At 40.2% G+C, this 490,417-nt stretch overlaps 5 protein-coding genes and 2 long non-coding RNA genes across 52 annotated transcripts; 3 read left to right on the top strand and 4 right to left on the bottom strand.

The window, feature by feature from the left end:
- The first annotated feature begins 29,645 nt into the window (after window positions 1-29,645).
- On the top strand, window positions 29,646-41,861 carry TM4SF20 (transmembrane 4 L six family member 20). The gene is made up of 4 exons (XM_019737356.3): window positions 29,646-30,082; window positions 35,582-35,647; window positions 38,888-39,039; window positions 40,701-41,861. The coding sequence occupies exons 1-4, from the start codon at window positions 29,903-29,905 to the stop codon at window positions 40,996-40,998; spliced, it is 696 nt and encodes a 231-aa protein (XP_019592915.3). The 5' UTR covers window positions 29,646-29,902; the 3' UTR covers window positions 40,999-41,861.
- Window positions 41,862-44,882: 3,021 nt separating this feature from the next.
- On the bottom strand, window positions 44,883-75,960 carry MFF (mitochondrial fission factor). 33 transcript variants are annotated; one of them, XM_074314224.2, is made up of 13 exons: window positions 75,792-75,960; window positions 72,183-72,294; window positions 71,233-71,407; window positions 71,025-71,129; window positions 70,029-70,249; window positions 68,976-69,145; window positions 63,250-63,341; window positions 60,576-60,650; window positions 56,311-56,469; window positions 52,766-52,798; window positions 51,163-51,222; window positions 48,227-48,311; window positions 44,883-45,738 (listed from the first exon to the last, which is right to left on the bottom strand). In XM_074314224.2, the coding sequence occupies exons 5-13, from the start codon at window positions 70,207-70,209 to the stop codon at window positions 45,607-45,609; spliced, it is 987 nt and encodes a 328-aa protein (XP_074170325.1). In that variant the 5' UTR covers window positions 70,210-70,249; window positions 71,025-71,129; window positions 71,233-71,407; window positions 72,183-72,294; window positions 75,792-75,960; the 3' UTR covers window positions 44,883-45,606. The 33 variants fall into 33 exon arrangements, with proteins under 33 accessions (XP_074170325.1, XP_074170347.1, XP_074170384.1 ...); XM_074314246.2 differs by lacking the exon at window positions 52,766-52,798; XM_074314283.2 differs by lacking the exon at window positions 60,576-60,650.
- Window positions 75,961-75,998: 38 nt separating this feature from the next.
- LOC109450267 (uncharacterized) lies at window positions 75,999-83,710 on the top strand. 2 transcript variants are annotated; one of them, XR_016019723.1, is made up of 2 exons: window positions 75,999-76,115; window positions 78,763-83,710. It is a non-coding gene; the product is annotated as an uncharacterized LOC109450267 (long non-coding RNA). The 2 variants fall into 2 exon arrangements; XR_016019724.1 differs by having other exon boundaries at window positions 76,013-76,403.
- A 340-nt stretch (window positions 83,711-84,050) lies between these two features.
- COL4A3 (collagen type IV alpha 3 chain) lies at window positions 84,051-233,309 on the bottom strand. Of its 2 annotated transcripts, XM_074314144.2 has the most exons (52): window positions 233,015-233,304; window positions 161,845-161,901; window positions 160,027-160,116; window positions 153,270-153,314; window positions 152,648-152,692; window positions 151,551-151,613; window positions 150,800-150,853; window positions 149,991-150,017; window positions 148,695-148,772; window positions 146,850-146,912; window positions 146,691-146,726; window positions 145,314-145,355; window positions 145,016-145,093; window positions 143,326-143,388; window positions 142,876-142,935; window positions 141,598-141,642; window positions 141,283-141,336; window positions 140,418-140,459; window positions 137,521-137,605; window positions 136,332-136,367; window positions 134,534-134,698; window positions 131,550-131,642; window positions 130,824-130,919; window positions 127,951-128,021; window positions 126,959-127,141; window positions 125,181-125,349; window positions 123,177-123,269; window positions 122,445-122,549; window positions 120,299-120,396; window positions 119,565-119,715; window positions 119,106-119,219; window positions 117,961-118,128; window positions 116,540-116,629; window positions 116,042-116,176; window positions 112,115-112,213; window positions 111,388-111,477; window positions 110,920-111,059; window positions 108,763-108,889; window positions 107,598-107,678; window positions 107,123-107,221; window positions 106,824-106,871; window positions 103,701-103,886; window positions 103,073-103,203; window positions 100,722-100,794; window positions 98,755-98,826; window positions 98,542-98,667; window positions 97,670-97,768; window positions 94,660-94,872; window positions 89,316-89,493; window positions 89,074-89,188; window positions 87,452-87,624; window positions 84,051-86,934 (listed from the first exon to the last, which is right to left on the bottom strand). In XM_074314144.2, exons 1-52 carry the CDS (start codon window positions 233,099-233,101, stop codon window positions 86,850-86,852), a joined length of 5,016 nt encoding a protein of 1,671 aa, XP_074170245.2. In that variant the 5' UTR covers window positions 233,102-233,304; the 3' UTR covers window positions 84,051-86,849. The 2 variants fall into 2 exon arrangements, 1 of the variants encoding a protein (XP_074170245.2); XR_012490019.2 differs by lacking the exons at window positions 84,051-86,934; window positions 87,452-87,624; window positions 89,074-89,188; window positions 89,316-89,493; window positions 100,722-100,794 and having other exon boundaries at window positions 94,834-94,872; window positions 233,015-233,309.
- On the top strand, window positions 232,797-350,277 carry COL4A4 (collagen type IV alpha 4 chain). 8 transcript variants are annotated; one of them, XM_074314188.2, is made up of 49 exons: window positions 233,555-233,827; window positions 245,641-245,784; window positions 249,895-250,065; window positions 252,942-252,984; window positions 257,187-257,264; window positions 269,662-269,796; window positions 270,586-270,630; window positions 271,303-271,419; window positions 274,824-274,892; window positions 277,490-277,525; window positions 278,889-278,951; window positions 279,301-279,336; window positions 279,555-279,596; window positions 280,881-280,961; window positions 281,755-281,808; window positions 282,131-282,190; window positions 283,064-283,108; window positions 283,413-283,466; window positions 284,316-284,385; window positions 284,948-285,052; window positions 288,605-288,769; window positions 292,799-292,888; window positions 293,890-294,053; window positions 296,853-296,925; window positions 298,193-298,299; window positions 300,723-300,906; window positions 302,323-302,391; window positions 305,595-305,702; window positions 306,186-306,404; window positions 308,691-308,852; window positions 309,977-310,147; window positions 310,758-310,901; window positions 312,759-312,866; window positions 313,851-314,032; window positions 314,890-314,953; window positions 317,475-317,549; window positions 320,981-321,088; window positions 321,701-321,808; window positions 326,747-326,818; window positions 327,983-328,111; window positions 328,206-328,319; window positions 329,655-329,810; window positions 331,833-331,940; window positions 333,013-333,021; window positions 335,825-335,950; window positions 341,073-341,189; window positions 342,814-343,002; window positions 344,557-344,843; window positions 345,289-350,277. In XM_074314188.2, exons 3-49 carry the CDS (start codon window positions 250,004-250,006, stop codon window positions 345,550-345,552), a joined length of 5,067 nt encoding a protein of 1,688 aa, XP_074170289.2. In that variant the 5' UTR covers window positions 233,555-233,827; window positions 245,641-245,784; window positions 249,895-250,003; the 3' UTR covers window positions 345,553-350,277. The 8 variants fall into 8 exon arrangements, with proteins under 8 accessions (XP_074170264.2, XP_074170261.2, XP_074170289.2 ...); XM_074314163.2 differs by lacking the exons at window positions 333,013-333,021; window positions 335,825-335,950; window positions 341,073-341,189; ... (1 more) ...; window positions 344,557-344,843; window positions 345,289-350,277 and adding an exon at window positions 232,797-233,006 and having other exon boundaries at window positions 233,691-233,827; window positions 331,833-332,897; XM_074314160.2 differs by lacking the exons at window positions 333,013-333,021; window positions 335,825-335,950; window positions 341,073-341,189; ... (1 more) ...; window positions 344,557-344,843; window positions 345,289-350,277 and adding an exon at window positions 233,276-233,417 and having other exon boundaries at window positions 233,691-233,827; window positions 331,833-332,897.
- LOC148754913 (uncharacterized) lies at window positions 321,111-324,759 on the bottom strand. 2 transcript variants are annotated; one of them, XR_016019726.1, is made up of 4 exons: window positions 324,506-324,759; window positions 322,888-323,096; window positions 322,306-322,384; window positions 321,111-321,574 (listed from the first exon to the last, which is right to left on the bottom strand). It is a non-coding gene; the product is annotated as an uncharacterized LOC148754913 (long non-coding RNA). The 2 variants fall into 2 exon arrangements; XR_016019725.1 differs by lacking the exon at window positions 324,506-324,759 and having other exon boundaries at window positions 322,888-323,335.
- A 4,826-nt stretch (window positions 350,278-355,103) lies between the features above and the next one.
- Window positions 355,104-467,579, bottom strand: RHBDD1 (rhomboid domain containing 1). 4 transcript variants are annotated; one of them, XM_019736620.3, is made up of 7 exons: window positions 467,045-467,579; window positions 442,646-443,153; window positions 441,258-441,390; window positions 411,465-411,553; window positions 407,798-407,854; window positions 400,258-400,437; window positions 355,104-357,272 (listed from the first exon to the last, which is right to left on the bottom strand). In XM_019736620.3, the coding sequence occupies exons 2-7, from the start codon at window positions 443,076-443,078 to the stop codon at window positions 357,178-357,180; spliced, it is 987 nt and encodes a 328-aa protein (XP_019592179.3). In that variant the 5' UTR covers window positions 443,079-443,153; window positions 467,045-467,579; the 3' UTR covers window positions 355,104-357,177. The 4 variants fall into 4 exon arrangements, with proteins under 4 accessions (XP_019592179.3, XP_088650705.1, XP_019592180.3 ...); XM_088794579.1 differs by having other exon boundaries at window positions 355,104-357,274; window positions 400,296-400,437; XM_019736621.3 differs by having other exon boundaries at window positions 467,080-467,579.
- Window positions 467,580-490,417: the final 22,838 nt, after the last annotated feature.

The raw sequence follows: 490,417 nt of genomic DNA, 5'->3' as shown, positions 1-490,417 counted from the left end.
TGCATGAAATTCAATAGATTGTCACTGAACTGTAACAAGCTCACTCTCTCCATTATGTCATTTTATCTCGTCTATTTTAAGTACTTTGCAGCAAGGCATATAAGTTCTCATCCAAATCTTGCTTGCTTTTTAAAGAGCTGCAAATATTTTCTATCTAAAAACATTTCTTCTTGCCAACAAAAGATATCTCCAACATAAAACAATCCCTGTATTTTGTATTATATAAAAATGAAGAAAGAAAAAAGAAGAAAGCATGTTGGCTGCTTTCAAAGGAAATGAAAAACTAGGACTAGGGCCACTTCTGATCACTAAATAATAGGATTTCAGTGGTTCTGTGTCCCACAGGAGCTCAGCTATTAACTCAGTTTAGAAAAGGATTGCAAAATGGAGTGTTTCCTGTGGTGAAGCGATTCTGAGGCCTTTACATGGCATGACCAAAGGCTTGAAGGAAGGTGAGCAGCCAGGGTCAGCAAACACCATAGAAATTGGGTCTCAAACCTCGGGAGTGAAAGACTGTTGTTAGTGAAAGTAGAAGCAATTCTGGTCAACCTGTGGCCTTGGACCTGACCCACATTAGCAAGGCAGAATGAGACCATAGGCTGCCTCCAGGGGCCCGAGCTTCACAGAGAATGAGCTGCAAATGTGGCTGCTCTCCTTCGTCTGGCTCCACCAGATGAACCAGGTGTCCTTGCACAAGTTCTTTCTCTGTGGCTCAGTGTCCTCATGGGCAGATGAAAGGTCGCACCAGGTGATCTTTAGAACTAACATCCTATGACTCCGGATCCCAGCACCTTTGGAACACAGAGATCTTATCTATCCCCCTACTTCCTGCCATTTCTCTCCGCCTCACTTCCCAAAGCTGACAATATTGTCGTATTCATTGTCTATGGGGCTACATGGGACATTCTTTGGATAAAAGGAAGTGTTTGCATTGCTTCCCTTGTGGTTTTGCTTAATGGGAGATAGAAAATGTTTCTCTCCCCTCACCACCACCACCACTAATTCCTGGGTGTATCCATAAACCTTTCCACAGCATGTACGGTAACATGGTGGTCTATGTTTGCTTTCACTTAAATTACCAGGAAATTCCAAGTTAACTAATATAACTTCATCCAGCAGGTAGTAACCATATCTGTGAATGAGCCTGAGGATTCTTTTATCATCTTTCACAAATTAACAGATTCTGGATTTGAAAATGACTTGCTTAACATGGGAACAGTCTTTTCTTAGAACATAAACAAGAAATGCATAGAAAGAACCATTCCAGACAATGTACGAGGCCAGTTCAAGTTCCAGCTGAGGACCTCACACAGCTTTACCTTATGGTGAAAATGGCTGCTTTAAAGCCAGCCCAGGTTCTGAAGCTGAAACGTGCTGAAGGGTCCCATAATCTGCCACCCCCAAATTTGCCTCTTTGGCATATAGATTATTTTGAGAACAGCAGACACAGGAGAAGGTTTAAAAACAGGGCACTCATTTCCTTTTGTAAAGGAAATTTCCATTTATAAAGGAAATTTCCATTTGTAGAGTTGTCTCCCTCTCCTCTAAATTTTACCAACGGAGAAGGCTCCATAATAAATGTTACTAAACAACCCATGTTTACCATACTTTTCCCTGTTGCATTCCCATAGCGTGTTTCCTGCCTAGAAGCCCAAGCCCTCTTTTCCTTTGTGTAGCCTGCAATGGTAGGTAAGCCCAGGACCCCAACACCCGTTTCAGTTACTCATCCTGGGTGCTTCCATGTGTATGCACGATTGCATGTTAACAAACTTGTTTGTTCTCTCTTATTAATCTGTCTTTGGCCAATCTAATTTACAGGGCTCCAGCTGGAGAAGCCAAGATGGATAGAGGAAATGATTCTTTTTCCCTCCCCTACAGTGCTAAAATATTAGAATAAAATATTAGAATAAATATTTTTACCTTAAAGAAGAGAAATGTGCCCAGACTGATGGAAGGAGCCGCTTTCCATCCCTTTCTGGTTGCCCTGGGGCAGTGTTTGTCCAAGTGTCTTCCTGAGAACAAGTCATAAAAGATAGATGCACGTAGACAAAGGAGAACAAGGTGAGGAAATGCTGCATGCTCTACCCGCTGTGGGAGTCACAATCCACATGGGCACATTCAAGGCTCTGAGATGGTCTGCATTCATTAAAATACATTTAACTTCATTAACTTCATTTAACATGGAGCATTTCAAACCTAAGTGACCTCAGAAACCCTTTTCCTCATAAACATTTCTTGTTCTATTGAACACACTTTGGGAAACCCAGCCCCATAGCTCATTTCACTGACGAATAGTCCAGAATAGAGGTAGGTCCAGGCTGAGCCTGTCTTCTGAGCTGGTCACACATAAACCCCCAAGCTCCCTTGGCAGAGTGGGGGGCCTACCCCAGGATACAGGCCAAGGCACAAATCTCCCAGGAGCACCATGCAGGGCTGACAGAGGAAAAGGTTCCAGCAGACTGTTTGGATCCTTGTAAGTAGGAAACGGTTGTGGCGCTGAATAATGTAATGGTAAAAGGAAAGAGAATGATCCTACTCTTTATTATGACCCACGACCCCCAGACTGCTAAACCTCAAATTGAAAGTGAGGAGGACCAGGGGGGCCAGATGGCTCAGTCGCTTAGAAAGCGAGCTCTTAACAACAAGGTAGCGGTTCAATTCCCGCATGGGATGGTGGGCTGCGCCCCCTGCAACTAAGATTGAAAACAGCAACTGGACCTGGAGCTGAGCTGCGCCCTCCACAACTAGATTGAAGGATGACGACTTGGAGCTGCTGGGCCCTGGAGAAACCTGTATGGTACTCTGGGATCAAGACACCAATGAGGGGTTCTGTGGTCTGCTCTGGTGTGTGTGGGGGGCTGCCCTGAGCAGTCTAGAAAAGGAGATCACTCTGACCTTTCAAAGGTATGTTATCTTAGATGCAAAAAGACCATACACAGGCTCATTTATGGTAAAGACTGACCTTTGCCAAAGAAGCTACAGGCCTAGGACGTGACTATCTACCTGACCCACTTGTAGTTAGGAATTTTTATGTTCAGACCATCCAATGCAGTTACTTTCAGTCTCTGAGTTTGTGGAGCCCGCCATGCAGGCCTCCCCTGAGCTTGTCAGGCTTAGTATGTTGGCCTTTTCTTGTGCACAAAGTGAAGAAAGTTAAAAAAGAAAGCCACAATTTAGTTAAATAATGCTTGAACCGGTAGATGTGGATGGAAAAAAAAAAAAAGAACAAGTTATATGACTTTTGTATTTGCTATTTATATGCTATTTGTATTTGTAAATCTTGGTCTACATTGTCTCTCTAAGTAGGTTTCTGAGAATTATAAATTTTTCATTTTACTAAAAAAGAATCTGTTGTTTAATGGATAATGGCTCTGCTTTTACCCTTTTGAAAGTCACATATTACAATGGGGGAATATATCCGAAACTGAACTCAATTTTCTTTGCAAAACTGTTTCTCCCAACCCCCACCCACCTTCTCCCCTAAACCAGAAACCTGAGCAATGGTGTGCTGACAAATGTGTAACAATCAGCTCTCAAAAAACCAAAAGGGTCCCTCTATACACATGCATTCATAAAAAGTTGTACTGATAGAAAGAATGTGTGATAGGCAATTTACAAATGTAATTAACTATATAATGACCTTTATTGTAAATTCCATGTAGCCCACGGATTCTTATAGAATGCTTTCATTGATTTTTACCAACGTTTGTGACTATAAACATCCCATGGTGCAACCGATGAGTGAGTGTAGCTAACACACAAGTGCTGGTTGATATTTTTTTTACAGTAGTGAATATGAAGCATACGAGTATATTGGAGCTTCCGTCATTCATCAATAATGCAAATGACTTCTTAGCTGAATCAGATAATAGATTTGAACACTGGAAAAATATTTCCTGCAGCTTTTATGGTATTCACAATAAATTGCTACAGACACGAAACAAAGATTAATCATTTACATTATTAACACTTTCTCTATCACTTTCTTAAGTCTAAAGTCTAGAGCAGAAGTTAGCCAACTACAGCTGTTGGGCAAAAACCAAAAAAAAAAAAAAAAAAAAGAACCATTCTGCTGCCTGCTTTTATCGATAACATTTTATGGGCACACAACCGCATGTGTAATTTCTGTATTGTCCATGGCTACTTTCACACAACAATGGCAGAGTTGAATGGTTGTGAGAGGGACTGTATGACCCAGAAAGCCTAAGATATTTACTATCCGATACTTTATAGGAAAACTTTGAGCTAGAAAATCAACAAAACAAGTTCAGCCCTGATTTGTAGCATTTGTAGCATTTGCCCATTTCCACGGTGCATATATTCCCACTATGGCAGATTTCAAACTACTACTGTGACATCGCTGACTAGAGGTAGGAAGAGATGTACTGAAAGCACACCCTGAGGTAGGATTTCTATCAAACCGATACAGTAGGTGCAAATTACCTCGAGAGCTTGGACAACAGGCAGAGGTAGTAAAATAATTAGGAAGTGGTGACTTTTGAGAACGCACCACCTTTTTTTGAATATAACTTGTTTTATTGCAAATGTATATAATTTAATTTTTAGTAGTGGCAATGCAGACTTAGAACTAGACCTCCTGCTGGTTCTGGCCTTCCACTGCTTAAAGATCATGTGAGCACCCCACTTCCCTGAGGCCAGTAATAGCCAACTAGTTCTCAAGGCCCCTAATTCCACCCTCTAAACTGCAGTAATGTCTGTGCTCCTCCTTCCTCAGCGTTAGTGCTTTAGCTCTGCACATCTGCATCTCTTGACCAGACTATTACAACGTCTTAACTCCTCTCCTGACTTTGGAAGACATCCCTCCAATGCATCCTCTAGACAATACTTCTTAAACTACAACGTACATTTGAATCACCTGGGGTTCTTATTAAAATGCAGGTTTCACTTTAGTCAACCTGGGAGGGGCCTGAGATTCTGCATTTCTGGCAAGCTCCCAGGCTGTGAAGATGCTGCTGTTAACTCTTGTGAAAAGGTGAAGCTGGCTGTGTTACTGTCCCGGATGAAATGATTTCTGGTTCCCCAAACACAACAGCTGTTTCATACCTCTGGGCTTGGTTACTGTGGCTCCCACTGCCTGAAATCCCTCTGCGCCCTCTGCACCTATCTGCCTGGGAAGCACCTTCTTTTTCAAAGCACAGCTGTGTGGCAGCCCATTCTATGACGCCTTTTCTGACATGTCCTGTTAGAAATAAACGCCCTTCGCTCTGCTGGACTCCCCGCTGCTCCCTATCAGCATATCCGCTCACCACACTGCTGCGTGTTTTTGTTTGCGTGACTTTCTTCCTCATTAAACTCTGTCAACCAAAATCCCCTCAGCCATAGTCTGACCTCAGCTCAAACGTCATTCCTGAGTTCCCTGACCTCCCCAAGCAGCCGTCCCATCCCCACCTTCTCATTCTCTGTTACACCCTGCCCACTTCCTTCAGAGCATCATCCTGTGATTAACTTATTTAGTTTTTAGTAGAAGCAGTCTTATTTAATGCAGTTGTGACCAGTCGTGGGCAAGGTTGATTAAAAATGAGACACTAAAATTGGGGAGTCCTAAAAAGTGACATACATGCATGTCAAATATTTTTGTGGAGATGTAAATAAATGCACATCCATTTGCCTTGGTTTTAACCTAGAGGTAAGAGAATCATCTTGAATTTCAGTCTGTTGATTCAGGTTCAGGATCATTTTTCTTCCATAAACTATAGCCATTAAGCATCACTTACAATGTCTGTGTTCAGTTTCTTTAAAGTGGAGCACGAACATAAGGAAACTTAGAAGGCAAGATTAAAAATATTTCCTTATCTTTTGCAATTACGTTTTGCCCACACCTAATTTAACAGCATTGTTTAAAGCAAACCACCATTATCAAATCTTCCAAAGCACGTAATTTAGTTTGTTTTTTTTAAACAAACAATTTATTTTGGAGGAACTTCAGATTTATAGACAAATTGCAAAGGTAAGTACAGAGGGCTCCTGAATATCCCTCACCCAGTTCTGCCCATCATTAACACCCACCTTTGTCAAAACTAACATCCGTATGTTATCATTAACTAAACTCCAGGCTTTAGTTGCGTTTATTGCTTTTTTTATTGTCTCTTCAGCCTCCCGGATCCAACCCAGGGTGCCACATTGCATTTGGTTCTCCTGTCTCCGTGTCCCTCCCACCTACCCCTCTCCTCTGGTCTATGACAGTTTCTCAGTCTTTTCTTATTTTTCATGACCTTGACATTCTTGAGAAGTACTGGCCAGGTATTTGTAGAATGCCTGCGAACAGCTGATGATTTTCTCATGATTAGACTGGGCGTACAGGTTTTGGAAAAGAATACACAGAGATGAAATGCCCCTGTCAGACACACTATTTTACTTGCATCACTGTTGATAGTAACCTCCATGTAATTTAGCTTTTATAAAAATAATGCTCAGCCCTTCTGCACTTACGTCCTATTGGCTGACACACTATTTCAATGAGTAATGTAATCAGAAATGTAAATCCCAATGCCGTGCACAGGGTTGGAAGCAAACACACATGACTCTTAAATAGTATGGGTCTCAGCTGCTGGGAGCACAGCTTTTGGGAGCTTGGTCATTGGCCTGACACAAGCATTGGTCAACGGGAAGAAGCAATGGATTCTTCTTTGTAAATTCACTGAGAAGCTAAATGAGCAGTCGACTGTTTACATTAGAGAATGAGAGTTTAAATCTCTCTCTCCTATAAGCAGAGGTGGGTTAAGAGCTTCCAAAGGCTTGTTAATTTTCTGTTTCCTTCCTCCCCCGTGAAAGCAAGGAGGTTGTCTGACGTATCCATAGTTGCATCCCCAGCGCTTAGTCCAGTGCCCCACACACAGTGGGGACTCGTTACAAGCTTGTTTAATGAATATACCAGCAGGGCAAACTTTAGGTTCATGCCAATCAGGAGATATTTGAACAGAGAGGACTTAATTCCATGTTTCTCTGAAAATAAGACCTAGCCAGACAATCAGCTCTAATTTGTCTTTTGGAGCAAAAATTAATATAAGACCCAGTATTATATTATATTATATCCAGTATGACTATATTATATTATATTATACCCGGTATCATATCATATCGTATCATATCATGTCATATCATCATATCATATCATAGTATAAAGATCTGGTCTTAAATTCTAGTAAAATAAGACTGGTCTTATATTACTTTTTGCTCCAAAACATGCATTAGAGCTGATGGTCTGGCCAGGTCTTCTTGTCAGGGAAACAGCGTTGTTAACTCAGTGCAATTTGCTGGCTAACAGAAACAACCAAAGGACAACACTAAAATCATGGAAGTAGCAATTGTAGGAAGCAGCTGCCACCCCCTGGGTCTTGGGGAACCAAGAGAAGGGGCTGAAAGGATTGAAACTCAGATGCTTGGAGAAAGAGCCCCACAGAGTTGAAAATGGACCCTCACAGACGGGTGCCAGCTGGCTGGTGCTAATGTCTCTCAGGGAGAGTGATGAGACTGGCTCTGTAAGCATTGAAAACACTGCAAACTGGATTCAGCAGCTGCCACGGGCCACTGCCAGGGTGCTGCCAGGGTGAAGAAGCGTTGCCAGGGTGCTGCTCATGGGAGCAGCAGCTGGTCAGGAGGGACCGTGTCCTTCTCCCTCCTCCAGCCCTGCCATTGCCCTCTAGCATCCCCCGGTAGACAGCGCCTCAGAGGGAACGAACTGCAAAGCCAAAATATAGTTTGCAGAGCCCCAGCCTCAGAACCACAAAGCAGACTGACTGAGGGGTGGGTCTGGGAGCTGAGAGAAGGTAGCTGTGTGACTGCCCAGGGACAAATTAACTTTTGTCACAGTAATTGTTAATGCCGCATTTCACTACCTCAATTTTCCCTTCCCGCCCACACTACTGCAGGGCCTCAGTGCCCATTTCTTGGCTCCTTTCCCCTCTGGTGTCTTGGGGAGGGGGTGCCTAGATGTGTGTCAGCTACAGCAGGAATGTCTTTGGTGTGCAGATTTCAATCCTGCCCTTGTCTCCAGGTCAAGGGCCAGAGTTGTGGGGATCCTGGCTGCTGATCTCATCTCGCTCCCCTACTAAGGAGCAATTCCTCGTCTTCTGGGTCCTGCTTTTCTAGATATGCCCATACCCGGAGCTACTTGGACCCAACAGTAATGTGGTTAACTAGACTATTCTTTTAATTTTACCCAAGTCCCTTTCCTCCCTAGGTTGTTGACACACCTCCATTTTCCTGGCTGGGTCAGGTGTGGGCCTAAAGACAAGTCACCCCGAATTCAAGACCTACTTGGTTTCTAAATACTGGTCACAAAAAGAGCAGGCTGAAGTCGAACCTTGATCTATTCTAGCATTTATAAAGTTAAATCTCCACAGTTAAATGTGAAATCAAACATTTAATATAAAAGCTGTTTTGCAAAAGTTTCTTTGAGGACATTTTTCTTCATTGAGGTTTCCTAAAATATAGGTCCAGTAGAGTTTGGAGTGACGATGCCTGCCTTTTCTGCTAAATCTGATCAGCAAATAAAATAGATCTGCTCTTCATTGCAAAAACAAAACAGGGACTTTCAAACTGCATTAAAAACTAGGATAATCTTTCTTGGGGAAAAAAATGGTATTGTCAATACTTAGGCACTAAGGCTTCCAAATGCTTGGAATGTAAATGCTGGGAGAAGGGATGGGAGGGAACAGTACGCAGTTCCTTAAGGGCTTCACTAGTCCCTTGCTAGCTGTTTCATCCAGGTTAACTGACTAATGCTACCCAATAATCTTAACTCACTATGTGGGGAAATCTTCTATGTTCCTACATCAGAACCTGTAGCCTCCCTCTGAACTCCCATATGATGCCAACTGGCTCACTTCCTAAAGTGGCCAAATTATTCTTCACTTGGGTTACAAACCTTTTACAGAGCCTGTCCTTAAACCTTTTAAATAGTGCCAATAGGAAGAGCACAGAGGATTTTTAGGGCAGTGAAACTATTCTGTGTGATACCGTCGTGGTAGATACATGTCATTATACATTTATCAAAGCCCACAGAATGTACACCACCAAGAGTGAACCCTACTGGGAACTATGGACTTTGGGTGACAATGACATATCGATGTAGGTTCATCCATTGTAACAAATGTAGCACCTAGTGTGGGATTTGATAGTGGGGGAGGCTGTGCGTAGCTTGGTAGGCACAGGCGTACCTGTATATGGGCAATCTCTGTATCTGCCACTCCATTTTTCTGTGAATATAAAACTGCCCTAAAAAATAAAGTCTATTAAGGAAAATAACAAAACAAAATAAAATAAGGCTTTTACTGAAATCATTGCTTGATTTAAAGGCATCCACCATGATGAATTTTCCTCCTAAGGGACCCCATGGTTTTGCTTTCAATTCAGTGGCTATTGACAACCTTCCCCTCCCAAGCCCAATTCACCGTCGCTGGGAGAAGAGTTAGGTACTGTCCATAGGAGTCATGGTGCTAGAGATACTCGAGCCCCAGGTCTGAATCATCCAGGAACCCGTGTCACCATAGGCCTTTCAATGACAGGGACAGAGGCTGATTTATCCTGGCTTTCCCAGCACCCAACATGGTGCCTGGCACACACAATTTGCTGAATATATGTTTGAGTGAATGGGTAAATGAACAAATGAGAAAAAAACGTGGAGACTCAGGAGTTGAGTAGAGACATTTAGTGGATGAAAGATTTGAAGAGAAAAGAACAGAGAGATGGCAAACCTCATGTGTTCAGCACCCTTCCTTCTGTTCCTTGGCAACTCCTATGTGAAGAACAGCAGAGACTGAGTCAGGAAGCCCATTCCAGGTTTAGAAAACATGGTCAGGGCAACAGAAAAATCTAGACCCATCCTTCCCTAGCTCAGCCTGACTTCTTGCTTGGGAACATGTTGTTCAAAAGTTGACATTTCCAACAGCAGTGGCTTAGAGAACCCCAAGAATCTCAGTATCCAGAAATAAAGGGAAGAAAGAAACTGGGCGTGAGACTGGGTGGGTCAGAGAGAGCCACAAAAATGCACTTGTGCGGGCCACTCATTGAAGTGAGGTTTTCAAAATGTGTAATGATGAGCACAAATGAATTCAGACCAATTTTGACCTTCACCTTTGCAATATAGTCTGACCAGGGCAAAGAATCATAAACTAGGGACCCACGGCTGGATCTAGCGCAGAGACCAAAACTATCTGGCATCGGTGTTTTGTTGTTGTTGTTGTTGTTTAAATTCATTGTCAAAATTCAGAAATTAGGAAATTTTAGATCAAATCTGGATTTCCGGCTTCTCATGAAAAAGCAGATCTGGGAACAGCTGGCCTGTGTTTCCCCATGGTCAGCCACAATGTGCTGGCATAGGAAAGGGCAGCTGTCCCCACCTGACTGGCCTCACTCTTTAACCCATCAGCCTGGCTCTGTGGTTTGTACCCAACCACGCCCCTCCCACCCTGCTTCTCTGGGCACTGCCCAGGAGAGGGTATTCATGGGAGTGAGGGCAGACTTGTGTGGTGCATTCCTGAAAGGGTAATATTATTACACTAGGGAACTATTCTGTTTAGTAGGAATCAAAGCTCCCTGGAGCCTGTCAATTATAAGCTCAAATGGAGACTGTCACAGTACTGTAATTGTGTTGGGTGATTTAAACACATAAGGGTCAATTTTTGTAAACAGGACCAATTGTTCCTCTCTTTGCTCTGGTCCATTTGGTCCATTCTAAATGGCAGCAAATGCCTTCCCCTTGATATCACATACATATTTAGACCAAATGTCCAAGGGAAGGTAAGTTTCCTCCACATTTAACAGTCCACCATAACTCAAATTAAGGAAAACCTGCTGTAAGAAATAGTCTAAGAAATTGGCTGAATTATGAAATTTGTACTTATTTGAAATACCATTTCCTACTGACATTTCCCTTCCGGCTGCCTTGGCATTAATGTAAGAATTATTTATGACTCGGCATTTCTCCACAACAGCTGCCCACAGGACAGAGCATGAACTGAGGAAAAGAAAAGAGCCATGCTGACTTCACGCTTTCAGCTGCAGCACTGCTGGCTGAGAAGAGGCAGCACGCTCCAGGAGGTAGGGCACAGGCTTCACTGGGGTTGCTGGGGGTTCAAATCCTGGTTCCGCATGTACCAGCTCTATGACCTTGAACATATTGTGTACAACAGGAGTCAGCCAACACTTTCTGTAAAGAACCAGCTAGTAAATATTATCTGCTTTGCTCATTGTAGAGTCCATGCCCTGATTACGTAGTTCTTTGCGAGTGTTGTAACAGGAAACAGCGATCCATAGTATATTAGCCTTCTAGGGCTGCCGTGAAGTACTGCATACTACATGTAGTGTTTCCCTGAAAATAAGACCGAGCCACGATCAGCTCTAATGCGTCTTTTGGAGCAAAAATTAATATAAGACCCGGTCTTACAGAAATGCGGTGGGTGCCTTAAACAACAGAAATTCATTTTCTCACAGTTCTGAAGGCTGGAAGTCCAAGATCAAGGATGACGGCAGGGTGAGTTTCTTCTGAGGCCTGTCTCCTTGGCTTGCAGATGGCCATCTTCTCACTGTGTCCTCACATGGTCACTCACCCCTCTGTTTGTGTTGTCTGTGTCCTAATCTCTTCTTTTTACAAGGACACCTGTCACATTGGAATAAAGAGGTGATGAACTTAATCACCTCTTTAAAGGTCCTGTCTCCCAATACAGGCACATGCTGAGGTACTGGGGGTTAGGACTTCAACGTAGGAATTTAGAAGGCATGCACCTCAGCCCATATCAGATAGTATGTAAATGAGTATGTGTGGCTGTGTTCCAGTGAAACTTTCTAAAACCAGGCCTGCGGCCAGATTTGGCCTGTAGACCCAGGTTTGCTGGTGTCTACCGTCCCCATTCCCTCCCTCCCCCACCGGTCCTCCACCATTTCCACTTGACTGTCACTCACGTCATTTCACCTGAGAAATGAAACATGAGAAAAGAAACACGTCTCCCGTACCTGAGGCCCCAGGTGTCTAAGGAGGCGGCGGGATTAGTTGGCTGTGCCCTGGGCACAGCTGCCTTTCTTTCCACACTGTGCCTTCTCCATAAAAAGTAGGAACGACAGTATTGAATTATCACCCTGGAATGTTGGACATGAATAAAATGTCAGAGATGACACCTTTGCATTCAATAATTTCTCCCCACTAGGCCTCACACACTTTCTCCTGGATGGTCAACGGGAGGGATGAGGAGAAAGAAACATGTCTCCCGTACCTACAGGCCTGTTCCCAGGGTCACTAATGGCCTCATCTCTCTTGTCCCCCAGCAGTATCCATTCCACACAGATAACTTCCTAGCAAGACTTTTTTCCCTTAACTCTAGTGAGGCCACACTCCTTGGATTTCCTCCTAAGTCTCTCGCCCGCCTACCCCTTCCCTGCCTCTTCACTGGCACCTCCTCCTCTTCCCAGCCACTAAGTGTCAGACTGCTCAGTGCTGGACCGTTCCTTTCTTGCTACATAATTTCTTCCGAGGTGATCTCACCAACATCCCGATTTCAATTACCTTCTATAAGCCAAAGACTTCCAAATACCAGGGGTGCCAAAAAAATGTATACAAGTGGACACTTTGGTCAACGTTGCTCAAGCAGTAGTTCGCCATAATCAGAAGTGTCTGGACGCTGATGGTAACCACTTTGAGCACCTCTTATAATTGCAGAAGTCAAACGTGACTTGTATTCATCTCTTGTTATCGGTATGCATTGAGCATTACAATTTTAATGCAGTTTTTTCCTTTCTTAAAATGTGGATACATTTTTTTTTGGCACCCTCTGTATATAGCTCTAGCCCATATGCCTTACCACCTCCTTCACATTTTGTCTAGTGTTTCTGTAATTTTTGTGTTGTGTGTTCTGGCTATTGGCTATTTGCCTTTCTGTAACTATTACAATCTCCAGAATAATTTAGTTCTGTTCTAATACCATTTCTCATGGGCTAATCTTCCCTGACCTACCTCGCTGCCCCTCAGTTTAGGTCAGAAACTTCTTTCACCTGCTTTCTGAGCCTGTTGTATATTTCTTCATTCTTCACAGTTTGCAATCCGAAATTTATGTGAGTGTTTGATGGAGCCTGTTGTCTTTAGTGGTCAGTAAACCCAAGGGATGCAAGGATCCTGTCTGTTGTTCTCTTTGTATCTGAGCATTTGCACAGAGCCTGGCACTACTGGGGCCTCAAGTAATGTACATGGGGTGATTGAAGAGCTGAAAGTAAATTAATTAAACTCCCTGCGATATTGAGAATTGTTGTTTGATTTCAGCTCTAATTATTTTACGATACATACAGAGGTGCCCAAAAAATGTATACACATTTTAAGAATGGAAAAAATTGTATTAAAATTGTAATACTCAATATATACTGATAACAAAAGATGAATACAAGTCACATTTGATTTCTGCAGTTACAAGAGGTGCTCAAAGTGGTTACCAAGAGTGTAATTTTAATAGTCTTTTTCCTTTCTTAAAATGTGTATACATTTTTTGGGCATCCTCTGTATATAGGTAGGTAGATAGATTTATTTCTTCTATTTTCCTAAATTCTACCTGTGTAGAAGATTGAGGTCATTTGAAGAGTGAACACATTGCACTGCATTCATTTCTCTGGTTTGGGGGTATAAGGAAAGGGCAGATAGTTCTGGTTCAGATTCCAAGTCAGCTGCTCACTAACTGCGTGACCTTGAGTTAGTTTCACCTGTACAATGATGATGCTAATACCAACCTGTGTTACCATGTATAGTGCATGGATAAGGCCTGACATAGTGCCTGACTGCCATGCGGGGTCTCTGCTCCCCGCTCTCTGCTCCCCGCTCCCCACATAAGAACACAGGATATGGTGAGGCCAAAAAGGAACACCCACGGAGCCATGGATAGGGGAGTCATACCACTATATTCTCACTGGTGGCTGGCTGAGACACAAAAGCAGACATCTGCTAGTACCCCAATGAAAGGTCTTCCTGCACTCCAATCTCATTGGTGGCCGGGTGAGACACAGGAAGTAGGATCTACATGATCCGCAATCTGCAGGCCGCTTCTCTGCCAACCAACCATCCCCCACTGGCTAACTGCAATCCGCGCTTCCTAGCTCAGCTACAGCAGTTATATCATTGGCCAATGGCTCACTGGTTACAGCTGATGGCCAACTAGTCACAGCTGATGGCCATCTACTACCCGAGCCAGCACTTTTCCACATGAGGCCGAGAGCCTGGAAACTTCTCTTTGGGACTCTGTCCCCACACTGACAGTAGAGGTTCGTTATTCATTTCACAAACAGTTTTCGTGTGCTCACAAATGGGATAGGCACTGTTTCAGGCACTGAGGGTACAGCAGTAAGTCAACTAGACCAATCCTGGGCTCAGCGGGCTCACGTTCTGATGGGGAAGACAAGACAGGCAGTAAAGACAAAGCCAGGTGAGGGTATAAAAATTGGTAGTGAGAGGGCAGAAGTGGGGACATTTTAGCTGTGGGGCTCAGCAACGTGAATAGAAGTGGGCACCTGAAGGAAATGAGGGTCCACGAATATTCATTCTTCTCCCCCACCTGCCCTCAACAGAGAATTCCTATTCCACCTGGTTCCCAGGGAGAATGCCTCACTTTGACTCCTTTCTGCCTGGGAGGGAGTAGTGCCAACAGACATGAGAGGTGGGGTTCAGGGTCTTGGGCTATTATAGGCATAGTCTTTCCACCCAGCTGGGGCTGTGTTGTCAAGGTCCTGGGCTTGGTTTCCACATTCCCCAGTAGTTGATATGAAAACCATATTCGGCACAGAGAAATGCTTCTGTGTAATAGAACTTCTGTTTGGAGAACAAGAGGTAAAAATAAAGTTCCAAGAAATCCCATGTCTCTCTCCATGGGTTTGAGGAAGGAGTTGGCAGGTGTGTTTTGCCTTTGCTTGCCTGTGACTAGAAAACCAAATGAGTCAACCACGCAACCAGAATGGAACCTCAAGGATTACTCAGGCCCTAGGTGTCTAAGGAGGCGGTGGGATTAGTTGGCTGTGCCCTGGGCACAGCTGCCTTTCTTTCCACACTGTGCCTTCTCCGTAAAAAGTAGGAACGACAGTATTGAATTATCACCCTGGAATGTTGGACATGAATAAAATGTGAGAGATGACATCTTTGCATTCAATAATTTCTCCCCAGTAGGTCTCATACACTTTCTCCTGGATGGTCAATGGGATGGATGAGGAGAAAAGACACATGCCTCCTGTAAGAATCCAGATACATCCTGTAGCAACGATTAACTCAAACAAAAGGACTCCCCTACTATCGCCAGTATGCCGCTCCAGCCTCACAACTTGCAGTAAAGAGGAGACAGGTCCTTATTGCATGAGAGACACATTTGGCTGCCTGGAGGCACCAAGAATTATCAACCTATATATAAAGCATTTCAATCAAATAAATGGCTGAACCACAAGAAGCAGTTGGGAAATTAGTAAAAGTGTTAATGCATTAAGATTTAGGAAGCTGAAATTTTTTTTTTCTTTCTTTCTTTTTTTTTTTAGGAGCATCTGTTTGGTCACCAAGTCGCAAGTTGTTAGTTTTGAAGCTTTGACACAGCCTGGAGGCACACACTCAAGAACCACTCCCACTCAGTGTGCTGAGGATGAACTGGAAAGCTGATATGCGTCTATTCCTGAAGCACATCTCTTAGCAAGGAAATCAGACTCTTCCCTCAGACATCCACAAGTATCAGAACAAATACATTGAAGTGTCCAGGTATCTTCGAATCTAGATCAAAGGGGAGAATTTTAATTCAAAAATGATAATATCAATAAAATAAGTGTATCTAAAGTAGAAGAAATTGTTTTTTTTCTCGTTTCAGTCCATAATTAGAGGGGGCCTACTTTGCACAGGGTACGCTTCTAGATGCAATGGAAGAATAAACAGATGAATTCGACCCCCTCTTGGGTCTGGAAGGCTTTCCTGGGCGTGGTATGAGGTGGAGCAGGGTGTAGAAGAAAGATAAGAGGCTGATTTCTTGTGTCTAGGGGATGGCCTGTGGACAAGAGCTGGTCAGACCTGCTGTACTTTGTCTGCCTGGGTAAGCCTAATGATTTAACACCAGGCCACCTGACCAGCTGCTGTGGTTCCATTCAACTCCAAGTTTTGGGAGCATAACAGGTGTGTCCTCCCAGACCCAGCCATTCCCTGGACCTCCCGATGTAGCCCCAATGACCAAGTGTCCCCCCTTGGAGTGTGGCCATTTGGATCCCCAACTACCTTTTCTCTTAGGTTTTAATAACAAAAGATCTCATGTTAACAAACAAACAAACCTCTATTTCCTCATTTTCAAAGTTTGTTGCCCTCCTCTCCCTTTCAAAGGGAAATGACTAATAACCATAACCAAGAAATGATGAACTGAATATTAAGAGACAAGAAACACGCTGTATCAGATTCCAGGATACCTAAAGTGTTTCCAGACTTACAAGTTGAGTCACATTTCTGTTAGAGCAACTCAACAAAAACCAAACCATGTAGTCTAGCACTAGGGCTTTAATTGGATAAACCATTTTGGTACATCTAATATAATTTAATTGTGTATTTAATATATTGCTTTGAGAATTCATCCGCATTTAGAAATTAGAAAACAAAAACAAAAACAACACCCTCAAAGGACATATGAAGTAAATCTCTACTAATTTATACAGAGATTTATCTCCAGGGAGATGAGACGCTTGAGCATCCACGGCTGCCCTTATTGAGAGGAACCAGGTACCTGGGAAACGGGTTGGGAATGTGAAGATTTTTCACTGTATTCACGTTGGAACTCTTTGCATTATGTACCATGCATATGTATTTCCTACTCTAAAATAAGTAATTTTTAAATTACATATAAAGAAAGAGCAGTATTATTATTATTATTATTATTATTATTATTATTGGTCATGAAGTCATCCCTCCCCCTTACCCCCTCCCCATTTTTCCTCTAAAGTAAGAAATTCTCTCAAGGCCTGAGGAAAATGATGAATGAAACTTTTCCTGACAGGAAAGACAAAGTCTGAAAATTATGCCTGATAGGCAGAATGGAGAATCCTGGCAAGAGATGTGGTGCTCACAGAAGAAGAAAAGCACGTCTGACAGAATTTGGACTATTCACCAAAACTGAGACACAGCAAAGAGCTAAATGTATTTGGAATTACGTCTTCCTTCTTATTGTCCATGTATTCAACAAATCAAAGCCCTGTTTAGCCATGGCATCCAGTTTCTGTCCTCATCCAACTCACTGAGGAGTTTTGTTTTTGTTTTCTCATTTCTTCTGAGCTGACAAAATTCAAGAGTCCCACTTTTGTTTAGGAACACGGACCTGTCACGGTGCGTTTTTCACTACATGATGGTTCCCCATTGTCTGGTAATGCCCTGTGAGTACCACTGGGGCAGAAATGGCAAGATGCAGCAGATGTGACAGGAGTTACAGGATGGATTCGCAGCAGCAAATGGAAGACATCAGCCAGAGGAGAGCCCCCAGCGACGCTGACAGAAGTGTGCCGGGTTCTGTGTTAGGTCATGGCCAGAAAGCTATTTTTGCTGTGCCTTTTGACCTTTTTCGGAAGGTGAGTCACATGCTGCCAGGGATACACCCTAAACTTTAACATGCTGCCTTGAGTTAAAAGGGAGAGTGAGGTGGACATCGCAGGGCTTTAGAGAGTTGTGATCGCATCATTCGCAGTAAGAAAAAAAAGTCTTCCATGGGGAGGGTCTATGGGTGCTACTATCTGCTGGGTGACATGTGTGTATGGGGTGGGGTGGGGAAAGGGGGAATAATTTATGAAACAGAGGTAGCCTTTCTATTCCTCATTTCCTCAAATCCCAGTTTTTAAAACAGCTAATGGCAAAGCAGTCTGTAGAACACTAAAAAGCTGGTGATGAGATTGAACTGTGGTGGCCTGGGCAGGGATCGAAGGCAGCCATGGTCTCCCACAAAAGTGCTATATTGTATTGAATTTAAAGGAGCCAGAGCTTGCTTCTGGCTAAAGAGATCAGGGAAGGTTCCAGGAAGAGGGGGCATGCATTGTTCACTTTGTTGAGTAAACCCCAAAATCACTGGAGTGCATTCAGGCCAAACCAGGGACCATCTCTATGGCAAAGACGAACTTCCATCAACTCCTTTCATTTGGTTGAAGGTTGTTCCCATCACCACTCTCCACTAAACTGTCAGATCAACTGGAAGCAGATGGTATCCGGAAAATGTGGCCCGCAGCCACGGTTGGAACTGAATGTGTGACTTGCATTCTCTTTCAGAATAAGAATAGATAATGTACCTTGTGCTGGCTGGGACTGGCTCAGAGAGAAAAGAAACCAGAATAGATGGAAATATGTGCCTGAGGTTATTGATTTGTGTCCTTGTTTACTCATCCTTCCCCCGTGAGGAAGTGACCTTCAGAAGGCAGGGGCCTGGGCTGTCTGACTCAGGGCTGCATTTCAGCCCCTAGACTCAGGCCTGGCACGTAGCAAGTGCTCAGAAAAATCTCCTTGAATGAATGAGGGTCTTTCTCAGAATAAAGTTTTTCAAGAGAACTGCTGATTCTCTGCAGTCTTGAAGTCTGTCTGTTCTTAATATCCTGACCGAGGACAAGTCTTGATTACAATCATCGTTAGTTTAGGTTGCAGTACGTACAGTTAGCGCCACAGTTCTGAACCCAAGGATAAAAACCCCTCCCAACTCCTGACAGGCTGCCTCCCCACGCTGGCTTTACAATCGGCCTCCTTGATTAGGTTTTGGGGCTAACCTTGCCCTTCCAAGACATTTTATCACCCCCTGTTAGGTCCAAGAGTTCAACTGAAAATTCCTGGAGAAGGCTGAACTCAGTTTCCTGGCCCAGGTTGACATTTGAGCACACACCACCCTCTAGTGTCTGCTCTCCATGTGACAGCATAGATTTCAACATCTGCTAAAGCGCAGCAAAAGGAAGCTTTTTACTGAAAGACCTTTTTATTAAGGAGGAGGGAGAACAGACAGGCTAATTTATCCAGACAGTCCAGAACAATCCAGAACGTTGTGAAGATGGTACTAACTACCCAACCCAGAACCTTGAAGAAAAAAAAAATCAGACATGATATAATTCCAAATTCACGAGCTCATAGACAGAAAATTCTGTCTTCTAACGGATCTGGGCAGTTTCTACAAACTGAAAATCAGGCTATGAAGAGGTACTCCTAGTATCTTTGTATTCAATGTGTTGGCTTTTGAGTCACCTTTCCTATCCTCTCTCTCTCTCTCCCTCTCTCCCTCTCTCCCCCTACTCGGCTAGGCCTGTTCTCTTCCCTGAGAATGTACCACTACTAAACCCTGCTTGCATATTAATCAGCTTGCTGACCTTTGATTCTTCACTGCATCGGCAAGAAGAACCCAGGCTCCTATCAGTGTCTAAGAGAAGTCTAAATAGAACAGGTCGCCATTTGCCTTCATTTTCCCACCCATCACACCATCCAAACGGCTCTTGCCCAATCTCCATGTTGCTGAACCCAGTACACCAAGTCCGGTCCCCTTCATCCTCAAGCTCTTAGCATGATTTGCCTCCTCAGACTTGCTCGCTCTCTCCAGAAATATTCTGTTTCCTTGGCACCCTCAGCATAACTTTCTGGTTTTCCTCTCCTTCTGTGGCTTCTGTGGGGGCCCCCCTCTTTGGTCCTTTTCTGGGTCTCAGGCATGAACTTCCAATACCCTCCTTGACGTCGCCCAATATACGATGCACAGGTGTTTCCAGTTCTACACGACTGACCCAAAAATCACAACCTAGCCCTCGTCCAAAATACACCTGTCACTCAGAACCTGGAGCAATTCTTGGCCATGCGCTCCGCCACCCCCTCCCCCCCACCTTTAAGTCCCCTTCTAAAAATATGCTGCATCCATTGACTTCTTTCTACCACCATGGCCAGAACTAGCTCTAGTCCATCTCACCTCTCTGCCTGTCACAACAGCTTCCCCATCTCCACCTTCACCCCTTTCCAAGCCATTCTCCACACAGCAACGAATGGAACCCTCACTGCCCTTGCTAAGAGCATAACCACTGTTCCCAGGAGAAAGTCCAGAATTCCAACAGGCCCTACAATGCTAGGCAAGACCTGCTCCTTTCAGCCCCTGCAGTCTCATAACAAGCCATTGCCCCATCCTTTGTCCAGCTTTATTTAGATTCCTCTCTTTCAAGAACCTTCCTAGCTCAGAGTCTCCAAGCCTGCTCTTGCCTTTGCCTGAGGCTCTTGTTCCCCTAGTTTCATGGCCAGCTCCTGTTCACATGTCAGCCCTCAGCTATTTTCTCCCGGGGTGCCTTCCCTGACCCACAAACTAGGTTAAGATCCCTCTGCTACAAACTTCTCCAGAGCACCCCAACTTCACCATCATAACCAAAATGTATCTTCTTTTCTTTGTAACCACAACTGCCTTCCAAGGAGGGAGGAACCCATGAAACTGAAGGACCTTACGGCTGCTGAACATCTTAAGAAGTCTGACTGTGAACGTTTACGGGTGAACCAAAATGTGCTACCAAATACAGTGGTAGGAAGTAATACCAATCCTGGATTTCTGTGATCCATCCCAGACCCATGAGCAAAGGGGGACGGAGGGGTGGGTGCTGTGGGAACAAAGGGGATAGAGAGGGGCTGAGTGTAGGCACTGGAACAGCCTTTTGAAGAATACAGTTAGCACTTAAAGAAAACATTTCATTTACCCAGGACTCTGGAAGCAGATCCAGCTGTCTATATAAAAGACTTCTCCTTGGATAACTCAGCTCCTGTTAAACGTAATCCATGAACAATTTTTCTATCAAGTCACAAGGACACAAACAGAAGGAGAAATGTCTGTAGGAGCTAAGATCCAGACAGACTCTGGAGGGCCAGATATCCACTGAGCCTGAGCCCCCCACCAGGCAGGTGTCCACATGCAGACTTGGGGAGGCAGCGGATTGCCAAACAGGAGTGAGGGGCTAGCAGGGGAAGACAGACGTAGCCAGGTTGGCGGGGACAGGCAGGGCAGGCTCCTCCCTGTTCTCTTCCTTTCCCAGAAGGAGCTGGACCTGAGGCTGACAGCAAAAGCCCTGAATCGCACCTTGGAATTTCCCTAAAATCGATTGTTAGCTGCTAATCCCATCAGCGTTCCCAGAGTGGTGCTATTAAGGCACATTGCTAGCTAATCTCTGTATTCCCAGACACACCCAGATGGGAATAAATCTAGGACGTGACAGAGATGAATGCAGGCGATGCCGTGAGGCCCAGCCTGGCATCTCCCTCACAGCCTACAGCTACCCAACGGGCCTAGGCTTCCTTGTTTTTTAATGTTTTTGGATCTTCTCCCAGAACAATAATAGTAAATATTTTCTTAATTAAGAAAAAAAGCTTCATTCTATTCAATTGAGTAAACCACAAGACAGTCTAAAGGAAGTTATGCTCTACAGCAGGTCACAAATCTTTCCTGTAAAGCAGGCAGTACATCAGTTAGGCTTGTGGCCATCACCAAGTCTGCCACTTATTTTCAGTTTTTCTGTCTTATTGTTACAATCCTCTAACAATGTAAAAACCATTCTGAGCTTGGGGGCAGTACAAAACCAGGCCAATGACAGATGTGCCCGGGGGCCATAGTTTGGTGACTCTGGCTTTAGCGTAAGTAGAAATAGTAATGAAGGTACTAATTCACACTTTTGGGGTGCTGCTCCTGTGGCCCTGGGAGGAGGCATCAGATGGAGAGGCTGAGAGATGGTCAGTAACTCCCCAAGTTCCATAACAAGAAAAGGCAGACCCCAGGTTCAGTCTCAGCCCCCGGACGCCAGAGCCACGCTCTCAGTCTCTGTGCCGGCCAGTACCTCGCAGGGGTCCTCTGCCGGCACGCGAGGGGGCAGTCCTTAAAGACTGTCAGATGGAACTCGCAGCCACCTCAGTGTACGCAAAAGTGTCACATGGGGGCAGCCACCAAGCAAAGGCCTGACAACGCACAGGGAGGCATTGAAACCCATGCACTTCTCACGGTGCGGGGAGGGGTCCACTGTGCTTTCTCCACACGTGAAAAGTCCCTCATGACTATTTTTACGGCCTATAGAATCCACAGAAAACTCTCCATTGAGATTTGGCTGGGAGTAGAGGCGGGGCAGGGCGGACACAGTGTTCATGATGTTTCTACTACACGCTGGGCACTGTTGTGGGCGTGGGGCCCACACTGGGAGCTTGGAGTCCACAGCTAGGGGTGCTGGCTACCACTGCAACGGCAGGACCGCAGTGGAGGACAGAACATAAACAAGTAGACAGATGTGATCCTTTCTGGTACTAATGAGTGCTGCGGGAGTGATGCCGCGTGAGCAAGCATATGGGGCGGAGAGTGGTTCACACCTCTAAGAAGAGCTGATCGTGAGGAGAAGAGGCCTGTGGGCCCCGGGGCAGCTGGAGCACCAGCTCTGCGTGTTGGGCGCTTCCCCTCCCACCCCTCCACGCTGCCCTGAACCGGGGCTGGAAGCCTGGGAACCACATTTCCAGGACCACTCACCCCAGTGTTCTGGAGGCAGAGTACCTTCTGCCCCTGAGGTCACTATACCTCGTGTCACGATGCAGGTGGACATGTGGACTTTGGCAAACGCAGGGTTTGGTGTCGCACATGCCACGGCTCAGGCAGGTTTCCCGCGGGTCACGTGCCTTGGCACTGGTGCCCATCAGCACCAGCTTCCTGCCTCCCTGCTTCTCTGGTGCTTGGCTCTGGTTGTTAAGCTAAGAGCAACCACCCCTTCCCATCCTTTTATTATGCATTGGACTCTCTGAATTCAATCTTTTTCTCCTTCAAAAACAATTGCCAGAGTGGCTTCTCTTTTCCTGATCCAGTTCCAACTGATACACACAGTGAGTGCCAAGTCCTAAGATGGGAACACATTTATTGGACAGAGAGAGGCTGGCAGTGCGGGAGCAGAGAGACCATGATGAGAGAGTGGGGAAACTGAAGCCAGAGGTCATCTGTGCCCACCCAGGAAGGGTCTGGTAAGGCACCCTCAGAAGTCTGGATTTCATTCTGGAAGCTCTAGAAAGGCACTGGGTGGGCTAACGTGGGGGAGGGAATTAAACAGGAAAGGGGAGTAATGGGCAAGATCAGATGGTAGAAACAGAGCTAAGAAAGCGTAAATAATAATGATGATGATGATGATAATACTTAGAATAACATGATCTGGAAAAGAAAAAAATTGCTAAAAAGTAATTTGGTAACTATTAGTCAACACCTGAAAAGCTCTTTTTTTTTAAACGGGACTTTTATTGGGGAACAGTGTGTACTTCCAGGACTTTTCCAAGTCAAGTTGTTGTCCTTTCAATCTTAGTTGTGGAGGGCGCAGCTCAGCTTCAGTTGTGGTTGTTAGTTGCAAGGGGCGCAGCCCATCATCCCTTGTGGGAGTTGGACCGGCATTCTTGTGGCTGAGAGCCCACGCTCCAACCAACTGAGCCATCCGGCCACCCAGGAGCTGAGCGGCAGCTCACTGACTTCATTCTAGTTGCAGAGGGTGTAGCTCGCTGGCCCCATGTGGGAATCCACCCGGCAGCCCAATGCCCAGAGCTCGTGCTCTAACGAGTTGAGCCACCCATTTGCCCCCTAAAGAGTTCTTCGATTTCTCATGTTTGCCAGATGTTTTCCACCTATTGTACAGACAAAGGAGGACCAGCTTCCAACTTCAGACACATTCATGTTAGTTACATGGGGAAAAAAGTCCCTGACTACAGAGAGAGGTTGAACAACCCCTTTTCCTGAGAATCGATAAGGATATGATAGACAACTTACGATTTGGGGCTGGATGAAATCTAATTTGAAGACAGTGTTGAGTGAACCTAGCAATTGCATCCATAGGATTACGGAGGATTTGGTCTCACGTCCATATCTAAAAACAGAACATAGGAAATTTGGCCTTGATTCTAACGCTGTATATTGAGGACTCTCTGGGTGCTCAGGAAGTCTAGGCCCCTGGAAGGGAAGAATATACAATCTTCACATTAGGGAAACAGAAAGTCTGAAAATAATAGACCTCATAACCTAGACCTTATAAGGTCTATAACAATAATAGACCTTATAACTTGTCGTGACCAAGTTATAGCTTGTTTTAACAACGATAAGAAGTCACGAGTCATTGCATATTAAGAAAGTATTTACTGAACACAAGATAGGTTTGTGGCAGGAACCCAGATAGTGCGACTCATAGACAAGCCCGTAAAGGGAACAGGGCAGTCACAGTAGGCAGTGATGGCTCAGCTTTTCCACTGACAGAGGCATTGAGTAGGCCAGGTCAAGGTTTCACTCGCAAGCTAGTCACAATGATGTCATAGGCACAGGATATGAGACATGACCTCCAACACCCCTCATCTGTCAGCTAATGGGTCCAGAAGGAAACTGGCCCATTCCAGTCAGGTCACATATCACTTATCAGGAGTTGGGAAGGGTGGGGTCTCGAGGGAGAGACAGAGTGTTTCTGCCCTGAGGGTGGAAGCCAGGAAACAAACCTAACACTGGACCCCAGTCCGAGGGATAAACGGAGCAGGAGGCCCAAGTAAGGGCAGAAAGGCTGAGAAACAAGAAGTGGGCTGCACAAAATGGGAGGTAGGCGGGCGATGCCGCAGGGGTAGGCCATGCCCGCTCTGGCTTCAGGCACAGAAGCAGCCTGCCGGTCACTAAGACCTGACTTAGAATCCCAGCTCTAAGTCACCACCTGGGGGGCCTGGGGCAGACTACTTGACTTCTTTCAGTCTTAGTTTTTTTAACTTTAAACTTGGAATACTGGTGGTCTTCATTATCCTGGAAAAATTGGTACAGGAAGAAAAATCTTGAACTGAATCTATTTAATGTTACATGTCACTCTACACATGTAAGTCTAATGTCTAGATATTCTAGACATCTAAGACATGTAAGAAATACAAACATAAATCAAATTATCTTAAAAGAATCTGATCCACGGTAATCCCAGATAATCTAGATAAAATTTTCTTCATAGAGTTTAAACAAGATCACTATGGTGAATTGTTTTAACATCCATTTTGATGTCATTCCAGTAAGTCTTTCTGTACAGCAGAGGCTGGAATGATTAAATGCTACATTTTCCAGAATACTGTACATCTAAGGTTTGGAGAGTTCAACGATTAGATCCATCCTTGAGAGACATGAAAGACAGAAACGAGGTGGAGTTCATCTTCCTGCTACTTTTGTCTGTTGCTATTAAGGAAGATTGGGGGGGTGTTGAGTTTTCTGCACGACAGCAATGTTCCTCGGTCCACATATTAGTTTCTCATAAGTTAAGAAGCAGTTGCAGTGGAAGCGGAAATCAAATTCAGTGTTCTGGGCTAGTCAGTGGCCTTGAGGCCGGTGTGCAGGGGCCGGAGCAGCAACGGTGGCAGTGGCTTCCTGGACTGTAGCTGCAGTTGTATATGTTTGAACTTGACCAATCCAGAGGCGGCTTCTTGATTTTCCTGCCATTTGGACTACTACTGAGGCAGCGGCTCCCCTGGACCATTCGGCAGTCATGTCCTGGGAGGCCTTTCTAGAGGCCAGCCTGGAGCCGGCCCTTCCAGCCCTCCCAACAATTTTGTATATATTATCCACCAATGACATCTCTTCCTGATTAACATAGCTAGAAGAGTTTTGGTTTTCTGCAACTGACACTGGTACAGAAAATACCCTTCTGACCATTTTTTTCTGTCAAATTCTAGCCATCCTCAAAGCTGAGGAGAGTCCCTCTTGACAGAATCCTTCCTTTCTCTGAATTCCTTTTGCTGCTTTAGTGTGGTACGGACAAGTTATTTATCCAGTTTTCATTCCTTGATTTTAGCAACTTTCAGTTTTAGTTTGCAAACCAATAGAAATCTACTCCAAGTAGTAAAAGGGATAATTTATTATGCGCATAGAGAGGCATCTCACAGAAAACAAAGACAGGACCAGCAGTCAGTTTCTGTTAGAAATCAAGAAGTAGAAAGCCCTGAGAAACCAGGCAGCTACCCTGTCTCTGCCACCCGGTAGCGCCATGTCGCGTCCTGTGCAACGAGAGTTGTGGGGAGCAAGGAGGACGGCGCAGAGTTAAGAAAAGACAGCAGCCATGAATAGAGCTTAAATGTGGAGGCCAAGGGACCAGCAGCCTCAAGGTCAGGGCTGTGGCACCTGGTGGGCCGGTGCAATAACTTTTATTAGTTAGGTGGGGAAGCAAAGGAGATAAAGCTTGTCAATCTCAAGATATGTGAATTCTATACATCACAATAGAAAACCAGTTGGAGTCAATCAGCCTTTCCTGCAGACAGCTGGACCTAAGTCTCAACTTCCCCAAGGGACAAAACCTATATGCATATGCATAGATGGAGAGCAAGCACCTCATTGAATCACTTCCCTGCAGGTTTTGGGAAGGAACAGCAGCCACAGAGGCTGAGGCTTTCCTTAGCCTGAGGAAGGTGGGGGACTGTGCCCACCTCTGTGAACCCCGTGAGTTCTCCTGTTGGTCCCCACGACTGCGTCTGGCTTGAGTTGTTCCTTCCATGAAGAATCTTACTCATCATTGACTGTGCAGTCATCTTTCTGGGACCAAACAAGGAGGCATAAGGTGCAAACACAAAGGTTTACCAAAGTCCCTGAAAGGATCCGTCTTGCAGACTCTCCTTTCTTTTGGGGGCAGGTAGAAGGAAGCAAACGGTTAAGCTGCTGCGTGGTGACAGCGCCACATGGTCTCTCACTTCTTTCTGCACAACTGTGTCTTCTCCTACTCCTGTTACTCCTGTTTTGCAGACTGGTTTCTCTGTTTCTCCTAGCATAGCTCACTAACTTATATAACATTGCATATAAAGTTGCAAGTTGCCTACCCAGTACCCTCTGTCTTTTACCTCCTCCTCCCAGTTTTAACTGTGCATAAATCACTCGAAATCAATACCACATTTCTCCCAGGCTCCCTTGCAGTTAAATGTTGTTACATGGCTATATTCTAGCCTATTATTGGTAGGTCACTATTTTTTATTTTTTAAGGTTTTTAATTTTTTATGGTTTGCTGTGATAGTTTTTGTTTTGTTTTATGTTAAGTGTGTTTTTCCAGGACCCATCAGCTCCAAGTCAAGTAGTTCTTTCAATTTAGTTGTGGAGGGCGCAGCTCGCAGTGGCCCATGTGGGGATCGAACCGGCAACCTTGTTAAGAGCGCTGTGCTCTAACCAACTGAGCTAACCGGCCACCCCAAAGGGGGAAGGGAGCAGGTCAGAATTTCCTTTCCTTTATCCTTCTGAGTGGAGAGCAGATATGGTTGGAGCTATGGCCACCATATTTTGATCATGAGAATGAAGAGATTAAAAAGATGATCCATGAGTTGGAAGGATTCTTGCGGAAGTGGAACTATCATTCAGGATCTTGAGTACCTACCTCCAGACTTCTTGTGTGTGAAGAACTAAATTTCTATGTTGTTTAAGCCATTTCTATTTTGAATTTCTTTTTCCATGCAATTAAATCCCAATCCTCATACACATGTCTTCCCATTTCATGCAGAACAAAATAAATAACTAGTGTCTCTTTTTAATTCTAAGTTCCAGGGAGAAGTTGGAAGAGCTGAGCTTCTGTATTGACCTACATTCCAATTAGCAATAGCCAGGGAGCAAAGTACCATAGTACAAACGAGAAACAGAAACTCTACTCATGTAAATTGTGGGCGTTGTTTTTACAGAGGGAAACATAGAGGTTGGAAAGATACTTCCAAAGTTGTCTACCTTTACGAGTACTCCTCTGCAGTTATAAGCTAATACCCTTTCCAGCTTTATCCCTAAATACCTTCCCTTTCATAAGGTACAGACTGTATTTCTACAATTTTTACACAATTCAGATACTTACTTTCAATCACAAGTGTAAGGAGTACCAAGCCCAAGGGGAAATAAACTAACAAAGCATACTACTTACTAGTTTGGATCTTCCAGCAAAGAGTCTAGAAATTAGACTCTTGATTCTCCTAGTCAGGTAGTGTCCGACCAATTCAGGTCCCGATGAATAAACAATACCTAAACAGTTCTTTAGTTCAATACTCTATGAAAACAGGAAAAAAATTTACAATTGCAGAGCCCACATTCTAAAAAAGGTGACTACCAAAATAGTCACAGGACGTAGAATATGGGGAATATAGTAAAAAATATTATAAAAACTATGTATAGTGCCAGGTGGGTGCTGGACTTATCAGGAGAAATCACTTCATAAATTATATAAATGTCTAACCACTGTACTGAAACTAATATAATATTGAGTGTCAACTACAACAACAAGAAAGAAAAGTGACTGCCTCTTCACATGCAGTCAACTCAGTAATATATAATTTATTTGTATAATATAAACTGCATAATCATATAACTTGTATAACTCAGTGGGAGGGTAATTTTTAATTGTTAATTTTTATAAAGTAAATATCTGATTGTTCCAGAAACTTCAACCATGCAGAAGTACACAAATCATCAAATAGCAGTATCTCCCGTCTGTCAGCCCACTGTAGTGTCTGTAGTGGTGCCCTTTCAGTCATTTTCAGTGTTTTGTGTGCTGTGATGGTGGGTGGGGTGTTTTTAATCCATTTGTACAAAGAGTTATTTTCTGCTTGGACCCCAAACTAGAGCTGTTTCAGACACACCCAGTGTAACACGTTTAATAGCCCCTTCTGCTTCTGTAGGATGGGGTGCTATTCTCTAAGCCCATTACACCTGAGCTTATGGACGCCACTTCTTTCATTCATTCATTCATTCATTCATTCATCATTCCCAACAGCATTTGCCGAATCCATGCTCTGGACTAGGATGAGAATTACACAGAAGTAGAAGGCAAGGTAGATGTTAGAGTTGCCTAATGTTTGATATTCTTTTGGATAAATGTTGGTTTGTATTTCAGTACCCATTTGAACTCAAGCATAACTGAATAACTCATTTGGCCAATAAAATGTGAACAGAAGTGATGTGGCTCTCTTCTGGACAGAAATGTTAAGACTCATTACATCTTTTTACTCAGGCTCTACAACTGTGGAAGCCAGGATGGAGATGATTGGTGCCTCTGTTATCTGGGCCTCTCAGTAAATACCACGAGTAGAGTCTCCTTATTGATCCATGATGGACAGTTAGCATAAGTGAGCACTTTCACATTTTAAAGCCTATCCCAACTGATAGACCTTTTCTCAAGAAGCTCACAAACTAGTAGGCAGACAATATGGAACCTTGGTCCAGAAATGTACTGTACATCACCAAGCAAATGCTTGAGGTTCGAAGAAAATAAAACGTGGTAATCTCCCCTTTAGTCTCTCTCCTGTTCTTATGTTTCATTCTGGTTTCCATATTTGACCACTTTTAGTCTGGTAGCATTAATCACACCTCTCACAAATCATAGGTGGGTAATCTCTAAATGAATGAAGTCTACAAGACTGGAATAATAGGACATCAAAACATTTTTTAAATTTTGTGTATGCCCTAGAATTTTGACAGATCGGAACATTTTCAGCAGAGGAAATATTTTTCTCCTAATCTCATATCTGTTCATTCTCTTGTTGAACAATTTCAAAATAAGGAACTTCCGTAGCTGGTAATAATGTTGATACAACTGGAAAAAATAGTTGATATTAACTGGGTATTCTTGTTTTCACTTATTAGGTGTACTAGTAAAATATATTAGAGGAGCATTTTCTTAAACCCATTTTTTTTCTTTTGGTTTTCATGCACAAATGTATCTAACAGAATCTATAAATATTTTCCCCACCTTCCTTTTCCCACTCCATCATAATATAAAGTTATCCTTACTTCCTGTAATTGTCCTCATAATAATGTCCTGCCCTATTGGACTCCGAACTACTTCCTGCAATAATTTTACATAAACGCTAAATTTTAACTAGGTTGAACGACTCAGGATAAAAGGCAAGACACTGCCACACAAACGGCCACTTTGACAACACTTCTCCTTGAACCAGGGGGTGACCATGACTTGCTGTGAAGGATGGACATCCTGCAATGGATTCAGCCTGCTGGTTCTGCTTCTGTTGGGAGTAACTCTCAATGCAATACCTTTAATCGTCAGTGCAGTTGATGAAGGCCGAAATCAAAACCCCATCTCTTGCTTTGAGTGGTGGTTCCCGGGAATTATAGGAGCAGGTCTGATGGTGAGTAGCATTTATTTGACTTGATGTGGAGAAAGGCCTATTTGACCAAACTCCTAAAGACCATCTTTCAGCCTTACTTAGGATGTCTTGACTTAGGATACAGTGAGGAATGGTGGTATGGCATTAATTTATATTGGTTACCAGTGAAAATGACTATTTAAATAAATTAAACATGTGATATAGGCTAGGGAACTTGGGCAAAAAAATTCAAATGGATAAAAGTTGGCTGGGCTATTACCTATTACATTTCTTCACATGGAGAGCTGCTCTTCCAAGCTTTATAGTGTTAGGGATCTTTGGAATTCATTCCCTTAACTTTCCTTTGCCAATACCATTCTCAAGGTACTCACTGGGAATACAGTAGGAGGGGGAGTGCTAGATAGGAAGAAATATTCCATGTACAATTAAAATCCTGGATGATGATAATTGTGGCACAAATACGGCACTGCCTGTACCACAGGGAGTTGGCCTAAGAGATCTGGGACCTGAAACCCTGGCTCTCTGACCTCAGGGACTTTCGACTCAGATTTTACATACAGCCCAGGAAAGCATGGTGCTTGTTTCACGTTAAACTTAATAATTATTAATAGGTCTATGCTGACATCTGAAGCCGAGCCGTGTAACACAGAAATGTCCAATGTACATGATCGTTGAATCATCTGAGGCACTGGCAATGGATTTATAGATCTTCTCCTGGGAGTTCTGCTGCATAGGCCTGGGTAGGACCCACTTGTGGACAGGAATGCATACTATTTTCAGACCTGGCAGACAATCTCAGCTCTAGTTCTGTTCTCCAATATATTACTGTTTGCAAATCATTTATCCTGATTGTGTTTGCATATTCATAAAATTGGGATGTGGATACTGAAGTTGGGAAAGTCAGCATTCAGGAGACTTGTTTTTGTCTGTTGCACCACTTGGGTGCTTGCTAAGGGGTTCTGGTTAATGCCGGAGAAACGAGCCTTTGTTTAGATGCGTGTGTGCACGCACATGTGTGTGACTGATATTATCAAAGTGTTTTAGAGATGCTGAAATGTAAGGGTGATTTTTAAGGAAATCCTGGACACTGTTTTCTACCTGGATCACTAATCCTTAATGATCAGTTGCTGCTGTTGGTCATAACCCCAGACTTATATGAAAACACTCTTGTGTTATTATATGTTAAGATTTAGATAAATATTTGTCCTTTGGCTGGAACACTGGACTTGAGACCACACTGTCATAAAAAAAAGCCATTCCAGGAAGCATTCCCTTCCCCAAACGTTGATGGTTTTCTTTTCTTTTAACATCATGAGACATCTATTCACTCTGCTTTTGGAAGAAAGAGCTACTTAAAGGAAAAGCTTTTGGCAAGTAGTGGTGGGCTTTCTGCAACCTACCATGAAACTTCTCTTCCAGGCTGAGAGAAAGCAGAGTTCTCAACAGAGTGATGCAACTGTAAACCTTTGTGTTTGTGTCTGCCCTTCCAGAGGTTTCTCTCTACTTGAATAGTGTCAGCTTCCTTTGCAGATACTTAGACCAGAATCCAGTAAGGAGCTGCTGGCCGAGTCTAATCAACATGGCAACTTCCACGAAGCTCCTGAAAGCTCCTGAGTTAAAACAATCTATTAGAAAAACTCATGTACCTTTAGATATAAATTGACTCTACTACAAACCTCATCACTATTAAAAAAAATCCAATTTTTTTTGCTGGCATCCAAGGAGCCCGAGGTGATGATGACAAAAATGCATTCCATGTATTCTTCTGGGAGAATGGAGAGGGGGGAAGACAAAGAGAAAGACACAGAAAGACCACTGCTAAGCGCCAACTGCTGGCTTCATACTTTACACTGCTCTCTCCTTTAATCTCTATAATAATCTGGCTGAGCAGGTATTATCATCCGTATTCTAACAGACCAGCAACCAGAAGGTTAGGAATGTTAACAAGATCACACAGTAGGTGTGAAACCCAACTCCAGATTTATCTGACTGCAAAACTCTGTTTTTCACCGGTATTAGCACCATTATCCACAATACCTGTTTCAAGCTGACAGAGGGGAAAGGTCCAGTTCATAACTTAATCCATAAACTGATGTGACCAGGAAACTGAAGCATAGTAAGGTTATATAAATCTGGGAAACAGTTTCAGAGACTCTGACTTCCTTGTTCTAAATTACTTTATCACCCTCAATAAATGTTAACAGAGTATCATACCAGGCTATCTCTATTCCTCAGGATGGCAGAATGTTATCAAAGCATCAAACTACTCTTTGCAAAGTTCAATAGGCACTTTATAGATTGAGTGCCAAACCCTACACGTGGCACAAAAACAAACAGGTGGGTCATAGAAAGGTTCAGAATACAGTGGTATTTTCATGTTCCTCAGCTATATACGGAATGAGGAAGAATATCTTTTTCAAAGGGAATGGTGTCCTTTCCAACATCTGTCAAAATACTGACTAGTTCAAAACACTGAACTCTCAGAATACTTGTAACCATACGGAAAACTTAATGAAGAAGAAATCACTGCCTGTGTTGAACACTTTTGTCATAGCTCTTGAAATCTTTCCAAAGTTGCTATAACATTTGAAATTAGTATTCATTCAAAAGCAGATTTTGCAGGAAGTAGCTAATAATAAAAACTATGGAGTTAATTATTGATTACTTCATAAAACACATTCATTGTATGGTTTTATGACTTACTCTAAACAGAGGTGAACCTTTTCATCTTTTGAAAACATAAGGAGTAAAAGTGTTATGTAATTAATTTTCTTCAAGTATTACCTCTAAATGAAAAAAAAACAAATCAATAGATATTTTTCCAAGTACTAAAAAAGACTTGAAGTGTTTCTTCTAAAAAAAAATATGAAGGCCATTTTATATGAGATTAATTGTAAGCCTGACCTTAATCATGCTTATTCACTAAGTTCACTTATTATATAACATATACAAGGGTAATTCATCAATTATTAAAGTCTTAACAGAGAACAAATTGTTGAATGTTAAACAAATTAGAAGATGTTTGTATAACAAGCATTTGCAAAATGTAATTTTTATATTCATGATGAGCTACGGGTTTTGTGTTACTCTCATGCGCAAGTATTTAGAGGATAAAAGTTTGAATTCTATCACAGAGTTTTAATGGTCTACAACTCTTCTGTACTTCATTTCTAAAATCATATACTTTACTTCTAAAACTGAATACAAGTATGGGTTTCTGTAAGGAAAAATGAATACGTTTTTCCTTTATAAAAACAAACGACTATCAAGACTGTTCATTTCACAAAAACTCTTATGCATTCAGATGTGCTTAAGAATGGAAGAGAAAGGGTATTCTCATAATTGCTCATTTTGACAGATTATCTGGAAGACTTATAATTCAGTCACACATACATCAACACACTTTCACATTTTAATATCCATCCTATAAAGAGACACTTCAATTTCCAAGGCTCTGAATGTGCAAAAAAGTTGAAACATAGTGAGTTTTCACATTACCCATAATGGTGTAATGAAAATGTGTTAACATGCCATGAAGTCAACTGGGTGGGGAGTCATACACGATAAGTTATTTTTACTTTATAAACTCCCTTTGCAAGGCAAGGGAACCATGAAAGTAAATATTTAGCATCTCTGAAATAAATTAACCCTCAAGAAAGTTAGCAGAGTTTAATTCACACCAATAAGTGAAATGGAATGATTTATCGATGTAAGTTGTAATTTAATGTTGCTCCAACTTTCTTCTAACAAATTTTCTAAATCAGTGATCAGCAAATTGTTTCTATAAAGAGCCAGGTAATGAATATTTTAGGCTTTGAGAGCCAGTCTCTCTCACAACAATTCAACTCTACCACTGGTGTGTAAAAGCCGCCATAGACAATGTGTAGCAAATGGGCATGGCTGTGTTCTAATAAAACTTTATTTACAAAAAAGACACGATGGGCCAGTTTGCCACTTCCTGTTCTAAATTATTTGTTCCTTAGGCTCAGAGGTAGTATAGCTTATGAGCACGAAATAAGTTTAGTCCATGAACACTCACACCTATTTGGGGGCTAAAACTTTTCCCCCTTTTCTTCTGGGCTCTTTGCTACACCCTGGAATGGCTGGGCTGCCAAATATACACGTGGTCTCTGAATTATAAGGGTGCTGGTGTTGAAGGTTACATGTAAGCAAAGTTTGATAACAATACAGTGTTCTCCATAAGTGACATGGAGTCAACCCAATGTCAGAGTGGGTGACGTTTTTCAGGAAAGCTGCCTTGTAATAGGTATGACATGTTAGACCTGCTCTGAAAGAACAAAGGTAGATGTGGTCTCGGGGAAAAAACAATCAGGCAAGGAGCGGAGGACAATGAGATGACTGAGGGTGGTGTGGGGAGGATGAGAATGGACAAGCTCTATGAAGGAACAGAGCAGAATTACTGGCCAGTTTGGACCAGTGGTGAAGAACCTGGCTTTGGAATCCCAACTCTTCCACTTTCTTAGACAAGTTACTCAAACTTTCCGTGCCTTCTTTCCTCATTGTAAAGCGGGGGTAATGAGAGCACCTACCTCCTAAGATTGTTATGAAGCTGGAATGAACTAAGCCACGAGCAGCATCTGGCATGGATAACAGGGCCTGGCATGTTGTTGGAACTCAAGCAAATGTTAGTAAACAAGAGAAGAAAGGCGTCAACTACGCAGGGCAGCTGTGGAAGGAAGTTATTTACATTCCAGTCTTCAATAATATAAAATTTTTTCCAATAAGAATTTCTAGTCATAGCTGCTGACTAGATATTACCCCAAATTTAAACCCCAGTCCTGAGAATGTGATGTCATTTCTTACAGCTCTCCTCAGCATATTTCCTTTGACATAGCATGCACTGTATACAAGATTTCTGAACATCAATGTAAGGAGAGGTCATTACCTACCATGGATAAAGGAAAAGAAAGGAAAATGTGGACCCAAACATAATTCTCAAACCCTAAGCTGGGGAACTAGTGAGATGGTGACCTTGGGAGTGAGAGGAAAGTTAGGGAAGTGGGCGAGGCGTGGCGACAGAATTCTTAGTTCCTAATTGCCAGGCAAACAAAAACATCAATTTCCTTTCTGGATGCTTGCCAGATTAATTGAGTCAATTTTTGGGAAATTGGATTAAGTGGCTGCAGATTATAATAACTAAAAAAAAAAGGGAAAAGTGAATTTTGGATGATGCCACCAATTCTTTCAGAAACATTCCTTCCAAAACAATGAATAACTCATTCTATTCAAAATCCAAGTCTCTCTAAAGATGACTAAGACTAATGTAGATGAAAGAGTTCGAAACTTACCCTGAAATCCCCGATCCCTCCTCACTCTTTAATCTTTGTGGTTGGAATGGAGATCACACAGTTCCCAAGACCAAGGGCACTGCCACATTTCCTTCTTGTTCTCTTGAGCCTGGATTTCCCACAACTGGTGGTAAATGGAAGGCAGAGATTACTGCTTGTGCATCTGATGAGAAGTAATAATACCCATCTTTCCTGTTCATGTAATTTCCAGGTCATTCCAGCAACAGTAATGTCCTTTGCAGCGAGAAAAAGAGCATGCTGTAACAACAAAACCGGGGTGAGTGTGGTGCGCCTGGCCTGGGAGCAGGAGGGCAGAAAGAGTTGTTATGCATCTAAGCGAAGCCACCTAGGTGGTCGGTAGCTACCAAATCACTGTATGGTTCCAGCAGCAGGAAGGACGAGTCTTAGAAACATGCTATTTAGGACGATTATATCGTAATACGGAAAAGTGTGAAATTTTTTTTTAAAATAAAAATTTAGCTTTGGACCCAGCCTCAGACCTTTCCTCAATCTTCAGTTTCACCAGCCTACAGGTTTTCAAAGAAATATTTATCATTCACACAGAACCGTGTGTGACTGAAATATCAATTTCAATACTAAAACACTCATTACTTTTGTGGTATTATATGAAATACTTCAGGAAAATGTATCCTCAGTTCTCTCATGCATGTGAAAAATTGGTTGCTAGCTCTGAATGACAATTGCTCTTGTCCAGTCAGACACCAGTTATTTTTCCCAACATTCAGTACAAATGAATAAAAGTTTAACTAAGTTAAAAGTAAATTCATACTTATTAACCTTCTGTCACTATGATCAGAACATTTTCAAATATGCTGTCTTTCTTAAGTCCCTCAAAACCCTTAAGTGGAAATATTCTGACCTCGGTTTTATTGACGGAGAAATTGATCCTCAGAGAAAGCAAATAACTTGCCAGCATAGCACAGCTAGTAAGTGGATTTTTATCTGAATCATTCAGACTCCCAAATTCAGTCTTTACTCTGTGCCATGCACATGGTTCTTAAGTAACACGGAGGGCGCTCATACTTCTCTAAGGAATGAGGTAGATCAATAAACAACAGGCCCGGTAAATATTCCTGTCTGAGCTTGAGGTTTAAAGCAATGGTTCTCAGCCTGATGGGACAGTAGGATCACCTGGGAGGACCTTAAAAATACCAACGCCTCTGACCCCCGAGTCTTCATCAGTATTTTTCAAAAGCACCATAGGTGATTCTAATGTGCTCCCAGGGGTGAGAACCACTGTTTAAAAGGGTACATATTTATTTCCATATTACACATTTATATCCCTAGCAGTTAGGAAATTTATATTTTAAAAAAGCACCTTTTTCTGACATTTGATATTTTTCTAGGGTTATAATTACTTTGATATTTATAGTCTATCTATTCCTGATACCTTCATTGCAGGTATTCAATAAATATTAGTTTTCAGTTTCCCCTTTGTCTCTTTTCTTTTTAAACTACCATAATTTGCAGTTTGATTTTGCATTACCTCTATATTGTATTCAAAACATTTTTGAGAAAGATATCCTAAGATATTTCTGAATCCCTGAACTCAAAAATATCAGAATACTTATATAGATTTTTCTCTTAAATCACATTTCCATTAAGAATCTCCCCCCACACACACACATCCTTTCATTACAAATTTGTCATCTTTTTCAATGATCATTTAACTTTGCACTTTCGTTGGAGGACACAGTGAGTTGAGCATAACCAAACCACTTTTTGACGCAGGTGTTGGGCTTAACTCACCAAGAGGCGTAGCTCTCTACGGTTAGGCGTAGCCGTACTAACCCCGAAAACAACAGGAACTCATGCTGCAGTCACATTACGGGTTGTCACAGGCTGAGGAGCCCCTGGAGTGCGGGGTTGGGGACCCAGCTCTGCGCTATGGTTAACAACGGTGCTGGCTGCTTAACCAGAATCACCGGGTCATATTGATTAGGTGCAATAAAGTGAGTTTAGCGACTTTTCTCACTTGGTGGCAGTCATGTGAGGACTGGTGTTTAAGTCATACCTTGTATCTTTCAAGTACAGGTAAGACAAAAACATCATAAAAGTCACAAAGGCTAGACCTTGGGAGGGAGGGGAAGAGGTTGCCACCAACGCTTGCCTCCTATTTTAACTGTTCCCACTATTGCCCCTACTTTAACTGTTCCTTGCTCCTTCCCTTCGTCCAATTGTTGATTTTGTTTCTGAATCTTTGGTCCTGCTGAGTTATTTAAATGAAGCCCAACTCTAAGGGAAATACAGATCTTGGAATCACTTTGTAAAGCCAGGCCTCTCCATAGTGGTTAACTCAGAAATAACAGATGACCAAAATATAAACATAGTGGCACTTCTTGACGAGCAAATTTAAGTAACTCGCACAGGCCACAGTAGTGTGGAAAAATCAGGATTCGAACTAGACCCCAAATCCATCATTCGGTGCTTTCAGCAGGAAGTAGTGTAGGGTAGTGATTAAACCCTGAGCGCTAGCGCTTTCCAGCTGTGAGACCCTGACACTTTGTCAACTCCCGAACTGCAATTTCCTCCTCCATAAAATGGGAATAATAGTATCTACCTCCTGGGGTTATTGAAAGCATTGTAAAGCCTCAGGTCCTTTGACACACACTATAGCCTTTATTCTGCATACTCCTTAAAGGCAGGTATGAAGAACACAACACGTGATCCCTCTGGGAGCTGCAATATTATCTCACCAAAGGAAAAGTATTCCTTGCCTTCATTTCTGCAGATGTTAGGTCATAAATATCGTTGACTAATAAAACAGTGAAAGAACACAGAGCTTCTCTTTGGAAAACATATACATACACCAAGTTTCATTTGGGCCATACTTCCTATTATCAGGTTTCATGCTTTTGCAGCCCCCCCTCCTCCCCCCCAAGTCAGGAAAGATTGCTGGTTGCTACGGCTGGGTGTGTGTGCTACCGCCATCTAGTGGATGGAGACTAGCGCTGCTGACGAACATCGTAGGACACGTGGGAGAGGCCCCAAAGCAAAATGCCCCAAAGCTAGCAGTGCCGAGGTTGCAGAACCCTGTTCTAACACTACGCTGATGATGGATCACTACAAGATGCTGACCACTGGCCACTTAGCACATTAGGGCCAGATCCAGATGAAAGATTTGGGAGTCAAGAGACTAGATATCAAAGGGTGGGTGGTTAAGATCAAGGTTTGATGAAGTACGAAATACACAGAATAGGAAGGAGGAACCAGATCACAGTGGTCAGTTGAAATGCATAAGGCTCAAGTACACAAAAGCTCAAAATTTTCAGAAACAGCGGCAAGACCAATAATCTTTTAGTGAGTCTAACCGAATGGCAGATTCTGTGCCCTGTCTTTTATAATTCACACCTAATGAAACTGTGACATTCAGATCTAGGACTACAAGGTGGCTGGAGAATGGCAACAGTTGATGAAAGACTGCAAACGCTGCTGAAAGTTTGAAACAGACCAAGAACACGTCATCAGATGCAAATGTGTCTCCTTTGTTTTTCAGATGTTTTTTTCATCGCTTTGCAGTGTAATCACCGTCCTTGGTGCTGTGTACTGCATGTTGGTGTCTGTCCAGGCTCTCTCAGAAGGTCCTCTCATTTGTCACTCTCAAGGCAACAGCACTTCCAATTGTGAATTTTCATTAGGAAACGTTAGGTGAGTCACCGTTCACTGCCTTACATAGCGGCAGCTAGTTAGATTAGAAAGAATAGTGCGGTGCTGACACAGTGCCATGTTTTTGGTTTTTTTTGGATGGAACAACAACTGCGACAGATTCGTAGGGATTCAGCATATACATTCCAATTGGCACAATCTCATAAAAATGGAGGGAACACTGCATTAAGAATGCTTTGGGTATGGTCTTGTCTAAGAGGAGTAACTGACTTGGATGGCTTATCCTTGTCTTTTAAAAATCTGTGGCTGCATATGTGTGTATGTATAAAAAAATTCTGTAAGTACACACCAGAAACTTAACTTTCATCCTTTGTGAGGGTAATGGAGGACGCCCTAGGGGAATGACGGGCACAGTGACTTTCAACACTTTTGAACTAATTTAAAAATTGAATAAAAACACAATACATAAAATGTAGAGCCTACCTATAAGCCCTAAAAGAAACCAAGCAGCCGAAAGATTCATGCAGACACACTATATGTAGATGGTAGGCACAGGAGTGAATCAAAAGTTTAAGTCATGTAGTAACAAATAATATTGAAGAGTTACATGTCAATGTTTCATTTCCGTCTTCTGCCGGTCTTGTGCCTGAATCTAACCCCAGTTAGCACAACTGAAAGAAAAGAACAATCTGATGCATTAGTTATCTATATGCTGCTGAGGTTGGGAAAAAAACAGATTTCACTTTTGTAGTTACATAAAAAAAAAAGTTCCCCCTTTTCCCTTATCTTGCTACATTAAAAAAGAACATCTCTCAAAATTTGTACACCAGTTATCAATCAACATCCAAAGAAAATTCCCTTTACTAACAGATCTAAACTGTAAAATTAGATTGTAACCACAATGCTATACACATTCGTTCCTGAGCAGATACAACTCAGCGTGCAGCAGGCACCAGGTGAAGCTCGGGAGATAACAGAACTCAAGGTGTAAATTCCCACTCTACCTGGGGTGCGAGTTAAGTTACCAGAGTGATCCTAGGTTTTCTGCAATCTGCAAAAAGCACACTCATACTCTACGTGCTGAAACACTTGGGTTTCCCCAGGTTAAGCGTCAGTTGCTGTTGCCCAAAACATAAACTAAGAACACTTAGTCCTATTCTGGAGTAAATCGAAGAAAAATCCATCTCAGCATAGACGTGTTAAGGCGACATGTTTCTCATTTTCTGTACCTTGTTACTTCAAGGTTAGAAGGTATAGGCACAAGTCACTTCAATTAGACAGATCGACCATGTCTTTTCTGAGTAAAATTTGTACATCTGGTTTAAGAACAGATGCAACACTGAGGTTTTGCACTAAGAATTGGGCTCCTTCACAGGGGAAGCTCCTTTCTTTTCATATCTTTGGCGAGTAGGTTGAAACCCATGCAGTCGTTGACATCCAACTATTTTTGGCACAGAAAATTTCCTATGGTTCAATCTAAGAGTAGGTACTACAGGAATGTTTGTTGACTGATGAGATATACAATGAACATTAAGTTTTATAGCCATTAGAACTTAAAACCCTGACCTTAGCTGTAATTTCTGGGCCCAGTATTTCAAAAGTACTTTGTTTTGCTCTTCTTGTCCTTTTTCTGGGCACAATGTTGCATTCTTTTCATGGCCAGTGATATTCCTGAATACCTTCCCATTTCTTTCCTTTTCCAGTGACATTCATGCAGAATCCTTCAATCTAGAGTGGTACTTCAATGACTCTTGCATACCTGTACCTCCTAGTGACGTCAGTGCTCCCACCACGAGTAATGACACCATGGCCAGCGACCGGAAAAAATACAGCTTGCACTTTAGTTCTAAAGAAGAGAAACACAGGACTATCCATTTCACAGTATTTTTAGGGCTACTGCTTGTGGGAATTCTTGAGACCCTGTGTGGGCTCAGTCAGATAGTCATTGGTTTCCTGGGTTGTCTGTGCGGAGTCTCTAAGAGAAGAAGTCGAATTGTGTAGTTTAACGGTAATAAAATGGGAATAACAGCAGTTGGAATCATTTGAGAATTTCATTTAAAAGATACTCTTTTTAGAAGTTTGAAGTTCAATAATGAAACATTATTTAGAAAGCTGTATGAATCATTTTAGGCCAAAAGCTTTTAAAGTCACATTTAAGGTGATTAAAAAAACCCCCACCCTTTACATATAAAGCATAACACTTTCATATGGAAAAGGAAAGCTCATCAGCTGGTCACTGTGGGAGCAGGAAAGAGAAGGTTCAATTTGTTTTGAATCTTTCTGTACTATTTGAATTTTCTAACGCTACATTCTTGTGTATGTAGAGGGAGGGAGAGGGAAGGAAATGGGAGACAGGCAGGGAAGACAAGGAACAGAAGTCATCCTGGAAGTGAAAGTATGGCATCTTTTTCTTGTAGTTCTTTACACTTTCAGAAAAAATAACAAATATATAACCTAAATCAAGCTTATAGACTGAATTCCTACCTTATAGGAAATCCAGGAAAAGAGACATTTTTAGGGAAAGACAAATTCTAAAGAGGGAAGGTCAGTAATCTGACAATAGTCATAGTCTTCTGTTTTCAAGAAAATGTACAGGAAAAATGAAAGGTGGGATGGGTTGAGAGAACTATTCGAGATTAAGAGAACAAAGAAATGTGATTCCACATAATGTATTATGTGGACCTTGTTGGGATAACGGAGGAAACCTATTGAATTGGTTTAAGGTAATATTAAGGACTTGTTACTTTTTTATGTTTGATAATGGTTTTATGGTTATACAGGAAAATGTCCTTACTTGTTATTATAGAAATGTATATTCATGTTTGGGAGAAAATGTTATGTTTTTAAAATACTTTAGCCAAAAAATGAAACAATGGAAAAATGTTATATTTAGTTAACAGGTTTATGTTGATTCATTATACTCTTCTATTTTCCTGTATTTGCATTTTTCACAATAATTAAAGAACAATAATAAATACCTAGAAAAAAGTCTCTCAAAGCTGGTTTCTATATAGGACAATTTTTAAAAGGCAGGATAACAAAACTGTTTTTACCATGTTAGAATGTTATAAAACAGACAAAACTAAAAATTTGCAGTTTTCTGAATATGATCATTCCTGCAATTTATTTCAATTATTTATGTTCACTGGGCTTAAGGTTCTACAAATAACTTTTACGATACTCATACTGTAGCCGCCCCTCAAAAGCAGTAACGTCAAGAACTTACATTTTCTGAATCCATTTGCTATAGAAAGACCTTCTCCCTATGCTCCTGTAAGTATCTATTTATCCTTAAGGTCTAGCTTAAATATCTCCTACTTGAGAAAGCCTTTCCAGAATGCTTCCAACAAACTAAGGTAGCACTTACCCAAATCACAATTATCACACTTGTCACAATGTAACATAAATGCTTTTATTTGTACCTCCATCGATACAAGACAATTTAAGAGAACAGGGCCCACTATGTCCTTTTCATCCATTTGTTCATCAGCTATTTCGTGCTTCAAGTTAGGAAGGCGTCTCTTCTGCCCAGACCCCACCCCCACCCATCTACTCTGGCCAAGCCCTTCAGGCTTCAACACAAACGTCACTTTTTCTGAGAGGTCTTCCCTAACCTTTTACTCTCTCCTTTAGCATTCTTTCCTTTATAGTGCTCATCACAATGGTGGTACTGTGTTTCCCCGAAAGTAAGACCTAGCCGGACCATCAGCTCTAACGCGTCTTTTGGAGCAAAAATTAATATAGTATAGTATATAAGACCAGGTCTTATATTAATTTTTTCTCCAAAAGACGCATTAGAGCTGGTGGTCCGGCTAGGTCTTATTTTCAGGGAAACACCGTAGCATTTTTATTTGTGCCTATTTCTTAAATTTCACTCTTCTCCGTATGACCACAAGCTGCACGGGTGCAGGGATCTGTGTTTGCTGTTATTTACTCCTCGTATACTCAGTATCAAGTACAGTGCCTGACACAAAGTAGGGATTATAAATATTTTGTTGAATGAATGACTGAATGAATCCTATCTTTACTACTCAGCTTTTAGTGAAGAAAATGCTTATTCATTGAATGTCAAACTGCTAATAGCCACAAATTTAAACACAAGTAAAACGAACATGACAGCTCAGTGTGTGTAACTGACTGAACGTCACAGAGGTCAGTGATGATGCACACAATGTTCTCGGCACCCTGGAAACGGGTGAGAGATGACCCGGGTTCCCTACAATCAGGAAGAGACAGGCTCAAGCCTCCCACTTTAGAGGGCAAAGGAAAGGATGGTTCGCAGCAGCACAATCAGCTGAAACAGCTGGTAAGTTACTTCTTTGCTATTTTTGTCTTGTGGAAACTGCTGCCATGAATTAAATGCCTAAAAGCCTATGGGCCACGTGTGGTTAGGTATCTTATGGGGACATGTCATCTTTGTTCTGGCATCCGAATTTACAAATGTATGTTTTACACACACACACTATGCACTTAGCCATTTACAAAGTTTTTTATTTCTCACCTCCATCCCCATGTTCAATCTTGTTTTGGAATCTTTACCTTTTTAAACTTTATCCACCATGCGGAACAGTCTCTTCTCTCCCAATCTTTCAGCATGTATCTCGAACTGCTCTTCCTCAATAAAATTGTTTTCACCATCCTCTAATTCTTTAATAAACATTATCCTCCTCTTCCTCCAATAACCTGTCAATTCCGTAGAGCAGCGTTTGTGGCCAGTCTGCTATAACCTTAGTACTTAGGTAAGTGCTGGGCACACGCGTCTCTGCTCATTACATGCTAAATAAAAGAACATTTATAACACTGACATTATAAGTAAAAGAACAGTTATGGTGAATTAAACCTTTCCAAAATAAAGGCCCAGAAAAGCAGTTCAATTTCAATGTCAAACACAAGAAGCCGCAAAACAGACATCCATGCAGGAAAGGAAGAAAAGTGCTTCTGAAAATATACTACTACTTGCATAAAATTATCTCTCAAACTGTAAATAACTTGCAATGCTCCAACAAATATTCCTAGGAGAAAACAAAAGCAAACCTTTAAATACAGTTCTGAACGTAGTACAACATACTTGCTATACTTAGCTGTATGATATGACTGAGAGTGTCAGATTGACCCGTTACTGGCCCGACTGTACCCTTTTTTCCCACTGTTCCCAGCACCTGGAATCTATTCTGCATTCTGTTTGTTGAAATCCCATATATTTTTCAAGGTTCGGCTCAAATATCTAAGAAGCATGTCCTGACTGTCGTAATTAGGAGTGAATTTGTTCCTCTCAACTCCAAAACCACTTTCTTCAGTGACAAACACCTTCTTGGAGGGGGGAGGGGCAGCATAACCGAGCTTGGCTTTGTCGTGCCCCTTCGATGACTAGTCGACTTCTCATTTACCCTTTCACTGAGGGAGCAGTCTTTTGGGATCCCAGCTTTACCAGGAGTCTCCTGTTACAGCTAGCACCTGCCCAAGATGTGGAACTGTACTCGCTGCCCCCAGCACAGCCATAAAGGGAGACAGGTCAAGTCTCCAGTGTTTGGTAAAAAACAGGGAGAAAATTGCCTCCAGGACTTATTTTACCGGTACATTCAATTCTCACGAGATTTAGTATATTAGCGATATATTACAATGGAAAAAGCATACACAACTCAAGGTATTTTCATCTGCACCACACTGTAGGTATTACAAACTAGAAACCCACTTGTAATGCAACCAGTGCCTGCTATTCACTACCAGGATGAAGGCGTGAAAAGCAGCACAGGAGGCTCTCACTACCTGCCCCGTCATTAACTGCATTACTTGCTCCTGAGACAGACTCAGGTTCGTATCAGGTATTACATGGAATATAGCTCACAACACCATTTGATGAAACAAAATCTTTCAATAAACAAATATTGCTTTGGTTGACAGTTTATTAAATACACTGCAATTGTACCTTATTCTGTAGTTTTTTTTTTTTTAATCATTCACACATGAACTGAGTAAAAATGTACTTTATAGAAAACCGTCTGCAAAACTAAAATAAAAACAAGAATGCACATTTTACACATATACTAGGGAAACTGCTGAAAATGTTAGGAATTATTTTAATAAAGATGATCATGAAACATTGAGGTGGCTTGATTTTATTAAATCTGACACCAGACCAGGGCTTCAGAAGTATTAATGTTGAAATCTGGATGCAAACATGACCGTGAACAAAACTATTGAACAGTATTTGAGAAACAGGACAAAAGAAAGGATTATCTTTCTTATACAGATCTTCTTCTAATTGCATTCTCTACCCCTTTCCCATTCAGAGAATTAGTTGTGCAGACTGATGAGGCAAAAAATTAATTCCTTAAAAAAAAGCAAACTAGAGCCTATTTACAAAACATGCACAGGGAGAAGCTTAGGTAGGTGTTACTGCAGAACTGGTTAAAAGTGAATACAGCTAAGTGCGACAGAATGTATCTTTACTTCTGCAAATGTAAGTCTTTCCCCCTTCCGTTCTGGAAGAAACACATTTTCAGGGCATGGACTATAAAATGGCATACATTGCAAACACAGAAACAGAGCAGTCTGTCAATTTTTCACATTTCCAGCTGCTGAGATGGTATTTTTGAGCTGAGGTTACTTCTAGCGTCGAAACCAGAGCCAGCTATTAAGCAGCCAGAATGCTACAGTAATTGAATACATGACCATTTCTCTTTTAGCACGTTCTTTGTTCTCTTCTTCTAGAAGTTGTAGGCGTCTGTTTAGTTTGATTATCTAAGTGAAGAACAACAAAAACAAAATAGAAGCTTTAATGCATGGAGTAATCAGTCTTATAAAGTAGTATAATTTATCAGAGGAATTATAAACATGGAAAGTTTCCTTTGGAGCAAAATAAACAAGACTATATAGAGAAAAAAATGTTACCCATGACAGCTTAAATTCACTTCCTCTTCTCCACTCCCCAGATTTCTGAGTAGGAAAGGATGTGTTTTCCTTCCTTGATTAGACAGTGAGGTAAGGAAGCAGTTGCATGCTGCCCTTCTGGCAGAAAAGACTGAGCACACACAGAGGTGAGCTCAGCACAGCAGAAAGGACGAGGGACGCCTGCTCCTTTCTATGCCCCGTCAGAGGTTTTCACCTTTAACCTGCTGTCATTTCCTCCCTTTGCACCTCCCTGATTTACTGAGAGGATCCCATATATTCATCCACCGCAGCGGGCCCTGTCGCCTGCCCCAAAGACCTTCAGGGCTGTAAGGCAGGTCCCCCAGCTGCCAGAGTGTCGCTGGTGACAGCACAGTCCTTGGCTGGTGGTCCCTGCTGTGAACAGCCCTGCTGAGTGACTGCCCTGCCCAAGCTCAGGCTCCCTTCCGGGCAACGTGCTCCGGCTCGGAGGGCTCATCCCAGCCTCAGAGCTCTTCACGGGGTCGGCTGCACACCGCCTCTGTTCTGACTACACTGCAGCCCACATTTCCCTTTTGCCAATCCTGCTTCCTTTCCTTCCCCCCCAGACGTTAACCTCGAGAACACTCCCTGGTAAACTTGCTCCATGCACTCTTCATCCCAGAACCTGGTTTCCAGGGACTCCAACCTGCAAAGTCTACGTGAAAACACTGGGAGCCCTGTAACGCAGTATGGAAGTACAAGGGATTATTATCATCAGATTAGAGAAGCTAAAGGAGGAAAAATTCCATAATGCCAGAATTAGCCCTTCAAGGCCTGAGAAAAATGGGGAGAAAGTCTACTGACAGAACAGACACAGCAGTGCAGGGATAACCATTTTAACAATCTGAAAAAGTACCTCAGTTTTGATCAGTGTTGGGCAACTATTTTTCTGTTAGGGCCAATTCAGTAAAAAATAGAAGTGCTTCAAGATGACCTTTTCCCTCTATTCAAAATGAGAACGGTTTATTTGAGCCCATGGTATAGCATGTTCTTATAATACCGATCCTATTTTAATGTCAATGCAAAAACTGGCATTGCTTTGGGTCATTAAAATAGTTCTATCTGGGCATATCTGAGAAGCAGCAACCAAGGCAGCTTTTTAATATCCCCCTGACAGTGGACATTTTGCATCTTGAAGTTACGTGACCCATGAGCTATCTAATCTACATCACTCGACTAAACGGACTCCACACTGCTGAGCTCCCAAACTGGAAGCAAAGAAAGCTGCAGAAGTAGTAGCTTCCACTGCTGCTAGGGTCACAAATATGAATTCTGTACAACCTTCTCGTGATTCAGTTTTTGTTATTTACCTAAGAAACTCACAGTTTCCCGACTGGCTTTCTACTCCTGTTAAACAGGTTTCACAGCCATGGGACTTGTTTATAATTACTGTACTTTGTCCTCTACTAGTTCACCCTTTTAAGTTAAGGATTAAATGAATGTTGCTAAAACACTGAAAGTAAAATTATACTTTCAGAAAAAATAAGGTTGTTGCTATAATTGTGAGTTCAATGGTAAATACCAAGGAAACCCTTTTTTCAATAGGTAAAGTATAAATAATATATATGAAAATATGTAAGAAATTATGATATAGCTTCATTTGTTTCGATAAATGAGACTGAAAATGAAAACGTAGTATTTGCTTCACATTATCCCTTTATTATATTAAATCTTTAAAATAATATTCTGATTTATTCTAATGCTGGAATATTTAGTTTCTTGATCTTTTCTTAGAAATACTTTTATTTTCATTCATTTCCCCTCCACATCTATTGACATAGACACGATGAGAACACCAAATATGCCTTTCCCACATGTGTGTGTGTCTGTGTGATTTAGAGACTGTGAGAACCTGTTAAAATCATACATATGTAACTGTCGTTCTAAGTAGAACTTAGTATAGAACAGGAGAAACAGGTGTATAAAGACCCTATGCAAACCGAGAACAGTGTCCAAAACGGAGTTCTCAAACACAGTAACACAGGTCCCAAAGCGATTGCCCCACAGTTCAAAAAGCCAAGCAAGGACTTTATGGCTTTACTGATTTGCTAAAATGTCAAGATTCTTTGTCATTGGCCAGAATTATATCCATTCATTCTGGTAATACTGTTTTATGCTGATCAAAACATGTAAATGATGGTTTTAATACAGCTTTAGTCAAAATGGGAAAATCAATTATGGTTTAATAAATAGTCTGATACATAAAATATTTCAATTCATGAGCTCCACAAGAGAGAAAATGATGAGATGTTAGAAACTATCACCTTAAACATTATATGGCTCTCACTTAGGATTACTACTTATTTGGTTCATTAAATACCTGTCGTCTTAGTGAAGCTGCATCCACAGCAGTCATGTCATCTGCAGTCCCTTCAATTGTCGTGTCTGCATTTGCAATGCCATACCTAGCACATATGAAATAAAAATACAGCTTAGTATTAGACTGCAACTAAGGGTACCTGGCAAATCATGCAACGTGTTGTACGATGCTCAAAGAATTGTTCAAAAGATTCATAAAACAGTATGAATCACTAAAATATTGAATAAAGGAATGAATAAATGAAACAAGCTGAATAAAGGAATGAAAAGGAAAAAGCTTAAGAGAACAACTACCTCAATATTGGGAGAGTGTCCTGAAACTTTGAGAATGAGAAGAAACCCTAACTTAAGATACAGGTAAGGAGACACTTTTCAACTCAGAGGGACTGCCATCGTGAAAAAGCATCCCTGGCTAAAAAGATGTGAGAGCTGCCCCTCTAGGATAACAACACAGAATTCTTACACAAACCTGTGTCCATGTGTGGTTCCATAGAAGTCCCTGCTGAAACTCACGGGCAGGGAACACTAACTCTAGCTAAAAAAATAAGACTGACCATTTTTTTTATGGTCATTTCTTGCCATTTCTACTCTTTACTTCTTATTTTCAATTACTCTATACTGCATCTCCCATAGCAGCAATTATAAAATCACCTGAATACATTTTGCCACTACATTCAGACCCAGAACTGGCTCGATAACAAATAATTAAGAGGCTGTGTATAAAATAATACTGGAAAGCCACGAAGACAAACTCCAGAGAAAGCATATTAAAAAGTACTTTTTGAAAGTTCAAATTAGTTAATTCTAAAAGGGCAGTGATTTTTAAGTGAATGACAATACGCTTCTGAGAAACAAATACACAAAAACGCTATTCTTCCTCTTGCCTGGATTTCCACTTTTAAAATATATTTTAATTAACAGCTTTATTGAGATACAATTTACATACCATACATTGTACTTCACATTATTTCCATCTTTACTCTTTTATCCTGTATGGTTATTTCAGTAAAATGGCATATTAACTTTTCTGAATGAGCAGAATATAAAGAAATTGAATTTAAAAGCTATTCCTATGTAATCTACAGAGTTGGCATATAGACCATATATTCTAACATTTCAAACAAGTCTCCATTATAAAAGGTACATTACCACACAAAGGGGTATGAAGAGAATTATATTTTTCATCCAAACATGTTAAAGACAAGTCTATTCAGAAAATCCTTTTGTTTCAAATACCTTTGAAAATAATCCAGAAATACTTTAATGATTCAGTGTCCTCATTCTGAACACTGATGATAAATAAGTATACAGTTTACAGTTTCAATGACAGATGGTGTGTACTGACTCTAGATAATCTAGAACAATCTCTAAATGTGCCTTTGATGGCTAAATTAACTTGCTTTTTTTATTAACTACTCTTTCTTTGTGGGAACAGAATCAACATCCTAGAACATTGAGAGAAATTGCATCACTTAGAGAAGAAAGCTACTAAGTTAGCAGATGCTGGAACTATGGGTTTACAAACATCTGAATTAATTATTCTTTTGAACATTAAGACAGATTAAACAATTAGTAGAAAAAAATTAAGGCTTGACGGTTCCTCTTCTCTACATTTTATCCTCAAAATAAAAACTTCTATTTCCATGAGATCACAAATGAGATGGGTAATTGGAAAAAAAAAAAAAAAATTAAACTATACAAGCAATTGCTTCAAAAGTAGAAGGACCTGGACTGAACTTAGAGAATGAAGTATAACTGAAAGGTTTACTAAATTTAAATCCTGAAATAACTAAGGTTTTCAATATATCTAAAGAAAATCTTCATTTGCAAAGAAATCTAAGAATATAGCAAAAACAATTGACCTACATAATTCAACTTGAAACAGACAAAAACACTACTTTACCATGTGTTTTAAACTAAAACCTGTCTTTATAAGAAGTGAAAACTGTGAGAAATGTTAAGTCAGATCACTGAATGAAAATACTTTCACAGAGAGATAAAAGAATCACAAACTTACTAGAAATACGTAAGGGAAAACCTACTATGGATTGAGCTAACATTGTAAAAAGAAACAAGCCAGCAGAGGCAGGGACCACTAAGGGCACACTTCGATTCCTCTAATCTGAATTCACTATTAATGAGAAACTGGTGTTTCCTTCTTTTCTTGCCTTAAAATAAATGTGTCAGCATCCTCATCACGGAAACAATGCAGCCAGTTTTAAATCTACTGCTATAGATAATATATTTCTGCTTAAAATAAAACAAAATTGGGTCTGAAAAAATTACAGTAATGTTATCTGTGCATAGCAAGTTTTTTCCCCCCACGAAGATGGAAAATGGGGATGTGGGCATTTGAGAACCTTAAGTATTTGTATGTGCCATTCTATCTGTCCTTGTGTGTGACAGAAGAAAAAATTACTCCGGTTAAGCAGGAGTGAAAGTGAGAAAGGGGCAAAAATAAGAGAAAAGCTTAAATCAACAGTCGACAAAAATTCTTAAAATTAAACTCCCTTTATAAACGTTTAATTTCCTCAAACTGTCAATGCTGATTTTCCCAAATTTAGGACGATGCCTTACAGACAGCTTATCTACACACTGCAAGTGACACAGACAATAACTAAAAAGGAAATGCTGGACAGAACCTCAGGCAACAATTAAACTGATCCATACAAAACAAGATTTAAGATGATAGCATGATCTCTAAGCTATTAAAATTGTGCTTAAATACTCAGCCACATGATACTTTATCAGCATTTTCCCTCTTACTCTGGTGGCCCAATGTGGTGACTGACTCCTCACTGTTCTCAGAGAAAAGCAGGATGCACTCACAGAGGAGAGCTGCATGATACAAAGACATGGCTACTCCATGTATTATAGCCTGCAAAATACATATCCAGTCAACTATTTACCCTGGTAATTACAAAGTCTCAGATTTACCTGATGTTGTCGTGATGAGGGTTAGAGCTGGCGGCAGCAGACCCACCACGCAACACAGGTCTAACGCAGGGTTTTGCAGAAGGCACAAGACAGAACCAGGAAACAGAGAGGTAATAAAATGAAAGCAAAAACAAGACAGATAAATGTCAAATGGGATTATAGTGTACGTTTCAATACATTTCAAATACTTCCAATACCTTTGTCTCACATGTCTTCCATTTTATGATTTTCATAAATTTAACATTTTCAATGGGTTAAACAACAAAGGGAATCTATGCAACAAAACAGCACCAACACAGAAAATAATTTTTTGGGGGGGAGGTTAAATTTTAACTTATGAAATTCAAGACAGAGGACAACTCTATTGGAAGAGTATCATTTCTCTCTTCTAGTTGGAGAAAAGGTCACCACCAGCGTTAGAAGCATGTCGGGAATGGCTTAGTAGCACCTGCGTGGTCATGGTTGCTCATCTGCCATCAACAGCTCTATCTTGAAAATGAACAAGTTCACATAACTCCCATTTCCCACAGCTGCTTCCTCCCCTCTCATTAATTTTGATTGTGCCTGATATCTTCATGTGGCTGTGTCTCCCTCAAACCCTGAGCTTTCCTGAGCCAACCCGCACGCCTCAGTTCTGGAGCGGAGGCGTAAGGGGACACACTGTAGAGTGCTGGCCAGTGTTGAGTGCGACTTGAGAGACAACCAGGAGTGACGTACAGGGCTGTGGGAGATGAGACTAAGGAGCGCTGGGAAACTTCGTGGGGATTTTCACTTAGTCTCAGTACATGCTGTTTCTAGAGAACAATTTGTTCCTTACCTAGGTAAGCAGTAACCTTTTCCCAACACATCTTATTTTTTTAAATCAGAAAACAACAGCTCCACAAGGTCACTGGTCAACACTCCCCAAAAGTAATCAGCAATATTTACTAAACAGAGAAAGGAGGTTGGGATATTAGGACCCATCTAAGGACTTTAAGGATTATTATACTCTACTTTGAATGTCTCATTCTCTAAGTATTGATCAGGTTTTGCCTGAATTTAAATATCAAGGCAATTCTTAATTATAGTAAACATTTAATACCAAATGCAGTTCTTTTGTTGTTGTTGGTTTTTCTTTTGGTCAGTTGGCACAGCTGTAGAATATTGGCTATAATACAAATCACTATTTTATGCCAATTCAATTTATTCAAGAGAAATTTCATGTTTGGCTTGTATGCTTCCTAAAGGCCCTGTTGGTGCTTAAATAAATTTCTGGAGCCTAGAGGATAAGAGATTCAGAGACTTTTTGGGGAGACATGTTAGAATCCTATTTTGTTGGCTGAAGAACAGTGAGAAATGACATATGCTTGAAACAGGCTGTAAACTCATCCCATCCTACTAATATACTTATTTTGTGGCATTAGGAAAACTGTTACTAGTTAACTATAATCTTACGTAACACTAACATGAGAATGTTTACCTAAATAAAGCCCATGCTGTGTGCTACCTCAAGTTTTAAAAAAACCCGTCATATTAATATGCTCAGACTGATCTGCCACAGTCAATACATTGCACCACAGAGATTTCCCTTTTATAATGCAGAGCCAGAAAAGAATACAGTTACCTTTCACAACGTATTTCATTTTGTCTTCTTACACTGGTAATTGACACATATAATATAAAAGCAAATTAGACAGGCATTTGGCAAAGTCAGAAGCTTCATTCAAGTACCACTTTCTACCAAAAGTATAATTTAAAACATTTTTAAAAATCTTCCTAAGTTTGATATGTCCAACAATATGTTTTATAATTAAAGTGGCAATAGGGAATGAGATCCAAGGCTCTACAAGTTCCAGCCTTAACTTGTGTACTAAAATCTGACTTCACAGAATATGTGTTTCTTTGTTTAAAAAAATGGAATCTGCTACAGCAAATAAACAATTTAATTGGGGGGGCCAGTAATTATACACAGTTTTTAAAAAAGGACAAATTATAAATAACAAACAGTTTCAACTGCAACTGTGCATTTCTAGGTTTTCCAAGTAAACTATTTATACAGATACTTGCAAAAAATGTAAAATTATTTACATGTTGGTTTCTTATTTTATTCACTCAAAGCTAGCAGAATTTACTAAAGAAAAACTGTAATCAAGCCCTTTCTAAAAATAAAACTTAAGTATGCTAAATATTTAAATAATGTTTTTACATATGAAGTCTCGTTTTAAAGATGTTAATATTTTGCATTGGAGAATGAAGTATGGAGGTCTACCAGATATCACAAGACCTGGGCATTTCCTCACCAGCCAAGGGCTAAATCATTACAGCATTTTTAATCCAAAGAGCACACCTGGTGCTTGTCCCAGGTGTTTTGGTCAAGTTTTGATACATCAGTTTTCCAAATGCACAGCACTGATCTATGCAAATAAACTTTTCTAATGTGTACCTATGATTTAACTTTGTCTTCATGTTGAGCTTGGTTTTAGATCATATAAGTTCTCATAAGATGAGAAAATGAAAATACAATACACAAACCTTTCAACAGTGTCCCCTAAAGTGTAAAGTAAAAACAGTTCTATGTCAAGCAACTGTGAATCTGCATTATTTTATGATAACAAAGCAGGCAGAAAGTCTTCTTCCTCCCTCCCTGTTAAATAGTTCTAGCTTAATTTAATTATACTTAATGAGATGGCATAAGACCCAAGATAAGATATTGCATTAGCGAAAAAGCCAAGAGCAATAAAATAGAAAAGAAAAATGATGTACAGAGCAAGAAACATAAAAGCACTTAAAACTTTATAAGCATTATTATTTTATAAACATGCAAATAGACCATTATCCAAATTTCACATTCCTAGTTCTTATATCCAAAAAGTCATGCTAGACAGTTCTCATAGAAGTAAACACTGACTTGGCACTTACAATTCTGATTAAATCTGGTTCAACATTTAGATTGTAAGAAATTTAAGTACAATGATAAAAAATCAAAACACTTTCAATAATGAAAGCTTCCAATAAGTCTAATGAGAATTTAACCGTCTAGGCTCCGCGGTTAACAACTAATGGTGTATATCTAGGAACAAAGAATTATTAATACAACTACTTCATGATTTTTAAAAAACGCTCATTTAAGTGAATAAGAAAAGATAATTCCTTCCCAGAAAAGGGATTTTACAGTTATTAATTCATTACAATTAAAAAATAAAGCTTCACTTAGGGCTCAAAACAGTTTTTAATAAAAAAAAATACAAAGTTAATTTTACATTAGTAAGATTTGTGATTTTGTACTTTTGAACTCTAGGCAAAATGTTTTTCCACTATAGAGAAAAAAAAATCCAAATATTTTTACAAGTTCCATATTGCTGCACTGAACTGTATGTATGCGTTGGGGGGGGGGGTGAGACAAATAATTTTAATGTACTGGGGCTTCGTCATCTAGCTATCATTTAATTTACATAGAATTTATAAATATCTTTCTCATTCAAATATTTTCACTGTAATAGCATTTGCTATGATATAATTTGACTAATAATCCGGTCTCTTCTAAGGACCTACTGTAATTAAAAAGTTAAGGAGGATACCTGGTGAAGAATGAATCTATTTTAAGGAGGGAGGAGCAAACAGGCCTTTGGAAATACTAGTTCTTAAGTGCCAGGGACTTTATATTCAGTATCTTTTGAAGGATCTCCCACCAGACTATATAAAGAATTTGAGGCCATTATCTCTGTATCATAAATAAAGCTGGTGGTGCTAGGGGAAGATTCCTCACAAGAATCCAGAAAACTAGATAATATTATAACTAGCCACCCTCCTTCAAATAGATGAGGAAAATGAGGTCCAGAGAAGCTAAGCAACTTGTCCACGGCTACCGTGCTGTTCAGTGGGGTGGATCAAGACCGAATTGGACCGACCCCCTGAATCCATGCTGTTTCTTCTGAACCATGCTGCTTCTTATAGGCTCCAAATACTCTAACACAGTCCTTGAAGCTTCAAAGAGCATAAAAGGGACTCGACACCCTTGGGAAGTGGGGGGGAGAGAGAGACATACATTTCTAAAATTTCCCCTGCCGTGCGCTTTCCTGTTGTGTTGAGCCTTGTTCTCGTGCAGCTTTACGTCCTTGGGCCCAGTTGTGAAGCACTAGCTAACCCTGGGAAGGCTTGAAACACCGATCGAGCAGAATGGACAAGCGCTCGTGGAGTGTGGTGAAAACACCTGGGCCGTGTGAGGCTAAAAAGCACTCAACAAGAAAGTGTATTCAGAGCAAGCCATGAGACATATCAGTTTCTAAAGTAAGAAATAAGGTTTATCGGAAGAGCCAGCTGAATTCATGGGTATTCTTCAAAATGCAAAAATTAATAGTCTAATAAAGTGATTATGAAACTCAAAGACTGACTCAGAGTTACTAGATAAAATGTTCCCAGTTGAAATGAAACTGTACTTTTCCCATACTATGCCAAAAAGCTTGCCAACTTTGATCTTTTTAAAAACACTATGTAGTAATGAAACAAGGACAAAAAGTATTTGAAATAATGGCAAAATATTTATTTATATGAACAAGTCTAAGTATGCTACTAATGATTTTGCTTGATGCTCAAAAGTGAGATAAGTTATCAATATTGAAAAGTATCAGTATTATTAAAAAGATAATAGCACCTGGGATTTTCAATACAGGCCTAGAAATCCCTAGTTAAGAGGAATGAAAAAAAAATGTCCTGGCAGCTACAATGACAACACTTCTCAACTCTGCTTCATTAATCCAACCACATTAGTATCCTAAATGATGAAATCAAAAGACTTACTGAAGAAAATTAGTACATTTCAGTTCAACATCTCACACTCAATCCAACAGTGTCCCTCAGCACATCCCAAAATGGAATCAAGTACTTAGAACAAGTCAACAACGCCTTTGAAGAAAATCATTATACTGAATATTCTCCCTCACTGTGTTTATTAACTGAATATTCTCCCTGACTGAAGACAAGCTAACAGAATCTTGTGAAATGTGAATTTTGGACAATAATTTCAAATTAAAAGAAAGCAAAGCAAACTGTTTTAAATCATTGCATCTTAGAAAGAGACGAAGGTGCAAACACAAAAGGGAGACACCACAGTCCACTGAAAGGAGCCAAAAAATATGCAATCAAGCTGGCAAGTCTCTGACGGCCAGTCACCTGCGATTTTCATCCAGCACATCCAAGATCTGCTGGTAAGCCCTACGAGTAGAAGACTGGATAAGCGACAAAATGCCACGAGCAGAGGAAAGATTAGCTCCATCTTCAGGTAACATATGGGGAGGACAGACCCGAACCTGTTGTGGCGATGGTGTCACACTGTTTACACAAGCACAGCAAATGAAGAAAAAAACACTCAAGTCAGATTTTTATAAAATTTCAGCTGAGCAGTTTCCCCACTTATATTTTAAGAATTACCTTAATTTTTGCCCCCCTTCCCCACACCCTTCATCTTCCCCTAAGAAAAGTCAAACCAAATAAATGAATATATTGTTTTAAAAGACCAGCTACAATGCAGTATCTGTAACTATGTAGCCTTAAATATCAAATTGAACAAACAGAATATGAAAAAACAACTTCGGAGAGGGAAGAGAACTACAGCAATGAGTGAGTTCAACCCCTAGCTTTGGAGAAGCAGCATTCTTTATTTGGTGTATATGTGCCAATTCAGTAAACCAAACCTCTCACAAACAACACTGCACTGCAACTTATGGATGGTCAGAAGAATAAGAGAAAACTCTCATATATGGGCGTCAAAGTTTAAACACACAAATCCAAAGTGATTCCATGAAAATGCCATTTCAAATACTTTACAAAGACAATGAAGTGAGCTAAGTTTATGATGAGCAAATTTAAAGATGTGTTAAAGTTTCAGAAAGCTGTGACAAAAGTATTTTGATTTCTGAATTATATTAAAGCATATGATCTCTAGCGAAATGACTAAGCCACAAAACTACTCCCAATTCTGTGAATACAGTGAAGGAAGGCAAGGATATTTCTTAAATTATCCAGATGGACGTTAACCAGCCATTTCTGGGCCTCAGTGACAGTAATCTTACATTGTTTCACATATGGGCTCAGAGTCACAATTTCTTTGGCTCCACTGCTTGTGCTTCCTAAAGTTGAACACATTTGAACGGAGCAATTTTACTGCCCTAACTTGAACTCTTCAGACTGGTGTCAGCATGATCATCTGTTTGAGGTACTTAACAGATACATGGACTTGGCATCTGGTTTGTTACAATAAGAGGTTTTGTTATAAAAGGACTAGACCCTGGGATGCGAGCTCAACATTTTTCCTCAAGTCAGGGCAAAACATCTTAGACTAAATTTCATCCTTGTGTATTACGTCCAAAAGAATGAAAGTGGAGCAGACAGTGAACAATTGAAAAGATAAAATCTTTTATTTTGATGTGTAACCTTTTGTAACTTAACATGCATTTCTTTGGAAACCACAAAATAAATGGGATAATTTTTGAAAGGACAGCTGTCATCTATTATTCCCAGAGTCCCAGAAAATTAAAATCAAAATCTCCACAACTTTGTGACTAACTGTATGTCTTCATCAGCCAAAGTGAGAAGTACAATGAATATGAAAATCATGTTTTCCAAGGATGATTTACAAGAAAAAGATCTAAGTCAAATCTTGGCATACTGAGAAACTAATCTGTCAGGTCTGAGTCACCATAGGAATTAGGGCTAATGGTGTCAAGATAAACACAAATTTTCAGAGGGAGGCTAATGGACAGTCACCCTCAATATCCGTATAGAGACCAGGAATCTTCTGGAATGTACATAAGCCAATTTATCAACTGACCCATCAGATTTGGCTAAACCCACACTAGGCATCCAAGCAGAGTGAAACACCGAGTATATATGTACATGAAGTCTGGGTACCAGACTTGTACTCAGGATTCCCTTTAGGTGGTGCGGGAACACCCTGAAGCTCTTGCTCTTGGCAAGAAACCAGACTGAATTCACGTTAGAAAAGTGTCAGAAGAGACAGGAATAAAAAGGGCCAGTTCTGTGTCAACATAACAACAATACATCCCACACTCTTCTTGACAGAACTGCCAACATACCTGCTAAACTTACTTAAGCAACTTTTAAAAGATGCATCAGTACACTATCTATTGATATAACTAAAGTTTTTGTCTTCGTATTTTGGTGCTTAAATTGAACACTCCTGCATATCATTGCATACTAATAAGTAAATTAGCCACATATCAATATATTAACATCTACAATAATTCATATTTAAAATAATTTTGTAATAATGTCAAGAAACTAAAGCCAAATCCATGAAAAAAGTTTGATAGATTTTTGCCCATTAAAAATTAAAAGGAAAGAAGAGTTACTTCCTTCGAGAGAAACCATTTTGTCAGAAAAAGCAACAGGAATCGTTTAAGTTCTAAAAGTAGAAGTATTTCCTGTCCATATACAGGAAATCAGGTGTATTTATAAAATAGTCAAGCATAAACTAATTTCAGATTAACTGCAAAGAATTCTTAAGCCAAAGTGCACAGAAAGTTGAATTTATGAGATTTCTTCCAATTCTAAGATTCTATGATCATAAGATATTGAAATGTGGTAATAAATGGAAAAAAAAACTTACATGTTCCTCAATATTAACTTAAAAATATTTACATAGAAATGTAAAAGGTAAAATTAAGTCTTTATCGGTACTAGCAAATATATTTGTTTCATCAAAGACCAACACAAAACCATATTTGGATTTCTGAGGTTTCTCAAAAAAAAAAATTAAACTTTTAAAGATTAGGAAGAAATTTAACTTGTCATTAATTTATACGGCCATCCTTCATAAATGGCAAAAACAGAATAGGAAGTAGTTTTTAAACTGATGACCACTTTGGGCAGTATGTGTATAGATTACACATTTGATTGTTAACATTTGTTTCCATCTATAGATGAACTAAATGATTAAATCGTAAAATGACCAAAATTACCCTAACTGGAAGCAATAAATACTTTAACAATTTTTTTAAAGTTTTAAGCAGTTTTGCAAATCTTGTTACAAATAAACAAATTTAAGAACAAAAAAGAATAAGCCCCATTTTAGCGATCAGTCTGATGCTAGCTGGAACGTCCACCACTGGCATCAACGGGGAAGGGAAGCAGTGAGTGCTTTTAGAGTTGAGTTTGATCTCAATTCACTCACCCACCCAACCAAGATAGAGTAACTTTGTTTTTTGTTTTCACAAGTGAACTACTTGAAAAATAAAAAAGTAAACATAGTGCAAAAGTGCTGAGATCATTTAAACAAATATTATAATATTAGTAATTTTAAAAAATGCACTTGAATGATAAATTGATCCTAGTAATGTTATAAAACAGCAAAATCTCAACTTTGTCTTTTTCTTTTATAAAAGATTAGGAAATTCTGAAGAAGGCACTGATGTTTACCATGTTATTTCATTAGTTATATCTCATGCTTCCATGAAATCTTATGACATGAGTGTTAAGTAAACAACATTAGCCAATGTCAAAACTCAAATTTAACTGAAGACTTACTTGGCACGACTACGTCATTATCAAAAGGTAAGTACAAAGTCCAGTACCTCTTTCCCCATGGGTTTTCACAGGAATAATGTTTCTCAAACTGTAAGAATAACATCTTTAGCGAGGCTCCAGCCTCTTCCAAAAAAACAGTAAAGGTAAACATAGAGAAAAAGGGGAGGAAGAATTTTCACCGAAACATAAATTTTGCATCATTTCTCTCGAAATTTTAAACAGAGAGAAAACTTCAATTTGTTGCCACTGTCTAAGGCAATTTACTAGTTCCTAGAAGCATGGTAAGAAAACCAGAATAAGAGAAGTCGTCGGTTGTCAGAATGGCTTTCATTGCTTAAGAACTACATTAGCTCTTGAATTCTTCTTTGAACACCAAAATCCTCCCATCAGTTTAATGAACATTCTTCCAAGCATAGTTTTAATCTATGAAATAATAATAAAAACTTCAATGACAAACCACACTTACACTACATTCTCCTGGGTCAAAATAAAACAAGAAAAGATATTATACTAAAATTCAAAAAAAAAGTTTTAGATGGGATCACTGAACCTGGTTAAAGCTGAATCTGCAGAGAATATGCTAACTAATGCAAAACAAAACAAAACAAAAAATGGAAAAGGATGCTTGGTCCTTATGTGTAAATTATCTAATTTTACTTTCATCATTATACCCAAAATCATACATAAAATTCCCTTAGTTGGTCTAGTTATTTTTTTCTTAACAAAGTATATGATGACAGTTTGAGAAATCCTGAAATAGAGGTACCAAAAAGCCAAACAGTAAGAGAATTAGGCTATTACATAGCAATTACCTGGTGAAATATTAGTATAACATAAGCCTGCAAAATTAAAACAACTCCTACTTGTGAAAAGCAGAGCAGATAAAATCTTACGTGTACTCCGGTGCAGAAATCGGTGCCTGGAACCTTGAAATTTTATTTCTTGGGGCAGAATCTGATCTGTGCCACCTTAAATAATAATTATGCTTCTTTTACATATGCAGCTTTTATAACACAAAGAAAAAGCTAGATATGATTCTACTGGTCAGAATTCATTTTTGTATCTAGTTGACCATAATCAATCCTACTGTCTCTTGAAAGTAATTAAGAAAACAAAGACCAGCGTTCTTGCTCTAATACCCATATGTACTTCTATTCTTAAAGCCCAGGAATAAAAGTAAAGATAGGCAAAGGTTCATGCACAATGACATATAATTAGTTTCACATTACAAAGACTAACGTAGATAAAGAGTTTAATAATTAGTAGAAGGAAAAGATAGCTGTACTATATTAATAGTTTCTTCCTTACCATATTACCAACATTGACTACATAATATGCTCATTATATAAAATTCCTAAAGTTAATTAAATGTAGATTCTTAAAGATGAATTATAAATTGCAAAATTAATAATGGGAGGAGAAGAAGTGGCAAGGTTATATTATTTACAAAAAGATGGTTAAATGTCTTACCATGGCATGGTAACATACATAACTACCATAACAAAAAGTATGGTTAAGTAATGTAAGCATTTCATTATAAAAATATAGTTATATATTCATGTTATTTTTTACTACCAAAAGTTAAAATATGAGACTCAGTTTTATTCAAAATCTAGAAAATGCCATTAAAGCAACTTAAAGAAAAAAAAAGAAATCAAATATTGGTGAGCTCTGTTAATCTTTTCTGTTATGAAAAACTTATGTTATTGGTAACTGCAAAAATATATATGAACTAATCATGTATTCTAAATCACACACTAGGCTGGTTTTTATATATAATAAAGCTGTTTCCTTTCTTTTTTAACAGAATTCAGCTATCAATAATATATATTTTGTGAGAAAAAAAAAAGTGATGCTATACTAAAATAGACCTGCTTTTAATTTAGTAATGTAAAATTTCAAAGTAATAAAAGACCTAAATAAGCCCTACATCTTTATATAATAAAAAACTTTATTAGAAACCTTTGCTGCCTTAAAAAAAAAATTACAAATAGAAAATAACAAAAGCCCTTAGGTTATGTTTAATCATTCTGAGCGGATACTAAATATCAAGAAGCTCCCTGAGTCATAAACTACGGAGCTTTTTTACTATTTACATAATATACTTGGAAATATTCTGGAAAATGATTTCATGGGCTGGCTGACATCACTGCCAACCCAGCACATTCAGAAAAATATGCAGTTACCATAAAAAAAAATTTTATATCAATAACGGTTGAAGACTTCAGCTAAATCTTCCCTGAGGGAGATATACAGTAATTTTAACTTACCATCTTCCTATGTAACTGTTCATAATAACTATAACTACTTTAGGGGGCATTTCAAGATTCCCCCAGAAATCAGTTACAATTCTCCTCTGCACCTCACACAAGAGAAGAGAGGCCCTAAGCCCCTCAAAGCCCCATCTGCATCCTTACACTCTTCAGTCAGGTCCAAACTAGAACTTAATATGGTTTAGTACAAATGGTGTAATTATATTATGCTCTAGTTATTTTGTATATAAATTTAAATGTTTTGCTTTTCTCTAGATTTGCAAGCTCTAAGAAGAGAGATATGTATCATCTAGTTCTTGTATAGTTCCCAGAGAAGCTAACATAATGCGTGGCATCAAATGTGGTTCATCATAAATGAGTTCATGAAAACTGACCAAAAATTTAATGAGGAAGAATATTATTTTACATAAACTATCTAAATCATCTATTTTTAAAAAAACCACAAAAAAAGAACCCCAAGAAAAAACCCCCAAAAACAGACTCTCCAGTGACTTTGAAACTTAAAAATTCTGAGCAGTTTTTAAAAGGTTATTTTATATGTAAAAATGCATTAGTTTTAATGAAACAACAAAAAGCACTTGCCGATCTAAAAGATCTTGTAGTGGGGTAGCTTTCAGATCAGGACATTATAATATAACCAAATGAGAAAGAAAGGTTTAAACAAACAGTCCTTTAAACAATATACTTATATTTTTGGAAAATGAAAGGGATCCAATAAGTCAGTAGGCAGAGAGCAAAACAAAAGAATCCTGGAAAGTAAAAAAATTCCACTTGCTTATGCTACACATGGTTCATGAAAAGCAGAGCTGGAAAGGGCTAGTTCACAATCTTAAGACAAATTGAGTAACTTAAAAATTTCCTTAAATAAAGTGTTTTCCTTTTATTTAACCTACATGTTAGATAAACAGTTCTGAAGAACGCACAGAATTGAGCACTTAGTTATCCATTTTTCTTAAGAAAGATTCCCTAAATAAGCAAATCATACTTATAGAAGACTGTCACATACACAGAAGAAAAATTCTCACAACAAAACGGTCAGATTTTAAGGCTATAAATAGTATTGCAAAAATGTAAAATTGATGGTAAATGCAGAACAGATTTCAAACACTGTTAGAAGTAAATTATTTTTTCCCTTCAGATTCTTAGGCATAAAACATACACACACTTCTTCCTCTTCTTTTTTTAAAAATATTTGGGAGTGAAAAAAGAAAGGAAGTTATTTGGAAAAAGATGGGACAGACAATATATGGAGAGAACTTATGAAGGAAATACAATGCTTAGTGATTCTACTCACATGGAGTCAGTTCTGACCAGCTGTCCGTTTTGGCGAACAGCATTTTCACTCATAGAGCGCTCTCTCTTTAGCCTGCCAACTGCACGGACCTGCTAGGCACAAAGAAAGGGAACGGAATAGAAGATATTCTTAGTAGCCTAGTAGCTGTTTAGCATTAAAGAACCTTAATCCAAGGCTACTCACAAAATTTACAAAGAATTGCTGCAGGGATGTGTATTGTAGACAGACATGTTAAAAACAAAACAAAAAACATACTATATGCAGATAAATTTAGGAATGCTTACTATATAAAAAAGTTTATATCTGTTTTCTTTTTAAGTATCAGTCTTACTTGGTACAATTATTAATATTTTTATTTGTTATAATTTATATAAAATATTAAGAACAATTCCCAACAGTTTTTAAAGGCACATACATTACAGGAAATGGGATGTATGTGTATTTGTCTCACAAATAAATGTTCCTGGCTTCTGGGGTTAAACAAATTCGGATTTGGTGGGCTAGCTGAAAACTAGACTAGAAAACTAGTCTTACTAACTTAAAGGTTTTGACATTCCAGAAATAACCACAAACTCCCATCCCACATATTCTTTTTACAAATGTATCATTGACCTCTTTCCATCAGGGATGGGATCTGTTTCCTTCCCTTGAAACTAGGTGGGCTGGTGACTGCTGTAGAGATGATGAAACGTGACTTCTGAGGCTTGGTCATAAACAATGCTTCTGCCTTTTTTCTCCAGACTACTCATGTTTGGAAAAATGGTCCCATGATGTGAAGAAGCCCAAGCAGCCATACAGAAAGGCCGTATGTGAGTTCACCAGCCAACGCCAGCTGAGGTCCCAGACAACAGCTAGTACAACTACATGTGAGTGAGTAAGCCTTCAGATGACTGCAGCCTCAGGCTGTCAAATCATCCCTAGTCTCTGAGACTTCCTAGCTTAGGCCCATATACTGGAGAACAGAAACAAGTTTTCCCCATTACGCCTGCTGTATTGCTAACCCATAGACTCCATGAGCAAAATACACAGTGCGGCCACTGTTTCGTGGCTCCCTAACCATTATGGTTAATCCCCTCTGCCCTAAGCCCCTGGTGACCATTAATCTGTTTTCTACCTCTGGATTTGCCTATTCTGGACATTTCATGTAAGTGGAATCATACAATAAATGGCCTTTACTGTCTGGCTTCTTTAATTACGCATAACGTTTTCAGGTTCAGCCATGTTATAGCATGTATCAGGACTTCATTCCTTATTAGGGCTGAATAATATTTTACTATATGGATACACCATATTTTGCTTATCTGTTCATCAGATGATGGACATTTGGACTGTTTCCACCTTTTGGTTTTTAAAACCTGTTTGATCTTCATGACTTGGAGGATGCTACTGGCATGTAGTAGATAGCGATCAAGAATGCAGCTTACCATTCTATAGTGCAAAACGATAACCCTCACCACAACAAAGACTTATCCAGCCCCAAATGTCAGTAGTGCTGAGGATGAGAAACACTAAATGTGCTGTAAAATGCCTACTACAGAGTAAATGATTCAGGAATCTCACTTGTTAGATTTTGAGTAACATCTGAATGAATTATCAATGTTACTAGCACTCAAGGCCTTACTGCCCTTCTACCGTATTTCCCCGAAAATAAGACCGGGTCTTATATTAATTTTTGCTCCAAAAGACGCATTAGGGCTTATTCTCAGGGATGTCTTATTTTTTCCTGTACAACAATCTATATTTACTCAGGTACAAAAATCTACATTTATTCAAATACAGTCATGTCATCTTCTGGAACATCGTCATAACTTTCCAAACCCCAAATTCCGGCTTGAATTTCTTGTGACTCCATTTCCTGTAGAACCATTAGCCCCAATCTCTCATGTCCAGCAAGAGAGCTCTCCTTAAATGAGCACCTCTCGTCCATGTCGCCTGCTCACAGTGCATTGGCAACACAGCTGTCAGTGATTTTATTCCATGAATTCTTCACCTAAGTCATGACCTCTTGCAGGCTAGGCTTCACAAAGTTGCCACGCTGATTTCTCTGCATTCTATTTTCAATGCAGTCATTGATTTCCATGCGCAAATGGTCCTTGAATGGCTTGTTTATTGCAATATCAAGAGTCTGGAGATAGGCAGTCATTCCTGTGGGAATCATTATCTGTTCTTCTCTCTGCAAGGAAGTTCTTCATGTCTTTAGTGTGGTGAGTACTGGCTGAATCCCAGACTAGCAGACCTCTTTGGCCACCTCGCAAAACAAGTGGCAGCATTAGATAGACCCACTTCTTATAATGGCTTGTGTGCACCAGACTTTTTCGGTTTCAAGAACATAAATGCCTGAAACACGTTTCAACCTTATGTTTCTTGCCCTTAGTGATGATTAGAGGTGGGGCTTTCTTTCTATCCAGACGAATTGCCAAAATACAGGTAACACATTCACTTTCGTAACAAGTGGAGGGAATGTAGATTGACGAGGAACCCCTATGATCAATTGTCGTTTGAGATCCTTGGCCCATAAACACTGCAGTTTCACCCATAGCAATCATGTTGGAGAGTTGGTATTTAGAAAAGTCGATGCCATCAACAAAGGACTTGAAGGCAAGTGCACGTTTAATAACTTCAGTATCTTCCAGCTTGAACAGTGTTGTCGATCTTAGAGACAGTTCACATCACGGAAGGAAGCCATCCAGCTAGTGTTGTGATGCTTTGAATTCTTCTGGGGATATTTCTAACTGTGGTGCCATTGCAAGGGCAAATGCTTGAATATCAGCCCTGGGCACAACCAAAGGCTTTGCTCTCCTGTCAGCAATCCATTCACAGATGATGTCTTCCAGCTCAGGAAATAATGGTTGCTGACCTGATCCACACTTGCGCTTCTTAGCATTTTCCTCATTCACCGATTGACTGACGTTATCATACTCTGCTCGCCATTTTAGGACCATTTGGAGATCCAACTTCTCTTTGCAGAAAGCCGTAAGATTCTTGCCCTGGGAGTCCTCCACGATTCCTTTCTTGTACTCGACGGAATAGCTGTGTCTTTTTGCACTCATCTTGTCTGGGGGTCAAAAATTTTATTCCCTTTAAATCTACCATTAAATCAAGTGTTAACTGAAGACTTACGAGGCAGGAGTGGCAACAAAAATGACAGTTAAGAATGATGGTCCACATAAAAGTGATGAAAAATTGCAGGCAGCAAAATTCAGAAAATGTTTCTTTATTTCACACAAGTGCATTAAGTATGTCTGTTACAACACACGACGTATTGAATTATGAAGATTCATATTAGACACAACCATGTCCGTTCATTATCAAGTGCACATGTTATTGGTGCATTGTGTCTGTACTGATTTGTCATTTGGCAATAAATCTCGAGTTCATCTGGTTACATAGGTGTCTACCTCTCGTCCAAAGGCGCCCGCTTGAATATTTACAAACAATTATAATTTATATTATCATTTATTTTAAGTAGTAATGTCAATATTATTTATTTATATTTAATTATATATTATTATTATTTAATTCAATACACCCGTGTGTGTTGCAACGGATGTACTAAATGGATCCATCTGGTTGACGATCTTAACGGGGGCTTATTTTTGGGGTAGGGCTTGTATTACGAGCATCCTGAAAAATCATGCTAAGGCTTATTTTCGGGGAAATATGGTATTTCAATCCATTTTCTAAAAGCTACTAGAATTCTGGTTCCTCTCCCTTTCTCCTCTGCTCATTGGTTGCCTCCTGAGGGCGGCCTGGCCCTTCTACAGGCTTTAATCACCATCATTGTTGCTTTCAATAGGCAGCTGGTACTAACCTTAGAAACTCCTCTCTGTCATCTCAGGATTTGGCTCCTGACTCAGGATTTTAACTTTCATAACAACAGTATTTATACATATTGCGTTTTTGTTTTTTTTTATTAGTTTCAGGTGCACAAGACAAAGCAATACTTAGACGTTTATCATTTATATCCCTCACACTGTGTGAACCACCCTCCCCCCATCTACTATCCCTCTGACATCGCACAGAGCCATTACATTTCCAGTGTCTCTATTCCTAATGCTGTACTCCGCTTCCTGTAACCATATACATACATATATATACATATATGTATATATAAAATTATAGTTGGCATTCATTATTGTTCAGCTTCAGGTGTACAGTGCAAAGATCAGGCATATTGTGTTTTTAATGGGAATTAGATTACGTGCTAAACACATGCATTATTACATTTAATTCTCACAATAATCTTAAGCACTTGGCATTATTTTTATCTTTATTTTATAGATGAGCCTTGGAATTGTTAAATAATTTGCCCAAAGTTATGTGGTTAGTAAGTAGCAAAGTAGGCCTTCAAAATTAGGTCTAATTCTCAGCCTAAGTTTTTCATCCCAGGGTTATATACTTTGGGCATTTGTCACATTTGAGTAAATATCACAATTACTGCAGGAGTAAACCCCACATGGACTTAAAATCTAGGTCTACTGAAGGTAATTCTGGTAAACTTTTATTCCTCAGTCTTAGATTAATCACTCAGGAAAGTATCTGGCTTGTTTTCAATCAGCTCTTCCCACCAAGGAGGCATAAGTGTATAAAACAGTAGGTATGGAAAGATCAAAAGAGAAACAAAACCAGAAGAATATCAAAGGGAAGGTTTCCCTGCTGGCAGAATTCTTTACTCCAGGACCATACTATTCACAGCTGTAATTCACAGTGGAAACTTTGGGGAGCTGGGCCTCTAACTGGGAGCACGCTGTGATAGCTTTTGTCTTGTGTAACATCTTTGTAACTTTCATTGTTCCTTGCTACTAAAGAACTGCATGTATCTTCTGTGTGTATTGATGTCTTTCCCTCACTCATACCACTATACAGGAACTATGTCTCGCTGCGCTGAGTAGTGTCTTACAATAAAGCTGCACGTCCAAATCAGCATCTGTGAATATATTTTCTCTGTTACCTCAGCAGAAACTTCCAACTTAAGAAAAGGCCATACCTAGTACTAGGAAACTGCACTCCCCAATGTTACATGGGTCCTTTACCTTCTTTGGAAAGGACTATATGAAAAATCAAAGACACAGAAAGTTTCATTACCAATAAAAACATGTTCCACATTTTTTCATACTAGCCTCATGACAACACAGAATTCCAGAAGCTATAATGAAAAAGGTGAAACTACAGACATCATCACAGAAAAGCAGCTTTACAAGATTGGCCGAGTCAATGGCAAAGGCGCGATCTGAACTTTGCTACAAACACCTTATTGGTCCATACTGCCAGATTTAGCTCCATAGGGCTATGAATGTTACACGACACAGTAACCAAACTCAGCAGAAACTTTTCAGCAAGCAGGGAGAATAAGAAGAGACAGTGTCAAGAGAAAAAGAGCTTTCTTTGCCCTGTTTACCAGACTGCTTTTATAACAAAGTGATGCATTAATTTTCTCCTGTGCTAAACTCCCCAACTTTTTCTGTATTGCTTAAGGTGTGTCACCTAGTTCATGATTTCCACAGAAGTTTTTTTTTCCTGCAACATAATATTTCAATTAAAAAAGAAAACAATAGCACAATACCTTATTTGTGGTATCTATAAACCAGAATTTATAGCAATCAATGATCCATGCAAAGCTTTCATTACATATCGCTAATGATATGATTTATAGCCTCTAACTCCTCTTTAACTTTTGCTTTTGTCTGTATTATTTCAAATTCAACTGATGTTAAAACTTTACTTACTTCTTCATTTTGAGGGGTTGGAAGAGGTCTTTCTAAATCCAGAAAATCTAGTGGTCTTTCACTTAGTGTAAGTACACGAGGTGGTGTTTTTAGTGCCAGAGGTTTAAAGGAAGTTGACTGAATGAGGTCAAGATCTGCTGGCCTTGAAAATGGAATGTCTTCATTACTTCCTGGGAGTAAATTTAAAAAAGGGAGGTTTTAAAAAGCTAGTACTTTATTAAAAAGAGTGACAATACAAAATGCTGGCAAGGGTATGGAGCAACTGAAATTCTCATACATCACTGTTAAGAATGTAACAGAGTACAACCAATTTAAAAAATAGCTTGACAGCTTTTTATAAAGTTAAACATAACTTATAATATGATCCACCAATTCCACTCCTAGAGATATAAAAACATATGTCCTCACAAAGACTTGTATATGAATGTTCATAGCAACTTTATTCCTAATAGCTCCAAACAGGACACAACCCAAATGTCCATCAGCAGGTGAATGGACAAACTGTGGTATATCCACACAGTGGAATATTATTCAGTAATAAGATGTAATGAACCATTGATATAAGCAACAATATGAAAGACTCACAAAAACATTACACTAAGCAAAAGAAGCCAGACCAAAGAGTATACACTATATCACTCCATTTATATGAAACTCTAGGACAGACAAATCTAGTCTCTGGTTATTGAAAGGAGATTAAGGTTACCTGGAATTGAGGGGTAGGAACTGAATGAGATGGGGCACAGGGGACCTTCTGGGGTAATGAAAATGTTCTGTATCTGGACAGTGGGGGAGGTTACATGGGTGTATACATTTGTCAAATCTCATCAAGCTGTACACTTAAAAATTACACTTTATGTATGTAAATTATACCTCAATTAGTTGAATTATTAAAAAGTATTGTTTAAGATTTCAGACTATTGTAATGAATAAAAATTTTGAAAAAAAATGCAAAGTTGCATTTCCCAACTCCTATTCAAAAACCCAAAAGTTTTCCTAAAAATATATAAAACAAAGATATATCAGGCAAGTTTATAACTAAAGGTAAAATACCTGCTACGACAATCCTCTCTGGAACCTGCATAATCACACTAGCATTTGGAACGCCTTCTTGGAATTCTTGTTCCAGGTCAGCATTTGGTGGTGCAACCTTTAATTTTTCCGGGACCCTCATTCGCTGACTAATACCTTCAGTGTATTCCATTTCATACTGAATTCGACTAATTTCTGCCATCTCAGCAGCAGTGGGAGAAGGAAATGCTGCCCCACTCACTCTGTGGGCAAAAAAATTAAAGACGGGGTAACTGACTGTTAGAATGTCAGTCTTCTCTATGTAGCGAAGTTAGAAGACAATACCTTATATTATAGAAAGAGCAAAAGGAGACTTCTCATTTGTGACTACTGAATACATACAAAGGAAAAGGAAAAGACTGAAGAAAACATTTTTCTCAACATAATGCCTTCTCCCTTATCAGCTGAAACTGCACCTTGAGAAGAGTGCTTAGGAGCAAATTTTAAAAATGATTGTACAACCACAGACAAGTGTGCCCACACACATATTCCCCTCTGTCTTTCTCTCTCTCTCTCTCTCTCTCTCTCTCTCTCTCTCTCTCTCTCTCTCTCGCTTTCTCTCTGCATAAACATGCATGCTGCTTATACGTCAAAAATGCCTGAAATAAAACTTAAATTAAAATTTCCTAATCAATTATTTGAAGGAAAGCTGCTAGGACTTTATAATAATGAAATTCAAAATTGCTGTCATGCATGAAAAAAATAAAACCTTTTAATGAAAATCAGATTTATAAGGCAAACAAGATTAAGTTTAAATTTACTAAAAAAGATGCAACCCCCTGAAAATCACAAAATACAAATTAAAACTTCTCTTGCTGAATGTATATCTGATGATTGAGATGCAATGAATACCAAATATAGTATATCATTAATAAATCTTTAATGTATACATTCATTTTGAGGGATTGGAAAGTCTCACATTATTAATTTGTATTTGCTACCATATTTACATGTATATTTTTAAAAAGAATGACATGCCTTTAAGGGGAAAGACAGTACAGATGCATTGAGCAGCCTTTTAAATTAGAGACGGATCCATGCTCCAGGGAAATGCAGCAGAAAGTTGCCCCCAAATACAACTTGCTGATAAAAATTAAAAGAGCATGGTTAGCCTGTGACAATCCGCTTTACAGCCACTATCTCTCAAGTCTACAATACCAGCTCAACTGAATAAAATGTCACTGACCTTCCTATTGGTGTGTCACTGCTTTTTCTTTTACTCATTTTTAATATAGTAAATACACGTCTATAATAGCTATTAAAATACTGCTACCCTGTAGTTCAGTTTACTTTACACAATTCCCCTACAGATCTGAACTTTTTTGGAGGTGTACATAACAACACGGACACTGCTTTTCCAGCTGTAAAAAAGAAAGAATAGAAATCAGTATTTCGACAATTCATTTTATAAGAAAACTATGAATAAAAGTAAATATCTACTTAAAATTTTTGGATTTCAACAAGGCTTGGGGCTCGATCTGAGTAACTAATTTTCAAATCTTCTAAATAGAGTTATTCCATACCTCAAACATCATAAAGATGGTTTCAAGCATAGCCAATGTTTTATGATTTTGCCAATGGGGTAAAGAAAAGCTAATCAAATATATGTATATACAAATGTGAAGTCAGATTAGAAAAAAAGTTTTGTCATAAAATTCCTCTATTCATTATTTTCTGAAGGGGTAACAAACCCTCTTCTTTTCTTGACTACAAATGAAGAAATCAGGGAGCGAATGTAAAGGGCAGAAGTAAATGTGTTTGAGGTAGCCTAAAAAATTTGATGTGTAAGTAAAGTTTTTTTAAAAAGGAAATAACTTTGAAAACCACATCATACTAAATTTTCAGCAAAAGCTATTATGCATAAACCAAGAGCAATGAAAACTTAAGGGCAGTATAGCTGCAAGTCGTAGCTGGGATATTTCTTAAACTGCACGTCAGAGATGTATTACACACCTCAAACTCCACCTCACTAAGAGGCTTAGGAGAGTTCTTAGCTAGAGGCCGTGTAGGGACTAGTTAGTCATGACTGCTAACGTACTTCTTTCATTCTTCACCAAAATGTGAATTTTAAGGATCTGACATGCAGTTTGTTTAAAGACTAAGAAAATAGAGCCAAAAGAGAAAATGTTTACTCACAAACGTGCACCAACTACTACTTGCTATTTGGCACTATCTGCTTCTGTGCTTCATATTAAATCCTTGAACCTGTTTCAATGTGCATGCGCTGGATTTAGAGCCACTTCTGTCCCTGGGGGAGAAAAACAGGAGCTACATTGAGAAACTAGATGGTATCATTCTAGGAACTCATTGCTGTAAATGCTTCAAATGATAAGAGTCATCAAAGATGCACAACCTCACATTAAAAAAACCCAATACAATACAGAAATTAACAAGCTTACCACCAAGTTTAGTCTCACAGGCAGGGCCTTACAATCATTCATTAGTTAATGCAAGACAAAATACAAGACTGTCATCATTTCTGATGTGAATTTAGAAAAATGTACCAGATGAAAAATATATGTTTTAAAGAATCTGAACACTTACGTATATACACATAAGTGTATATATACACACGTACACATATACAGAAGGTGCCAAGAAAATGTATACACATTTTAAGAAAGGAAAACTATATTAAAATTGTAATACCAAATATACACCGATAACAAAAGATGAATACAAGTCATGTTTGACTTCTACAATTACAAGAGGTGCTCAAAGTGGTTACCATCAGTGTCTAGACACTTCTGATTATGGCGAACTACTGCTTGAGCAACATTGACCAAAGTGTTCACTTGTATACATGTTTTTGGCACCCCGGTATATCAAGAAGGTATATTTAGCACTGGCTAAATTTTCATTCAGTTATTTCTATTTAGTATTTAGTTGCATTCATAATTTCATTCAATATTTAATCGAAATCAGTAATAGGTGCACATGGTACAAAGTACGTAAGAACATACAGAGAAAATAAAGTGCTCTACTGAATCCTTTCCTATAACCACTGGGGTCCCCACATGCAACCTCTATTATCAACTTTTGTGTATCATTCTAGATAAGATACTCTTCCTATACTTGGGTGTATTTGACCCACAGTAAAAGTTTATATTTAGAAATACAACTGAAAAGAGATACCTCAAAAGGATTACAGTCTTGGGACATTACAAATTGAAGTTTTATAATAAATAAGGGATGCAAATTGCTAGAACATTATCGCCCCAAAATGTGCTATTCTCCATGTTCCATTTACTACATTTCAGTCTTCTTATTAACTTTTCACTAGTACATCCCACGGATCTCAACATTTCATTCTATAGCAATATCTTTTCTTACAAGAATCTTTGGGCAGCTGGATGGCTCAGTTGGTTAGAGAGCAAGCTCTGAACAACAGAGTTGCTGGTTCGATTCCCACATGGGCCAGTGAGCTGTGCCCTCTACAACTGGATTGAAGGACAACAACTTGGAGCTGATGGGCCCTGGAGAAACACACCGTTCCCCAATATACCCCAGTTAAAAAAAAAAAAAAATTGTTCTAAAAAAAAAAAAAATCTCCAAGTTTGTAAAGCATCACAGACTAAGATTATAAAGGCAGACACTGAAAAGACCATTTCTGGAAAAAGCCAAATACTCCTGCAGCCAATTTGAGCTACTTAAATTTAAAAAGTAACTGAACTGTCCCAATAACTACGTTTCTGCATAAGTGAAATAGATAAAACTCTAATTTTTCTCTCTCTCATTAGACTGGCATTTTGGTAATATCGTTCAACAATAAATAAAATAAACTTCTCAACTGGAGTTAAGATATTAATTCCAAGTTTTGTCACAATGTACTAGGCAACCAGTACTGATTCTGTTAACATAACTAAGGAGACAAAATCCCTCTCAGAATCACAGATGAGCTGAGATCTCTACTTTCTAAGCCCAGTGGTTCCCAAATATCATTAACTTACCAACTTCAGGTTTTTTGCCATATTCACACAGTACATTTACTCTTACCTACACTTAATACTTTCTCTTATCCAACTTATAAAATCTTTTTAAATAAATGTATTTTAAAAGGGAATTTTACCTTAAACCATGGTTTAAATACATATAACAAAAACTATTACAAAAAACCCTCATCCATATACTACCTAGAGTCAAGTCACGTTCCATTCATGGAAAGTGTCCCAATTTGAGGACACAATTATTCAAGCTTGACTTTCTCATTTTCTGTATTAGAACACTGGACCCACGGGGGGTGGGGTGGGGTGGGGTCAAAAAAAAAAAAAGGAAGTTACAGAAACAATTTGGCTCAAATTGATTGTGGTTGCAAAGATTTACATAATTCTCAAATTACAAAAAGAAATGTCCAGTTTTCTTTAATCACCTATTGTGTGGACCAAGTTCAAGGTTTTTATCTGGGTCACCCTGTTTCAGTTCTCTTTTCAAGCAAGTATACTTTAAGAATATGTGTATTAGCAAATCACGGTGTAGAGATCCAGGATTAATTTTAATTTTTTAAGACAAGTCACTGAAAACTTGGAAAAAATATAAACTATCAACTTTTCAAACAAGGTTATGAATCCACAGAAAACAAGTTTGAACACCAGAAGGGAGGAGAGTAACAGCTAAACTTTGTATTCCTAAAACGAGGCAGCACAGGAAGGGATACAACACACAATTTCCTTTCGGAAAGGATAACAAAACCAGTTCACAAGCCTTTGAAATAAAAAAGATAGCAGGTCCCCCACACAATTTAATTACACGGGGAAAAACTACTAAGTACAACTAAATGATTCTAATTCTTTCCAAACTCATTTTCCTAAGGATTTTTCCTTTGTGATCTCATTAGCTAATGAAATTGACAGAGAAACAAATTTTTTCATCTAGGGAGAGAAAACATTTTAATATCCTTCAGTTAAAGTCGCTCAGTGGGAGAAGCCTGGATACAACTCGTTCTATATTTGGAAAGAAGGGCCCCAAGCTTTTCTGATCTTCCACTTCTGAATGGGTTCTCCTCCCCGGAGAGAAGGCCCCTGGTTCTAACACGGTAGGTCGCAGCCGCGGGCCTTTTTCTACAGGAGGACTCGTCCTTCTGACTAAGGTCACAGGCTGGGCAGGCTGGGCACCCGAGAGCTCTCCTGCTGCATCCAGCTCCTGGCAGGAAATCCAAGGTGCACTTCCAGGCATGGACACCTGCGAGCAAGGATGCTCACAGCCTGGGCCTACCTGGGCCTCCCGCGGATGCCTGGGCTTCCGACAGGCCTTTCCTTTCGAACACGTATTTTCCACAAAGTAAAAACACCAACAAACAAAAAACTACTTTTAAAGACGGCAGGTGTCTGGTTCAAGGTCATACTTAAAGATGCCAGGGCCTAGGCCGGGGGGGAGAAGAGGGAAGACAACCAGAAAAGCTCAGGACGCCCGTAGTGGTTCCCAACCCCCAAACTGTATTCTAGACTAAAAAGCCCAAATTCATCCACAAAAAGACACCGAACTAAAAAGGGTGAAGAGCTTAGTGCAAAACGTTTGCAGGGCAGTGTGCTGCTGTCCCTTGCAGTCCCTCGTCGGGGACTGAGAGCGCGGCCGGCCCCTGACAGGGCGTAAACGCCGGGGTTGACAGCGAGAAACCCGGGGGCCGGGACTCCGGCCCGAGCCTCACTACCGACCCGCCAGTGCGGCCGCGGGTCCCTCCGTCAGCCGGAGGCTCACGGCCGCCGCGCTAGGCCGCGGGTCCCGGGTCGGGGAGACGCCAGTACTCACCCCTGGGCCCGCTGGAGGGTCCCCGGCGAGGGCCTCCACCTGCCGGCTGCCGGGGCGCTCGGGGGGGCGCTCTCAGAGGCCGTTGGCGGAGCGCTCGGAGGCAGCCGGGTGAAACGCCGGCCGGAGCCGCCCGCAGCCGGCCGGGAGGGACGCGAGAACGGCCGGGACTGGCCCCTCCCGGGACCCGTAGCTGAGGCTGCTCCGCGGGCACGTGACGCGGGAGGGCGCACGTGAGACTCGCGTACGAGAGCAGGGGCGGTGACGCGGCGGCCTGGACGCGGGTCTGTCGTCGGCGCTGCACCAACCTCAAGACGACATTTCACGGTACGTGTTTGGTTCACACTTACACATGTCAGAGTTCGTGTTCTTGAAGGACATCTTACAGGTAAGCCTCCGGCAGCCAGTTAAAATAACTGCTTCTCGGGGCCGCCTGCATCAACATCTGCGGTGAGGCCTAGGGACCCGCCGATTTCCCCAGCAAGCGCTGCAGGTGATACTTCAACACTCGAATTTTGATTACTCCGCGCTCTGTAACGCTCAGACACCTTCCTGAACAGTAATCCCTGCTCTGACTGGCTCCACTAATTCTTCAAGATGAGGAACCCCGAAACGGTAGGTTTCACTGTAGTTAGCAGCCTCGTTAAGCTTCCGAGAGCTGCCCCTGGATGTAACCAGCTGACTACTACTTTCGGGGGGAGACGGGCATAATCAGTGTTTTGCCCAAAAACATTGGGATGGACTGAAGCCAAATCACGGAATACTTTCTATGACCCGATTTTAACAAACAGCCGAACAAAGACACACTAATCTGTACTTTCTTAGACTCTAAAGATATTCCAGAAATGCAACCATTCCTCAAAATAGTTTGGGAGGCCCTCTGAGAAATGCGTTTTGGGGCCCCGTCTTTATAGTGGCAAATCATCCTTCTTCAAGAATAGATTTATTTTAGGACCGATCAGCATTCCAAGCTAACCTTTTGGGGGAAGATAGGGACCAAGCTAGGTATAACATCTATGAGCAAAACCTTTATAAGTGGGGTCCCTGCTACTTCCATGAGTGCCTCTTAATTACTTGCAGTTTGGTTTTCACTCCTGTACCCTCCCCCAAGAAAAAAACTAACTTTTAAATGAAGATTGGATGGACAAAAAAAAGGTTGGAAAGTAATGCCACCGGGTGATCTGGTCGTGAATTTCTAACTGGGCAGGTCTTGGTAGGTAGTCACCCCCCAGGCATATAACTTCTTTACTAAAAGGTTTATCTTCGCCTTAGACAAGCCCTGCCCCGTGGTTTCTGTGCATCTATGTTAACACACCTTTGAAATAAATTGAACCATTCTCAAGGGAGCACAGAATCTTGTTATCCTGTAATCTAATCCCGGCCTTGCTTTTTCTCCACCTCCATATAATCCTTAGTTCCTTCCTTGTGTGTGTGTGTGTGTGTGTGTGTGTGTGTATCATTAAAAGAAGCTGCAACTTGTAAATTCTCCAGAGCATTTGAGATCTTGCTCCCCGGCATGTGTCATCTTTGGCCTAGATAAACTCATAAAAATTCTCTACAGCTTTGGACATTTCTTACATTGACAGTTGTAATCCAATTACCAATCCGAAGTCTTTTCCCTTAACCCTGATCACCCTTAAGTTTCCTGAATCATTTGATTCTGTTAAATGAGACTGTGGTATTCGAAAGCATCTAACACTGGTGGCAAATTCTAAAAAAAAAGGCATTTCTCTCTCCCTTACCTGGAACTTCTGCTCCCTTGTTTTTTGTGATAGAGCTTCATGCTGGGTTTTCCTTCAATTCCATCATTAATGTGGCCATTCATGTTTATGATTCAATTAATCATTGACTATCTTTTCACCCAAAGTTGCCTCAAATCTTTTGTGGGAAAAGATGGCATATAAATCTAAGTAAATTATATCCATTTAGTCTCATCCTATTGCACTAGTTCTAGCCAGTTCTTCCTACGTGTCCCATTGGAGCTTTGTTCCCAACAGGGTTTCAAATTCAGATTTTCTCCCTTATCCCAATCCAGATACCTTCTCCTGAATTTCCTTTATCAGTTTTTTAATGGTGAGATTATTTTTTTCAGTCACCAAAGTTCAAAATTCTGAAGTCATCTTTTACTGTGTCCCAAGTCCCCCATCCTTTAAAGTCTCCCACCTCAGTGTCATCTGTCCACTTTTTCTGTACTTTCTGTTCCCACTGCTAGACCATTACCCACCATCTGGGCTGTTAACCCTTTTAACTGGCCTCCCCATCTCCAATCTTTTTCTTTCTCGAATTCTTCCTGGACATTGGATCCACAAAGAACCTATTTTTACAAATTGTGACATCCTAAATTTGAAGCCCCAGTTTTAAAAGAAACTAATTATTTATAGTTCTTTACAAATCCAAAAGTCCATAATAGCAATACAATACATTTTTAAAAAAACTTAAAACTATCAAATAGCCTGGCAAGGACAGTATATAAGATACTGGATCTTTCAGGTTACCATTTGTATGATCATTTTACTCTTTTGCTCAAAATCTTCACTGGATCTCTGGTAGCAACCAATAAAATGCAAGTTTAACCTGGTATTCTAAACTCTACCTAATATGGCCCTAACCTCCTACTGTGCAACTTTATTTATGTGTGTGTATGATATATGAATGATACACACACACACACACACACACACACACACACTTGTATATGAATGGTACATATGTATATATTCTTGAACATGAATTGTTCTCTGAGATTGTATCATGATTTTCTAACAATTTACTCTTATCCATGCTATTCCTGTCACCTGGAATATGCGTACCTGCTTTTTGAAATCTTAACTGCCCTTAATGGACCACCTAAAGTATCCTTTCTTTTATTTCTTGAGGCCTCCAACTTTTGAACCACTATTTGTCATCTCTTATAGCTCTTATCACATTCTATCCAATATTATAATTATCTATGTATTTGCCTTATTTTCTCCAGATTATACATTCTGTGTTTGAGACCAAGGTCTATATCTCACTCATCTGAAGAGTAGTACCTCAGTTTTCGAACATCTCTGTTCACAAATATTTCAATTCACGAACGCCGTAAACCCGGAAGTAAATGCTTCAGTTTTCGAACACGACTCAGAAGTCGAACATGTCACGTGGCTTCCGCTGAATGCAATATCCTGAGTCCTAGCTGTCGGCTGTTGAGTCCTGAGCACCTGCGCAACACGGAGGTGATATTTGGGCTTATTTGGTGACTATGTGCAATCAGTCTGTGCTCATATCATCTCAGGAGCCCTCTGCCAATCACCCCTTGCTGTGAGAAATGGATAAAAGCTACAAAGCCAAGAGAATCATTAACAGAACAACGATAGAGATGAAGAAGAAAATTATTTCCAAACATGAAAGTGGTGTCCGTGTATGTGATCTGGCAACGCAGTTTGGTATTGCCAAATGTACAATTTGTACCATCTTAAAAAAAAAAGAAGCGATTAGAGCCAATGTTGCAAGAGGTGTTAAAACACAAGACGAAGAACAAAGACAATTGAAGAAGTGGAAAAATTGCTTTTCATATGGATAAATGAAAAACAGTTGGCCGGTGACAGCATTTCTGAGAGCATAATTTGTGAAACAGCATGCTGACCTCATCAAAAACATTTGCATGCTGACCTTAACAAAAACACCTCTGGAACAAGTGCTGAGAGTTATATTTTCAAGGCAAGTAGCAGGTGGTTTAAAAAGTTTAAGAGGAGAAATGGCATACACAATGTGGTGAGACATGGTGAAGCTGCCAGTGCCAACAAAGAAGACGCCGACCAATTTGTTTTGGAATTTAAAGATTATGCAGAGGCAGAGGGATTCCTTCCCCAACAAGTTTTCAACTGTGATGAGACAGGCCTCTTTTGGAAGAAAATGCCAAAGAGGACCTACCTAACAAAGGAGGAGAAATCATTGCCAGGACACAAGCCCATTTTGTGGGACTGCAAGTGGGGATTTTAAGTTGAGGCCTTTGCTAGTCTACCATTCTGAGAATCCCAGGGTTTTTAAGAAAAAACAACGTTATAAAAAGCAAATTGCATGTGATGTGGAAGGTGAACAGTAAAGCTTGGGTAACCAGGCAATTTTTTATTGAGTAAGTTCATGAAGTGTTCAGGCCAAGTGTAAAAAAATACCTCCAAGACAAAAATCTTCCAATGAAGTGCCTGCTTGTTATGGATAATGTTCCAGCTCACCCCCCAGGCTTGGAGGATGAGTTGATGAAAGAGTTCAGTTTTATCAATGTAAAGTTTTGGCCCCCCAACATGACTCCTTTCATCCAGCCCATGGACCAGCAGGTCATAATCTAATTTTAAGAAGCTTTACATGAAAGCACTGTTCCAAAGGTGCTTTGAGGTGAACTCGGACAAAGAGCTAACCCTCAGAGAGTTCTGGAAGAATCATTTCAATATCCTTACATCTCATAGACAAAGCATAGAGGGATGTGTCTCAGAGAACAATGACATCAGCACGGGAGAACTTGTGGCCAGATGCTGTCCCTGAACGTGTATTTGAGGATGTTGAAGAGGATGCTCCTGGTGTTGAGGATGTTGTGTCTCTGAGCAAGTCCATGGGCTTGGAAGTGAGCAGTGATGATGTGGAGGAGTCAGTGAGGACCACAAGTCTGAACTCACCACAGAAGAGCTTCAACCTTCTGACGGAGCAGCAACAGGCGGCAACTGAGGAATTGTCTTCGGAGGAGGAGGGAAGACAAAGTGTTTCTACTGCACTGATCAAAGAAATATGTGCAAAATGCGTTGAAGTGCAAATTTTTGTTGAAAAATACCACCCTGATAAAGCTGCTGTAAGTCATGCCACTAACACTTTCAATGATAATGCTATGTCTCACTTTAAACAAATTTTAACACATCAGAAAAAGCAAATGTCCGTTGAATACTTTTTAGGGACGAAAAGATCTGTTGAGTCTAAACCAGGTGTCGGTGTAAAATCAAGGGAAGGAAGGGCAGGAGAGGAGTCACCTACAGTGATTATGGAAGAGGGCTACAGAACACCTGAACAACACTCACCTATTGTGATTCTGGAAGAGGGCCCCCCATCCAAACCATGACTATCATCATTGCAGGGAAGAAAAAATTACATTTTCATCATCTACAGTACTGTTTTTACATTGTGTGTGTGTGTGTGAGAGACTTTTTTAAAAAGATTTTATTGGGGAGGAGGAACAGGACTTTATTGGGGAATAGTGTGTACTTCCAGGACTTTTCCCAGTCAAGTTGTCCTTTCAATCTTAGTTGTGGAGGGTGCCATTCAGCTTCAAGTTGTTGTCCTTTCAGTTTTAGTTGTGAAGGCGCAGCTTAGCTACAGGTCCAGTTGCCGTTGCTAGTTGCAGGGGCGCAGCCCACCATCCCTTGTGGGAGTCGAACTGGCAACCTTGTGGTTGAGAGCCCACTGGCCCATGTGGGAATCGAACCGGCAGCCTTCGGAGTTAGGAGCACGGAGCTCCAACTGCCTGAGCCACCGGGCCGGCCCCATCAAACAATAATTCTAAAAAGTTTTTGAGCAATGTCAGTATTTTTAGAAACACCATACAGCCTACAAAAATCTAGAGAGGGTCATATTTATCTGAAGGTTTAAATTTAGCATGGTTATTCAAAATCACTTTTTCTTTTGTGTTTGGTTGTCTCTTAGTTTCTAGTAGGCAGAGCTGGGATTAGAGTGAGGTGAATTGGTTATTCTTAGTGTTCTGCATTTGCCCTGTCAGTAGGTTGTTAAGAATCCATTAGAGACTGATCAAGATTTTCCTTTCCAAACAGGCTTATAAATAGAGAGAGAGAGCATGAGCCCAAATACAGCATTTCTTCTGCTTGCCAGCAGTAAAAATACGTTAATTAAAATGGATTAGCACATTTTTTAACTCAAAGTGTTTTGAAAATATATTTTTTTGGCCCAATTATGAGAATGGTTCTAAAATATTTATTTGAGCAACAATTTTGTTGGTCTTCTCAGAAGTACTACCTAGGATCATGGTTCATTCTTTTTCTTCCTTTGATTATATTTTTATTGCCATTCAACATAGCCTGTAAGTTCCTTAATTAGGAGATTTCATATTTAGTATATTAAAAGTGTTTTTTACCAGTTCTCTACATTTAAAATTTTATGAATTTTTCCTTGGAAGGGGAGTATTTGTATTATAAATGGGAAACATTTTATCAAAGTATCTGACCCATCATTTTTATAATCTACACATTTTCTTACTGATTTGTAAAAATTCCTTGAATACCTCAATAGAAAATGAACAAAGATGTGATTAGGCTCTTCACAGGAAAACAAAAATAAGCCCTAATAAAAAATACTAATTAAAAAAATTAATTAAAAGTGCCAGTGTTCAGCCTCACTGATGATGAGCAAAATGTAAATGAAAACCAGATAGGCAAAATTGTAAAAGAACAGCTAGATCTAATATTGGTAAAAGTATGAGGTGATGGGCGTATTTGTTACATTGTTGATGCAGCTGGACATACTAAAAACCTTCCTGGAGAGCATTTTTGTATATATATCTTAAGACTGTGAGTACTTTGATTCTACAATTTTCCTTCTACAGGTTTATTCTGAGGAAATAATTGGACAAATATGAAATGAAATATGTATAATATGTCCATAATAAAACTAAATTAAGTATCCATCAATTGGGGATTCATTGACATAGGTAATAAATCCATGCAAATAACGATTAGTTCCCATCTATTGATATGAAAATATGTCCACAGTGTGTTAAGCCTAAAAAAAATTTCAAAACATGTTTTTATTGCATTATTGTTTGAAAATTTACTTACAGGAAAAAAAGTCTGGAATATATATTATGTGTGTGTGTGTATAATAAAGGTATATACCTTAATTAATTTAGGTGTGGGTGGAGGGTTAGAGCATGATATTTTTATAGTCTTCATAACTTCTGTATTGTCTATTTTATAGTGACCATACGCCGCATGATCAAAAAATACGATGAATGCTACTGCTGAGTGCCATCCAACAGAAAGACAGAGATCCTCATTATGGGAAGCGGCACATCAAAGCTTGGTAACAGTGTATGACAAGTTTCAGCTTGTGTGGTGCAGTCAGTTGGGTGTGAATTCTGGTTGAGAGAAGGTGTGTTTTAAATCATGGATCATGAACAAACGCATTAATATGAAATTTTGTTTCAAACTGCACAAAAGTGCTAAAGAAACACGAAATGTTAAAATTAGTTTATAGTGATGCTGCAGTGACTATGAAGACAGTTTACAAGTGGTTCGAGCGATTTCATAATGGTTGCGAATTGATTGAAGATGAGAGATCAGGACGTCCTTCAAAATAGAAAATCCAAGAGAATGTTGAAATGTAAAGCGAAATGATTCTATCAAGCAGGCGATTAGCTATTAGGGAAATTTCTCAGGATTTGAACATCTCTTATGGTTCCATTCAAAGCATTTTAACAACAGATTTGAACATGAGCGAGTGAGTACGAATTTTGTTCCATGCGTTTTGACTGTCAAACGAAAGCAACAGCGTTTGTTAATTTCCTTGGAGTTGTGCCATTGGGTCGCTTCAGATTCCAGCTTTTTAAGACATGTGATTTATGGGAGATGAAATTCAGAGTTCTCAACTGAAATCACCCAGTTCTCCTTGTGCGGAAAAAGCAATCAAAATCTAACATCAAAGTGATGTTAATTGTGTTTTTTGACCTTGATGGAATTGTGTGAGCTGAGTTTGTACCTAGGAACACTACGGTGAACACTGAATTTTATAAGGGCTTATTAGAGGGTATAAGAAACGATGTGCATAAAAAATGTCCTGAGAAATGGGCAAATGGTTTCATCCTTCATCATGACTACGCTCCATGTCACACATTGCTTCTGGTACGGCAATTTCTGTCAAATAAAAATATTACGATGTGTCCTCCTCCACTTTATTCACCATTTCTGGTACTGTGTGACTTCTGGCTCTTCCCCAAAGTCAAAATAACCATGAAAGGTAAATGTTTTGAATCAATTCAGGAGGACATCAGCGCAGCCACGACAGCACAGCTAAAGACATGAAAGTGTCCAGAACTGCATCAGAAAGTGGCAAGAAAGATGGGATAAGTTTGTTTGTAACGAGGGAGAGTATTTTAAGGGGGATTAATGGCAATGTGTCTTACTGTAATACATTTTTTTTTCATTTAAACATTCATCGTATGTTGATCATACCTTTTACAATCAAAAATTAAATTTATTTCCATTTTGAAAAAAATAAGACCAGATATAATTTTTCAACTTTATTATTAGACAAATACCATAAAATATTTTAGCTATAATTACAGTACATTACAATATTATAATTTTGTCAAGATATAATTCAAATATTCAATATATTTTAAATATACTTCATTAGGTTATAGAGTAAATATTAAGTTTAGTAGCAGTAAGTTACATTTAATGCATAGAAAAATCTTTGTAAGTTAAATTAGCAATAAAATTCAAATTTAGAATTATTGTAATACTTTTATAAATAAGTTACTTAATAATATTTATCTTGCAAAAAGAGACCTCTGAGCACACTGAAATTTTAGCACACTGTGAAATTCCAAAGTTGAAGCCCCAAATTTCAAAGAAACAAGTTATTTACATTTTACCTATAAAGTTAAAACTTCATAACTTTACCAGCTACTCTTAGATATCTGGAAAGTAATGTACATGAGCTATGTTCTAATGCTCAGTCTGAGAACTGTGATTGAGCAACTGTTCATATGGCTTCACTGGAATTTAAGATTTTAGCATCACTTATCTTCCTCAGAAGTTAAACACTGATGAGAGGGCAAGAGAAGATGGAGGCTTGGGTACAAGCGGAGGCCAGTCTTTTGGCATTAGCACCATTCTCGGGGTTTTTCTTAGTAAAATTAGATAACCTTACGTTCATTTGCGATTTGGGACTTTAAAAATCAGAGGCACAGATGGAACAATTGTAGCCAGTGTACCTGGTAGAGTTGTTTTCTGGGTGTTTGCGTAGAGCAGTTTTTCTCAACCTTTAGAGTGTGTTGGAACTCACCTGAAGGGCTTGTTAAAACAGACTTCTGGGCCACCCCCAGAGTTTCAGATTCTGTAGATCTGGGTTTGGCCCTACAATTTGCATTTGTAATGTTCTCAGGTACTGCTGTTGCCATGGGTTCAGGAACCACACTTTGAGAACTACTGGTCTACAGAAGGTTTGTGCAGATCCATTAAACCCTATATGCCATTAAAGTACAATTGGGACAGTAGGATATTTTCAGAGCAAAACGTCTTCATATTAGGTGAGTCTAAGTAAATAATCTGAAACATTCTTCTTAGTTTAACTGTAAAAATGGCTTGACAGTAGTCACAGGAGCAGTGGAGGGTGTGGACCGTGCTCACGTCTGTGCTGTCCTCTCAGGCCACATCTTCACTTCAGAGCAACTGAGGTTGAAGCAATAAAACCTGAATTTAAATATCAGCACCCCAACTCCACCTGGGGGGATGGAGAAGCATCTTCTAGCTTTGTCTCAGGATGTGACTCGTCAGACAGTGCTAGTGTCAAGTGTAAGTGGTTTTTGATGTTTTACACATTCTTGTTTTCTTACCATTGTCCAGATCTTGGCTTCCGCCAAGCCTAGGAGAAGCTAGAAGTCCTAGGCTCTCCCTGGGCATAGATCTTATTTTCAAACCTCTATCAAGGCCTGCTGAATTATGATGATGAAGTATCAGGACAGAGAGAGAGGGAGAAAGGGGGAAAGCGACTCAGATAAGTGGGATTCCTAACAGAAACAGGAAGTTACCTTTTTTGGGATATTAGAAACAAGTCTCTTTTTTTTTCCTCTTAGCACCTCCATAATATATTTAGCACAGTGCCTGGGGTTTGGCTTGGTGCTAAGTAAAATGCTTAAGATGAATTAAGTAACCTTGGGAATGTATGAACACACTGAAAAGCAAGTTTTAAGACACAGCTTCCAAGCTGTACAATTTGTACATTAAGATTTTTATACAACTGACTTTCTCAATATGTTTGAAATAATATGTAACACAAAAAACATGTTTTTACCAAAAAAAAAAAAAAAGAATTAGAGAAGTCAAAAGGAAATAAATCTCTATAAATACCCAAGTTAAATGGAATATTGAGAACAAAGGAAAAATATTCTGAGCCTGATTAGTCAACAGATGCCGTAAGTTTTTTCATGGACTATTGAGCTACTCAATTACATGCACCAACGTTCGTAGGGATGGGGCAAAAGCACATCTAATAAGTTGTTCTCTTGTTATTTGTGGATGTGCTGGTAAAAGAAAAACTAAAATTAGACACATTTCAGAGTACTGTGTGAAAATGTTCTAGTTAATTCACTAAGGGTAAAAATTGTGCCAACTTAGAATACAAGCAGGCTATACTGCTGCAGTGAAATGAATTCAATGGACAAACAAAAAAACTTAAAAAAAAAATACAAAAACAAAACCATAGTGTTTCCAAGGCTATTGTAATTCCATCCCGGGAAACTTGGGTATGTTTAAAAGAGCTCTAGATAATCCATGAACTTAGTTCAATTCTGCTTCCTTCAGGCCTTAGGTTAATCAACAGATCTGAAAGTCCAGTTCTATCAACGATGCCTAATACTCCACTTGCCCCCATCTCCTCTACTTAGGGTAAAGCTTCAGGAAGAGGGTGGTTGGGCAATCTAAAACTGAGTTAGCCTCCCTGAGTCTCAAAGACTGGAATAGAAAGGGGCATATCTTGGGAATTTAGTGGACCAAATAGCTCTTGGAGCATCAAACTTTATACAACCACCATTTAGAAAGTGCATTGGGTACAAGTAGAATACAATTTCAGTGATATTTTGTGAAAAGTCTGCTGCCTTGCCATAGGGAACTTTGAAACAGCACAGAATTTAGAGACCAGGATCACAAAAATGCTTTGTTGTATGGGGAAACCAACAGAAACTGTACTAAGTCATCACAGAGCGATATTGTTTGGTTAGAGAAAAATACCTAAATACAGGCACATTCTGCATCATTACTTGGTTATGTAGAATGAAAAATAACAGTTCTATTTTCTTTGATTTCTTCATTGTCTTCTCTTCATGCACACCTGACAGCGACTTATTATATTTTCTAACTCTCCAGCTTTCACAGTTAATGGAATAGGTTTTCTGAAATAAAAAAAACAAAAAAAAAATCTCATCGATTTGTAGATAAAAAGGGAATACTTGCTGGGTTTGAGTTTTATTAATGCATATTGGGGCTCATCTAAACTTTATTGTAGGAGGTGTATTTCTGAAAAAGCATATGTGTCAACATTTTATGATTTTAGTCGTATTTCAGTAACACTACGGAAAGCATAGGCCTTGATGCAAACTTACAGATCATTTTTTTTGTAATGAAAAGTACTCCTACCCTTTAAATAGTCTGTCTTGAAAGTCTTCCAATACAGTAAATTAAGATTAGCAGATCATTTAGTGGTTTTACTCAGTAATTTACTATATATTTATATATAAATATTAAATATATCTAGTGATGGCAAAAGTCACATTTTTTGCCTTTATTGGTACAGTAGTACAAAACTATGGCTGCTTGTTGATTCTTGTAATGAAAATCTAACATAGGCAACCTTTTAATAAATAGTTCTGTAGTTGAGTCATTAGATTAAACTTGACATTGAATAATTACCTGAACATTCTTTCTGGGTTTAATGAAGCCAACCAGAAACTGTAGGAATTTGAATAATAGTTGCATGTTCCTCTTCCATGACATTCTATGAATGGACTGGCTCGGAATTCTTCCAGGCAGGATCCAGGGGATGCTAGAGCTTGCCCAGCGCCCTCAGAACCTGCGCTTGTAAACTATCACAATAAAAATATCTGAGTGAGAATTCTGTGCACGATGTTGCCATTTTCAACGCTCTACTTTTTTAAAATAGAGGACTATAAGGGGAAAAAAGCATGAGTTAAACTTCTTGTGCCTCTTTACCCAGCTTTGCTAATGCTCCAGATACTTTGCAAGTTGCGGTATAGTCATCAAAAAGAAACTAAAAGCTGTGTATTCTGCCTGGAATGCTCCTTCCCCCTAGGTGTGATTGGTTTGTTCTTATCGTTCAGGGATCTGCTTAAATATAGCTTCCAAAAGGCTTTCCTTGACCTTATCCCTGTCAGTCTCTCCCCTTATCTTGCCTACGTCCTTCACATTACCACTCACCCCCTGAGCTCGTTACTATTGTTACTGGGTCTTCTTATCATCTACCTACCCCACTAGGATGTAAGCTCCATGAGAGAAGGGGCTTTGGTTCACTGCTGGTATCCTTAGTACCTAGAACATTCATGCCACATGGTAGGTGTTCAATAAATATTTGTTGAATTTGTGATTTAATGAATGGACATCTGTGAGTAAAGAAGGGGTAATAATGTATCATAAATGATGCTATTCAGGATATGGATTACCACTACACATACCTTGTTTCCCCCAAAATAAGACCTTGCCAGACCATCAGCTCTAATGCTTCTTTTGGAGCAAAAATTAATACAAGACCTGGTCTTATTTTACTATAAGACTGGGTCTTTAATATAATAATATATAATATAATATAATATAATATAATATAATATAATATAATATAATATAATATAGTATAATATACTGGGTCTTATAGTAAAATAAGACCAGGTCTTACCTTAATTTTTGCTCCAAAAGACACATGAGAGCTGAGGGTCCGACTAGGTCTTATTTTTGGGGAAACATGGTATGTGCAGCTATCAGACTCTTTTCATTTAGCACTTACATCTGAGAAATTTGTCTTTAAAAGGCTGTTTCTCTCTTAGTTTCCATCTACATATGAATGTCAAAGGGGGACAGTGTAAGGCATAAAAATTTTGGAGCAGACAGACTTGGGTGCAAATCCTAGCTTTACCATTACTAGTTGTGAGACCTTGGAAAAATTACTTTTTTGTTTTCTTTGTAAATCTGTAGATGATAGAAACTACCCTGCAGGGTTTTCATAAGGATTATGGAGGACATATATAAAACACGTGCCATATTAAAAATGTATTAACAATGTGGTAGTTACTATCCATCTAAATGTCTTGTTAGAATTTGTGGGTAATCTCCTGAGAAGTCTGTTTTTTAACATACTCCATTTTTTTTTTAACCAAAAACCAACTTACTACCTTTAAAAAAAAAGATTTTTAAGCAAATGTGCATGGCATCTTGCACATATCAATGTTCGTCACCTTCCTGGGGTGTATTCAAGATTCTGCAGTCAAACTTTACTATGAATTTGCTCTTCCTTTTCTCCTTACCATGATGAAAGAAAATCCTTTCCAAAGAGATATCCAGCCAGGAGGACATGAGGGAATGGCAGTAGATTGGCTATGAACGGCTATGGCGATTGCAGGACCTTCACAGACAGTGCACCTGTAACATGAAACAATGGATATGGTGGCATCGCCACTTTTCTGCACTGTGATGTGCTGCCTACAGCTCCATACAAATGAAGTGATTCACCTGGTCCCATCACAAAAGTAAGGGATTGAATTTTTACCTGCTAATATAAGGCTCCAGGGCCCTGCCAGTAATTGGAGCCATGTCCATTGGCATCAGAGCTGGTGTTGACAGCCAGTATGAATAATCATTTCGAGATGCGAAATTACATACATCATTGATGTTACAGAATAAGAATGGCATTGTGGTAAATCGCTGTAGGCAGCTTCCAAGAGTTCCTAATAAAATATCAGACTGGGTGTCACTTTCAGTAAAATTAAAATTATTTTGAGTATCATTACTAGATAGAGGCTAATTAACAAAACATAATCGCAAAACTTGAAGAAAGGCAACACAAAAGAGTTATTTGCAAAATGTGTTATGGAAGTTTTAATAATGATAGAAATCAAAGATCCAATAGGGAACAAAATCCTCCTTTTCCCACCATTAATACTTCCTGTGGCCCTTGCTAATCAGTGTAGAACTTAAGGACTAGTAGAGTTTGGCTGGAAAAATGTCTTTGCTTCCAAGTATTCCCATTTCTTCATATGCATATAATAGCTAATAACCAGATAAAGCTTTACAGAAGATGTTACTTTTACAATTAAAAAGCAGACAGATGATTTAAGTGAAAATCGTGTCAAACAGGACAAGATAAATTGGCATTCAAGATCAAGGCTCCTGACTTTGAGTTCAGGATGGCAGAGTAGGAAGTTCCTGAGCTTATCTCCGCTCATTGACACCAAAACTACAATGACATATAGAACAACAATCTCTCAGAGTGACCAGCAGAACAAATTTTCTACAACTAAGGATATAAAGAAAACCACATTGAGATGGGTAGGAGGGACAGAGACTCAACCTAGTCAGGACCCACCCTGCCCCCCACTCCCCATGTGGTGACCCACAAGCAGGACGGATATCACAACCTCAGAGTTCCTCACCAAAGAGAGACAGGTCTGAGCCCCAGCCCAGGGAACCTGCACTAGGAAGAGGAGGCCCATATGAACTGGCTTTGAAAAACAGTGGGGCTTATAATTAGGAGAGCCAAAGGGCTTTAGAAAACCAAGGTTGTGTTCTTTCCAAGTCCCATCGCAGAGGCAGCAGTTTGAAAAGCACCTGGTTTATACATGAAGGTGATACATTGATGGATCTTGGAGTGTATGCTGGAGGGGCAAAGATCTGTTTAAACTTTTTCCAGGGACAGAAGTGCTGGTGGATGTCATACTTTTTTCTTTCTTTACCTGTCTGGTCTGACTGGCGGGCACCATTTCTGACACTCTTCATTAACCTTGCTAACACTCTTCACCCCATGGTGGCATTTCCCTGAGGACCCACCCAGGCTGGCACCCCTCTAACATGGCTCCTGCCCTGCCACATGGGTAGCCTCAGCCATCACCGGTATCTCCTCAAAGCAGCCCCTGCCTCACCACACGTGGTAGGCAGACTCAGTCGGCACCAGCGCACAGCAGAGTGTCTGCAACAATTGAAGTTGGGCCTTGCAGTCAACCATACCAGAGGCCCATCCTGCACACCAGCATGCCAGCAGCAGTTGCAGTCCAACCCACCAGCCAACTGCACCAGGGGGTGGGGTGCTGCCCTGCAGACCAGCATACCCACAACAGCTACGGCCAGGCCTCACAGCCACGGACCAGCCTCGCCTGTCAGTGCATCCATAGCAGTTGTGACCCAGCTATAACAGGAGCCACACTGGTCCACACAGGGAACACCTCTGGAGCACCTGGTCTGGTGACGGGGATTACACCGCAGGGCCTCTCAGGACACCTTCTACGTAAGGCCACATTTTCAAGACCAGGAGATGTAGCTGATCTACTTAATACATAGAAACAAACAGGCAAAATGAGGAGACAAAAGAATATGTTCCAACTGAAAAAACAAGACCCCAGAAAAAGAGCTAAACATAATGGAGATAAGCTGTCTACTAGATAAAGAGTTCAAAGTAACAGTCATAAAGATTCTCATCATGCTGCAGAACTGTGGGTCAATGCAATAAGAACTTCAACAAAGAGATAAATAATGTAAAAAAGAACCAATCAGAACTGAAGAATATAACTGAAATGAAAAATACGCTAGAGAGAATCTACGGCAGATCAGATGATGCAGAAGAATGTATCAACTGTTAGAAATCACCCAACTGGAAGAACAAAATGAAAAAAAGAATTAAAAAGAATGAGGATAGCATAAGGGAACTCTGGGACAACATCAAGCATACTAACATTCACATCATAGGGGTCCTGGAAGGAGAAGACAGAGAGAAAGTGTCACAAAACCTATTTGAAGAAATAATGGCTGAAAACTTCCCTAACCTGGTGAAGGAAACAGACATCCAAGTCCAGGAAGCAAGGAGAGTCCCAAACAAGATGAACACCAAAGCACATAATAATTAAAATGTCAAAAGTTAAAGAGATAATCTTAAAAGTAGCAAGAGAAAAACAACTAGTTACATACAAGGGAACCCCCATAAGACTGTCAGCTGTTTTTTTTTTTTGGCAGAAACTTTGCCTGCTAGAAGGGATTGGTGTGATATATTTAATGTGATGAAAAGAAAAAATCCTACAACCAAGAATATTCTACCCAGCAAGGTTATCATTCAGAATTGAAGGAGAGAGAAAGAATTCCCCAGACAAGCAAAAGCTAAAAGAGTTCATCACCACTAAACCAGCATTACAAGAAATGTTAAAGGAATTCTGTATGCAGAAAAGAAAAGGCCATAACTAGAAATAAGAAAATATATGAAAGAAAAAGAATAATCTCACTAGTAAGGCAAACACATATAGTAAAGGTAGTAGACCAACCATTTGTAGAGCCAGTATTAAAAGAAAGTGGCAATAAGTACATATGTATCAATAATTACATGTAAGTGCACTGAATGCTCTATTCAAAAGATGTAGAGTGGATGAATAGATAAAAAAAAATAAGACCCACACATATGCAGCCTACAAGAAACTCATTTCATATCTAAAGACACACAAACTGAAAGTGAAGGGATGGAAAAAGATAGTCTATACAAACAGAAATGAAAAGAAAGCTGGGGTAGCAATCCTTAGACGAAATTGACTTTAAAACAAAGACTATAATAAGAGACAAAGGGAAGACACAATAATAAAGAGATCAGTCCAACAAGAGCTAACACTTGTAAACATCTATGCACCCAACATAGGAGCACCTAAATAATATAGCAAATATTAACAGACATAAATGGAGACATTGACAGTAATACAATAATAGTAGGAACTTACATACCCCACTTACATCAATGGATCGATTATCCAGACAAAATCAACAAGGAAACTTTGGCGGTAAGTGACATATTGGACTAGATGGACTTGATATATACAGAACATTCCATGCAAAAACAGTAGAATACATATTCTTTTCAAGTGCACATGAATATTCTCCAGGATGCTACACATGTTAGGCCACAAAACAAGAAACAAGTCTCAATACATTTAAGAAGATTGAAATCATATCAAGGATATTTTCTGGACACAATAGTATGAAACTAGAAATCAATTATAAGAGGAACACTGGAAAAAAACGCATGGGAGGCTGAACAACATGCTACTAAGCAAGCAATTGGTCAGTGGAGAAATCAAAGGAAATCAAAATATACCTTGAGACAAATGAAAATGGAAACAATGTTACAAAATCTATGGGACACAACGAAAGCCTTTCTAAGGAGGAAGTTTCTAACAATAGAGGCCTACCTCAAGAAACAAGAAAAATCTCAAATTATCTAACCTTACACCTAAAGGAACCAGAAAAAGAAGAACAAACAAAGCCCAAAGTTGGTAGAAGGAAGGAAATAATAAAGACCAGAGCAGAAGTAAATGAAATTGAAGTTGGAGACCTCACTCTTCCTGATTTCAAACTATACTACAAAGCTTTAGTAATCAAAACAGTATGGTACCACATCAAACGAGGCAAGACGATACAATGGGGAAGTCTTTAATATATGGTGTTGGAAAAACAGGACTACTTTCTTACACCTTATACAAAAATAAACTCAAAATGGATTCAAGGCTTAAATATAAGACCTGAAACCATAAAAGTAGAGGAAAACATAGGCAGGAAACCCTTTGACATCAGTGTTAGAAATATATTTTTGGATGTGTCTCCTTGGGCAAGAGCAACAAAATAGAAAACAAATGGGAGTACATTAGACCAAAAAGGTTTTGCACAGCAAAGGAAACCAAAATGAAAAGGCCACTGAATGGGGGAAGATGTTTGCAAATGATATATCTGATAAGGGATTAATATCCAAATATATACACAACTCAACATCAAAAAACCAAACAATCCAATTCAAAAATGGGCAAAAAACCTCAAAAGACATTTCTCCAAAGAGGACGTGCAGATGGCAAACAGACACATGACAAGGTGCTCAACTTCACCAATCAGGGAAATGCAGGTAAAAACCACAATGATATCACCTCACACCTGCCAGAACAGCTGTCATCAAAAAGACAAGAAACAAGAGTTGGCAAGGATGTGGAGAAAAGGAACCCTTGTGCACTGTTGGTGGGATTGTAAATTGGTGCAGCCACAATGGAAAGTAATATGGAGGTTCCTCAAAAAATTAAAAATAGAACTACCACACAATTCAACAATTTCAGTCTGCATATTTATCCTAAGAAAACAAACAAACAAACAAAAACTAATTCAAAAAGATATATGCACCCTTATGTTCACTGCAGTATTATTTCCAAGAGCCGTGACATGGAAGCAACCTCAGTGTCCATCAATAGATGAATGGATAAAGAAGATGTATATACACTGGAATATTACTCAGCCATAAGAAGAATGAAGTCTTGCTATTTGCAACAACATGGATGAACCAAGAGGGTATTATGCTATGTGAAATAAGTCAGAGAAAGACAAATACTGTATCATTTCACTTATATGTGGAATCTAAACAAATGAACAAATGAAAGAAAGATTCATAGATACAGAGAACAAACTGATAGTTGCCAGGGGGCTGGGCAGTAGGTGGAATGGACAAAAAGGTGACAGGATTGACAGGTGCGAACTTCTAACATGAATAAGTCACGGGGACATAATGTGCAGCACAGGGAATATGGTTGATATCGCAGTAACTTTGTACAGTGACAAACGGTTACGAGACTGCTCATGGTGATCATTTCATAGGGTATATAAATGTCAAATCACTATTTTACACCTGAAACTAATATAATATTGTATGTCAACTGTACTTAAAAAGAGCTTCACATTCCAGAATGGACATGAGGCCAATGTTTTATTTACTCTCTTTAAAAAGTGCTGTAAGATAACTAAGGTTGTTTATACTTCAGAGAGAAGTACCCGATGCCATAAAAATTCACAATCTGTACATAGAACAAAGTGACTGGAAACTGGGACATTACCCAGGTCTTGTCCGTGGGCTTGTTCATTTCCTTGTACAAAAAGAAGAGAAAACCCACTGTAGAGCGGCTCTGTCCCTTCTGGACAGGAGGGAATCTCTGTGGTCTGACTGTGCCGGGTGAAAACAAAGCCTCTCATTGTTATCCTGGTTGCAGGTGGTCCAGTGTCTCCAGGTTTCCCCTTCAAACCTGGCGGTCCATCGAATCCAGGTGGACCTTTAAGAAACACATTATACATGGTACAACACAAACACAACCTCACATTTGTTTTATAGTACTAATTTAAATGTTTATGTCTGATAAGCTCCAAACCTAGAAGGAATCATAAAGAATAGTGGCTTATCAAATGGCCAAACTATATTATTCAGTGTTGATTAATGTCACACAATGCCCGTTTTTATAGATATTTGTGTATCTCCCATGATAAATTTTTTGAGATGAAGTCTTTATCTTTGTATTTCCTTGTGGTGCCTACACACTGGCCTGCTTCTGATAGGTCTTACGTGCATCTTTTAGGAATAAGTGAATATATCGTCCTATAATGTGGGGACCAAGAAATCAAATATCTACAATTTGAAAATCTCTTCAAGAAGATAAAAAATCACATGCGCTTTTAATATATTCAATAAACATGGAAAACATTGCAAGTTCCTTTTAAAGATGCAAACTTCAAGAAAGTTTTTGATCAACTAGTAAGGCAAATAAGAAGAGAATATTTTTTTTTTACTATCATAAGTGTTAGTTTATATGTGTTAAAACCAAAGTAAGTAATTTTTTTACTTTGTTTTTTCTCTGCACTTGGAATAGGCTAATGAATACACATCTGTCTATTAAGGACCAGTGACCTACCCTTTCTCTCCTTTCTCCTTCTGTTCTCCCTTTCTTCATCAAATACCTATTATTTCTGATGCTGGCACAGGCTACCACCCCGTCACCCCTCATCCATTCCCACTGCCACTGCACCCTGACCCCCACCCCAATGTGATTTGGGTCATGGTCCTTTAAGTTTCCAAGGAAATGCAGAGAAGGCAGAGACTGCTGGATTGTTGGCCTCCCTAGTCATTGTTGCCCATGAACAACCATGTGGTGGAGTCAGGCTGTGACCTAGTTTGTGACCTTCCAACTTGGAAGTCAAACTTTTCACAAGGATTTGTTAAAGCACCAGTATTTTTTTTCAGTTTTCTCACCCATTCTTTCGGATCCTTGATTCATTCTTTGAAATTAAAAATAGGCCATGTCCACATTTGTCAAAGTCTCACGTCTTACTTGAAATGTCCAAAATTGCCATGTTTTTAATATATCAGATGGGGAAGGTGTCTTCACTGTTGCTAATATCTACCCTCATTTGAATAGGGCTCTAACTGGCTTCAAGCAGAAGATGCTTTCAGGTTTCTGCACAGGAATTGTGAAGTGATTAGCTAAGCATGACAGAAACCGGAGGTGAGCTGTTATGCAAAGATGCATGATCCTAGGATATTCTGCATTTCCAAGAAAGGCCAAGGAGTTTTCCGAGAAGTTTATACCAGTGCTGTCTGACTCTTGAATCCCTTTCTCATTCTTATGAGGCCTTTATAGCATTAGGACTAACTTAGGTCTATTTGCTAATCATTTTCACTACAATTTGCACTGTAGTACTCTTGCTCTTCTTGCTGTGGCCCCCTTCTGAAACATTCTGAAACACATAATTAACAGAATTATTAATAAGACTTGTTTTTCTTTACCACTATTTGAAGGAAAGTTGATTAACAGTGCTCTAAAGTACACTCGTGACAATACTAAATTTGAGTGATTATGCAATTGATATTATAGTTAATATAGGCATTATATTTTAATTTTTAAAGATTTAAATCTCTAGACTCCACAGTTTTATTGTAGTAGATCTGGGCATATGTCCGTAAATTGGGAAATCACATTAAGAATTTTTCTTATTTCAACAAAGTCAGCAATCCTAAAAAAGAAGATTTGGACATCTAGTTATTTTCTAGAAGGTGCTTCTGAAACTTTTGCAGAAGTTAGATTTTGACCCAGGTGAACATGTAACTCATGTTCAGGCTGAAATATTTAAGAGGCCTTTTTTTCAGGATACACATGAGCTGTAGTTAAGAATGGCATAAAAAAAAAAAAAAAAAAAAGAACGGCATAGGTAAAAGATGGCTTTCCTAAATGAGGATACTAAGTTGCTCCTCTGTTCTTACCAAGATAATATTTTTCTATGTACTTATATACCACTTCTATAAGTTGATATTATTAACTAAGTGCTGCTATAAATAATTAAAAAGAGCACTGGTCTTTCTGAAAATAGAATCAGTGCTTCATTAGGTCTACTTCTCCTCAGCCTTAAAATTTGGAATACATTTGCCCAGTTAGGAGGTAGGAATGAGACAGGTTAGTTAGCATGTTACTAGTTAGACAGGAGGGTCTCTGGTGGAATAAGCAAAAAAAGCAGCCATATCCTGAAACTCCAGGTTCTGGAATGTTTCAAATCCCTTTTGGCCAACAAAGGAGCAGATCTAGTAGATAGGAATAGATTATTTCATTAATCCCTTCAGCATGGGCAAACAGGACAAACCTAATAGATGAATTCCATTAGAAGGCTCCAGCTCCCTTCCCCAAGCAGGCAGGGGAAAGTAAAAAATAAAAGCCTTTTGCCTTAGCTAGTGGGCTTCCCAGTTTCGGGTACCCCTCCCGCTCAGGAGCTGCAGCCTCTTCTCCTGCCTCTAATAAACTATCTTCCTTTACAACTTTTTGCCTCTCCCTGGTCCGTGTTTCCATTCTTCAGCTTCACGAGACACAATCCCGGCCCACACCGAGAAATTGCCGGCAGATCCTACATCAGGAAGAATGGTATATTACAGCAACTGCTGATTTTCATCTTCCAAGTGAATGTTTTGCCGTTGGTTTTTAGTCTAATCTGAACCACACACACTGGAAGACCTAGTTTACTCTTGTAGTGACATATTCAAACACGACTTCTCTGTCTGTTGAGACCTCGCTCCTTCAGCCATTAGCATACCTTTGTCTCCTTTACAACCTTTGTTGCCTTTTTCTCCAGGTGGTCCAGGAGTTCCTGGTTTTCCATCCTTGCCTGGTTTACCTCTTGGCCCACAGGGCCCTATGCAAAAAAAAATAAATAAATAATAAATAAATAAATAAATAAATAAAATAATTGTATTGAATCGTTCACATAGGATAAAAGGTAGGGTGGCCTGCCATCCCAGCTTACCTGGGACTTCCCCAGTTTCAGCAATGTAAGTTTTGCAAACTGAGCAGACCCTCAGCCCCAGGGTCTTTTAAAATTGTGCTGCCATTTTAATTTATGCTGTTCCAGAATTCACTATGCCCTTGTATCAATCAAAGTAATATCCTTTTTATGTCCTTAGTGACTCATGCAAACTTAGAACATAACAATTCCATTCAGAAGTCTATTACAATATGCTAAACCTATATACAGGGGGTAGTTCAATTTTCACATGCCAATATTTTGAAAATTTTCATAAAATTAATCATACATTTGTATTTACTACTTTCCAAGTGCTGTACAAAGTGTTAGAAAAGTATAAATACAAAGAAATCAGGCTTATTCAGGCAATCAATTAGAAACAGAGCTCTAAGACTAATGACTGTCAGAGAAGACAGACACAATACTTATACCTTAATGAAAAAACCCATCAGTGCCCTGAAGTGTATTTGCTCAAGTTTATAGTATGCACAACAGCTTTTAATCTATTCAAAACGTCTTTCATTTGCTGGTCAAGAGTAACATGAGCTCAATTCTAAAACTGATTGTAAAACAACTCTATAATGTGTCACATTTTGTGTGACGTTATATCGTTTGCTGGTTTCACCACTTCCCAGCGATCCCTGTCAGTGCTGCCAGAACCATACCTAGGTTTCCCGGTGGTCCCGGTAGCCCGGGTTCTCCTTGCATCCCTGGTTCTCCAGGTTGGCCCGGTGGCCCTGGGCTTCCTGGAAGGGAGATGATCTTAAGCGTGCCTGGGTCTCCACGTGGTCCTATTGACGTGAACATAAGAAGATGGTGGCTTCACTGATGAGTTACCCTTTCTTTATGGACAGTAGTACTAACGAAATAATATTTACCTGGAGGTCCTTTTGGCCCAATTCGTCCTGGAGGTCCAATTGATCCCACAAATCCTGGATCACCCTTCTCTCCTTAAAAAAAAAAAAAAAAGATAATGTGATTCCCTTTAGAACAATGGGATTCCTGTTTCCTAGTTGTTCAGGTCAGTGATCAACTCAAAGGACAGATACTGGAAGTTATGACGAGGCCATGAGCTCTGTGACAGCCTGTAATTTCATTATATTTACATGGGTTTTGGCATTTCATTTGGATCCAATTGGTCATGTTTAATGTCTACTGAAAAATATATTCTAGAAGTAGGCATTGAGAACTTGTATTTTAGCATTGAGGAGGAAGAGTTCCTAAGAGTGCACTATTTAAGTTCAGAAACCAATTCAATTTAATATTTAAGGTAAAATACAAAGTGACATTAAAACCTATTTCCTGGTGAATTATATTGGTTGTCATAGTTATTTATTTTCTCAGCTTATTACTCTAGTTTTACGAATATCCCGGAGTTATTATGTTAGGAACTCTTCATGAGACATGTAGAATATCTATAGAATATCTGCTTTGATATAAACTATCAAAGTAAGATTTCTCTCCCAGTCTTTGACATGAATAAAAGATCACCAAGAACTATTGATTTGGAGAAATGCTCTCTTACAAAAATCTTGGAATAATGTAGACATTACATCTGATTACTTAGAAAGACTTTAATACTAAACATGATAGCCATAGAAGAAATAAAACAATTATATTACCGAAAGTTAACTGGCAACTACACTATAAAGTATCCACTTGATCAGAACTTGAGGAAGGTGTTAATATTTACTTATAGACACCAGAAGAAGCCTAAATATTTTTCCCTTTGGAAAAGAAAACTACTTTCTGAATAAAAAAGTGCAAACTCGTTAGTAGTGCCAACTAACGGATGGTCTTATTCTGAAATCTAAGAGTAATTGAATGTTTCAGGGAACATAGTTCAAGAGAACTGATTTTATGAATCCAGCCTCTAAATACCTCTAAATATTTCACCAGAATGTGCAATGTTACTACTGTGAGGCTTGGGGAAGTGACAGGTGGTACACAAATTTCCCCCAGGCTGCCTGCCAGAGTTCACCTGCCGGGGTGCAGTGAGACTGCAAGAATCACTTGCTTTCGTTTATTCCTAGCTAATTTGCTCCAAGTAGAGGCAGTGGTTGAAAGCATTAGAAGGCTCTCTTTGAAGTCCTTATCTTCCCTCTTAGACCTGGGAGAAGTTTTTCTTTGTGAAGACTGGGCTTTGTTCACTTTGGCCACACTTCCTCTTTAGCATCTTACAGTCTATAATAGACGCTCTGCCATACAAAAAACAATACCAGAGGATTTAACCAGAAAAGGCAAAAAAATCCAATATTCAAAACCTTATTTAAGGTCATAGCACCTTTATGGGAGATTTGAGAATCATATTCTGAAACCTGAAGTTTATGTGTATGAACATTTGAACTTAAAAATCCCCAAAGTATTCTTGTTTTTCTGATTAAAAACATAATACACATGCCCCATAAAAATGCAAATGCTTAAATCCGCATATAAAAAATTACCCTCTCCCATTAACCAACAGGCTGGTGACTATTCTTTGAGATTTTCAGCTTTTCAAAACTGTAGCACATGCACGAGGTAAAATAAGCAATTCAAAGCAGTACTGTTGATATTAACGTAGTTTCCCCAGCCCCCAACACGTCAGTGTTCTCCAAGGAAACCGCTTTAAACTGTTTCTGCTAGTTTTTCTATAGCTTCCATCTTCAAGGTATGGTTTTAAGTTTTAAGCCCCCCTGAGGTTGGGTGCAGGTGGAGTCTTCTTTCTTCACTCATACTGAGGTCCATTTGTACTCCCCCCAACTGTCTGCGTAACTGTAGAACCTCAGTGAACATTTGTGTGCCCCGAAATAGGAATCTTATTCATTGTTATCTGTATCCAAAGGGAAGCACAGAAAAACAGTACCTTTTATGCCTGGAAATCCTTGGAATCCAGGATCACCTCTGGACCCTGGCGGACCTGGGGGACCTGGTGCTCCCTATATGTTACACGAAAGACAGCAGAACCACAACTTTAAAAAAGTCACACTATTCGCTGCAATTTTTTAAAAAGCAAGTAGGATATACTATTATGTTGGGTAAGAATGAGCTTAACAGACATAGCTTTTACCTTCCAATCCAGCCTTTCTCTTCCTATAACTCTTCTGCCACCCAGACCTGTCCTTAGGACTATCATTTTCAAGAGAAAAGAAAACAACTACCCTTAAGCCTAAGAGCAATCACAACTTCTGATGCTAACGTAGGCTACGTGAGCATTGGATATAACTGGACAGGAAGAACTGGCACCAGACTGCCAGAATGAAAATTATAATTTGTATTTGTAATTCTTGCAAAGACAGCAGAGCCATGCTGTGGGTGAATTGTAGCACCCACCGTCATTCTAACTAAGCTGGCGGGGTTATACATTACTCCTGGTCAGGGCGGTGGGAGAAGTAAAGTGTCCAGGGATGGGAGCAAGAAGGGGTTGTCAGGGAGTTCTGACATGTGCTTTTGGCAAGGATGCAGTAATCTGATGGGGAGGAGACGTGCCTCCTCATGAGGTTCACTCAAATTGCTCTTGTAGCCATGAGATGCTCAAGCAAGGATACAGGAGGAGAGGGGAGGGAGCAGGATTTCCAAAAAGAGCCATATGTCAGAATGTGTGTTAAATCTACTCTTAAACTGTCCGTGTGAATTGAGACAGAATGTTAATACTTGGAAACAATGAACATGAAAAATGCCAAGAATAACAAGACTGGCCTTTGAGCCAGCTGTCTTTGGAGCAAGAAGACCAAATGAAAAAGCAGTCCCATGGCTTGCAGAAGGTGGCGTGAGGTTTAAAAAGGAGGGAGAGAAAACAGAACCCTCTGATCAAGGACTCCGAGGCTTCTGAGGTCTGGCTGTTCCCCAGAGGCAAAAGCAGCCACAGAGGATGGCTTGTGCCAGGCCCAGCCCTTGCGTAGGGGGGAGCTGTTCCATGCAAAGAGACAGCTAGTAAAGGCACCGAGCCAAGTTAGACATCCATCAAGAAGAATTATCTTTCAAGTTCAGAAGTAGAAGCCTAGCGTGACCTTAGGAGCCCCAGAAGATTTAAGTGAGATCACATTTCCAAACCAGACTTCCCAAACCCCAGTGTCCTTGGAAAGGCTTTTGATGTGATCATAGGATCAGTGTTTGCCACTTTCAAAGAATCATGGAGAACATGAGAAATACGTAAGACTGGAGATTGGCAAATATCTCATTGACAACAACAACAAAAGTTTTTAAAAGGTAGATTCTGGAAACCAAAATACCAAGAGATCTTAAGACAGTTTAACATGATTCCTGACAATAAGCCATGCTAAAGTACCTCATGACCCATCACTGATGAAAATGCAGGACATCTATGACAAAACTGATTTCCTCATCAGTCCCCAAGAATTTGATGTAAACAGAGGAATCAGGCCTTTCCAATACGCTGTTAAGAGAAAGCTCAGGAAGATGGCCAAAGTGTTGAGTGAGAGGCTACGAGGTGAGAGATAGTCATAGGCTGAGAGCAAGAGCCTAAATGAACAAGATGACATCTAAGAAAGGTCAATGCGAAAGCTCGACATTTGAGTTGTAAATCAAAAAATGGACAAGGGATAATGGATAAAACTTAGTAGCAGCTCATGAGGAAAAGGCACACGGGCTTTCACTGACCATAAACTCAGTGTGTGATGACAGTATGGAGATGTGACAGCCAAACAGCCCAAGTAGGTTTTAGGTTGGGTTATAAAATGGTGATATTCAGGGTAGTAAGACTCTTCCGTCCTTTAGCTAGTTATTCCATGGTGTTTTGTGTTCTTACCCTGGAGGGTGTTCATTCCATAGCCTGCATTTTTAAGGGAAATGCAGGAGGTACAAACTAGGAGGTACAGAATAGATGAAAGGTTACATTGAATTTGAAAAATACAAGTATGTATCGGGAGAAAATATTTGAAAGGAAATGGGCAGCCACTTATAATACTCGAAAGTATGAAGCTTCCTTCACTGGAATTGTTCAGAGTCTAAAGAAGAAAAGGTCAGGAATGACATAGAGAAGAGTCCCCTATAAATCAAACTTTTAGAAACCCTTAGAGGCCAAATCTGTCCAACAGTGAAGATTCTCTGACTCTTTGAACCTTCTGGACTCTGCCTTCCCTTGGGTGCACTGCACAGAAGCATCACAAATGGGAAATTTGTGTTGTCTCTTGTACATATCATCCCGGAAATTGATTTGGAAGAATATAAGAAGTCAAAATAATTGTCCACACTTACCATATGGCCCGGTGGCCCTGGGTCGCCTACGGTTCCCGCTGGACCTCTTGGGCCAGTCTTGCCCATGAATCCTTTGTCTCCTTTTATGCCTTTTACGGGAGTCCCTGGAGGTCCGGGGGGACCAGGCTCACCTGAATTCACAAAGAGCTTGTCAGTATTGCCAGTCAGGGAACTTGGCGGGTTCCGTCAGTAATTGTTTTGAAGGAAGTGCAAACCCTGCACCTTACCATTACCCCGAACATTCTTTTCCTTTGGGAATGTGATGGGATTGAGGTAAAGATGGAATGAGATAATGCCAGTGAAGCACCTAGCATAAGGCAGGAACTGTTTCTCCCTGATGAAGGTCTGTTAGAGCAGGATCTGTGCCTACCTCAGTCCCTGACACATGGCAGCAGCTCAATAAATACAGGTAAATGTATGCACCGCTCTCTTTTAGGCTCATTAGTTAGGTATTTGCTAATTTTTCAAACAGTCCACTCTGCCTCAAGAACACCAACAAAGGTTTAGATATGGGAAGATGGAAAAGACCAGAGGAAAAAAACAAGCAACAAGTCACATGAGGGGAAGGTTGAAAGCTTCTGATGTCAAACGTTATATTCCTTCTTTTATTTAAAAGCAGATCCTCTACCTGGGTTTCCTCTGGCACCTGGTGGACCTCGGTTTCCTTTCTGGCCCGGGATGATTGAACCAGGGCATCCTGGTGGCCCTGGGGGTCCTGCCACGCCAGTGGGTCCTTGCGGCCCAACATCTCCCACTGTCCCTTTCCTGCCAGGGAGGCCAGGCAAGCCCGGGTCTCCCCTGTCTCCTTTGGCTCCTGAAAAGCAAAAGGTTTGGTAAGTTTCAGTAATGCCTCTATCCTGGGAGTTACAGTGTGTGGTTATCTCTAATAACGTAGACACTTTGCTTAAACATGTCAAGATATATAAAATATATATAAAAATCTATATATATTTTAAGAAGCTGGTAAAAGAAATGTGGGTCTATAAGAATGGAGTCAAATTTTAGTTCTGCCTCCAACTAGCTATTTGATCTTGGCCAAGTCAATTCACTTTAAAGATTTCTTATATTTAAACCAAAGGTAACCTTATAAGGTAACAAAAATGTTAGAGACTTAAATCATTTTAATTTATTAATATCAAAATAAAATATTTAATCCTACATTTTTATTATACATTTTGGATATAAAATATTTTAACAGAAGAAGTCAATTCTTTATCACATATTCTCTATTAGGTATATTTCTGATTCTAGTGCAATACCAAGATTATTTTTGTATTTGTTTTCACTGTGGCATTATATAAAATCTCAGTTCAAACAAGTCCATAGGAATGAAAGAGAGAAGCACACAGATTTTATGTCTTGCCATATTTGGATATTCTTAAATTGGAATAATCCAAAAAGTATTAATTGTTTCATCATAGACTACGACCATTTTTGTTTAAGGAAACTAAGGACTTTGATTGTTCACCTTTAATTTTGTAATAGTCCTTCTTTGTGTTTTTTTAAATTAAGACACAGGTTTGAAAACCACAAAATTATGCTGTTTTGATTAAAACCCTTTAAGCTATATAAAAAAAAAAAATGAAGGTAATACCTGACTTAGCTCAGTTCTTTAGTGAGATAATATATGGAAAACTGAGACGAAAAAGCACAGTGTAAGCTCTGAAGTGTTCCACAAATGTAAGCCACAATGATTATTTGATGAACATTTTTAAAATTAATATTTATTGCGGTGACACTTGTTAGTAAAGTTACATAGATTTCAGGTGTACAATTCTGTAATACATCATCTATATATCACATTTTGTGTTCACCACCTAGAATCAGTTCTCTTCCCATCACCATATATTTGATTGACACTTAATCACTGACAGTAGAGTGTAGAACGCGAGACTTCCTGACAATGATGTGTGCATTTGCAGTGTCGCCCAGCTAAATCCAGAAAAGGAACAACAAAGCCACAATCCCTGTTCTGTCTTCTGGTTACTTCTCCTGCAAAGTTCTAACACAAACACTATTCTGGAAGGGAGAAGTGGGGCAGGAGGTTTGGATTTACCTAAGAAGACCCCCAAAGGGTCAACACTTAATAGTATTATTTTAATCTCCGAGAACCTTCAAGAAATTGTGCTTTGACATTCACAAATGGAAAACGTTGTATGGATTGAAAATAATTTCCCCCTCCTCTCTCCCATCTCTGTTATTCTAGAAACAGTAAATGGCACAAAAATAAGAAACAGATTGGAGGAAAAAGAAGGACAAGTGAGGATGAGGATAGTGGCACAGAGGAAGGGTTTGGGAAGTTGTGGTGTGTGGAAGACAAAGAGTGATGCTGAAAATAAAATTGATGAATATTGAATATCTAGCCCTGTGTCTGTTGTGTTCTTTAGCTCTTTTATTCCTGTATTTTATGCTTTTAAATGAAAGTGTTTAAATGATTTCAGCTTACTTCAAGCTGCAAAATGCGGTATTTGTACAACAAGGTTTAGCAGTGGTCTGAGGTACCAAGATGCTGTCTTGGGTTGTATATTCCAAGTCCAATAAAATTCTTCCGTGTTTTATGATAGGATTTCTTTTTTAGGATTTGGGAGCACAAGCTAGTTAAAATGATTCATACCTTCCAAGTCTCAATATCTACTGCATAATTAGTTATCCTAGAAGGATTGAGATGCATAATCATTTACTTATAGAATTCGGCGATTTGTTAATTTTTGAGGCTTTTTAAACCTAAGGTGTGATAATTTTATATCAAATTTTACTTCCAATTAAATGCTAGTGTTCTCATTCCAAATGGTTAAACTGTGAGCTCATCCCAGGGAAATGAACAGAAACTCTCCTTTTGGCCATAATTCTAAAACTAGACTATGCACTAGATTGGGAAATCCTTTATGCTTATGGGGGAGGGAGAAGTGTAAGAGACGTGGGGACATTGAGCTCCACCAAAAGGACTATCACATCATCCAGAAACAAACAGAAAATGACAGCTCTTGTCCACTTTCCCAGTCGAGCTGGCAGATTAAGAGGAAATGCCTGCCCCTCTGAGTGTCTCCGTAGCATCAGGCTCCTTGCGGATCCTTGTGAACTAATAAAATACTCCTACCCACAGGACCCATGGCTGAGAAGGTGCAAATAAGCTAGTGTTTCTTCTGGCAGGTTTCTCTACAAATTGGAGAAAGTGAAAAGAAGCTGCTCATCTTATGAAACGCTGGCATGAGAAACCCAGAATTGCTGTTTGGCAAACAAAAAACCGTGTATATACTTTGAATGACATGTTCAATAAAGGGCCACGTCTGAGATGTTGAGTGAGTTCCTGGGTGGCCCTTTATAATCACTAGTGTGAACCCCCAGCTGGCTCTGGGGGTTAGAATCAGACCCAAGGAGATAACAAGTTGGGGAAGGAGCAGCGTTATCACTGCATCTCGGAATAGCAGGGAGGGACGCTCGCTGACAAGCCAGACAATCCAACTTCATCCTTGCAGGAAGTTATGCATTTAAATCATACATTTAAACAAAGGCAAAGCAAATACATAAGAAGTCTTTTTATTTTTAAAGACTTTCATAGAAAGAAATTCCAAAATTGGGTCACAGTTTCTAATTCACTCACTTTGTTGTGATGGTAATAATAAAGCGTTTTTACTTGAATACTAAGAAGATAAACATCCTGCATTGCCATTGGGATTTATTTAATTCAATATTTCAGGCATATTAAATTAGACTCTGGCCTAGAAAATGTGTATCAAAAAGGACTGCTCACCTGGAGCACCAGGTTTTCCTTTTGGGCCTGGAAATGCCCCCAGCAAACCTGAAAGAGGTAATATTGGCATATTAATATTTTATATGTGGTTAATTTCATTATATACATCATATAATTCATTCCGCTAGGTCAATTTCCCTTTGGCAACAGACGGAAGTTTAATTATCACACTCCCAGAACACGTTAAACAGAGAAGACTTCTGTCAGAGAAGACTCTAGAGCAGAGAAGGACTCCAGTGTCACTAAATAATTTCATGCAAAATAAAACTAGTGGATCCAGGATAATGAGCAAGTTGTACCTGGCTCTCCCTTTTCTCCTGCTGGTCCAGGAATTCCATCACACCCTTGGTTACCTCTCATACCCATTGGTCCGGGGTTTCCTGGGAATCCTGGAGGACCTGGGGAAAAAAGTAGTGCGATTCAAAGAGAGGACTTATTTCCTATCAATGGCCTAATGTACCAGTTGTGTGTAATTCTGGTAAAGGAGTTCATTTTTCAGAACTGTACTTATGTGAAGCTACATTCACAGTGAAAACTATGAACAGGTGAATACAATCATGAGGGGCATCACTTAGGAATGTCTAGGTCGGCAGATGGTTGAATTAGGTCTAAATACCTAACCTCACTTTTCTGCATTTCTGTCTGAGCACCGAGTAACTGGGATCTACCTTCTGTAGGGCAGTCATGGCTCAGAGATATGGGTATCAGAGTCCAAACTTAGGAGAAAACGTGCTCCCTCCAGAAAGGGAAATAGACAAAGTACAGAAGTGGAACCTGGAGGGCCTTTCGTTCCTGGAAAGCCTGGGAAGCCTTTGATTCCTTTAGACCCCAAATCGCCATCGGGACCCGGCTTTCCTATAAATGAAGAGACAGGGAAAGGGAAAAAGGACACCCAAAGATTAATGGTTACAACCAAGGCTGATATGGTCAGTTCTTACAGTCTTCTGTGCTCACGCCAGCCTGAAACACTCTCGTCATCAGTCCCCTCAGGCTTTCCCCCCAGAGCAGCACAGTAGAAATGTGTCACATCAGTTTCAAAGGTATGCAGATACCAGCCACAGGGACCACTCAATATCTGATTTATTGCTTTAATTGGGAATTAATTGCAAATCCATCGAACCTTTCATTGTAAAGATGACTTAAATATTATCATTTTAAGTAAGACCCAAAGTTACAACCCAGTAGCTTAACAGTTTTTCAAAATAAAACAAAACCTGAATTATAAGCAAATGAGAAAGAAAGCCAACATTCAACCTTGAAACATGCCAGCCAAAAATCACAACAGTGTTATGGGCAGAATTGTGTTGCTTCGTAATGCATATGCGGAAGTCCTAACCCCCAATGTCTCAGTATATCAGAGTATTTGGAGACAGTGTCTTTAAAGAAGCAAGTAAGGTAAAATGAGGTCATTGGGTTGGGCTCTAATCCAATATGACTGGTGTTCTTCTAAGAAGAGGAAATTTGGACACCGACAGAGGACAGACACAGTGAGAAGGAGGTCAACCCTGCCGATACCTAGATCTCAAACTTCCAGGCTCCAGAATTGTGAGAAAATCAATTTCTGTTGTTTAAGCCACCCCGTCTGTATTATCTGTTATGGAAGCCCTAGAAAACTAATATGACTATAATAAGACTGGGCAATGAACTAACGTGTTGTGTCTTTAGGCTGAATTCATCGAGGCTGCGCTTCACAGGTTTTATTTACAGGTGCATGTTTTTAGATTTCAGTCCACCAAACTGGCTGATCAGTAAAAATAAGGCTCCTCTGGGTTAATTTGCTGTTTCTTAGTGTCTTAGAACTTGATAATCAAAACTGAATAAAAGCAATTGTAGTACAAAAGCCTAAATAGCTTTTTTGCCAACAGAGATGATTCGAGGATGTGAGAGCCCTGCTAAGTGTCATGTTTCCAGCTTTCAGAGTTGTGAAGTCAGTGCTCACCTGGGTGGCCGGGACTTCCGGGACTTCCAGGGATTCCATCAGGTCCAGGAGGCCCGGGATATCCAGGTGGGCCGGGGGGCCCTCTTTCTCCTTTCTGTCCCATGTCACCTGGCAATCCTGGTTCTCCCTTAAATTCAGTCAAATACCTTTAAAATTCTTATATATGCAGGATATGTCATCAGAATGAAGTATAAACTATATTTGTTTGCATTTACTTATTCTTCTTCTTCAGTTAGTTAGCAATTTATATTAAGTGTCTGCTATGTGCCAGCACTGTGATAGGGGCTGGGAACAGGATGGCTGCATGATCTGTGGGGCCCAGTGCAACATGCCCTTTAAAAGGCAGTTCCCTTTTTAAAAATTTTTAAGCAATTCAAGACAGCAACAGCAGAGTGTTCAACCAAGCATGGAGTCCTTCTCAGCGCCCAATCTCTGTGGCTGCACAAGTCGCATGTCCATGAAGCTGGCTCTCACCAGGAATATAATAGTAACCATATACAGATATGTCATATATATATATATATATATATATACAGTCCCTGCCTTCACAGAGCTTTAGAGACCAGTGGGGAGATAGTTAAATAATCACACAAATGTATAATTTCAAATTGTGATGATTAACTCTGGGGTAAGAAAGAAATAGACCAAATGAATATATGTCCTACAAATACCATGCATACTGATAAATTTTGTCAATCACATGTAAAAAAAAACCACTTCAATGATTTAATATTCATTAAAACTGTATTTCAGTTTTATGATAAGCCAGCACACAGGGATTTGATGGAGACTTACAAAATCTCCACAGAAGCTGATTAAAATAGACTACTCTATTACTATCATTTGCCAGCATGGCAAAACCAGCTTATTCTGTGTTCAATGCACAGTTCTGAAAATGACTATTGTGGTTACCTACGAAAATCCTAAATATAAATAAAGCTATTAATTGACTGAATGTGAATTAAGTATAAAATGATTCCTCACTAAGAAAATATCTCAATGGAGTCTCTCCCTGGTTTTCTGAGGACCTGGTCTAAAAATAAAGGGCAAAGGAAATTTATCTGTGCTCCAGGTAATAAAGAGTTACTTCCCTGGGTCTGTGTGGCTTCCAAAAATTTTCTGTCCTGTTGTTTCTAGCAATTACTGATGGAGGAGAGCATTATTGGTGGAAATCTTAGGAGAGGTTTTTTATTGGCTCATAACAGTCAGGGAAAATGCCCCCTGGGTAACAAGTTTTATATTTTTTGGAGTCATATATTCTTGAATGTCTGATAAAAAATACAGACTCTCCTCTACAAAAATTGGCATTTATTTTACATTCAATTTCAGGAGATCAGTAGGCTTCTTAGGGTCCTATAGACTTCTGTAGTGAGTCCACGGAATCCCATGTTAAAACTCCTGCTTATGGGAACTTCTATTTAATTATTCTCTAGTGGTCTAGCTCTGCTGTACACAAAAAAGTTGGAAGGAAATAAACCTAAAAACAACAACTGAGCCCCACTGAAACATTTGGTTGCTGCTTGCTACAACAAGCTAGCAAGGGCTGTGAAATGCAACCTCTAGTTAACAACACAAGTACTGAGCACATTGACACAAGATAAAATTCTGTGTAATGAAGTGAAAATACTTAAAGTTTTGAAACAACTAAGATACATGACTTTGTACCTTAGGATTTTGTCTGCTTTTTAATGATGCTCTACAGTTATTTTACAGCTTTTATTACAATTTAATAAAGTCAAGTGTTTTTTATTACAATTTTTGGAAATTTAGTTTTATAAGTCTGTGTGAGATGAGTACATAGCAAAGACTGGCTCCTTTGCATGGCAGGAAGAACAAACACCGCCATGTCAGATTGTGTGGGCCTCTGATCATTGCCTCCTTCTGGCAGCACACTCAAATTGCAGGGACAGTTATGAGACATTCCTTGGGAGCTGAAACGGGGGAGAATAAACTCAGAAGCTGACAGCTATGTGACAGGCATCGTCAGTTGTGGAGATAGGATTAGAAAACAAACAAACACAAGTAAAACACAAACAAACCTGAAAATACAATCATATTTTCAATTTTCCCTGCCCACATCGAATCCATATATACTTGTTGATATTTAAAGGGACTCACTTCACCATTAAAATGCAAATAGTTGAGTAGCTTATATACCTTTGGTCCTGGTGGTCCTGGCCTGGTACCTATAGAATAACCTGGTTCTCCCTTATCTCCTTGGAGACCATGAAGTCCAGGGAGGCCTGGTCTTCCAGGTAGACCTGGGAGTCCCAAAGTTCCCTTCTCTCCTTTAGAACCTGAAATTAGGAAAAGAAATCAGGTAAGATAGATAAACACAGGAATGTTGAAGTGTTCTACTTTTGGTCTTTACACACACCACCTTTTTCTTAGGAAGGTGGTTTTTTGGAATCACTAATGCATCAGGTAGTCATAATGGATGAGTTTTACACAATACAGAGATTTCTTTTGTTCTTGTTGCACATAGTACATTTGTCTAAAAGCAAATTTAGCTGCATCACACCAACTTTCTACCAAATGGAAATACAAAACAAAAAACAACACAGAAAATCTAGAACTGGGACCCATTGTGAGCTTGTAGGCTCATAAAAGGACCTTATACATTACCTGGCAGCCCCATGTTCCCCATGCTTCCTGGCAGGCCATGTGGCCCAGGTTCTCCAGGATTCCCAGTGCTACCTGGATCTCCTCTGGGTCCTTGAGAACAAATACATAGTCATATGCCTTGCTTAGGCCCTGGACACAGTAGGTGCTTAATAAATATTTGTTGCTTGCATGAATGAATGCATCCAGAGCTGCCTGACCAGCTGGTTTAAGTACTTTTTAGCTGCCTTTTTACCTTCATATAAGGAGGGGACTGAAGACCCAGAAAATGTAAAAGTAGAGAAAGTTAGATTCTTATCAGCAGGCCTGGATTTCAAACACCAAAATCATCCTAGGACCAGGGCCTACGATCATATAGTAATAAATGTCTACATTCAGTACTGAAATTTTATCGCCATGTAATATATTTTGTCACTGATTTGATTATAGAGAACAGGGAACAACTTTAATTGTTCAAAAAATTAGTTTGCAAACTCCATAACTTGTTTACAAAAAGAGGCAAATTTGAAAAACTCTAAAGCATTATCTGATTTTCGTCTACGTGTGATATTGTGAATATTTTTTAGTTAATACAAGCTGACTGCAAACACATTTATTTTCGTTTAATTTAGAAACAAATTTCTGTTGGAGCTGAAGTCACATTTGACCCAGTAAGTCTAGAAACATTTTTGTTACATTTAGATCTAGGCAAACTTAAACCCTGATAGTTCTATTAGAGAATCATCTATACCTGGTGGTCCCGGTAGTCCAGGTGGCCCTTCGTGTCCTTTTAAACCAGGTAACCCTGGGGTGCCTTTGTATCCTTTCTCACCAGGCATTCCTGCAAATCCTAAAGTTAAAAACCATGTGTTAAAAACGCAGATTATAATTTTATCAGAGTTATCTAAGTCCTGATTAAAATTGATGAGATATTATTGTAATACAGGATAGCATATTTGTTAAGAGCATGGGCAAACATGAACTTATATCTTTTTAAAAAGAGGATTAAATGAGATAATATATACAAAGCATCAGTACAGTGGCTGGCATGAGTTAATTCTCAAAGAAAACTAGCAACTATCATCATAGTAACACTTTAAACAAACCCAGCAAGAATTTATGGCCTACATATAGCTTCTCTTTTAATTTTTAATTTTAGTAATGACAGAGGACCATACTACACTATATTTGTCTAGACTACCCCCTTCTCAATCCATTTATTATAATTGTCATTCATTAAGTATTAGTATAGGACAGATATTATTGTCTTTTATTCATGAGCCTTCCCAGATTGGATGAAGAGGTGAGAAAACTGACTCTAAGAAGTCAGTGGGCTAATCTGGAGTCACACCATCCATCTGTGGTAATGTGGGGAATTGGAACCCAGTTCTGCAGTTGGGGAAGCTCACAAACTTCCCACAATACCATCCTACTTGTGTAAAGCACGGCTTTGATCACATTATTTTCCTGCTCAAAAATATTCCTTGAATCTCTCTAAATGATGAACTACAGTATAAAGCATGAACTTCTTCCACTGGCATTTGAAGCATTCTCCCATCTGTGGATGGGCTGGCCTTGTGCATTTTCTCAAGCAGACCCACTTCCCTTAGCTATTTCCTGGTTACCTATTTACTCGTTCCCATATGGAGTGAGTGTCTAATCAATAGACAGGTCTTATGCTGAGTACTGGAGACATAAATCATGTCCCCTTCCCCCAAGTTTTTAGTGTTTCACTAAAATGGGGAAATAACCAAGTAAACAATTGCCATCCAGTGTGATAAGTTCTGTAACAGAGTTGGGCACAATATGCTACAGGAAAGAATTTCTGGAAGAGGAGTATTTTTTTTAGCTCAATCTTGAAGACTGAGTGGGATCCAGTTGGGTGAAAAAAGCCTGGAATGGGATAGGATCCCCAGGCAAGAAAAAAGCATGTGCGAAGGAGTGGTGAATACCAGGCAGTTAGGTTATTTTCTTTCATAATCTTTGTTTTTTCCATTTATGTGATTTATCATAATCTAAAAATACATATTATTTCGTTGGCAAACTACCTACTGCCTGTAGGCCGAATCTGGCTTGGCGTTGTATGGCTAGAGAGCTAAGGATGGCTTTTACATTTTTAAAGGGCTGTAACCAAATAAGCAGAGAAACAAACACTAAAGAAGATTATTCATAGGGACCATATATGGTCCAGAAAGCCTAACATATTTACTACCTGGCCCTATACAGAAAATGTTTATGAATCCATTAATGTCTCTTTCTCCCCACTGAACTGTAACTTTTCTCATGACAGGATACTCCCTCTGCTCTGTTCACCTCTGTGTCTTCAGGACAGAGTAAAATGCCTAGTTAATAGAGACTGAAAAATAATTATTGAGTAAATAAATGTGCTGTGGCTGGAGAGGTAGGCAAAGGGCGAGTGATAAACTTGTATGCCAACCTTCAAAGTTTGAATTCTTAAAGCATGGGGAGCCTCGGTAAGATTTTAAGCCAAGAGTATTATTTGCTTATCTGACTCCTACTCATAATTTCAATCCTCTTTCCCGGGGCCTCTCCGACTACTTTGGTTGTTATGTTTTCTGCTTCCCTCGCCTCCCACCGGACTCACTGTCAGTGGTACCTGTCAGCACAGGGAGTATGGATTCTGTACCAACCATTTCAGTGTAAGTCCCCATCTCTGCCACTTCGTATGAGCGCAGCATTAATTTGACCTCTCCATTCTCTATCTGCAAAATGGGATGATAGCAATAACCTACTCCTAGGGGTATTGTAAGGATTAAATGAGTCAATGTTTGTAATACTTAGAACAGTATCTGCATGTGGTAAGTGCTACACAGGTCTTTGTTAAAAACACACAACAGTACTAATTTCCACCTTGTAGTATTCGTTATCTTTTCATACATATGCCCACGTCTCCTGTGCAGGCTCCTTTAGGAGATGACAGTTGTGCTTACCTGTACCTCTAACATCTCATCCATTTGCAGTGGATGTCTTTAAGCCAGAAATTCCGTTGAAAAAAAATGGATCGTATTGAAATTAGAGAGGACTAGATAATATGATCTTTTTGTTGTTATTGTTTAATCTCTGCTCCTTGGTTATGCATTTGAAAAGCCAAAAGAAAACATTCAGGACAGCTTCCAAGCATATTGAACTTTGGGTGAGTAAAAGAATTCTGATACAAGCATAGAAATAGCATGTGTTCTTCCATACTTTACAAAAGGAATTCTTTAATTGTAAATTAGTATCTGTTGTGCATTCATGATGTTAGATCCAAATTTTAATTTGTGTAGGCACAGACACGCTATTCATAATTTTTCAAAATGTTTTTAACACTATCTAAATCATCTAGACTAGCCCAGTGAAGCAGTGTCTATGCAGGTAGTTTATGAGGACTGGACATTTGTGGCAGTATTTTTTTCTTTTCCACATCGTGGCTGAGATCGGTTTTTGCAGTTTTATGAAATTCATATTTTCTATTTCATTGCAAAAAATGTAGTGCAATCTCCTGTTTGACCTAGAACTAAACTATCTCTTTGACACCAGATTAAATAGGAACTACCCAAAAGACCTTTACTTGTTCATTTTCCTTATGGAAAAAAAAAACTTTCTATGAATTTATTTTTCCAATGATTATACATTTTTTTAAGTTGGCAAATTAGTTGGATTCAATTACTCTCCAGATCCTGGTCAGATATCACTTCTGTGAAGTCCTTCCTAGTTCTGAGAAAGACAACTATTCAGTCTTTCTAGTGTGTTTTACAGCACACTGTAGAATTTTTAGGAAAATCTTTACTTGGACTATAAATCCTTATGTGTCAAGCATATAAATATTTGTTGAATACAATTTCACTTTTCAAAATTTATTACAAATTAGTCAAAACTTGATAGGGTTTTGCAACTGCAAACACATTTTCCTTTTATTCTTCCATGCTACGACAGTTTGTTCTGTAAACATTTCATTTTACACAGAAATTCTGTTTTTCTAAAATTAATTAGGATTAAAATTGGTCAAGGAGACCATAAGTCAGGCTTTCTTAAAATTTGATTTTACATTGGTTGTATTGATCATGTAACAAAAACTGTCAGAGAAAGGGCTCAAATAACTTGAAATAATTTGATTGGGTTTGAATTTTAGTCTGGTAGTTATAGCTGACAACAGCACTCTGAAGCATTAATTTTCAATTAAAACATACTTTCTTTTTAGTTATTATTCTGCAAAGGGTTTTGAGCACAAGAAGTAGTTTTTAGATGCAATGATAAAAATTCATCCCGAAAGCTGATGGAATAAAGTCGAATCTGGTGTGGAGGTTTCTTTTCCAGTCAGGGAAGCTTTTTACGTGGCATTTCTTAAGGGTTTGATGTTCTACGTACGTGGCAAAAATGGGCTTTGAGGGTGTATAATTTAAAATTGGCTAGTGACAATTTAAATACAGCAGACCACCATGCAGAATTAACTGAGAAATAAAACGTTATGCCTTAAAGAGGCAGCATATTATCGTCCAAGGCACCCAAGACCCAGTTCTAATCCAGGCTTGGGCCACCAACTGGCTGTGTGACTGCGGGCAGTTAAATTAAACTGTCCCCACTGTCCTCATCTGCCAACGAAGAAGACTGGCCCGGATAAGTCTCAGTCTCAGAATCAGCTCTCATGTTCTGGTTCTAAACGTAAGGCCATCTGTACCTTTGAGGCCTGGCTCTCCTTTGTCCCCCAGTAAGTGGGATATTTGAGAAGGCCCGGGAATTCCTTTCGCTCCTTCTTCCCCCTTGGCTCCTGGGGCTCCTCTCTTACCCTTTGTTCCTGGAATTCCAAAGCTACCTATAAGACAGGAGGAACAACAGCAATTCCTCAATTCTTTAAGTAGTTCCTAAGGATCCAAAAGATAACAGCGCTTACCATAAAACACAACAAAACAAATAAGCCAAAAAGGTTAACAGTGCTGAGAACTTGATCAATGGTTCCCCAATCAGGCAGCCACATGAGGGTAGCATATACGCCTGCAAGGAGAAAATACGATCCCATTCAAATGAAAAACAAGGCATACAGAAAAGAGCAAAATCAAATACGTGGTTCTCTCAGAACTATTTCCCCCTCAAAGAATACAATATAATTTATTTTGCTGTTAAATGAATGAACATTGTTCATGCCCCCTGATAGCTGGAAAGAGCTTCCGTCACTTACCCTTCTGGCCCGGGGTGCCTGGCTTCCCGGGAGGCCCTGGAAGGCCAATGTTTCCAGGAAAGCCCATCATCCCAGTCGATCCTTTTTCACCTATGGAAACAAAGCAAAACAAAGCAGCACATGTTGTGCGGAATGAGGAAAGCAAATACTCCATCTAATAAAATAAATTACAATTAAAAGGGCGGTTGGGAGTTAAAGAAATGGTTTCTGTAAATAGGAAAATAACCATATTTGTCTAGGAGGTGGGTCAGTAAACGGTCTTTATTACATGGCGTATAAGTCATTGGTAGCAAATCACATTTGTGGATAAGAATATAATATGTTGCAGTTTTGGATCATTCCCTCCTTCCAATCCCTGACTAATAATAGCTTTCTCTTATACTCCCTTATTTTATTAGGTTGGTGCAAAAGTAGTTGCAGTTTTTGTAATTATTTTTAACCTTTTAAATCGCAATTAGTTTTGCACCAACCTAATATTTTCTTAATAGCAGTTGCCTAGAGCCTAACTTAGTTTTTAAGTGTGTTTGTTACTGTCTCCCCCACTGCCGGAGGAGGGGTCTCGTCCATTGATGTGTCTCTATGGCTGGCACATGATAGTATCTCAGTGACATGAATGAAAGAATAATTTCCAGGTTAAGTTGTTATTCTGGGCTCTTCTTTGGAGGAAAGATCAGGGAGATTCTTATGCATGAGGAGACTGTTGGAATATTCTTCCCAAACATACAAGCTATAAAAATAGTGATGAAATAAAAAGTATTATAAGGGAATACTAGGAACAACTAACTACATGCCAGCAAATCACATAATGTAGACAAAATGGACAAATTCCCAGAAGGCACAGACTACCAAAACTGACTCAAGAAGAAACAGAAAATCTGAGCAAACCCATAACAAGTGATGCAATTGAATTAGTAATTTACAAACTTCCCACAAAGAGAAGCCTAGACCCAGATGGCTCCACTGTTGAATTGTACTGAACGTTTAAAGAATATCCATCTTCACAAATTCTTCTAGGAAATACAAGAGGAAGAAACACTATGTCTTGTTCTATGAAGCCAGCATTACTCTGTTACAAAAACCAGGCATAGACATCATAAGAAAACAGACCAGTATCCCTTATGATTATTGATGTAAAAAATCTCAACAATCAAAATACTAGCAAATATATTTTAGTAGTAATAGATAAAAAAGATTACACAAATGATCACATCCTAGGACATTGTGAAATGTGATCACCCTGTCACCCCTATGACCTTGTCTGCTGGCCACTTGCAAATCATTCAGAAGAAAAAATACTTATACTAACTGAAAGAGAAGCATAGAAGCAAAAGCCTATGCCTATGCCTGGTTTATAGAGCCACCTGAAAAGGAAAATGTGGGAGAAGATAGTAGAAGAAAAATAAAAGCATAAAAAAGGATACCTGGTGGCCCTACAAATCCTGGATTTCCTGGATATCCTTTTTGACCAGGTGGTCCCATGTCACCTTGATGACCTGGTTTTCCTGGTGGTCCAGGTTCTCCAGGAATTCCTGGCCTATCCAAGCCCGGAATACCTGGGTCTCCCTTTAGCCCAGTTTCGCCTCTTCTGCCTATATTTGAATGAGTGAATGAATGAATGAATGAATGAATGAATGAATGAATGAATAAACACAAGTACACTCCCCAACTCCAGAAATATTTTGTGGCTGTAAATATGTAGCTGTATGATTTTGAGCAAACCACCTACTTATCGGATTGACTGATTTATGTCCCCTTCTATAAAATTTTTAAGATCCCTTCTGGCTTTAACATTCTCTGTTTCATGGCTCATGCAGTAATAAAAATGTAGAATTTGGATCTGTTATGACTGTGGCTCTGTCTTTAACTTGTAGGAAACATTCAGAGCCACTCACATAGAGCGAGCCACCAGATGCTTCTGGAAACAAGAGAACCACTACAATTACCATTTTGGCCACAAACTTGTTTGTGAACACATAAGCAGTATCGTAGCCATAGGCATTAGCTGAGTCCTGGAGGGTTTTTCCCCAGTAATAATAGAGCACAGATCTGGTTGAGAGCAGCCAAAAAGATACAGTAAGTTTCCCATTGTCTGCACCATCTAGTCCACATAATTTAGATTTATTTTTGTACCTTTCTTTTAGGATGCTTTAAAACAATCAACTACATATTTTAGTTTGTAACTTGTTAAACAGGTATTTTTTTAATACATTCACTTTATTTTCATAATAAGGATAAATTTGTCACTTTAGTATACTTATAAAGGTAAAACATTTTTTGAGAGTTTTTATGTAATATATATATAAATATGCATATTCAGTGTTCATATTTTCTTGCATACAAGACACAATCCAACTTATTATATTAACTTCAGGTCTCTTAATCTACAGGGTGGTACTCACTGCAACAAATCCATGACAACCAAGTTTATACTTCTGAAGTACCATTTTCCACTGAACAGTGGTCAGGACTTGTTGCTGGACAGCTCCGAGGTTAAACAGCAGAGCGTAAAGCAGGAGTCCCACGTCACTTGCCCATACAGTGACTAGTTTTGAGGCCCTGCTCCTACCTTGTTGCCCTTTCAGTCCATTTAAGCCTGGAAGTCCTTGGGCTCCCCTGGGACCCTCTGTGCAGCTTCCTGGGGGTCCGTTTTCTCCAGGTGGTCCAGGCTGCCCTGGATCCCCTGCAAAACAGAGTCCAAGAATATATTCAGGTGCCAAAAGCCAAGGTCCTAGTATTGCTATCCCAAGAACTCTTCTGTAATTTCTCCCCCTAAATCGGACCAACATGTAATACCATTAATATGTCTAAGAGGAAACTGTTTAAGAAGCAAAGAAGGAAGAAGGAAGGAAACACGGAGCAAAGGTAAGGCAACAATGTTGAATGGACAAATAATTAGGCCCCACAGCGTCTCGTATTTATTGATCTAGAGCTTCGTTTGAGAAGAATTCGTCATCCCTACATATTCAACTTGCTGCATTTCAGCTGAGCTCATAATGGAGAAAAGTAATCGCACTTGCTATGGTACCTTGTGGTCCATCAAGCCCTCCAGTTCCTGGAATTCCAGGGAGACCGGGAAATCCAGGGAGTCCAATTTCTCCATTTTCCCCAGAATTGCCTCTTTCTCCTGGAAAACCTGGTGTTCCTGGTTCTCCAGGCATGGCTAGTCCTGGTTCTCCCTATAGCACAGAAATTATGTTAGTTTTACTACGTAATGCTTCCAAATCCTTATTGACTATTGATTGACGGGTCTTTGGGGCTATTTATTATACTTGAAAATAATATTTTCATTGTAGAGCTCCTAAGTCTCTTTTGACAGTCACCACCATTCCATCAACTTTCCTTTTTCCACTCTAGCTGCTGACTTTTCTATAAAATTATACTGAATTCTTTAGAGCCTCCACTTTTTCAGAATATTGTGGAATTTTCTGTAAACAATCTAGATGTCTCTTCTTTTGATAGTCTTTTTCTCATAACTGTCCATGTTTCTTCCAAGAGTTCTCCCCTTTAAAATATTATGAATGTTTCTGAAGATTAAGGAAGGAATAGAGAAGCAAACCTGTCTCCTAACACCTTTTATTTTCCTTTCTAAAAGGGAGGGATGATTCCAGAAACTTTAAACGAATGCACTATCTTTATCATCTACCAATAGTTTGATAATTTGTCCACACAAAGCATCCTGATTGGCAGGAACAACCTAATTGGCCACTATAATTGCTCCCCCTCATGCCCATATCAGTCTGAAGTCTAATTCTCAAAGACCTTGGCTCCTGGGACGCCTGGCTTTCCAGGTAAGCCCGGCTTTCCGATTTTTCCAGGACAACCTGGTGATCCTTTTGTTCCTGGAAAACCTCGGTCTCCTACAGAGAAAAAATAATAAAGGTTGTAAGATTAGTCTTATTAAAAGATTCTGAGCAGTATCTCTCCCATTCTATCTCACGTTTTTATGAGGAATGCAGCTATAGATGTTTTTTTAATAAAAGATTGAATGATGAGAAAGCCAACTGCTAAGTTAGCAAAAATCCAGTTTCAAATCAGATTACATTGGTGCTCAATTTTAAAAACTACCTTCTCCATTTTTGTTATTTAGCACTGCTACCATTTTGACTCAGCAATTTTCTAAACCATTGATCCTGGTTGACCATTTGGCTGACTTTTAAGGAAAAAAGTATATTTTACATTCAGTGTACAGCCAAGTAAATATTTACATGTATTTACATATATATACATATACACATATGTGTGTATATACATATATATACACATATATACATATATACATATATATACATATATATATATGTGTGTGTGTGTGTGTGTATATATATATATATATATACATACATACACACAAGTAAGTGAGCATGACCCAGATCAAGACATAAAGCATTTCTGGCACCCAGATAGACTTTTTCAAGATGGGTTGTTCAAGAGAATTACTTCCTAATGCTTTATAGGACCCACTGAATGTAATGAATTCACTTTTCTTGTATGTATTTATGATAGGAGTATTGAGAAAGGCGTCACACACATCATTTTCTCTGTTCTGTGGTTCAGAAGGGTGAAGCAAAGCTGCATTCAGAAAGTTCCACTGTGCCTCTAATTTGAGCAATTTTTAATTAACAGTTCACGGGATTCATTAGGTTCAACTGGGAAATTTTGACTCTCCACTTTTCAAGGAGCTCTTAGAATAGTTTTTGTTCTCATGGTGTAGAGCAGGGGTGTCCAAACTTTTTCAACGTTTTTTACCAAGGGCCATATGCGGTAAAATACACAAACAGCCGGGCCACTCACTCGAGGTGAAGTACGTATTGCCTCACCTGGTTTATTTAAGTAAACTAAATATATTTTTGGAATTTGCTGCGGGCCAATTAACAATGGATTGCGGACCGCAGTTGGCCCGTGGGCTGCAGTTTTGACACCCCTGGTTTAGAGTCTCTTTCCAGAGAGGTTACACTCCATAGGGTTTACAAACTAGGATGCAATTTTCTTCATGCAGGTTCCAAGAAGGAGTAGGCAAAAATATGGGCCAGGCTGGGTGACTTTAGAGGTCACTGGGAAGAAATTCAAGAAATTACAGTCAACGCCATTCTTGTGACCACATGAGAAATGTGATTATGTTTTCCATTTCAAATACTCATAAAGTCAGATAAATATTCCCATATTTGGATAGACCTGATGTATGATCAACATTGGTGACATCTAAGAAATGAAGCACAAAAAATGGCTTATATTTTGACAAACATTTTAAATTATATTGATACAAACATATTATCATAAAATCTGAAGTTTCGTGTGATGGCCTGGTGACTGAGAATACTCATATGTCACCCTGACAGGACTTTACAGTACTTGTCACCGGGGAGCCTCAGGGTATTGTTTGAGATACCCTGAGAGACCTCAGGGGATCTCAGCATCTGGATTTCTTTGGAGTGTTTCCCCTTTCATGAGAAACAGTATTTTCTTTTTTTCCTAAAGGAAATAACTTCTGTGATTTATTTTGGAATGTATAGGGAAATCAGCCAGTTGTGATTTAACAGTTAGTTCTTTATTATAGAACAAGTGTATGAAGTGAAGAAATGTAAAAGTGTCAGAAGTGTAGGCATCTATTCAGAAGTAAAGAAAAATGCTCCACGTAATCCCACTATCAAGGATAACTTTGGGGAATTGCCTTCCATTTTTTTCTATGCATTTAAAAAAACATATGATTGAGATGAGGTTGCATAAATCAATGTGAGTTCTGCCTTTTTACCTAACATTCTTGTAAGATTTTTTTCCCCATTTAAGACTGGTGGAAAACATTATTTTAAAGGGTATTATGGGTATTTCTTATGTTCTTTATTTATTTATATTTCTATTTTCTAAATATCCCCAATGAACCTTACGTTTTCAATTTTTTTTAACTTACCCTTCGGTCCAGGAGGCCCAGGGAATCCAATGCCTGGAATTCCTGGTTCACCATCAGGCCCAGGAATCCCTGGTTCACCACATTTTCCTTTGGGTCCAGGACAACCTTAACAACACATACGCATCAGCATCAGCAACTTTCCTTAATCTCGCCTGAAAACAAAATGTCTCAGTTTCCGTGTCATCCCCGACAGTTTTGCAAATGAAGAAATAATTTTAACATAACCCTGACTTCCTCCTCCATTCCTATCCAACGGACTCATTAGGGACTGCAAATAATTTTGAAAATGTAATTTAACCCCATGAAAAGAAATATTCTAGATATCTTGGATGATATGTGTCCCGCCAGGCACGCAAAATTAAGTTTTCGATCATATTGGTGAAAATGTTACGTTTTCAAATGAAGACCCACTGGGTACTATCCTGATTAACCACGGGGAAACATTCCTGTTCCTCCACCAGATATCCATAAAGATTGTTCTGCTTTTGAATTCTTTTCAAGTAATTACATCAATTCTTTTTTGGAATTAGAAGCACCAATGGGAATAATTTGGATAACTTCAAGGGACAGAGAGATTCCTGCCTCTTGGCTTATTTTGTGACAAAACTGGCCTGTGCTTTCTTTGGGAGCCAATGAATATATTTTTTTCCTTATAGTGGGGACAGTGTTTTTCTAGGTGAGTCAGGGTGCCATCTGATGCCAGGTCCCTGACTTAGCAAAGCGGATACTTACCAGGTGGACCCTGGGGGCCAGGACGGCCTGGGTGCCCTGGAGGTCCTGGGGGCCCTGGGATTGGCATCAAAACGGTGGAGTCTCCTGGTGGACCTTAAGAGAATTTAGGATCATAATATTCATGTGCATATTGAAGTTTTCCTTGGTTCAGAGGGAAAATATATGATATGATAAGGAGGGGTTCACAGACATATTCCAAGGAATACGAAAAACAGTCTCTGCTTAGATAGGCTTCAAAACTGGCTTATACAATAGATAACCAGCCCATAGCAACTGTCTTATTCAATTGGCAACTATTTGTAAGCATCTATTATTGTCTAAGGCTTGTTTTAATTAACATCCCAACATGCTGGTGTATTGAAAGAGAGCCTATTCTAAAAAAAAAAAAAAAAAAAAAGATAATATGAATTCAGCTTAAACATTGGTGGATACTGGTAGGTTATTTATTTATTTATTGGGTGACTAGTGGAGTGCACAATCAAGAAGTGTGGCCTGACAGGTAGGTCTGGGCTTGAACCTTCGCCTTGCTCTTTATAAAGTGTGTGATATGGGGGATATTTCTTAAACTCTCATGTGTCATCGGGGAAATAATGCCTACTCAAATAATAAAGATCAGCGATAATATTCTGACCACAGTGGCCAATATTAAAAACATGTGAGTGATTAGTGTGGTCCATATATTCATATATTTATAGAAAGAGTAGGTTTACAATAGCGCGATGGCAACAGTTGATGATAATATATTTTAGGACAATGGAGACCTTCACTAAGCATGCACAGTTAGAAAGAACAGAAGAGGGTTTGAAGATGGGTTAGAAGAGGATCGAGCAAACTTTTTCTGTCAAGGGCCAGATAGTAAAGAATTTAGGCTTTGTGGTCCAGATGGTCTGTCGCAATTACTCAACTCAGCCATCACTGCATGACAGCAGCCAGAACACATGAGTTAATGGATGAGTGTGGCTGTGTGCCCATAACACTTTATTTATGGACACTGAAACTTGAATTTCATGACATATTATTCAAAAGATATTCTTTTTCCAATCATTTAAAGACATAAAAACCATTCTTAGCTTGCAGACCATACATAAATAGGCTGTGTGCTGGATTTGGACTGTGAAGTGCCACGGTTTGCCAATTCTTGGATTAGAATAGCAGCCTCAAAAGTAAGGCACAGGAAAAAGAAATACATGCATGTATAACCACAAAATAAGCTTTGCATACATGTATGGACGGAAATGCATGCACACAATTTATAATATATATGGGTACTGTGGGGATGTGTGTGTAAGATTTTACCGAGGAGGATGCTATAAAATGACTTGGAAGTTACTGGTTATGGGGTCTCACCCTTCAAAGTGATTTTAGAAGTGAGAAATGACCATGGTAGCATTATTTATTTAAAGCCATTAGTAGCATGCCGTTTTCATCTTCCACCATGTTCTTCACCACAGAAAATACTGAGGATCAGATCGCTCCTGATTCCAGAAACGATGTTCAGTACAGGTGGATCCCCAACGTTCCTGGGACTTTAAAACTATTATCAGACAACTTTTCTTCACATGTCTTAGATATTGTGAAGTTTTATTTATAAAATGTTTATTGGGTTGTGGATCAGAAAGAACAAATTTGGAGTAATACTAGTGGACCCTTGAAGCCTGGAAAAGGCATCTCAATATCAGTGTCCTAGGTTTTGGCCTCCCCTTTGTTTATCATAACTGTCTTCCACTCATTTTTTAGGATCCACTATTTCCATATATTTATATCCATAATGGATATAGTCTATCCTAGGAAATTTGAGCTGAATTGCTCAGTAACAGGGAAAAAAATGGATGTTCTCTAGCATACCCTACATGTTCTTTCCCACTGCCTGCGACTTGACATATTCTACTTATCAGAAGCAAGTCTCTAATGTACACATCCACTGGTCTTGAGGGAGCTTCACTATCTCTAGGAACCATCAACCCGCTCCATAGGAAAACAGGACTGGAAAGAAAACTAACCAACCGGCTTTTCCAGGTGGTCCAGGGGCTCCAGGAACACCTTGGGCTCCCTTTGGACCAGGCTCTCCCTCCGGTCCATAGCCTGGTGGTCCAGCTGGTCCTGCAGGTCCTGGGGACCCAGGGCTGCCAGGATCTCCTGGAAAACCCCGGTCCCCCTTCTCACCAGTGAGGGCCTGTTACAATAACAATATATTTAGATAGTGCTTCATTCCAGCAGCTCCTTATGCAGGTTATTATGACCATGAATATGAAGAGTATTCATATTCTAGAGAAAGTCTTGAAGTAAAAAGCATTTGACATTTGAAGGGAATCATTACTAAAATAACGACTCTGTATGGTTTCTGTGGTTTTGTGCCCCTTGGAATTCAGCCACGTCATTAACTTAGAATTCCCAAGTCCCACTTGAGATGTTCCTACAATGGGATACCACCTGTATGATAATAGCCCCCAAAACTTAGCTCAAATAGGCCAACAGTTCAAATAGAATTAGAGGTGACATTCATGTTAATGGTACATTTCTAAAATCAAACAAGTACAGCACACATTTATTTGTTTTAGTTTTCACCAGGTATTTTCACTACAAAGGAGATAGTCTATCTTTATTAGTTGTTTTCTTATAAAATGTGTTTTAAAATTTCTTTGTAGCTGTAACTTTGAAAATAAATTGTATATATTGAGGAAGTTGAACTTGACAAAATAATCGAAGTTCCCCTTCCTTTCCAACATGGCCACACATAATAAATTTAACTGGATTTTTCATTGTTTGTATCACTGGTGGCTAAGTGGTCCTTCTTCTTGCATAATGACAGGGCATAACAAACAACAAATCTCCTTGATTTTCTCTCTTACTTTCTGGAACATCTTTACCAGAAACAATAAAGACATTAGGGAGACACAAATGGGAGCATCATATGATCTCTGTTAATACTAGGCCAAAAGCATTCTAGATTCCGTCCCTTTACAATCATAACTACCAGCTGGGGGACAGACAGGCAGCTTGTCAAAGGAGGGTCTGAGAAACACTGGCCCTGCCAGCCAAAAAGTGCTTTGTAGTCAAAAAAGTTTAGGAAAGACTGCAAATCATATCTACACCATGGGGAGTCACAATTCATATTCTGACATTAAAGAGTCTATAAACAAAACTTTAAATTTGTTTGCTAAGCTTCCCTCTTCGAAGTGGGACCTTTTTTATTGGATAACACTGATTAACTCTGGGAGAAACTGGTATTTCATAGAACAGGCTGGGCAGCGTGCCTTGTAAATTTCTCTAAGAAAAATAGATCCTGGTAAGAATCTCTCAATTGAACATGTGAGAGATTCTATTCCATGGAAAGAGATTGAATTTACAGAAGGTTAAATATTGTCAATGATAAAACATTTGATCTATTTCGCTACCCTACCCCTGAATACTTTGTCCTTTTCTGCAATTATTTTTACTTAAAAGAATGCACATTGCCCCCCGAATACTGACTAAAACTTTCCATTTTAATTATTTTCTGAACTTCTTTACAAACTCATTTGACACAAATGTAGAATTGTAACTTGTGTATGAGACAAGGTCATCATCAATGTAGAATTTTATTTGGGCTGAAATAACCATCGAGTGCTACCTATTTATTTTGTCTAAATACTACAAATATTTGCTCTGGTTTGAAGATGCCTCATTGTACAGTTAGAGGGATGAAGTGTGATGAGCAGGCAATTTTTTATGAAAGTAATTCATCTTATGTCTTAACTTCAGAGCACTTGAAGTAATTTGAAAACAATTACTAAGATACCAACCGGTTCACCCTTCGGTCCTCGAGATCCTTTTAGTCCGGGAGTTCCAGGGATTCCATCCAAGCCCTTTCTTCCAGGCTGTCCTCTGGGCCCCGGATCTCCCGGGTCACCGACTTGTCCCTCTGGAGGAGGTGTTTCACCTTTTTCTCCTTTAAGTCCTGGAGCACCTGGAGCACCTGGGAATCCCTAGGGCAGTACAGAAATAAGTCTACATGGCATTTGGGCAGAGCTGTTTTTGTGTCAATCTCAAAAAACGACAAAATGTCAACAAGAACTTTTCAATTTTAATGAACATGTATTTTTTTTTCAGACATTTTCTTTGGCACATAAGTACAATTTTAAGTTTTTTGTGTTTTTTTGCTTAGTTTTTGCTTTCAAAACTGGAAAATAATTCAGTTAGTACAATTCAGTGCAATCCACACAATAATATATTTTAATATAATACAACCATGATCATAATTCAGATTATGTTAGAATATTGGTAAATGTTAACACGCATCTCTGGATAATGCGATTTAAATGTATTTATCCATATATAACTTTATGATTCACTATGATAATCAAATTAAAAGTTTTAACAACTTTACTGAGGTATAATTTACATACCATAAAATGTATCCTTTGTAAGAGTACAATTCAATGGTTTTAAAAATAAATGTATACATTTATGCTACAATCACCACGATTCAGTGTTAACACATTTCTCTCACTCCCCCAAATTCCCTCCAACCCATCTGTGGTCAATCCCTGTTCCCAGCCTCAGTCCCAGGCAACCACTGATCTATTTTCTGTCTCCGACACCATTTTAAGTGATTATGAATTCATTCATTCTTTCATTCATACACCATTCATTTATTCATTTAATCAATAAGTATCTATTGAGTGCCTCTTCTTTGCCAGGCACCAAACTGGTAACGTAGGGGGGGTGCTACCGTATTTCCAGAGTGTTCTATTCTCCAAATTGAAATTAAAGCTTCAAAACCATGAAATCTTACTGGAGATCCTGGAGGACCGTCACATCCTGGGGACCCTGGGCTTCCTTTAATGCCAGCTTCCCCTCGTTCTCCTGCAAATCAGTGAATTATTAAATATTCATTGAGCACCCACTCTGAGCAGCCAGGGTAATGCAGTGTATAAAGAAAATAGGGTGTTTTCTTCTGAGAAAAGGAAGACAATTTCCATTTTAAAACATAAGGTGCAAGAAGAGAATGGGAGTAAGTAACTGGAATAAGAGAAAATGTAAAAAACAACAACCAAGAACTGTTAAAAAATTTAGCTTCCTAAAATTCTTGTCTTTATAATTTTTAAGGGGATACAGTAATTCTTTTCTGATGATAAAAATAATATATGCTCATTGTAAAAAAAGTTTTTAAAAAAAGTTACACAGAAATGAAAGAATGAAAATCACCCATAAATCTACCACCAGAAGACAATATTTGCTAAAATTTTCATGTACATTACTCATAAAATCTTATATCCATAAATGTATAGGACTTATATACATTTTGTATGCATGTTATACATATGTCAGTACATACAGATTTATAGCTTCACTTTAAATGGGCGCATAGTAGCCTATTTTGTGGGTGAACTATTTATTAAGCTAACTTGCTTTCAGACATTTAGATTGTTTTTTCAACTTTAGCTGTTGTAACCAATGCTATCTATGATAAATATCTCTGGATATTTTGTTTTCTAAATTTATCCAATTATTTTTCTTTACAATAAATTCCTAAAAGTGTAACTTCAGGACCAAACGGGCACAATTTTTTCTGAGGCTTTGGATATCTGTTGCCAAATTGCATTTTATTTTACTGTACAATTTTATATTTCTTGTAAGTGTTTAAGTACCTCTGTAAAGATCCCTTCAGAAGATCTTTTTGATGGATCTCAGATCAGTTTATTAACAAATGTTTATTCAGATTTTATTTTTTGCAAGATTTGAGCCAGGATATACTTTTGATAGTAATCCAAACTGTTTTATCTTCTTTGAGCTATACCTGTCACCTGCCAAATCGTAGAGAAACCAAAGAAACTACAATAGTACGACTAGGTGGTTAGCTGCAGTGAGCTGCCCAACTGCATTCAGGCTTGGGTCAGAGGTCACTCAAGGGGAATATAGGAAAATAATAATTGCTTTTCTTTTTTCCTTTCCCTCTTTTCCTCCTTTTCTCCTTCCCTCCCATTCTCCCTCTTCCTCCCTCCATCCTTTTTAGTTTTTGTTTTAATAGAACATTGCCCCCAGAGACTTAGGCGCTGAATAGGAGCTGCTTGAGGAAAAGTCCCTCCCCTCACCCTTTGCCCTTTCTTCCCTCTCAGGCCTGTCTCAGGGAGTCAGAGGGCAGCGACTACAAAGGAATAAGGCATTTATAAAGAAGTGGGTAGGACTTGAGAGTGACAAAGGATCCCTGCCTGAATGCACGTCCCCTGTTGGCTGTGGTGCCCACAGCTGCCACCATTAGCCTTTCTTCTTTGGCCTGAGCACCAGCCTCCTCAAAGACTCTGTGCCAATGCAGGTATGCACTGGACACTGGTAACATAAAAGGGCCCTTATGTATGTTGCCAGGGAGACCTTTGGATTAACTGGCCTCAAAGGGCAGCCCTGGTACAGCAATGAAAGGATGCTGGTGTAGAGAGCAAGAACTGCCTCTGGAGGAGAGTGTCTGGATTTGAGTCCAGGCTCTACCACTTACTTATTAGCTATGTCACCTTATGCCTCAGCTTCCTCATCTGTCAAATGGGGTTACGATAGCACTTGCCTCTAGGGTTGATGTGAGGAATAAGGCCTGGAGGCACAGAAGACCTAGAACAGTGCCTAGCACATGACCAAGGGCTCCGTAGTTCGAGCTCTTACTGGTTAATAATAAACAATTTGATCACAGCATCTAAAGGCCAAGATGCTGATGGCAGAACCAGGACGGTGTGTGGTACCATATGAAAGGCACTGGGTCACCAGGGGAGTGGCACAGGGGCAGAGGAGCCCAACTAATAAATAGAGACTTTTCCACTTGAAGGTTTTCTCCACAGCCAGTCCTGTGGCTGAAGAATGGGGAGGTAGGACAGCAGAGTCAGTGACAGCCTGGAGTGACAGTGTTGGGGTGGAGAATTGTTCTTCTTTGGCTCAAGGGTTGATTATGTGAAGTGACATACGCTTTATTTAGTCCTCAGAATATTGGCCTATGCAACGTTGTCTTTTTCTTCAAAAATGAATGTCTAATATTAAAAAAAACATGAGAGTTCAGGTAAAAATCCTAATTTCTCCTCAAAAAGTAGAAAGATTTATTAATCCAGGGCCTAAAATATAGCAAAGTAACAACAGTCTGAAGTTGGGTGCCCAGTGGCTCCTTTTAATGTGCCCTGTACTTTACCACAGTCCTCACTATACCCTATTGTCCCCAGCACGGAGACCACTGGTGTATTTTTTATTGCACTTGTATACTTAAGAAGAATGTGAGATAGCACATACACTCTTGACTCTATCAAAATGGACATGAGAAAATGGACTGAGAAGGGTGGTATCTTTCAAGAAAAAAATAAGAGAGAGCTTATTTCTTTCTGGAAGAAAAAAGTGATGTGTGTTTAATATGGCTGCTTCACTGCTTCAAATTACCTGCTGGTCCCCTGTAGGATTCTGAACGTATAATTCCTGGATAATGCAATAGTTTGCTAGAGTTCAGCAACTAAAATGGAACAGGGAAAAATGCCAGCTTTTATGTGATTTTGGCTTACTTTATGTTAATAGTGTATGTTTTTGAAAATTTCCCTCTGAGCTTCTGTAAACCCTATCATGACATCCAACATTCTGATACCCTCATTGAGTTGACCCTTTTGTACTTGTAAAAAACACTTGTGTGCAAATTGTCTGTACCTGAGATTCCTTTTCGGCCATCTAACCCCGGCAACCCTGGGAGACCTGGGGGCCCCGGGACACAAGGACAATCTGTGCACACGAGGCCTGGTTCCCCTGCAAAGAGAACACACTTGTATTACTCATAAACCCACACCAAGTCTGCAGAAAAGACATATCTTCCAACTGCACAGTCATTTTTAAAAAAAATTAGTTTCAGGTGTACAAAACAATGTTATAGTTAGACATTTATCATTTATATCCCTCACAAAGTGATAACATCCTTCCCCCAATCTACTACCCCTCTGACATCGCATATAGCCATTCACAGTCATTTCTTACATTTAAATTTTCTTCATGTACTGAAGATCATCTAGGACATTTTACATATTAATAAAAAAAATAATTCATCTATTATGTCTGCTTACTTTATCTATCTGAGCTTCTTGGTGTTCTTGGAGAGGAAATCCTGAGTCTAGTATAAATCATCCCATTTCAGTGTTTCTCTCCTTGAATGCAGGATAAAACTCACATTCTAGCAATAGCCAATGAGGTATCGCATGGGTGCTAAATAAATGAATGATTTACAGATAAATGAGTACTTTTAGCGAATTCTTTTGGAAAAGAAGCCATCCCTGACTGTCTGCTGTTTAGTATCACTGGTGTCTCAGGGTGAAAACAATCAGTGATAATAATGACGATGCGAATGGCTTATTCTAATAGAACATCCCCATTGATTGAACCAACCTTTGCGCCCATCCACTCCTGGAATTCCCGGAGGCCCCACATGGCCTGGAAGTCCCTGATCTCCAGGTGGACCTTTGCGAAAAATGACGTCTCCTACAAAAAGACATCAAAGCTAGTTTAAAAAAATTTTCTTTAAGTGTTTTTTTTTTTTTTTCAATTAGCAAGTGTTTTCATAATATGTATTATTTTATATGCATTTCCTCCCATATTTGTTTTGGAAGCTGAGTCTTTTAACTGAAATGAATATTGACTAGCTTTCCCTTTCACCTTACACCCATGATGGTTTTTGATACTGATGTGGTGGGTCTTTGAAAGCTCATTATGTGGCATTTCTTGTCACATAATGAGCCTCAGCCATGTTCTCTTACTTTATTATTTCTAGTTATTCCCAGACTATCCCTTTAGCATTTCCAAGCAAAGGGTCAATCGTTCTTCTGTACATATTGGATACATCTCCCTGATATATATATTGCGGATGCTTAATATGTACTGATGAAAAAATTCTGACTCACAGTGCCACCTGTTTTCTCCTCATTGCTTCTTTTTTCCCCCCTTCTTCTGCCCCCCCACCCCCACTCCAGTTCAAGCTGTTGTTTTTCAGTCAAATTGTGTAGGACACAGCTCCCTGGCCCATGCTGGTATTATGAGCCTTGCGCTCCCCCCAGTTGAGGCAGTCGCTGGGTCGTCGGAGCTGCCAGCCGCTTACACTGGCTGCTGGCCACTCATGCTGGCTGCCGTGGCGCTAGAGCACGGCGCTCCCACCACCTGAGCCACCGGGCCAACCCTCCTCAATGCTTCTTCACATCAGTTGAGTTTGTTATTCTTAAAGCAACTCTCCCGAGTCTCTGACAGATATCTGCTACTATCGTGTTATAATGAATAGTTTACTCTATTAAACTGTTGTGTTCTGTGACCTAATTTTTGGTCTTGGGCCCATAGGTTGAAGGCAATGCTGATAAAATTAATATTTAAACACAGTATCTATAGCTGCCCCAAATTTCAGAGCAATAAGGTAATAACAGTGGAAACGTTTAATTAATTAATTAATTAACTTATTATTATTAGGAAACATTTAATTTAACTGTAACGTGTTTTATGTCTGCTTGACGATGAAAGGAATGACCATTTTGGGATCCAGTTTTCTGTGTCTTTAAGATGGCTGGATAGTTATCTTTAAACAGTAAAATCTGATGGCGGTTTTATACGTAATGCAGGCTTATATGTATACTTGCACATTTATACATTTATATGCACTTATACATTTTCACACTCATTTCATACTTAATGCAACTAACATTTGAATACCTACAATGTCCCAGCCCCCTATGTATGCTACATGCTGGGCCATAAAACAGAAAACCAGATTCAGTCCCTGACCTCAAGGAGCTTTGATTCTTGCAGGGGAAACTGACAAAGACAAAGCAATGTGAAAAATTTCACAATCGGGATAAGCATGAGTGTTACAGGATGTGGGCTCAGTGAAAACTTTCTGCAGGACTTAAACTTGAAGATGCAAGTAGACAGACAGACAGACAGGTGTTGCTTAGACAAGCGAAGATAGGAAACCAGGGCAGTCTCTGAGGGGAGAGGGAGCTGTTCCATTGCAGGCACCCCAGCTCCAGATCCCAACGTTAGCATTCATTAGGTACAAGAACAGAGGTCATCAGGCTTGCCATCAATAAAATGAGGACACAACCTACATCTTGAGAAAGACTTGGAGGGCTAGAAATTGTTAAAAATCTCTGACACATAGTAGAGTTTTAGGTTAGTTTAGTTTTGCTTTGTTTTCTACATAGGTCTGCACCACAGCTTGCCAGATTTGTTCTTGGACATTATATCTTTTTATTAATGGGATAATTTCTTAAATTGTTATTGGCCTGAAGAAACATTTTTATCTTTTAAAAATATTGCTCACATAACCAGACACTTAACTGAATTATCTTAATAATACTAAGAGTTTTCCAGGTTATTCCTTTGGATTTCCCAGGTTTATAATCATATAGACTGTAAATGTCTCTTTTCTGTCAGAAAATCCCTGACACACAGAAGATTCTCCAGGCTATTAGGAGGGCTGAGTATAAAACACAAGACTTCCCAGGCACCTGCCAGTAAAAGTACTTAAAATACAAAGGGTGACCAATATTTTCACAGGTTCTATGTATCTATCAGCCAACGCAGAATGCTAAGCGACTCTTTAGAGGGATGGAGGAGAAAGGATACCTGCATCATAATCTCCAGGTACTACTTTAAATCCTCTAGGCCGCAGTTCTCTGCTCTCTGACCCACCTTACCTGGCAGCATCTTACGTTGTGTCTACTGCACACCTCTGACCTCTTGTCCTGGGGCTTCCCTGCTGATGCCAAGGCATGGGATACCCTGGGAGCGAGGCAAACCCATCCCGGAGGTGTGTGCGGGTGGTCAGTCCAGTCCTGTGGGAGCTCATCTTTGACCCCAGAGAAATAGGAGCTGATGGATACATTCTTCCCCATTTCTTCCCTGGGACCTATTATCCTGAGACAAAGATGCACAGCTGCATGGAAGACAGTCTCCAGGGACTGAAATTATCCCATTAATAAAAATATATAATGTCCAAGAACAAATCTGGCAAGCTGTGGTGCAGACCTATGTAGAAAACAAAGCAAAACTAAACTAACCTAAAACTCTACTATGTGTCAGAGATTTTTAACAATTTAGCTTCCACCAACTTGATAACCATCCCTCCTTTCCTGCTTCATGGCTCTTATCCCTGCCTCCTACTCTGCCACCTGTGAGAGCTCAGGCTAAAAGCTTTGCTGCCCTTGCAAAATAGTCATTCCACCAGAGCTGCTTTCACAGGTAGCTAATGAAATGAATCAACAAAGGAAAGATAACTTGTAAGTTCCATACGGGCTGATGGCCACGCTTCAAGTAAGGTCCAGGCCCTTGGTTTGCACACATATGTTGCTGGGCGCTGTACAAAAAAGGGGCCCGTTAGGCTTCCTTACCTGGTGATCCTGGAGGTCCCGGTGGCCCTGGAGGGCCTGGTGAACCAGGACAACCTGGGGACCCAGGAGACCCTACTGTATTCTTTCCTGGGGGTCCTTGCTTCCCTTTACTTCCTTTCACGCCTTGTGGTCCAGGGGGTCCTCTGAGGCCAGGCTTTGATGACCCTTGGAGAAAATAATCATTTTATTGTATTTAAAATCTTTTCCTGATTAATACATGTTTATTTTTCAATTACAAAATGTAATGTATTCTGATTTATAAAAGTTGCACCACTGAGAGGCAGATAAAGCATATGAAATAAAAAGTGAATATCTTCCTTCCTTCATCTGTGACCTTGTTAAATTATCACAGAACACTCCATTCCCACAAGGTAACTTATGTCATCTATTAGAAGGGACTGAAACAAGGTTTGGGATACACTGTAGTCTTTTTATTTAAAAGAACTTCATGAGAAATCATTCAATATATGCTATTTTGTAATTTTTTTATTAGAGACTAGAAGATGCCTACCTTGTAGCGTCGCACAATAAGAAAGAGCGAAAGTTGTAATTGGACTTTATTGCTGTCAACCGTCTTAGTTATAAAAGGCTGTGGGAGGGGGGAGGAGTCATCTCCTAGGAGAGAAGCTACGACAACTGGTACAAAACCTATTTTATCTATCCGTCTTAAGACAACAAGGATGTGAGGAGGGAAACAGTCTTGAATCTCTGCCTTGAAAACTGTTTAACTGCTAAGAAGAGAGACCTTACTACCAAAGGGCTGAGAAAATAGCAGGGGTAACATCTGATTATTTCTGATTATTGAGTGTAAGGATTTTGGCATAAAGGTAAATGTCTCTGATTGGCACTGTTTTTGAGCTTTGCAATTTTCACTCACTGGCTTCGTAAAGGAGCTTATCATTACTTGGGGGCCTGGTAAGGAGAAGGAAGTGTTCTGTAATCTTTGGCCAGACCTCTAAAATATCTTTTACCCCAGTGCAACTTCAAGAGATACCCACTGTCAACGGTTTGATATATATTTCCCCATGCATACACAAGTGTACATAATATTTACCCATTCATCAATTTTTTAAAAAGGGATTGTAATATCCATGTCATTCTGCAATGTGCTTACTTATAATTCATTTTCAAAATGATAGAATAGCATACATACACAACTTGGTACAGAGAAAAATATAATCAATGTCAGGGCTTATCAAATCTTTGCTATTTGTTTCTTAGTTTCCTTTCCTTTACAGAATGACACATCACAGCATTACAGTTATAACTGAGGCCACTGTGGAAGCAACCTCATCCTTCCCTGCTCCTTTCAAGAGGCAACTGCTCTAATGATTCATGGACGTTTCTACACTTTATAGAATTGTCTATGTATCCATAAGCAAAATATTATAAATTTTAAAACTTTATATAAAAACGTATAATCTCTGAATTCTTATGCAACTTGTGAGGCATTATGAAAACTGTCATTTTTAACCAAACTAATTACCATAAAACTACTGCTTTCTAGCTCTGTGCCTCCTTTGATTTTTTTCAAGGCTTCTGCTCATACACCAAAGTTGCCATCTTACACTTAGTTAAAACCACTAAGAAGTAACAAAGAGCATTTTTGTAACACTTTCTGTCAGCTTCCACTTCCTGCTACACTGCAGGCCACAAAGTTAACAAGTAAGAATTTTTAAACACTTTTATGCCAATTAATGAAAGATTTGTCTTATGTAAATAACGCAAACTTACTAGAGAGCAGTGTATTTTCTTTTTTAATAGCATTTGATTGATACCTTGAGAAACATGTACATACCAGGTCTTCCAGGAACTCCGGGAGGGCCCATAGGACCTATGAATACATAACAGTAACTAATTGCTCATGAAGATATAAATACTCTCCTCCCCCCATTTTTGAAACCATGGTAACAATATAATAATAATTAATAATAAATATTTTTAATACTTTTTCTCCACTTTCACTCAGATAAATACTAGAAAACTTAGCTTATTTAGACAAATGGCAGAGAAGACACTCATCTTAGATGTCTAACACTCAAAAGTGAATCATGCTACTTTATCATTTTCCGGTAACTCCGAGGGATTCCCTAAGAGCCCGCCAAACGGAGGTGTTTGGCACTTTGCTGGGATGCTTCAGAAGCCAAGAAAATCAAACAGCTGAAATTGTCCAGGACGTGCAGTTTGGCCTGCTGTTCCATCTCAGATTGCTTCTAGCTCTAACATTGCATTAAAAAGAAATCTGTATCTATGTCTCTACTTATCTGTCCATTTATTTAAATACACTGGGAAGTTTTCCACTAAGTAAAATTCTCCTTTGAAATCTTGCCGATATCACTAATTTGCCTAGAGCAGTGGTTCTCAATCCCGCTGTATATTAGAATAATCTAAGGAGCTTTTACAATCTGCTAGTGTACAGGGCCTCCTGCAACAGTTACATCCAAGTCACAAGGATATGACCTTGACATGGTCATTATTTAGAACTTCTGGGGGTTCTAGTGTGTAGCCAGAGACGAGTCATTGGCATAGACATCTCCGATCTATCAAAAGGGAGAGAATATAAGTAAGTATGTCTTTAATTCATGGTGCAGGAATCAGGGAACCAGGCTTCAGGTCCCTCCTTGTCACTATGGTGAGGATTTGCTCAAATTCCAACTTTTCAGGGTCTCCATTTTCACTTCTTTCATCCCACTGCGATTACAGATTTCTTACACTCTCTCATCCTGCCCTCCGACCATGTTAGTGCCGGCTTGCCAGACTTGAATTTCATGCTTTCTTATATAAAGATAATTCAATTACCTTCTACCGGAAATTTTATTATGAAAATAGGAAAATTAGGAGACCCTGAAAAACACCACCATCTATGAAAATTAGGAGATCTTCCTTCCCCCCTGCAAATTCTAGGTCTATAAGCACATATATACTTTACCTTGAAAGAAAGACCAGGAAATGATCAGCAAATTGTTTAGGAAGAAATTTATGCTCACCTTGTGGGCCACGAGCTCCCTTGGGCCCTGGAGGACCTGGAATTCCCTCATCTCCCTTTTCCTGGTATGCGTCATAATATTCTGTCTTAAAGGGGAAAAAAATGAAGAAAGAGAACGGCTAGCTATTTATGGGCATGTCATCAAAAGCAATTACTTCAATGTCTTCTTGGTTTTGGCCAAAATCATATTTTCCTTACTTTCCTAAATTCATAGGTGTATGTGTTAGCAGAAATATGCTAGTCATGTATATGGGATGGATAAATTTAAAGATAAAAGTTGATGTTTCTGGTACCATGATATCATATATTTCACAAGCTTTCAATTAGAAATGCATATTATGACGTGAATCAGCCCACACACTCACATCATGCACATTTATATGTACATATACACACACATATATGAGGTGTGACCAAGTAATATGGTGAATGTTTAAATTTTAAAAAATTTATTATAGTGACTCATGGCCATTAATCCCCCTCAAAATATTTTCCCTCGCTTCAAACACACTTATCCCATTGTTCTTGCCACTTTCTGAAGCAGTTCTGGAAGTCCTCTTTCATGAGTGTCTTTAGTTGCACTGTCATGGTTGCCTCCATGTCCTGAATTGATTCAAAACGTTTACCTTTCATGGTCTTTTTGACTTTGGGGAAGAGCCAGAAGTTGCATGGTGCCAGATCTGGTGAATAAGGTGGATGAGGACACACTGTAACATTTTTACTTGACAGAAATTGCTGTACCAGAAGCGATGTGTGACACGGAGCCTTTCCATTATGATCACAAAATACAGTGAATGCTGCTGTCAAGTGCCACCCAACAGAAAGGCAGGGATCATCAATAGGGAAGTGGCACTTCGAACTTTAGTAACAGTGTGTGACCAGTTTCAGCTTGTTCAGTGCAGTCAGTTGGGTGTGAGCTCTGGTTGAGAGAAGGTGTGTTTTAAAGTTGCCATAAATCATTCTCTATCATAACACTCTGTTACACATCGCTTCTGGTACATGGCAATTTCTGTCAAATAAAAACATTACCGTGTGTCCTCATCCACCTTATTCACTGGATATGGCACCGTGCGACTTCTGGCTCTTCCCCAAAGTCAAGATGACCATGAAAGGTAAACGTTTCAAATCGATTCAGGACATTGAGGCAGCCAGGACAGCGCAACTAAAGACACTCACGAAAGAGGACTTCCAGAGCTGCTTCAGAAAGTGGCAAGAACGATGGGATAAGTGTGTTTGAATTGAGGGGGAGTATTTTGAGGGGGATTAAAGGCAATGAGTCGTTCTTGGTAATACATTTTTTTATTTAAACATTCACTGTATTGTTTGATTATACCTTGTATCTATGTATGTGTGACTATGTGTACAGAAATTAGGTTTTACAAAATAGTGACTTAATATTATGACATATGATCAACTCTGATTTTTAAAAATTCTATTCTACTTCAGTTTTTAAAAATTCTTGTTGTGATGGACTAAATTTATTTCAGAGTATTTAGGACCCACACATCAAAACATACATATAGTATGACTGTTTCTTTAAATTTCAAAACACCGTTGACCTGCAATAATTGAGGACTATTGTTTCTGATATGCTCAGTGGACCTGGTCTTCTTAACTATCTACTTTCTAAGCAGAAGTTCCTCTGAAGTCAGGAGAAACTGCAGAGTTATATAGAACTGAGCAAAACAAAACACATAGTAAGCTAGGACTACTTAGAGTTCCCCTGAAGTACATCTGGCAGGTAGATACCAATGAGAATTCAGTACATTTATCTTGAAGTAAAGAAGATGAAAATATAAAAGTTTAAGAAACTCTGTTTTGTATTTTCATATGCTATATGGGGCCAGTTACTTTGTCAGCTTGTTTAAAGATGAGGTAACAAGAGCTTTATGGTGAAGCAATATGTATCAAATCACAAAAAAAGAATTCATAATAACAACAATCATAATACGGCAATAACCTCCATCATAAAATCCATAATGACGTGTGTGTACCTACCGAGTGTTAGACTAAGTGCTTTCACAAAATAGCACATTTCATCTTCCTGGCAACTGCATAAAAATATTTTGGGACTACTTGCATCTGAATCATTTGCTTGTAGTGTAAAGATGCAGATTTCCAGGACCTTGCCCAGTAACTGAGATAAATTACTTGGCTGAGAGGTCTGAGAACAGCATTTGTAACAGGACACCCCTCCCCCATCCTCATGACTCTCTTGCCACCATGGACTGTTCTGCACAATCATAAACAGCAGCCCTGGTGAGCATTCCACATGTGAGAACCACTGTCTTTTGAGACAGGAGAGGAACATCTACCAGCACTCAGACTCTGGGTCCCTTTTACTCCTCTCCTTAAGCTTCAGGGTCACAGAATATAGAATGTGGCCACCCTGCAGTCAGGAGCTGACAGCCGTTGAATCCATGTCCATGGAGCTTGGGCTGAGGTCACTGGTTTTTGCTGGCCCTGCATTAAACCCATGGTTGAGCTTCTGCTTGCTGAAGGTGCAGGAGTTGTCCTAACCAGGTCCAGCTGGAGGGGGCGGAGCTGGCTCCCTCACACCTGGGCGGCCAGCTGGCCTCCACTGCAGCCCTCCTACTCTGCTCAGGATGCAGGATCACCTTGGGCCAGGTCTAATTAGACAGAGGTTTCCTTCCTCGCCACAGCCCAAGATGGGCATTACTAGTGCATTCCACAGACCAACTAGGATGAAACAGAAATATTTGTTCATTGTCAAATGGACACATAATGACAATAGCTATTTTTGGCCCTGGTTTGATGAAAAGGTAAATACTATAATCGCTATCGTGTTGTTACTGAGAGACATTGATTCACGATTTCCTTGATATGTTGAAGGACTTGATCAAATGTAACATTGATATTGCCTTTAATTACACTTACTGGACCAGGAAATCCTGGCGGGCCGATGTCCCCTTTCCACCCCTGTGGTGAAAGACAGAAACAGAAGCACCCAGGTATTTAAAAGCATGATAAGAAGCAAAATGCATAGCTTAACAATAAACCAATGCTAAAGTAATATTGTTTTCTATGTAATGCAGAAACCTAGTTAAAGTGAGAGGGATATTGACTTCAGATTATTTTCCTGGAGGGCTGTGCCCGGGTCAAGGATCCAATCAACCAGGTTGTGAAGAAAGGGTTCTTTTTTGGTGCTTCCTCCAGGTTTCTTTCACGCCACTATCTTCCAAGAAGCTTCACATGCATTGCACACTGCCAAGCTCTCACCCAGATGAGAGGCACAGGAAAACCAGGCTGTGGGTCGTATGCGTTTCCCACTGTCCCAGCTGTAACCACCCACCTTTCTTACCGACTCAGGAGGGGGGTATTTCAGAATTCTACTGGAAGTGATACTGTTATAGGATAAACCTTGAATTTCCACATATCCCTACATATGAAAATTATTTGACAATATCTGTCATATGTTGTCAGAAAGAAACGACATGGAATACACTTCACAATTAATTGATGATGACCTTTCAGTGTATAGTGACCCACCCAGCCTACACCTGATCTTCCGTGACCAGAAACTCCGTACGATTGCAGGCCTTTTCCAATTCCTTCCTCGTGGGGAGTTGAAATCTTGTTACCAAAAGACTGCCCTTCAAGTGCTTAAGTAAAGTTGCCACATCTCTTATTTCTTCTTAATATATGAAGGCATTTTCATGAACTGTGATTGTATTTCCTTGTACCTCGCTCCAACCCAACCAACTGAAAAAGGCTGAAGACAAGACATGAGGGAGAGGCTTACCTTAACGCCATCCTCACCAGTTAACCCAGGGAAGCCCCTGTTGCCTTTGGCTCCCTAAACAACAGAGCATAGAGAATGGGTCAGAAGACAAACGAATCAATTTCTCCTGCAGGAAGCAGAACAGTTTGACATCCTTTTTGAAAAGCAAAAGTGCTCAGTTGACCTTTCTTCACACTGTAAAACTATGATTCTCAAATGCAATTTTTAAAACATATCAGCTTTTGGATACTTTATAACTAAGAGACTCTCAAAAATCCTTCTTCATCTAACAGGACTGACATTTTCACTACATCTGTGGGCAAACCATGTCTCTACCTTAGTGCCAGGAAAACCAGGAGCACCATCTTTTCCAGGTTTCCCCTAAAAGGAAACAAAACATGTAATTTAATGAAGAAGGATAACTTTAACAAACATGAAAAACTTTAATGATACAATCATTTCCTCTTGACCTCAGGTGACAAAGCCTGACTGAGTTTCCTCACCCAGTTAATAGAAGGAAAAAGAAATAACTATTATTCACAGAACACACAAAGACCTTTTCTGCCAGAGAAGGGGGAAGTCAGTCAGAATGGGAAATTAGGGAGAGCCAAAGGAAGAAAGAAAGAAAATGAAGAGCTAAGCTTAAACGAGAGTCGACGCTGTCTATCCAAGTTTGGAAGGAAAATGACGGAGCCCAGGAGTGAACAAGGAAACCCAGAAAGAGGGAGGTGTTCACAGTCAATTTATTTATTTGAAATGCTGGCAATTCCCAGAACTCCAGATGTGCCTCTGTTTAAATATATGTATAAAAGGTATATTGCAGTGTCCAAACAGACAGGGCTCTTGGATGAACTGTTACTATATTTATCCTTCATGATAAAATTTTAAAATCGTGTGGGTTGAACATTTTTTTTAGAAAAAAATATATTTTCCCCAGTGTATAATTTTTAGTTTTAAAACAAGATATGTGTTTAAATCTTTTCAAAATAGAGCTGGGTGGAAGAGAGGGCCCGTGTTGCTATTGTCCCAGCCCCCCACTTCTCATCAGAGCGTGCCCCATTTCCTTTGGGCAGCTGTCCTTTCCTCACTCTGTGTGGTGCAATGGGGCTGTCAGCCACAGTACCCCTTGCCCTGGCCAATCGCAGTACTTTTTCCTCCTGGCCACAGTTACTTTTCCAGCATGACACATATAACCCAAGCTGGCCCAATCCGAGTGACTCTGTGGGATTTTATATATGGACACAGGGAGACACGCTCTCTCTCCTCAGATGCCGTTAACCTGAAGTTGTCTGTTGCTACATCTTGCTCTTTCTTTCCATTGCTCTCTACATGGAAGATTATTTGTCAAAGAAGAGAATGAGGCTGATACACGAGGAGGAGCAGAAGTGAAATGCAGAGTCCTGCCCATATTGTTTCAGGCTCTAAAGTCCTTGAAGCCTGTGTTAGCCTTGAACTTCTCAGATTCTTGAACAAATAAATTCTACTTCCCAAGCCTTTAAAATTAAAAAAAAAAATTCAAATCTAGTTTGAGTTGGACATCTTATATTTGCCACTTAAGGAGTCCTAAATACTGATTAATAGAGTCTGTATATGACACCGAATTTCCCAGTTTACCTGTGGGCCAGGATAGCCAGGAGCACCTTTTTCTGACCCGTAAGATTCTCCAGGTGGTCCCTGTATTAATGAGAGTTGTATTAAATTTTATGAATTATTGATTTTTGACGTATTGATTTTTATTAACTTTTCCCATCCGATTATTCTGTTATATTTAGAAACACTGAAATGATGGGTGGGAAATATTCTGAGTATTAATTTAAACACATGCTCAAAAAACACAGATGCTGAAGATAAATTCTAAGATGTGTGAGACTGGATGCATGTAAACAGTGCAAGGATTTCAGTTAGAAATGGCCATAAAATAATTCTAGTATAGTCATGAACTCTGCGGTAAAATACTATCATGCTTTAGCTAATATTAATATTTAAATGTAGGTCATACATTGAAATACCCACTAAGGTTCTACTTTATGTTTCACATGAACAACATGACGCTAAACGACCTACTGAGGGTCCAGGAGGTCCGGGTCTGCCCACGGCTCCCGTGTCGCCCTTGTCGCCCTTGAGGTCCTGTCACAAAAAGCATTTAAGGTCATTACAAACAGATCAAACAAGATTTTACTGATTATGTCTGGGAAAGACCGCTATCTGCTCGATATACTGGATTTACCAACTACTTATGTACCTTCTGTTAGCGTAACACATTATCATTTTCCACATTTTGAATTTTATACCTGTGAATCCACTGAAACAATACACAAACTTTTAAAAAAAGAAAGTGTCTTTTGGATCAAATTACATTAATTTAATTCATGAATCAGCTTCCTATAAGCACAACCAGGTCATTTCTAATGTATTTTACCTTCATTTTTAATATACTGAAATTATTTTCATTGTGATCAATTATTTTCTAGGTAAATGTTAATGATTATGTTCTGTGAGTCCTCTCCAGGGCATCATGTTTTTCAAACTCATTTTTTTCCCTCTGGGTCATATATATTCCAGATCTAGGTTTTCTCAAGATAAGATATTTTTCTATCCATTTTCAGTCAATAAAGATTTAGACTTTATTAATTTTATCTTGGTTAATTACCTCTGAAAAGTTTTGTTTGTTTTTTTCTCTCAGGTCAATCTTTTTTCAATCTTTAATGTGAATTACTATTTTTGTCAGATTTCACTATGTTTTGTTTTAACTCTTGTTAGTTTTGTTTTGACAATTTTTATCATTAAAAATTAATTATACTAGAGAATGATGGCTAAAGGGTTTCCTTTTTGGGATGATGAAAATGTTTTAAAATTAAGTGTGGTAATAGTTGCAGAATTATGAATATATTAAAAGCCACTGAGTTGTACACTAAATAACTCAGTTTTATGGTATGTGAATTAATCTAATAAAGCTGTTAAAAATTCATTGTAATTAGAACCCATGAATTGCATTATACTTTAAGAGGGTGGATTTTATGGCATATGTATTATATCTTAATTAAGCTATTATTTAAAAATAATTATAAGTCCAAAAGATAAGGGCGGTTTATGCTTATTTCTCAGTTAATCCACTAGAAAACTGTTATCTACCCTCTTGCTTCCCCATACCCCTCCCGCCAGACATTCCAGCATCAACCTAGGACTCAGATTGGGTGTTCTATTATGATTCATTTCTCTGAGCATTTGATCCAGTTCCATACCCAGGTCCTTACAGCTACTCCGCTGTGGGAGCAAAAAGCAAATATTAACGTTAAATAACAGGCTCATAGTGTCTTTGGAGAGGAATGGGGGCCAAACTGTCCTTGGGTTACCAAGGCAGCATAAAAATGTCCCATATCTTATGATACCCCCCACCCCTATGTTTAAGTTATTACCACCCAATTAGATTCGAGCCACACACCCATTTTGTTATCCTATATTCAGAAATACTCACTGAATACCCACTTTGTGTTAGTGACAATGAGAGGGGAGGGACATAAAGGGTGAGCAAAACTCGACCTGGGTTCTACCGTCAAGAATCTTGGAAGTCGCTTGTCTCAGGTCTCCCCCATTTCACATTTTCTGGTCCACACGGAAAAGACAGTGAAGGAATAAAACCCAGAGCTCAGAATGGCTGGGAGGGCTGGGAGGAGCTGGGCTACGTGAAAGAACTTATACAAAATGGTAAGGGAAATGGGAAAGCACAACTCCCATAATAAAATAGAAGAGTTACCATTCTTCTGTCTGGGCCCGTTAGCGTCACAATAACTGTTCCTGGTGGTCCAGGGGGTCCCGTTAGTCCTTTCACACCCTAAAGACAAATACACTCAAGAAGTGAAAACTAAACATCACCCCTCCTATATCTGAGTGGTCTACTTTTCGCCTTTAGTTCTTTTGTAAGAAGATAGAGCAAACGTAAGTTCGAGCGAGACACAGCAAGAGGTTCATTTCAGTGTGAATACAAGGTATAGGCTGATTGCTATAGAACTTAAAATACCTTGACCACACATAAACCATAGTATTTAAATTACCTGTTCTCCTTTTTGTCCGACCATGTTATCACCCATGTGACCCTGTAAGAAAGGACAAAAATAAATTATTTTTTAAAAAGGAATATGAATAAATAGCCTAAACCCATTAACGTTCCAATACTTGTAATTGATCATTTATATTTTAATTCCCAACCCCAGGGTCATAATTACCATTTTATTTCTTTCTAGAATTACTTATTTTATTTTATTTTTAATTAAAGCGTAGCTGCCATACAATATATTAGTTTCAGGTGTACAACATAGTGATTCAATATTTAGGTACCCTACGTAGTGATGACCACGAGAAGTCTAGTAACCATTTGTCATCGTACAAAGTTATTGTGATATTATTGACTGCATTCCCTGTGCTGTACATTATGTCCTCTGCTCAACATTTTCTTACTTAAACTAATAATGAAGAGGATTACAATACACCACCTGAAATATACCACTTTGGCATAAGGGTTACGAGTATTTTGAGCTGAAGGCAACTGAGGAATAGCAAATGTAAAAAAAAGTTCTCTACCCTCCCCCATCTACCTAAAGACAGGGTATAGATTTCCTTTGTGAGGATGTCACCCCTCCCCTCTCTTATATAAGGAAGAGGAGACTCATTACTGGAGGCAGCACTGACTTATATCTGCATAAACAAACCTTACTGAAATGACGCTTATCTTTATCATTAGTTCCCCCCCTATATTTACTTTCTCACAAGCTCAAACCCTTTTCCTTTGTATTGTCACTTCTCTATAAATTTATTGCCCTTTGTTAAAATGGTACACAAGCCTCTGGGTGTGACTGACTTCTTTGGGATTTTCATTTCAGTTCTGTGAGGCCCTCCATATGCATATGAAATAGGCATTTATCTCCTGTTAACCTGTCTTTTGACAGTTTAATTGCAGGGCTCCAGTCACTGACCCTAAGAGAGTAGAGGAAAAAGTTTTTTTCCCCAGACACTAACAATTGGCTTTTTAATAGAAACACGTGTAGGACCCTGCTTAATGAGTGCATGAATAGCTTTCTAACATTTACTAACATAAGATCAGGTTGGTTTTAGGAAGTAGCTCACTATAAAAATGTATAGGACAAAGTGTTGGGGGTTTGGTAGGATGATCAGAAATGGAAATCTATGGACTAGCAATCCTTGCGCTTTTGCTGATAAGGAGCTCCTGATGACTGAATTATGACTCTGTATCAGGAATGGTGTAACTGAAGTGCAGGGAGAAGAGAGCTTAGAGGTCCAAAGCCACAGGCAATGTTTCCTTCTGGCTGGGAATCTTGGCGAGCTCCCGAGAGGTACCCGGCAGTGACCCACGTGTGGATCAGACCGGGTTTGGCTTTCAACATGACTGATACAACACATAAACTGTAATTTACCTTAAGTCCTGGTGGCCCCATGGCTCCTGGAAAGCCCTAAAAAAATTCCACAAATTAAAATTACAGAAGGAAACGCCCCAAGCTGGAAAAATCTGTCAGTTTTTTATATCTATTTTTATTAGTTTACAGTGTCTATAGCAATGGTGACTTCCTACTCACAAAGAATCCCGGAGGGCCGGGTGGGCCAACAGGTCCAGGAAATCCTGGGAGGCCTGGCAAACCCTTTAAATTAAGAGAGGAATAAGAGTAAGTGTAAATGTACTTCTCACCTAAGAACAATGTCCATTAGTTAAGTGCATTAAAATATTTTTAATAAAATCTGAGTAGCACGATGTCTTCTATTTATGGCTACAGTTAATTATAATAAATGTCCAAAAGAGCGTTGTCATGTGTAACAGGCGGCCAGGATCATCCTGATGGTATTTCTAGGAAAATGACCAGAGCAGTTGCTTTACTTTAGAACAGTTTTCATTTTTGTTTTTTTGTTTTTTGTTGTTGTTGAAATTTTGCACTTCTCTCTCTCTGTCTCTCTGCCAAGTGTGTTCTTACCGTGGGGCATTTTACCTACTCTCCCTCTGCCTAGAATCCTCTTTCCCCAGATATCTGTAGGACTCATACTACCTGTCCCTATTCTTACTTTTATTCTAATGTCATCGTTTCCATAAGGCCTTCCCTGCCCATCTAATCTAAAGCAGCAGCCCTCCTTCTAACCCAGACACTTCCTATCTCCGGTCCACGCATGACGTTTCGCTTTGGCATTTATTACTATCTGACACACCATACACTTACATAAATTACATCTTTTTCTCTTCCCTCTCCCCACCCCGAAAATGTAAGTGCCACGAAGGCAAGAATTTTTTGTACAATGATGTTTTGGCTGTTTTGTGCACTGAGGTACCATAGAGACTGGCACAAAATTTGCATGTAATAAATAGTTCTTGCATAAATGAATGTCTCATTGTTCTCTCTTCAGCAGGAGTACAATGTCATGCTCCTGCTGAATGCAGTACACATTTAAGGGGTACATCCATTCCCCACACTGCTACCATCTCCTCTTACTGGACCCCCTGTCTTCAGAGCTGGCCCCTTAAATGTCTCCTAAGCAAAAAAACCAAGAGCCATGATATTCTGTATCTTTTTTCAAAAGCTTATAAAGGCACCTAATTAAATTATTATGCAGTCTGTAGCTTATCATCAGTTGGCATGGCTTGCTGTGCAAGGAGTTCAACCACCTTAACTCAAACTCTGACATTTAGACGAACACCAATCTCTACCCAGGAGTTTCCACATATACTCCCGAACCAAGTCAACATATTTCAGGTTAAGTAACCTGAAAGTTGCTTCCTGTCACTGAAGCCTACCAAAATATTCTTTTGAATCACCAAGTAAAGCACACACAGCCCCCACCCCCTCCACAGCTATGTTTCTTTGCATCCATTCTGGATTCCCTCAGGTTACATCCACATAGATCAGAAAGCAAACTATTCAACAGGAGAAAGATGCACTTAAGTAAAACCCTGTTATTTACTATCATGCAAATTTTATGATCGAGTTGTTACTTAACATGACGGTTTAAAATTGTGTTTGGTGTATGATACAAACCTAGCCTTGATTTTAACAACTACAAAGTAAGTGGAACAAAACTGTGCCTTGAAGATTCCACCCTAGATTTAGGAAAGCTCGGGTCACTGAGATTTAAGAAAAGATGAAAGGATATGTGTACAGAATCATCTTTTTACATCAGCTCCATTAGTTTCTTATACAGGAATAAGGTGACTGTTTTAGAATGAAATGAGGTGGATATGTAAATAGAAGAAATATGAATGTATATTTAAAATGTTAAGGGAGCTGAGAAAGATACAGGTGGAAAGAGAGAGGAGAGAGAGAGAAGAAAAAGAAGATGAAAAGAGAGAGACGGACACACAGAGACAGAGAGACAGACAGAAAGGAGAAAAAGGAGGAAGGGACTGAGCATGACAGGTATCGTCTCTGAAGTGCTTGTACCTGGAATCCTGCAGAGCCTGGCAACCCGGGGTCACCTTTTCCGTCAAGTTCTATGCCTTCTGTTTCAGCAGGTGCACCCTTGAAAATGGAGGGGTACATCAAAAATAATTAACGTCATATTTTCAAAACCCCTTTAAATGCTTACTCAAGGTCATGCCACTTCAAGGATAAAAGTGCTTTCCAGTAGGAATGAAAAGGGGCTGTGTAATAAGCCTGACACACTCAGGAGGGCCACATGGCAGCCATGACAAGCTCAGTGACCAAAAGTAACCACACAGGATGGCCTGATCACAAATTCCTAACTGGGCAGGTCATAGCGGGTAGTCAGGCCTATAGCTTCCTCAGCAAGGTCAACCTTTACCTTAAACAAGCCCTGTCCATTGTTCTTATGCATCTAGGGATAACATACCTATGCAACGCCAGAGTGTTTTTCTTTTCCAGACCCATCGAAGACACAACCACAGGCACCAGAGCACAAAACCACCCGAGCATGAGACCACAGAACCCCTCAGTGTTATTTTGTTCCCCAAATAGCATCTCTGTGTGCTGTAAATATTAATTATTAACTACCTCATACCCACCAATGTAAAAGAAGTGTCTCTCCGTTTTACTTTTATCCAATCCCAGAGATGTCCCTGCTTTGCTTTCTCTCGCCTCCTGAATCTGCCACCAATGGACCTCATGTACCTTCCTTAGGTTTTCTTTTTTGATTCTAAATGCATAAAAGGAACTGCAAAACTGCCATTCTCCAGAGCATTTTCTCAACCCTTTGAGTTCTTGCTTCCGAGCATGTCCTCAAAAATTTGGCTCAAATGAACACTTATAAAACTTTTCTATAGGTTTGGATGTTCTTTCGTTGACTCTTGGGTATATACTTAGAGAAACGGTTCAGGATTATGTTGTTACTCCATTTTGAAGAATTCAAAACATTTTCTAAAATTAGCAGTTTACTGTGGAAGGAAGAAAGACCCAAGGATGATAAACCATTTCCCAAGATACCAAAATTAGTGGCAATTCCTAATCCAGAACGTGCGGCCCTGAGCATGAGGTGAGTTCTATTCCCCTAGACTCTATTTCCTTAAAGGATGATGCAAAACTTGTACTTTTTTAAAGACATATTTATGACAAGAGAGAAGAAGTTGTTCGATAGGAATAAATACCTTGTCCCAATTATTCTGGTTTCTGGATTAATCATGCAATCTCATTTGTAATTACTTATAGCTCATTATTTAATAGAAATCCCTTTCATATATACAATTAGAGATTTTCAATAATAATATGCAACAAATGACTTACCTTTTCTCCTTTCAAACCATGAGCACCCTAGGAGAAGAAGGGACATATTAACAACGAGAGGCAAATCAAATACACAACATCCCTGTTTGGTCCTTCTCGCTGCTGTTCTGCCTCCTCTTCCCTCCTTATATTTCTCACTAGCTTTAAAACATGCTCAAGTATCTCTCATTTAAACAAAGTCTTCCCTTAATCTCCCCCCCACCCCAATACCGCCCCATCTCTCCTTCATGTATCTGTCAACTTCCTGTTCTGTTCATCTCTCACTCATTCTGCAGCCCCATTCGCCATCATGGAAGTATCCTCGCTAAGGTCTGCCTTGACTTTGACATTGTTAAAATCAATGACTGAGTGTCAGTTCTCATCTTACTGGACTCACAGCAGCATCAGGCAGTTGTCTGCCTCTCCCTTCTATTGAAATTCATCTTTCCTGGGCTTCCGGAATATGCTCCTCCTGGTTTCCTTTTACCACCAGGGCCTCTCCTTGACCTAGACGATACATGCTGGAGCTCTGTAAGTCTCGGTTCTAAGCCCCCTTCCTCTGCACTCTCACTCCTTGAGTCACCCCCACCCCAGCCTCTCGTTGGCCTACTACTCAGCTCCATTCAGATGTCTTCTAAGCAAAACAAAGTCTCAAAGTGCAACCCTGAACTCAAGGCATTTGTTCATTCATTCCCCAACTATCAGTTGCATGATTACTACTGGCTGTCCCTGACATCCCCAATATCGTGATGGATTTCAGTATACGGCTGTCCTGGAGTAAACCACTTATACTTTATGGTGTTGGTGAGGAGATAGAAATGCAAACCTACCGGGACCCCTGGGTAGCCTGGTGTCCCCGGAAATCCTGGAAACCCTTGCTCACCCTGGAAGACATACAAAGGTTGTTGTTCTCCTTAGTTGTTCTAAAACAGTCTGTTGAGATATTGTCCCTGTTTCTCTCTTCCAACCCTGCAGTGGTAGATCTAGACAAAGTAAATTAAGTTCTTTATAGCTACTGGGCCATGAGGCTAAAGGCCAGGAAACAATTATCTTAATTGAAAAGAGGGTTCGAACCCACTGTTTCTCAAACTGTACATAAATGGCAAAAGTCTAATTGTGCCAAGAGCTTTTTAATTGCCGTTTCCTTGAAACTTTAGTAATTAGTTCTTTCATGGCCACCATTCTGGGGAAAGGAGAGTGCAGTCAGGGAACAAAGGCAGTGTGAGGAACATCGAAAAGCTCAGTCATGCTTTTCCAAAGACAGAGTTTGCATTCTGAGCTTTAGTTTCTGATTTATATACAGTCACATCCTCAGCTGAAAATAACCCGTTGAGCACCCAGTTACCTTTCTGTGGGAGAACAAGAGAGAGCTTCCTCAAAAGGCAATCAGAAAGCAAGGCATAAGAAGAAAGAAAATAGGAAGGTTCCTGGTTCAAACATCGTTATTTCTGCCCTGAAGACACGTGCCCTGGGCTCTGGCTAAAGGAATGTTTCAAGGAAAGTCTACTCATCTCATTGCTACTTTGATCTATTCATTCAGCAAAACACTTATTGATCATCTCCTGTTTAAGAAATACATACCTTAGAACCATTGCATCCTGGTAAACCAGCAAGACCATAAGGTCCAGGGTGTCCTGGGGTGCCCTGGAAACAGAGCAAGTTTCAAAAAGGAGACAGAACTACCAGGCCCCAGAACCAGGTGGAAACAGTGAGGAACCCCAGGTAAGGGAGAAGATGGGCTAAGTTAGATAGTTATTTAAATAGAAATGGCTATTTAACTAGTTAAGTAGTAAATTTAGTCATGTTAGAAAGTAACTTAAATAAAAATCATAGCAAATAAAATGGGTTAATTAAAACAAAGAATTATCAAGTGAGAGACAGATATTTTACATAAAACAAAATGCCTTTATAAAATGAAATCTCTTAACATGCTGTTATTTTATTTTATTTTTATGTTTAGAGTTAGGGTTAGGTTTAGGGTTTGGATTGAGGTGAGGATTAGGGTTAGGGTTAGGGATGAGTTTAGGTATAGGCTAAGGTTTCTTTTTTCTTTTTTTTTAGTTTAAAAAAAATAAATTTATTGGGGTGATATTGGTTAGTAAAATTATGTGGGCTTCAAGTGTACATCTCCATAACACGTCATCTATATATTGCGTTGTGTGCTCACCACCGAAAGTCTCCTTCTATCACCATATACCTGACCTCCTTTACCTTCTTTATCCTCCCCTCCACCCCCCAGCCTCATTCCTCTCTGGTAACCACTATTCTGCTGTCTGTGTCTATGAGTTGGTTTGTTTTAACATGCTATTTTAAGCTGGGACAAAAGGAAAAGAAAGAGGGAAATGTGCAGAGGTAATTATTTCATAATTATATGTTATTAAACAGTTACTCTATTCTATTCTATTCTATTCTATTCTATTCTATTCTATTCTATTCTATCCCATCGCATCCTATCCCTTCCCCTCCTCTCCCATCCCATCCCATCCTTGTATTTCAGGAAATACAATTTGATTTGTATGTCCTATCAATCCACACTATAACACACGAGATGCTACTGTGCTATTTTCATCATGTAGCGAATTTATCAGTAACATTCCCTTGTGCTATTGCTTTAACATCTTTATTAAAATGAACCTCCTTTTTATTTTTCCAGTTTCACATTTCTCCCCATTACTTACTGGAAGCCCAGGAGGACCTGAAAATCCGGGTAATCCAGTTATTCCCTAAAGTCATACAAAAAAGGAAGGGTGACAAGAAAAAGACTTTAAAAATGATCAACCTATAAACAGAAATTTATTTCCCATTCCAATAACCCCAACCTGCAACTATAATTGGAAATGGCTAAAAACTATTTGAAAAACACAAAAAGGTTGACAAACTTTTGTAAATCTTACATTTATATAACTTTGATAAAGAGATGGTTAAGATTGTTTCGGGCTTGTTGGGTAGATTTGAAAGCATAATTTCAGTGCCCCAATCTCCTATGAACATGTTGGTGAATGTGTCCCTAAGTGGTGTTACCACCACCCCATCCAGGCAAAGACAATCTCCACTCCAGGTGGTTCCCTCATGCCTTTTCCCAGTCAATTAACACCCACCCCCATATAGTCACCACTATTTTGACTTCTACCATTACATATTAATTTCACCTGTTCTTGAACTTCATCTATTGAAGTACATCATACACAACGTACTCCTTTGTGACATTTGTATAACTTTTATAGTGCAGAGTTTTGTTTCGTTTTTTGTTTTTAAAGAATTTTCATCAAACAATCAAGATGAACTGGTTGGACTACTAACCCTCACACCTTTGGGACCAGTGAATCCTGGAAGTCCTGGAGAGCCCTAGATCCAAATGAAAAATGAAAGAAAACTGTGAAAATCATTTGGCACTAAGAAACCCATAAATTAAAGCTCACAGTTTTACTCACACACCCAGCAGTTTTGCTCTTGTGATTGTTTCATTGTTAACATGGTTCAATTACTTGCTTGCTTCATTGGCACCAGAATGTTTATCAGAAAGGACAAAGAAAGTTTCACTGAAACTCTTGCTACTCAAAGTAAGGGTCCAACATTAGCATCGTCTGGGAGCTTGTTAGAAACACAGAATCTCAAGTTCCCTCACCTCCCAGATCTATTGATTCACAACCTGCATTTCAACAAGATTCGATGATGATTCTTATTCACATTAGTGTCTAAGAAGTTCTGTTGTAAAAGCCCCACATTAGCCAGACAGCTGCTGAGGTCTGATAAGGATGAGAGACAATTATAATGGTGGACAAGCATGGCAGCCAATATTTCTGTGCATGGGAAATACTTTAGTAACATAATGTACCTGATATGCACACATAAACAAACAGCTAAGTAAGGACTGCCTGAACCACAGATAAACTTGCTTTGGGCACATAATGGATATAATTTTGAGACCCTGTTTCTTGGAGAATAACCTTAAATGAAGACTGTTTTAAGTAGGCCACTGGGTATAAACGTTCCGTTGTCCTAAAGCTGGTTTCATCATTCCTGAGAGTTTCAGATTGTTTTGGGTTTTTTGATTATTTGAGAAAAGGGTTGTTACAGACTCTTCTGAGACTGGAGTGTCAAGGCGAAAGTCAGCCTTTCCTGAGTGAGGTGGATTCCTGGATGTCTGACCATGTTCCCCTTCTGTGCAGGATCCTATTTGTGTTTGCAGGTGGCAGGTGACTGACTTGCAGGTTTTACTTCTCCATTGTAAATTTTATCATGCAAAAAATATTTAAAAGTTTATAAATTGGAAAAATTTTTATGGTCAGGTTTTAAAATTCTTTGTCTGCCTTTGATCAAATGATATTGTGTGGCTACATCTATAAGCTATGCTTAAAATATGAACTCCATGAGAACATGGCACAGAGATTTTCTGGATTAACTTTATGGAATACCTGCACATCAAAGTAGAGTTGGGTGTAGAGAGCAAAACAAAAAGGAAGGAGTTGTTATTAAGCTGATCTAAAGACCAGGGTTAAAGTGACAAACTCATTCTATCAATGAAGTGGCGGAAAATCTGAGGTCACGTTCTGGAGGAAGAGAGTGGAATGTTCAGACACTGAATGTGTCTGAATTCGGACACTGAATGTCCAGAATCAAAATGACTTTTTCAAAATTAGGATCAGAAGAAGGAGAGATAGAGAAACAGAATGCATGCATGAACATGATAGATGGGAAATGGTAGAATTCCTAGAAAACGACAACCTTCGTATTTTCACTTGAAAACTGTAGGTGTGGGTTTTGCTTCTTTGGTTACAGGCACTTCATTCTGGCATCATATAAAAGCAGATTGGAATGCTGACTCTGTCACCAGGACAAATTACTTAAGTGCTCTGAGTGTCGGTTTCCTCATCCATAAAGTGGAGATAATGATGGCAACTGAGTGATGAGTCACCAGAGTCATGATTTATGGAACCCCTCTAAGGAGTAAATTAGATCCAGCAAGTAATATATGGCCCAATGCTTGATACAGAGTAAATTTGCGGTAAATATTGCCTTTGATGACCACTCCAATATTCTATACAATATTTATGAAATTTATAAAGACTGTGTGGAGACCAATTATGATTGTCCTTTATAACTTATTAGTTCATAACTTGTTGGAGGTCATCAGTCAGGGGAGTGAACATGTGAGTGTATGAGAGCCCAGGCTTACATCTGGCTAATGTCCATGGCACAAAAGGGCCATCAGCAAATCTATGCAGTTCTTTAGCAAATCCTCTAGGGAATTGATTTAAACAAAGCCTTTTGTTTTATTACAGACTTTAGGATAAAAATGTGTGACACGGGTGAAGAGCTGTAGGCTCTGGTCAGAACCTTAGAGTCCCTTGATGTTTAAGAGACCAGTTGAGAAAGAGAAACCCAAGAAAGAAGAGAAGGGTGGGAAACAAGAAGGGAGTCAGAGGAAGGAGGATTCCAGAAACAAAAAAAGACTGGGTCTCAGGAAGAGAGTGATCCACTCCATGATCTCTGAAACAAAGCAGAGGGTTTCAGGTCAGATAAAGACACAAAGTATTCGTTGGCACTGGCCACTTGGAGGTCAGGGGTGATCTCTGCAGGAGTGTTGTCAAGAGAGAGGGGGTGGATGGCAAATTATCACCTGTTGAGGAGTGAGTAGATGGTCTACAGCCAGCATGTATAGCTATTTTTAAAGAAGCTTGACATACATCTACAGACATACAGAAGAAGCAACCTGAAGACTGGTAAGGGGGACAGAGACACTGAATGGGCTAGTCCCAAACCCACATGTGACCATTAAAAATCAAGAGGGATAACTTGGATGCAGAGGTCCTCCCTGGAGGAGCAAAAGGTCCCAGCCCCAAACCAGGCTCCCTAGCCCAGGGTTCCAGTCCCTGGGAGAGAAGCTCCCACAATTTCTAGCTGTGAAAACCTGCAGAAATTGTGGTTGAGTGAAACAGAGGGCGGCTATAGATCCAGGTGCTCCTCTTAAACAACCCATGCACAGACTTACTTGCTGATGGACTCACTTATTTTGAGCCCTAGTGCTGGGGCAGTGGCTCAAAAGGTGCTAGGGACATATGGGGAGAAACCAAGTTGTCTGGATGCAGGGCGAGGGCTAGAGGGGTACCTTTCTCCTGGACAGAGGAGCTGGCAGAAGCTGTTGTTTCTTTGTTGAGCCCTCCCCCTTCCTGCATGCAGACGCAGGCAGACACCAGATATGAGTCTCCATCAACCTGGCTAACTAACACTGTTCATCGTACCCTAGTGATTCTCTAAGACCATGCCTCACTGAACTTTCAGGCACATCCAAGCTGCTTCCAGTGGCTTTTCCGTACAAACTGCCTGCCTTGGCTCATCCTGCAGACTTTTCTAAAATCTCTCAAAGGCTTACAAAACCCAAACAAGAAGCATCTGGCTTAGGGGTGTCCCGCACCTCTGGCTGAGCAGCCCTAAGCCTGGGATTAGTGACAGGTGGTCTCAGTTCACAAATTGGTCTCTCAAGGCACCTCCAAGCCCAGCACCAGTGGTGGCCATCTGCAGATTGCTTTGTGGCTCATAGTAGGTGTCCTGGGCAGGGCTGTAGCTGAATTTGGCCTGTAGCAGGTCACCTCTTAGGAGGCCCCAGGGCTAGCACATCCAATGGCCAGGTTTGTACCAAGCCAGAGCATCACCTGGTCACTTTCCAGGATGACACACCCAAAGGGCAGACTGGGCAGGCACTAGAGCCCTTCTAAAGTAAACACTACTCTGCAGGGTAGCCCCTGCACCACAGCTCCTCCACTGCATTCATGGCCAGTCCTTACAACCAATCAACCTGAGGGTTAATCTCTCCTAATGATGTGCCAACAGCAGCCAAGGCTCAACTACAACAGGAGGGCACACACAAGCCACACAAAGGATACACCTGGGGCACTAGCTCTGGTGACCACTATAGTCTGAAGACTACACCACTGAGTCCCACAGGGCGCCTACTACATAAGGCCACTCTACTAAGAATGGGAGGCATATCAGCTCTACCTAATGCATAGAAAGAAACACAGGGTGCAGTCAAAATGGGGAGACAAAGAAACATGTCCCAAATAACAGAACAGAACAAAGCTCCAGAAGAACTAAATAAAATGGAGACATGCAATCTACCAGACACAGAGTTCCAAACACTGGTTATAAGGATGCTCAGTGATCTCAGGAAGAACTTCAACAAAGAGAGAGGAAACATAAAAATGGAGATAGAATACACATACACACACATACACACACGCACACACACACTCACACACAACAGTCAAAAATAAAGAATATAATTACTGAAAAGAAGAATGCATTAGGGGGAATCAAGAGTGGATTAGATGAAGCAGAGGATGGGGTAAGCAATTCAGAAACAAATGTAGCAGAAAACACCCAATCAGAACAGCAAAAAGAAAAAAAAAAATCCATATAAACGAGGATAGTTTAAGGGGTCTCTGGGACAATAGCAAGCATAGCAACATTCATAGCATAGGAGTGCCAGAAGGAGAAGAGAGAGAACAAGGAATTGAAAACCTATTAGAAGAAATAACAATGGAAAACTTCCCTAACCTCATGAAGGAAACAGACACACAGGGACCAGCCCGGTGGCTCAGGTGGTTGGAGCACCGTGCCCCTAATGCCAAGGTCACCGGTTCAATTCCCACATGGGCCAGTGAACTGTGCCCTCTACAGCTAAGATTGTGAATAATGGCTCTTCCTGAAGCTGGGCTGCCGTGAGCAGCCGGAGGTTGGCGTGAGCTGCCGGGAGCTGCTATGGGCTGCTGTGTGCTGCCACTGGGTACGGTGTGCTGCCAGGAGTGGCCGGTGGCCAGCGTGAGTGGCTGGCAGCCAGTGTGAGCAGCCGGCAGCCAGTGAGAGCTGCTGTGAGCTCAGAGCTGCCATGAGCTGTCAACTGACAACAACTGGAGACCGACTGCCTCAGCCGGGGGAGGGGAGTGCAAGGCTCATAACACCAGCATGGGCCAGGGAGCTGTGTCCTACACAACTAGACTGAGACACAATGGCTTGAACTGGAGTTGGGGGGGAGGTCGAAGAAGGGGGAGGGGGAGGAAATAGACATACAAGCCCAGGAAGTACAGAGAGTCCCAAACAAGATGGTTAAAGACAAAGCGAGAATCTTAAAAGCAGCAAAAGAAAAACAGTTAGTTACCTACAAGGGAGCTCCCATAAGATTGTCATCTAATTTCTAAACAGAAACTTCACAGGCCAGAAGGGATTGACATGAAATATTCAAAGTGATGAAAAGCAAGGACCTATAACCAAGGGTACTCTACCCAGCAAAACTACGATTTAGAATCGAAGGACAGATAAAGAGCTTCCCAGACAAGAAAAGCTAAAGGAGTTGATCACCACCAAACCAGTATTACAAGGACTCTTAGAGGGATTTAAGATGAAAAAACAAAAAAGAGATAAAAAAATGAATAATAAAATGGTAATAACTACATATCTATCAACAATTACTTTAAATGTAAGTGAATTAAATGCTACAATCAAAAGATAGGGTAGCTGAATGGATAAGAAAACAAAGCCTATACACATATGCCTACAAGTGACTTCAGATCAAAAGACACACAGACTGAAAGTAAAAGGATGAAAAAACATATTTCATGAAAAATAAAGCAAAAAACTGGGGTAGCAATACTTACTTTGAAACAAAGGCTATAACAAGAAATAAAGAAGGACCCAGTAATCCCACTTCGGGGTATTTATCTAAAGAAATCCAAACACTGGCTACTTTGAGGAAATGTGTGCATCCATATGTTCATTGTAGCCAAGATGTGGAGGCAGCTTGGGTGTCCATGGATGGATGAATGGATAAAGAGGAGGGGGTACATATATACAATGGAATATTGCTCTGCCAGGGAAGAATGGGTTCTCTTTATCTGCGGCAGCATGGATGGACCTGGTGGGTATTGTGCTGAGTGTAGTATGTCAGACAGAGAAAGACAGATGCAGTGTGACTTCACTTACATGTGGGATCTAAAGAACAAAGTAAACAAACAAACAAAACAGAAACAAACTCATAGATACAGAAAACATTTAGATGGTTGCCAGATGGGAGGGTGGTTAGGAGTGTGGGTAAAAAAAGGGGGAGGTATTAAGAAGTACAAATTGGTTGTTAAAAGTAGTTATACATATGTAGGGTAAGCATAAGGAATATAGTTAATAATATTGTAATAACTATGTATGGTGTCAGATGGGTACTAGATTTATCAGGGTGATAAATGGGAGGGGGTTTGGGGCAGAGTGAAAAAGGTGAAGGGATTAAAAAGTACAAATTAGTAGTTACAAAATAGTCATGGGGATGTAAAGTAAAGCATAGGGAATATAATCAATAATATGGTAATAGCTATCTATTGTGCCAGATTACTGCTTAAAATATATCAGTGTCTAACCAGTACACTGCACACTTGAAATTAATACAAAATAATACTGAATTTCAAGAAAGAAAGAAAGAAAGAAAGAAAGAAAGAAAGAAAGAAAGAAAGAGAAAGAGAAAAATAAAAAGAAGCTTGACATGGAAAGAAAAGACAGAAAGGAGGGTGATCCTTTGGTTACAGGACCTGGAAGACCTAGAGGAAATTTTCTATTACTATGGGGAAATATTTTTATATTTCAGGGCTGAAAGAGAAAAGCCAACATCCAAAGGAATATTGGAATGCCCTGAGAGAAAGGAGACACCTCTTGGAACAAGGTTATAATTATAATCTCAGTGGCCATGATACAGGTGGATGGATAGGTCCTGAAAGGAAGGTGAAGAGAATTCATCCTTTCATGTAGGAGAAAAGAAGGTAGAGGCAGGGCAGGTGTAGAAGCCGTGTGGACTGAGGAGGAGGAGGAAAGCTGAGTAGAGGACTGGAAGATTATAATGGTCATTTGTGATGGTCTTGGAACAGGATGCAATTCTGAGAGCCCAGCTGACTGGAGAGGAGGAACTGGCCATGGCACCCTCCAGTGGGCAAAGATGTGGCATTCCCTCCATGTTCTCAGCAGCCCGTAAAGAAGGTTAGGAGGGTTGAGGATTCCTCAAGCTCACAGGCCGACATACCTTGGGTCCCTGGGGTCCAGGCAAGCCTTCAGGGCCTGGGAATCCCTTCTGGCCAGGAGCACCAGGGGGTCCGGGAAAACCTTTCTCTCCCTATTAAAACCAAAACAAGACAGGAAAAATATAGAACAGCAACTATTCAGCAACACACATAGCCTTAATCACTATTTTCTTTATGACTTGATAACATTTTGCATATTTTCCCCCTTAGATGTAAAATATACATATATATCACTCAGCAGTGAGTGGATCAGTAACTGCAAAGCTTCCAGCTGTTAGCATTTGTCGATAGGTTTGGAAGTGCTGGCCTTTGATCTGTGAAAACATTTCCCCAAATGGCAGAGCTACACAGAGCAGGGGTTAACAGGAGAAAGCAAGAATGGAAGGGAAACCCCCTTAGTAAGAAAGATTGATGCCAGTGGCATGTGATTGTTGGGGGTTGGGGAGACAGTGAGGAGAAGGAAAGGAATGTGTTTGGGAGTGTGCATAACTGCTCTGCAGCCTGAAAGAACAACACACAGTCCTTTCTTGATTACACAGGAATTAGTAATTCAATCTGATATTTGTGTAGGAGATGCAGGAAAGACATCAAGGGTGGCAAAACCAAAAGTGTGAGCTACATAGTTTTTTTAGGAAGAGTTAAATGATATTATGGGAAAACCCCTTGTAATGAGTGAGTGAAAGTAATTTAGGCCCAACGAGTGGTATGGTTCTGCCAACAAAGAACCTTCCTGTGGACATGGATCCTGGAATTACTCTTTACACAGGAAAGGCCACCAGTTGATTCTGTCAATTTAGTTACACAATTGGCAAATTATATTTAAAAAGAGAGAGAGATCAAGTCAGTGTACACACACCCAATAAAAAGATAAATAAAATAATTCGCTAGACTCCTCTCAAGACATAGATACCTTCACAGATCCTAGAATAGCATCTTACACATAGTAGGGATTCAATAACTGCTGCCTGAATGAAGAATGAATTGCAGTTTTCCAACATGGATCTGAGTATAGTACATTCATATCATCATCAAAATACCCTAAATCAAACTACACATGAATTATATAATAATTTCAAATAAATATATTAATAATTATTATAGTTATCATTTAATTATATGTAAATTATTATATCTCAAGAGCTTAAAATATGTTCTTTTAAAAGTATTTTTAAGCAGTCACCTTTCAATACGGTTAAGCAATCCATTAGTGTATCTGAGGAAAGGGTTTTGTAAACAAAGACAAAACTTGAGTTCTGCCTCTGTCTTCATTATCACAAATTGCAAGTTAATGGAGCGAATTAATGAGATCACAGCATTCGTTTTTTTTCTTTTTCTTGAATTCTGCAATGGAGCTGCTTTCCCTCTGCTGACATTTTGCCTCAGCCAGAGTGCTGCTGCAGGATTCGTCCACCAGGGGGCGCGCTACACCGATGCTGCAGGACTTAATCTGAGGGTTTCAAGGTTTATTTTATGTCAAAGTGAGTGAAACAAGTTGTTTTCAGTTGTTCTCTCGTGTTTAGCAACATTGTAAATAGGGCATACATAAACTTACAAACTTTTTTCCCTGCTAACTTGCTATTTTTTTCTTTGCTGACCAAGAGAGTTAAAGTTAACTGCCAGTATTTACACAAATTATCTGAAGCTTCCTCAAAGGCCTTTTTTTTCTTTTTCAAGTCAATGTTTATATACAATTACTTTGAAATTGGATTTGGGGAATGGAAGAACATACTGCTGATCTTTCTGCTACTAACGAAAGAAGAGTGTGAATTCCTGGGTGAGCTCTAAAGAGAAAAGAAGCAGAATTAAGGTTTTATTTTTACCTTCTCCCCTTTGGTCCCATCACAGAAGCACCGGCCTTTGTCCTTACAGACACAGCCCTAAGAAGAGGGAAAGAAAAAAGGTTTTGTGCAAAAACAGCTTAATAAGTCCCAACTGATGGGGCAAAAAAACCAAACATTTTTCGGTTCTTTGAGCACTGAATGCTAATCATTAGAACCCACATAACTCTGTGGCAATGTAGCGATAGAAATAGAGTAGAAAAGGGAGAAGATGTTGCATATAGAAGAATTGTCAGATGAGTGTACATCGTTTCTTTGTATTTAGAAATTTTAAGTAATTTATTTATGGAAAAGAAAAAGTCAGCTGTCCTTTTTAGTTGAACCACAGGAAATTGCTGTTATTGGAGGTAGGCCCAAGTCCAGTGCTGACAAATTTCTTAGGCTTAGCATAATGTATGAGTATGTATTTGTGTGTATTAATTGGTGATATCCTCTATAGGTAATTTTATGGTTTTCTTTTCCTGAAATGATGCGTAAGCCTGAGAAAACAATACCCATTATATGTCTTTAAAGAGAACAAACTAATTCACTAATGCTAACGTCAAAATGTTCTTTCTTAGTAAAAAAACAAAAGCAAATATTTAGCTGTGAGCTTGGCAGCTCTTACATATCTAACTATCACCTTGACACACTTACAACCCCCGTTTTCACACCTATGCACATGCCAACTCTAAGGGGGGGGGTGTCAGTTTTCAAAATTTTCTCTGCCCGCAGAGGAACAAAAAGCGAAATAGTTTTAAAGAGTGGACTTAACATTTATTTTGACACACATTCTATGTATTATATAGAATCTTTCTTTTTGGGGTTAATAATAACTGAAAATTAGTTTGCTTTCCTCAGAAAAAAACACTGATTGACAGTAGAGTAGGGGAAGGCTGGGAGATGTGCTGGCTGGTAGGAAAAAGAAATTGCCTCCGATATCCCCAAAGTGGGGACTTTATTTATGCAATCAAAATAAAAATAGACAAGCAAAAATATCTTGAGTTGAACGTATTTCCTGAGCCTCGGGCAGTATGCTATGCTGACATTGGGGAAGGGAGTACATAGTAATTTCAGACACTCCTCATTGATCATCATCGCATTCACGTACATCACAATGATCTGATCAGGAAGTAATTGATCGAAAAAGAAAAGCCTACGTTCTCCCCAAAGGTTGGATATTTGCTATTTTTCAGAAGACTACGTGTTTCCAGTTTTCCACCCTGCTGCGGCAATGAGGTCATACTTTACTGACTTACTTTAATCTTGCCTTTCTAGATTTTTAAACTTTCATGTTCATTTCCATCCCATATTTAAGTATACTAAATATCCACTAAAATAGTCTACTAACCTAGTCTACTAAGATCTCCCGGAGCCGTGGTTCCCAAGGTGTGGGTATCCAGAACAGCAGGACCAACAGCACACGGAAACTTGTCAGAAATGCACATTTTTGGCCCCAACCCAGACCCACTGAATCAAAAACCCTGGGAAGGGGTCTCTGTAATCCATTTTAACAGTCCCCCACCCCGTGGTTCTGAACTAAAACCTAAAACGCCAGTCTGCAGGATGGAGCTAATTCTCTAAAGATTTCTGAACACTACTAGATCATTCGAGACACTAATTTGCACACCTGTTTTTTGTTTGTGAGGTCTTTTTTTCCTCTCCTTCTAAGAAAGTAGCCAGGCTTGTCTGCCCCTCACTTTGGGGTGCTTTTGTCTTTGGGTGGAAAGCAAAAGCTGCCTGAAGACAAGACTCCTCCTGGCCTTTGTTTCCGGAAGAGTGAGGGCCTGTTGACGGTTGGTCCCAGGAGTGGTCCCAGCTTGCTGCTCCCTCACAGCGTCTGGAGGAGGCAGCAGGGACTCAGAAAGGAAAGTCTGAGACTTGTACCCAAGGCGACCAGATACTGGGCAGGGCCTGGGGCTCAAGTTTACACGGCAGTGGGGAGCCACCATTTTCAAATGGACAGTGAGCATCTCTGACTCTTCTGCCTCCCAGACACCACATGACACCTGGATTCCGAGCATCTCTGGACCACAGGAAGGAGGAGGAGGCAAACAGGCTATTTTCTAATTCCTGAGAAGGTGCATGGATGCCACCTTAATTTTATTTCCTGGAGTAAAAGTCATATTCACTATATGCTACTGGAAGTCTTTCAGTCTTAGCTTGAGCAAATAAGTGTTTGCCAAACTCCAGACTAAACCAAGTCTCCCTTTTATACCCTCCCATGGACCACTTGCAGTTGTGTGTTTAATGTATATTTTCTCTGATGACTCTAAGCCCCAGGAAAGGAAGACGTTTACAGTCTTGTTCACATGGGTAACCCTGGCAGATAGTATGTCCTGAACCAATGCTTGTGGATTGATTGAATGGATCAATGAGCAGATGGAGAACTGGTAATGTTTTTACATCCAGTTTGAACCTAAAATTTCAAGGCATATGAATTATATGACTATTGTTGGGATGCTATGACTAAGAAGTTATCTATATGTATAAGTTATAAACAACTATGATTGAAGTGGCAAAGAATGAAACTAGAAGCTTTGGCTATTTTAACACATGTTAAAATTAACACAAAGCTAATTTGTTGTTGGTTGCTGCGATATAAAAATATTTTTTGAGGAAAAATTTTAAACTCTCAAATGAGTTGAAAAATAGTATAATGAACATCTATATATCTTCTCATTTAGTTTTACTCACTGTCAACATGTTGTCCTACCCTCTTCTCTCTGTCTCTCTCACTCTTTCTGTCTCTCTCTCTCCACACACATGCACACACACACATACACACACACACACACACAAATACAAGCACACTTTTTGCCAAATCATTCAAAAATACATTGTAGATACCATGACATTTCACCCTTAATACTTCTACATGCATCTCCCCCAAACTAGAGCATATTCTTATCCAATACATCATCATTCCCAAACTTAGGAAACCAAAATTGATGCCATAACTTCAAGTTACTACTCTTCAAATAAGATCTTCAGCCTTATACAAGGCCCTTGGTGACAAATGAGAAGCTATTTAATTTTTAGCAAATCTTTCATCTCATACCAGAGATTTGGTGTCAGTCAATGCTTTCACCTATAATCAATATATGAGGTCTGATCTCAACGAGTGACTGTCACAGTTTCAAGAATTCTTAGGATGCACACGGATAGCACCCAGAGGATGGTGTGGGCCTCTGTGTGTGAGCACACTGTTCCCTTGAATTTCCTCCTGCCTGGGGTCTGGCTTCCCATCACCACCTGCAGCAAATTTGCTCCCTTTTTCTGTCATCAAAACCACAGTTCCCGATCTTTCTCATTATTGTCCTTCAGTTTGGGTCTTGAACCTTTAGGGATAACATATTGAGCTTTTGTTTGTCATTTGGTTTCATTGTTTTCACATTAAGGTAGAATCCCCATCTGACGGCTCAGAGCCAGCTGGTTGGTTAATTTAAAAGTTTGGTAAAGCCAGGAATCAGAAACAAACAAATAAATGGATACATGAACACTTACGACATTTTGTTTTCACTTAAACGATATCAATGCAATTCTTCAATCTTGGGAAGAAGGGCCCAGGTCTGTCCTTGGGAATGGATCTGCTGTTTAGAGTTCCATGATAGCATTCTTACTAAATCACACCCAAGGCATCATCAACAGTTTCCTTGAAACAGACCAACTGCTTAAAGATGCTTGTGGAGCAACCTGAGTATAGAACCCTTCTAGATAGTAATCCATGTTTTCCCCTCTTTAAATGTTATCTTAGCCACACTTAATTGCATAGCAGTTTTTTAAAAATTTATTTTATCAAATCTTCTGACCTAGTTTCAGAGAAACCCATGTCTTTTTATGCATTCATATTTAACCCGTTTGTTAGCTGATATTTAATTAAATTATTTTGTTACAATGATAAGTGCATCTGGTAGAAAGGACTAACTCTTGGCAATCATCAAACCCACCAGTGAAGCAGATGTGTATGAGGGAGAAGCCTATGGGTGTCTTGGGGGCAGAAAGCATTGGGTGTCAAGTGGTATAATATATGGAAGATGTGGAAAGTTCTGGTCAGTCCAGCAGTCAGTTAACTGCGGTCATTGAGAGAAGGTCTACTCTACGCCCTGCCCACACACATCTACCATGTCATCTATTGGCAGGTGACCAGCCCTGTTGGCAAGCATCCAGAGCCAGGTCTAAGGTTGTTTCTATGCCCAGATTAGCAGAACGGCTCCATAATTGCTCCAGCTTTAATTTTTTGTTTTTTTTTTTTTTGTTCAACTGGCAAGGCGTAGCCTGGCCATCCATCCATCTGCCCCATTGGACCGACTAGGACTTCAGAGAATGGGACAATTTTGCTGACATGTAGATGTGCCACCTGATTGAGTGAACTTGAAATCACAGTCAGGGCAGCTCTGTGACAATTGTACAGTTGCTGCCCTGGAAGCCAGTGCTACCAGGGTGATGCTGCAGTGAGCGTGGCGTGAAATAAGGCATTTCACTGTTTTTGGATGGTGGTGACAGTAACCCCAACCTGAAGGGATTCATTTCTCTGAGTTAGGTTAGTTTTCCTAAAGCACCTCTTTAAATGTACAAATGTGTTTATTAATTTCATAATTCAAATAGGTTATTTAGCCAAAAGATACAGTGGCCATATTTTCATTTTCATTTATTTTGACCCACTGTTTAAGACCCATTTCTTTTATTATTACTAGTTTCAGGTGTACAAAACAGTGCAATAGTTAGACATTTCACCCCTCACAAAGTGATAACCCCCTGCCCCCAATCTATTGCCCCTCTGACATCGTATATATCTATTACAACTCCATTGACTCTATTCCCTATACTGTACTCCATATCCCATGACTATATATATATATTAAATTATAGTTGACATACAATATTATTCAGGTTCATCTTCAGGTGTACAGTGCAGTGGTCAGGCATCTTCACCATTCATGATAAGACAAGTGTCTTACAAAATCTTTACAACGCTATTCATTATATTCCCCAACTGTCTTTCATATCCCTGTGGCAATATTGTAGTTACCAATTTTTTGAAACACCATGACTATATTAATGGAATAGAACCCACTAACTACTATTCAAATGCTAAACACATTAAAAACCAGTATGGGAAATCTCCCTTGGAATTTACAACAAATTCAACAACTATAACTTCACAAAGGACTACCTGTGCAGCAGACAGGCAAGACTAAGAGGCCCACTACTGAAATCTACTAAAGGTAGTCAAATTGCATAAGCAGGGGAGGAGGGAAGGGAGAAGTGCAGAGATGGGGACGCATGGATGCAGGATGCAGACATAGCTCAGTGCTCTGAGCTTGCTGCATTCCAGAACTACTGCAGCTACGGGAGAGGGAAGAACTTGGACTGCTAGGACTCTGCTTATGGCCCACAGGGCTGAGGGGATAGCATATAACATGGCTGAACCCAATGCTCACGGCAGAGAACTCGAAGCAAAGATGAAGGGAAGAAGGCTGAAAACAGTGGTTTCAGCCCTCACTGCTGCAGAGAACAGAGGCTTTAGGCACTGACCCTAGCCGCCACCCCCCACCCTCCCAGAGCTCAGCCTGCCCCTACCTGCCCATGCTAGAAGTGGAACAGTAGCAGTGTCAGGTCAAAAGAACAGAATATTTGCAGTTCTGAGAACTGTGGTCCATAGACACGGACTTGCAGTCCAACTAGTTCTGGCAAAGGGGAGGGAGCTGTGGAAGCAGGACTGGCTGTGGTGATGGTTGCCGCCATTGCTCTGGGCCACCTCTCACAACCCACCCCGCCCCAGTCCCCACCTATCTGGATGGGTCTCTGCAGGAGTAAACAGAGCTGCTGAAACACACGGGCTCTGAATCTGGTGCAGGAAGAGCTTTGAAACTTCAGAAGCTCTCCATATCCACCCACGAAGCCGGCGCCCTATGACCCAGGTGAATTGTTCACAGAGGAGAAGCCCACCTTCCAGGGAATCCCCCCATTGTGTGAGAAGCCAGAAGAGTGCAGAGAAAATATAACACTACAATGTGAGGGAGAATAAAAGGCTACAGTCAGAGAGAAAATAAAACATTCTATCAACACCTACTGGAAAACAAAAGAAAGAACTCTTTCTATTAACCTGTTGCAGAACCCACTCCTGTAGATGTCTAGGAAGAGAAATAATAAATCAGTAATTGCCATGAATTACCAAGGTAACAAGACAGCTCAGAAAGAAAATGAAAAGTCTCCAGAAAATGAACTTAAAGACATGGAGATATGTGACTTAAATGACAGAGAATTCAAGACTGCAGTTCTTAAAAAACTCAACGAGATGCAAGAAAACAGACAAGCAGTTTAATGAACTCAGAAACACAATCAAAGAACAAAGTGAACATTTTACCAAAGAAGTTGAAATTTTGAAAAAGAACCAAACAAAATATCTGGAGATTAAGAATTCAAAACAGGAAATGAAGAATGAAATAGCCAGTTTAGGTAGTAGAGTTGACCAGATGGAGGAAAGAATCAGTGACATCAAAGATAGAAATCTGTAAATGACACGATGGAAGAAGAGACTTGAGACTTAAAAGAAATGAAAGAACTCTACAAGAACTTTCTGACTCCTTCAGAAAGAGAAATATAAGAATAATGGTCATACCAGAAGGAGAAGAAAGAGAGAAGGGAACAGAGAGTATATTCAAACAAATTGACGAGAACTTCCCAAACTTTTGGAAAGAACTGGATCCTTGAATCCAAGAAGCAAATAGAACACCTAATCGCCTCAACCCAAACAGGCTTTCTCCAAGGCACATTGTATTGAAGCTGTCAAAAATCAACGACAAAGAAAGAATCCTCAAGGCATCCAGGGAAAAGAAGATGGTAACCTACAAAGGAAAGCCGATTAGATTATCATCAGATTTTTTTTCAGCAGACACTCTACAAGCCAGGAGGGAGTGGAATCAAATATTCAAACTATTGAAAGAGAGAAATTATGAGCCAAGAATAATATAACCAGTGAAGATATCCTTTAGACATGAAGGAAGAATAAAGACCTTTCCAGACATACAGAAGCTGAGGGAATTTTCTAACACATGACCTGTACTACAAGAAATACTGAAGGAGGCTATTCAACCAGCATAAATAGGGATAATTTGTGACAATCAAAACATAAAAGTGGAGAGAGTAAAGGCCTGAACCGGAATATGGGAATGGAGAAAGTAAGCATGCTGAAGAAAATGGAATATTCTAAATATGAAACTTTCTTTTACATAAACTTAAGGGGAACCACTCAAAATAAATCCAGAATTGAAATATATACTGAAACAAAAGAAGAAACAGAGGGAAACATCATAGAATACCACCACACAGAAATAATAGACAACAACAAAAAGGCAAAGGAACAATGGAGACACAGTCTTACCAGAAAAGTAAAGATAGAATGACAGGAAATCCTCACATATCAATAATCACCCTAAATGTAAATGGACTGAACTCACCAATAAAAAGGCACAGAGTAGCAGATTGGATCAAAAAACTAACCCTCCCCAACCATATGCTGTCTCCAAGAGACACATCTCAGCTACAAGGACAAGCATAGACTCAAAGTGAAAGGGTGGAAATTGACACTCCAAGCAAATGGTGCCCAGAGAAAATCAGGTGTAGCCATAATGATATCAGATGAAACAGAATTCAGGTTAAAAAAGGTAACAAGAGACAAAGATGGACATTTCATAATGGTGAAGGGGACTGTACAACAAGAAGACAAAACAGTCATCAATATTTATTTCCCCAATCAGGGAGCACCGAAATATACCAAGCAACTACTAACAGAACTAAAGGGAGAAATAGACCAAAGCACAATTATAGTAGGGAACCTAAATACATCATTAACAGCTACAAATAGATCATCCAAACAGAAAATAAATAAAGAAATAGCAATCCTAAATGACACATTAGATGAAATGGACATAATTGACATTTATAGAACACTTCATCCTAGAATATTAGACTATATGTTCTTTTCTAGTGTACATGGAACATTCTTCAAGGATAGACCATATATTGGGACATAAAACTAGCCTCAGCAAATTTAAGAAGATTTAAATCATCCCAAGCATATTCTCTGATCACAAGGCTTTGAAATTGGATATCAACTGCATAAAAAAGCAGGAAAAACCACAAATACATGGAGATTAAACAGCATACTTTTAAAGAACGACCGGGTCAAAGAAGAAATAAGAGGAGAGATCAAAAGATACATAGAAATAAATGAGAATTAAAATACAAAATTTTGGGGATGCAGCAAAAACAGTTTTAAGAGGGAAATTTATATCATTACAGGTCTATCTCAAGACACAAGAAAAATCCCAGATAACAAACTTATATTACACCTTAAAGAACTAGAAACCAAGGTCAGCAGAAGAAAGGAAATAGTAAAAATCAGAGCAGAACTAAATGAAAGAGAACAAAAAGATAATAGAAAAAATTAATGTGACAAAGAGCTGGTTCTTTGAAAAGATTAATAAAATTGACAAACCCTTGGCTAGACTCACTAGGCCAAAAAGACAAAAGACATTAATAAACAAAAGCAGAAATGAAAGAGGGGAAGTTATCACGGATGCCACAGAAATACAAAGGATCATCCAAGAATATTATGAAAGACTGTATGCCACCAAATTCAACAACCTAGAAGAAATGGACAAGTTCTTAGAAACATATAGCCTTCCTAAGCTGAATCACAAAGAATTAGACAATCTAAATAGACAAATCACCAGTAAGGAAATTGAATCAGTCATCTGAAATCTTCCCAAAAGCCAAAGTCCAGGACCAGATGGCCCTAGTGAATTCTACCAAACCTTCAAAGAGGATCTAATAATCTGTCCTACTCAAACTTTTCCAAAAAATTGAAGAAGAGATAATACTCCCTAACTCATTTTATGAGGCCAACATTACCTTGATACCAAAACCTGGTAAGGATAACACACAAAAAGAAAGCTACGGACCAATATCTCTGATAAATAGAGATGCAAAAATCCTAAACAAAATTCTAGCAAATTGAATGCAACAATGCATTAAAAAGATTATTCATCACGACTAAGTGGGGTTCATCCCAGGGGCACAAGGATGGTCCAACATATGCAAATCCATCAATGTGATACATCACATAAACAAAATAAAGGACAAAAATCATATTTTACCAATTGATGCAGAAAAAGCATTTGACAAGATACAACATCCATTTATGATTAAAACATTTAATAAAATGTGTATAGAAGGAAAATACCTTAACATAATAAAGGCCATATATGACAAACCCTCAGCTAATCTCATTATTAATGGTGAAAAACTGAAGCCCTTTGCTCTACGTTCAGGAACATGACAGGGCTGTCCCCTATCACCTCTGCTTTTCAACATAGTGTTGGAAGTCCTTGCCAGAGCAATCAGGCAAGAGAAAGAAATAAAAGGCATCCAAATTGGGAATGAAGAAGTTAAATTGTCACTCTTTGCAGATGACATGATGCTGTATATAGAAAACCCTAAAGACTCCACCAAAAAGCTATTAGAAACAATCAACGAATACAGTAAAGTTGCTGGCTACAAAATCAATGCACAAAAGTCCATTGCATTCCTATATGCTAACAATGAAATCTCAGAAAAAGAAAAAAAAAATTCCTTTTGCAATTGCAACAAAAAGAATAAAATACCTAGGAATAAACTTAACCAAGGATGTTAAAGACCTATATGATGAAAACTATAAGACATTTTTAAAAGAAATTGAAGAAGACACGAAGAAATGGAAAGACTGTCCATGTTCATGGATTGGAAGAATCAACATAGTTAAAATGGCTGTATTACCCAAAGCAATATACAGATTTAATACAATCCCCATCAAAATTCCAATGGCATTTTTTAAAGAAATAGAAAAAAAAAATCATCAGTTTGTATGGAACCACAAAAGACCCCAAATAGCCAAAGGAATCTTAAGAAAAAAGAGCAAGCTGGAGGTACCGTGTTTCCCTGAAAATAAGACCTAGCCAGACCAACAGCTCTAATGCATCTTTTGGAGCAAAAAATAATGTAAGACCTGGTCTTATTTTACTATAATATAAGACTGGGTCTATATAATATAATGTAATATAATATAATATAATATAATATAATATAATATAATATAATACCTGATCTTATATTAATTTTTGCTCCAAAAGATGCATTAGAGCTGCTCGTCTGTCTAGGTCTTATTTTTGGAGAAACATGGTATCACATGTTTCTGGTATCCCTGACTTTAGCTTGTACTACAGGGCAACAATAATCAAAACAGCATGGTATTGGCAGAAAAACAGACACACAGATCAATGAAATAGAACTGAGAATCCAGAAATAAACCCACATAAATATGGACAGATGATTTTTGACAAAGAAGCGAAAAACATACAATGGAGAAAAGACAACTTCAATAAATGGTGCTGGGAGAATTGGAAAGCCATGTGCAAAAGAATGAAACTGGACTGCTATCTGTCACCATGTACGAAAATTAATTCAAAATGCATCAAAGACCCAAACATAAGACCTCAAACAATAAACTGCATAGAAGAAAACATAGGTACTAAACTTATGGACCTTGGTTTCAAAGAGAATTTTATGAATTTGACTCCAAAGGCAAGGGAAGTAAAAGCTAAAATAAATGAATGGGACTATATCAAACTTAAAAGCTTCTGCACAGCAAAAGAAACCATTGACAAAATAAAGAGGCAACCAACGGAATGGGAGAAGATTTTTGCAAACAGTGCCTCCGATAAGGGGCTAGTATCCAGAATATACAAGGAACTCATACAACTCAACAACAAAAAAACAAACAACTCAATTGAAAAATGGGCAGAGGACTTGAAGAGACATTTCTCCAAAGAGGACATACAAATGGCAAATAGACATGTGAAAAAATGCTCAACATCACCAATCATCAGAGAAATGCAAATGAAAACCACAATGAGATATCACCTCACCCCAGTCAGAATGTCGATCATCAACAAGACAAATAGTAACAAGTGTTGGAGAGGCTGTGGAGAAAAAGACACCCTCATGCACTGTTGGTGGGAATGCAGACTGGTGCAGCCGTTAGGGAAGGCAGTGTGGAGGTGCCTCAAAAAATTAAGAACAGAATCACCATATGACCCAGCAATCCCTCTCCTTTTCAGATCCCAAAAATATGAAAACATTTATCCATATAGACAAGTGTGCTCCAACGTTCATTGCAGCTTTATTTACGTTGGCCAAGACATGGAAATGACCAAAATGTTCTTCGATAGATGATTGGATAAAGAAGGGGTGGTATATATACATGATGAAATACTAATCGGTGGTAAGTACAGTTGAAATAGTACCATTTTGACAACATGGATGGATCTTGAGATTATAATGCTAAGCAAAATAAGTCAGACAGAAAAAGCAGAGAACCATATGATTTCACTGATATGTGGTATACAAAACTGAAAACAACAAAAGAACAAGACCAACAAATGAAGGAACAAAAACTCAGACAATAATTTAGGGGTTACCAGAGGGTAAGGGGGAAGAGGGGCTCTAGGAGAGGGTAAATGGGGTCTAATATATGGTGATGGAAAGAGAACTGACTCAGGGTGATGAACACACAATGTGATTTATAGATGATGTAATACAGAATTGTACACCTGAAATCTATGTAACTTTACTAACAATTGTCAGCCCAATAAACTTTAAAAAAAAAGAAAGAAAAGGAGAGAGAATAAATGATAAAATAAAAAAACAAAACAAACAAAAAACCCAGTATGGCCAAATGCTACTATTAAGAAGGCATATTTGTTGGTTATTTCTTAAGCAATGTTTTTATGATTTTTCCTCTTCAACCAAACACCTCTTAGTTTCCATATACCTTAATGAAGTAAGAAATCATTGGTCATGAACAGAAAGCTCTTAATAACGATTTTATGACTTTCTCTCCCTGCTAACCATTAACACCTCAGAAAGTGACCCCAGGTTACTTGATGTTTTAGTATGTTTGCATATTAAATAGTTAAACTTGTGGAAAATCATTCTTTTAACAGTCACATTCATTTTTTTTTTAAAAAATGACCTGACTTAGAATGCAAAATAAAATTTGATAGGAGAGAATTTTGAAAGGTTTAGAAATCCAGAAATCATAGGCCTTAGGTCAGGTCTATGTAAGATCTAGTCCCAGGTTTGCCAGCTACTAACTGCAGCTTTGGACTAATTTCCTAACCCTTCCAAGTTACTTCATCTATAAAGGAGGATGTTAAGATCTGTGTTGCAGTGGTTTTGTGAGGAGGATGTGAGGTGCTACCACAGGGAATCTGCAGAGTGAGTGCCGTGCATTGAGTCAGACACAATCAACGGGGGCTGCCTCTCTCTCCTTTTATGCTGCAAAGGACATACATGCTCCTGTCTGGTCCTTTCTTTGGTCGGGCTGGCTAGCCAGGGTTTCCCCATACAGTTCCTCCTGCTTAGGCATTTGTCCAGTGCCTAAGAGCTGGTCCTGATTCTAAGATCAATGGTAGGAGAGACTGCGGAGTACTTTTGTTAAACCACAAATGAAATAACTACAAATACTCATAGTACTCTTAGAGTATACTACATATATTAGTTGGGTAACTAAATATTATTTGTACATGAGCACACACATAATTTATTTTATTTGCTTAGCTAAATATTGTTTTGAGACCCCAACCATCCACGATACTTATAAGTGAAAGGTGCCAAATCAAATACATTATATAAAGGCAGCAAGCAATCCTGGTCAGTTGTCTCTTGAACATTTCTCTTTGTCTCAACTTCTGTCATGCCCATGTACGGCCCATGTATCCAAGTCACCTTGTGTGACTTTCAGTGATCTCTAGTGCCTCAGTTTCCACATCTGTAAAATGGGGTCAAATGGGTTAACACTTGTTAAGTACGTAGACAAGTACATAGGATACTTGCTGCAGACTGAAGGAAGCCAGAATATGTCACCCCAAAATATACCTTTTTGACATAAAAATTGTTTTGAGCTGAAGGTAATTAAGACGCAGTAAATACAGAGAAAGCTCCTCCTTTTCCACCTAAAGGCCAGAAATAAATCCTCCTTTACCTGGAGACAGACTCTTATCAGCCCAGAGATGGCACCAGGGGAACTGGCACACGAACCTTGTTAAACTCACCCTTACCTTCCTATTTACTTCTGTACCATTTACTATACCTGTCCTGAACCTCTCTGTCTTGTCAGTTCTTCACAAATGTATTGTTTCTTTGTCCAAAATGTCTCAGCTTCCCGCTCTGGTCACTTCTTTGGGTCTTCATTTCTGGTGAAGGCTCCCACACACATAAAATTTTAATAAAATGTGTGTGCTTTTCTCCTGTTAATCTCTCTGTGTCAGTTTAATTTTCAGACCAGCCAGGGACCCTAAGAGGGTCAAGGAAAACTTTTTCCTCCCCGACAGCTGTTTCTGCAGATGACCAACAATGTGGGCTATTACTAACTTATTAACTTAATATTGCTACTTAAATGCTCATGAGTCAAGGGCTTATTACATTGATTAGACTGTAAATAGGAGCTGTGTCTCCCAATTCTTTATAACCCCCCTACAGCAGTGGCAGGCAGTAAACTGTTATCTTTTTATTCTTAAAAATAATGAAGGAGGTAATTATGCACACACACGTCTTCTTCCCTAATAGGCCAGGAACTAATTTCCAAATCATTTTGGATGTTTCCTCTTTCCGCTCTCAGAACACCCCACACCCAGCTGACGCACATTCTCCTGACCCTCTGTCCAGCATCTCCTCCCCCACACCCAGCCCAGCCCAGCCCAGCCCAGCCTGGGTTAGTCCAAGGGCAAGCTGGCAACATTCAAAGCTGGTTAACACTCTACTGGGCAGCTCTGTTGATTTTGCAATATGATTATTGACCCTCTGCCCAGCCAATAGCCGGAGGCGAATGTTTTGTGTGTGAAAAGAAGAGCTGACCAAGTGGGACGACTGTGCCAGACAGACTCCCTGGGTTGTTATTTGCAGGGCCCCTCCGTCGTGTCTGCCTTAGCAGACTGCCCATGAATCTTGGCAACACCCCCTCTGGGAAAGGAGAATGCCCCTCATGCCCTGCTGTCACTGTGGCTCCTTCTTCCCCACCCACAGCCGCTGTCACCACACTTGGATATCATAGAAATCTCACTGCAGCTGCCACTTCCTATCTTTCAACTCCTGTCCAGAGACACATCACTAGTCTAGACTTCTAAACCAGTCACCCGTTTTTGATTTTCTGGACGACAGCGAGCCTACAATCCCTGGCTCTGACAAAGGAGGTGGCAATCGCAGGTCTCTGCTACATTTGGGAATAAACACGACAGTAAGGACGTTTTGCCCATCTGATGTCATGCAGTTGAGTGGTAATGATATCTACCGTCATTAACTCCAGGTTCTTTCTTTTTCTTGCCCTAAGAGGTATTGCGTCTGGTAGGACCTAAGAGGCTTTCGCCACTCACGTAAGATTAATAGGCTCTTATGATAAGGCGGCTGTAGAGGAAATGCACTTTGATCAGTACTGTGAGGACAGCAGTAGTTCACATTTTTGGGGCACTGACTCCATGAGGCACTGCTCAGGCCTCTCTGCCTTGTGCACAATCACATTTACACCTGGTAGCAATTCTTTGAGGTCAGCACTGTTATTAGCTCCATCTTATGGATAAGGAAACGGGGCTATCGAGAGGCCAGAGGTAGGAAGGAACGGAGCTGGGGTATCCGAACCCAGGTTGCTTGACCCAGAACCACTGTATTGCATCACTGACTGGCTCTGTGGGCTCCCAAGGCCCTGGGGGCAGGAGCTCCTATCTCTTCCCCTTTGCATGTCACTGGGCCCCAGATCATGTGATGTAAAGTCCCAGGGATAAACGTGACATGGCTGTCACGAAATTAGCTGTATAAATCAGGAGTAGGCGCACTGCAGGCCACGGGCCAAATCCAGTCTGTCTGTTTTTGTACTGCTTGAGAGCTGAGAGTGGTTTTTATATTTTCACACAGTAGGAAAAAAACTAATGAAAAACAGTATTTTGTAACATGTGAAAATTGTACGAACTTCAAATTTCAGTGCCTATAAATAAAGTTTTCTATTTCCTCACTAAAAGAATTGTGGGGATTCATTTTCTCTCTTGTTATACAGGGATGTGTATAATATTCTCGATTTTGCCTTTCGGCCCACAAAACCTAAAATATTTACCATCTGACCTTTTGCAGAAAAAGCTTGTTAATCCTTGATTATCTTATTTAATCATTAAATTATCTTGATTATTTTTTTCCATTGTCACATAAATGTTACTTTTAAAAAATGAAGCTAGAAACTAGAGAATTGATCAGCTCTGAGTTCCAGCAAGAGATGATCTTCCACCTTGAATGGCCAACAGGAAGTCTCTCTTTCCTTCCCATCCCTCCCTTATTTGTCTGTTCCTCCCCCAACACACTATAGTCCAAGGTTTGTGGTGGGAGAGCACAGATAATACAATTTGGGGATTGTAAGAAGCCAGTAGATCATGAATCTGAAAGCTCCAAATATTTTGAACTTCCCAGAAGAGTAGAATGAAAAAAAAAAGTGGAGCTCAGCATGGATTTGTCTTGTTTACATTTTGCTGCATAAGGACAATGACTTCCACCAAACACAAACAAACATACCTTCCCACCCACCAACTTACGGTGAGTCTATCAATTATTAGCATTATTCTGCAAGAAAAAAAAAATTAAAGCATTACAAAGAAAGCAAGTAAATGCTTACAAAAGACAAGATGTTCCTTTAAAATGGAACCGAATAGCTTTTACTTCAGAAACAATCTCTGCACTGTTATTTTCTCATTTGCCTTGGTGTAATGAAAGTCTACACTGGCCGACGTAGGCATAACTTTGGGAAGCACGCTCCCTCTCTTCTGCCTCCATCCCTGGTCCATCACTATTGGCTTAGTGACCTGCTGTTATATGGTTTTCTCTTTGAGAGGTGCCAGGAAGCTAGTCTCATACAGTGTAATGCATGTTAATGAGTTAATTTTTTAAAATCTGCCCTGTAACTGACACGTTTTTCAGGAACCAATGCCTCTTAAGACACACACACACACACACACACACACACACACACCTGCCACAATGGTAGAAAATTCACACTCCAGACCAATAGGTGGAGACAACGGTTGGGGTGGAGGACCCTTAGGTTACATGCCTGGTTTGCCTATGTGTAGGACTGGATCTTTCAGGAAATATCTTTGACAACATTATTAAAAGCAGCAGCAACAACAACAACAAAAAACAAAGTGTGGCTAGTGTACAAAACTCACCTCTCTTTTTTTCATCTGACAATCAGTGAAGAGGCATTTGATGTGATTTTTACCTATGAACTGACAAACATACTAGGCATTTTGGGGTTCTCATTGATATCTCCAGAGTATGCTACCTTGGATGGGGATAAATCTTCCTGGAGAAAGCTCCTTAGCTGTGTTGTCCACAAGGAGGATGGCCACATGCCTTCCACCATTTCCACCAGCTGTCACTTGGCTAACTATACCAATTATCAATAACAAACCTAAAGTGAATTTAGAATTATTACCTTTTTTAGCTTTGGATTCTGAGAGAGTTGCTAGCAGTTTTTAGAAACTGTATTAATCACAGAAATGTAAGACATTTCAAGAAAAGAAATCCATTTAGTATCTGTGAACCTAAAAGTATGCAAAAAGGAATGAAAGAAGCTGAGGGTCACCCATAAGACCAGGCCCCTTTTTCAAATGGAAGCCTTCTTTGGATTCTAGAGAAGACTCTGATGTCACATTATCAGAAAATATGGACTTGCTTGAGTAGCAATATTTTTCTGAATAATGATCAGAAAAAATAGGCTCACTTATATATGTGAGAATTAATCCACAGAGAGAGAGAGAGAATTGATTAAATACCTTTATATCCATCCTCTCCTTTTCAAAACCAGAATAAGATGATGGATACAAAATAAAATAAATAATTTAAAAATGCATCAACCCACAAGACAAGGAAAACAGGCGAGAAGACAAAAACAGATGAAAATGTCAATTAATTTTTGGAAGATGGTTGGCTAGTGAAAGCTTTGAGTCAAGTGACACAGTACATTTATGATTGTTTTGGCACATATCCTCTGCTCCATTAAGAGATAACATGTAAAAACAGAAAATAAGGCATAAACTCAAAAACAAGGTAACTATTTCTGGGGAATTAAATGCAATAGCAAATCAAAGCAGTGGAAGGGGCTGATACCTTAGGCACTGGGAGTTTGACTACTACACATAAGGAGCACGAGCTAAGAAACACCATTTTAACACTGTTTAGATGAGGTCATGGAGGATTTCCAAAAGAGGCAGCTCCAGAAAGGCAGGCACACACAGAGGAGATAGAGAAAGGAAACAACGAAAGTTGGAATACAGAGCTGTGGTAGCCCACCTCCAAGATGGCCCCCGGTAACCCCCCATCCTGGTATTTACGACTTGTGTAGTCCCCTCCCACACGGATCCAGGGTTGGTCTGTATAACCAATAGAAAAGGGCAGATGTGATGCTATGTCACCTCTGAGACTAAGTCATAAAAAGACATTGTGATGTCTGCTCTCGCTCAGATTACTTGTTCTGTGGGAAGCTAGCTGCTACATCAAGTCAAGGCCTTCTAAAGAGACCTGTGTTATGAGGAACTGAGGCTTCTGGCAATGATCCTATGAATGAGTTATCTTGCAAGCTAATCTTCCAAGCCTTAGATGACTAGTGCCCCAACCTACAGCTTGACTGCAACCCCATGAGAGACTTCCATATAGCACCACCCACCTAAGCTACTCCCAGATTCCTGGCCCTCAGAAAATATATGAGATCATACATATTTGCTGCTTTACACTGCAAAATTTGGGTATAATTTGTTAGGCAGTAGTAAGTAATAGAGGGGTCCAACTAAAATGAAAAGTTTGGTAGAAATGATGAAAGAGAAATGCAGGAAATAGGGCAAAAGGAAAAAAGATGAAAATAAGAGAACACACTAAGGAGGTGTGTTCCAGAAATACCCAGCGTCTGACAAATAGGAGTTTCAGAAAGACAAAAGAGAGAAGATAGAAAGGAGGACATTATCAAAGAAATAATATAAGAAAGCATTTTCTAAAGTGAAAAAATCAAATTTTAGCTTAATAGGGCCCACTAAATGTCCTCCTCTCACAAACACACACATCTGAGGCACATTATCATAACATTCCAGAACCTTGGGGACAAAGATCTTAGGAGCAAACAAGAATCATATACAAAGGTTTTGGAGTCAAAATGGCACTAGGTGTGTCAATTGTAATACGACAGGGATATATGGTGGGAGGCCTTCAGAATTCTGAGGAAAATGGATTTTCAACCCAGACTTTATACTCACCAACTGATACATTAAGTTTAAGGAGACACAGACATTTTCAGATATGTAATGAATCAAAGATGTTACCTTACATAGGTACCTTACAGATGTTACCCTTTCATAGTAAATTACTGGAGGATGTGCTCCTGCCCCAAAATGGAATTAGGTCAAGAAAGGGAAAGACCTGGGTTCCAGGAGAGAAAATCTAACTTGGGATGAGCGACCCAGATTGCAACCACAGGGTGGTGGTGGTGGTGGTGAAGGGTGGGTCAGGGAGGGGGCATAGTGGTGGAAGGATACCAAGAAAATAAGAAAATTGTCTAACAAGTTGACAGTAGACAAATGTAAAACTTCAGGAAAAACAAGTTTTTCAAAGATATTCTACAAAGATGAAAACTAGTGACTCAGCAGTGGACAAAATTTCCACAGTCATACACTACTGATTTAACCAAAAGTTATGATATAAGCATATTGGAAAGGTTTGAGGAAAAGGGGGGAGGTGGGTCATGAAAGAGTCCTGACCTACCAAACTACAAGTCAATAGATAATGTTGAATCGGCAAATGGAGAAATAACTTTATAAGCCTGTTTTCAGAAATATGGAGGTAAATAAATGGAAGAAATAGCTACAAGAGTTGAAAGTGGCTGCCTCTGTGGAGGGGAACTTGGGGGAGTGTAGTCAGGAGAGAGACTTATTTTTGTTCTGTCTTTACAAGTATCATATTATCATTTTTTTTTACTACTTGCTTATTTCACGTTGCTCAAAATGAACAACAAAAAAATAAAGTCCAACCAGAACAGTAAAAAAGAAAGTTCATCTCAAAAGCAGAACATTTCCTGTTACTCTACATTTAAAATTCTATAATTTATTGTCTGCTCAAACTAATAAGCATTCTAAGTTCATCTTAAGTAGTGTTTTCCTCCTGTTTGGAAAACTACCAATTTAGTGTTGACTTCCTGGTAGAAGAAAAATACAAGTAAGAATAAACATAGGAAAATTTTAAAGAAAAATGATTCCCACAGTTGATGAAAAAAACCTTAAACTGACAAATTTCTGCAGACAAAGCTAAAACCCAGAGGTTGTCTGATGGAGGAAGCCCTACATTCTTTTTTGTTGTAAATCGCAGAATACAGAGACTGCAAGAGGCCTTAGGATTCATGTGTCTTGTACTGATTCTGAGGTTGGTCCAGATTTTATCTGGAGCCCGTAACTTCTGATTTCTGTTGGGCAAATGAACTGACTGCAGTTCGGGGAGACTGTGTAGCCTTAAAAGTACAGAAGCCACACTGTGTGCTGGGTGTCCTACCCAAAGCTCAGCCAGATTGGAGAGCCAGGGCCCAGGAATCTGCAAGCTTTGTCTCAGTGGCACACACCTTAGAGAAGAATAACTCTTCGTGGCTGAATTGGGCTCTGGTCAATTCCTGGCTTGGGTTGGTCACCACTATGAAACTATCTTCCCTCTAAAAATGAAGGACAGTAGATATTGTCCAATAAACACTGATTGGAGCTGGACATAAACCAGTAGATCATGAATAGAACTGTCTATAAAGGGTCAAAAGGAACCTTGATACCCTGAATTTGTTTTTTAGGATGTATGCTATAAATGTTTTTGCTGCATTTGTTATGATGAACAGATTTCTTTGATAACACCAGTTCAAATCAAATTGTGATTTTAAAAAAATCTCTCTCTTTAGTTTTAGGGTATTCCAACTGAAATTTGGAATACGATAGAACTTCTCAACTTTAGTATACATTAATTACCTGGAGTCCTCAATAATCTTACTTCTTCTAGGAGCCCATACCCAGAGCATAGGTCTGAGGGCCTGGAATCTGGTTTTGAAAGAAGCAGCCTGGGAGATTTGATTGCAGGGGTTCCCCAAAGCACACTTTGAGAGTCTCCTTTGCATATCAAGCATTAATCAGGAACTAAGACTCATCTGGAAAACTATCATACTAACCTCTGTCGTATTTATGAAATGGGAAAACAGAATTTACTTTTAAAAATAGAGGATAGTTAGGATTAATTATCAACCCTAAATAAATTCCCCATTGTTACTTCCTTGATTAAAATCATTCGTCCATTCCCTACAGCCATGAATGTCAAGTGTAAACTTGTCGGCATGATGTGTGAGGCTTTTTGTACCCTGGTCCCCACTGTTTACCGAGCCTCAGAGGCTACTGGTCACCCCAAGCTTTAGTTCACATTCCTGTGCTTTTCCACATGGTCCTTCTTTGGCCTGAAGCTCATTTCTCATTTCCCCTTACTCAGCTTGGCCAAGGCCTTCTCAGCCTGGAGCAGTTCAAAAGTTCTCTCTTCCCGGAAGACTCTTTCCTAAACCCCCTAGGTAATTCATTGCTTTCTTAATCTGTTTTGTGTATAACTGCTCTTATAATACATATCAAATTGCATTGTGATTATTTGTTTACATGCATTTCTCCACCACCTGACAAAGTTTCTAACAGAAAGCCACATTTTACTCATCTCTATGTTCCTATAAGGTGGACAGGTCACAGAGTAGGGGTGGGGTAAGGAGCAGTCCTCCCGGGGGTGGGGGAGACTGTCCCCTTAGCTGTGTCACATGACTTAATGGGCCTGAGGAGGGTGGGGGTCTATGTACATGGAAAGGGATAAAGAGGAATGGAATAAATACCCCTTCCTCTACCACCCAATGTAAGAAATAGCACGTTGCAAATACAGTGGAAATGCCCTGTGCTGTCTCTGAATCTTCAATTACATTTGTTCTAGAAAGCTGCCTTATTCTGGGGAAACTGAACAAGCAGCACTCTGTCTTCCTCTGGTCCATGCATGAAAGACTAGTTGTGGAAATTGAAATGTTGGTGAGATTCAGTCTTTAGCAAGGACAGGAAATCAGAAGGAGAAGCCACTAAGAAAATGCAGGCCCCAGGGAATTTGCAGAAATCTTGGGCAGAATTTGGACTTCCCGTGGGTTTGAGACGCCATTCAAAGAATTTCAAGGTGTTTTAAATCTCAAAGGACAGGATACTTCTAGAGAGCATTGGGGCTACAATCACCGATAGTAGATGCCCAGTAAATGTTGACTGTACAAAAAAATAGATTACAGGGTGTTAAATACATAAAGTTGGTACTAGGTGTAATTTATATGACTATATAAGATATATAACTATATGAACAAAGGGAGGTTAAAAATGAAACCAGGTAAATGTCAAGAATAATACAATGCTTCATGGCACTGAAAACAGACTATGGAGAGATAAGCATATATACATAATGATGACAGATGGAGTGAGATGTCATATACAAATAAATAAGAAAGTATAAGCTGTGTCTCTGGAAAAACAAATATTTGGATCTTTTAGACTCTTTGATGATTGACTGAATTTTTCTACCCATCCAGATGACTAATGCCAAATAAATAAATAAAATCTTAGGAGCAGATGAATGAGAAAGCCTTAGGTGAATTAACCAGAGTTCTTAGGATTAGCACTGGGGGGGGGGGGGGAATCCACTAGCTGGCAGAGTGTGATATTATAAACAGGAAGGACACTAAGGAAAGAGTAAATGCATGAGCTGAAAAGCCGAGTAAGTGGAAAAGGCAAAGATGAGATAGAAAGAATGGGTCAAAGGGCAGAGATTTCATTTTATGCTATTTCATTTTAGATTGGAAGATGAGAAATTCTGCTCAATGGTGATACCTGTTTTGTAGGACTATAAAAGGATATGAGCAAAGGAATTTTTATTAATTCTGTATTTTAGAATAAAAAATACAAATAGGCAAAATAATATTGTGTAGAATGCAAAGCAATTGAAATTCAAGTCAATACATTTCTAAATTTTAAGTATCATTTGGAGCTCTTTGGGATGATTATATTTCCACACTTTCCTACCATTTGCTTTGCTTCTCTCTTAATATTAAAAATGTCTTTTTGTTGTTGCTACAGTAGAGTTTGTTCAACTCAGATTAACAGCAGGCATCTCGATAGCTTGCTTCGCTGTTAGTTTTGGAAGGAAGTTACAGACAGAACAACAAAAGTGTATTTAAATTAGTTTTCTTAAGAGAGAGATGTAGTCAGGATCACACCCTAATAAAAAAATGCAGTGTTTTTACATGCCATCTTCTCAAATGTGCAATTGCATTAGGAAAACCTAAAAGGGGGGTCAGCTATTCTGGCAAATTCAGAATAATGATATATGGGTTCACATGCAGCTGTGTAAAATGATGCAGCTGTCTGAACTTTCATACAACTTTGTCAGTGCTGTGCATTATGCAATGTTGCTATTTGGTCACATTCAGATATTTCAAAAGTCACTAATGCTAGGAGTTTGCATGTGTATGTTAACGGTTGGCTGTGAATATGACAGTAGTACTGAGAGTATCTTTAGCCCCCCAGCAAGCACTGTCCTGTTTGCAGAAAAATTCTGCACAGTGGAACAAGCAAAACCAGTAATGTCCAAAATAATGTTGAACTTACAGGCCTCCACATTTTAAACTTTATCGCCAAAAATAAAAATACTTAGGTCTCATCAGAGACTAAGGTGATCAGGATTCTGTACGAGTACGTTTTTCTCGACCAGTTATCTCTATTACGGAATTCAGTTGCCAAAACCACACATTTCATTTCTGAATCTTTGTATGGTAAATAAATTGCTAGATGACACATTCATAATTTTCACAACTTACACCTTTGTTGGAAAAATGGAAGACCCCAATTAAACATCGTGTAGTGATGATACACCAAGCATTGTTTTTTTTCCCTGTCTGATACCAGCTTTTTCTATGAACTGTGGCTTGTGGCACTAATACTCAAATAAAACAGGGCTGTAGTCAAAAAAACACTGTGGTTAAAATCCAGATGAGCTATTACAAACGTTTAAGACCAGCAAATGTGCCTTCGTAATGCACTCACCTGCTGCTTGGTGAGTAACAGGCTTGCAAATTGCTTGCTTAGAAAAGGAGCAAAGTGGTTGACGTTCAGTGTAGATAAACAACGTCACTAACCTATATATAATTACTAAAAGGAGTATCATTTAGACCCAGGATTGTTGGGAAACATGAAATATTCTTCAAAGTATAATGTCTAGATAACTAAAGTTTAAGCCTCAAAGTGCCCAAACTTTGATCATCTGTCATATTACATGCTCCTCTGCCTTTGTAAATAGATCCTAAGTGACATAATCCTCCCTTTCTAAACACTGTAGCTGTCACTGTCAACACTTTTGTGCCCTAATGGATTCTGGGCACATAAGTGATGATTATGAAATATTTGTTGAGTGATGCTATTCCATGTATAGTGATATTTGCATGTATATCATTTGATTGCAGGGCAGCACATGATTTCAATTGTTAAATATGCTTTTTTTTTTTTTTTTTTTGAGGACGGCTTGTTTTGTGGTGTTGGCATTCTGCTTGTTTTTTCTTTCTACAGTTGATTTCCAGAGCACAGCTCTCTGACCTCGTCCCACATTTCTAATTGTTTTATATATGCTAGTGATTAAGGAATCAGGTAACTAAAGTTTGGAAGAACTGCTTATAAATTCAGAATAAAGAGACTTTGGGGAAGGTCTGAAGGCCCCAACTATAAACAAAGTTCAGGAGCTTTGTAGCATTGTCTTGGTTTTCAATTATCCTCTAGATCATTGAAATTGCTAGGGAAGCGTGCTGTTTATATATACGTAATAAGTAAATATTACGGTAAATTATAAACAGTCCTATCTTAAACACCCTCTTATTCTTTTTAACTTCTCAGTTGTGGTAAAATACACATTACACAAAATTCCCCATCTTAACCATTTTTGAGTATACAGTTCAGTAGCGTTAAGTACATTTACATTCTTGTGCAACTAATTGCCAGAATTCATTTCACCTTGCAAAATTAAAACTCTGTACTTATTAAACAACTCCTCATTCCCTCTTCCTCCCAGCACCTGACAACCACCCTTCTTTCTGTCTTTATGAATTTGATGATTCTAGGCCCCCCATATAAATGGACTCGGACATTATTTGTCCTTTTGTGACTGGCTTATTTCACTTAGCATAATGTCCTCAGATTCATCCATCCAAGCTGTAGCATGTAAACCCTGTCTTATTTATTTCATCATAATTAAAATTTTAATATCGAAAGAGTAACACAAACATCTATCATTAAAAGCCAAGGTCATGAAATGTATACCTGCACATATGACGCTAGGAAAAACTGAGGGAGTATAAATCGGCCCATAATGCAAACAAGATTTCATAAGGGGCCGGTTACATACTCGTACATTATGGCATCAATACAGTAGGAGATTATGGCAAAACATAAAAGACAAGGCTGAGCCATAAGCAGGCATTACTTTGGGAAGAAGATATGACATTAAGTGAAGAAAATAGGTTGCTAAACAGTATGATAGTATTTTTGTATGAAACATGTACATGCATAGAAATTCTGGAAGTATATGTACAGAACAGTTAAAAAATAGTTATCTCTGGGGGTGAGATTATGGTGACTTTCATATTGGACTTTTTACTTTCTTGAATTGTTTTACTTTTTTTTTTTTTTTTTTTTTGCCTGCACATTACTTCATAATCAGGAAAAAGCAATAACAGTTTCTTTTTAAAGGAAATGATGATGACAGAATGGTAGGCTGTTAACCTATCCACAAAAATGAAAAATAAAAATTTATTGCTGAGAAAAGTCTGTTTTATGTTAGGTTTATGTTACTTTCTCATTTCAATCCTACATTCTAAGCCAATTACACAAACAAAAAAATCTAATATAAGTTTCAGACAGTCAAGAATGAATCAGTCTGAAAACAAATATTTTCAGGTACACTTTTCATTTTTGTGGAGTAGCCCTTACGTAATGACGTGATAAGAAACTTCTTAAAGCAGACACCCAGACTATAAAGCTCTGTGAGTTTTTAAGAAGGCTCTTCAGAATATGGGACACTAAATAATGAGAAGGAAGCTAACAATACCTGTGACCATATTTCAAAAGACTTGGCAGTGAGTCTCAAGTTCTCCACACACAAATCTTTGAAATGTTTTTCACTTTACACAGCCAGTGCCTATAATTCATAAGGAACAGGTATTTGAAGAATGGAAAGCCAGTTATATGCCCAGAGATAGCATTTGGACTGTGAAGTGTTTTTATAGGCTCTGGCTTAAGCAATGAAAAATACAAAAAGACACAGCTCTGGATGCACTCTATAGTGACCTGGATTTAGAGCAAGAAACAGAGAAAGGGTTACGATGCTCATCCGTCATGAAAATGCAACTTCCTTTAAAATGTGTAAGATACAAACAACATATGTCTAAATCAGAGAAGATAGTAATGACAAAATCCTCATCATAGAAGACTTCTCTAATAGAACATTGGGAACATTAATGGCATGTCTGATATGTTCAAGTTTATTGTATGCTTGGGTTAAAGATGCTCTAAGGATTATTCAATGTAACCTTTTAATTTTTAAATGGAGAAAAAGTATGTGTGTGTGTATATATATATATATATATATATATATATATATATAAAATATATATTAACAACCCTGCTTTTCCAGTGTGCATAATTAAGAGATTATAATACACAGATGTATTTTACTAGATTACCAAGAATTTTCACATCAATTACCATTCCTAATATTGTGGTTTGGTACCCAAGAGTCCCTGAGGTATATAGATTTCTCAATATGTGGAAGATAAAATGAACCAGACTCCACTTTGCTTAAGCTATCATCAGAACTAATTCTCAAATAACATATATAATACAGAGTTAGTTTCTTTCTAGGAACATCTGATTGTTTTTAAAATGCAATCAGAATCTTTGTTACATTGGGACTCGAACTTTATTTTTATATGCTTCTTATCACCAAAAAGGCAGAAATGAGAATTTACATCTCTTAGGTGTAGTTTAGAGCAGAAGTAGAAATACAGCTTGCAGAGCAAATCTGGTCCACACCCTGTTTTGGCTCTTGAGCTAAGAATAGTTTCACATCTTTGCAAACACTATCTGCCTTTCCAGAGTACAGTTGTTCAGATTGTCGAAGACATTACCTCCTGACATTCAAAGCCTAAAATATTTACTCTTTGACTCTTCAGAAAAAGTTTGCTGACCCTCGGTATAAAGTAGAAAGAATTGGAACCAGACAGAGAGCAAGAAGACTTGAGTTGTTTTTCAGACTGTGTGATCTTGGGCTGGTTAAGAACCCTCTCTGAGGCTCCATACTCTTATAACATATGGATTCTCTTTTAATTTAATTCTAGTTTGTGTTCCGTGCTACACTGTAGCTATTTCAGACATCCTAACAAACCTAATTGGCATAGCACCCAAAGAATAGCACTGTGACCTCGATTTGCTTTGGAGGAAGACAGCTGGATCAGGATGAAAGGAAGTAATTATGGTGTTTACAAGTTTCTAAATGTCAAAAAAAAAAAAAGTTTGACCAAAACAGGTTTGTTTATGAATGGCCAGGACTATTCCGATTGAGTCAAGACCATCTCTAGTGCAAGGGTCTTGAATTCTACTTTAAATCAGTTTAGAGTCTCCAAACAGAGAATAAAGGCAATGTTGTTCTTCACTCTGAAACCTCTCAACTGCTTTCACCAGGACCCTACAAACCGTGGATGCTTACCCCACACTGTGGCCTGACATCTGAGCCCCAGAGTGGGGGCTGAGAATATTCTTTTAGCAGTCAGACAAGAGCAATATGCACTGGATATGACCAAGAGCCACACAGAAGCACGATTGTAAAATGTACATGGATGTGTAATAGGCTCATAACAGCCAAGAAAGAGCTACATAAAACAACGAGGGAGAGAACATGCCATTCTATATTTCAAGACTTATTATACGGACAGGTGAGATCCAAGATGGGGGAGTAGATAAACACTGAGCCTACTTCATTCTTTGAACACATTAAAATTACAACTAAATTACAGAACAATCAACCTGGAGAACCATCTGAAGTCTGGCTGAACAGAACTTTTATAACTAAGGATATAAAGAAGTCACATAGAGACTGATAGGAGGGGTGGAAACTCAAAACGGTCTGGTTCCAAACCTCTGTGTGGTGGATGAAAATTGGGAAGGATACCTCGGCCATGGAGGTTCCCCCCAGAGGAGCAAAAGACCCCAGCCCCACTCCAGACTTCCCAGCTGAGCACTGGTGCCAGGAAGAGGAGCCCCTACCACATCTGGTTGTGAAAAACAGTGGGGATTCCAACCATCCAGGTGGAATGGAAGGCTGCGGGAAACCAAGATGTCCTCTTAAAGGGCTCACGCATAGACTCACTCAATCACAGGCACTCACCTTGAGCTCCTGATGAGAGATGGTGTCTCAGGGGTGCGACAGAGGCATATCAGAGAGAAGACTGAGGTATGTGGCTTTGAGGCCAGGGCTAGAGGACTGTCCCATTTTTCCTGTGATGGGTGCTTCTCCTGTGCAGCCGGCAGGTGGCTGCTATCTTTAATGTGTTGAGCCCTCCCTCTTATAGTCAAATCTGAATCTGATTGGTCTGGTGAGCTCCACTGCTCCAATCTGCTGACTCACTGTGACCCCACCCCATCCAACTCCCCTAATGCCAGAGGCACTTTCTCTGCAAGCAGCCAGCCGTGCCTACATTGCACTCTTTCTTGGAAAACTATCGGAGTCCATGGGCCCCAGGCAGGTGACGATGGGCCTTGGTGTGCTCTGAGACTTTTGCTGAATAGCTCCAGGCTCAGCATTGGCACCAAACCAGAGTCTACATTAACCTGGTAACCACAACTCTTCCCACTCTAGTGACTCCCTGAGACCCTGCCTCACCTAACTCGCATACTGCATGAGGCTTTATCAGCAGCTGTACTTTAAGGGAGCTGGCAGGTGGTGGCAAGCCTTGGGGTGTCCTGGCTTTTTGCAGAGCTACCCCAGGCCTATACTGATGGCAGCCATCCTTGGTTCACAGTGTGGCCTCTCCCACATGCCATCAGGTTTAACACAGGCAAGTAAAAACTGCGGATCACTTTGTAGCTCTTACTAGGTAGTCCCCGGCCAGTCACAAGCAGTGGGTGACTGGCCCTGCACCGGACCCCTTCCCAAGAGTCCCTAGAACCAACATAATTGGAGATTGGCTTCAGATCACAGCAGAGCACCACCCAACTAGACCCACAATCAGCACACACACAAGGCAGTCTTAACAGGCACCAGAGCCCGCTGGAGTAAATCCCACACAGTGTGGTAAGCCCCCCTACACAGCAGCCTGTAAGCTGTGGACATGGCCAAAACCCACAGCTAGTCAGCCTGAGGGTCAATCTCACCCACTGACATGCCAGTAGCAATCGAAGCTCAACTATAACAGGAGGGCACACATAATCCACACACAGGACACTCCTGGAGCACCCAGAGCAGGTGACCAGGGAAAATGAGCCAGGGACTCACAAAGCACCTACTACATAAGGCCACCATGCCAAGACTACCAGACTACCAGACCACATAGCAGATCTACCTCATACATAGAAACAAACTGAGGGAGGCAGCCAAAATGAGGAAACAAAGAAATACATCCCAAATAAAAGAACAGGAAAAAACTTCACAAAAAGAACTAAATGAAATGGAGGCAAGCAACCTACCAGATACAGAGTTCAAAACAATGGTTAGAAAGATGCTCAAGGAACTCAGTGAGAACTTCTACAACGAGATAGCAAGCATAAAAAAGGACATAGAAATCATAAAAAAGCACCAGTATGAACTGAAGAATACTATAACTGCAATAAAGAATGTCTTAGAAGGAATCACTCGCAGATTAGATGAAGCAGAGGATCAAATCAGTAGTTTGGAAGACAAGGTAGCAGAAAACCCAATTGGAACAGCAAAAAGAAAACAGAATAACAAAAAACAAACAAACAAACGAAGAGTTTAAGACACCTCTGGGATGACATCAGGCATAACAACATTTGCATCATAGGGGTACCAGAAGAAGTGAGAAAGCAAGGGATTGAGAACCTATTTGAAGAAATAATGACTGAGAACTTTCCTAACCTAGTGAAGGAAATAGACCTAACAAGCCCATGAAACTCAGAGAGTCCCAAAAAAGATGAACCCAAACAGGCCCATACCAAAGCACATTATAATGAAAATGGCAAAGGTTAAAGACAAAGAGAATTCCAAAAGAAACAAGAGAGAGGCAACTAGTAACTTATAAGGGAGCTCCCATAAGATTATCAGTTGATTTCTCAACAGAAACTTTGCAGGCCAGAAGGGATTGGCCTATTCAATGTGATGAAAATAAGGACTTACAACCACGGGTACTCTACCATCATTTAAAATTGAAGGCCATCATTTAAAAACAAAGGCTAAGACATGGAAACAACCAAAGTGTCCCTCAATAGATGGTTGGATAAAGAAGATGTGGTATATATACACAATGGACTACTGCTCTGTCATAAGAAAAGATGAAATACTGCCATTTGCGACAACATGGATGGATCTGGAGATTATTATACTAAGTGAAATAAGTCAGACAGAAAAAAGCTGAGAACCATATAACTTCACTCATATGTGGGATATAAAACTGGAAGCAACAAAGGAACAAGACAAACAAACAAACAAAAACTTATAGACACAGACAATAGTTAGTGGTTATCAGAAGGGAAGGGGGAAGAGGGGAGGGTAGAAGAGGGTAAAGGGGGTCAAATATATGGTGATGGTAGGAGAACTGACTCTGGGAGGTGACCACACAATGTGATATGTAGATGATGTATTATAGAAAAATACACTTGAAACCTATGTAATTTTACTAACTATAGTCACCCCAATAAATTTAACAACAACAAAAAAATAGATTGAACATGAAAACAAAACAAAACAAAAACAAAAACTGAAGGACAGAAAAAGTGCTTCCCAGATAAAGAAAACTAAAGGAGTTCATCACCACCAAATGAGTATTATAAGGAATGTTAGAGGGACTTCTTTAAGACGGAAGAAAAAAAAAGATCAAAATTATGAATAATAAAATGGAAATAACTACATATCTATCAACAATTACTTTCAATGTAAATGGATTCAATGCTCTAATCAAAAGATATAGGAGGGCTGAACGGATAAGAAAACAAAACCCTTATATATGCTGCCTACAAGAGAATCAATTCAGATTGAAGGACACACACAGATGGAAAGTAAAGGGATGGAAAAAGTTATTTCATGAAAACGGAAATGAAAAACAAAAGCACAAAAAGCTAGTGTAGCAATTCTTATACCAGAGAAAACAGACTTTAAAACAAAGGCTATAACAAGAGACAAAGAAGGGCCCAGTAATCCCACTTCTGGGTATTTATCCAGAGAAACCATTTTGGATTTCAAAACGCTACTTCAAGGGGACGTGTGCATCCATATGTTCATTGCAGCATTGTTTACAATGGCCAAGATGTGGAGGCAGCCTGGCTGTCCGTCAATAGAAGAACGGATAAAGAGGAGATGGACATATATTCAATGGAATATTGCTCAGCCACGGAAGGGAATGGGTTCTTGCCGTCTGTGGCAGCATGGGGGGACCTGAAGGCTGTTGTGCTGAGTGTCAGACAGAGAAAGACAGATGCAATGTGATTTCGCTTATGTGTGGAATCTAAAGAACAAAACAAACAAATAAAACAGACAAACTCATAGAGAAAACATTTTGATGGTTGCCAGGTGGGGGAGTGGTTGGGAGTGTGGATGAAAAAAGGGGAAGGAATTAAGAAACACAAATTTGTTGTTACAAAGTAGTCAAGGGGATGTAGGGTATAGCATATGGAATATAGTCGATAATATTGTAATAACTATGTATGGTAGATTTATCAGGGTGAAAAATGGGAGGGGGTTGGGGGGCAGAGTGAAAAAGGTGAAGGGATTAAGAAGTACAAGTTGGTAGTTATGAAATAGTCATGGGCATATAAAATAAAGCATAGGAAATACAGTCATTAGTAAGGTAATAACTATGTGTAGTGCCAGGTGGGTACTAGACCAGTTAGGGGGATTACATCTTAAATTATATAAACGTCTAACCACTACGCTGTACACCTGAAATTAATATAAAATAATATTGAATGTCAACTGTAATTGAAAAATTAAAAAGGGAGGAGGGGGAAAGATGAAGGGCAATAAATGGTCCAAATTGCCAGGTATAAAACAAATAAGTGATGGGGATGTAACATACAATATAGGGAATATAGTCAATAATATGGTGATAGTGTGGTACAGTGTCAGAAGGTTGCTGGGCTTGTCATGGTGATCACTTCTTTATGTATATAAATGTTGAATTACTATTGTGTACACCTGAAACTAATATAATATTGTATGTTAGCTGTATTTTTAATAAGAATCTTTAAAAAGACTTATTATATAAAATGATAATACTGAAGACACTGTGGTATTGGTGTACAGATGAATAGACTGATGGAACAACACAGAGGACCGAGAAATAGGCCTGCCATATACGTGACAGGGCCAGCACTGCAGATCACAGTGGAAAGAACAGGCTCAATAAATCTTCAAAGAATGGTGCTGAGTCAGTTGGTCATCTACATAGAAAACAATGCAAAGCTTCTCCAACTCATCCCTTACAAAGAATCCCCACCAAATGGACTTTCATTTTTCAAATGAAAAAGACAAAAATTTTAAACTGTCAGAAGAACACTGAAGAGTGTGTCTTTATGACCGCAGGGTAGAGCAGTATACTTAAGATGAAAAGCGCAGATTACAAATGAAAAGATCAATCAATTCTACCATATTAAAATGAAAAAAAATTGTGTTTTTCAAAAGGTACTATAAAGAGAACGAAGAGATAAGTCATAAATTGTGATGTGACATATGCAACACACAAAACCAACAAAGAACGTGTATCCTAGGGAACAGAAACAAAGACACAAAACAGTGTCAAAGACACGTATCAGACAACAGATATGACCAGTCATTTTGCAGAAGAGGGAACACAAACAGTTCATAAACCTATACAAACATGCTCAACCCCATCAGTAATCAGAAAAAATGTAAATTTAATCCAAACTCAGGTATGACTTCACACACACAATTCTGGAAAAAATTAAAAGTGGGTCCCAGACAGGCAAAAATTAAGTCCGATAGCACCAAATGTTGGTGAAAATGAGGAGATGCCCAAACACTCATATCCTCCAGGAAGCGACTGGGAACTGTTTTCCTACATAAACTAGCATTTTCCTAATTAAGATGAATGTGTGCAATTCTATCCCACAGCATTTCCACACCTACTCTATCCCCTCCAGACACTCTGACACATGTGCATCAGGAGAAATGTACAAACATGTTCAGAGCAGTTTTGTTTGCAATATGAAGAACTGAAAATCCCCACATATACTTCACGGTAGAATGAAAAAAATAAATTTTGTTACAGTCATAAATGGGATATTAGGCAGCAGTGAAATGAAGGAACTACAGGTTTATAATTAACAAGGATGACTTAAAAAGCACACGTAGACTGAAAAAAGCACATCACAGTGAATACAAATAATACACAAATCCATTTACATTGAGTTCAAAAATAGGCCAAGCCAGCGTATATATTTGTTTGTTTAGGAATAAATAAAAAATATATACATAGTGAAAATATAAAGAAAAATAAGAAAATAATTAACATAAAGCTCCAGATTGCATTTGGTGATGGGAAGACTGTGGGACAGGGACACAGCTGTAGAGAACGCTGGAGTTCCAAATGCACTGGTAATGCTCTAAATCTTTTTTTTTTCTTCATCTTGTAAAAGCTTTATTTCTACTTCATCATTGTCTCATACAGATTCCGAGGCACCATCCTTTGTTCCAATTTGGTATCCTCATGACTTTTCACAGTATTTTTCCTTAAACAGAAAATGTTGAGTAAACACTGCATATTGCCAGTTAATATTTTAACACTAATTTAAAAATCCCATTTCTGTTGTATTGTCAATGCAAGGGGACAACAAAAATACCATATGAGGGGTTTCACAATGCATCACAGTAGGTCAGACGACTCACAAGCAGGCGATGGTGATAATATGGTGATAATGGCAGTACGTATGTGCCCCTCTGTGCGTGGAACCAAAGATAAGCTGGTCGAGTAGAATATGTGGGTTATACAGAGAATTTGATAAGCCCAGCTGAGGACTCTGTACCTATTCCAAAATGCTGAAATGTATATAGGATATCTGTATCTTAAGGTACGCACATGCGTGGGTGGTTCTTATTTTTTTGTACTCTTGAAGCTGTGCACAGACAATACGTACATGCTTTTATATGTATGTTGCACTTGATAATGTGGGATAGCTTTGTAGTGCTTGTTATAGACCTACAAGGATACTTTGGAGCCTTTGTTGCAATTCTGCAACAATGGTTAACATCAGTTTGGGTTTGGTTCAGCAATGTCCCAAAGGTAGTCAGACTCATAGATGACACTTACATAGCTTTTACTGGGTGCCTGGCACTGTATTAAGCACTTTGCTTGTAAGCGTTAGATCCTTACAACAACCCCTTGAGAGTGTAGCATTATTATTCCCAATGTACAGACAAGAAAACTGAGGCAAAAGAGATTAAGTACCTTGCCTCCCATTTTAATTACTCAGCTTCAATCCATCAAGTACTTGAGGGGTGGTCAGGACATAGCCATATAAAAAGAGAATGAACAGAAACAGTAAGAGTCTATCTTTTAATATTCTGATTCAGAGGAAGTGGCATTCACCTAAGATTAGGTTACAGACGATCCGGAGAAGAGGTGGGGCTAGAGCTGGGTTATGAAAATTATAGATTCAAAACAACGAATCTATTCGGGAAGATACAACAGCCAGGGAGAATGATAAGCAAAGGCTAGAGGTGAAAAGGTGCAAGGCAGGTTGAGGACCTTTCGCTATCAGACCCGCTGTTTGAAGTGAAGAGATCAGGAAGGGAGTGCTAGATGGTTGACCGGAAAAGCAGGTTAAACTTCCCAGACAACTGACACTGAGTCTCACCATTTCAACACAGTTGGATGCAACCTAGACGTGCACCTTGGAGAAAGTCCCAGGATTATCCTGGGATAACCCTCCAAGCACCCAAGCGTGTAACAAGAATTAGCATTGTTCTGGTGACTTACCACGTTGGTGACATATGACCATGGTTGGCAAAGTTGCTTTTTTCAAGTCATAGTTTGTGTTATTCTAACACAGCTGGTTCTCTTGCAGGGTCTCAGCTCCCGCTCCCCACAGAAGAACGCAGGACACGGTGAGGCCAAAAGGGAACAACAACGGAGCCATAGATAGGGGAGTCCTACCACTATATTCTCGCTGGCGGCTGGTCAAGACACAAAAGCAAACATCCTCCAGTACCCCAGAGAGGCATCTTCCTGTGCCCCAGTCTCACTGACGGCTGGGTGAGACACAGGAAGTAGGATCCACACGATCCACAATCAACCATCCATGCCTGCTGGCTGCAATCCGCCCTCCGCTTCTCTGCCAACCAACCATCCCCCTAGCGTAGCCACGGCAGTTATATTAGTGGCTAATGGCTAACTGGTAACAGCTGATGGCCACCCAGCCACAGCGGATGGCCATCTGATTACAGCTGATGGCCACCTAATAACCGAGCCAGCACCTCTCCACGTTAGGCTGAGAGCCTGGAAACTGCTCTCTGGGGCTCTGTCCCCACACTGGTTTAAGCCAAAAATTAGGTCCTCAGAGTTTGCTCTCCTTTCCCTCTGCTTTCCTTGGGAATTCCTCAACTTTATCCTCTTCCCTTCCTCTCCTTCCCTCAGCATTCGTATTTTAAAGAAAAATGATTGCATGAAAACTTTAGTTTAAACTTAATTGTAATACATTGGAAATACTTGACATAGCACCAGCTTCTTTTGCTTCCTGCTTGTCCCATTTCTTTGTTTCTTTTTTCTTCTTTTGCACGCGTGTGTGTGTGTGTGCGTGTGTGTGTGCATCTTGCTCCTCTTTCTACACCTCTGTGTAGGTAACTTCTATATAGATATACAGACGTCAGGGAGATGAAGGAAGAGGTAGGGGAGTAAGTAAAAAGCGCAGAGAGAACAAATTTGGAAGAGATAATTATTTTTATGTTATGCTAAAATGCATGTCCTTTTAGTGTGTGTCTGAGTTTTATTTTAAGCCTGGGTGACTAGGCATTCTATTTTTATGCGGTTATTATCTTTTTTGTTGTTTTCCTTCAACTTTTCCTCTCAGGCAGCAAGAAGCTCTTTTAGTTTAGGAAGCTTGGGGTGAAAGGCAAGAGATGGCACGAGTGGACAGGGTTAGGTGTGCAGAGAGCAAGCCCTCTGGAGTTGCCCTCCTTAGGGCTCTGGTGTGGGGGTGAGGGGTGGGGTCCTTGCCCTTTCATTGGCCTGCTCCTCCTAGCGCAGGGCTTATGTGTCCACTTGGGGACATCTCAAAGTCCTCCTCCTCCTTCGGTCCTCTGGACCCCTTCGGAGCATAGAAGTGGAGACACGGGATTTGGAATTAGGAGCCTAGGGTTTGAGTCCCTGCTCTGCTACTTTTTAGCTGAGCAAATTACCGAACCTTCCTGAGTTTTAGTTTCTTCATTGGGAAAATAGAGTGATGATAAAGATACTTCCTCACGGGTTGGTATGAGGCTGAGATGATAACATGTAAAATTGCACACAGGTGTATAAATGTCAGTGATTGTTATCATGATTGCTACCCTGTGATCTTGCCTGAGCTTCTCCAATCCTGGTGTGCATACAGCTCACCTACCCGGGGGTCTTGTTAAAATGCAGATGGTTATTCAGTAAGTATGGGGTGAGGCCAGAGAATCAGCATTTCTAACAAGTTCCCAGCTAAAACCCACCATTTTAAGTAGAAGGATCTCGTCAATTCCTTCTTCTATCGTTCTCACAATAGCTCACTTTTGTTGCCTTCCTGGTTCTCTTCCTCATGCTCTCTCTCATCCTCTTCTTCACGCCCTCTCCTGAGTCCCCACCCCAATCTATCAAAATCCTACTCATTCTTCAGAACCAATCTCTAATTGACGGCACAGTAGAATCACCTAGGGAACTCATAAAACCCTTTGAAGTCCCAGGCTACTCCCCAGGCCAGTTGAATCAGAATCCCTGGAGGCTGAACTCAGTCGTCAGTATTTTCTAAAGCTGCCCAAATGACTTCCAGTGCAGGGTCAACCTCTGCCTAAAGCCTCAACCGAGCCGCTCCCGATCTCCTCCGATATAAAGGTTGACTCGCCAAGACACTGCTTTTAATGACATTTGGCATCTTGCTGTTTTGTCTAGTTACATGGATCCTTGTGTTATTCTACCTAATCAAATAAAAGTTCCTTGAAAGTGGAGACTGACCCTGTGTCTTAATAATATTTACAGCTCATGAAACTTTTAAGAAAACATTTTGAACTTAGCAAGATTTCAAAAAAATATTCATTGCATTGAGTTGTTAACATGAGTTTCAGTCATTATGGGACAGAAGATAACACTATCATTGATAAATATTTTTGAAGTAATTTACTTGCTTCCATGTTATTTTTTATTTTAATTGACAATAATTTCCACTATACATAATATGCTCAAGGAAATGTCCACATCGCTGGGATTATTCACAACTCTAAAAATAATTTCCAATATACAACGTCAATTCTGTAACTAGGGGGTATAATAAAAATATCATATGCCCTGAGGCATTGAAAACCAATCCTCTTATGTTTTGCAGGAACATCACATGTGTGCTATCGCAGAGACTGCCAATCCAGAACAAGAGAATTTTGTGTGCGTTTCAGCCTTACTATATAGATAACACTGTTTCAAACTGTGAACTCAAAGAAAATATATTAGTCCTCAAAATGTCATGATAACCCATGGATGTAGTATGTGATTTTTGTAAAGTGATCAAATCTACGTTTCTGCCTAAAGAAACTTCTGTTTCTTATTTGGAATATAATTGAATGTTTCCATAATTTTCGCTTCTACATTTAAAAGGTGAACCAAAGGGACAAATCAATGCAGTTTTTTATCACTGCTGTTGCACCTCTATGCAATTTCCGACACTGTGTCCCCTGCATACGAACTGTCATCAGTCAAGTACACTGGAGATATTCACAGCTGGCTTGGTTTTGTGTTTATGTGTGCACACACATTCACAAACATGCTTGACCTTGCAAGCTTTTATTCTGAGGATCCAGACACACAGTGGGGGAACACTGTAGGTTCCTTCATTAAACATGTTCCTGGTGAAACAGGGAAGGTGCATCTAAACAGGCCTAAACCACAAGTGCGGTTGAAGCAAGTCTGGGGATAAAATTTGAAAATCCCTGGATTCTTGGTCCTGTGGCCAGCTAGGAAATTGTTTGGTAACAGGATTAAGCAAAGAAAGAGGCATTCATAAGGAAAACACAAACATGAAGTTCTGTTAGCCTGTCTCTAGAAACTCAAAAATTCTGGATATTTGAGCCATCATTTGCCTGGGCCCCTTCATGTATGGTAGACGAAGTAATGTTTGTGACAGTCCCTAGTACGATTATTATAAAGTGGGGGAGGGTAAAGGGAGAAGAAAAAAATGATGTAGAAGGAAGGATTGAGAGGCAAAAAAGATAAGAAGCAAGAGAAGAAAAGATCGTAATGAAGGTAGCACAGGGTGGTACCTACACGTAATAGCTTAGATTTATTGAACATTCATGTGCCAGGCATTCTAATTATGCTATTTCTATTAACTGATTTAATCTTTATAACATATTACAAATAAAAAAACTGAGCCACAGAGAGGTGAAGTAATTTTGCCAAGGTCAGCCAGCTGGTAAATAATGGAACTTGGGTTAGAATCCAGGTAGCCTAGATGTCCTATGTGTATCCAGGTGCCACTCAATGATACTTGTGATGTAAATTGCTGTTTTCATGAGGAATGTAAGCTCCACACTGCCAAAATTTTTATCATGTTTTCCCTACTGCATCTGCATGTTCTGTTTAAGGCTGAATGTGAGTCAATGAGTGTTTAGTAAGCCCTTACTCGGTGCCTGGTTCTGTGTAGGTGCTGGAGAGCCAGCAGTGAACAGCCCACATTCTAGAAGCTTAAAATTCTAGGGCAATATGCTTGATATGTGGTCCATATTTGTGGAATATTGTTGCTGAAAATAAAACGAACTAGGAGATAAGACATGGACTTTGATCCTGTGGTATATAGCTTCTTTTTTTTTTTTTTTTTTTTTTTTTTTTAAATACCAGCACCATCAGTCCAATATAGACAGTAAATTTTGGGTGCCAAAGAAAAACAGCCATAGTAATAGAAGCTAGGGCTTGAAGAAATACCTACAGTAAAATATGGTAACATGTGATAGAAAGTACAATGAAACATGAAAAAAACACATGGGAATAGCCACAAGGAAAATACAGACAAATATAAATTACGTAGCTGTCTGAACACAGGTGAATTACATATTGCAGGCAAGCTGGAACTTGTGACATCCAGATGTTGACACCCTCAGTGTTACATTGCTCTGGAAACATCAGGTTCCAATGAGCCTTTATTTAATAGCGCATAGCAATACGAGAATTCTGGAAAGGAATTCTGCACCTGGATTTTCATGCTGCTAACCAACCTTGAAATCAAACTGCTAAATAGGGCTTAGGGCACTGGCAAATCTTGAAATCCTTCTTACCAGCATTTAGGTTAATGGTTAAGGGCTGGTACTTAAAGTGTACCATAGTTTCCTTTCAGTACTTTAGTTAATGATCCATCATCTGCGGTGTCTGAAGAATCTGTCAAAACAAGTCATGGCAAAGGAGACCAATGTCTCATTTACGATCGGGGGTGCTTGGGACCAAAGGAATCTGGTTATCTGTTTCTAAAAGGCAGGAGTCATTAATTTCAATCAGAGAAATACATACAATTGGAATGCTGGAGTCCCATAGATGGTTTCAAATCTCTCGTTCCATTCAGAATTCTTTCCATTTTACAGTTGTTTTTGACTGCTGTCTGTACTAAAATCAGGTATTTCTCAGTTTTTAGAATGAACTATTTGTTTCTTTAAGCACACGACCCCACACTTCGAATTTCACAGTCTATTGAAATCAAGGCCAACTGGAAACTAATACTCTGCATCCATTCTCCTTTTTGGACCTTCAGACTTTAAAACCATTGACTGAGAAGATAACCCCACATACAATGTTAAGTCTGGGATGTGAAAAATTTGCTTTTCCGATCCAAAGTATGTTGGGTTTGCTTTCTTTTTTCTTACTTTGGATTTTACTTTTTGATCCCACTTAAATATGTTGCTCCTATTCAACTGCTGCTAAAATTTGACCAACAGGAGAAATACTTTCCCTCCTCAGTGGAAAACTTTTATGTCTTAAAACTATTCATGAACTTGTAAATAGAGGATTTTTGTTTTTTCCCCCACAGAAAATATTCCCTTGTTCTTCATACAGACATTGTTCAACTTTTACTTTCTTGGTTCTTTCTTCTCGGAACTGATGGACTCTAGATTAACTGGCAGAGACTAATCAAGGTAACATCTCAATCTAATTAAAATAGATGTATCTAGCCAAGCAAAACTGTTTTTAAAAACACTGAAGATACTTCATGATTTTTACATTAAAATTAAATGTGAAAAATACAATTTCTAACCTACAGTTAAGTAAAATTAAGGGAAAAAGTCTTTCAAATTTTCTGAATGTTTGAGAAAAATGCAAAAATACCCCAAAAAACCCAAACAGATATAAGCAGAGATTTGATATTTGTAGTTGAACATGAAAGCCATAACCCTTATTGTGAATTAACATCATGTAACTGATTACAAGTTTAAAGTACGGAGAACTGAGATGCCTGCTTTTGGGGTACATGCATAGGTTTCTAGAATTTATAGTCTAGACTCCCAAAGTTTTAACTCTATTTGTGCTGCTGAAGTGGATCAGAATATGTTACCTCAAAATATGCTCCTTGGGTATAAAGATTATTTTGAGTTGAAGACAATTGAGAACAAACAGATACAGGAAGCACTCTCTGCCTTTCCCTGTCTGCCTCAAAGCAGCACATATGTACGCCTTGTAAAGGTGTTCTCCCCTTCCAATACCAGGAAGAGGAGAATAACCCATATCACCAGAGACAGAGACAGCTCCTAGCTGAGTCTGCATAAACAAACCTTAATAAATAACTCTTACCTACCATTAAGTTGCCTCCACATAGTTACCAGTCCTAGTAGCCCAACCCACCTTTTTTCTGTCTAGTCACTTTGCTACAATTTATTGCTCATTGTTAAAATTGTATATAAGCCCCCAATTAAATCACTTTTTTTAAACTTCATTTTTGTGAAGCCTCCATACATGTGAAAATATTAACATCAAATAAAAGTTGTATGCTTTTTGTTTCTGTTTGTCTGCTGTCAGTTTAATTTGCAATCCTCCGCTATAGAACCCAAGAGGGGAGGGGAAACGTTTTCCTTCCTTACAATGTTAAAGTGTCTGCTGTGAATGGTTTTGTAAGTCTGAGCAGTTTGGAGTTCTAGTTCCAGTGTATACTAGAAACATCCATTATCATCTTTCTGATTTTCTAAAATTGGGCAAGACTAAATCTTATATGCATTCTTTAAGCACCAACTAACTGTGTGCCATAGCTGGAACTAAGAAAAAACTAAGAACAAAACCCTATTGTGGTTTGGCCTCAGAGGAGCCAAGCATATACGACAGAAGAGAGATGAGGATGAAGAAGAGAACAATCAAGGGTTGAAACCCTATGTGGAACCAGCACTATTTGAGACAGTGGGGGAAAGGAAGGTGTCCCAGGCTGCTGACACCCAGGAGGGGCTTTATAAATGCTTGAATTTAAAGTTCTAATGCAAAGTAACTTTAGATGAAAGGGGGTGGGGGAAGTCCTTGCTTAAACTACATATACATACTACATAAAGATACGAAATTTGTTTCTGCTTTCCTTGCCAATGAATATCCAAATCACAAAAAGAAATGGCTTAAGACAGTGGGGTGACAGAAAGGGCTCACCCCTTAGTCAGGCCCTGCCAACATTTAGCTTCAATCGTGCTGACCCTCAGCTTCCGTAGCTTGGTCAAGGCCATCTGTATGGCTCCTTGTACTTCTATCCTTCTATGACAAGGTCAAACTATGCTTATGCCTACAGAATGTGGTACCTTCAAGGCTCTGTGTAAACATGAAACTTAATTTATGAATTAACATATAAAATATAAAGATAAGCACTTACCTCAATTTCCTACTCTCTGCAAAGTCACTGAAGGCGTGACCCACCCTTCGCACTAGTTTTCGAACACTTTTCTGTGCTCAAGAATTACCCAGAAAGCATGGTAAAACCATAAGCCTTGCTTAACTTCTGCTCCCTACAGACAGCCCTCATTCTGTTTCAGAGAATCTGGGCTGGTCCCAGGAATTTGCATATTTAAGATGAACCCCCCCCCCCCAGGTGATTTTGATGCCAAGGGTCTTGGTGGGTAGTAGCCATGGGTTGTAAACAACAATTCGGGAATACTGAAGCAGGGGATTAAGCCCGACCCTGTTATTTCTCCAGCTGAGTACACTAAGGATTTTAGAGAAGTTTCAAATCAATCTCTTTGGAATGCTTCAGATTAGAGATAAATCCCTTAGATCTGTTTTGATCCAGTCACAGCTGTAGGCTGAGCCAAATGAACTACAACAGGGCATTGATTACCCGGTTAGAGTTAAATCTCTAAAATACTTCTTTTCTAGACGGATGATGTGCCAGGGGCAAGCATTTCCAGAGGCAAACATTTCCAAGTGATATCAGTGATAGAAAGAATCCAGTGGGCATGAGGGCAGAGAAGAAAATCGGTCCCTAACTCTGCTCTAAAACGACCGTCTGAGTTTGCAATTACCCAGGTAAATCCTCCAGAGGAACATGGAATTTTTCGTGTGATAAACATCTCAAGATGTTTATTTTGAGATGCCCCATTGCTGTGCTTACCAGGCTTCACTCACTGGTAATGTGCTTCTCTGTGCCTACCCTGAATTTTTCATTCCTTAAATAGTTTTTCTCCATTCTATCCTTAGTTAAGAGTGAAAAACAGCTGGCACTGCACTGTAAAACAAACCAACAAACAGGGAAAATCTTGTATATACATGGAAAACATTAAAACAGCCCTTCAGTTAGGTCAACTGTTTTTCAAGATATTGTGAGCACTATTTCGGATCTTCTGTGAACATTCTTACGTTTTTAGAGAGGCAAGTCCCTTGTCCAAAGTTACACCTGCACTATGGCCCTGACTGCAGTGATGGGGTAGGATTGGGGGCAGGGGTGGGAAGGGTCCCAGGCCCCTTGATTCAATAGAGCCATCCCAGGTCCTGCCATTTCGTCATTCACTTTGCAGCAATCCTTCATGCTGCATTCACATTGTCTCTAAAATGCATATCTGTGTTGATTCGCTGCCAAAAGCCTACATTGCCTTCAATATAAAATTGAAGTATTTTTAAATTGACAAACAAAAGAGGCAGAGGCTTTCATAAATGTGGAATACCCTCCCCCCGCCGTCCCTGCCCACCGTCTCCCTTTCTTTCTCTCTCTCTCTTCATCTCCATATAAGAACCCTGATCTCTAGCCAGGCTGCTAAAGGCTCTTCCCTCTCATCTTTTAAAACTTAACTTCACCGTTAACAGTTTTACAAGTAGTTTAGAAACTTTCCTGTCTACCTCTGTGATGGAAATTCCTTGAGATCAGGGATTTTTTTCTCATTCATCCTCGTAACCCCAGTACTAGCATGTGTCCTGGAGTGTTTGTGAACTGAATATATATTTTTTAAATGACTAAATGAATGAAGAAATTATTTGATTGTCTCAAAAAATGATGTATATATTTTATATGTTTCATCTGAGGTAATAACAAATATTTGTAACACTGTACTTAATTTTACTTGGTTCACTTGAAAAATAGTTTAGTACTTTATTTGACAATGGTTTATGTTCTTCATAAATGATACATTATATCTGAATTTTTAAACAGGCATTGTGATAATTTTCTAAAAAATTCAGCTTTTGTAGGTTAAGAACCCACTTCTAATCAGACTCTGGTGGCCATTCACAAATCCAAGTTTGCTTGATTAAACATTGATACAGGAAACACACATCTCGGCTCCAGACTTTGGTTTCAATGGCATGAGTGGTTACAAAATGAAGATAGCGTCCCTGCTATCACTTACAGCTGATGGCCCACATAGATAGCAAAGAACTGAATTAAATCTATTCTGACCAAGAGAAAATGCAACAATCCTTAGAACAACAAGCTAGGCCTCACTAATACTCAGGTAAAAGTCAAACAGGGGCTATTTTCAAGAGATTTGGCATTTTGACTGTTCTTTACTTGGGCATAAATATTCCAATAATTAACAAGAAGACATGAGAAAGGCAATGTATGGGCGTGGTCAGCCCCAGAGTTCTAGAACCAGACTGCCCAGCTAATGTCCCAACTCCACCACAAACCAACCTCTTGACCCTTACCCATAACTTCACATCTCTCTGCCATTTCCTCATTAGTAAAATGGAACAATACTGTAACCTCCCTCATGGGAGTACTGGGGTATTCTAATGAACACGTATGGAATGCTTGCCACCATGCCTGGTACACAGTAGGTGGGTTCAGTAAGTATTAGCTATTATAATTAACCACCTATTTCTTATTTTTCCAAGTTGTGTGTGTGTGTGTGTGTGTGTGTGTGTGTGTGTGTGTTGTGAGAGATGAGTGGAAGTTTTTCTAATGCTTTCTAGTGATAAGATTATGTTTTGTCTCTTTTGACCTAGAAACATGATCAACTTAAAAGTATTAAACAACTTAGCATTCCTGGAATGATACTACTTGGTCTTGGTGTCTTGTTTTTTGTTTTTGTTTTTAATATACTGTGTTTTATCTTATTATTTTATTTTGCTAATGTTTTATTCAGGACTTTTTCATCAAGACATATGATATTACAATTTTATTTTTCTGTACAATCTTGCTTGAGTTTGCAATTGATTTGCAAAATAACAAAAATGAAAACAAAGTATTAGGACACCTATTCATTTTCTATTCAATGAAACAATTTAATCGCTTGAAAATGATCTATTTCTTGAAATGGAGAAAAATTCACTTGTGAAAGCTTTAGGGTAAGAGTTTCCTTAAAGGGTAATTATTACAGAATTTTCTTATTACTTTAATCTTCTTTTGTGGTCAAATTATGGTCACTTTTTATAAATATTCTATGAGCATTAGCAAAGATGTATCTCTGTACACAGGCAATAGAGTTCAACATATCAGGATAATTATTAATTGTATTATTCAGGTCCTCTAAACCTGTGCAAATCAAAACATGGGTCTTAGGTTCTTACCTATCCAGAACTTGAGAGTAAGTATTTAGAGACTTTAGAGCAATTTGACAGAGCAAACGATGCTGGTTGAGTCTATAATAAAATATCCAGGCTTATGGTTCATATTTTTTTTACCCTACTTATAATTCATTTTCATATTTTACAAAGATAATGGTCCATGATACAATGGAAAGTAAAAAACAAAACAAAACTGTTCCTTCACTGCAGAAAGTTTGAGAAACTGCTCTAAACTCTTACTTATTTGTTCAACTTGATTTTATCGATGATCTTTTATTCACTCATCATTCATCACACAAGATACATCCAACCTCTCTTCCTGCCTTTTAGGCCTCTTTTAATGCACCCTCCTCCCTAACACACACACACACACACACACACACACACACACACACACACACACACATTGAACAGGGAAAAGGATACTTTGGATTGAGGATTTGGGGCCCAGAAGAGGGCTGTGATACAGCCTCTCTCCAATGACAGTTGTTACTTTTGAAGACTTTCACAGTCCCAACACCAACCCCAGGGCAACAGGATCATGTTTACATCTACTGCATCATTTGGTCCCCACAACGAGTTGAGGTGTAATAAGGGTAGATGCGAAAATTCAAGCCTGGGGTTGGTATTTATCCTGCTCTTCTGACTTTATCACTCCTTTGTTAGGTTCTGGGGAAAAAGAAACGAGCAAGTCAAATGTGACAGTGAACGCTAAATCACATTTAACTTTTCAAAGCATCATGCACACATGAAGAAATTCAATAAAAGGACAGAGGGAAAGATACCAGCCAGACACAAACTTAGCTTTCTTCACAATCCTATAACTAGGTTTGGACAAGCTGTTCAAGATGAAATGGGTTGTCAGCACCTGGAGTAACACTGTTTTGGGATTAATTAACCATCTGTTTTCCAAACAAATTTAGCATTTGAATGGTATAATGTAACTTAACATTTATACTCTGCTAAAAGCATGTCCTGCTTTCTGCTTTTCATTCTATAACCAGAGAGACTAAAATGAAGACCTGAATTTAAAGCAGACTAATTCTTTTAAATGGCGTGCTTTAGAGAATGAAGAAATTAACTGTTATACATTCACAGTTAGAGAAATTTAAATCTCTTTCTTTCCTTCAATGATTTTAAAAAAATGCTCCATGACTCTCATTAGCCTGTTTTTTGATAAGGGCACTGCCCTTATCGAATAAATTATCAAATTTATTCCAAGGTCTTTGCGCTTCGTTAGAACATTAGTAATATTCTAAATTCTTACTATCATTGGTGTTCCAGAAATGAATTATTTAAAAAAACTTTGTTTAGACTTTGCCATTGTTGAAATAATAAAGTGGTTGCCATGAAAAGCTATGTGAGATTTCCGTTGATTTTTATTAGTATCACACTGAAATTTCTTAAAATTGAAGGCAATAATGTAAAATTTTAGGCACATCTGTCTCCAAGATGAGTTGTTAGGCTGACTTTGAAAACTGGTAACTCAGCTCTGCTGTCACTAATCTACCCAAGCCCTTGGCACGTTGTGCTTTGAATCCTTGATACAGAGCCCGGCCACCAGGGGTGCGCTATACATGCTTTTTGGATGGAGCCATTCCATATTTTTATACAGCTGATGTGGAGTGATTTTTATAAAGCTGATTAAACTTCCTGCTTTCTCACTCATTTTTTTTTTTTTTTTTGCATGAAGTCCAAATTCAAAAACTGGCTCTTTTGTATGTATCAAGAATATTAAACTTCCACATTCCTTGACATAGAAATTTCATTTTTGGGAATTTATACACAGAATATAATCTTAACTCTAAAACGGAGTGTTATATATAAACATGATTACAGCAGCATTATTTGTAGTAATAAAACATTTGAAATGTCCTAAATGTCCACTAAGAGAGAAATAGGTAAGAATGTTTGGATGTTAAAAAATATTTACATAACCATATAAATATTATTTATGGAGTCTGTTTTTATAAGAGAAAACAGGCCATAGAATTGAATACACAATATCTTTACACCTATATTTTAAAAAATCCTATACATAATCAAAATGCTAGAGGAAAATACTAAAAACATTAATGATATTGTCTTAAAGTAGTAAAAAACAACTGTGAATAATTTTTTTCCTTTCAAATTTTCAGATTTTGCATTTTCTTACATTAACATACATTACTTTTATAATGGAAAAATCATCAATACATTTTGTTTTTAATTAACTGTTATATATCTCAGCCTTATTAACAGAGACTACAAAATCCCTCATCCACTACATATTTGGATCTTGAAATAACAAAACTATGTAGGATTCTAGATAATATATAAAGTACATTCTCTATTTACGTATTTGGTTTAGACTGCAGCAGTATTTCGATTTTAGTTATTCAGGAATAGATACAGACTGCTGTGAGAAACACCATTGTGGGTCCATGTTTTAAAAGAATCTCAGGATCTGCAACAGATGAGATTCAAAGTGTGTTTGTAGAGCCAATAGGGAAAGTGAGAGAGTCGTGGAGGAGGTAGGCTAAGGTCACAGGGAGGGAGAATCACCACCCTCTTGAGTATGTCTCCAGCTCTAGAGGGACCTGCGTGAGCCTTTGAATTAAAAGATGAAAACTTGTTTCAAAATCTCCTTGTTTGGTAAATATTTCAACTCATTGACAACAATGACTGCTGTAAAGACGCAAAAAGAAATTTGCTGAAATGTAGTGGCTATTTGTTTTTTTTTTCCCCCTGCACTTGACATCCTTCTTCATTCCTCTTGGTAGAAACACATCTTTCTTCCTGGCCACTGTGATTACTTTAAAACATGAAACTCCAAAACATTTTCCTGAGGATTTCTGGGAAATCAAACTTCCTGATTTGCCGGGGGTGGGAGGGGGTGGGGGGTCACTAACTGGTGGAGATGTTTTCTCTTCATGGTAGACATAACACAAACATGGAAGTATATTGTTGAGACCATGATGGAAAGCAACCTTAGGATGAAGCAGACATCCTACAAAAGGTATTGGCAAAAGAAACCAGATCTTTGATGATATCATTTGAACATTGGATCCAACCTCCTCTGAAACCCTTCTGACCACTGGATTTTTAAGTTATGGGAATAAATAAATGCATTTTATTGTTTATGCCATTTTGAATAGAGTTTTGGGTTACTTACAATGTCAAGGTTGCTAATTGGAACTCTGGGTTATTTAATCCTTACTTGATAAAAATAATGCATATTAATATAGTAAGATAGGTAAATTCTTTATTGACAGTAGTTTGTAAAATGAATATAGCACAAAATCTTAATTGAGAGCGGTGTTTGATGTTGACTTTGGGTAGATGCAGAGTCACCCATCTACCATCATTATGTTATACTGATTAGACCTGAAAACTCACAGATCTACCTGCTCTCTCCATCCTCTTGACCCTTATTTTCCTTCAGACCACCTCCATCTCTCACCTGGACCACTACCATGCCTCCAATCCATTCCCCATACCACAGCCAGTGTGCTCTTTCCAAAGCACAAATCCGATCATATCTCTGTCCTGCTCAAGACCTCTCTGTGCTCCCCATTACTCTTAGGATCAAGTTCAAATGCTTTAACAAGACCCTGTATGATGGAGCCCACCTACCTCTCCAGGCTCTTTCCCCTTCCTCTCTTTGCCCGTCTATGGCCAGCTACTCTGGTCTCTCTGGCCCTCAAACAGGAAGCCCCAGCCCAGAATGTACCATACTGGAAGATTCTTCCTTCCCATCCTTACTGACTGTGTTCCCCTCATCTTTCAGGTCTCAGCGTGGATGTCACGCTCTCTGGGAAGTCTTTTCTGACACCCATCTATGTGCTTCTTTGTCAGGCACGCTCTACCACCATGCTGCAGTCCTATCATGTGACATTATAATAGCCCAACTCTTGGTAGACTGGAAGCTCTGTGAGGGCAGGCCCACCTTTCTCACTCTTGTACCCCCAGCGGTAACACAGCACCTGACACACAATTAATATTGTATGAATACTTGTTAAATGAGTTAATTAATTAGAAAATTATTCATATGATAAATTTAATACTACATACACACACACACACACACACACACACACACATATATATATTCTGTTTCCCCGAAAATAAGACCTAGCCAGACAATCAGCTCTAATGTGTATTTTGGAGCAAAAATTAATATAAGACCCGGTATTATATTATATTACATTATATTATAAGACCCGGTCTTATGTTATAGTAAAATAAGACCGGATCTTATATTAATTTTTGCTCCAAAAGATGCATTAGAGCTGATTGTCTGGTTAGGTCTCATTTTTGGGGAAATATGGTATATGCAAAAAACTATATTCTGCATACGTACATGTGTGTCTAATCCAGAAAGTTATTTCTTTGGTATTGTAACACACTTCAGTGAAAATGGTTCCAGTTAAAAACATTTCATTTGAGTTTTCATTTCATGAATCACAGAACCTGTGCCAATTTTCTAAGCAAACTGCTGTAACTCTGTTACGTGAGATGGCATGGGGGAGAAAGCTTTAAAAATAGCTGACCGGATATCCCTCTTGGTGGCTTGGGTTATGTAAAAGTATTTTGTGTTAAGCCAATGTCTCACAATGGATCGCTGAGCTTTGAAAAAGCTATTTGAGATCCGTTTTTCAGTGTTAAATATCTGCTTATAAACAGAATCGGACAAAAAATATCTCCTAGAGAAAAGGGTACTATGTTTAAATAGTTATCACTTTCTAACTCCAGGTAACTAAAAAAAAAAAAAAAAAAAATGTTAATACCAAAATTTATGTTTTAAAGTCCTTTAACAACTTAGCGAGAAAAAAAGCCAGGATTTCTATAAAGGAAGCTTGTTAGAATTAGGCTTAAAATACTTTTCTATTGGTACAGAAAAATCAGTAATATCTGGTGTTAGTTACATTTACTTTAATTTTTAAAAAGCAGCAATTTTGGGAAATTGTTCTCAGAAGAGTCCATAAAGACAAAATAATAGTTTGAAAGTTTATGATGGACCACAGCCTTGGGCACAGCTAATTGGACCAAGGTAGGTGAGTCTGTTGTCCTGTGGACCAATCAGATTCTCTCTGGAGCTGGGACTTAGGTGCCTGAGAATGGGAGTGGAAGCCCAGACCAACAGAGAGAAGGCAGAGAGGGTACACTGTGGCAGGAGAAGATGTAAATGAGCAGAGACCACGAGGAAGCGGAAGCTGAGTAAGCAGAAACCACGAGACAGGGCACACGCAGGGTAGAGGGTGAGGTGGTTGTTGGCTGGGGCAGGAATGACAAAAGCAGAAACTTCACCTGAGTTGTTCTAATTTCTGCTGTTGAAGGGGCAAGGAGGAAGCTTGATCACCAACCCTGCACATTTCTAAGGGAACTTCCATAATCCCTGAGACCTGCCTCGAGACTGAGATTTCTGTTTCTCTTATTGCTAAGTGTGTTACAGAAAACTTGATTTCTTGAGATTCTGGGAGAATCTCTGTTCTCTCAAGCATGTCTTATCCAGGTATATATGTCCAAGGTGGCATGCAGACTCATTCGGGCTGCCCACAGCTCTTCCCTGCTGCCATGTTTGCCATGGCCATGGCCCACACTATTCAAAGCCTTTTTTTGAGAAAGCATTGCCAGTTACCAGTCTCATCCCAGTTAGAGCAGTGGGATCACCATCATGCTCCTTATCCTTCATCTCCTTTTCCCTCCAATTTTCTGTTTGCAGAAGCACGCATTCAGCAATGGGATTAATCTGTATCTGGAAGGTGGCTGGGACCCTGATTCATGAAGAAGCTGGAGAATTACTCTCTTATCTTGAGTAAGGCACTCTAGCCTTTTAAAGACGATATATCATCTTGATAACAAAGATAGAAGGAATACATTGCTGTGCATCTGCAATTTCACGATGTGTATGGAAAATGTCTAGAAAACATCTGATAAGTGAGGAGACTGTCACTGACAAAGGTTGTTCCAAGTAGTCTCTAACTAGTTGTTCCAGATTGAATTTTCTCTCCCGTTGACAAGCACCTAAGTTTATGATCGTCAAGAACTAAATTTTCTTCATTTTTCTCTACAGTTTGGCTCTGGTTGCTAGTATTGATGTATTATTTAATTTTGCTAAGTGTTTTTAAGATACAGTTAATACTTAAATATACAGCTGATTCTTAAATGTGTATTTCTTGATAGGTTCACAATTTCTTTTGAAGATATAAGTTAACAATACAGTTTGATTTTTGAACACATGTTTGCCTGGAGCTTTTTCTAGAATGCATCCATTGTATACAGTGAATTATATTTATATTTACTAGCTTTTGTGCCCAACTAAATTAACTAAATTTTCTTTAACCCTCACGCAATAAAGTCTAGTTATTAATGACTTATTCTCACAGAGTCCAATATAGTTCACACTGTCCAACACAATTGACATAAATATGTGGAAAAGTAAATCTATAAGGTAAGTATTAATAAGATTCTTACAAGTTGAGTTATGAAGGAGAATTGAAAAGGGAGCCTTTCATATTCTTCACTTGTGTCCTGAAATAAAGACTTTTCATTTTATAGAATACCTCTCAAAAATGGATGGTCTACACTCTCCCCCATGGTATATCAATCCTATTCAAATCTACAAATAGGGGAGTCTGCTTGTCCCCTTAATAAAGCCCAACTCAGGATCCTCCTAGGTTGACAATAGAGAAAGAACCTCCTTGTGGGAAGTGGCTGGACTTTGTGACTTGGATTTTGGGTCAACAAAATTCAAATTCCCCTTGGGAAGTCTCTCACTACTAGCTGCTACCTGTGCTACCTGGCCTCAGGTGAACAGAAGCACTGATGCTACCATTCACACTGGCCTTGGGGAGAGGAGTTGGTACCACATTCTCCCCTCAATTCCTAGCATGGCAGCCAAGACAATGGTGTCATCATAACCATCATTGATGGAGAATCGTTATCAACCAATCTTACTAACAAAAGAGCTAAATTGTTTGACTTCTAACCATGTAATGTGCCTTATCTCAGTGAATTCTCACAACAGCACTATGATGGAGGTAGAACGGAGGCTTGGATATACACTAAAAATCACATCAAATAATTTCCTTCTCTCCTCCCTTTAAAGGTCTTTACTAAAGACTTAGAAACACAAGAAGTAACTAACACTCAACCTCCATTCTGGTTTACAGTGTACAGTCCACTCCTGTTTTGCTGAAACCGTCCCCACCCAATGCTAGGCAGACTCCCTGTAGCAGAGGCTGATTCGTTTAACATCTAGGAATTCTTCCAGTGGCCCACAGGTCTGGAATTCCAGGCCCAAGTGGGTGACGCCCAGAGAGAGGCAGGCGTTCCCTTCTGTTCCATCAGTCTGAGGTGGTGTTTCCATAAGAGACTTTCAAGGATCACTTCCACCAGAATTAAGTGGGATGTGACAAGTGTAGATCTCAGGTCTCACCATGAGGATTTTGCCAGGAAATTTGCATTTTCAAATAAACTCCTCAAAGGACTGTTTTGCAGACTAAAGTTTGAGAACTACTGTTCTAAGGCTTTTCTTCTGAATTGCGTTTTCTTTCTACTTCTTCCCTGTCTGCTAATGGAATATTCATCCTTTTCTCTGGGGACCACAATTTCCATGGGGTAGGGCTTCACCTTCTGGTCTCAACGGGGCCAAATATTGATAAAAGATTAAAATAGCAACATGGTGATGGGAGTGGGGAACATGGTACACTGCATAACAAATTAAATAAAGTCCATATCCCTTTGATCTTTAAACATGAATACAAAACCTTAAACCTACACTTTGCATTGCTTTTCCAGTAGCAATGACTGGCTTTGCCTTATATTCAAGAGCAAGAACAACTTGTGAAATTGTGCTTTTTCTCAGAAAGCTAGAAGCTAACCAGTTCGTATGGAGGTTTTGTTGGATCTTTGGGGGCTGACTGGTAGCACCATAGACTAACTACCTGGGGTGATTACTGGGAGCCCCATGGCAAGTCACCTCAAGTCACCCATCCTTCCTTTAATCACTAATGAACTAAACTTGCACTTGGCTCAAAGCTTTTTATTTTTTACATTTTGGTTGACTGAATTCACTTCAAAAAAAAAAAAAAGAAAAAGAAAAAATTCAACCTCATGTCAAAAGTCCAATGAGGCAGCTATGCAAAGTAAGGGTCAAGAATGTGTACACAAGTTTAGAGAGAATTTTTCCAAAATGTGCAAAATGAAAAAAAAAAAAGATTAGACTTTTTATATACTTAAGATGCTCTGTTCGGTTTGGTTGGTTCTGAGTATGAACTTTTAAACATGCTCAAATTAAGTTATTTAAAGCAGTTAAGAAATTATTGTTGGTGGTGGAGAAAAGGCAGCTCTTACAGAGTGAAAGGACATATCTAACGAAAATAAATAAGTTGCTTAGAAATAAGTACTAAAATACAGCAGTGAAACAAAACTTTTGACCAGGTTCTTCTTGATACAAACTGCGAGGACCATAACTTCTCAAGGGGCATGGAGGAGCAAGGCAGAGGGCGGAAACCAAGCTGACAAGCAAGGTTACCTCAATGAATGTCTAAGTCAAGTAGTTATTTCAAGTTCCCTCTTTTGGGAAGATATAATATTTTGATGGTTACTATTTCTTTTATAGATTGATTGAGTCAATCTTGCTTTTGCCTTGGCTAGCACTCATGCTAGATATAGTAATGTGCCTCATAATTTTATGATAAGCAAAGATTAATCAGTAACTTAGTTCTCACATTCCCCCGTCCATTTTGGGTAACTGCCAGGTCAGTTTCCTAGCAAGAGTTCACCTGTGTGCACTTGCTGTCCTGACTTTGTTGCTCCTGAGGGTAACTGTCTCCTCACATGTTAATATAAGAGGCTCCTTGGCTGGGGGAAGAAGATTGCTGATCCACCAGTTCTGCTGGCCAGACTGTTGTCTGGATTCCTGACTCCTTGCCAGGGTTCTTTGGTGGCAAGCAACAGAAATTATTCAGGCTAACTCAATGATAAAAGAGGAATTTGTTGGAATGACATGGGGTAGCCTACAGAAGTCGAAGAAAAGTTAAATAAACAGGGCTGCGGAGAGATCAGCCTTGGGGCTATTGTGAGGATCAAGGTACAAAAACTAACAGAGAGCGTTTCAGGGCACTGCTGTCAGGATGAATAAGATCCTTGCCTTTTCAGTTGAAGATTCAAATTCCTGGACAGGGCACTTGACTGGTTCAGCTTAGGTTATGTGCCCAACGCCTTGGCTGAGGGACTGACAAGCAATGAGGGGAGGTGAGTTCCCGCAGGTAAAAGCAACATGTTATCACCAGAAGAGGAAAGGAGATTGGTCAGGAAAAATGAGCAGACGTCTACTGCACTGATTTCTGGTGTCATTGGTGTCTATCTGCCTGACTATTGACCTTAGACACATTGCCTCCTCTTATTTAGGGTCCTTCTGGGCAAGTTTGATAACCACCAAGTTTGAGTCAATCTTTTACTTGGTTTGAACTGAAGCCTGAAGTCAAATATGATTCCAATGAGCCCTCTGATTTGTGTTTCCCTTATTGTCACCCACCACTTCGCTCTGGTCCCTGGATGGAACATTCAGATGTTCATGAGCCACCCATTTTCCAGGAATTCCCCAGATTCACACTATTCTTATGCTGGTCACTGTTATCTGGGGCTCTTTTTGCCCCAAGTGCTTATTTTTAGCAGAACAATTCAAGATGTTTATCTATACACTTCCACATTTTTGAAAGGGGCAAAGCAAACAAGCAAACAGAACAACTTTACTTCCTTTGGAAATGTACAACTCTTAAGAATCTATTTACTTAGACATTACTTCACACATGTTCCAAAGTCAAATCTTTCAAAAAAATCCAATGTCAGAGAATGCAGTGTCATTAGGAACAATTCTAGTTTAATTCATGCTTATACCTGTTGGTACATTGAAATAAAAAAATTAACACAAATACTTTGTGAAATCATTACAATCTTCATTTTGAAAAAATGAGTAGCTCAACTGCTCTCTCAGTATGCGACAAAAGATTATAAAGGAGATTGAAAGACTTTTGACTACTGGGTTTTAGTAGGTAAAATATGGGAGATGGTTTGGTGGAGTACCGCCAAATATCACCATCACTACCATGGACGCTTACTAAGCTCCTAAAATGCTAGGCACCGTTTTAAGCACTTATAGACATTATCATATTTAATTATCATATATATGAACCCATAGGTTTATATTATTGTTCCCATTTTGCAGATAAGGGAAACAAAACTGAACAACTTAGCTAGGACCACATAGCTAGTTCTCGGTGGAGTGAGTTATATAATGATTAATATTCTAACCATCATCTCAAACAACGTTGGGCCTTTAAAAAAATTTCATATGGGAAAAGGTTTCTCATGATTCAGAGTTCAAGGAGAAACTATGATTGGAATTAGCAACACCTTAATTTTATTCTAATGCCCAGCTATTCGCCAGAAGGCCCCAGGGTTGGACTCGGGGGCTGTGACTCACTGTGGTGGTTCTGACAGACATGATCATCTTCAGTTTGCTTATAGAGTTCGGAACTACCACTCTGCTTTTAGAAACAAAAAGCACTGTCCTTCTTCACAGTGAATAAACAGCAATTCTAGGCCAAGAAAAGCTCGTAATAACAACAACAAAGAAGCCACTCTATTTAGACCAACTTAGTGATTTATCCAAATGGAAAAGTACAGCAGTTTCATGTGTCAAAACAAGTCTGGCTTTAGTGAAGCTTTTCTGATGGTTCCTTTCTGAAGGTGAACTTTATTGAAAAAGACTCCTGGGTAAATCATTTACAGTATGTTCGTGGGTACATGTTAAGTGTAATTGGTATTAGTCTTCTGGTTTTGCTTCAGAAAATGTTACACACATTGCATTGATGTTAACTTGCTTAAGTGAGAAGTTCTTGAATCCTATGTGTGATGACTCAAGACAGGTCTGATTGATATTTTGTTTCAATGAGTGCAGGTCACAATTCCCAACATTCTGGTCCTTTACCAAATCATGGGTCTTAAGGTCTTTTCTTTACTTCATTTCTGTTTTTTTTTTTTCCTGCGCTCTACTTACTTCTGAGATTATAATGCAGCCATTATATAATCAACTGAGATTAAAATGCTTATCAAATTACTGCTCAATTTGATATAAAGAAATCAATTTAATTTAAATTTAGATGCATGGTTTAAGCTAGATTGGTCTTCAGGAAACCTAGAAAATGTCTGAGATTCTAGACCCAAATGTCACCTGCTGGGAGGTCATATAAATGGAGAAAGAAGTACAAGGGGATGGGGTAGATAAAGTGTTGTTGGGAGAGAAAATAATTGCCCTTTGGCATATTGATTGGAAATGGCCCATTCTCTCCAAATGCTTGGAAGGACCAATGGGACGTCCTGTGGTGATGGCTATGAGGGTCTGTGGGCCTACCTCATTCCAGATTTATAGCTGAAGGTGAGAGGGTGAGAGGTGAGGCGAGAGTCTTTAACTCTAATGCTATGCTGACTCCAGGTCTATAACAAGCAAAATAACTGGTGAACCCCACATTGATTTGTGGCCATTAGCTGTGCATCTCATCATTAGCTCTATGTTTTAAGAAAATTCTGGTTCTACTCAAGATGTTGTTTTGGTTCCTTTTGGGGCAGAGATGAAATCACTAGAAATCAATGGTGGGGGAATGGGTAGAGTATTATGGAAATAATGCTGGCAAAATTGGCTAGTTTGAAGACATTTAGATCTTTGGCTCACATTATACTTCCACCAAAATCATATTTTGGATTAAATTTTAAAAAAGAAGGTAGGTTATATATCAAAATGTTAACTCTAGTTATATTTACATGAATTTGGCATGATTTGTTTTCATTTTGCTTAGCAGTATCAAAACTGTGTCTATCATTTGACAAAAAAAGCTTACGGAAAAAATTTCCACCAGTTGATCTAATTAACAATTCTACTATCTGAGTGTATTGCAAAAAGATATGTGGGCAAGAATTCATCATAGCTTTGTTTATAATATCAAAAATTTAGGTCAAATAAACCTAAACATGGTATATAAACATGATGGAATAGTATGCATTCATTTTAAAAAGATATTTAATGATGTGAGAAAATTATACCAATATAACATGATGTCAGAAAAGCAGGATACAAAATGCCACAGGATCTCATTTTTATATAAATATAACGAAATATTAACACTGGCTACCTCTACCCCTAGGTACTTATATTAGTATTGCTTTTTAAAAAAAATATACTTACCTACTCGTATGTGTCTCAAATATTTACAAATGGGCATATATTACCTTTATTGTTAAGAAAACAAGACCAACACAGAAAAAATATTTTTGTTCATTCTGGTGATCAGTTCCAGAGGCTTTATTTTGAAACTTCCTAAGGACCCATCCTTTGCTTAAAGGATATTCTGAGTTGCCTTAGCACAGTGCATTCCACTCAAGGTACTCAGTGAAAGTGCACCAACCGAATTTGCACTTTTGGCCCTGTGGCAGCCAATTACACATTAATGGAATTTGAGGGAGGCTGTGTGCCAAAGCTGGTTATGTGGTTTCTCTTTTAAATACATGCCAAGAAGCCTATATTTTAAAGATAAGAAAGGAATAAATTATTATTACTATTAAATGTTACCCAGGATTATCTCTATCATTAACAGATATTTTAGCTGAGGTATTTGGAAAGTGACCATAAAAGTGATGAAATCATTGGATGAGTTTTAGCATCATTACGTACATGAGATGGTGTAAAGTAAATAAAACCGTTTATTTTTTAATGGGGACAGTGTTAAGGGAGGATGCCATTTCTGCTGATGTGTTCCAAATAATGTTATTAGAAAATACCAGCAGTGAAGAATGCACTGAATAATATTTTTGGGGAAAAAAAACAAAAAAACTCCTTAATACATTCCAGGAAGTTGATACTAGGTCACAGAATAACAGGAGAATTAAATGAGTATAAGAAACATATTTGGATGGTTGCTTTTCTGATATTGAAACTCTTTCCTGTCTCAATACTACTTGGCATTTGTAGACTACTTCCCTGCGTACAAAATGTGTTCACTTGAATTCTTTCTGGAGATAGGAGTGGTAGGTTTTATCAACCACATCTTATGGTGGAGGAAATAAAGTGTTTTGGAATTCAAGACTTGCCCCAAACTGTCACAACAGTATCTTTCTTCTGGCACAGGATGAGGGATCTCACGGCTGCCCTGTACCGCCCGCCCCTCTGGGTTGGCAGGGTGCCTCAGATCCCTTGCCTGCATGACTGCCCTCCTGGGGCTTGGGGATGCTGCTTATTCAGGTCACATGAGTTCTGACTGCTTGGTCTCTGAAAGGCCTGAGCAGGTCACGAGTGGAAACTGACCAGTTCCCCAAGCGCAGAGAGAGGCACATACAGCGCTCTATAAATCCTCTTGGTTCTTTCTGGCTCTATCTGCAGCAATTAGAGGGCACTGTCACCTGCTCAGGCCCCTAGGCTGGCTTCCAACTGGTAGGATCCTTATCTTATGAGATTTAGATATAGTACTGTTCTTACTTTTTATCACTTTTTGGAAGGGATTGCAGAATTTGCTTTTGCCCAACATAGCAAAATAAGAATCCAGCCCCTGTGAGTAAACACGGGAGCCCTGCTATTAAATGCTGACAAGAGCTCCAGCTGGGGTAGAGGCTGGAAGCAGGTAACAAACAGCACCAGCAGTAACCCTACATGCTGCTTTCTACACTCACTTCAACATGTTAACAAGTACTTTATGTTAAAAATACACTATGCTTTTAAGCCCCTGAAATCGTACGACTTTCTGGCTCCATTGCCTTTAAACATTTATCTAATCCAAATCTTATGTGTTCGTTGTTCTGTATTTTTAAAGATCTTGATTTTTGCTTCTCAACTCCACTTGCATTCTGCTTTTCCATATTTGCTCTGTTAGAGCATGCATACTTTCATTGTTATTGTCTGTGCACTAATCAAAAACCCTCACTTGGTGGCATATTCCATGATGGCAGGGGGCCATGTATCTACCTCTGTCCCAGCATCTAGCTGAATTAATAAATGAAGCATTCAGTGTTTCATCTGAAAAATAATATTTTTCTTTCTATTCTTTTGCCAAAGGATTCAAGAATCTCTGAATTCTTTATTGAATTTTAGTTTGGGTGTTCAATAAAATGTTGGTTCAAGTCCATAAACATTCATGGAGAACCAGTAATATCAAATGTAATGCCAAGAGCTGAAACCACAAAGATGGGTAAGGCACGACACCTGTCTTCAAGGAAATCCGTAGGGGAAGCGACATGGAAATAAGTTAAACTCTTCCTAGATTGCAGAAACAAATAATACTTCAATAAATAAAAACATTTCATTGATGTTTGGATTGTAAAAGGATAATATTGTCAGGAATCATTCTTTCTTGATGACCAAAGCATTTTAAAAATCAATCTTATCTGAAATATTGCTAAGTTATTTAAATGAAGAATAAAGTGGCATCTGACACTACTTTGAGATTATCTGGGAAGTTTTTGGTAGGAAAGAGACCCACCAAAGAGCCCTACTAATCAGAACTTTCCATTTTAGACCCACTTCCTCCCTCTACTAACTTGATAAATGCCCTTGGATCAGACCCTCGTCTGTACATCAGGAATGGCATTACCTTGCCATTGTACTCAGAAATGCACAAAATCCAGACATTTAATAAGAAAGAATCTACATACAAAATTATTTAAAATATGATTTTTAGTAAATGTTTATCCTCGAGGAATTGCATTGTAACATTATTTCTAAACAATTGGAAATAACCAAAATATTCAATAGAAGGGCAATAAGTTAAGTCATACACCTGCAATGAAGTACTTTGCAGACATTTAGAAATGGTATTTGGAATAATTAATGACTCAGAAAATTTTCACCAGTCTATTGTTAGGTGAAAAAAAGTAGAATTTAAAACGAAGTCTGGAAGGGAATGCATCAAAATATTAATAGTAAACACCAAAAGTAAAATGATTAAGGATAGTTTTTAGTTTTATATTTCTCTTTATACTTAAAATTTTTAAAAAATTTTATACAACACATAAAACTTTTTTTTTAAAGCCAACAATGTGAACTCTTCAGTTTTCCCAGTATCACACATAAATAAACAGCATAATATTATCCTGTCATCTGGTTAAACAAAAAATGGAAATTAACCTATTGCCTTGGGCTTTCCAGACATACTTTGTCATTTGATTCAAGGGGAGAGTGTTGTAGCTTTCTCAACTTTCCACTTGAAGAACTTTTTTTTCTTGAGATGTTCATGTAACAACAAAATATCCTAGTGGGGAAATAATCCAGTGACCTGACTGTTTTGTCTACATAATGACAAATCTCCTAAGGTTTCTAAATACACTTGAATTCATTTTTAAACACTGGGATCACTTCTCTAAGAAACCAATTTGGAGAGACAATCTAATGAACAAACATTGATCTTAAAGATTAAAGATGGAAAATTCCTAACTTACCCCAAAACTGCTGTCAGAAAATTACAGATTACTATATGGGTTACATTTTAAATAGCTCTGAGGATTACATTTGTAAAAAACCATTATCTCACCACAATAATTAATAACAAAATGCTGAGAATATAAAACACTCTAAAATATATGTGTGTATTCACATGTACACATATTATTAGCATTATGTGTGCATATATAAATTGGACCATGGACTGGATTTTTAACCTTCCTATGTTAATAAATGATTAACTGCAGATAAATGATTATCAAATTAATTGCACTGAATCAATTAACAGGAACAAATTAAGCAACTGCTGTGTTGATCTGGACTGGTTCTCCCACTTCCTCTCTTTTTGACTTCCAAGGCAACAGAATCCAAAGAGAAACCAACAAGACTTGTTTTCTGTTTTGTCACTTCTCCTTTATGTAGGTTGGGTTCCCAAGGAGAGAACAGTCAGCCTTCTCCATATGTCAGTCATACATAGCTTTAAAATCACGATCATGTCTCAGTGCCATCCCACCGCAGGACCCTCCAGTGTCCTTATCAAGGCCGACACAGTTCTTAGACACTAACATGCCCAGCAAGGCCTTCTGGGGCTGGTTTAAAAGTAGATTCCAGTTGGGGAGATCTAGGATAGAGTCCCACATGACATCTGCTTTCCTAACCAGCATGGGGTGGGGGTAGGGGAAGCTGGCGCTGCTGGTCCTTTGAGTGAGGAGCTGTTCTCCTCCTTCCAGCAAATCCTTAACTGGGTTTCTTCCTTCCCTGGCTTAGAGCCCTTTCAGGCCCTGGTCTATGTCACCTGGGACAAGGGCTCTTTGGCCCAGCTTCAACTTCCTGCCCGGGACCTCACAGCCACAGTCAGCAAATTCAATCCCATTCCAGTGAGGTTGAAGAGAGGATGAGAGACACATCCACAAGAACGAAAGACAAATGTTTTCATCACGCCACTTTACATGGGCCCATTACCAAGTCACCATGTTAATTTATTACTCACCCATTACTAATGCAACAACTATCTTGAAAATACCATAAACACACTGCATTATCTCTTTTTGCTAAAATAGTAATTTGTTAAGTGCAAACATAAACATTATATGATGATCAGCCACATACAGTCCTGTGAACTTATTGCATCCTATCCAGTGAGCAATTTTCCATCCTAATTAACACCACCGCCCCGACCCTGCCCACTCGGGGGTGCCCTCACTCTTTGCTTCTCATTCCTTACCCCACCTCTAGCAAAATACTCACATGCATGACTTTCATGGTGATTAAATAAACTCAGCCTTTTCTTTTTTTTTTTTTTTTAACTTTGTTGGTTTTGATTTTGCTCTTTGACAATGCAGGAGCCATAAAATTGGAAATGTCTTGCCTTGTTCCGCCATGGAGAGGGCCAGGCCTAAACCACATTCATCAGTGTTTCCAAGGCTGTCTCCATCTAAGGCCCTACCCTGAGGGCTGGTTCCTTAGAAAGGTGTTCCCTAACCACTTCCAGCTAAGGTAAGACTTCTCCTTTTCCATCACCACATCCCATTCTCTCCTAGCAAGCTCCATGATCCATAGTTACACATTTGTTTACTGGGTTTTGTCTCTTTCCCCTACTCCACTGGACTCTCAACTCTACCATAGACATGGATTCAACCACCTACCTTATCAGTGAGTCCCCAGCTCCAAACCACATGCTTATGTCTTTGTCCTCTTATCTTTTTCATACTTTTAGCAGTAATAATAAAATAATTGTAGCTAGAATATAAAAGCTGGGTACTTATGTACCCAGTCATTGTGTACTTATGTACCCAGTCAATGACTTTGTAGCAGTCATTGCGTTGAGTATTTTATCTTCAAAAGGTATAGTACCACCATTTTCAGATAAGAACAAATAGAGATCTTTTAGGAAATAATTTGTCTAAGGTAACACTAAATCTGCTACCTGGTTGAACTCTAGTGATAATCTAGTTTATAGTTTGAGATGAAAGGTTAGGTGGGGTATGTTGATTTTTCAATATATTTCTCCTTTTCTCCATTCCTTTTGCTGTTTTTGTGATGTTTCTTCAATTCTTCATGTATATAACTAACTTATATTTTGATAATGGGGCAATATAATTAAATATGTACAAATAGTAATTTGTGTAGCTTTAAGCGTTGTACCAGGGCCAACTACCTTAATTTTTCTGGAGAAAAAGTTGCAGATATTTAGTCAGTCACAACCCATGCCGATTAACTGAATTTAATTAAAGTTTGTCATTTTGACATGTGTTTATTTCTCATGGGAAATAATCAAACAAAATGTGTTGTATCCACAGCCTATGGAATATAGTCAATAATATTGTGATAGTGTGGTACAGTGTCAGATGATTGCTGGACTTATCATAGCGATCTCTTCTTTAGGTATATAAATGTTGACTAACTACAGTGTACCCCTGAAACTAATATAATATTGTGTGTTAACTATATTTTTATTAAAAATAAAAAAAAGACTGCACCTCCAACTGCACTGTGATGGAAAAGACAATTTCGCAGATAAGGCTGCTTTGGCATGAGAAGATTCTTTGGAACTCAAGGTATTAAGAACACTGTTCACACAATGCTATGCTTTTCAGTTCTATCCAAAACATAATATATACATTTTCCAGGATGAAATAGACATAATTAATGGAAATATTTCCTAAGAAATATATATATATATACACACACACACACACACACACACACACACACATATATATATATATATATATATATATATATATATATATATAGAGAGAGAGAGAGAGAGAGAGAGAGAGAGAGCTTTACATTAAAAGGGGGAGAAATAAAAGTTGTAACTTTTTAAAAATGTGTTGTATCCAGAGATATGACCTTATCGACTATATCCCCCTTTCTTATCTGGATGTCATTTAAATAGGTCTGCACTTTCCAAGATAGTGGTCACATGTAGACACTTGAAATGCAGTTAGTTCGAATTGAGATGTTCTAGAAGTACAAAATATACACCAGATTTTGGAAATTTAATATGAAAAAATGTTATAAAATACCTATTCTTGATTTCAGGTTGAAATGATAAAATTGTGGATGTATTGAGATAAAAAAACCCTATTAAAGTTAGTTTCACCTGTTTCTCTTTATTTTTTAATGTGGCTAGTAGAAAATTTAAAATTATATATGTGGCTCATAGTTATGGCTCACATTATATTTCTGTTGGATGATTTGGACATAGATGTGTATTTATCTCAACTTATGGAAGCATGTAAAGTAGAAAACTATAGAACGGATAGTATTTAATTCAGTCTTGGCTAGAAAATGTATCTGAAGCCAGGGCTTCACTGTCAGTTACATGAGGAACCCCAGGAAGAATGGAACGATGGACACAGGTCTTCGAGAAGACAAGTGCCTGCAATTATATTTTGTGAGATTAATGTAGAACTTGGAGTAAGAGGCTTTCTTATCTGATTTTTAGAGATGAAAACAACTCGGAGAGATTAAGTAACTGTTCAAGGCCATGGTGGTAGGGCTGACACGGCAAATGTATATTCTATTAAGAAGTTGATATAATCCTGGTTTCCTTATTGCCTTGAACTGAAAACAGAGGTGAAACGAATGATCTACAGTGGAAGTCTGTTATGATGAAAAAGTTTAGGCCAAGTTTAGATATAAGCTTTGTAAAAACAAAAATGCTCTGAGCACTGTGTGTTTTTCTTGATCTTATAAAATCTTTTACTCTGTGGTGGATGGATGGTTTTCGGCCAAAGGCCACAGCATGAATATGGTCAAATCCACACCCACAGGTAGATGTGGATGAAGGACCACAGGGCATCTCCAAAACAGATAGCCCTACTGTTGGAACCATACACTGACAGATTTGAGGGTCAATCAATTGCAATATTTAACAAAGTTAACCTTACTCATAGTTAACACCAGGCAGTATTATTGTGCTCTGGTTACATGGCAAAGGTTATAAGGGAAATACAAAGACAAATTTCATTTAATTCACAGTTTTTCCAATGATTGTACCTGAAAAAAAAACAGTGACTATAACCCCAGAAAAACACTTTAGGAGGAAAATCCTTAGTCTGGACAGAGAGAGTAAGCTGGTGGCCTTGATCCCCACCTCATCAAATACCGGGGTGCCAAAAAACTGTATACAACTGGACACTTTGGTCAACGTTGCTCAAACAGTAGTTCGCCATAATCAGAAGTGTCTGGACCCTGATGGTAACCACTCTGAGCACCTCTTGTAATTGCAGAAGTCAGACGTGACTTGTATTCGTCTTTTGTTATCGGTATATATTGAGTATTACAATTTTAATACAGTTTTCCTTTCTTAAGGTATATACATTTTTTTGGCACCCTCCATAAAAGTCTAGTATATTTGGAGGAAGTAGGCAGTGGGAGGAGAGAAGAGGAGGGTGACCTTGAGAACATGAAAGAAAGTATGTTTGGTGTCACCCTCCCCCCGAAACATGACTACGTAAGTCCATCCTAATGATGAAAATCCCCCAGAAGCCACAGAACTATTTTTTCTCCTAGGGAAGGACAGCTCCAATCTGTAAGCAATGAGGCAAACTGGGAGGGTGGAGATGCAGGCTGAGTGATGACAGAGAAGGCTTATTTTCCCCAAATCTCTAATTCACATTATCTTCCCATAGATGGGAATCAATAGACAGAAGAAACAAGACAGGCTCCCAGACCTTGAAATCATAGAAAAAGGATCAGAAAGATAAATAATATAACTATGTGTAAAATGATTAAAGGTACAAAAAATGGAAAAAGAAATGTTACAAAAAAATGACAAAAAACACCCCACCAAGACCCAGACAGATTTAGACTCCTAAAATAACTTCTAGAACTAATAGTCATTGAAATGAAAATTTAATGAATTAAAAGAATCATTGTTAACATTTACTGAATGATTACTATGTGACAGGCATGGTTGCGTACGTGTTACGTGTATTAAATCATTTACCTCATAAAATCCTGAGGTGGGTGACACAAATATAAAATAATATTGAATGTCCACTGTAATTGAAAAATTAAAAAAAAATTGTAAAAAACATCCTGAGGTGGGTCTCTTACTTCCATTTTAAGATGAGGAAACTGAGACAAAATTTAACCGCTGCTAATGAAGAGATCTGGGCTTATAACCCATGTCAAACAGTTCCAGAGTCTTCTTTTGTTACTGAAAATTAAACTAGATTGAAAATCTACTAAAAATTGCAAACAGCAGAAGAAAGAATTGAAAAATGAAAGACAGGTGTGAGGATGTTTCACCGAATGCAACATGGAGGAAATGAAGGGGCACCTGAACAACAAAAAAAAAGCTCGATAAGCTATAAGGTGGTTTCAAGTACACCTGATGATTGGCCTTGTGGGGAGTCTGTGTGAACCTCACATTTCAGGACAGTTGTTCTGTGGGGAGAAGACAAGAATTTATCCAAAGGCTCTTTTCTCCCACTGGTCAAAGATTTACCGCCAGGTGTTAATGCCCTACACTTGTAGGGTGCAACAGGGAGCCATAGGATAGATTCTACAAGAACTGTACCTGTGTAGTCTATGGCCAAGATGGTGGCTGGGGGAAGTAAGTGCCCATAGCCCAGGAGCAAAATGAAGCCAAGAGGATCTGAGCCAAGACGGTGGCTGGGAGAATTAAGTGCCCATAGCCCAGGAGCAAAATGAAGCCAAGAGGATCTGAGCAGCTTATGAAAGGTATCTGATAGAAGAAGTCAGGAGAACTGGAGGAAAAGGAGAAGTTCCCGCGCGCATCCTAAGAACACCAGGAATAGAGAGAGTTGGGAAGGAGAAACATAAAAAAGGAATTTTCATGAAAAAAAGTATAGAATCTCAGATTAAATATCCACTGAGTAGATATATTAAAAAAAAAACATGTGCACATATATTACAATTTTAATAACATGATCAAAAATCTTGATCTAATTGATATACATAGAAATCTTTGAAGTCAGAATATTACCTCTACCACAATGCTATAAAAAAGATAACTAGAAAAATCTTCCTATTTTTGGATAGTAAAAAATAAACATCTAAATAATCCATAGGACAAAGAAATCAAATAGAAAAGAATTTGAACTTAATGGTATTAAAATACTGCTTATTAAAACGTGGTGATGCAGCTACAGCAGTATTTTGAGGAAAATTTTTTAGCCTTAAATGCATTTGAACTCTTCAAATTTGCTTTATTAATGTCAAAATACAAAATTCAACTGTGTTTCGTTGTAGCTTTAATGGTTAGACTATTACATTAAAAAATATATACAACTTACAGTAGCACTAAAAAATATAAAATATTTAGAAATTAAGGCAGAAAACTATAAAATCTTGTGAGACATTAATGCCCTAAACAAACAGACCCATATATAAATACAAATAGTCTCATATATGAATAGATGCTTGGTACACGTCTGCAGATGTAACACTATAAAACAGAAAGGGAAAGAATGGATTGTTCAATAAATAATGTTGGGACAGTTTGTTATCTATATGGAAAGAAAAATATCATATCCCTAAGTAGAAAACAATTTGAGAATTAAAGAGTGCTAAATGTAAAAGATCTAAACTGTAAAACTTTAAAAAAATGTAGGAGAATATTTTCATAATTCCAGGGAAGGAAAGGATTTCTTCAAAAGATGCAAAACACAAAATCTCAAGAAAAAAAATGAACAAGTTTGAAATTATAGTGGGAAAAAAATGTTATACATGAAGGCACCAATAACTAAATGAAAAGAAAAAACAAAGACTGGAATAAAATATGTTCTGCCCATTTAAATGGCAAAGGTTTGGTATCCAAACATAAATAACTGCTAACTAATTAGTAACAAAAAAGACAAGGCTACAGTAGAATAGGCAAAGAGTTGTCCATGCAATTCACTCTGAGGGAAATATAAATTGCCAATTAAAACACAAAAAGATTCACAAACTCACTGGTCAAAACCAGAGCCCATCTCACACCCATTAACAAGTGAGCATCCCAGGTTTTGCTGAGGACATGGGGAAGGAGGTGTTCAGGCACATAGTTGGTACAACCTTTCTGGAGCTCAACCTGACAATTCCTAATAAAAGTTAAAATATGCTTTCTCTATGAACCCGTTTTGGATTCCACCTAGGAATTAAAAATCTGGTTGTCACAATGGCACATACACAAAGACGTACATTTCAACTCTGTAAAATGAAAATGGTGGAAACAAGCTTGGGGGGGATGGAAAAATGAACTGTCCTTTACACAATTGGATTCTGTACAACAGTTATTCCATCCATATGTATATAAATAAAACACTTCTGTATGTATCAACATGGATAAAGTCCAAAAACATAATATTGAGTGATACAAGCAAGCTCCAACAGGTATGTATAATGTGAAACTATTTATTACATTTGAAGGACCACAAATCAGTATTTATTATTTATGCAGACTAACATACACACACACACACATACACACACACACACACACGCTGTATAAATACAAAACCATGCGGTGGGAACGATACACCGTTAACCCTGAATAATATGGGGTGGTGGTGCGGGGATCAGTGGTTTGGGGCACTGCTCTGCTACGCAATCGAAGTTTCGGGGGTAACTTTTGACTCTACAATTGGCCCTTCGCATCAGTGGATTTAACCAACCACTGATCAAAAACAGCATTTTTGATTCTCGGCTGGGAATCCAGACTGGGAATTTGAAAATACTGTTTTCAGTGGCGGTTGATTGAAAAACCGCCCATAGGAAACCAAAGGATGCGAAACCTGCAGATAGGAAGGGCTGTCTGCATTTCTTGAAAAAAATTTGTGGACTTGCATTTCCAACGAGTGTTGTTCAAAGGTCAGCTGTATGCAAACCTCTTGGGGTGGAAGACAGAGCAAAAACCGCTGTGGATGTATGAATTTTTGTATTTATATGTTGTTTTTCTTAAAGGGAGAGATGTGAGAGCAAACAAGTGAAAGCTTATTCATACTCACTTAATCTCCAGGATAGATAGTGTCTGTTACATTACTTTTTGTTTGTTTGAAACGTTTCCTAATTCACCTTAAGTTTTTAAATTTAAAAATGAAATCAGCTGAGAAAGCATCCTCCCTAAATGCAGCTGTTGTTAATCTCCTGATATTGGCTTGCCATATTTCTGCCCTGTCTGGAATTTTAGGGCAAAAAAAGAAGGAAGGATAAACCATGTTATCTCAAACCCTGGACCTCACCTGCAGGTATCAGAGAAGGAGAGCTCGCTAGCTCCTGGCCTAGACCTATTGTCTGTGGCATCCCAAAGTGCCTCCCAGTTTCAGGTTGGTGAACTGGGCCTGGAAACAGCTATAAAACCTGGGCTGCGCAGTTCAGCAGGCCCGGGAATAGGTGCCTGCAGTAAAGCAGCAGAGGAATTTCACTCAGGGCTCTTCAGAACAAATTGTGTTGTAGACAGTTCCACCCACGTCTGAACTGGGAAAGTGAGGTCAACCCCACTACTATCTCTCTGTTTTGAGAAATGCTAACGTAAATTTGTAGAAATTTAGAACAAAATATGTCCTTACCTAGTGCAGCACAAAGATGATAAATATGATGGCCTCAAGGCTAAGTTTAGTTCTCATTCATATAGTCTGGCCCAGTGTTCTGCAGGCCTTTGCTTTGTAAAGACTTGACTTACTTGCCAACACCTAGAATTTGAGGGATTGCTAATAGAAGCTGAATTCCTAGCGTCTCTCCTAAAAAACAAGGATTTTGGCATTCCTGAGCCTGAGTTTTAAATGTCAAGAATTGGTTGGCTCTAAAGACTGCCACCTGCCCCACCCTTTCACTCATTACCTCACCTGCTAGCCCTATTGGGGGTTTCAATTCCCTCATTTTACAGATGAGAAAACTGAGGCTCAGCGAGATCTAGTGCCTTAGCTAACATCAGTTACCTTATGGAGAGAGCCATGCTGGCACTGTATTGACTAGTTATCAATGAACTTGTGATTCCTTTTCTCTTCAAGATGAAGGCACATTTTATGGTTTCTAATGACATTGTGTAATTCAGCAGGTGCAATGGGAATGATAATCCCTACAAGTTTTTAGCAAAGACTGACTTCAAGTGATGACAAAAATGGATTAATTATATCAGCAAGAAGTCACCAAGATTTGGCCAAACTCAGGCAGAAAATTTTACATGTAAAAAATAATAAGGGAACATGACAATATAATTGAAAGTTGGTATCATTAGAGGTTGCAAGACCACAGAGCATCACTTTTTTTGGCTGATCTTTCCACACATGTAATTCCTCCCTTCTTTCTCCATCTCTCCCTAATCTCTCCTCTGTTTTGGAGTCTAGAAAGATGTGCAAACCGTGCTCTGGAACTTGTCCTCAGGCCTCCCCACAACATGTACCTCCTTTAGGTTTTTTGCTTGTTGGATTTATTTGTTTCTGGATTACTGCTGGTAGACAATCTACACTGACTTGGATGAGTTTCATCCATCACGCCCAGAAGTACTGAGTTACCTGGGCTGGGTATTCCGAGTCTGTGCAAAGTGTATTTGTTAGAACCAGCTCCATGAAGAGATTACGTGGATTACAAAACCCTTTAGAATATAAAACACTAAATAACCTAAATGTAAATCCATAGGAGAAAGGCTCAATTAACTTTGGCATATTTGTATTGTGGAAAACTATACAACAGGGCAAAACAGAAAAAGAAGTAGATCTATCTTAAATATTGGTAAATACTGTATGGACATTTGTAGGTTGTCAAAGGGGAAATATATATATATATATATATATATATATATATATATATATATATATATATGGCACAATATCACTTAAAAAATGCAAACACAAATACATATTGTTTGTGGGTCCACATACATCTATGTAAATGTATAGAAAATGTGTGGAAAGAGACATGAGGTGGCCAGAGTGGTATCTTGTTTAGACAGCAGAGAGGGAGAGATATGGACATCTCCATATCAATGGAGTTTTAGCTTCATCTGTAATGTCTTAATTTAAAATTGAATTTAAATGGCAAGTACTTGGATTACTTGTGGCCAAAGATTCGAAACATCTTTTCACGGAACACATATGCATGCAATTTTAAAATTTCCAATCATAATCTCAATCATGAAATTTGTAAAACATCTGCTGATCTCTGGAATTGAAACTTAACTGCTTTATCACTTCAAACTAATTTTTTCCAAATTAATCTGTTAAATGTGAAAATCACAGAGAGCATCTGAAAAGTTAAATTACACTTTCACAAGTTAAAATCCACTCAAGGAGCCATAACAATTTTGAGGATACCCAATTTATCTCTAATTGCAAAGAAAAAGAAATTGATTTAAATGAATGGGGATCTTTCAAATTCCAAACAGAAATCAAAGCGACATGTTGCTTAATTTATCCTAACATGAGTTCTATGTCTAAGGTGGTGTTCACTTTTCAGTGACTGCATTTATTTTCCCAACAATCCTAACGACCACAGTGGAACATTGGAAGGAAGTTTTGGCAAGGAGGAAACTGAGCCCCAGAAAGGTCAGGGTTCAGTGGGAAGTGACATCTAAAAGTGACCAGGACTCCTGCGCGGGTTTCCATTCCCAGCCCTCTGTACTCTCAGCCAAGACATGCTGCTGACTCTCATTCACCAATGTGAGTGACATCGCGTGTCTCTATATCCGGTGTTCCACATATTCGTCCTCAGCGGTTATCCTCTACCAACATCTATCATCCACCCACCCACCCACCCACCCATCTATCTATCTATCTATCTATCTATCTATCTATCTATCTATCTATCTATCTATCTATCTATCTATCTATCTATCTATCTATCTATCTATCTATCATCTACCTACCTACCTACCTACCTACCTACCTACCTACCTACCTACCTACTTTGGGAGGCCTTTCCCTCCCATCCCTGACTTCTAGGTAACCCGACAAGTTTCCTCCTTGTCTCTCCCTCCCTCCAGCCCCGCGAATTCTACCTGCTCCCGGGGGCATCTCCACCCAGGGCCCTGCGTGGAGCCCTTAGCACCGCACCCACCTGGCAGGGGCTCCAGGACAGCGCCTCTGAGGGTGGGGCCCGCTTGTCCCCGCGACGCGGGGGTGCGGGTGGCGCCGCCAGGTACTCACCTTGCCCGCCACCGGCGCGGCCACGAGCAGCACCAGAAGGAGCAGCAGCAGCAGAGTGGGCGGCCTCGGCGCCGTCCGGGGGCGCATCGTGGGCGCCGGCTCAGAGGGCCGGCGTGTCCCGGGACCCACAGGCTCTCCGGCTACCGCGTCCACTGCGCGGCGCGGGTTGGGGCGTCCGGCTGTGAAGCTCACCTCGCCAGCCGGCCCGGGGGCGGGTTTTGTAGGGCTCGGCCTCGCTGTCCGTCCCTCCCCACCGAGGCTGTTGACTGTGGCGCGGTGGGAAGGGAAGGAGTGGCGCAGGTCCCGCCCTCGTCCCCCCTCCCCTCCAACTCACCAGGCACTGTCCCTCCGACCCGGGCATCATGCCCAGGAGTCGAGAAAGGGCTGAGCGCCTGCGGGGCAGGTGGGCGCGGGTCCGAGGCTAAGGGGTTAAGGAGGTGATGCTCCCAAGGTCTTGAAGCTGGAGCGGGGCAGGGGGTGCGGGCTGGAGGTGGGGAATTCTGGGGGGGTGCTATGGCGTGTCGGCTGAGCAGGGCGGAGGGAGTGGCTAGCGGCCATGCCCAGATTAAGCGGGAGGCGCACCGGACGTCGGCACTCAGGTGACCCCGCTGGCTCCCGGCTGCCTGCAGTGCCATCTCGCCACTTTCCCTTTCCCCAACCTGCCTTCAACTTGCAGCCGCCGAACTTGGCAGTGAGAGCGCAGTGAAGACGCAGCCAGAGTCGCGCCGGATTTGGGCGCGGCAGAGCCGGGAGGTGTGTACCGAGCGGGCCGGCGACGGAAGGGGCTCCTGGCGCTGTGGGCGGCCTCCCAAGGTAAGGCGCCGGCGACCCAACCTGAGCAATCACTGCCTTAGGGCCTGGGACACCTGCTTGGGCGGGACGCGGTGAAGGAAGCACGGCATCTCACTCAGGTGGGGCGCGCGGGTTGGCTGGCGGGGCTGGGGAGTTGGGGCCCGGGGGTCACCAGAGGAGAACGTCTGGCTCCCGGGCTTGTCTGCCTGAGCTTGAACTGGGCGCTGTGTGTTTTGATTAATTTGGAAGCTCAGGTTACCACCAGCCTGGCAGGCTGGGCACTCCGAAATGCCAAGAGCAAGAGGCAGCTGAGGGGAAAGAGAATGCCTATCCTATTCTCTGCTGCGTTGAACTGGCTTTTCAGGCGAAATCTTATCAGCGGAAATGCAGGGGAAACCGAGTGCCAACTTTGTCTGGGGTGTCTCCCTCCTGAGAGTGCCCTTCTTGGAGGTGGCCTTGGATGAAAACATGCAGTTACCTGGCTGGTTAGGGCTTCCTCTTCAGAGCAGGGCTGGTGCCCTTTCATGTGCCACTGACCACATTGGCTCTGGTGATGCATTTAGACCCTTCTCAGAATAATTGCATTAAATACATAAGACACAATTAAATCAGAATCGGTTTTACTGGAATACAATTATCAAAGTATTAAAGTGACGACATAGCAACAGACGTGCACCATTAATATTTGCATTAAATACCTAGATCTAACAACAGATCTATTAAATAACTTTAATCCCAAAGTAGTGACTGAAAAAACTGAAATGAGACATGAAAAAACCAGTGGGTGCAAACTGCCAAGAGCCGCCAAAACGATTGTGATTTGTTGTCTATGTTCTTAACTGAAGTTGGGATGCGGCACTTCCAGGATAGTTAGTGAAACTAGGGATGCAGGTGTTGTCCCCGTTCAAGTTCACAGGCCACCTGCATCCCATCTCCAGGTTGAGAAGCCCTGCTTGGGAGCAGTGTTGCTGACTTGAAACAACAGTTGGTCATCAAACACGGAGTGTCTAATGTGTGGTTTGGTCACTGATGGTGAGAACCACTTGCTTGCCATTAGAATGGGTCTATTGCTATGTAAGATCTATGAAGCTACATAGGTGGGCAAAAGTCTGACAGTGAGTGAATGAAGCCACTTACCCCCCCCCCCCCTTTTTGGCTGAAGAATTAATATAGTCTTCCCTCTGTTTTTTATGCCTGTGATTGTCAACTGTGGCTGTGCATTAGAATCTTCTAAGGAGCTTCTAAAAATCCTGATATGCAGTTTATCCCAAGACAAGTACACCAGACTCTCCTGTGGTAGGACTAAGGTATCAGTGTATTTTAAAGCTCCCTGGAGATTCCCATGTGGGACCAAGTTTGAGAGCCGCTGTTTTACATTCATATTTCAGTTAGCAGCATTGAATTAGGGCGTCTTAGTAAAATAATAAAAAGGATTTTTATCATTAAATCTTTAAGATTTATTGTATTATAAATATAATAAGTAACACTTAATATTTATCATATTTATTAAGATTATATATTTATTAAATACACATTAAACTCTTTGTTAAGACTTACGTGTGCCCAGGATACAGACATTGCAGTGTGGTATGGAGTAGCATCTTCCTATTGACAGGGAGGTTTTTACGGAATCTTCTCCTGCCATCCTTGTTTTAGATAGGACATCAGGTGCTCTGTTGATGAACTAAGTGTCCAAGAATTCCGAGGTGTATGATAATCTTGCATGAATTCCATTACTTCCTGGGAATAAAAAACCCTCAATATTAGTGTGAAATGCTCCTTCTTTTTGCCAAATTCCGGAAGATTTCTCGATTTAGGTTTTAATTGCTTTCTCCTGGAACCAAGTCATTTTGATGGAAGATGAGGCTTGACTTTATCAACTTTGGAATGGGGGCCACAGTCAACTGCAAGTCACTTCTGATGCCACAAGAGAGCAGGAGAGAAACTTGTGATGTAAATACAGTAAGGAGGAAGCTGTGGTTAAGAGCTTAGTCTTTGCAATAGACTCTGGATTTTGAATCCTGTCCACACTTGCTGGTGTGACCTGCTGTCTCTGGGCTGGGGTGTTTTCTTCTGTACAGTGAGGAGAATCATGGTACCCACCTCAAGGAGTGGTAGGAATCAAACACAGAGATCAATTAGAAGCCCTTGGTCTAATGTCTTCACCAAACAATCACATAGTGCAATGTGATTCTCCAGTTGCATAAAGAAAAATAAGCTGGATGAGAAATGGTGGCACAAGGTAGAGACACTCTTCGCAGCTCAGCAGTAAGAGTCAAGGGACAAGCACACCCTACTAGCTTCCTGGAGGTCAACGGACTACTAAGGCATCTAGAACTTTTTTAGCACCCCTGGGAGCAGCAGCTTTGGCATCTTAGAGAGGTGGTTAGAAATGCAGACTCTCAGCCCTACTGAATCAGACTCTGCATTTACCAGGTGATTCATCAGCATCAGACAAGACTTTGAGAAGTGGCTTGTCTAAAAGCCAGACTTAACCACGCATTCCTCACCTCACCGCCACATACATACACCCTCCTTGAGTAGAGTTTTTGGTATGCTTACTAGGTGGTGTCAATCAGAATTATTGATTTAAAAAATAATCTTGGGGTCAAGAGATTTGATTTTTCACAGTTGGTTCTTTACATGTGATAAAGCAAAAGGGAAGTGGGGTTAGTTCTTCTTGTACATACAAAAGACACAGAGATCTCTACTTTTGACTGGTGCCAGATAAAGGTTTTGAACAAAATGAAGTAAGTGGTCATTGCCTTTGACAAGCCCTGTATTATTAGTTTTGCCCCCTTTCCATAATCACAATATCATTTCTGTTTTCTACACAGAGCTTAAATGTGCAGTGTTGGCTTCCCTACATTTGAATATACGCCCCAATAGGGCAGGGGCCTGTTGGTGTTCTTTATTCTTGTTGAATGAATGCATGACGTTGTTTACTATTTGCTGATTGAATGAAGTTGGATAACTTGACAAATCCACTCAGGATTTACATCCAGGTCTGTTTTCTTCCAAAGTTCATAATCTTTTTAGAAGATTCATTGTAGAGAAATGGGACTCTGCTTTCGATGAGTTGTACTTTGCCAGGCTGCCTGTAGTTTCTTTTATATTTTCAGAAGATTAAATTTAATTTTAACTAATTTTTAAAATAATTTTTTTTTTTTTTTTTACTTCATCTTCCCAGTTAGTCATCCTTCTTTCAAGAACTTTCTCTTTTCAACACCTCTAGAACAGTTAGACTCTTAGGTTCTTTAGAATCTCAGAGTCATTATCAAAACATGTCAGTTCTTGCCGTTACATCTCCAGATTCTTTCACTGCTTTTCTAAGCTCCTGGCCCTGCCTTGGAGTCTGCATTTATCATCTGTGGATTACATAGCCTTCTAGCTAGTCCCTAGCCTTCTAGCTAACCCCCTGCAAGTTCTGTCCTCTGAAATCCATCTTTTATGTTGGTGCCAGAGTTCCACTTAAAATTGTACATTGTATCAGAAAAGATACTTCTGGGGCAGTTACAATCTCCAAGTTTTAGAGTCTGACAGGGACAAGTTTTTTTTCTTTTTTTTCTTTCTCACTATTTATACTACATATTCATCACAGGATGTAGGGAAGTGGGAAAGGGGAAGAGCCTCTGCTTGTTATAGCCTCTCAGAAATCTCCTGGAAATTCCCACTCAAGCTGTTCTCTGATCAACTCAGGAATGGGAGAGAATGTGCCAAATCAAAAACTGCTCAAAAAGCTTCCACTTGGATGTGACACATACTTCCACTTACATTTCATTGCCCAAAGCTGTCACGTGACCATGCTTCATTTTGTAGGTGGTGGGGAAATGAAATGTACCACACGCCTGGAAAGAGAGCTGGAAATAATTGTTGAACGTTAGTAATGCCCATCACACACATCATGTCACTTGCTCATTTTAAAGCTTCCAGAAGCTCTTCTTTGTCTTTATAACTATTTTCACACTTCTTAGAACGGAATGGAGTGGTCCAAAATCAACTTTTAAATGATCTCTGTGTCACCCCAGTCTTCTCAGTTTCGCTGTATGCACTTCTTCAGCTCGTGCCTTTCTTTGCACTTGCTGTTCCCTCCACCTCAGGGACCTCCCCCTGAGTTTCCCTGGTACAACTACCAGTATTTTCAGATCTAGGTCAAAGATCAAAGATAAGGGTCTCTGTGAAGATCTTGGTTACATAGCACAGAAACTGTCACATACTTTACTTTTCTGCGTTGCAATGCCTTTTGAAGGCAGGTACAGAGATTAATTTTTTAAAAATTAATTTATTAAGGTATACTTTATGTGCAAAACCCTCCACCCATTTGAAGTACACAATTCAAGGAGTGTTGTAGATGTGTTGACCCTGTGGAACCAACACCACCATCATACTGAGCTTTTCTGTCACTCCCCAAAGTGGCCTCTTGCCCCTTTGCAGACCATCCACCCCCACTCCCAGGCAACAACTGATCTGCTTTCTGTCTCTGTAGATCAGTTGGCATGGTCTAGTAGGTACTCACACAGCATGTACCCTTTTGTGTCTGGCTTCTTTGACTCAGCAGACCAATATTGAGTTGGATCCATGTTTTATGTATCAGCTGTTTGTTCCTTTCTACTGCTGAGTAGTATTTCACTGTATGGATATTGCTTTTCAAAAAGTCCATTTACCTATTGTTGGACATTTGAATTGTCTCCAGATTGGGGCTATTACAAGTAAAGCTGCTATGAATATTTTTATACAAGCCTTTGTATGAACATGCATTTTGATTTCTCTTGAATAAATACCTAGGAGTGAAATGTCTGGATTATATAGTAGATGTACATTTAATTATAGAAGAAATAGTTTTCCAAAGTAGTTGTATCATTCTGCGTTGTCACCAGCAATGTGTGAGAGTTCCAGTTACTCCATATATTAGTGGTGCATTCTTCAGTGTTGTCAGTTTTTTAAATTTTAGCTATTGTAATACTTACACAGTAGTATGTCAGTATGCTTTTTTTTAAAAAAATTTTATTGGGGAATATTGGGGAACAGTATGTTTCTCCAGGGCCCATCAGCTCCAAGTCATTGTCCTTCAGTTTAGTTGTGGAGGGCACAGCTCAGCTCCAAGTCCAGTCGCCATTTTCAAGCTTTAGTTGCAGGGGGCACAGCCCACCATTCCATGCGGGAATTGAACGATAACCTTGCTTTTGAGAGCTCGTGCTCTAACCAACTGAACCATTCAGCCACCCCTCAATGTGCTTCATCACTTCCCTGATTACTCAAAATGTTGAACATCTTTCCACTTGCTTATTAATCATTTATAGAACTTTTGTGAAATGTCTACTCAAAAATTTTCCCCATTAAAATTGTTTCTCTTCCTACTGTTGAGTTACGATAATTATTTATGTATTCTGGATGCAAGATCCACGCCAGATATACTTATTATGAATAGTTCCTCCCATTCTGTGGCTTGTCTTTTCGTTTCCTTATTGGTATCTTTTGAAAAACGAATGTTTTTATTTTGATCAACCCCAGTTTATCAACTTTTTCGTTTATGGCTTGTGCTTTTCTTATAATCTCAGAAATCTTCACATAGGCTAAAGTTGCAAAGGTTACTCCTATGTTTTCTTCTTTTTTAGTATTTTTACATTCAGGTCAAGGATTCATTTTGAGTTAATTTGAAGGCCTGCTGTGAGGTAAGGATCTATTTTTAATTTTCTTTTCTATATGGCTGTACAATTGTTCACATACCACTTGTTGAAAAGACTTTTCTTTCTCAATTAAATTTCTTTGGCACCTTCTTGGAAAATCAATTGATCATGTGTGTTTGGGTCTTTTTGGTCCATTGATATACGTGTCTCTTCTTTCATCAATATCACATTGTCCTTATTACTATAACTTTATAGTCTGGAAATCAGGTAGTGTAAGTCCTCCAATTTTGTTGCTCTTTCAAAAAATAGCTTATGCTGTCCTAGGTCTTTTGACTTTACATATATATGGATTTGATTTGTTAATATTGTGTTAAGGAGAGTTGTGTCCATGTTCATGAGGGATATTGGTCTGTCATTTTCTTGTAATGTCTTTGTCTGGTTTGGTATCCAAGTAATACTAGCCTAATAAAATGAGTTGCACAGCATTCTCTCTTCTATTTTATGGAAGAGTCTGTGAATAATTGGTATTATTTCTTTTTAAATGTTTGAAAGAATTCATCAGTGAAGCCAACTGGCCCTTGAGTGTTCTTTGGGGAAGGTTTCTAATTACAAACTTAATTCATTATGACTTCCTTGGATACAGGGCTATTCAGATTTTTCTATTGCTTCTTGTGTCAGTTGTGTTAATTGGCATCTGTTATAAAATGTGTTCATAATTTATATATTATCAAACTTATTGGCATATAATTATACAGCAGATTCTGTATCCTTTTAATATCTGTAGGTGTGTAGTGGTTTTCTCTTTTTCATATCTGATATTGGTAATTTGTCAATTCTATCATTTTATTTACCTTTTAAAAATGTCAAAGAATCAACTTTGGGTTTCATTGAATTTCTTTGTTGCTTGAATGCTCTCTCCTTTATTTCTTCTCTTACCTTTATTATTTCCTACCTTTTACTCCAGGTTAAATTTTCTCTTCTTTTCCCAGTTTCCTAAGACAGGGACTTAGATAACTGACTTTAGACTTTTCTCCTTTTCTAATATAAGCATTTAGAGATACAATTTCTCTGCACTAAGTTGTAAACCATAAATTTGATATGTCATTTTCATTATCATTCAGTTCAAAATATTTTCTAATTTTTCTGGTTTGTTCTTTGAGACTTGGGTTATTTGGAGTGTGTTTTTTAATTTCCAAATATTTGGGATTTTCCTAGATGGTTTATTATTGAGTTCCAATTTAATTTTCTGCAAGATTTCAGTCTTTTGAAATCTACTGAAACCTGGTCTGTGGTCCAGCATATGGTCTATCTTGAACATACCATGTCCACTTGAAAAAATATATACTCTGTAGTTGATGGCTATCATCATATATATATATATATATATATATATATATATATATATATACACACACACACATATATATATATATATGTATATATATATGATGAATATTGAGATATGTATCTATATCTCAGTTAGGTCAAGGTGGTTGATAGTATTGCTCAGATCTTTTGTTTCTTGACAGACACAGAAGATATTGATATATGGCACTAATAATGATACTTTCCATCTTGTTCTATCAATAATGAAGAAAAGAGTTAGTCTCCAACTATGTTTGAGAATTTATGTATTTCTCCCCTTAGTTTTTCAGTTTTGGCTTCGGATATTTTGAAGTTGTATTATTAAACCCATATATTTATACTATTTATAGTTTTCTGATATATTAACTTTTTGGTCTTTATTAAATGTTTCTTCCTATCTTAAAGTCTATTTTATGTGCTATTAATATAGCCAGTCTGCCTTTCTTATGCTTACTGTTTGTGTGGTATATCTTTTACTAGCCTTTTACTTTCAATCTCTCTGCCTTTTCATTTAAAGTGTGTATCTTGTAGACATCATATAGTTGCCTTTTTCTTTTTTCAGTACACTGCACATTCTCTTGTATTTGCTCAGTTATTTACTGATGTGTAAAAGCCACACTGAAACACTGACTGTTTTCATGGTCTGTAGCAGACTACGGGATGGCATAGTTTGAATCTTTACTGGATTCCAGAGTGGCAGAACCATTCTTAGGGGAGTCTACAAGTTTTGTCCGTTAGGGAAAGACCCGCTACGGAGATTCTGAGTCTCTAGGAACCAACTCCTGCCAGAAGCAAGGCAGTTGAGGGTGGGCAGAAGACAGGAATGCAACCATGAAGCAAAGGAGATGAAGCTCTGCATAGACCAGGCACAAGACTCACATAAATACAATTCTTACCCACCAAGAGAAAGCTTTCCTCTTAGCTTATAAAACAGTCCCCCCCCCCACCACTCTAATATTTCTGTTTAACCTAAAAGTTCATTTGGACACTTGCGAAGTCCCTTTCTCTTTTGCCTTCACAGCTGTTTCAAATAATTTAACATTTGACTTTTCCTAAATCCTACTTAGAAATGGCACCTTTAAGATCCCCAAATGTCCTATAGGAGTTTCTCGATATGAAATTCCAAACATAAAGACTTTTGCACAAGAACTCTAGTTCTCTGAGATTCACAGGAAGCAGAATGGCTTCGTATCGTCGTGCACCATTACATTTTTTAATCGACTCTTCCTGCTACTGCCATATTGATGCCTAAAGTTGTTCTTCCCAGACATGAGTTCCTGGAAAGTCACCCATAAATTTCCATGAATTTTGAAGCTGTATAGTGTTGAGGTTTATAAGGAAAGCTTTCGATATTGAATTCTGGAAATGTCACTTACTAACTGTGTACCTTATTTGTAAAAAGAAGTAATCATATTAGTTACCTCATAGGGTTTGCAGTTTGTGTTACGCCCTTAGCACAATGCTTAGAACACAGGTGGGCCTCTGAAAATGCTGCTCCTTATAATTTCTTATGATGGGATGACAATGGTGATGGTTATGATGATGATGATGATGACTAGAAGGACGGTGGAGAAGTAGAGGAGGAAGAGAGGGAAGATGCATCAGTATCTGCAATAGCAGTGGTGACAGCAGAGAGACTCAGCTTTCTGGCTGATAAAACTAAATGCCAACCTTTTCCCAGTGTCCTCTCAGAGTCAGCTTAGGTGAACCCTGACTCTCACTAGAATTCTTCTTCTTCATACCTTCTTCTTCTGCACCAACTGAAGATTCATCACTCTCCATTATTCCTCGTTCCTGGTATTTAAAAGTTACTTTAGGAGGGATTGTCATAACTTACTCTTCCTTTTCATTTCCCCAGATCTACTTTCCCAGATCAAATCTCACCCCTTCCTTCCTTCCCAGATCAAGTCTCACCCTTTTCAGATCAAGTCTGCTCAGGCTTGCCACAGTTCCCAACTTTCCATCCCTTCTCTAATATGCCGGGGGTTCTTTTTGCCTCCATAAGGAATTAAGAATGAAGGAAATAAATATTTATTAAGCTGCTCCCACAGGTCAGGCACTGTGGTAGACACTAATTTAGACTTATGTAATTCTCTCAGGTCTTAATTTTACATACTGAGAAATCAGGAGTTCAGAGGAGTTACAAACTTGCTTAGGGTTACACTGCTAAGTGATCAAGAACTCAACAGAAGTCTCACTCCAGAGCGCCACTTTCATCCCTAACCATGAGAGCTCAAGGCACCAGGAGAGGAAGGCAGCCAGGCTCTGCTGAGAAGAGGAGAAGTCATGAAGGCAAATGCCAGCCTCACAGTATGGTGGGGGGTGGGAGGGTAGGCCTTGTCTGATGGGATCATAAGGTGTTACTGCCAGAGCTCTCCCGATGGCAGTTCCCAGAGGTCTGAAAGGTCCAGGGACTTGAGATAGTCACTCCAGCCCTGCCCAGAGGGGAAAATCACAGACCACCAGAAACCAGGGGGATTAGTGTTTTTGGAAAGAGACACACAGCATTCTGAGTCAAGAATGTCATTCTTAACTTGGAGGTAAAGGGCCCATCCGGTTTTGAAAATCAGTTGTATATTTTTGGAACATGTATCACTTCCATGTCTTTCCCACGTGGTAACATTATTATAGTGTCAAATTTTCCATTCATATTGGGAAGAGACTGCAAAAGGGAAAAGTACAATAAAAGCCAATGTTGGCAGAATGGTGGATTAACTAAGATATGGTCCATTTGGCCCTATACTAGCTAGCAAACTCAATTCCAAGGTCAATTAAGGACTGTGCAGCACTTTCAAACAACTCAACTGAACCAGGAGGGAAGGAGAGGTGGGGGCGGACTTGGCCATAATCCAGCCACATTCTAGTCAAGTTGGAACTCAGAGTAATTCTCAAGAATTTACTTGAGTACTTCTCAAGTTTTTCCCTGTTGCTTCCTAGAAAATAGGAAGTTCCAGCCACATACTGGTGGTCCATGGACCACACAGACTCACACCCACTTTAAAAACCTTGTGATATTTGATGAGATGACTGGTTTTGCTAAAAAGTTCAAACTAACATGAAGTCTTTGAAAGACTGCAGGTACAGTCAACCCAAAGTGGTGGCATTTTACAGCAAAACCAAGTAACCAGCTTGTATGTTGGGGGGAGGTGAGGTGATCTCTTAATAAGGAACGTATAAGTCTTGAAAGGCGATGTCAGCCTCCAAGGTAGACAAGAGCCTGTTTCTGAACTTTGATGGCCTTTGCTTATTTCTTTGCAAAAGCTGAGCCTTTAGGAATTCTGTTTTGGAAAGATAAAGGTATATACAAACAGGTGTTCAAATCATCAAAACAATGTAGTCTTGGATAGAGTCTTCAGATAGCTCAGTGTCAGAAGGTTAAAAGGAAAGAACATGTAGTTACTGCATTGACAGGAAGTTATTTCACTGAAAGAACAAAAAAATGTTATTATTAAAAAGCACTCAAAGACTTCATGTGACTTGGGAAAACAGAAGACATTGTACTTCTGCTATCTTTTGTGACTAGAAGATTCTGATGCTCAGTTTCCAGTTTATCTGGTCCTCCCATCTTGATCATTGCTCACCCCCACCCCCCAGTTGATGAGAACCCCAGCAGGGTGTCCTTCTTTTCAAGACTGGGTTGCAGAGAAAACAAATTCCCCATGGTAGAGATTATGATTTGGAAGACCTCAGATCTCGTTCCCAGACCTAACATTTGGAAAACATTGGGCAGAGACTCGTAAGGAGTCTCAGGGGAAATAGAGTGCAGGGATTTTCATGAGTGAAGAAGAAAATGATCCCGGGGAGCTGAAGAAAGAGAACAGTGATATTTGCTGAATATACATGCTGGAAAATCACCGATGCAAATACACACTGGGAAAATGCCTGTGGACCTTACTTGGGCTGGTGAGCAAGGGGATGTCAAAGGCCCAGGGCACTTATGTTCAGCTTCCCTTCATAGGGGAACTCCAGGTAAGCTCCCTATTGGGGTGTCACAGCCTTTGGACCCACTGCCCAGGCCAGTTTGCTCAAGTAACACCTGCACCAGGAATGGGGCCACCCTCAGGAATGAGCTAATCTTTCATCCTCTCACGACAACCTCTGTCTATCTTTTTGCATTTTCCTCTCTTGAAAACAGCTTTGTAGGATTACTCAGCCTATCTCTTTCTTCTAAATTTAGCCTTGCAGTTCGCCTTCACCTGTCTCTGCCTTCTAATGCCCGACTCTACCTCAGGGCACCTCTGATGCTTCCTTCCTCCCTCATTCCCTTTTCTTTTCTCAGTTTCCTAATTTCAGCCTTCCGAGAGGACTGATCCAGATGGTCTTTTGGTGCCATCCTCCCGCCCAGTCAGAGTTCTGTGTCACCATGCCAAGCTCTGGGTTGGCTCAGGTAGTTTTCTTCAACCTTCTCATGTGGCTTGGGACACAGGGTCAGGTGATGAAAACCTGGCCACACCCCCACTTAGCTGGGCTGAGAGGGCTCTGATGCAGTAGAGTATAGAAAACACCTGCTTCTTAGAATAACAGCAGGCAAACTAAGTCATGTCTTTTGAAAGGCACACGTTCCCCAGGTAGACAGTCTCCCAAAGCTATTTGTGTGTGTATGTTTTTCATGGCATAGCACTTTGGATTGTTGAGGGATTTTTTTTTTTTGTTTTCTTTCTTTCTTTCCTTTTTTTTCTTTCTTTCTTTTTTTTGGTAATAGTAGTGGTAGAAACACACTGCCTTGGCCAATCCCATGTGATGACAGCCATTTATTTGTAAGAAGATAGGTTAGAGGGATGATGTTCTGAGAGTGATGTCAAAAGCTTGGTTGAGACCAAAGTTTTTATGCTCTTAATACAGGCAGTTGCAACGAAGAAAATCCTCATAGATTGTTGTGGATTACGTGTGGGCAGCGTTTGTGAACTACAGAGTGCTCTGCATGGCCGTGTTCACGGTGTCCAGCTGATATTATGGGGGCTCTGCTCAGGTACTGCTGCATCTCAGGTAGGAGAACAGTCACAGAGGTTCTGTGATTCTTCTGGGGCTTGTTGTGGGCTGGACAGACCTGTGGTATAAGCACATAGTCATCTCAGGCTCATTCCAGGTGAATCTGAAGAAGGGAGCCTTTTTCTTTCCTTCCTTCCTTCCTTCCTTCCTTCCTTCCTTCCTTCCTTCCTTCCTTCCTTCCTTCCTTCCTTCCTCCCTCCCTCCCTCCCTCCCTTCCTTCCTTCCTTCTTTCCTTCCTTCCTTCCTTTCTTTTTTTTTTTTTGGTTTTTCTTTATTTTTTATTTATTTATTTTATTTATTTTTTAATGTTTGGCAGCCCATCCAAGGCAGAGCTCTTCAAACTGAGACACGTGGACCCTTGGGAGACAAAATGATTTTAAGAGTTATGCAAGCAGCTTGGAAAATTAAATAAAGGAATCAATTTCCAGATTCTCTGCTACATATATTCTTTCTTAGAATTGTTCTATCTGAAAATGGGCCATGGGTCCAGGTTCTCACCGCCCCTTCCACAATTGTCCTCTTACTTTTCAAAAGAAAGGCATCCTGGTGCCCCATTCCCCGGCCCTCATGCTTCCCCAGTGTTGCTTCCCTGCTTTGCCCCAGAGTGTAAGCACTGCTTGTGGGGTGTGAATGTAGGTGTTGAGACCAGAAAGTGTTCTACCTCCTGGGCTACGTAGTCAGGTGCTTTCTAACTTTTTGCTTTCATCACAAATTGAAGAAAGACTTATCAGCTGGTAGATCACTCAAGATGATTCTGGATGCTAAATTCTGTATTGCTTTGGAATATAATTTGAGTGACATTTGTATAATAAATGCTTTCCATTCACAGCTTATTTTTGTGAATAGGATTATTAGAATTTACAGGTTTAAAAATTAAAATGGAAGTAGGATTGTTGCTGAATTTGTTTCATTCTGGTAAGAAGTATTATTAATCTAGGGCTAAATAAACTAATTAAGAAACAAAAAAAGCCCCATTCATTCATTCCGAACTACATTTCCAATAAAATTTCACTCTTAATGTTTAATAATTGTGTATCAAGATTTAAATTTATTTATGCTTTTGATGGACTGTGTACTACTAATCATAAGTATAAGCCAATCCAGGAGGAAAAAATTTGTTTTTAAGACTTAGAGATTTGTGGTCATAGGAAATAAAAAATATTCAATTTATATATGTATTTTTGTTGCAGAGAAGTATGATAAGGTGATCAATACAAGATTTTGAAGTATAAAATTATATTGCACTAGGATATATGTGTGGGAGTGAAATGGAAATACAAATTCAAGAAAAAAATAATCTAAAATCCCTAACTGTTACAGAACTTGTGTAAATCTATTTTAAACTGATGGTTGTGAAAATCAGATTGCTGTGGTATTATGAGCCATTGGCCACATCTAAAGTAATGCTGCCATAGCTTTATTCTATAGGACACCATTTACAGCGTTCCAAAGTATACTTTTTTCAACTATTTAAAGACATGAAATTTTTAAGTGTTAATTGAAAAAAAAAAAAAAAAGAAGAGGGGTGTGCATAGGTTTCTCAAAATTCTTATGGGAGTATGAGAATAGAATAGTCTGAAGGCTGCCACGCTGGGGTGTCATGTGGGAGAAGGGATGTACATTGGACTCAAAAAGCCTTGGTTCTGCCATGTATTAGGTCTGTGACTTTGTACAAATTACTTAAACTGATCCAGTTTGTTTTTCCTGTACAATGGAAATAATACTTTTCTTAATATACTGTAGGGAAAACTAAGTGACTTGATGTGGGCAACACTCTTAGCAGAGAGCCCTCCATATGTGTATAACTAGGAATGTCAGTTTCTCTTCACTTCTCCCAAGGCTGTCATGGTTCCTCTCTCCCTCTCCTTATTCTCCCTTCTCTTACTCCCTCACATATATTCAAAATTAGCCTCATCTTACATCCCCTATTAAGTATATTTGATTCACGTTCTAAAGGTCCCAAAATATCTTCTATAAGTCAGTCTATTCATTCAACAACTATCTATTGAGCACATACTATATTCCACGCACTATTATGATATCAGGGATATATTCGTGAATAAAAAAGACCAAAAAAAAATCCCTATTGTTGTAGACCTTATATGGTAACTAAGTGTATGGTGATGAAAATCCTTTGGCTTCTCCCAGTATAGCAGTGTCCTTTCACTGTTAGTCAGTGTCCTTTCATATTGGGTAGTCCCACTGACTAATGGGAGACCAGTTAGGTTTCTGCATATTGATAGGTCCATCCATCCATCACCCATCCATCCATCGATTATCATCCACCCATCCACCCATCCATCCATCATACACCCATCCATCCATCCATCATCCATCCATTCATCCATTATCATCCACCCATCCACCCATCCATCCATCATATATCCATCCATCCATCCATCCATCCATCCATCCATCCATCCATCCGTCCAATCAAAATGTACTGAGAAACTCCTAGGTGTTAGGACTATGATCCATGGTCAGGCATTATCCCTCTAAAAGATAACCACAGAAACAGTGTATTTTAATAAGATCCCCCTTTGTGTAACCTTTATCACAATATGTGTGGAGATTAATTGCATCATGTATCTATTTTGGGGTTTAAATGCAAATATCTCTGGTTTTCTTTAATTTTTTCCTGTGTTCCCTATTTCTTTCAAATATTGAGTGCATTTTGAATGATTTAAACCAATTTGTATGTTCCTACCAAAACAATAATTTGTTTTAATCATACTTGCTTCTAGAATGCAACTAAAAAATATTTAAAATGATGGATTAGGGGATGTGAAAAAGATCTGGGCACTCAAAGTGATTCTGTTTCTATTGATTTTGAAACTGTATCATGGAATGTTGTTCTACTTACTTGGGAAACTAGTCTCCCATAATTACACCATTGAGTTAGTTTATCCAGAAATTTAAAAATAGCTTATAATACCAACATTCCCAATTTTTGTCTCTCTGCCCAATTCTCATAGGTACAGGTCTTCAGAGAAGTCAAACTTTTAAAGAATGAGGCATTTCAATTCTTTGAGCCAAAGAGAGTTTTTATCAAAGTATAGAGTTCTTTGAGTCAAAATAGTTTTTCTTTTTAAATTGAGATATAGTTCACAAAATAAAGTTCACCATTTTGACTCTTTTAAAGATTATAATTCAGTGGTTTTTAGTATAATCATAATGCTGCAACCATCACCACTATCTAATTCCAGAACATTTTCATCACCTCAAAAAGAAACCTGTACCTCCCCATCCTCCCCTCCCCCAAACCCTTGACAATTACTAATCTATTTTCTGTCTGTATGGATTTGCCTATTCTGGACATTTCATATACATGGAATCATACAGTATGTGACTTCTTTCACTCAGTATAATGTTTTCAAAGTTCATTCATGTCTCAGGACTTCATTCCTTTTTATGGCCGAATCCATTGTAAGAATATAACACATTTTGTTATCTAGTTATCAGTTGATGGACATTTGGGTTGTTTCTACTTTGGGGCTGTTACGAATAATGCTCTTATGAATATTCGTCTACAAGTTTATGTGTGAACATATATTGTCAATTTTCTCAGTTATATACCTAGGAGTGGAATTGCTGGGTCATATGATAACGCTATGTTTAACTTTTTGAGGAACTGCCCAAGTATTTCCACAATGGTTGTACTATTTTACATAAAATATTTTATATATATTTGCTGTATGTGTGCAAAGTGTGTATTTCTATACTAGAGGGTTTCTTTCCTAGTTTCAAAAGTTAAAAACAACAGCAACACCACGAGTGAATTTTAACTTGGATTTTAAGGGAAAAGATTAAATAGAGGAAAATTCCACTTAGCAAAATGAAGCAATAATTTTTCTAGAAGCGTTTTTATATTTATAGCTATGTACCTTTTTTGAAAATATATTTATGACATACAAAGAATTTGAGAATATTTTATTTCTAAGAATAAAAATGGATATTCAGTGTAGTCATCACTAAGGAAAGGTTATGTTGAAAAACTGTTGAAGTGTCCCCTTGGAAAATATTTCCATCACTAACTATGAATAATGAAAGTAATTATTTTCACCACTATAATCCATTAAGAGGTGTATTTATATTTAACATACACAGACTTTAAATCCAGGACATAGAACCTCACTTATAAATGGGCGTCGTCTGGAAGAGGAGAGAAGACTGACTGACAGAGTTTTTCTCAAGTGCCCAGACTGTGCAGTGAGCCATGTGTGTGGAGTTAGTAAGATGCTCTTTCAGGTGGAACACACCCTTGGCCCCAGATCCCTGGTGAGTGTCTCAGTGCGATCGCTTGCTTTTATTCAAAAATGTCTCCTAAGTGTCAGTTCTATAGGTATGAATTATATTAATGCTTCATGGGTCAAAAAACCAAATCGTTGCAGAAATCTGTGGATTATGCCTGGCATTTTGCTACTCATTTTGATTGTTAAACACCAGTCCTCTCTTTGAATTTCACCCACATAATCACCCAATGGGAAGATGTTCATCTAAAGTCTGCAGATTGCTGCTCTCTTACTCACTAGGTTTGAATAACAACCTCTATGTCCGGAGCAGCAAAGTCTGTCTAACTAAGAGAGTTAGGACAAGGTACTCTATAAGTGTGGTAGGCAGGAGAATGCCCTCCAAAGATGTGTGTCCTAATTTCTGGAACCTGTGAGTGTCTTACATGGCAAGGGGGCATTAATGGTTGCAGATGGAATTAAGATTGCTGGTTAGCTGATCTTTTGATGGGGAGACTATGGATTATCAGAGTTGGGCTCAGTGTCATCACAAGGGTCTTCAGAAGTGACAGAAGGAGGCAGGAGAGTGAGTCAGAGAAGGGATGTGATGATGGAAGCAGAGGTCAGGGAAATGCAGCCAGGTTGCTCGACCTGTGATTTGAAGGTGGAAGAGAGCGTGTGCCAAAGACTGCAGGCAGACTTTAGAATCCAGAAAGACAGGGGCCTGCTTCTCCCTTGGGTACTCCAGAAGGAACGCAGCCCGGCCAACACCTGGATTTCCACCAGGGAGGCCCGTTTTGGACTTCTGATCTCCAGAACCATAAGAGAAAAGAAAAATTGTGTTGTTTTAAGAGACTGAGTTTGTGATGATGTGTTCCAGCCACAGTTGGAAACAAGGTGAGATTGTTAGAAGGGATTGGAAAAGATGTTGGGATTCAAGGCAGAGAAATGTTAAACAGTGAAAAATATCAGAAGTTTGAAGCTGATGAACACGTATTATGGGCAGTGAAGAGGAGAGGGTGGTGAGAAGGGGATTTATTTAATTCAGAAATGCAGTCAAGTCTTATTTATTTGGAGTGGATGGGGAGGAAACTGCAAAGTAATCCTAATTGTGAATGGTTCTTTGAAGAAAAGGAAGAATTGTCTTGTTTTTAAATACATACAGCAGCAGGAGGAAGAAGCAGAGGAAGAGGGAAGGGAGAGTGATGGCATTCAGACCTGACCTGAGCCAGGCCCCCTCCATGCCACTCTGCCTGCGACCTTTTGAGCAGGTTACCAACATTTCTGAGTCAGTTTGCTCTTGTGTAAACTGTGGGAAAAACATGCCCTACACCAGTTTTAATGAGACTGCATATATATGGAGGCCAACACTGCTATAAAATGTAATGTAGTCTCGTTTACAAATATCCAACGTGGTGGTAAGGACCCAATCAGCAAACAGTAGTTATAAATACTTTAACTTGATTTAAAACAATTTATTCCCAGTGTTTAACCCCTCTTTCAGTTTTTTTAAATTCTCTTAATTTACATAGTTACTTCACTGAAATGCCTACCTGGCTTTTACTGGAACTGTCATGAATTCCAAAAGAAGGGTCTGGAAGGGGGACTTCCGTGTGTAAGCCAGTTCAGTGTGGGCTAGACCTGCCCCCTCTCTGTGTCCCAGTCAGGGTGTCCCAGGGGCACCATAGCTCTGTGGAGTGCTATAGTGCTTATCAGTCTGTGAGCACAGGAGGAAGGAGTACAGGGTGGAGAAGGAAGGCTCATTTGGGATGTGAGGTTTCAGAGGTGAGGACTCTACACAGGACAAAGAACGAGGCTGGCAGACAAATGACAGACCAGGCTGGGCCCCAGTTCTCCTCCGACGGTTGGGGATGATGTGACCTGAAGCCCCAACTCCATCATCGCTGTTTGATGGGTGGATAGGGAAGCTCTTGGACCAACGTAAGACCGAAGTAAATGCACGTGAATGTTAGTGGCGGTCTTAGTTCCGGCCGCAATGACAAATATCGCAGACTGGGTGGCTTATAAGCCACAAGGATTTATTTCTCACAGTTCTGGAGGCTGGAAATTCGAGATCAGGGTATCGGCATGGTCGGTTCTGGTGAAGGTCCTTTTCTGGGTTGTAAACTGCTGACTTGTCGTTGTATCTTCATGGTGGAAGGAAGGCGAGAGAGTTCTCTGGGGTCCCTCGTATTGAGGGTGCTGATCCTATTTGTGTGCACTCCACTCTCATGACCTCCTCACCTCCCATAGGCTCCACCTCATCATGCGATAACATTGGGGGTTAAGATTTCAACACATGCATTGGGGCGTGGGGCACAAATATCAGTCCATACAGCGATCTCTTTTGGTTGCATCTGTCCTCTGTCAAAATTTGTTTATAATAATGATGTTACTCCAGTTGGATTTCTGCTTCACTTATAAGACCCTGCACAACCAAATGCTTCCCTAACTAGTCCGTATTTTCCTTGCCTTCCAAACCATCTCTCAGTCCAGTTAGGTTTCCTTCCATGCTCCTTTCTTCCAGCTGGCTCCACTTAATAGCATCCAGGATACACTACTCTCCGCACTGTGCCTGAACCAAGCTGCCTCCTTCCCTCTCTCCTCTGGTTTTCATTCCAACAGTCTTTTCCCTTCACTCACCTGTTCAGCTAGGTCTCACCTTCAGTGTCATGGGTACCCACCACAATGAGGACCCCACTGAAGGGGTATGAGTACTTCCTGACTGATTAATAAGGTGAAAGGCAATAAAGACAGCCCGAGACACAATTACATTTATCTTGTCACTGAGGACAATCGGTGGTGACAGCAGCTTATTAGACATAAAAAATGAAGCTTTCTGGAATTGATTCCTGTGTTCTTTTTCTGTTCCATTTAGTTTGCATGAAAATGAACAGTTTAATCTGTGGTTTTGCTTTTTCATAGGTCACTTATATTTATTGTCTTTTCTGTACAACACGTATATGGGGTAAGTACATTAGCTCTGCTCACATGTTGAAAATTCACATTATTGAGTGCATTACGTTTGTTATACTTTTACACAAATCACTTTCTGGGATTCAGTTTTCTCATCTATAAAATGAAGGGTTAGACTAGATGATCTCTAAGGTTTCTTTTATATTTTATAATCAAGACTGCTTACCAAACTGCCTTCAATTGGCATTGGGGATTTCTTTATTTTATAATATAACCCTTTCTTAAAAACGTTTTTTGGAGGCGGGCAGGAAGCAGGTGGGCCTTTCCAAGATTATATCAAGAAGTATAAGATTAAATTTTAACATTTTAACTTTGGAAAAAGATAAGCCTAGAACATTCTGTAATAAGATCTCTTTCTTCTGCTTCTTGCTAAAGAATCTCAGTTATTAAACCCAACCTCAGTCATTTCTGGGAAATTCTATGGGCGGCCTATAACTCAGGTTGATCTTTAGACAACTGGACTGGTTTAAATCACTCTAGTGAACACATCTCTGTCTGTCTATCCTCCAGCTTGGATCCACCCAGTTGTTTCTGTGATGCAAGTTGTTATAGGTCATTTCAAAGCAAATAAAAGAAAAGCTGCCTTCTGTTTTCCTTTTCCTACCAGTCAGGAGCAGAAAGCTCATGTGTCCAGGAATGAGAAGCCTTTGGCTTTTGGCTCTGCCAATGACTGATCTCTTAACTTATCCAAGACTCAGTTTTCTTCTGAGTAAGTAGGGATGATAAAACACGTCCAACTGAGTTCACATGCATTTGAGAGCATCACTTGAAATAATAAATGGAAACATACTGAAATACAGGTGTGTGGATTTTTAAAAATATTTTTCTCACCTGATTTTCCTAAGTTTATTTTTGCATTATGTTCTTTTTTTTTTCTCAGTCTCACCGTGGCCTCTTCTTTATATCCTTAGTCATAGGGGTTTTGTTCAGCTAGTCTTCAGATGATTCTTGAGGTTGACTGTTCTATAATTTATTTGTAATTTTGGTGTGATCCCAGGATGCAGTAGGCATAGCGTTTACCTAAGCCGCCATCTTGGACCCTCTCCTTTTTTCTATTATGAAAGTTGACAGAGTCCTAAATTTCACTTTCTTAGTTTCTTATGTTTCATATAAGTGAATATAATTCCTGAACCAAAGATTGTTCTAGCTAGCCTGGCTCCTCCTACCAGGCTGTGCATGTAGAGATCCTAGAGAGTTCACACAGAAAGTGGCTATACTGTAGTTGGGTTTTGAAGGTAGCGATATTAATTTATGCAATATCTATGGGAGGCGATTTGGAATTATCCTGCAGAATTTCAATGGTATATACCTGTTGACATAGGAATTTCCTTTTTTGGAATTTATCATACATATTTATACTGACTTGTGCATAAAGATAAATGCAGAAGAATACTAGCTGCAGGGTAGTGTTCAATAGCAAAACAAAGGAGATAGCTAAATGACTATCAATAAGGACTGATGAAATAAGTTATAGTACTTTGATGGACTGCCATATGTATTATTTCAGAATGATTTTGAAGACATCTTAATAAGTGAAAACAGCAAGGTATAGGGGAATATACCATTTGGGGAAAAATAAAACAAGACCAAAATCACACAAAAGAAGTGTGTGTGTGTGTGTGTGTGTGTGTGTGTGTGTGTGATTGTATGAATGTGCTCATAAATGCCCTGACACCTATTTGAAGAGATTGACTACCTCTAGGCAAGGGACTAGGAAGCCAAGGTTGGAAGAGAAAATGTCTTTTTCCATTATACTCTCTTGTACTATTTGAATTTTTTATCATTGGCATATGTTATTTATTTTTTGAAAAAGAAAATAGATGTACAAATACAGGACAGATCACTAATTTAGAAAATAATTTATTTTCTTGAACTTTCTATGCAATAAATATCTATTTAAAAATATCTGAAATAAAGCAGATAGTGACTTTTCCCTTTTCTTCTTTGAATAGTAACAGTGGTTTTTGAGAATATCAGTGTATTCCCAGTGGACATGATTTATACTTTGAACGGTGACTTTTCTGAGACATAGTCTTTGTCTTATTTTAATGGGTTTCTACAGTCTTTTTTGAGGTGAAGCTTCTTCCTCTATAAATACCTCCCCCTATTAAAGTGATGTTTGTTGGGATATGTCTAACGTAGAAGAACTTTGTAGAGACTAAGATCATGTCTTGCTTTTTGCTTTTGTTAGTTCAAGTCAAAGCTTTATATACAACTATTTCCGTTTCTTTATTAGAATTTGCTAATCTGTTTTAAACTGATTCTTCTCTGACATGTGATTTTGCTATAAACGTCTCAGTGATGCTTGGCACAATTAAGTAAAAGAAAAAAAAAACAATAAAATAACAAACTTGCCTTTATTCCCAAGTCATCTAATCAACTGACCTTCTTTTTTTCCCCCCTCTGGTTGTTTTGATACTACACTGATGAACCCAACCTTAAATGAACCCAAGTTCAGACTAATTATTTTAAGTGCTTTCATGCTGTCCTGATCTGACCCTGGACATTTGTTTATTTATTTGTTTATTTTACCTTATCAAAGTTTTGAACTGAATGTTTCCGCATTGTAGATAACAATGTTGGTCAGAACTCAAGAGGCATATATTTCCGAAACTTCAAATACATTTTACACTTAAATTATCTAATTGCTTGGCTCTTTTCAAGGTTCAAATTCTTATATATTTTCAATGACCCTTAAGAGTGTTGTTTATAAATGTATGTTCTTTATTAATGCTTAATGTAAAGATACTATTTTTGGATTGTTTCTGAGCATATTTTTCCAGAAAAAAAAAAAGAAGTCTAAATTATATTGTGTGACTGAAAAGAAAAATACATGCTGGATAGATTACTTTCCCTCCCATATACATATACAGACACATATACATTCATATATATTCACATACATACCTGTATATATACATAGGTATGAATGTATACATATATATGTCTTCCATGAGAACTATAAATATTGGTTTAAATGTTTCCCCATTGTACATTGGTCTAAAGGCTTAAGTTTACAGCTTGAATTGAAAAAGGTCTATCAATTACAGAAATATGTGGTTAATATATTACACGTTGCAATGAGGGCTGGCCTAGGCAAGATCATGAACTAGGCAAAGTTTGTCCCTGATTCCTTACTGATATTTCTATCTGTGCCCTCAGCTCCTAGTACCTAGAGCTGCTTTTAGCACCACTCCTTCCCAACCCACAGCCCCAAGTCTGTGAATGAACACTTAGAGCTCATTTTCACTGCAATGCATTATGGGGCCTGTTTGTCATTAAGGGATCTACTTATGGAAACAGTTAATGCTGTAAATATACTTTTGTACTGAAGTGACTGATGACTCTGGATAGAGATAACAAGGATTTGTGAGAACAAGGGACTAATTTTTCCTAAAGGGCACATGTGTGCATGTGTGTGTGCGTGTGGAGGTTGTGTATGGGAGAGAGTGTTTGGAGGAAGCATTAAAGTTAACAAAATATGTGAGTGTGGAGCAACTCTCTAAAGAGAGTGTTGAAGAAAAGTTAGCTAAAAGTAGGTAAAGTGCCCAAATTTTTCAAGTTCAGGAGCTTTCTGGTTGAGAGACACATTAGAGGAGCCATCTTGGAGTATTAGCAAATTGTAGGAAGAACAATTTCAACCCAAAGTGGAAGGCTGTGCCCAGAGCATTGAGCCAGAGGGATTGGATGAGTGAGCCGTGCCCTACCTGATTGGAGGTAAAGCACGAGGTTCTCCCCCCAAAAAGCCGGGCTTATAATTTAAATTAGATACCAGTGTGCACTTACTGTTTTCCTAACTACATAGTTTATGCTCTAACTACATTGTTTACAGCTTAGTAAATGGATCTTATCAGAAGAAAAAAAATGGCAGAAGAGTCTGGTTAAAGCAAAGTGGCTTCCAGAAGGAGCCTTTTAGAAAAACAAAAGTCCTAGCTTACATAATTTATTCTAGCTCACATAAACTTATACTCTTGCTCACCTAATCATCAACTCTCTTTATTATCAAGCCACAATGTACATTTTTTGCCTTTTTATATGTCAATATTAGTCTCTTCTTGTCACCGATTCAGGGAAAATTATACTGTGGAATTTTCACGAGTTATGTAGACCAAGTATGCTTGTTATAATGTATATGTCATATACCCAGCTGAGGGATCAGTACTGATACACTGAATCAGATGCTTCACTTTGCAGAGTGGAAAGAAGTTCATTGGTCCTTGTGGAGGAAGAGACTGCTCTGTTTGCCAGTGCTTTCCTGAAAAGGGGTCTCGGGTAAGTGACGTAAAAATCAACATGGACGCTGTGGGGAGGGGCCATGGGGAGTTACTAATCAAAGGATGTAAAATTTCAGTTAAGCAACTTCTACAACTTCAGTTGTAGAAGTCTGCTGTAAAAACATTCTGCCTATGGTTAATGGTAACGTATTGTTCCCTTAAAAATTTGTTGAGAGGGTTGATCTCATGTCAAGTGTTCTTAGCACGATAAAAAATTTTAAAACTCAACATGGACAGCAAATTGAATTTTGAACCCTTGTGATTTTTTAACACTAAGTAGTCCCAGATTCTTAGCATGTTTTGGTAGTCGGCAATGTTTATATCTTTTATAATAAAAATTCTGTACATTCGATAAGCAATCGCAATTATGTTAGGCCATGTGTAAGGCTTAAAGATAGTCTGGGAAGCAGTGATTCACCCAGTGTTTTATGCAACACTGGTTTTGTGACTTGCCTTATGCAGACAGGGTTCCAGTGTTAAATGATATGTACTGGGTTGCCATCTTGATATTCATGTTGCATATTAGCATTTTAAAGGTTCTCAGAAGTATTGCAGTGAGTGGGGGGAAAAAAAGCCACTGAACTTCGTTTAGAGTAGTATTTCTGGACATTGGACCACAAGACCTTTTTGAATAACACCTATTGAAATCCTGTGGAATAGTGTTCTGTAATCAAGGTGATAGGTGCATTTCTCGCGTGCTTCTGATGTGCCAGGCTTTATGTACTTAAAATGCTTTACTAGCTCCCTGATTCCTGGCCACAGCTTTCTTACTGTCTTATCGTACTGACTTTGCTGTGCAGAAGACAGAAACACAGAGTAGTTTAGTGTCTTGCTCAAGTCCACTCAGGATGGTGCTTTTACTGACTACACTAGATTCTGTTCTTCAGTGTGCAAGAACCTACTTGATTACTGTACACCAGGTCTCTTGAACACTTATGAAATGCTCCCTTATATTCTGATAGTAGCAGTTGGCAGCCCACTAACTCATCTGTGCTGAGAGTTAGATCAAACAATTATTTTGATTAAAAATATGGCCAAAGTCTTATAAGAAAGGAATATGCTTCGGAAGCTTTGGACAGTTTTTGAGTCAGAGCAATGATTCTAGTGAAACATGGCCAAATCAATCCTATGGGGCTTGACCCTCAAAAAGGACAATCCAGTAAAGACCAGTCCACAAGAACGTGGAACGCTACCTTCCTGAGAGAAGGGACCGTATAGTTCTCCTACAGCATCTCTTCATCTTCACATAGTAAGAGTGCGGTATGTATGGGGTTCCTTTGCCAAGCTCTTTTCCTGTAAGCAGCTACCCTATAGAGCAGGGGTGTCCACACTGCGGCCCGCGGGCCAACTGCGGCCCGCAATCCATTGTTAATTGGCCCGCAGCAAATTCCAAAAATATATTTAGTTTACTTAAATAAACCAGGTGAGGCAATACGTACTTCACCTCGAGGGAGTGGCCCGGCTGTTTGTGTATTTTACCGCATATGGCCCTTGGTGAAAAACGTTGAAAAAAGTTTGGACACCCCTGCTATAGAGCTTATGTTGAGGTAAATCCCCTTCTGCTTCAACTGTTTTGTTTCTTCTGCGATGCTTCAAAAATTTCAGTGATCAGAATATAGCTTGAGCTTTCTCAAGCCACTTTCATGATACACTTTTTATTTTTCAATTACAGTTGACATACAATATTATATTAGTTTCGGTGTACAACATAGTGATTAGACATTTATATAACTTACAAAGTGGTCATCCCGAGAAGTCTAGTACCCATCTGACACCATACACAGTTATTATATTAGTATTGACTGCATTCCCTATGCTATAGTTTACATCCTCATGACTATTTTTATAACTGGCAATTTGTACTTCATGATATAATTTAAAAACAAAAGGTACAAACCTCCAGTTATAAAAGGAATAAGTCCTGGGGATGTAATGTAGCAGCACTGTGACTATAGTTAATTATACCGTACTTTACATTTAAAAGTTGCTAAGGGAGTAGATCTTAAAAGTTCTCATCACAAGAAAAAATTGGTAACTGTGTGTGGTGATGGATGTTAACTAGACTTATTATGGTGATCATTTTGCAATATAGATGTATATCAAATCATTGTGTTGTATACCTGAAACTAATATCATGTTGTATGTCGATTATATCTCAAAAAATTTTTTTTTAAGTAGGGACATAAAAAGTAGTAATCTGACAAGTGGGTTTACTCCTTTCCTTATAAACATACACATTCTTCAAGGGGAAAAAAAAGCCTGGATTTTGTGTGAGGTTGTTAATATAGACATATTAAGATTATATAAATGAAAAGGAAAAGAAATTAGTACATCTAAATTTTAAGATCCTTTGAGCTGAGGCCCAAGGAAAATGGATGGGTCAGCTCTGTGGCAGGAAGAGGATGGGGCACCACAGAACAAAGGGGAACAGTTGCTGGATAAAGCCAGCGTTGTGTGGTCCTCAGATATAAATAAGGCTGAGACTTGTTTTAGTGGGGACATTTGGTGATGTCTAGAGACATTTTTTGGTTGTCACACTGGGTGAAGTAAGGTGCTACTGGTCCTTGTGGGCAGAGGCCAGGGGTGCTGCCTGGTACCCTGCAAGGCACAGGACAGTCCCCACACCAAAGAGTTATCTGTCCCCAAGTGCCAAAGTTGGGGGACCTTGCTTTAAAGGATTACCACAGCTCTGTCAGGCTGGTGTGATTGTTATTTCCATCTGTCAATACAAGGAACCAAGTTTCCAAGAGTTTTGAATAACTTGCTAGTATGTGGGAGAAACAGGAAGCACCCCCGGTATCTGGCTTCCACCACAGTGTTTGCTCCAGGATCAATGAGAAGATGGTGACGCTGAGGTGCAAACACCAGTTTTAGTCATGACTTTGTGAGCTCAGGTGGACACTGTAATGTGCCCAAACCTCCGTCTTCTATGTTGACACCCTTTCTCTCCCGTTTCCTTGGGCTGATCAGCTGTCGCAAGCAGTCGCGTGCCTGGAGGGTGCCTTTTGCATCCTGTAGCACAGCTGTCAGCCTGTGGGGTAGGAGGGCTCCCGGGGAGGGGCTGCCCTCCGCTGGCTGTGTCGCCATTTCTGTGTGTCACAGAGCTGTGTGGGGAACGCCAACCAGCCTCTGCTCTTCCTGAGACAGATGGGTCCCAAGGGAGGGCTACTCGTTGCTGGTGACATTTTCCAGCTGGGAATTTGGGAGCATGGAGTCTGTATAACTGGGAGGCTTGGGAGGCGGGCTCTCCTAAGTCCTCAGCAACCAGCCAACTCCCATACCATCTCTTGAGCCACAGTGACAGCTCAAAGTGGACTATAAAAACAGGAATATACCAAATTCTGGAGGCCTGAGCATCTGCCTGAGGTGGCACAGCCCCTGAGAGGCAAAGCCAGGCTTTCCTAAGAAAGAAATTCCTGTGTACTCTTTTATAGCTTAATGCCTGAGTGAGTAGTTTGTTCAGGCCCCAAATCAAAACTGCTTCTAAAGCAATTGTTGGGAAGCCAGGCTGCCCCATGCCATGGAATGACTGAGGTTAGGGTTTTCACTGGACATTGAACCTAGAGTTTGAGGGGGAGCTGGGACGTATCTAAGGCCCAGAATCAAGGGCAGCAGCTTCAATGTGGACAAAATTGAAGTTCAGTGTCATCAATGTACCACTGGAGGCCCACAGTCTAGCCTCAACACGTTTTCCCAGCAGTAATCACTATTACTTCCCTTTTGAACCCTCTCCTGTATTAGGTAGGCCCCTCCCTCACTCTTGAACATAATCTGTTCACTTCTCAACCCTTTTCTAGAATGCCTTCCCACTTCCACTCTGCTTCCGTCTTTCCTGTTTTCCCCAAAGGAGCTCAGTGGAGATGCCCCCCCACCATGCCTCCCCACAAGGCCTCCTGCCCATCCCAGCCACTGCCGATGTCACCTGGTGGGAACCTGGTCTCCTTCCATGGTACTTCTCATACTCTGGCTCATAGCTCTGTTTTTGAGTATGGATTTGCCTGATCCTCTTGATTAGATTGTAAACACATACTTCATAAAGGTGGTCATTCGGAAATCTGATACGTTTACGTGGGTTCCTGGCCCATAGTGGACACTAGAGTAACGTAAGCTACCTACTTTTATTTTTCTCCTTTGAGAACTGTGGGTCATTTTTGGTACTTCTTTGATCCCAACAGATGGCATGTAATAGGTAGTTAACATATATGTAAGTCAATAACTTAAAATTCAGACTCCAGCCTGGACAGGATTTGGGAGTCTGAGCTGGTGGCCAGGATGTATGCAGCATGCATGTAAGGACACTAGCCAGCTCCAAGAGAAGAGGGGACAGAATTACCGGGGACTCATCCCCCCAGTTTTCCATGACACACAGCATTTAAAACCTGTTATTAAATGAATCATCTCACATAGTTCAAATTCCCTTGTGAATTTCAGGTATGGTCAGTAATAACTTTGAGGAAACTTCCATGTTTTTGATGGTGATCTCCTTGTGGGAGACAAAATTACTTGTCTTTATAGACTAGGGTGCGACTTTTTATGCCTTCTGCATTAGTAATTGGCATGATAATAAAGATACCCTCTATAGTTTTTTTCTAGAACAAAAATATTCATATTGTTTTCCACTCAGGGAAGTATAGCAACTGTGAAATAAATAAAACTTTATAATTTAGTGGTTTTACATAGAAAGAGGTCAAATGACTCAAAACTCAAGACCTGTCTTAGTTGTTTTTTTGGTTTGGAAACTAAAATCACACATTTGCAAGTCAGTCTTTCCTTTGGGAATTTTAAATCGCTAAAAAATGTACAAGTATTTTTCCTGCAATCACTTGTTCCTTCACTTGCTCCTTACACTTCTAAAAGCCTCCATTCCATGATAAAAATGGAATTTACTTGAGAAATTTTAATTCTTGTTAACAGTTTTCATATTAAATTATTTGCACACAAAGTTCTAGAATTCAGTCTCTTTATCTCTCATGCAGCTGTGGTGTAGTACACTCTGCAGCTGTAGCCTCATACATGGCTCAGAGCAATTATTTTTATGTCCCAAAGTTCATATAAGTCAACTAAGTTATATTTTGATGCAGGCAAGTTCCAATGCCAACTGAGAAGTGGGTATATTTGGTCTGTCACCAACCCCTTATCTTTTGGGTTCTGCTTTCTCCTTTTTCTTGCCATGTCTTTCTCCTCCAAGAACTAACTCTCTAGCTCATTTGATTTCTATTGGAGAATTCTCTGATAAATGGAGCACTGTCTAAGGTGACAGACCCAGGTGCCTACAGGGGACAGCAACTCACATGAGTGAGGGGACCCCAGGATGTGACAGTAGGCCTTGGGGACTGTCAGGGAAATGGACGATGCATTTGTCATGTAAAGGCATCAGAATTCAGATTTTTTTTTTTTTTTACACAAAAACATAGTGTCTAACAAATTTCCTGGTAGAGTTCAGCCCACCAGCTGCCAGTTTACAACTCTGGCGAAGCTTGTTAAAGTATTCCCTCTGTCAGGAGTATTAACCTTGATTTTTGAAGAATGAAAAACTTACAAGTTAAAAGAATGAGTCTTCAGTTGCAGGATTTCTTATGTAGGTGCTTGAGGAAGTATTTCTGAACAGGGCGTGGGGGTCCCGGAGGCAGAGGGAGGAGACGTGCTTATCATTTCATACTCATGGACTTATTATTAATCACAGCGGTAACAGTAGTGGTAGTAGCTGTTACCTGTATATTAATAGAAGGCTAACTCCAAGTAATGACCATCATGCTCAGTAAGTGGACAAATCTCTCTATGTAAATCTAGCATTTGTGCTTGAGAAAGAAGACGAAAAAGCAAGCTTATATTTGCCTCCTATGCTGTGGAACATATCCTTTTCTAAACAGGCCAGGTGTACCAAACCTCACCCGAGATTCCTAGTTGCAGTTTGGGTCTGAAGGTAGATTTTGGAGTAACTGCCCCCATCAGTCACCTCATTAAGTTGTCAGTGATTTGTGGCCAAACCTTTGGTTTCCTCACGTGGAGTTCAAATCCATAGCAACCACTGCTGAGCTCTGTGACCCAGCGTGAACCGAGACCAGGCAGCCGCAGAGCTCAGCAAATGTGGGACTACACAGAACTCCGGATGTTCAAGGTCATTACCAAAGTGGAGGCAGCCTTGTTATTGGTGAGAAATAAGGGCTAGCAATACAGGTGCACCCCAAAGCAGGGTGTGTTCCATGTGGGAAAGTGGGGCGTGGTATTTGTGACTCTAAGAACACTCTCTAGGGCCAAGGACCGTCTGCCCAAATGAGTTAAAATGCTGAATTACAAAGTTTTTAGAAAAGGAAAATATATTTCTCCTTTCAAATACCATTTTCAGTAAGTTGCCAAAAAACCCACAGGAAAACAGCTGTCTCCAAGGTGCAAATTTTTTCACTCCTCTGTCATACAATCTTCTCTGCAATTCATTCAGCAAATAACTAGTCATTCAATCCACTCATTCAACTAAGAGCCACTGAGCATTCTCCACGTGCCAGGCATGTGATGGGGCTGTGAGGCCGGGGGGATGGAGGCAGAAGAAAGTCCCTGTGACCTGGAGCTCGGAGCCTGGAAGGAGAGGCAGAGATTCACCCTTTAGCCATTATTTCTGGGTGCCTGCTGAGTGCCAGGTACGGTTCTAGGCATCAGAGCAAAGAGCGAACATCCTTGCTCTCTCCATGGGTGCATAATCTGGTGCCCTAACTGGGTTTTGCAGAGCAGTGTGTGTGTGGCGGGGGTGTCGGGTGGGGTGAGGGAGCTGTGGGTCAACACTTCAGCTTAGACCTGGTGGAATCAGTGGTTTCCTAGCAACAACCCGGAAGAAGCATGTCGCGTTAGTTCCAAGGGCCGTAACAAATTAGTACACACTTGATGGCTTAAAACAACAGAAGCGTATTTTCTCCCAAGTTCTAGAGGGCAGAAGTCCAAAAGCAAAGGCATTGCCAACTCCCTCCATAGGCAGTAGGGGAGAATCCGTTCCTTGCCTCCTCTAGCTTCTGGTAGCTGTCAGGGTTCCTTGGCTTGTGGCCACATCACTCCACATCTCTGTGTGCCTATATCAAATCTTTCTCTGGGTTCCTCTTATCTGGATACATGGGATGGCATTTAGGGCCACCTGGATAATCCAGGATAAATTCTTCATTCCAAGATCTTTAACCTTATCACATCTTTTGTATCTAAGGTAAGATGCACAGGTTCAGGGGATCAAGACGTGGACATACTTTTTTGTAGCCACCGTTGAACTCACTACAAGTATTTGGGCAGAGACGACAGCCTCTGGGGCCCTGAAGTGGGAAAGAGAAGGGCTGGCATGTTTGAGGGACTGCAAGGTGGCCCAAAAGGTTTGACCAGAGTAGGTGAGGGAGCACATGGCATGAGATGCAGTTGAAAAAGCAGAGTCGGGTTGTCCTGTATGATCAGGAAAGCTTTGAAAGAGTTTAATGATGGAGGCAGGTTGAACGTATGTTGTAAGATCATTCCAGCTGCTGTTTGGAGAATACAGTGGGGGGAACGACAATATCGGGGAAAACCTGTGAGGAGGCCGCTGCAGGTGGGAGGTCATGGTGGCTCAACAAGGCGGTGAGGGTGGAGGTGGGAGGAAGTGGATGCGTGTTGTGAATACTTGGGAGGCTGAATTGACAGGAAGGAGAGGGAGACTCCCTGTGGGTCATTTGCAGTTAGCTGTGCCCTGGTGAGGTGGCAACGGCTGCGTGGGTAGTGGTGTACCGCTGAGAAGCACTTTGGGGGGATAATCATGAACCCCCGAGTCCAGTTTCTGATTTGTAGAACTTGAGATCAGTTGGATATGCGGCAGAGACTCCCAAAGAAAGGTCTGGGCTCGAGAGGGATATGGAGTGAATATCAGACTTGGATGTGATGGATCCCCTGGAAATGCATGAGTTTGCTCAAGAGAAAGTGAGAAGGGAGAAGAGGCCAGAGCAGCCCTGCAGAGCTGTGGGAGGCACTCCACCACCGGGAGGAAGGGGAGCAGCACAGAAGACACAGGTAGGAAGACAGAGGGAGAGTCAGCTGGATTACTGCCCCTTAGGGAGCCTACCCGGAACTCTCAACACTGTCCCCTTCAGGTCCCTCAGCAGGTTTCCCATGTTGGGCTGTTAGTACGCCATATTTTTTAAATGGGAAAAGTACGTTGCAGTGAGCTAATTGTTCCCTGAGAAAGCCATGTCTTCTGGTTCTCAGCTCAGTGTTCTTTCCACTGCACCATGCTGCCTCTTAAGAACACAACTAAAAATCCCGAGTCAGTGTTACTTTACTCCTGGCTAAATGGATCCAATTATTCCCTCATGAACAAATGAAGAGAACTTAAGGTACAAGAAAAAAACTCTGCCACCACAGTTCAGTCTCCTTGCACTGTCTAATCTTGGAGTAAGCTGTTTCATTATTTGTATAACTCTTAGTGATACCCAGCGGTTTCCCTGGTAACTGAGGAGGACCCTGGAGGCACTAGCTAAAGAATTTACGCCGCACGGTGGAGTCCTTTGGAGAGTTAAGTGATGTTGTAGTGTCACCTAGTGGCCTTATGGTTGAATGACAGCCAGGCTTTAGAAAGGCAGGAAGGGTGCAGCCGAATGCTTCTTGGTTAGTTGAAATTATAAACGTCTTAATCAATTCAGCATTCCATGAGTATGTGTTTAGAATTTATACTGTGTGAGGTAGTGACCGAGGTGTTGGGCCAGTAATAATGTGCACGGATGCCTGGCCTCAAGCCGCTTACTAAACATCATCCCAAGCAGATACTATAGTAGCATGCACGAAACAATCATGAAAAATAGGTGATGAGTCTATTGCGGTGCTCCTTGTTTTAGCGTGGGTATGAGAATTTGTAGGAGAGTGGAGCTGAGAAGGACTGGGGTAGAAAAAGGAACCAGCACCTTGGACATCAGAGGAGCTGGGTTCAAATCTCTACTTCCCCAGGTGATAGCCACTTGTTTCATCTCTCTGAGCCTTGGCTCCTGGTTTGGAAACAGTGTTTGGTCCCCGGGGACAAGCAGATCAGTGCAGCCCAAAAGTCTGATCTGAAGATTTTGGTTTTAAAGATGTACCTAGTCTCTTATCTGTTGGTCTCTTCTACCAAGTTGCTGTGAAATCAAAACCATTTGATGTTAGCCCTGCTCAAGAGACGTGCCTACCAGTGACAATGAACAAGGAACGAAATCCTAAAGGAAAGCTCTGGCCTCAGAGTTGGGCAGGCATGCCACTCTGTCCACTCTGGTGGCCTTCGTCCTTTATCTGTCCAGCTGGCCCAGAGCCTAGTGCTACAGTAGCCGCAGTGGGGAGGCCCATATACTGGGTCTGGTGACACAGTGTCAGCTTTGCCTTTGAGTGGAAGGAAGATGACGTGGTGGCTTCACATGGCATGCCAAAGTTTCCTCAGCTGTCGAGACAATTGTCATTTTGGGATTCATTGAATCTGTTTTCGGACCTCACCGTCTTCCACAGGAAGTCACAAACCACAGAGGCCATTCTGTGCACATGATAGCATAAAAACAAAAGAAAAATAAAAAATCAATCAATCAATCATGGGACAGTATATCTGAAGCCAGTCATTGCACCGGGCATTTTTTCCTTTTTGCTAGATTGAATGCAATGTAGCAATCCATTGTATAGCATATTATTGTTTGTGGGAGGAGGGGGCATGGGTAGGAGTAGGATATTTCTGTAAAAACAAAAGGTTTTTAAAAAAGATGAAAATTCCTGTGATTATTTAATGATTCTCTAGTTGCAGAAACGTGTATCATGGGCCTGTTATTTGTGCTTGTTCATCCTGAAGTTAATTCTATTATAGCCCAATAATAAGTAAGCTCAAATATCTACTTGTAAACATAGCTGTTTTTTTACTGACGCCTTCTTTTACATGAAATAATTTAATGGAAATGGCAGTATTCTCTACATTGCTGTGGATCAATTATTTACTCAAATTTGGTGAACTAACAATGACCATTTCAAAGACTGGTATTTGGGAAATTTTCATGGGCAGCTTTCTGACAGATTTAATACTGTTATGCAAAGTTTAGTGTATTTTTTTTAATTTACCCCATAATAAACTGTTAGTATGGAAAAACAGCACTAAATATAAAACAAACAGCAAAGTCTTCTAGCAGCTGTAAAAATGTAAGCATTTCATATTTTATATTAGTTTTTCCACTTGCAAAGTTGGGGTTGTATTTGTCATTTAATATGGTTGAAATGAAAGCATAACAAGGCCTATGTTCTAAACAAGGAAAGGACACCAACATTACTGCGTTCAGGACCATTGCTCGTGGTGGGGCGTGTGCTCCACTCTCCTAAGGTAGAACCATCATCATCATCATCACAAGTTCAAGTTCGTGTAACTGCTGGGGGCCAAAGTTCTGGGGATGGCAGTTCAGAAACGTGAGAAAGCAGCTTCTTTTCCTCAGTTGCACAGCCTTCCTTTGGTTGGGTGGGCCGGGGTCTGACCAAATTATTTTATGAAGTATTTATTCTCTGTCTTTCTTACCACCGTGGCCTTGGGCACCTGGACTCCGCCCTCTGGAAGCTCCTGGTCGGGTGGGTGTGGGGATGGGAGGGTAAAGAGATCACAGTAAAGGGTGGGGAGTGTTGTTACAGAGGCATCTTGGAGAGACATCCGATTCTGAAGGGTGTGTTGGGGGAGGGCAGGAGATGGGGGAGTCTGTCCATGGGGGGATTGAGTGATGACTTGGGGGAGAGAATGGAGAGACACTTTTGGGATAGGACATCAAAGTATGTGTAAGAACAGAGCTTGCTCAGAAACGACAAGGAAGCAAGGGGAGGAGGGTGAATGAAGATGGGGGCAAAGAATTTAATAGTGCAAACAACCATTCCTTGTTTTGTTTGTTTTTGAAAGTGTTTTAGGTGGCACTTTCTCAAATCAGGACACATTTCTATACTGAATGGAGTTCTGATATTCTTAGCACTCTTTTTTTCTTTCTTTTTCTTCAAAGTTCCAGTAGTTCTCCGGATGGGGCATCACACTCTAAAACGAAACACACTGTAGAGATTTATAGCCAGTTAATTAACGCTCTTAACTTAGTTACCCTTTTATGTTCAAACATACATTTTGTTGTTTTTAAATGATACATTATTGTAAAGCACAGCATTCATAAAAGATAATTTAGGAGTTTTGTATAAATTGCATGTTAAGATGTTAAAATAAGTCCCAAATTTAATGAAAAAGCAGTTATATCCCGAGCCTTCTATTGAAGAAAAAATGAGAACTTTTAACTTACGATAATTAAGTAACCAATAAGATTAATTAACATAGGTAGGGAAGGTGAGCTGAAGTCATTATTTATTCCTACTTTCAGACTGTAGTTTAGAATTTGTGCACTATCTAGAGAAAACTGATATGCCTTCAAGTGCCGCCCAAATGGTTTGTGCCCAAGTAATTATATTTTATTGCTTCACTTTTAGTCACATGTATTTATACAGTGAAACTTCCTTGAAAATGCAAGGCTTTTAGTATTTTTATGGATCCTCAATAAACAGTAGCCATTGTGCTGATGAAGGGAGTTCGGCACAAGAAGGGAGCAAATGGCTAGGGGACCAAGGGAGCGTGCTCCTCACAGGCCCGCCTTCCTTCCTCCAGAATAGAAAGAGCTATGAGACTTGCAGCTGCTTCTAATGGGCAATAATTGAACATTAATTTGGTGGAACAGTCCCTCGAACAATGTCAAACAGGCAAAAGGGAGCAAGGAGTTCCTGATATTTGAGCCTGAAATGTTCCCACTGCGGGTTTAGGGGGAGAACTGAGCTCATGAAACTTCTTTCCCGAAAATAAGCGGTGACCTTTTCGTTCATGGAAAGTTGGATTGCATAAATATAGTGTAACATGGAGAGCCTACTTCCAATTGATGAATCAGAAATTAAGTACAAGAAACTAAAAGAGAAATATTTCCCTCTAAAAGGGCAGACACAGTATGAGCCATATGAAGTAAAGATCTGGCAGTTTTCCCCCACTTTTAACTTGGGTCGCCAGCATAATGGCAAAAAGACTGATTTTTTTAAAGTTCCTTGCTTTACCAAACAGCTCAAGATTTGTAAATATCACTGACAGAATGAAAATAGTCAGAGAACTATTATCAGTTATAGATGTGTGTGTGTGTGTGTGTGTGTGTGTGTGTGTGTGTGTGTATGTGTGTGTGTATACATGAGGTAATTCAGGTTTATCATACAGCTTAAATTCAGATTGAGAAAGGCAATGTTACTGTTTCTCATGGTGGTAATTAATTGACCATTTCTGTTTCTATTTTTAGACTTTGCTCAGTCTCTAATTTTCCAGTCCTCTCTAAGCCCAAGTGACCATATGTTCATGTTAGAAGACACTACTTAAGAATCAGCCCACCTTCCTTTTTAATCTTCCTTCTTAGGGTCAACCCGGACCACCCGGACCACAGGGTCCTATTGGACCCCTAGGACCTCCCGGACCCTTTGGGATTCCAGGAGCGAAAGGGATGAGAGGTGACAGTGGCCTTCCTGGAGCAGCAGGTGATGTGGGAGATAAGGTACATCTCTTCTTAAGTGTAAGATTCATATTAACCACTCACCAGCACTACAATGCCAGATTTTTTATAATCACAAGTAGTACCCCCTCTCACCTTATAATAAATTTAGTCTAAACTCCTCTTCCATAATAATCAGCCCTCCTTTCCTAACCTTTCCAGAGGAGTGTGGTTTTCTAGACCTTTTCTCTGCATTTGAATACATGAGTGTGCTCCATGGGGAGTTGTATTGTTTCATGGCTTTTTAAAAACCATAAGTGACACCATACATAACATGCTGAGTCTTCCCTTTTTTACTCAACCATATGGCTTAGAGACCATTCCATGTCAATTTATATAGAGAATTTATTCCTTGAAAACTACGGCATAATGTCGTAGTACAGATAAAACTATAGTTTATTCCCTGTTGATGGGAATTTGAGATTCCATCCTAACTTTGTGCAGTGCAAGTGCAAAATTTATAATCCTGTACATTACCTGTGTTCACATTTAATTATCTGTTTCTCTAGGATAGATAGATTCTGAGAAGCTGAATGCCCAGCTTACAGGGTGTTGAATGTTTTCCTTGAATTGGTACTGCCAAGCTGGCTTCTTTAGTACCAAAAAAAAGTACAAAAGGTTAATTTTTAAATGTTGGCATTTAAACACATTAATATAAAAATAGGTGACAATGACTGCTAAGGATTTTTTTTAAAAAATGGTTATTAATTATTTATGTTTTCAAGTAAATCCGCTTGTTAATCTAATAATTTAGTAACTTTTATAACTTTGTTTTATTTTCTGGAATTTTAGGGTCCAACTGGTGTTCCTGGATTTCCAGGTTTGGATGGCATACCTGTAAGTACCCCTAAATTTTTTCCATTCGTTTTTAAAGAAGGGAGAAACACTCATTAAAACCCTTAAAATCCCATGTTTTAAAAAATACGTATAGGCAAACTCTCTTATTTTCTCATCGCAGTACGTGAAAAAGTGCTTTCATTTCAGTTTTGTGGAATGACTCCGAGACCAAAACACTTTACTCAAATAACAATGTTTTCAAATAGATTAGAGAAAAACATTCTGAAATACGAACTAGATATACTTGTCAAGTCAAATACAATGTTCTATAAATAAATGTATACTTGTAATGCAAGTTTTCATTGCTGGCAAGCCCTAACTTTGGAAGTGGATTTAAGACTCTCCCTTCCAATACAAAATCTGAATGACAGAAGGAAAAGGTGTTTTAGGGGTGCTTTACAATTCATTAGAGTCTTTTCTAATGCTTTCAAGGATGGCTTCCACCCAAGTCTCCCAGAATACTCCAAACTAAATGAATTTAAATTGGGGCATATTAAAATTCATTTGTGTATTTTTACTGTGCTACATAACACGTGTGGGTGGGGACAGAAGTTTCACAAAATTTAACAACATTTGAGTCACAATTACCATAATTTGGGTACCTATATTGCATAACCTCTGTGTTATAGTATTCTTGTAAAAATGCTTTGCTTCTAATTTTGTTTCCTATAGGGACACCCAGGGCCCCCTGGACCCAGAGGCAAACCTGGCATGAATGGCTACAATGGCTCAAGAGGTGATCCAGGGTTTCCAGGAGAAAGAGGAGCTCCTGGCCCTAGAGGTCCCCCAGTAAGAAACCCATAGCTCATCCTAGTGAGAATCTTAAGTGAAAAGGCCCTACGGTGGGAACAGGCTGGGGGAGGGAGCAAGGAGGCCAGTTAGCAAAGCTTCTGTTGTTTAGCATTCAGGATTTCCCTGCAGACAGTTAACCCCTCTACATATTAAAAAAGAAAGGACTTTAGTGTGGGAAATGTGGCACTTATTTTAATGGTTGGAGGAGTGGAACTCAGGAGCCCCTGTGGGACTACAGATTTCAAAGGTTCACACATAGCTGAGATCCAGAAGTTGGGAAGCTGCACCTACGCAGTAACCACTCCCTTTCACCCCATGTCAAGACACCAGCAAACACTCAAGATTCTACCTTTCTGCTTAGCAGCATCAGCAGTACCAGAAAAAGGATGTCTTCTTCACTGCTGACTTCCAAATCTCATAGTACCTCTCCCAGGTGGAACCTAGTTCCCACGCAGCTGCAAAGAGGTCTGGAAAATGCAGTTTTTAACTTCCTAGTTCCCGTAATGCAGTAAGTGGAAGGGGTATGGAATGGCTTCCAGAAACAATTGACAACATTCAGCCCTTGAGAAAGCTTTCCTGCTCTTAGTTGTGTTTTTTTCCCCTTCAAAATCTTGAACTTTTATTTAAACATATGTGTAACTTCAACAAGAAGTACCCTTTCCTGTAGCCCTTATATTCTCTTTCTCTTTTTCTCATTTAAATAAAGATTGGAGATGAGTTGGCCTTTCAAAATGGATTTGCTGTGACTATTTTTCAGTCTTTCCACTTCCCTCATTGAAGACTATTTCCCAAGATTCCTTCTAGAAGATTTTCTTATCGTCACCGCCTTAGTCATCCTATTTTTTTCTATGAATATTCCTTTTGCTCCAGGTCCTAGTGGAACTGGTCTGAACATAGAGCTCAAAAAGAATTTCCACACTCACATCTTTCTGGTGGTACCGTGTTCCCCCCAAAATAAGACCTAGCTGGACAATCAGCTCTAATGCGTCTTTTGGAGCAAAAGTTAACATAACACCAGGTATTGTATTATATTATATTATATTATATTATATTATATTATATTATATTATATTATATTATATTATATTATATTATATTATATTATATTATATTAAAGACCCGGTCTTATATTATAGTAAAATGAGACCAGGTCTTATATTAATTTTTGCTCCAAAAGACACATTAGAGCTGATTGTCCAGCTAGGTCTTATTTTCAGAGAAACGTGGTATCAAGTAAGAAACAACACCCAACCTTCATTATTAAGCTTCTCAGCCACCCTTTGTTTTCAGACTCAGCCAGTTGAAGGCTCTAATGCAGTCCGGTGAGTGCATGTCTTTTGAGCTCTTCAAATTGGGTCAAACTTCATTCTACTGAGTGTCTATGAATATTCAAGAGAGCAGGGGTTCTCCATTTTAGCTGTAACACACATGCAGCACTGATCATGGTACTGAAGTTTGTCTCGATGGTCTCTTTGCAAAGCAGCTTTCTTTCCTCTGACTCATTTCATGTATAGGCAGCCCTCACTTTGCATAGTAGTGTGAGACCTTAACCTAAGCTGAAACCACACAAAACAAGCTTACCACACAATGGGAAAAATTACCATTGTTCTGTGTCCTTTAAAATGTTTTGTCAAAACATTAAAAACTCTTATTGTTCGTTATAAATATATAGGGAAATTTTTTAAAAAACTAATATTTATTTAGTACATTGTAATTTACAACGTTAGACGCATCGATAATTAGAGTGTTTTCCTTCTTTGTAAAGATGTGTCAAGAGTAGTTTGAACAAAGCTCGCCTCTTCTCATCATGTAACTTACAATATGAAGTGAATGTTTCTATGCTTGAATGACTTGTCATACTGTTTTCTAAGTTTGGATCAGCTTCCAGCGTTGTGAAATATTTCTAAGAGTTTCTTTAACATGAAATTATTTTGCCTGTGTCCCTTCCTCTGGCACATCTTCGTCCTTCTTCTCACAACCACTTCCCTTTTCTAAGGTTGATAAATTTGTCTTCACTAAGTTCTTCTGGCTGGAATGACAGCAGCACCAATATTCCCACAAATCAGTTATTTCTCCCATGGCTCCATTTATGTTCCGTTTGAATTTCACGTCCAGCATTATCATTTTCCATTTCTTCACTTCTTTTTTATCTTTGTTGGCCAATTCCCTTCTTCAGTGTTCTTATGAGCTGTCTTTTGGGTTTTTCACTGTGAAATAAGGGGGCAACACAACTACACACTTTGCTGTGTGTGTGTGTGTGTGTGTGAGTGTGTGTGTGAGTGTTTTGTGTACTCTAATCGATATGCAGTGACCAGTCACGGACAGACTTTGAAAGCAATGATGTGGTCAGTCAGTGATTATGATTTGCATCTGTTACGAGCCATCTGCGCACCGATGAGCTAGCAGTAACATTTGTACTTAATGTAGGTACTCAGTGAGTACACAGTAATAACTGAATTTTGAACCATTTGGCTGGAGGACTGGTGCTATTTAACTTAACTGTGGAACTGAAATCCATGTATATTAGAACTGTGCTAAGCAAGGCCTGTCTGTGCAGGCAAATATGATTTCTCAAGGAAGCTGCTGATGGAACTTACCGTTAAACCGGAAGGGTCTCCCACTGGAAACCAAGTCAGGCATTCTTCTAAGAGGGATTAACCGTGACATCAGCATGTCCTTTGTAGGAGCCTAACATATAAAAATGGTTAACATTTTCATGTGGGAACCCAGTTAAGATATATTAATATAGTAAGTAGAATAATTAAGATAGTAAGTAGGAAAACTTTGGGGAAAAAGAATACATTAAGGTATTTCATTAACTTTTTAAAAATGCCCTAAGTAAACTTGCAGCTACATACAAAAAACTTCCAAAGGGAACATGCTGATTTTTAAAAGTTCTTCTTATTGTGGGATGCAGAGGCTCTATTTTAAACACAAATATTGAAATGGATAAAATCAATTTTTAAAAACTATTTCTAGGGCACATTATTAACTGACAATTGCAAAATTGTTTATTTGTAAAAATAATACTTGTGTATTATATGGTGAAGGAAAATGCACTATTCCTGCTAAGTAATTAATAAATAGCTATTAACATATTAGTATATATTATATATAACCTACAAATAGATACATTATATATTTATATATATACACATATAAATATAAATGTATTAGTAGATACTCTGTATTTGGAGATTTCTTAATAGATTTTAACCGAATACTGAATGACTATATACCTTAGAATCATGATAATAATAATGAAGAGAGTAAAGAAATCTCCATTAGTGAAACATGACTACAATGCTAATTTTATTGGTGAGTAATATTGCACATAGAAAAGAAAATGCTGAAATAGTAATATGCTTTCCTCCTCTCTTAAGTGAATATTTTATTTTCAGGGCCGGCCTGGGGAAAGGGGAGAAAAAGGAAACTCAGTGTTCATTTTAGGTGGCATTAAAGGTATTCAGGTAAGCATTACAATTATGGTGAGTTTAAAAGAACTTTTTTTCCACCTAGGTAAACCCATGCAGGAAACACATGGGCTGAGATTTCCTTTGAAATGTCCCTGAGCATGGTGGTTTTTGTCATTACCCTGACCGTCTATGATGGTGCCATACTTCTCGAGTGAAGGCACTTGGCTTTAGTTGCTCTGGCTATAAAATTTCAGTATCTCCCAACGATTCTTGCAGAATTCAATTCATTGTTTCTCAGCTGTGGCACTGTTGACCTTTGGGACCACATAATCATTTGTGTGAGGGCTGACCTGTGCGTTGTAGGGTGTTCAACAGTAGCTCTGGCCTCTATCCAGAGTGCTAGTAGCACCCTTCCCACCATCCACAGAATATCTCCAGACATTACCAAGGGCCTCTGGGAAGAAAAAGTACCCCCTGTTGAGAAGCACTGACTTATTTGTAGTTAAAATTTAACTTTAGTACTTGCATTCCCTTATAATAGAAGTCACCACTATTGAACTTGAAAGTTATGGAAACATTACAGCAGTTGCCCTGGAAAATTAAATGCTTTTGTGTTTTTAGCAGAGAATGCTATACGAATATTCAGAAGTAAACTCTTGAATGACCACCTCATCTCTCTAATATGAGTAGCCATGGGTAAGCGGAAGGAGATCGCTAGATACGCTAAATCGAGAGGAGAGATACAGTACATTTTCAAGATGTGGCCATTCGTCTTAAGGAAGAATATTCTGCAGCAATTAGATAAAAGTCCTCCTAGATTCTGCCACTAGATCCTGAGTTTCATGCCACCCAGAGTGGGCACAGCTGAGTGGTGATCCTTTCAGTGAGCTCACAGTATTTGTTTGTGGCCTGTGTATCTATTCGTACTTGTTAAACAGCAAGAACTATGCTTCTGTTTACGGCTCACCTGATGGTTAATAAACTTGACATCAAAAGCAGGGTCCCTCTAGGAAACAGCATGGTGTTTAGGAAGGAGAGATCTGACCCTTGTCTACTACTGTGACTTTCAGTAACCCCCTTGACCTCTCTGAGCCTCATTTTCCTTATATGTGAAAGAAAATTAAAGCGATATCTACCCTGACTTCCTCTCAGTGCTGATGACTTGTTATAATAATTTATATTACAGCATATTGTAAGCCATAGTTGACTGTACAGTATTAGTTATGGTGAGTATTTTTTTGCAATTGTGCAAGAGAGAACCAGTGAGATGGAAGTGGAGATGGATATAGAGAATTCCTCATCTTAAAGAGAAATCCCTAATAAAAGTGGTTTGCAGATCAATAACCTTGGAGAAACAATGGTCTTAAGAGATAGTATATCTATGTCACATTCAATCATATCGTTACTATAAAAATAACAAACAGAAATAACACGTGTTGGCAATTATGTGCAGAAATTGGAACCCTGGGGCATTGCTTCTGGGAATGTATGTAGTGTGGTCACTGTGGAAGACAGAATGGCAGTTCCTCAAAAAATCAAATGTAGAATTGCCCTACAATCCAGCAATTCCACTTTTGTATATATACCCAAACAAAATGAAAGCAGGGACTCAAACAGATATGTGTAGACCCACGTTCATAGCAGCATCATTCACAATAGCCAAAAGGTGGAAGCAACCCAAGTGTCCAGTGATGAGTGAGTGGATAAACAGAAAGTGGAGTACACATACAGTGAAATATTAGTCGGTCTTAAAAAGGAAGGGAATTCTGACACGTGCTACAACATGGATGAACCTTGAGGTTATTATGCTGAGTGAAATAAGCCAGTCACAAAGGGACAAATACTGCATGATTTCATTTATCTGAGGTTCCTAGAGTCGTCAGATTCATAGAGACAAGAAGTAGAATGGTAGTTGCCAGGGTTGGGGGAGGAGAAATGAGAGATAGTATTCAATGGGTACAGAGTTTACATTGGGGAAGATGAAAGGTTCTGGAGACGGACGGTGGTGATGGTTGCACAATAATGTGAATGTACTTAATGCCACAGAACTATGCATTTAAAATAGTTAAAATGTAAACTTTTATGTATATTTTACAATATATTATATTTTACATTTTTTAGAAAAAGAACCTGTACTCAAGAGAATATACACCCTTCGATCCTTTAAAATAGGTAGTCTCAAGGAGAGCCACAGGCAGCAGATCTGCACAGAAGCAGATGGGAGAGAATTTCCACACGAATTCCCTTCACATCTGCTCTAGGGTGATAAAAGGGGCGAGGTATCTGTAAAGGGAGGCTGCGTCTGGCAGTTAGACCAGGTGCAGTTTAACTGTGATGTAATGGGACCATTGGATTGAGAATTGAGAACATTTTAAACGGAAAGATGAAATCTCGTCTTGATTTCCACATACTTATGATTCCATCATCTTTCTCTGGTTTCAGCTGAGTAGAAGCAGAATTCAGACCTAAGAATGGAGGCCCCAAATCACCTCCACACAACTTTCCACAGTTGTCTTTTCAACACCGAAAAATTGAACAGACTGCACAGTTAGACAGCTCAAGTAATGTCTGTGTGGGCTCCTACTTTTCCATCACGTGTGTTTTAGGAAAGAGTGTTGCTCTTCTAAAGCAATGTGTTGTTATTATTGCAGGGCGACAGAGGGGACCCGGGACCTCCAGGCTTACCAGTAAGTCTCCTGAGCGGGCACGTGCTTCTCTTTTCCCAAATAGCCTATGGTCCCCACTGGTTTGTATCCCAGCAGGACCGGCTACAAAATTTGCGAGGTCCTCCCAGCGCAAAATGAAAATGTAGGTCCCTGTTAATTTTTGTTCAAAAATCATTAAGAATGTCAAGGTGGTGACAGCAGAGCATTAAATCAAGCATGAAACCCTGTGTGACTGCGCAGGTCACACACCCACAAAGCCATCCTTGAATCTTAGCAAGCTTTTGATTAACTTGCTTGCCTATCTTTTAATCATCATTTGGTTTTGCTCAGGTATATACAGTCACTTAACATTCAGAAAGTGAAGTCAGCTTAGAAATATGTACATAATATATGTCAAGTGAAAATGATTTTGCTCTATACCATTCTGCCTATGGAATCAGTCACTTTGTATTACATTTAATATTTTGCCCTGTCCTCATCTCGCTGAAATTTGTAAGTCAATGCTTATATTAGTCTTTCCAATTAATCAGTGTTCACAAGATTAAAATGGAAAGTAATTTTGCCTCCTAATAGTTAACCTATAATTTTGCGTGGTCACTTCTGGCTGTAGAGAGGATTGCTTGCCTAGGTTGCTGTCCTTGCTACTCTTGAAGCTCAGGTCTGTATAGTTAATGAGATACCTTGATGTCGCTTTTAAAATAAATACCCATTTGTCCTCCAGGAAAGAGCAACTTTATTGCACACTTGCCTTGCAAATCACTGGACCTGGGCAGGGCCAGGGGAGAACGGAGAGCCTCTCTCCACACTTTCAGGAATGCCCAGCTATAACCTGTTCTTGTGCATTTGGGTATAAATTCATGTTGCAACAATTACATGCTGCAGAAAATTGTTTATGACTGAATCATCTTGACTTTGAATTGGAGACCACGTTTCTATTCGCATTGATCTGATAGGGCACGTTTAAAAAATATATTAAATAATATACATTTATATTTTAATATTAATTAATGTTAATATTTTAAAAGCACCCTAATGTGTATCAAATTTAAAACATATATGGAAGTTAGGAGTAGCTAGTCACCAGTTTTCTTTGTTCTCTACTTTTGCTATTATAAGATTTACTTGTAAATAAGTAAGTAGATTGATCGCTGGGTCTTAATTTAATCCTAACATAGGAGTTTGTTACACCTGCCAGAGAGCTGCTGCCAGGTGGCTCTGTGCCCTACGGCCATGCCAGAGCTGCTGTGAAGATGCTGCAGCAGGCATGTGTGCCCAGGGCTGATTTCTATGGAGACTTTTATTCACTTGGGATTACATGCAGCTCTTGCTGTGAACGATGATTGTGGTTTTTGGTAACGAATGCACTGATTTTTCTTGTGTTTAGGGACCCAGGGGTTTGAGAGGCCCGGCAGGTCCTGTGGGATATCCAGGAGAGCATGGCTTAGCCGTAAGTACAGCACTGCTCATTCTGTCCCTCTAAAAACCCGACCTGACATTTGAATACCACAAAAAAAAAAAAAAAAAAATGCAAAATCACCATCTTGGGGTCAGGTACAGGTGGGTTCTTTGGGCGATTATCACCTGATGCATCAGTGCACACCTGCCATTATCGGTGTGAGTGCCTTCTTGAATCACAGGTGTTCTGGGGGTAGCAAATAGCCCCACCATGATAGGAAGTCCCACACGGGTGTTTTAAACTCAAGGGTTTTCTAAAGAGGAATCTGGGACAACCAACGGCAACACCTTCTGATTTCTGTGACTGACATGTGATTTGTGTGTTTCTGCTGTTGATTTAGGGACCTCCGGGCCAGGCTGGGAGTCCAGGTTTAAAGGTAGGTGGCCGTGAATAAAATACACATACAGCCCATGTACCATGAGGTAAGACAAGTACCACTGGGACTTGTCAGAATGGTGTCCTTCCTCTTATTAGACTCCCCAAAGTCTTTAGTAAATGAACTTCTAACAAATTGTGTAGCCAGAAGTCGTGCTTGTAATTACTTCTTTAATATTCAAAAGCGATTAGATTTATTTATTTATTTTCTATTTCCAGGGTAATCCTGGTATAGGAGTAAAGGGGCAAATGGGAGACCCGGTAAGCATCCCCTTCTGCACGGAGGAGCAGATGTGAAAATGTATGTGCTGCCTGGGTTGCGGAGGCTGATCTGATGGTCACTTAACTGGGTTCATTATCTAGTCGATGCCCAATTTTAGGGCCAAGCATTTTTCTTTGCTGAATTACTATGGCACCATTACCTGTGGTTCTAAAATGACAGTTCTGACAAAATTTAACGCTAAATTCACATTAATTTATGTGACACACTTTACTCTAGCAATTGAATAAGCAATTGAATATTTATGCTAATATATCCAGGCTAAAGATCTTGTTTGATTACTGATTTGTTTGGCTTAATTTCACAATTTCATCAAAATTTCATACTCCATGCATAAATAAAAACATAAAGAACTAGAACCAGAAGCATTTAGCAACACACAATCTCCTACTCCTTCCCTCCCTCACACTCACAGTCCTTGACACTGAAGCATGAAACTTAGCAAGGACAAGCTTTAGAAAAGTGTTTCAAGATGGCAGCTCATCTGGAAACAATCTGAATGTCTAACAGCTGGTGAATGGCTCTTTCAACAATTGTGGGCAAATAGTTCAAAAACTGTGGCATCTACTCTGCGCCAGGCTAGGATCAGTGCTGGGTGTGGGGATTTAGCAAGACAGACCTGATCCCTTTTCTCATGGAGTTCCAGTGTGGTTGGGTGAGTTATGGGACAGCCGTTTAACAAAATGACACAATTGCCAAAAATATATTGGAAGACTTTATGATGTGGGGAAATGCCTATGATATAACGTTGAGCAGAAACTACAGGTAAAAGAAAATTATAAAATTATTAAAATGTAAATAAAATATAAAGATATAAAATATGTTGTATATTTTTGTTGTTTTTATATAGTATTATTCTATTCTAACATATTTTGTGTTTAACACATCATTTGATCACATGTGTATGTACATTATGCACAGACATATACACACGTGTGTATACATAAATATACATACACACATACACACAGTACATACACACTGCAAAGAACTACACCAAAGTTCTAATGGAGATTGTCTCTGGATGGTGGGCTTAGGGGTCATTTTTATCTTTTAAATTTATTTTTAATAAAAAGTATGCATTACTTATGCAAAACAATAAATATTTAAAATTACATCATTTATTTGCCACAACTTTAATTTTAAATCCATACACACAGGATAGTAAACATTACATCATAATATATGGGTGAAAGTCTTCTTGGTTTCATATTGTATTTCAAAATAAAGTTAATATGAAATTCCTATTGATTTTTCCTTTAAAGGGTGAGGTTGGCCCGCAAGGTTCTCCTGGACCCACCCTACTGATACAGCCCCCTGATTTTTCTCTCTATAAAGGAGAAAAGGTAATTTCCAATCCATATGTTACTTTGGTAAAATAGTAATGGTCAACATCGCTTGAACACATACCTGTGCCAGCCAAGTACTGAGCCCCACATGCATTATTGCATTAATTCCAAAGCGACCTTAACAGGTTGGTATTCTAAGTAGCCCCATTGTACAGAGTTGAAACATAAGGCTTGGAAAGGTTGCCAGTATTCTCAAGTTCACCTAGCTGCTGAGTTGCAGACCTAGCTTGAGCTGCTAAATTGTGACGTGTCCTTCAGCAATCATGCCCCATTAATATTATCTTTGATATGTGGACTGAAAAGACCACTGGAAGTCCAGTTGTCCTTTAGATGTTACATATGGACTTGATAATAGAAAATGAAGTGATGTGTAGAACTGGGCACGTGATCGACTCTTGGCGAAGATGGGCTCCTTTGTCAGCCTCCAGTTCTGATGTTACTGGTGCCACATGCGGGTTCTGTTGTCAATTTTGAATGACTTCATAAAATTTCACTAATGTGCTTAAAAATGAGACCCTCCTCTCAAAGGCTATATCCCGAGTTTGCATATGCTGCCCTTGCTCTATGGTTGTCCCTCACTGCACCCCGTGACGCTCCACCTGTCACAAAGTATGGCTTCAGTAGTGTCTCATTTGTAAGTGCACTTGGGTCTTAGTCGCTAAGTTGAAGAGTAACCCTTTATTTCAAAAATTAGTAAAATGGTTGTTGAAAGAGGTAATTTCTGAAAGAGATGGAATTCAGTAAGTTAAACAATAAGAATAAGCCAGATGATGCTCATTGTGATTTTTAGGGTGTAAAAGGAATGCCTGGAATGGCTGGACCTCCAGGACCACCAGGACCTAAGGTAGTTTACTAAAGTAACTTGTGTGTGTGTGTGTGTGTGTGTGTGTGTGTGATTTGCTATCTTAATTAAAAAAATTTTTTTTTTAATGGTTTCTGATTTAAAAAAACAACTTTTTTTGCATGGTCTTTATCATTGCTTTAAATGCTAATATATATTATTAGAATTTTTCACTGTTTTATCATAATCCTGTAGGGTACGTCTTCTAAAGTAGTTATTTTCTTTAACATGCTGGCAATAATTTTTATTTCTCATTTTATTTTTGCATTCTTTATTGCTGCGGTATTGTTGCTTGAACCCTTCTAAATGTTGTCATCTCTTTAAGGGGGAGCCTGGAATTGGGGCAAAAGGAGAAAAGGGCATCCCTGGGTTCACGGGCCCTCGGGTAAGGATCATTCATGCCGTCCTTAATGTCAATGTGTTCGGAGGCATTTCTCTCTTACATTTTTATAAAACTAGATCAACATTTCTGAGACCTCAAGAGTGGGATTATCTCAAATAGGAACAATTTATTTTGACAACAAGAATTGTGAAACCACTAAATGTCCCAGAAAACCATTTCCATTGACACCGTTTAGATAAAACAGGCAAGCAGAAGATAGAAGAATGGGCAGGAAGGAAGTGACAGGATTATGATTGTAGCATTCCCTGCCTTGGAATTGTTCATTTAAATCCATTTGATGAATGAAGGTACTGATCTAGGGGCAATAGCTAGAAAACACACACACACAAAATGAGGCCTCAAACATCACCACACGTGTCACTAATGGGATCCCCATTCATAGTCACTATGGAGGCGACGTCCCAGCCGGCATGGGCATTGAGTGTATTTGGCTCTAGATTTAGTACTTAATGGGACAACATTGGCTTCCATGGTAATTTTTATTGCTGATCAATGCATAGAGCAACTATTTATCTCTAGACAAATTATACTGCAAAGACTTCAAAGATATTTAGCCTAATGCAAGAATTAAGTTAAACTAAAAAGCATGAGTAACAACAATAAAAATATGTTCCTAATTTATAGCACTGGCAAGGACATGAAATTAAAAAAGAAATAAAACTAATAAGCAATTAAAATGGTAAATGTTATAAAGAAATGGCATATATTTTATATTTATTTCCTTTTATTCAACTATCTTTGCAGATAAGATTAAATACCCATGGAGCAGTCTCATAATGTGAAAACATGATTCCTTGAACTGGTGCATACATTTTAATTTAATTCTGTTGGTGTTGATTTTTGTGAATTTATTAGGGTGACCCAGGCTCACATGGATCTCCAGGTTTTCCAGGATTAAAGGTAAAGGTACACCATTATGGAGATGACAAATACAGTTCATTAGTAAATGCAATTCACTGTCATTCCAAAGTTGTACCACCGCAAACATGCACTCAGTAATTGGAAAGAGAGACACATTCATTTTATGAATTATATGATTTAGTTGTGGGTGCAAAAACTAAAGCACAAAACTGATACAACACAAAAGCAATGTGGAGATTTTGCACAGAACCTCAGTGAGCATGTGTTGTTCAAATTAAACAAGAATGAGATCATTTGTCACCCAATCACATTTTTTATAAAAGGCATGTTTCTGGTTTTGTAGGGGGAAACAGGACTGTTTGGAGATCCTGGGCCATTTGGATTTCCTGGCCCAAAGGTAAAAAAGTTAGCCTATTTGATTACTGCCTAATAAAATTCCACACACAATGCAATATGTATTACAGAACTGTACACTTGAAACCTGTAGAATTTTATTAACCCATGTCACACCAATAAATTTAACAAAAGTATTTCAACAAATGATTCAAAACTGTAACTTTTGAAAGAGACAGAGTTAATTTTGTATATATTATTTTTATAGCATGTTTAATGATTACATTTTACATTTGAGCAACAATTATTTTGAAGGTGAATGGTGGTGAAAGTTTAAAAAATTCCACCGGGGTCATATAGTATCACGATTAAAAACGGAGGGAGTTGTAGAGAGCTTTCTGTTTTCGCCACCACTGAATTGTTTTCTTCCCTTTGTAACCTCTGTGACCCCATATTCAGCACTTGCTCAGGAAAAGCCATAGTGACATGAGAGAGACACAATTAAGGGGGACAATATTTGCTGTTAAAATAAAATGTACACTCAGATCTTGTAGGTGAATAAAATATTTGTCCTAGAATGCCAAGTTAGACATTAATGCTCATTGTATGTCTACGAAACTTCATGGTTTCAGAGGTAGCTAATTTATGAGCATGGAATCATTTTGTTGGAGTTAAAACCATTTTTTTCTTTTGAGAGATCTTGGCCAGATGGTTATGTACGTCTGTTCATATGTAGGAGGTCAGATGCCTCTGTTTTTTCCTAGAAACCTATAAACTATTCATTTGTCTAGTCAGCCTGTAATCTTTATTTCTTATATGAATGTACTTTGGCCCCTCTCATATTTATTTAATGCTAGGAAACATGAGAAAATATTAATATTTCTAAGAAAAGTGAATGAATGAATGATTTCAGGGGGATCCTGGAGACCGCGGGCACCCAGGACCACCAGGTGTTTTGGCAACTCCACCTTTTCCGCTTAAAGGTTTGTGTTTCATTCGGTTCCTCCACTAATTATTTGCCAATGGGATTTGAGTGGCCCTGACAGAAGAGTCTGGCCCAGTATTTCCATAGTTTGTACACTAAGAAGGTTAAATATTTGAACTTGAGCATGAATGTATCATCACACAAGCGCAGGTAGAGATATGTATCTTGGTTCACCTCTATCAACACAGGACATCAAATTTTATTTTAGTATGTAAACTCTATGCTGGGATTTTATTTTGTCACCTTTCCGAAAGTCGGGTTGTCCAGTTGTTCATATATGTATGTGTAAAACCATTTGACTAAGACCTAGCCAGATGCTGCCTCCAAGAAAAGAGTGGTTTCCATCAGTGACAATGATAACACTGCCCAAAGTTTATGTGTCTGCAGAGGACAGGCAGACACAGGGGCTCAGACCTAAGATAGAACATTTAAAATGTGGTGAGAAACTGCTAAAGAGTCTCTTAGTTGTTCTTCAACAAGCCTCGCAAAAAGTAATTGTATATGAAATTTAAAATGGAGATATTATGCCTCTTATGTTCAAATGTCATTGTGTTTTGCAGGTCCTCGGGGGGATCCTGGGCTCCCAGGACGCTATGGAGAGATGGGGGATGTTGGACTCCCTGGTCCCCCCGGCCCCCCGGGTAGACCAGGGGACGACTGTCCAGGTATGACTCCACTGGCGTTTATAAGCCAGGGCTGCTAGATTCTTCTCCACACCAGCTGTGCTCAGCTCCAGCTGACACTGAAATCACCTTAGGAGCATTGCAAAAATGCTAAGGGCTGTGCCTACCCCAGACCAGAAGGTTGGACTCCCTGGGGGATGGACCCAGGCCTCTGCTAGTATAAAAGTGCCCTGTATTTCTAATGTACAGACAGGATGAAGGACCACTGAACTCAAACGAATTAATCACTTACTTGGAAGAGATCTATATTCCCGGACTGCACCTCAGAAATATTCAATCAAGATCTCAGGAGTGTGGAGAAGAATATGTATACATAACAGGCTTTTCACAAGCTTATCACATGCACATAAGATTTGGAAACCACTGCTGGGGTTAGAGTGTTTCTTCAGGTCCTTCCCACCCTCTTGGAAGGCTCTCCATATTGATGTCTATTGTCAAAATTGAGTTATTCTACCTAGGCCCCAACTGAAATCTCCTACATGCAGTGTGGAAATTCAAATTATGAATTAAAGCATAAAATTTTGATTCAGCCTTAGTTAGAAATACAAACCAGCCTCTCCCCTCAAAACAAAACAAAACACAAAAAGCAATAAACAAACGAACAAAAAATCATATATCTCATGGTAATATTTGATGAAGAACCTGGGAAATAATTCTGTTGACCTAAGGACTTTAAACTCCTTCAAGTGCTGTGGTGGTTAGTATTGCCAGTAAGATTAGGAATAGAAATTTAGAGGATATTCGCGTTCTGTGAACCCAGGGGAACTGATTAAACATGTGAGGAGAAAAGTCTTGAATAAATGTAATTTATCCAGTCTGTGTCTCTTGTTAAATTTACTGAGAAGGAGTGAAATGTTTCCTGAGATATTCAACTATTAACTGCAAAATTCTTGTTTAATCTTTCATGAATCTAGCTTCTACTTTGTAGGATCTGATGGCCACAAAGGTAGTAGAATTTTGTCTAATTCATTTAATCTTTAGATATCATAGCCTTGGCCTGACTGACCCAGAACTGTATAAATCATATAGAGTACTCTGTTGGTCAAAAAGCACTAGACTCTGGTCTCAGATTTCTCCTTTTGGGCTTGTTTATAATAAAATACTGTTTCCAGCAGATTGAAACCAAAACCCCATGGGAGTAAGTGACACATGTGCCTAACAGATTCAAAACCAAATATAATAGGAAACCTCTTAATTCCACAAGCCCCCACCCCTTTTTATTTTAAAAAAATTAACCCAGTGGCTTTCAAATCTTGACTACAACCCATAGTAAGAATGAATTTTATATTGTATTGCATTTACATTACATCATACACACACATACGTGTATCCACATAGGCATATAATTAAAACACAAATTTCACAAAATAATACCTCTGTGAATATGATGCACTGCATTTTCTATTTTATTCTTTTCTTTTGAAAAAAAAAAGTTGAATCATGGCCACAACTTAATTGATTTCATGCTCTACAAATGGATGGCCAAGGGTGCGATATGTTTTACACTATAAGCCATTCTCACTCTTGGAAGTTGGTTGAGGATTTTCCCTGGCACTGGGACAAGGCAGCATCTAGGTCCATCCAGTGACCGACTGTGGAGATTCTGAGTCAGCTCTTAGGAATTGCATGAAGACAAGATGGCAGCCAAGTCCACAAAAGCACACATCCATTTTTTCCTAAGTATACCAATGTATATAGCCTTTATTATGCATGTTTATTGTATAATCACCTGCAGTATTTACCATGAGATGAGCAGGGTTTTGGAGTCAGACACCTGTGATTAAATCATCACTTTGCCACTTAATATAGTATAGTGAAATAATTATGCATTTATACTACGAACTAAAAACATTCTAGATTCTATTACTTATAAATTGTTATCTTGGCATTTGTTAAACCTCTCTGTGCCTCAGTTTTCTCATTTGCAAAATGGAGTTTTTGTTCAGGGTCAAAAGAAGTAATAGGTATATAGCCTGGCATATAGTAAAGACTGTATTAACTATCATTATTATTATTATTACCCATCTTTGGCCTAAATTGTCCATGACTTATCTATAACGTACAAACTTTTCACAGTTGTTTGAGGAGTCAAGACGATGTGTGAAAATATATCAAAGCCTCAGCACATATGCATACAATAATGAAAGCCATTATTTAACTAGCATGCTATAGTACTGATTACTGACAGGGTTTCAGTTGTCTATTGCTGAAAAAATTATCCAAACCTGGTGGCTTAAAATAATGACAATCATTATATTCCCTTTCACTCTTTCTGTGGTTCAAGAAATCAAGAAGGGCTCAGCTGAGCAATTGTAGATCAGGGATTTTCATATGCTTGCAGCCATATGCTGGCAGCAATTGGAATATGCAGACTGGCCAGGCATCTCCCTCCTATCTCTCTCATATATCTCTGTCCACACAGGACCTCTCTGTGTGGACTCTGTACTTAATTTAGGATTCCTTACAGCCTGGTTAGCTTCAGAGCAATGAGATTGCTTCTATGGTGAGTTAGGACTCCAGTCCCCAGCATTTCAGCCCACAAGGCAGAAGCTGAATCGCATTTAATAATCGAGCTTTGGAAACCGTTTAGTGTCAGACCGCCATGCTCTATTAATTCAAACAGTCACAAAAGCCCACCACATTCAAAGGGAGGGAGACATTCCATTTCTTGATAAGGGAGTGTCAAGGTGCTACAAGAGTATGAGGGACATGGTGGCCATCTTTGAAAACCGCAATCTTCCACAAAGAGATTCTAGAAGCAGCCATGCTTAGGAAGACACAGGTAGGAGAAGTGTTCACGCTCCCAGGAAGGCTTCCAGCTGTCTTTAAGCCAAAGCCACCAGAGAGAAGGAATAGGAGGTCAAGGGGAAGCCGGATGTGGCTGCTGCTGCATTACTCGCTTTGACCTCTGAGCACACGGAACATCTGATCGTTCAGTGAGCATGTGCCATCGCCAAACATTGCACTAAGCTTCTTATGTGGATTATTTTATTTAATCCTCAAAACAGGCCTTTGAGGTAGATATTAAAGAAGTTAAATAACCTACTAAAGTGCCTGTGGCTAGAGAAGGAGAGGCCAGGTTCAAATCCAGCACCTCTATGTTTCCCTACCAGCTTCGGTTGCTATTGTATTAGTATTTTATGTCCTATATAGATGATTATGTGAGTCCATATTTTTATTCACTAAATGTGCTAATGTGCTTTTTCAGATTATTTATTACCAAGTTATCAAGTTGGAAAGATTGAAAAAAATAATTTTAATAGAATAATATATATTTCTCGCCTAATAACCTTAAAGAGTGGGGAAAAACGAGAAAATCTGATTCTCAAATGTGTTTGTTTCCACTTAATGTGCTTGCTTCATCGGAGGTGAGGCATTTTGGTAACTGAAATATTCAGTTATTTTTTTAATTACATTTTTTTCCTTCAAAAATAAAATTCCACAGCCTAAGGAAAAATGTACTGATTTGATTTCTTCAAGAGAAAAGTTTAATCTGAAAGTGTATGTAGTTTTCATTCTTGATTTCTCTTGGAGGCATGATGGGACACCCTGGGCCACAAGGGCTTCCTGGTCATCCTGGACTTCCAGGGGAAGCTGGTATACCTGGAAGACCTGATTCTGCTCCAGGAAAACCAGGGAACCCGGGACCACCTGGGTTGCCTGGACCACCAGGGCTGCAGGGACCTCCAGGATCAGATGGTAACATGCTCCTCATTCACATTCACTGTCATTTATGTTGATATTTGTAGTGGCATTCAGAAAATATGACTTTCTGAATGTTTTAAAAATAATAGTTCATGAACCAAGTTAATATTAATACTACAAAAAAGTAAACTGATGTTGGACTATCACATCAATTAAAACACATGAAAATATTTGGTGAACAATTTAAGTGTGATAATAGAGTTTTGCAAATTAATATAATTTTATTTTTTAAATGTAGTTTTAATTTTTATCAGAGTTATATATGGACATGGCTTACAAGCCAACCAGTTCTACAAAGCCAGTTATGAAGAACTGCCATCCCAGACAACCCCTTCTCCTCTTCCTTCTTGGATCTTTTGTTATTTGCCTCTATCTTGCCATCCAACATACTCGTGTTATTATTTGTTAATTTTTCAGTTTGAGCATTATCTTTTGACTTCCCGCTATAAAAGATGAATTTAGCCCTTTTCGGCCTCCCTCCCAACCACACATGTGCACCTTGGAAAATATAGTTATAATCATAGTTTTGGTTAAATAAATATTCAGTGTTTACAATAAATAGTTTTTAAGTTCTATTCTCCAGTGAAGCTATATAAAACTATATATTATTACTTTTCTAGCACAACCTTTTGTTAACAATTGTCTTATTTTCTTTATTTGTGTTTTCCTTGGTTTTCAATGTACTTATTGCTAGTTCAACCTCAACCCACCTAGAATGGTATAAATCTCCTGATAATACATTATATAACTCATTAAATACTCTATCAATATTATGTCTTTGAATAAACCTCTCTTGGAGCTTTTTGCTTTTTGACCTGTTCAAATTAGGTCAGGTTGCATTTTTAATTTGCTGTTGACACACTGTCTTAAGATCTTCCTTTACCATTATCTGGGGAGTGAAATTCTCTCTCTCTCTCTCTCCTCCCCCCCCCCATAACTCATATATTTCTTTTAATGATTAACTTTCTCATTATACTTCCTGAGGAAAGGTATAAATTTGGAGGCTCTTGTCTGAAAATGTCTTTATCCCACTTGTGGAATTTGATTGATAGTTTGGCTGAGTATAAAATTCTAAGTTTAGAAATATGTTTCCCTCAGGTTTTTGAAGGCATTGTTTTCTAGCTTCCCATGTTGTTACTGAGAAATTCAGTAACATTGAAATATTTAATCCTTTGAAATATTTTTCCTCTCTGAAAGCTTATAGTAGTTTTTCTTTGTTTTCACAGTGATTCGCCTTTGTGTGAGTACATTCATATTTATTTGCAGGTACTTAGGTGGCAGTTTCAATCCAACACAAATTCTACATTTCTGGATAACTTTCTTGAAGTATTTCTTTGAAGATATTCTCTTTTCCATTTCCCCCCATTCCCTACACCCCCCAGACTCTATAGCTTTCTCAGAGAATCCATTCAATATGTCCCTTTTTCTCATCATCATTATTCTTCACCTTTTAATTTTTCTATAACACTTTCTGGGAGATTGTCTCAACTCCATCTTCCAACTTTTCTCCTGAATTTTAAAATTTCTGCTATCATTTCTTTTCTAGTTTCCAAGGATTTGGTTGTTGCTATTATTCTTTTTTAGTGTTTCCATGTGCAGCAGCCTGTTCATGTAAGGATGAAATGCCTTCTGTCATCTGATTTTTAGATTATGTAGTTTCTTTTAAAGTTTTCTTCTTGTTGCATTGTCTGTTTCCTCCAATTTTTTTTTTTTGTGTGTGTGTGTGTGTGTGTGTGTGTGTGTGTGTTATTTTGTCCTACTGCAATTTTTGAGAAGGAGATCTATGGTTTAACTGTTTCTTTAACAAATCATCTTGTTTGAGGCCTCACTGTCATTCTTTTTCAGAGACACCAATTCCTGACCTTTGGGAGAGATTTCTTATGTAAATTGTGTTCTTTCTTCACTTTCCTTCCTTTCCCTTTTTTTTTTTTTTAAAGATTTTATTAGGGAAGGGGAACAGGACTTTATTGGGGAACAGTGTGTACTTCCAGGACTTTTTTCCAAGTCAAGTTGTTGTCCTTTCAATCTTAGTTGTGGAGGGTGCAGCTCAGCTCCATGTCCAGTTGCCATTGCTAGTTGCAGACAGTGCAGCCCACCATCCCTTGTGGGAGTCGAACTGGCAACCTTGTGGTTGAGAGCCCACGCTCCAGCCGATTGAGCCATCCAGGAGCTCAGCAGCGGCTCAGCTCAAGGTGCCGTGTTCAATCTTAGTTGCAGGGGGCGGAGCCCACCATCCCTTGTGGGACTCGAGGAGTTGAACCTGCAACCCTGTGATTGAGAGCCCACTGGCCCATGTGGGAATTGAAACGGCAGCCTTCAGAGTTAGGAGCAGGGAGCTCCAACCACTTAAGCCACTGGGCCAGCCCACTTTCCTTTTCTTTACTGCCTGGTTAGAATTCAGCTTTTTAGGGTCTGCTATCTTATTACATTTTTGAAAATTTTTTAATTAAAAAAAATTAATTTCAGGTGTACAAAACAATGCAATAGTGAGACATTTCACCCCTCACAAAGTAGTAACCCCTCCCAATCTATTGCCCCTCTGACATCGTATAAATCTATTACAACTCCATTGACTCTATTCCCTATGCTGTACTCGATATCCCATGACTATATATATTAAATTACAGTTGACATACAATATTATTCAGGTTCAGCTTCAGGTATACAGTGCGGTGGTCAGACATCTACACCGTCCATGAAGTGGTCTCCCTAATGCCCCATCTGACACCCTACAAAATCTTTACAACATTATTGATTATATCCCCAAACTGACTTTCACATACCCATGGTAATATTATAGTTACTAATTTATGTTGTCTAATCCCTTCCCCTTCTCCCTCATCCCCATCCCCCCTTCTAGCAACCATCAGTTTTTCCTCTATATCTCTGAGACTATTTCTGTTTACTTTGCTCACTTATTCTTTTCTTTAGATTCTACATATAAGTGAGATCATATGGTATTTGTCTTTCTCCGACTGACTTATTTCACTTAGCATAATGTTATTACATCTTTTTGCTGTTGTTTTCTTTCCCTTTTTCTTTGTCTCCCAGGCGTTTGTATAATATATATACATCATCAAAAGTTCTGATGATTAGAAAATACATTGTAGTACATATATATCTGTATATCTGTATATCTGTATATCTATCTATCTATCTATCTATCTATCTATCTATCTATCTATCTATCTATATTACTGTCTGTTACTTTAGGATTTAGGGAGAACAAGGAATTTATTGTTTACATTTTATTTGTCATCTTGAATCAGATGTTTCTGAAGTTTTTCTTTTACAAGCTCTGCTTTACGCTTTCTTCATTAGGTAATAATTGATTATTAACACGTTGCGTACGGCGGGGTTTAAATCCCTCATACCCCTTTGTTCCGGCAGGTTTTTAAAAGAAACTACTTTAAAATGCACTCTTTAAAGTGTAAATGCTTCTATGTCATTTATTATTTTTCTATAGAATTTTTTAGGATTTACTCACCTATGATGTTAGTAATCCCTCCTGGTATGATACTGCAGAAAGCAGCTTCCTTTTTTATTAACAAAACACAAATAATTCAATAAAATTTGCAAAGTAAAAAGAGTCAACGGTAAAAACGAGAATTCTCGTTATCCGTCCTTAACGCATGGCTCAGAAAAAAAATGAAGATTCTCGTGATCTGTACGCAACGTGTTAAAGGGGGAAAGATCTTTGTCACACACTTCCTCTTAGTTTTTTTCTATATGTTTTGTTTTGATACTTTCATTTTGTTGTCCATTATCTTCTTCTGCAACCCACTTAAGTAGAGCTGAGATTAGGGACGGCCTTACCAAAGATTATACAGCAGAAGCGTGCTGTGACATTCATACAGTCTACTTGTATATCTATTCTTACAGAGAAACAATCATAGGAAAGGAATAGAAAAAAGAATGGGGATGAGGGGGAGACATGAGTGCAAGAGACACTTCCACTTGTTCTGTAGGAGACACTCACAAAATGATGTGATTCTCTCGCCCACCCCCTTTCCCACTGTGAAGTTATATATTGTAGTGTTGGGCATCCTGGACCACCAGGAGTAAAAGGCAAAATGGGTCCTCCGGGAAGAAGAGGCTCAAAAGGAGAAAAAGGCAAGTATGCATCAGAGGTAGAATTCCTAGAAGACAACAACACATCCAGGGTGGGGGGCATTTGTGAAATGTGTAATATGGCATTTCGTTTAGATTTGTTACTTACCTTAGTTACCTCCTATGAGTACTCCACTTCATATGTGCTTACGATGTGATTAGAACTTACCAAAAAGTCAAACCTCATGTCTTAGAGTATAAAGGAGAAACTTTCCTGCCATGAAATTTGCTCCAAAGTGGTAACTTTTTTTTTTCACGAGATCCTCTTGATTCCTTAAAAGAAGCAGAGATAGGACAGTATTGATCTTTTATTTCAGTTTCTCTCAGTGGATTTCATATTTCCCAAACTCATCAAACGCCTATGGCTCTATGTTTCTTTGCTCTAAATTTTTTGGTGCCTTTTTGACCAACTGGTTTCAGGTAGGTATGAGAGCTGAGGAGTTTGACTATCCTTAGAGACATTTTTTAAGATCAAAAGTTCTGATGATTAGAAAATACATTGTAGTGAATTATCAATTGTAATATTCAATGCAGTCAATAATCCCTCTTCATCTATTATTTGTTTCTTTAGATGATCAGGGTTTATATTCTAACCACATTTTTTGTTTTTTTGTTTTTTCTGTTTCTTTAGCAGGAATCAATTAGGAGACTTTTTAGTAGGAACCAAATAAGAGACTTTTAAACTTTTAAAAATAAGAAGCTTTCTTATTCTTAAAGTTTCTTCAGTAGAATTGAACATCAGGTTTTCCTCTAGAATTTGTCAGGATGAGTTTATTAAGACTCAAAATACCCCACTTGTCTAGAAACAATATATCCCTCCCATCTAGACCAGGCCTAGACACCACTACACCATGTGCCCACACCACACGATATCAATTGTCTGCAATAAGATTGCACATCAGACCCTTTTTGTTTTTATTTTCACTATTGGTTTTGTATAGTAAAGCTTTTATTGGAATTTTGTTCAGGAAATATAACAAAGCTGCCTTTTATCCTCTGTCTAGGAAATGCAGGGCTCTGTGCCTGCAAGCCTGGTCCCATGGGTTCACCAGGCCCTCCAGGACTTCCTGGGAGGCCAGGTAGTAAGGGAGACATGGGGCTCCCTGGGTGGCCTGGAGAAAAAGGTCACCCAGGCCCTCCTGGTGCTGAAGGACCTCCAGGGCCACCGGTGAGTAATTCTTACCAGTAACAATCTTTCTAGTTAAAAGAGACAGAGATAGACTTCAATTGGATCTTTTTCTAATTTATAGTTTGGTATATATTTTATGTTTTGAACCTATAAATATATTAATGACCAAAAATCATCTCTATTCATCCATTAATTTATTCATTCATTCTTTCATCCATTTGACTCATATTTATTGAGCACCTGCTCTGTTCCAGGTGCAATTCCGGGTGCTGGGGCTACAGCAGGGACCAGAATACAGTCTGCCCTCTGGGTGCCTCTACTCTGTTGGGAGGACATACACCATGTAACAGACAGATGAATAAATATACAGTATGGTGGATGGTGAGAAAGTCCATCACCATTTCATGTGGCTTGAATGGAGCGTGAGGGGCAGAGCAGGAGTAGCTGAACTCAAAGAAATAGGGGGAGGTTAGGGGGAGTTGCTGAGCGTGGGGCTGTATGTGGGATGGATTTGAGTTTTTACTCTGGATGACACAGAAGAGCCAGTGGGGAGTTTTTAGAAAAGAAAGACATACTCTGACATTTGTTTTAAAGGGATCACGCTGGCAGCTCTGTGAAAAATAGACAATAGGGGACAAAGGAAGAGGTAGATAGATTGCTGCAGTAATTCTGGTGAAATATGATAGCAAATGGATTAACATGGTAGTGCAGGGTGTGGTGGGAAGTAGTGAGAGTCTGGGTATGTTTTGGCTGGCAGATTGGCTGTTAGACTGGACGGGGCTATGAGAAGAGCTGTGAAGTCAGGCAAGACAAGGTGAGGAGCAGGCATGGGGTGGGGAAAGGGAGCAGTATCACTGGGGACATTTTAAGCGTCCGCTGCCTATTAGACAAGCAAGTGGAGATGCTGAGTAGGCAAAGAGGGTGATTTTTAAGTTAGGGATTCAGATGGGAAGTAGAGGCTGGAGATATAAATATTGGCTTTGTCAGAATTTATCTGATAGTGCCAAAGAGCGGAGGAGATCTATCTCAAAATGGCTCTCATTTGCTGACCATTACAAGTGGTTCAAATTGAGGCACACACAGCCTTTTAGCTGTTGCTCAAAATAAACTCATTGCCCCTAGGGCACTCCTCTGGAGGCTGGAGACAGCCCTCCTTTCCCCTTCTTAATTAAAGAGGCTTAATCCTGGGGTGACCTGGAGCCTAACCATCATGTTGGAGACATAGAATGTAGCATAAATTGCTCTGAAGTTCTGCAGATGCAGAAATGTAATAAACTACTCAGGCTCCCAGGGCGTACCCATTCTTCTAGGGTACCGCGGTCTTATTTATTAAGCATGCCACCGGTATTCTCTTTCTGGAGAGAAATTGGTTCAAATGGTCTCAAGAGTCTATCCATCAGAAAATATTTTCATCATACATCCTTGGACTGCATGCCATCCATACATACTGTATGCCATCCACTTTGGGCCCATCCCATTGTCCCCTATGACTTGGATATACAGTAAAAATAAGAATTTAAGCAACATTCAGCCCATATTAGCACTTTATTATTTCTAAGGTTCTTGTCTAATTCGGCTATTTCTACTAAGAGATTTGTTCCACTCACCTTTTCGATGCCTCATAGACATTGTTACACACAGGATGCTATACGAGAGTGACGTTCTTGGGGGTATTGAGTCGTGTGTGTAGCTGTATTTTCTGTACACGAAATGGCTCCAACCATTTTGCCCGTTTGAGTTTTTAGGCCTATTGTGTACATTTTTTGGCTTTTCCTTCTTTCCGCTTGATGCTGTCATTGTGCTTATCTCTCTGGTCCCTTCTCCCCTTTGTAGTTCATTGCACATAAACTAGTAAGGGCCAGTTAAAGCGGTAGCTTAGCTTGCTTGAACACGTTGTGAGACTGCATGACAATAAGGCAAGGTGGCACGTGTATGAGCAAGGAAAACGGTCTGCCTGGTCATTTTCATGTTCCGAATTCTTTCCTGTGTTTCTTGATTATTGAGGTCAATAGACAAGTAACCTTAAGCCATGATTGGTGTTTCTGTAACTGTATGTATTCTAAAGCTTGGACACTGTAATATACCAACAGTAGGCTTTCAGAGTTTTGACATGGCTTGATACTCAATAATATGTAACACTTACAAAAACATGATCCAAATAGTCCATTCTCAGGGCAATTTGAGGCCAAAAGATGATGAGCCTATCAAACAGAGTTAGTTGTTTACTTACTATACAGAGCAAATACATTGACTATAGCAAAGGTTCTTATTTTCCTTTCTCTTGCTCATTAACTTCCTTCAATATCAATCTCTTTCATCACAGCCTCATCCCTCAATCTCTACCTTCAGCTCTAGCAGCAGCTCTTGTGGTTAACCTACTCCCCTCTTTCCTCCCAATTCTATTTTACAAAGCCCAAGACAGTTTTAAAAAGGTTTTTTAATTCTACATTTTTATTTTGATATGAAATTTTATTTTATGGCTCACAAGAAGTCGCACAATCATGAGTACAGAGAACTTCCATGTACCCAGCTTCCCCCAATGATATCTTACATAACCCTAGTACATTGTCAAAACCAGGAAATTGACGTTGATACATTTCTATTGACTCAGCGACAGACCATATTCAGATTCCACCAGCTTTTACATGCAGTTCAAAAACCTCAGTTTGGTAAGGTGGGACCCACCTTGGAAGGCAGGGGAGAGAATGAGACCAAGCATGCCGAACTAGATCCCAGAACAGTTGAGTAGAAGGACAGAGGAGATTAGATATGCATGAATGTGAATAGCATTTGACCCACCACAACTAAACTGATCTGTTGCTATTATTTCTCACCAAGGGAAAACCTGGTGCCCTAGGACCACCTGGTAACAAAGGCGAAAAGGGCGACATGGTTGTATCAAGAGTTAAAGGTGAGTGTAATCAATCACTTAGCTCCCTGCCATTTTATGAATGATATATGAACCATCCCTTTGCATCAATTTCCCCCGTGACCACAGATAGATTCTATAGCAAGATGTAGGATTACCGAGATCACGTAAAGAGATGCTCCTTGTCCTTCACCGAGTCTTGTGATGGTTGAGCCTCAAGTCCTCTGTCTCTGATTTGAAAACATAAATGCTCCTTTAGTCGCAGTTTCAAATCTTCATTGTTGTGAACTTGGGTTTGAAAGAAGACCTCCTTGAACTTGCCTAGTATTTATCCACTACATTATACCATGTATCCCTGAAAATAAGACCTAGCCGGACAATTGGCTCTAATGCGTCTTTTGGAGAAAAAAATAATATAAGACTCAGTATTATATTATATAATATTATATGATATGATATTATATAATATGATTTATATTATATTATATTATATTATATTATATTATATTATATTATACCCTCTTATATTATAGTATAAGACCAGGTCTTATATTAATTTTTGCTCCAAAAGACGCATTAGAGCTGATTGTCTGGCTAAGTCTTATTTTCGGGGTAACACTGTAGTTTCCTGTATTAATCAAGAATATTTTGGTTGTATATGACAGAAATCCAGCTTGAACTAGTTTAAGGGGGAAAAAGTAATTATTTGACTTAAACAAAATTTGAAAGGTTGAATACAAGGTTTGAACAGGGACAATTGCATAGGAGTTTCTCTCTGCATCTTGCATCTTTCATTGTGCCAGCTGCATTGTTTTCCCCAAGATTACCTTTCTCTGGGCCGTGAGTACATGCCCAGAGCTACAAGTTCTTACAATCAGATATAAAAGAGAGCACTATCTTCTCAGCTCCAGTTAGAAAAAAAAATTTCAGGAAGGATTGGACTAGCCTGGAGGCAAGTCCCCAACCATTGGCCGTCTCTTCGTTCACTGTGACCAGGAGATGGTGTACCATGTTTGACGTCACACAATCAGGGGAAGATGCTGTTATGATTGGCACCTCCATATGCAACCTCCTTGTCAGAGTGGGAAAAGGAACATTTCCCTAATAAGAGATTCAATGTTTTTGGCAATTGTCATTCTCCCCTCTACGTTTACACAGTTGTCTTTGTGTGACTTAGTCAGCTGAGACACTTGGAGGAATCTCTACCAGCCCACACAGAGTCAAGGTCACGCCTTTATCTTTAGTCATAAGTTTTCTACTGCACCCACTGCTGATAAGGGCTTTACTGTCTTTTGGCTTTTGTTTCCAGGGCGCAAAGGAGAAAGAGGACCTGATGGCCCCCCAGGATTTCCAGGGCAGCAGGGACAAGATGGTTGGGACGGACATGCTGGAGCAAAAGGGGATCCAGGACCCCCCGTGTGTATAATTTTTCTCCTGCTGTACAATTTCCCTTTCTTACATGGCCACAAAACATCTGTTTTCTTCTTCTCAATTTAAAAAGCTATAACTTGATAAAGTGTTAACAGGCTGTGAATCAGAGTCACCTTTGATTCACTGCCATAAAAAGATGGTTGTTATAAAAAGTGTGGCATAATGGAAGATGGTGTAAAATCCTGAGTGACAGTGCAGTCATAACAAGACTCTATCTCATCTTTGTATCATTCTTGTGGTGGTTATTTCCTTCTGGATTCCTTGTATCTACAAACCCCCACGGATCCGAGGTCTGTTCACTTAACTCTGTAGGGTGGAGGATAGAGCACAGATTCTGATAATTATTGTCAGTCCTGTTCTCTGGTGAAGAATCACATGGGGGAAGTGGCAAGCAAAAAATGATGGACTGAATTGATGAATTGGCGGATGGAAAACTCCATTGCTAAATGATATTTCTGCATTTTTCAAGCATGTTTGGGGTGGAGACCATGTGTGGGTAATGAAGGTCATAAGAAAAGACTATGAGACATGATTCAATGCTTAGGAACGTAAAATATCTTGAGTATACGAGATGTTTCTGAATGCTTACAATGTCACAGAAACTGACCTAGAGGTTTACTTATAACAGTAGTCTTCTGAAGAGCGATTATCTTTAGTTTTACAGTAAGGAAGTGAAGGCTTAGGGCATGTTACTCAAGGTTATCTATCTATCTATCTATCTATCATCTATCATCTATCTGTCTATATCTATCTATCAACCATGTTTCCTCAAAAATAAGACCTAGTGAGACCATCAGTTCTAATGCGTCTTTTAGAACAAAAATTAATATAAGACCCAGTTGTATATATACACGTTTATATAAAATACCATATATATAGTATTATATTATATTAATTATATTAATTATATTATATTATATTATATTATATTATATTATATTATATTATATTATATTATATTATATTATATTGACCCAGTCTTATATTAAAATAAGACCGGGTCTTATATTAATTTTTGCTCCAAAAGATGCATTAGAGCTGATTGTCCGGCTAGGTCTTATTTTCAGGAAAACACAGTAGTAGGCTAAACAGGAGTGCAAACCCTAGTCTGCCATATTGCAAAGCACATGGTACTTCCACCAGACTGTGCGGCCTGCTATTGAGAGTGTTTTATTAGGACAGAACCATGTTCTGGTTTTATAGGAACTCATTCAGACAGAATACATGTGAATAAGAGACAAGCTTGGAAATCAGGTTAGATAGTGTTTACAGCTTTCTGGTCTTTGGGCGGGTGTCAGGTTTGTGAATAATCTTCTCTGCGCTGGACTTGGTAATCTCTGTTTAATTCATTCTTCCACTTGAGAAACTATTTAGAAATCAATGTCACTAAGTGGCAATCGTCATCGTGTACTAACCTAATTGTGAAAAACTAAAATATATTTACAGATCAAATTGGGAGAGGAATTTCTATAACACCTCCAGAGGGGGGTGCCTTGCTAGAGTCTTTGAAACAATCCAGACTCACAAGACTATTATATCACATTTGGGACCAGGCTATTCAGAAGGATAGAAGACAGGACCCTCATCTTGACAGTAGGGCAACATCAGGCATTCCTTGTGAGTGAGGGTCCTTGCCGCTGGTCATTCAGTTGGAGTGAAGGAGATGAGATCCTCAGCTGGCAGTTGTGCGAGTAGCCTCATCCTCGACAAGAGCTTTTATCTCCACAGCACAGTTTGTGGAGAGCCCACAAAGAACTTGGCAATTACAGGAGCCACCACTCACGCGAGATCCAGCAAGGGCTCCATATAGGTCTTTGCACCCAGACTAGGTGCAAATTTTGCAAACTGGTTTGAGTTTTACTGTAAGCAATGTTGCCCGGTAGTATAGTTGACGTGCAATTTTTATGAAGTTTCCAGTGAAATAGAACTAGAAACTTAACCAAAATTCAAATTCTTATGCCGGAAGAGAAAGTATTTGTCAGCCCTTTGTCCACAGACATGGAGGGTGATGGAGTCTATTCGTGTTTGCAATTTTGAATGCATATGAACTTACTCAATTGGCAAGCCGACTACCTCTGTTAATTTACTTATTTCTATATTTCATTATATTTAATAATAAAGAATGGTTCTATATAACATTTCTTACTCTGTTTTTAAGACTTCACAACCATATGACCTTCTGTATTTGAGACAACACACACACACCACTCACATATATATGTAAATATGTATGTCTAAAATATTAAGAAGAATCTGAGTTAATCATTTTAAATTACATTTGCTATTGAGTCACTGTCTTCTGGAATTAGGAGCTTTCTCCATGTGTTTCATTAGCTTATGACAATGACTAGTTTGCGTTCATGGACTTTCAAAGATCAGTAATTGACTGATGGTGTGAACATTCCCAGGGGGATCATGAAGACGCAACCCCAGGTGATCAAGGATTTCCTGGACCGCCAGGCCCCCCTGGTAGAGAAGGGCCTCGGGGGCCTCCAGGACTGGGACTTCCTGGTCCACCGGGAAAAAGGGGGCCTCCAGGAGATCCGGGCTGCCCAGGCAAGAGGGGCCCTGATGGCATGAAGGGTCAGAAAGGTAATTTTGAATGTTTCATGTGACAGAATATCAGGTGACATCATGGAAGCTAAAACGAGCCTCTCTTCTGGGCAAAGTTAGAGCTATGGCAGAACCGCTAAATAAAATTCCATCGAACTGCTGTTCAAACCTTGAATATTGTCAAACTAATAAAAGCATTACAGCATAATCAATATTGAAAACAAATCCTTGAAGTGCTAAGATGTGTTTATTGCTTTATTTGTCTAGCATACCAAAGTTGCCTTTCACTCATTTCTCAGTATCAACTTAGACAATCTGACTGTATTAAAATTACATATATACATGTATTCAAAATATCTTTTTTTAACAATCTTTTGAGATAATGCAGTGAATTTTAATTAAAAAACACTAGTATTACATTTAAAAAAATTCACTACTGTCCCCCCAAAATCATTTGTAAGCATTCTAGGGAGAAAAAAGAAGGGGTTTTAAGTATATTTGATAGTTTTGTGAATATCAAACACTAATGTGACCTACACAGTATGATAGCTGAAAACTTTTTTAAAAGTTGGAAAAAGATGTATTTAAGAATTTTTTCTTTTGTAATATGTGCATATGCCTACACCTTGGGCTACATAGTTAATTGTGAAATTTCAGAAGAAAATAATATCTTTGGTTCTTGCTCTGACAGCATAGAAAGACAAATACCTTGGAATTCAATAAGGTTTAAAATTATAGTCTGGGACGCATCAAAATCTAACATTATTTTTATTCATCTCATCATTTCATATGTTTTTGATTTGAGAACATATGAAATAGTACATTATGAGATATTATTTCTATTATAAAAGAGGAACATTCCATTTTAAAGGAGATGGGAACTCAGACGCACAAGCTTGGAGTCTTATTTTCCTCATAAATTAAAATGAGAGATGACAATATCCACATTGCACAGTCAATAGAAAAACAAAAGACAGTATATTTGAAGCACCTGACCCACGGCAGGCGCTCAGTGAATGGGAGCTGTTCTAATATCTTGCCCAGTCCCTTCATTTGTATCATTTTCCCACATCCAAAGTCAGAACCAAATCTTCTGAACTCACCATGGGTGCCTCCTGCTATTTCATGATTTATCAAAGCTCTGGTTCCGTTGTATTTGATACCCATGGGCCTATCCATCCATCACTTATTCTAGGTTATTAAAAATGATACTTCTTGGAGCCACTATGTTTCCTGGTCCCCCTTATATTTATAACTGCTCTGACTGTTGAAATTCAGATTTTAGGACATATTTTTCTAGAAATTTGGAATAATCATAGTTCAAGTGGTCTGTGATACTTTCAAATCTTCTTTTCCTTTGAATTTCACATATACTCAATATCTTGTTAGAATTGTCACTGAAATTTACAGTGTTATCAGTTGTGTAAATGCCACTTCTTTTTTTTATTATTCCAGGTGATACAATTTCTTGTAATGTCTCCTACCCAGGGAGGCCAGGCCCTCCAGGTTTTGATGGACCTCCAGGTATGATCAGTGAGAAGTTACTGTCTTGCACAGTCCATAGAGTAAAAGACCTGGCAAGATAGATAAACCAAGAGCAAATTCACAGGCAAAGAGTTAGGGTATTTCTAAAATTATTGTAAGGTTTTGAGGGACTTTGGGAAAACAGCATTTGTAGAAATTCACGTTGGGTCTCTAGTCTCCTGAGTTGTGCACGTCAGTTCTTATCTCTGTGCAACAAACTTACCTTGACTTGATCACATATGAGTTAAACTGTCTCCTCTTTGAGAGTTTTAAAATTCTATCTCCTTTCTTTTTCTTTCTTTTCTTTCTTTCTTTTTTTTTTTTTTTTAAAAAGGATTTTTGTTAAGATATAGCCAGCATACAATATTGTATTAGTTTCAGGTGTACATCAGAATTATTCAACAGTACCCACCTGGCACTATACAGTTATTACCACATTATTATTATATTATTCCTTCTTAATGAAATATTTCTCCCAGTTGAATTCCCTGTTTACCAGAAGGAAGTAAATGAATTGTTTATTTATATGGAAACTTTCTTTGCATGATTACAGCTAACTTCGAGAAATCATTATTGCCTGTTTTGTGACTGCTACAGTGTGATTTGGACTCCACTAAACTTTACAAACTTGAAAGGACACATGAAAGATTTTCGATAGGATTAACCCAACTTGGAAGCTGTTGAAGGAGCTTCACAAATTCCAGTGTCTGTCTGTCTGTATGCTCTGACTCCTATCTCAGGGCACACCAATGATGTAAAACAAAAACCAGACCCCATCACCAAAGAATCCAGAGGCAACTCTTAAAGTGTGTTTGCCTTCTGAGGTGGAAATCTGCTGTTTTTGTCTGTAGAGGACTCATCCCTACCTCTTCGAGAGTGCCATTCTAATTTCCTTCACACAACTACCGCTCACCTCTTCTCAGTCCTTGAGATTCAGGACGTGTCAACCTGTTGTCAGCCACAGGAGTGGGTACATGGCACAGGCTTGCCAAAGAACATTGCACAATGGTGTGGCTCCAAGTGGGGACATATAACATGAGGCCTTTAGTTATATTTATATATAGTTTATGCTAGTGGCAAAAATAAACAATGAGTCTTGTGACTACATTCTAAAGCATCCCTTTCCCCCTTTCAGGACTTTTGTCAGAAATTTTGAAAAAGAGCCATTCATTGTCTCTCTATGGGGTTTTCTACTCTAGTAAATATAAGCCTGAAATTGTTGGTAATTGTTGTTTCCTTATAGAAAAACTCGCAAACCTAGAGTAAAACAGAACCAAAAATTAGGGAGAGGTTGGTTGAGGACATGGATCCAGCTGACCTCTTTCTTTTTTCATTTAAGCTCATTTGAGCTGAGTTCCTGTCACTTGCAAATGAAAGACTTGATGTTTCGAGTATTACTAAGATAAACTGAGAACATGAGTCTTGCTAAGGCCAGGAATGACTCTCCTGAGGAGAAGGAAATTGAAGGAAAAAAAAATATATGGTGGCATAAGAAGAAATCCCCCTAACTAATTGTACTAACTTTTTAACCTCCTTTGAAAGCTCAGTCTCTAAAAAAAAAAAAAAAAAAAAAAAAAAAAAAAAAAAAATATATATATATATATATATATATATATATATATATATATATATATATATATGTATATATGCCTCCATTCATGAGCTATAATCTCATCTACCTCTTTATGGGTAGAAGGTGTCATCTGGATTCTAAAATTTTGGAGTCTATCTCCTTTCTGGTCCTGTGTCCCAAGAATGAAAAATGATCATTTGCTTACTGTTGTAAAATTTTTTCTGCTTTCCAAGAGACACAAATTTCTGATCAGAAACAGTGTGAAAAGTGCCCACATATCTACATCCCTGATTGCACGTTCATAAAACTGCTTCATTTGAATCAATCACTTGTTTCTAGCTAAATTAAACCCCAGATATATACAAAGGTTTTACCTAATTCTTTGTGTTTATTCAGGTTTCACTTAGATTGACCATCTGAGTACTAGCATAGTCACCTCTTTTGTCCTACATAACTACAAAAAGAATTTAAATGTTGGATGATGAATGACTCTCTATTACCCTCTGTAACCATTAGCTTCTGTCACAATAGTGTTGCCTAACAACCTCAAAATCTCAGTGGGGTACAGCAACAAATATTTATTTTCTCTATTATAGATTTACAAGTTGGGGTTCAGCTGATCTAAGATGATCTCTATTGACTTGGTTGCTGGCTCCAGTCCAGGTTCACGTCTGCAACACACATCTCATTGGGGGGCCAACATGTGCTCTTCTCATATGATTGCAGAGCTGGCAGAGGGCAGCCCAACTTCATGGGCACAGTTCACACCTTTCATTGCTTCATGGTTGTTAATGTCCCATTGGCCAAAACAAGTCACATGACCAAGCCCCAGCTCTAAGTGAGGGAATCACACTCCACCCATCACAGGCAAGGACCGGGGTGTGGAAGTATAATTCTACATCAGTGGAGTGAAGTGTTGCTGGTTGACTGGTTGAATGTTCATTTTCACATTTCCTGGTACCTTGTCATGGATGGATAAAAAAAAGGTTATGATTAGTTTTAGCAGCTTTTACCTCAAGAGAAGTGAACACTTGAACTTTAAGTTGGCAGTTGTACCTCCTTTGAAGTACATGATTTGTAGGTTTTTTTAGCTGAGCTAGCTCCTGGTAGGAAATCACAGGTTTGAAAAACAAAACAAAACAAAACAAAACCCTCGATTCCTTTGGCAGGTGCTTTTGCCTATGCTTTATTTAAGGGCAAATGCAGTAAGAGGCAGACAAGTAGATTTTGACTTTTACTCGGGTGCTTTCTCATCGGGCCACGCACTGGCCATCACCTCTGTCCTCTGACAAGGACAGGCTACGCTCGCATATTTGTGTTGAGACCTAGCAGGGGAAGGTCCCAAAAGATTCATCTGAATGGTGGTTATGTCCCAAAGACTTTCAGGAGGAATCCTTGACAGTATGACTTCTGAGAAAGTACCTTAACGCAATCACTCCCGATGAAACTCTTATGTGGAGCACATAACTTATACAATGGTTATGGAAAGCAGGCTAGGCTACAACTTTATTTTCTGTAAAGAAGACATACGCTTAAAAAGACTTAACATATATTTTTTTTTTTAATCACCTGACTTTGTTCTCATTTGATTTGTGTTTTATTGGGCCTGTGTTTTGTTGTTATTGTTTAGGTCCAAAGGGATTTCCAGGCCCTCCGGGTCCTCCGGGGTGGAGGTGTTATGATGGGCAAAAAGGTCGGCCTGGCACACCAGGAAAATCAGGAATACCTGGTCCACCTGGTGAGTGACGTGTTTTTCATGTAGGAACGTCATATACCTCTGAAAAGAGATGCTCTTAGTAAGAAAATGGCCCAGAGATCCCTGGGTAACGGGGTAATAGTTTTTCTTGGTACATTTAAGCTCTTAGCTTCAAGACCTTCTGGGTTATGATAATTTTGTAAGTCTTCAGGGCTTCCTCCACCTGAAGCGTGAGTTACAAGCTGTTATTGGTCTGTTATGTTGTAAAAATACTCAGTCCAGACAATTTGCCAAAGAATGCAAGCAATGAGTGAAACATCATTGGCTTTTAAGAAATATAAAATTGTAATTTATTTCCCCACACAAAGTGGCAAAAACAACATTACCTAGCAGGTTACTCTTAATTTTATTGGGTACCTCTCTATTTTTTTTAACAGTGTGTTTTTATCAAAGTAGTATAGTCTTATGTGAGCATTGGTTCTATATTTCTACGTTGAAAGATTGAAACAATTTTTTCTTCAACAGGTTTTCGTGGTGACATGGGAGATCCAGGTTTTGAAGGTGAAAAGGGGTCCTCTCCTGTCGGGCCCCCAGGCCCTCCTGGTTCACCTGGAGGAAGTGGCCAGAAAGGAATACCCGGAGATCATGCTTATGGCCACCCAGGACCCCCAGGAAAGAGGGGTCCTCCAGGAGTGCCAGGGCTGAAAGGACCCAGAGGTGACCCAGGATATCCAGGGGCTAAAGGTACGCGGGCTGCACTGTCCTGTGGTCCATAAAGCCAGCTCAGTTCTGGAACAGGTCACTGAAGAGTTTAGACTAGTTTAGACCATGTTGCCTCAGAAATCTAGAATGTAAAACTTTAACGCAAGCATCCTCCCTCATGTACAGGCACTGGTTGCGTTTCACATACCCTCAATCCCCAGCGTTGGCTTTGCATTTTATTGGTTGTTTTCAAGTCCAGAACAGCTCATGGTGGCTTAGTCAACTCAATTTGATTCAGCAGCTCTGGGACATCTGCCTGCTTTGACTCGGGACAGTATGTTAGCGCTGAGGACCAGGGACTGTGCAACCTGCCCACTGCCATTGCCAGGTTGAAGGAGGACAGGAGGAAGACCAGCTCGGGTGTTGGTGACTGAGAGTGGACCCTAGACCAGACTTTAACCAACTCTGCTGTGGTTCTTTTCCCTGGAGTTCAGGAAAGCTCTATAGGAGAGCAGAACATGAGCTGAGTCCTGACAGACAGGCTGTATTATTTGGACAGGTGACAGGGTGGAGGAACTTGCATTCCAGCAGGGGTAACAGGTGGGGCAGCAAAGAAACTCAAGACGGAGAGATGGTCCTGGCACTGATTCACTTCCTTTTCTAAAATCACTAAGAATTCTTTAGGATCCCCAGCCAAGATTTTCAGATTTTAATGGACTTAAAAATAACACTGGGTGGGGTAAGGGGTCATTAAAATCAGCATCTTCGGGGCCCCAGTCTCAGGAATTCTGATTCATGACATCAGAATTACGTGGGGCCCAGCAGTCCAGGCTGAACTTTAACCCCTCGGGTGTTGGTGACTGAGAGTGGATCCCAGACCAGACTTGACGTGGTTCTTTTCTGACAGTGAACAGGCCAACATTTATTAGGTACCCACGACAGTACAATAATACAGGGCAAATGGAGGATGGGGATTAAGCCACATTCTCCGTCATCAGGAAGCTTACTCGGTAGTTTGTAAGTCAAAATCTTCATAGACAAAACCTGAATTAATTGGAAAATAATCAGATAACACATTATATGAGTCAATGAAAAGAATTTTGAACCGGTAATCCCACTGTCTCACTTGTGAAAATCTACCTAAAGGAAGTGTTCAAAAAAAGTTGAAGATGAATATGAAAATACTCTTGTACAGTTGACCCTTGAACAATGCAGAGGTTAGGGGGGTCTGACCTCTGTGTATATGACCTCTAAAATCTGTGTATAACTTTTGACTCCCCCAAAGTTTAATTACTAATAGCTTACTGTTGACTGGAAGCTTTACCGATAATATAAACAGTCTATTAACAATATTTTGTACGTTATGAGCATTACATAGTGTGTTACAATAAAGTGATTATTACTTTATTAATTACTTAAGTTATTACTTTATTAATTAAGTAATTATTACTATATTAAAATGTTATTAAGAAAATCATAAGCAGTAGAAAATACATTTGCAGTACTGTACGTGCTTACTGAAAAAATATCCACGTATAATTGGACCCATGCAGTTCAAACCTATGTTGTTCAAAGTCAACTGTAGTATTATCTACAATAAAGGAACAAATGGAAACAATAAAGAGTTAAGTAACACACACACACACACACACACACACTCATAGGAATAGTATTCAGCCATTATTAGCATTAAGGATTAAAATTATATTTGTACAGATTACAACAAAATGGAAAACATTTGCAGATTAGTATCATTGTGAACTAATCTAACAATTGAATGTTCACTGTGATGACTTTAAAAATGTAAACATATGAACCAAAATATAATGAAAACATGAAAAAACAAAATACATTTTTAGGTTAAGGTGGGGAGTCATGGGTGGGTATTTTTTTTCCTGAAGATTATGACACTGCCTTTCCCATAAATAGAAATTTAAGAGTTCAGATGATGAAATCTCTTACAAAATGGAAATTCATGCAGCACAAACGGGGTTTATAAATATTGTGGAGGTTTGGTGTGAAGCCTGCTGCAATGTTAGAGGTTAATTAAAATCAGGAAGAACCGCATGGTTTTTCAATTTGCATAAACAACTTCTTTGTTGTCTACATAACCTTATCAAGTTTAACCCTCTTAGCAATGTCTGATTTTCCCATTCATTTGGAGCTCCTGATCTATGAAAAGAAAATCCATTCAGAGACTTAGCTCATTTGAGCACTGAGCCAGCATGAAAATGTTGACTTTCAGTACTGATATGCCTGAACTCTTTGTTGTAGGCTATCTACAGGGTTTTATACCATGCGTGTCACGGATGAATTGTATCATTTCAGGGCCAGCTGGCATGCCTGGATTACCAGGTCTCAAAGGTCCCAAAGGCAGAGAGGGACGTGCAGGGTTTCCAGGCCTCCCAGGTCCACCTGGCCATTCCTGTGAAAGAGGCGCTCCCGGGTTACCAGGACAACCGGGACTCCCTGGGTCTCCAGGAAGTCCAGGTAAGTGTCAACAGGTGTCAAGAACTGTGAAGAGTCTAGGGCTTTCCCCAATTTTCAAAGGAATATGCTCGCCTGTTGCTTTTTCACTGATGCTGGCAGAAGCAAGATTCTTGGGTCAGAGACAAAAGACGTTATTATTCACGGCACAGCAAGTAGCATGAGCTTTACCTTGGTTTGTATCATTTCCCCACATCATCCAAGTCTCTCAGGGGCAACATAAGAGGGGCTAAATAGATGCCACATGCACAATGGGTTGCAGTATCTGAGAGGAACACTGAGCCTGGGGAACTACCACTTTACAATAGCCTGCAAGACAGCCTGCTTTCTGTACTGGAGGAGGTGCTGTATCATCTGTCAAGGTTGCTCACTGCAAACATCAGCCTGAGAAATAGTCCAGGTAAAGAGCAGGCAGGACCTTGTATTCTTGGCATACCCAGCAAGATGTGTAGGAACTCCAAGAGACCCATGAAGGAGTATCTCTCAACACAAGATGCTAGGGGGTTATTTCCAATATGATCTTCATTTCACCATTCAGATTGTCACCTGTTATGTAAATCCTATTGCGTTTATCCAAATGCAAGAATATGCCCTCATAGGATCAACATGAGATTGGGGCAAAACCTGCCACTCTAGCTTTCTTTCTAGCACCAATATGATACTCGATGATCTTCTGATTTCTATAATTCTCTCGTCACGGTTAATAAGCTGACCAAAATTCACTTGGCTGTTAGTGTCTGGAAGCACCTGGAAAGTTTTCTTCTATTAGTTTTTTTCCCCTAAGAGTAAATACAAGTAACATTTTGCTTTTAACCCCATATCCATATCTCATTAAAAACAAAACAAAACGAAACAAAACCCTCTTTATACATGCATTCTTATTGGGAAATATTTGTTTAAGTAATAAACATTTTAAATATTTTCTGCCCTTCTTTTTATAGCAGCCAGAAAAAAATATATATTCGTAGGACGATGGAGAGTTGCTATTATTTTAGCTGATAAATATTATTTCACTTTTTTAAATCGGCCATAGATATACAATTGAAGCTACCATGAATAGTTTTTTCCTGCCTGTGTGTGAAGTCGGTTTTCTGTCGTCCTATACTGTTGTCACTGCTTTGTCTCAGGTGCCCCAGGTCAGAAGGGACAGAGAGGGGATATGGGGCCTTCTGGACCGGTTGGAATGAAGGGCCTCCCAGGAGTGCCGGGACGGCCTGGGGCAGAAGGACCCCGAGGACCCCCAGGAATCCCAGGACCCATTGGCGATGATGGACTACCTGGTCTCCCAGGCCCAAAGGGTGGGTAGCACTTTTCAGTCATTTTCTTCATTTTATAAACTTGAAATCCACTGCCCAGTGAAGCCGGTTAGGGGTGACCACACTATAGAATGTTCTGCTGTGTTAGCCTGACTTTGTCCTTCTCTTAGTGATGTCACCCTTCTTCTTGTCCTATCTATTCATATTTCCAGTGGCAGAATGTTTTGGTGTAGGGAGATGGGAAAAAGGTGGTGGGGGTGTTAGTTCCACAGAACCCACGAACACTTCTGCTCCGCAAACTGGGTAGAACCAATAAATTGTAGGGTCGGGCCAACGTGCTTCTGCTTTGGATGAACCCCCTCTCCATCGTCCTCCCTCACACCCAGTTCTCTGAAACCATCATGTGATCAGGATTCAGAAACATAAGGGTCTACATTTTAAATCTGTGGGGTGGAGACCTGAGCACTGGGGGGGGGGGGGGGGAACCCAGCTGTTACACACTGTGAACTTAATAGTGGTTATTCACCTTCAATACAAACTCAGAGTCAGGTGGCGGTGCACATCTCTATGTGGACAAAAAGGAACGTAGATCTAGGAACCACACCAACCTTTAAAATGGCTCCCTAAAAATTCATTTTTAAAATTGCATTAGGACCCCAGGGGCCGCCTGGCCTCCCAGGTTTTCCAGGAGAGAGAGGACAGCCTGGCCCAGAGGGACACCCTGGCAGGAAGGGAGAAGTCGGAGAGAAGGGTTGGCCTGGCTTCTCGGGAGACCAGGGAGTGAAAGGTGCCAAAGGTAAGTGCAGTTAGCAGCAGTGATGCTTGTGGGTTTGCTTTCGGTATTTGATCAGAACCTATAAATGTGATCTCTAAAAAACAAATGGGTCTCTCCTGCAGCTTGCATTCCTCTTGTGGTGCGATGGTGTTTCTTTTAGAATTTTAAACAAAATCTGTTTCCTCACTTCTTAATCTTATTACATAAAACTATGGTAAATAAATCGCTCTGTTAATAGAAGAAAATTAACAAGTGCATTGATATAAACATTGATTTGTAGTTATTGGGTTTCAGAGAACCTTCTCACCTTTTGGAAAGGGGGCACAGGCAGGGTTCCTGACCCCAAATCCTGTTTCAAATTTTTTTTTTATGAAAACTAACTCTTTTGGTAAAGAGCCATATATATGTATTGCAGGCTTTACAGGTGGTATGGTCTCTGTTTGAGCTACTTAACTCTGCTTGTGTAGGGTGAATATACCAGAGACATAAAAAAATGAACATAGCTGTGTTCCAATAAAATTTTATTTATGGACACTGAAATTTTAACTTCATTCAATTTGCTCATGTCATAAAATGTTTTTCTTGTTTTAAGTTTTTCTGCCAATGACTTAAAAGTGTAAAAACCATTCAGAGCTTGCGGATTGTACAACTGGCAGCAGGCAGGATTTGGCCCTTGGGTTGTAGTTTGCCAACCTCGGAACTAGAATGAGTCTGCGTTGATCTGGGCCCTGAGTTTAGTCTCCCCCAAGCTTCATTTAAAGTAAGAGTTTTCATTGCTATAAAAAAGTGGAAGTTTCAAGATGACTGGTTTAAATGTTCTGTGCTCATCCCTGTTGAATATTTACTTCTACCTCTTGGCCATGAGCTACAGTGAGTGGGGGTAACAGTTCACTTCCAGTGCTGAGAATGAATGCTTGTCAAGTTTTAGAAGGAACGTTTTGGTCCTTAAAGTCCTTTGGGCAAATAGTCTCGTATTTAATTCAAATTGCTTTTCCTCCTCAGTTGATTGATTCTATTATTTTTTGTTTTATGCGCCTGTAAGTTATTTGTGCAGAATCAAAGAATTAAAAAGTCACTCCTTGCTAGGTGAGATAGGTAATGTTTGCTGTCTTCTTATGCTACTAAACAATTATCTTACAAAAAGAGTAAAAAGTTATGTGGATGCCAGTGATGTGCAGATAAACTAGTTCTCCAAAATAGAATTGAAAGTAAATGCCCTGACTTGTAGGGATCGCTGATCGCCATGGCATAAACACCCACACCAGGGCTGATTTAAAGCTGTCAACTGTTTACAACTGGCTTACAAAGTCCTTGAATTGTTAATAATGAGCTGTCACCAGGCTGGTAGGAACCCACTCCAATGTACTTTACAAGTAGGTGGCATTTACGAAAATCAGGCAGATACATCATATACCCTTCCTCCTTTTTGGAATTTGTTATGTGGGGAATTAAGTTGAGATAAGTGTCCATTTTTTTTAAGGTAAGGAAAACGATACAGGGTGGCTAGGAAGGGGAAGGTAGGGAACTGCAAAATGTGGGGTGAGCAATTCAAACTTTGTCGGATAAAGGAACGTATTTAACACCTGGAGCATTTCAAGCCTGTCTTTTGTCACTTAAGACTCTGAGACCAGTTTGGTTGAATTTAATAAACATTCTCCGAGCATCCACTATAAACCAGACTCTGTTGCTGGCCAAGTTGGGAGAGGATTGGCTTCCTTTAGGAAACCAATCAGAAATGTTGACAGCGAGCAATCTATAAACATAAGTACAGTTTGGTAGATTAAATGGGGATTTGCAGACTGGACGTGAAGTGTTGTGACAGAAGAGTCACGTGTGATGCTTCTGCTTGTTTTCCTCTTGCGTAATTAACATCTAAAGGAGAGAGAGGACCCAAAGGAGATGCCGGAGAAATGGCTCTAATTTCCAAAAAGGGGAAAACTGGGGATCCTGGACCTCCTGGAGATCATGGACTCCCAGGAGAAGAAGGTAAACACTTATGTTTTTGTTATCATATCAAACAAGTGGACTTCTTTACAGATCATTCAAACAAGCATGTATTATTAGGTTGGTGCAAAATTAATTGTGATTTAAAAGGGTAAAAATAAGTGCAAAAACCCCAATTACTTTTGCACCAACCTAAAAATATATTAGGCAACTTACCCAGTCATTCATGGTGAGATTAGGACAGGCCATTTTTTAGATATAAATATACGTTAATAAGTTTATGGTACTTTTTTTTTTTTTTTTTTTTTTTTTTTTTTTTGCTTTTCTACACTAGAACTTAGGGGAAGTCCATATGTATTTATAGATTTGGATATTCCAAAAGAGGGTCAGTCCTGAGATATACATACAATACTGGTTTCAGGTTTGAGTACCCCTGTTTTTGGTGGCTGGTATTAAAATGAATAGCATGAAGACCGGTGCTCCTGCAATTCCTGTGTTCATATGAATCCTTTGAGGCTCTTGTTAAAAGGCAGAGTCTGAACCAGCAGGGCTGGGGCAGCTGGACTCTGCCTTTGTACCAGGCACCCTTCATGTCTGTGCTGCTGGCCTCAGAAAGAGCACACACGGGACACAGATTTTGACCTCCACGTTTATGTTCTCTTCCCCAAGTTCCGACTTAATCTGCGTGAAGCCTGAGTTCTTGTCTTGGCTCTCTCTTTAACCAGTTGTTAGGGGACACAGGTTTTAACTTCTCTGGGTAAGTTCTTCCTGATTTGTAGAATGAGCATGTTGACATAAGTGACCCTGCAGGCTGGCTCCAGTCAGACAGCCCTGAGTATCAATGGGCAGCTTCTTTTACCGTCAAGTCACTGAAACCAGAAACCATCTCGATGCGGCCTAGTACAGAAATTAGGATTCCCAGTACTTTGGGCTTCATTTCCTAAAAGTAAGAATAAGAGCCTCAACTTAACTATTGCTAGCCCAAGAGTTCCTCAAAGAGGTTTCTAACACTTCCACCCCCACCAGGTGATAAAGGCAATCCTGGGATACCGGGGAGGAGAGGAGAGCCGGGAAGACACGGACCACCTGGGTTTCACAGAGGAGAGCCTGGTGGAAAAGGGCAGCCAGGGCTTCCGGGACTCCCAGGCCCTCCAGGCTCGCCGGGGCTGAGCGGCATCATTGGTTTCCCGGGATTTCCAGGTGACCAGGTGAGTGGCTACTATCTTGGGAGGGAAGAAATAATAAAACCTTCCACTCTCAGGATGCCCATAAGGAGTCATAATTTGCCAGTGGACATCAGTGCCCTTTCCCTGGCTTTTAGAATGTAAAGGGTCGGCCAAGGGAAGAATGGAGACTTCTGGAAGCCCATGATGTAACTAATTTCTGACCAGTGCTCATGCCTGGTTCCCATGACATAGATGACCGAGTTACTTACTGCCCGCAGCTTAGTTTAAACAGCTCCACAGACACTTGCCTTGTGACTGCTAGCTTACCAGAATAAAGAGTAACCTGAAAAATGACCCAAATTCTGGTTTCTAACCCTTCCTACCAATTGCAGATATCACAGACTTTGCTGTAAATACATTTGGTATTTACAATCATGAATAAAATACCCCTTGAGAAACCAGGAGATACAATATAATAGCCTACATCACAACTTCTGGAAAATGTATAACATAATTTGCTATCCATCTTTTGGAATAAAATAGACTTTTTAAGTTTTTGGTACGAAATAACTTTTAATAATAGTTTATTTTGCATCGTGTTCATTTAAAACTTAAAATTCAAGTTATATGATGCAATTACTCTTTTGCAATCAAGTATAAAGAATTGTATGCTACCTTTTGGATGGTACTGATACCTTTAATTCTGGAGGAGTTTTACCAACTTTTAAAAACTAGACACATGTAGTAGTATGTTTGCAACACATTTCCAAATTTCTTTTCCAATGAAAATTATAAAAACCAAATTGGTTATGGAAAATTATAACTGGGTTAGGTCATGTGTGTGCCATTTGTATTTGAAACCCAATTAAGGTCTTACTTCTGTTTTATTAAACTATCAGGGTGAGCCGGGTTCTCCAGGGCCCCCTGGATTTTCAGGAATTGATGGAACGAGAGGACCTAAAGGTATGGATTGGACACACAGCAGCCAGCCATCAATATCATAGTCCTAGCTGTTTGTAATATTGTGAGCAAGCACCCTTTGTATGAAAAGCAAAGCATATCAAAAGAACTGCAACACCCAAGGGTTTTTTTTTTTAGACTCTCCTAGATAGTCAAACACTCAGGACCCAAATCATCCACATTCGTCATTCAGACCCAAGGGTAACAGGTAGAAAACAGCAAGTCTGCAGGGCACATCCGATCTTCCTCCTCAGAGGGAGTCCTTGCAGCTGTCCTTGTAGTGACTGCAGCTCTGTGAATGACAGCTCAGAGGGAAGGTGATCAGGTCCACATAGGTGGGCACTGTCCACCTCGGCTTAGAAGCCCCATGCCCCACAGAAGCCAGTATCTCTTCTAAGGACTCCACACGTACAGCGTATAGGGTTCCAGTTACTAGAGTCACAATACATAGAGGATGCCAAAGCCATGACTTCCCTCCAGGTATTAATAGTTCACTTAAGAATTCCTGGGCCCCATGTAATTTATAATTGGGTTATTTTTATCATAAGTCATGGGTCAGTGAATATTTATTTTTCAAGGGCCAGATTATCAATATTTCCACTTTGTGGTCTCTGTCACAACTACTCAACTGTACATGAAATACATGCAGCATGAAAGCAGCCATAGGCTATATGCAAAAAGGGGTGTGGCTATGTGCCAATAAAACTTTATTTACAAAACTAAGGCTACAGGCCTTAGTTTGCCTTGTGCCAAAAAGCAATGTTGCCTTGTAACACAATCTACATTCTACCTTTATCACATTTCCAAGAAACAGACATAGAAAGTTGACCCAATGTCAAAACAAACATATATCAGAATATCTTAAATTGCAATGTTTGTGTAAAACCTTTAAAGTTTTTACTATTTTTCTATACCACTGTGTTAATATTTTTCTTTAACTCTACTTCAAAATGATTCACCATTTTAACCTCACTATCTATGAATTCACAGGTTTGATGTGCAATTGTATTTTATTTTAATACAGTTAAAGTAAATAACTTTAAAATGCAAAATACTAATTAATGACCACCTAAAAAATCATCTTCCTTACCACCACTGATACCCACTGTACCCTTTGAAAAACATTCTATAAATAATATGATAATTGTTGTAATAAAAAATGAACCATGTACACATTTATTCAGAAAGAATAATCTAGATCTCTTCTTCAGAAATGGTTACAAATACAGACGTTTTTGTATTTGATTTTGATATTTTATAGCTTCAGGGTTCCGAACTCACTGCTCTTCTATCTACCTCTAAATTTGTCTATAGTCCCTTTGCCTCTGTCAAAGTACAAACCTACCTCTTCTCATTTCCTTTATGCTTGTATTAGATTACATTTGCAAGGGACTGACATGTACTGAGGATACCTGGAGTAAAAGAGATCTCATGGAGCCCTGAGAGAGGAGACATGATTTTGCCAGAACATAGTCTGATGAACCTAGCCTTAATGCAACCCATGGTTTCTCCCTTGGTCTGTTTTTTACTTACTTGACTACCAATTAATTTCATCAGTCTCTATTTAGTATCCTTTCTGGATCCTTCCAGATATATTTGGATTGTACTCCAACATGCTCCACATTAGAGCATTATGATAATTTTCATAATGATAATCCTTTTGGTTTCTGCCTTAATAGCCAAGGACTTCAGATTCTCACTTTTTATTCCAACTTCTCAAGGAAAGACTGGCTGACTGGGGATGGACCAGGTTCCTGCCCTTCAAACAAATAGCCACAATTACGAGTAGTGTCTGGTGGAAGAGAACCTTCTACGAGGTGTGGGTAGAATCAGGTTCTAAGAAACATGCCTAATTAGTTATCTTATTCTCTGGAACCCCGTCTATTGTCTTGCCTTCCCTACCACACCATTTTGAGTCCTCCATTTATAACTGACTCCCAGATACACGTATGACGTAAGTCCTTGCGTCTGGAAGCATTCTCAGCAGTGTGGACGGCTCTGTCGCACTCTTAGAGTCACTGCCTCCCATGGCCTTTGAATGTGCCACCTCTTGTGAAATCATCAATAAAGTGTGCCTTTGTGAGTTTGGTTTTCAAGGACATTGAGTTGAGCTTCCTTGCAGGGAGCTTGAAATGTGATGGCAGCAGCTGAAACAGTGACAACTTCTTTCTGTTTCAAAAACACAATATAAGGATATTGTCACTCCGTGCCAAGTAATTGCTTAAATAGGTATCTAAATTTGAAACTATTTAGGGAATTTAAAAATGTAAACTTATTAAGATCTATACTTTCCTATGATTGTTATCAACTAAAAAATTATGTGTGTGTATATATTTAAATCATATTTTGCATCTATGTTTCCATTTGTTCTTATGTAGGAAAATAAAGCATTTTTTTTTTCAAAAATTTTCTGGAATAGTTGAAGATAGACTGTAAAGACAAATATCATGGAAGTTATTGAGTCACTTGTATGAGACAAAATTAAATTCTCTTAAATAACGTTAGTGCATCTTATCACTTACAGGAATCAAAGGTGACCCTGCAAGTCAGATCAGCCCACCTGGTCCAAAGGGTGAGCCAGGTAGTCCTGGATGTCCAGGTATAGCTACATATTTTTCTTATTAAAACAAAAAAGAATAAGGCTTGTTTGAAAAATAGCACAATTACTATCCTCTGAGTCAGCAATGATTATATCAGTATTTGATTACCCCTTTGCCAATTAAGATATGTATCAGAAAGGTTAAGTAGCATCCTGGCCCAGAAGAACATCAGAATTTTACACTGGGATTCCCAGTCCTTTTTCCACAATGGTTCCCATGACCGATGACATTGGCATAACAATACACCCCCACCCCAGGCATGCCCAGATTTTGACACAGCTGAAAATGACTATTGCAAATAATTAAAATTTGGACTATTTTGCAGTCTCCATAGTTAAAAATCATACATTGGCAATAACCATTTGCACTGACTACAGGTGCAGGTCATCAATCCAGCCCTTTCTTTCCTACTCGGTAAAGCATGTGTCAGTGAGGCAGGCCATTATTAAGACATCACTGAATGGCTCATTTACTAAATATCTCATCGACTAAAAACCAAACAAATGCAGAACCTCATCACCAACAATAAGCCTAAGTGCTTCAAAATGGTACCTTGTTTATCCGTAACAACTGATTTGTAATCCCTCAGAACAGATAATGACGTGCCAGTGAGTTCTTGCCCTCCAGTTGAGGTGGCAGCTGGCTACAGTAGACAACCCACAGCTGACAAAAGATGCATACTCTTTAACTTAGTAATTCTACTTGAAGGAATTTATCTTCAGTCAGTAATCAGACAAGTGTACAAAGATGCGTGCACAGGGATATCCACTGCATGGAAAGAAAAATGCCCACCCACAGATGATCGGTTACAGAAGTTATACCCAACGTCATTTAGTGGACAGGTTAGAAGCCAGGTGTGTATTTATACGGGTCCCTTATTAATTAAAGCATCTCTTATTAGTATCTTTTACATTATCTTTAAAAAAATTCTCTGGTGATATTATAGCCATGTTTTCTTCCATAGAACAGAAAGAAAAGCTGAGTAGAACAATTATGGGAAATTTTATGTCTTTATTTTTATACCATGTGATGGCTTAAAACGGAAGTCTAACAGAAAGACAAGCTATTACAATGGCTTCCCTTCTCACTCTTTTTCATATGGGTCTTTTACCTCTGACACTGTGACATATATTTTGAAAATATAATATTTCAACTGAAGTGTATAGCTTACATGTACATTTGAAGGGGAAAATCGTTTTGAGGTTAGTATGATGGAAGTTCATAAGAAATACCGGAATGAGGAGTCTCGGAAGGGAAATCAATGGTTTAGAGTCAACCTCCATTTTTCTTGTGCATGTGGTCTTGGCAAGTTGCTTATCCTCTCTGAGCTCAGTTTCCTCACCCATAAATCGGCCCTATGCATGTTGCAGGATCGTTCTGAGGACCAAATGAGATTCCTTGAGAGCAATTTGTAAACTGAAAATTGCTACACAATTGTAAAGTGTTACGGTCATGGTCATCATCATGTCAGCAAAACATGAAGAGATTTTTCTACACTTATTGGTATTTTTAGGTAAACCCTGCAGACAGTAAGATTTTATAAGCTGAAAGTAGTACAAAATAGAACCTTTGGCTATGACCTAATATTTTAATTTAAAAATCATAAATATGAGTTATTTTCCATTTAGGCTAACTTTTTGAAGAAAATTTGACTTGGCATAACTTCTCTGGTCTCCTGTAGTTAGCACCATTTAAACTGTTCCCTCTCCCATATGCCATAGCTTTAGCTTCGAATTTAAAAATTACATCATATGTTATTCACCAGCTCAGAGTTTACCTAAATATGCAATTTCCATTGACTTGAAAAAGCTGCATTGAATTTGAACAAGCCTCATGAGAAGGCACAGAGCTGCTGCCTGTCTCAGGGGATTAGATATGATTGTACTGGGTTTATTTCTACCTCCCCACTTCAATTCCGAGAGAAAATACAGTACAGATGAACTCAGAAGTTCTGTTCTTAATACAACTGTGATTGTGGAGGCAAGCCTTTTAATACTTCAGTTTTTTCTCATTTGGAGATGAGAATAACACTGCCTTACATTTACTGCAGGAATGTTTTCAGGATAAATAAAATAACACAGAGAGAGGCTCCGTCAATCTTAAATTCGATCAAGGAACAGCTACAGACTAGCATAGACTTATTTCATGTGTGTTATAATAAATAATGACTATGCCCCAGGGGTTTGTAAATACAGAGTCATATATTTTATTTGCAGATTCAACTGGTCATTTTTAGCACAGACTGTTGTTGGTTGGTTTATCCTATAAAGTAAATTGCATTAAAGTCACGCACTGGAAATAAACACATGGGGAAACAGTCATCTTCCCTAGTAGTCAAAGAAATGTAATTTAATGTAAGTCTGGAATATATTTTATGCTTACTAAATTGGCAAGAAAACAAATTTAAAATTCCTCAGTGAGCGTGTACTCTACTCTCGGACGTGCGATGATGGAGCTGTGGGTGGATTACATGTGGTGATGTGAGTTGATGCAGCAGTTATCCAAACCATTTGGCAACCTCTACCAAGAACCAAATGCTGAACGGTCTATTCTAGAAGACCAGAGAACAACTGAACTGTTCTCTCTTCAGCAATCACTGTCCTGAGAAAGGGTCTGTAATATTTTTTTTTTTAACTTAATGAATATATCCACCCAATGTGTGGTTCTGGAATGGAACCCGATGTAGACAAACCAGCAGTGCAGGACATTAAGGGGACACTTGGAGGAAGTCAAGTATGGAATGAGTATTAAATAATAGTAAGGATTGTTATTAATTTTTTCAGCTGTGATAATGTTGTTTTGGCCATGTAGGAAAATGTTATTTTTCAGACATACCTCCGTAAGTATTTAGGGATGGAATTCCATGATGTCTGTGATTTACTTTAAAATACATCAGCATTTTAAAATGAATAAAAAAGACCCAAAATATCATACTATGTTACCTAGAAATTCTACTCCTAGGAATTTTTCCTAAGGAAATAACTTAATAGAAGAAAAATGTATTAAAGATGTATAAACATCATTAAGCATAACAGCAAAGAGAAAATACTTGAGTGGCCCATAGTAGGAAAAATTTGGATTAATTAATTTAATGTAGATCAACTCAATAAGCTATCTGCCAGTCATTTAAAAATAATAATTAGGAAAATGATGATAAACTTGGAAAACTACTTATGATTCAATGCTAATTTAAAAAATTGTGGGTATCATGTACACTTTGTATGCTTATGAAAAAATTGTGTAAGGTGTTGGAATTATAGGTGCTTTGTTTTCAGTACTTCCTTAATGTTATCTTTTTGATAGAACAATTGCTAAAATTAAAAAAGTATGAATAGAAAAGAATAGCAAGGACTGAAGTTGGAGGTTTTACAAATTTACTGCCTCACAGAGCAATCTACAGCTACTCAGGTTTTGATCCTTCTTTCTTTAGGGCATTTTGGAACCCCTGGAGACAAGGGCTGCCCTGGCATTCAAGGCCCCAAAGGACCACCAGGAAGGCCTGGACTGCCTGGCTCCCCTGGACCACCAGGATGTCCAGGTACTTGAAAGGAAGCTTGGAACCATCCCATGCAGTTATGCATCTCTTGGTGTATCAGAAAGAGCCAGCCTTCGCTTAGACCTGGGCTCATCTCTGGTTCTGCTGTTTCTCAGACCTGTGACTCTGGACAAGTCACGTAAACTTGTCTATTTCTTACCTGTCCATTGGAGCTAGTCCTGTCTTACTGAGTTGGCCTGAGAGTAAACTAAGACAAAACCTGTGAAGTGCCTAACAGGGTGCCAGGCACGAAGGGATGGGCAGACAGATAGGGCTCCATTCCAGCCCTCCCTAATTCACCTGCCATTCAGGACACTAGTTTTCTTTTCTCCTTTAGATGTAAAGTAAATATCACACATACAGTGCAACATTTTAATGGCTTCTCTTCCTGCCAATTCAGAACCAAGTGAGAGTTTAAAATCGTAACTGGCAACTTCAATTGCTCGAAGTGTATTTTCTTCTTTTCAGGTTAAGTGCATTTTTTTCTCCCTAGAGTTAGAAGAGAAATAAAAGAGTGTTCCGGGTTACTCATATTTTAAGAACATAGACCACCTTCCCAGTTAATGTAACTCATCTGTCATTTGGGTATCTGCAAAACCTCCCTGTCATCCTCAGGTAATCCAGGGATGCCTGGGCCAGTGGGACATCCAGGAGAAAGGGGGGATCCTGGACCCAAAGGCCTCATGGGGGATCCAGGGACACCTGGTCTTCCAGGAATAAAAGGTAAGTCAAAAGGAAGCTTGACCCATCAGAAAGGATCCAGCCCATTGGGGCAAGTTCACAGTGCCTTCCAGCACCTGAGTGACACATTCCTCTTGGTCATAGCTCTTTCCCACTGTCATTAGCACTTTCCTATTCTGTCTTACTCAGGACTTGAGGCTGTGTTCATCTAGTCTCCTGACCTGCCTGGCACCAAAATGATGCTGTGACCGTCTCATTTTTTGAGGGCATTTCCCCCCATGTTTTCCATAATGTTCAGGCATATTCATTTATTCTCTCCTCAGAAAGTTAAGCTGCTATTACGTCCTAGATTCTAAATATGAGGTACACAATTTCAAAGAAAAGAGACATGACTTCTGCTTCATGGAGCTCACAGTTTAGCAGCAGACACACATATTAATAAATATGTGTAAATAAATATGTGTTTACTAGTTGTGATAAGTGGAAGGAAGATTAAAAGAATAAGATGCTAAGGAGAAAGAGGAATTAGTATTCATTACCTTTGTTAAAGAAACAGTTGTTTTCTTGGTTGATTTCTTTTGGCCTTTAAAAGTATAGTAGACTGGTTATTATATCGACCTGGTTAATATAAAATATAATATGATATGTGATATAATATAATAAGTATAATTTATTAACAAATCTTCATCTCCTCCCCCATTCATTCATGGTACTTACTCTTCCTTAGTTCATTTCTTCCATTTTAGAAAAAATATTTTCTCATGGCTACTTGGTGTGTACCTCTAGCATAACATTTGTATTATATCACATTTGTTTGTTTAGAGGTCTTTCTCATCAAGTAGAATATGATTTTTTTAAAAAAGCAAGGACTGTTTTTATATCCTTGGCATCCAGTAGGTACCCAATTAAGTCTATTGGTTGGTTACTGTAAGTATTTTTAAATTTATGAGTAAATTAATAAATGAAGAAATGGATAAATAGAAGAATGAGCCACTGAGCTAGTAGTTATGAATGTGAGGGTCTTCACCTCAATCAACAATAGAAGAATCAAGCCGTACTTGGTAGATTTCTACAGCCAAGCCCTTCTTATCTCTTCCTTCCTCCCTTTTCTTCCCACTTACCTCTGCTTGTTGACTAATCCACACACTAAATTTTGGGTAAATGAAAAGTACTTCCCTTTGGAAGAGTTGGAAATCCCTTCTTTCGGGCTTAATCATGTTTTGAAAACCCAGATGATGTTTTTCCATACTCTGACATCTTCGTTCACCAGATAGCTTTCAAATTAGTTTTCCAGCAAGTAGTAGTGTTGTGTTTATTACCTGGAGCAATTCTGCAGAGAGGAAAGCCTTTTATTTTGAAAGGTTGGTACAATTATACATTCTACGCAGTCACATGACTTCTTGGGAAAAGTTCCCATCACAAGACATCTTGGTATTGTTTTTCTCCCTCTTCACTGGCACTTTTAGTAATGTGAAGTCCAGTGATTTGTGATAAATTTAGGGTTTCAAGCAAAATGATAATTATGTTACAAGTTTCTCTGTTTATTGTGGCCATTTCCTATCTCTGGCAATCCTTACAGCCCTGGTGAGGGGTTTTTGTTTGGTCACTTTTTTGAGTATCTGGAAGACGAAATTGGTGAAGAACCAAAAGAACATTTTCCATTATTAACCCCTCCTACCTCTTTCCCATTTCTTCCTATCCCCCTACTTCAGTAAAACAGCAAGGATTGTCAAGGGTCTTGGTGCCATAAGAGTCTACACCAGGCTGACTTAATAAGGTGACAAGGCTCACCTTATTATTGTTGATTCTTTCTTCCCCTGAATTAGTTTGCATTTATCACACACCTTCAGTATGATAAGTTATTAAAAAACAAATAGCTAATGAGTTTGATCAAAGAATAAAATCACTTAAAAAATTATGACGATTACGTCATAATTCTGTGCTATGAAATACATTTGTTAAGAAAGTGAAGAAATGAATACATCAACCCAAATATTCACACCAGCATATAGACAGATGCTGACTGTGCTTTCTGACCATGCAGTGACACTGTTTCACTTCAAACAGCCCAGTGAACAAACCAGTCTTTAGAAGAAGCAAACAAAACATTGAAATATCTTCCTAAAAATTAAAACGTCTACAACATAAATCCATTGTTGCACTTTATCATGCTGATATAAAAATTAACCACACTCCAGCAGAAACACTTTGAACTGAGAAACTAAATATTTGAAGTATGTTCTAAATAAGTCAAGGGGCCTGATTTTCTTGTTTGAACAAACCAGCTGCTGAACTCAAAGTTGTTTGCTCTGCCAGAACAGGCCATATGGATTTTGGGTCCCGCTTGTGCTCAATCAAATTTAAACTTTAACTTAAACATATGTTAAAAATGGCTTGATTCCTAGATTTAAAGTTTTAAGTGCATTTGCCCTCTAAAAGGAAGACACTCACTTCCTACTTGGGCATTCACATGGGAGTGGAATAATGGAAACCGAAAGACAACTTTCTGTAGCATGACAGTAACTGTAAAGAATGTGGATTAGGTTATTTTGGTTGGTGGCCAGTAAATAAACTTCATAAGAACAAAACACCTTGAAATGTCTTTTATTAGCAAAGAAATGCCATGTACCTTAGAGCTGTGAAAATCATTACAAAGTTCTCCCTCCCTTTTTACAACTAGAGTGTTTCCCTCCCACCCTACCCCACCCTCACAGCACTTACCAGTCCTGCGATAATTACCTGTTCTGTCAAGTCAGGGATTGTTTCCCTCTGGTTCCTCATTGTCTCATTCAGCGCCTGTCACTAAGTACATCTGGGGCCTAAAATCTCCATGGGTTAGGAGGCCATGTCTTAGGCTAGTAGGCACTCATGTATTTTCCGAATTAAAAAATAAATAAATCTTATTTCAGAATCTGTTTCGAAAAGTTTCCAACCTTGTTGAATCATTACCTATAGTCACGTAGGTCTGTTTTCCCATCAGCTTTCACATTAGGGTGACCAGCTGTCCGGTTTGCCTGGGACTGAGGGGGTGGGCTGTCTCAGGACGCGGAACTTGCAGTGGTAGAACTGGGAAAGTCCCCAACAAACATGGACAAGTTGGTCCCCCTCCTAAAAGAATAAACTTGTATAAAGGCCCATGGAGATAGTGCTTTCAGGCTATAGAACAAAAGAAAACCTTAGCATGGAAATCCAGTCACAAAGCGTGTCTGGCTACACAGAGGGAGGCTGTGATGACGATTACGGCTGCAGGGAGATCAGACTCTCTGACGGCAGGGAGGGCGACTGGCCTGTGAGCGCAGCCTGAAATGATGGTTGTTAAGCAGGAAGACAGCAGAGAGGTGAATAAAAAATCCTCATTACCAAGGAATGTGCTTTGTTAGCGTAATTGCCTCTTATCTGCACTGGATCTATTTTATGCATGAACAACTTTCTGATTTAGAGATGGGACTGATAAAAAGAGCTTTCAGTAAAAAGGAAAAATTGCCTTTAAAACCCTACCAGATATAGCTGCATTCAATTTAGAAAGATAACATTGGGTCAGATAAGGGTCGGCCAGTTCAACAATGGCGAGGGGCAGGGACTGGGACCAGCCAGGATCTGGATGTGTTGATGTGACAATGGAGAGTTGGCAGAAGCTGGGACATTCCACCCCCAGCCAACTCCCCTTAACCATCAATCTTGGTGGCTTAAGCTGGAGATCAAAACACATTGAAATAGCAAAGTAGTCTCAAAAAATTTATTATCATTTCAGATAGATTGCAATAAATATCCAGATTTGGCAGATGAAGAAGGTCTGTGTGCTCCTTTGGTACAAACTTGGAACATTGGCTTGTAAATAGGAAAGAGAATTGGAAAATAAACTAAACCAGAACTGTTAAAAGTGGTTAGGAAATAAGATCTTTAGGGAAAATTAGGGTGCATTCCCATCTTTTTTTTTTTTTTTGGTGCAAGAGAATATGGCTCATTAGTACCAATTTAAAGTTTAGATTAAAAAAAACTGTTTTAAGTACTGATAATAAATAAAATGGAACTGAGTAACTTCCATCTTCTAAAAAGAAGTGCACAGAGGACTTGCTTTAATGAGTGGATAATAATTAGCACTTGATTTATTTATATACCGATACCGCTAACTTCTCCAAATCTTACTTATCCTGTAAATCTATCACAGAAAGATGTGACATGCAAATTGCAGTCCACTTCTTTTTATAGCTTCCTCTCTACCCGTTTCATCCCTCGCCCTCCACATTTTCTCATTCACTCATTCGTTCATTCACTCATTCATTCAACACTTATTAAACACCTGTGACACTGTGTCAGGAGCTATATCAAGTGGGTACATGGAAAGACTAGTAAGACCTGATCTTGCACTCAATTGGCTGTAGCACTCAAAGAGCAGTAAGCCTATTCTTTCTGAGCAGCACAGTGCTTAAAAGAAAAAAAAGGGGGGGGCATGTATCCCCTAGTATGCCATAGGCCCCACCTGTCCTTATTGTCTCACTACATTTACCTGACCAGATCCCACAGAAATCAGAATTTACAGACCATGGTGGAATGCTCAGACCCTGACCCTGGGTTTGCTCCCGTCCAGTCTCTTCCCTCATCTAGGATGATTTTGTTGTTATGCAATTGAAGGTCACTTCCTACACCAATGAGTCCATAATTCTACACTGTATTTGGTTAGAGAGAGAGTGGTTCATGGAATGGTCATAAACTGACAGCCAAGCTTTAAAGCCAAAGGAATAGATGTGTTAAGCAACCTTGGAAGACAATGTCCATCAAATGAATGTATTAAATAACAACCACTGGCATAGATTCAGCCCTGATAATGACATCTAGAGGGTGAGATCTCATGGTTCCTGCCTGGAGAATCTGCCTGTCTCCATCAGCAAACCCTCCTCTGGGTGGTGCCTGTAAGTTCTGGTAAGTGAAGTTCAATGTCTGGTCTTCCCCTGTGGGTCACAGGTCTGTGATATGTTTCAGGTCTCCCCGGGTTACCCGGCCTGAACGGCCTGCATGGTTTAAAGGGTCAGAAAGGAACCAAAGGTGCTTCAGGTAAGAGAAAACCCTCTGTGAGAGACTAGACTGCAATCAGTGGACCTCTAGTATTTCCAAAGTTCACAAGATTTGGGTTGTGAAACTAAGAAACTGGCTTAGCTTAGAGACACGATATTGGAAGTATTTTTAGTGTTGAAATGACTTATATAAAAAGGACCCTTGAGAAAACCCAATTTAAGAAGGAATGGTTGATTAATGGTGCCTTTTGTTGATGCTGCTTGGGACTCTCTACTAAAAATACTCTGAATAATTGCTTAGGTGGAGCTAGATTTCTCAATGTTCTGAGGAACAGATAAATAGTTGGGATTTTTTTTTTTCTATTGTTTTAAGCGTGGTAAAGCCAAGTACAACCATGTGAGTCTAATTAGTACTTTGAACGTCTCCCAATAGCCTGCTGCTACAATAAGTTACCTGCACAAATTGCTGTTATTTTTGGTATTACAAATAGGTAATCACCAACAACTGAATTTTAGCTTGTTCTGTCATTTTAATACAATGCACATTTATTGCATTACTTTCTCAGAAAAAATCACTCACCTTCAGACAAGGTAGCTGAGTCAGACATGTAGATTGAGGAGCTGTGGGCAAAGGGTTGACTTGTTGTGCTTCTGGATTTGAATCTGTTAAATCTTTATACAGTGTGGAAGGTCAAGAAGTAATCTGGGAAACTTAGAATGCATTAAGTGGCTCTTCCAAAGAGTCTGATAAAATGTGTGTCCCCTCCAAGAAACCCATGATGCTCTGTGCTTTCAATGTGGAACTCCACAATAGTTGGATTTATATGTCAGTTTCCACCTTCAATTTCAAACCACTTTGTTCATAATTACTTATTGTTGGATCTCATATGTTTTCACTTTTTCTGTTGTAGAGGTTGGAGGGTTGATATTGTCACTAAGCTGTTTTTTTGTTTTGTCGTTTTGTTTTTTAATCTGGAAAGTAATTATAAAGTAAATGAAACCTAGGGGTGACCCGTGTGATGGGTCTTAAGAGAGTAAGTGGCGATTCAGAAAGTGCGTGCAGCCATTTGGACATTGTTGCAGCCAGTGGTTGGTCTCCACAGAGCCAGCTGCTTCCCTGTCATACCCCCACTTGTATGCAGTTCCTTTCCAGGCACTATGACAAGTGAGAAGAGGCAGTGCTAATGCTGTTTTCCTCATTAAGGTTTGAATGCAAAGGGCCCACCTGGTCCAATGGGAATGCCTGGGCTGAAAGGGGAGATGGGAGACCCTGGGAGCCCAGGAATTTCTCCTCCAGGCCTTTCTGGAGAAAAAGGTCCTCCAGGTCCACCAGGTAAGAAGCAGCATGCTTTGCCCCTCTCTCTCAATAACAAAATCAAAACTTTCTCGATGTCATGAGGCTCACATCTGAATATGTCCTTCCTCAGGGAGACCTGGACCACCTGGTCCTCCAGGAGCCAGAGGAAGAGCTCCTAAGGGTGACATTCCTGAGCCGGGTCTGCCTGGAGATCAAGGGCCTCCTGGCCCCGATGGCCCAAGAGGTATGAGAACATCGTGGCAAAGGCTGGCAATGCCCCTTTCCTTAGATGCTGCCAGCTTGGTAGGGATGTAGGAGCAGCCAATGCAGAGTAGAAGCACCTTAGCTCCATCAACTGGGCAGATGGTAAAGGTGGGGGTATGGGCAATAGCGAGCTGGCAGGACCATACCCAGGCCCAGAGCTTAGGCCCCTCACCCTTCTATTTTACCCTATCAGACCACCTCGCTGTGGGTACAACTGGGACTCAGGGCAAGCCTTGCCCATCGCCAGCTCGATGCTCAGCATGAGGTTTCAGAAGTGGCTGTCGGAGGAAATCTCAGCCTCAGTGTGGATCTCTAGCACCTGCCACATAAACCACTGTTGCTGGCCCAGAGTGCCAAGACCTGGGCCTGGCACGCACACAGAAACAGAATCTCTTCGTGTGCTGCTAACAGTACATTTTGTTCCTCTCCCCACTTCACAGGGACAAACTCTAGCAAGGCCATAGTTAACAAAATAGCATGGGACCAGAGCCGGCCCGGGAGCTGGGGGAAGAGCATGGCTCAGTGCAGTGCTTGGCTAAATGCAGATAATCCTATTCCTACTAACCCATAGAACTCTTCTAAAGAGACGCAAATCCACCGTCTTTAAGTGCTTAGCATTTTAGTAAAGGTGGGATTACAATATTGCATAATTCTATTTTACTGCAAAAAATAAAAGTGCTGAAAACTCTGCTAAGTATAGAAGCTAAGTAGGAATAGAATTGGGGCTCAATTCCTATGAGAAGACCCTTGTTTTCAAATAGGTTTATAAGTTTAACTGAAGGAACATTCCTTTCACATCAGCCAAATTTTATCAAAAGCCTATCATCTATTTATTCATATGTATCTATCTATCTATCATCTATCTATCTATCTATCTATCTATCTATCTATCTATCTATCTATCTATCATCTATCTATCTATCTATCTATCTATCTATCTATCTATCATCTATCTATCTATCATCTATCTAATCTATCCATCTATCTTCTATCTATCGTGTTAGAGCAGTTGGATGGCAATGCAAACAAAAACCATAAACTGATTCTTCAAAACGAATGTCTCTGAAGGGAAGGAAGGCTTTGCTCAGGTTCATTTTGTCTAACAGTTACTAACAAGGCTACGCCATTTCTCAGCTTGGGCTCCATGAGACCTACTCTCTGTTTCTCTTTTGATACTATTAATTTTCTTATTCTCCTAAATCCCTCCATCCCTTGCTTGCAAATGCTTAGATTACTTTCCTTAAGAAGCTCTCAAGCAGGCAGCACACATTTATCTCTGACTAAAAGAATCTTTTTGCCTCCTCCCTGTGGTCAGGAGCACCCGGGCCTCCAGGTCCCCCTGGGAGTGTTGACCTCCTGCGAGGGGAGCCGGGTGACTATGGTCTGCCGGGGCCTCCTGGTCCCAAGGGCCCAGCAGGCCCTCCAGGACAGAAAGGCATCCCAGGATGTGAAGGGCAGCGTGGAGAGAAAGGTAAGAGTGCAAGTTGGTCCTTAAGTGGCATGTGAAGACTCTTTAGCTTGCCCTTCAAGGTCTGGGTACTGGGGTCATGGACCACCATGAGCTAATTCCTATTTCCCATGGAAACAGTGATGACATTTCCCAACATCTTGATTTCCCAAAGAATCCTAAAGTTTGGGTAACAATTGGGCAAGTAAGAAGAAGAAGCACAAGTTCATCTTTAGCCCCTAATAGCATACTTGATAACCTTCTAGACCAGAATTGAACAATAGAAATGCAATGCAAGCATTTTTGAAATCCAGTGTGTATTTTACACTTACAGCACAACCCAGTTTGGACTTGCCAGTTTCAAGTGTTCAATAACCACGTGTGGTTAGGGGCTTCTGTATTAAACAGTTCAGTTTTAGACTGCGGACTTTGCTCTTTTACATTCATGCAAGGGGCTCCATTACTGAACTCCCCCACTATTGAAGGCTGAAATATTTATTTTTATGAGTTTTTACCTAACTGCTAACATTAGTTTTTAGTCACCAGGATTTCAGAGAATTATTAGGTTCACAGAATTTTTGTTGTTGAAAAGCGACCAATTGTATTATCCATTTTAACTCTCGTATGTCATAAATAAGGAAGCTAGATATGAGTGAAGCAAATGTTGAAGCTTTTAGGAGCCCAAAACCAGGACCCGACCTGACTTCTGAACCAAATGTGAAGTAAGGCAAAAGATCTGGGCGGAGGGGAAATCAAAATCACCATGAGGCAGCCATGACAATAATGCAAATGGCACCCCTGGAATTGTGCAGTGCACAACATGTACAATGGTACATAACCACCCTCTTCACCTTTATTATAGGTTGGTGCAAAAGTAATTGCGGTTTTTGCAATTATTTTTAACCTTTTAAACCATAATTACTTTTGCACCAATCTAATAGCAATGAAATAAATTTTAGAGAATGTGACTTATATTTGCAGGTATGTGGACTTCCAATCATTGAACCCCAGAATTGGACTGACGTACCATCAGTCTAGTCACCAAGAGAAAGGAGAAAGGGGCTGGCTCTACAACCTCTTCCTCTCTCAAAAAAGACACTCCACCTCCCCAGTTGCTACTCTAGAGAATAAACCGCCCACCCGGAAATAAACTTCAGGATTGGGGAAATAGCATACATCTAAATAAGTGACCTACAATAGGATATACAGAGGGTTAGAAATATTGGCGGAACATTAATCGCGCTTCTTCACTCCCATTCCAGTGGGTAGAAGGACCAAAGAATGCATAACTGTGAGAAGGGTGAGGTAGTTTCCTCAGTTTACCTTTCTAAATTCACACAGTGGGAAATATTTTATCTATTCCACAGACATTCATTAAGCACCTACAGGTATATAGTAGTCAGAGTTCTCGCTGTTATGAGCGTAGAGTTTCACCAGGGAAGACAGACATTCACAATAAAAGATCCACCCATATGAACTGAGACAGGTGCCCTGAGTGAAGGGACATACTTCTGTGAGAGCTCATCAAAAAGCAACTGCACTTGGGCTGGGATTCCAGGGAGGGCTTTCCTGAGGAAATGAAGCTTGATCTGCACTCCATAGAATCCGGAGGACTTCACGGTTGAGGAAAAAGGGATAACATGTGCCGGTTACTGATGGCTGGTGTGGCTGTCACTGAGGGTGGTAGGGTTGGGAGGCATGTAGTCTCCAGGAAGCGCAGCGGCTTTCCTTATTTCCCCTTCAGTTCTAGTCCTTTGACTGTTTCCAAAGAAAGTTCAGGATTATAGGGCTTTTCATTCTGATTTAGTTTTGTCATGATCATGGAACCACCACCTTCCTTTGTCCTTTTAATGGATTATCGTGTTTCCTTCAGACAAAAGCAGCTCTTCTCAGCTTTACAGAAAAACAGTGAGAGACGACTCTTGACCCAGAGGCCAACTTGACTTGGCCCTGCGTTTTGTTGGAGAACCTTTGGATTCAGTCCATCAAACTCTCGTTGCCCTTATATGCCTCCGTTCCAGTGCCCTCGTTTTTATCTGTTCCTAGGACCAATGGGATTCCCGGGGCCACAGGGGCCACATGGACTTCCTGGGTCACCTGGAGAGAAGGGTTTACCTGGCCCTCCAGGCAGACAAGGGCCCCCTGGTCCTCCAGGTAAGCTTCTAATTCCTAATTATCTCCACGCAGCAGCCCACACACGGCACTTTGTTTTAAACACTTACTCTGACAGTCTCATCTCTCAGAAAGTAATTATTCTGAAATTACCAGCAAATTCTTATGAGGTTAGCCCTTTTTGATATAGAGATTATATTTACTACAAAGTTTCATGTTTGGTAAGCTAATGTTTATTACCACAACGAGTATATTTGACAATTAGGAGTTAATGGTAACCTATACTATTTCTAAGATACATAAATCTGTGTTCCCTCACACAAGAGGCAAACACTGATTTGATTATTGTTAGGTGAGGACGGTATATTCAGTTCCTATTCCTGAACTCCCATTGATTTTCCTAGGTGTTTTATTTAATGTTTTCTGTAAACTACATTAATTCCTACGAAGTTGAAAGGCTATTTAATTTAAGCCCGCTAGGCAAAACATTTTCATCACAGTGTCAAAATAAGCCAAGGAAAAGTTGAAAGGGCAAGCAGACGTGTATATCTGAGATTGGCAGAAGTAATATCTTTCAAGATCCTAAATCAAATATTATGGTAAATGTGGTGTCAGTTGAGAATATTTTGCCATCTCCTAAATAGCACTCTAGTCCCAAAAATAAACGGCACTGCTTTGTGGTGGATCATAGTCCAACATGACAAAAAGCTGATAACTTTGATTCATATTTCCTTTCTTTGCATAACCTATAAAACTTGGCAAATTAATATGGAATTTTCAGAAAACTTCAAATGGACAGGATTTCTGTATACATTAAATTGGGGCATACTTGCCATAAGAAATGAACTTAATTTTATGTTGCGCAGGAGAGTTTCATTTCAGGATTTTCTAGGTAGGAAAACTCCATTACTAAACAATAGCCATTCTTGTCAGTTACACTATGCAGATTTTTTATGTAAATAAGATGCCATCACGCTGCTTGTTGTCAATGTTGCCCTCAAATTATGATTTATGCCCTCAAATTATGATTTTTCTCCTAATTCACAATTTAAAATTTCTTTCTGCCATGTGAAAATCGCTGTGTGGCCTTGGTGTTGGCTTTGGATCTCTCCAGGTTCCAGAGGTAAGCATTGCTATAAAATAAATAAATTCCTCTAAGTCTGCTTTCTAGTCATTCCCAGCTTTTTCCACTGTACTTGTGAGTTAAACTTGGTTACCTTTTTATACACAGGGTGCTATAATTACATTAGGTTTTAATGCCTTACAGATATAGTAAGCCCATAGTAGAGTGTCCTAATGCTAAGCCTCATTACAGGTTGTCAAGGCATTGTAGATACTCAGCTTATATTATTTCAATTCAGGCACCGAGTATAAGGGCTTTCTCTGTCAAATGCTCCAATATGTACCAATGCAAGTCTCTTTTTATAAATTTCCAGTATAAATACATAGAACATCCCTAAAATAAGCAGTATCAACAACGTGAAAAGAGGGGTCCTTAACACCCAGGAAGGGGCTGTGACAAGCCTTTCCTATCATGCCCAAAGTCCATTTTTAAGGAACAAATTTCTTTGTGTGTTAAAATGAAAATACCAGTATTCTTTTCAACTGAGGGTTCTCTCGATCCTCCACAATGCAAAAGCAACATATTATTTTGCGTGTGGCATTTTTGAAGAGAATAAACAGAGTTTCTCAAAAGAAGAAAAGCAAAGCTGTGAATGCTTGCATTTGTTTTTCACAGGCATCTGTTATTAACCCCAATGAAAGATGCCCTGAATACAAACACCCTATTTTATTTTTAGGGTCCTTAGAAGAGATGCCTTGGCCCCTTTCTTTTAGCTTCTGGTTTATTAAAATGTAAAGAAAAGCAAAACCATAATTAAAAAAAAAATTCGGCTATTTTAAATATTTATACTTAAAAATTACAGTTGAAGTTTTCACTTTAATCCTTTCACTGTCTGTATGTATAAACTCATTTGAAGATAACATCAAAATCCTAAATCTGAAGTACCAAATGTTCCCCCGCCCTTTCCCTTACCACTGGTGAATGACCACCATAATTATAATTCACAAGATTACTCAGGGAAAATAGAAAATTGTCACATGCATCTCTCCCAAGTTACCCAGAGTGAAAAAGCCAAGTTTGACATACATTAAACTGTACGTATAGTAAATATATACCCAACTCTGTGTTGTTTGTGGTTTTATACAATATTTTACAGGAGACCAAATTCTAAACTTCTTGTAGGGTTTAAGTCCATTCTGTACAGGCCCATCACCTGCTATGTAGACTACAAACTTTGTGATTATGGCTGCATTTTCTAGGATTTTCATGCTGCTTTATCATTGATTGCTGTTCTTAAAATTATTTTGCATACTTGTGTGAATTTTAAAACCATAACTCATAAACAATGTATTTTAAAATAATGTTACATTTCTTAGCATTCATCACATAGATGTTAAGAACAAAAGTTGGGCCCACCCCAGACCTACTGGCTCAAAACTCTGGACTCTAACCGGCCAGATGATGTGTGTGCTAAAGTCAGAACTGGTGCTTCTCAGCCCTGGCTGACACTGGAATCATCTGGAAAAGAAATGATGCCTGGGTTAAGTCTGGTGTGGCAGTTAAGAACACAGGTTTGGAGCCAGAACATCTTGGATTCTAATCTAAACACTGCCATGTGTCACCTTAGACATGCCACTTACTTACTTGAGCCTGAGTTTTCTTTCCTGTGACACACAGGCTGGTTGGGAGCATTTAATCATAAAGCACTGAACACAGGGCCTGATATGTGATAAAGCATTCAATACGTGCTAGCTGTTATCATTATTGCTTACTGTTATTATTTCTTTTTCCTTGTGGAATGTTCACAGGGTGACTGAATGAGCTTTAGAAAAAAATGTCTTAAAGATATAAATGTAACCAAGAAGAAAAAAATATTCCAAACCTTCAGAGCAGTGGTTCTCAAAGGGAGATCCCCAGACTGGCACCATCAGCCTCACCGGGAATATATTTGATATGCAAACATTGGGCCCACCCCAGACCTACTGGCTCAACACTCTTGGCTCTAACTGGCCAGATGATGTGCTAAAATCAGAACTGCAACTTACACTGGTGCTTCTCAGCCCTGGCTGACATTGGAATCATCTGTAAAAAATGATGCCTGGGTCCCACTCTCAGAAATTCCTATGTAATAAGTCTAGATGGGTCCCAGCACCAGTACCTTTAAAAAGCTCCCTAGCTGAGTGTATCGTACAACTCAGTGTCCCAAGTGTATAGGATACGCCCAGGCCGTGTCCTACACCAATTCAACCAGTATTTCTCTGGGGGGCGGAGGGGAAGAGGGGCAGGGGGAGGGCGCAGGCATCAATATTTTTATAACTGCCCTGGATGATTCCAACATGAATGCAAGGTTAAAAGTCATGCTTTAGTGCCTCTGAAGCATGAAATTCTATCTCTTTGAGTAACAGATACTATGGAACCTCTGCCACCCCTTCCCCCTGGCTGCAGTGTATTGTAATGAATTAGAGTGACATTAAGCTGAGTGTTAAGAACCCACCAGTACCTCTCCCAATGTCACCTGTGGCTGGCTACCCAGTAAAAAGTTGCCCAAAGATTTGAAATCCTGTGAAGGTCATCAAATTATTGCTGACTCAACCAACCTTCACTATTCTGTACTTCTCTTGCTTCCTCAGAGATCCCATTCACTCACTCATTCATTCAGTCAGTCAGTCATTTATTCAACAAAATGTTTTCTGGAAGTTTTGCATGCACCCCGAAATGAACAAAGTTTTGCCTTCATGGAGCTTTTATGGGGTTGTTGACAACACTTCCGTGTAGTGTCCGAAGCCGGTCTAACTTGAGGATGCAGAAGGAGTGTGTTCATAAGCATTTGACTCCCTCACATCAGCGGTGATTCTTGTTTCAGGTGAACAGGGGCCACCTGCAGATTTGGATGCCTGCCCCCGAATCCCTGGGCTTCCTGGAGTACCAGGCCCACGAGGACCAGAAGGAGCCATGGGGCTCCCCGGGAGGAGAGGCCCCCCAGGACCAGGTATGAGCCTCACACTGATTGTTCGTTATGTGTGTATTATGTTGCTGAAATGAAGATCCTTGGTGTTTTTTGCTATGTAAGTTTTTTTCTTTTTTTGGAGCCTAAACTAGTGAGAATGAAGTAATACAAATTTCTTTCCCCTTATACAACTTTTTCTACATTTATCTGAAGGTTTAATCCTGTACTGGCTGGATCAACACATCCCTTCCATTTATTTGTTGAAATCCTACTTAAATCTTTTATACTGCGTAACTTTTGACATGAGGTTCTGAAATCCCTTAGCCCAACAGAGTGCATTCTCTACTAATAGTCGTTAATAGCTGTTGACTTGATTTTGAACGAAAAAGTACTGCATTGGGGCTCTGTGGAGCAGAAACAGCCTACAAGAAAGGAGAAAGACGTGTACCTGCTCGGAGGAAGGAAAGGGAGGGAAAATGGGGAGGGCTGCTCTAAATTATGGCAATGACTGCGTTGTTCATTTAATTGATTTGAGCATTGCTCAGTCACTGTCAGGGTAGCAGGTTCCTTATTTAAGTATTTAAACCAAACCATTCCTTTAAAAGTGGCCTCCATATAGTTTATTTTCTCTTCTCAGATCACTCCCACATTGGCTAAGTTATAAAGAGATGAGGGAGTCCGGGGCTCGTCATCTAGAGGCCACTGCTCTCTTTGGACCAATGGGCAGTGCCCGTGATTCTACATAACCTGTATGCCTAAGAGGCATGAGGCCATTCCCTTTCCCTTTTTCCCTACTGCCCAGCTGTGGTTTTAGCTCTTTTTGATTTAGGGCCAAAGGAATTAGACGCAGAACTGAATTTTGTTTTTCTCATGTTTCCCCAAACCCACATAGCGAAGGGCCCCAGAGATGTCCCCTCTGCTGGAGTCTGAGCAGCTCTTGGGTTGTGTCCAGATCTGCTCCGGAGCCCTCCTCAAGTTAGTGTGGGGGTGGTTGTAGTCACTGCACTGCATCTGTGTTTGTGCACTAGGTTAATTGGGTGTCCCTGGAGCACCCGTTGGGAATTGAGGCAGTTACTTAACTCCTCTTTTCTTTGGCACTCGTTGCACGGACAAAGCTCTCAGTCAGGCAATGTAACTCGTCACTCAACGAGTTTAAAACCTTGCTGCCTTGTTGTGTATATATTTACAACGTCAAGGGCTGGGTCCCTCTACCTTCAAACAAACAAACAAACAAACAAACAAACAAACAAACAAACAAACACTTTCCTCAAGCAGAAGACGTGGCCACCAATGGGGTTCAGCAAATTCATTTCAGTGACTACGTCCAGAGTCGCCCCTACTTTTTATAAAGTATGGTACTAGGTGTCGTGGGCAATATAAGTGTGAATAAAAAGTATTTTTTACCCGTCTAGGGTCTCACAACCTCATGGTGGAAACAGGCGGCAGACCATAAGTAACTCTAAATAATGGGAGATCATAATTTGTGTTTTAAAGGAGTTTCAAGCAAAAGGCATCAGGAGAAGTGGCCAGGGAGAGGTGAATTCCAGTGTGGGGGATCCCAGGCCTGCTAAGACCCCGGTGTGAGCAGGCCTTTGAGCAGAGAGAGCCTTTAAGGAAAGACTGGGTTTAGAGGAACCAGAATTGTCCAACAGGGAGATGGCAGAGGCACAGGTGGGGCAGGCTGGCCTAATAACCTGGGAACTAAGAGTTACCAGCTACATCTTTGCTACTCAAAGTGTGGTCACACCCCAGACCTGCATAGAATCTGCATTTTAACAAGATCCTCAGAATATTGTCTGTACATTCAAGTTTGAGAAACCCTAACTATATTACATGAATGCCATCCTTGAAAGAGTCAGCTAAGAGTGACACCCTCCCTGATGACTCCATCCTTGCCATAGGTTAAGGGCTTGAAAAAGTCGTGATGCCTGGGCCTCAGCCTTGACCAATAGCAAGCAAGGGAAGCAGAGCCTGAGTGTCAGTGTTTTGAAAAAGCTCCCCAGTTGGCAGCCAGGGTTGAGACCCACTGCTTCACCCCAATATCAATGGCGACCAGATGGGTGGTTGGGTTCACCCATCGTGGTGGCTTTGGAAAATAACCAAAGAAAGTAACCGAGAAGACAAAAAATAAGTGGACAAATTCTGTACACTTAATAGTGTTCTTGGGCACAGATTCCCTCTTCACAGATAGTGAGCTTCTGAAAGAGGCTGACAGGCTCTGCGGGCGCAGGTGTGATCACCTGTCATCGCTAATTCCTCCTGACGTGGGTCGGATGGGCTCCTCCAGCTGCAGGCGGCCACAGGAGGGCCTTCTCTGGCTTCCCGTGCCCTCTCCTTATCGATGGGGCTGATGCTGCCTGCTGGCTGTGGGAACACCGAGGACGCACTTGTGCCGCAGCGTGTGGTTATGTTTTCACACAGTGCACAGTCCTTCCTGGGAACCATCCCGCATTTTCCCCCATGTCGCACAGTGTGGGCTGCAGTGCTCCCTGGCCCAGGTGCCCTGGAGCTTTTGGCTCTACTGTGCACCCACTCCTGAGCCAGTGCTTTGGTCTGGGCTCCCTCTTCTCTGACATGGCCGCCCGGGCTCCTGCTATAAAGGACCCGTTTGCTGACACTGTATCCTTTGGTCCCCTCTTCCTGTCTATTCCCTCTGGTCCCTGTGGATGCATTGGCTGTATTGTCCAGTTGCTAATAAGTGACAAGTCCGTTCTAAGGGTGTAAAGTGGCCCAGCCCTGAATGATGGGCCATCTGTAGGTGTGAGGGGCTGGGACACCACCCCCAAGGTTGGTAGTGAAGGATGAATTGCCACCAGGAAGTAGCACTTCCACTTAAAATGACATTGTTGGTTTCCTCCTGTTTTCCCTTCTAAACCTTTTTCATTGCTAAGCTGAAGAAACCAAGCATGTAACCAAGTGCTGCAGCTGAAATCTACATAGAAAAAAAACCCCAACAAACTTCTGGCTTTTTCCTGCCCCAGTGATCATGGGTAATGGCCACGCTAAGTGTAACTGTGTCTGTTAAGAAGCCTCCGGACGGAAAATCTGCGCTTTGCCCCTCACACATCTCTTTGATCTATGACTTTTCCTCCCTGTGACGAACCCAAAGGCGGTTTCATTTTGGTTTGAACTGTCACTGCCTCATGGATATACCCACATCCTGTTAGGGTGTGTTTATCTTCAACATGTGACCCTCTCAGAGGAAGTCATCCATCGAACATTGGAGGGCTCTTAGATGTAGTTTTGGTCTTTAAAACAAGTTCCAGGTGGAGGACATGTCTGCGTAGTGGAAAGTTCTCGGCACACAACTCAGGTTAGCAAAGGCCTGCTTCCTGTCTTCAGAAATGCCATCCTCCTGCCAATTTCTCTGTCTTCCCTAAAAGGAGCAAAGCCGACCTTGTAGCATCTGGCCAGTGAACTCTTTTCCCATATCAACAGTGATCTCGCCCCATGTTGATACCTTGGGGGGAATGCTTGCTCCCTTTTCAATGAGAAACCCGTTTAGCATGTGGGAAACCCTTTCCGGAAAAGCTCAGTGGCCACAGGCTGGAATGACCTTGTCGGGTGGGAGAGAGAAAAGAATGCTCTGAGCTCACCGTAGGGGCCCTGAGATCCTTCCAAAATAACAGACATGCTCTTTGAAGCTGTTGACAACTCACATACAGCAGTGCCATCTGGGAAGGGGGGATTCTGCCCAGTTCTAGAAAGTAGAGGGCATCTATCACCCATGTGGGTGTAGGGCAGGCTTCCTTCCTCCCTCACCGAGTAACAACCACCTACAGAACACAGTCCAGGCACTGCTCGGCATTCCAAGAGAATCTACTTGTGACTCGGGTGAGAAAGCCTGATGACAGCACCCCAAAAGGCAGGAATGCCCGGAACACCCACACTGAATGTCCACCACCAGCATGGGGTGTGGAGCAGAGGGATTGGCTGCTGTTGGGGACAGAAGCAGCAGGTTTGTGTGGGACACGCTCAGGCAGGTAATATTAGAACACATTTTAAAAGCAGTGAGGTTTGGGGGAGGCATGCATATCAGATGGCTGCAAGGGGGTCCTGTGTGAGAGTGCAAAGTCACGTGACACACCTACCTGATCACTAGAGCGTGGCTGTCCCCTGCTCTCAACACTCGGGTGGCCCCCAAGGCCCTTGTAGAACAAGTGCGAGGGTGAAAAAGAGTGAAAGCTACTTAAGTCAAGCCTCTTTGACTTAATCGGTTTGGCTTTCGGGTAATTTGTGGCAGAGAGAGAGAGAGAGAGAGAGAGAGAGAGAGAGAGAGAGAGAGAGAGATAGGACAGAGAGGGAGAAAGCGAGAAAAGACCGAGGGAGCGAGAATAACAACTAGGAACCAGAAGCCTTGAAAGGGCTAGTAATTCAGGTAAGTAATTCATGGCAACAAACACCCCCAGAGGCGAGGACGGTATCTGCTACTCTGAGCGAAGGAGCAGGTGGCTAAAGAGTTGACATCTTGGCCACAAGTCAGCAAACACTTACAGAACCCCGCGAGTACCAGTGTGACGCTGCAAGTGCCCAACGTACATCCTTCCAGGAGTGCCCCTATGCTGTGTGCCTTGTCACAGAGCAGGGGCGGCCAGCTGATGGCACAGCCTCTCTACTCCTCTCCACACGTGATGGCCTCCTTGGCTTTTCTGTGTCCCCTCGGTAGTCTGGCACATGACAGCACTTAGTCATATGGCAGCTGTGAAGACTGAATTGGATAATCCACAGAAAGGGACTGGCGTGGTACCTACCACGTTATAAACGCTAAACAAAAAAATTTAAAAAAACTATTGAAAAAGATTGCTGCTCTTGCTCCAAATTTAACTTGATCCCCAACTGAATCCTATTAAATGTCATTCATTCCTCCATTCAGGCATCTAAAAAATTGTTATTAAGGCTAAGACCTTTCAGCACCTCCCTGATCTGGCTTCAAATTCCAGCTCTGCCCGTTGTTGGCTCATTGACCTATATTAGCAAGTTGCTTGACCTCTCAGAGCCACCGCTACTGGAGTGCCAAGTGGAGGTAGTGTAATCCCGGCTTCCCGCCACTGGGAGGATGAAATGAGCTGGCACACTCAGGTGGCACGTGATGTACATGCCATGAGTGCTGCCAGCTAGCGGATGTCACCCTGTTCTCATCACTGTGTCGTGGCCTGTCATGCAGGGTGCAAAGGAGAGCGTGGGCTGGATGGCAGGAGGGGTGAGGATGGCATCCCAGGGCACCCTGGACCTCCAGGACACAAAGGTGACATGGGAGAAGCTGGCTGCCCTGGAGCACCAGGTAAAGAGTTTCAGTGTCTCGTCTTTTCTCTGACACGGTAGATCTGAGACCTGTATCCAAGATCCCCAGCCTCTCAAGCAGCTTTCCAAACTGGTCCCAGTCAAAGCGCTTGCCTCACATACCAACTCACCAGGTATCAGGCAGACAGATGCAACAAGAAGAGAATAGGCTGTATCCCCCATGTTCTTACTGATATTTAGCCATCAGACAAACGCGTCAAGGCCCCGTCTCCAGTTCAGTATTTTTCTAGACCACTATACCTTAGCATAAAAGGCTCAGCCATCTCTGCTGTTCACTTTTGCAAGATAAGCCTGGCATTTTCTGTGTCACCACCTTTGAGAGGCTGTGCTGTAGATCTGGGGACAGTGGAGGTGGTGTCACCCTCCACACTGGATGAGTCACTTGGCCTCTGGTTTTCTGACTTCACTTCATCCTATCGTATAGCCATCGGTAAATTTATATAGCATGGAAGTCTCTTAAGAAAAAAATGGGGTATGGGCACTGGGTGAGGGGAGAGAGAAGATTTTCCAGAACAGACATCTGAAATACAACGCACCGGGCAATATGATAGGCACTGGGGGCCCAACGACTCATCTCTGCAGAGTAGGAGTGAGGCGGGCTGGGGGCCAGTGGGGAAGGGGCGCTGCAACAAAACGGACCCCCCCAGTCTGAAAGCTGCAGCTCAGCTCTGCCAATCGTTGCCATGTAGAAACATGGGCCCAGTGTTCCCTCAACTCCGGTTTTCAAGTCCAAGACCTCAACTTGTGAAACAAAACATAGGAACAGGCCTGATTCAACCCAGAAGCTACCACGTTGTAACCTCTGGTTTGTAGTGTAAATGGGGAAGAGACTCCCAGTCTTCCAGAAGCAAGTTACAAACAAATGCACTAAAGCTTTTGGTTTCCAAGTCAAACTTCACCTTTTGCTCTTGCCAATTAGAAATGGTCATAGGCCTTCTTCAAAAGGTCAGCCCCTTACGGTGCCAAAGGAGACAGACCCTGTTTGCATGCTGTAGACCTGATCATTTCCCATCTGCCAACAAAAATTCCAGAACTAGGCCTTCCTTCTACCTCCCCCACCTTACAAAAGAAGGGATCCAAAGTTGTACAAGTAGACCCAAGCCACTGTCCTCCTTAGAATGGAACTGACAATATGCCAGAACCGTGAGACCGGTTGGGGGGTGTAAGAAAGACCAAGTTTGAGAATCAACTTTTCAGACAGGCGGGCTCCCTGTCCCATCTGAGAAGGCTGGGGGATCACACACGGGGTTTACCCCGTTCCGGTTCTTTCCTTCTCAGCACCTATCACCTTCTAACATCCTTCACATTTCACCTTTTTATTATGCTTGTGGTTTGTGATTTCTCTTCTTCAATTAGAACGTAAGTTCTACGAGGGAGGGAGTTTTGTCTCTTTTCTGTATTTACGTTGGTGTAGCCCAACCACCTGGATTCTGCTTGCCGAATGAGCCGTCTGTGTGTGGCAGTGGTGTGGGGTGGCTTTCCTGGACTGGGCCGTGCGTCCTCCTCTCTCTGTTCCCTGAATGCTCAGCGATGCACCTGAACAGAGCTGCTCGGAAATGTTGGTTCAACTGCCTTCATTTTTCTTTTTTTCTTTATTCCTCCAGGCCCTCCTGGGCCCATTGGGGATCCTGGGCCCAAAGGGTTTGGCCCTGGGTACCTCAGCGGCTTCCTCCTGGTTCTCCACAGTCAGACAGACGGAGAGCCCACCTGCCCCGTGGGCATGCCCAGGCTCTGGACGGGCTACAGTCTGTTATACCTGGAAGGACAGGAGAAAGCTCACAACCAAGACCTCGGTACGTACAGAGCACGTGGCCGCCATGTCCACTGCCTGAGAGGAAAACTTCTGGGTTAACTTTATGGATTCACAAACATTTTAAATGACCGCTCATCTTCTATGAACATTTTTTCTTTTTAAACTACCACACTCATTCTCAACGAGTTGTATTAAACCTGTGAATCTGTGAGGTGCCAAAGAGGCTCATTCTGGCTACTGTTACTGTCATCTGGCTACTTGTGAGTTTTTAAAAAATGATTTTCAGTAAGTTAAATGTAACTCTGATATAAAATGCAGTTCTTACTTCCAAATGTAAATTACTTAATCAGGACACACACGGTCAGTTCCTGTGTTTATATGTAAATGATGCATCAACACGATGTGGCATTAGCCAGCACCGACTCTGCCCTCCTCCAATTTCTTCTTAAACTACAGAACTTTGAGAGTCACCCTTGGGACTACTTGTCAATTTTCAATAGTAGATTTGTAAGACTGATTTTAAGCCAAGAGTGTAAGGACCCAGATGCCAGCAAACACTGTCTTTCCAAGATTATGATGGTTGGGGTGGTGGACACCAGAAGGATATGCCAACAGGCACGGCTGATGGTGAGATGAGTTTTGTCACTGCTCTCCCTCGGTCCTGATCCCCACTGTTAGTAAAGGTGGTTGAAGGGCATAGGCCTGGAGGTTACAGCTACTTACATGTCCCTTTCCATTTCTCCCTTGGGTTCACCCATGGCCTTCCCCATCGGAGCAGCCTTGTGGAAAGGAAGAAGTAACATTTCATATCTTGACTCTGTTTACTTCTCTCCTCCTCTCCCTTTCCTGCTGGTCTCCGTACCACCAGGCTCACTCCTCTGCCCTGGCCTCGCCAAAGGGTACATCGCAAAGCTCTGCAGATCTTGGGGTAAAATCCAAAGTCCTCAATCAGATTGACAAAGCCTGCATCCTCTGGTCTGATTGATCTCTGCACACTCTTGAGACAGACAGACAGACACACAGACCTCCTCCTCCACCTTCCCTGCACTGAACTTCTCTGCGTTCTTTGAGCTCCACGCTCCCTTATTATAGTACAGTCCTCTTTACTGCTGTCTCTTCTTTGAATAGTCTCCACTACCTCCAAACCTGGCTACATGTTTTTCCTATTCCAGGTCCTAGCTTCCAATCTCCGCCTCTAGTTAGCCTTCCCGTAAGTCCCAGAGCCCCACACATCTCATTCACAGGGCTTGTCATGCTGTATTCTCAACACCTGTTTGCTCCTCCAGCTTCCCCACCAGGCCAGGCCATGAGCTCGGGGAAGGCAGGGAGGTGTGCTCACCACTCTGCCTCCTGCACCTGTCTGATTGCTTGGCTCATGAGTGTTGAGTGGATGAAGGAATGAGTCTGGCTCACGGGACGAGGGAGGTGGCAGAAATGGTCAGGCACATACCCTTCTTTCACCACCACAGAAGTAGACTTTGGCAAGGGCTCCATATATCAGAGGGGGTGCCTGCAGATGGCCCCTGCAGGAAGGTTGCCGGGCACACCAGGACAGGCTGTTTACATGCCACATTGTCTCTTCTTCTGTCCCAAGGTCTGGCGGGTTCTTGCCTCCCCGTGTTTAGCACGCTGCCCTTTGCCTACTGTAATATCCACCAAGTGTGCCACTACGCCCGGAGAAACGACAGATCCTACTGGCTGGCCAGCGCCGCACCCCTGCCCATGATGCCCCTGTCAGAGGAGGAGATCCGCCCGTACATCAGCCGCTGTGCCGTGTGTGAGGCCCCGGCCCAGGCGGTGGCCGTGCACAGCCAGGACCAGTCCATCCCGCCGTGTCCGCACGCGTGGCGCAGCCTCTGGACTGGGTACTCCTTCCTGATGGTGAGCCCCTGCACACCCACCATTGTCATACCCCTCTCTTGTCCCTGGACTGGACAGTAATTCTGTGAAATCTGTGCAGATGGACAGCAGGGGGACATGAGGTCGTAAAGGCCACCCCAAACCATAGCCTGTGGAGATGCAGGGCAGTTCTTTTTCCTCAATGTCAGCTAGTTTTTTTTGTTGTTGTTGTTTGTTTTTGTTTTTTAATTTCTTTGGTAGAATTTAGAAGGTGGAACTGCTCAGCCATCAGTGAGAGTGGTTTAATTCTGTGTGTACAGCCAACTTGTCTCTTAGTTCTCCTTTCCCCAGCAGATCGTAGTTTGTCCTTCCTGGAATAATTTCAGGAAAAATGATCAAGTCAGGCCCAGACCTCAGCATGTCACTGTTTGGGTCTGGGGTTGTCTGCGTGTGTCTGAGACCTAATTCTCTCTTGTTGTCCTGGTAGCACACTGGAGCCGGGGACCAAGGAGGAGGGCAGGCCCTCATGTCACCTGGCAGCTGCCTGGAAGATTTCAGAGCGGCCCCATTCCTTGAATGCCAAGGCCGGCAAGGTACTTGCCACTTTTTTGCAAATAAGTATAGCTTCTGGCTGACAACGGTGCAACCACACCTGCAGTTTTCCTCGGCACCATCACCAGCCACCTTAAAAGAAAACCAGGCCCAGCGGCAGAAAATCAGCAGGTGCCAGGTCTGCGTGAAGAGTAGTTAGAGAACCCACAACTTGCCAATGTGCCACCAAGAGAAACTTCCTAGGGGCCTAATGTGTCCCAGACTGTGCTACAAGATTTAATGGTGCTACTTTCGGACTCCAGTCACAGCTGTTCCTTCTATTTCAATGTGGTTATTCCCACAGTACTGTAATCCCTTCCTCTCTTCTGGACAGACTGAGCAAACGCTACACGTATGGATTGTTTGGACCTACCAATCTAGATGAAACCCAGATATTCTTATTTTAGTGAGGATGGTGGAAGAGCTGGCTTTATTTAAAAATATGGTAATTCACAGGAAGGCAAATAGATGAGAAAAGGCCAGATTACAAATTACATTACTGAAAACTCCATTCATTGGTTAATAGCACCTCAAACAACTGAAGTCAATTACTCTGTATTACAGTGCGCTTCTGGATGGATCTTACAGGAAAAAATAAATAGGGCAACAAATGAAACCAGAAAGTAGAGATTTCCAACATTTCAAAATGATTTCCTCTGTAATCTATTTTTCCATGCACTTTAAATAATCGTAAAACCATAACCCAAGGAGATTTAAAAAAAGAACAAAGATCTACACAGCCAGCATTCACAGTTCATTTCAAAGCAGAATGAATCATCTTGCCAGAAAGGACCAGAGTCGAGGTATTCCAAAGATGTGATATTAGCATAAACACGTCACAGATGAACATAAAACATTATGTTCTCTTCTGCACTTTCCAGAGAATAGAAATGCCTACTTTGGCAGCCCTTTTGAAAAGTAGCAATTATGGAAAAAATATATTCAATAGGGATTAAGCGCCTAAAAGCTATTAATGAATATTAAGGCAGTGATTCACTAAAACTGACTCCCCATGGCAGTGAACTTCCAAACAGACCACTCTTCCCCAGTCGGGGTCCAGCTTGTCTGCCGTGCTTGCGTGCTAATGGGACTCGAGCCACATGAGGCTTGCTCAGGCAGGCACTTGGCTCACACAAAGCATCTTGCTCCCCTCCCCATCAGCGCCCGCAGAGCTGCCTCGCAGCCTACTGTGGACACACTCCCACCATACACATAATGGCATCTCATACGGGAAGTGACAGAGCTGTCATTATGCACTTGGGAGAAAATTAAGGGCTGACTTAATTAAACTTAGGTAAGAAGATTCATTTAAGTCATGGTCACCCCACCAGGAAGACATGGCACTATCTTTAAATGAAACAAAGACAATTAGAATTTTATGTTCCTGTTATTGGTTTCTCTGGAAACATCCTGTTTCCAATTTTTTTTTTTAAAAGTCTTATATTTTATATCAGTATTATACCAAGGCAGCAGTTTGATGTCTTCTATAAAAGTTTAGATGGTATGCCTATTTATAATGAGTAGTTTTCTGAATAGCAAAGGGTATGTTTTCTGTTTTGCTAGGAATTCAGTGGTTTAATCCTAAAAATCAAAAGACTTGTTGGAAAAGATTTTTAAGAAACTTTCCTTCTTCATTAAAAAAAAAAAAAATGTCATTTTAGAGAAATCCTAAAAAATTTCTCATGAGTGACACTCACTGTGGTGCTTAGTTTCAATGCACTTAAAATAATTGAGAGAAGGAAAACTTGATTAAAACTTTGTTCATAAGAAATATTTGTCTTGCCAAACATTAATTAGGAATGTGCCCTTATGTGCAGAACACATTTCAAATGAGTCTTGCTGTGGGCTGCCACTGGTTGGCAAATTCACTTTAAGAATACTTTCTGGTAATAAGAAAAATGTACATTTTAAGATGAAATATTTTCGCGATGTACCTACTTCATTTGACTCATTTATTGATTTAAAAAAAAACATGCTATGGCATTTTACATATTTTTGAACACGTGAAATTTAAGCCAATTTCAACCTCATTTATAATTATGCTTTTGGAAGCAAAAGCTTTATCATATTATTACCAAAAGTCAAGCCTTCCAAATACTCATCTTGTTCGTTCATGAACGTGGTCTGAGAACATTTTCTGGGAAGAGGTAAGGGTGATAAATGAAATGTAAGAAACATATTTTGCTTACTAAAGTATTTTAAACAGTTTTAACTTTGGTATTAGAATATTATTTTAATAACTTGCCAGATAAATTAAAAATAAAAACCAGGCTGAATTAAGTGGGCAATTTGCTCCATAGTGAGCCTGGGATAGTGTGTGAGACTGTTCAAAATACTGGTATTGCAAGAGCCCTATCTAAACGCAGTACAAATTCTGCTCTCCGATTTTGCAAAAGTATTTTACATGATCTGAAGGGCAAAACAATGGAAAAAAATAACTTCTTGAAATTGATCATGTTATTTTAAGCCATTATTCTCTTCCCCTGGTTATATATCCATGTACTTCGAAATAGCCTTTGTCTGTGAAGGATGAACAAAGCCGTAAAGCTGTTCTAATCAATCACAGGTGATTATCCTTATCAAAGCTTCCTTCCCAAGAATCCCTCCCCAACTTTGTTGGTTGAAGGTGGCTAGATGGCCCAATGGGAATTGCTCTGGGTCGTGAGTGGAGGCTGGGAGGTTTCCTTCAGGATTTTAGTCTCAGTGGGAGACTCAGTGGCAGAGCCCCACCCATCCCGGTACCCACCTGTCCACGCTATGTGTGCTGGCCCTCTCCTCTCATATGCCTCAGACCTGAACTTCGGTCACCACCTCCTGTGGACTGCTACCTTCCTCTCTGGCCTCACTGCACCTGTCTTAACACAGCCTTTGTCTTTCACCTATACCCTTGTAGTAGACTTCCCCCAACTGATGCCTCCCCTTTCAAATCCCAGTTGTCATTTCTCTAAGATGCAAACTTGCTTTTGATATTCTTAGGCTTCAAAATCCTTCAGTATGTCCACTACCTATGAAGTCCAAATGACTTCCCATGGGCTGAAAGGGCCTGCAGAAACTGGCCCTGGTAGACACCTCTCTGCTCGTCACAGAGATGCAATCCTATCTCTGGGAAGTCTCCCCTCAAGTACGTTTATCTGCCAACTACTTAGCTTTAAAGACAGAATTAGTTGAGGGAGAGGTGTTTGTGAATTTCCCCAAGGAGACTTGGACTCACTCCCGCTCCCCCACCTCACCGCCCCATATACGCTCTGTGTTCCCCTACCGCTCCTGTAAATTCTCATCACATTCCTCCATTCTCTTGCTAAAATGTCAGCCCCTCGAGGGCAAGGCCATGGTTTACTCACCTTTGTATGCCCAGTGCCTACACAGAGCTGAGCCCCTTGACACTGAATTCTTTTTGCAATGACAACTCAATAAACATCACTAGGCATTAGATGTTCAGCTCTGCATACAGGGTTCTCATTGACAAAATAGTAATGAGTATAAATCGTTTCTTATTTCAAAATATTTGACTGTGACACCCATGATCTCTTCTCACAATGATTGCCAGAAAGCCAACTGATAGGCTGGCCTGGAGATTATCCGAAGCTGTCCTTCCGGAGACGGAGGTGGGGAACCCATGAGGACAGAGTGGTTTGGGGGGAGCCCAGAAGGCCTGTATCACAGGGTCAACTGAAAACCATCAGCCCCCATCCCCTGAAAAATAGCTTGCTTTGGCATAAACTGAGATTTCAGAAATGATAAAATTTGAGAGATTTAGCTGAGAGGAGACTCTTCACTGAAATGTGACATGACTTAACTCAGGCTTTAACCTCTGTTCCCTCATGATGTAAGAGCTTCTGGTGCCACTACAAAATTTGCATACCTGTTATCGGTGCTTAGGAAAATAGTCAAAGGAATGGTGCACTGAAATTAATTTTATCACAGATTTCATTTTGAGCCTCTTCTAGCTTATAACAAAGCAAATCATTCCATGTGTTCTAGGAAATTACATTAGGTGTGTGTTTCTATCAGCTCACCAAACTAATTTAATAATTGCTACTTTTATTTGATATGGCTGTAAGAATAGCCAAAAAGTGTGGACTTTAGAGTTGGTCGAATCCAGGTTTGAATCTAGCTCTGTCACTTGCTAGTTGTTCCCCTGGGTTAGTTACACCAATTCCCTAAGCCATATTTTCTTCATTTATAAAATGGGACGTTGAAAATTAAGTTCGATTATATGCCTAGCACATCGCAATCATCATATACTTATTTGGTCACGTCCTCCATTTAAAACAAACCATTTAATATGAAAAAAAATATTTTTTTTAACATAGAATTATATTATGGTTCTCGCAAGCATATAAATTACTAATTAGAATTATTTATACCTGGCCAATTCTTAATGTCTGGGAATGCTATTTTATTTCAATTCTCAAAGTTATTATAACACACACACACACATACACACACACACACATACACACACACATAAATACACACACACACACATCACAATTTCCTGCAGGGACATTATCAGGAAGTTCTGCAGCAACAAAACAATTGACATTAAAAATCAGTACTCTTCCATTGTAACTGTTATTATCTGCCAGAGACTGCACAATGCATTTTAAACCACCAAGGCTGGCTGCCACATCCATGTGAAATGCTTGAATTTTATGGTGCTTAAATATTTAATGATTCATAGGAAAAAAATGTGAAGCAGGTCTAATACATTGCATCCCTTGCTCTAACCTGTGGTTGTATACTTAAGGACTTTTGACGTGTCATTTGCAAGATGCCTGGTCTGCTGTCGACACTTATGTCTGTTGTATTAAATTTATAATATCATTTATTATATATCTATATATCTATATATCTATAAATCTGTGATGACCTCCCCAAACAACTGTCTGATCTGGCGCATTTATTTTCTTTCAAGCCAAAGTGAATGTACTTTTTTACTCACCTCGTCATGCGACCTACCTTGCAGCTGGCTTAGTGGGGACGACAGAAAAGCTCATACAGCAGAAGCGTGCACTGCAGATGGGAGGAGCTGGGCAGACTGTAGAAAATAACCCTGTCTGCTCGGGAAAGGATGCGATTCTTAGGCTGCGGGAAGCACTGTCATGCACACAATGATAGTGGAGTGAGGGATGGACACGATACCAGGCCTCAGGGCCAGGGGTCTGTCTGCATCAACCCGTTAAGTTTTCCCGTGGGCAGTGGGCGGGGCACTGACCCTGGGGAGAATGAGACAACCTGCTCCACAGAGTTTTTCTGAGGATACAGAGTAAGAGCTACAACTGCGAAGTGATATAAAGTGCAAGGTAGTGTTATTTACTGATAACCATGGTAACTGGAAGTTAGGGGTTCAGCAGTGACTGTATTCTCGTGGCCCACACACCGCAGACTGCCAGGATAGGTGCAGTGGAGACATTCAGTAACTGTCACAGGGAGGCACTCTTTTTAAGTAGGAGGGAACTTCAACGGTGTTTGGTCGGTCCAGCCTCTCACCTACTGTGTTTCCCCGAATATAAGACCGAGCAGGACAATCAGCTCTAATGCATCTTTTGGAGCAAACATTAATGTAAGACCCGGTCTTATTTTACTATATATATTTTACTTATAGTAAAATAAGACTAGGTATAATATAACATCATAATATAATATAATATAATATAATATAACATAACATAACATAATATAATAAATACCAGAGTGATTTGGGGGGAGCCCAGAAGGCCTGTATTGCAGGGCTAACTGAAGACCAGCCAGAACTCTGGAGCCCCTGGATATCCAAAGTCAGCCATTCAGGAGAATGCTCTGAGTTGCAGACAGGAGTATCTGGAGGTCCTCACCTGGCAGCTGAACCACAGCAGTGCCGTTCAACTTGACCATTTTTATTCTCCCACTTGCCAGCAAGGAACTCTTATGATACATTATTCTAGGGGGTGGCTTGCATCCTCACTGATATAATTTGATCAGCTAAAGAGAGAAGTATCACCCATGATCAATTGAATCTATCTGTTTGGAAAAACTAGGGAAAGCTTTAAAATCAGGAGTAAATAGTTCTTCTGGTCACAAAGAAATCAGTCTGCTTTACAACACACACAGTAAATGGTGTGTTCAACTGGTGACCACACGTGAGGTTGGCGTCACCATTTAGTCTGCTCCTATGATGCACGAGGAACAACTCCAGCAACTCCCGCTGGATCTGGTTCTTTCTGACATGCACAGATGCCAGTCATAAGCCCCTGGGGTTGGTGTCTTGTTTGAAACAATGTGTGGCTGCAGGTAAGTTGTCTTCCTCAAACGTACTCTTCCTGCTGAAGTCAGGTTCTCTTTTCTGCTCAACGCAACAGTGACAGGAAGTGCTGCTGATCTTGGACCCCTCACTTTCCTCTCCGAGCCTCCATAACTAAACTGAAACAGAATAATGGTTCCCTTTCCTTCTGCCAGGACAGTTGTTACAATCCTAGCGGATAACTGGTATCTTAAAATGCATGTGGGTACCCTGAAATCTGAGAAGACTTTGTGCCTATAAACTACGTGACACTAGTTTCCTTTCTTTCCTTTTACATCCATGTTCTCATTTATGTTTCCCCTGTGCTGAGAACACTTAAGAAATTTCAACTATACAACACAGCATGATTCACTATAGTCTCTGTGCTGTACATTAGATCCCCAGAATGTATTCACCTTATAACTGAAAGCTTGTACCCTTTGACCAGTATCTCTCCATTTCCCCCGTTCTCTGGCAACTACCACTTTACTGTTTGTATGCGTTCAACCCCCCACATCACCCCCTTTTTTTAGATTCCATACATATGTGAGAGATCACACAGTATTTGTCTGGCTTATTTTACTCAGCATAATGTCCTCCACTTTCATCCACGTTGTTGAAAATAGCAGGATTTCCTTCTGTCTCATGGAATCTCAGTAAGATTCCGTTGTATATAGGAGTATATATACACCCCATCTTCTTTATCCATTCAGGCACACTTTGGGACCTTTATACTTCCTTCTGTTGGGAGGGGCAGGGGTCTGAATTTCCAGCAGCTGCTGGGGGCCGGGGCGCGCTGGCCTGGGGCCCCCTTGCTGAGTGGCAGGCAGTTTGGCCTCCATGCTCTTCTTCAATGAGATTCTGAGACCTTGTTCAACTGTGTTATTAACTATCTGCTACTAAGGATACGCAAGCTAATTTAAATTGCCGGGGAAGAGGATCTTATAAAGAGACAGCGTCTCAAGACGAAAGTTAGGCAGTAACTTTTAAGGACCTCCAATAAATACAGAGAATGTATGAAGTCACATCCTTTTTTTGGCTTCTTTGGTTTTCAGCACTTCCCTCCAGGCACTACACAAGGTACTTAAGGGGGAAGATACAATGAGAGAAAGAACAACTCCACAGCTTCCTGGCAGAACCCCTGGCCAGTGGGAGAGCAGCTTTTTTCAATACTCAGAGAAAGGACCCAGGTCAGGTTTTGCCAACAGAGCCTTGTGGCGTGTTGCTCTGGTTTTGCCCCAGAGTAGAGCCTCTTTAAGCCACACAATACTGTTGATTTTATCACGCCATCCCCTTCCCAAGCAGCCATATGTATTAGCACCAAATTAATGGTTTCTATTAGCAATGTTTCAGCTTTCCTCGATAAAGTATAAATCGTACTTCCAAATTGGCCAGGTCATCTCTGCCATGTGAACGAGATGTCACGATCACTCTCTCCCTGCTCCTAAATACCACAGAAGAAAAATGTTAGCACCGACACATCGAACACATACGTGTAGAAGAACAATGGCCAGATGTGGTGGTATTTACAGGGTTAGGGCTCCCTGGTGACACTTCTCGAATGTGCTGGAATCTTGAGTTTTGTGCACAGGTCGCAGTGTTCAGTGAGGGGGGTGTCTTCAGACTGACACACAAGGTTGGTGGTATCTTCCCACCATCTGATAAGTAGGCCTGTCATCTGGTGAAGACTTGGAAAAGGCCCCGGATTCTGCTTTTATGGGCAAATGCTTTCCTTTAAGTCATTCTTTCCTTGATGGGATTCGAGGAAAAAAACAACAAACAAACAAAAAAACCCCAAAAAAACAAAAAGTACAACATCAATAAGCAACAGGAACATCTCTTTACATGGGTCACTGGTGATGGTAGAAACAAGTTTCTCTCTGTTTCCATCCACAATCATTCATTGGTTCTGACATGCCAGACAAAGCATTGTTCAAAGCACTACGAGGAGATACACACACAGTCATGGTCCCTGCCCTCGTGGCGCTTACACTCCAGAGCCTTCCTCTCATTGAGGATAACCAGCAGTTCCAAGTGGCCTGCGGACACTGTGATGAAGACTCAGCGAGAGCAGATCTGAGGGGGGCAAGGTGTCTGGGGCTGGGGTGTCTGGGGCGGGGCAGGGAGGAGCTGGGTGGGTGGAGAGAGGAGAAGGCTGTTCCATGTAAGAGCACACTGCAAATTAAGTCACAGGATCAGGAACACTCACAGCTTGGGCAGAGACCAGTTGGCCGAAGCGCCGACACAGAAATAAGTGCAGATGAGGCGGAAGGCTGGTTGCTGCCTTGCAGTCGAGGCTAGTGCGTTTGACCTTGATCCTTTGGTACAGAGAGACAATAAAAGGTACCGAGATGAGAAGTGGCATCACAAGAGTTGCTTTTGGAAGAGAAACTGGCAGAGCTATTTAGAACTGAGTGAAGGGGTATTTTAAGTATCAAGCAGAGCAATGAACTGAGAGATTTTAAGGTCCTTCTTACCTTCTTAGCAGTCTGATTCTAAAATGAAAGACTAGGGGCAAAAAAAAAAATAAAAAAAAAAATTAGGAAATGACTGTAATAATCCAGGGAAGGGAAAGGAAGAGATGATAGGTTTTTTAAAAAATGACTAATTGAATACAATTCTTTACCGAATACTGAATCTCTCAAGAGAAACTACGCCTGGTCAGACACACCCTCTGTCTTACAGTCCGAGTTGGTGCCAGATCTCATCCCTTTAACCAACTGACTCCCCGGGCAGCAGAACACGTGCCAAATACATAGCCTGGCCCCGATCCTACTAAAACCAGACACTTACAGCTTGGTCTGAGCCTCCGCTGCAGACAACTTAAAAGGATGGACAAGGCTTGGACAGTCATGTACAACTTTGCAATCACAGCAGTACGTTCAAGCTCATTAAGAGGAAGCAATTTTAACCACTCCCTCTTCCTGAGAACCAAGATTCTGAATTAAGAGGTTTCGTAAGTCAACTGACCACAACGAAACTGTGGGAAACGGATATCTAACAGTCAATCAAGAAATTACTACTAAGCAAAGAAGTACAATTTTAAAAACAGCTCTAAATGTTTATTCCCTATTAGAGATAATTACTCTAATACACTTTTGTTTGCCTTTTCAACTCAATTCCAGTTTGTTGGCATAACCTTGGGGATTCCTTGTTGTAGGAAAAAAATTTAGACGTTGAAAATAACAAGCTGTGGTTATAGGCAAGGCTATTAACAAAGTAATTACAATAATTTCCACATCTTTACTGTTCTGCTAAGATAATGTTTTATATTTATGACTAAAATGACCTCCCATATCTCTCAAGTTTAGTGATGTTGCACTTCAGAAATAAAGGTGTCATGTTACAGGTATTCCACTCTAAATCCAATTCCAGTGTCTTCACATCTGACCAAACAGAGCTAGGCGCTACTATTATTGGATTACACAGCAATAAAAAAGACTTCCATAGACAGTGAGTGATTGGACTTTTAATGAACTGAAAAAACACTTCAATGGGAAACTAACGTTCAATAAGCCCGCACCAGGAGCCGGGCCAGCCTTTGGGTGGTAGAAGGGGACAAGGGTAAGAGTGCAGAAAGACAAACAAGATACAGGCCTGGTCCCAGAGCCCTTCACACAACCCACGCTCCAGGGTAGGAGCCACGTCTTTGTGCACAAATAATAATAAGGACAAGACACAAGTGTCATAACAGGTTACTTTTCCAATGCGCTGAGAAGATGTCGTGTAGGACTGAGGTTACTCCTAACAGGCAAAATGACAGGCAAATTCATAGAGTTTGAGAGAGAAGAATGACATTGAGCTTGAACATAACATGTTTTCAGTTACCAGACTCACAGATACAACTCATATTATAAACATGTTGTAGCTTTACGTCAATTGTAAATTAACCCAGAGCCCAGGTATCACTGAGGCAGCCGGAAGGTCAAAGTGCTTCCAGGTCTCACGTGGTTTCCTTCGCTCATTTACGTGCAAGTGTCAAAGCCTGTCCCAGGTCAGTTCAGATTAGGAACGGGATACAAAGCTGCACAGTCGGTGTGCTCCAAATCTGTCAGATGTATACAAAGAAAAACTGAGAAAGCAATACTCCTAAAATATTAACCCTGGGTCCCTCTAAAGGGTGAGCATACCGGCGATTTTAAAATTGCACATGCCTTTATTTGTATTTCCATTTATGGTGTGAATTTTCTCAATAGATGGATAGTACTTATTAAGTCCATTTTCCTGATTGTATAATTTTTGATTTATTATTTTATAAATCAGTTTTCCTGTTGCAAAAGTAATATACACCATATATATAGACACAATTTTAAGAGACAATATAAAATTGTAAAAGAAATAGAAAGAAAAATCCTAGGTACTCCACTTTCAAAAATAACCTCTGTTAACAAGTGGGTTATTTCCCCCCTAACATGGTTACTTTATGCATATACAAGGTGTATATCTATTATTTTCATAATTAGAAAACTCTGCAAATGCTAGATAAATCAACATAGAAAGAGCCTTTGCTGCTTCCAACACTTTAAAAGTAAGTATCTCAGTGACAATAAGACATCAGTGACATTTGACTTTGTCCTTTTATTCATGAAACACAAGCAGCGGGAAACATCTTAACTGATCTGGACAGACAGCCTCTGTGTTATGGCATCACAGGGGTCAGGGGGGTGTCTTGGACACTTGAGTAGGACAAGTGGCTATTACAGTAGACAATTAAAAGGCACTTTTTGAGAAAACAACACTTCCTCATGGGAGAGTTCTCAGTGACGCAACCCACCAAACACCTTTGCTCCTCTCTGCGTGTGGCCGCTGGTGCTGCTTTGCTGATTAGTGAAATGCAAGTCACACCCCCAGGTACACAGATGGCCTCACACTGGAGGGGTTGCCCAAGTTGTGGGTGCCTCCTGCCACCCCAGGGAGTGTGCAGGTGGCCTCCCCATCTGAGGTCTTACTAAAGGTTCTCCAGTCAGATGCTCTACAAAGGCAGAGCGATGGCAGAGCACGCCAGCACACTGTAACATCCCCAGGCACGGGACGCGGAGAGTAAGGTGCCTGAGTGCAGGAGACGCGGACAGCACACACCCTCTTCCTGGAAAGTAGCCCGGCACTGTGCCAGGAGGACCAGGGATGGCTCCTCACATCCCGCCACATGGAACACGGAGCACGCCGCGCAGGACGAGGGCCTGTCTTCAAAACCAGAACAAGGCGGAGGCACCACTGAGTCAGCAGTGAGAGGAAGGAGTGTGGAAACTGGTCCCCACGTGGAGGGAATGACCTTCTGTCTGTGACAGAAAATGAGGCAGAAGGGCCACTGCCCGAAAGCTGTGAGCTACATTCAACAAGGTCAGTCTGCTGGTGAATCGAGACTCCCAGGGGCCACCGGATGGCCGGTCAGGCAGCTGCGAGCAGTGTGGGAAGACAACAGGGCACTCTGCTTTCAGTTAACATGGACTAGGGGCTTGGAGGAGGGACCCCATGGGCAATGATACCCAACTGGACCACGGTCCATCCAGAAGCCGTGCCTCCTCATTGGCTGTCAAACCTGTGAAGCCGTCTTCGCCTCATTTCTTCTTCTGGTGAGAGATGAAACCCGTAGGGTGGGGGGCTATTTCTGCTATTTCCTGTAAAGAGAAAGCACGAGGGAAAATCAAACACTGTTCTGACCTTTACAAAGCTGTGTCCTAGGATTTCAAGAGGGAAAAAAAGAAACAAAGGCTTGGGTGTCATCTTTATTTCAGCACAAAACAGAAATATGACAAACATATTTCAACTTTAGCTTTCAATACTGTTTCAACATCAAGGAAATATTTTTAGTGTGGTCCAGGCTATGAACCCAATTTGACTCATTCCGAAGCCTCTTGCCAATCCTCCCAATTTACTTTTCCTTCCACCGCGCTCCAGCATTGAACTTCCCTAATAGCTCAAGGGCTTAGTTTATTGTTTTTAATGCTCAGGGATAAGTTGTCACCATCTCTAACTTCCCCACCAAGTGCACTGATTGGTCTCTCCTTTGGGCCCTCCCTTTTCTCCCTCTAACCTGCGTCTCCTCCCAGCCAGTGGGAATCACGCCGGCCTGAACTGCACAAGCACCCACAGGGCACCGGGGACCATGGGGCAGGGGGTGCATTACCATAATGGCCACTATCTGGGCGGGCCGACAAAATTGCAGGCATAGGATTTGAAGACCATATGAAGGACAATGGAAATCAGCACTGAAAAGGATTTCTTGGGGCTGCAAACATACCAAAAATATAATTTACAATGATCTAAGCACTTCAGTCATTACATAAAAACAAACAAACAAAATACCCAAAAACCAACAGCAACACTTGCAGGCATTGTGGGGAGTAATGAAGAAATGAAAACAGACAGCCGCTGACCTCAAGGCACCAACAAACTAAGGCAATGAGAGAGCTTCCATACCCTGCGTGAGGCAGCTGACAGGGCTTCCCTGATAGACGTGGAAGCAGCAGGCTTACTTGTAAGCACGTGGACCTAAAAGGTCGTACCTTTCCACTTCTGTGCCTACGCTGGCCCTGTTAACTCATTCTCAAAAGCCCTCTCCCACCACCTCCATCAACCAAAAGTCTTACTCATTTTCCCACGCCCCATCCAGATCACACGGCCTTCTGGCCACTCCGGATGGGAGAGCTCTCTCCTGATTCAAGCTCTTCAGCTTGCAGCACCTTCCTGTTGGGAGCCCTCATGCAACAGTCACCACATCCTGCCAGGGAGGGCAGCCACCTGGTCCCACCTCTTCTCTCTCCTACTAGGATTATAAGCTTTAAAGTGGCAGGAGCATCTCTGACGTTTCATGCTGCGCCCAGTGCCGGGTACAGTCCTGGACACACAGCAGCTGTTCAATAAACACACGGGCTGACTCCTATGACTTATGATTTCCAAGGGTATATGTTCTAGCCAGACAGCTACAGTCAACCTCACCCACTGAGATTCTGACACGACTGGCAGGGGGTGGGGCAAATATTCTGGACGCATTAGCCTACTTGGGAAGGGTGGGTGGGCAGGGGGGTTCAAGCCAGGAGGGAAAACAAGGGAGCAGTGGGTCCCTCCTGCTCACTCTCCAAGTGTGGCACCTTGTCAAAGAGGTTTACAGGTAACACAGCGACATGACAATTATTAAGGATCTGATGCAAAGATGGGAGAAGCAGTGTGAAACTGAGTCAGTCTGCTCAATGTGGAACTGGAATTTCAGTTGTCAGACAATGAGAGATTGTTCAAAGGCAGTCCAAGGTAACCCTTTGTATTGCCTCCCCTCTGTGATGGAGAGCTCACTGCTTACACAGATCTGGTTCTTCTCTCCTTCTGAGACCATGGGAGAATTACGCCTCCGGACGCCCTGTGTCCCCTCCTGACCAGTACACCCAGAATTGAACTGGGCAGGCCTGAACTCACTCCTGCTGGGGAAAGGCTACCTCACGGTTTTTCTGATATGGTGAAGTGTATGTCAATTTACCAACTTTCATTAAAGATGATCAAAAATATATTACAGGCTTACGAGACTTTCACCATAAACATTTTATGAATACTGTAAGATTAAAAGTTTTACGGGATATGGCTTTTGCCATACATATTTGTAAAGAAAATTCTCTTTGTTCAAAGAGGTAAATGGTTTGCAATTATAGAGAAACTCATGAATCCTATTACCATTAGTTTATTGCTTGAAATTGTTCTGTGTTGTAAAATCCAAGTCTTGCTTTTCCTTTAACAGTTGTTTTTAACAAGACTACTGCTCACTGAACGTCTGAGCGCAGGCCAGGCTGTGACCCCCATTCCAACTGGGCAGGGAACTATTAGGACCAGCTACGTGCAGGGGCAGAAGCAAGTTCAATGGGACATGTTGACTCTGGGCTTCAGGGCACAAACCCATGGAGGCCGAAAGAGTGCTCAGACACCCAAGGGGAATCACAGTGTCCAAAAGAAAAAGTCTGAAAATGACTGTTTTCCCCAAGGGAAATGCAGGCAGGAATTAGAAGAGGCCCACTGTGAAGGTTCCTGGGCAGCGGCTCAGAAAACGAGCCACCAGCACAAATGCAGTTCCCCCCACCCCCCGCAGGGCATTCGAGGAGAACCAGGGCTGAGCCAGCAGAAGAAACACCACACGTCGGAGTAGAAAACTCACAGCGAGAGAGGAACAATAATCACTCTGTCGCTTATAGAGCGCTGCTAAGGTGCTCTATTCCAATTAGCTTTCATTTCCAATTTTATGACCCCCATTTTGCAGATGAGGAAACCGAGGCTCAGAGAGTGTCAGGGACGCACGTAAGGTCACAGAGCTACCCTGGGGGGAAGAAACACTTGAAGCTTGGGCTGCTGACTGCAATTCTGGTTCTCATTCCACAAGGCCACAGGGCCATCCATCACTTCCAATGCACTGAGTATGTCAAACGTCACACCCTTTCACCATCCCCCATCCCCCCTGCTAAAACCCTGAGTGTCTGTCACTTTTCTTCATGCACATGTGGGGAGCTCACTAGTATGTGAAAAAGATCCAGCCTAAACCTTCAACTCAGGGAACTCCGCTACCATCACAGACGTGACTACAAAGTTTCCACATTGGGTTCACTGGCTACTGGAGTGGCTGGGCTCCGAGGGCCACCAGGGGGCTTTGGGTGTAACAGCACAACAACAGGAACGAAAGCAGTGCTCAGTCTGTGACCAGGCCTGACTGTATGGGTATTTAAAACCCTTTCAACTCAGTGTTTCTGGTAATACAAAGTCCCCCTCCTATCTGAAGAATGACTGCATTGCTTCATTTCAGGCTCTGAACACTACACTGTTCTTAATCTTTCTGGGAAAGTTTTTAAGTGTAAATTAATCTTTGATATTTTGAAGACAATTACATATTTGATGTCAGCCATTCATGCACACCATTTGTCACATCTATGCTTTGGGTCAGTGCCACACTAGGAGCCAGGCCTCCTGGCTGCTCCAGCTAAGTTTCAGCTAGGCTCTGTCTTCCAATTCCCTACCTTTTCATTTTTTTTTTTTTAAAACTTGTTTCTGTATTTTCTATTGTGTGACACAATCCATTACTTCTCTTCATAACCTCCAGGATCCTCTGCAGGTATTTCTCTAAGGGTCTTAGAAATGTATTTTTGATTTGTACTTATATTTGTTAAGCACATGGAAAAGATCTAGACTGGGCTCAGCTGGGTGGTGAGAGGAGATGAGGGGCCCTGGGGTGTAATGGATACATGTTGGGAGGGAATTGGGAAATGCCGCCAGCCCTGCCTGGAACCAGAGGGGTCACCCAGGCAAGTCATTTCAGCAGGCTTGAGTTGGTTCACCTGTGAGGGGACACTGCTGAACAATGTCACTGCCAGCCAGGGACCTTCCTAGGACTCTGGAGTTTCACGGCCTTGGATTAAATCCCAACTTCTCTACTTTCCAGCTACACGTACTTGATCAAGTAGGTTACCTTAACTTGGCCTTAGTTTCCTTATCTGTAAAATGGAAATAGTAAGAGCAGGTCCTTCCTTGAATTGTCGAGAGGCTAAGGAGAGTTCACGGCTATAAAATGCTGAGTACCAGGTGTGTAGTAAATGCCTGATGAGCATTGGATGTTATGGTTTTGAATCTCTAATGTCACCACAAATCATATGTTAAATGTCGACTTGTTAGTATCTTTAACTAACTCTGACAGATACAAAGTAAATGACAAAAACAGTGACTTATTAAAAGATAGAGTTCAACTCTGTTTGAAGACCATTTACCAGTGTTTTGTACAAAATGTGGAGTTGCTATTATGATATAGTATTTTCCTTCTAAGAAGTAGACACAAAAAAAGTAATCAACACCCTCTAGTTAGCAGCACACTTTTGAAACATGGAAGAGCCTTTCCGTCATTGGGAAAACTGGAGAGTCCAGCCAAGACCTTTTTTTCTGTGCTGAGTAAAACCATGCATTGAACATTTACTGGTCTGGGTGAAATAGCCCTGCTCTGAATACAGAATATTAGTATTTATGAGCCTTGCCTCTGTGTTCCTGTAAATGGAAGTCAGCCCTCAATTTTACTCAAAGAAACAGCGAGCATGCCTCAGAGAACCTCAGGAACAGTTCAAGATGATTTAGCTCAATTATAGCACCAATAGTGAGATCATAAGATTTATTGATCTGTGGTTCTTGATGGAAAAATGTTCAGTTCTCTACCCTTATGTATAATGCAGTAACCTCTGCATTTTACATCTAAGGGAGGAGAAGCAATTTCATCCAGATAAGAATTGCTAAAAAGAACACCAAGTGTTGATGGCCATCTGCCCTACTGTTCACCACCCTTGTAAATAGAGATGTTTAATTTGCTAGTATTCATAGATCCTGCTCGTGATCTGATGAACACTCTCTACCATCTGGTGAAATTATACTAAAGTGAAGTCACAGGATGACACATCTTTCCTTTAAATTAGGGAGCTAAAAAGGCAATCACATTTTTTCATATACTTTTTTTAAAAAACAGGAGACCTCTAAATAAATCATCAGTGTTCTCTGAGATTTCTATTGTCAAATGAGGGCAGCAGCATGGGACCTGCATTCTCTCTTTTGAAATGTTACTTTATTAGAATTCCATAAATTACAAAGCTTCCAAAAAGCTCCCATCTTCTGAAAAGATGGCTGTTAAGTCATTTACTGATGAAGATGGAAAAGGACTGGAAGAAATTCAAGTACAATAATTTAGCAAGACATTCTTTGAAAAGAGAAAAGGTACTTAAGGACAATACAACCACTTTCCTTTTTAGCAATTCGTTATAATTATCTATCGATATACGTATCAACATCTATCTATTTATCTCTCTATCATCTAAAAATAGTTTGAAACTCACCTAAAATCTCATAACTTTCATACAAATGGAAGTTTAATTATGGTTTACAAGAAAGGTAACATTTAGATGTAATTTTAGAGAGAAAAAGTCACTTTTTACTCCTCAATCAATCAAGTCAGCAACAGTGGGGTTTTTTAAATGTCTGAAACAAAATCTGGAATCTCAAAATAAGAAGCTTTGAAATAGAGTTCACACCAGCTGCTACTTTACCTGTTGTACTTTTCTCCCTGTTCTGGTTGGTTGATTTGGGGAACAAATGACCTAAAATCAACACGATATAATCCAATTAGCAATTCGAATAACCTAAAGTATTGAAGCCACTGTGTCAGATCTAGTGTTTCCTGCAATACAGACAGTGTACGGTCTGATCTCCAGAAAAAAAAGAGGAAGTGAAGGGAGAGACAGTGAACGTTAGCTGGGCAACTGCTACAGGCTCACCCTCCTTACTCTTCCCTCCTTTTTAGAAAGTACATGCAACTTGATTAACGTTGTGGGGACAGAGCCAGGAGTGCAGTTTCCAGGCTCTCCCCCTCACGTGGAAAGGTGCTCACTAGCGTAGTAAATGGTCAACTGTGATTGGATGGCCATAAGCTGTAACCAGTGAGCCATTGGCCACTAATATAACTGCCGTGGCTCTGCTAGCAGAAAATGGGGGCTAGCAAGAAGATGGTGGCTGAGCTAGCAAGCGTGGACTGCAGTTAGCATGGCAGATTGCAGTTAGCAAGTGGGGTTGGTTGGCAGAGAAGCGGAAGGCAGATTGCGGATCATGTGGCTCCTGCTTCCTGTGTCTCCAACCCAGCCGCCAGCAAGAATATAGTGGTAAGACTCCCGTATCTACGGCTCCGTGGGTGTTCCTTTTTGGCCTCACCATGTCCTGCGTTCTTATGTGGGACCAGAGACCCTGCATGACAAGCGTTCATGAACTGAACATGTGGGACCAACAGCCAGCTCAAAATACAGACTATTGCCAGGGCTCATAAGCCTCCACGTGCTGCCTCCCAGCCCCTACGCCTACACCCAAGAGTACCCACAATCCTGACTTCTAAGAGGGCAGATTGTTTGTTTCCTTTTGTCCATGAATGCATCCATACAACATGTACCTTTCATGAGTGGCTTCATTTTGCCTTATGTTTGTGAGATTCATCTGTATCATTATTATGTGGTTTTCAGTCTACTTATCCTTCCCAGCAGAATTTCCTTGTCTGTTTTACAGGTGGAGACACTGAGGCTAAAAGATGTCATGTATTTGCCAAGGCCACACAGCTGGTCAGTGGTTGGGTCAAGATTCAAGCTCAGATCCCTTTCTACACTGCTCCAGACATGAGGCGCGCGAGTCATTTTCCTTAATCCCCAATCAGGATCTATAAACCTGAACACCATGATCGCCTGAGTCGTGATCTGGAGACAGGAGACAGGAGCTGTTCTGAAAGCAGCAGGAACAACTTCCCTTCTGCCTTAGATAACGCCTGCTGCAAACAGCAAGATGTTTTTGGAAAATTGAAAGTATCAGGGATTTGGATCTCTTTTGACAAGGTGTACGTTTTAGTAATAGCCCCAGCTGCAAAGTCAGCCTTTGAAGCTAACGATCGAGTATTTTTTAAACACAGGACAGCTTATGGCGTCTTACAGACATCCTCGATGCTCTCTCTCTGTCCTTGAGCTGGAGGAGCGGCAAGAAGGAAGGAGAGACAGAGGACTGGAGTGTCCTCTTCTCACTAGAAAGCACTGCAACACTGAGTTTGAAGAAAAACACAAATGGATCTAGATTTTTTTTTAAGTGTGTTTTTCCAGGACCCATCAGTTCCAAGTCAAGTAGTTGTTTCAATCTAGTTGTGGAGGGCGCAGCTCACATGGGAATCGAACCGGCAACCTTGGTACTATGAGCTCTGTGCTCTAACCAACTGAGCAACCGGCCAGCCCAGGATGCAGATTTTAATACTAAAGGATGTTTCTATTTTTTAAATCGATTTGTCTTAAATCCTTTGAAAGCTGTCATCACTTTATCAAGAGGGATTTTAAGGACAGTAGGAATGATTTTCAAACACCCTTTACATACATTGATGATGCCTTAAGAGGTTTAAAATGTTCCTTGATCCAAAACAGAAGACCCTCTGGTCAGCCATATGGAGGTGCCTCAGTTTACTCATTGTACTAGCTGATTCTGGAAACTGAAAAGAGGTTGACTGTCTCCAAGAATACCCCTCCCTGTTCCATATCCTTTGCGGCTGAATTTTTTTTTTTTTCAATTCACGGTCATCTAGGGATATTCAACGGACGGATGTATGAAAACTCTCGGGAAGCTAGACGCAGGGCTCCTGAGGGCAGAGTCGTCTTTCCCTTCTGTGCTCTCACTGCCTAGTACACACAAGGGGCCCTACAAGCCTGGGACAGGCCCTATGGGCCTTGTCTGGAGGCGTAGCTTTGAGAACATCTTTTACAACAGAAAACTGAAGGGTGAATAAAGAAGTCATACGTGGAGAGGGAGTTTTGATCAAAAACACATACAGATGGTCTGACTTCCAACGGTTTGACTTAGGAATTGTAACTTTATAATGATGCAAAAGCGATATGCATAATAAATTCCGTAAGTTATCCAATACTTTGTTATAAAATAGGTTTTGTTAGATGGTTTTGTCCAACTGTAGGATAATGTAAGTGTTCTGAGCACGTTTAAGTTAGGCGAGGCTGAGGTACGGTGTTCAGCAGCTGTGGGGACAGAGTCCCTGAGAGCAGTTTCCAGGCTCTCGGCCTCATGTGGAAAGGTGCTGGCTCAGGTAGTAAATGGCCATCAGCTGTGAGTGGATGGCCATCAGCTGTGGCTAGTTGGCCATCAGCTGGAACCAGTGAGCCACTGGCCACTAATATAACTGCCGTGACTGTGCTGGTTGGTGAGTCGAGTCGAGGGGAGTCGGTAGTTTGCCAGAAAAGCGGACAGTAGGTCGCACGTCGTGTGAATCCAGCCTCCAGTGAGACTTCAGTGGTATGACTCCCCTACCTATGGCTCCGTGGGTGTTCCTTTTTGGCCTCACCACATCCTGCATTCTTATGTGGGGAGCGGGAGCTGAGACCCCGCGTGACACCCTGCAAAGCAGCAGGTGTGGTGTATTACATGCATTTCCGACTTATGATGGGCTTATCAGGAGGTCACCCCCATCGTAAGTTGGGGAGCATCTGTACACATGACTATGGACAATGTAAGGAAAAGGATGAGACGCCTTCGGAATATTAAAATCCCACATTCGTCTCAGTAGCTCTAGGGCCACGTGGCCCCCGGCCTCTCCTGATGTTTCCGATTGAGATTCCACACATGCCTGCGGCTGGCGCCTCCTGCATTGTTGCTGGACTCCACTCCAGGGACCCTCAGGCCTTAGAGGATTCCCGAGATCCAAAGGCCTGCCTGCTCCAGCTTCCGGACTCCTCAGGCCTTTGCCAGGTCTGACCTGCGGCCCTTCTCTCTCTGGCGAGGGGGCCCACCATGGCGAGGTGAAGGTGGGGGCACGGTGGGGAAAGGACAGGCCGGAAGGGACACCAAGGTGCCTTCTGGGGGCCTGGATACAAGTCCCACTGCCAACCTCCTCCTCCTTCTTGATCTTAGCACTGTTTTTGAGTAAGTTTTAATTTCATTATTTTAAATAAAGGAGAGAGGGTAGTGGGTAAGAGAGTATTTAAACTATAATAAAGCTCAAAAAGATAAAAAAAATTGCCTCCTCCCGAGACACCCTGGGTTCCGTCCCTACGCGGGCCATACGCAACGGCATTCATCCGAAACGGTGGCTGCAGCTGGACTCTCCCCTTCCTGGCTTTTGGCAGCACCGGGCCTAGGAGCAGTTTCCATCAAACAGCAGGAGTCAGAGATGGGGTTCTGGCACCTTCGGTAGCTCAAATGTAAGAGGTCTGGGCAAAGCCAGAGATGCTATGAACGGGACCCCAGCTTGCTGCTGGGGTCTTCACATGTTAGCATGCGTAGCGATGGAGATCTTGTGAAAAATGCACATGACTGGATCCCACTGCCAGAGAGACTTGTGCAGCAAGTGGTGGTCGGAGCCTGCGCAGCTGCATTTTAAGGAGCACCCAGGTGACGCTGTCCCAGACGATGTATCAAATCACGGAGCAAGGCTGTGGAGCACAAACACACTTGTGATGTGGGCTCGCACCCTGGTCCCACCAGGACCCTGGACAAGTCCTCACTGGATGGACAGTTTCCACCTCCGAAAAGACGTGCAAGATGCCAGGGCTGTGGTTCCCTGTGAGTATGAGGGGCGCCTGCTCTGGGGGACCCTGCCTCCATCAGGCAGTCTGCCCATCAGAGGGCAGGCCATGCCGGGCTCCTTGGCAACGTCTCCAAAGCCTTTCGGTCTAATTCCGTGCTCCTGGCCCTTCACACCGACATGTTTAATAAACTTCATTTGGAATAATTTTAGGTTTACAGGACAGTGACAAAGACAATGGACAGTTCCATCCCAATGCTAACATCTGACATTGTCATGGGACAGCTGTCAACACTAAGGAGCCATCTATAGGGGTGGACACATTACCATTAACTGAATTCCAGACTTCATTTGGAATCTACCAGTTTTTCCACTAATTTCCTTTTTCGGTTCCAGGTCCAGCCGCACTGGTAGGTGTCACGTGTGCTTAGTCTCTTCCAGGCTGGGGTAGTTTCTCAGGCTTTTCTTGTTCGCCGTGACCTTGACCATCTTGAGGAGGACCAGCCGGGTCGCCCGGAAGCTGTCTCTCAGCTTGGTTTGTGTCCTGAATAGATTGGGGCTGTGGGCTCGTGGGAAGAAGACCACGGAGGTGAAGTGGCCTTCCCGTCACCTCATGCCAGGGCTTCCTGCCGCTCACAGGACTCATCACTGATGATGTGACCATGGGCACTTGATTAAGCAGTGTTTGCCAGGTTTCTCTAAGTTTAAACTTTCTTCACACAGTGTGAGGGATATAAATGATAAATGTCTAAGTTTTGCTTTGTCTTGTGCACCTGAAACTAATTAATAAAAAAAAAAAAAAAAAAAAAGGGAATTAAAGTGGAAAAAAAAAAATAATAAAAAATAAACTTTCTTGATGAGTTCCGAGGGAATAAAGCTTTCAACCTTTGCCACCACGAGTTACGGGGATGAAATAAAGAGGTAGGAGTGGGTACCTCTCGCAGGCTTTGTGGTTTCCTGTTTGGGGGTGAGCAGGATAAGCTGGGGTGTCCCTGCCCCTCGGGGCCCTGAGTTCCAGGTGAAGTGGTCCTCGAACATTGGTGGAGCACAAATTGTTTGAGAGCGTTTCCAACTCAACAGGCCTGGCTCGGAGCCCAGGCCACTGTATTTTTAATGAGCTCCCAGGTAACTGCGACCTACGCTGACTTTTGAGAACCACTGAGCTACGGCTCAATTTTTTCTCTTGACTGAATAGCTCTACTCTGGGTTTCATTTTATTTACACTTGCCAGCAGGTGGAACCAGAGGCCCAGGACACTGAGTCAGCTGAAGCAAATGAGGATGAATTCCAGCCAACAAAGCATTCCGCCCTGTAAGCAGAATTAGCGTTATTCTGAAACAGATGGGCTCCTACAGGAGCCCCTGCACCGAATGTTACGGGGTTGTTTAGTGCCTAGATGGTCTGGAACCTGGGCATTATTTGCTAGCATCGAGCAGTTTCTACATCATATCAGATGTCTTCCAGAGCAGAGAGAGTGACAAGGCAGTGGGAGAGAGAGAGAGATATGGTTATGGATACAAATGTGGATATAGACATTTTAACCATTTATAGACATTCTAAACTCGGAATTTACTCTTACTATTGTACATACAGCCTTGCATAGCTGAGAGTTTTTACTTGAATGATCTGTTACTCTAACTCCAAATTAGAAGAGAGAAACAGATACAATCTGTGGTAATACGACAACTAATTCTGGGTACAGTAATGCTACAAAATGATTTACTTTAAACTTAACCAAAATGGTTCTGTCTACTGGTTCACACTTTCACCCAAACTCCCACTTATACTTGCCCCCAATCCCCTCTCCTTCTGCCCCTTCTTGCACTAGCCCAGCAGAATATCAGAGGGAGGACGTGAGATAGAGAAGGGCCATCCAGGGTTCATTTGGACCATGTCTGACGCAGTTTGTTCAGATTGTACAGGGCCAGGACTTACAAACTGAGTGTTCCGTGAGTCCTGGGAATCTGCAAAGGCCTGCAGCACCCATGGTTCCTCCCTGGAGAATCTCTTTAATTCCTTAGCCTATGAGCCCAGACCCTTCACTGCTGCTGTCCTGATCAGCCCAGACTCAGAGAGGCCATGGAGGTGTTTCTGAAGTTGGCAGCTTGGTAACCGGTGGTCTGTCTGCTTCTAATGCTGTACAGACCCCCAGCGACCTAAGGGACACACAAGTGTGCTTCCTGGTGGATGAGGCTCTGCCCGGGGTGGTGGGTTCCTAACTGCCTGGGACAGAAGACCCCACCCTCCCAGGGGTAAAATGCCAGTGGCACGGTCCACCCTCTCTCATGCGCAGGGTAGCTCCTCCGCTCAGAAACAACAAAATCCCCAACGCTATGCTTTTTGCCCAGGCTCCCAAATCCCCTCTTCAGACAGAGGTAGAGAGAAGCACTGTTGGGGACATTTTGATCTGTCTCATTTTTTTCTCACTCAATTCGACCGAGTTTCAAATCAGAGACACCCCAGTTTCTAGCTCTTTAAGCAAAGGCCCAAGATAATGTTTTCACTGACTTTTGAAACCGTACACCACTTGAAGTTAGCCCATATTTCTCTCAGAAATCTCAATCTCAATTCCTTGAAAACACCCTTTCACATTTGGGCATGAAAAAAAATACAAGTAAACATCATCCCAAGAAATCAAGGAATGAGGGGAAAAAAGATTGAGAGTCAATAGGTCTTTGGAAAAGGACAAAGGAACTTAGGTTGGAAACTTCTGCTGAAAGTGACCACTCAGGGGTCAAGTCCAGCTCACACGGGACAACTGTGCAGGTAACTACGTATCATGAGAAACGAGGCTATGTGCTTTGGGGCGGGAAGGGCGTTGGGACAGTTGACCCCTGGGCTTGGAGGATGGACTGACGAGCAGCACATGAGGCAAGCTATGTGACCGGTCCCACGCCTACCCAAGGCTTCCAGGTACAGTCCTGCAAAAACATGGCATTAGAAAGCACTGAAGACTACATACTGGATCTACAATGGCAATTCCCAAACGTTCACTGGGGTGTGGGGGGTGGGGAGCCTGGTGAGAGGCAGACTGTAGGTTCTAACTCGGGAGATTCCAGATCAACCACTCTGCTGGGACCCAGGAAACTGCATTTTTCACAAACACCTTGAGGAAGTCTGCTGCTACCAGTTCCCCTTGGAGAAAGTTGGGTCAGAGAAATGCAGTAACGTATTCTGGGGTCTCTGACCATCTGCAACAACATGCCACTTGGATTTGTACCAGTAGATCTTCTGTCACATCTCCCATGAGCCAGGGACTCTGGTAGTCTCCCAGGCTGTGCTATGCTCCACTCGAGATGACGTAGATTTGAAAAGTAAGACACCAAAGCCACCCAGCTGTCCTGAGGAACAGAGCAAACCCAGTTATGGCAGTGCCCCAGACATCCTACTAGTTATACATAATATCAGAATAGATAAAACTGGCCCCGGGTCGCTCCGTCCCAGGAACGCAGTGGTTCACCTCTGCAGCCCAGGTGCCTGGTACATGGTGGGTGCATCACAGATGTTTGATGAGTGAACAAAGGACCAATTAACATGCCGTCAGGGCTGGGCAGAGAGGACAGGAGGGCCAGGCCAGGCTAGAGGACACTGCGAGAAATGTAGACAAACTGTGGCAGGTAGGGAATCTCCAAGTCCAGGAACATGGGTTTCTGGCCTCGGCCGCTAACCAGCTCCCAGCTCCCAGCTCCTGAGACATAAATGGTGACCTGAGGCTACAGGGCCACAGGCTTCAGGACACAGTTCAGTCTGTGCATCTCCTCTCTGAAATTCACGAAGTTTGTCTGGGTTCTGGGGTTCCGAATACTTTAGAAAACTTTCCATCACTAGAAATAGGCTGAGATATGAGATATATTACGTACATATAAGCTGAATGCTAACTTAAAGACTTTAAAAATTCAAAATTATGTCTATTTTTCAAATGCTATAAACCTGATTAGTGCATTAGCACATGTCCAGAGACACTGAAATCGACACCCAATTACAAAAGCAATCCCTGACCTAGGAAACTGTCCCCGAGATTTTTAATGGCCAAGGAGAACACCCGTGGCTCAAAGCTCTCATAGAAGCTGAAAGCTGTGCGGCAGCCTTCTCTTGCAGCTTGTTCTGAGAAAAACCTATGATGAGAGGGCATGACGGCTGGTCTCAAGGGCACAGCTCAGTGGGGACATCAGAGCGTCTCCAACCCCACCCCACCACAGGAAACTAACGCAGCTCAGGTCTGGGGCCAGATGTGTGCTTGGCGGGTTCAAAACAAAGGCAGGAGAGGGGGGAGGTGAAAACAAGTGAAAGAAGAATGACCTATTTGTCCCAAGTACACAGCCATGAATTTGAATGGCAACAGTGAGTGACTTCAGAGACTGGGGTGGGCTCCTCCACAAAGGCCCAGACAACTTGGAAGGTGAAGATGGTACAACCTCTTATCCTTTCTCAGTGGATAAGCTCTATCAAATAAGTGGCAGCGAGAGGCCATCTGGAAGAAACAAACGAGCAGGAGTCTTGCTCTTTGCACGTTAAGAGCTGAGAAATTCTGGATGTGGGTCAGAGTTAGCCTAGAATGAGGATGGCTGTGAATTTCTGAGAAGCGACCAACTATGCTAGAAGTGTGATGGTCCTTTTTAAATCATGCTTGTTTCTGTGTTGGATGGCATTTAACGTAACCCTGAGCCTAATGACCACTTACTGTGTGTTCTTCTAGGTATGATTAACTCACCCTCACCCCTGCCAAGTTCTGATCTTGTGCCCCATTAGAGAGAGTGTATGTGTGCATGCTTGAGTGTGGGCACACATGTGTTCTAACTTACACACACACACACACACACACACACACACACACACACACACACACAGAGTTACTGAAACATCTCTAATAAACAAGCCCTCCCAGCCTCAGGAAGACCTGGAGGCTTTCTCAGACTGTTTTCACACCCTTAAGACAGCCTGCCTCTAACTGCTTCAGACTGACCTAGAATTGACCAGAAATGATTCTAAAAATGGTCTGTGGCACTAAAAAAATATTCAACAAAAATCACTTAGTTTTACATGTCTATTAATAATTCCTAGCAAAATAAAATTCATTTTATGAACAGAAAGGGAGGCCTCAGAACTAAATTTTTTGAACTTTAAATTCCAAGTTCGCAATTGAGAATTAGGCTTACTTTGGATAACTGGTGATTTAGATAAGGGGGAGAAACAAGTTTCTTCCTGAGCCTCTTTGGAAATATCTACGTAAGCGTGCGCTGTGGCCAGAGTAAAAGCGGATACTGACAGGCCCGGCTATAGTTTCAAGAGAGAAACTCTAAAACCTCAATCAAGTATGGAAAGGGGATTCTGTGTGAGATGCATCCAGCATATCATACAGGTCATGGGTTTTGAGAACAGGGAAACGGGGCAGCCAATCTGCTCATTTCAGAGATGGGAAACAGAAGCCCAGAGAAGGAAAATGATTTTCCTATTTTGCACAGCTAAGAGGGGCAGAACCAGAACCCAGGTGTCTCGGTGGTCTGTTCACATCACCCGGCTTCCTTGTTTTCTCTCAGCCATTTCATCCCGCGTAATCCAATCATCCCCGTCAAATGTGGAGTGAGCACTGGAGTTTTACAAGCGTGTCCTTCCCCTACCTGGTTCTGGTGGGGGCCAGTGGAAGGGAATGGGTTGCCAGACAGTGCGCGTGTGGACACTGGCTCTGCTCCTTCTTCCGTGCCCCTCGACAAGTTCCATCCTTTACTCACAGACCCTCAATTTTCTTATGTGTGCGATACTGAAACTTACGTCATAGACGTAATTAATGAATTAAAGGATGTCAGCGCCTGGCCCAAAGCAATCAAGGGTAAGTGGCCCCTATTATACTAATAACGCCCCTTCTAGGCTGTCCTTTCTGGGAATGTCCCCACCATACACCCAGTTTGTCACATGTGCCCAGACCCTGGAGTCATCCAGGCTCCTTCCTCCTCCTCACCTGCCCTTCATCAACCCATCACCAAATCCTGTCTTTTTAACTTGAACGTGACCTGAACTCATCCATTCCTCTCCATTTGGCTGTCACCACCAACCCCACCGGCGTCTATGTTGTGAGCCTGCACGGCTGTCTGAGCAGCTAAATCATCTCCCACATTCTCTCTGGTCTTCCTACCAGCCATTCTCCACAATGTGGTGGGTGGGAGAGCTTTTCAAAAACACACATCTCTTGATCAACTTTATCCTCGGCCTAAAACCCTCCAAGGGTTTCCTTTTATTTAAGAATAAAGATCAACATGTGTAGGCTGCCCTCCGTCAACTCTAACTCACCAGTTCTCTCCTCTTCCTCTTCCTCAGCTCTCAGCTCAAATGCCGCATCCTCAGGAAAGGGACTGCTCCGCGTGCCCTACGCTATCACAGGACCACACCCCTTTTCTCAACGCTCATGGTGCCACAGTGAGTACTCATGCATGACTCTGGTCATTTCAGTCACGTGCATCCTTGTTAGGTCGTGAGCTCTGACAGGACAGGAACAGTGAGGGTTTGTGTTCACATTTTCTCCCCAGGGATGACTAAATAAATGAAGAGATGCAGGAATGGGATGGCGGGAAGGAGGTGTTAGGGTATTAGCTACTGTCCTCATTTTATAGATGGCCAAACTGAGGCTTAGGGAAGGTGTGTGATTTCCTCAGGTCTCACAGCCAGCAAATGCTAACCCGGCCTGGACACCTGGGGATGCATGAAAGCCCAGCGTTCCTCGTGCTGCTTTGAAACCAGCGCCCACATCTCTCCCTCTACCATCCAACCTTTCTTCACTTTAACCAGTGGCTCAGCAAAAAAATTTGTGGGTTTTTTAAATTCTGATTGTGTTTTAAAATGGGAGGCTATGAAGGGGTCATAATTGGTCCATAAAGAAATTCCAAGTTGATACAGTGAATATTCTGAATTTTAAAAAAAATTGGATGACTGTGCAAAGGTACAAAATTTGTTGCTGCTTAAATCCGGTATAACAACATTTCCAGAATTGTCTCTATGGCTCTGAAGATAGTAGATTAAGGGCAACTGACTTGGCAAAAGGCCTAGACCTGTTTCCAGACAATTCTCTTAGGGTAGAAAAAATAAGGGCAGTAAAAGCCTGAGTGAGGACACTCTACCAGCATGACTGATCTAAATGGAACATACTTCTATGACTCACTTGTAACTTTAAATACTATAGAAAAAAGGATTTGTAAAACATGCCCAAACAGCCTTCCTTTGATGTGGTGAACTCTTTTAAAACCACATTGTTCAAATTTAAGTTAAAATGCAAACCCTTCGTGTTTACAGCCGTACTCTCGGTGGAATGCAACGTAAAAGTACAACTGTTAAATTTCAAAGACAAGACTTATAACCTCAGAACAATAGGGCATTCCTAGTGCGAATTTATGAGCTGCTAAACCTCAAAAGGTTTCTTTAATTAGCAACGAAGGCCCCTGACGTATTTGCCGCCGATATAGGGGCCTCTCTTGATATAATTTGGGGTATACTGCTTTTATCAGAACTTTTCCGTACTTTTATTGACCTCAGAGGACTATTGTGCTTCTCTCTGCACAGCGTTTGATCCCGCTAATTATGCTGTGGGGCCAGGCCAGCATTTCACGGTTTACCATTGCTCCTGGGGCGCGCTACAAATTATGCATAATGCATTGCATTGTAATTGCTGCACTGTGAACTTGGCTCGTCTTTCCAACATAAAATACCGACATCCAAGTCTTTTTATTATAAAAAAACAACACACCATAAGGGATTCTTTTAGATTATAAACATCTGAAGACATAACATTCTCATGAATTCCAGCTGGCTATTTCGGACACACAGGGAGGGGGAGGCAAGGCTGAGAGCAGAGCAAAATATATTTCATGTTACTGTTTACGGAGAAAAAGAAGAGGCAGTCGTGAAGGCAAGGCCATACTGCATGCAGAACGGAATGGCGCGGGAGCATGCTAAAGAACAGACAAACATCCAAACTGGGAAACAGACGCAAGTTCTAATGATGGCCCTTCGCCTTGCTGGGCCTCAAGTGCCTCGTTCTGAAACCAAAGGCTCAGAACCAAATGACCACAAAGGTCCCTTTTTTCCCCCCACAGAAACAGGAGCCTCAAGAGAGCAGTGGCTTGTTTTCTACGTCTGACTCATCAGGCCAGGCTTATCACAGCCCTTGTCACCCATGTCTTGTGCCAAGCACAAGGGTCTCACCATCACCCTGTTGGTTTGGGGCCTCTTAGAAAAAGATGACGCTTCTTTAAAGGGCAAGGGGCAGAATATGTGAAGCCGTAAGTCTTACAGATGTGAGACCTCCAAGTGCAAAAAAGAAAAAAAGAAAAAAACCACTCACAAGAATAGTAACTGTGGTCAACATGCGCCAGTGAACTGGGGCTGGGGGTCCACGCTCCAGATGCCCACCGCTGGCTGGTCCAGTCCCTGGTGGCTTGCCGTGTTCAGAAGCGTCACGGACTCCTAACCCTACATTCTCCTCCCCCTCATAATGACGCAGTAACTGATGTATGAAGTCAGACTGGTGCTTTCCAGTTTCTCTGAGGGAAACACATGTTCTACAGGAGCTCCAGGTGGAGGCAGCACCCACCCCAACAGGGTACATTCCCCTTCAGGGCGAGGTTGGGGGTGTGGGCGTGGCTAAGGCTCGCACTCCTGGTAATTTATAACAATCCGTTGTTGTTTGGGGACACTGCTCTCCTGCTGCTGCCACAAGTCTTGCTTTGGACTCAGGAAGTCACTGACGAGGCATCCTCACTCTCACGTTTCGGTTTCTGGGTGGGTAGGTAAAACCTCCAAGATCCAGGATGAGCAGACGGTGCAGACTGAGGACGCAGCAGCTCCACGCCTGGCTGTGCCCCAGCTTCCCGGCAGGCCCTCTGCGTTTGGGCTGGTCTGGAGGGGACAGCAGCCTGTGCTGTCAAACCATCAGTGTCCCTGGTGCCAAAGACTTGGGGGGCTTCGTCCCTGCTCCAATACACACTGCATTTAGTCTCCAAACAAAAACACAGGGACTTGTGACAGAGAGGTGCTGCTATGGGTATACCAATGGGGACGAGGGGACTATTTTAAACTGGGGCCACCAGTGTGACTGCTCCCTGCATTTTCTCTGTTGCTCAGACCTAGATACAGAAAACGGCACCCCGGTCAGCTCACTCCTGCCACCAGACGCCCTCAGCGGAGCCCACAGGGGACACGTTCAGCTCTGCCTCCTATTGGCAATGATGGAACCTTGCCTATGTGTATTATCCCTTTTCAACTGTTTTCTAAATAACATGTAGTTTCTATAAGCATTACCATAACTTTTCATAAGCCAGAATACAAGGCAATACTTAAGGAGTTTGTTTAGATGACTGCTGAATATTCAAAGCTAACAGATTTTCAAGGGTTTCTTCTTTACACAGAAAAAAGTGCATTTCCATGCCCTTCTGCACTGCATGCCAGTTTGACGGTTCCACCCCCCTTTCACTAAGAAGGCTAACAATGTTTTCCATAATCCAGGCAGGATTGGCTGGCTTCCGAGCGGCCCCAGAGGAGTGAGCAAGGGTCAAGAAAACCAGGAAGGGGCTCCCTCCTGGGGGAGGCTTTCCTCACTGGGATGGCCACTCTGGGGAACGCAAGCAAGCTGCTCTTGAGTGAGGGCCGGAAGGGCCTCTACTCCACGAATTGTCTGCACAAGTGGTGTCAAAACTGCGGCCCGCGGGCCAACTCCGGCCCATGATCCATTGTTAATTGGCCTGCAGCAAATTCCAAAAATATATTTAGTTTACTTAAATCAACCAGGTGAGGCAATACGTACTTCACCTCGAGTGAGTGGACCGGCTGTTTGTGTATTTTACCGCATATGGCTCTTGGTGAAAAACGTTGAAAAAAGTTTGGACACCCCTGGTCTACACAGTCCTTCTCTTTCTTCTCTTTTATCATCCTGGCACCACATTAAACCTTGAGAGACTCTACAAGAGTCCAGATCTGAAAAATTATTTGTTAGAAATGGAGCGGCTGACTAAAGGGAAGGGATAGCTCCTGGCTTTAAAAACATGATATCCTTGCCACCACCAAGAGACCCGACGCGCCCCACGTCCTCAATGGGGTCCCTGCAGTGAGCTGGAGCAACTGGCACTGCTGCTGGTTCAGCGACCATCAAAGCAGAGGGTCTGGGTCTCATCTGTGCCACGGGAGCACAGCCAAGAAGAGACGCGCGGCCTAAAAATGGGAATGGCAGCAGCAGGACACCCAGGATGTGGCTGAGCTGTGCCCGGCTGGGGCCTTACAGGAACCATCTCCAGGTATAGGGTCACGCCCTCAGATCCAGACATGTCCCCTCCTCTCCTGCTGAGGGCAGGCATCTCCTGACCCAGCCCTCAGCGGTGGGCGCCAGACACTAAGGAGTATCCGGGTGCCTGGAAATCCCTATGCAAATCACGTCCAGGCATAAACTCCATTTATTTTTCAGCCAATTGGAAGAATCAAGGAGCTAGATGTCGCTTTCATACATCTTCATTTAATGAACAGGAGTCCCACCAGAAGTTACCGCCTGGATACTCAGGACTCAAAAGAGCAACACACACAACACCGTGGGTGAAGTCCTTGCTTGGCTTCACCACTGTGCCTGGAGAACTGACACCCACCTGTGGCAGGCTCCCCTGAGTCAAATGCCAAGTCCAGTAAAGTTCGGTGGAAAGTATGCTTGCCCTCAAATTTCAGTTCTATTGACGGATGATCCACTTAGTCTGACAATCTGCCGTTACCTAGAAGACTCACCTTCCCCTCCTACTAGTAATAGCTGACGCTTTCCTAGGTGCTTACTATGCGTCAGGTACAGAGTGAAGCACTGGCCGTGTAGCATCCGATGCACGTCCCTAACACAGCTAATTTTCTCCTTTTCATCTCTCCAACCTCTCCTTTGTTTTAGTTTACAATGTGTAATTTCTCATCCCACCACATTTTCTGAGACTCTTTAATTTTAGCAACTTGCCTCTCCCCTCTTTCCGTAATGAATACAACAGTATTAATTGAAAACACTCATTGTATGTCAGGCACCATTCTAGACGGAGGGGATATAAGGACAAGTAAGGTACGGTTTCTTCTCGAGAAGCCTTTGTAAGCCTAAAATGAGTATAACTATATAGTTTCAATGAGTGCATATATTCACATCCACGAGACCCGTGCAGTAAAATCAGTATTAAATGTACACAGAATTTCTAAAGCCGGCGAGGCCTTAGAGACACCTCTGGTCTTAGAGATGCTGCGAGAGCGTTCAGAAAAGTTAAGACATTTACCCAAGATCCCTCGGCTAGCTGTAATTTTGGAACTGGAACGTAGCTCTCCTGATTCTCACTGACCACAGTGATGTGCCCACGACTCAGGACATCGAGAAACGTATGTGCTCCACTAAGGTTTCGGGCAACAGGTCAGTCCAATGGCTCAGCCGGCCGCACGGCACTGCCCATCTTGCTCATGTATCACACAGGCTGTGTCAGAGCCGTGGCTCTTCTTTGTAAGTCAAGCCACAAATGCTCAAACGTGCAGCTGGCAGGCAGTTAACCCTTCATCAAACAATTCTGTGCTCCTCAACTGACTTCTCCTCCCACCTGGTCCCACGGTGAGCAAATGGCCCAGCTCATTTCAAACCAAATTTCAGACCTATATTTGACGGCAAAGCATGCTTAGAACTCGGAGTGTTTGGCATAGAAGGGTCAGAAAATCCTGTTTACTGAAATCGTACAGCCAGTACCATGTAAAAGGAATCCTGGATGAGAAACATACTGGTCATGTGCCAGGGCCTGTGGGGCGGGGTAAGGACACAGAATGTGGCAAGGCCGGGAGGCCGTCCGGGCCTCCTCTCCAAGCCCTCGAGTCCATCACAGGAGAGGAAGCTGTCCTGCGACCAACGGGTCCCCGTGAACAGAAAGGGACTCTCAGGGGAGGGCAGCTGGGAGGCTACACAGTTAGGATCACAATTTTAGGACAGAATACTCTTATTAATTGGACATAGAGTTGTTTCTAAGGCTCAAAAAGATGTGAGGGAGACAGGATCAACTGCAGTTTGCTCAGTGAGGGAAGCAGGTCAAGGCCTTTCTCATTTGGTTCTCACTCCTTGAAACAATAATAACGGTTAATAAAAGACCTAGCATTTCCAAGGGATGATGGTCTCTGGAACTTTTAGACTTGATTACTCTTGGTCTAAGGTACCTTCTCCTCTAAAAGGGAAATAACTCAGATAGGAAATATTAGAAAAATTCTTGCTGAAGGGGACTCGGCAGGGAAGGAGGAAATACGGGAAGTTATATCTAGGAACTGCTTTCCAAAATACTCCGAAGACAATGGAACCTTGCTCTAAATAAACAAATACCAATCTCTGAATGGGGTAAATGGCAGAGCATGAGGAAGCGGAGCAGAAAAAGCAACACAAAAATACCACCTTCCTGATTGGCTTAGACGAGGAGGCCAGCCGTCTCCGCTCAGGCACCCACCGAGGAGCCACCAACAACTCCAGTGCAAGAAAACAGCTCACACAATTGTCTTGAGTAATCATTACCTCAAATCGGGGCCAGACAAAAGTTCTTTCTCTGGGGAGAGTACACTTTGGGATTCTTGCCACAAATTAAATGGTCTACATGATTTTAGTAAAAGATCATTTAAGGACAATTGAAAGAATCATATATACATCATAAAGAAAATACTAAAAGTGAACAGGAATCCCTGGGTTGGAAGTCCAAGGAGGAACCACCACGAGGGAGGAAGGTGCCTGAGGACGCAACGGAAACTCGGGAAGGGCTCTGCATCTATAGTGAAGCCCAGGACATTTTACAACGAAATACGGAAAGATAATCTGGCAGTGGGGAAACAGTTTTACGTGGCCAATTTTTATGCTATAGGCTTCCTTCCCCTCCCTAACTTTTAGTTTATAAACAGAAGGATTCTGTCTTTTGACTACTCACGGTCACCTGTGAACACACATATAATCCAACCAAAAAATGCCATCTAAAATCCAAAGCCATTTCAACCATACCATTTGGGGTACCATACAAGGTACCCCAAAGGGTGAGAGCTTGATCAGAGCATCCAGAGAGAGACGTCCGATACATCTGTCCTCGTCACTATGGTATTCTTAGTGCAGGTGGCCAGGAAGTATTTGTTGAATGACTGAATCCCAGAGAATTTTCATGGATGGAGGGCAAGTTCCACCCTTTCCAACTCCTGCCTTGACCCACAAACACAGCCCATCGAGGAGCAGCATTGCAGGGTTTTGAGTTTAGCCCAGGTCTGCCCTCGAGCTGTTCAGTGAAGCTCATCAATGCCTGAGGCATCCTGGGATCCAGGTGAGCCTAGAGAAGCAACATTGCCGCTTACGTAGGGAAGTGTGGACACACGTTTCTAGAGGTGAAATCCGGGCTGAGGAAGACAAGGATGGCTCTTCCCTTCCCTTCCCTCCCTTCCCCACCACTCTCCCCCTTCTCATTCAGTCCCTTTGTATTTCTTTCTTTCGTAAGATAGGTGTGGGGGACACAAGGGTGAATAAGAGCAGAGGGGAAGCTGTATCTGCTGTAGGAACAACGCTCAGGGGCTGTGACTTCCTCAAAGGCCTGTGAAAATGTTTGAGACCTCAAGATAACTGATTGGCTCCTAAGTGAAAAAAGAAACTATAAAACTGAAAAATAATAAATGTTTGATTAAATGTCTATGAAATGTAGCATATCAACCATTTATAACTCAACTCATATGATATACATCATATAGATGGCATACGTATTAATATTCATTTACTTTAATACAGAGGGTGCCAAAAAATGTATACACATTTTAAGGAAAAAACTATATTAAAATTATCATACTCAATATATACCGATAACAAAAGATGACTACAAGTCACGTTTGACTTCTGCAATTACAAGAGGTGCTCAAAGTGGTTACCATCAGCGTCCAGACACTTCTGATTATGGCAAACTACTGCTTGAGCAACGTTGACCCAAGTGTCTACTTGTGTACATTATTTTGGTACCCCAATATACATTTATATACTATGGATGGAATTGCACATGTTTAAATACATTTAAAATGATATGGGGTATGGCGTCGTCCAAAAGGAAAAGCCCACAGAGGTCCTCAAACGTCCCACAGGATGGCTGGGATGTCCCTGCTTTTGGGGAGACAGAGGCACACACCAGCAGCCATGGGCACCTTGTGAAATAACTAGAAAAAGAACCTCAGTTTTGAGGACCAAATGAAAATAAAAAGGAGGGGGGGTATTTCACATAAGCTCAAAGAGATGAGAAGGTGTTAACCTCTTAAGTGTTTGTTCCTCCAGGTGGTACACGTCTCTCACTACGTTTGATGCCACATCTGCTGCCTACGCAGCGCCCGGCGCTCAGAACGGAGACAGACATCTACCTGAGCCTAAAAGTGAGGCTGCTGTGGTGCCTTGTGCAGCCAACAGATGTCCCCGATGGACAGACACCCATAAACCAGGACTCTCCATGTACAGATAAAAGAAACATATCATGAGATTCCAAAGAGACGGAGATTTTTTTTAAAAGCTTATTTTAGTATAAAATGAAACCATTTTTCAATTAGCTTCAGCCTGAGCAGACACCATCTATTTGCCCTAATTATGAGAAGCTGTAGACTGCTCCCAAATTAAATTTTACTTCTCTCTTTTGCAGACATTTTATGAAACACTTTAATCCTCCCAGCGGGCAATGCTAGTAGGTAAAACGGGGAAATGAACGTAGTTTGAAGCCTATATTTGACGACGAGGTATGCTTAGAACTTTGAGTGTTTGGCACAGAAGCGTCAGAATCCTATTTACTAAAGCTATCACACCCTGTGCTGTGTAAAAGGAAATCCTGGATGAGAAATATGCTGGTCATCTGTGAACTGGGGGCAAGATTCACGTGGCACAGCACAGCAACATATCCCAGGAGGCAGTTTGGTTTTATTATTTCTCCTTTATCCGTTTTCCCTCCCCTTCTTTATGGGCACTCTTTTGGGGAGCAGAGAGACAGGGCTGAGGCTCAGGATATGACCAGGTTAAAAGCAGCCCAGGACACAACATTAAAAAACCGAAGAGGGATAACAGTTATAAACTTCTGCACGTAGAAACTGGCTGCTTCCAATGCGTTAGACTACACTCTCCTTCTGGCTTCAAGATTTCCTTTGTGTCTCACCGCCGGATGTGCGTTAAGATGATATGCAATGTGTTTAAATACAACAAGACAACAAACCAAGAAAAATTTAGCATTATGAAGGACGAAAGTCTCCTAAAAATACTTTACAATGACTTCAAACATGAAATCACATTTACAAAATAACATTTTAATGACTTAGGCATAGTTGACTCGGAACATATGGATTAAATTTCCTTCAAAATGCATGTGGCTTTAAAAGTTAGGGAAAAACTGGCTTGGGCAAAACGAGCTTGGTTTGCAGAGCACAGCTCTGAAAAGAAAAAAAAAAAAGAAGTCTGTCAAACTGTACTCACTTTAGCGTCCCTTTTCTGGTGCTTTCTTTGGTGACTGAGTCAATTGGCTACAATGGCCCTTACCTAAGAAACTTGGAACAACTTTTTTGGAAATGGTTGAACTCTCTTTCCCTATTTAGGCAAAATATTCAATAAGTTTATAACAAATGACTCTCCTCCAACCCCAATATCACAAGCATCAAAGAAAGAGGTCTTACTTGTGTGAAAATGTTTCAGCTGCCTTCAGCCCAGAGAGAACGGCTCCCACATCTTTGCAACAATCAAGTACAGCTGCACATAGAGGGACATTTTTATTTTCTTTTAACCCATTTGGAATTAACTTTAAGAGAGCACGACTTTTTCCCCCCGAATTAAAAATGCAGACTTGAGGCAAAGCCGACCACACACTCAGACTCTCTTCTTACCTACGCAGCCTTTTTTAGTTTTTTTCACACAAACTTGACACGCAAGTACTACCGTGTTTGCCCGAAAATAAGACCTAACTGGAAAATAAGCCCTAGCATGATTTTTCAGGACGACATCCCCTGAACACAAGCCCTAATGTGTCTTTTGGAGCAAAAATTAATATAAGACCCGGTCTTATTTTCGGGGAAACAGCAGCACCACCACGATTACTACAAAATGCTGTAGCATTCATAGTGTTCACCCTCAAACATCATCCCATTTCAGCAGTCTGGGTTTCAAGAGGCAAGTGATTCTGCCACACGCTCAAGACAATGGTTTCATGTGTTCAGAGCTGGGTCCCACCCCCAGGGTCTCTGGCTTAGTGGGTCCTAAAATGGAGTCTGAGAACTTGCTTTTCTAGCAAGTTCCCAGATAGCCTAAATAAAATGATCTTAGCTTTCAGGAAAGGCATCAAAGTAAGTACACAAAAAGGTACAAGATCTAGATAGAAAAGGATGTGCTTGATGACTTCTTCCTCCCTCCTTCCTTGCCTGGCTTTTCCCATTCTCTTGTTTATTTCTCCCCAGAAAGCTATCTGTTCTTCCCCACTTCCTGCATACTGGCTAATTAATTTCCAATGATAAATTAATTCTGAAAAAATTCCTTTACCAGAAGTAAATGTGAAAGTCTAAAGAATTTAGTAAGATGGCCTTTTTCCCATATACAAAAATGATTAAAGGCTAGATTGCGATTAAATTCTGAGCAGAGTAACATAATTAGCGAATTTATGAATGGGTCTGCTTTTCACAGTTCTACTGTCAGACTAATTACTTGTATTAATTAGAACTGTCAACACATGAATATGCTTGTTGAAGCTGCTTCCTATGGTAAAATATGAGACTTGTAAATATCAAGACGCTTAAAAAGATGCAAAGACTTTCATTTATTAGCAACTCTAAATGATGGAGAAGTACTGACTGCACAGTGAGCCTTGGTAATTGACTGTAAACAGATTCCTAGTTAATGAATTTGCTATTTGCTCTTCCTTGCTTAGGCATTAGTCTTGGGTTAGCCTTTGGATGAAATATCCAATGTATCACTACTTTAGAGGACTATAGCACGGATACGGAAAATATTTGCAAGTTACTGGAAAACTGGAAAGAGTAGGCAGGGTGGTTAAGGAGTTCCTGTCTCTTGGTGGATTATTCTGAGATCTTCATTAAATAAGTTTTAGAATTGCGCAAGTGATGGGGGAACGACGGCTGGGGTTAAGCACTGGAGTGTGAACACCAGTTTTAACTCTCTGTGACCCCGGGTAAGTGGACAAGTTACTTAGCCTCTCTGTGCCTTGGTTTCCCCGTCTGCAAAATGGGACAGCAAAAATGGGAACAGCAATAGAACTTGCAAAGGCTGTGGTGAGCCTTGAATGAGTTAATACACACGAAGGGTTTAGGCCAGTGCCCAGCACAATGTGTGTACAAACTGTGAGCGTTGTCATGGTCGCCATCATCTGGGAGGTGGGTAGGAACAGAGAACTGAGCACTCCTGGAATGAGACCATTAGAGCGATAGGCAGAGTGATTAATAGCTTCGGAGTGAGCTGGGCCTGGATTTACACTTCAACCCTGTCACTCACTTAGTTTGTTCTAGGCCTCAGCTGCACCCAACCTCGTAGGTTCTTGTGGAAAGTAAACAACAACAAAAAGTGCACGTAATGTACAAGCTATGCCTGGTACATAAACAGGGCTTGCTACATGTTGGTGCATCACCAGTATTATCTTTTTGGATAGTAAGTGACCTACGATAAGTGGAGATAGGGAAATGAAGAGGCAGGAGGGGAGCTATATAAAGTGCCTTCTCCGTCCAGGCGCTCTCCTCCTGTCTCAGGTGGTTATCACTGCAGCCCCAGGAGGAAGGTATAACTCCCTAGCCACAAAAGCCCTATAAATCCCTTAATTACCTTGTTCATTGGTGAAGAAGAGACAGCTGGGATTCCAACTGGGGCCTGACTGGCGGCAAAGCCCACACCACGGTGAGGTGTGAAAGCGAGGCTGCAGAGGGCTTGGTCACAGACCGAGTGGTGTGCAGACTCTAAGCTCTTTCTGTCTATCCCCCATCTTTTCCCTTTGCATATATTTAAAAACATAGCAATCAAAATCTTGATAGGCCAAGTTTGTTCTGGCTGGCTGGCTAAACTTTGTCTGATAAACTACCATAAAAAACTGACCACAAAACAATTTTAAATTAAAGTCAATTGATCAAGCTCTTTCCATTTTAATCCCCTAAGTACCAACTTGGCAATAGTCCACAACAGACAGAATCGTTGTCGTTCCATGTTTTATCTTATGAGGTTCGTCCAGACCCAGGTTTCTGACAGTGCAAGGTGGTCCATCTCATGGATGCGGCAGGAAACTTCAGGATGAGTGAGGGCCACTACTAAATCCCTTCCAATTCAAAGATCTCCTATTTCTGAATACAGCAAGATGTCAGGAATAGAGCTGACTCCAATTCTGTATAAGTAACACAAAACTAGACAACTAATACAAGTCTGTGTCGATGACCCTGAATTGTCTTGAAAGTCATGAAATACCTTAAAAAAATCCATCTGGCCAAAACTTTACAGCATCAAAATAATCGATCCATAAAAAGAATCTAGTTGGGGGACGTTCTGGATCCTTTCACAAGAAAGCTCAGTTAAACATAAGGTGACAAAAAATGCACGGGAGCTCCTAACAGCATGTGGGAAAGCACGCTGATCCAAACTGACCACTGGAGCCAGTAAAACTTATTTTAAAGGATATGTCTTCTCAGCTCGACTCTGGCTGCACGCTAGGTACAGGCACACCTCGTTTTACCGTGCTTCTCTTTATTGCACTTCACAGGTGTTGCACTTTCACAAATGAAGGCCAGAGCCGCCACCAGCAAAAAGACTGACTCTCTTTATCAAGATGCATTCTTGTGGGTCCGCCCCACAATGTCTCTGATGTATGCCTGTACCCCTCAAAGCAAATATAAGTACCAGAGGGTCTTACTGACAACTCGCTAAGGTAGTGGGGAATCTTTAACAATAGTCGATCTTTGATGATTGTTTATTATACGTAAAAATGAACTGGGGCGATAGGGTAAAAACAGCTCTCAACGGGGAGTGTAACGATGCGTATTGCAGGACAAGCTCAGGGGTGGGATTTTACGTTTCCTGGGCCTTCACAGGTCTTCACTGAAGGCCCTGAAGACACTCAGCCACAACGTCTACGGTACAAGTTCCCATAGGAAGCTCAAAGTTGACCAACAAGATATTACTAACCTCTACTTGAATAATTTGATCTTTTCTGATGAACACTTTACAGAAAACTAACTCACTGAAATTTCTAATTTCATTTCAATGGGAATGAGTATGAATACAAAAAAAAATGTTCACAAAGCTAATAAATAACACTAACAATAGTATTACTGTTAACGACATTAATTAAATAATTGTTAATTAAAACATCATCATGATAAGATGACCCTACCAATGCAACACAAAAGCCAAAAGTATGTATTGATTAAGTACACAGATGCTGGAACCAAGACTCCCTGGGCTCAAATCTCAGCTCTTTGACTTATTAGCAATGGGACCTCAGTTAGCCTCCCTTTGGTTTACTTCCTCTTCTCTGAAACGGGTCAACAGTAACACTCACCTCACCGGTTGTGTTGGATTAAGTGAACACGCGCACACATACACACTCATGTACACACAAGTAAACACGCACAGGTATGCACACACAGGTCACTTACAATAGTGCCTGGTGCTATGACTCTCTTGAATTCCATCCCCCCACCCCCGCCCCAACCCAATCCTCACACATAGCAGAGTGGCCTTAAAATCCAGATTTGATCTTATTATTACCCTACTGAAAACTCCCAAGGCTTCCACTGTCGCCAGGGTCAAGTACAAAACCTTTGAATCAGCATCCTGGGCCTTTTACAACCTGATTCCCACCTACCCTGTCACCTGGGCCCCCACACTAAAAAAATATACTGTAGCCACAACCAACTTAGTTCTTCCTCCAACAGGCCAATCTCTCATCGTGGGGCCTTTATTCATTTTCTCTGCTCCACTCACTCCTATGTCTCTAGCTTTTCATCACTTTCAGGGGAAAATCAAAATACTTACATGGGTAATGGTCTGAACCCCACTCATTCAAATACCCAGATTGCCCCGAACTTAGCTATTGTACATCCCTTCCTGCGAGAAAGGATGCTCACTACTTAGTTTGTCTGCTAACCTTTAAGATAATGAAGGTGCCGGCAGATTTTTGACATCACAACAGTCACTCGGGAGGAAAATCTGTGAATTCTGAGTTGAGAGTAAATGGTATCTTGTTTGTATACCTCGCTCTCCTGTGTGCGGTAGGTGCGAGTTTTAATTTATTTTCACGTTAAGTAGTTGTTTGTCTATTCATGTAACTGCAAACAGCAGAGAAAGACATGCTTTTAGGAAAGTCCAGGCCTGGGTGTTTTTAAGGACAAGGCTCACTTATCTCATTATTCTGCCAGTTAATTGACAGGAAAGAACGTTCTAATTGCTCATTAACTCTGAAGATGTCCCCCTTGACGGCGTTAAGGTCTAAGGGTGCACACAGCTGAAAAACAGCAGCTGCTTTCACTCGGGGTTCACAGTCCCACCTACAACACGGTACAATTTGGTGCTTTATTTTCTCCTGAGGCTAAGAAGATGAACCACCTTGCTGATTAAATATTTTCTGGGACCGCAAGGTTTTCCACAGCCATGGCTTATGGGCCTCATTCTTGGTTAGGCTGTAACTAGCCGAAATAGCAACTGATTTGAAAGGCACGGCGAGAAAGGCATCCCGTGGTGCTCCTTCCCTTCCACCCAGCCCTGTCCCTGCATGCAGCACCATGCTGAGCAAAAGCGGAACAGAAAGAAGCCGTGGACACAGGCCCTGGTCAGAGACCGCTCAGCTCCCTTCCTCACAGCACACGGGGAATCCAGAATTCCACTTGGTAGCTATGGCCACTACCAAGAAGCACTGTCTATACTGATAAAAGATTAAAGTGGTAATATTTAGCAAATAATTACGGCTACCAAGGGGTAGGAAATGTTGTCCTAACCTGACAAGTGTCATAGTGTCACAGGTAGGTTCAAAACGGACCTCGCTGGGCCTGAGTTGTCTAAGTCAGGGGTTATTTCCTGCCTCACCTCCACATGTCTCACCAAAAAGCACCCTCAACAGAACAGAGGATGACGGGGGTTTAAAATGTACCTGTGTCTCGGCACAATGTGCCAAAGGAGGGCCCTGCTAACCCCCACAGATGCAGCTTATTTAAAGCTATGATGAAGACAGCAGGTGTTCTATGCAGATGTCACTCCTTCTAGAAGACACTTATTAAACATGTCATCTCCCGTAACGTACATGGACCAGCTACATTTACCTTCAGCATCACCCTAGTCAAAAGCAAACGGTTTCCTGTTAGCCTCACTGAGCTTAAAATGAAAACCTACTGGGGTTTTGGGTTGTTTCAGTTGATTTGTAAAGAACCCTGAATGCAATGATTCAAGAGTCAACCCATGTTGTTTTCTAGTCACACAAAGCTGTATTTTGCAATAGAGAAATGCTCTTCCACAGAAACTCTGCCAGACTCCTCCTCTCCTCGGAGACCCAAACCTCTGAGTTCCAACCACCACACAAAACCTCTCATTGAGATGAAACGAAACAGATATGAAAGGACTCGTGTCTTAAGGGCACAAAGCTTTCAATTTTGTATACTGGAACGTGAAATGGAGCTGCCTGGTGCCACGGTTCTGAAATGGTGTGCTAAAGCGACCTCCAACTAAGATACCAACCAGTGTGTTCTGGAACCCGTAGGAAAGATATCAGTGTAGTAGCCAGGGACAGCTAGTCACTCACGAACCGGAGCGGCTGGCCCTCTCACCTGAAGTATGTTAACTTCAGCTGCTTGCAGGATGAAGCAGAGATAAGAAGGGAAGAAGGGGAAGAGCTAAAGGGAAAAGGGGACACAGGACGTGGAGGGAGGCTGGTTTGGATGCTCGGTTCTGCTCCATCGCCCTCATCACTCTGACCCTCTGTCAACAGCCTGTGGAGGAGGCTGGAGGCCACTGCACGAGGTAGTTTTCACTCTGCATTTCTCTAAAAACAACTCGATGCCTCAGATGGGATGGGATTGCATAGAACATCAAAGAGCAAGGTTAATACTGAACATGTTTGAGCAAAGCATAGGTTTATTTTTAATATTTTTTTCTTTATAAAGGTTCGATTATGATTTTGCAGAAATTTTAGAAAATGCAGTTACGCCAAAACAAGAAAATGAAAGTCACCATCACCTTATTCCTGAGAAATAAGGATGACTGGCATTTTGTTAAATACAATTCCAACCTTTTTAGTTGTGTATTTCCTAGGTCTTACAAAAATAAATGAGTTTCTACTAAGAATACTGCTGTACCCTGCTTCTCATCTGACACACTTTGAACTTCCTTCTCTGTCTTGTTAATGGCTGAGTATTATTCTATATCACGACTTATTCAACTGGTCTCCTATTGCAGCACAATTAGACCATTTGCAATTTTTTTTTAAAGCAGATGCTCACAATGCAATTTTCATCAGCTTAATATTTATAGCCATCTTACTAACTTTGCACAATTCTGGTCCTGCCTTACAACAAAAGTCGATTTAAGTAACACAGACGTGACACAGGAAGATGTCTAGCCCCTAATTGAGATTCATGAAGATATGTAAATACATATTATGCATGACTTTCACATCTGGCTCTCCGTAGCTACGTACATAAGAATTATAAATAGTTTTGAATCCTTGGAGAACTGCCATGTGATGAAACTAGACTACTTTGAAAGCTATTTGTGGTTTTATAATAAATAGAAACAAACATGATTCTTGATTTTTCTCGCCAGCAACACAACACAACAAAATGGAAAATAGAGTGTGTGCAGCTATGATGGAGATTGCTTCAAGAGGCAGAGCAGACAGCAATGAAAATTCTCACGTGAGTAATTCCCATTAACAAAGTCGCTGGAATGACGTGTAATAGCTCAGCGGAAAATTCTGATGTCTCAAGGCACGCTTGATGCAAGCACATTTATTCTTTGTTGTTATAAATCATTTCCTTTCTAAAAGGAAAACTACTGAATAAAAAAATTGAGTCCCATTTAAATTAACAATGTAAACATCCTTAATTGAAATGTCAGTAATGTGTCCATATTGAAAACAATGTTTTCAAACTTACATGCTACAATTTTTGGTAGAAACAAACGACAGACCAGTAAATTATTTCTGATTGTCCACAGTAAACATTTTTTGGGGGGTGTGGTCTATGAGGTATTTGTGACGCAGGCTTCTTGTATAAGAAGGGCATTCTTTTCCTATACAAACGATTTATTTCACAATTTTTAATTTCTGCGAGGAGTTTTTGCTTAAAACAAAAGAACTTAGGCAATCATACATATTCAGGGAAAGACAATAGTAAAAGAAATATTGTTAATCTATATGTAATACAGTCTTTCTAAATTTAGCTAGACGGTTCTGCAGTGACTACATCCACTTCAGAGTTTTCAGTGTTCAGAATTCAGGAAGATGCCAAAAGAATAGAGAAGTATGGCCTTCCTTTGTGGTGTGAATCACTTAGAATAGGACCCTGGGCAAGTCACTTAATTTCTCTGTGCCTCTGTTTCACAATCTAAAATAATGAAGATAATTACAGACGCTTATCGTAGGGGTTCTGTGTGGGTATGCAAACCTCCAGCATAGTCACCGCCAGGGAAGAGGCACTGTACGCTGATTGACCCAGAAAGAATTTTACCAAAACATTCAAAGTGGTTTCTTCTGGTGCCTGTATTATGGGTACCTGCAAGGGGCCACCTCAAATGTTAGGTGATTTTTCTCTGGATGGTGGGATTAAGAATTGTTTTTTTGTCTTCTTTTTGCTGATGTATATTTTCTACAGTGAAAGTGGATTGCATTTGAAGGGGTTCAGAACAGGCACCCCCAAGACATGCCACTCTGGCACATGGATTATTTTGAGCTGAAGGCAACGAGACCCTGTGGGCTTGTGAGAAACTTTAACTTCTCCCTTAAAGAATTTAAATTGGGGCCTTGCCCATAATAATAGTCATCACCAGAAATAACTTTTCATGACCTATCTACAGGGCAGATAGGTCTACTTACTAAATAAACTTCTACTTACTAAATATCTGCTCTTCTCACCATTCTGTAAATGGCCTTCTTCCCCTCTGAAGCCCCTAACGCCTTATCTCATCCTTAGTTCAGGTCATATGACCTCATTTTACCTTCTATCTCTGCATCTCTCATGTATGTGGGGTCTCAGACTCTTTCATATATGTGGGGATCCCATACATACGTATGTAATTAAATTTGGTTATTTTCTTTTGTTCTTGCTCATGTCGATTTAGTTATTAGACCAACCGTTAGGACCTAGAAGGGTAGAGAAAAATTCCGCCCTCCCCCTTTATAACCAGAACAACGGATGCTACTCAGATTCTAAAAAATCATAATAACGAGTTCAGGCACCCGTCATCACCTGTCTCAGACCCTCGACACAGGTCACCGAGGGACAGCTGGACTTCACAAAGGTCTTCCAGAAAAGGAGTGGTGTTGCCTACTCTCACGGCAAAACGAAAGCACAACCTCAGAGCAATCACAGCACACACTCTCGTAAGTGTTAGCACACACACCTCAGAGCCCTCTCACACGTCATCGCCTGTCTCCCTTACCTCCAAAGGTCAGCTGGTCTCTGCCCCTGGGGGCAGGGGAAAGCTGAGAGGCCGTCTGCAGTCAAGCCCGGAAGGCTGATGCAGAAACTCACTCGGGGTTCAGCTCTGCTCTAGGATTAGCCAATTTAGCCCCTTCCAAGGGAGGTCCTGACTCCCAGGCTCCTCACACCTGGGGAGCCCAACCGATTTCACACGGCAGGACACCGTCAACAGTAATGGAGCCATAGCTAGCAGGCATATATATAGATTGTGATGGGATAGTAAGTCTCTGGACTTCTTCAAGTCTGTTTCCTCACTGTGTAAAATCAGGTGTCAGGTAAGATGCCCTCAGCCGCGCCAGCACATTACAGTTCTGTTTGAAAATGGCACTGCCTTCTCTTGTTCTCCATCATCAACTTTAAAAATAATTTAAATAAAGCACAGGATTACAGTAATACGTCCCTCCGCGTGATTTAAATTGCAGTTACGTGCTTTATACTCTCAATAGTGTGGATCCTTATGGACACCAAAAGAGATGGCAACTCATAGTAGAAGAAGAAATGTCAACACACAGCCATGACAAATGTTATCTACACTTTTGATGTGTTCTTACAATGCTTAGAAAAGAATTAGAAAGGCTCAAACAAAAAGAAAAGAAAATTTTATTCACTGAAAATATCAACTACTGAGTCTATTAAACAGTCTGGGCCTTTTCTTCAAAAAGAAAAAGATACTATTTTGTTTTGCTCCATATTTTAGTCTAGATACATGGGAATAGAAACTTCTCCACACCCTCAATTGTTTGATCAATACTAATATAACATCCATTGCAAGTTGGAAGCACTATTTGATATCTTTCTTCCAAATTAATACATTTTATAGAAAAAAGAATTTCTTAATCAGTATTCTCCAATTAAATCTGATGTTATGAAACACTGACTATACATATCGATAACCTGAGATTAGTGAACTTGACATTCTATAAAATTCTTACGTAATTTAGGAAATCGTGGTTGCTGAAGTAAAGAATCTCATAGATGGGTTAAGTATTTCATTTCAAAAGGTAGTATATCTCTTTTCTAGAGCTACTACATTGGTTAACTGAAGTAAAGTACTTAAATCTCCTGTTGTTCAGCAAAAAGAATAATATTTTCAGTTTGATAGTAAAGAACAAGATTTACTCACTTCTGTAGGCTGCAATGCTCAACAGCATCTGACACACACATGGAGCTCAGCAGAGATTTGCCGAGTAACAGAATGAACAATGACCCAGAGTGGCGTGACAAGTGTGCAAGGTAATAGTTCTGAAACGCTTTAGATCTGGCAGCCCCCAAATCAGTGTTCGTGTTGGGGGGAAGAGGATGGAGGGGACATGGTGGGTGGAATTCGAATTCTGTTTATACTTTTACTGTTAAATTATTCACTAGTATCTGAATAATGTCTTTCCATAAATGGTGATTGTGAGGGTGGGTGGCAGAGGGAAAATTATAAATTATTTCACATGTAACTATTAATGTCAATTTTCCAAATATATTTACATTTCATGTACCATTTTTTATTTTATTACTTTAGCAGTGGCTGGGCTACGGTTAGTATTTTTAAATGTGAAACCTAAACAGAAGCCTGCCCCTTCCCAATAGGGAGTTAAACAGAACTGTGACCCGCTCATATTAGCACTTCCCTTCCTGGCTGGGAGACTTACATGTTGTGTGTCACAGATCTGAAAAGGTATATACATGTATTTCTTTACGTGCATAATTCCACAACTAGGTACAGCCTCGAATATCAAACGTGACTCACAGAAACAAGACTCTCCAAGAAAGAGATAAGGATGTAAGACCCAGAAATCAAAAGGAACTGAAATTGGCTTTAGACAATCTGGCAGATGGTACTTTTTTGAGTACATAGCAAGTTTTCCTGGGGGAAAACACACCAAATTATGAGAGAGAGAGAGAGAGAGAGAGAGAGAGAGAGAGAGAGAGAGAGAGAGAGAAAGAAAGAAAGAAGGACGTTACGTGGTCGCACAGAATGAACTGCACATCTCTGTCTGGGCCTGCTAGGTGTCTGAGAAGTCAAGGCCAGCCATGAATATATGCATATTATGTTAAAACCTGCCAGCTGCATTATGCCTGCACCGGGCCAATGAGGGTGATATAATTAAGCAATTGGATAAGATAACACTATCTAATCCATGTATTTATTGATTTAGATCTGCCACAGAGAGTCATGTGAATTGAACTTCCAGAAACGATCTTTTCTCCATAAGCCCTGAGACCTAGACATCACACACCAGTGTTCCTGACGTTTCCCAATATACACCGATCTTTGTCTCGCTACCCCTCCTACTCAGTCCATTATCACAGGATAATGGAAAAGGAAGAGACTTTGAAGGGTACCCAATTCAACTCTTTTCTTATTAAACAAATAATAATAAAACAAAGGTCGGTCAGATTCAGTAACTCACACCTCAGGTAAAACTAACGGTTACACCAGGACTGAAACTCAGGCCACTGAAATTCCCATCCTTTTCTCATTGTACCACATCATGAAAGGTTAAAACAACATGAACATGATTTATTCCATTTTTCTCAAAAATTTCTATACGATAATTAAGAAACAAGACAAATGCGCTTTAATGTACCTTGGTATCGCCTCAGTAAAAAGAAAATGTACAACTTAGTTAAAATAAATTATCTCTCTCTTTTTACTTAAAATGTATCTTAATTGGTCTCTATGAACATGTGATACTTATAAATGGGATTCAAACATATTATTGTCAAATGATCTGTTAACAAAAGAACTGGGTATTAACTCAAAACCTAAATACTTTTCCCCCAGTATGGCTTCCCCGGTAATTTAACATCTAAAGACTGAGAGACAAAGCAGCAACCAGTTTCATTCTGAAGCCAAGACCTTTGTAGTTTGTCCCACCAGTTTCCCATACAGTTAACCAGCAACCCCGACCATACAGTGTGGGGACGGGGATGACAGCTCGGCTTGATTTGCCCAAGCGAGCCAAGTGTGACTGGGGCCATTTGCCTTTCGGAAGGGTCTAAGGGAAGCAAAAGTTACTCCACGTGTCAGTAAGGATTTCTAGCTTTCACCAGCATACATGCTCCAGGCTGGCAGACAGAAATTGAAAAGGACACAGCTTTGTACCCAGCCACCAGCTGAACTTGGTGGCAGGCTATTTAAAAAAAAAAAAAAAAAAAAAGGCACTAATTATACATGGAAGGATGTGGGGGAGGAGGGAGAGGAAAATGCAGTGAGTGAACGTTGCGAGCTGGCATCTGCCTTTTGACTCAGAGAAAGAGGTGGCCCTTTTCCAAAATGTTTCTATTATTGTGGTCTCAGCTGCCTCTTGGACTCCTGTATAAAGGCTGAGACTGCCAACAGGGCGAGACAAGGTTTCTGTTAACAGTAGGGATGCAAGCCCCTTGAAGTAACAGGGACTTGATGTTTCTCCCGCAAAGGCTACTTTGGTAGTATTACTGCCAGCGTGAGCTTTAGGACTTGTAATTATGGCCAGGTACTGATAAGAAACACGACAACACCAAAATCTGAGGTTACAAAGTCGCTACCTTGACTCTTTCATTTACTCTTCTAATATATTTAACTAAAGAAGCAGTTTGAAATGAACTGGTTCTGGATGTTTCTTGCGAAACTGGCATCCTGCCCAATGAATTTCTATTAGTTGGCCCTTTTGAATCTCAATATTATTGGTTGACTATTACACTAACTTCTTACTCTGAAAACTGGGAATCAAAGAATTAAGCATTTACCCAGCCTTTTTAAAAAGGACGATAGATTCTACCTACTTCACGAGGGAAAGATCTCTATTAAAAAAAAAAAAGCAAATAAATGTACTAGAAATGATAGATTCAAGCACCAATGAAGAATAAGGAATGCTTCCAGCTTCCACTAGGGATGTAGAAAGTGGAAAAGTATCACTCCCATCCTCATAATAAACAAAAATGCTGGACAATCTGCAAGCTGAGGACTTTCCTGAACCCATCAGAGAGGTGAGGCAGTAGGGCAACCAATTAAGCAGAAGTCTAAACTGGTACAGGAGCACCTGCTTTCCTAGGACAGACTGCAGGATGCTAATAACAAGAATTTAGCCCAAACTGTCAACAAATTGCTCAAGTGTGAGCTAGCAAGAGAACACAGAATATATTCAGACTATGGAACACAGAATATATTGGGGGCTGCAATATAAAGGAATTCACATCCACTTTCAGCTCTTCTCAGGATCCCACGTGATCCTCACAAAAAAGACAGGTGAGAGTCCAGGGAAAGTGTCTTTTGTCATTCCTGCTGTAGTCCTGGGGAAAGAACAGCAGCCATCATAGGAAAGGTTTGTAGGAAAGGCTGGCTAGACCCTTCTCTCTTACCGTTTTTATGGAACAAAAGCCTTAAATGCCTGAGAGAAAGACAAAACAAAACAAAACAAAACAAAACAAAACAAAACAAAAACAATCTCTAAACCTGGGGGAGAGGCAAGAACCCCGAGAAGGCCACACCTCCAAACCAAGGGACACGGGGCTGCCTAAGACTAAGGTTTCATGTGAAATCACTATGTTGTACACCTGAACCTAATATAATATAATAATATATATTATAATATAATAATATAATATAATATAATTTTTTTAAATCTTAGCTTACCCTATATAGGAAGAGAATATAAATACTAGATGGAAAAAAAAAAATCAGAGCAAACCCCCTACTTGCCTCCCACCACCAGACTAAAAAGGACAGAGTAACAAGAAACAACAATGGACCATTGGGAAAGGGACAAGAGAGGGGGCGGAGAACTTAACCAAGTTCAGGTGCAGAGAAAAGACCTGAAATTGAAGTTAAAGCAGACACAGAAAAACTCTGGCAAATCAGCCCCCACCCCAAAACTAGGTAAAACTAGAGGAATGTGAAGTCTTCGGTGTCCCCCTGAGGGGACCCATAGCAACAATATGTATTCAATATTACAGCAATTCTGTGTAATCCAAACTACTCACAGTATTCAATGGAACGTAGACGGACAATGAGTAGGATGCACAAGACCTGAGAAACACTCTCGACTGAGTTTTATTTAATTAGCAAATGTAGAACACCCCACCCAAACAGAGCAGAATTCACATTCTTTCCAGGTGCACGCGGCATCGTCACCAGGATGGACCATAAGGTATCACAACCAGGTGAGAGTGAGATTTAACCTGGGAATACAAACCTGCTTCGACTTTGAAAATCAGAATAGTTTAGTATATCAATAAAGAAAGAATATATAATAATCTCAAGAAATACAGAATTTTTTTTACAAGTACTATTTATAATAGCATATTTCTCACTTTAGGAAAAAAAGAGAAGAACTACTTAGGTAGAAATCTAAGAAAATATATGAAGGATCCATATGTTCAGAAATTTAGTTGTGTGAAAATATGATTACAACACAATATTGAATCAACAAAGTGAGGTACAAAATAACATGTGCTACGTGGTCAGAATTTTATGAAATAAACTCAAACCAAGTACTTGTCCATAAGAAAAAAAAAGGCTAATAAATAATTTAAAAAAACCTTTTAAAAATGCCTCCTTGGTTTCCCATTGTTAATAAGACAAGCACAAAGTGTTTCAAGGAAAATAAAATGAAAATTAATGTAAACAATTTGTAAAGCTACTTCCTTCGCTGTCACCAGTTACTGTATAATGCACTTCAAGGAGTCTCCTTAGATCAGTTTCCTTGGACCTAGTTCCACATGCTCTTAAAATCATTCACTGGCAATACAGTTCTGTGGTCAAACTCATTTGGAAGTATTAATTTGATAAATTGGTTTCTTAACTGCAGAGCTAAGTGTCAGTATACTGGTGTCATCCTAGATCTTAGGGAGGGTAGAGTTTGCAGTGTTTCCCAAATTTATTCAAATGTGGAACTTGTGGAGAGGGGAGTGAGAGACAGAAAGAGGAAGAAGAGAGGGGACAGAGTTGTTCTGGGTGACCTTTGAAAGCAGGCTGCAGACATCACATCATTTTGCTTCTAAATACTTCACTGTGTATCTCCCAAGAATAAGGGATATTCTGCTACTTCTCTGTAATACCACTGTCACATCAAATAAAGTTAGATTACATCCCTACTAACACCTAATATCTAGCCCAAATACAAAATTTTCCAGCTTCCTCAAAAAAATGTATAAACGCAGTTTTTCAAGGTTCTCATGTTTTTCAAGGTTATTTCCTTTTACTATGAAAGCACATTCTGCTTTTTTTCTATACTTTTTTTTTTCTTTACAGAGAAAAGTCTCATTGAATGGTAGACATCCCACGGTTTGTCTGGTTATTTCTCCATGGTGTTATTCAGCTTGTTCCTCTATTCCATGTATTTCCTGTATATTGACCCTTATACTGACATTGAAGACAAAGTCAGGGCAGCCAGTTTTAGCACGAACTTGTCAGAGGTGATGCTCATATCAGGAGACACAACGACACAACTAATAATACTACTGTTTTCATCAGCGGGTTCAGGTAGTGACGGCCAAATCGCTCTGCTGCAAAGGTTCGTTTTCCTGTTGCTACTGGCACGTCCTCTAGGAGGTGGTTTTACATCACTGTGTGGATATACTGTTTGTCAGCAACCTTCTGAGGATCTTTGCAAGACTATCAGTTATTTCATTGGGTTTCCTGTTAATTTTTATTTACCTCTTTTAACATTTCTTTATAGTACAACGTACTTTGTGGAGTCCAGTAAATGAGTTTCGACAAATGCAAAGAGCTGTGTATCTACTACAACAACCCAGACACAGAACAGATCCATCACTTCCAAAAATTCCCTTGTGCGGTGCTTTGTGGTCCTGAATAAGGTTTTAGACGAAGTCCATGCTCAGTAGCTTTGCCCTGACCCACCGGTCCCATAGTATTTCATGTCTGGCCTGGTAGTGATTAAACTCCTGCGTGAATAGGAATAAGCATGAGAATCTGTTGAAATACAGGCTCCGGGGCCCTGCTGCCCGGGCTCAGGATCGCAAGGCTACGGATGCTTCTGGTGATTGTGATACTGGCAGTCCTCTGACTACGTGTGATGCAGCGACTGCAAGGACGGCTGCAAGTGTCCACCTCCCCTTCTACCCACGCTCTTTGCAGGGTGACTTTGCAGCCCCTCCCACCAAGAGGTGGGGTCTATTTCCACATCCCATGGCTCTGGGCTCGTCTTGACTTCTTTTGGTAACAAGATACAGTGGAACTGACGATGCACCAGCAAGACCCTTGCTCGTTTCCACAAGCTCTTGGAACCTTGCACTGACGCCTGGTGAACAAGAATGGGCTAGCCTGCTGGACGAGGAGTGACGTGTGGTCAAATCTCTACCGTCTCCTCAGACAGCAGTCAGTCAGGCATGTAAATGAAACCGTCCTGGGGCAGCCAGCCCCAGCTGACCACTGCGGGCACCTGAGTGTACCAGCTGAGATCACGTTAGCCGGCCCCCCTGACTCACATACTCAGAGCAAGAAGAAATGTTTATTGCTTTAAGCCACGGGTGTTGTTACAGTGATTTGTTATCCAGTGTTAGATGACTGACACACCACAGTGCTGCGACTCTTCACCTGAGAAATACTGATTTACTTCTTCCTGTCCACTTCCCGTTGCCACCATCGTAATGTAGGCTTTCATTTCTTGTTCAGGCTGCAATGCTCTTCTGACTCGTCTCCCCTTGGAGGCATTCCCCACCTCCATGCACACTGCTGCTGCTAAGACCGCACTCCTTACAGTCAGGAACCAAGTTGTCATAATTTACGTGTTGCTCTCATCTAGCATAGCGCCTGGCAGGTGCTTAGTCCTGTTTGCAGAAGGACTGCTGCCAGGTTCATAAAACAGCTCTGATCACATCACCCCACAGGCAGAACTCTACTGGCATTTACCCCAGACACCGATCCACTCTCCACTTGGCCTGTGTAATCGTAGGGCCTCTGTGACCAGGCCCCAGCCTCACTTCCCACTCGGCTTCCCCTTGTCCTCTTAAAGCTCTGTTCAAATGTGACGGCTGGTTCACCATGTCCCTTACTTCTGTGTCTGTGTGGATATTGACTCCTGCCTGGAAAGCCCTTCCACATCTCTGCAAACCCTACACATTCTTAAATGCAACTCAAATGCCATCTCCTCTGTGAAATCGACAGTTCTAGTTAGGAAATACTCACCCCTCTGACTGCCTCCGGCCCTTCGCCTGAGCCTCTACATAATGGCATCCAGCAGGCATCCCCCTACCAGACATGGTGACCTCTTGTGGGCAGTGTCTATCTCTTACCTCTCTGTATCCCTACTATACCTAACAATATGACCTTAATAAATGCTTATTCAACAAACAGATGATTTTAGTCACTACTACTAAAACAATAAGAACAGTAACTCATAAGCCAAACCCAGAAAAAAAGATCACAAAATGCAGTGGTTTCCATACATCGGTTTGTAAAACATGTACAAGATGCCTGGAAAACCAGTTAAAAATACAAATTCCTAGGCTCTCCCTGCAGAGAGATTGGTTCAGGAGGTCTGGGTGGAAATCTGAGTTCGAATTCTTATCAAGCTGTCCAGGGGATTTTCAGGAAGGTCTGTGGGCGATACTGACAGACGGTGACCTCCGGGCTGCTTTTCAGACATGAATCCCAAAGTAAACCCCCTTTTTCATGCACCTAATGATTTGTGTTTTAAGTTTCTTGACCTGAATACCAAAGCACTGAGTGCAGAAGTTCTGACAAGAAGCCCTTTAACGATACAAGCATCGTCTGGCACCTTGTTAGCTTGGCTGCTGGAAACACGGCATCACACCGCATTCTCTGTAATCACAATCTGCACACATCTTTTCACCTACATATCCTTTTTTATAAACGATTTAAAGTTTACTTTGCTGCAAACCATCCTTTCGCAGCCCACCCACCCTGTGAAGTATGCGTGAGGAGCGGGAAGGCCGCAGCCTCCTACCTCGGTCCCCGAGGCTGGCGCGGTCCCTGAGGCTGGCGCGGTCCCTGAGGCTGGCGCGTAGCGCTCTCTCCAGCTGCTCCTCCTCACTCAGTCCTGCTGTGTATGCGTCGTAGTTCCCGGGAGCCTCTGCGTGCTGGCCTGGCCTGCCATACGGGTAATAATCCTGAGACCCAGAGTAACCTAGGGGCACGATAGAAAGGTTATAGACACTGCCATGGACTGCTCTTTTCATACTTCCTATTTTGTCAGCAAAGACAAGGACTCATGTCATTATTTTCAGTATATTAATAATCCTCAAAATAAGAAAAGATGACAAATGGAGAATTCCTCCAGGAGGGTGGGCAGTGATTGCCTTGTCACCGTTGTAGCCACAGGGCTTCACATGGGGCCGGATATGTGGGAGGCTTTATGTGAGGAAGAGGAAGAAGATATTAATTTAGAAGGTAGTCAGTGGTGCTGGAGAGGGGACTGGAATGGGCTCTTCACATGTAAACAGATTATTCCAGCTTAGAGCTACGTAATACTTGGAGTATTTTCAGCGACATTCTGACTGGAATCAAGGGAACAGTTGAAACGATAGTTGATAAAGCCTTACTGTCCAGTGGCTCCATATAACGACAGATAGATATTTAATACGTATACTACGGATTTCTGTGCTGAGTATGATACTTAGGGCAATAATAACTATGCTGAGATATACAAGCCAACGTCTCTGTCATTATAATTCTATATCGGAGTTCATCATTTCTATTAACAGTACTTTTAAGAAATTGGTCACTAGGTAGAAGGAGAGAAGAGACAACCAGGTCATTAAGTACCAGACTTAGATACCACACGGAACTTAGATACCACATTAATAAAGGTCACTTGTAGAGCAACGTTCACTTTTGCAAGGTATTTCCATTCATCTTTTCAAGTCACTTTGAGTTTACTCCTTCTGTTTTTTTTAATCACCCACTTTCATGGAATTTGTTTGGAAGAGATTATTTTTCCCCATAGCAGATTACCAATCTCATTCTGGTGTAATGGGAGAGAAGTTAATAGTCTGTTTAATTTGTTTCCCTTCTTTCATACCCTTTGAAAATGATGTTTCAAATGTTTAACATGTTTTTTGTTGTTGATGAAAATTCCTACCGTTTACTATGAGTATTGTCATGTCATATGTCACCAGATCAATCAACATGACAGCATATGCCTGAGTTTAAGCTTCTTTCTGCTTTAATAAGAATATAGGAAAAAACACAATCAAGCCAAAAAGAGGAACACTATAGGGTAGAATCTGGTAAACTGAGATTTCATACTCAGGATTTTTGATAATTGGTCTTGAGGCTGTTTTAAAATTTACTTTTGTGTTGGTTATGAATAAAATGCTTTCCTAATATACAAGATTGAGAAGAAAACAGTTTATTTCTGATAAGAATTTTCAGGTACTCTAAAAGTTTTTATTTCTATATAAACAATGAAATGGCAATAAAACACACTGATCTAGTTTCAGCTGATAATACACTGTAATTATACGTGTTTATATGAATATTTGTCATGTATTTGTGTCTATTACTTGTTTTTATAGCTGCTTTATCGAGATGTAACTGATATCCTGTACAATTCACCAATTTAAAGTGTATAACTCAGTGGCTTTTAGCATATTCATGGAATTGTGCCATCACAATAATTTTAGGACATTTTCATCACCCCCAAAAAAGAAACCTGTAGCCTTTATTAGCTATTAACCCCCCTCCTACTCCCCTCCAGCCGTAAGTAACCACTAATCTACTTTCTGTTTCTACAGCTATGCCAATTCTGGACAATTACATAAATTGAATCATATATGTGGTATTTTGTGTCTGGTTTATTTCATTTAGCATAATGTTTTCAAAGTTCACCCATGAACCAATCAGGACTTCATTCCTTTTCGTGGCCAAATAATATTCCATTGTATGAATATACTACATTTGGTTTATTCACTCATCAGTTGATAGACATTTGTGTTCTTTCTACCTTTTGACTATTGTAAATAATGCTGCTATAAACATTTGCGTACAAGTTTTTGTGTGGACACGTTTTCATTTCTCTTGGTACACACCCAGGAGTGTAATTGGTGGGTCATATGGTAACTCTGTTTAACCAACCTGAAACTGCCAAAATGTTTTCCAAAGCGGTTGCACCATTTGACATTCACACAGCAATGTATATGGGTTCAGATATCTCCACACGCTCACCATCACTTGTTATTTGTCTTTTTAATTATAGCCATCCTTGTGAATGTTAAGTGGTACCTCACTATGGTTTTGATAACTAGTGTCTTTTCCTGTGCTTATTGGCCATTTGTATATCTTCTTTGGAGAAATATCTATTTAGAGCCTCTGTCTACTCTTATTAATACAATAGTCTTGTATCTTAGTACTATTTTACCAAATGTCCTTGGAAGTCACAAAAATAAATGATTTAAATAAACATTAAATAAAATTGTAAAAGTTTTGGGAGGCTAATTTCAACAAGCTTTGCTCCTAACATAGTAAAAATTAGTGGGGATTTACTAAATACTTCCAATTACCCAACGTCTACATTTTCTCTCATGTTTCCCATGTCAGAATATTAACATTATGATATTGAAAACAGGAGAAGGATATAAGCAAATTTCCCAAATCCTCACAATGGTTTAGGACTGAAGTGGGACCTGAATGCAATTTTAAATATGGATTCCCTTCCCCAAATTGGTCTCCACTCAACAGAACTATCAGAAAACTCAGCTCCCACTGCTGTGTTGGAGAATACCCACCACCAAGTTTCATATCCTGAGAATGAAGCAGACTGTGGCACTGCTACAAATCTTGCTTTCTATACTTCTCACTCCACCCTCCCAAAAAAGACAACTTTCATATAAGGGCAAATGGTCGAAACACAATCAATACATCTACTTCACAAAGAACAAAGGAGAGGGGGAACTATTCCAAAGCATAATAGAATATCTATGGATAAGTCACTTTATACCATGGGACACTTCAGCAATCCTTGAATACAGACTGCCCAATTCCCTCAGAGTGCCAATTATTTCATTGCAGCAAAAAAGCATATTGGGCACTTTCCCATATGGTTCATTACCGCTTTCAAACCCCTGTGGAAAGTCGTTCTGCTACAGAAGGTCTAAATAGCACTTGTACCCACCCATCCTCGAAAATGTTCAGCTAATTTGAAATCCAAATAACCCAAAAGCTCCTGTCTATACAGATAGCAGAGGCAACCTGTCTATACACATACCAGAAATGCCACAGACATCTATAGAATTGTAATTTCCAGGTAAATTTGCTATAATTTGAGGCAACATTTTTTTGATCTAGAATAACATTTTTCTTTATGTTATTTCTTAAAACAACAACAACAACCCGGCAGTGCCTTAATGAAATAAAGTCTACAACTCTAAACATCTGAATATTATAAAATCTAATTTGGTACTTGTCAGACAAAACATGGGGGGAGAGAAAGGGAAAGTTTTAGTGCCTTAAGTCAAAGAGACTCTTGTGGTTAAAGGTTCTATATCATTAGTCATAAATCATCAACAAGACCAAAAATCCCATCCATATCTCTTATAATGAGAACAGGTCTCCTAGGACCAAAAATTTTCTGCAGCTGTTCCACTGGCCCAATCAGATATTTTTAAATCTTCGTAATAAACATGGCTAGAAAAACCTAACAATCAAACACTTAAGATAAATAAGTTTAAATTATATCCTGCGATGAATGCTAGTTTAATATTCTTTTGTAGCTATATACTTTGGCTCTGTAGTAAAAGAAATTCTGGTTATCATTATTCTATTAACTACTCCATCTGTTCCTTATACACATACCAGGACTTCATGGCAAAAGAGATCAAGAAACACTACCAAGATTAGAAAAATTGGGAACAGCTTTTTAAACATTCATGAGGTTCTTTGACCTATAAAGACTTTTCCGGCTAAGGACCGCCATATTAAGAATAAATCATTATTTGTAAGAGATACATATGCTCTCATAAAAGTTCCCTAGATGACCATTAGCATGGCCACCTGGTCTTCTGTAGCTTTGCCTTTGAAGAAATCCAATCACTTCAGAGGAAGGAGTATAAATATGGTAATCTTACAGGGGATAAGGAAGGTAAAAGGGCTTTTATTTTGCCTTCAATTCCATGGTCTGTGTGTCTGCTGTGCTTATGCCGCTAGCATATCAAGGAAGAAAGGAGCAGGTTTCCCCCACCCCTTTTTTAAAATAAATGCAAAGGGGGGAGGGGAGAGAAAATACAATAAGGGGAACAGACCAGTTTTGAAGGTTAAATGAGCAGAAAGCCCGTCGCGTATCCTTGGCCACCAGAAAAAGCAGGGGCTAGGAATCAGTGACTTGCATTTTTAGTCCTAATTCCATCACTTAACAATCTGCATGACATTAGCCAAATTATTTAACATTTCTAAACCTCCATTTCCCAGCTGTCACACAAGGTAACCTATGAGAGTCTAAGCTGTGTACAAGTCTGTTCTTATTTCTCTTTGTCCAGAGGAACAACCCTGTTTGTTTTGGGAATTTAAAACAATGAACCAGGAGAGAAGCCCCTTTCACTCTAGCAACCTCATGGTGTTAGAGGCCATGTCCCCTGTCTAGTGGAGAGAACAAAGCCAGGAGGAAGAGAGAAATCACCATGGGAGATAGAACCCAAATGGTCTTCCCATCCAACCGACTCTTTCTAGTCACCTAGGTCAATAAAGCTCTTATACTTAAGTCAGTGTAAACTGTTCCCTGTAGCCAACAACCAAAAAGACCCAATGCCCTCCAAATAACTATACAGTTGGCCTTTGAACAATGCGGAGGTTAGGGGCTCTGACCCCCCGGGGAAGTTGAAATTTTTGTGTGTAACTTTTGTTTCCTCAGAAACTTACTCATAGCCTACTGTCGACTGGCAATCTTACCAATAACACAAACAGTCGAATAACACATATTTTGTGTGTTACATGTATTATACACTGCATGCTAACAATAAAGTTGGAGAAAAGAAAATGTTATTAAGTAACTCATCAGGAAGAGAGAATATATTTATAGTACTGTACATAGTTATTGTAAAAATCCACGTATAAGTGGACCTGCACAGCTCAAGTCTGTGTCATTCAAGGGTCAGCTGTATTTATCAGCGTTGTCTAACCAATCATCGCACCTCCTCTCTTCAGGTGAGTCCAGACAAAGCAGCAGGTGAGCTGACATTGTCCAGCAACTGAGCCTCTCCTGCACCAAGACCACATTTCTAGGAGTTGAAGCATCCAAGTCACCAGCTCGCGAAGCCTCAGAAATGAAGCCTCTCCTTGGGGCAGCGGTGGTTCCGAAGCCTATGTAACCTCAATCATATAAGCCTATGATTTTTGTTACCTATCCCATCAGTGTCACCCAGGAAGCATTTAAAAAAAACAGGTCCAAGGTCCTGTCTCTATCTTTATTCTGATTTAGTTGGTCGGGGGTGAATTCCAGAAACGGAGAAATCGCAAAAGCTTCTCAGGTGATTCATACAGACAGCCAGGATGGATAGTCATGATCCCAGACTTTAGAACTGCATCAAAAACATCGGCTTGAATGTAACTCCAATAGTATCGCCCCACTGATTAAATCCTTCAGCAGCACCCCAGCCCATTCTGGATAATTCCAAACAGGCCTTTTCATAAAGGGGCCTTTCCTTTCATTGCTTTCCTTAACTTCTACTCATTCATCAAGACAAGCACCCCACTTCCTGTGGAGAGCCTCCAATAACTGCAACCCTCCCCTCCCCCTCAGGCTGAGCAGGGTGAGTGCACTACGTGAAAACTGCTCCATGGACGCCTGCTTCTGCTAGGAAGAAGCAACTGAGACTGGACTAGCCCTCCCGCCATAACCAAGTAGAAGACTGCAGAAAATATATGAAACAAATGTTTCCAGACATTGGATCCCAGGCATTACAGGATTTTGAACCTTAAGGGAAAGAAAGGAAGGAGCCTGGAGGCACCTTGCAGATGGTGGTGCGGGGACGGAGAAGAGAAGCAGATGTAGCGGGCTCCCTAAGAGCTGGAGTCTGCCAGGCAGAGGACAGACAGCAAAGCAGAAAACTATGTGGATAGCACAGAAACCTCCAGTAATCTGCATGGAGTCCGCTGGAGATTTTGCTGAGTATTAAGCCATGTGTGCATAGGTGAAATTCCATGAGTCCAGGCAAAGAATGCCAGAGACCTGTAAGCTGACCAGTTCCCAGAGCTGGGAGACCTCTGCATTCCAACTGCCAGAGGAGAGAGTTCTTGCTGGACAAATGGCATTCAGGAGCGAGCCCAGAAACGTAGCACCTCAGCAGCAGTACACACTTAACCCTAGAATAAAAGTTACTTTAGATCTACCCGAAAGAATTTAAAAACAAGCCCCAGAAGGATCAAACTAATCATCAAGAAATGTAACTGTGTTACGCCAGAACAAAGTCTAGTTTTCTTGAAAAGAAGATAAAACTTAGAATTCAACACCACAAAATACATAATGTCTAGCATCCAATCACAGCTTACTAGATAAGAAAAAATTGTAACCCACAACCAAGAGGAAAATCAATCTAATGAAATACAGATAGATATAGATATATGTGTATTTAGAGAGAGAGAGAGAAAGCGAGAGAGAGAGAGAGGGAACAGAATTAGCAGTCAGGGACTTTATTATAGACAGCTATTGTAACTACGCTCCTGATTTAAAGAAAAACATGACTATAATGAGGAGAGAAATGGAGGCTATAAGCCAGGGGTCAAAAAGCTACAACTTATGGTGCAAATCCAACTTACTGCCTACTTTTTGCTAATAAGTTTTTATTGGAACACAGCTACACCCATTTGTTTGTGAATTGTCTATGGCTGCTTTCATGCTACAACGGCAGGCTCACTAGTTGTGACAGAGACCATATGGCCAACAAAGCCCTTAGAATCTAAAACATCAGCTATCTGGCCCTTTACATAAAAGATTGCAGACCCCAGAATTAGCTACAGTGATTCTCATTTGGCAAGCTGGAATGTGAGAGCCTTAGCCTAAAACAGGTCAGATGCTTTTAACAGGAAGTCCTTTCTACCTGTTTACACAGACATCTAGAAAATCACGTGGTATTAACTATTAGAGGAATGCCTGTGTTAGCCTCTTAGGATACGCATGATTCTTCCTGAATACATAGTTGGGGTGGCCTAGAGAGAACTGTGTGTCTGAAGCAACCTTCTAACACTTAGTCGCAGAGCGTTTCTTAGGCTTAGAATAAAGGGACCTAGGTCTAGTATGAATCTAACATGTCTGAGAGACCTGATACTTATCATACAATATTTTCAGTTAAGAGTTATCTCCTCTCCTGGCCTTCCCTACCAACCCGCCCAAACACGCTCCCTATGCTATGCCTCCATAGAGCTGTCAGGCACATTAGAAGCACACCTACATAACGTGTGGACTACTCTACAACAGCATAAACTAGCATGACTTTAAAGTGCTCTACAGTGGCAAATGTTACAATTTTTAAACCTATTAGATGAAATAAAGTGCTTACCTGTATTATTAAAGTAGTACTGCTGTCTTGGGTAACCAATATTGGAGGGAAAAAAGCCTAAATATAAAGAAAACAAACATTTTAATTGCAGCCATAAGGTCCCCCCCCACCCCCGTTTTACTGAGGTATGATTGACAAGTAAAAATTGTATATACCGTGTTTCCCTGAAAATAAGACCTCGCCGGACAATCAGCTCTAATGCGTCTTTTGGAGCAAAAATTAATATAAGACCCGGTACTATTTTACTATAAGATCAGGTTTTACACAATATAATATAATATAATATGATATAATATGATATAATACGATACAATATAATACCAGGTCTCGTATTAATTTTTGCTCCAAAAGACGCATTAGAGCTGACTATCCGGCTAGGTATTATTTTTGGGGAAACACAGTACTTAGGTTGTACAATGTGATTCTTTAAAAGCTGTACATGTGATGATTTAATATACATATACATCACGAAATGATTACCACAATCAAGTTAATAAACACATCACCTCTGTTGACATCTGTGTGTGTGTGTGTGAGAATTCTCAAGGTCTCTCTCAGTAAATTTCAAGTATATAATACAGTATTAACTACAGTCAGAATGCTGTATACCAGATCCACAGAACCTACTCGTCTTATACCTGGAAGTTTGTACCCTTTAACCAACATCGCCCCATTTCCGCCAGCTGTTTTACTTTCTGGTTCTATGAGTTTGACTTTTTTAGATTCTACATATAAGATCATACAGTATTTGTCTTTCTCTGCCTGGTTTATTTCACTTAGCATAATGTCTAGGCTCATCTGTTTTTTCTTTTTTTTTTTTAAAGATTTCACTGGGGAAGGGGAACAAGACTTTATTGGGAAACAGTATGTACTTCCAGGACTTTTTTCCAAGTCAAGTTGTTGTCCTTTCAGTCTTAGTTGTGGAGGGCACAGCTCAGCTCCAGGTCCAGTTGCCGTTGCTAGTTGCAGCGGGCACAGCCCACCATCCCTTGCGGTAGTCGAACCAGCAACCTTGTGGTTGAGAGGATGCACTCCAACCAAATGAGCCATCTGGGAGGCAGCTCAGCTCAAGGTGCCGTGTTCAATCTTAGTTGCAGGGGGCGCTGCCCACCATCCCTTGCGGGACTCGAGGAATTGAACTGGCAACCTTGTGGTTGAGAGCCCACTGGCCCATGTGGGAATTGAACTGGCAGCCTTTGGAGTTAGGAGCATGGAGCTCTAACCGCCTGAGCCACCGGTCCAGCCCCTAGGCTCATCTGTTTTGTTGCAAATAGCAGGATTTCCTTCTTTTTATGGCTGAATAATATTCTGTGTGTGTGTGTGTGTGTGTGTGTGTGTGTGTGTGTGTGTGTGTGAGTGTGTGTGTGTGTATCTCATATTTTCTTTATCCATTCATCCATCGACAGACACTTAGGTTGTTTCCATATCTTGGCTATTATGAATGACACTGTAATGACCATGGGAGTGAAGATGTCTCTTTGAGATACTGATTTCATTTCCTTTGGATGTATACTTAGAAGCAGAATTGCTGGATCAGATGGCAGTTCTAGTTTTAATTTTTTTGAAGAACCTCCATCCTCTTTTCCCACAATGGCTGTACCCAGTTACATACCCACCAACAGGGTACCAGGGCTCCCTATTCTCCACATCCTCACAAACACTCATTATCTCTTGTCTTTTTTAAAATAGCCATTGTAACACTTCCTGATTTCAAACTATTACAAAACCATACAAATCAAAACAGTACGGTACTGGCATAAAAACAGACCCATGGACCAATGGAACAGAATAGCCACAAGGTTTTAACTGCTCATCTTTCCAACAATTGGGAGGTTCTTTATAACAAAGTCCAAGGTCGTTTCAAATGATTTCTAAACAATTGTTAAAATAAACTCTCTTTTGTTTGGGACTAGCCCCCAAGGGAAAAACGTGTGGGGAACAATGAAACTCCAACTTACACTCTCTGATGATCCTTAAAGGTTCCTGTTGACATCAGATGGTCTTTGCTCAAAGGTACCATGCTTGAGCTTTGAGGCCTCTGTCCAAGTGGAGATACACAGCACTTGTCCCCAACAAGACTGTTAGTCACTCTTCCCAAGGGCCTTTCCCCTTAAAGGGCTGCAGGACGAGCACTACTGAACGCACGGACAGTGGGGGGAGCCCCAGGGCACGCCTTCCGTGTGAGGCTCCGCTTCCAGGAGTTAGCAGACAGCGGCCTTCACGTGCTTGGTTATTTTCCACGGGGCTCCTGTGTCACCTCAATTCTCAGATCACTCTAGATCTTTCTCCGGTTTCACCGGCGAAAAAGGCACAGAGATTGCAGGCTATTTGTAAATAGCACTGAATGTTTGTTTCAACTTTTAGTATTTAATTTTCTATGATGTTACTTTGAAAATAGAATGATGTAAAAATAAGTCTCCATGGAAAAAAGGCACGGTTTTAGGAAGGAAAACTAAAACAAAGATTTTAAATATTCTAATTGTGGGGGAAATCCTCTATGAAAACAAAATACTTGCCTAAAGTTTGTAATATAGCTGCAGAAAGCTTTACTAAGTACTTAATCTTCAGACACACATAGAAAAATGAGACAAAACATTAAACTCCCAAGAATCGTTATTTTTCCTTTATCAATACTAAGAGCATTTGGGCAACAAAGCTCATCACTCAATTTCCATTATTAAGTTGTATCAAAACTGTAATAAATCTGGAATTTTCAATAAATGAAGCTCCCGTGGCCTCTTCCAAACACACACACTGGAAACACAGTAATAAGCAAGTATAGGGAAATGGGACTCTGCTTAGATGAGACATAGCCGTAAAAATCATCCAAAAGTGAACACAACCTGCTAATGAAGCTTTCTAGTATCGTGAATATTACATGATTCCCAAGAATACCAGTCATCGGCACAAACTGTGAAAACAAATTATTTATGGTTCAAGAAAAGGTAAAATAGTCTCAGGAGATTTCCCAGGAATAAAAGATGAAATATTGGAACGCACATGGTCTATAACACAAGTATTTGCAAAATAGTTTCCTTATAAGTCAAAACCAGTATAGATTTTAAATTGAGGTCTAAAAAAATCCATATAGTTCTAAATAAAAGTATTTTCATTGAGTATTAATTTGAAGGAAATGAAAAGCAAGACACAACAAAACAAAAATTAAAAAGCAAGAGCCAACCTTTAAGCAGTAACAGACTTGGCTTGGCCATGCATAAATGTAGGTCTCTCCCCCCAAGGACCTAATGGTCATTCTGATTTCTTTAAAATACTGGCCTTGAACTTCAGTACAGATTTTTCTTTTTTAACTTTGCCTTGCACATATGTGAATTCATGGAATATTACAGAATAATGCATCACTTTAAATTCGCTTTAGTTCTCTGCCTTTTCACGGAAATCGTGGTTTTCTGTGAGTTGCATGAAGGCTGAGGGTATACATATATACTGCGATTTGTTCACTAAGAGAGCCTCAGGTTTAAACTTTGGGTCTGCAGCCTCCTTGGAGCAGTGTGAGAAGCTGCACCGGCTGTTTCACCTCTTGGCTTGAAAAGAGACGATTAGGGAATTCCTAAGCGGAACCACGGGGTACGTTGGGGTTGCTTCTGTTCCCATTAAAATTAAGATGAACTTTCACGTTGTTGTCATGCCCAAGGTGTTTTGTTTGTACCTGCACATGTTTCCATGATTTTCTTCAGCGGCCCGTGAGTGTACAGGAGTCCAACAAGAATCCCGGCCAGATGCCCGGCGAAGGAAGTCCTGAGAGAGAAGGGGACTCTGTGAGTGTTTGTTCTGCTGCTGATTAGAGACATTCTGTCTTCTCATTAGCCCAGTGCATGTCAATTAGTCACAGTCTGCAGGCTTTGTTCCACATCACATCTTTTATGCGGAGCAGCATTTAACTCAGTCCAAAGAACAACATTTCCTACCTTAAGAAAACAGTACAATGAGTAACCACCACCATGTGTTTAAAATGCACCATCCTTCCTTGACCAAGGAAAGAGGCTTGGCTCCCTCAGAGCAGCAGAAGCATTTTGTCAAGACAACCCATTATGTTTCTTCCAGTTTTTCTCTGCTGCTCTTATCACAAAACCTAAATGGCATCAGTTTATCCAGCCATTGTGAGAATGGTATCTATCTGTGTTCACAGCAGAGTAGATAACTGCATTTTTATACATCACTGACTAGCAAAGCAGAGAGCAAGAGAAACTCAGCAGAAAGGATTGAGATGTCCACATGCCTCCCCCACAGTCCCCTCCCTCGCAAGTCATCTTTATATGCATCTTTCAGTCGCTGTGCAAAAAGAAACAACAATGTAAACTTCAAGCTTGAAAGATGAGTTAGGGCATTAAATTGGTTCCACTCTTCTTAAAATAGCATCTAAGACTGGTAATAACTTATATAAAATACAAGGAAAGCCCCAACTAAGTATATGTTGAATATATATATATAGTATACAAATATATATATGTAAATATATAAATATTTATATATATTCAACATATACTTAGTAGGGGTTTTCCTTGTATTTATATGTGTATATATATATATATATGTAAACACATATATAAATATATATATATATATATATAAATATATAAATGTATATGAAATACTGCCATTTGTGACAACATGGATGGATCTTAAGATTATCTGTTAAGCAAAATAAGTCAGACAGAAAAAGTCGAGAATCATATGATTTCACTCATATGTGGGATATAAAACTGGAAGTAACAAATGAACAAGACAAACAAACAAAAACTCACAGACACAGACAACAGTTTAGTGGTTATCAGAGGGTAAGGGGGCTGGGGGGAGGCAGAAGAGGGGAAAGGGGGTCAAATATATGGTGACGGAAGGAGAACTGACTTTGGGTGGTGAACACACAATGTAATATATAGATGCTGTATTATAAAATTATATACCTGAAACCTATATAATTTTATTAACCAATGTCACCCCATAAATTTAATTTTAAAAATCTCAATAAAATGGAAAATTTTCTAGATGAATACAAATTATCAAAATAGAATCAATTACACGAAACTTGACTAGATCAAGGATTAACTTTTGCTCAACTAATCAATAAGAAAAAGATATTCCACTTGAAGTAACGACTTAAAGACAAATTTTTGTCAGGTTGACAAGAATTTTAAAAGGACAGTAATATTTCCTTTTGGTGAGAGTTTGGGAAGGCAAATACTCTCATACACCGTTGATAATAAAAAGTTGCTAATAAAAAAAAACGTGTGTTGAATGAGTAAAGAAACTCATCCAGCAGCTCTCCCTGCCCGCCCCCTGACAGCTCTTGCTGTCACTGCAGCCCACACACTGCCCTCAGTTACTCTCGTGAAACAGAGGGCAAGTCCTGTCATTGCCATTCAGTGAAACTCACTGACTTCTCTGCTTATAGAGCACTAGCCTGCAGTCTAGGCCTTCCAACACTTGGCATTGCCCATCCCTTCCCTCCACCCTCATCACCAGCTAAACGTAGCCTCCACCCCCAGCCCCACCCCCACCCCACAGCCAGACCCTCTAAGTGCTCACAGGGGACCACAAGGCTAAGCTGAACCGCATCCCAGTCATAAAAAGTAGGGCCCAGTTGAAGAGTCACTCTCTCTTCCACTGCCTTCCCTCCGAGCCGTTGTTTCTGCCTTCATTACAGCAAGGATCCAGTCTTCTGGGTAGCAAAGTGTTCACATGTGTTCCTGTCTGTCTGTCTCTCTCCTACAAACTCCCTGAGCACAGTCTTATTCATCTGTTATCCTAAATTAGAAGCTGAAAAAGAGGTCATGTATATGAATATATTTTCATGGCTTCGAGAAATGACTTCCCACTTCAGGAGGGGAAGGACTGAAGTTATCCGGGAGTCCGTGGAAACTCCAGGAGCACCCTGATTTTTGTGGCTTATGCAAGTCTCTTCCACACACCTAGGCCAGTGCCTGGCAGAGGACAGACACTCAAATATGTGTTGAATGAATGATGTGAGTGACGCGGAAGGGTTACATCAAGAGCGCCAGGAAGCAGATGAAAACCACTACATCTTCAACTTCGAGTGCTCCCTGAGCCATGGCAGTGATGGGACCGAGGAGGTGACCTTAAGTCACAGACACACAACACCTACAATCAAAATCGATATGCATCGCCCGACATAGCAGCAGACAACGGGGGAAAAGGTCCCTGAGCCACAGACCAGACCACGGCAGGTCATTTTCACTGTCTCAGGGCTAGTGAAAGACTTATGGGCGCCCAGGAAGAAGAGGAGGCAATGGAATCCTTCAGAGAAAAAGAAGAACGAAATATTCTGTAGACAGGATGGCACAGTTGCCTTTTCCCATCAGCCAATTCAGTTACACTATTGTCCACACAAGCCCCTCATATACCAAACACTGGACGTCACCCCCACACCCACCCCACCCCCCACACATACAATCTACCTCACAGTATGTGTAACCTGATAATAAAAATAATGGATCAGACAGTTGGTTTCCCATTCTCAGGGAAGAACAGCATGAACAATACTTTTCTTTAGCTTCCCCCCCAAAAAAGAAATGTGCTGATTTTATTTTGCTTTTAGGCTAAATAATACTCTGCAACTAGTTTTAGGAATGGCAAAGAAAGTGGTAGTTTGAGGGATACAAAGAAGAGGCCAGAATCCATTTTTTAAAAATAGTAACCTCAATTTAACTGAAAAGAATAAAGTAACATAAATATTTTTAAAAAACTGTAAACCAATCTTTATGGTGAATCATATAGTTATAAAATAACATGGGGAAAAATTTTCAATTTAAAACCCCAACTATTTAAACAATCAATCTTGAATTTCATTTACAATTTAGAGTATAATTCAGTTAAGTGAATTTCTTATCTCTCTAAATGGGTTTGTAGAAGTTTGAGTTGTAATCTAATGGTCCTAATATAATTGCAAAAAACTAAGGAAGGGAGACTGGCCGATCAGAGCCTACAGTGCAATATCCTCCAATATTCAGCATTTTCCATGAAAGTCCCATCTCAAAACTCTCAAAGATCATTTCATTTCAGCTCTATAAGTGTTCTTTTTTAAAAAATACAAATAGGAAGAGATGATCTTATTTAATCAAAACTGAGACTCTCTCAGTATTACACACAAAAAAGGGACAGTTCCACCAACAAAAAAGGAAACATGCTCATTTTAACTTTATGCTGTTGGTAACCATTTGACAAAGGACTTCCCTTCCCCCTCTGAGATTCCCGTTACCGTTACCCTCGTCCTGAGGGAGGAAATGGAAATGGACTGGGAACTGTCTTCTCCCAGCAGCACTGGGATGAGGGCACTTTATCCCTGGCCGTGGGGGTGCTGAGTCGTCACCAGGAGGCCCTGGGCTTGGGGGAAGAAGACATCTGAGGGCTTCAGTCAGTGTCTGGGCTCTACCTTCAACCATAGGAGCTTTAGAAACAGATTGTGTTATGATGCTAATTACACATGCAAAACAGACACTTTTGATGTTTGAGGTGTGGGAGGAAGACTGTGTCTTCCCAACAGCCCTCCTGAAAGTGTGTTGTTAGTTCTGCCTGGAAGGTGACACCCCAAGCGAAAGGCAGGGAAAACCTTGCTCTTAGCAACAGGTTCCTCTTGACCTTACCAGGTCTTCGGCTCGGACTGAGGACCTGGGATAGCCTGCCAGGGTACCCTCTACCCTGAGTCAAAGTAATTTGTGGGGGACAGGACCACCACATTCAACTCTGTATCTGGGACCACACCTAGTGCAGTAAACAGCCTGACTCGAGCACTCAATAACTAACTGGACGAGCAGAGGAGCGGAATTAAAATCACACATAAAAGGCACATACATCCCAATTGTATTATAAAAACACAAGTGGCACATGGTCTCCAGCTAATAGTTGGCTTGGTATCAAATTTCAACTGGGAGAGATACTACTTGAACATAATCTCGCCCTTGGACAATGGATGACATAATACATGTGCTCAATTAACAAAACAATAGCACTAGACCAATTATTATACCCTTGGTGACTTAGAAGCTTTATTTCTTCTGATAGCTCAATAGTGACTCCCTTTAGAAAATCACAACAGCTATAATTAAATACTAACAGTGATGGGGAGATAACGTGACAGGGGCCAGACACATCGCTGCTTTGTACAGCCACACACGTTGTGCACTGCACAGGCTACAATGAGAAGAAAAATGTGTTCAGGGCTTCAAAAGTTCCACAAACATTGGACAGATGCAATATACAAATTTAGGTCATCATATTTCAACTTCACAGAAAGTTAAGTATCGATGTAGTTTCATTTTAATAGTGGACAATACCTTAATCGGAGAGTTCTTAAACTTGTTCAGGTTCTAAGTGCCTTTAAATGTCTGATGAAAGCCATGAATCCTATCTGCAGAAATACTACACATACACAAAATATGTCACCTCAAATTTTAGGAAGTTCGTAGATGGCTTGCGTTCCATCCATGGACCTCTTGCTAAAAACCTTTGCCTGAAGTGAAAATCATCATCACAATAGAATAATTTTAGACATCAGCACCAAGTCTGAATAGTTACAAACTCAATTGGAAAAACATTTTATTTGTACCCAAATCCTAACACAGAGGCAGGCATTTATTTAGATTAGTTAAGTTTATTAACATGTCCAATTTCTTTGTTGTGTCATTGCTCTGTAATGATGTAACCTACTTCTGGGTTCAATTTTCTTCTTGATAGAATCAAACTTTCAGTAATTCTTTTAGTGAACGGCTGAGGGTAAAAAAAATTCTGCTAGTCTTTGTATGTCCAAAGAGGTCTTTATTTCATCATCTTATTTTGATGACAGGTACAGGAGCTACTTACTGTAGCTGCTGAGAAATGTCAATCGGACAGTCATCCCTCTGCAGGCAATCTATCTTTTCGCTCAGCTTTTTAAGAATTTTCTCTTTATTTTGGATATACTGTCATTATACCACAATCATTCCAGTTGTCAATTAGTTTTATTTACCCTCCTTGACATCTGTCATGCTTTTTCAATCTGAGGTCTGGTGGCTTTCTACAATTCTGAAAACTTGTAGAAAGCCACCATTTTTTTTTGGCTTGTGGACCTCTCGATATGCAACACTCTCACATTTCCTAACACAGAATGGGACTCAATACGTGTTTATAGAAAAACAAAAAACAAAAAACCAAAAGCAAAAACAATGAAAATTTAAAATTCAATCAATGTTGCTACATGTTACTTCTAAAGGATAGTGAAGGTGAAAAGGTAATTTTGGAACAAAACTAAGACTAAGATATTATGTGAGTTATATGTCAACTCTATCTCAAAGCTAGATAAAAGATACTGTGGATTTCGGTTATACAGACAGACTACATGCAGGTATTACTAACACAACACAGCGCTCTGCTTGTCATGCCGCACTCCTTTGAGAGGCTACTTGTAAGGTTGAACTAAGTGATCCTGCAAAATCTTCCTACTCTCATGTGCCACACTGTTAAAGAGTCAAAAGGAAAAGCTGTGACAAGCTGTAAAGGTCCTCCTCTAAGAAATGGCCAATTCTTTCCACAGCTGAATAGGCTGCCCTCTCCGGCAGAGCTCAGAAAGCAGAAAATGTATTACTCTAGAACATAATCTCACAGCATATGCAGAGTGAATGACTTCGTTAAGGATGAAACTTGATGGAGACACAGAACTGGACCTGGTAAGAGACCAAGGGAAGGTAGAGCTAGTCCGCAGAGATAACCCATTGTATTGAATGTTCCATAATTTCCTCCTGCAAAAGCAGTTACCACCAGGGAGGGACTGAGCTGATCAGAAGTTCTGTGGTTTGGGGATCTCAATAAATGGTCTCAGACTGGCATTATATCAACAAGATGTGAGAATTTTTTCAGGTTATCGCACATTAATGCCACTAGGAAAGATCCCGATAGCACTGCTCCTTCCCCAGATAAACTGCTCTCAAAGAGTTGTCTATTCCTTGATGCGTTCTTCACCCACGATACCAGCACGCATGTTTAGCAATGGCAACTTGGGACGTACTTAGTCTATATGATCTATCTCTTTACCATACCTCCTTCATGAACCCCTCCTGCCACCTTTGGCCACAGAAGTAAAAACTAGCCACCTTCCAATATTATATCTCCCCAAAGGTTAGCTATATTGGCAATGCAACCTCTACTGTCCGTGCTGATTTAACATGGTACCCACCTGAGGCATAGGGCTGGGAACTGACCACTGACATTTACTTGAGCCCCAGACAAACATGATGTGGGCAAAACCAAGAATGCTGCAAAGGCAGGAAAAGCCTCTTTTACAAAAGAGCTTCCTAGATAATAGGTGATGCCGAGCAATTCCTTGGCTCTGAATTCCATGTCCGTCAGCCTGGCAGCGAGACAATTCCATGAGCTGGTTCAAGGAGGTAGCATTCATTCATTCATGTATTTACTGACTATTACATAAATAAGACAAACAGAGTCACTGCTTCACGGACCTTACAATCTATATATATGTGTGTATAACTATACATTGTGATAAATGTAAGAAAGCGAGGCTACCTTCCCTAGACTGGTCTGGGATGGCTCCGTAAGTGGCATTTAAGGTGACATCCATAGGATTTGGAGCTAGCATGCCCTGACGTGAGGACGGAAGCTTCTGGCTGGGAAAACACATATATAAAAGCTGTGAGGCAGGGAAGAACCTGGTGTTTTAAAAACACTGACATGGCTACTAGGTGTCTGGAGCACAGTGAGCAAGGGGTACGGCCAAGGGCTATGACATGAAGTGAATCTGGAAAGAGAGGCCGAAGTCAAATCCCATATAGGCCTATGTGCCATGGGAAGGAATTTGGGTTGTTTTCTAAGAACACTGTGCGGCCAACGGAGAATTTTAAAGAGTGACCTGTCTGGAGAACAGACTCTAGAGAGGCAAGAATGAGCAGTGTAACCAGACTAGTAAGGAAGCTAATGGAGTCCAAGTGAAAAATGGTGGCACCTTGGAAGAGGGTGTTGCAACACCATGACAAGCGTGTCTCTAACAAGCAAGCCTGATCCCAACCCACATGCCATTTGGGAGCTCCCCAGTGCTTCTAGAACAAAATACAAACAAGGCTGGTTAAAGCCATTATGGGCCTCTGCCTGCCTCTTGAGCCTTCTCTGTCTGCTGCCAGCCCCCAGCCCGATGCCACCCCAAGCTCGAGCCAGCCGCAAAAGCCAGACGTCCACCCTTCAGGACTTTGTATGCACTATGCCCTGTGCCACACGCATCACCCAGCTAAGCCTTGGTGAAACAGCCGCCAGATCCCACCTGGCCAGCGCCTTCCCTCAGGACCAGGTGGGCGGGGGCTGCCCCTCTTGCCCCTGCAGTATCCTCCGCGTTCCCCCAGCATTCTGCTCTCTCCTGGCCATTGGCTGCGGCTTCACCGCGTGGCTCCCAATGGCCCCTTCAACCCAACCCAAATGTTTTGTAATGCTCCCTCTGTTTTCTTGAAACAAAATTTATAAATAACATGTCTATACACATACTTTTAAAAACAGACACACGCACACACATTGTCAGCTCAACATAATGCCCGAGTAACAGTAAGAAAAATGTAAAAGGTAACATAATAAAGTCCTATGAACTATATATGCTCAGGCACAACCAGAGGACACATCAAGTGGTTCTTTGCTTGCACCTGTGCATGGAACCTGCACAAAGGTGAGAAAAACAAATGCAGGTGGATACAGACGGGCGTTTTGTGACACACACCTCATGCAGGATTCCACCGTGACGCGATTTTTTGTCAGGGTAAAGAACTTTTCAATCCAAACAAAGAAAAATATTCCCTTAAGTTATATTTACAATTTACTTTATAATTTTCCTGGAAAAGTCACTGTATACAAAATCCATGCCAAAAAATGAAAACCTTTGTGTTTATGTTAACAACACAATCAGGTTTCAAGCTTGGATAATCATAAACAGCTTTTTCACCTACATCAAGGTCCTTTCAACAGATTGGGGGGTGAGAGGGGGGCGAAGGGACCATTCTTGTTGTAGGGGACAGCCTTGCACACACACCAAATGCCAGTAGCACCCCCGCTAATCATTATGACAATTGAAAACAACCCCACAATTTTCCAAAATCCTTCCTGGGGACCAAGCCACTTATCCCAGTGGAAAACCACTGGCTTAAGCACACAGCAAATGCTTATTCAATGTTTCTTGAATTGATGACCTTTAATCGTTAGGCCTCAAAAAGATTTCTTTTCAAAGTACTTCTCATGTGATTATACTATGCACAAATTCCAAGGATTCCAACTAAATCTACAACATATTGAACTGATAGGCAAGAAAACTTCCCACCATGACTGAGACGCATGTGGGGAGTTAGAATATTTGAAAGCGGCCGTGATCACTTCCACATTGCACTGTGGTAGCATAAATGCAACTTGGCATGTGAGAAACGCTCTGCCATCTGCTATTACTACCGACAAAATATTTCTGGGTACCACATGAATGATTATTTGCATATCACCTCCCAAAAGTCAATATAATATGAAAGAGAAGTTGGGTTGTTTATAGCCTGCTTTTAACATGTGCTACTGTTACGAAGCAAATAGATATTCTTGTGAGCTTAGCCTTTCACAGGTATTTTCAGAAGTAGAGTCACAACTGGATGTGTCATGGCCCTAGGGTAGCTGGACAGTCTGAAGCCGCAGGAAGAGACTGGCTTACAGGACCTTGATGGATGGGAGTTCATCACTGGGACACACAAAGGAGAAAGGGCCGCAGGGAAGTCTCACCTGTGAACTGTGGAAATGACTTCTACACTTTCCCAGTACCCCGTACCATGAATGAAAGGGCTGCTCTTCCCAGGGGGCAGTCTTGATCCATTGGTTCTCAGCCCTGGCTGCACCTAAGAATCTCTTAAAGAGGTTTCTAAAATTACAGCTCCGGGAACTCGACCTCCAGAAGTGCTGCAAAATTGTGCTGGGGTGGGACAGCCCCTGACATTGTTTCATTTATTTGGTTATTTTTTGGTTCTGTTGTTTTCAATTCCCCAAGTGATTTTACTGTGTTGAGGCTGGAGGACCATTGATCTTAAGCCAAAGTTCAAATTCTAATGGTAAGACTTAAGTTGCCATCGTGGGCCAATGAGAAAACCATTTTGAGTGTAGTGTGGGCAAGATTCTTCTTCTTCCTACAAATTCCTCCATAGAAGTGACATCTGTTTCCCTTCTTGGTAAATTGGTCTTAATATATTCAACTGTAATGCTGCAAGAGAGTAAGTTTAGCTTTCAAAATTCATGCAAGGAAACATATGAACTTACTTCAAAAGATTTACAAGGTCATTGGACTTATAAAAACCTGACAAGTCAGCTAGTGTGCCCCCATATCCAAGAAAGTCAGATACACATGGCTGAAGACGGCGACAGTCAAGAGCTGAGGTGATCCCTGAGTCCCTAGCCCGACACAAAGATCGGGAAACAAAACTGGATCATAAAGTTAGCCTATAATTTCAGAAAAATGAAATTCTACTTGTGGTTAAATCTGGTCTGAATCAAAATTCTGACTCTAGATGCCCCGCCTACTGTGTGACTCACAGACTTGGGCGTGCCACTGGCATCGCAGACTGCTTGTGCAGTAGCTTTGTCAAGGGCACAGAACCACCAGCTACACAGTTCTGAAAACTGCCCAATAGAGCAGAACCTGTTCCTCTAACGCAACCCGACTAGGTTGAATGTCTGTGAGCAAAGGTAACCCTAATGAAGGCTTGAGATAGGACCACTTTGTATCTAATCTTTGGAACGTAGTGATGAGAGTCCAATGAAATTACGGCCAGTGGCAACAAGTGTCCATCTAGTTCTCCCAGGTTTTCCAGCCCAGTATGTCAGTATTCTCAACAATTCTAAAAGCTACCTGATAATCTTCCAGTAAGGCCTCTGTGTTTAAGTTTGCCAGAGTTGATTTCCACTGTTTCCAACCTAGAATCTCAACTGGTAAGGTACACATACATATATGGATGCTGAGGAAATAAGTAACTATTATCTCTAGAATTGCTTTCCTTGGGAAGATGTAAGATGTAAGAAGCTGTTGGTCAACTCTGTCACCATGTGAAGAGAGCTTTCCTGAGAACGAAGCCGTGGTGGACAGATTCTGAGATGGGCCCTGGTGACCCCTGGTTCCTGGGAGTCACATCCGTCATACTCCTTTCTCCCTGAGCATGCGTGGGACCTGTGACTTGCTTCTAACCACTAGAATACAGCATGCCATTTCCATGATTACATTCCATAAGACTGCAATTTCTGCCTTGCTAGCAGACTCTTCCTTGCTGGCTTTGATGAAAGAAGCTGCCATGTTGTAAGCTGCTCTAAGGAGAGAGATTCAAGTGGCAAGGACAGCCTCTGGCTGACAGCTGACAGCAAGGCTCCCAGTCCAACAACCCACCAGGAACTGAGCTCTTTCAGAAACCACATAAGCTTGGCAGCAGATCGTGCCCCAGTTAAGCCTTCAGATGAGACCTCAGTGCTGCCTGATCTCTTTGTTTCGGTTTTTGTTGGCAAAGCCTGAAGCCAAAGACCCAGATGGGCTGTGCCCAGGCTCCATACCCACAAACACCATGAGATCATACATGTGTGTTGTTTAAAGCGCCTACATTTGTTACAGCAATAGATGACTCATACAGAAGGCAAAACAGAAAAAAAAAAAAAAAATAGGGCCAAGCGATAGAGACAAAATCCTGATGACACTGCTGGAACCCCCGAATCCCATCACCTCAGATGTTTTTGAAACCCTGACGTGCAGCACTGTAATTTTAATGAGGTAAGCTAAGAGAGGTCCTGTTTTTTGATCAAGTAAGTTTCAGCTGGGCTTCTTTAAATTGTAACCAAAAGAATCTTGACTGAGATGTCCACAGATGATGAAGGCAACATGGAACCAACAGCTCTTAGAGTCTCAAAGAGAATCCTGCTGTACGCTAACTCAGCTCCCGTGTAGACTAAGATTCCAGGTGGAGTCTTAGGATTGAGGATTCCAATAAAAGAGTCAGAAAGAATGCTACCACCCTGAAGAGGTATCAACCCCGGTGTTCACGTCACTGAGTTAACTCCCAGAACCTACACCCATGTAGTAGACACAGCTCCATTCCTCATGTGTGGGAGACAACAAGAATAATAAACTGAGAAACGCATTTTAAGTACTGACTTACTATCTCTATTAAAGAGCTCTTTGAAATCCATAGATACTTTATTAAGTTGTTGGCAAATACTTCCCAGGGGATGCAGCCCTTACGTGGTCCTGAAGGCCCTTGATATGCTCTGACTGGCCTGAGCTTTATCGGCCATTCTTCTCGTCCCCACACAAGACAAGTTGGGGGCACTGAAGGGGTGGAGGCTCTTCCAATGAGCTTGACATTGACTTCAGAACTTTCCTTGTGTTACCTTTTTAATCCTCCCAACAAGCCCAGGATATGGGTACTATTGTTGGTCCCATTTTACAGATGAGGACCTGAGGCTCAGAGAAAGATGAAAAACCAAGGGCCAGGGTGATGAAATAGAGAGCTAGGGAGTGGCACTCAATAAATGTGTGTTAAAGAGGGAGAGTTCAGCAATGAAGACGTCCCTGGTACTCCCTGACTGAGGAATGCATCTTCTGCCTGCCTTTGCTCAATCTCTGTACATCTGGGAAAGTATACGAGTAATTAGGACGTATAATCTGCAAATGAGGAGCATGAGAACAAGACTGTGAAAGCATGACCAGGAGCCATGTAATTGTTCATGTAACACAATCGAACAATATAATGGATCACGTTTCGACTCACAAAACACTTCCAAATAATGAAAACATCGACTTTGATTTGATTTGCATTCCTCAACAAAAAGTTTCAAAAAACAATACGTGCCTTCTTTAGATCTACGAAAAGATTTGTTTTACCACGTGGTTTTAATCTCCTTTACTACACTCTAAGATTTTTAGCAGCCCTTTCCTCAGCTAGTCCTCGTTTTACTATAGATTCTTAGGTCAATCTTAACAAAACTCAGTTGAAACTAACATGCAAAAAGCTATGAAATCCAGATCAAAAGGGGGACCTCGAGCCATCATTAAAAATAAAGACCTGTAAGGAGGAGCTTATGAAGAACACCTTTTTCACTAGCTGGGCAGTCCACCGACACCCAGGAGGGGAACACCAGCTCTGATGAGTCTTTTCAGAGGGAATACGCAGACTCAGCTCTGCAGTATTTGAAATGCCATCACAAACAATGTGTGTTAAACGGTGTCATCAGCATGCTCAAGAATCATAGCACCATGTACGCAGAGGGACACACTAGAGTGGAATTTATGAATTTTAAATGAAATTTTACCGTTTCTTAGGGGAAATCTAAAAAATGCCTACTACGATGCAAAAAGATTTCCACTTTGTGTTCCTAGACAGTTATTTTCACCCCTCTTGTGTCTTAATAGAACCTTCCAACTGCTGTGGCTGTGACCTCACTCATTTCCCAATCACAGCAAACACACCTTAAATCTTTTGTTACGAAAGTCACTTAATGCCTAACTCTGAGAAACTCAGAGGAGAGAGTTGAAAACTCCAGAATATGACGAATACCACTATTATTAGTGTAAAATGCTGACTGAGGAAAACAAAACCCAGTAACAGTCCTAATGACGATGATGATGAGAAAACAGTTTTCTACCTTCAGAAAAACCACCTTTATTTATTGGTAGTAGGAAGAAACAGGTGATGAGAAGATCGGGAGCAAAATGAGAGTCAGAAATAATGAGTCAATGAGAAATACGGCCGAGGCTCATAATAATCTACAAATTAGACTCTTGAGTTAGGGAGGAGACTTAATATTCCACATGCTGCTCAGCAACTCTCAGGCTGGACGGGCAAGCTGAGGATTCTAACCCCTCCTCCAAGGAACTGTCTCCCATGCCTGGTCTGTCCTCACTTCTCATTCAGCAGCACACAGGAGGGAGGAAAAGGGAAGGAGGCTGCCACGAGGCAGCCTTCAAGTTAGATAAACCAGACAAGGTTTAATATTACAAACCTATTTTACCATATGTACGCGTGTAGTATCTACGTTGAAATGACTATAAGGCAATTCTCTAATAGGAAAATGCAAAAGAAAACAAAAAACCAGTAACAGTGAATTTCCATCAACACACCACTGGTTATTAGTAAAAAGATGGATCAGATAGTGTTCATTTTTAATTCATAGACTCTACTTGTATATTCAGTACAAAAGAGCACTGCAAGTTTACAAAGCCATTTTTCTGCCGCCCGCTTAGTACTGAATTATTTAAAACTAATTTCACACACACACACACACACCTACCTGACAGTTTTTAAAATACTATTTGACAACAGCATTTTCAACATCTATAAAAATATGTGCTAGAAAAGCAGATTCTGTACGCACTGTCTTTCATTAGCAAGTCCCAAAGTATTTTTACCTACCGGTGCATCACACTTCACAAAATCACTTGAGAGGAATGGGAGGAAATGTGACCCTTTGTTCAGAGTTGAAATTACTTGGTGTGTATCATACAGTTCATACCACCCACAAAGTAAAATTAACTGGCTCATCGAAGTCTGCACAATGGCAGTTAAACACTGGGAGTCAGTCCTCCAAGGTTACAGGGTCCCAAGTCCTCCACAAACTGACACTATAACTGAGTGTTCTCTAGGTTAGAACTGATAGAATAAACTCTACAACTTCTCATGCAATCGTGATGCAGCAGTTGGAATATATCGGAGAAACTCAAAAGACTTTAAAACTTACATAGTAAATATTGTTTGGATCACAAAATTTCCATGATGTTTTCTTTTAGAAGGAAATTTGGTGTTAATAAATTAGTCCAAAGCTTTCACACACACACACACACACACACAAATGGTTATCTCTTAAAACAGAAAAATAAAAAGATGTCCCCTCTCAAAATGTAGATCCTTCTGGAAGTTGATCTAGCTTCCTCCATATCTATGCTTATATCTTCTTTTTCATATCTATTGTTGTTTCAAGTTTCCCTTCTACTTTTCATATTAAACCTGCCACAAGCTGGCCTACTTTGTCTTTTCAGAGACAGCTCTTCAATGATCAATCCTATCATTGTTTTCCTTTTTAGTTTTTCAGATTTTGCTTTTATCATTATCAATCCCACCTTGCTCTAATCCTTTATTACTTTTCTAGCTTCTTGAGAGTTTAAGTTACGTCCTTTGAAACTTTCTTGCTATTATTATAAAAAGCATTTAAGAGTTTGCCACAGCCCACAGGTTTGATGTGGAATGTTCTCACTATTCTAAAGTCTTTTTTTTCAATTTCTTCTTGATCAAGTATTTAAATTTCTAAGTGATTATGATTGCTGGGATGGTTTTTTTTTTCTCCTTTTGCTCAGATTTAGTTTTTTTAAGCCTTCATTTATTACTTTGCGATCAGAGGATATGGTCTATAAAATCTCTGTGGTTTTAGAGGCGGGGGGACTACCTGTGTAGCCTAGTACACAGTTCTGGTTTATCTCATGTAGGGACGTGTGGCCCCCCTGTGCACGGCAGACACGCACTGCTCGGCTCCTAGGGGCGCTTCACCCATTCCAGCCCAGTTGAGATGCCTTTTCAAGTCTTCTGAATGTTCAGTTTTCCCTGTTCTTGTTTGAATCCCAGACTTTGCCTTGTAGTTCTGTGCTCAGGTTTTGGACCTGATTTCTTTCCTTATAGCTCACTCTCGACTTCTGGACTAGGGTCAATAACCAGCTATTTTACACTTTCCTTATTATTTGTTGGGCCAATCACCCCAACCTCTTGCTTTATTCAACAAAAGTTTGTGAATAGATTTCTTGAGTAACTATGATGTGCTAAGCCCGGTTTTAGACCCTGAGGATAAGCAGCAAACAGGACAGAGAGGTGACAACGCCTGTCCACGTAGAAGTTGGGAGAAACAATTAAGATTTGTGAAAATATGTTGCTATATACTTATATTTTAATAATTCAATTTTTCTACTGTAAATAATGCATGCTCACGATAGAAAATTTGGCAAAAAAACATTTAAAAAAAAAAAATTCCATAACTTTTTGCTAACCATCCACTAATAATATTTTTACAAGTTTCTCTCTAGTTCTTTTAGTGACTATTCTTGCTTCGGAAAAAAAACTCAAATCAGATTGTAATAATATTTTATATTCTACTTTTCTACTCTTACTTTGAGAATTTTACAATTCCATTAAAGTAATTTCTGAAAAATAACATTGTAATGGCTGTATAATATTCCATTGCATCCTGATATATTGAATCATTTACCTACTATTGGGCATTTAAGTGGTTTCCAGTTTTCTACTGCTTCATAAGAATAAACAGCTATGTCAGTTTTTTTTAAAGTATTTCTGGTTATTTATAATTTAGACAGGTTACTAGAAAAGTAATTACTGAATTAAAAGGTGTAAAGTTTATATAGCTCTTGTTTTATTAGCCACTGATTTTTTTTTTCTGTACACCGTCCACTGACTTTGTCCACTTGCCTACTGGTAATATTCTTGTGGTTATTATTGCTCATCACAGAGATGTGATCCTCTTTTTCTTATTTCTAACTTTTTTGCCTTTTGTTTCAATTTATAATGTATTTGGATCTGGAAAATAAGTTTTGTTGCTTTTCCTCCATTTGAGATGATGTTCATTGTTTTTATGCCCAGAAATTTCGTCCCAACTCAAGAACTGAAAATTTTCCCTCACATTCTTAGACATTTTTCAGATTTTATATTTAAGTCTTCTAAACATAATTTATAAAAAATTTGTTTTGGAGTATCGTAAGGGAAAGCTCTAACTTTACTTTCTTCCAAATGATTAAACAATTCTTCAAGTACCATTTACTAAATAACCCTATTTTCCCTACTAATTTTTGATGTTATCTGTATTATGATGTGGCCTATTTATTTATTATTCTGTTTGTGGCATATTTTATCAAAAAAAAAGGGGAAAAAAAACATGTTTTAGAATCAAGGAACTATTGTAATATAAATAATAAAAGAGACATATATTGCTAGAAATAAAATGTGTTATTTATTTGACCTGTGTGTTATAAATGACTATAAAATTAAAATGCTCTCTTCTTGAATTCAGAGGGGAGCAATGTCCATTTAAAGAGAGATAAATTAGAATCAAATTATTTTATCTCTCATATAAGCTAATGAGAAGCCAACTTGAAATGGAAGGAACATTCAGCAGTCTGCAGCCTGTTCTCAGATGGTTATCACAGAATAATTGATGTACTAATGATTTCAATTCATAGCACAGACTGTCTGCATTTTGCATAATTTGAACCAAACCTGAATGTAAATGAAAAACAGTCCTCTTGCCTATTTAACTTCCATAACTTTTAACTAAAAACACTTAATATTACAGAAGAGGAAGGGGGAAATTAGCAAATATAAAGCATTTTCTATTTAAAAACATTCCTCCTTATACTGAAATGGAAAGGATTAAGTAAATACATCAGAAATCTCCAGAGATGTGATTTATCATCTTATTAGTTGAGAATGGATATTTAATTGTATAACATTTATCTCCAATAGTGTCTCCTGGAAAAAAAAAATCTAAATAGGCCAAAGTGAATATTCTAAATGCTCCGAAGGAAATTAAATGTGCTTCATAGGGTTCATTATTTTTTAATGAGAAAAATATTAGTAAGAAAAAAAAAATCAAGTCAAAATAATTGCTACATTTGGTAATTAACTTTTGGGATTAAAAACACCCTTTTTCTGTAAAACACATTACACAGAGCTCTTCAATTTAATAAGATACACTTATTGATATCACCTTTTAATCCAGGACATATGACTTTTCTCCAATTTAAAAAACGGATCTTTTTAAAACAACCGTCAGTCATAACCTGAGACACCCAATGCAGTAAACCCAAGTCTTGCACCTGTCACCATCACCAGAATTGATCATTAACAAGCCTGCTTAGTTACGTACAGATTAGGTAGGTGCTATCATCCACACTCCCACAATTACATCACAGCGTGATGGCCAATTAGTTTCAACCTGGGTAGTGAACCTTATTTCTGACAACTCCGTGTTCAACTGAAAAAACAGCTGCTTCCTTATTTCTGCCTACTGCTCTCCTGTGTAATTCTGAGCCAGCCAGGTGGGTAAAGCAGGACCTAAAGGAGGTCTGACTAATTTAAAGCCAGCAGGAGTCTTCCATACTGGTGTGCTCTGGTTGGGACGGAAATTTCTCATATCCACCTCTGTGCATGACATATACGTTTTTAAATGAAACCACGGCAGGGCTATCCAATTACAGAAGACAGTATGGGTTCATACACCTAAATTAGAACTTGCTTAGAAATCATGCTATGTGGCTAATTGAACACTGCTGCTGAATCACATGACACATGACAAATGAGAGGAAGTGAACACTCATACACACAGACATTCAGGGATGAAATTTTATAACTCTTTGTTAGAAATAAAACCAGCTATAACAGCCAAGAGGAGTTGCTATGGACTGAATTGTGTCCCTACCCAAATTCATATGTTGAAGCCCTAACTCCCCAAGGTGATGGTACTTGGAGATGTGGCCTTTGGGAGGTGATTAGGGATAGATGAGGTCATGAGGGTGGGACCCTGGTGATGGCATTAGTACCTTTATAAGAGACACCAGAGAGCAAAATGGCTCTCCTCTCATGTTTTCTCTCCCTGCTCTGTGAGGACACAGTGAGAATGCTACAAATCAGGAAGAGAGAGAGTTTTCACCAGAAACCAACCAGGCCGGCGCCTTGATCTTGGACGTTTAGCCTCTAGAACTGTGAGACAATGAATTTCTGTTGCTTAAGCCACACAGTTTATGGCATTTTGTTATGGCTGCCCGAGCTAAGGCAGACGTCTAAGGAGATATGAAGACTAAATGTTACATGGTATCTCAGGTGGGATCCTGGAACAGAAAACGGACATTAAGTAAAAAGTAGGGAAACCCAAATAAAGTGTGGATTTTAGTTACTAATAGTGTGTCAATATTGGCTCATTAATCGTAACAAATGTACCATACTTAATGTTAAGATAAAAATTAGGCAAGACTGGGTGTGGGTTACATGGGACCTTTCCATGTACCTGCACAGTTTTCCTGCAAATCTAAAACCATTCTAAAAAATAAAACTCATTTAAAATACACATATAAATAAAACCTATGTCTTCAATCTCCTCCCAAACAATCCATCATGTAATTTCTCTATTTTCAGTGTAAAAGACATCCAGTTCTTAACTGTAATTTAGAATAAGTGATTATTAACAACAGCAATAAAAGAAATTCCCCATAAGCATTGTCTAAATTATTATTTATGAAACCTGAAATTGTACTGTATACTTAAGGTCTCCTAGTTTATATAATTTACTAATTTGAGCCCATTGGAATTTTATATCACCATCATTAACATTAGATAATCATAGCTTCTTAGAAATATATAGAGGGCACAAACTACATACAAGGAAATACAACTTATTTAAAAAAAGTGTCCCATTTCACTAGTAAGAAAATTGTAAATCACAGCAATGAAATACTTTTTGTTACCTATAAAATTTCTAAAAAAGGTAAGAGACTATTCAGACTGGCCAGGAAGTGGAGAAGTTGGCACTTTCAGATGCTGTCGGTGGACTGTATCTTACAGACAGTAAGTTGGTAATAAGTACAAAGAACCATGAAAATAGTTCAAACCCTTAATCCATGATTCTATGTCTGGGAATCTTCTCCACGGACATAGTCAGACCTGGGAGCCAAGACTTGCAAATAATGTTCTGACAGACATCCTCACTTGTAATTTGAATGATTAGGTAGCAAACTCAGTGTGTAAAATTAGGTATGTGAAAATCGGTGACTGAAAAAATAAAGGAAGCAAACAACAGGCATCATGATGCAGCCATTAAAGCTGAGGCTTTTGAAGAACTGTATGTATAACAAATGAAGTGAAACGGTAGAAAATGTAATTGTGCCTGAGGGTAGGGGTGTGTGATAGCACAACGCTAATAGCAGTTTTCTCTGGTTGGGAGACGATGGGCAATTTGTTTTCTTCATCATACGTTTATGTTTTCACCTTGCTTTAATGAATACGTCCTTCTTTCAATTAGGAGCTGCGAACTTAGGTTGGACTTTCATTTAGCTGCTACTTTCGTTTCAGTTTATTTATGTAATTTAACCATTTTTAAAATGAATTTTTATACTAAATCTCTTCAAAGAGAATAACTGAAGAAAATTCAGTAGTCAGATAAAATTGTCTTTTCTGTTCTCAACGCGCCTCCTGTTCAGCTCGAAGTCCTTCCTACAGTTGTCAGGAACGGCTGGTCACTTTGTCCAGCTGGACAGGGCTGGGTGTCCTCTCTGTGCACAGGTTTGGGCCCCAAAGCCAGAGATGACTTACACACCCCTTTTCCCTGAAAGAGTTCCAATTCCACTGGGAAGGAAAGTTCCCTGCCTCCAAATTTCTCATTCTCATCTCATAAAACCTAACTCCAGGGAATCACTGCTTTGCTCTCACCTTGAGTTCTCTTCAACTGTGAGCCCTCCTGGGAGACAGTCAAATGAACTAACTCTCTTATAAGACTCATATAACTTTCTTTTCTGGGAGCCTGTAAAGACAGGAGGGAGGAAACGTACAAATGGACAAGTAAGGAACGCAGGAGAAAAATTCCCCTACTTCACCAAATCTGCTCCACGCTCTTGGAATGTTGATTCAAACTTCACTTTTTTACAGGCTGTGAAAACATGTTTCCATGAAATAAGACAAAGGGTGAGTATCAATTCTATACATACACCTGTCATCCTTCAAGCTTATTAGGAAAATGCAACAGTCCCACTAGATACAAAGAAAAACGATGTGACTGTGCCATAGAGACAGAAAACCAGTGCCTCAGAAAATGCTCAGCTGGACACTAAATAAACAAGCACACTTGTGTACACACAAATACCTACACACACACCGCTACACACACTAAGCAACTTGGCAACATCACATTACACCTACTAAAAAAGTGGTTTTTAAATGACACCCAATGCAGGCCAATTGGTGCTACAAATTCTGACACAAATGACACAATAAATTGGCATAACTTCCTGAAACACAACTTAACCTATCCTTGAAAACCATGAACCCCAGACAGAGGCCCTCTCTCCTCTCAATGAGCTGCCCCAACACTGCCCCAACCCTGAGGAGACCAGTCCTCCCTGAGCTCTCACCCGTCAGGCCCTTCCTGTTAAAGCTTTCTGCCTCAAGACTATTCATTTGGGTATCATTGGATTTACATATTTCTCACCTGCTTATTTATACAAACCCTCACTTTATAGCTTTTTAAATTTTTTTCTTCAATTATAGTTGACATTTAATATTATCTTATATTAGTTTCAGGTGTACAGTGTAGTGGTTAGACATTTATAGATCTTAACCCTATATCCACTTGGTTATTTTTTCTTTTCTACTAAGCTGTTGGTAATGCTTCTACATTTAAAAAGTTTAGAAAAGAACATTACATTTACCTTTGGGAAAATGTGTTAACTTTTACACCTCATTTTCTTTGCTCCAGATAACCCCTCCTCCATGAATTTTCAAAGGATTTTATTAACAACGTTGTTTATAACGGATCAGTATTTCTGATTTAGGGAAAGTCTAAGGCTGGTAACCGCACATCTCCGTATACAGACAGCTGTAATAGCTCAAGAACCGGCACAGCCATTCGTGAGCCTTGTGAACATACAACACTCATTCTAACAAAAGACAATAAACCAGCAGAAATCTGTGATCACAGCCTGTTGTCACTGCCACCAAAGTCCTGGCAATCTAATTATCTAGTCCACTAAAATGATGCTGAGCCTACACGTATATTTAACTCTAGTTTAAGCAACTAATAGGTGCTTTAAAGGAACACCTCTCAAAATAGCTGTACTGTGTCCCACCATGAAAACGCACTTTCGACTTGACCCAGTACACACACACATAGAGCTCAAAGAAAATTTCCTTGAAATAATATGCTTCCTACATTTAACACTAATTCTGTGTTCTCTCTCTCATGCTGCTTGTGACGCACTAAATCGATTTCAGGATCTTATGAAGGGTTAGAACCCACAGCTGAAAACCACTCCTTTCAAGCCCTGTTGCTTGAGGGGTGATGTCACCAGGTCTCACGGTGCCGCAGCGTCTCAGTGTGGACCCATCACCAAACCTCTATCCTTCGCTCTTGTTTGCTTCAACTATTCTCACTCCCCAAACACTGTCCTTAGTACTCTTTTTGTTTCATTTTCCTTTCCCCCTTCCCTTTTCATTAGCCTCACTGTTGCCATTATAGCTGCCGCAGAACAAATCGCCCCGAATGTAGTGGCATAAAACAACAAGCATTTCCTTCGCCTCAGTCTCTGTCGGTCAGAAACGTACAAGGAGCAGCACAGAGGGCAGCGGTCTCCGCTCCACCATGCCGAGGCCGGGCTGACTCCAGGCCGTACCTAAAGGCCATTCACTCACATGTTTGGTGTTGATGCCACTGGTGGCTGGGCTCTTCCTCGGAGCATGGTGGCCTCAGGGCAGTTGGGCTTCTTATGTGGGCTCCAGGGGCAAGTGTTTCAGCCCACAAGGCAAGAAACTGCCTGCCTCAGAGGTAATGTGGTACTTTTGCTGCCGTCTACTGGTTATAGCGAGTCACAAATCCACCCAATTCGGGGTGCCACCTCTTGACGGTGGCGTGGAAAAGTACTAAACAAACACGTGGAACAGGAGATGGTGTGACAGTCCCCTTCTAAACAGTAATTCCCCAGCCTCCTTCCTAATTTGCAAGGCAAAGCTCCAACATTCTACTATGTAGCTAGATCCATATGCATGTCGACTTCCACTTCAAAACGTAACACCCTGCTGAACTCACTGTCCTCTTCTTTCGCGTTCCCGATCTCAGTGCTACTGGGGACGGAAAAACTGCAGGTTGCATTTTAGATAACTATGTCAGAAGCACCTTATGACAACATGTAAGCAGAGACAAGGAGAGAACGCAAAGGAGCATGGTAGTTCCATGCAGCCCAATGAATGCTGTCCTGTATGGGACACAGGCGGGTTTTACAGTCAATCTCCACAGGAAGAGAGAAGCAGCCATTCTCCTTTGGACAAAGAGTTCACCCTGACAGTTGTTAATTAGCAACGTCAGTGGCTGCGTAGATTTTCACAGACGTTCTACTGCACCCCTCTCTCCCTGATCCCTGATGACATGAAGCTCCCTTGGAAGAGGTTGTTCAGGTTCTACATCAGCAACTCTCTTTTCCTACAATCTAAGAAACCTTCAAGTGGCTCAGGAGGGAGCCTGAGAGTTTAGAGCCACAATGTTCAACGTGTGCTCCGTGGACTATTGGAGGTCCCAGAGATCCTTCAGGAGGCTCAGAGTCAGAACTATTTTCATAACAACATCAAGACATTATTTGCCTGTTTCGCTGCATTGACATCTGTGCTGGTGGCACAAAAGCAAGGTGGGTACCAATGCTGATGCCTTAGCATGAATCAGACGAGGCAGTGGCCCCAAACGGCACCAATAGCCACGGTATTCCTCACAGCCACACACTCGGTTAGACAAACAAACCAAAAAAAGTGGAAGTTTTGTTTAAGAATATCTTTGATGAAGCAGTAAAATAATTTTTAAAAAATATCAATGTTAGCACACATCTTTTTAATATGTTATGTGGCAAAATGGGAAATATGCTTAAAGCACTTCAGCTGTATCTCAAAGTGAAATGTTTATCTCCAGGTGAACCACCAGTGCAGTTGTCTGAGCTGTGAGATGAACTGAACTAGCCACTGTTTTCATGGACCACTCCCTACCATGCTTACTTAAAAGAAAAACTGACAGACTATGCTTAAATACATGGAAAATGGCACACATTTTATCAAAGATAAACAAAGTGAGCCTTCACAAAAAAAAAACACACAAAAAAAAAACCCTGAAGGTATTCATTGTCAGTGATAAATCTGAGCTTTCAAGTAAAAATTCGAATTTTGGAAAAATTCTACCAACTACCATTGAGTTTGACAGCTTCCCAATACTTAGAGACATTTCTGATGAGATTGGTGAAGATATTAACAAATGTGATATTTTGATACTATATAATTAAATTTGTCATTATTTATAAGGTTTGCATAATCAGTGAACTAATATTTCCAAATGACCAATACATGATATTAGAAAATTATGTATGAGTAAAACATGCATTCAAAGTTTAAGATAGGTCAGGGGCGGCTGGATGGCTCAGTTGGCTAGAGCGCAAGCTCTTCACAACAGGGTTGTCGGTTGATTCCCACGTGGGATGGTGGGCGGCACCCCCTGCAACTAAACATTGAAAATGGCGACTGGACTTGGACCTGAGCTGTGCCCTCTACAACTAGATTGAAGGACAAGGACTTGGAGATTATGGGCCTAGGAGGGCTTGGAGTGACTTGGCCATAACCCAGGAATGCGGGCAGCCACCAGACGCTGGAAGAGGCAGGAACAGATTCTCCCCCAGAGCCTCCGGAGGGGCCATGGCCCTTGACTGCAGCCCAGTGACACTGAGTTCAGATTTTTAGCTTCCAAAACCACGAGGGAATAAATTTCAGTTGTTTTAAGCCACCGAGTTTGTGGTAATTAGTTACAGAAGCAAGGAGAAATTACTACAGATGTTGTCTATTATCTGCATATAGAATTATTTTCCAACATCCATGGAGGACTCTAGAATAATCTGTCTTCATTGTCCTAGGTTATCTCACTGCCCGTGTAGGCATCCACCCAACAGCTAAACCTACAACCCCTTGACTCCAATAACCTCCTATTCCACCATTCCTCAGTTTCATAGCATCACAGACACGCGCTGGACCATTTCACTAGTAAAACAGACTCCGCATCTTGTCTTCTGATACCAATTCCTATTCACAGGGCTGTTTTCAAACTTGACAAAACCTCCACTCCATCCCTCCACTGCCCACAGTCTACAGGCCTCTTCGGTCTCCTTTCTTTCCCTTCCCCATAGTCACCACTAGGACAATCCTCTGCACAGAAACCAGCGGGGATGTGCCAAGAAGCTCAGGGAGCATCAGGCCCTCCCTCTTAGGGACCCTGCAGAGCTGTGGGACGGGTCCACGCAACGGGTCCACAAGGCCATCCTTTTGTGAAAAATTGGTGAAAGTGACGTATCTTAACCACAATCGGGTAAAACGTCTATCTCTTTCCACTCCAACTTCCCCTCTATCACACCTCCTCCCAGCTCAGGTGGCACTGGAGTGGCCCCAGACATTTTGGGATTTAACTAAAGAGAAGCCGAATTGAACATACATTAAGTTTGGTTTCAGTGGGGCTTACTTATGTGGTTCACAGTCATTTTGATGCAGGTTAAGTCACTGTTAGTCATTGCTGTGTAGAAGTGGCTTCCAGAAATATTCTTAATACCCACTATGCGTCCTTAACTAGAATTGTAACAGGAGGCACAGATGTGGCACTCCTACAGTCCTGTCAAGAGTCCTAAAGCAGCCGGCACCGGCAGCGTCAGCATGCTGGAATGAGAACTCAGAGTCTGGAAAATTCTTCCAATTACCACGCTGGTAAACTCTAAGTCGAGGATTCAGTTCCTAATAATTAAAACATAGTGACAACAGAAATTCTCCATCAGGAATAGACTAGATAATGTAGTACATGAAATTATATATCCACCATCCACTTCCCTTTTCTTTTTGGAGAAACCTGCAAAATACACTTTATCAGAATTCCTGTGTTTGTAGCTCTCAAATATTTTCAAATCATATCAAAAGCTGTCAATGGAAGTAATGAATAAGTGCTTGGGTTTCTGGTAATCCAATTAATGAAGAAGAATGAATCGTAAAAAGGTAATACTCCTTGTTGACACAGCATGCCGTTTTCAGTATCCGTGAAGAAAACATAAATCTTGTACTATGCCACTGAAGACCACATAAATCTTGTATGATGCTCAACTCAATTCAAAGAACAGCCAACAAACTTGAAAACGGTACAAGAAAACTTGAAAAGTCCTTCAATTTTACAGCTCATACGTAAAAATACCTTAATAGAGGTTCCACCAAATCTGACAATTCTAAAACTTTACACAGTAAGTTGTGAAAGAAGCTTTGCTAAACTCTTAATAATAAAAAAATGATTTTGATGCACCATGCTGTTCTCTCTACAGAAACGCGATTGCCAAATTATTGTCACATGAAGCAAAGATCAAAGAGTACGCAGAAAAACCTGTGGGAGAAAATATTACAGAGGCATGCCAGGGAGTTAATACTATTTTTATGGGTTTTGTAATGTGTATAGTGTTGGTCAGCTCTTAAAAATGTGTAAATTGCTGTGCTTTCTTTTTTCATTTAAAATTTTTACTTCTGTTTCTAATTTTGTATTTCTTGCTTAAGGAGGAACCACAAAATTGAATAAGCTTCAAGCCCGAGAAACCAAGATCTGCCCTTGACAGAACACTTACCTTCCTCAATTCCTTGCTTTTGGCTATTAACCTCCAACCCTGGATTTACCCCATGTAGTAAATGCAGAAGGAACGATAGAATCAGAAAATCATCTTTCAGAACACACCACAAAATAACCCATTTGGATAAGGATCAGGAGATGTATACTAACCCATCAGGACAAAGGTTACTGAGAACAAGCTGTCCGCATGATGTCCCAATATCAACCCCACAGAATACTTGCTAATTATAAAGTGATAGCTGTACCCTCATAAGGGAGACTACCTTAATCAAGTGATTAAACTCACAACTCCTAATTGTGACAATCTGGTATTAGCCTTTCTGATGGGATGCAATATGGATGGAGTCTACAGCATCTCCCCATGAAGTACTCTTGCCAAAAAACCCAGTGTAAGTCTTTAGACCTAACTTCCAGTTTACAGAAATGCAGAGATCAGAGAAACAAGTTAAATCACCTTACAAGGAAACCAGCAGACAAATCTAGAACGTGGGACATTCTACAAAACAAGAGACCTAGTCTCTTCAAAAATTTTCCATGGCATTAATGTCCAATGTCATGGAAAAGTACAAAGGTGGAAGGGCTGCCTTAGAGTAAAGGAGAACAAAGAAATATAATAATCAAATGCACGGTGTGAACCTTCACTGCATCCTGGTCCTACTTCATGCCCCGCCCTCTGAAAAAAAGTTACAAGAGACATTTTGAAAAGTGGGAGATTTGAATAAGGACCAATTAATTACTTGGCAACACTGGGGAATTACTATTAATTTTCTTCAGTATGACAACAGTAATGTGATTACGCAAAGGAATAACTTTACTTTTTAGAGATGTGTGCTGAAGATTTTAAGGGTGAAGTTATCATGACGTTTGCAATTTATTTCAAATGGTTCAGCAACTTTAGGTTTGAGAATTTTTACAATTAAAAAACTGGAAAAAGCAAAAAACATATTAAATCTATTTTTCTCTCATTTGATCAATCTAACCAAGCAGTTTTTCGCAGGGTCAAAATAATTACTCTCCTCAAACATGAGCAGTGAGGCAGTACCCAAAGCCATGTGGCTAAGGTTTTCAGAACTGCCACGTTGGACTAAACAGTCGCCTAGAGTCCAAAATCAGTCATGGCCTGCTTAATTTGTGTTTAAGAGCAGCTCACGGGAATTTTCAGACGCTGATTGTCATTCAGGATGGAAAAGTCAAGTAGGAACAAGGGACGGGGAGAGACCAAACTCAAACAAACAAAATTAAATAACAGCTAGTTTATTATTTTGAGGAAGAAAAAGAAATCAAGCATGATTCCTTTTGGGAACATTGCACACTCTCGGCGATTTATCGCATAATAAAAATGACGAGTTAAGTACTGTATCGTTTATAAAGCACTTTCATATGGATCACTTCTTTCTCTGACTCCTTCAAAATGACATGACACAGGAAAGTAAGTAATATCCCCATCTAACAGATCAGGACACGGAGGCTCAGAGAGGCTGGATAATTAGACGGAGGTCCTACAGCCAGGATGTGAGCCCAGGTCCTTTCACACTTAACACGGTCCTGCAGCGCGCTCACTGAGTGGCTGCCTTACTCTGGATAACGTTCATCTCTCTGAGCCTCAGTTTTCAGACTAGATAGCCTTAGGCTCATCAGAGAAACTGCACAAGTTCAGAATTGGGGCTAGAAATTTAGACTAGAAAGTAACAGGTGGCATCAGATCCCCCTTCCTTTCATTAACCCCAGGGGGCGGGGTGGGAGGTGGGAAGGGGCAGGAGCTAAGCCTGTGAGGAGGCAGCCACCTAAGAAGCCTGCACCTCTCCCTCCTGGGCCACCTCGGGCACGGGGACACTTTACAGACCCAGTTGCCTCCCAGGGTTCCAGGACATGCACAGAAATGAGAAGACCATGTGAGGCAAAGCAATCACCGAAACAAGGTCCACACAAGTACTGGGAAAAGCAAGAGCATCAGGAAAGGGGTGTGATTACTTCACCTGCAGGTCAAGCCCACACCCCTCACACTGCCTCGTGGCTGGCTGGCTGTTTGGAGGGGCTTCCCTCCATAACACTCTGTAATCAGGGGAAATTACTAATTCCACAGCCTTCATAAAACACAGAGGTCCACCAAATGTTTGGTTGGCAGATTTTTCTTTTTTTCTCCCAAAGGGCAGCTCATTAAGTCCAACAATAAAGCAGGCTTTGTTCTGAAGATTTACAGTGTTTTCCCAATGAAAATTCTAATTGACAACCACCAGGAGAGTAACAATGCAGAGCAAAGAGAGCTCTGGTTTCTCCCATTCTTCCAAGATCCATCTCAAAGAAGCACTTGCTTCTTAGGTTTCCTGGACCAGTGTTTAGCTCAGTCTTTATTTGGACACATGCATAAATAGATGGTTGCATATGAGAAGCTTTTTACTCCAAGTAGTCAAATCTTAAAAACCAAAAGATTTATTCCTTCGAACTTCAAAGATAAGGAATTTCACTTAATTCCCATGTCTCTCCACACAGGATAAGCATATTGCATAAAAATACAACAATGCCTTTTCTATGTAAAGAAGGGGGGACCCTAAAAATAATAAAATGCATGATGAGAGTCTTTAGAAATAGTTGCATGAGAATATTAAAGGCATTGCGATTCAAAGGATCCATTATAGAATTAAAGTTCAAGTACCAGAGGGAATGATTTTCATATGAATGTTGGGTATTGCTGTCACATACGAGAGTGTCTCCTCCACATTGAGAAGCAAGTCAGAGAGCTGTGAGTGACAAGGCACAGAGGGGGCTGTTCAGATAAGGGACAGACATTACCAGACCCTTTTTCAAAGAAAACTTTGAAGATTTTGTTAGGCTTTGTTCCTGGAACTGTCACAAAATAACAATACAGTTGCAAATGAGTGGTGTTCAGTGGCCATATCACTGCCTTTTACAGACCAGCTGGCAATGCTGCCCATGATGGGAAATTAGCATTAAAGAAAGTCTCAGGGTTACCAGGCTGACATACAGCCCAAGGAGAATATTCTCAAGTGAAGAACAACACCCAAGAGCCACACAAACCAGAAGCAAAATAAAAACGCCTGTCTGAAAGGAACAGCAGTGAGAAAAATCATCCTTATTTCTTTCTGAATCTTCCTGAATCTCTCACTCCTTCAGTGTCCACATCCCCACAGGAAAAATCAACCAACCAACCATGGGGCTTCCAGTTGCCATATACAGATTAAGAGAAGTGAAGCTGGTGGAAGAGGTGGAAAGATAACACAATTCACCCTCCTTTTTCTACACAGCAAGCAGAGAAAGGGACCACAGTGGAAAAGCACAGGACCTCGGGCAGGAGCACCGGGACCAGGAGTCAGGGGGCTGGAATCCTAATCAGTCTGGTCTCTACCAGCAGCTGTTTGATGAGTCCCTTCACTTCCTGAATTTCCTTGTCCTAATCTGTCAAGGAGTCACAGACATCTTGTTCTCAAACTGTGTTCCTTGGAGCCCTCGGGTTCTGTGGTGGTGCCTTGGACGCAGCCACAGTGACACAGGGTGATGAGAATGGGGCCCTATGCTGCCTCTCAATCCAAAACAGTTCGGAGGTGATCCATTTCATATGTCGAGGTTGTGAGTAAAGCCTTTTGTTTCGAGTTCTACCACCCAGACAATGCATAACTAAAATAGCTCAAAGGCACTGGACCAACATACCTTTTTATCATTATAATTACACAGTTTCTACATGCCTCTTTGGACTATTGTTGTTAAAATTAATTAATTGACAGGCGAATTAATGTTGATCCTCAAATCTGTATATCAGGTTCCGTTCCTCCTACTTAAAAGGTAAGAAAACCAAAGCTCGGATAAGACCAGTACCCCAAAATCACACAGCTAAGTAGGTAACAGGATTCAAACTCACGACTGTCTGACATTAAAACCATTAAGCCTGATTCTATCCTTATGATTAAAGAACAAATCTCACTGTAAACAAAATTGGTTTCCTCATTGTTATTGCAATTCCTTCTCCACAGAACATCAGGTTCCCCATTTGTATTCTCTGAGAGTAAACACTTACCCTGACGAGATGAAATGAATGGCCACAAGTTCTGCCCAACAAGCAAATCTGTTGGGTACAGGAAAGCCCAAAACGTTGACAACACCTCCAGGGCAATAATGGTTGTTAAGTACTTTCAAAGCAAACAAAACTCCTGAAAGAGAAGAAAGAGCGTACAAATATCAACAATCCAAATGTGGAGATGATCAACATTTGCAAAGAGAACTAGTTGAAAATGAAAAGGATTATTCAATTACATCCAATTTTTTTTGCTTTGAAAAATACTCGTTCCTTATAAGTCAGCCTGGCTTTCAGTACAAAGATGGTGTTCAACACAATCATCGTTCTGATATTTCTTAACATAGAAGTTCCTACCGACTTTCTGAATGCTACCAAATATATGTCACACAAAATGGGGATAAAACACCAGCAGTGGTCCTAAATGCCATTGAATTGTACACTTCAAAACCATTAATTAACGCCATGGGAATTTTCACTCAATTTTAAAAAATGTATATAACTAACGTGTATTTGTCTAACCTCTATGGAAAGAAATGCTGAAGGCAGAATATATTCTTTCTTCTCCCACAATTAGATGCATCTTGGTGCACCTTAGAGGAAAGGGGCAGGATGGCAGGGAAAGTACAGGGGAGGGTTAGATTCCCTTCTGTTTTAGGACTATTTCCCTCCTCCCCTTCATATTCTAATTTTTAGAACACCTAATTTAAGCCCTGATGGCAATTTCAGTCCTATGACATATATGCAAAGTAAAAGAACTAGTGAGGGAGAAAAGTGAGCGACAAGGCAACACAAGGTTAAAGCCACGTAGAGTGGGTTTAAATCCCAGCTGTACCACTTACTAGGTGTGGAACCCTGAGCTAGTTTCCTTACTTCTCTGTGTCTTAGATTCCTCACCTGCAAATCCAAGATGATGCCAGCTCCCTATGAACCTGTTACATGAATTAAACAGCATGAATTATGCAGAATGACTATTATGGCTCCTAAAACATGGTGAGCGTGCCACGGTAGGCTGTGATGCATTTATTTTAAAGAAGTTATTACGAGGCATACTCATCTTCGTAGAGAGCTCCCAATCACAAATACACCTGTGGGTCTCTCCCTGGCCCCACCATGATGGAGCCAGGGTATATTTCCAGTACTGCATCTCCTACAAAACTACCTTTGAGCAGACCACAGCCCAAACTGTCCAAGAGTAAATGATGGATAGCAAAACCTATTTCCCACCTGTGCTCCAGTCAGCTTCCTCTCTCCAAAATCCAATGCCCAGCAACCCTGAACCACTCAGAATTCAGTTCCCTCACCAACTAGAGCCCCAGGATTTATAAGAGGACAGCAGCCACGCCTCCCACACCGGCTATGCTGCTACCTTCGGACTCTGTCTGCCTTACCTGAGAAACCTACAGCGCAATTCCTTCGGAAGCCAGGTTCACCCATAAATTCTGCAACAGCAAGTTCCAAGAACAGGTACACCACCCCAGTGAGTAGGGAGAATGTGATGATGATGTAGGCAAACCATCTACTTCCTAGTCTTCTTTCGAGATTCATTCCTTTCCACAGCATAGATACCATATTGAAATACAAATGCCAATCGTCTGCATGGTGAACGGGAGAAAGCAGTAAGCGCTGCCAGTCTTTCTGCTGGTAACATTTCTCCACACTAAGGCAGGAGTTCTGCAGCGGCTTCAGAGGACTCAGGAAGAACCAGACGTTGAGAGCCAAAGTCGCTAGGGTGACAGGTGGGATATTGTTGACCCCAACCTGGAAGACTTGAGAAAGGAGCAGAAGAAGCCCCGTATTAAGTCCTCTTGATCTCCGCTGCATGGTCTGAGATCAACCCAGCGATGGGCAAATGTGCTCAGGCTTTAGGAATCCAGGGAGGTATACAGACAGTTGAACCTGAAACATAGAATAAAATACGCAAGAAAATGCACCAATTAAAAACGAATACATTGACAAGACACGCACTTAAAGGCAAGCTTACATGATGCACACCCCACCTCTCATCCATCAGAAACATTTGTTTTCAGTGTCCTCCAGAGTAACACCCAGGACACTGGCTGGCATCCTTCTTTCGTATTATATTCTAAAGTAGAAATTTTATCACAAATCCCAATGGACCAGTGAATGGATGGGTATGCTTTCTCTGACAAATATGCCATGGAAATATGACTTGTCTTTCTTTTAAGGAAATTTGTAACCTAAAAATACCTTACAAAGATAGTACATAAATATTTAATAACGATTTCTGCTGAGAACGTTTGTCAGGATTCTTTACCACCTTCATTTTTTCAAAGAAATATTCAGTTCTGATATATTACATAGAGTTTGCTCCAAGGTTTTTAAACATCAATAGCAAGTTTTAAAACACAAGAATACAATAATGTATTCTATTAGAATACAATAGAATACAATAATGTATTCTATTAAGAATAGAATACATTATCTTCTATTCCACACTGCTAGGTATCAACTGCCAGAATGCTTTATTTTCACAAAAACCTCAACTTTTACCTACTATGTGCCAAAACGTTACCTACTACGTGCCAAATCCTGCACTGAAACACAGTCCCTGTTTTTAAGGAGCTCATTTTCTACAAAGATGTAAACCCACAACTGCCAAACAACATTCGAAACACAGTGACAGAGGGGACCTGGTCCCCAGGCACAGGATTCAGCCTGAGTGGTGACATGACTCTGGTCTTTCAGGGTGAACTGGCGTTGGTGACCAAGCAGAGTTCCAGTGTTCAGCAGTCTGCTTCTCCACTCCCAGAACTTGGGCTGGACTTGCGACTTGTTTTATGGATGGAAGGCAGAAAAAAGCACACTCCATGAGTCCTGAATCTTGGCCTCAGGATGACCTGCAGGCTCATGCTCTCACTTGAAACCCTGCCAAGCAACCACGTGGACAAGTCCAGGGCAGCCATCCCTCTGATGGCCCTGGCCATTAGCCAGCTAGTACCCCCAAAGCAAACTGTCTAGGGGACCAACAGCTGACCACAGATGCATAAATGAGTCCAGCTGAGCCATCTAATTGGTTGACCCACTGAACAGTGAGCCAAATAAATGATATCTTACTTCACCAAGTTTTGGAGTGGTTTGTTATGCAGCAATTACTAACCAATACAAAAGGTATTTGCTTTGGTGACTGACTGGTTTTGCTCATGGGAAGAAACTAGCAAAGAAAGAGACACAGACTAAAGATGCAAGAGATAAAAAGATTCAAGTCCTTAAAGGGAAGAGCCTTCTCCATCATGGCATAATATTTATGTCATAACATAAATGTCAAGTGCAGATATGGGTCAGTAGGCAGAAAAGGAGACAGGATGCTGACAAGGTGCACATCTAGTGATTGTTTTTTCTGTGGAGCTTTCTTGGCCTCCACCCAAATAGGTAATTCTCTGATACCCTAAAGATTCTTACTCAGAGCACACATTGGAAAGTACAGGGGCCTTTGGAACAAAAAAAGGGCAGGATTTTCCGACTGACTAGCCCTGTGACCCAGGGCAAATTACTTAAACTCCCTGAACTTCAAGCTCTTCACATTAAATTGGAATTGCCTCCTCCCCTGGATGAACGTAACATGTCTGGAACAAAGTGGGTGCTAAGTCAATGGCAGCTACTTTTTTCATGACTACAAGGTAACCTCACTTATGTGAACAGTCATTTGCAAATGGCAGCATCTTAATGAGCCTCAAATGTACTCCCCACTCCCCAATACGGAGTCTTATCAACATCACCCCCAAAAGAAATGCCAAAGAAAAAAATTGTGTGTGTGTGTTCCCATCATTAACACAACCCAAGTTTCTTTTTTCTTTTTTTTATTATTAGTTTCAGGTGCACAAGACAAAGTAATACTTAGACGTTTATCATTTATATCCCTCACACTGTGTCAACCCCCCCGCCCCTATCCACTATCCCTCTGACATTGCACACAGCCATTACATTTCCACTGTCTCTATTCCTAATGCTGTGCTCTGCTTCTTGTAACTATATACATAAGTATGTATATATATATATATGTGTGTGTACATATATATGTACACATATGTATATCTATATATCTATAGATACATAAATATATAGATATATATATAGATATATATAAACGTGTAGGTGACATTCATTATTGTTCAGCTTCAGCTTCAGGTGTACAGTGCAGTGATCAGGCATCTACATGATCCCTGAGGTGGTCTCCCTAATGAGACAAGTGTCCATTGGATACCCTACAAAATCTTTACATTATTGATTACATTCCCCAAATTAACTTTCATAACCCCGTGGCAATCATGTGGTTACTGTCTGCTTTCTAATCCCCTCACATTCCCCCTTATCCCCACCTCCCCCCCCATCTAGCAACCCTCAGTTTTTCCTCTATGTCTCTGAGACTGTTTCTGATTAGTTCGTTCACTTATTCTTTTCTTTAGATTCCGCATGTAAATGAGATCATATGGTATTTGTCTCTCTCTGTCTGACTTATTTCACTTAACATAATGTTCTCTAGGTCCATCCATGTTGTTGCAAATGGTAAGATTTCTTTCTTCTTTATGGCTGCGTAATACTCCATTGTATAAATGTACCACAGTTTCTTAATCCAGTCGTCTACTGATGGGCATTTTGGTTGTTTCCATGTCTTGGCTATTGTGTATAGTGCTGCAATAAACATAGGAATGCATAAATTTTTTTGAATTAGAGTTTTGGATTTCTCCGGATAGATACCTAGGAGTGGAATTGCTGGATCATAAGGTAGTTCCATTTTTAGATTTTTGAGATACCTCCATACTGTTTTCCATAGTGGCTGCACCAATTTGCAATCCCACCAACAGGGCACAAGGGTTCCCTTTTCTCCACATCCTCGCCAGCACTTGTTGTTTGTTGATTTATTGATGATAGCCATTTTGACTGGGGTGAGGTGGTATCTCATTGTGGTTTTTATCTGCATTTCTCTAATGGTTAGTGAGGTTGAGCATTTTTTCATATGTCTATTTGCCATTGGTATGTCCTTTTTAGAAAAATGTCTCTTCATGTCCTCTGCCCATTTTTTAATTGGGTTGTTTGTTTTTTTGGAGTTGAGTGAGTTTTTTATAAATTTGTGATATTAACCCCTTATCAGCTGTATCATTGGCAAATATATTTTCCCATTCAATAGGATCCCTTTTTGTTTTATTGATGGTTTCTTTTGCTGTGAAAAAACTTTTTAGTTTGATTTAATCCCACGTGTTTATTTTTTCTCTTACTCCCCTTGCGTGAGGGGATATATCAATAAAAATCTTACTCCAGGTAATGTCTGTAAAGTTGCTTCCTATGTTTTCTTCTAGGAATTTTATGGTTTCAGATCTTACATTTAAGTCTTTAAGCCATTTTGAATTTGTTTTTGTATATGGTGGTCCAGCTTCATTTTTTTTGCATGTGTCTGTCCAGGTTTCCCAGCACCATTTATTGAATAGACTGTCTTTACCCCACCGTAAATTCTTGCTTCCATAGTTGTAGATTAAATGACCATATAAGCATGGATTTATTTCTGGACTTTCTATTCTGTTCCATTGATCTCTGTGTCTATTTTTATGCCAGTACCATACTGTTTTGATTACTGTAGCCTTATAGTATAATTTGATGTCAGGTGTCATTATATCTCCCACTTTGTTCTTATTTCTCAAGATTGCTGAGGCTATCCGGGGTCTTTTATGGTTCCACATAAGTTTTAGGATTATATGTTCTATTTCTGTGAAAAACGTCATTGGTAGTTTGATAGGAATTGCGTTGAATATGTATATTGCCTTGGGTAGTATGGACATTTTAACTATGTTAATTCTTCCTATCCATGAACATACAACCCAAGTTACTTATTGCCATGGGTTTATTATTAGAGCTCTATAGCAGTCTCATGAGAAAATTTAATGAAATTTCAACTGCAAAGCTCCCAAATAATTTTGCAAAACTGTCTATATTTTTCACATTGGCCTTCAAGGCAATTTTCTTCTTCAACTACTGTGATTGTCTTGCAATTCTCCTAAATAATTCTATATATCAAACATCATTGCCTGTAACAGGAGCGATGAAAAAACATGGCCTTGATCATCAAGTAATCAGCTTACAAGAAATCACAAAGAAATCCTTCAGTATCAGTACAAACTGTGTCCAATGGAGGCCAGCATTGGAACACCAGAAAATCAAAACAAATTAGGGCTTTGCTTAAGAAATAGTTCCACCTCAATTGGAATCATTAGTGATGAGAAGAATAAACAGAAGAATAGTGGAATTTCCCCAATCTTTTCTCACACTGTGCAACTAGGCTCACATCACACTTGCTTTACGTCTTCGCCTAAATCCAAAGGTCCCTTTCTGTTCGCCTCCCTTCTCATCTCTCAGCTCGTCACCCCACTTCCCCGGCAGGTGTTTTCCTGGGACTTCACCCCTCCTTCCAACACCCCACACACACACACACCGTCTCCTTTTCACTTTTCATCTACCCTTACTCTCTTTTGCACATGCTCATAGAACTCAACTCTCACAGTTTCTATAATTCTTTTTATCAGGATGATTCCTAAATTTCTATTTTTCAGCCTGGATTTCTCAGTAGGTTTCAGCGACACAATCTTACAGGAAGTAGATAGTCGGCCTGATCTCTTGGTTTCTGAAAACTGAACTTTTCTCTTCACAGATGACTATTCAGCCATTTCCTCTATCACTGATTCACTTAATAAATATCAAATGCCAAATGCACGCCAGCCCTTGTGGCAGGCTCTAGTGGTACAGCAAAGAACAAAACTCTTACAATCCCTGCACCTAAATGGTCCATTTCTATTTGTTGAAGGAAATAAAAACACTGGCTGCTGAAAATCAAAAGATGAATAAAACGATGTGGTTTATATTCTCAACAAACGTATACTTCACGTGAAGGCAGATATAACCACAGTCAGTGTGAGAAGTGCATAACATACTCGTACATTGAACTCTGCTCTCATACAGGCCACGAGAGTACTGGTGTAGGCAGAACGTGTGAGTTTTACGTAGCAAAGACAAATGGGCACTACTGCATACCAGCTCTATGGACAGCCCAGTTTCCCTCCTAGTAGATTATCAAGTCAGACACCCAAGGTGAAGGATGCAGCCTGTAACAAGGTAACAGAAAAGCCATGATTACAGCATAAATGGCTGAGGGCAGAATTATCGTATCCCGGTTGATCACCACTGAATACCCAGAGCTTAGCACAGTGACTAGCATATAGTCTGTACTTAATAAGTTTTGCCCAATGACTCAAGATTAGTATTTGTATCACATGACATAATAAATGAGACTGACTGTAAAGGTCTGAACACCTATGGGATGTTCATCTCTGAGCATTTTTCCTGCAATTGTAGCAACCTTCCCCACGGCACTATATATATTATTCTATTTGCCATTTTTAGTTCCAGAACAGTGTTTATAACATTTATCTCAACTTTACAGAAATAAACCTCCGCTCTCTTTAAAATGTATTAATAGGCTGCTTTGCTAGAACTATTTGATTTTTTAAAATGGCATTTTAGTTATATAGTAATACACACCAGACAGCTCTATATCAAGGGTGTGACAGAGAAATAAAAGACTTCTTGAAATATTGATAGGAAAATTAGCAAGATTTACTTTTAATGAGAAATTAAAAATTAAATAGGTATGTAATAAGAAAAACTAAGTAGCTAGAACAAACAAAAGAAACTGAATTCATAACTTGGGAAACCAATGTGTCTCGAGGGGGGAAAAAGAAAGGCATTTTATAAAAAGGGAATAGAAACTAATTGTAGTGATTCTCAAGTCTACTTACAAAGCAGGGAATGTTTCATCATTATCCTTTACCAGGGAGGTATATATCTCAACTTTCAGTTTAAATGTTCAAGAATTCAGAGCATTAAATTACAAGAATACACTCCTGTTATAAATTAGATTTACAATCTGGCATCTGATAGTAACCAAATTCATTTCATAAGAAAGAAACTACAGTTTTAATGGGAGTAATCAAATGCGCCTCTGAAAACTGCCTTCCATGTCACTATGAGAGCAACAAATCTTACAACTATTCACTGCGATTTTTTTTCATTGTATGAGGTTTTTCTTTAAAACTCGAGGAAAGGTTTATCACTACATATTTGAGATAGATTATTGCTATGTCATTATTACTGTTTTTATGCCTTTGGTAAATTTCATTGAACAATTCCATTTATTAAGTATATTCTCTAAAAAGTCATACGGTTGAGTGCAGGTTTGTTCAAGTCGCTTGGCAAACATTTATCAAAGGCCTCCTACCATTAAGGGTCAATACTTTGCTAATGCCTGACTTTCTAAATGCTTCAGTTTTTGTTGTTGTTTTTTTAAATTGAGATATAATTCACATCCCGTAAGACTTCCTGTCTTAAAGTGCACAATTTGGTGGTTTTTAGTATATTCACAAGGTTGTGAAATCATCCCCACTAACTCCAGAACATTTTCATTGCCCCAAATGAAACCCTGGACCATCGGAGTCACTCCCCACCACCCCCCCACCCCACCCCCACCCCCCCGTCCTAGGCAACCACTAATCTACTTTCTGTCTCTATGGATTTGCCTCTTCTGAACATTTCATATAAACAGAATCACACATACGACGTTTTGTGTCTGGCTTCTTTCACTTAGCATGACGTTTTCAAGGTTTATCTATGTTGTAGCAAGTATTAATATAATAGTTCCTTTTTTATGGCAGACTATTTCACTATATATCGGGGGTGCCAAAAAAAAACACGTATGCACAGTTTAAGAGATATTATCTATGTATTACTTTTAGAAGTTGAATTGAATTACGGTAGCAATGTGTAGTATGCCGTTCGCTTAAAAGGTGGCGTTAATCAAATGAATGCTAGCGTCACCAGGCAGCAGGCAAGACAGTCAAAGAAAATGGCGGAAGCACGGTGGTCCTTCAAGGAGCACAAGACCGTTTTGAAGTGGTATGTGAAATTTGAAAACGTTGTGGAAGTACAATGACAATGGAGGCGTGAGTCTGCAACAGCACCTCCAACACGCCTAACAGCTGCACGCATTCGTGAGAAGTTTGAGACCCATGGTGCTGTGTGTGACGTGCACAAGGGAAGATCTGGGAGGCCTCACACAGCAACAAGTCCTGCTGCTTCTGCTGTGGTGCTGGGACAGTTCACACGCTCGCCACAGAAGTCTAACAAACAGTGTTTGCTGTAATCAGAAGTGTCTGGACGCTGATGGGAACCACCCTGAGCACCTCTTGTAAGTGCAGAAGTCAAACACGACTTGTATTCATCTTTTCTTATCGGTATATACTGAGTATTACACTTTTAAGACAGTTTTTCCCTTTCTTAAAATGTGTATACATTTTTTGGCACCCTCTGCAGATATACCACACTGTATGTGTCCATTCATCAGTTGGACATCTGGGCTGTTTCCACTTTTTGGCTATAACAGATAATGCGGCTATGAACATTCATGTATAATTTTTTTGGAGGAACACACGTTGTTTTCCGTTCTTTTGGGCATATACCAGGAAGTAAAATTGCGGGGTCATATGGGTAACTCTATGCTTAACTTTTTGAGGAACTGCCCAACTGCTTTCCAAATTTCTGCACCACTTTACATTCCCTCCAGCAGTATATGAGGATTCCAGTTTCTCCACATCCTCAGTATTTGTTTTTATCCAGTTTTTTATTATAGCCATCCTAGTAGGTGTGAAGTGGTATTGATTTACATTTACCTAATGACTATTGATGAGCAAATGCTTGTCATTGCTTCAAATGTAATATAAACACATATGCTCACAGGTACACATAACCACAGAGACGAGCGGGCTCCCCTCTACTGCCCCAAATCATTCTCTCTGTCTCTCTCTCTGTCTCTCTCTCTCAGTAATAGTTCAACAAGCTCAGGTCAAAAGAAGGCTTCAGAAAGATGAAACTGTGAAGAGATCGTCCTGGTTACACTGCAAGGATTTTAGCACCACCCTGCCCTGCCCTGTGACGTGATGTGTTGAAAGTGAATGGGAATGTGCTCAATAGCAGGGCAGGCTCAGGCGAACACATTCAGCTACACATACTGCAAAATAGTTTTTGGAAGAAACAGAAGGTTAGTGTTCTTTCTTGCTTCAAACGAAGCAAATATGCTATGGAAATAGCTGACTGTTTATGCTAAAGATAAAAGCTTCCTCTGCTTTTAAGTTAGAAGAGCTGGACAACAAATTAGTGCATCATAAATACCACATTAACTCGGCCAAAATATACACAAAACAGTAGCTGCATTCTTTTTCTCTCTCTTATTCCATTTTGTACAGTCTACTGTTGCTACGAATGAACAGAAGTGGGCCATTTCTTCTCACTCCTGCAACACTCTCAGGAATCTTATCATTTATGGCTTTTCTAATCCAAACGTAAGAAATTATTTTCTCTGCTTCTCACTATAGGGCCAATAGATGATAACTTTGTAGTCGAGCACAATTATAATAAAATTCTCTTTTCTTCCATAAAACGTCTTAGAATAATTGTATTTTTCATGAAGAGTATTAGCTTCCTTAGGCCCCAAAAGAACCCAATTACAAAATGCAGATTTTCAAGATAGTTTTTGAAAATGAGGAAATTGTATAGTATAACATGTATTTGCATTTAATGAAAAACAAGAATTTAACTGAAGACTGGCAAAGTAATTTGTTTCTTCTTTTCAAATACATGAATGCATTTCAAACAGCTTACACAGCTTACATGTAATACATGGTTGTTATTTGCAATACACAGTTGTACGTATAACATGTAAATTATGCTTTTAAAACTTAATATTTAAATACTAAATGCAATAGAAGATAGTATGGTTTCACATCATTACACCATGTTCAACTCACTACAATGCATCAGCTACCTGAGTTGATCAGCAAATGGGGAGTTCTGGGGATACAGTGTGGAATCTTCATCAGGGTACCCTAATTGTTTAATGACAAGCTGCATGTAAATGACAAATTTTTCTGACCCTCTAAATCTGTTAAATGGCTACATCACTGAAAAAATCAAGGGAATCACAGTAGGGTTCTATGTTTTCTTATTTCACATTAAAGTCAGAGAGACACAAAGAAATGAAGACAATCAAATGAATGAAATCTGACTTCATGAATAAAAAATGAAAACTGGAATAAATTATATTAAGAAGGTAATGGGAATCTAGTCTTTATGAATATTGTGACACTCAGTAATTACATTCCAGCATCTATTCATAGAAATATCTACAACTCGGACTCTGTTCCAGAAGAAATTGGGCATTGAGAGCATTTTCCACTTTTGAGGGCTGCTGAGGCTTCCGTTCGTGTGACGGTTCTCCAAAGTCCTACACTTCTTCATTATAACCACACGGGAAATGATCTCAACTGGCTCGACACGATCATTAGACTACCAACTGGCTAAATCTTTCTGATTTTAAGCTACCAGACCTAGAGTTTTTAAGACTCAAGAGCTCCTTCTTCCTTTTTCCCCTCATATACCATCTCCCCAAATGAAATGAGTAATTCCCCTTACCTTAGTGGGACAATTCCCAACTGTCTTTTACAATAGCCTGCCTTGTGTCGATGTGGAAGGCAGAATACCTGATCTCTGGTGGGTTAGGATTTGAGACCACTGAAACGACGGAAGAAGTAAAAGAATGTTCCAGACAAGGAAGCAACCATCAGTAAGAGCATCAGTTACATGGTAGCAGACCCCACCAAAGGTCATGCCCAAAGATCATGACAGTCTTCCCCCAATCCACTTATAGAATGCCTGACTTGATTTGCTTAAAATCCAATCTCCTCATGTGATCCCTTGCCCCCAAGCCACCAAGCTTTCTCACCTGTAACGGCTTTCTATACTTCTTCACCACGAGTCTAAACAGTGTCGTGGTTAATGGAATGGATTCTGAAGCCAAATGGCCGGGGTTTGAATCCTGGCTCAATTGCCTGGAATTGTTGACGTTGGGCAAGTTCTCAGTTAATCTATGCCTAAGTATCCTCATTTATAAAACAGAAGCTAAGTAATAATAAGCCCAGCCTTGTGGAGTTGATGAGTTAACATGCCTAAAACATATAGAACAATACCTGAAAAATAATATGCGCTGTATAAGTATTAGCTAATGTTAAATCTTTATCATCATCTGATCAACTTCAAGCATTTCAGCCTAGGATCCAAAGTGTTATAACATTTGCAGACTTTCTTCAATATTAACTAATATCTATGCAATTATTTATAGTTTACAAAGGGGCTATGTTTCATTTAATTCTCACCATCCTGTGAAGACCACATTAGTTCCATGTTATCTACTAGAGGGTCTACACAGCGATTGCCAAGAAAACCCCTTACCTGTCCTGCCCATCCTGAAGCAAGCTCTACACACCTGCCCAGAAGAGAAGCAGCTCAAGGGAGCTTCTGTCCTGGAGACTTTCTGGGGGTGTTCCAATTCCAGCCCGCTGATGTCTCTGTCCAAGGTGCTTAATAAGTAAGGCCCTCTCCTCAGATGGGCGACCACATAGGGGGTTCTCACCACCAGAAGTCCCCAAGTGACCCTGACACACATCCCATAGCTTATATTTTAAGTATGACCATTCCAAATATTACTGCCCCATTTAGCGGAAATACTTTCAGCAGTTTGGGTGTGAAACCATAAAAAAAAAGAAATTCCATTTTTCACATATAAAGAAACCAAGATGACAATGCCCATTAATTGGACTATCAGGACTCAAACGCAATGATTGCCACCAGACCAGACAGTGCTGCTGCCGTGCCGAGCCCTTTAACCTTCTTTCTCTCACAGCTGCAACCCTTGCAGATACCGTCTCCACCTGTGAGGGGCCCTGGCAGTCCTGTGTGGCCATCGCTCAAGAAAAGCCAAAGTCTGTACTTCCACAGTGTGCAACAAATGCCTCACATCTGTAAGACGTTAACTAAAACTCTTTTGAAATTCTAGGCTGTATCTAGAGACAGGCCAGAAATAGTTCAGTTCTACTTCATATCCAGTATTTTTTTATCTTAAGACCCCAGTCTGGGAACCCTTAAATAAGATGTCAGCTATTTTTCTTTCACATAAATGCTTCTCGGAGGGTAAACTCAAATTTGAGAGATTTTTTTCAAAGTACTAAAATGGACTAAAATAATCCTTCACTATTAGTTCAACCTCTAGTTGTATTATGTGTTGTAAAATTTAATTGAAACTAATTTGAGTAACGATAAGGGAGGGGAAAAAGTGATTAAAAGTGTAAAGATTTCAATACTTACCATTTTGCAAAGGGTTTCCTTTTATAAAAAATAACATCTTACCAAAGAGGTAAGGTAGAACAATACATTTTAAATTACATATTGCTTTGGGCAATAATGAAACCCATTGAAATACAATGTCCGTTTTAGAAAAAAGAATTATTACGAGGGGAGAATTACATTTTTAAGACTTCGAAAAAAGTAAACAGATATTTTAAAGTAAAATTCCTAGAAAGCAAACCAATGTGAAGAAATTCTGGGATATAAATAGTAAAGTCGCTGGGGGCAGAGGATATTTGGGCAAGGTTGGGAAAAATGGGTAAGATGTGTCTAGTCCAGAAATATGCAGACAGTGTCCACTGGGGGAGAGGGGTAAGACTTCACAATCCGTCTTCCCCCAAACACCACAACTTAACATACCATCCAATTAAAACGAGTGTGCTTGCTATGCAAACACAGATCCAAGGCAAATCCCCCAGCCACCTGTCCCCTAACACTGCACCCCATTTCCAAGCAGATTTCTACTTGGGAGTCCTTTAGACACACAAATTCTAGAGCCAACAGAATTTCTGGAACCGTTGCATACAGGCATTTTAATACAAATTATTTTATACCCACACAAATTACTGAAGCAAAACTAAGGTGGTAGTTATGAAAAGAGAAGTTTAAATACGGCAAAGTGGTTTCAAATGATGCAGTCACCTATTCTGAGCCACAGAAATACCTGCTCAGGGCAGTCAATGGAATCACCAGAAGAAACTGTCAAGTTGGTCCTTGATAATCAGTTAGCTCTATGCTACGGATTCTTAACAACACTCAGAACTGGTAAGAGTGACTGAGTTCTGCCAGAAACGGTTAGGTCAATTTCTCCCGAGAGGGAATATGGCACAGAACCAAGTCCACCAGGTCAAACAAAAGACTGCGGCGTCTACCCTGGCCCTGCCACTAAGAAGGAGGGTAGAAAGCATAAGAACTAAAAAGATAAAACAGGCAAACAAAAAGCCACCAACACTATCACAGCCAAAAGCACGCTTTGTTACTACGCTGAGGACTGGCTGCTGCGGGTAAAATATTCAAAGGAGTAACCAGCTGGTTTCAGGTAAAGGCAGAGGACTCAGGAAAGCGAATGGCAGATTTCGGAAATGCTCTAAACTCGCTTCAACCACAGCACCAACAGCACATGAGTCAGTTCAATGCCAGCTGAGTTACACAGAGTAGGGCAAATGAAGACCCACAGTTAATTCATTCCAAGGGACTAGAGGTTTTGCCAAAGTGAAAGGAAAAGACGAGGCGGTGGCAGTGTGAGCAATCTGCTTGGGGTTCCCAGTGATTTGAAAACTGGAGGTAAAAAGTACAGAGGATTAAAATAAACTGGAGAGAAACTTCCCCAAGGAGACAGCACTTCCTCCTGGGCTTTTGCCAGCTGCCCTGGCTCTGCTCCCACCTTCGGGGTCCTGAGTGTCCAAGATCATCCAACCACTGAGGGGTCTGTTTCTTTCTTTAGATTGAGTTGGATCAAGTTGCCTTGTACCGTGTTTCCCCGAAAATAAGACCTAGCCTGACCATCAGCTCTAATGTGTCCTTCGGAGCAAAATGGGTTGGTATAAGCATTCAATTAGCATACTCTTAATGACTGTAACTCTCTGTTGTTATTGTCAGGCATCACTGTTTGTGCTTCTCCCAGAAGCAGACTCTGAGACAAGGGTCCTTGTGCAAGCAATTTATTTGGGAGGCAACAAATTCGCTGGTAGGGTTGTGGGGAAGCAAGAGGAAGGCAAGGCAGCCAGAAAGGTATGCATTATCAAGCAAGCCCTCACTATAGCTGACTAGAGCTTAATCCCACTGGGAACTAGTGTACTTGTTCCTCAGTACTATGCTCCAAAGGCTAGGGGTCTGCCTTAGCGCCCCATCATTTGAGGCTTGCCAAAGCCGGTGTCAGGGGCCAGAGGAAGCACCTGGGCAAAGAACTGCAGGTGCTGGAGGCTAGGACTCTGGCCCAATGCACTAAGGGCAGGGCACGGACAGCACTGCTAGCACCACTCCCCGGGCCCCAGACACCCACTCCCACTCCTCCCTACCCATTATATTCCTCCCCAACCTGCAAAGCCCAGCTCTGGTCCTGCCTTCTTCCTGACAGGCTCCCTGACCATGTCAGCGCTTACTAATTTCCCGCACTCCTTTCCGCGTGTATGGTCCACCAGTGCCAATTAGGGTGTCACGAGAGGCCTTATATCATCTTTACCAAACTGTTTGCCTTAGTTTCCTGCTATGTAGAGTGGTAATGGCAGCTAACCCTGATAGTAGAATTCTTGTAAAAAATAAATGACTTAAAGTATCAAAGTGCTTAGAATAATGCCACACACCCAATAAACACTCATTAAATCTTAGGTATTGTTTCAATGACTTAAACAGAAATACCTACCTGCTACTGTTTTATAGTTTTTCCAAAATAGAGGTCGAAAAGAAAGGTCAAATTACTGGTTAACGTTACACATGCACACGCACACGCACACACACACACACACACACACACACACACACGACTTGTTCATCTCTGGTAGTACTGCTCTCACACTTTACATGTACTATTATCCCATTCAATCCTCCAAACTTTATGAAGCAGATATTATTTCCCCATTTTACAGATGAGCAGGGATTTTAACCAAGATAATCTGGCTCCAGAGACCTTATTCTTACAATAAAGCTGCAACTCAGGTTTGTCTACGGAACACTTGAGTTTTTAACGCTCAGAAAAGTCTACACTCAGACTCCAGCAACTCATTGAAACTACCATTTAAGTATTCCTTCAGGGGCCTCAGTTCCAGGTGAGCTGATGGTGGGGGAGAATATGCTGCCCCCAAATATGCCAGTTGGTGTAAGGTTTATTCTGAGCTGAAGGCAACTGGGAAGATGCAGATACAAGGGAAGTTCTCTGCCCTCCTCCTATTTGCCTAAAACTTTGCAGAGGTGTCTCCCCGCCCCTCTCTATCAGGATGACAAAAGTTAATCACCAGAGACAACCTGAGATCTGGTACTAAACGTTACAACTAGCCCTTATCGTCTTGAGTTCCCCACAGATTTGCCTTCCTACCATTTGCTGCCCTAGAAACGCAAAGTCCTTTCCTTTGTCTGGTCACATCTCTAAAAATGTATTGTTCTCTTGTTAACATGCCAAAGAAGCCCAAATTCTAACCCTCCCTTTGAGTTACCCATCTCTGGGTACTCCCCTGTGTATGACTGACACACACGCTAAGAAACTGTTTCTCGCTTGTGAACCTGTCTTTTGTCCAGTTTACACAGCCCCAGAAGCGCAAAAGGGAAAAGAATTTTGAACTTGACTGTGATTCTCAACATGAGCCTGTCTCTCTAGATTTCGGGGTGGCGGTTTGCCCTGGAACCTCGATTCTCAGAGGGATCTAAGGAAAGTCATTGATTTTCAGCGTGCCAGGGTTTTCTCTTGTTGTGAGGATGACTTCCGAGCTGTTTACCTGTCAGAGCTGAAACAGGAAGTCCTCCCCACTGCTCTTTAATAACATTCAACACATTAACCACCAAAAGAATTGGGGCGGACATACTCTTAGTATAAAGAATAGACTTCCCCAAGAAACGCCAGTTGGTGACTAACCAAAATGTATATACATTTTGAAAATATTTCAAATGCAGAAAATCTCACTAGGAGAGGTATTTTAAAGGGAGGAAGCCTCACTCATGTGCTGTTAGCATAGAAACATGAAATATAGGAAAGTATAAGTTACTTAGGTCAGTTCTTCTTTGTGCTTGTTTTGAAACAAGCAAATTTGTTCAGATGTAATTAATATAGCAGGGAACAACTAGAGCATAATGCAAATTTTGCGTTTGATTATGTGTAATTTCATCAAGAAGCACCAGGTGAATGCAGAAAACGGCACTCAGCTGAAGCCAGCTGCATGGAAATTCACAAAATGTACACATTTGCACACCTCAAATCAGCTACCTCAGCTCACAGAGGATGAGTTACACCCATCTACATCTGTGGGTTCTGACTTGCCATCAAATGCCCAAATTCCGGATGACCCTCCTTCCTCCACTAACATAATGCACAGGCTGCAACGCTTCTGACAACCACCTCCACAAGCAAACTTTAGGACTTTCTAAAGGCAGAGCGCCATAGTTATCATTTATCGTAGGGCTTCTGTACTTAACCATCTAATGTGTAAAACTGTGCTGCCACTTTATTATGTTCCTGTCTTTTTTTTTTTTTTTTAATGTACCACTGACAAAAATTTGCGTGTGTTTTGCTCCTAACACCATTTGCCCCACGAGCTCTGTGGCTTTGATGGCGTGGTTCTGCATAGAATGGTGACTGCAGGAGTGCCTGTGTCACATTCTAGCAGAGGTGACTCCTCCACTAGTACCAAGTGTGCAGGAGGGAGCCTACACCCAGGAAGTGCGGCTTTTCAGCCATTATTGTCCACTTCCCCTCCATGCTTTATTCCTACCGTCCCATTCTTGAACCAAACACTCCAAAGTTAGGGGCTCTTATCACCCACATATTAAAAATACCACCTGCTCTAAACTTGCTCAAACAAATTAGAATAAGACGAGGCACATTCTCTCTCAGCCTAGCAAACATTCCCCTATTTTTACGTCTTCTCTGCCAAAAGTTGTTTTAACTTCTTTTGTGTGGAACTTAAAAACAAGATTCATTTAATCTGGGGCATTTGTTTACCTGACTCTATGTCCTAAATGTGCCAAGGTTTCATGTCTAATTGTAATTACGCAATGACACAGACGACATCTGTGTTTGGCTGGATGCTTTTTTAGTAAGAGAATTCAGTATAATACTCACTTCGAGTATACCAATTTCATCAAAGAAGTAAAGGAAGAGTGAAAAATAAGAATCCAAGATCAGATACTCTGACAACACATGCAGCTTGGGGAACAAAATGCATTTACAAGCATTGTTCATGTTTCGCTTCTAGACGGCATGCAAGGTCAAACCACTAACCTGTCAGTTACAATAAGCTTCCAAACTTCTGGTCAATGACCTGGCTAATAATAAAAGACAAGGCTATGACATCAATACAGTTATAATTAATTTACACAGATCAGCTTCGCGTTAATCAAATACATCTTTAAGAGCATTTAATTATTTTTCACCTAGAAAGTAACACTGGGCTTTGTGAAGGGAAAAGAATCCTGCTGAATTCAACATGAAAGGCTGTCAGGCTGCTCTAAGACAGGAAGGACAAAAGGCTTTCCAGCGCACACTGCTGCAACACAAGAGCCGCTGCCACACTCACAGCAAACAGAAGCACAGGACAATGGATGACAATACAACACATATCAACAGTTTCCTAACATAAAGTAGTTGTCAGGCAACTGAGGGAAACAGGCTCTGGGAAAGAAATGTCCCAGTACTTTTTCTCAAAATGACACACAGGACGAGCATCATTCTAGTATGCAGAATTGGAGAGTAAAGGGCAGGGTCTTTGGGAAGATGTCTACAATACACCAGCCATGTGACTTTAGGGAAGTTATTAAACTCCCATTTCTCACCTGTGAAAGGAAATAATTTAGGCTCATTTGGTGGTGTAAGGGTTAAATGAGATTATATTGAGATTATACATATAAAATCATCAACTGAGAAATGACAGTGTTTTTAATCCATAGAAACAAACACATTAAAAATTTTAAATAGCTTTAAAGCTTTTTTTTATAACTTAATAACCAATTAGTATTTTTCTGCACTTTCTATGATCCTACATTTTTAAACTATATCATGTGAGTCAATTACACATACAATTTTTTAAACAATATGATGGGATATGTGAAAGGCACATGAAAGGAGAAATCATTTTTTAATTAAAACAAATTTTATAATAAAATCTCAAACCAGAGTTTCTGTCAAGATTATCTTTAAATTATCATTAAATTTGAGAATTTAATGAGCCTCTATTTTAGGATATAAAAAAATCTCATTATGTCAGATAGCGAAATTTTAATTTTTCCTTCCTTTTTGAAGTGTTACAGTCTTAACAGAAATGATTAGATTATCGTTATACATGAAAAGCGAAACTACTGGATTTTGTATATAATCTTGACTTTTGCTCCACAGCGAGGTGAATTAGTGCCAACTGCAATTGCGATCCATCACCACTTATGATTTCCAGTATCAATCATAAGCTGGTTTCTTCTCTCACAGACTACAAGTTTTAGTGTAATGAGGGCTCATTAAAGTTCTCCGACTGACAGCCCTTAAGATGCAGGTCCTTAAACCAGGAGACACAAGGGGAACAGCAATGCCAGCATCACACCACCATCACTACCTTCAAGAGGATTTAAGTAATTCCATTCTCACGTTTGCTCCACGCCAGATTTCTTTGTCTACCTAAATTGGATGAAAAAGGGATAGCCATCCCCACATTTAAATTAATCTGTGTAAGGATTGTTAGTGAATTATTTATGTAACTGAAATCCTCCCAGCACAAGAACTAGTGAAGAGCGGGGAGAACACACCAGACTTCAGAGATGTTGTTTATGTTCCCAGCAAGCACACAGGATGTCCACTAATTACTACCTAGTGGGGAGAAGTTGGGGTTTTTTGCCAGCCCAGCATCAATGCCTCATTCTTTCAGTAACAGGAATCCATCTCCCACCCACAGTGGATGTGGTCCTGGGGGGACCAGCAAAGAAGGCTGCCGGTGCAGAAATGGAATGATACCTCTCTCCTTGGAATCTAAAACTTGTGTGAAGACCAACAACTTCTGGAGCCAATACTCAGGGCTTTAACTTAAACAACTTTCCAGATCTACAAAGTCTACCCAAACCCTGGGAGCTCACCTAGCTGCTGTCCTTACCAAGGCCTGGTGGTTTGGTTTTTCTGTCGACTCTCGGTGCTTACCCATACACTTCCAATCTCTTGTTCTTGAATAAGTTATCTGGATAACCGATTTAACTTCATTTCTGTTGTTTATAGTCAAAGAACCCTACCCAGAATACTAAGGCATTTGCCGAGGGCTGGCAAGCAGATCCTGCTTTTTTTCAAGCATCCTTAGCTCTCATTTTCTACTGAGCACAACACTCCAGCCCATAGGAGAACCAAAAACATTTGAGCAGTATTTCAAAGGTCGGCTACGGGCAAGCTATTCCTCAAGAAAAAGGGCCCAGAGCTAAGAATGTGAATACACGGCTAACTACTGCATAAATAAGGCCAAGTCCTCTCAAAGGCAGAGACCTAGTGTGCAGACTCGCACGATGGATGAAGAATGTTATTTCAAAAGGAAAAACGGATGGTCTAAAGTGTGTCTTCTATTTATATACAAGGTTTATGTTTTTAAAGAAATTTCTAATTACTGAAGTGACTTTCAAAGCACTGTCCTACCTGCCTTCGCACGCCATTGAAAATAAGACTAGATATTTAAAAAATATATCACCTGATGAAAATTTTGACTAGAACTTTCAGACAATGAATCAATTAGACTCATCAAGGAAGGAAGGAAGGAAGGAAGGAAGGAAGGAAGGAAGGAAGGAAGGAAGGAAGGAAGGAAAAAAAGAGAGAGAAAGAAAATGAATAAGAGCCTCTTCCACCTCATAGCCTTAGAAAGTAACATGGAAGTATCCAGTATGCTTTTCTGCAGAAAGGTTCACCTCTTCATTTTTAACCATCATGCAAGTGATTCACAGACATAAATCATCACATGAGCCCAGAGAAGAAACCAACGAATGTGAAACTACAGCAATAAAAGCATTAAGCATGTAATTGTATACCTCGCTGTCTATATTCCTTCATTTAATAATATTTGAGCATCCAGTAAGGGAGAAGCACTGTCCTTTTGGGCAACCACAGCCTAGAAGGAGAATCAGACACACAAACGGCAACATTAGAGTGTGGTAAAGAATTGTACTAGAACTGTATATAAGGTGCACGGAATGTTTAGAAAAATAGCAAAAACAAGTTTTAAAGTTTTGTATGGGGTGTGAGGGGAGAGAGAAAAACAAAGAAAATACTGGGGCAGGCATTATCCCGGGTAATGGGGAAGGAGATGAAATGATGCATGAAACTACAGTCAAAAGCTGTGGTGCCATCTCACAAAAATAAAAGGATTTGCTTTAAATCGTCATTTAGTGGACATAACAGCTACAAGCTAGAAATTTAGAAATCTATAAGGTTCCTTATTAATACAAAATCCACATGGCTTGAAAGAAGGGAGGAAATCTTGAATACTTTGGTAGGAAGGGACTTCTGCTACCACCTGGGCAGTGTGCACACACAATGTTTATTTCTACATTTGTTCAAACTTAGAATCACAACTGATTCATTACAACACACTTAACTGCCAACTTGCTGGTATTTGTAACAAAAAAATGTAGCAAAATATCTTTCACACTGATGCCCAAGAGATTTTTCTCAAGGGCAAAAAATTCCAAAATTAGTAGTAGCTGCCAACACGTACACACACAGTCCCCTATATATTATTTATACAAAATTGAAGTCATTGTAATATGTATATAAATTTCATTCATAACTATCCTGATATTGTGACTGAATAAAAAATGCATAAGCGAGTTAACACCATGGAGAAACAGCTGTTGTTGCAATGACAACATTCCTGGAGCTGAAGCCAGATTCGCGGTCAAATCTGGATGCCATCCCTTACTGGTATGTGGCCTCAGGCAAATCCTATAACCGAGTCCGCTGAGCTTCTTGATCTATAGATGAGAAAAACTTCGCTTACTTCCTGGAGTCACTGTGAAGACTAAATGAAACAGCCTATTACCTGAAAGCATGCAGCACACCCCCAAAGTTTGTTTTCCATTCTCCCTTCTTCTCCGTAAAATAATGAGCCTTTCCCCCACCATGGAACTAGGCTTCACTGCTTTATAATTATGATGCGCATGGAACAGTGTCTGAGAAACTAGATGGGTAAATAACACTGACATGCAAACCTGAACGCACTCATTGTCAGTTGACTATCCTTTAGATCCCAAAGGGCGCTTGCACACTATCTATTGCTTCCCAGAAATTTGATACATTTTCTTTTCTGAATACAGCCAAAATTATCCACAGACTTTGAGATATCACCATCGGTGATGTCCCACAGAGCAGCTGGTTGACTGAAAGTGACTCCCCCTCCCCCACACTCCAGCTGTCACCAGGAAACCCTCCTCAATGTCTGAGAAAAGACAATGCCGTATTACTTCTACTGCTATTAATAACAATCTAACAAATACTTAGCAGTTGAAATTATTTTTCTTATGAAAGCTATTAACTAAAAATTAACTCTTTAAGAAAAATCCTTTACTATGTAAATGCAAAGCAGCTGCTTTCATACAATAAAAAACAGAGGGGCAGTAAACACAAGAAATGTACTTCCATTGACTCCTTGTTTCTTTTTCCTTGAGTCATTTGTAATGCTAAACAACAGCCAGTTAAAATATTAAATAGCTTTAACAGTGATACAGCTGTCATAGCTTGGCGAGACTAAAAAAAAAAAAACACTTAGATTTCTCAAAAACATGTGCATAGACGCCTACTTTTATAAAATATGGGTCAGACTGAAGGCTGAATTCTTTTTAAAAATGATTACTCGCTCCTCTGCATGAGAAGTTATACTACGTATGTTTGCCATTGCTGTAAACCTTGGGTGTTGTCTTCAGAATAAGTTCGTGACTCCCACTCACAAGAATGCTTAATGCCATGACTTTTTTAGCTCATCTCCTGAGGATTTGTATCTCACAGATGCAAAGTTCTGGGGACATGCCTCAGAGTGCGGCTGCAAGAGGTTCAAGGTGTGCACCAGCAGAAGGCTGTGTCCTGCCACCTCTCATCTTAAAGCATCTCAGCTCCTGAGCACTACAGGTTAAGAGTCTGCTAAACAGGGTTCCCTGCTAAAATATCTGAGGTCCACTGCTTAGATAACTTAACTGCAGCATAAAAGGAAATCTATCTTTTTAAAGCATCATTTCTATCTTTTTAATTTTTTAAAAAGAATGTTTACATATTCGTGCACTTACCTAACTTCACATAAATGTACAGATTATTTATGCCCAGCCCCATTTTACAAAACAAAATTATGACCTGGTATGACTCCTTTGAAGTATTTTCCAAGCTCATATATTCTGTTATATACACAAAAATACATAGGAATCAGGATTTCCAAAAATAAAAATTTTTACTTTGCTATGGAGACAGGTTAGTTAGCATGTTGCTAGGTAGACAGGGAGGTCTCTGGTGGAATAAACAAAAAAGCAGCCATATCCTGAAACTCCAGGTTCTGGAATGCCTCCTTCACTCCAGGACAAAGATATGAGACAGAGCCTTGAGGTTAATAAATTATCTCATATCCCTTTTGGCTGGACAAAGGAACTGATCTGATCTGATGGATAAGAATGGGTTATTTCGTTAACCCCTTCAGGATGGGCAAACAGGACAAACCTGATAGATGAATTCCATTAGAAGGCTCCAACCTCCTTCCCCAAACAGTCAAGGGAAGGTATAAAAGTAAGAGCTTTTGCCTCAGTCACTGGGCTTCCCAGTTTCGGGTACCCCTCCCGCTCGGGAGCTGCAACCTCTTCTCCTGCCTCTTATAAACTCTTCCTTTACAACTTTTTGCCTCTCCCTGGTCTGGGTTTCCATTCTTTGGTCTCACGAGACATGATCCCGGCCCGCACCCAGAAACTGTCGACAGATCCAACATTATTTACATCACTATCATTAAGCATCATATTGAAAAATAATAACGATTCAGTTAGTATTTTCTTATACTTTGGTGCATGTTGTTACCGAGGTCTCATCTCCTGTAACACTGTCCCCTTCTATAATTGACTGTCCCTGTTAACGAACTAAAGATACTTAATCAGCCCCTGATCTTGACCTTTCAGTAAGCACCCAAAAAAATCTTATGGAAGTTGCTGTGTTATGGTAATAAAACTAGAGATAGTGTTTTGTTTTGTTTTTGTTTTTCACCAGGTTTAGAGTTTTAACTTTCTCCAAGTATTTGCCTTCTCTCATTCATAATAATGTGAAAGCTTTGACTCTTCACTTCAGCATCTTTGATCATTTAAAATGAAAAGCAATGCAGTTAGGAAATAACAAAACTACCTCATCCATAACAATGAGGAAATGAATAAGGTGAAGTTTGCGGTGGGAACTACCTGGCCCCCTTTCCAATCTGTGGCAGTTATTGGAGCCTCTATGCCTAACATGGTGGACATGTTTTGCTCTTTATTTCATTTCATTCAATGTCCTGAGGTAGTCACACCATGACTCCTACTTTATGGAAGAGGAAATTAAGGTTGGGAGGATGTCATCTTCTCTGTGATGCTTCAGAAACTGGAGGTATGGAGAATGGACAGAAGGAGGGCTTCTCTGCTATCTTTTGCGGAGCTGTATGACAAATGGGAAAGATAAGGATGGAAACATCTTGAGCCTTGTCTTTTGCTTGCAAGCCACGGCTCCAGAACACTGATCAGCTGTTAGGCCAAGGCTTATGGTCAGTTTTCTACTCTACCCTCTTCATTCCATTCCGTAAAATTCCATTCTGTGACTCCAAAATGGCTGTTATCACTATGCCAGTAACTCCCAAACTTTAGCACCCAGGTGCACTGGGAACAACTGTTAAGTCTTGTGAAAATAAATTTGATTCCGTGAGTCTGGGTAAGACCCAAATTTTGCATTTGCAACAAGTTCCCAGGTGATGGTGACGCTAGTCGTCTTTGGACAATTTAGGAACCCAATGCACTGCTATTTCTCTTTGTATGATTACCTCTTTCCCAAGCCCTGCCACACCAGCAGCAAATTAAAAGGCTTTCAAGTTTATTAGAACCAACAAAAAAAAACACGACATACAAATGTGAGACATTAGACAGACTTTTAGGAAGCGATTCCAAAGGGGTAAAAATGGAGGAAAATCCAGCTGTCACGGAGTGTACTGCAAAGGAGCCTACACATACAGATGACTCAACCTTAAATAAGCAATTATTTATTCTGACAGCACTCGGAGTCTTCGAAAGAATTTACGCTAAGTCAGGAAAAGCAAATGAGCATGGGATCCGGTTTGGGAGGTTTTTAAGGTCTGGGCCGAAAAGGGTTAGAGTCACTCAGGTGGCTTTCCTATCCCCTATTAAGAGAAATGCCACTACTTCAATTAGGGTTGTGTCTGCCACACCCCCTGTTCGGAGAACATCACGTGGCTGTTCAGAGAGCACCTGAAACTGCAAGCTGTCGCTGACGCAACGCCGCTCGAAACGTCCTGCTTTCAAAAGCGATGCTGCAAAACTCCCCCAGAGCTCAGCCCGTCCTCCGAGGGCCGGCGGCCGGCCTCCAGCAGACAGCGGGGTGGGGGGGTGACGGTGAACACGACTCCCGTATTGTCGCTCCAGGAAGCACCCTCCCCGCTCTCCCGCCACGGCCCCCAGGGCGCCGAAGACGCGGAAGCTACTGCCGCCAATCCCAACGGGTCCGCACCCCCAGCCCGACCCCGCGGGAGAGGCCGACGGCCACCCCCCAGTTCCCGCCTCGCGGCCGATGCCACGGCCCCGGTAAAAGGCGGAAGATGCTGCGCGGGACCCACCATGAAAACGGCACCACACAGACGCGAAAACTCACGCTCTCTACGGCCCGCCGGCGTCCTCACGTCTTCGCGCGCGTACGTGCGTCATCACGCACGGGCGCTGCTCCTGGAAATTCCTGGTTCCCGCGGCCCGTTGGGCGCCGAGGGGAGAGCGTGGGCGCCCTGACTACGCGGCTTGCGCGGCCCGGGGGGAGGAGGGAAGGGCCGTAAACCGGGCTGGCCGGCCGCGGCGCATGCGCAGTTGCGCCCGGGCCAGACTCTTTTAGGCCGCGTGTGGCTGCGGTGGCAGAGAGGAGGCTCCGAGGGCGTAGCGTGGAGAGCTTGTACCCTCGACTCGTCCTGCAAAACCGGAGTGAAACGTGCTTCTCCCTGCCATAAGTAACTCTTTGCTCTATCTCGCTTAAAGCAAGCAAGTGGCCTGCGTTGGAGAGACCAGACAAGGGGAGAAGCAGCCAGTGGGCCGCGGCGCAGCTGTGACACTGTCCTTCCAGGCCCCAGCCCTGCTGCAAGCTGCTGACCTGCTGCGTGGAGGAGACGGATGCTGCTGGTGGAGTAGATAGTGTGTGAGAGACACTTCCACCTTTGTGTTATCTGCAGGCAGCCTGAGAGCTGTCTATCTCAGGGCGGAACCCACGGTTGCAAAGTAGGCCAGCAAACAAGGTCATGGGTGTAGTTTTCACTCCCCAAAGCTTAGGTCTGAGACTGTATTTCTTAGTCTGTTTGCCCATTTAAGAGCTTGAGGTGTTAAGTATTTCAGTTAATATGTCATTTGATGCAATTTTAATTATGGGTTCTGCTTCTGTGCAACAAAGTTTATGATCAGTTGTAGGAGTCTGGTTAAATTAAATGCTGTAGTGCTGTATTTATTTCCTACAATATGAGCAAACTATCTTACTAGTTGGTACGGAATTTCTAATAACTAGGGGGAAGATATGCCTTTTCCAAAGAGGAATCCAAATGCAGGTGGTTTTATGCTGCTCTGTTATTTATTGGAAGTTGTGGCAGCTGTATTTAGCTTGTTCTACTTAAAAACTGCCTAAATCAGAAGAGTTTTGGTTATCTTTTGTTATGTACGGCAAAGACTCTTCGTGGAAATTTTATTTTAGAGCTTGACATTTCAATGAAAAATCGGCTCATGTATATAACAGACTTTCAAGTGATAAGGAAGATTCTCAGCAATTTGCAAGTATATGTTCCTTGGGCCTTACAGTTTACCCCTTGTAAAAACAATGTACTGATCAGAAAGTTTGGCTGACAATGACAGACTGCATTCTTGGAGATAGAAAGTCAGTTGAACAAGTGGCTGAAAAGGTGAATTGCCTATGGAAGTATTTTATATATTGTCCTAGGAAAAAATTTAATGTAATTTCTCAAAAAGAAGGGGTCCTCATTTATCCTTGTGATCCCTGATCATATGCATCAATTCAATTAATACTAATCCTAGCGCCTATTCTCTAACACCCTTTACACCTTTCTATAATTGCATCATTTTTCTTGTCCTTAATACATCAAATACAGAGGTGATTTTAAGGGAGCCACAAATCAAGACGTCTCAATACAGTAATCTCATTAAAATGTCATTATATGTAAGGATTAAGAATATACTTAGAAAATTATATTCAATTTCAAATATCAGTGAAAAAAATTCATGGAAATTCGAGAGGACAGAAAAAGCTTACCTTTTTAAAAAATGACTTTTTTGTCCTATATGACTTACTGAACAGACAAGAAATTTTTTTAAGTTCCTATTGAAATCAACATGTTGTGTCACACTCAAGTCCCATTTAAATTGACAAACATCACTTGATTAATAATTGTGTATCTTAAACATTAACGCATGAGGCAGTCAATAGCATCCTTTCACAGAGGCAAGGCTTACAAATATCAAAGACTCAATGCCGTAAGTCCTTTAACACAAAAGTTAACACAGTTGTTACATTGCTTTGTAAGATAATGATTCTTAAACATAGATGTTAATCATGAGAAAAAGCAGCATTATGCACATTGTGTTTAATATTTGAGACCTATCTAATGGTCTGACCAATGTTCTGTTTTTATTATATCAAAGGTTTGCAGGACAGCAATAATACCTGGGAATAAGCCATTTGACTTAAAGGAATGTTCCGAAAATGTGGTTCTTGTGTCCAGAGAAGTTGTAGTAATAACCTTTGTACAGTTTATAAAGCTAGGACTGGAACTGTCAGGAAGGCAGATGAGTATCATTCTTTCAAAACCTGGTGTGAAGGTGAGAGAACATCCGGTAACAATGCCAGGAGCAAATAACACAACTGGATTATTTTTTCTAAAAAGGAGCTTGTTGGGGTGTCTACTTTTAATGGATTATTTATTGTTATGCCCAACACTGTACCAAAGGATGTATAAACTGATAAAAGAATTTATGGCTTTCTTGTGAAAAGCTTGCAAGCTAATTCAAGGACAATTTAAGCACTATACAGGTACAAAGTTGTACCATGTATTATGATGATAAGATTAACAACAATAGTTAACAGTGGTAGACCATGCAAACTAACCATAATTGATTTGCAGTGGCTATACTGATAGCAGACAAAAAAGACTTTAAGACAAGAAATATTTCTAGATATGGCTATTTCATAATGATAAAAGGGTCAATACTTCAAGAAGACATAATAATTAGAAATATACATGTACCCAACAACAGAGCGCTAAATACATGAAGCAAAAATTGATAAATTGAATGAAGGAATAGACAGACAATAAGAATTTGATATTTCAGTATCCTCCTCTCACTAATGGCTGGAACAACTAGTCAGGAAACCACAAAGGCTATAGAAGCTTTAAATAACACTATCAACCTAATCGACATATATACCACCGTACTTAATGTCAGCAAGATTTATATTCTTTTTAGGAAGTATATTCTCCAGGATACTGCATACGGCAAGTCATGAAACAAGTCTCAATAAGTTTTAAAAGATTAGGGGCATGCAAAGTATATGTCTGGTTACAGTGGAATTATGTTAGGAATACAATAGAAAGAAACTTGTAAAATCCCCAAATATTGGGAAATTATTCATGGGCCAAAGAAAAAGTAACAAAGGAAATTAGAAAATGTTTTGAACTGAGATAAGATGAAAACATTGAAATTTATGTTTCTAAACATGTACAACTAAAACAGTGATCTGAAGGCTATTTACTGCTTTAAACACCTATAATAGAAAAGTCACAATATTCTAGTCTTCCACTTTGAAAACTAGAAAAATAAGATCAATTTAAACCCAAAGCAAGCAAAAAGGAGGAAATAATCACACTGGAAACTAATGACGTAAATAAGAGAAAAATTGAGAAAATCAACGAAAATAAAAGTTGGTTCTTTGTAAAAATCAAAAAATTGACAAACCTTTATTAAGCAACCAAAACAGAGAAGACACAAATTACCAAAATCAGGAATGAAAGTTATACATCACTATCCACTCTACCAAAATTGTAAGGGACTACAAATAATTTTATGCCAAATTAGACAGTGTAAAGGAATTGGGAAATTCCTAGGAAAACACAAATTGCCAAAACTGAATTAAGAAAAAAATCTGAAAAGAGTTTATTTTCATTTCCTAGGGCTGTCATAACAAAGTACTATAAACTAGGTGGCTTAAAACAACAGAAATTTATGTCTTAACAGTTCTGAAGGCTAAAAGTCCAAGATCAAGGTGTTGATAGAAGTAAGCTCTCTGAAACTTGTAGGGGAGATTCCTTCCTTGACTCTAGCATGTGGTGGTTTGCAGGCAGTTCTTGGTGTTCCTTGGCTTGCAGCTCCATCAACTTCAGTCTCTGTCTCCATCAACACATCGCATTCTCCCCTCATGTGTCTGCTCTTCTTATTAGGACACCAGTCATAAAGGATTAAGAGCTCAGCTTACTCCAGTATGATCTCATTTTGACTAATTACATCTGCAGTGACCCTGTTTCCAAATATGAACACATTCTGAAGCACTAGGGATTAAGACTTAAACATGTCTTTTTGGGTGATATATAATTCAACCCATAACAGACTATAACAAGTAAAGAAATTAATACTGTAAAATATTACCACAAAGAAAAACCCAGGCCCAGATGGATTCACTGGTGAATTCAATCAAATATTTAAGGAAGAATCGATATAATCATACACAAACTCTTTGTGAAATAGAAGAAAAGACCATGTCTCAGCTCATTTTATGAAGATGTTTATTACCTTGATACCAAATTCAGAGAAAGACATTACAAGAAAAGAAAGCTATAGATCAGTCAAAGTGTTAGCAAATCAAATCCAGCAATACCTGAGGGATTATATACAATGAATGCAAGGTTGGTTTAACATTTTAAAAAAATCAATGTAAAACACTGTATTAATAGACTTAAGGACAAAAACCACGTACAATCTCATATAAAACATTTCACAAAATCCAACACACATTTATGATAAAAACTCAAAAAAGTAAGATTACAAGGAAACTTCCTCAACCTAATAAAGAGCACCTATAAAACACCTACCCCTAATGTCATACTTAACTGTAAAACGGAATGCTTTCACCCTAAGATCAAGAACAAGGCAAGGATATCTGTTCTCACAACTTCTACTCAAATTTTTACTGGAGTTTTAGCCAGTGCAGTAAAAGAAATAAAAGGCATCAGATTCAATAGGAAGAAGTAGAATTATTTTTATTCATAGATGACCTTATCCTGTATGTAAAAATCTTAAATCACATACACAAATAAGCACTATACTAGAATTAATAAATGAGTTTACCACAGTCTCAGGCTACATGATCAAAAATTTTGAAAAGCATTTCTATATACTACAAATTAACAGTCCAAAAATAGCATTAAGAGGACAATTTCATTCTCAATAGCATCACAAAGAATAAAATACTTAGGAATAAATGTGATAAAAGAGGGATAAGACTGGTACACGGAAAACAAAATGGCTGAGAGAAATTGACATTCCATGTTGATGGGCTGGAAGGCGCAATGTTGTTAAGATGGCAGTTCTCAAATTGATTTATGGATTTGACAATCTCAAAATCTTAACAGGCTTGTTTTATATATAGAAATTGACAAGCTGATCCTTATATAGAATAAAATATAATAGTCAAAGCAGTTTTGAAAAAGAAGAAAATTGGAGAAATTACACTACCCAGTTTCAAAATGTATAAAATTACAGTATTAAGGTAGATGAGGGTAAACAGGGTCAAATATATGGTGATGGAAGGAGAACTGCCTCTGGGTGATGGACACACAATTTGAAAAATAGATGATGTAATACAGAATTGTACACTTGAAACCTACATAATTTTACTAACCATGGTCACCCCAATTAATTTTAATTAAAAGGAAAAAAAGACAATATTATTGGTGTGAGAGTAGGCATAGAGATCAATGCAATGGAATTTAAGCTCTTAGATGATCAGTTGATTTTCAATAAAATTGCCAAAGCAAAGGAAAGTTTTTTCAACAAATGATGCTGGGGGAATTGGACTGTTCACACAATACACAAAAATTAACTCCAAATGGAGCATAGGCCTAAATGTAACAGCTAAAGCTATTAAACTCCTAAAAGAAAACACAAGAAAAAATTATTGCTATGTTAGGTTAGGCAAAGACTTCTTTGCTCTGACATCAGAAAGCACAATCCTCAAAAGAAATAATTGATAAATAGTACCTGAAAATTAAAAATGTTTGGTTTTTAAAAGACATCATTAAAATAAAAAGCCACAGATTGGAAGAAAATATTTGCAAATTGTATATCTGATAATGGATTTGTATGTGAAATATTTAAAGTACTCTTAACAACTCAAGAAAAAGATAAACCGTTGCATCAAAAAGTGGGCAAAAGATTTGAATAGATACTTCTTCCCCAAAGATAAGTGAATAATAAACATGTTAAAAATTTCCCATCATTAGTCATTAGAAACATGCCATTAAAACCACATGAGGGGCAGACGGGTGACTTAGTTGGTTAGAGCACGAGCTCTGGGCAATGGGGCTGCCGGTTCAATTCCCATATGAGCCAGTGAGGTGTGCCCTCCTCAACTAGAATGAAGTAAATGAGCTGCCACTCAGCTCCCAAATGTCCAGATGGCTCGGTTGAAGCGCAGGCTCTCAACCACAATGTTGCTGGTTCGACTCCTACAAGGGGATGGTGGGCTGTGCCCCCTGCAACTATAATTGAACACAGCACCTTGAGCTGAGCTGCCACTGAGCTCCCGGATGGCTCAGTTGGTTGGAGCACATCCTCTCAGCCACAAGGTTGCCGCTTGGACTCCCGCAAGGGAAGGTGGGCTGCACCCCTGCAACTAGCAATGGCAACTGGACCTGGAGCTGAGCTGTGCCCTCCATAACTAAGATTGAAAGGACAACAACTTATCAAATATATGGTGATGGAAGGAGAACTGACTCTAGGTGGTGAACACACAATGGGATTTATAGATGATGTAATACAGAATTGTACACCTGAAATCTGTAATTTTACTAACAATTGTCACCCCAATAAATTAAAAAAAAAGAAAAAAAAGAAAGGACAACAACTTGACTTGGAAAAGTCCCGGAAATACACACTGTCTCTCAGTATAGTCCTGTTCCCCTTCCCCAATAAAATCTTAAAAAAATCCACATGAGATGCTACCCCACACCCCCTGGAATGACAACAACAACACCAATTAACGGCAAGAATGTGGAGAAATGAATCCTCACATACTGCTAGTAAGGATGTAAAATGATGTGGCCACTACAGAAAATAGGCAGTTTTTTAAAAAGTTAAACATTCATTTATGATATGAACCCAGCAATTTGACTCTTAGGAATCTACCCCAGAGAAATAAAGCATACGAGTATGTCCAATAAAGACTTGTATGCAAATTTCATAACATCATTACTCATAACTGCCCCAAACTGCAAACAATCCAAATGCTTATCAACTGTTGAATAAAGCAATAAAAAGCACACAAACTACTGATTCACCTATACAAACAGAAACCTCAAAGATAGTATGCTAATTGAGAGGAAACCGGGCCCAAAAGCGTATATATGTGTAATTCTCTCCATATGAAATGTCCAGAAAAGACAAATCCATTGAGACAAATGGATTAGTAGTTGACTGGAACTGGGGGTGGGAGCCAGGTGTAAATGGGCATGAGTGAACTTTTTGGGATGATAATAAAGTCTAAAACTGGATTATGATGATGGTTGTCCAACTCTCTAAATTTATTAAAAATCACAGAGACACACTATACACAGACAATGGGTGAATTTTATGGTGTATGAATTCTACCTCAACAAAGCTCTTTACACAGAAAAGATAGCCAGTCTGTGGACGTGGGTGGTCTGTTATCTACAAGGCCTGGTCAAGGGTGAGCATTGCAGACCTACCCATCCACGTGCTATGTTCAAGATATCCTTGAGATGGGGATGCCAATGAGATACGGGTGGCATACCCCAAGAACGTCGAGCCTTATAAAGGAGCCAAAGGATCCACATAAATTTCGATGAAACCAGAGAGAAAGAATTAACTGCTGTAAGTGAGGTGTAGTTAAATTAATCTGGGACTTGAAGAGAATATTGACTGGGGCTAGAGAGATGAGAGAATAATTTGTGGAGTTGACATTTGAATAGTTTCCTTGATGTATAAGTGAGATTGGACCTACTGAGATAAATGGAAGAGAATTCCAGTCAAAAAAAAAAAAGGGAGAACAATATGAGGAATCACTAGGATGATTTATGTTTTATCAGCATTTGAGCAGGGTATTATTTTGATCAATAGTAAGGAGTGAAAAGGGTATGCCATGAGTTATGAGCATTACAATGTACATACTGGACAAAATGGAATGGAGACTTTATTTAGGAGAATAGTGGGAAAGGTTAGCTGTAGATTATGGATGTAAAATACAGAGAATATTAAATCCTACTTGTAGAAAACACCATTAGTAATAAAAATGCAATCAATTAGTATGTCTTAGAAATTCTTTTAATGACCTTGTCTTTGAGACTTTATATGGGAATGTGTGCTTTAGAACTCAAATGGTTTTTCATTGCTTTAAGTGCAGAATGTAGAATTAAAAATCTATCACGATTTTACTGCCAATGAGAAAAGTCCTGGAAGTAATAAGGTATTACTAAGACTACAAATAGGAGCAATGAACTTGCAGTAGACTTGTGATGGTTAATTATCCTGACTTTATGGTCATTATTATAATTGTGTATCAGTTATCGGTAATCAACTCGCAATCTAATGGAGCTGAGAAGAGCTGTGATAACACTTAAATAATTTGTGTTACTCTGCAGGGTTTTAATGCTTAAACTCCTTTTCCTAGATTATCCACTCCTTGATTTCCAGTCCTGTCACCAACTGGCTTTTTATATTGGGGCATTGAACCAATGAAACCTCATTCTGTCCTCATGTATTGTCAATATTTTTCCTATGGAGCAGTCCCCTCCCTTCATAGAGGATGAAGAAACCAGAATTTCCTTCTCTCTGCCCAAGTACATGAGAGAGCAGGAATATAACATGGGAACCCATCAGTCAAAGGCCCTCTCTACGGTTCTGGACTTTCAGGAGGATCTGGAGACATTGGAGACCGTAGTCCTCTCAGTATCAGAAATGACAGTGCTTCACCGGGAGAGCTGGAGGCTAGGTACCCCTCAAAGCACCCATGGGAGGGAAGGGTAGTAGTTTAACCACTTCAGGACACTCTGAACTTGAACATAACCCCTTGACCCTCTACTCCTGCTAAGAACTTCAGATACAGATTTAATTTTCTTACAACTCAATATTATTTCAGTACATTTTAAAATCGTTTTCTCACTTCTCTAGCATTCTCTAAGATCTTATCACTACCACTATGACCTCTACCTGTTAAGTAAATTAATGCATTTAGACCTCTTATCAAAGTGCCTGGCATACAATAAACAATGTGTTCACTGCTTTGATAACTACTGTATTATAGCTACCTTTTGTTGAGTGTCTACTATGTGCTAGGCACTTCACCTCCGTTTTATAAATGAGGAAACCGAGGGTCAGAATCTAAGTAATTTGCCGATGCTCACAAAGCTAGTGGGCAGAAGCATTAATGGTTCACTCTTTCTAATATATTATTTTCACTTCTGAGTATTAAGTGTCTAGTGCTATGTGTCATTGGATACATCATAGTCAATATTAAAGGTAATTTTGTCTTTATTCATGTACATGTTTACATAAAGTTTTCATTAAACTTTAAAAAATGAAAACTATTCACTATTGGGCCGGCCCGGTGGCTCCGGCGGTTAGAGCTCCATGCTCCTAACTCCGAAGGCTGCTGGTTCAATTCCCACATGGGCCAGTGGGCTCTCAACCACAAGGTTGCCAGTTCAATCCCTCGTGTCCCACAAGGGATGGTGGGCTCTGCCCCCTGCAACTAAGATTGAACACTGCACCTTGAGCTGAGCTCCCAGATGGCTCAGTTGGTTGGAGTGCGTCCTCTCAACCACAAGGTTGCTGGTTCGACTCCCGCAAAGGATGGTGGGCTGCACCCCCTGCAACTAGCAATGGCAACTGGACCTGGAACTGAACTGCACCCTCCACAACTAAGACTGAAAGGACAACAACTTGAAGCTGAACGGCACCCTCCACAACTAAGATTGAAAGGACAACAATTTGACTTGGAAAAAGGTCCTGAAAGTACACACTGTTCCCCAATAAAGTCCTGTTCTCCTCCCCCAATAAAATAATAATAATAATAAATCTAAAAAAATATTTAAAAAATAAACTATTCACTATTCATTTTGGAATTATTTTGAATGGTTGTGTTTCTTTCAATTTTCTACATTTTCCTATTTTAGGAAGTATTTTTTCTAGTGGGTGTTTTGGATAAATCTTCCTTAATCTTGTTTTAACTTATTATGATTATTATCTAAAATTAAATTGGGTTTACAGATGTCCCATTGTTCCTATGTTTACAGGACAACAGTAGAATATTGTTTGAGTGTTCCTGTTTCTTTCAAAGAATAAACCCGAAACAAGCAGTTTGTTTTAATAATTATTTCTTTAACAGCATTTTTCTCTTACTTGTACAACTGCCATTCTTTTTTTTAACAATTAAGATTCTGATGTTTCCAGGACTACAATGAATAATTTTACATCACGCTGCCAAATCACTTTTCTGTGTGCCATTTGAGACCTCAGGAGCCTTCCTAACCCACATTTCCTCAAATGTGGCAGAATGTGTCATGAATACTATATTTATGCTTTATTAAAAACTAATTTAGATAGTGAATTCTTAGAAAAGGAAGAGCTTTTTCCTTGCTAGGAAAACATGTTAAAAAATGAGCTTGCATCCAAGTCTGGGAGATGAGGCTGTGATGACAACAGTCGTAGATGACTCAGGCATTTTGGTTCACTTGCCCACCAGTGCGTAGTCTGCAAGTGACTTTGGGACCTCCTTTGGGCACATGTGAGCACATACACACAGCAGCAGGTCTACCACTGCTTGCTAATAATTAAAACCCCATCAAAAGGACTTTTCCACCCACGATTAGACATAACATTTAACATATAGGGCTGTTGAGGCAACGCTTAGGAGAGAATAAATTTCAGTTAAAGGTCGTGGATCAACCTCTCCACCAGCAAGTGGCAACTCTGGGTGGTGAATGGAGGAAACGAGGCAGTGGGATCTGGGCTGGAGGGAATCTAGGACAAAAGACATAGATGAAGTTTTTGCAGAACTACTGCTAAGGTTCTACCCAATTTGCTATAATACAATAGGGCTAGGACAACTAGAAGCCATGGGCAGCGCAGGGGGTGGAGGGGTTTTTTGACATCACCTGTAATCACAGCGAGCTCCACCTCATATAATTTGGATTTTTCTTGTTCTGTTTTAATTTAACACACCTGACTTCTACCCAAAGCATCTCTTTCCCCGGGGATTTGTTATTCACGAACTAACTGTATAAGTAAAGGCGGTCATTTATCTGAGAATGTTAAATATATATAAATGAAAAAGTTTTTTTACAGTTCACTGTTTATTTTTCTTAAGTTAATGAGGTTGTCAGTCTTGGATGTCAAATCATACAAGTTTTCATGCTGCCAATTTTTAAATTTTTTGTGAGGAAATGTTATCCTAGACCATACGTCCAAATATTAAGTAGAGTACAAATGGGATTTTTAAAAAGCAAAATGCAAATGACCCTCTGGGCTGAACTGCCAACGTGATTCAATCATTTCTTTCTACGTGTGCACAAAAGAACAAGCATTCTAGCAGAGTTAAATTAATTTGACTAAATAATAACTCAGAACCTTAGAATTAATTGATTCAATGAATATAAGATATCAAGGACAGGAGTATGAGGGGTGGTAATGGGTCTAATAGCCATGGTAGAAATTGTTGTTGCATAGATCTTTACAGCTATTTGGGGGCCTAACAGTGGTTTTTGTCTCTAATGTCTTTGACTTGACTATGAGCAGGAAAGCATAGGAAATTGGACAGTGCACAGAATATGATTTTCAGCTCTACCACTAGCCACTATTTGGCTTGAGTAAGCCATGCAAACCCTTGGAAACTTAATTTTCTCAACTGTCAGATGAGGGAATCACATAAAATTGTTTCTAAGGTCTCCTTCAACTTAGGTATTTTAATATTCTAAGGTCTAGAAGGAAAAAATAAAGAGCATGTTAGAAAAAAAAATCAAAGAAGACAATAAGATATTAAAAGGCGACGAAGTAAGAATTGTTGAGCCAAAGGGAAGAAAAATGTTTGAGATACAGATAAAAAATCACCATCATTTTTAATATTTAAAATTTCACAGAAGTTTAATTAAACTTTGACAGTGTAGAAAAATGGAAGGCATAAAGTATATACAATTTTACTATATTTTGGAATGAATAAAATAGAACCAAGATGTAGTGAACTAAATACAACTCACAATTATTAATACTTAATAAATACATCTTGTGTTATGATGTGTGTGTATGAGAAGCAAGTATGTCTCCGGACAAACAAATCTCAAATTATAGAATAATGCATAACTTTAAAAATAGAACAATTGAAGGCAAAACGTTTCCAAACATTTCTATCTATTAACAGCCAGTAAATCACAGGAAAAAGAAAAAAGTCAACAACTGTGGAACCAACTCAAGCAAAGAATAAGTTGATTACGTTTACTTTAATAGAAAACAACATAAAAAGTTCATTCATTGCCTTCAAAAAAAATACAGAAAACATTACTAATGATGACTGCATTTATTAGCAGCTTGTTCAGACAAACCAAGCTTAAATCCTAGTCTAGCTCAGAGACCGTGTAATCTAACCAGCCTCTTAAAAGGGGCAGTAATTCTTCCTGTGACTTCTTGTAAGTCTTGATTAAGGTATATAAAATGTATACCTTAGCGATTAGCACATAATAAGGGATCAAAAAATGTTAACTATAATATCAACCTTTCCATCATTCATATTCAATTTTTTTGCTTTGGGAGGAAAAGCAAGAGCTTGGGAGGTAGAGACAACAGAGGATGGGGGTACAAGAATCCTAGAAGAGGAACAGTAAAGGCCTGACAGATGCTGAGGTGCTGTGCGCCCATCTTCCCGGACTAGTGAACAAGCCCCATTTAACACTGTTCTTTGGAACACCCGCTACCTTTCTGGAAACCCCGTTTTAAATGTGTGTTAACAGCTTTTGTGATCTTTCAAAAGTAAAAGTTAATTTTTAAAAGAACTATTTGCTTTCCTGGGACTTTTTTGCAGTCTGCACCTGAGAAATATAAGACTCAACAAGAGTCTAGGATGTAGGAGTATGAGAAACGCAGCCATGCCTAATATATTCATCTGCCTTCTCTTTTGTTGGCTGAATATCAAAGCTCCTTAAAAGAAAAATTGGAACAAGGATTCACTACTTACTTTTTTAGGAAGTTTTTCTTAGGTCCTATGATATACTGTTCAGTCAGTATAAAACAAAAAAGAACCACCCTCACTGATTAAAATAAAGGCTCTTCATTTATTGAATCTGTGCCATGTGTTTTGTCCATCAAATTACATCCATTCTCCTAATGAATCTATAAAGTAGGATTATTATCCCATTTTATAAAGAGCTCAGAAGCGAAGTGACAAGTTCAAGTTCACACAGGCAAAAAAACAAAAACAAAAACAATCCATCCACACATCTTCAGCTGCCCTTGGAAATGAGACCTGAAGTGCAGGATAATGCCACAACATGTAGTTTTCAAAATTAAACCTTGACTTAAAATTTTTATTAACAGATTTTTACCTTGAATTATCTTGAGACTTATTTTTAGGGCACACAATCAAGGGAGTGAAAATAATGCAGGGTAAGTTTTATTTTTCCAGTGCCAGGTTGTATTTAGTTTTGGGAAAGGGCAACATGTTTAATTTTCGAGGCCCTACTGAGAAATCATATGAATTATTTTAACTATATTTTTTATGGAATGAAAGAAATGTAGGACACGTTTCCTATTGAATATTCTAGGACTGTTAATCACATGGGATTGATTTAAGGTGAGTTTTTTAGACTGGTTTTTAAAATTAATATTTAATTTGTTTTTTGGTAAAATACTATAACCAACTGTGTTTTCTGTAAGACAACAGTCTCTGTAAGCAGGATCTTTCCTTTTGCTGTAAAAATACTCTCAAATAAAATATGCACATCAATTGGACATGGCAAATTGTGTAGCCTCTTAGAAAGACTTGAGCTAGATTGGACCTTCTTTTGATTAATGGGCATTCTTTAAACGAATTAGCCCTGATTCTGCTCAGGGGCACAGTATGGCATTCCCAGGGGAATGTAGTAGAACAAGTCTGAACGTGGAATATCTGTCTTCATCATCAAATACTGTTCAAAAGCAATTGGTTTTGAAGTACCCTTAAGACAGGGGTCACAAGCTCCAGTGCCTAGAGGAGCTAGGACAGTGATATAAATGAGTCAAGAGGCCTGGGTGGAAGAAAGCATCTGAAGCATCATGGTGACAAATGGCACTTGGCATTTGGCCACGGTGTCAGGGAGATTATCTGGAGCCATGGGATGATGGCAAACTGTCCATGGAAAGGGCAGCTGCTTTACAATTTTGGCTGACTGAGGCCACGTGGGAATCGGAGCCCAGTGCTCTCAGATCATTTGATTTTTAAAGAGAAATTAGAATTTCAATGTTGGATGCATCATCTTCTAATGTCTAATGTTGACAATTTAAAAAATACTAGTTGGCACATCTGAAAAACCAACCATGGACCCCATCTGGCCAGCAGGCCACCAGTTTGCAACTTCTAATTTAATGAAATAAGACAATCAGTAATAGAAATAATCCCTGGAAAGGAGCTCATAGTTCTGAAGTCTTATACCTCTATACTAGTCTATATAGAACATTAGAAGTGCGCTTGAGTTATACTTTACCAAAACAAACAGGAAGGACGGTATAAACCTAGCGATCTGTGCAAAACCATCAAGTATATTTCTCAGTCTGTAAACTGTACACCACCTACTTCAGAAGTAACGGAAGAGCTTCTTTAAAACGTGCACGCTGGATTTGCATTTATTAGGTCTCAGGTGGCACCTCGGAATCTGGCTTTGTAAAAGTACCCCAGTCCTCAAATGACCCTAATATAGGCATTAATGGAGTCCCTCCCTTTGGGAATATGCAGGGTAGGTAGTCAGTTCACAGCAGCCTTAACTCCTGTATCTCCCCTATTCTCCCAGTCAGAGACAGCTCCAGTTTCAAGTGGGTTCCGTTTTGGATTCCTTGGATCTATGCCTTGGTTGGGGGATCCAGAACACACCTGTGCTTTTGGGTCATTCAATTCTGTAGTTACAGGTTGATACTTCATTCTGACAGAGAAATGTTTACCTCATTAGCTTATAGTTTATGGTTGCTCAGTATATGTCTTAATTTAGCTAATGTTTTAGGCGGTTATTTCCTCTTGGCTCCCTACTGAGTATCAGTGTAATGTACCTGATCGGTGGCCAGTAAGTCATTTTTGATTGACTATTATGATGCATTAATTAGAACATCATCAACTAGGCCTAGCAGACCAACTGTCTGTGACCGAATTGAACAACCATTTACTTTAACCCACAAAGCATTTCAGTTAAGCCAATAATTTGACTAATTTTTGGCTCTCAGAAAATTATTTGATAACATTTGACCAAATGAGCCCATCCCCAAATAATTAATATCACTTCTGACCTTGCCTGCTCTTAAATTCGGGCAGTAAACATATTATCAGGAGTATATAACTCATTATGCATTCTTACAGAGGACAAAAATAGTATCATGAAAGTGCTACAGTCACACCATTTTAGACACTGGAAACATTAGCTGCAAAAAATGCTGATAGACTGACATGTTCAATGAACTGCACATTTTCGTGTGTCTAGGGAAAACCACAGTTGAAATGTAAATTGTTATTTTGCTTCAGTGAAAAATGAACCGAAATGCAAGTTGTCTTTTAAAAACACTGAAATCAGGTAGAGATATCAGACTTGTGTTTTCTATCTGGTGTTCACACGCTACAAACAACAGAATCTTAAATACGGTACCGTTTAAGAGATTATTCATGCCTTAGCTTAGACTGGAACTAGGTGGTTTTTTTTTACACCATTCCAGTATTGTTAGACAAAGGAAATTTATGACCTCTGAGGTAACCTTCCCCACAAGATAAACTGATAATTTCTTGTACAGCTTGTCTTTTTTTCACCATTTCCCTATAATTCTAGTTAATGCAACCGGCCATGCAATTCAGAATAGTCAAATATGCTATTGGCTTTCTGGGCACAGTGATGGGTCTTGAATTCGCCCTCACAGAGGTGAAGTAATATTGTATTTGTCACTGCCTCATCTAAGTCAGCAAGATGGCCCTGTGTGATATCTGTAAAAATACTAAGTTAAGAAGTCCACGGGGACGAAGGGGAAAAGAAGGTCAGCTACTAACATAAAATCAGGCTCCAGATGTGATGACCCTTGGTCAGAGGCTTTGTAACCTCCAAGTCAGCGTAATATTATTGAATCCACCTCCTAGCTAAAGACAGACACGCCGACAAAGGCCACCCCACTTGCACACGAATAGGTGAGCTATCAGTAAACCCTCACTAACTAGAGACACAGACCAGTTCTTTTAATCAAAAGAACTTAAAGCTATGTATATGGCTTCTTTTATTTTCTACTCCCTTCACCCCAAAGTGTTTACCTTTATTTTAATGTCGGAAGAATCCATGAATATATTATAACTTACAGAGAGATAAAGTTTAACCTTTGATAGCCAGAGTCCTGAAATCTATCTATGAAGAACTCCTGGAAAACTCCATTTATTGAGAAACTGGAATTAATAAAACAAAACAAAAGCAAAACAAAAAAAACAAAAAAAAAACAACTTCAGTTTTGCTAGAAACAAACACAGTGACAACTCTTTAAATAACCTTTTTCCTCCATACAACACACTTATCAGAAATAGTTTAAACAAGAATTAATGAAGTGGAATAGAAATTGTAACTTCTAATTTTTCTTTTGTCTTCTAAGTTCATAGTCTTTGAGTCAGTCAACCTTGATGTGCTTCAAGTAATACAATGTGAAAATTTCCAAAAGACCTTTATGTTACCTAGAGGAATGAAGAAGTGAACTAGTCAATGCCATTTTTAAAGTTTGGAGGAAATGTATAGTAATTGTAATATCTGACATACTGACCCTTATTTTAGAAAAGAGAATTCCCAAACTCGATGAGAAGTGGATTCCAGAAGGCAGAATCTAGGAAATTGTTCACGATGAAATATTATGTTAGAAGTCAGAAAAATAATTTCAATGTGCTCGTTGCAGAAATTAACTTGTCACATAATTACTGATGGAAAATGACGTGATGACAACCAATGCCCTCAGTTACCAACAATTAGAGTTTATAAATGAGGACTATGGGAAGAAAATTTTATTGAGTTAGGTTTCGGCAAAGAAAGGAAAATAAATTCATGTCAATTATACCCAAAAAAGTGATCGGATGCATGAACTTTCAAAGAATAGCACCATTCGCTGAAGCAGACTCTGACAGTTTTTCCTGAGTGGCCAGCCTGAAGGGTGATGCATCTCCTAATGCTGAGCTGTTTCTGTCGCTAGTCATCCAGGCCACCCAGTAAACCAGGTGCCCACAGTGTGACTTTCAGTAACTGCCTACTCCCCAGAGGACATTAGGAATGGAGGGTGGCTTGCTTGCTTCTTGCTGCAATATTTGCTGCTTGCTGGGCCCCTGGCCCTGGGCTCCTCTCCTGGACCGCAGCCCACTCTTTGGGCAGTACCCATCTTGGCCACCTGCATCATTGTTGGGGACTTGAGGGGAGAGGGAACTAGCACAAACACGTTGACTTCTGGCTACTGCTTTTTCTGTGAGGAATAAAGCCTTTCATCTCTGAAAAATAAAAAAGTGATCAGATGTCCCACCATCCTCCCAGGATTAAAATCTCCATCATCTTTCACTACTGTCTTAACAATTGTCCCAAACATCCAATCTGGTTTCAAAGCCCATCGTCTTCACCGCTGAATTTGTTCTGCCCTTGATCCTTCCTTTTCATTTCCACCGCCACAAACCCAACACCGACCCTCATCGTCTCATCTAGTCTATTGAAATAGGCTCCTAACTAGCCTACCCCAGACCCACGGTTTCCATTTTATTCTATTTCCTGGATCTGCTTATGTTACTTCTGTTTATCACACCAACTCCTGCTCATTATTAATGAAATAAGTCTAAACTCTTTGATCTTTATTCAAAGTCATCTCTGCGGGCCCTCAAGGTTATGATGTGATAACATTCAATTCCACAATTAATGAGTGCCTGCTATGTACAAAATGAATGGTACTAGATGTTCTGAATGATTCTCAAATAAAGAGGACACTCTTCTCCTCAGAGAGTTTGTAGTTGCCACTCCTTATAATGGCTATCATGGTGCTAACTGTTTTACATGTACAATCCCATTTATAGACAGGTCACTGTCGTGCAGGGCGGCCTGCGGGGTCTCTGCTCCCGCTCCCCACATAAGAACGCAGGATGTGGCCAGGCCCAAAAGGAACACCCATGGAGCCATAGGTAGGGGAGTCATACCACTCTGGTCTCACTGGAGGCTGGGTTCACCGGACGTGCGACCTGCTGTCCACTTTTCTGCCAACCACCGATGACTCTCCTCCACTCTCCTCAACTCTGCTCCTCTACTCTCCTCAACTCTCCTCCGTAGCTGCAGCAGTTATACTAGTGGCCAAAGGCTCAATGGTTACAGCTGACGGCCAACCAGCCACAGCTGATGGCCATCTACCAACCGAGCCAGCACCCCTCCATATGAGGCCGAGCCTGGAAACTGCTCTTTGGGGCTCTGTCCCCACAGTCACATACCCCCTTTACTCCAATTCACATGGAAACCTTGTTTTTCTTCATGACTTTCCCACTATCATCCATACAGTCCCAGGTCTGCAATGCTTTCTTTAGCCACTTTTATTTAACACCTACTTATTGATCACCTCAAAACAGCAGTAAACAAATCCAATACTTTCGGAGAACAAATTTAAAATGACATTTAAGAACGTGATGTTTAAGAAAAATAATGTAGGTTAAGAGAGTCAAAGTGACAAGGTCTTATTCCTTGTTTAAGGATGAAATCTCTGTGATCCTCACCACGATATGGACTAGATGGTAGCCTGATCTGCAGGGGGGGTGGGAGATTCAAGGGGGAGGGAGGTGAGGAGTGGTGGGACTAACCCCGTTCCAAAGATACGGTTGAGAACAACAACAGTGATGACGATGGCTAACATTTATTAAGCACTCATAAGACAAGCACCATCAGTCTCAAACCTCACAATGATTTGGTTAAATCCTATTATTCCCATGTTACTGATACCTGAGACATGAGGGAGGTTAAATGAGTTGTAACATTTACAATGATGGCACGTGGCAGAGCTGATTGAACCAAGGCAGCCCAGGTCTCAGGCCTAAACTAACCGCCATTCCATAAATTGACCCACAGGATGTCGGGGTGCTCTTGGCAAAAGATGGAGGAAGTGAATGCTGGGTAGATGCCCCACAAATTTCCATGTCAATTACCTCCTTGCCGCCCATTGCCTCTCTTCTAAGTCCATCCAGTAAAACTACATGAGTGATCTATTTAACATGAAAGTTCAAGTTTGTTATCATCCTGATTAAACAATTCCACAGCTTCAATGGAAAAGGAAACCAACATTATTCATTGCTCTCTAATGAAACTTATGAGGTGGTATGTGCCTTAACTATCAGTTTAAGAAAAGTTCTACACCAAATCTGAATACCTGGTATGCAGGAAAAGTTTATTTTGTGAGTCATTTTATTAGCCATCATGAAAAGAATCCTTATTGGATGTCATTGATTGACTGTCGGCAAGGATTTTAGTTTTTTTGATCCACAGAAATCTGCCCTTGGGGGTTATTACCGCAAAGTCAGGAGCAGCTCAGGGAGACAAAAGGGAGAAAGGTTAAACACAAGAGCTTTGGAGCCAGAGTTTGGAATCATGGCACTACGACTGTTTGAGTTCCAGCAACTTTACCTGCAGCAAACTCAAATTTCAGGAAAGTGTCTTCCTCATAGGGTTGCTGTGAGGATTGAATGAAATAATACGTTACAGGGCTTAAAACTATGCCTACATAGAAATTCCTAAGCAAAGCTTTCATTGTTCCATATTTTAGTTATGTTTAGTTATAGTGGTTTAGTTCACTTAATAATACATGAATGTAGTTAAAACAAAAAACAAGCAAATGAAGAGACTATGGAAGAAAGAAAAAGAGCTCCTCTCCCAGAGAAAATCATTGCTAAGATTTCTTGTTTGTCCTTCTGAATTTTTCTATGTATATAAAAATATATGTGTGCTTTCAAAAAACCCCCATAAATGATAGCATTTATGATACAGTTTTGCCCCTCGCCTTTTTTTCCAATGGGGGTTGTTCCATGTTGGTAAATATCGATCTGCTGAATTATCTTTAATGGCTATGCAGCATATCAACATATAAATGGGGCATGACTTACCTAACAAGTTCTCTATTGATGGACATGTATACTGGTTTCAGTCATTTTCTGTGACAAAATAATATTTCAACGAATGTCCTTGCATGATTATTTCTATAGAATTCATTTCTAGAAGTGGAATTGCTAGGTCAAATGGTATATTCATTTGAAATTTTTATAGCTCTTGTTCAACCGCCTTCTGGAGAGTATGAAAGAATTTATACTCCTACTTACTTGTAGTATAGAGTTATTTAGATACATTCCGTATAAACCACTCAATTTTCTTAAGCCAACTTTCTCTGTCCAGAAAACCCCAAGTTATGTTCCTGCTTCCTTGCCTGTAATCTTGTTTGCTCCTAGCCTAGAATTATCCTTCTTCTCATTTGTCTGTCTAAATTCTACCCATCTGCATTAGGACACACTTAGTTGCAAGTAACTACACTCAAATGAAACTAGCTGAAGAAACATTAAAACCGGGGCAGGGGATGGAGAAGGGGAGGATAATGTTTGAAAGGATTCTAGGTAGTTCAAAGAATTGAAAGGTTGATTAGCTGCAGGATCCAGGGCAGTTCTAGAGACGTAGGATTGGTGCCCACACACACTCCCTCTAATTATCCATTTCCAACTCTGCATACCTGTACATGACTTAATTCTCTTCTATGGTAGATTGGTGGGTCTCGTAACTGTCAACAATGTGAAATTTTACATAAAAGGTAGCAAATTATAAACATGAATCTTCAAAAGGCATTTTGCACTGGCAACTTCTGGCTGTCCCTACATTTGATGTCTTCTTACCTGTCATTAGAAGGAATTCAATGGAGAGGTTCAGAAAGCACTGGCTGAATGTCCAGAAAAATCATTTCTCCCAAGTACCAGGGAGTCAGAATTCCACTGTTACTCTTTCCAATAATGTCCTTTAAGTACAAGTAGTCCAGCAACAATTCCAGGATCATCTCTTCCCCACCTACATGACTACAAATCTTTGGAAGCGCCCCTTCCTCACGCTCTCCGTGGTCCTGAACCACCCCATAAAGCTCCCTCGTAGGGTCAGAGGAAATGTGATAGGAGGGGAATTAGGGAACAGGGAAAGGGAAGAAGCTATTGGGGGCAGGGGGGAAGATTTTGTTTTGTCAGTTTTTAAATACCTTCAGTTATCAACAAAAAAATCACAATCAACCTTGGCCAAACTGAGAGAGCAAGCAATTTTGTGGGGAGCACTGTTGAACTGAGCAAATGTCCACGTGCCCAAGCAAGGTCACCTGGGGGAATGGGCACACACTATCTCAGTTGATGGAAACTATCTTTCCAGTTGCACAGATTAAACAAACAAACAAACAAACAAACTTTTTTCATGTCACATCCAAACCACCTACAAATCCTACTGATTTCACCTTTAAAATAATGTATTCAGAATTTGACCACTTTTCACTATCTCCACTGCTGACTAAATATCTACCTCTTGATTGGATTTCTGCAATAGCCTTTCAACAGGTCTCACTGCTTCTGCCTTATCCCAGCCTTCTCTTCCCAACAGTCTATTCTCAACAGAACTGCCAGAATGAGTCTTTATAATACATCAGATTATGTCACTACACCCTCCAGTGACTTCCCATCTCATTCAGAGTAAAAACAAAAGTCCTTAAAATGGCCTACACGATCTTTTATGATTTTATCTCCTGTTCTCTCTATAATATCTCTTCTTCCTCTTGTCTCCTGCCTACTTCACTTCAGCCACACTTCCTTCTTTACTGTTCCTTGAATATGTCATACATGCTCCTAACCTGGGCCTTTTGCACTGGCTATTTCCTCTGCATGGAATACTCTTTACCATTTTCCAGTGGGCTAGTTAGCTCGCCTCCTTCAGGTCTCTATTCAGTTTTACTTTCTTGAATGAGGGTGACCTGGGTCACCTATTTATAATTGTAACCCTCTGCTACCCCCAGCACTCCCAATCCCCCTTACCTTGATTTTAAGTTTTCTTTTCTTCAGTAGCATTTATCACTTTCTAACACACTAGATATTTTAATCAGTTAAGATGTTTAGTTTTATTGCCATTTCTCTTCCCTCACTAGAACGTAAGCTCTGTGAGGGCAGGTACAAATCTGCTTTGTACTGTATCTCAAGCACCTGAAACAGTGTCTGACACAGAATAAATAATAAACATTTGTTGAATGAGTGAATGAGACTTATCTCCTAAAAATTGAATGTCCTAAGTAGTTGGAGAAATGTATGCTTGTAATTGAGAAATGTAAAATAACATTTTAGCTAGTTTTAATGAAACTAATGTTGATAAAACTGACTTACATTACAAACAAGTAATTAGCTTTTAAAAATGTCTCCTTTATACAAGAGGACAGTTCCTTTCTCATTCTGCCTCAATCAAAAACTGATGCAAAAACAAAATATACATTTACATGAATGTATTTTAAATGCATTTTTGTCTACTTCACCTCTTTCTCACAAATACTTCATACACATATTACGATAGAGTAAAATTGGGAATGATAACATCTTTTTTTTTTTAAGAAAATAGTAACAATTACATTCAGTATTCTTAATTTGCCTTTCACCTGCATTCAGATTTCCATTGTTTAGATACATGGAAAATTTAAGTGCATCAGATTTCAGTGCTTAGCAGGTCCAAATTGGCTACAACTTTAAGACAAAGCAACAGAAAAATCATAATTGGTTGGCGTGCTAAGTAATATTATTTAATCAACTAGAATCCACTGGAAGTGCTGTGCAATTCCTCTTAGGAGATTCTATGGGTAGCACAACCAAGGAACTAGAGATGGTCATTGTTTGCTTTTGAAATCAGAAATACTCATATAGTGAGGGAAACTGTAGGTCACATTTTTCACACTGTAGCTCATGACACCTTAATGTGCTTGGAAATTAATTTAGTGGTCTCTTAGTGAGCATTAAAAGAGTGTGAAAGCGAGAGAGGTAGAGGGGAAGAAAGTAGAGTAGAAAGATCTGAGTGCATTGTGGCAGTAAGAGTAGGTTGTGTTTCAGTTGTGTGTGTGTGTGTGTGTGTGTGTGTGTGTGTGTGTGTGTTCAGGGCTTGGTGTACAATGTGTTTGTAAATGTATTTTTACTGCAGGTCATGGTCAAAAGATTTTAAGCCAAAGCAGTATATTTCAGAATAAAATTATTGACCAGACTTGTAACAATCACAATATTTCATAATATCCTCCTTTAAAATATAGGGCTTTAGACATAATCTAATGAGTAGTTTTCAAATCTCAGCACACAGCAAATTCCTGGGAGAGGGGAGGGGAATGGGGGAATGGCACAGTAACCTACAAAACACCTCATTTGGTAGATCCATGGGTGGGATGGAGGTAGCTTCAAGTTTAATAAGCCCCCAGCTGATGTGAGTGACCCT

This window comes from Rhinolophus sinicus, chromosome 17 (assembly GCF_057876585.1).
Source record: "Rhinolophus sinicus isolate RSI-liver-muscle chromosome 17, RSI-T2T, whole genome shotgun sequence".
Taxonomy (NCBI): Eukaryota; Metazoa; Chordata; class Mammalia; order Chiroptera; family Rhinolophidae; genus Rhinolophus; species Rhinolophus sinicus.
The sequence above is the reverse complement of the archived record's forward strand: the minus strand, read 5'-3'. Positions and strand labels throughout refer to the sequence as shown.

Excerpts from the sequence above, each read along its gene's own strand:
- TM4SF20 (XM_019737356.3), top strand. The coding sequence starts at position 29,903 with ATGACTTGCTGTGAAGGATGGACATCCTGCAATGGATTCAGCCTGCTG. Across the intron at positions 30,083-35,581 it reads TTATAGGAGCAGGTCTGATG|GTCATTCCAGCAACAGTAAT; the intron begins GTGAGTAGCATT and ends TGTAATTTCCAG. Across the intron at positions 39,040-40,700 it reads TTTTCATTAGGAAACGTTAG|TGACATTCATGCAGAATCCT; the intron begins GTGAGTCACCGT and ends TTCCTTTTCCAG.
- MFF (XM_019737372.3), bottom strand. The coding sequence starts at position 71,270 with ATGAGTAAAAGAAAAAGCAGTGACACACCAATAGGAAG. Across the intron at positions 60,651-63,249 it reads CTGGTCAGAACTGACTCCAT|GTGGCACAGATCAGATTCTG; the intron begins GTGAGTAGAATC and ends TTATTATTTAAG. Across the intron at positions 51,223-52,765 it reads AATGAAATACGTTGTGAAAG|ACCTGTGTTGCGTGGTGGGT; the intron begins GTAACTGTATTC and ends ACCCTGCGTTAG.
- COL4A3 (XM_074314144.2), bottom strand. The coding sequence starts at position 233,101 with ATGCGCCCCCGGACGGCGCCGAGGCCGCCCACTCTGCTGCTGCTGCTC. Across the intron at positions 125,350-126,958 it reads GAGGACCGAAGGGTGAACCG|GCCCTCACTGGTGAGAAGGG; the intron begins GTTGGTATCTTA and ends TTATTGTAACAG. Across the intron at positions 103,204-103,700 it reads AGGTGCCAGAGGAAACCCAG|GTGAGCCTGGTCCCCCCGGA; the intron begins GTAGAGGATCTG and ends TTGTGAATTCAG.
- COL4A4 (XM_074314188.2), top strand. The coding sequence starts at position 250,004 with ATGTGTGTGGAGTTAGTAAGATGCTCTTTCAGGTGGAACACACCCTTG. Across the intron at positions 277,526-278,888 it reads CGGGACCTCCAGGCTTACCA|GGACCCAGGGGTTTGAGAGG; the intron begins GTAAGTCTCCTG and ends TCTTGTGTTTAG. Across the intron at positions 335,951-341,072 it reads GAGAGGCCCCCCAGGACCAG|GGTGCAAAGGAGAGCGTGGG; the intron begins GTATGAGCCTCA and ends CCTGTCATGCAG.
- RHBDD1 (XM_019736620.3), bottom strand. The coding sequence starts at position 443,078 with ATGCAGCGGAGATCAAGAGGACTTAATACGGGGCTTCTTCTGCTCCTT. Across the intron at positions 411,554-441,257 it reads ATTCATTTCATCTCGTCAGG|GACTTCCTTCGCCGGGCATC; the intron begins GTAAGTGTTTAC and ends CTTCTCTCTCAG. Across the intron at positions 407,855-411,464 it reads AATCATGGAAACATGTGCAG|GCTTTTTTCCCTCCAATATT; the intron begins GTACAAACAAAA and ends CTTTATATTTAG.